The sequence below is a fragment of the Podarcis liolepis genome (genome assembly GCF_965112155.1).
Source record: "Podarcis liolepis genome assembly, chromosome: 4".
In the NCBI taxonomy this organism is placed as follows: Eukaryota; Metazoa; Chordata; class Lepidosauria; order Squamata; family Lacertidae; genus Podarcis; species Podarcis liolepis.
The window spans coordinates 96,106,420-96,650,771 of NC_139558.1; the positions used below are offsets into that span (position 1 = coordinate 96,106,420).

At 46.5% G+C, this 544,352-nt stretch overlaps 15 protein-coding genes, 6 long non-coding RNA genes and 1 pseudogene across 38 annotated transcripts; 14 read left to right on the forward strand and 8 right to left on the reverse strand.

Moving 5' to 3' along the window:
• Positions 1 to 25,875: 25,875 nt before the first annotated feature.
• NARS2 (asparaginyl-tRNA synthetase 2, mitochondrial) lies at positions 25,876 to 67,051 on the forward strand. Of its 3 annotated transcripts, none has more exons than XM_083499770.1 (15): positions 25,876 to 26,619; positions 28,736 to 28,914; positions 32,661 to 32,770; positions 34,073 to 34,193; positions 36,426 to 36,566; positions 41,373 to 41,453; positions 46,296 to 46,396; positions 54,527 to 54,659; positions 56,192 to 56,290; positions 57,078 to 57,115; positions 62,687 to 62,753; positions 62,871 to 63,008; positions 64,334 to 64,431; positions 64,885 to 64,911; positions 66,591 to 67,051. In XM_083499770.1, exons 2-15 carry the CDS (start codon positions 28,771 to 28,773, stop codon positions 66,733 to 66,735), a joined length of 1,443 nt encoding a protein of 480 aa, XP_083355896.1. In that variant the 5' UTR covers positions 25,876 to 26,619; positions 28,736 to 28,770; the 3' UTR covers positions 66,736 to 67,051. The 3 variants fall into 3 exon arrangements, with proteins under 3 accessions (XP_083355896.1, XP_083355895.1, XP_083355897.1); XM_083499769.1 differs by having other exon boundaries at positions 25,876 to 26,068; XM_083499771.1 differs by having other exon boundaries at positions 25,948 to 25,971.
• On the forward strand, positions 29,398 to 31,729 carry LOC310705397 (alpha-enolase-like; annotated as a pseudogene). Its single transcript has 2 exons — positions 29,398 to 30,214; positions 30,875 to 31,729. The product of its transcript is annotated as an alpha-enolase-like (transcript).
• Positions 67,052 to 84,555: 17,504 nt separating the features above from the next.
• GAB2 (GRB2 associated binding protein 2) lies at positions 84,556 to 231,703 on the forward strand. The gene is made up of 10 exons (XM_083499613.1): positions 84,556 to 85,176; positions 168,870 to 169,170; positions 214,384 to 214,624; positions 219,582 to 220,168; positions 222,876 to 222,970; positions 224,249 to 224,531; positions 226,996 to 227,086; positions 228,585 to 228,687; positions 229,356 to 229,481; positions 230,586 to 231,703. The coding sequence occupies exons 1-10, from the start codon at positions 85,093 to 85,095 to the stop codon at positions 230,724 to 230,726; spliced, it is 2,052 nt and encodes a 683-aa protein (XP_083355739.1). The 5' UTR covers positions 84,556 to 85,092; the 3' UTR covers positions 230,727 to 231,703.
• LOC310705475 lies at positions 122,344 to 130,891 on the reverse strand. Its single transcript, XR_014525322.1, has 3 exons — positions 130,783 to 130,891; positions 126,860 to 126,965; positions 122,344 to 122,400 (listed from the first exon to the last, which is right to left on the reverse strand). It is a non-coding gene; the product is annotated as an uncharacterized lncRNA (long non-coding RNA).
• LOC310705407 lies at positions 231,354 to 238,930 on the reverse strand. Its single transcript, XR_014525241.1, has 2 exons — positions 237,006 to 238,930; positions 231,354 to 236,603 (listed from the first exon to the last, which is right to left on the reverse strand). It is a non-coding gene; the product is annotated as an uncharacterized lncRNA (long non-coding RNA).
• A 330-nt stretch (positions 238,931 to 239,260) lies between these two features.
• USP35 (ubiquitin specific peptidase 35) lies at positions 239,261 to 284,927 on the reverse strand. Of its 5 annotated transcripts, XM_083499339.1 has the most exons (12): positions 276,367 to 276,488; positions 275,597 to 275,853; positions 263,219 to 263,918; positions 259,987 to 260,122; positions 257,223 to 257,352; positions 255,288 to 255,389; positions 253,862 to 254,020; positions 253,447 to 253,640; positions 250,540 to 250,633; positions 248,324 to 248,430; positions 244,372 to 245,602; positions 239,261 to 240,643 (listed from the first exon to the last, which is right to left on the reverse strand). In XM_083499339.1, exons 3-12 carry the CDS (start codon positions 263,898 to 263,900, stop codon positions 240,479 to 240,481), a joined length of 3,000 nt encoding a protein of 999 aa, XP_083355465.1. In that variant the 5' UTR covers positions 263,901 to 263,918; positions 275,597 to 275,853; positions 276,367 to 276,488; the 3' UTR covers positions 239,261 to 240,478. The 5 variants fall into 5 exon arrangements, with proteins under 5 accessions (XP_083355465.1, XP_083355463.1, XP_083355462.1 ...); XM_083499337.1 differs by lacking the exons at positions 275,597 to 275,853; positions 276,367 to 276,488 and adding an exon at positions 284,569 to 284,927; XM_083499336.1 differs by lacking the exons at positions 275,597 to 275,853; positions 276,367 to 276,488 and adding an exon at positions 277,875 to 277,984.
• LOC310705489 lies at positions 243,446 to 243,943 on the reverse strand. The gene is made up of 3 exons (XR_014525335.1): positions 243,793 to 243,943; positions 243,564 to 243,675; positions 243,446 to 243,518 (listed from the first exon to the last, which is right to left on the reverse strand). It is a non-coding gene; the product is annotated as an uncharacterized lncRNA (long non-coding RNA).
• KCTD21 (potassium channel tetramerization domain containing 21) lies at positions 276,566 to 288,770 on the forward strand (the record flags this gene model as incomplete). Its single annotated transcript, XM_083499831.1, is given in 4 exon segments — positions 276,566 to 276,590; positions 276,593 to 276,855; positions 276,857 to 276,932; positions 287,489 to 288,770. Coding segments are annotated over 4 exon segments (1,176 nt in total). The 3' UTR covers positions 288,301 to 288,770.
• Positions 288,771 to 294,167: 5,397 nt separating this feature from the next.
• On the forward strand, positions 294,168 to 296,709 carry LOC310705524. The gene is made up of 2 exons (XR_014525364.1): positions 294,168 to 294,263; positions 295,054 to 296,709. It is a non-coding gene; the product is annotated as an uncharacterized lncRNA (long non-coding RNA).
• Positions 296,710 to 302,510: 5,801 nt separating this feature from the next.
• On the forward strand, positions 302,511 to 317,399 carry ALG8 (ALG8 alpha-1,3-glucosyltransferase). Of its 2 annotated transcripts, none has more exons than XM_083499730.1 (13): positions 302,511 to 302,688; positions 307,770 to 307,848; positions 308,248 to 308,441; positions 308,829 to 308,938; positions 309,193 to 309,260; positions 309,415 to 309,541; positions 309,798 to 309,901; positions 311,016 to 311,136; positions 312,798 to 312,937; positions 313,959 to 314,098; positions 314,936 to 315,033; positions 315,996 to 316,068; positions 316,601 to 317,399. In XM_083499730.1, exons 1-13 carry the CDS (start codon positions 302,612 to 302,614, stop codon positions 316,830 to 316,832), a joined length of 1,563 nt encoding a protein of 520 aa, XP_083355856.1. In that variant the 5' UTR covers positions 302,511 to 302,611; the 3' UTR covers positions 316,833 to 317,399. The 2 variants fall into 2 exon arrangements, with proteins under 2 accessions (XP_083355856.1, XP_083355857.1); XM_083499731.1 differs by having other exon boundaries at positions 302,570 to 302,688; positions 309,415 to 309,545; positions 309,820 to 309,901.
• On the reverse strand, positions 305,311 to 307,763 carry LOC310705477. The gene is made up of 2 exons (XR_014525324.1): positions 306,122 to 307,763; positions 305,311 to 306,086 (listed from the first exon to the last, which is right to left on the reverse strand). It is a non-coding gene; the product is annotated as an uncharacterized lncRNA (long non-coding RNA).
• An 8,657-nt stretch (positions 317,400 to 326,056) lies between the features above and the next one.
• On the forward strand, positions 326,057 to 329,905 carry NDUFC2 (NADH:ubiquinone oxidoreductase subunit C2). Its single transcript, XM_083500086.1, has 3 exons — positions 326,057 to 326,350; positions 327,523 to 327,666; positions 329,701 to 329,905. Exons 1-3 carry the CDS (start codon positions 326,197 to 326,199, stop codon positions 329,748 to 329,750), a joined length of 348 nt encoding a protein of 115 aa, XP_083356212.1. The 5' UTR covers positions 326,057 to 326,196; the 3' UTR covers positions 329,751 to 329,905.
• Positions 329,906 to 339,020: 9,115 nt separating this feature from the next.
• On the reverse strand, positions 339,021 to 340,996 carry LOC310705384 (mid1-interacting protein 1-B-like). Its single transcript, XM_083500082.1, has 2 exons — positions 340,466 to 340,996; positions 339,021 to 339,351 (listed from the first exon to the last, which is right to left on the reverse strand). Exon 1 carries the CDS (start codon positions 340,882 to 340,884, stop codon positions 340,489 to 340,491), a length of 396 nt encoding a protein of 131 aa, XP_083356208.1. The 5' UTR covers positions 340,885 to 340,996; the 3' UTR covers positions 339,021 to 339,351; positions 340,466 to 340,488.
• A 12,564-nt stretch (positions 340,997 to 353,560) lies between these two features.
• LOC310705385 (mid1-interacting protein 1-B-like) lies at positions 353,561 to 354,071 on the forward strand. The gene has a single exon (XM_083500083.1). The coding sequence runs from the start codon at positions 353,669 to 353,671 to the stop codon at positions 354,062 to 354,064; it is 396 nt and encodes a 131-aa protein (XP_083356209.1). The 5' UTR covers positions 353,561 to 353,668; the 3' UTR covers positions 354,065 to 354,071.
• Positions 354,072 to 361,981: 7,910 nt separating this feature from the next.
• LOC310705386 (thyroid hormone-inducible hepatic protein-like) lies at positions 361,982 to 364,578 on the forward strand. The gene has a single exon (XM_083500084.1). The coding sequence runs from the start codon at positions 362,139 to 362,141 to the stop codon at positions 362,526 to 362,528; it is 390 nt and encodes a 129-aa protein (XP_083356210.1). The 5' UTR covers positions 361,982 to 362,138; the 3' UTR covers positions 362,529 to 364,578.
• Positions 364,579 to 371,023: 6,445 nt separating this feature from the next.
• On the forward strand, positions 371,024 to 376,775 carry KCTD14 (potassium channel tetramerization domain containing 14). 2 transcript variants are annotated; one of them, XM_083500010.1, is made up of 2 exons: positions 371,024 to 371,522; positions 374,479 to 376,775. In XM_083500010.1, the coding sequence occupies exons 1-2, from the start codon at positions 371,463 to 371,465 to the stop codon at positions 375,148 to 375,150; spliced, it is 732 nt and encodes a 243-aa protein (XP_083356136.1). In that variant the 5' UTR covers positions 371,024 to 371,462; the 3' UTR covers positions 375,151 to 376,775. The 2 variants fall into 2 exon arrangements, with proteins under 2 accessions (XP_083356136.1, XP_083356135.1); XM_083500009.1 differs by having other exon boundaries at positions 371,025 to 371,522; positions 374,476 to 376,775.
• Positions 376,776 to 382,474: 5,699 nt separating this feature from the next.
• INTS4 (integrator complex subunit 4) lies at positions 382,475 to 424,481 on the forward strand. The gene is made up of 23 exons (XM_083499360.1): positions 382,475 to 382,627; positions 385,486 to 385,683; positions 386,325 to 386,442; positions 388,351 to 388,457; positions 390,264 to 390,449; positions 392,328 to 392,378; positions 396,185 to 396,273; positions 397,627 to 397,747; positions 400,142 to 400,213; positions 401,888 to 402,062; positions 402,264 to 402,469; positions 405,046 to 405,188; positions 407,107 to 407,222; positions 408,425 to 408,558; positions 409,442 to 409,599; positions 411,597 to 411,690; positions 414,532 to 414,612; positions 415,171 to 415,301; positions 416,918 to 416,977; positions 418,375 to 418,534; positions 420,030 to 420,173; positions 422,340 to 422,460; positions 423,747 to 424,481. Exons 1-23 carry the CDS (start codon positions 382,571 to 382,573, stop codon positions 423,938 to 423,940), a joined length of 2,916 nt encoding a protein of 971 aa, XP_083355486.1. The 5' UTR covers positions 382,475 to 382,570; the 3' UTR covers positions 423,941 to 424,481.
• A 1,623-nt stretch (positions 424,482 to 426,104) lies between these two features.
• AAMDC (adipogenesis associated Mth938 domain containing) lies at positions 426,105 to 445,454 on the reverse strand. Of its 4 annotated transcripts, none has more exons than XM_083500080.1 (4): positions 445,355 to 445,454; positions 436,326 to 436,478; positions 432,161 to 432,256; positions 426,105 to 426,420 (listed from the first exon to the last, which is right to left on the reverse strand). In XM_083500080.1, the coding sequence occupies exons 2-4, from the start codon at positions 436,455 to 436,457 to the stop codon at positions 426,280 to 426,282; spliced, it is 369 nt and encodes a 122-aa protein (XP_083356206.1). In that variant the 5' UTR covers positions 436,458 to 436,478; positions 445,355 to 445,454; the 3' UTR covers positions 426,105 to 426,279. The 4 variants fall into 4 exon arrangements, with proteins under 4 accessions (XP_083356206.1, XP_083356205.1, XP_083356207.1 ...); XM_083500079.1 differs by lacking the exon at positions 445,355 to 445,454 and adding an exon at positions 445,127 to 445,251; XM_083500081.1 differs by lacking the exon at positions 445,355 to 445,454 and adding an exon at positions 443,292 to 443,314.
• On the forward strand, positions 426,427 to 427,721 carry LOC310705450. The gene is made up of 2 exons (XR_014525295.1): positions 426,427 to 426,671; positions 426,703 to 427,721. It is a non-coding gene; the product is annotated as an uncharacterized lncRNA (long non-coding RNA).
• Positions 445,455 to 445,679: 225 nt separating the features above from the next.
• On the forward strand, positions 445,680 to 498,147 carry RSF1 (remodeling and spacing factor 1). 2 transcript variants are annotated; one of them, XM_083499239.1, is made up of 18 exons: positions 445,680 to 445,932; positions 462,385 to 462,476; positions 463,450 to 463,542; positions 464,148 to 464,353; positions 465,993 to 466,144; positions 466,835 to 468,531; positions 471,682 to 471,885; positions 473,289 to 473,393; positions 474,697 to 474,776; positions 475,155 to 475,209; positions 475,893 to 476,002; positions 479,176 to 479,243; positions 479,823 to 480,030; positions 481,553 to 481,782; positions 485,429 to 485,620; positions 486,985 to 491,459; positions 491,530 to 494,155; positions 494,466 to 498,147. In XM_083499239.1, exons 1-16 carry the CDS (start codon positions 445,713 to 445,715, stop codon positions 487,548 to 487,550), a joined length of 4,278 nt encoding a protein of 1,425 aa, XP_083355365.1. In that variant the 5' UTR covers positions 445,680 to 445,712; the 3' UTR covers positions 487,551 to 491,459; positions 491,530 to 494,155; positions 494,466 to 498,147. The 2 variants fall into 2 exon arrangements, with proteins under 2 accessions (XP_083355365.1, XP_083355366.1); XM_083499240.1 differs by lacking the exons at positions 485,429 to 485,620; positions 486,985 to 491,459; positions 491,530 to 494,155; positions 494,466 to 498,147 and adding an exon at positions 481,930 to 482,342.
• A 1,294-nt stretch (positions 498,148 to 499,441) lies between these two features.
• Positions 499,442 to 508,049, forward strand: CLNS1A (chloride nucleotide-sensitive channel 1A). 4 transcript variants are annotated; one of them, XM_083500005.1, is made up of 7 exons: positions 499,442 to 499,680; positions 501,578 to 501,714; positions 502,563 to 502,688; positions 503,671 to 503,781; positions 504,172 to 504,345; positions 505,805 to 505,889; positions 507,451 to 508,049. In XM_083500005.1, exons 1-6 carry the CDS (start codon positions 499,562 to 499,564, stop codon positions 505,870 to 505,872), a joined length of 735 nt encoding a protein of 244 aa, XP_083356131.1. In that variant the 5' UTR covers positions 499,442 to 499,561; the 3' UTR covers positions 505,873 to 505,889; positions 507,451 to 508,049. The 4 variants fall into 4 exon arrangements, with proteins under 4 accessions (XP_083356131.1, XP_083356132.1, XP_083356134.1 ...); XM_083500006.1 differs by having other exon boundaries at positions 499,445 to 499,680; positions 505,805 to 505,894; XM_083500008.1 differs by having other exon boundaries at positions 499,456 to 499,680; positions 502,566 to 502,688; positions 505,805 to 505,894.
• Positions 508,050 to 509,313: 1,264 nt separating this feature from the next.
• AQP11 (aquaporin 11) lies at positions 509,314 to 522,936 on the reverse strand. 2 transcript variants are annotated; one of them, XM_083499993.1, is made up of 3 exons: positions 521,243 to 522,936; positions 512,159 to 512,281; positions 509,314 to 511,249 (listed from the first exon to the last, which is right to left on the reverse strand). In XM_083499993.1, exons 1-3 carry the CDS (start codon positions 521,832 to 521,834, stop codon positions 511,188 to 511,190), a joined length of 777 nt encoding a protein of 258 aa, XP_083356119.1. In that variant the 5' UTR covers positions 521,835 to 522,936; the 3' UTR covers positions 509,314 to 511,187. The 2 variants fall into 2 exon arrangements, with proteins under 2 accessions (XP_083356119.1, XP_083356120.1); XM_083499994.1 differs by lacking the exon at positions 521,243 to 522,936 and adding an exon at positions 515,218 to 516,670.
• Positions 522,937 to 544,352: the final 21,416 nt, after the last annotated feature.

The window sequence follows — 544,352 nt, forward strand, 5'->3', positions numbered from 1 at the left end:
GGCAAAACCACCGACCATCGAACCCAATGGGTTTCGACTATACACAATTTTGGCTTTAGGCGCGATCACCCACCTAAGTTCCGGGCTTACTGTATTTGCACGAGAACCCCATAAACTCCTGAATGAATGAATGAATGGGGGTGAGGGTGAGGGAGGGGAAACCCACAACCTTAGCTCTCCCCATACTTTTCCAGCAAGGAATTGGTTAAAGGTTAGGACCCTTACGGAAAGAACCGAACACTTTCACCCCTACCCCATGGTACACAAAGAAAAATATGCTTTATATAACAGGAGAACTTCTGAACACAGCTACCAGTTTGAAAAAGGAGGACTCCCCCCCCCCCTTTTAAATCAAAGCCGCACTTGTAATCCCGAGCACTGGAGGATTTTGTTCTCATTACTGTCTGTAATTTCCTGACGTCTGGAACTAATTTTTTTATTCCTTTTTATATATATATATAGAAATCTCTCTCTCTCTCTCTCCACTTTGTGTTTCTAACACTGTATTCTTGACTGTGTAAATAAGACGAGCCTGTAAATACATGCAGATGTAGATACCTTCTAGAAAACAAAAATCAAAACAAAAAAAAAGTCTCGGAACAGAAGTGACCATGTGTAGCCATCGGTGACAAATAAAAAGAATATTTTGTGTTTAAAAAGAGTGGGCGAGTTTTTGATGGCTTGGAACAAACTAAGTCTTGTTTCGGTCGCCTCTGAATCCAGGTGCAGGTTTTACAAATAGGCCCTGGAAAAAGCTCTCCTGACAGAGGACCTACACGAACCTGCCTCCAAGCGCTCTGGAGATTTCCATAAATGGTACACGGGAAGAATGGACCACTATTTTATTTCATTTGCAAAGGGATGCTCAAAATGCCATTCACTATATACCAAGAGGGGCAGGTGGGGCTCGTCTACCTGGGAAGGGAGCCCATCTAGGAGAAGGAACAGATAGTGTGGTTTTAAAAAGAGGAGATGTACCTTAAGCCAGGCTTCCTCAACCTTGGCCCTCCAGATGATAGATAGATAGATTATTTATTACGGTCAAAGACCAGCTCACCTAACATAAGAGTTTGGATTTGATATCCCACTTTATCACTACCTGAAGGAGTCTCAAAGCAGCTAACATTCTCCTTTCCCTTCCTCCCCCACAACAAACACTCTGTGAGGTGAGTGGGGCTGAGAGACTTCAGAGAAGTGTGACTGGCCCAAGGTCACCCAGCAGCTGCATGTGGAGGAGCGGAGACGTGAACCCAGTTCCCCAGATTACGAGTCTACCGCTCTTAACCACTACACCACACATAACACAATAAAAACAGCGTTCATAAAGATAAAATATACAATCGGAGCTGATTGCAGCAATAGCGCATGAGTTAAAATTGAGATATATACATACACCCATACAACTGAGATTTGGGCTACCATAAAAAAATAACCCTGAGGCGCCCCAAAGAGCAATTTCAGCATTTCCCTAGTAAAGGTAAAGGGTAAAGGGACCCCTGACCATTAGGTCCAGTCGTGACTGACTCTGGGGTTGCGGCGCTCATCTCACTTTACTGGCCGAGGGAGCCGGCGTTTGTCCGCAGACAGCTTCCGGGTCATGTGGCCAGCATGACTAAGCCGCTTCTGGAGAACCAGAGCAGCGCATGGAAACACCGTTTACCTTCCTGCCGGAGCAGTACCTATTTATCTACTTGCACTTTGACATGCTTTCGAACTGCTAGGTTGGCAGGAGCAGGGACCGAGCAACGGGAGCTCACCCCGTCGTGGGGATTTGAACCGCCGACCTTCTGTTCGGCAAGTCCTAGGCTCTGTGGTTTAACCCACAGCGCCACCCGTGTCCCTAGCATTTCCCTAGTAAGCTATTTTATTCTAGAGGATGATCTGTGCCTACAAATCTGGGCACAGAATCTGGCAGGAGAAGGAACACTCTCGTCCTAAAACTTTGCTGCCTTGCAGGATCTCTTCAGGCAGTGGTGCAGTATATGCCCATGCTGCCCAGGGTGGGTGTGTTTGTGAGGGGGCGTGGCACGGAGGGTGCCCTCCCAGGCACATGAGAACCACTAGGGTGCCCAGAGCGGTGCACGCGTCCTGCAGCCAGGGGCGGAGCAAGCCACCCATGGGGCGGAGCGAGCTGCTCATGGGGCTGGAGCAAGCCGCCTATGACGGACATTTGGCAAGCCACCCGCCTGTGACTCCCAACCCTCCCCCAAGCTGTCAAAACAAAGGGGGAATGTCGCGGTGCAGCTCCCCCCTTACCCCGATGGCTTGGGGTAGGCTTGGGAGTCACGGGCAGTGTGCTGAATGTCACCCCCCTCAGTGAGGGCACCCGGGGCGATCTGCCCCCCACCCTTCCTATGCCCCTGTCTTCAGGAGACGAAAAGGCTGAGGAGCAAAGCTTACACAAATCTGGAGTGGAGTCCCTAAGATGGTTGGATGGCGCCTTTTGGTTGGATGGTGCCCTAAACGGCCTCAGTCCAGTATATCTGAAGGAGCGTCTCCACCCCCATCGTTCTACCCGGACGCTGAGGTCCAGGCCTTCTGGCGGTTCCCTCCCTGCAAGAAGTGAGGTTACAGGGAACCAGACAGAGGGCCTTCTCGGTAGTGGCACCCACCCTGTGAAATGCCCTCCCACCAGATGTCAAAGAGATAAACAACTACCAGACTTTTAGAAGACATCTGAAGGCAGCCCTGTTTAGGGAAGCTTTTAATATTGGTGCATTACGGTATTTTAATTTTTTTGTTGGAAGCTGCCCAGAGTGGCTGGGGAAGCCCAGCCAGATGGGCAGGGTATAAATTATTATTATTATTATTATTATTATTATTATTATTATTATTATTATACACCTTCCAGCAACTCCTGCAGCCAAGCTGGTGCCAAACTTCTTGCTCTGCTTTCCTTTGGTCCCTATCAGCGAGGCTGAGACCGGGGGGGGGGGGGGTCTTGTCATCTGGGCAGCCCAGGACTTCCATCCACGCTGCCCAGGGAGGTCGTTTTGGTGCTGCTAACACTGCGATTGACTTCACCCCCTGAGGCACACTCCATTGTCTCTTGAGACAGACAGATGCCAACAACAATATACCAAGACTACAGCCCAACACAAGGTTAACTTATTTCTATGCATACAACTAATTTTCTTTGGCTGGTCGTAGGATGATAGGATCCTGCCACTGTTCTTTAGGCGCAGAATCCCTAAAATTGTTCCCCCTTTCCTAAACCTCTCTGGGGCCCATGATGTCAGCAAGCTTCCAGACGGTCACTATTATCAGGATGGATTCAGCCACATACGAGCATAGCAAACATAGGAAGCTGTATTACACAGAGTCAGACCCATTGGCCCATCTAGCTCAGTATCGTCTACACCAGGCATAGGCAAACTCGGCCCTACAGATGTTTTGGGACTACAACTCCCATCATCCCTAGCTAACAGGACCAGTGGTCAGGGTTGATGGGAGTTGTAGTCCCAAAACATCTGGAGGGCAAAGTTTGCCTATGCCTGGTCTACACTGACTGGCAGCTGCTCCCCAGGGTTTCAGACAGAGAGACTCTCCTGGTCCTATTTGGAGATGCTTGGAGATCTCAAGGCAGATGCTGTTCCACTAAGTGACATATAGTTAAGGGACGCGGGTGGTGCTATGGGTTAAACCACAGAGCCTAGGACTTGCCGAACAGAAGGTCGGCGGTTCGAATCCTCGCGGCGGGGTGAGCTCCCATTGCTCGGTCCCTGCTCCTGCCAACCTAGCAGTTCAAAAGCACGTCAAAGTGCAAGTAGATAAATAGGTACCGCTCTGGCGGGAAGGTAAACGGCGTTTCCGTGCGCGGCTCTGGTTCGCGAGAAGTGGCTTAGTCCTGCTGGCCACATGACCCAGAAGCTGTACGCCGGCTCCCTCGGCCAATAAAGCAAGATGAGCGCCACAACCCCAGAGTCGGTCACGACTGGACCTAATGGTCAGGGGTACCTCTACCTTTACCTTTAAGTCATATAGTTATAACTGATTGTGCAAGAAAAAGGTCCAAGTTTTTGCAAAGTGATGGTGAACGGCACTGGAAAGGGTGACGCTTAATTTGATGCAAAACAATCTAATCTCCCTTCCTAACAAATCGGTGTGAATGCTCATTAAGGAGCCAAATGTTGTCTAATCTCACCACAAACAAACCATGGTGAATGCTCAATAAACTGCTCATCCAGAGACACCCTCAATTTAAGGATTTACAGCAACCTTACAGCTGATCCCAAAACCTACAGCAAAAATGGGGAAATCCACAACATGGTGATGTTATACTCTTACACCGAGTTTCTTTAGTTCTTGAGAGGGAGGTACAACCATGAGGTTGCCATTTTGAGCAGCTGTCTGGTGTTTGCCATAACATCTTGTCGCAGTATAAGAAGCTGTAAACACCAGTGATAAGGGTATTCATACCTTACGTTCAATGAGCGTGCAATACATGCACCAATGTGAACACACAGTGGTGCTGCACACTCAAATCACTTTTCACATGCAGCGTTCAGTGTGTGTATAGTCGGTGCAGACAATGGTAGGGCTGCGCAAATTAACAAGTGTACACTCTTTCGCACAAGCTTCAGCGCAGAGGCTGCTCGTACCCGAGTTTGGTGTAATGTGTGAACAAGCCTAATGTCAGGGCATAATCGAACTACATGGGCGGTCTATACACGCCAAGAGTTAACCGCTGTGCTTACCTTAAAGAAAGTCTCTCTGTCATTCATCTGATAAATTCTGCTTAATGATATATCCAGCGAGTGGGAAATTTGCCACAAGGATGCTGAGACCCCATGATGGTTATAATATAGACCAGGTGTGGGCAGACGTGAGGCTTTCCAAATCTACTCTGTGTTTTTTTACTGGGATGCCAGTGTCTACTAACTGGAGACAGCTGCAAAGTTGTGGTTTGTGGGGAAGGAGCCAGAGGCAAAATGGTGGCCGAGGTGCAGCGCTAATAACCAACTGCACCCCGTGAGCCAGACAAAACTACATCTAGTGACTGCAGATCTGGGGCTTAAGTGCCTAATTTAGAACACAAAAAAACCATGTTCTTTCTGCTATTGTTAAAAAGTTGTGGGGGACGGACGGACTCAGAACCACTTAGCAACCACCGAATATCACCCAGCAACTTTTTTTGTTATTTATTTTAAAACATTTATAAACTGCGTAACGTTTCAAAAATCTCTCAGCAGTGTACAATATCTAAAAACAATACAGTGGGAATATCAAGCCTCAAGCCAACAGAACCAGACTAAACAAGAAAGCGGGAATTAAATAAAGATGGTGCGTGCTGAACATGCAACCAAAATGCACATACCTTGCCGTATGTCAGGGTTTCCCCGGACATTTTGCCGATTTCACAAAAATCCCCCCAGATGCCAAGGTGCAGCCTGATTGCTGGGGAAACCCAGACATACGGCAGCCCTATATTGATGTAGAGGTGGGCCTAGACCACGCTTCCTCAACCTCGGCCCTCCAGATGTTTTTGGCCTACAACTCTTAGTTTTCTAAGGGTGCTAGGAACTGAGTAGTTTCTTGACAATTCAGCACCCTCGCGGGACCAGGCATCGGACTTCCCATACCCCAACCAAAATAGTAAGAGACCAATAAGACTGGGTTTGGGGTCAAAACAGGCGACAGCTTTATTGAATACAGTTGAAAGAGGCTTGGCTTAGACATGCGGCAATCGAAATACCTCCGGTCAGCCCGCCAGAAGTGGCATGTGGTCAATCCAGGTGGGGATTCCTAAAACTTACATCCAATCGGGTGGCCCCTGCAGGGACTGCCGTCTGGGGGAATGCCTTTGGCCCTGGCCTCCCCCCAGGGCGTGCGGACATGGCCACTGTCAGGAGTTCAGCCTACACTCAAGTAGGACCATGGCAGAGACACATGCCCAACTGGTATGTTCTCTCCCTCCTGGTCAATTGTTTGGGAGCTTCAAAAGCTTTCTTCAGCCCGAATATCACAGCGACCGATGCCAACCGACACCGGCACACTTAGGGATCCACAGAGTTTGCGAAACTTGCATGTGATGGACCACAGCAACTCAGCATTTTGGCTAATCTACTTTATTTACATATAAACACACACGGAGCACTGCAACATGGCTCCCTCTCTCTCTTGCATCAGACAGCAAAGAGAAAAAGAACAAAGGACAATAGTCCCACTTCACGGAACACAGTAACACAAACATCCTGTCTCCGTCACTTCCCACTTTGTGGAGTCAAAACATATACCGTCATGTGAAAGACAACAACACCATGACTGCAATCACGGAGCAGGAATTCTAACGGCCGTTCCACCCGGATCCTGTTAACAGGATACCCCAGCGTTTGGAGGGGCAGGCAGAGACTACAACCTCCCCTCCATCAAAAAACAAAGGATTGCCTCAATACCCAACCAGTTGTTACAATTGCTATGAGGTAGGCAAAACCATTGGGTCAGTGCCAATTAGCCCGGTGGGCAAATTCCTACCTGGCCCCATAAATTCCAACCCGGCCCATAAAGAACGGCAACCACTGTAGCCACAGCAAAGTCATTGACTATCAGCTTAAACCGAGGGTGGGTGGGCAGGAATACCCAGCGCAGAAACAAACAGGCTGAGCCCCCGGGTGGTGGCTGCTTAAATGGGCACGGGGCAGACATGAGGGAAGCCCACCGGCGGCTCCATTGTCTCCAGTCCCCCCCCCCCGGGTTGTATTTCACCTTGTATTTGTGTTAGTCTTTGTGAACCGCCTTAGGGGAGGTGATGGTCAAAAGGCAGCATAGTAAAAGGTAAAGGGACCCCTGACCATTAGGTCCAGTCATGGATGACTCTGGGGCTGCGGCTGTCATCTTGCTTTATAGGCCGAGGGAGCCGGCGTACAGCTTCCAGGTCATGTGGCCAGCATGACTAAGCCGCTTCTGGTGAACCAGAGCAGTGCACGGAAATGCCATTTACCTTCCCACCGGAGCAGTACCTATTTATCTACTTGCACTTTGACGTGCTTTCGAACTGCTAGGTTGGCAGCAACAGGGACCAAGCAACGGGAGCTCACCCCGTCGTGGGGATTCGAACCGCCAACCTTCTGATCGGCAAGATCTAGGCTCTGTGGTTTAACCCACAGCGCCACCCGCGTCCTTAGCATAGTGATAAACTCAAACTAATTAGGCGGCAGCCCAAGGAAGGCAACATTCATGGCATCAGGTGAGACCTCGAGGGTCTAAAGCAGCAAGTGATCAGCTACCCGAGACCCAGCAACCGGTTTACATTATATAAGCATGTAACCACATATTGGAGCCATTACGTGCAGTTTCTTTCCCACTAATAAATCAGAGTTATTTAGTAAGGGGGGAAATACATCACAGTATTTATGGGGGCCTGTTAACAGCAAGGCCTGGGCACATGGCGATGTTAAAAGGCTCTGTTGCTTTGTGAGGGAGAAATTGGGGACGGGGAGGAGAGAGATTTAAAACAGCTTGCCTTAGAAAAACGATACAAGGAGCAACCCCTGTAGGATTCAGCACAAGAGAGAGCCATGGCGCGTACACCCCAGCTGCGAGTCGTTTGATGCAATAGGCTCGGCTTTAAATAAAAGGCGGAAAGGCGAAGGCAAGTATCGCAGAGCCCAAACGGTAACAGAGATTTAGAATTATGTTATCTCCTGCTCTGCAATATGGCAGGAACATCATGAATCGGGTGATAGCAGGGATTGGCAGAGACGGGGATTAGGGAACGCTCCAGATAGCGAGTCCTTCTCCTCTGTTTTGCTGTCCTCAGATTTCCTTCTGCTTCGGATGATACAAGAATTAGTTTTGCTGCATCCCAAGGGCTAGCCACGGCATGGCACCGCAGAGATAAAATGTCCGCTGGGCATGCTAAATTACGTTTTCTGTCGGGCGAAGAGATCTCAGGTAACTAGGGCTGGAAAAAACCTCCGTGTGATACGGGAACCTGCCCAAGTCCTCGCCTCTTTCGGCTCTCCTCTTCCTGGTTTCTTCCACTGAAAAGCGAGAGGGCAACTTCCCTTTCTGCTAGCAGAGAGAAAGGCATTGCATACACTGAAAAGGCTATACAATCTTAAAAGCCGCAGACGGTTGTCCTAATTTCTCCATTTAGCATATACGATCCGATGCCAAGAAATGTACCATTTGCTGCAATCCGCCACTTTTCTGAACAAACTTCTGGTCCTCTTCATCCCTTGCCCTCACAGCTGCTTCCAGACAACCTGTTTATTGACCATTCGCACCGCCGGTCTGTCGGTCACCTGACATATCACACTGACATCAGGTGACTGGGCACCTCAGTGGAAAATTTAAAAATCCCAGAAAACCGCTTTGCAAAAATGCGTATACGAGGCAAAATTGTTTATAGGATAAATTTACACTAAAATGCTAGTGGATTTTCATGAGGGTTAAAAAAAAATGTTGCAAATTGATCGACTACATGGAATTGGCAGAAATGACTGGCAGAATCCGAGACCAGGGAGAAGAGTTGGTGAAAGAAGACTGGAAGAAATTTAAAGACTATTTACAGAAATATTGTAAAATTAATGAATGTTAGAAGGATGTTGGATAGAAACTAAGGGGTTTCCAGCTGTAATGCTTTAGGAGATACGAAAAAAAGGTTTACAAATGGGTAAAAGCTTAATGGTAAGGATTTGCTGAACTAACAAATTGAAGTGGAATACAAGGAATGGAGGTATGAGGAGGTTTGGGGAAATAAGCGTAAGGAAGATATGTTATGGAAAATTATTTGTTTTTTAACTGTTTTTATGTTGTATTTTGTATTTTGTTTCTTTTTATTTTTTATTTTCATTGTTATATTTTAAAAACTTTAATAAATAACTTTGGGGGGGGGAATTGTTGCAAATTGATGTGGAAATGTGGAGAAGTGAACTTAACAGTTGGAAAAATGAGAATCTGAGGGAAACCGAAATAGACAGATTCACCCATTCCTGGTGGAGCACACAGGGTTTTGACTAGGAAAGGGAACAGTTAAACCTCGTCTCGAATCCCATAAACGTGATGGTCGACCTAGCCTCAGAAACGTTATAATTACCCTTGAGGGATAAATGCAGGGGAACAAGAGCAGCCATGGCAAATTCAAAGCGATTAGCCTTAGGCCCAGGAAAGGAAATAGGGGCTTATTTTCACTGCCAGTGTCGGTCTGGGCCCCGTGATCTAATTGCTGCTTTTGGAAATTATGAAAGCACCTGAAATTACTTCTAACAAACCTCTGCACACTGGGAGAACAGAGGAAGGTAAAATGAACTTTTGGTGTCGCTCCCGTCTGAAGGATGGCGGGCATATGGCATGAGTTACCCAGCAGATCTGAGCACAAGTTATTCCTTTCAATATTTTTTGAAATAATAATCGTAATAAAAAGAGCATGGATCGTTTCGAGAAAGGGCAGGTGAGAAAGCCCCGAAGGCTAAAGGGGAGAGGGACTCGGACGCCCTTTCGCACCCTGGAGACGGGCTTTGTTGGCCTTACGTAAATGTTTGGCTCTGCTCTCAATAACCTTTCAAAGCAGCTTTCTGGGCCGTCCTGCCAGCTCCGATTTTCGGCACGATTTGCAACGGTGCTCCCCACATGTTGCAGGCAACTGGAGCACTTAGCTTGCCGGCGCAAAGGGGCTTTCCTTCCTCGCCGAAAGCAAAAGGGAAACAGCTGGGGTCAAGGACAGAGCGGTGTTGCCACAGATGGGCTTCATTTGAGAAGGACCTCCACCGTCCTCAAGCCTTCGGCTCCAGGATATCAGAGCACCTCAGGCCTCTGCACAACATATAACAAAAGAATGGGATTCAGGGCCACCGAGACATAACAAAAAATAGCAAACAGCTTTCTGGCACCTCAGGGGCTTCACAGATTTACTGTGGCATATGCTTTTGTGGACCTGAGTCAGCTTCTTCAGATCTGTGAGGGTTATCCTTCACACGCGGGCTTCAAAGATGGGGTGGGGTGGGGGAGTGGAATTGCAAACATTGGGGATTAATTGCTATGAAATGAAAAAAGCGCAAGTCTGTGACAATTCCAGGTGAGCAGCATTCGCAACAGCAGTAACTGGTGGTTATATTACCGTGCAGTTGTGTTGACTGCTTTTAATATAGGCAGATATATAATATAATAATAATAATAATTTATTATTTATACCCCGCCCATCTGGCTGGGCCTCCTCAGCCACCCTGGGCAGCTTCCAACAGATTAAAAACACGATAAAACATCAAACATTAAAAACTTCCCTAAACAGGGCTGCCTTCAGATGTTTTCTAAAAGTCTGATAGTTGTTTATTTTCTTGACATCTGATGGGAGGGTGTTCCAAAGTGCAGGCGCCACCACCGAGAAGGCCCTCTGCCTGGTTCCCTGTAACCTCACTTCTCGCAGCGAGGGAACCGCCAGAAGGCCCTCGGCGCTGGACCTCCGTGTCCATGCTGAACAATGGGGGTGGAGATGCTCCTTCAGGTATACAGGACCGAGGCTGTTTAGGGCTTTAAAGGTCAGCACCAACACTTTGAATTGTGTTTGGAAACGTACTGGGGGGAAAGGTAAAGGACCCCTGGATGGTTAAGTCCACTCAAAGGTGCTCATCTCGCTTTCAGGCTGAGGGAGCTGGCGTTTGTCCACAGACAGCTTTCCAGGTCATGTGGCCAGCATGACTAAACCGCTTCTGGCATAATAGGAAACCGTGACGGAAACCAGAGCGCATGGAAACGCCGTTTAACTTCCAGTGCCATAGAATAAACTGCCCTGTCAGCCTTAGCTAAATCCCCATCTCCTCACCTTGGGAGGAACTAGCTAATCAAGCCTTTCTTCATCCCTAGTCTACCTGAGAAGCTCGATATGTGAAGACGTTGGAGCTGGTAGCTCCCGCTCAGACCACATGGCTCTGGCAAGCCTCTCCTGAGTTTCTTTGCCAATAATCTGGGAACTTTCCCCGGTTTGTAACTAAGCTAGGTTTTACTGCCTGTGCAACTTCCTGAAGCACATGAATCTGAGCTTTGGAGAGTCTGTAAGTAAACCATTTTTAACTTGCCAAACGTGGTCTTCTTCTATGTTGTGAGAAGAGGGAAACTTTGGAAGGAACTCACATGGGCATATTTTAAAGGTCTAACAGTCTATAATTCCCCACTTTATTTTCCTGCATGTTTTGTGATTTTAAATTTTGCTGGGGTTCTCTCACCAAAGAGTAAAGGTAAAGGGACCCCTGACCATTAGGTCCAGTCGTGGCCAACTCTGGGGTTGCGGCGCTGATCTCTCTTTACTGGCTGAGGGAGCCGGTGTACAGCTTCCGGGTCATGTGGCCTGCATGACTAAGCCGCTTCTGGCGAACCAGAGCAGCGCACGGAAACGCCGTTTACCTTCCCGCCGGAGCAGTAAGTATTTATCTACCTGCACTTTGATGTGCTTTTGAACTGCTAGGTTTGGCAGGAGCAGGGACCGAGCAATGGGAGCTCACCCCATCGCGGGGATTCAAACCGCCGACCTTCTGGTCGGCAAGCCCTAGGCTCTGTGGTTTAGACCACAGCACCACCCATGTCCCCTCGCCAAAGAGTGCTTGCCCCCAAACTGAATTTTGGCATCCAGGGAATTTTTCTATTATCTATCTATCTATCTATCTATCTATCTATCTATCTATCTATGCTTTCCCCAAAGGAGCCTTAGCTACACCACTGACTGTAATTACAGTGGTACCTCAGGTTAAGAACTTAATTCGTTCTGGAGGTCCGTTCTTAATCTGAAACTGTTCTTAACCTGAAGCACCACTTTAGCTAATGGGGCCTCCCACTGCCGCTGTGCCGCAGCTGCGCGATTTCTGTTCTCATCCTGAAGCAAAGTTCTTAACCTGAAGCACTATTTCTGGGTTAGCGGAGTCTGTAACCTGAAGCGTCTGTAACCCGAGGTACCACTGTATCTTATTTTTCCTTCTTTTAATCATTTCAATGGGGGCGAGGGGGGTTGACAAGAAATTTTCTGCACCGAGTACCACCTGACCTTGCTACGCCAGCGCTTAGACCACATTCAGGGCCCAGCCTCAAATCTCAACATGTTGAAGGAGTTTGGGGACGAAACTCCGTTTCTTGTCCAAGATTGTAACCCAGACAATGACGTTACACCTCTTTGTGTTTCCCTATCAAGATGGAGGCCTGTTCAGTTTTACCATCTGTGCTTATTTTTTGAAAGAGCAGATGACAGAAAGGTGACGTTTTCATAATTAAGAATCCTAACCCTCTTTCCCTTCCTTCCCGTTACAAAATATTCCCAACAAGGATGCCAATTTTTCACAGACAGAACATTTAAAAAAGGGAAAATCCAGACAACTTCCAAATGGCTAGAATTTGCTGTGGGTTTTTATTGTTTATTGTTTATTTGAATTATTTTTTTTATTATTTATTTGGAAAATGAAGGGGGGGAATAGTGCATTTGTCAAGTTGGGCGTACTGGAAGAGGTGCAGCGCCATAACCGTAATCTGCCGAATCTTTTGCTATTAATCACTCTTTAATGAGAGTAAATTGAATTTCCAGGCACACATTAATAATGGATGTGTGAATTAACTCTTAGGAACCAACTCATGATGGCTTCATGGTACGGTAGACGAGCAAAACATTAGAGGCTGTCTCTGGAATGTACCCAGGAATGCAGAAGAAGCGGAAACGAGGGCTCGAGGCATGAAAATGCATTTTTAAAAATGCGTATGCCGAGACAAAATGCATCGAGCGGTGCATATTTTAAGAGGCACCCTGCTTGTTACTGCAAGTTTGGAGAGAAAACCTATTCGAAACTAATAATTTAAACGCATATTTATTTAAATGCGGATTTCCATGCAGGCTAATGACGGCAATAGAATTTATTATCTGACCTTCAACGGAAGCAGCATTGATGGCCACCAAGTTGGATGGTTTTAAAAGACTATTACAAAAATTCATGGAGAAGGCTGTCAGTCGCTATCAGCCACGATAAGAGATCTTATGTGTTAAGTTGTGGGTGAACATATCAGACACAGCGATTCTTCAGACAGCTCTTGTTTGTTCACATGCCAGGAAAGAACTGAACTGAAGGGTTCAGTCAGCCTGCTTATATAAAGCTCAACTACAAAGCAACAGTAACAACTTTCTGTAACTATCCAATCACTGAACATCACTTTCAGTTCCTTATTTGCATAACTATATACAGTATCCCCCTGCTGGCCCAGGGTGAGAACTTCAGTACATAACACCAGGGACATTCAGTGAAGCTGAATGTTGGAAGATTCAGGACAGAGAAAATGTTGCTGTTCTTGCTATTATTTATTTATTAAATTTCTATACCACCCCCTCCATCCAAAGATTGTAAACAGGGTGGTTTGCAATATAATAACACAAAAATACATACCATATTACCAAACGAAAACAATAAAGTGGTACCTCGGGTAACAGACGCTTCAGGTTACAGACGCTTCAGGTTACAGACTCCACTAACCCAGAAATAATACCTCAGGTTAAGAACTTTGCTTCAGGATGAGAACAGAAATCGCACGGCAGCAGCAGGAGGCCCCATTAGCTAAAGTGCTACCTCAGGTTATGTACAGTTTCAGGTTAAGAACAGACCTCCAGAACTGGCACAGAAATGGAAACTAGGAGAATTACCAGCGAAAGAAAAGAAGAGTGGCAAATGAAATTAACGGACTATGCAGAATCAGACAAATTAACAGGAAGGATTCGAAACCTGCAGGGCCAGAGATTCTTAGAAGACTGGAGTAACTATTTGAACTATCTAAAAAGCAATTGTAATAAACAGATTACGCTAGTAGGACTGCAAGAAGTTCTGTAAGGAGGATTATGCAAAATATTGCAAGGAAGATTATGAAGAGAATTATTGGTTAATGATAATTAAAAGTAATAGAGAAATTAAGAAATGCAGAATAAGTGATAAAGAACGGAAAATCTTCAGAGGTTGTTGATGGAAGTCTAAAATATTGTATAAGATAAGAATTTATGTTAAATGATTGTTGGAAGTGATATGTTAAAATGTAGCACCCTGCTTGTGGTTAACACTTAGCTGGAATGAAATATTCAACGCAGCAATAGAGAAATTAAAATAATAATTTATTTGTCAGACAAATAAATGATAGGCACAGTGGTATATGGTTACCAAAGCTCTGCCCACTCCAGCCCTGATGGCCAGCACTTATATTTCCTCAGCCCAGCCCCCTTGCTCCTCCTTTGGCTGCCTCTGTCCAATCAGCCTGGTTGAAATTCCTATTGGCTGTTTGCTAGAACCAATAATAAAAGATACACCCATTTCCTATTACCTTTTATGGGAGACAAAGAGCTATAGTTCCTTCTATCCATAAATGGCAGACAAGTAGCCATATATCTTACATTTGCCTCGACAAGGCACCTTAATTACCAGATCACCTTTTGCCCCTGTTGCCCCTTCATTCCAAAACAAATGGCTAAAACAGATGGCTCATGGTATTAAATTCTGTCTAAACAGAGATCTTACTATTTACCAACTCTTAATTAGTGTTTTTGCAGCTTGATTGTATTCTGTAATATGTAGGGTCAGTATAACCTTTGCTCCCAGCCTGTAATTCCCTTTTACAACTTTGAGAAATTTGTCTCCTGCTACTGCTATAAATCAAGGGGGCCCTGTTCAGGAAGATAAACAACTGCCAAAGTACTTAGCCAGCTGCTTTTCTGCCTGGCATGAAACATACAAACATTTGCAAATATATCTTTTAAGCTCATTTTAAAATACAGACCTTGATCAGATGCCTCAAAAAAACCAATAAAAATATGTGTATGTGTATATCTATCTATCTATCTATTTATCTATGTATATGTATATATGAACGGACCTCCAGAACGAATTAAGTTCTTAACCCAAGGTACCACTGTAACTCTGAAACACAGTTTAATAACACATCATTGTCAGCCAAAGGCCTGCAAAAAATGTTTTCGGCTGGTACCTAAAGATATATAATGAAGGAGCCAGGTGAGTCTCCCTAGGGAGAGAATGTCACAAGCGAGGAGCCACCACAGAAAAGGCCCCTTCTTGTGTTGCTGGCCTCCAGACCTCTCGTGGAGGTGGCACACACACAGGGTGGCCTCAGGTGGCCTCTGACCCCTTGGCACAATCCCTGGCTCAGGGTTCAACTCTGGCAACTACCCGTGGCTCACCTTCGGCGCTGCAGATGAGACATTCTTCCTGATTCGCTTGCAAAAGGCTCATGCAGAGGTAAAATTGTATCCAGTCTGCCTTCTGCATTCATTCTGATTACTTTGCAGGGAGGTTGTACGACAATGGGCATTCATTCTTATCTGCTTGTGGGTGTTTACCTGTTAATCATTCGTTCGTTCCGTGCTGTTCCGTGAATCTCCCCGCCGTCACTCTCCTAATCGCAAAAGTTCTGTTTCTTTTTCAAAGTAGGCTTCTCGCACAAAGGGAAACGTTAATCCACTTTAATTGTGCACACCAACATTTCCTAGTATGCGTCTGAATCTCTCGCACAAAATACTGACAATCCTGAGATGCCCTGATATTCCTCTATCTCTTTAGCCGGACCGACTCCATTACTAAACTAGAATTGTGTTTAGTTAATTATGCAGCAGCACCCCCTACAGTTGGGAGGATGAACCACAGATTACCTTTAAGCCCCTAGCCCAAAATAACCCCATAACAAAGCCTCAGCCAGCTTGGGTAACCCCAGCTCATGTTGTTGGCATTCGTGCTTTGCTGTGATAGGATTCGAACCCAGATCTCCCACGCCCAACACTGTAACTCATTATACCACACCGTTTCTGTTGATTTTAAGAGCATAACATTGCAACCTGGCGCATGAAGTAACCCACCTAGGAAACTTTTTCTTCATGGTATTTTGCAGTTCATAAAAAAATAAAGTTCTGCCGCATCATTAGTACTATTATTATTATTTTAACTTGCAGGAACCATCGGACCTATTTGAAGATGGAGAATATGGTAAAGCATAGATCTTCCCCAATGTCCGGCGAATGTAATACATGCAGGCTTTATTTAGGGAAATAAAGAGAACTTAACGTTCTGCAAAGAGTAGATGGCTAGAAAAATATAGTCTTCCAAATGGAGGTGCAGGGAGAGAGAATATGGTTTCGAAAAATCAAAACAAATCCTGGGAGATAAAATTCTCCATTTGGAATTCTTGGGCATCAACCCATTTTTTTATATTCTTTCTTTGTGCTGTGCTGCCATCTGTTGAACAGCTTTGCACATTGCAGCCTCTAATATATGGGCATATGAAAAAGGCCCTTTTGCACACTTAGGACTCAACCGCACTTCTGCTGGAGCCACAACTTCCCCCCCGAAAACCCACTCCATATGGGAGTTGTGATCCCTCCCCCCAAAATGGCGAGCCCCAGTGTGGGAAAGGCTGACCCAGGTGTAAATCGAAGGCGTCTCCTCCATCACCATTTGGTAGATGGAAGGTCAATTTATTCTTCAGCCTGAAAGAAGCTTCGCCTTCTCATTTCTCCTCTCTCCTTCCAGCACCCATCCTTCCTCTCTCCCTCCCTCCCGGTCCCTTTGCTGCCAATCAATAATAATGTCCATTTACACCACAAAGAACTCATAACCCACCTAATTTCAGCAGCCAGAAACACAATAACCAGACACTGGAGAGACCTATCAGGAGTAAGCATGGACCAATGGTACCAAATACAGTGGTGCCTCGCAAGACGAAATTAATTCGTTCTGTGAGTTTTTTCGTCTTGCGAATTTTTCGTCTTGCGAAGCACGGTTTCCCATAGGAATGCATTGAAAATCCAAAAGGAAACAAACTTGCAAGACGTTTTCGTCTTGCGAAGCAAGCCCATAGGGAAATTCGTCTTGCGAAGCAACTCAAAAAACGAAAAACTCTTTCGTCTTGCGAGTTTTTCGTCTTGCGAGGCATTCGTCTTGCGAGGTACTACTGTAGTATGGGAAACAGCCTTACTCGAAAAATTAACCAATAAACTGAAACTGACATGGGGACAAACAGAAGACACCTTTACCTCAGTATGGCTCCCCTTTATCACATACACATTCCAACAAGACAATGACAAAAATCCACCAACAGCATATAAATCAATATGGCTAACCAGATCCAAAACACCCACCCACCCCACTCACACATGAAAACTGTTATGTACTGAAGTTCTCACCCTGGGCCAGCAGGGGAATACTGTAGATAGTTTTCACTCAGGTCTGCATATGCAAATGAGGAACTGAAAGTGATGTTCAGTGATTGGATAGTTACAGAAAGTTGTTACTGTTGCTTTGTAGTTGAGCTTTATATAAGCAGGTTGGCTGAACCCTTCAGCTCAGTTCTGTTCTGGCCTGTGAATAAATAAGAGCTGTTTGAAGAACCGCTGTGTCGTCTGATATGTTCACCTGCAACTTAACAAAAACAAAGGCCACCACAGCCAAGCACAAATGAACAACCACACCCTAGGCCAACCCCAACCTCTCTCACCACCAAAGGAACACAAGGCGAGAACCTCATTGCGAGAAGTGAGGTTACAGGGAACGAGACAGAGGGCCTTCTCAGTAGTGGCACCTGCCCTGTGGAACGCCCTCCCTTCAGATGTGAAAGAAATAAGCAGCTATCTTCTCTTTAAAAGACATCTGAAGGCAGCCCTGCTTAGGAAAGTTTTTAATATTTAATGCTGTATTGTTTTTAACACTTGATTGGAAGCCTCCCAGAGTGGCTGGGGAAACTCAGCCAGATGGGTGGGGTATAAATAATAAATTATTATTAGTAGTATTAGTATTAGTATTATTAGTGAATAGCAGAGAACCCGCATAAGTGACGCTGACACAAAACCCCACATATATTAAGTATAATAGAAACATCACCACCTGACCCCACCCCCATTCATCTCCCCCCCCTCTTTCCCCCTCTTCTTCCTAATGTCTCAACAAATGAAACTGATCTGTAAAAAATATTACTTGGAAAAGAGAGAGAGAGAGAGAGAGAGAGAGAGAGAGAGAGAGGAGAGACATTGCACATACTTTTGTAAACCAATTAAAACTTTAATAAAAACACATTTGGGGGGGGGGGGGGAAACAGTGCCACTTCCTCTACTTTCTGTCCAAAGTACCCTGTGGACGTTTTGCATGTTAATAGAAGCATTTAGGGGGCGCGAGCAAAATTCCCCTTGCAGTCACCGGCAGAAAGCCTCTGACGTGTGCACGACCTCCGTGCTCTTACCATAATTCAATCCTAAATATAACGCTTTGCGGTGAATGGTGTCATTCGCCGCACCATACAGACGCAGGCCATGCGGCGAGCACCTTTCGGGAATAGAACGCGGGGCTGAATGCCAGCAATCTAATGCGCTCAGTCGGTTCCTCGGGTTAATCAATAAAGGGTGAAACCTAGGGCAGTTTTCTGCGTTCCTTGTGTCTCCCCACCCTGCCCCTTCTTTCTCCCCAGGGAAAGGAGTAACACACACACAAATTTGCCATTCCCACTATCACAGGCATCAGGGATGTGCATACAAATGTGTTTGCATTTCTGAGAGTCCTGGGGGGTTAGGGTGTCTGTTTGCCTATCACTAATAATAATAATACAGTGGTGCCCCGCAAGACAAATGCCTCGCAAGACGGAAAACCCGCTAGACGAAAGGGTTTTCCGTTTTTCAATGCGCTTCGCAGGACGAGTTTCCCTATGGGCTTGCTTCGCAAGACGAAAATGTCTTGCGAGTCTTGAGATTTTTTTTTGCTCCCCCCCCTTTTTCTAAGCCGCTAAGCCTTTAATAGCCTTTTAGCAGCTAAGCCTTTAATAGCCGCTAAACCGCTAATAGCGCTAATCCGCTAATAGGGTTGCTTCGCAAGACGAAAAAACCGCTAGACGAAGATACTCACAGAACGGATTAATTTCGTCTTGCGAGGCACCACTGTAATTTATTATTTCTACCCCGTCCATCTGGCTGGGTTTCCCCAGCCACTCTGGGCAGCTCCCAACAGAATATTAAAAACACGATAAAACATCAAACATTAAAAACTTCCCTAAACAGGGCTGCCTTCAGATGCCTTCTAAAAGTCAGGTAGTTGTTTATTTCCTTGACATCGGAAGGGAGGGTATTCCACAAGGAGGGCGCCACCACCAAGAAGGCCCTCTGCCTGGTTCTCTGTAACCTCACTTCTTGCAGTGAGGGAAACGCCAGAAGGCCCTCGGAGCTGGACCTCAGTGTCCAGGCAGAAGAATGGGCGTGGAGATGCTCCTTCAGGTCTAGTGGACCGAGGCTGTTTAGGGCTTTCAAGGTCAGCACCAACACTTTGAATTGTGCTCAAAAATGTACTGGGAGCCAATGCAGATCTCTCAGGACTGGTGTTATGTGGTCTCGGCGGCTGCTCCCAGTCACCAATCTAGCTGCCGCATTCTGGATTAGTTGTAGTTTCCGGGTCACCTTCAAAGGTAGCCCCACATAGAGCACATTGCAGTAGTCCAAGCGGGAGATAACCAGAGCATGCACCACTCTGGCGAGACAGTCTACGGGCAGGTAGGGTCTCAGCCTGCGTACCGATGTCCCCACCTTAGGTAAGGTAAAGGTAAATGGATCCTTGGACGGTTAAGTCCAGTCGAATTTGACTGTGGAGTGCTGCACTCATCTCGCTTTCAGGCTGAGGGAGCTAGCGTTTGTCATGTCCGGGTCAGGTGGCAGGCATGAGTAAACCACTACTGGCGCATGGAGGATCATGGCAAGTGCCAGAGAGCATGGAAATGCCATTTACCTTCCCTCCGCAGTAGTACCTATTTATCTACTTGCGCTGGTATGGTTTCAAACAGCTAGGGACAGAGCAACGGGGATTAGAACCGCCAACCTTATGATCGGCAATCCCAAGAGGCTCGGTGGTTTAGACCACAGCGCCACCCGCTGTCCCACATGTCTCTGCCATATATTTAAAGCACATGACATCCCCCATAGCATCCTGGGAGCGTTAGATTTCAGGATTCTTTGGGGAGAGTCATGTACGTTGAATGTGCTCTTATGGGTTTCACAAGTGGAGCTTCTCATGTATAGTGGAGGAGAATGAAAGCTTGATAACCAAGTTCCTCCCAAGATGAGAGGAAGTGGGCCTAGCAGGACAGCTTACTTTGTGATATTAACCCCTTCATACATTAATTAGACTTAAGCATGTTGGTTATATGAGGCTGGCTTTCTCAAACTTGTTTCACCAAACATTCTGTGTGGGTGAAAAAATTCTGCCTGCCATCCCCCCCCCCCCACTTTAATATACTCAGTTCTTGCTGCAGCCACACCATATATTTAAAGCAAAGGACCATGGGAACTGTAGTTTAAGGGAATTGTAGTGCAAGGGAATTGTTTAAGGGAATTGTAGCATGGTGCAGTGGTTATCAACAGTTGGACAAGAGCCTGGGAGACCAGAGTTCAAATCTCCACCCTGCCCAGAGGTTCCCTGGGTGACTTTGGCCTAGTCACTTGCCTCTCAGCCTAACCTACCTCACAGAGTTGTTGTGGGGTTTCAATGCGATGGGGGGGGGGGGCAACCATGCAAATCACCTTGTGCTCATTGCAGTAAAAAAGACTGAGGGAAAATGCAATGCAATAAACTGAAAAATAGCTCTGAGAGGGGTAAAGGCACTGATTTTAATCAATGTAAGTTATTTGTTATGTACTGTGTTGGATAGGATCCAAAAGGCAGCAGTCTGGTTGGTCCTAGAACAATAGGATTCAGAATGCAGCAGTCTGATTGGTCCACAGCAGCCACCCAATCCAGCTCCAGGTGGAAGTGAATCCGCAACCTGATTGGCCTACAGGAGAATCCCGGAATGAGCCAATCACGTGGGGCTCACTGTGTAAATAATGTATATAAAGCAGACATTCTGGGGGAACTTGCATTCCTCCTCACCACTATGAGCTGAATAAAGAGCATGAAATCCACTCTCGACTCCAAGTATATTTCAGTATCATAAGCAAATTTTGTATGGCAGTTTCCTGACATCAAGGAGCAGGATTCTATCTCTGTTTGAATACAGTTCGATGCCATTTTGAATCAAGACGAGAGACTGAACGTTTCACAATTTCATGGATTTTAACAACTGATTCCAAGGTGGCACTAATTTTACTGGTTTCTTAGAATTCCCGAGGAACACCCGGCACTTTCTGCTCTCTACTCAATATTTGCTCCTGAGGCATTTGGACACACTTTAAGATATTATAACCAAATTTTGCATTATTGTTCTCAAGATCCTGAGGCAAGTTTGGGTTTCTTTGAGTTTCTTGTCAGCACCCGGCACATACTCACCCACCACCCGCAAATAATAATAGATAAATTGATAGAGAACATTGCCTACTGGGCTGAAGAACAAACAAATTCAATTTTTGAAAAGTCATTGGGTTAATCTCCCTTTCGTTGGGGTTGGAAAATCCACTATTGAAACAAAGTTGGATTATCAGTTGACCAGATATGGTGTTAATGAAGTCCCACACAGGACGGGATTAGCAGCAAATTGTAAACAAGTTTGCACTAAGTAGCTTATGGATCAACCTGCTCTGCTTCTAAATACTCAGTTCCCCCTTCCAAAATACACAAACGGTTGGTTTTGATTAGCGGGCTAATTCATATCTATGTACATTTTAACCATCTGCTTCACCGCCAAACGTGCCTTTCAAGCTGGCATCTTTTGACATTCAGAAGTTAACTTCTCGCTTTCAGAGAGCAACGTTGTTCAGAAGTGTGACGTTAACATATGAGAGTGCTGGAGGTGAAATAGTTAAACAGGTTACCCAATCAGAACTCAGGGGGTAGAGTCAGAGGGACTATAAAACCAGCTCTGGGAGGGGCGAAGGGAAGAGTTCATTGGGAGTTGGGTGGAGTGGGAGTGAATTGGGATAGAGTCTGTAGGTAGGTTGACTTAGTGTAGCGAAATAAGCTGAGTCAGGAACAGTTAGGAGCTAGGAAGACAAGTAAATATCTGAGAGGTGGTTTAGTGAGTGAGAGCAGGTAGCGGAAGTTATAGGTCTGGATAGGCACCCCATGATTGTAGTTGACCAATACCGTTTCTGAAACCACACGCTTGTTAAACTGCAATAAATAAACAGAAGTTTATGTTTCAATTTAACCCTGACTGGACTCAGTATTTTACCAGGCAGGGCCTGGGTGGTGGCAGCGAGAAATAAAGTGGTGGCACAGGGATCAATAGACGGTGAAACGTCCGGGGACGCTGTGTGATCGCCACAAGAAGCTCCTGTCTCTCTTGTAATCATAGAATTGGAGAGTTGGAAGGAACCCAAATGTCATCTAGCCCAACCCCCTGCAATGCAGGAATCTCAACTAAAGCATCCATGTCACATGGCCCTCCAACCTTGGGATGTCCACCTTTACTGTTGTGACTGGGCAAGGCCTTCTCAGATTGTATTATATCTATATCTAGATATACTGTGCTGGGAAATATTTCTGTACAAAACAGCACACGAACTTCAACTATGAGCCTTAGGAGTTAATTCACAGAAACTTCTGTGGTTTTTAGAGATAGCCTGGTGTCTAAATGCTCCAAAATTGCCCCAGAATCACAACCCCAGCACTTGTCATGTTTGAGGACTGGGACATTCACAGGGAAACCAAAATGCTTGTTTACGAAGCTATTGTACTACCAGCCTTACTGTGTGCTTGTAAAACATGGACCACTTATAAATGCCATCTCCAACTCCTCGAAAGATTCCATCAAGGGTGTCTCCAAAAATTTTTACACATCACTTGGGAAGACATGCGAACTAATGCCAGGGTACTGGAAGAAGCAAAGATCACCAGTGTTGAAGCAATGATTCATCAACATCAACTTCGTTGGACTGGTCATGTTGTGTGGATGCCTGATCATCGTCTTGCAAAGCAACTATTCTACTCCAAACATAAAAATGGAAAACGTAATGCTGGTGGTCAACAAAAGAGGTTTAAAGACTGTCTGAAGGCAAATCTAAAAAACTGTAGTATAAACACCGACAAGTGGGAAACACTGGCCTGTGAGCGCTCCAGTTGGAGAACAGCCTTTACCAAAGGTGTCATGGGCTTTGAAGATGCTCGAACTCAGGACGAAAGGGAGAAATGTGCCAAGAGGAAGGCACACTTGGGAAGCCCTCACCGTCTTCAACAAGAAAGAAGATTCCACCTAAACATTAGGAAGAACTTCCTGACAGTAAGAGCTGTTCGACAGTGGAATTTGCTGCCAAGGAGTGTGGTGGAGTCTCCTTCTTTGGAGGTCTTTAAGCAGAGGCTTGACAACCATATGTCAGAAGTGCTCTGATGGTGTTTCCTGCTTGATAGGGGGTTGGACTCGATGGCCCTTGTGGTCTCTTCCAACTCCATGATTCTATGATTCTATGATTCTATGATTCTATGATTCTATGATTCTATGATTCTATGATTCTAACTCCCGCCCAGAAACCTATGTCCCCACTGTGGAAGGACGTATGGATCCAGAATTGGCCTCCACAGTCACTTATGGACACACCATTAAGACCACATTCATGGAAGACAATCTTACTTGGCTACGAGAAAGAAGAAGACTTGTCATTAACCGATGAGATGCCATGGAAGGGGGAAAGGATTCCTGGGAGGGTTGTAGCCACAACTGGTAAACACTGGGACAAGCTGAAGATGGAGAAGGGGAGGTTGGGTACTTAGGAGGTACTCACAGGACACCAGAGGATGTCAAAGGAGCAGCTGATAGTTCGTGGGAGCCAGAGGAAGTCAACACATCACCAGAACCAAAGGTTCTCCCTTCTTCACAGACATGGCGGGCTCTGAGGCATCAAGAACAGTGGAAAGTGCCCTCCAGGAAATAGATGCGGGCAAGTAAACACAGCCCAGCTTACTAGCTGACCAGGTGAAGATCATGTTAAGTATAATTGAAATGGGAACACCTGTGTCCTGGTGTAAAGGGTTAAACATGGGGAGATTCCACTGAAGCTAAAAAAGAGCTCTCTCTGGGCTTTGACTGGTCGATAATTAACTGACTGTTGTTCTCTAGCAGCTAACAAGTGATGAGTCATGTTAAGTTGTGGGTGAACATATCAGACGACACAGCGATTCTTCAAACAGCTCTTATTTATTCACAGGCCAGAACAGAACTGAACTGAAGGGTTATATAGAGCTCCAGTACAACACAACAGTAACAACTTTCTGTAACTATCCAATCACTGAACGTCACTTTCAATCCCTGATTTGCATATGTGGACCTGAGTGAAAACTATCTACAGTATCCCCCTGCTGGCCCAGGGTGAGAACTTCAGTACATAACAAGTAACCTTAGATTGGCTGATTAAGATATTGAATTGCACATTCACCATCTTGGAGGGGTGATGGCTGGTTTTGTTGTGCTTACAGACTCTATGGCATGGGTAGGCAAACTAAGGCCCGGGGGCTGGATCTGGCCTGATAGCCTTCTAAATCCGGCCCGTAGACGGTCTGGGAACCAGTGTGTTTTTAAATGAGTAGAATGTGCCCTTTTATTTAAAATGCATCTCTGGGTTATTTGTGGGGCATAGCAATTTGTTCATCCCCACCCCATATAATCCAGCCCCCCACAAGGTCTGAGGGACAGTGGACCGGCCCCCTGCTGAAAAGGTTTGCTGACCCCTGCTCTATGGAGTAAACACCTGCAAAAATTTCTCTTCAAGGGACAGGAAACAGCTCCAGCAGAAAAGGAGACTGGGGTGCAGGCAAAGAAGTCTCTGTGTGAGAAAGAGCTGCGTTTGTCAGATCTGATTACACAGGGCTGCCATACTATCAGGTTTTCCTGGGCATTACTTGGATTTCAAAGGCGGAATTGACATCTGGGGGAATTTCCGAAAGGCGATGCTTTGTCCTGGATCTTAGAGAAGTCAACCAAAAATTCAGTTTTTCGGTGTATTTGTTTAAAAAAAAACCCTCAACTTTTGGGGTGTCCTGGCTTTTACTTTTTGACACCCTAAATTATAAGTTTATGTTATTTCTAAGAAGATGCTCATCATGTACTGGATATGCATAAGATATAGAACTGTTTGGATGTATCCTTTACCATTTTTTTGGTTATGTTTGGTTATGTACTGAGATGAATAGGATCCAAAAGGCAGCAGTCTGATAGGTCCTAGAACAATAGGATTCAGAATGCAGCAGTCTGGTTGGTCCACAGGAGCCACCCAATCCAGCTTCAGGTGGAAGTGAATGCGCAACCTGATTGGCCTACAGGAGAATCCCGGAAATAGCCAATCACATGGGGCCCACTGTGTAAATAATATATATAAAGCAGACATCCTGGGGGAACTTCCATTCCTCCTCACCACAATGAGCTGAATAAAGAGCATGAAATCCACTCTCGACTCGGAGTATATTTCATGTTTTAAGAAAGTTCTGCAAGTAAACTTTTGAATTAAACCTTCACGCACACAAAACATATATTTGCACTCAAGTTGCAGTGCGAGTACAACACAAAATCCATCTGGCAAAAGCAGCTGTACCAAGCTTTTTACTCCCCATCTACCAAGCTGGCAAAACGAGAAATAGTGTGTTAAGTTTACCACGCACCATTTCATTCCTCCCCCCGCTCCAACCCTATACTAAATACAACATCGTTTTACATTGAACGCAACTAAGAGACTCTAGGATCGGGGGCGGGGGGGGGGGAGATTGCACATTCTTTTGTAATTCAAGAAACTCTTTAATGAAAAATTATTTCTGCGGGGGGAAGCGTGCTTAAAATGCTTTCGACGTGCTTAACGCGGCTGTCCTAGCTCTGCCGCGGGCGCCGTCCCCATTCCCACGTGGCATCCCCCCAAACAAACTCTGCTCCCAGTGAAAAGGAAAGCGGGCGCTCTGAGCTCCTGGAACTACAGCTCCCGTCATGCATTGCTCTGGAGAGAGCTAGAGACCGAGGGGCAACTTCCGCAAGGAGTTCCCTATCTCCGATGGGCTGAGCTTTTGCAAACCGGCAGCCTCCATTGGCTGCCAGGCGACCCTTCTGGAGGAAGGGGGAGACCAGGGGAAGACGCGGGTGCGCATTGCATGAGTTTTTTTGCATGCTTTGCAGCCGATTGGTCTGCGTGCATCGGGGAGAATTGGGAGCAAAGCTGGGGAAAGGAGCAGAGGAGGTGAGTTTGGGGAGGGCTGTGCAAAAGAGGGCTGGGGCAACTCTGAGTGGGTTAGAAGGGCTGTAACTGCGTGGGGCAGCTGCCATGCGTGCAGAAGGCCCCCCCCCCGTGCAATCTCCATCAACCCCAGGCAGAGCTGGGAAAGTCTTCCTTCCTAAAACCCCGGAGAATGCTGCCAGCCAGTGCATGCACTATTGAGATGGGGGGGTTAATGGCAAGGCTCTGCCTAAGGCGTTTTGCAAAGGGCCACATGCAACTCGGCGCCAGGGCACCTGCTTTGCATGCAATAGGCAGGTAAGGTGGCTGGGGGCAAACCCAGGCTGTGAAAGCCTGGAGAGCGGCTGCCAGTCCGTGCAGGCACTATGGAGGTAGGTGGACCAATGGCTAAGCTCTGCCTAAGGCGTTTTGCAAAGGGCAGCATGCAACTCGGCGCCAGAGCACCTGCTTTGCATGGAGAAGGTCCTGGGTGCAATAGCCAGGTAGGGCGGCTGGGGGCAAACCCAGGCTGAAAGCCTGGAGAGCGGCTGCCAGTCCGTGCAGGCACTATGGAGGTAGGTGGACCAATTGTCTGGCTTTGTATAAGGCAGTTTGCTAGGCCTCCTAAAGAGCATTTTGGGGAGAGGGGAGGTTCGGAATAATGGATTTGAAAGTCTGCAGCGGGAAATCTGGAGGGTTTAGTGATGGGGGGAAAGGAATTTTCCATGCTTACAAATGTGAAAGATCAGAAAAGAGAAAGGCTTCTTTGTTTTGGTGAGGAGATGAGCTTGTTGGCCTCAAATTCGATCCGATATAAATGAGATTACCTGGCCAAGGCAAGCTCGCACCTCTCACTTCCTCTATGCATACTTATGGTACACATGGATGAGGCTGAAGTATAATTATAATTTGGGAATGATCCATGTTATTATGCAGCTGCCTAGTGTTATACTTCTGGGATATTTGCAATATTCTAAGGGGTGTTCTGACTTTGAGCAATTTTGCTTGTGTGCACAATAGCCAGGAACGTACCCCATACGTAAGACAAGATCTACCTGGATATAAATGCACCACTCAGGGTAGCTTACAGCATATATATATATATATATATATATATATATATATATATATATAAATTGCAAGAGGCAGGAGTTAAAATCACAAAAATCGCTTTATTAAGGTCTGCATGAATTAAAGGGTCTATGGTTCTTTTTTATTCTTTTTTATTATATGCTTTATTGATTTAAAACTTTATAACAAAAATGTACAATAGATGTTGTAGACAAAATAAAAAATAAACAATTATTTATATTTGCTTTGTATACCCCTTAGTAATTAAATTTTGTGAGACCTCCGATCTTCCCCTTGCGTTCCCAAATTGAATTCCTTAAACACATGCTTAAACTTTACTTTCTCAGTATTATTTAACTTACTATCAATTTTATTTAGTAAAATTACCCTATTTGCACGCCGAAGCTAAGTCAATACCTGCCGATGGATTGATCTTTTGACAATGTTCTTTTACATAGACACTATATACCGTATTTTTCGCTCTATAGGACGCACTTTTTCTCCTCCAAAAATGAAGGGGGAATGTGTGTGCATCCTATGGAGCGAATACAGGCTCCTTGGCTTCAGCGATAGCAACGCGAAGCCTCCGAAGCGCAGAGGGAGCGCTCCTGGCTTCAGCAGAAAGGGAGAGCTGCGCAGCGCCCCTTCAGCCAAGCGAGAGGTGAAATGGAAGGGGCTCCGTTTTTCCTGCCGCTTCGCTGAAGGGGCGCTGAGCAGAGAGGGGGAGAAATTTTTTTCCCCTTGTTCTCCCCCTCTAAAACAAGGTGCGTCCTATAGAGCGAAAAATACGGTATGTCCCACTCTCTGATAAATGTTTCACCTGTAAGAAGAAGAAGAGTTTGGATTTGATATCCTGCTTTATCACTACCCGAAGGAGTCTCAAAGCGGCTCACAATCTCCTTTCCCTTCCTCCCCCACAACAAACACTCTGTGAGGTGAGTGGGGCTGAGAGACTTCAGAGAAGTGTGACTGGCCCAAGGTCACCCAGCAGCTGCATGTGGAGGAGCGGAGACGCGAACCCGGTTCCCCAGATTACGAGACTACCGCTCTTAACCACTACACCACACTGGCTCTCTGTAACACACACACTCACTGTAACGTCTCTTAGTCTTGCTGGTAATCTCACCAGGGTCTTTGGTTCTGAATAGCTACAGTGGTGCCCCGCAAGACGAATGCCTTGCAATACGGAAAACCCGCTAGACGAAAGGGTTTTCCGTTTTTGAGCTGCTTCGCAAGACGATTTTCCCTATTGGCTTGCTTTGCAAGACGAAAACGTCTTGCGAGTGTTCCGATTTTTTTCCGCCCCCCCCCTTTTTCTAAGCCGCTAATAGCCTTTAAGCCGCTAATCCGCTAAGCCTTTAATAGCCGCTAAGCCTTTAATAGCGCTAATCCGCTAAGCCGCTAATAGGGTTGCTTCGCAAGACGGAAAAACCGCTAGACGAAGAGACTCGCGGAACGGATTAATTTCGTCTTGTGAGGCACCACTGTATTACGTTCACAAGAGGCAGAGTTCCTAGCTGAGTTCATCGCAGTGTTTGATCATATCAGAAGACCTTTCCCCCCTCTGCACAACTGAGTAACCAAAGGGGTCTTGGGCCTCTCGGGTTTTGTTTTTGGCAGGGTTGCAAGCGGTTGAAAGAAGGAGCTGAGCCAGGATGTTTGGGGCGCGTTGCGTGCGCCTGGTTCTCCGCCGCTGTTCCTCTGCTCCCTGCCCCAGGCATGCGGCAACTCCCAAACTGCTCCGAGTTCGAGAAGCGCTCGAAGTCCGAGACCCAGCAGGGCAGGATATTAAAGTCCAGGTGGGTACAGCAAGCAAGGGAGAGGGGTAGTTGGGAAGCATGTGTTGTATCTTGCCACACGTTTACCCTGGCCTTACTCTGAGGAGCTCAGGACCACGCATGCTCAGTGCCTGATTTACGTAGAAGCTAAACAAGCTATAGCTTAGGGCCCCACTCTCTTGGGGGGGCCCCAAAAAAATTAAAGGGGGGGAACTGGGTGTACATTTCCAAAATATAAGATAAAAAACAAATAAAATAAAACCTACATACAGCAAGAGTGTTTTGGGTTGTGTAGGCTCCTATGATGTAAGTCATGGGCCCCGCCTGCTAGCCTGCTCCCTAAATATCACTGTTTCGCTCCTTTCTATATATAGGGTGCCTACATTCTGCATGGACAGTTATGTGCAAATGGCTTTAGATACCCATTAGGTCCATAAATTACCATATAGCATATATTCAACACAAAAAGCAGCGACAATGAGTTACCTGGGAGCACGAGCTGATTCCAATTAGCAGTCTGTTGTCGTTGTTTTTTTACAAACAAAATGTCCATTCTCAAGATCCATGCTTGCGAAATCTTTGACTCCCGTGGGAACCCCACTGTTGAGGTAGACCTGCACACCAGCAAAGGTCTCTTCAGAGCTGCTGTTCCAAGTGGAGCTTCGACTGGGATCTGTGAAGCCCTGGAACTGCACGACAATTAACAAGACTCGTTTCCTGGGGAAAGGTGTCTCAAAAGCTGTTGAGCACGTCAATAAAACAATTGCCCCTGCACTGGTTAACAAGAACATCAGTGTTGTGGAGCAGGAGAAGATCGACAAGCTGATGCTGGATATGGACGGGTCAGAGAACAAATCCGAGTTTGGTGCAAATGCAATTCTGGGCGTCTCCCTGGCTGTCTGGAAGGCTGGTGCCGCTGAGAAGGGGGTCCCCTTGTACCGCCACATTGCTGATCTGGCTAGGAATCAGGACATCGTTCTGCCAGTCCCTGCCTTCAATGTGATCAATGGTGGTTCCCACACTGGTAACAAGCTGGCCATGCAGAAATTCATGACCCTCCCTGTTGTAGCCGAGAGCCGTGCGCATTGGCGCCGAGGTGTACCACAACCTGAAGAATGTCATTAAGGAGAAGTATGGGAAAGATGCTTCCAACGTAGGCGATGAGGGTGGCTTTACACCCAACATCTTTGAGAACAAAGAAGCTTTGGAGCGGCTCAAGACTGCCATCAGCAAGGCTGGCTACACTGACAAGATTGTCATTGGGATGGACGTGGCGGCTTCCGAATTCTATCGCAATGGGAAATACGACGTGGACTTCAAGTCTTGGTTGACCACAAACTTGACATGAGCCAACAGTGTGACGCGGCAGCTAAAAAAGCCAATGCAATCCTGGGCTGCATCAATAGGAGTATAGCATCTAGATCAAGGGAAGTAATAGTGCCACTGTATTCTGCTCTGGTCAGACCTCACCTGGAGTACTGTGTCCAGTTCTGGGCACCACAGTTCAAGAAGGACACTGACAAACTGGAACGTGTCCAGAGGAGGGCAACCAAGATGGTCAAAGGCCTGGAAACGATGCCTTATGAGGAACGGCTAAGGGAGCTGGGCATGTTTAGCCTGCAGAAGAGGAGGTTAAGGGGTGATATGATAGCCATGTTCAAAGATATCAAAGGATGTCACATAGAGGAGGGAGAAAGGTTGTTTTCTTCTGCTCCAGAGAAGCGGACACGGAGCAATGGATCCAAACTACAAGAAAGAAGATTCCACCTAAACATGAGGAAGAACTTCCTGACAGTAAGAGCTGTTCGGCAGTGGAATTTGCTGCCAAGGAGTGTGGTGGAGTCTCCTACTTTGGAGGTCTTTAAGCAGAGGCTTGACAACCATATGTCAGGAGTGTTCTGATGGTGTTTTCTGCTTGGCAGGGGGTTGGACTCGATGGCCCTTGTGGTCTCTTCCAACTCTATGATTCTATGATTCTAAGTCCCCTCATGAGCCCAGCAGATCTATCACTCCTGACCAACTGGCTGACCTCTATAAGGGTTTTGTCAAGAATTACCCATTGGTTTCCATTGAAGACCCATTTGGACAAGACGACTGGGCTGCTTGGAAGAGGTTCACTGCCAGTGCAGGCATCCAGGTCGTCAGTGACGGTTACCAACTCAAAGCCGTGGAAGAGAAGTCCTGCAACTGCCTGCTGCTGAAAGTGAACCAGATTGGCTCTGTCACAGAGTCGCTCCAGGCCTGCAAGCTCACCCAGTCCGGTGGCTGGGGCGTGATGGTGAGTCAGTGCTCTGGGAAGACCGAAGACACTTTCATTGCTGACCTGGTGGTTGGGCTGTGCACTGGACAGATCAAGACTGGTGCTCCCTGTCGGTCTGAACGTCTACCTAAATATAGCCAGCTTCTGAGGATTGAAGAGGAGCTGGGGAACAAGTCCCGCTTTGCCAGCAGAAACTTCAGGAACCCTCGTGTCAGCTAAACCCGCTTTTGGCTCCGACGAGTCTCCCCCCTTTCCCCGACCCACCCCTCAGTTGCGGTTGAAAGCACTAGTCACCTAAATTTAGAAACAAAATAAAGAAAAAGTAAGGGCAGCTGATGTGTAGGAGGGGAAAAAGAAAACTTTCCTCAGGTCCTCTCATCCTAGGCTACAATTCCTCTAGTGCGTTTCATCTTCCTTCTCTTGCCTCCCCAGCTCTGATCTGTTGCTTCTTAAAGCGCTTGGCTGCTTTTTGTGAACAGACGACTTCCCAACACCCCACCCCACTCTTCCCTGGAGAGTGCTTCATTCATCATAATGAAACTAAGGAGAAAGATTTAAGAGTCCCGGTGATGCCTGGAAGAATGGCAGATGAAGGTGATTGACTACATGGAACTAGCTGAGATGACTGGCGGAATCCGAGACCAGGGAGAAGAGTCGGTGAAAGAAGACTGGAAGAAATTTAAAGACTATTTAAAGAAATATTGTAAAATTAATGAATGTTGGAAAGATGTTGGATAGAAATTAAGTGGTTTCCAGCTGTAATGCTTTAGGAGATATGAAAAAAGGATTATAAATGGGTAAAAGTTTTATGGTAAGGATTTGCTGAACCAACAATTCGAATTGGAATACAAAGAAGGGAAGTACGAGGAGGTCGGAGGAAATAAGGATATGGAAGTTATATTATTGAAAATTAATGTGTGGTTTTTTTTAATTGTTTATTTTTTGTATGTTTATTTTTTATTTTTTATTATTTTCTGAAAATTTTCAATAAATATCTTAAAAAAAAAAAAAAGAGTCCCGGTGATGCTGGCATGAAAATTGTAAAGCTGCTGCCATATTTTGGGGGGATAGCCCTATTCATGATTGAGGGTAACGGGACAGTCAAGGAACTGAGAAATTGTACAAAACAAATGAAATACCGTGAAAGTCCCTGAAACGAGAAGCAATCGACTATAAATATTATCTTGTGGAAATCAACTAAAAATAGAATTTTGGTCATTTCAAGTTTATGATTTTTCTATTTCCTTCTGAGGAAACGGAATAGTTCAGAGAAACGAGGTTTGTAGCCGGCGTCCCACTAAGGCTTTGTTCTATTTTAGGTTTTTCTAATTTTAATTCCTTAAGCTTTTTGATTTTTAGTTGATTTCCACAAGATAATCTTTATAGTTGATTGCTTCTCGTTTCAGGGATTTTCACGGTATTTCATTGGTCCTTCTTCGCTGGCTTGACAGGAAGGCTGAAGAAATGTCTGATCCAAGCTTCTCCTCTCTCTCTTCTCTGCTTCCAGGGTTGGGTCCGTTCTGTCCGCTCCCAGAAAGACGTTCTCTTTGTTCACATGAACGACGGCTCCTCGTTGGAGAACCTGCAGGTGGTCGCTGACCCAGAATTGGGACCCAGGTTGGCAGAACTTGCTGAATTGGGGCCCGTTGCCCATGGCAACAGAGAATGGGCTGTGCCCACTTCAGGTTGTATGTGGGGGTGTCGAGTTTTTTAGCGGGTGTCGTACTAGAGTGAATATTTTGAATAATTTCTTTTATGTAACTTACAGGTGGGAAAATCAGAAGTCCTTGTTTATTTTTTCTCTCTTCTATTTTTTATCCTTTTGGTTTTTTATCCCCCCCATTTTTTTCCATTTTTACTTAAAACGTGAAGCAATAACAATATTTCAAATATAAAGAAGCATGCAATTAATATAGACTCCCCTCCCCTGCATTTTATTACATTCTTTTCTACTACATACAGTGGTAACTCGGGTTAAGTACTTAATTCCTTCCAGATGTCCGTTCTGAACCTGAAACTGTTCTTAACCTGAAGCACCACTTTAGCTAATGGGGCCTCCTGCTGCCGCCGCGCCACCGGAGCACGATTTCTGTTCTCATCCTGAAGCAAAGTTCTTAACCCGAGGTACTATTTCTGGGTTAGTGGAGTCTGTAACCTGAAGCGTATGTAACCCGAGGTACCACTGTATTTTGATTTCTCCCTATACCTTAGAGTTGCTGTATTTCAAAAAGTAAAAACCAGGACACTCCAAAAGTTGTTGAACTTTTTTATCTATTTATCTATCTATCTATCTATCTATCTGCCTGTCTGTCTATCTATGGAATGCCCTCCCATCAGATGTCAAGGAAATAAACAACTATGCGACTTTTAGAAGACATCTGAAGGCAGCCCTGTTTAGGGAAGTTTTTAATGTTTGAAGTTTTATTCTGTTTTTAATGTTCTGTTGAAAGCCACCCAGAGTGTGCCTATTTATCTACTTACACTGGCATGCTTTCAAACTGCTTGGTTGGCAGGAGCTGGGACAGAGCAACGGGAGCTCACCCCACTGCTGGGATATGAACCGCTGTCCTTCCAACCGACAAGACCAAGAGGCTGTGGTTTAGACCACAGTGCCACCTGTGTCCCCCCCCCCTTAGATAATTTATGCCATCTATATATCATTTTCATAAAAAAATTCCTTCAGTGTGTAACATGCGGTAAATTTTAAATCTTTTTTTTCCCGTAGTTTTTCCCAGGTTCCTTAGGTGTTTTCTCTTTCCCTCTTTGCTTTTGTTTTTACTTAGATTAGTTCCTCCTATTCTATCGTGTTATGAAAAAGCTTTAATAAAATCTCATTTATTTTTTAAAAGTATGCACAATATGAAAACGGCCTGCGGGTCTTAAAATTCACATTATGAGCAATTGATTGCCTTCCCCCAGTGAGCTGACGTTTGGAAGTTCTGTCGAAGTCCAAGGGAAACTGATAAAAAGTCCTCATAAACGTCAAAATGTCGAGCTGGCTGCAGAGAACATTCGTGTGGTGGGCCCTTGCGATGTCCTGGTAAGTGCAACATAATTTTTCAATTACTGTATTTTTTGCCCTATAGGACGCACTTTTTCCCCTCCAAAAATGAAGGGGAAATGTGTGTGCGTCCTATGGGGCAAATGCAGGCGTTCGCTGAAGCCTGGAGAGCGAGAGGGGTTGGTGTGCACCGACCCCTCTCGCTCTCCAGGCTTCAGGAAGCTATCCGCAAGCCGTGGGAGCCTGGTGCAAAGTCGAGCAGCTCTCCCACGGCTTGCGGAGAGCTGCCTGCATCCTGAAGCCTGGGGCGCGCTGCATTCAGCGCGCCCCAGGCTTCGAGCTTCGCGCAGCTCTCGGCAAGCCGTGGGACAGCTGCACAACTTCAGGCAGATATCCGCAAGCCTGGGAAGAACAACGCGACTTCTCGCCGGGCTCCCTAGGCTTGCGGATAGCAGCCTGTTCTGGGGGCTGGGGTTGGGGGAAGCTTGGGCTTCCCCAGCCCCGCGCCTGGGGTGGAAATACTTTTCCCCCCCCTTTATTCCCCCCCCCCCAACAAAAACCCTAGGTGCACCCTATGGGCCGGTGCGCCCTATGGGGCGAAAAATACGGTAAATTTTCTGTTTTACAATTGTAAGTATTCCTTTTTACATCCTTAAGATACCAGTGACTTCCGTTCTTCTCTTTCCATGGTTCATTTTACATATAAATCCCTTCATATTTTACAGAAACTGTACAATTCAACATTCCGTTATTACATCCATCGTAACTAATTTACACTGTTGAATTTATCTTCATGCTGCCAATGTTTTCAGCTGTACACAGTTATTTCCCATGTACTCATGTTTTCTAATCTTCTCTAAACGTTTTTTCAATTTATTATGAATCATTTCCCAATACTCTTTTACAAGTCCACCGCATATGAAATCTGCAGCAGTAAGTGCAACTCTTCCCAACTGCAGGATATGCCTGGTTTATAAATTTATGCTTTTTCATCATCATAGGAAACTCAAGCTGCAACCGGATTCCTGTTTCCCTGGGAGTCAACCTCATTAAACACAGCAGGACTTATTTTGGAGAGAATTTTTACAGGATTACGGCTGCTAAGCCATATTTTAAACTGTACAGGTGTTCTCTTTGGTTTTCTCAGGGTATATTATTTGAAATGGTTGTGGCTCAGGGGTACAGCGCTTGGGTGACCTCCCAGCCTGCTGGTCAGTGTGCCGAAAGAGCTGATCAGAATAAATTCAAATTAAGGGTGAATAAACATGAGCTTGTTGAGTTTCATGGCTCAGAAATTATTTCTCCTTTTTTGGTGAATATTTCCTTTGCCTTCATTCATTTCAGAGGTTTCTATCCCGCCTTTCAAGACATAGTTTTCTTAAGGCAGCTCACAACAAACATAAAACTATTTTGAAATAGCAAACATCCATATCTAAACTATTAAAAACTAGCACAACAGCACCAATGAGACAAGCAAACCAATACAGGAGTGACAGAATCATAATTAAAAAATAGACACAGTGGTGCCCCGCAAGACGAATGCCTCGCAAGATGGAAAACTCGCTAGACGAAAGAGTTTTCCGTTTTGGAGGTGCTTCGCAAAACGAATCTCCTATGGGCTTGCTTCGCAAGACGAAAATGTCTTGCGAGTTCCTGCGGTTTTTTTTTCCTTCCCCCCCCCTTTTTCTAAGCCGCTTATCCGCTAAAAGCCGCTAATAGTGCTAATCCGCTAATCCTTCAATGGGCTTGCTTCGCAAGACGAAAAAACCGCTAGACGAAGAGACTCACAGAACGGATTCTTTTCATCTTGCGAGGCACCACTGTATTTTAAGCAAGAGGATCATTAATTGAAAATCCAGTCCATCTTCTCTCCAAACTGGCCCTGAGTGTGATTGTTTCCTCTTACACCATGTTGATTGTTTTACTTCTTAGATGGGACCACCTCTGATAAGGATTCTAGTCTCTAATAATGATTCTTACTCAGAAATAATGGATAATTATTGTTGGATCTTTAGATGAGGATTTATATTCGTTACTGTAAGATGCTTTGCTAAGGGAGCCATAGCTTTGTAAATAAATTTAATCAAATTTTTACGGCAGAATTCCCAGCTGCCTAGAAATAAATGTTTTCAGAAAGTTGAACAACGAGGTTCTTTCCCCCCCCCCTTTTCCTTGTTAATCACTCATTTTCCCCATCTGTCCACTAGGGGACGCAAGTGAGTCATAAAGTTGAGCTTACTCTGTTGTCTCTTCCTTGTTTCCCCCATCCAGGCGTTCCCACTGAAGTACAAAACGCATCACCCACTGGATTACCTCAGGCAGTTCCCTCATGTCCGATGCAGAACCAATTCCTTGGGCGCTCTCCTGAGACTCCGCAGCGAAGCCACGGCTGCAGTTCACTCCTTTTTTAAGGTGGGATGTGATACATAGATAGCAGTCAAGTACAACATTCCTTGTTTTCCTAGAGTGGACATGCAAAGGGATGTTTGGCCCAGCCAGTCGAAAACTTCCTGTTTCCTCCTGGCTGGGACATACTTCTTACATGTGACTAGAGGTGCGTGTGACCTTACCTGCCCAGGTAACAAGAAGGCAAGGCACGCAGCACACTTCCTTGTTTTCAATGCTCTCTCTCTGACCTTCTCCATAGCTGGATCAGGAGCCTTTTAGCTAGAGATGCTCTGTTGGCTTTCAGGCCAGTGTTTCCCACTTGTCAGTGTTTATAAAAGGTAAAGGGACCCCTGACCATTAGGTCCAGTCGTGACCAACCTCTGGGGTTGCGGCGCTCATCGCGCTTTATTGGCCGAGAGAGCTAGTGTACAGCTTCCGGGTCATGTGGCCAGCATGACTAAGCCGCTTCTGGCAAACCAGAGCAGCAGACGGAAACACCGTTTACCTTCCCACCGGAGTGGTACCTATTTATCTACTTGCGCTTTGACATGCTTTTGAACTGCTAGGTTGGCAGGAGCAAGGACCGAGCAACGGGAGCTCACCCTGTCGCGGGGATTCGAACCGCCAACCTTCTGATCGGCAAGCTCTAGGCTCAGCGGTTTAGACCACAGCGCCACCCGCGTCCCTCATCCGTGTTTATACTATTTATTTTTTAGATTTGCCTTGAGAGAGTCTTTAAACCTTTTTTGTTGACCACCAGCATTACGCTTTCCATTTTTAAGTTCGGAATAGAATAGTTGCTTTGGAAGACGATCATCAGGCATCCACACAACATGCCCAGTCCAACAAAGTTGATGTTAAAGTATCATTGCTTTGAGACTGGTGATCTTTGCTTCTTCCAGGACACTGCCATTAGTTCGTCTGTCTTCCCAAGTGATGTGTAAAAAAATTTGTAGACAGTACGCCGTCTCTGACCACTGGGTGGCAGTATTTGTGTGTTTATTACTCCATATGGATAAAAAACTGATTTTTTAAATTTTTCTTTATTTAGTTTTCAAAAGTTTGCACACTTTACCATCAACAATACCTTTTATTTATCCATTGACTTCCCATCCCCCCCTTCCATGGTGTTCTAGGTTTATCCTTCAAATGCTGCATATTTTAACTTGCAGCACTCCATATAAACACCCTAGATTAATGTTTTTCTACTGTTGCTCATATTTCAAAATCCTGCCCGCGTTTTCATGCAGTTATAATAGTTCTTTAGATATTCTGCGCACGGTTTCCAATCCTCAAAGAATGTATCATTATTTTTGGTCCCTAATCTTTGCGGTTAACTTTACCAGTTCCGCAAACACCTGTCATTTTAATAATTTTAATTCTTCCTACCTCCCCTTTCCATTTCTGTTCGTTCTTGCTGCTGCCATTTCATGCATACATACGTTAACCAACTTTTTCGGTATATCCGGAAGAAACAGATTTTATTTGCAAGTGATTCCTGCAATGCCTTCTGCTCCTAGTTTTCAGTCTTCCTGCACCAGAGACTGAGCATATTGCTTTATCGTTTTCGTAAACCACAGGTTTTGTTTTTGTATTTTGTATTTTTTTTTACGAAATTTTACGAAATAAACAGGCTTGCTAATTTAGACGTATGCAAATGCAAAGTTTGAATCAATTGCTGTAATGCAGTATGTCTTGCCATAAGGGGGAGGCAACAAGCATAACCCCCAAAAAAGGGTTCAGATGTGATAGAGGTAAAAAGAAATAGGTAAAGGTAAAGGGACCCCTGACCATTAGGTCCCGTCGTGACCGACTCTGGGGTTGCGCACTCATCTCGCTCTATAGGCCGAGGGAGCCGGCGTTTGTCCGCAGACAGCTTCCGGGTCATGTGGCCAGCATGACTAAGCTGCTTCTGGCGAACCAGAACAGCACACGAAAACGCCGTTTACCTTCCTGCCGGAGTGGTACCTATTTATCTACTTGAACTTTGACGTGCTTTCGAACTGCTAGGTTGGCAGGAGCAGGGAACGAGCAATGGGAGCTCACCCCGTCGCAGGGATTCGAACCGCCGACCCTTTGATCGGCAAGCCCTAGGCTCTGTGGTTTAACCCACAGTGCCACCCGCGTCCCTTCAAAAAGTAATAGGATGCCTTAAAAATGCAGCACAATACGTACTGCTTTGGGGAAGGGCTGCCGTTCAGTGGGGGAGCATTTACATTGCATGCAGAAAGTCCCAGGTTCAAGGGATGCGGGTGGCGCTGTGGTCTAAACCACTGAGCCTCTTGAACTTGCTGATTGGAAGGTTGGCGGTTCGAATCCTGTGACGGATTGAGCTCCCGTTGCTCGGTTCCAGCTCCTGCCAACCTACCAGTTCGAAAGCATACCAGTGCAAGTAGGTAAATAGGTACCACAGCGGTGGGAAAGTAAACAGCATTTTCGTGTGCTCTGGTTTCCGTCACGGTGTTCCGTTGCTCCAGAAGCGGTTTAGTCCTGCTGGCCACATGACCCGGAAAGCTGTCTGTGGACAAACGCCGGCTCCCTCGGCCTGAAAAGAGATGAGCGCCGCAACCCCATAGTCGCCTTTGACTGGACTTCACCATCCAGGGGTTCTTTACCTTTTTACCTTTCCCCAGGTTCAATTCCTGGCATCTCCAGGTAGGCCTGTGAAAGTCTCCCTGCCTGTAACCCTATAGATTCACTGCCAGTCAGTGTAGACAGTACAGTGGTACCTCGGGTTACATATGCTTCGGGTTACAAACTCTTCAGGTTACAGATTCCGCTAACCCAGAAATAGTATCTCGGGTTAAGAACTTTGCTTCAGGATGAGAACAGAATTCGTGCTCCGGCGGCAGGGCAGCAGCAGGAGGCCCCATTAGCTAAAGTGTTAAGAACAGTTTCAGGTTAAGTACGGACCTCCGGAACGAATTAAGTTCTTAACCCGAGGTACCACTGTATTAAGGTGTCATGGGCTTTGAAGACGCTCAAACTCAGGACAAAAGGGAGAAATGTGCTAAGAGGAAGCCATGCTTGGCAAACCCTCACCGTGATCAACTCCCGCCTGGAAACCTATGTCCCCACTGTGGAAGGATGTGTGGATCCAGAATTGGCCTTCACAGTCATTTATGGACTCACTGCTAAGATCGTGTTCATGGAAGACAATCTTACTCGGCTATGAGTGATCGCCTAAGAAGAAGGAGGAATAATGGCCTTGACTCTATAAGGCTTTTGCCAGGCCTCCTAGAGATTTCTCTGCAGGCAGATTCTGTGCTTGTGTGAGGAAGTATCCTTGAATTGTAGAGTTGGAAGCGATACACACACAAAAATATTTTTTCTTTAAGCACAATTTCTCCACATGGTTGAGGTTGGGGATTGGTAATCAAAGCATTCAAAATATCTCCAGTGCAAAAAAATAAAATAAAAATCAAAGTGAACTTTAAAAAATCAAAGCCAAATGCAGATTGGAGGGGGTGGGGCTGATTTGCAAGGCGTGACCAGAGAGAGGCATGTTTGCATTTATTTGTAAGACCCAGGGGAGACATAGAAGTGGACTTCCTCTGGGAAGTTATTCCAGAGTCCTGGCAAAGCTGCATTTAAAGTCCAGCCTCTCTCCACTGATGGATCTGTCTCCCTTGGCACACAAAAAAGCCCTGCTGGATCAGACTCCATCTTGTCCTGCATCCTGTTTTTAATAATAGCCAGCAGGATGATTCTGGGAAGCCTGAGGGTATTTGGCTAGAAATCATGGTGGCTAAATGGAGCCTCCAGCTTTAATGGCAGTCTACCCCTGAATCGCTGTCTACTGATGGCAAACAATGGGGGAGAACGTAAAAAGCGCCGTGATGGATTAGACCGAAGACTTTCCGAGTCTCACATCCTGTTGGCTGCTTATTTCCCAAGCGCCCTGTTTGAAAGTGGTTAGTTTGCAAGTACACGTTTGGATAATCTGAGCCTGCATGTTTCTCCGCCCTCTTTAAATTACCGTATTTTTTGCACCATAACACTCACTTTTTTCCTCCTAGAAAGTAAGGGGAAATGTCTGTGCGTGTTATGGAGGGAATGCCTACTGGTGGCATGCCTACGGATTCTCCTCCTCTAAAAACTACGTGCGTGTTATGGTCGGGTGTGTGTTATAGAGCGAAAAATACGGTGCATTTCTCAGTAAAATTTTTGAATGCTGTAAAATTTCTGAATGCTGATGACATTGAAATGAATTGAAGGGGCTCTAGCAACAAGGCAAAGAGTATGAGGGGATTAATAATAGATAAATTAATAGAATATGAATTTGCTGAACTAAATTTAAAAAGGGATACAAAAATGGGAGACGCGAGGAAGTCAGGAAAATAAGTTAATTAAAGTGGAGATAAGAAAGAGGGAATTTTTGTTTTTTGTTTTTTTATATGTGCTTTTTCTTTTTTGTGTTTAATGTTTGTATTTTTGTATTCTTGTATTTTGTATTTGTTTTGTATTTGTTTTTGTTTTTTTTGTTTTTTCCAACTTTTCTATTGATAAAAGCTAATAAAATATTATTAAAATATATATATTAAATTACATTTCTCTTCCACCCTACCTCCAAGGAGCTCAAGGGGACATATGTACATGGTTCTTTGCCCCTCCTCATTTAATCCCCACTGCAACCCTGAGAGGTAGGTTAGCCTGAGAGTGAGAGGCTGGCCCATGTTTACCCAGTAAGCTTTGTGAGTGAGTGGGGATCTGAACTCGGCTCCCAATACTCTAATATGCCACGTTCAGTCTTATATCTGGACAGACATTCAAGTCGTCCATCAGTATCTTGTAACTTTTCCCCCTTCTCAAATCACTTTTTATTTTTAGGATAACGGATATTTGCATGTTCACACGCCGATAATTACTTCAAACGACTGTGAAGGAGCCGGGGAAATCTTTCAAGTAGAGGTAAGGCCCTTGGTAATTAAGCAATAAATAAGCCAGAATCAGGGAGTTGGAAGGGACCCCCTGGGGTCATCTAGTCCAACCCCCTGCAATTCAGGAATCTCAACTAAAGCAGCCATGACAGGTGGCCACCCAACCTCTTTGGGGACTGACTTTTTCTTCTTGGTTTCTTTTTTTTTTGTGTTTTGTTTTTTTTTTTTTTTGTCAGAGGAGCCACATTTTCCCTTGGTTGTTGTTTAGTTGTGTCCGACTCTTCGTGACCCCATGGACCAGAGCACGCCAGGCACTCCTGTCTTCCACTGCCTCCCGCAGCTTGGTCAAACTCATGCTGGTAGCTTCGAGAACACTATCCAACCATCTCGTCCTCTGTCGTCCCCTTCTCCTTGTGCCCTCCATCTTTCCCAATATCAGGGTCTTTTCCAGGGAGTCTTCTCTCATGAGGTGGCCAAAGTATTGGAGCCTCAGCTTCAGGATCTGTCCTTCCAGGGCTGATTTCCTTCAGAATAGAGAGGTTTGATCTTCTTGCAGTCCACGGGACTCTCAAGAGTCTCCTCCAGCACCAGAATTCAAAAGCATCCATTCTTCGGTGATCAGCCTTCTTTATGGTCCAGCTCTCACTTCCACACATCACTACTGGGTACAGGATCCCAAAACCCTATCTGACTTGTTCCATGTGCAGAAGTTTTCCTCGTTTTTGGTTTAGTCTTTGTGCAAATAATAATAATAATATCCCACCCTCCCCAGCCGAAGCTGGGCTCAGAGTGGCTAACAACAATAAAAGTAACAGAGCATAAATTCAAAATCAAATTAATGGCAACCAACTGGGCTAGAGTTCTGTGAGGATTACCAAAGGAGGGGGTCAGGCTGTGCCCTGGCCAAAGGCCTGGTGGAACAGCTCTGTCTTGCAGGCTCTGCAGAAAGATGTCAAGTCCCGCAGGGCCCTAGTCTCTTGTGACAGAGCGTTCCACCAGATCGGAGCCACAGCCGAAAAAGCCCTGGCTCTGGTTGAGGCCAGCCTAAACTCCCTGTGGCCCGGGATCTCCGAGATGTTTTTATGTGAAGACTTTAAGGTCCTCCGTGGGACATACCAGGAGAGGCGGTCCCATAGGTAGCTTGTGTGTGTGTGTGTGTGTGTGTGTGTGTGTGTGTGTGTGATTCCCACCAGCAATAGTGTCAAACTTGTTTTGAAACCTAGGGAAGCATCAACACAGTTTGACACAGTGACACATCGCACTGAACGTCTTCTCTGAAATCCCTCCAGAGCCACCTCCGCAGGTATCCCGTGGGGTGAGCGAAGGGGGCAGTGATCCCTGCCTCTGTGTCCCTTTTGCAGGAGGGGGAGCGAAATTCCTGCAAAAAAATAAAATAAAATACAGTGGTACCTCGAGTTAGATACGCTTCAGGTTACAGACTCTGCTAACCCAGAAATAGTACCTCGGGTTAAGAACTTTGCTTCAGGGTGAGAACAGAAATTGTGCTCCGGTGGCGCGGCGGCAGCAGCAGGAGGCCCCATTAGCTAAAGTGGTACCTCAGGTTAAGAACATTTTCAGGTTAAGAACAGACCTCCGGAATGAATTAAGTTCTTAACCCGAGGTACCACTGTAGCTTAGTAGCAAATGAAACCTTTTTTGTTTGCCCTAAAGCCAAATGCTTCCTTTGAGCTTAAAGGAGAGAACCGGGAAGGCGGACATCAAAGGGAATCATTGTTCTATCTCTTAGAGGGAAGCACAAAACAGGTATTGACTGGGGGTTGTTCTTTATGCCTGGAGTCAGTCTCCAAAGCCTCCCCCTGCTCCAAGCTTTTCTGTTGTGTATTGATAGCGCTTTCACCCCAAGAAGCAGAGAGGATTTACTAAAGCCATCTGCCATCCATTCCCCTTCGAGTCATAATAACGGAGAGGATGTGAAAAGTAACAGGTATTTTGTGGGTAGCATTAGGTGTTTAAAGCTTACATTGGAGCAGAAACTTGATCCAACTGTTCTCTAAATTGGGGTGGCGGAAATCAGAACCTTGCTTCAGGATGAGAACAGAAACCGTGTGGTGGTGGCGCGGCAGCAGCGTGAGGCCCATTAAGTAAAGAGGTACCTCAGGTTAAGAACAGTTTCAGGTTAAGAATGGACCTCCGGAACGAATTAAGTTCTTAACCCGAGGTACCACTGTACCCCTCGTGTCCCCCACCAAAGGTACTTCCCTCCCATAACAACCCTTATCCCCCCCCCAGCTGTACAAATATTAAATTTACATTTCTTGTTTCACCAACATTGGCTTTTGGCTCCATTCCCCATCGGAATGTGGCCCTCAGAAGGTTGTACGGAATGGAGTGTGGCCCTTGGGTTACAAAAAAGGAGTTTTTAGTGTCCGCTGTAGGACACTACATTTTATCTCTCAACAAACATGGAGCCAGCCGTTTAGAAAGAGCTCTGATTTTTCTGTGGCTTTCTCTTGCTGTATTTCTGCTCCCCCTTATCTGCTACAAATATCTCACCTCATGGAGGTTCGGGCGGAGAAGGGGAAATATTAGGGGGAGACCCATTTGGCTTTCCTATTTCTCTGGGTGTCTCAGGTGACGGAGGGATAAGGTTGAATGAAAACGTTTGTTTGTATCTGCAAACGGAGAGTGAAATCTTCGTTTTCCTTTCCTATCCAGGGCCTTTTCTGGCGTCCGCAGCATAGCAGGCGTGTTATTGTCTTGTTCCTTTTGAGGCAAGGCGTGTGAAAAAGCAATCCAAAGAGTCCTTCAATATTTCATCTTTTCGCCTTTTGTTTCCTCTCCGCTGCCTTTTGCGAGTGCCTGAAAGCTTTCTTCAATCTTCACCGGTGGCCGTTGCAAGGAAACGAAAAGCCCCTTCTCGAAAACGTTGCTCTTTGTTTTAATTTTTGTGACAGATGTTTTCATCCTGACGCGAAACCTTCCTTCCTTCCATGTCTGTGAACAGCACCTGTGGCTCTTCAAAGAGAGGGTTTTCTTTCTTTCTTTCATCAGTTACTTCCAAGGGAACTCTCCCCAACGCCCCCAGCAGAACTGTGCATTTAAACTCTCCCGAATATAAATGTTCTTCTGGTGCTTAGCGTGAGAACTGTTCAAAAGGAAGTTTGAGGAGTGTGTCTGTGCAGGACAACAATGTGTGACACGGTTGTAGTTTTCCTTTAAGCTGTTCCAGTGTAACTCACAAAACTGAGTCTCGATAAAGGATAACAGCTTTTCCCCTGGCTCACAGGTGCTTTTAGGCACGATTCAGAACTCACATTTATTCATCAGGAAATGTGGGCAATGCATGTATGATGTACATGTCGCCTTTAAACAATCTTTTTATCCTCCAAAGACCTCAGCAGAATGCTAGGGCTGGGCGATACATCAATATATTGTCCAAAATTGGTTTGAAGTCCGTACTGTGATATCGACTTCATAGTTTTTGACCTGGCAATATATCGTGAATCATGATTTGTATTTTAGGGCTGGGCCGATGTAGCTTCCAAAAGCAGCTTAAAGTCCATATCATGATACAGTGGTACCTTGGGTTAAGAATTTAATTCGTTCTGGAGGTCTGTTCTTAACCTGAAACTGTTCCTAACTTGAAGCACCACTTTAGCTAATGGGGCCTCCTGCTGCTGCCGCGCTGTCGGAGCACGATTTCTGTTCTCATCCTGAAGCAAAGTTCTTAACCCGAGGTACTATTTCTGGGTTAGCAGAGTCTGTAACCTGAAGCGTATGTAACCCGAGGTACCACTGTAATTGGTTTCATAATTTTTGACCTAGCAATATATTGCAAATCATGATGTGTGTGCTATGCAAGAATCACATTGTGGGGGAAACTGAAGCTAGCCAGTGCTTCTACATAACTCCATCCTTATTTCAGACATTGTGATATATCAGTACTGTCGTACCTTGGTTCTTGAACGGAATCCATTCTGGAAGTCGGTTTGACTTCGAAAAACGTTTGAAAACCAAGGCACGGCTTCTGATTCCTGCAGCCAATTGGAAGCCGCGCCGGACATTCGGGTTTCAAAGAATGTTCACAAACCGGAACACTCACTTCCGGGTTTGCGGCGTCCGGGAACCAAAACGTTCGAGTCGCAAGGCGTCCGACAACCAAGGTACGACTGTATATCGTGATATATCACAAAGCTGGAAACCAGATATCACCCACCCCAAATGTTTTATCTTCTCAGGAACCTTGTGGAGTTGGTTCAGCTAACGGATTGCAAGTCAACCGGGGAGCGTAAGAGCTGAGGGGTGATTTGAACCCAGATCTGCATTCTAACCACTACACCGCAGTGGCTCTCCTGTGTCATTGGGAAGTCGCAACTGGTGCAATTCTCTCCGCCGCCACCCCACTCCCCGGGATGCATATGCAAAGCGAAGTGCCCACGTGTGTGACCGTTCAGACGTTCAGCCAAACTATGGTTGGTGCCAACCACAGTTGAAATGGAAACCGTGGTTTGGAGCTTCTGCACATACCAACATGCTGTAGTTTACGGCTGCTTGCCGCCTCCTGTTTTCCATCTGATCTGTACACTCACTTCTGTTGCGCTGTGGCCTCTAAAGGAGGCTAGCAATGGTTGATATACTGCGGATATCACACCAAGCCTTTGTTTGAACAAACCACGGTTTCTAGACATTGCAGCGAAGCAGGGAGGGAAGGTAGCTCCGTCATTACAACACAATGCTTCGTGTCAGACAGGACATCACGTGTGGGAAAGGTGGACGTGATTGGTGAAAACTGCCTCGCAGGCCAGATTTGAATCCTGGGCATGCAGTTTGGCCCGTGGGCTAGAGGTAGCTGAAGGTTCCCTACCCCTGAGCTAATCAACAGTTTCCCTTTGTTTTGTTTTAATTCTTGCAGTCTGCAAATGAAAAGAGAGTACCTGGAGAAAACCCCCATTTCTTTGACGTCCCTGCATTTCTGACGGTCTCTGGCCAACTCCACTTGGAAGTGATGGCTGGGTATGGATCTTGTTGGTTTTCTGTTCTCGCAGTTGGGAGATTTAAGACTGACTGTGCGTGTCTGTGGGTGTGTTTTGGGCCCCGTGGTGGTTGTAAGGTGTTGACACAATGGAAATATCCATGGGGTGGCACTTGTAAATGGCACTGGAAGCCCAGTCGTGGGTGAAATCATATTGGAGGGACAAGCGTGAGCCCAAATATATTTCTTTCTTTCTTATATATTACATTTACGCCGTACCTTTCTTCCAAAGACCTCAAGGTGCCACCCATACTTCTCCCCATGTTATTCATGCAACAACTTGAGGAGAAGTAGGCTTGGCTGAGAGAGGGACTGACCTAAGGTCACCTAGTGGCTGGGTGGGGATTTGAACCCTGCTCTCCCAGGTCCTAGCTTGGTTCTCTAACCACAACACTGGCTCTCCCTGGTGTGTGTGATCCGATCAGCAGATAAGCCGCTAAAAGCTGCTAATAGCGCTAATCCGCTAATCTGTCAATGGGCTTGCTTCACAAGACGAAAAAACCGCTAGACGAAGAGAATCACAGAACGGATTCTTTTCGTCTTGCGAGGCACTACTGTAATGGATCAAACATTAAAAGTTTCCCTAAACAGGGCTGCCTTCAGATGTCTTCTAAAAGTCTGGTAGTTGTTGTTCTCTTTGACATCTGGTGGGAGGGCGTTCCACAGGGTGGGTGCCACTACCGAGAAGGCCCTCTGCCTGGTTCCCTGTAACTTGGCTTCTTGCAATGAGGGAACCGCCAGAAGGCCCTCAGCGCAGGACCTCAGTGTCCGGGTAGAACGATGGGGGGTGGAGATGCTCCTTCAGGTATTCTGGGCCAAGGCCATTTAGGGCTTTAAAGGTCAGCACCAACACTTTGAATTGTGTTCGGAAACGTACTGGAAGCCAATGTAGGTCTTTCAAGACCGGTGTTACGTGGTCCCGGCGGCTGCTCCCAGTCACCAGTCTAGCTGCCGCATTCTGGATTAATTGCAGTTTCTGGGTCACCTTCAAAGGTTGCCCCATTTAGAGCACATTGCAGTAGTCTAAGCGAGAGATAACCAGAGCATGCCCCACTCTGGCAAGACAGTCCATGGGCAAGTAAGGTCTCATCCTGCATACTAGATGGAGCTGGTAAACAGCTGCCCTGGAATTAACCTGCGCCTCCATGGACAGCTGCGAGTCCAGAATGACTCCCAGGCTGCGCACCTGGTCCTTCAAGGGCACAGTTGCCCCATTCAGGACCAGGGAGTCCTCCAAACCTGCCTGCCTCCTGTCCCCCCCAAACAGTACTTCTGTCTTGTCAGGATTCAATCTCAATCCGTTAGCCGCCATCCATCCTCCAACTGCCTCCAGACACTCACACAGGACCTTCATCGCCTTCTCTGGTTCTGATTTGAAAGAGAGAGAGAGCTCTCTAAAGACCGGACTTTCTGCCCATTGTGCAGTAAAGGCAATAAGATCAGACTAATAAGCACAGTGGGACGCGGATGGTGCTGTGGGTTAAACCACAGAGCCCTAGGACTTGGCGATCAGAAGGTCGGCGTTTCGAATCCCCGCGATGGGGTGAGCTTCCATTGCTCGGTCCCTGCTCCTGCCAACCTAGCAATTTGAAAGCAGAACAAAGCGCAAGTAGATAAATAGGTACCACTTCGGCGGGAAGGTAAACGGCATTTCCGTGCACTGCTCTGGTTCGCCAGAAGCGGCTTAGTCCTGCTGGCCACATGACCCAGAAGTTGTACACCGGCTCCCTCAGCCAATAAAGTTAGATGAGCGCCGCAACCCCAGAGTCAGTCACGACTGGACCTAATGGTCAGGGGCTCCTTTACCTTTACTAATAAGCACAGTATCAGCTTGTTGTAATAAGAAAGCCGCTTTTTCACTATCGTCGAATATACTGCCTGTTGAAATGTGAGTTGCCCCCATCTGTATTGGCATTCCGCTGGGCTTTGAAGATGCATCCTTGATCTGTCAACCTGAGCCAGCCCATAACCACCCCACGTGACACCACGTATGACATCAGATGTGGGGCAGGCAATGACTGTGAGCAGGGCTTGTGATCCAAGTCTGACACCATTAAATTTGACACCAAAATTTGAAGTTACCTGCTGTAAGCGGGACTTGAATTCAGCCCCGATCAGCTGATTGGTGGTGATCTATTTTTTCAGTTCCGCCGCACCCACCTGTCAAACTGGCTCATCCGGGGTGTGGGGGATCTGACCCCTTGTTTTAGGATTTCCCGTAATAATAATAATCTTATAACGTATAGTTTTGGTATTTTGGTAAATTGAACAGGATGTAGGTGCTGTAATGATGCAGAACTTTTTTATTTTTCCAGAGAATGATAAAGTATAGACACCTCACACAAGTATAATGAAGGGGGCTCATCTTCACGTCGGTCATTATTATAGTGATGTCCTTAAGATGTTTCTTGGGTTTTTTGGCTTTTGTTTTGTCTCCACTACCACCACCAAAAAAACAACCCCTTGTACCGGACTTCAAAATAAACAGTCAGGGCTCTTTGAGTACAGGACACAATGTTATTGCTTCACACCCTGTCCTTCAAGAACATGTTCTTTTATTATTTAAGAACAACACTAGGCATCTTAAGCCTCTCGAATGCATGCTAAATTTAGACGAGCTAAATTTATCCGCTTGGAGAGAAATTCTTCTTCTTCCGAGCCAAAATGACATTCCAGGCTTTTCAGCCTTCAAGAAAGGGCCTGAAAAAAGGGGTCTTAAAACAGATTACAAGGAAGTGAGGCCCGTTGCCTCTGACATCGCTCTCTTTTTCTCTGAGGGGGGAAAAAGACGGACTAAAGATCTCAGGATCCATGTCTTCAAGTGGGCACTGGCCGCCATTTTTTATCGCCACCCCGTGTCCCTTTCTTGCCGAAAGGCACTTGACAAAAAATGAATTGAAGAACGCGGCCGTCTCACGATGGCTCAATTCATACTTTTTGGGTGGGTTTGGACAAACGTGTTCTTTCAGTAATGTGCTAATAATTAGAAATTACAATTATAATTATTTTATTTTTTATATGTGGCCCATCTGACTGGGTTGCCCCAGCCACTCAGGGCGGCTCCCAATGAAATGAAGTTACAGTGGACGCTCGGGTTGCGAATGTGATCCGTGTGGGATGCACGTTCGCAACCCAGAGCGGCACGCCTGCGCATGCGCAGGTTGCGATTTGGTGCTTATGCACAAAGCGCAATTTAGCGCTTCTGCGCATGTGCGACCGCCAAAACCCGGAAGGAACCCATTCTGGTACTTCCGGGTTTCAGCAGGTCCGTAACCCGAAAAAACACAACCTGAAGCGTCTGTAAACCAAGGTATGACTGTACAGGGAAGCAGGCCTTCTTGGTGGTAGCACCCGCCCTGTGCAACCCCCTCCCATCAGATGTCAAGGAGATAAATAACTACACAACTTTTAGAAGACATCTGAAGGCAGCCCGGTATAGGGAAGCTTTTTAATGTGCAATGTTTTACTATGTTTTTATATATGTTAGAAGCTGCCCAGTGTGGCAAGGGTAACCCAGTCAGAGGAACAGGGTACAAATAAAAAAATAAAAAACGATTAGTGGACTACAGTAAGAGCTGTTCGACAGTGGAACAGATTCTCACAAGAGGTGGTGGACTCTCCTTCCTTGGAGGTTTCCAAGCAGAGGTTGGAACGGCCATCTGTCATGGATGCTTTAGCTGAGATTCCAGCATTGCAGGGGGTTGGACTAGATGACCCCAGGGGGTCCCTTCCAACTCTAAGATTCTATGATGATGATAACAGCAACAGCAACAACAATTATATGCCCTTTTAAGTTGTGCAGACATTTTAAGGAGTCCTGCTTAGGGGCCAAGAAAAACCAGCTTTCTGTCAGTTTGGCTACTGGTCGCTTTTATGATATCCGGCTGGCTGCTGTCCACAAGTCCCCCAGGAAGGGGTGATACGGGCAAATAACTAATTAGTTAAATAAGATAAAAAGCAAAAGCATTCTTCACCCGTAGTGGAGGGAAAACACAGCCCTAACTGAATAATAATAATAATAATAATAATAATAATAATAATAATAAATTTTTATTTATATCCTGCCCTCCCCAGCCAAAGCCGGGCTCAGAGTGGCCAACAGTAAAAATAGCACAGTTTACATAAAATCCCAGTCAATTAATTGAAAAACATTCTAAAAGACAGCTATCCATCTTTCCCTTTACTCTTCTCCGGGCACGATCTTCCTAGCTTTTTCTACCATTTCCCCAGAATCCTCTGCAGGTCAATGGGGTCCCTCAGCCTTGTGGAAATGGCTGGTTGTGCGCAGATAGTTTGCCTTAATAACATCTCTGCTGCTTCTTAATTAAGATCGGCAGGGCACGCGGCTTTCTTCCCCGGCGGTAAATTCCAGGTTTGCAGAGGACAAAGGGGAACAATGGGGTTCTTTTCTTGCTTTAGGTGATTGGAAATAAGAGGGAAAGCTCATTTGGGGGGTGGGCGGAGGTTTTTCTGCCCCTGAAAAACCGCTTTGTACGAGATGCTCCTTGCGCCTTGCATGCACAAACCCTGCAGATCTTCGCTGAATTTTCTTATCTGCAAAATACACAGATGCGGAAATCTTTCGTTGGTGTTTACAAAGCATTTGCAGCTGAGGGGTGAGGCAGGGGCTAGGAGCTAATCCTGCAACAATGCAGTGCGGATTATTGCAGGGTTACCTCAGAAATCTGTGCCAGGATAGCTTGGGGGGACAGATTTGGCGGGCAACGCATATACATATGCAGTTTTGGCAACCTCTGTTCTTTATTCCTTGTCCTCCGTTCCATCTTGTGGAGGAAGGTAGGGGGAGAAGTCTTGGCATCAGGACAAAAAAACAACACTGAACCCATGTTTGAGGCGTGATTTTCTCCTTCAGGAAGATTAGACAAATCCGTAGAGGAGAGGGATAAAGATGGCTGCCAGCTGTGATGGCTGTGCTCTGGCGCCACAGTTGAGGCAGGCATGTTTTTTAAGTACAGCGGCACCTTGGTTCTCAGACTTAATCCATTCCAAAACCGAAGCTTTCCAAAACCAAGGTGCGCTTTCCCGTAGAAAGTAATGCAAAATGGATCAATCCGTCGCAGACTTCTAAAAACAACCCCTAAAACTGCAATTTAACACGAATTTTACTATCTTAACGAGACCGTTGGTCCATAAAATGAAAGCAATAAACAAGGTACTGAAGTCGCACAATCGATCAATCAGGAGCTGAACTGCGTTCCACACAGTCACAAAAACAAACAAAAAAGAGCCACAAAAACGTGAAATAAATAGCAAAAACAGACAGACTTCAGCGTAACACTCAAATCGGAAGTGTGGCACTCAAATCGGAAGCGTGACACTCAAAATGGAGCACGTCCAGCTTCCAAAAACAGTTTGCAAAGGAAACACATTGCAGTGTTTGGGTTCCAAGTTGTTTGAGTACCAAGGCGTTTGAGAACCAAGGTACCACCATAGGAGGGGAGAATCCTGCTTGCCTGTTTCCCACTCAGGGATCTGATCAGCCGCCCTGAGAACAGGATGCTGGACTATAGATGGGCTTTGGTGTGTTGCACAACCATCATGCTTCTCTGATGTCCCTCTCTGCAAGGCGGTTGTGCAGACGTTGGAGCAAAACTTCAACTCTGCCTCTCCATAGGACAGGACTGTTTCTTTATGACTGAAATAATTTCAGTCAAAACGTTAAGATTAGATGGGCCATAGGCCTGATCCACCAGACTCTTCTTGTGTCAGCAGGTGGCTTGCAGAAATTCAAACATGCAGTACAGTGGTACCTCGGGTTAAGTACTTAATTCGTTCCGGAAGTCCGTACTTAACCTGAAACGGTTCTTAACCTGAAGCACCACTTTAGCTAACGGGACCTCCTGCTGCCGCCGCGCCGCCAGAGCACGATTTCTGTTCTCATCCTGAAGCAAAGTTCTTAACCTGAAGCACTATTTCTGGGTTAGCAGAGTATGTAACCTGAAGCATATGTAACCTGAGGTACCACTGTATACAGAATTTAACCATAGATCTGAACATGGAAGGATAAAATGCTAGAGCAGCGTTTATGGCGCCGAGACTTCCTGATGTTAAGCCATTCTAACCCAGAGTCTGAAACTTAGCACTGACACGGCCTGCCTAATTTCTAGGGGGGGGGGCTAGAATTGAGCCCAGTACAGTGGAACCTCAACTCTACTTACGGACATAATCAGTTCTTGAGGTCGATCTGGGCTGCTGGTAGAAGCACTGTTGTGCATTCAGCGGCAGTGCGCTTCTGCACGTGTGCAAACGGCAGAAGCTGCTGCTGCACATGCACGAACCGCGGCAAACCTGGTATTTACTTCTGGGTTTGCCGTGGTTGCAACTTAGATCGGGCCCATGTACAGTGGTGCCCCGCAAGACGAATGCCTCGCAAGACGGAAAATTCGCTAGATGAAAGAGTTTTCTGTTTTGGAGGTGCTTTGCAAAATAAATTTCCTATGGGCTTGCTTCGCAAGACGACAATGTCTTGCGAGTTCCTGCTGGTTTTTTTTCCTCCCCCCCCCCCTTTTTCTAAGCCGCTAAGCCGTTTATCAGCTGATCCGATCAGCAGATAAGCCGCTAATAGCGCTAATCTGCTAATCCGTCAATGGGCTTGCTTCGCAAGACGAAAAAACCGCTAGATGAAGAGAATCACAGAATGGATTCTTTTCGTCTTGCGAGGCACCACTGTAGAGGCGTTCGTAAGAAGAGGTTCTGCTGTACACTGAAAGCACTACTCTTTGTTGAAATTATTCCTGCTTCTTCCCCATGGTGGGGGGGACCGCTAATTGTGCTCCCCTAAATGACCCCCATGAGCAGCTTCCAAACGTCAGCTCCCTGGGGGAAGGCAGTCAATTGCTCATAATGTGAATTTACGACCGCTTTCATATTGTGCATACTTTTAAAAAATATAATAAATGAGATTTTATGAAAGCTTTTTCATAACATGATAAAATAAGAGAAACTAATCTAACTAAAAACAAAAGCAAAGAGAGAAAGAGAAAACACCTAAGGAACCTGGGGAAAACTATAGAAAAAAGTTTTAAAATTTACTGCATGTTACACACTGAAGGAAGTTTTAAATGAAAATAATATATAGGTGGCAAGTAAATTAGCTAAGGGGGGACACGCGTGGCGCTGTGGTCTAAACCAGTGAGCCTCTTGGGCTTGCCGATCGAAAGGTTCGCGGTTCATATCCCTGTGACGGGGTGAGCTCCCATTGCTCGGTCCCTGCTCCTGCCAACCTAGCAGTTTGAAAGCATGCCAGTGCAAGTAGATAAATAGGTACTGCTCCAGTGGGAAGGTAAACGGCGTTTCCGTGCTTCTCTGGTTCGCCAGAAGCGGCTTAATCATGCTGGTCACATGACCCGGAAGCTGTACTCCCTCGGCCAATAAAGCGAGATGAGCGCCACAACCCCAGAGTCGTCCTTGACTGGACCTAATGGTCAGGGGTCCCTTTACCTTTTAAATGGCCCCCATGAGCAGTTTGGGGCCGAGAGTGCATACATTTTTGAATATTTGGAAGGCCGGTGCAGCCGTTGGGTAAGGTGATGCTACTGCCTTAGGTGGCGGAAGTCGCAAGGAGGCGCCCCCACCCCCCAATTTCTGGCAAGATCTCACCAAAATTGTGTGAGATCTTGCAGGGAGCACACACGAGATCTCGTCAGAAATTGGCACTGGAGGTAGAGGTGGAAGTTCCCATTTTACCTCAAGCAGCAAAACGGGGCACGGCCCCCCTGAACGTGTGACTCTCTTTGGGTGAGATCCAGCATAACATGAGCAGATGTCCAGTTGCCCAGTGGAGTCTCTCCTATCTCTTCCAGCTCCCTGCATGTCCCCCCCCCCAAAAAAAATCTGCTTCTCATTGACCTGTATCATCCTTGAACAGTAGAAAGTATTGGGTGAATCAGGCATGTAGGCAGAACTGAGATATAAGACAGCCTCTTCCGATTCAGTTGTGGGCTCCGAAACAGAGAAAATGCTTATTTATGAAAATGTGATCCAGGGATTCTGGGGGGAAGCGTATTGGTGACGTCACAGGCTCTAGCCAGTAGGTGCTGATCACAGCCTGTGTGTTTTGTGGGCGCGACTTTCCCACCGTCTCGTTGCAGGGCATTTTCCAAGGTGTACACGTTCGGTCCGACCTTCCGGGCTGACGATTCTCAAAGCCGCAGGCACTTGGCAGAGTTTTACATGGTGGAAGCAGAGCTGTCTTTTGCCGAAAGCCTTCAGGATATCATGCAGGTATGGTGTGAGTTATGGGGAGCGTGGAAAACGGAGCTCTTTCAAAACAAAACAAAAAAACCGTGTTATTTTGTGTGTGGTTTGAAACCTGCTGCCCGTCCTACCTTTGCAGCAGTCGTGGGGGAATCTTTGGCTCTTTGCTGAACTACAACTCCCATCAGCCCCAGCAAGTGTGGCCAATGGTCAAGGATGAGGGGATTTGTATTTCGGCAACACCCAGAGACCCACAGCTGCCTTAAAAAGGATTGACCGGAAATCTGAATGAACGAACCATCAGATCTTCCACTTCCGGCTAACTTTCCACAAACTTACTGACAATCGTACAACAGGTGGTGTTTTTTTCCATCCTGCTAAGTGTTTTGTTACATTCTTTGTGTCTCCCACGAAAAGAGTTCAGCGCTATTTCTCCCAAAGCAGCCAGCATGGGCCACTTTTTTTTAAAGCTGCCCTGATGTCCCTGTGCCGGGCGATAATATAGATTGAGGGCACAAGGAGAAGGGGACGACAGAGGACGAGATGGTTGGACAGTGTTCTCGAAGCTACCAGCATGAGTTTGAGCAAACTGTGGGAGGCAGTGGAAGACAGGAGTGCCTGGTGTGCTCTGGTCCAGGGGGTCACGAAGAGTCGGACACGACTAAACAACAACAATAACAAATTTTATGGTCTGTTTTTTAGTATGCCTAAAATCATTTGCTTATTAGGGGCTACCCCACGTTTTGTTCAAAAGATTGCTTTGCAGAAGTAACTGAGTTGCCAAAATTTCCAAAAGTAGGGCATCCGTGACTTGGCTTTTGGGGAGAAAAAAAAGGGCTCCTCCGTAATTAGCTAATTGGGAACCACTGCTTTAAGGGGGAAATGCTGGGTATAAATAAATATATCATCACCACAATTTCCTTTTAAAAAAAGAGAAAAAAGTGGCTTCAAACAGCAGTATAAAGACTGTTGAAATGACCTGCCGTGTAGGTTTTACTCTGGCAGAAGCTCTGTGACACATTAGAGCACTTCCTCTTTCAAGGAAAGGAAAACACGGTCTTGGCTTTCGTGCCCTCACCTCTTCGCCATGAACTAACAGTTTTAAAGTTCCCACAGTGTGCAGAAGAAACAACTTTCTCTTTCTTGGGGAAAAAAAGTGGGTGGCGTGAAGCACAAAATTAGTTTTTTCCACTCTCTGGGTGAGCTGGAGTTCAGAAGAGGCCAACCTTTGCCACCTTCTCTTGTGAACGGCTGTATTTTTTAAACAAATATTTCTTTTAATAATCGCTCTTAATCCAGTAAAATTGAATAAAAAACATAGCTAAAAATACCTAACGCTAAAACAGTTTTTTCACTCCAGGCAAGGTGATAAACTGTGGTTAAGGAAAACCAAAAAGCTGCCAAACTCGTCCAGCTGGGAATGTTCATGTTTTGATGAGCCATGGTGTAATGTTGCGTCTGTATGTGGAGAGTTTAAGCCACCCAAAGCGTGGAATAAATTTCAGTATTGCATTATTTCATGTACTCTGTGCATCTACGGCTCCCTCACTTTTCCTTAGGCTATGGAGGACCTTTTCAAGAAAGTGACCGACACAGTTCTGTCCACTTGCCCCCGCGATGTTGAGCTTTTTCATAAACACGTAGCTCCTGGTCAAGAGGTAAGGGAGAGAAAAGATTTCTATTACCTTAAAAGAGAGACATGGTGACTAAAGCAAACCTCTTAGGTTCTGTTATGGCTTTCATGTCTTGGTCGTGGACTTCCTATGTGCCTGAAGGAGTGTCTCCACCCCCATCATTCAGCCCGAACATGGAGATCCAGCGCCGAGGGCCCTCTGGGGGTTCCCTCCCTGTGAGAAGTGAGGTTACAGGGAACCAGGCAGAGGGCCTTCTCGGTGGTGGCGCCTGCCCTCCCATTCGATGTCAAGGAAACAAACAACGATCTGACTTTTAGAAGACATCTGCAGGCAGCCCTGTTTAGGGAAATTTTTAATGTTTGATTGTGTTTTTAATATTCTGTTGGGAGCCACCCAGAGTGGCTGGGGAGGCCCAGCCAGAAGGGCGGGGTCTAAATAATTTATTATTATTATTATTGGATTGGATGGACCAGGTAACGACCCGGCCCAGATCGTTTTACTGTGGGTGCCCTGCCTAGCTCCTTCATGCAGCCAGCAGACCATCCCAAAGCAAAACAAAGCCACCGTCCTCACCTTGTGCGTTGCTTGAAACAGCACAACTCAGCTTTTCCTGTGGAACAAAAAACCCGGGTAGTCTTGACTCTGGTTTCGGTAAGGCCAGAAATGGAAACCGATCTCCCGCTTAGATTAGATGTGCAAATCCTCGGTTCCGTTCTGAAATCCTTTCCGAAAAACGCAAATGTGAACTTGGTGGTGGTTTCTGAACTCTTCTTCCGGTAGCCATTGTGAATTGTTTCTTCTTCTCCCAAAGGCAAAGGTGGAACGGATGCTGAAGAACCGGTTCATAACGTAAGCAAAAAATACATCGGCGTTCTTGTTTGCTGTCGGCTACGGCTGAAGTTTCCCAGCTTTTTTCCGTTATATCGCAATGAATGGCGGGGTCTCTCCGGCACGGTACATTTCAAGCAGTGGCATGTCGCTTTACACTGCCAGGATTCCCCCAAAGAATGCTGGGAATTGTAGTTTTTTAAGTGTGCTGAGCGTTCCTATGCTATTCCTGGGCGGTGTCATCACATGGTAGAGCTCTGTATAGGCATGCATACAGGTGAAACTCGAAAAATTAGAATATCCTGGAAAAGTGCAATCCTTGTTTTGCCAATTTCATTTAATGTTCTAATTTTCTGAGATTGTTAATTTGGGGTTTTCATCAGCTGTACGCCATAATCATCACAAGTATAACAAATAAAGGCATGACATATCTCGCTTTGCATGTCATGAGTCTATCTCATACAATGGTACCTCGGGTTAAGAACTTAATTCGTTCTGGAGGTCTGTTCTTAACCTGAAACTGTTCTTAACCTGAAGCACCACTTTAGCCTCCCACTGCCGCCGCGCTGCTGATGCACGATTTCTGTTCTCATCCTGAAGCAAAGTTCTTAACCCGAGGTACTATTTCTGGGTGAGCGGAGTCTGTAACCTGAAGCGTCTGTAACCTGAGGTACCACTGTTTATTAGTTTCACCTTTTAAGTTGAATTACTGAAATAAACGAACTTTTCCACGATAGTCTAATTTTTCGAGTTTCACCTGTAGGTATCCAGCCTTTCTCATGCTCACTGAACACATGGAGACATGGGCAGCGCATGCAGCCCCACAACCCACAGCTTCCCCCTTGAGAGGTCTAGAGGACAATAACGTAAGGAACAGGCCTTTTCTGTAGTGGCTCCCTGTTTTTGGAAGCCTCTCCCTCGGGGATATCAGCTGGTTACCTTCATTGCATATATTTAGGCGTTTCACTTCAACCAGGCATTTGGCCAATCAACATTCTGTGGCCTTTAAAGTTGTTGGTATTTTTGTGGCAGCGGGGTTGTTATTTTGCTTTCGTTCTATTATGTTTTTTGAGTTTTCACGTTGATGTTGTGGACCACCCTGTGATCTTCAGATGAAGGGTGGCGTGCAAATTTAATAAATAAAATAAAAATTATTAATCCTCCTGCCATTACTGGGGTGGATGCACAACACCCCTAGTCTTTTTCCTCAAGACAAACCTGCCTCAGAATTCTAGTTACAGGTAGGTGGCCGTGTTGGTCTGCCGTAGTCGAAACAAAATAAAAAAATTCTTTCCAGTAGCACCTCAGAGACCAACTAAGGTTGTTATTGGTATGAGCTTTCGTGTGCATGCACACTGCTTCAGATACACTGAAACAGAAGTCGCCAGACCCTTATATATAGCGTATTACTGGTACAGTGGTGCCCCGTAAGACGAATGCCTCGCAAGACGGAAAACTCGCTAGACGAAAGGGTTTTCCGTTTTGGAGGTGCTTCGCAAAACGAATCTCCTATGGGCTTGCTTTGCAAGACGACAATGTCTTGCGAGTTCCTGCTGGGTTTTTTTCCTCCCCCCCCCCTTTTTCTAAGCTGCTAAGCCGCTTATCAGCTGATCCGATCAGCAGATAAGCCTCTAAAAGCCGCTAATAGCGCTAATCCGCTAATCCGTCGTTGGGCTTGCTTTGCAAGACGAAAAAACCGCTAGACGAAGAGAATCACAGAACGGATTCTTTTCATCTTGTGAGGCACCACTGTATAGGGTATTCACAGTCATATCTCATGTTGTGTCTGCTTCAGGCTGCGTTTTTTCGGGTTTCGGACTGCCGAAACCCGGAAGTACCGGAATGGGTTACTTCCAGGTTTCGGCTGTCGAGCATGCGCATAAGCGCTGAATCACAACCCACACGTGCGCAGGCGCAGGTTGCGAACATGCATCCCGCACGGATCATGTTTGCAACCCGAGCATCCACTGTACTGGTTCGCATCCTCTCACTATATAGAAGGGTCTGGTGACTTCTGTTTCAGTGAACAGTGGTACCTCGGGTTACAGACGCTTCAGGTTACAGACTCCGCTAACCCAGAAATAGTACCTCGGGTTAAGAACTTTGCTTCAGGATGAGAACAGAAATTGTGCGGCGGTGGCAGCGCAAGGCCCCATTAGCTAAAGTGGTACTTCAGGTTAAGAACAGTTTTAGCTTAAGAACAGACCTCCAGAACCAATTAAGTTCTTAACCCGAGGTACCACTGTATCTGAAGAAGTGTGCATGCACACGAAAGCTCATACCAATAACAAACTTAGTCGGTTTCTAAGGTGCTACTGGAAGGAATTTTATTTATTTTCTTTCTGCCTCAGAATGGGATGATTTAGAGCAGAGAAATAGCAGCCGGGCGGGGGGGTTCTTTAAGTGGCACCAACCCTCCCATCACTTTTCCAGTTGAAATTGTCTCCCCCGAGTGATTTTTCTTTTTTAAAAAATTAATGAATTAAAAAGCCGCCAGGCATTCATCATAAGCCCTTGCATGGATTATGTCATAAGCTGTAAGAGACACATTCTCTGTGGCGGCAAGCGCAGAAACGAACGGTAATCGTTCCTCCAGCCTGAAATGTTCTCTGGCTGTGACATCAAGCCCGCAGACCATGCTGCTTTCATTTTAAGTGTGTCGTATTTGGCTCACTCAGCTGTGGGTTTTTCCCTTTTCCAAACTGCCTGTTTGTGGCTTCCCGCGGAGCAACGCTACAGTCTTCCCAGGGTGGCAGAATTTAACATGCACTGCTCTTAGCTGTCAAGAAATCCTAGTCCACTTAGCCACTGCGAAATGAAGCTGGGGCCTTCTGCATGATGATGATGAAATTGTCATCATCGCCCTTGAGCCAGTGCCACTAACTGGACTCATCCACTTCAGCCCCGACTGGGCTAGGTGAGCTGGGTAGCACTTCCAGAGACCACCTTCTGCACAGGAACAGGTCAAAGTGCTGTGGACTCACAGCTTAGAGTTGTGAGCACCGGATTCACTCCCACAAGTAGACAGTCATCTCACAGCAGAGTACAGCAGACTCTAGCAGAGTATATAAACAACTCGGAGAGCAGCTCTGTAGAATATCTTCTTTTATTCTATCTACAACTATACAAACTATATTCAGAGCTTTATGAGCCTAAGCATAAATGAATGCTGCACTGCACTGAGTGTCTGCAGCTGCTCTTAGCAGCAACCTTATCTTTACACACGATCTCTAGCACTCAGTCTCTCTCTCTCTGACACTGACTGTCTGACTGACTCGGTGCTGGAGCAGAATAAGTAGAGAGCAGAACACGCCTCCTCCTCTCTAGAGAATCAGCAGACTCCTCAGGAGATTCTTGGATATGGGAAGGGTGAAATCTCCTCAGAAATAAAGCTGGAAAAGCAGCTGCTCTTCCAATGATCTATACTCCTTTCTTGTCGAGACCCTAAACGGTCTCGGTCCTGTATACCTGAAGGAGCGTCTCCACCCCCATCTTCCAGCCTGGACACTGAGGTCCAGCTCCAAGGGCTTTCTGGTGGTTCCCTCCCTGCGAGAAGTGAGGTTACAGGGAACCAGACAGAGGGCCTTCTCGGTGGTGGTGCCCGCCATGTGGAACGCACTCCCATCTGATGTCAAGGAAATAAGCAGCTATCTTATTTTTAAAAGACATCTGAAGGCAGCCCTGTTTAGGGAAGTTTTTAATATTTAATGCTGTATTGTTTTTAACACTCGATTGGGAGCTGCCCAGAGTGGCTGGGGAAACTCAGCCAGATGGGTGGGGTATAACTAATAAATTATATTATTATTACTAGTGCAGCATTCCCTATTCTGACCAAAAGCAGCTCCTCGGGGTCTTAAGAGGGAGGTTTTTTTCCCATTCCCTGTTTCTTGCTCCTTTTACCGTATTTTTCGCTCTATAACACGCACCAGACCATAACATGCACATAGTTTTTAGAGGAGGAAAACAAGGGGAAAAAATTCTAAATGAAATAGTGGATATATTATTTTTGTGGTTCATGCTGTGGCCACAGACATGTGATCTGACAGTGAGTTTGGAGTAGCCCAATGCAAAAATCCTGAGGATCCATGTGGATCCATGCTTTGTAACCACGGAGGAGGGAAGGAAGGGGAACCATGGATCTTCTGCTCACGACTGCAGCAGATCCCCCCCGCCACCCGCAGGCATTCGCTCCATAACACGCACAGACATTTCCCCTTACTTTCTAGGAGGAGAAAAGTGAGTGTTATGGTGCAAAAAATACGGTAATTAAAGTTGCCAAAGATGGAACCTTTGAGCTTCTGCGTGTAAAGTCACTGAGCTGTGTTGCCGCCCCAAATGAGCATGTTAGGGGATCACCTGTTCTGAAACAGGGGTGTGGGAACCTTTTCTCACCAGCAGGCCAGGTCTTTTATCTCCCCACCCCTGACGGGCCAAATTTGGCAGGTGGGCCCAAGCACTGAGCTGTTTGAAATCACTTTTGCAACCAGAGGTTCACAGAGCAGTGTGGAGCTGTTTGCAAAAGGGCTTTTAAACAGCCTTGCTTTCAAACAGCACAGAAAGTAGCATGCCCCACCCCCATTATTATTATTATGGCAGGGCAGTGTACAACAATAAAAATATAATTTACACAGCATAATAATAAAAACAATACAGAGCTTAATAATCATAATAACAGCTCCCCACAAAAACACATTTTCATGAGCAATGGATTATTTAATGACCAAAGGCCTGGGTAAAGAGTAAAGTTAGTTGATTGATTGATTGATTGATTGATTGAATTTGTATACCGCCCTATACCCAGGGGTCTCGGGGGCGGTTCACTGAATAAAATGAAAATATAAAACCACAAAATACCTAATAAAAATAAAAACAACCCAATAGCCCCCAACACATTTTAAAAGAGCATAGAATGTAAGTTGGATCAACCAAAGGCCTGGTTAAAAAGGAACCTTTTTGCCTGGTGCCTAAAGGTGTATAATGAAGGCGCCAGGTGAACTTCCCTGGGGAAAGCATTCCACAGATGGGGAGCCACTGCAGAGAAGGCCCTGTTCTCGTGTTGCCACCCTCCAGACCTTTCCTGGAAGAGGCACACAAAGGAGGGCCTCAAGATGATCTCGGGGGCCGGGTAGGAGTCCTTGAGGTATTATGGTCCTGAGCCATTTAAGGCTTTATAGGTCAAAACCAGCAATTTGAATAGGGCCCGGAAACTAATTGGTAGCCAGTGCAGTCGAACCGGGATCAGTGTAATATGCTCAAACCGTCTTGCTCTGTTGAGCAAGCTGGCTGCTGAATTCTGCACCAGCTGAAGTTTCCGAACCATCTTCAGAGGCAGCCCCACATATAACGCATTACCGTAATCTAACCTTGAGGTTACCAGAGCATAGACAGCAGTAGTTAGGCTATCCCTGTCCAGGTGGGGCGCAGCTGGGCCCCCAGCCGAAGCTGATGGAAGGCACACTGAGGCCCTGAGCCTCAGGTGTAGCCTCGCAGCAAGGAGTTTCCCAGCCCCTGTCCTAAAAGGCAGACTACAAATAAATGTGTGCCCAGAATGAATCAGTCCAAGTTCTTAACAGGTTCTCTCCCACCTTCTAGGATGTCCTACACGGAAGCGATAGAGGTTTTAAAGCGAGCTCACCAAGAATTCGTTTACAAACCAGAGGTGAGTGTTGCCGTGTGTGTGTGTGTGTGTTTGTGTGTTTGTGAGGGAGGGTTTCTTCGAAAAACTAAATGAATACTTTTGTTTTCCACTTTTTTTGTTTTCCACTTTTTTTTCCAGTGGGGTCGTGATCTTCAGACTGAGCATGAGCGATACCTGGTCCAACACTGTGGCGAGATTCCCGTATTTGTGTTCAACTATCCCTATGACCTGAAGCCGTTCTATATGCGGGACAACGAAGATGGACCCCAACATACGGTAAGAGTTCCAAGTCAAAATGCCTAGGGCCTAGGCAGTGCAGGATATTGCCCTTTCGCATCTTGCTTTCTTCATAGAGTTTCTGGAATGAAGCAGTCCAGTCCAGCTCTTCTTTCTGATGCCCCTAATCCTGGGGGAATGTTTGTGTGTGGTGGGTGAGGATTAATATAGTGCCCAACTCGAAACAGACCCGTTGAAACAAATGTACCTAAATTGGTCATGTCCGTTAATCCCAGTGGGTCTACTCTGAGTAGGACTAATGTTGGCAGCAACCCATGATCTCCCAGGAAGGGAAAGCATTGCCTAAGCTTCTGTTTGCTGTGTAATTACTGTGATTTAGTATCCCTGCTTACTGCTTAGGCCAGGGGTAGCTAGTGTTTTTGGACTCCAACTCCCAGCAGCCTTTGCCAGCACGGCCAGAGGTCAGGGGTGATGGGAGCTGTCAGTCAGCCGCATCCGAACAGCACCACATTGTCATGCTTTAGTGGGGTGGAACAGGATTTATCCAGCAATTCAATGCGAAGGGTGAGCATTTTAGGAATTCACATTGTTCGCTGCCGTTGGGTTTTGTTTTGCTTTAATTGGCTTTTAATTGATTTCACCTGTTTTGCATTTTAATCTTGTTGCTAAGTCACTTTGAGACTTTTTTTTTGCATAAACTAATGCAAGTGATTAATTATATGTACATACATACACAAAGACAAACTGGGTTTGTCAGTGATTTACAGCATCCAAAACCTGACTGCATGACTTTAAAACTTAAACACCCATAATTAAAAAGCACAATAAAATGGTCCTGTTTCGGCATTAAAATACGCACTGGCTAACGTTTGAGTGAAAATAAGTGGTACTGGTAAAGAGATGCTTAAGAAAATGTAAATAGGGATTGATAATTGGAAATGGATATTTATAATAATAGGTTAACATATGGAGTAAGGATGAATGTTAGAGGGTAAGGATTTGCTGAATTTAATATTTGAACTGGAAAACAAAATGGGAGGTGTGAGGAGGTCAAGAAACTAGTGAAGAAAGTATAAGATTTGAAAATATTAATCTATTTTTCAGTTTTGATTTTTGGCTTTTCTCTTTGTTCTTATTCTTTATTCTTTATTTTTTATTCTTTCTTCTATCAACTGTTTTTCTACTGTGTATCTTTTATTTGTTTTGCTTTTGTAGTTTGAATGTTGGAATTTGTTGGAATTTGTTTTTATTGTTTGTGAAATATTAATAAATATTTTTTTAAAAAAAAATACGCACTGGCTAAGGCCATCTTAGATACGCGATTCAGAGAGAGATTTACTCCTTTATTCCCCTTTCCTTTCAAGGTGTCGGCAGTTGACCTCCTTGTACCAGCAGTCGGGGAACTTTGCGGAGGCAGCCTGCGGGAAGACCGACCTGATTTCCTACAGTCCCGCCTACAGAGGTCAGGGAGAGGATTTCTGCTTCTGGCTTACTGTGGGGAGCTGTTGGACAGTTGGTCAAGGAGGGTCTGTTGAGGACGCCAGCGATTAAAGGGGAGAGGCCGGCCGCTTGTTCAGACAGAACAGATGCTTCTTAGGGGATGTGTTCCTTGACATGCCAGGCTCGTTGGTGCAATCTGTCCAATACGCAGAAATGCAAAAAAATAAAAATAAAATACTGTTGGAGCCCCTTTCTCACAAATGTGTTTGGGCTGGGGAGGGGGACAGAAATTCACAGCCGTGCATCACCTTGTTGTCTTAAGTGCTTGCTTTTCTATGCATCTTAACGCCCACCTGTGAAAATCTCCTGTGTCCACTATCGTTTCTTTTTGACGCACATTTTCACAAAAGCAGTTTTCCATAATATAAGGCCTTTTGTATGTTGCTTTCATGATGTTTTCCCCTTTTTTCCACAGGCTGGGGCTTGAAGACACCTACCAATGGTAAGGACGGCCAGGTGTTGTTTGTTGGTCTACGGCTGTGTTCATAGCGTTGCCCAGGTGGATCCGATCCTCCTCCTTTGGGTGGCACACCTGTCTGAGGTTTTTGAGCTGTGATTCCTGCATTGCAGGGGGTGGGCTGAATGACCCTTGGGGTCCCTTCTTATACTGCAGTTCCATGATTCCAAACATTTGCAACCACCAACTGCTGGTAAAAAGGTAAAGGTACCTCTGACCGTTAGGTCCAGTCGCAGACGACTCTGGGGTTGCGCGCTCATCTCGTCCAAAGGCCGAGGGAGCCAGCGTTTGTTCGCAGACAGCTTCCAGGTCATGTGGCCAGCATGACCAACCCGCTTCTGGCGAACTAGAGCAGTGCATGGAAACGCTGTTTACCTTCCCGCTGGAGTGGTACCTATTTATCTACTTGCACTTTGACGTGCTTTCGAACTGCAGGAGCTGGGATTGAGCAACGGAAGCTCATCCCATCACTGGGATTCGAACTGCCAACCTTCTGATCAGCATGTCCTAGGCTCTGTGGTTTAGACCACAGCGCCACCCTGCGCCCCCACCAACTGCTGGAGGGAAGAACAAATCCTTTTTCAGTCTTGTGGCGGAGCACAGATTTGCGATGGCCCATCACACCTGCTAAATGTATCAGTTGGGACATAGGACCATAGAACTGTAAAATTGGAAGGGTCTCTGAGGGTCCTCTAGTCTAACCCCCTGAAATGTAGGAATCTCAACTAAAGCATCCATGGCAGATGGCCATCCAGCCTCTGCTTAAAAACCTCCAAGGAAGGAGAGTCCACAACTTCCCGATGGAGACCGTTCCACTGTTGAATGATGTTCTTCTGTGTTCCTCTCCCTGGCACCTCCTGACCTGTCTGACAAAGTGAGTGACAAAGCTGTCATTCTCCCTCAGTGGGTGGCGCTGTGGTCTAAACCACTGAGCCTCTTGGGCTTGCCGATCAGAAGGTCGGCAGTTCGAATCTGCGAGACGGGGTGAGCTCCCCTTGCTCTGTCCCAGCTCCTGCCTACCTTGCAGTTCGAAAGCACGCCAGTGGAAGTAGATAAATAGGTACCGCTCTGGCGGGAACGTAAACGGCGTTTCCGTGCGCTCTGGTTTCTGTCACGGTGTCCCGTTGCGCCAGAAGCGGTTTAGTCCTGCTGGCCACATGACCCGGAAAGCTGTCTGTGGACAAATGCCAGCTCCCTTTGCCTGAAAGCGAGATGAGCGCCACAATCCCATAATCGCCTTTGACTGGACTTCACTGTTCAGGGGTCCTTTACCTTTACCATTCTACATCTTTCTTAAAGTATGTAAGTTGGGCAGAAACAAACCTTTGGAACGATTTCAGAGGGGGAAAGTGGTTGCTTGTCTTTGTCAGTAACTGTATTTGACATCTCCAGGCAGGGCTGGGAACTCTCCGCTACCTGAAACCCCAGACAGCTGCTGTCAGTCAGTGTAGACAACCATGAGCTCAATTTCTAACATCTCCAGGTATGACTGGGAGGCAACGCCAGAGAGCAGCTCCCGGTCAGGGCAAACAGTGCTGAGCTAGATGGACCAATTCTCTGACTCTGAATACGACAACTTCCTCAGTTCCTGGGACCTAAATAGAGATCTGTTGGTTCAAACCAAGTATTGGTAAACGCAACTGATCTGCCGCCTTGCCTTCCAGGTACATAGACCTGCGTCGATTCGGATCAACCCCTCATGGTGGATTTGGAATGGGATTTGAGCGCTACCTCCGCTGCATCTTGGGCGTCGAGAACATCAAAGACGTCATCCCCTTCCCACGGTTTTCGCACTCGTGCGTTTTGTAGCCTTTCCAGAAGATCCCGCCGTCACTCGTTTTTACGGATCCATGCCCTGCTGCCCTGACGACAAAACTGCAATGTTGTCTGGAAGAATATAGAGTCAACGCTCCCCCCCCCCTTTTTAGCATTGAATAATACTATGGTAAACTTCACACCGAAGACATTTGAAACTGAGGATAGTTTTGTATCATTGCATTGTTTTTAAATCCGCAGAGCACTTTGCATTGTAGGACTCACTGACTGTTTTCGGGGAGGGAAGAGAACAATTGTCTTGTCTTTGGCCATAACTAGAACGAACAAAATTAAACTTTCACCAGGTGTCTGTTCGTCTGCGAGAAGCGTTTGGGCGGACCGTGAAACTCTCATCCAGGAATAAGAAGCAACACACTGTGAAGGTTGCAAGAGAGATGCCAGCTGTTCCTCAAACATGGTGCCTTCCAGAATTTGTTGGGCTCCGACTCCCATCTTCCCTGACCATTTGCTAGGCTGGCTGCGGTCAGTGGCCGCTGGGAGACGAACCACTATTAGTGGTCCCCTGTGCTTTGGGCGTACTACTCATATTCACCAGGGACTGTGTCCAATGCTGTGCTGATATTGTACCAGTTCCCCTTCTGGCGCCTGTTGTTGTTTAGTCGTGTCCAACTCTTTGTGACCCCTGGACCAGAGCACGCCAGGCACTCCTGTTTTCCACTGCCTCCCGCAGTCTGGTCAAGCTCATGCTGGTAGCTTCGAGAACACTGTCCAGCCATCTCGTCCTCTGCTGTCCCCTTCTCCTTGTGCCCTCCATCTTTCCCAACATCAGGGGCTTTCCAAGGAGTCTTCTCTTCTCATGAGGTGGCCAAAGTATTAGAGCCTCAGCTTCAGGATCTGTCCTTCCAGTGAGCACTCAGGGCTGATTTCCTTCAGAATGGATCAGTTTGATCTTCTTGCAATCCATGGGACTCTCAAGAGTCTCCTCCAGCACCATAATTCAAAATTCTCATAATTCTGGCGCCTAGCGAAGAGCTTTATATCTCGGCAGGCATTTCAAGACCAGTGTTCTTTGTCTTCTGGTTTTGCAGTTTTAGCTGAATTTATCTTTAATTCTTCTCTTTTTATGGTACAGGGGAATCCCGCCCCTTAATGCGGGGGCTCTGTTCCTGGCCACCCCGTGCGTCAGTGGGACACTCACAAGTCTGTTCCTCCCCTGCTCCCTTTCAGTGCCCAAAACGGCGCATGCGCCTGCAGTCATCTATGTGCTGACCATGTGTAAGTGGGGGGTTCCCTGTACGCCGCTTAGAGGCAACAGAGTTAAATGGCATATAAATTGTTGAAGTGAATAACCAGGGGTCAGCAAACTTTTTCCGCAGGGGGCTGGTCCACTGTCAGACTTTGTGGGAGACCGGACTATATGTTTTTTGTTTGGGGGGGGGATGGAACGAATTCCTATGCCCTGCAAATAACCCAGAGATGCATTTTTAAATAAAAGGGCACATTCTACTCATGTAAAAACACTGATTTCCTGGGCAGATTTAGAAGGCGATTGGGCCGGATCCGGCCCCCAGGCCTTAGTTTGCCTACCCATAGAATAAGCAAACATGTGGAGGGTCCAGGTTGCGCAAGGGCTCAGCTGCACGGTCCCTAAGCGCCGCTGCAAAATTTGCAATACGCTTTCTTGGGTAAAAAGTGTTTGGCCAGAAGGAATTTCCTCCATATCCAGCTTGGCGGCAGAGCACCACCGCAGAGAAGGCCCTGCTTCCGTTTTGCTGCTCAGCGCCCGTCTGAAAGTCGCGGCGTTGCCTGGAAGAGCGTCTCTCACTTATCTCAAGAATTGTATGGGGGAATTTGTTAGGGAAACTGTACTGCTGCATAAACTGAAATGACTACCCTGATTGGATAAGAACCAGAAAGGGTTGAGCCAGTCGTTCTCCCAAACCTCTGCTTCATTCTTAAAGGTAAAGGTAAGGCAAAATATGGGATGCGGGTGGCGCTGTGGGTTAAACCACAGAGCCTAGGGCTTGCCGATCAGAAGGTCGGCGGTTGAAATCCCCGCAACGGGGTGAGCTCCCGTTGCTCGGTCCCTGCTCCTGCCAACCTAGCAGTTTGAAAGCACGTCAAAGTGCAAGTAGATAAATAGGTACCACTTCGGCGGGAAGGTAAACGGCGTTTCCGTGCGCTGCTCTAGTTCGCCAGAAGCGGCTTAGTCATGCTGGCCACATGACCCAGAAGTTGTACGCTGGCTCCCTCGGCCAATAAAGCGAGATGAGCGCCGCAACCCCAGAGTCGGTCACGACTGGACCTAATGGTCAGGGGTCCCTTTACCTTTAAGGCAAAATATGGGCAGAGCTTGTATGTAATTTCCCCCATCTTTACAGCATCCTCTTTCCTCTGTTTGGACATGCAGAGAGGCATTATCAGAGTTGCCAGCTGGACAAAAGCATTTGTGGGGTGAAGATGGGCCACTGAAGAGAGAGTGGCCTGGGGAAGAGGGCATGTGACCTGGAGGACTTCCAAGGGCCTGATAGAGAGACCTAGGGAGCCACATCCAGCCTCTGGACCTGAGATTCCCACCCCTCTGAACTAACTGCTCATCATATAATTTAGTATCTCAGGACTTTCAGACTAGAGTCAGAGAGTTGGAAGGGACCCTGAGAGTCATCTATTCCAACCTCCTGCAATGCAGGAATCCCAACTAGATCATACATGACAGATGGCCATCCAACCTCTCCTTAAAAAACAACAATAATAATAATAATAATAATAATAATAATAATAATAATAATAATAATAATAATAATTTATTATTTATACCATGCTCATCTGGCTGGGTTTCCCCAGCCACTCTGAGTGGCTTCCAACAAAAGATTAAAAATACATTAAAACGTCAGTCATTAAAAACTTCCCTAAACAGGGCTGCCTTCAGATGTCTTCTAAAAGTCAGATAGTTGTTTATTTCCTTGACATCTGGTGGGAGGTGACACAGGGCAGGTGCCACCACCGAGAAGGCCCTCTGCCTGGTTCCCTGTAACCTCACTTCTCGCAGCGAGGGAACTGCCAGAAGGCCCTCGGCACTGGACCTCAGTGTCTGGGCAGAACGATGGGGGTGGAGACGCTCCTTCAGGTCTACTGGGCCAAGGCCATTTAGGGCTTTGAAGGTCAGCACCAACACTTTGAATTGTGCTCGGAAACATACTGGGAGTCAGTGTGCTCGGAAACATACTGGGAGTCAGTGTAGGTCTTTCAGGACCAGTGTAGTAGTAGTAATGATAATAATAATAGCAATAACAATAAATTTTATTTATACCGCGCCCTCCCTGGCCAGAGCAGGACTCAGGCCAGCTAACACCAGTAAAATTACAGTACAAACATAATAGGGGAGTTGGGGGAACCAATTTAAAATACAAGTTAAAATGCAATTTAAAATGCAGCCTCATTTTAAAAGTAGCCCATAGATCAAAACCATAAGTGGAGGGAAACATAAGGGTCAGACTGAATCCAAACCAAAGGCCCTGCGGAAAGATGTCAAGTCCCGCAAGGACCTGGTCTCTTGCAACAGAGCGTTCCACCAAGTCGGGGCCAGTGCTGAAAAGGCCCTGGCCCTAGTTGAGACCAATCTAACCACCTTGTGACTTGGGACCTCCAAAGTGTTGTCATTTGTGGGACTTCCGGAGGCGGCGCGAAACTGTAATGGCGGTCCTCTTCGTTCTCTGAAGAGGGGCTCCGCGGAAAAGGGTCGTTCGCTGCGGCATAGCGACGACCCATCAAGATAAACCACGGGTAGAGTGAGCCCGTGGCCGTGGGACTCGGCGGGCACCAGAAGCTGCTCTGAAAACACAGAAGGGACCCCGTAAGGAGACCCGGAGTGAAGGAGGGGTAGCGGTGCTGTGAGTTCATCGCTCTTTCCGCGGAAGTGAAGCCGCGCGGCTGTTGCAGATGAGCGCTGACCTTTCTTCCTAAAATCAACACTAAACTGCAAGCAACATACCCGTGAGTAAAGGGATTTAAATTTGGTAAAGAATTTGTTGGACTTGGTTGAAAACGGGAGACGAGAAAAGGGAAGTCCGTCTCCCGACATTGCTGACAAGATCAAAGCAAAGTCTTAAGAAGCGGAAAGCGCTTGAAACGGGACTGTGGGAAGTTTTAACTTTCTTGCGCTACTAGACCTGTTTTCTATTAAACGGAAGGTAGGAACGGACACTGATTAAATCAAGCTGTAAACGTGGACTTTCCTCCTATTTCTTTCCCCTTTGGGGCTGTATTTCTAAAGAGCCAGATCGTCGGGCTGCCGGGGAGAGAGGCTGTGTTAAACTGCGGAAACAGTTGCAAAAACTTTGTTGGAGCGTAATTGATACATTTGAGCAGAAAAGACTGGATGTGATACTGTTGCAAGCACCGTTTATGAAACTTTGTTGAACTTTAAGAGGTGCTTTGGGGAACTTCTTGGTCGGTGAAGGGACTGTTGGATTATTGGATTTACCGAGCTGAAACAACTTGGAATTTTAATGGCGGAATACTTCCTTCTTTGTCTTTGAAACTTGGTGGCACTCCCCCTACAGGGCTTTCGGATTACAAAATCCTGGGAACTGATTTTTGTTTTGACTTTCATCTTACTGGTTGTTTATAACTGGTTCTGTCTTTCCCATGGAACAATAGACAATTTGACCTTGAACACTGACAGATGTGTAATGAGTGGTGCAGGGAGAACAAGAGCATCTAAAGCTAAGGAAACTAAAGAGGCTAAGGAAAAAGAAAAGGAAAGAAAACCAGCACAATTTGTACAAACAACACTGACCCAAGGACGTCGATCGTCGGTCCCAGCTGTACTGGTGACACAGAGGGAGCAAGCTGAAATAACCGAGAAGCCCACTGAGGAAGATATGGCAGCAGGTGGGTCAGATACACTATTAAAACAAATATTGGAGCAATTATCAAGCTTAAATCAGAAGGTGGATGATCAGTCTTTGAAAATAGACAAAGCGACTTCCTCGATACAAAAATTGACTGAACAAGTTTCCCAGCACACGCAAGCAATAGAGAACTTGCAAGGAGCAACAGCGGAAAACCGGGAATTAGCTGGAGAAGCAATTCAAAAAGTGGGAGCTTTACAAAAAGAAGTTGAAGAAATAAAAGGAGAAGTCAAGCCTCTGCACAAACAGGTGGGTGAACAACAAATTTATCTGTCAATGGTGGAATTGAAAAACCGTGAGAATAATATTAAATTGAGAGGCATTCCAGAACTTGAGCAAGGAGACCTGATTGGATATTTGACACAAGAATTTTCGAAGTTCTGGGGCATAACAGAAGATACAGACTTCAGAATTGTCTCGGCATATAGACTGGGAAGATTGGTAAGGAAAGACAGATCCAGGGACTGTTTGATAATTCTAAGATCAAAGGAAGAGAGAGATAAGATCCTAGGCCTTCATTTCAAAAAAGCAATCGAAATACAAGACAAAAGGGTGGAAATTTATAGAGATATTCCGAGACAGCTGTTGGACCTTAGAGCCACCTATACAGAACTAGCAAAATTGCTGAGACACAACGCAATTCCCTACAGGTGGGAGTTTCCACAAGGATTATCCTTCACTTACAAAGAAAGGAAGGTTAAAATTAGAACACCTGAAGACAACCAAAAGTTCCTTCACGAACACGGTGAAGATCTCCAAAAAGGAGTAGATTGGCTTCCATCTTTACCAACACCAATACTGCCTGGAAGCGGGCCAACGCCTGCACCCTCGGGATCTGAGCAAAAGGAAGGCACCTCATCTTAAGAACATCTTAACTAGAACAGGATGTCTCTGCAGCTACTTAGTTGGAATATAAATGGCGGGAATTCTCCGGAAAAAAGAAGGAGGATATTTCATATCCTAAAAAAAGAACAATTGGATTTAATATGTCTTCAAGAAACACATGTGACCAGGCTCCACAGGAAAGTATTAATCAACAAAAGACTAGGCCAAGAATTTATCTCATCAGACAAAGTTAAAAAAAGAGGCGTTGTAATATATGCAAAGGAGAACCTGACACCAAAATTCTTATTCAAAGATGACCATGGAAGAATTCTCGCAATTGAAATTCAAACACAAGGGGAGAAGATTCTGATACTAGGAATTTACGCGCCAAATGATGGAAAATCAGAATTCTACAAGAAGCTGCATGAGACAATGCTGGACTATCTGGACTATTCTAATATTATCGTGATGGGAGACATGAATGGGGTGGTGTCAACAAACATGGACAAATCCCAAAATCAAAACTTAACAACAGACGGCAGACTTCCTAAAACGTTTTTTGAAATGACAGACAATATGGACTTGATTGACATTTGGAGGACAAGGAACCCCTTGGGCAAAGAAGGAACCTTCTTTTCTGAGGCCCATCTGTCATGGACACGAATTGACCAAATTTGGATATCTAGAGGGCTGGCACCTAAAACAAGAAAAGTGGGAATCTGCCCAAAAACCTGCTCCGACCATAATGCCTTAAAAATGGAACTGAGACTTATCCCAACCGGATCCTTCAGATGGAGGATGAATGACACCTTGTTAAGAGATCAAGAGATTGTTAAGAAGGCCCAAAAAACGCTAAAGGACTATTTTGAAATAAATTTGAACACTACGGTCGAGAAAAGAACAGTCTGGGACGCAAGCAAAGCTGTAATGAGAGGGTTTCTGATACAACAGAACACAATAAAAAGAAAATTTTGGAATGGGAAAAAGGAAAAAATCTTAGAGAAAATAAGTGAAGGAGAGAAAAAGTTGAGAACCAAACCAAAATCAAAAGAGGTGCTAAGAGAAATTAAATTCCACCAAGCACAATACTCGAAATTGATTAATCAAGAGATTGAATGGAAAATTAAACAAATGAAGCAGAGATCGTTTGAATCAGCAAATAAATGTGGAAAGTTGCTAGCTTGGCAGTTGAAAAAAAGACAAAAGTTAAATACGGTTACAAATTTAGAGATTCAAGGAAAAATAGTTCAGAAACCAGAAGAAATAAGGAAGTGCTTCCACAGATACTTTAAAGATCTTTATGCACAGGGGCCTCAGAAAGAATCGGAAATAGACCAATTTTTGAGGACAAATGGACTATCTAAAATAAGTCAAGACCAAAGATCAATTCTCAACAGTAAAATAACTCAACAGGAAATTGAAGGTGCCATTCAAAATATGCAACTCGGCAAATCTCCAGGCCCGGATGGACTCACCTCCAAATATTATAAGACCTTGAAGGACTTTTTGATACAACCGTTGTTGGAGGTTTGCAACCAGATTATGGAGGGGAAGAGGGCACCGGAAACGTGGAAAGAAGCATTCATCACATTGATTCCTAAGTCAGAAACGGAAAAGACCCAGCTTAAGAACTACCGTCCCATCTCACTCCTGAATGTGGATTACAAAATATTTGCAGACATTCTAGCAAATAGATTTTAAAAAGTATTAAATGAAGTAATTCACAAGGACCAAGCAGGCTTTCTCCCTGGTAGACATATGTCGGACAACACCAGGAATATTATTGACATATTGGAGCTTTTGCGAATCAGGAATACAAGGGCGGCTTTAATCTTTATTGATGCGGAGAAAGCATTTGACAACATTTCTTGGAGGTTTATGAAGAAAAACTTGAAAGGGATGGGAGTGGGACGGGGGTTTGAAAATGGAGTAGAAGCAATCTACTCAGAACAAAAAGCCAAATTGATAGTGAACAATGTGGTGTCGGAGGAACTCAAAATTGAAAAAGGGACACGACAGGGGTGCCCCCTATCTCCTCTGTTATTTATTTCTGTCCTGGAGGTATTGCTGAACATGATTAGGGAGGACCGGTTGGTGCAGGGTATAGTGGTCGGAGCGAAACAGTACAAACTGAAAGCTTTCGCAGATGACCTAGTCTTGACATTACAGGAGCCAGAATCTAGCACAAAAAGAGTTCTTGAACTTATCTCGGAGTTTGGTCGGGTGGCGGGATTTAAGCTAAATAAACAAAAAACTAAGGTTTTGGTAAAAAATCTGACACCTACAGAGACAGAGGGGTATCAGAAAGAAACAGAGCTAAGTGTGGTAAAAAAAGTGAAGTACCTGGGGGTATTTTTGTCCACCAAAAACTTAAATTTATTTAAAGATAACTATGAAAAATGTTGGTTGGAAATTAAAAAGGACCTGGATATATGGTCAAGATTGAAACTTACCTTGTCAGGCCGAATTGCAGCTATAAAGATGTGTGTTTTGCCAAAAATGTTATTTTTATTTCAAACCCTACAGGTCGTGGACAGAATGGAATGTTTCGGAAAATGGCAGAAGGATATATCTAGGTTTGTCTGGCAGGGCAAAAAGCCCCGAATAAAATTTAAAATACTAACTGACTCAAAAGAAAGAGGGGGGTTTGCCCTGCCGGATTTAAGGTTATATTATGAAGCTGCAGCCTTCTGCTGGTTGAAGGACTGGTTCTTGTTGGAAAACACCGATGTCCTAGACCTGGAAGGGTTCGACAATGTTTATGGCTGGCATGCATACTTGTGGTATGACAAGGCGAAGGTTCACAAATTGTTTAAAAACCATATTGTCAGAAAATCAATTTTTGCTGTCTGGATGAAGTATAAGGATTTACTAGAAAGTAAGACCCCGAGGTGGTTATCACCAGTGGAAGCCAAGGTTTCCAAAAAAAGGCCCAATATGGAGGCCTACTGGCCAAAATATTGGGAATTAATTGAAAGAGTTGGAGACAACTGGAAGCTCCAAAGCCAAGACAAATTAAAAAACAAGGTGCGAGACTGGTTACATTATGCTCAAATTCAAGAGGTCTTTAAAACGGATAAAAAAGTTGGTTTCCAGGTGGAGAAATCGAAACTAGAGACGGAGTTATTAGAACCAAAAACTAAGGTACTTTCGAGAATGTATAACTTGCTGCTTAAATGGAATACACAGGATGAGACAGTTAAATCTGCTATGATAAAATGGGCACAGGATGTAGGACATAACATTATGTCTGTGGACTGGGAAAGGTTATGGAACACCGGTATGAAATTTACGGCATGTAGTGCCTTGAAAGAGAACATTATGAAAATGGTATACCGGTGGTACATGACCCCAGTCAAGTTGGCTAAAATATACCACCTGTCTGATAATAAGTGTTGGAAATGTAAGGAGGCAGAAGGGACATTCTTTCACCTCTGGTGGACCTGCCCGAAAGTAAAGGCCTTCTGGGAAATGATATATAATGAGTTGAAAAAGGTATTTAAATATACCTTCCCTAAGAAACCAGAGGCCTTTCTTCTGGGCATGGTGGACCGGAAGGTGCCAAAGAAGGACAGAACTTTGTTTATGTATGCAACAACAGCAGCAAGGATCCTTATCGCAAAGTACTGGAAGACACCAGATTTACCCACACTGGAGGACTGGCAGACACAGTTGATGGACTACATGGAGTTGGCAGAAATGACTGGCAGAATCCGAGATCTGAGCAAAGAAACAATGGAGGAGGACTGGAAAAAATTCAAGGAATATTTGCAAAAATACTATAAGCTGTTTGAATGTTAAGATTGTGCACGATTAGGAAACGTTATGCTTCTGCAACTTATTTAAGTAAATGATAAAGTAAGTCTAGATAAAAAAGAAAAGGAAACAAATTTGAAACAATATATTATGTTTATTGTAAAGGCACTAAAACTAAACTACAAACTTTTGAAATTGGTAACATAATAAATTCAAAGATACAATAAGTGGTGAAACAAGGTAACAAATTGCTGATTAGGCCAGAACAATGAATGCAATGTTGGGAGGATGTGAGGAGGTCCAAAAGAAAGTAAGTCGTTGAAAGATGATGTGAAACATATTCAACTTTTTCTTCTTTTTCTATTTTTCTTTATTTATAAAAAATGTTTCTTGCATGTTGTTATGTAAATAAACTTGTGAACCTATGAAAAGAAACGCAATAAAAAAACTTTTAAATAAAAAAACAAAGTGTTGTCATTTGTGGACCTTAAGGCCCTCCGTGGGACATACCAGGAGAGGTGGTCCCATAGGTACGTGGGTCCTAGGCCGCATAGGGCTTTAAAGGTCAAAACCAGCACCTTAAACCTGACCCTGTACTCCACCGGGAGCCAGTGCTGTGGGTAAAGTGGTCTCTGCGGCCGCTCCCAGTCACCAGTCTAGCTGCCACACCCAAGGAAGGAGAGTCCCCCAGCTCTTAACTCCAGAAGGTTATTCCTGATGTTCATTCAGAATCTACTTTTTTGAAACATAAATCCCTGGACTCAAGTCCTACCCTCCGGAGCAGCAGAAACCAAGCTTTCTCCATCCTCCATGTGACAGCCCTTTAGATACTGGAATATCTTTTTTTTAAATTGACTTAAGAAAATTATACAAACAGCAAAACGAAGAAGCCTGAATTAACATTGCCTTCTACCTATAAGAAATAATAATAACTTATTACAATAATGAAAATACTAAAAAATACATTTACTTCCCTTTGAACTTCTATTCTGGTTACAGTACATTACTATTCTATAAGAATCTATTATATCCTTTGCTGTCCCATATATTATTTTATTTCCCAAATTCAACCTAACCCTCCCCTCCTCCCCACTGCTTCCCTTGACCTGTGTGAGATCTTCCCATCATAATATTTTTTTCTAGTTTCTTTAAGAAAATAGAATAACATGAAAACTGTTAAATTATAATTACTTCTTTTGTCATTACACGCTTAACAATGGCCTATTAAGAGTTCTGCTTTAACACCATATTTCTTCATGTATTCCCCTATGCATTCCCATTCTGTATTTCTGAAAAAGATACTGGCAGATCTTGACGTAATTTCTTTTTTAAGTAGTTGGCAGGTGGTTCTGGAATTCTAGAGTGATGTTTCCTTAACACCTCCCATTGAACTCTTCATTGTCCTGGTTCAAACAGCTTATCGGTGACATCTTGCCATGATAGACTGGTATGTTTTGTTTTGACTCGTAGACAATCCTGACGCGATCAATTAAAGGATGACTCCTAGGCCTTAACTCTTCTCTACCAGTCGTTGAAATGCTGTGGAAATTTGGGGCGGTTGCTTAAGAGTCCTCTCTCCCTCAATTTCCCCATTTGCATGATGGCGATAATGACGTCTTGATGTAAGGGAGCGTTCGTGGAACTTTTAATTAAGTTGTTTTATTTTTTGGCAGGCAAGGCCTGCCCTTTCGCAGTGCAGCAAGGAGGAAGGAAAGTTCCACGTTTGGAAACCTGCAGTCTTGGCTTGCCCTGTTAGAACGCTTGTGCAATATTTCGATCCATTCTTTCCCGATGAGGAACAAATGCCAATTGTACGTTCGCTGTCATTGGCAGAGCATGCCAATATTCTGACTGAGCAGGTGGAAAGAGCTGCTGGTTCTTTGCATAGGTACAATATTTCTTTTCCCTCCTTCCTCCAAACATGGATCAACATACAGGTTTCCTTCTTTATCTTCACAACAACCCTTTTCAAGTATCCCTGTTTTCCAAGGACAGTCCCAGATTGACAGAAGCCGTCCCGGTTTCTGATTTGATCCCAGAATTTCCTGCTTTTCCTTGTCGTTGTTGTTATTTAGTCGTTTAGTCGCATCCGACTCTTCATGACCCCATGGACCAGAGCACGCCAGGCACTCCTGTCTTCCACTGCCTCCCGCAGTTTGGTCAAACTCATGCTGGTAGCTTCGAGAACACTATCCAACCATCTCGTCCTCTGTCGTCCCCTTCTCCTTGTGCCCTCCATCTTTCCCAACATCAGGGTCTTTTCCAGGGAATCTTCTCTTCTCATGAGGTGGCCAAAGTATTGGAGCCTTAGCTTCAGGATCTGTCCTTCCAGTGAGCACTCAGGGCTGATTTCCTTAGGACATCTCTATTTTCATCAGAGAAATGTTGGAAAATAAGTAACTATACAACCTTTAGAAGACACCTGAAGGCAGCCCTGTACAAGGAAGTTTTAAATGTTTGTTGTTTTAGTATGTTTTTATATATGTTGGAAGCCGCCCGGTGTGGCTTGGGCAACCCAATCAGGTGGGCAGGGTATATATAATAAAATTATTCTTATTATGGAATAGGACGTCCCTGTTTTCACCGGTGAAATGTTGGAGGGTATGCTTTGATACTGTATTGTTTTTATCACTCGTTTGGGAGCCGCCCAGAGTGGCTGGGGAAACTCAGCCAGATGGGCGGGGTATAAATGATAAATTACTATTATTATTATATTTGAGGTAGGTTAGGTTGAAAGGGAGAGGGTGGGCCCAGTGAGATTCATGTCTGAGTGGGTCTCCCCAGTCCTAGACTGTGTCTCTAGTCATTGCACCTGTCACAGGTCCAACTCTGGCAAGTTTCCTATTCTGGTGATGCTGCGTATCTGTTGGGTGGTATTCAACCATGGTTTACTCAGAGCAGACACTTTAAAATGAATGGGCCTAACTTGGAGTTGTGCCCATCAATTTCAAGTTTTGGTAAAACTTAATTGAATACCACGCATATCTTTAAAAAGCAACACCACCACTAGGAACAAGGGAGATAATACAGTGGTAGGTTATTTCTTTCTTCTGTCTGTGAGCCTCCCTTGTCTGACATAGCAAAGAGGGCTCCAGCTTGCTGTATCACAGGGCAGGAGTTGGGGGGGCAGGTGATGGGGCAGATAGGAAGGCAGAGGGGAAGAAAAACACAATTTCCTTTGCAATTTTGAAAGTTTGGTTGGCACTGCTAGTCAACACCAAAGCCATATGTGTGTTCTGTGTTTTCAGGATGGGAACAAGTTGAACTTCTTCACAAAGGTAACACAAATAATCATCATCATCATCACCATCATCATTTATTTATACCCCGCTCATCTGGCTGGGCTTCCCCAGCCACTCTGGGTGGCTTCCAACAAAATACTAAAATACAGTAATGCATCAGACATGAAAAGCTTCCCTAAGCATTCCCTAAAATTCTCAGCTGAAAAAATAAAATGCCTCAGTTTTGCGACCTGCATAAATTGAGCAGATAGAAGCAATCCCATTTATTCTGCCTTTTGCATGTGTGTACATAGTTTTGTCCTGTTTCTGAGAGTAAGGAGCGAGGAGATATGCAGACCTCATCCAGCCACCCTGAAAAATGTCAATCGTACATTGGCATCAATGAGGGCTAGAAACTTGCTCTTTTTAATGCATGCATACATGCCCGCTTTTGGGGAGCTGAACCACCTTGAGGGGGGGTGGTAGTTGTTTTGCTTCAGCGTACAGTGGAATCTCTGTTTTTGAGCATCTCGGAAGCTGAACGTTTCGGAACCCGAACACCGAAAACCCGGAAGTCATTGCTTCCGTTTTCAAATGCGCCTCGGAAGTCCAACGGCTTCAATTTTCAATTTTCACTGTTGGAATTGCTGACAGCACTTTGCACCACGGTTGTCGAACGCTTCGAAAGTAGAACGGTCTTCAGGAACAGATTACATTTGACAGCCGAAGTTCCTCTGTATTTATAATGAAACGCGCACAGCTCTACTTAAATAACAGTACAGTGGTACCTCAGGTTAAGTACCTAATTCTTTCCAGAGGTCCGTTCTTAACCTGAAACTGTTCTTAACCTGAAGCACCACTTTAGCTAATGGGGCCTGCTGCTGCCGCCACACCGCCGGAGCACAATTTCTGTTCTCATCCTGAGGTAAAGTTCTTAACCTGAAGCACTATTTCTGGGTTAGCGGCGTCTGTAACCTGAAGCATACGTAACCCGAGGTACCACTGTATCTCTAAATAGAGGGAAAATATTATTTGTGCAGTGGCAGCCCAGATCCAATAGATGGCACAAGTCATCATTATTCTTTTTCAAAAGAGCAAAATCAGTATCTTTGCTGTATTTGAAAGGTGATTTTGCTTTTCTGTGCTGCTTTAAGCAGCTTGGATGGCTGTAAGCTGCTGCTGGCATGTTCATTGGTAGCTGGGCCAGCTCAGTTGGTACAGCACGAGACGCTTAATCCCAGGGTCATGAGTTTGAGTTGCGCATCGGGCGAAATTTGTACAGAGCCTGCGCAAAATGCGGTTCCCACACCCAGCCGCTTGACAGACAGAGGGTTTGGAATGGTCCGGGGTGCGGCACCTAACCTGATCGCAGCTCCCTTTTTCACACGAAGAAGATCTGGGAATTGTATTTCTTGAAAAATACCGGTTTGAGCAATGTTCGCGGTCAACCAGCCCTCAAGAAATGACTTGGCAGGAATGGAGAAGTGGGTGACTTTTGGGAAGGTGTCGCGACTTCCTCTGTAGATACCTGGATGAGTTTTTTTGCACCTGGGTGTGTGGGTTAGCGAGGTGTTCTTGCATTTGTGTAGCGGTCTGGCGGTCATGTGAAGGGGGCAGTCAAAGACCCCTTACTATTTCTGCAGCAGAGTCCTTGCCTCCAGCGTCCTATAGCCCAGGGTCCTATAGTCCTATAGCTCAGCATAAAAAGAGGAGCATTGTTTTTTTAAGGTGTGCTCCAAAGCGAAACATTTAGGAGTGCTGAAAACACAGATAAGTTCCGTTACGCACAATGAAACTTCAGGGGGAAACTGCTTTAAGTCACTCCGAAAGAGGGTCTCGGAGCGCTCCGAAGCATTTGCCCGTGTATGCGCACAGAAAATGGATCTAGCAGAACAGTTTCAGGTTAAGAACGGACCTCCGGAACGAATTAAGTACTTAACCCGAGGTACCACAGTAACAATGGACCATAAAGAAGGCTGATCGCCGAAGAATGGATGCTTTTGAATTATGGTGCTGGAGGAGACTCTTGAGAGTCCCATGGACTGCAAGAAGATCAAACCTCTCCATTCTGAAGGAAATCAGCCCTGAGTGCTCGCTGGAAGGACAGATCGTGAAGCTGAGGCTCCAATACTTTGGCCACCTCATGAGAAGAGAAGACTCCCTGGAAAAGACCCTGATGCTGGGAAAGATGGAGGGCACAAGGAGAAGGGGACGACAGAGGACGAGATGGTTGGACAGTCTTCTCGAAGCTACGAACATGAGTCTGACCAAACTGCGGGAGGCAGTGGAAGACAGGAGTGCCTGGCGTGCTCTGGTCCAGGGGGTCACGAACAGTCAGACATGACTAAACGACTAAACAACAACCACAGTAACAAACTTAGCTGGTCTCTAAGGCGCTACTGGAAGGAATTTTTTTATTTTGTTTTATCTCCATTTTGATAGCTTTAATGTGTGTTTTTAAATCTCCGGGTTTTACCGGCATTTTCTTATGAATGTTTTATATTAGGTAAAGCTGCTATTATTGCCAATAAAGGATGAATGAATGAGAAAGGTGAAAGCTTGCTCGTGAGGTTCTTTTTGCATTAAGGGGCATTAAGCACTTGTTAAATTTAAAGATAAATGGACGAACGCCTGTTCTCTATCCGTATTTCCTACAACAAGATGACATGGCAATCCATAAAAGGGTTCCAAATCTCTTTCTCACCCCCTTCTGCGTACTTTCTTCAGGGCCTAAATCAGCCTTTGCCGTCCTGGTGGGCTGTTTCGGACTACAACTCCCATCAGCACCAGCCAGCACACGCTGATGGGAGTTGTAGTCCGAAACGGCTGGAGGGCACCAAGTTGACGAACACTGTTCTAAACCAATTCATGCAATGCAGGGGGTTGGACTAGATGACCCTTGGGGTCCCTTCCAATTCTACGATTCTGTGATGAACCATGCCTCTGGCCCCTTTTAGGGCACTGGTTGTTGAGTGAAGGAGCAGGAGAGGAGGATTTCTCTTTAATTTGGGGGTGGGTGGAGTCGAATGCGATGTTTGCCCAGCACGGCTGCCTGGAGCTTCTAATAATAACACAAATTGATCCTATAGCGGGTATATTGTGTCTGGGTTTTCTGGAGCAAGAAATGCGTTTATCTAAAAAAAACCCAGGGGGCAGCTGCTGTCATAAGGGCATCAGAGGAGAATTGCTGGATCTGACTAAAGGCCTCTAATCGTGCATCGTTTTTATCACACGGCCCAGGCAGATACAAATACATTAGCCTTCTTTGGCTGTTCTTGCCTGAACAATTGGTAATCAGAGGCACGCAGCCTGTGATCCAGTTGATAGTATGTTCTATAGTAGCCCTTGATAGCCTTGACCTCGGTGAAAATGTTTCTAACCCGCTTTTGAAGTCCATCAAGTGGCAGTGAGTTCCACAGTTTCAAATTGCGGCCTTTCAGAAGGAAGAAGCAAACATTTATGGGGTGCCTCCAAGGTGTTTTTGGCCATCAGTGTGATATGGAAAGGCGGGGTTAAGGTTGCATAAGAAATATATTCCCCACTTACTGCCTGAGGCCACTGGGTATAGGGCAGTATAATTATAATTATTATATTATATATTATATATTATATACTATTATATACTATTATATATTATTATTTAACCGCCTGACTCTTGCTGCTTGAATCTGTGTTTAAGCAGCAATTATTCTCAATATTTTTTAATGATTCTTTTTTTTAAGTATAAAAACTTTTTAAAAAAATTCTAAACTGCATTTCCCTCAATGTGTCATTACTGCTGTGGCTTTTGTTGTTTGTTTTTACAGATGGAGCAGTTTTTACTGTTGATATTCTTACTGCAAAATCACTTTGCAATATTTTATGGGAAGCAAATCATAAATGGAAGAATGGATAAAAGTATATTTATTATTATTATTATTATTATTATTATTATTATTTTGCTAGGCAATGGTAACTATGTCTTTTAAAATATAATAATAAATATGGTGTTTTCTTAAGCAATTAATATTTGTAAGGATGCGGGAGAGGGCCTTCTCGGTGGCCGCTCTCAGATACCTTTGGAACTTCCTGCCTAGAGAAGTTAAACCAGCTCGCTCCCTGTTGTCCTTCTGGCCGCAGGCAAAGGTGACCTTGTCCCAGTAGGCTTTAATGAAAGTTTTTTTTTAAGCAGAGGTTTAGTTGAGATTCCTCCATTGCTGGGGGTTGGGCTGGATGACCCTTGGGGTCCCTTCCAACTCCACCATTCTAGGATTCTATGAAAGGGCCTGTGCTGTGCTGTATTGTTTGCGTGCTTACAGGTATATAACATATATTACACACACATATATAATACAGTGGACGCGTGGGTTGCAAACGTGATCCGTGCGGGAAGCACGTTCACAACCCGCAGCGTTCACAACCTGCACATCTGCACATGCGCGAGTTGCAATTTGGCGCATTCGCAGCGCGCGATTTAACGCTTCTGCGCAAGCGCCGAAACATGGAAGTAAGCGTTCCAGTACTTCCGGGTTCGGCACGGTGCGCAACCCAAAATCGTGCAACCCAAAGCGTCTGTAACCCAAGGTATGACTGTACACATATAATCTTATTACGGTGGTACCTCGGGTTAAGTACTTAATTCATTCCGGAGGTCTGTACTAAACCTGAAACTGTTCTTAACCTGAAGCACCACTTTAGCTAATGGGGCCTCCTGCTGCCGCTGTGCCACCGGAGCACGATTTCTGTTGTCATCCTGAAGCGAAGTTCTTAACCCGAGGTACTATTTCTGGGTTAGCAGAGTCTGTAACCTGAAGTGTCTGTAACCCGAGGTACTACTGTAATTGCTTCCCAAACCACTTTTTATCTGCTTCTTATTTTTATCTGCAAGCTGCCTCCAGTCCCTGCAGGTCTAAATAAATATATCACAGTCTTTCTCCATGCCGTAATGATGCCCTTCCCAGCATCACTGATCAAATGTTTATTATTATTTTATTTATTATTATTATTATTATGATCATCCTTAATGCCGCTGTGGCTCTTTTCCCACGCGTCACCGATCACCGCGGCAACAACCAGGCGACTCCGCTCGGCCTTTTTTGGCAAGGCGCTCTGTTTCCAAACAAGTGCGTTTTTGGCCAGCCTGCCAGGTAGGCGGGGTGCGCTTGGAGAGGGTGGGGAGAGCGAGCTCCAGAGGCGGCGAGGAGTTTCCTGCTCGCCGAGCCGCCCAAGGGGTCGGTCGGGGAGCGCGCACGAGAGAGAGAGAGAAAAAGACAGAGCAAGGGCGCTCGCTCGCAGCATCATCTCTCGCTCCCTGCTCTCCCCTCTCCGGGAAGGGAAGCAGGAAGGGGGACTCTTCCCTCCCCAGGAAAGGCGAAGGAGGAGGACAACAGCCAGCCGGCAGAGACAGAAGCGCCACTGTGGTCCGGGGATGGAGAAGGAGGCGGCCCGGGGAGCAGCCGCCGGGGACGGATGGCTCTTTTGCGCTGCGGGCGGAGGCGCACAGCGCGCAAAGGGCGATCGGGAGATGGCGAGGGCCGGCGCCGCTGAATGGCCATTGTGAGCCGGAGCAGGCGGGCGAAGGCGCAGCCCAGAGAGGGCCAAAAGGAGGCAGGGAGGAGGAGGCGACCCGGCCGCGGGCCACTCGGCGCTGAGCTCCCGGAGCAGGCGGCCAGCGCCCCTGTGCGCCCCCGCGCAACATGAGCGGAGCCGGAGGCGGCGGAGAGGTGGTCTGCTCGGGCTGGCTGCGCAAATCGCCGCCGGAGAAGAAGTTGAGGAGATACGTAAGTCCGGAGGAGGAAGCGGGGCGGTTGGAAACAAACGGACAAGGAGTGTGTGTGTGTGTGTGTGAGAGAGAGAGAGAGAGAAACCGGGAGAGGCCGATCTGGGGCTGTGCCCAAGCGGGAGTCCAGGATTGTGTTTGTGTGTCTACAATTGCAACATCCAGAATTGTTTGGATGGGCGTGCGCAATTGCAAAGTCCTCGTTTGTTTGTGCGTGTGGTTCGCAAAAGTCCAGGATTGTGCATGTATAGCTACAAAGCCCTAGCAATGTGTGACTGCTAGGTCTTGGGATTGTGTGTCCATAATTGCAACGTCCAGCATTTTGTGTGTTTGTGTAGCTACAAAGTCCTAGTTTGTTTTGGGAAGGGGGGGGGATGCAAAGTTGCACCTCCAGAATTGTGTGTGTCAATTGCAAAGCTCAGGGTTGTGGGTCATCGCAACGTCCCGGATTGTGTACGTGTAATTGCAAAGTCCAGGAGTGTGTGTGTGTGTGTGCAGTTGCAAAATCTCGGCGCAAGCATGGATTCCCCCCCCCCCCCGCGCCTCGCCGCCGCCCCAATAGCTTGTCCTTAGTTGAAGGTTAGCTAGCGGTGAAAATGATCGAGGAGGGGGGCGAGCCGCGTCGCTGGGGTTGGTTGTGCAAACGGGATCGATCGTGTCCCGTGCAAGCTGTCATGAGCCCCGGTCCCAAACAAGAGAAAGGACGAGAGAGAGAGAGACTGGTTTGGGATCAGTTCGGAAAGCCAGCCTGCCTCCCTTCCTCCCGGTTCCTTCCCGCAGATCACACCCGTTTCTCCGCGGAGAAAAGCAGGTGCGGGGAGCAAATCAACCCAGCATTGTTTCCTAAAAGTCGGTGCTGCGCGCCTTCGCTGGATCGCACCCCAGTAGATCGCGGGGGGGGGGGTATGGCTTCGATTTTCCCAGCTTTTAATCCGGTGTAGGGGTGTGTTTCTAAGTAGGATGTTTGTATATCATCACAATGATTTTCGGCGGTTTCTCCTTCCCCCACCAATTCATCTGGTCCCTTTCCGTCTCTGCTTTCGAGGTCACTTCCAAAGGTGCGAATTCGGATCAGGGTTGGATCCGGGTGCGTAAGAACAGCAGTTAAGCACACACAACGCTTGCCTGGCTAGACTTTTAAAATAAATTTCGAGAGGGACTTATAAAAACGAAACAATTGGACGACAGACGACGGGGGGAGAGGCGGGCAAAGGCGAGCGCGCGTGGAAGCATCCCTTCCCACGCCGCTCCGGAGTGACTCCGGATCTCAGGGCGGAGCTGCGGATCCAAGCGGCGCTGGCTGGGCGTCGTCGCCAAGGTTGGCCTGGGCAGCAGCAGCAGCCGCCACCTGGGCGGAGAGCGGCTCGGCCTGTTCCCGGCTGCGCTGCTCCGGCTGCTACAGGTGCGGACTGGGAGGGGCGGCGGCGGCTTGTTTTCGCTGTTGGGGCTGGAGCGCTCCGGGAGCGTCTGGCTGCTGCGGGCGCGCCTCCGCCTCGGCCCGCCTCTGCGCGCCCCCTGGCGGCCTCGGCTGGGAACGCGCGCGGCCGGGTTCGCGCTGTATGAACCCGGTTCCGTCGGCCCGCCCCGTCTGCCACTGCCGATTTAAAGCGGCGTGGCGACGCAGGCAGCCCCAAACTCGGCCCTCCAGCTGTTTTGGGACTACAACTCCCATCATCCCTGACCACTGGCCCTGTTAGCTAGGGATGATGGGAGTTGTAGTCCCGAAACAGCTGGAGGGCCAAGTTTGGGGGGGGCTGCTTTAAGCATCCCACCTCATAGGGAGAATGGGGTCCCCATTTTTTAATATATTTTTTTCAAAAAAAAATTATTGGTTTTCACAATATTATAAACAAACACATAAGAAAAACAAACATAAATCATAGCCTTATTGGAAATTACACTTACTAACTTTGTTAAGTGACTTCCTTGCTTCCCCTTGGTTGAATTTCACTGCGTATCCTTCTAACGGTTTTCCAAATCACAATTCTTATAAAATTTAACTTAAACATTAACATCCTTAAATCTTCACGTTATGAAATTAAAGATATTAATTCATCACTTAACATAAATAAAATCCTAAGCCAATTAAGTATCCGCAAGCTGTTTTCAGTTAATTTAACGTAACATATTTAACTAAATAATCATTAAATTTAATCCACTCTTCCTGATACTCCTCCTCTTTCTGGTCGCGGATTCCCCCCCCCCTTTTTTTTTTTAGAAAAGCATTCAAAGTGCACAAATTAACCAAGATTTGATTCGATTTGTGGAATTTATATACCTGCAGGTCTTCCTGCCCCCTGTAATGTTTCCAAAAAAAGCTCAACTTGAGGGTCATCTACCCAACTGCTTGTAATCCAGGAATTTTTTTTGCCCAACGTGAACCTCGAACCCACGACCCTGGCTTTAAGAGTCTCATGCTCAGTGCTGCTGAGCTATATAGCCCTTTGGGAGGGCTATGGGTTCTCCCACCCCTGTGGGAGAGAGAACAAAAAACACATGCACAAAAAACAAACTTTGTGTTTGTTTGTCCCCGCCTTTGACGTAGAAAGAAGCTTGCCATTTCTGTCTCTCGACAGCTGTCTGTCAAGCAAAAATCCAGCATGCTGCTCTAGAGGTGGTCACTGACCAGCTTTTGTGGGATTTTGAGCAATGGTGATTTCTGGAGTCATTTCCCGCCCATCCCTCCAAAATGGAGGCCTCTGTGTTTGTGTATGCACACAAATTAAACAGCAGACAGTGGACATATTGTAGTATAGCTGTGTCGTTAAGCCATGTGCTCCAGTATGTGTGAGGAGCCGTTAGATATTTGTCATTGCTTGTTTGTGAAGAATTCCTTGTTGAGTCAATTCCTCTTGGTGTTTCTGAGGGCATTTTCTGTGTTGCTATACAATGCTAAAGTACCGGCCCTATTCTCATGATAAATGGAGGAAGGGGCAAAGAACCCCAGTTCCTTCTCCCTCTCTCTCCCCATCCCTGCACGGGATCTGGAACTGGCCTCAAGCTGAGGGATTATGACTCAGCCCGTCTGCAAAGTCTGCAACTCTTGGCTGCCACAGCTCTCCTCCGCTGACGGCGAAATTGCACCAGGTGATAGATGAAATTGCTAAGTCTCTGATGCTGTTAGTCAAGATGCATAGCCGGCTGTGCTGCTAAATTCTGGGGTTTGTTAGAAAACGGATCTGAAACTGCCAGAATTGTCATTCCTTGACACAAGTCTGCAGGCTGACCATGCCTGTATGGTGAGCAAAACAAAATAATAAAAAAATTCCTTCCAGTAGCACCTTAGAGACTAACTAAGTTTGTTATTGGTATGAGCTTTCGTGTGCATGCACACTTCTTCAGATACCTTCAGATTGTGCATGCACACGAAAGCTCATACCAGTAACAAACTACTGTATTTTTTGCTCTATAAGACTCACTTTTTCCCTCCTAAAAAGTAAGGGGAAATGTGTGTGCGTCTTATGGAGTGAATGCAGGCTGTGCAGCTATCCCAGAAGCCAGAACAGCAAGAGGGATCGCTGCTTTCGTTGCGCAGCGATCCCTCTTGGTGTTCTAGCTTCTGAGATTCAGAATATTTTTTTCCCTTGTTTTCCTCCTCCAAAAACTAGGTGCATCTTATGGTCTGGTGCATCTTATAGAGCAAAAAATACGGTAAGTTGGTCTCTAAGGTGCTACTGGAAGGAATTTATTTTATTTTCCCCCGACTACGGCAGACCAACACAGCTACCTACCTGTAACTAGATATATGGTGAGCAGTTTTGGTTGCCACTGTAGGAATGTTCAGGGAGGCAGGAGAGGATATATTGTTTATTAATATCCTTCCTAACTTGCGCTAGCAAGTTCCTTTACTTAGCAGAGTTCTACATTCTCCTTTAAAATGCACAGAGGATAACTGGTTGCAGGCTTGTGCAGTCTGTTTTAGACTGAATAGTACCTTCCTGGTAAGTTCCCTTAAATCCCTCTTAAAAGAATAAAGACGCCACAATCTTATTCAAAGTCAATGAAATAAGTTTACTTACATCTGGCAGAGCACATTGTCAGTGGCGTAGCGTGGGGGGTGCCAGGGGGGCCGGCCGCACCGGGCGCAACATGGGCGGGGGGCGCGCTCGCACTAGCAGCTCTCTGCCCCTACTAAAATCCACGGGTTAGGGAGCCTGCGCTTGCTCGGCTTGGCGAGGAGGTCGCAGAAGGAGAGCGAAGCCTTCTGCCGGGCAAAAAAAGGAGAGGAAGCCGGGCGGGCGGGCGGGCGGGCTGGCTGGCTGGCTGGCAGGGGTCTGGCTGCGCCTGCTGCTGCCATTGTTGCTGCTGCCAAGGCTTTGACAGCTTGGCGAAGCGGAGGGAGAGGAGCTTTATGGTAATTGTGGCTCTCTCTCCACTGGCCGCCTGGCTAGTGAGCCGAGCCGAGCAGGGAGTCTGGCGAGGGGGCGGGAAGAGACTTTTCCACCTCGCCTGGTCAAAAAGGAGAGCGGAGTCTCCTCAGGGCGCCCTCAGGCAGGGCAAGGCAAGCAGAGCGAGGAGGAGAGAGAGGGGAAGGGGGGGGGGGAAGCAGCCAGGAAACGCTGCGGTGTGGAGGAGGAATCAATTAAGGAGAGAAAGCGAAAGGAAAGAAAAGAGGCAGCTCCAGGAGAGCGCGGGGGAAAGAGAAGCCTCGCTGCTGCTGCTTGGGAGAGTAAATTACTGTACTTGCCTTGCCCCGGGTTAGGGGGCGCAAATTAATTGCCTTGCCCCGGGTTAGGGGGCGCAAATTACTTGCCTTGCCCCGGGTGCTGATAACCCACGCTACGCCGCTGCACATTGTAATCTCTGAAGGCAGACATAGTTACAAAGTATATTCATGTGGATCTATCCCATATGGCAGTGATGGCCAAACTTGGCCCTCCAGCTGTTTTGGGACTACAACTCCCATCATCCCTAGCTAACAGGACCGGTGGTCAGGGATGATGGGAATTGTAATCCCAAAAACAGCTGGAAGGCCAGGTTTGGCCAACACTGCCATATGGAGATAATCTCAGTGTCCTCTGTTGGCTGGAAGCCAACAGAGCATCTCTAGCTAAAAAAGCTGCTCCAACGACGGAGGAAGTCAAAAAGAGAGGGTGTGCAGTGTGCCTTGTATTTTTGTTACCTGGACAGGTAAGGTCAGGCCCCCTCTAGTCATATGCAAAGGAAGTATGTCCCAGCCAGGAGGAAACAGGAAGCTTTCGACTGGCTGCACCAAACATTCCCCCGCATGTCCACTCTAGGAAAATAAGGAATGTTGTACTTGACTGCTCCTTATGTATCACATCCCACAGCCACACCTCAAAAAGGGGATTACAGAGTGGGGAAAGGGGCGCAGAGGGGTGATGGAATTCATATCACCACCAGCTAAACATTGTGGTGTATCATGATGTCTGAATTAAGGATGGAAGAGGTGAACATCTCAATATCTGGTGTTCAACATTGCGATATCTTATTTTTTGGCGATCACTCGTAGCCATATAAGATTGTTTTCCGTAAACATGGTTTTAACATTTAGTCCGTGAGTGACTATGGAGGTCAATTCTGGATCCACACGTCCTTCCACAGTGGGGACATTGGTTCCCGGGCGGGAGTTGATCACGGTGTGGATTTGCCAAACCTGCCTTCCTCCTAGCACGTTTCTCCCTTTCGTCCTGCGTTCGAGTGTCTTCAAAGCCCATGACACCTTTGGTAAAGGCTGTTCTCCAGTTGGAGCGGCCGCAGACCAGTGTTTCCCAGTTGTCGGTGTTTATACTACAACACTGCGATATATCCGCCAGCTAAACATTGTGATATATTAGGATACCTGAAATAAGGATGGAGCTCCGTAGAGGCATTGGCCGGCTTCACAATTTGTCCTGCATCGTGATTTTGGCTGGCAATTTGCTTCCTCCTGTAGGAGGTTGCAGCGAGCTGAGTCAGCGCAGTTAACAAGGGCTGCAGGAAGCATCAGCTGGCTTCAGGGTTTTTCCCAAATTTTGGTTTTGGCATAGGGCACATGTGTCATGATTTGCGACATCTTGGCAGGTCAGAAAATGATGAAACCGATACCCCGATATGGACTTTGAGCCGGTTTTGGACGATACAGCGAAATATCTCCCAGCTCTAACATTCACATATTTACAAACTTCAGGATAAAACCTGTGAGATGGGTACGTTGCAGCCCCCAGATGGGCTGGAAGGTGAGCGAGGGCCTTAGCTGGGTTTTATCCTTCGTTAAGGCCTCTTCCAAGAATTAGATGCATTAGTGAAATGAGCGAGGCTCACCTTGGCTAGCCGGTGATGGAAGTCAACGCCCTGGTCTGGTGGCCTGGGAGTGAGCAGGGCTAAATGGCTTCTCGCGCCTGTCTAGGCAAGCAGATTAATGGCCATTCCTTGCCCTTGCCGCTCCTGTGATTTTTGCAGCAAGGTGTTTTCGCCCACTCCTCCTCGTATCCTTTGATCTCTTCCTTCGCCGCTTTCGCTTTCTTTCTCTTTATTATAAGAGACCTTTGCACCTCTGACGGGCAGCCTGCAGCCGTGGATCAACTTGTTCCTTTCCTTTGGGGAAGGAGGGGTCGAGATGGCGTGTTTTTGTCATTAGCATTAATTATTTAATGCCTGCCGAACTCTTTGAAGTGGCGAAGGGCTTTCAGAGTGCTATTGTTACAGCCCAGGAAGAGATCAAACGGGGGCTTGGAAGCCATAAAAGCAGAGCTGACCGGACGTGATTTTTTATTTAAAAAAATTCACGGCAACTGGGGCCTTGCAAACGTCGAAATAAACAGACAGGCCTTGGGAATCGTTCTTGGAAGATTGTGGGGAACTTTTGCAGGTGCGGAGATGGTGGCCATACCCCAGAAAGAGTGGGGGAAAGCAAAACAGGAGAACAGATTTGAGGTCACCGGATGCTTTAGTTGAGATTACTGCGTTGCAGGGGGTTGGACTAGATGACCCTGGAACCCACTTCAATTCTGTGATTCTCTGATTAGCAGAGAGTTGGGCCAGACCGAGATATTTTGCTGCCGGAGGCAGAACAACAACTGGCCCAGCACCACCACCAAATCCTACACGTGGAAACACCCCATCTGTACGTTTAAAACTCTGTGATACCGCTTTAACAGTCATGGTTTCCCCTGGAGAATCCTGGGAATTGTAGGTTCTTACCGGTGCTGAGGGTTGTTAGGAACCCCCTTGCAGAGCTTCAGTTCCCAGAGGCCCCTTCGAAGATGGATTGCATGTCCGGCCATTCTGGGAGAGGAATAGAGGTTTCCTAACAGCTCCCATTTTCACGAAACCCTCGATCGGCTGTCTGAGGCAGCCGCCTCACTCTGCCCATTGATAGGGCCGGCCCCTAGCATACAAGCGTGCTTCAGATCCAGTTCTTCCAAAGTGCACCTATTCTAGAAGCAAAGTATTGGGGCATACATATAAAGCTCGCTGGATTAGGCCGATGGCTCACTTAGTCATGTGATGCCGGTGGGAAACTCAAGTTGAAGCTGAGCGCAAGGGCAATTCTCCCCTCTAATTTGCCTAATCTTTTTCAAATCCATCTAAATTGGTGGCCTTCATTACCTCCTGGGGAAACAAGTTTAACTAACGCAGTATGCAAAGAAAGACTTTCTTTTACCTACCCTGACTCTTCCAGCATTCAGCTTCAACACATCTCTCTCTATTCACATTCTTCGTACCGTACAGAATTTTTTTATAAACTTCAGTCGTGTCTCCTTTTAGGGTGTTTGTTGTGGCGATGTGGTCTAAACCACTGAGCCTCTTGGGCTTGCCGATCAGAAGGTCGGCGGTTCAAATCACCGCGACTGGGTGAGTTCCTGTTGCTCTGTCCCAGCTCCTGCCAACCTAGCAGTTCGAAAGCACACCAGCGCAAGTAGATAAATAGGTATTCCTGTGGTGGGAAGGTAAACGGCATTTCCGTGAGCTCCAGTTTCCGTCACGGTGTCCCGTTGCACCAGAAGCGGTTTGCAGTGGTACCTCGGGTTAAGTACTTAATTTGTTCTGGAGGCCCGTTCTTAACCTGAAACTGTTCTTAACCTGAAGCACCACTTTAGCTAATGGGGCCTCCTGCTGCCGCCGCATCGCCGGAGCACGATTTCTGTTCTCAACCTGAAGCAAAGTTCTTAACCCGAGGTACTATTTCTGGGTTAGCGGAGTCTGTAACCTGAAGCGTATGTAACCTGAGGTACCACTGTAGTCCTGCTGGCCACATGACCCGGAAAGCTGTCTGTGGACAAGCACTGGCTCCCTCGGCCTGAAAGTGAGATGAGCGCTGCAACCCCATAGTCGTCTTTGACTGGACTTAACCGTCCAGGGGTCCTTTACCTTTACCCACACTTCTGCTTTTCCATGGGTCTGAGCAGTTTTCTGGGCACAGTTCCGGGTGTTTTTCCATCTGGCCACTCCTTTCCCTGAGAAAAACTGCTCTTTAGCTCTCAGTCGGAACAGGCAGCAATCTGCAGAAAACCCAATTGCTGTTTCCTCCAGTTGAGTGCTAAAGAAGGGTTTTCTCTGGGGCTGGGTGTGTGGATAAGCCTTCTCTCTGAACCGAAAAGTCCCAAACTTTGCAACTTTTCCTCCCAGGGGATTTGCTCCATCCCCTTTATCATTCTGGTCCCTGAGCAAAGAGCCCCAGACTGGCATTTGCCCCAAACCTGCTGCGACCCAGCTTTCCCCCAATCTAATGTTTTATAGACTGGGCAACTCCTATTGGCTCCAGTAAACATCGCCAAGCTGCTTGTGGCTGATGGGAGTTGTAGTCCAAAAATGGAGGTTAGTAAGCTGGGAAGGGGCTCCCATAACCAATTAGGTAAAGGGACCCCTGACCATTAGGTCCAGTCGTGACCGACTCTGGGGTTGCGGCGCTCATCTCGCTATATTGGCCGAGGGAGCCGGCGTACAGCTTCTGGATCATGTGGCCAGCATGACTAAGCCGCTTCTGGTGAACCAGGGCAGCGCATGGAAACACCGTTTACCTTCCCGCCGGAGCGGTACAGTGGTGCCTCGCAAGACGAAATTAATTCGTTCCGCAAGTTTTTTCGCCTACCGAATTTTTTGTCTTGCGAAGCACGAAATCCCATAGGAATGCATTGAAATTCAATTAATGCGTTCCTGTGGTCAAAAAAAGTCCAAACAATGCCAAATTTGGTACAACAAGAGTTTATTAAGTGCTCTTTAAAGTCACACATACTGTAAAGAGCATTTCAAAAATTGAAGGAACAATAAATTAAGTTTCTAAACATGACAGAAAAACATTTACAGTACATTTTCTAAGACTCTGGGGGACAACTCGAAGAAGGTTCCTCTTCCACTCTTTGCTTCTTGCTGAAGAACCCCCTCCCCAACTGTTCCCCCAGCCGCCCACCACACAGAAATTCAAATCCAGATTTTTTTAAAAAAAACAGCAGAGTGGCCCAATGGTCACAGAAAATCATAAAAATGCAGAAAAAAACCACACAAGCTTCCAGATTCTTGCAAACCCCTCCTCAACTGTTCCCCCAGCCACCCACCACACAGAAATTCAAACCCCTCCCCAACACCAAGTCTTTGAATTCCAAACACCCCAACCCAAAATCCAACCCCCCCAAAAAAAGTTTTAAAAGTTTAAAAGAAGTTTTGGAAAAGCTTCAAAAATCACCAAAGTCTTCAAAAACCTCAAAAAAGGCTACCACACCGCGTTCTATGAGTTGCTCCTCGAAGTCAAGTCACAACTGTATTAACAGTGTTAAGAAAAAGGAAACAAACTTGCAAGACATTTTCATTTTTCGTCTTGCGAAGCAAGCCCATAGGGAAATTCGTCTTGCGAAGCAGCTCAAAAACGGAAAACCCTTTCGTCTAGCGGGTTTTCCATCTTGCGAGGCATTCGTCTCGCGGGGCACCACTGTACCTATTTATCTACTTGCACTTTGATGTGCTTTTGAACTGCTAGGTTGGCAGGAGCAGGGACCGAGCAACGGGAGCTCACCCTGTCGCGGGGATTCGAACCGCTGATTTTCTGATCGGCAAGTCCTAGGCTTTGTGGTTTAACCCACAGCGCCACCCGTGCATTACAAATGATATAAAGAGATAGGAAGAACAAAATCCACAATGGGAGCCTGATGTTTACCTGCAAGTAGTCCCATTTACACAGAGCAAGGCTGTAGTGTTCCTTTGCACATAGATGCAAACTTGTAATGCTTTCTGTTGCTTCGCCGTTTCACGTTGGCTTCAAAAGACGTACATGTGTGGGTGTTTTCCTTTTAAAAAAATGGCAGAGAGTTCAACTACGCAGTAATAACAGAGAAGACGTTCGGTTTGAAAGCCTTCAGTCCCGGAACAATTACTTGTCAACGTTTGGGAGTCAAGTTGTTTGCAAAAATGACACTCTGTTGACTTTTATGCAAATACCTTCCTGAGGACGGATGGGTTTATGCAAATACAGTTTTTTTATCTCGTGGCTGCTGTCCAAGGGACAACTGTTAAAATGTCTGAGCACGTGTTATTTTGCAGGGAAGTCAGGCATGTGCGGGTGTACTTTTTCTGAAATCCAAAGGAGATGTTGTCAGGAAAGCATCAAATTAATATTGGAACACCTTTCTGCAAAACTATGAATCGCCCAGTAGCGTAAGAGTGGTGGATCAGGCCCACAGCCTGTTCTCACAGTGGCCTGGCAGAATTCAGCCCGCTAGCAGGACCTGAGTGCAAATTTCAGCGTTAAAAACTCATATATGTGTGTGTGTGTGTGTAAAAATATATACACATGCTAATCGCCAAATGGCACCTTAAATCTAGGTTATGGTTGCCACAAAGGAAGGTCTTGGCACCTTTTTTCTTTTGGCGGTGACATTTATTATTGTCATCATCATTATTTTTATTAGTTTCATTTCTGTACCGCCTTATATTTTAAAGAACAAAATCTCAAAGTGGTTTACAACACATTAGAACATCAGACAAAACAACCCAGAATAAAACGAATTAAAGCTCCAAGGAAAATATTTCAGATCCTTCTCTAAGTGATATTTTGCTTTCCCCATATTTATTTACCTCCTTAATCTATATAGCTGCCCCATAGCAGAAGTACTCAAGGAAACCCGTGTGGTACAGTGGTTAGGATGTTGGACTAGGACCTGGGAGAACAGGGTTCAAGTCCCCACTCGGTCATCAAGTTCACGGGGTGACCTTGGAGTCAGTCACAGCCTCTTGGCCCTACCTCACAGGGTCGTTGTAGGCATTCTCTGAGGAGGGGGGTGAACCATGTACTTTTTTTGGAGGGGGAAAAAGTGGGATAGAAATGCAATGAGTAAGCTCTTCTCCTGACCTGCTTAAGAAAACTGGAGGCACCAGCCAGATGGAGATGTTGGTTGTCAAACTAGCATCCAGAGATCTCTACGTCATCACAATTGGACCCGTGCCAGTCGCAAAACACACCTGACAATTTCCTTCTTTCTTTTTTATATAAATTTTCTATTAGTTTTTCAACATATCATTTCCAGCAATAATTAAATGTACTTTTACATCTTATACAATTTTTTTTGACTTCCATCAATCACATCTGAAAATTTTCCAATCTACTTAATTTACACTTCTTATTTTCACTATTACATTTAAATCTCATAGCTAGTATCTCTCTTCTTTCTCTTCTTTGCAATATTTCATATATTTCTCCTCACAAAACTACTAACGTAATTTGTTGATTACAGTTGCTCGTCAAATAATTCGTACATTTCTTTCAATCTTATGTAAATCTCTGGTCACGCAGGTTTCGAATCCTTCCTGTCATTTTATCCAATTCTGCGTAGTCTATTAATTTTGTCTGCCATTCTTCTTTCAACACATGACAATTTCTTAACACCGAGTGCAACAGCACTGCGCTTCCGAGCAACGGGCGTTCAGAAACATCCTGCCTTCAACACTCACATCTCTACCTGCAAAACTTTGTGTCAAATGGCAGGTGAAAAGAAATAGAGGGAGAGGGCTGTCTTTGCTTGTGGGTTGACCATCTGGGTGGCTTCTTGGTTCCTGAAATTTGTTCTGATTGGGCAGATAAAATATCGCAGCTGGAAGTCTACAGGATGTGTTGCTAGTGTGTGAAAACAGTCAAGATCCTCAGGAATGCACCTCCATCGTAGTCCTCAGGCATCTTCACTTGGTCTCAAGTGGCCAATAAAGGTTAAGGTAAAGGGAACCCTGACCATTAGGTCCAGTCGTGGCCGACTGGGGTTGCGGCGTTCATCTCGCTTTATTGGCCGAGGGAGCTGGCATACAGCTTCCGGGACATGTAGCCTGTGGGAAAATGGTTGTTTGTACATAAGAGCATGAGCAAAGTTCTTATTATTGCAGGGTGATTTTGTAGCAGGAGGCATTGTTTGCAGCATGAACAGCGCGTGGACACCTCATGCAATCTTAATGATTGGCTCACGTAGCATAGCCTGATGTACTATGGGGTCTGGTGTGATGACCTGATGCCCATATATGGGCTCTCTTTGTCTGCGGGCAAGGGCAGAAGTTGCATTCTTCTTGTTGTTACTTTTGGAGTACGGAACACAATAAACGTTGGGCTGCAGAAGTCAGACTTTTCACCCATCTTCGTGTGAGACTGATTATTTATCGATAGCGAGCAGGTTCTCGTCAGTAGCCAGCATGACTAAGCCGCTTCTGGTGAACCAGATTAGTGCACAGAAACACCATTTACTTTCCCGCTGGAGTGGTACCTATTGATCTACTTGCACTTTGACGTGCTTTCGAACTGCTAGGTGGGCAGGAGCTGGGAACGAGCAACGAGAGCTCACCCTGTCGCGGGGATTCGAACTGCCGACCTTCTGATCGGCAAGTCCTAGGCTCTGTGGTTTAACCCACAGTGCCACCCGCGTCCCCCAAGTGGCCAGTAGCCAGGTGCAAAATGCGCCGGGCGAATTTCGAACACAGCTCCAAACCTTCCGGAGGGCGCCAGGTTGGCAAAGCCTGATCCAGACAGCATCAGCTCCCGGGAGCGGCCTGTGTGCTGTTTTGCTTCCGTGGACCTTTTCAGAGGATGGGACGCAGCTGCTGGTTCTGCTCCCCGACATCGTGACATCACATCCCCGACCCTTGACCTGCCAAACAATGAGCTGCTTCATTTGGGTATCATCCTGTGCTCTTCCCGTTGGAAACTCAAAACTGACTGACTGTGCAGCCTACACACTGAAATGTGGGGGTGGGGGAAAGGAAAGGAGGGAAGAAGGATGGGAAGAGAATTCGAAGCGTAATCAGACCGTACAATTCAAAAGCCATGTTTTCCCTTCTGGCTTCCTGCAGGTCTGGGAGACAGTTCCTGAGCATCGCGTTTTAAAGCTGCCAAGAAGCTGCTCAAAATATATTTTGATTTTAAAGGAGTGGGGGGGAAACAACCCAAATGTCAATCATGGCGGAAGCAGTGTGCGCAGGGACCGCTTCCAACAGCATTCGCCTTATGGAAAAGGTTTTAAAATTGTGTTTTGGAGGAGGAAAAGTCGTAGGCGCTCACATGGAAAATGTAGCCTTGGGAGTTGGGAGTCCACGTGAATTTTTATGGGATGGCAACCAGCAGGAACACCCAAGAAGGGGGGCTGGGGTGGGGCAGGCTGTGTTCAGGTGCCAGTGATGTGTGGACCCTGCCAAATGCCCCCCAAATCTTCCCTAGGCTTCCTCCACCATCAGAACCTTCATGGAGCCAGGAGAAACATAAAATTGTAGAGTTGGAAAGGGTCCCGGGGTCATCTAGTCCAACCCCCTGCAGTGCAGGAATCTCAGCTAAAGCATCCATGGCAGATGCCATCTAGCCTCTGCTTAAAAACCTCCAAGGAAGGAGAGTCCATCACCGCCTGAGGGCATCTGTTCCACTGTTGGTGTTGTTTAGTCATGTCCGACTCTTCGTGACCCCATGGACCAGAGCACGCCAGGCACTCCTGTCTTCCACTGCCTCCCGCAGTTTGGTCAAACTCATGCTGGTAGCTTTGAGAACACTGTCCAACCATCTCGTCCTCTGTCGTCCTCTTCTCCTTGTGCCCTCCATCTTCCCAACATCAGGGTCTTTTCCAGGGATTCTTCTCTTCTCATGAGGTGGCCAAAGTATTGGAGCTTCAGCTTCAGGATCTGTCCTTCTAGTGAGCACTCAGGACTGATTTCCTTCAGAATGGAGAGGTTTGATCTTCTTGCAGTCCATGGGACTCTCAAGAGTCTCCTCCAGCACCATAATTCAAAAGCATCCATTCTTCGGCGATCAGCCTTCTTTATGGTCCAATTCCACTGTACAACAGCTCTTACTGCAGGAAAGTTCTTCCTGGTGTTTTGTGGGAATCTCCTTTCTTGTGACTTGAAGCTGTTGGTTCGAGTCCTACCCTCCAGAGCAGGAGGAGAAGAGGCTTGCTCCATCATCCGTGGGACAGCCCTGGAGATATTTGAAGATGGCTGTATCTTTCCCTTTTCCAGGCTAAACATACACAACTCCTTCAACCGTTCCTCATATGGCTTCATTTCCAGACCCTGGATCATCTTAGTTGCCCTCTTCTGCACACGTTCCAGCTTGTCAACATTCTTCATAAATTGTGGTGCCCAGAATTGGACACAGTACAGTGGTACCTTGGGTTAAGAACTTAATTCGTTCTGGAGGTCCGTTCTCTTAACCTGAAGCACCACTTTAGCTAATGGGGCCTCCCGCTGCCACCACTGCGCAATTTCTGTTCTCATCCTGAAGCAAAGTTCTTAACCCGAGGTACTATTTCTGGGTTAGCGGAGTCTGTAACCTGAAGCGATTGTAACCCAAGGTACCATTGTATTCCAGGTGTGGTCTGCCTAAGGCAGAGCAGGGTGGTACTATTACTTCTCCTTGACCTGGGCCCTAGACTTCATTCTTGAGAAACCGGCTTCTTCCAGGAAGAGCAAAACTGCCCCATTTCACTCGTCTTCCTTCTAAGATCTCACAATATAGCAACCGGACTCCCCCGTGGAGTGTGCTCTGAAAGCAGCCGGCGCATGAAGTCCGTGTGCACCTGGTCTCATTGAGAAACATATCGCTGACGAGACAGAAACAAGTGCTGTCAGAGCTGTTCCCATCTACCTGCTGCGATAGATCGCCCAGCCGCACGTGTTTCCAAGCCCTGCTTTGCGCTCAAGGAAAGTCATGTTCATTTTTAGCTCTGGATTCGCTGCTCACGATGGGTCACGCTCAGGACTGAGCATGAATGATTTATCTTCCTCCTGAGTCCGAGTGCTCTATAAAAGACATTTAAGGGCATGCCGGAGGAATTCGTACCATGGAGAAAACGTAAAAGGAACCAAACGTTCTCTTAAGGGCAGCTCCAGATTATTATTATTATATATTCAATTTATATACCACACTTTTATCAAAAGATCCCATACAACATTAATACAGAACATCAGTGATAGAAACATAATGAAAAACCTACTGACAGACGTCATTTACTGACCTTATTCAGCATTTTTCCCGATTTGCTTGGGCAGAGCTGACACAGTAGTTTGTGTACATCTGATATTTACTGAGCATGCGTTCGGATTTGTTTATGGGGCTGGTATATGACAGACGGCATTCACCTTAATTTGCTTTTGGGGTGTTCTACGCATCTTCCCATTAATCATTCATTTGTCCTAGACTTTCCCGCGCATGTGGGGGGAAGTTTTGTTGGGAGTTTTTGCTGCTATTATTGATAGTAATTTTTCGGTATCTTTGTTTTTATGTGGAAATCGTTCAGTTTGGTTATGTGGTTTGTGATGTGTTTTATTTATTTTTATGACTGCTTTGCTATGTTTGTAATTATGTAAATATTTTCATATTGTAAGCCGCCTTGAGCGTTGTTTTAACTGTGGAAAGGTGGCATTCAAGTAAAATGATGGTGATGTGGTGGAGTCTCCTTCTTTGGAGGTCTTTAAGCAGAGGCTTGACAACCATATGTCAGGAGTGCTCTGATGGCGTTTCCTGCTTGGCAGGGGGTTGGACTCGATGGCCCTTGTGGTCTCTTCCAACTCTGATTCTATGATTCTATGATTTTGGAATACCGTATTTTTTGCTCTATAAGACTCACTTTTTCCCTCCTAAAAAGTAAGGGGAAATGTGTGTGCGTCTTATGGAGCGAATGCAGGCTGCGCAGCTATCCCAGAAGCCAGAACAGCAAGAGGGATTGCTGCTTTCACTGCACAGCGATCCCTCTTGCTGTTCTGGCTTCTGAGATTCAGAATATTTTTTTTCTTGTTTTCCTCCTCCAAAAACTAGGTGCGTCTTGTGGTCTGGTGCGTCTTATAGAGCGAAAAATACAGTCGTTTTTTGTCTTTCTTTTCTTTCTTTCTTTAGGTATATCTATTTTGTATATAAACTTTGTATACATGTTGAAGTTCATATTATAATAAGCCATGTAATGTAATATGACAATGTATACATATGTAACACAAGAATGTTAATAAAAAGAAATAAAGAAGAAGAAAAGGGGGGGAATATATGCTCCATAGCCAAAATCTGTTGATTAGCTCAATCTAATGCAGAGTTATCTAATCCTTTTTTATGCTACCTAAGACAAAGACCATAAACCACATCATGCACTGGTGGTATTATTATTATTATTATTATTATTATTATTTATTTGGCATGCACCATCCTGATTTTTTTAATTGATTTTTTTTTAATGGCATCTGGCTATTGGCCACTTGTGACCATGGATGGTCCAGGATGGCACTGGACATCACCATCTGGAGGTGCTTGCCTGGGGATCCTGACTGCTTTCACATGCTAGCAACACATCCTGCCGTATCCTGTCCATGATATTTCGCCTGCCCAATTTCAGGAACCAAAACGTCGTGTTGAAAAACACGACTTTCGAGACGTCTGCCCCCCCCCAAAACGGCAACTAGGCGTTCCGTTTTGCCGACGGTAACCCTGGTTTAAGGAGCCATTTGGCCCCTAACTTATATATCTTGAGTTTCTAACACTGGTTTCCTTCCCTAACGAAAACCCACCCAGCGCAGAGTTTTCTTCCTTTTTAGCTTGGGGGAGGGGAAAAGGCAGTTTAAGAGGTGGCATGATAAGAAGCTCTGAAATTACGCACAGCATTGAGAAATTGGGCAGAAATAACTTTCCTCCCTCTCCTAATGTGGGCATCCAGAGATGCTGAATGTTGGAAGATTGAGGAAAGATAAAAGAGCATATTTCTTCACGTATTTTAAACTATGGGACTTACTCCCCAGGAGGCAGTGACGGCCACCAACGTTTGGCTGGTCTTTAAAAGCAGATGTTATTTATTTACAGCTTTTCTCTTCCACCTTTTACTGTATTTTTTGCTCTATAAGACTCACTTTTTCCCTCCTAAAAAGTAAGGGGAAATGTGTGTGCGTCTTATGGAGCGAATGCAGGCTGCGCAGCTATCCCAGAAGCCAGAACAGCAAGAGGGATTGCTGCTTTCACTGCGCAGCAATCCCTCTTGCTGTTCTGGCTTCTGAGATCCAGAATATTTTTTTTCTTGTTTTCCTCCTCCAAAAACTAGGTGCGTCTTGTGGTCTGGTGCGTCTTATAGAGCGAAAAATACGGTATCACCCAAGGTGCTCAGGGTGGCGGTCGTGGTTCACCCCCTTCCTCATCTAATCTCCACAACAACCCCTACTCCAAAATCCCACAAACCCCCTAGACGCAATCAAAAAACAATGGGAGAATGACATAGGCTATGAGATTAACCCCACTCAATGGACCAGAATGTGGTCTAAACCCCCCTATAAATCCATATCAATGAAAAGAAAAGAACTCACTCTGAAACTCACCTACAGGTGGTACCTAACACCAAGAAAACTAGCGCTAATATGCCCAGGAACCTCACCAAAATGCTGGAGAGGGTGCACCTCCACAGGCACATACCTCCACATGTGGTGGGAGTGCCCCAAAATCCAACTAATCTGGAAAACAGCCGTACGAGAAATATGTAAAATAACTCAGCAGTTATTAGACATCACCCCGGAATTGGCCCTCCTAAACATCTTCCAAGACAACAATGCCCATTTACACCACAAAGCACTCATAACCCACCTACTTTCAGCAGCCAGAAACACCATAACCAGACACTGGAGAGACCTGTCAGGAGTAAGCATGGACCAATGGTACCAAATAGTATGGGAAACAGCCCTACTAGAAAAATTAACCGATAAACTGAAACTGACACGGGGACAAACAGAAGAAGACGCCTTCACCCCGGTATGGCTCCCCTTTATCACATACACAGCCCAATAAGACAGTGACAATAATCCACCAACAGCATACAAATCAATACAGTGGTGCCTCGCAAGACGAAAAGAATCCGTTCTGTGATTCTCTTCGTCTAGCGGTTTTTCGTTTTGCGAAGCAAGCCCATTGACGGATTAGCGCTATTAGTGCTATTAGCGGCTTTTAGCGGCTTATCGGATCAGCTTATCGGATCGGCTTATCGGATCAACCTCTCTCCCTACCAAAGAAACACAAGCGAACAGCAGAGAACCGGCACGAGCAACGCTGACACCAAACCCTACATACATTAAGCAAAATAGAAACATCGCCCCCCAACCCCAACCCCACCCTCACCCTCACCCATCTTCCCCCTAATGCCTCAACAAATGAAACGGATTTGTAAAAATGTTACACGGAAAAAATACGAGAGACATTACACATACTTCTGTAAAACAAGAAAATCTTTAATAATAATACTAATAAAAACAACCCTGTCAGACAAATCGGTGGAGGAAAAGGCTATCCGCTATGAGCCCGGCTTCGGCTGGGGAGGGCAAGATATAAATAAATTTATTATTATTATTATTATTATTATTATTATTATTAGTACTACTACTACTACTACTACTACTACTACTACAGTGGTACCTCGGGTTAAGTACTTAATTCGTTCCGGAGGCCGTACTTAACCTGAAACTGTTCTTAACCTGAAGCACCACTTTAGCTAATGGGGCCTCCTGCTGCCACCGCGCCGCTGGAGCACGATTTCTGTTCTCATCCTGAAGCAAAGTTCTTAACCTGAAGCACTATTTCTGGGTTAGCGGAGTCTGTAACCTGAAGCGTATGTAACCTGAGGTACCACTGTATTATCAATGGTTGGCGGCAGCAGTGCTTCTGAAACTGCAGGAGGGGGGTATTATGTATTCCAGGGGTTCGCAACCGAAAGGGCGACCTGACGCAAAGAGTTTTGGTTCCTGAGCCCTCCTCAGTTGTGTATTCACCGATTGCACTTGTTGCCTGGTGTGATGAAGTGTCTTAAGCGCCCAGTATTTTGGTAACCGAATTGAAGCAAAATGGAGGGCAGGTGATTACATTTCACCCCTTCGCAGCGAGGGATTTCTATATTCTTGTTTCCTCACACGTCTGTGGATTTTTACACAACGCAGGGTTTTTCCATCATCTTAACGTCGCCCATCGATTGCCAGCTGGCCTGACCTAAATTCCTGCCCTTTTTATTTCAGGCGATTGGCTTTCAAGCTAGGAATTCATTGTTTGTTTGTTTGTTTGTTTGTTTGTTTGTCTGTCCGTCCGTCCGTCTGTCTGTCTCTGTTTGCTAGTTAGTTTCTACTTCGGCACGAATTAGCAAAGTAACCTAAGACAAAAACCTGTTCGTATGTTTACCTCAGGACAAAATTTAATCCGAATTTCCCTTATTCCAGAAGATGCCCTCAAGTGTATGAATAAAAACAATGTTCAATTGTTATTTTAGGATTGTTTGTGTGTGTGTGTTTAGCGATTCCTGTTTTGTATCTTTAAGCTGCCTTGATTCCTGTCTGGGGAAAAGACTGGGTATAAATAAATATATAAGATGGAGGATGGAGAGGAGCATCAGAAAATTTTTACCTATTGCAAAAAGGTAAAAAAAAAATTTTTGCATCGATTGCTCTGCCAACCTTTCGTCTCTAGCCCAGCCCTCCCTGGCAGGTGTGGCCCCCGGGAGGTAGCCCAGAAGGGAATTTGGCTCTCAGGCTGAAAAAAGTCCCTCACTGGTGATCCACCAGGAACCCCTGAACCCCTGTCATCGAAATGCAAGAGGATTGCAAAAAAATCCTAGTCCATGTCCCAAACAACCTGTTCTAGGGCTTCTTCCAACTCTACAATGCTGTGAGTCGATGACATATTCCGGCCAGGCAAGAGCAGCCTAGAAGGATGCAAAGTTTGGCTGGGGAAGGAAGGGGACAGAGGACCCTTCCCCCCTCATTTGGAAATGTACTCAATTTCCAAAAGGTCCCTTTAAAATAGGAAGTTGGAAGGCCGCTACTTAGCTCTATAAATAAGTATTTTCTTAAAGTTTATTTGCATAAGTGAATGCAAAGGGGTGGTTGTTGTTTTTTAAAGCATCCAGATTGTATGTTGCCCAGAACACTGAGCAAAAAGGCCACATTTTGGTCCTCAAAACTTCCGCAACGAAGGCACTTTTAGTGTTTGGTCTGTGACTGTAAATAACACTTCCCAGTATGACTAAGGAGCAAATTGGTGATTCTGCCAAAGTGCGCGCGCTCTCTCTCTCTCTCTCTCTCTCTCTCTCTCTCTCTTTCTCATTTCTGTTTTGTCTCACAGAGCAAGCGGGTGATTCAAACTACACTGACAGCCGTTGTTGATGGTTTTGTTTTGTTTTGTTTTTTGGCCTTTTTTCGGAAACAGCCCATGCAGAGGAAGGAATCAATTTGGATAATGAGAGAAGTGGTGTAACAGCACACAACAAGAGTTCAGGCTGGCCTGCCAGATCTGCGTAGTGGAGGGGAAGGATGAATGAAGCAATTTGGATTAGGAGTTGATTTTAATCTGTTTTTCTCTTCTCTTCAAATCCAGCTCAAAGCAGTTGGGAACGCAGGGCCGAGCAAAAGAATCGGCTGCTGAGCCCTAATTAAGCATGTGCACAGTGATGCTTAATGCAATTTCAGTAATCTGGTTTGAATAAAACCATGTTTCTTTCTGTGTGTGTGTTTGTGTGGTCAAGCCAAGAGAACTCTTAGCTAGAAGGAGCTTGGGACTGATTTATCAGAATGTTTCAACTGCCGTGAGGGTAAAGTTTTTCTCCTGCTGGTATCCCCACCCTCCCAAAAAGGTGTGTTCGTTTTTGTTTTGTTATCCATCACTTTCCGCAAAAAAGAATTGTCTCGAGGCAGCTTGCAAGCGCCTAGGACTTGCCGATCGCATGGTCGGCGGTTCGAATCCCCGCGGCGGGGTGCGCTTCGGTCGTTCGGTCCCAGCGCCTGCCAACCTAGCAGTTCGAAAGCACCCCCGGGTGCAAGTAGATAAATAGGGACCGCTTACCAGCGGGAAGGTAAACGGCGTTCCGTGTGCTGCGCTGGCTCACCAGATGCAGCTTGTCACACTGGCCACGTGACCCAGAAGTGTCTGCGGACAGCGCTGGCTCCCGGCCTATAGAGTGAGATGAGCGCACAACCCTAGAGTCTGGCGAGACTGGCCCATACGGGCAGGGGTACCTTTACCTTTACCACTGTATAGGCATAGGCAAACTTGGCTATCCAGATGTTTTGGGACTACAACTCCCATCATCCCTGACCACTGGTCCTGTTAGCTAGGGATGATGGGAGTTGTAGTCCCAAAACATCTGGAGGGCCAAGTTTGCTCATGCTTGATTTAGCCTCTTGCTTAAACGCACGGGGCAGTAGGCAGTAAGAAAGCTGGCAGTCTCTATAAATAATTTATAGTGAATTGGAAAAAAATGTTTAAAATACTTTTCCAAAAAGCCACCAAAAAAAGGAGTCCTTTTTGTTGGGGATAATTCAGACGGAAATTCCCAGGTGTCGGTTTGAAACCCCATGATGGGGTGAGTTCCCGTTCCTCTGTCCCTGCTCCTGCCAACCTAGCAGTTCAAAAGCATGAAGTGCAAGTAGATAAATAGGTACCGCTCTGGCAGGAAAGTAAATGGCATTTCCGTGTGCTTCTCTGGTTCTCCAGAAGCGGCTTAGTCATTCTGGCCACGTGACCTGGAAGCTGTACGCTGGCTCCCTTGGCCAATAAAGCGAGATGAGCGCCGCAACCCCAGAGTTGGTCACGACTCTCCCCAGAGTTGGCGCACTTCTCCCCAGTGCCAGCCTCCAAACCAGGTCAAGGAACAGCGGGATGGTGGCGCTGCGCCTCCCCGCTGTCCCCTGAGCTTGTGGGGCTGGCCGATGTCTGACCGAAGCGCGGGGCGCTCTGCTTCAAGGCACCCTGCGCGCCGGGTGGCAGGCTGCTATCCGCAGCCTAGGGAGCCCTGCGGGAACTCCCGCCGGCTCCCCAGGCTTGCTGATAGCTTCCTGAAGCCTGGAGAGCGAGAGGGGTCGGTGCGCACTGACCCCTCTCGCTCTCCAAGCTTCAGCGAAAGCCTGTATTCGCCCCATAGGACGAGATTTCCCCTTCATTTTTGGAAGGGGAAAAGTGCGTCCTACAGGGCGAAAAATACGGTATTTTAAATGGTAAAATAGAGAACTTTATAAAAATTATACACACACACACACACAGTTGGCAGTTCCACCTGCCGCCATCTTAAGAGTTCATTCTCAGGTCGACCGGTGTGTCTCATTTGAGGCACACTGACCTCTCCAACTTTGACCTTTTTTATTATTAGTGGCATGTTGCTTAATTCAAATGAAGTGGGTGAGAGGGCTTTTTCTCCCAATTCTGTAATTAGGTGACTCTGGAGTTAAAAATTAACCTGTAAAAAAAGAGCTTTTAGGAGTCTGCCCCTCCCCCTCTTTAAAAGCAATTAAATCAATGAGCACATAGCCCCCTCCACAATCGCCTTGGCAGCTCGTATTTTGGAAAGTTTTCCATCTCTCTCTTTAACCGTTCGGGATGTAACTTTAGTTCAGAAGGCTAATTGCAACCGTTTCTACAGTAGCCCAGACCCGTAAGCGGAGAGTCTTCAGGGACTATCCTCATTTGACTTTTCTCTCTGCATTCATATTAGAAATAAGCACACGGTGAATTGTGCTTCTGAAATATACTCGGAGTCGAGAGTGGATTTCATGCTCTTTATTCAGCTCATAGTGGTGAGGAGGAATGAAAGTTCCCCCCCCCCTAAGTATCTGCTTTATATACATTATTTACACAATGGGCTGCACGTGATTGGCTAATTCCGGAATTCTCCTGTAGGCCAATCAGGTTGTGGATTCACTTCCATCTGGAGCTGGATTGGGTGGCTCCTTCAGCCCAATCATACTGCTGCATTGTTCTAGGACCAATCAGACTGCTGTATTCTGAATCCTATTGTTCTAGGACCAATCAGACTGCTGCATTCTAGATCCTGTTGTTCTAGGACCAATCAGACTGCTGCATTTTGGATCCTGTTGTTCTAGGACCAATCAGACTGCTGCATTTTGGATCCTATTCAACTCAGTACATAACAGCTTCCCTTTCCTTCGTGTTTCCTTCACCTCTTATTAGTGTCAATGAGCTTTTCGAGGCTCAAGTTAATTCTGCTGGAGCTGACATTTACCTGTGGGATGTAATCCACTGGGAGCAGTCAAGTACAACATTACCTGTTTTGCTAGAGTGGACATGCATGGGGATGCTGGTCCAGCCGGTCAAACTTCCTGTTACACCTGGGTGGAGCATCCTTCCTAGCATGTGACTGGTAGGTGGGCGTGACCTTTCCAGACCTGGTAAAAGGCCAAGTCACGCAGCAACCTCTAATCATCTTTTTTCGTCCCTCAAACATCCTGATTCACCTGGACTGCACTGCTGGCAGCCAGCCAGCAGTCTCCCATATGGGGTAAACCTGTTTATACATGTTTGTAACTTTTAAGCCAAAAGCCTGCCTTCAGAGATCACACACTGCTCTGCCTGATCGTGAGTAAAAACTGCTTTTTATTACTTATGAATAAGACTGTGGTGTCTTTATTCTTTCAGGAGGGCTCAAAGGGGTCTTACCAGGAATAATAGAACATACAGTGGTACCTTGGTGCTCCAACTTTTTTATTTTTTAAAATATTTTTTATTGCTCAATTTCCACATAACAAATTATCAAACCATATAATCACATACATTATTTTTCCCCCTTTCCCCCTCCCCCCCACCAAGGACTTCCCTCAGATCCTCTCCCTGATTTCTCTTCACATATTTTCTCTGCATATTATAAAATTGTACATATCCTTACATATCTATCATTCATGTTATCAACCAATAAATTTGTGTATGTTTATTCAAAACCTTCCAAGGAGTCCAGTTCATTTTGTTGTCTTTTTAGATAGTTTGTAAAAAGTTCCCTTTAAGGAGGAATGGGTTCTCAAACTTAATCCGTTCTGGAAGTCCGTTCCAAAACCAAAAGCATTCCAAAACCAAGGCGCGCTTTCCCATAGAAAGTAACACAAAATGGATTAATCCATTCCAGACTTTTAAAAACAACCCCTCAAACAGCAACTTAACATGAATTTGATGCATAAAATGAAAGCAATAAACAACATACTGCATTCACACAATCAGTAGCTGAACTGGGTTCCACACAGTCACAATAACAAAACAAAAAAGAGCCACAAAAACACAAAATAAATAGCAAAAACAGACAAGACACCTCAGCGTAACACTCAAAATGGAAGTGTGACACTCAAATCGGAAGCATAACACTCAAAACGGAACACATTCGGCTTTCGGAAAAAGTTCGCAAACCGGAGCACTTACTTCCGGGTTTGCAGTGTTCAGGTTCCAAGTTGTTCAAGTACCAAGGCGTTTGAGAACCAAGGTACCACTGTGTCTCAATCTGGGCAAGCCAAATTGAACTGCTTGTTGTTTTAAGAGACTCACACGAGTTGGCAGCCAGCTTTCTGCTGTGGAAGAAGGGGAATCCACTCTGCTAAGTGAAGAAACTTGTTAGCGCAAGTTAGGAAGGATATTAATAATCAATATATCCTCTCCTGCCACCCTCAACATTCCCACATTACCTGCCTGATGCGTCTGCAGGCATGCATAGGCTCCTTCTGGGTTAGTGAGAGCATCTTTGGTTCCCACCCTGCACACAGCTCTCACCTGTGGCTCCTAGAAGCTGCCACACCATGGGAAAAGGCTTCAGCTGGCCGGCTAAACCAGGTGAGGGACTTCCTTTGCATGCAAAGATAAAATCTGGCAGCTTGAGTGGACGAGACCCAATAGTGGGTCCATCGGTCAAGGAGGCGGTTTCTGCACGTGCTGTAGAGCGAAATGAGGGGCTCGTTAAACTGGGAAGGTAGCCCATCTAGGAGAAGGGAAACTCTAATGCTAAACCTCCTTGCGGGATAAAAAGCAGCAGGGTGGATTTGGTTTAAATCAAATTGATTTAAATCACTAGTCAGTAAGACTTGATTTAAATCTTTTTCTTTTCTTTTTTGCAGAAAGGCTCATTCTTTGTCGGTATCATCTTAATATTTACAACCAGAGGAAGGTTTCGTTTTTGGAATAATAAATTTTCAGAGTAGCTTTTGTGGTCATATCAAAAATTACTGATTTGGTTATACTGTTAGAAATACATAGACATGGGAAAACCGAAGCAGGGAAGTTCGGGCGTGAAATTGTGCAGGGTAAATAAGAAGATAAAAAAGGTTGAATGTTAAAGTTTAAGTTTTATTTAATTTTGTTTTGTTTTTGAGAATCAATAAAAAAGTAACAAAACAAAAAAAGAAATACATAGACAGATAATTATGAAATTATTGTGAGGCTTAATAAGTTAACTGTTTATATTTGGACAACTTTTCTGCTGTACTTTATGGGAAGGAGAAAAACAATCATTTCCTTAATAACAATTTAAACAATTTATTTGACTAAAACAGTAATGTTATAGCATATGTATCCATGCTTGTTAACTGATGTGGTTAAACAATTTTAAAAAAACAACAGGCTGAGTTTTAGCACACCTGAAAAACAAATCCTTATTTCCTGATGAATAGCCTTTGGACTATCATGTAACTTAAGTAGAAAACTATCTTTAGAAAGATTTTTCTCCAAAAGTAATTTATTTTAAAAATCCAATTTAAATTTTAAAAAATCCAATTTGAATTTTAAAAAAATCCAATTTTTAAAAAACACATTGATTTTATCCACCCTGGAAAGCAGAGCAGAGAAGCAGGCTCGACTTGCACTTAATCCTCTAAAAAAGCTGCTTGGTTGGACACCTAATTTTATAAATATATATATTCATGGGGAAGTTATTTGAGTGGGGGCGCCGTCTCTCAAAACATGGCTATTGGCTATTGGAAAACCCAGCCGCTCAGCCTGTCTTGTATTCTCTTTTTTCCGGAAGTCGCCTGGATTGGCCATTATCATCATATATGTGTGTGTTCGGCAACTCCCTGTCTGGAAATGTTGTGTTGCAGCTGCGAACACGTCGCTGGAAAAGGATGCTATGGAAAAGGCTTCGGTCAACAAGATGTTGGTTAGACAAGCGCTCCTTGACTGCTCTGTATATTTTGAAAGTCTGGTCTGCCCATCCGTGCTCCTAGAATACAGGCTTCCAAGATCCAAAATAGGATCTAGTGTCCTTGAAAGGTGCAGAGAAACATACCAGGAATTTATTTTGGGTGCTCTGCCTGCTCCGAGATGGGGGAACATCCACAGAACATTAGAAGAAGAGTTTGGATTTGATATCCCGCTTTATCACTACCCGAAGGAGTCTCAAAGCTGCTAACAATCTCCTTTCCCTTCCTCCCCCACAACAAACACTCTGTGAGGTGAGTGGGGCTGAGAGACTTCAAAGAAGTGTCACCCAGCAGCTGCATGTGGAAGAGCGGAGATGCGAACCCGGTTCACCAGATTACGAATCTACTTCTCTTAACCACTACACCACACTGGCTTTCACTTAAAGCTATAAAGTCCAACTTCAGGTTTCTGAACTTGAAATTTAGATCGTAGTGATTAGTTGGGCACAGTCTCCCAGGACATCTTAGTAGAAGAAGAAGAAGAAGAGTTTGGATTTGATATCCCGCCTTTCACTCCCTTTAAGGAGTCTCAAACCGGTAACATTCTCCTTTCCCTTCCTCCCCCACAACAAACACTCTGTGAGGTGAGTGGGGCTGAGAGACTTCAAAAAAGTGTGACTGGCCCAAGGTCACCCAGCAGCTGCATGTGGAGGAGCGGAGACGCGAACCCGGTTCCCCAGATTACGAGACTACCGCTCTTAACCACTACACCACACTGGCTTTGGGTGTCAAAATAGTAGGCTTCGATGGGGTCTAGGCAAACGCTGGATGTGTGGGTTAAATCACAGAGCCTAGGACTTGCCGATCAGAAGGTCTGTGGTTCAAATCCCCGCGACGGGGTGAGCTCCCATTGTTCGGTCCCTGCTCCTGCCAACCTAGCAGTTCAAAAGCATGTCAAAATGCAAGTAGATAAATAGGTACCACTCTGGTGGGAAGGTAAACGGCGTTTCCGTGCGCTGCTCTGGTTCGCCAGAAGCGGCTTAGTCATGCTGGCCACATGACCCGGAACTGTACGCCGTCTCCCTCGGCCAGTAAAGCAAGATGAGGGCCGCAACCCCAGAGTCGTCCACGATTGGACCTAATGGTCAGGGGTCCCTTTACCTAGGCAAACGCCAGCCACTGCATGGGTCAGTTCGGTTTTGGTCTTGGAATCTAGAAGGAGCAGAATTTATTCTGGTGCTGAGCGAAGATTTCTTCAAGATCTTTCTGCTGCTGAAATTTCACTTGGTGGAAATGCAAAAGAGGGGAAAGGCTGCCTAGCCCCCTTCTTCAGTTCCTCTTCTAAAGTTGGGCAGAGCCAAATGTTGGGGGGAAATTGATTCATTTTTTGTGAACCACCCTGTGTCCTTTGGATAAAGGGTGGTGTGAAGATTTAATAAATAACAGCAGCAGCAGCATCCAGCTCTTCACCTGCTGTTGGACTACAGCCCTCAACCTCTGGAGGGCCGCAGGTTCCCCATCCTTGTGTTAGAAGAAGTCAGCCAAGGACTTGGAAGCCATCTCTTGCTCATTCTCTTCCTTCTAGGCAGAAAGCCTTATCAGCAAGCCCCTGCTAAACCTGCCGTCGTGACCTCACCAGCATCTCGACTGCTTTCTAAGAACGAGAAGTAATCTAGTTTCCAAGCAACCTCCTATCTCCTTTCTCCGCAGGGGGGAGAGAGAGATGTTGACAGCAGCATGTCAGAGCAGCTTCCCGTATTATTAATTCGTTTCAGCCTTGCAAAGTATGGGGGGGGGGATTTGCCAGTCGTAGAATTGCAGAGTTGAAAGGGGCCTCAAGGAGCAATCTAGTCCAGCCCCCCGCAATGCGGGAATCTCAACTATAGCATCCAATTTCTGCCTAAAAAACTTCCAAGGAAGGAGAGTCCATCACCTCCTGAAGGAGACTGTTCATAAGGGAGCTGTTTCCAGAGGAAGTCCAGCGCTGAGGGCCTTCTGGCGGTTCCCTCGCTGCGAGAAGCCAAGTTACAGGGAACCAGGCAGAGGGCCTTCTCGGTGGTGGCACCCGCCCTGTGGAACGCCCTCCCACCAGATGTCAAAGATAACAGCAACTACCAGACTTTTAGAAGACATCTGAAGGCAGCCCTGTTTAGGGAAGCTTTTAATGTCTGATGTATTACAGTACTTTAATATTTATTTGGAAGCCGCCCAGAGTGGCTGGGGAAGCCCAGCCAGATGGGCGGAGTATAAATAATAAATTATTATTATTATTATTTATTGACAGAGAGAGATTATTTGTTTTACCTGTGTTGCCCCCCTTCCAGTCATAGGCACTTTTATCAGGGAATTGCTTAATGGATAGTTTGACTTGACCTCTTAGCATGCAGTACGTTTCCGAGCACAATTCAAAGCGTTGGTTCTGACCTTGAAAACCCTAAACGGCCTCGGTCCTGTATACCTGAAGGAGCGTCTCCACCCCCATCTTTCAGCCCGGACACTGAGGTCCAGCTCTGAGGGCCTTCTGGCGGTTCCCTCATTGCGAAAAGTGAAGCTACAAGGAACCAGGCAGAGGGCCTTCTCGGTGGTGGCGCCTGCCCTGTGGAACGCCCTCCCAGCGCATGTCAAGAAAATAAACAGCTATTTTACTTTTAAAAGACAACTGAAGGCGGCCCTGTTTAGGGAAGTTTTCAATGTCTGATCTGACGCTGTATTGTTTTTAATATTCGGTTGGGAGTCACCCAGAGTGGCTGGGGAAACCCAGCCAGATGGGTGGGGTATAAATAATGAATTATTATTATTATTATTCCTTTAATGTTTAGATATGTTACAGTCCATTCGACTTCCAAAACCAAAGCACGGCTTCCAATTGGCTGCAGGAAGCTCCTGCAAGCCAATCGGAAGCCGCACCGGATGTTTGGCTTCCGAAAATCATTCGAAAACCAGAACGCTCACTCCTAGGTTTTGATTGTTCTGGAGCTGATTTGTTCAGGAGCCAAGGCATTTGAGATACAAGGTGCGGCTGTATTTGAACTGTGCATTGCTGACTATTTTTTTTCAGCGTTACATTGCAGTGAGACTGTAACTTGCGCATATCAGGTCCAGTATACCTGAAGGAGCGTCTCCACCCCATAGTTCTGCCCGGACACTGAGATCCAGCGCTGAGGGCCTTCTGGCGGTTCCCTCACTGCGAGAAGCCAAGTTACAAGGAACCAGGCAGAGGGCCTTCTTGGTAGTGGCACCCGCCCTGTGGAACGCCCTTCCACCGGATGTCAAAGAGAAGAACAACTACCAGACTTTTAGAAGACATCTGAAGGCAGCCCTGTTTAGGGAAGCTTTTAATGTTTAACAGACTACTGTCTGGAAACCCAGCCAGATGGGTGGAGTATAAATAAATTATTGTTGTTATTATTATTATTAGCCTTAAGAGCATGGCAAAAAAATAAATACAATAAGAAAGGGGACAGACATACAAGGGGAAAGGCTATAGCAGTCCCACCCGCCACTGAACCCAGTGTGTTTTGACCATTCACAATGCTGACTTCAGGTGCGATCCCCAGAATGTAACCGCTTGCATAAGTTGTGGGCTTACTGTTAATGTTTTACAGACTGCTGTATTTTAATACTTTGTTGGAAGCCATCCAGAGTGGTTGGGGAAACCCAGCCAGATGGGCAGGGTATAAACAATAAATTAATAATAATAATAATAATAATAATAATAATAATAATAATAATAATTGCCTTACTTTGTTACTGCTTTGATCAGGGATTTACTTGTAGAAAATGTGATATGTAAGTAAATTGACCATGACTTAAAAGAAAAACCCAAAATGCACAGAGCCAACTGGGAAGGCTCTGGACCTCAGACTTCATAGATGTGGCTTCATAGATGTTCCTCCTAGCAATAAAACCGTTATCGCATTTGCAAAGCCAAGCAGCGTCCTGTGTGGTTTCAAATTAGATTGGGGGGGGGGGAACTGCATGTTGAGATTGCTGCATTTTCAGGGGGTTGGGCTCGATGACCCTCGGAGGTCCCTTCCTACTCTATGATTCTGTGTGCCTGTCGATCATTTGTGCAAGAGGGTCCTAGCGCTCTCCAAAAGCTCTGAACACTTTGCTCCAAACTGTGCTCCCCAGAGTGCATTTCTTGTTTCCCCCTTTATCGCTTTGAACCTGTTATCCCAGGTCGCTCCCTGATGAGCTGTTTCTTGGGCATTCATCCGGATCTGAATTAGATATCAAAAACACAACAACGAGTCAAAGTCATTGACTATCTATTGAGCACGTGCTTGATTTGCTTGCGGGGAAGCTAGAACAACATTGTTACATCATGCAAATGTTAACCCAGTGCATAATAATAATAATAATAATAATAATTTATACCCCAGCCACTCTGGGCGGCTTCCAACAAAATATTAAAATACAGTAATGCATCAAACATTAAAAGCTTACCTAAACAGGGCTGCTTCAGCCCTGTTGTTGTTGTTGTTGTTATTATTATTATTATTATTAATAATAATAATAATAATACAGTGGTACCTTGGGTTACAGAAGCTTCAGGTTACAGACGCTTCAGGTTACAGACTCCGCTAACCCAGAAATAGTACCTCAGGTTAAGAACTTTGCTTCAGGATGAGAACAGAAATCATGCTCCGGTGGCGTGGCGGCAGCGGGAGGCCCCATTAGCTAAAGTGGTACCTCAGGTTAAGAACAGTTTCAGGTTAAGAACGGACCTCCAGAACGAATGTTGGCCTTTCCCCCTTTCCTTTATTACACACAAGTCTGATTTGCAGGGGAGGGGGCAATGGGTTCATTGCACAAGAGCAAAGATCAACTTTGCATTCTGAATTGTATGCAAATGAAACACACCCCCCCCCGACAATGGCTGCAGTTCGGAAGGTTGTCCCCCTCCACCCCCCAGGTTGCTGTGTCCCCACTTGCTCCCAACCACTTTTCATTTCCATGTCATTCTCTCCCCCCCTTAATCGCTGGCAAAGAAAAACGGTGTGTGTGTGGTTTCATTTATTAGAGTGGTTATCCAAGTTAAATTATGAATTCGGGGTGGGGAGGGGGGAGAGAGGGTACGAGGCACGAAGAACAGGTCCTTTCTGTGGACAGAGTTCATTCACGAGCTTCTGTTTCCTTGAGGAATGATTGCAGCCAGTTAGCTAATTGGTTTTGGGAGGTGGCCTGTCCGTGCTTTGCAGAGGAAATGTCTGTTTTACAGTTTACTATAAAGAGGATGGATAGATAGACAGACAGACAGATTTGGGGAGAATGCTATTATGACGGCTGAAAGCACCCCTCACCCACATGCCATTACAACTTCAGTGTAGAACATCAGTAATAATTGCAAATGGGAAATCCATTATAGCGTCTGCAGGGGGAAGAAGCAATGAAAACATTGGTAGAATATACTCAGATGGTGTCCGTTTCTCACTTAACCGCTTGCCTGGTGCCCTGTGCACAGTGAATAGTTTTTAAATGGGTAAGTGAAAGTGGGTTTATGTCCTTAAATGGTCTGCTGTTGTTGTTTCAAAAAAGTTGTCACGCATGATGACTTTGGGAATCACGCAATTCGTTATGCATCTCAGCAAATTGCCATAGAGTACAAATGGGGGGGGGGGGTAAAATCCAAATAATAAATTCAAAACGACAGGCAAAGTACCAGCAGTTTCAAAACCCAGAGTTCTGACGGTTGATAATACAATTCCTGGGGCCAGACTATAAATCCGCTTTGCAACAGCCTGTTGGCTTCCAGAGATTTTGGACTACAACTCCCATCAGGCATTGCCAGCATAGCCATATACAGTGGAACCTCGGGTTGCGAACGTGATCCGTCAGGAGGCACATTCACCACCCGCAGCACCGCGTCTACACATGCGCATGTCGCAATTCGGCAATTCTGCGCATGCGCAAAGTGTGACTTAGTGCTCCTGCGCATGCGCGAGTGTCGAAACCCTGAAGTTCCAGTACTTCCGAGTTCGCAACCAGAAATCACGTAACTTGAAGCATCTGTAACCCGAGGTACCACTGTATGTGAAAATACGCATTTTTGTGGGAGAAATTGCTTGCTTGTTAGGAAATCAGCACTAAAACGCTGGTGGGTTTTCATGAGGATTTTTCTTCATTTATTGAGCACGTGAAAAAATGTGATGAGCTGGAAGACAAGGAAGCCGAAATGGGCAAATTCACCCAACCCTTCACCAGAAAGCCTATTTTCCTTGGTCTCATTTTGTGCTTTATTGATTTGGTGCTGCGCACAACACAGACTCATCTTGGTTCAAGGCTGACCACCAAATCACCCTCAGCAAAATAGGACAACCCCATTCGCAATATAGGCAGAGGATATATATAATCGCCTTCCCGCCCCCTCCTGCTCGATGCAAGTTCCCTCAGCCAGGAAACATAAAATTCCCTTTCTATAGGAAACATTTCCTCTTCCTGCCAGGATGTTTGCCTTTATAGCTGCTGCCTTGTGTTTTCCACAACCTTGTGGGGAGAGAGGGAGCCGATAAAAGGGGTTTCGTCCCTCACACATTGCAGGCGTCAGCTGACAGGGGTCCCCCACTTTTTCAGGGAACTGAACAGACTGGGCCATGGGGGCAAGAGTCAAGATTGCCACCCCACTCAACCACAATGTAGGGAAATCTGTGTGCTTGCTGACGTCTTAACCCTTATTGTTAAAGTGGCAGATAGAAAGCTCCCAAGCCATCAGTTTGATGTCCATTAGTATTCGTTTTGATTTTCTGTATTCCGCTTGTTAAAAACAAAACCATAAAAACACCCTCAAGTGGGACTTGAAACAACCGTAGTAGTTTATAAGGGTTTACTAACTCTTCTTCTTTGGCAATCCCTCGTAGCCGAGTAAGGTTGTCTTCCATAAACACGGTTTTAACAATGAGTCCATAAGTGGCTGTGGAGGCCAATTCTGAATCCACACATCCTTCCATAGTGGGGACACAGGTTTCCGGGCAGGAGTTGATCACGGTGAGGGTTTGCCAAGCGTGCCTTCCTCTTAGCGCGTTTCTCCCTTGCATCCTGTGTTAGAGCATCATCAAAGCCCATAACATCTTTGGTAAAGGCTCTTCTCCAACTGGGGCGCTCGCAGGCGAGTGTTTCCCAATTGTTGGTGTTCATACTACATTTTTTTAAAGATTTGCCTTGAGACAGTCTTTGAACCTCTTTTGTTGACCACCAGCATTACGCTTCCCATTTTTAAGTTCAGAATAGAGTAGTTGCTTTGGAAAACGATAATCAGGCATCCGCACAACATGGCCGGTCCAACGAAGTTGATGTTGAAGAATCATTGCTTCAAAACTGGTGATCTTTGCTTCTTCCAGTACACTGGTATTAGTTCGCCTGTCTTCCCAAGTGATGTGTAAAAAATTTTGGAGACGTTGTTGATGCCCACAAAGAGTAATTCAGTACAGTGTTCCATTGCCAAATAGAAATTAACCATGAACAGCTTCTGTCACTGCTGCTCTCTAAAGTATCCTCTCTTCTAGGGATTTAAGGGTGTGGAAAGTGGTGTTTTACGGAGTCAGGTCATTGGTCCCATGTATTGCAGTATTTTCCACCAGCATTTCCAGGGTTCCTCTCTCAGTCCTACCTAGAAATGGTGGGATTAGAACCTGAGACCTTGTTCATGCAAAGCAGATCCTCTACCCGCTGGCCTACAGCCTTTCCTCCACCTACAATCCCTTTGATCCTGTCATCCGACCTCCCCGCAAACTGGAGAAGGGGGAGAAATTTGATTGTAGGGGTGAAGCTACAAAATTTGCACTTTCTGGGTCTGAAAACACAACCCCAACCTTTAAATGTTTAGGGAAGCTTTTAATATCACATTATTTTAATATTCTTTTGGAAGCCGCCCAGAGTGGCTGGGAAACCCAGCCAGATGGGCGGGGTATAAATAATAAATTATTATTATTATTATTATTATTATTATTATTATTATTATTAAATGTTGCACTTCTCTGGGCCGTGCTGTTCTCCAGCCAAGTAATTTGTACAAAAATGTATATTTAAGTGAAAACAGCATATAAAAAACTGCATTGCATCTGGGGGAATCGTTTTGCAAAAAATGGGTGCGTTTGGCAGATGTGCATGTAAGAATGTGCGAATTCGGAGAAATTTGCACTCGGATGCTGAGGAATTTTATCACAATTCGATGTGGAAATGTGTGTGAGGAGTGCAATTTAAGACTAGAAAAATCAGAAATGGAGAGGAATATACAGAGTTCCACCCGTTGTAGAATCACAGAATTGTAGAGTTGGAAAGATCCCCAATGCTCACCTAGGTCAGGCTTCCTCAACTTCGGCCCTCCAGATGTTTTTGGACTACAACTCCCATCATCCCTAGCTAGCAGGACCAGTGGTCAGGGATGATGGGAATTGTAGTCTCAAAACATCTGGAGGGCCGAGGTTGAGGAAGCCTGACCTAGATCAACTCCCTGCAATGTGAGAATCTCAGCTAAATAATCCTAGACAGGTGGCCATCCCTACTGCAGACTTGGGGCAAACAAATCAGGATGAATACTCAACAAACAGGTCATCTGGAAGCAACCTCATTTCCTCTTTTTCCCCCTTTTTTAAACACCTGGTGAGTTGAAAGGTTCAAAGAGCCATCTGCTTCTGGCTTGGTGTGAGTGGCAGTGAGCAAGGCATTGCTTAATTCATAACTGAAAATGAGTCACCTGGTGCAGTTCATCAACAATACTCCCTGGAAAGGCAGTAGCTGGGGACGAGAGACGGAATGTGCGTAGAAAAGATGTTCTCTGCAAGATTTGTGGTAAGAAGGACTCTTCCTTCATCCACCCGCCTCTTGCTAGACTTCCCAACGCTCTCCAGTTGTGGGGCATCATCCTTAAAGAGAGGGACAAAGAGATGAAATTTGGGAGTGGAAAGGAGGAGAGAAAACGTAACAAGGAAGAATCCAGGGAAATAGTCCGGGACGGTATTTGTGTGTTTGTTTAAGTGTCTAAGAAAAGATTTCCTGCAAGCCCTGAAGAAGGAGGAAAAGCTTTGCCTAAATATAAACAGGTTATTCTGTGCAAGTGTTAGATGGTTTCTGTGGAAAAGAGTCTGGTTTGACAGCCAGTTGACTGGGGTCTGCGCTCGAAGGCAGTCCCCACACAGCCTCCCTTTGCTACAATACAGTGGTGCCCCGCAAGATGAATGCCTTGCAAGACGAAAAACCCGCTAGACGAAAGGGTTTTCCGTTTTTCGATGTGCTTCGCAAGACGAATTTCCCTATGGGCTTGCTTCGCAAGACGAAAACGTCTTGCGAGTCTTGCGATTTTTTTCGCTTTCCCCCCTTTTTTTCTAAGCCGCTAAGCCGCTAATAGCCTTTTAGCCGCTAAGCCTTTAATAGCCGCTAAACCGCTAATAGCGCTAAGCCGCTAATAGGGTTGCTTCGCAAGACGAAAAAACCGCTAGACGAAGAGACTCGCGGAACGGATTATTTTCGTCTTGCGAGGCACCACTGTAGTATGAGATGGATCGATCCAGAAATAAGCAGCTTTTTCCTTCTGCTTTGTTTCCAAGTCTCCATTTATTGAATGGGGGTAGATACCTGTCAAAAGATGTGAGAGGTGAGATAAATTGGAGTTCTGTGACTGTGTTTGGTCATAGCGCTAAACTAGGATTTAGCATTGCACGATGCTAAATCATAGTCTCCCCTCTCCTCCTCCTAGGGTGAAGCTGTGAGGAAGAGATTGGAAGCGTTCCCTTTCCCCCCTTAACCACAGCTTAGCGTTATATCTGAACCCAGACAAGCCGTTGTTCGTCTTAACTGCGGTTCAGGGAAGTAAGCCAGCGTCAAACTGTGGTTTTGCAAAGTTGGGTTGTTACAGTAAACGGTGGTCAGTCACAGTTTAGGGTTGAGGTGTAACACTAAACCGCAGCAAAGTGAAAGCGGAACTGAAAGAGTCCTGTCACCTTGATGTGGTCTTGACAGAGAGGGAGAAGGAGACACAGAACCTCACGGGTTTTGTACGAAACATCGCAGCAAAGACCTGTGGTCCTCCAGATGTTGGAATCCAACCACATCTGGAAGGTTACCCAGTTCTGCACTAAACAAAACCGTAGCATTATACTCAATCCAGGCCAGTAGTTTTTGTGTTTCTCACAGAGCTTTAAAAGCCTCTGGTTCCCAGTAGGACCATGCAAGGCAAGTCAGAGTCATCTTGCTGCCGTTCTTCATATTTGTAGCTCCACAGGTAGAAACACGAGGGATATTCCTCTGGCATATTGGAAAACGGGTTGCTTAATAAGTCTGCTTTACAGGCTCTCAAACATTTGACCTGAGCTTTGATTTCAAAGCAAAGCTGTTTACACAACCTCTCCTCTTTGCGCTTTAATTAAGACAAATTTGCGAAAACTGAGCTGCGAGGTGGCTGAGATCCAAGGTTTTGCCAGCTGACCTTGCAGAGAGACACTTAGCGTAGAAAGGGGGCGGGCAGGTTTAGCTCTCTTGTTTAGCGTTCGAACATCGGGGAGGACTATAATTTTTCCCCCAAATTTTTTTTATTGGTTTTCACAATATTATAAACAAACAAACAAACACACACACAAGACAAACAAACATAAATCATAGCCTTATTGAAAATTCCACTTCTTAACTTTGTTAAGTGACTTCCTCGCTTCCCCTTGGTTGAATTTCATTGCATGTCCTTTTAACGGTTTTCCAAATCCCAATTCTTGTGAAATTTAACTTAAACATTAACATCCTTAAATCTTCACCTTATGGAATTAAACGTATTAATTCATCACTTAACATAAATAAAATCCTAAGCCAATTAAGTATCTGCAAGCTATTTTCAATTAATTTAACTTAACAAATTTAACTAAATAATCATTAAATTTATTCCACTCTATAGCTCAGCAGCAGCCTCGCATGCGGAAGGTTTCTGATTCAGTCCTCTGCATGTCTAAGTAAAAAATACAAATACAAAATACACATTAAGGTTTTCAATAAAAATCAAGGTTTGTTTTTAAAAAGCCAAACAGTTAAAAGTATGCATTATAAACTCAAATTACGGATTGAAATAAGCATCAACTTTAAATGTCTGGATAGGTTTGCCTATAGGCACTAAAAGAACACAGTGACGGCACCTGCTTAATGTCAATGGGCGGTGAGTTCCAAAGAGTAGGATAGGAGCTGCCACACTAAAAATAATACACCTTAAGTGTGCTTATTTTTGGATAGATTCTGCCCCACAGCGCTTTGTGTGGAGCGGCTGAGGGGAACGAGCACATGGCGTTCTGTGGGTTTCGCACGAAAAGAACTTGGAGTTACAAGAAGATTTGCGTCTTCAAAAAAACGCTTTCCAGTTTAATGACCTTCCTATCTCCCTCCGCTGCCTTATTTACCCATATATTACAGGACAGTCACCCTGTCAGTTGTCGTGCCAGGATGAAGCGCTGTCAACCATAACAGCACATTCAGCATCTGAAGTCCAAAGGGATCAAAAATAGTAGGAAAAAATCTTGACTAGACTGAAATAATTGAGAGGTAGCTGGGCCGATTCTTTGGCCTGAGTTAAAGCGATTTGTGGGCCTACATGTTTTCTTCACCAGTTCCCTCCCCACCTTCTCCCCCCAATTTTCTTGGGGGTGTTATCTGCTGGATTCAGGGCACAGGAGGGTGGTGTGCAACTTCCGTTCTCCCTCTCCACCATGAGACCAAGATGACAACCCACCATGAATTTAAGGAGGCAAACGTGCCAGCACTTTACCCCCATGTTTAAGTCCCAGCTGAAGGACCAGCGTTTCATGAAATGGAGGTCAAGGCTGGACCAACCACAATCCTCTTTGGTTTCCGTTTTTGGTCATGTTGTTGGCATCCGTCTGTCTCGAAAGATGATGGAGTTCGCCTCCGAGGGTGAAGTCAAACGGCTGCGTTGACAGCACTGAAGTGACCTCTCCAGGGCACAAGCCTGGGCAGAGTGTAGGGATGATTATTCTTTATTTATTCTTATTTTAAATTATTTATTGTTGTTGTTGTTGTTGTTGTTATTACAGTGGTACAGTGGCTTCAGGTTACAGACTCCGCTAACCCAGAAATATTATCTCGGGTTAAGAACTTTGCTTCAGGATGAGAACAGAAATCGTGCTCCAGTGGTGCGGCAGCAGCGGGAGGCCCCTTTAGCTAAAGTGGTGCTTCAGGTTAAGAACAGTTTCAGGTTAAGAACAGACCTCCGGAGTGAATCAAGTACTTAACCCGAGTTACCACGGTATTATTGTTATTATTTATACCCCACCCATCTGGCTGGGTTTCCCCAGCCGCTCGAAGAAAACCCAATCGTCATTTGCTCCGATTCAGCAGTAAACGGTGGGTTGGGGGGGGGCGGCAGAAGTGTTGGATGAGTGAAGGGACCCCTGACCATTAGGTCCAGTTGTGAACGACTCTGGGGTTGTGGCACTCATCTTGCTTTATTGGCCAAGGGAGCCAGCGTACAGCTTCCGGGTCATGTGGCCAGCATGACTAAGCCGCTTCTGGCGAACCAGAGCAGTGCACGGAAATGCCGTTTACCTTCCCGCCAGAGCGGTACCTATTTATCTACTTGCACTGGTGTGCTTTCAAACTGCTAGGTTGGCAGGAGCAGGGACTGAGCAACGGGAGCACACCCCGTCGCGGGGATTCGAACCCCCAAACTTCTGATCGGCAAGCCCTAGGCTCTGTGGTTTAACCCACAGCGCCACCCATGTTCCCTTGGATGAGCCCTAAACCCCCCTTTTTTACCATTTCTGCAACTGGTTGGATGTCTTGCTCCATTAGGGGGTCATTGCTTCCCCTCCTTCCACACCTAAACCGACGAGCTCTAATTTTATCTCTGCCAATTCCTGAGCGGTGAAAGGGAGATGATGAGGCCGGCAAACATGTCTTCCCTTCCTATGAATATTTCACCGGCACGATAGCCCAAGGTTACCTTAGCGGTAAGACGGACAGCGCTGCCTCCCTGGGAATTTGCGAGATTTTTTAAAAAGCGAATATTAAGTGTTTCCGCGAAGCTGCTCCATTCGTTGTCGGGCCGGCGAGTGATTTTGCCGTTGCCATGGCAACGACTACAGTTGCACGGTGGGGATTTTGAAAAGCTTCCACCCGTTAATTAAGGAGCACTTTTTGGGGGGGGGGGAGGAGAGAGAATCCTTTTCACCATGCAGAGAGAAAGCTCGTAATTTTAGACACCTTCCCGTAATTATTTGGACACAAAGGTCACCTCTTGTAGGGTGCTTGGGACAGAAGATAAAAGTTTTCAACCTTCTGAGACAATTTTAATTAAAAGATTTGCCCTCCAGTACCCAGAAACCCAGTATTATTATTATTATTATTATTATTATTATTATTATTATTATTATTATTATTGTTATTATTATTAGTTTTTTTAAGGACTCATTTTGTTTTTTCCCCTTTATGTGTACACACATCTATTTAAAAATAAATTCCGATGGGAAGGTCATCATCCACCTCCTCTGTGTTTGTTTTGGCCTGGGATGCCATTCCACGTTCCTAGAAAAGTTCCCTAGGCCTTTTTAAAAAACTCTCAGGGAATGTCGTGGGTGCAAATGCCTTGGACCCTCTCCAGCCTGTGCAGAAAGTCCCCTCAAAGGATAGGCTCAAGATTGCTTAAGATTTGGTAACCCCCCCCCCACAACTCTCATTTCTTTCCTTAGTCCTTGGTAGTTCCAGAATTAGAAGTATAGATTTCTTTTTTCCATTGCAGGCCCTGCCTGTGTAGGAGTAGGGATGGATGGATCTGACCATTGCGGTTTCTCTCAGTTTTTTTGTTTTTCCAGCCTAATTTCAGTTTGCCATTTTTCCACCTCCGTCTGTGCATTTTTAAAAAAGTCCTCATAAAATAATCCATCATCATCTGACTGAGCATTTCTTCCCCTGTACAAATGTTTGCATGCAGTTTTCCCATGTATCTTGCGACATGCGCACATTTAACTTCTGCACATTCAGCTTTATGCTTTGGGCACACAACAAAAAAATTAAAAGGGAATGGAATGGGGGCAGGGCATCCGGGGGGGGGGGGGGAGAGACTTTGACAATCCCACCCACCATCAAAGTCAATGTGTTTCGACTAGACAGAATTTTGGCTTTATGCCTTACCCACAGAACGCAGCCTCAGCGTATGTTGAGTCGTGTGGTTTAATGCATTTTGTACAATATTTTTACATATATACCTGCAAACACCATTTAAACCTCTAGAAACCCTTTAAAAAACCAAAAATCTACCCAGCTCCACCACAATTGCTCCCACAAACCACCTCTCTAAAACTCCAACTCTTCTCTGGACTCAAAGGCTGGTGCAAAGGCTTCTGGGATTGCTAAATACTGTTTTTGTGCAATTTTTGCCCCTTCTGTGCCGTTTGCGGGTTCGCAGCGATGCGCAAGTGTGTGGTTGCGCATGCCTTGAATGCGCATGGGGAGTTGTCTGTAATTTTAGATGGAAGTACTGATGGCTATTGTTTTTATTTTTACTCATATGTTGTTTAATTGATTTCTAAAATACTGATAGCTAAGTAAAGGTAAAGGACCCCTGGACAGTTAAGTCCAGTCAAAGGCAACTATGGGGTTGCGGCGCTCATCTTGCTTTCAGGCCGAGGGAGCTGCCGTTTGTCCACAGACAGATTTCCAGGTCATGTGGCTAGCATGACTAAACCGCTTCTGGCACAACGGGACTCCATGAGTGCACAGAAACGCCGTTTACCTTCCCGCCACAGTGGTACCTATTTATCTACTTGCACTGGTGTGCTTTCGAATTGCTAGGTTGGCAGGAGCTGGGACAGAGCAATGGGAGCTCACCCCGTCACAGGGATTCGAACCACCGACCTTCTGATCGGCAAGCCCAAGAGGTGCAGTGGTTTAGGCCACAGCACCACCCACGTGATAGCTATTGCATTCTCATTGTGAGTTGATAGCCTGTCTTGTGTGTTGTCGTTGCATGTGTGTTTTCTGTCCTTTATTTTAAAAAACGAACCTGTTTTTTCCCCCTTCCTTGTTAGGTTTGACACTTAAATAGTAAATACTGAAAAGAAAGTGGAATTACCAATGAAATCAAGCAAAACACAGTCTGGAGTTCAGCAGCCCTATGTGAGTCTCTGGGAACCCCAAACCCCTGAACTCAGTCTCTTGGCTAGTGGGCACTAATTGTCTTCCTCGCTTAATGGAAGAGAAGGAGGGAAGGCCTTGTGTCAAATGGATGATGTTTGATTCATTTCCTGGCTCTTTCTTCCTGAAGATAAAAAGCTACCTATCTATCTGCTTTCTGCCAATTCGGAACAGGCTCTCAAAAGGAGGAGCTGGTTCGTACGAGGCAGGCGTCGCAGGTATGCGTGTCCATTAGGGAGATGTTTTCTTGCTGGATGACAATAACCTACCTGCACTTTAGTCCAGGAGAAATTTCACCCCTCCATTCTTCATTGTGAACACACTCCAGATAGATGCAGTTGTTAGCACAGTGACTGGAATAAAGCAGATGGGAGTCTGGAAAGGAAAGAAGTTTGTATTGCATTACAGAGGTAAACGGAACAAAAATACCATAAAATACAGTGGTACTTCGGGTTATATACGCTTCAGGTTACAGACTCCGCTAACCCAGAAATAGTGCTTCAGGTTAAGAACTTTGCTTCAGGATGAGAACAGAAATCGTGCTCTGGCGGCGCGGCGGCAGCAGGAGGTCCCGTTAGCTAAAGTGCTTCAGGTTAAGAACAGTTTCAGGTTAAGAACAGTGCTTCAGGTTAAGAACAGTTTCAGGTTAAGAACGGACCTCTGGAACAAATTAAGTACTTAACCCGAGGTACCACTGTATGAGGAGAAATAAGCAGAAAAGTTGGTCTTCCTTAAGCCAGGCCTACACAGGGGGGAAATACTCATTGAGAACCACTTTTCCTTCGAACTCCTCCAGCTGTCAAATCTCAGCCATCAAATCTGTCAAATCTTCCTTGCTGACAGCTAGTTCCCAACTGACTAGGTCCTCCAGGCAATCGGAGTCTGCTGTCATCCATGCCCATAACAGAGTCACACGCTGATGATCTCCGCTATTGTGCTCCCAACAGGATGAGATCATGACAGGACGGCAGGGATTTTCATCCTGCTGACGTTGTTAATGGTAATCAATAATAACAGTAGCGGTAAATTAATTTACAGGTCGCTTAGTCGCCGACATGGCTTCTAAGCGGCTTGCAAGTATAAAGCCACTTGCAAAACAACAACAGCAACATAATTAAAAGGCACAGCGGAAAAGCACCATTGAAACACTGGAATAAAAACCCACAGTTCAAATGTGCACACGCTAAAAGGGCCATTAAAACTGCACCACGATTTTAAAAAGCCAAGTAAAACAGGAGGTCTAGGTCGGGAGAGCAAACCAATGTTTGTCTTAAACAGGTGTGTCTTCAAGAGCTGGCAGAATGCCAATACTGATGGGGGGTCTTTCGTATTTCAGCAGAGAGAGCATTCCTTGCTGCTGGGGCCACCACTGAGAAAGCCCACCTCCAGGTTGCCACATGGCAGTAAGGGAAAGGAGGGCAGGGAACCTACTCCAGAGTTGCCAAGGGCCTTATATGTAAATAAAGGTAAAGGGACCTCTGACCGTTAGGTCCAGTCGCGAACGACTCTGGGGTTGTGGCACTCATCTCGCTTTATTGGCCGAGGGAGCCGGCGTACAGCTTCCGGGTCATGTGGCCAGCATGACTAAGCTGCTTCTGGCAAACCAGAGCAGTGCACGGAAACGCCGTTTACCTTCCCGCTGGAGCGGTACCTATTTATCTACTTGCACTTTGACGTGCTTTCGAACTGCTAGGTTGGCAGGAGCTGGGACTGAGCAACGGGAGCTCACAACAACTTATATATAAGCTCACAACGGGAGCTTATATGTAAGTAGTAAGTCCTTAAAGCTGGTGTACATTAAGTCCCTGGAGCATGTATGGGGGGGGGGGGAATAGGATTGAGCGAGTAAAGGGGCATACTTGAGATTTTAAAGGAATCACAAGTGGTGTGGAGGGAGTATTAGTTGGTCAGCTAGCGTTAAAACTTCATATTTTGATTTCGTGATTGTGAGCACTCCCTGGTGAGATTAGGGGGCTTCAGGGTTGGAGAGGGTGTAAATTTTGCCCTACCTTTTAGTACCTCACCTGGTGGGGCAGAGCTGTAGCAGTGACCCACAGTGGGAGGGGCAAAGTGATAGTGAGGTCAGGGCTGGGGGGGGGAGTTGGGCGTCATTGTGCAATGCGTCACCCCAAAAGAAGGTTAAAAAAAAGATAAAGGACCCCTGGACGGTTAAGTCCAGTTAAAGGCGACTATGGGGTTGCGGCGCTCATCTTGCTTTCAGGCCGAGGGAGCTGGCGTTTGTCCACAGACAGTTTTCTGGGTCATGTGGCCAGCAGGACTGAACCGCTACTGGCACACGGAGGACCGTGACGAGTGCCCGAGCGCACGGAAATGCCGTTTACCTTCCCACCACAGCGGTACCTATTGATCTACTTGCACTGGTGTGCTTTCGAACTGCTAGGTTGGCAGGAGCTGGGACAGAGCAACGGGAGCTCACCCCGTCGCGGGAATTCGAACCGCCGACCTTCCGATCAGCAAGCCCAAGAGGCTCAGTGGTTTAGACCACAGCGCCACCCGCGTACCTCCCAAAGGAGGACAAACCAAAGATATGCCCAGGATTTCACTGTGATAACATATATATAAAACACTTATATATGTGCAGTATATTATATTATCATGTGAAATATGTGATATATGTGATAACATATATATAAAGCAAATTTGGAAGGAAGTAAGATCACCCAGCCCTTCACATACAGAGCTGTCCGCTGTATAGCAGGATACGTGCCCATCCCTGTTTAATAACCCCCAAGGCCAAATATTTAATTCTACTATAAAAAGCAATGGTGTTTATGACTTGTGAGTCTCCAGGTATTTGCAGGCTAAGCCAGTGTTATTTTCAACCCAGCAGGCTATTAATATGCTGGCAGCATCTTTAAATGTCAGGACATAAACTTTTTATTTCCACAAGTACCAGCGGGGGGGGGGGGGGCAGTGTGCTGCTGAGATAATTTGGAGGGCTGGCTAGGCGAGACAAACGTGCGGAGCAGAGGCAAAGGGGTGGATCAAAACCCAGGAGAAGGAAACATCAAGAATTGTGTTGCAAAAGGTCTCGGTCAGGTCAGGTCAAGCCTAAGCAACAGGCTTAGGTTACGGACAGGTGCTTCAGGGTCCAAGTAGGGCAATAACTTTCCATCAATAGTTTGGGTTTTGTGACTGTTTCTAGAATATTGCATATGATCATACATGGGTACATTCTGTAGGAGTAGATTTAGGCACTAGGAGAGAATATATTGTTATTGTCCTTCCTTGCTCACATGAGCGAGTACCATCTTTTGCAGCTTAAACGCGGAAGTTAAGACAAGGTTGATTTAACCTTCTAGAAATAATCCAGGGTGCTTGAAAGGCAGACTGGACTTTCCCTGGTGTTAACCCCTTTAAGGCATCCCTCCCCCCCCCCCCCACTTAAAAATAACATGTGCACATATGCACACACACAGTGGTGCCTCGGGTTAAGTACTTAATTCGTTATGGAGGTCCGTTCTTAACCTGAAACTGTTCTTCACCTGAAGCACCACTTTAGCACTGCCTGGCCTTTGGCTTGGAGCCAATTTGATTCCCTCCCTCCCTCTCTTTCTTTTTTCTTTTCCTTCTCCTCCTGCGATGAGGCTACATTTTAATATTTTAATGTTCCATTATTTTAATGTTGTATTTTATTTTTGTTTTTAAGTCGTAATCATTCATCTTGTTTTTATTATTGCTTGTAAGCCGCTCTGAGCCCGGCCTTGGCTGGGGAGGGCGGGGTATAAATAAAAAAAAGAGGGCCTTCTCGGTAGTGGCGCCCGCCCTGTGGAACACCCTTCCAGCAGATGTCAAGGCGATAAACAACTACCTGACATTCAGGAGACATCTTAAGGCAGCCCTGTTCAGGGAAGTTTTTAACGTGTGATATTTTATTGTATTTTTGGTTTTTATGGAAGCCGCCCAGAGTGGCTGGGGAGGCCCAGCCGATGGGCGGGGTATAAATAATAAATTATTATTATTATTATTATTATTATTATTATTATTATTAAGCTAATGGGGCCTCCTGCTACTGCCGTGCCACCGAAGCATGATTTCTGTTCTCATCCTGAAGCGAAGTTCTTAACCCGAGGTACTATTTCTTGGTTAGCGGGGTATGTAACCTGAAGCGTATGTAACCTGAGGTACCACTGTAGTGTTTTGTGAAGAAGTAAAAGTAGTATTTATTCACAAAATCTATGTCTTGAAGCAACAGTTACAGTAGCAAAAGGAAGGCAGGTTTATAACAGGGGTAGGCAACCTAAGGCCCGGGGGCCGGAGCCAGCCCAATCGCCTTCTCAATCTAGTCCGGGAATCAGCCTGTTTTTACATGAGTAGAATGTTTCCTTTTATTTAAAATGCATCTCTGGGTTATTTGTGGGGAATAGGAATTCGTTCATTTCCCCCCCCCCCTTCAAAATGTAGTCCAGCCCACCACATGATCTGAGGGACGATGGCTGAAAAAGGTTGCTGACCCCTGGTTTATAACTGCTATCTAAGTTACAAAAGTACAAAATCCTAAATTCCAGCTTGGAGGTCAGCTTGGAGGGATGATGCGGAAAGAGAGTTTCCAATACAAGAAGGAGGTATGTAGTGTCACAGTTTCCTGCCATGGCAGACAAAGGAAGTGACCTCACAAGAGTTCTCTCTAGCAACTTTACAGGAAAGCTCTATGACCCTCGGCCCCTTCATATACCTATCTGGGAAAGCATGAATTGTTGGTTTGACTGCAATAATGTCCCACACATTGAACGTGTGGCCAGCTGCACATCCGATCTGTAATATACATTCATCCCGTCGGTTTTTGTGTCGATTTTTCAAATTCACCACCTGCAAGCATCTTTGCACGTGTGAACAGCACTTCCCCTCTTTCTTCACTGTAACATGTGGTTTCATCTCCTTGTTCGACTCATTTCCCGGGATCTCATTTCTTGGAAGAGAGTGAGCGGGGAAAGGGTTTATTTCTTCAGGCGAAGTCCCAGCAGACTGGAGGAGGGCAAATGTTGTCCCTATTTTCAAAATGGGGAAAAGAGAGGACCCAAATAATTACCGCCCAGTCAGTCTGACATCAATACCAGGGAAGATTCTGGAGCAGATCATTAAGCAAACAGTCTGTGAGCACCTAGAAAGGAATGCTGTGATCACCAATAGTCAGCATGGATTTCTGAAAAATAAGTCATGTCAGACTAACCTGATCTCGTTTTTTGACAGAATTACAAGCCTGGTAGATGAAGGGAACACAGTGGATGTAGCCTACCTTGATTTCAGCAAGGCATTTGACAAGGTGCCCCATGATATTCTTGTAAAGAAGCTGGTAAAATGCGGTCTTGACTATGCTACCACTCAGTGGATTTGTAACTGGCTGACTGACCGAACCCAAAGGGTGCTCATCAATGGTTCCTCTTCATCCTGGAGAAGAGTGACTAGTGGGGTGCCACAGGGTTCTGTCTTGGGCCCGGTCTTATTCAACATCTTTATCAACGACTTGGATGATGGACTCAAGGGCATCCTGATCAAATTTGCAGATGACACCAAACTGGGAGGGGTGGCTAACACCCCAGAGGACAGGATCACACTTCAAAACGACCTTGACAGATTAGAGAACTGGGCCAAAACAAACAAGATGAATTTTAACAGGGAGAAATGTAAAGTATTGCACTTGGGCAAAAAAAATGAGAGGCACAAATACAAGATGGGTGACACCTGGCTTGAGAGCAGTACATGTGAAAAGGATCTAGGAGTCTTGGTTGACCACAAACTTGACATGAGCCAACAGTGTGACGCGGCAGCTAAAAAAGCCAATGCAATTCTGGGCTGCATCAATAGGAGTATAGCATCTAGAGCAAGGGAAGTAATAGTGCCACTGTATTCTGCTCTGGTCAGACCTCACCTGGAGTACTGTGTCCAGTTCTGGGCACCACAGTTCAAGAAGGACACTGACAAACTGGAACGTGTCCAGAGGAGGGCAACCAAAATGGTCAAAGGCCTGGAAACGATGCCTTATGAGGAACGGCTAAGGGAGCTGGGCATGTTTAGCCTGGAGAAGAGGAGGTTAAGGGGTGATATGATAGCCATGTTCAAATATATAAAAGGATGTCACATAGAGGAGGGAGAAAGGTTGTTTTCTGCTGCTCCAGAGAAGCGGACACGGAGCAATGGATCCAAACTACAAGAAAGAAGATTCCACCTAAACATTAGGAAGAACTTCCTGACAGTAAGAGCTGTTTGACAGTGGAATTTGCTGCCAAGGAGTGTGGTGGAGTCTCCTACTTTGGAGATCTTTAAGCAGAGGCTTGACAACCATATGTCAGGAGTGCTCTGATGGTGTTTCCTGCTTGGCAGGGGGTTGGACTCGATGGCCCTTGTGGTCTCTTCCAACTCTATGATTCTATGATTCTATTCTATGATTCTGTGATTCTATTTCACTGAGGTCCAGCTTGTGGGCTTCCCATTGGGGCATCCAATTGGCTGTTGGTCCCTTACCTTTCCCGCCCCAACCTGGCCACAGTGATCCATGCGACGGGCACCTCCAGGTGTGACTACTGTAATTCGCTCTACACGGGGCTGCCCTTGAAGCTGTCCCAGAAACTCCAGCGGGTGCAGAATGCTGCAGCTAGGCTCCTCACGGGGTCTCTGCCATGGGAGCATATTCACCCAGTGCTTTTCCAGCTGCACTGGCTCCTGGTGGACTACAGGGTCAGATTTAAGATGCTGGTTTTGACCTTTAAAGCCCTTCACGGCCTAGGACCCTCATATCTATGGGACCACCTCTCCTGGTATGCCCCATGGAGGACCTTAAGGTCCATAAATAGTAACACCCTAGAGGTCCTGGGCCCTAAGGAAGTCAGATTAGCCTCAACCAGAGCCAGGGCCTTTTCAACATTGGCTCCAGCCTGGTGGAACGCTCTGCCTCATGAGACCAGGGCCCTGCAGGATCTGATTTCTTTCCGCAGGGCCTGTAAGACAGAGTTGTTCCGCCTGGCCTTTGGCTTGCAATCACATTGATCCCCTCCCCCTCTTTCCTTTTTCCTTCTGTGATGGAACTCCCATTTGGGGACTTCCCTGGCTTTTTTCTGGCCCACGTCGGACCAGTCTGGATAGTTGGCCTTGGTGAAGACTTGATGTTTTCATCCCCAAAAAAGTTTTTGATTTGAGTTTCTACTGAAATGAGGCTGCATTTTAATGTTGTGTTTTAATCTTTTTTTTAAGTTGTATTTCAATCAATTGCTTTTATACCTGGTGTAAGCCGCTCTGAGCCCAGTCTTGGCTGGAGAGGGCAGGGTATAAATAATAATAATAATAATAATAATACTGTGGGAAAAGGATGCTGGTCTAGAAGGACTAGTGGCGTGACCCAGCAGGCCAGACTCTTCTTAACATCCTTAGGTTCTGTGCTCTGTGTGACTGTGTGCTGGCAAACCACACCACAATTGCTGTCCTGAGCTCTATGTCGGAAAGTTGGGATGTCGGAAACAAATTCCGTAGGGGACAATTCATGCCTAATCTTTTCCCCACCCACTATTTTTCCCTCTTCCAGCCAAGCTCTGAAAATGGAAGAAGCAGAGGGTGGCAGTCAGTTAGGGAAGGGCATTTGCAAACAGAATTGGCAAAAACCAGGAAAACTTGATCCTCCCTTGTAAATCTCCCCTCCTGCATTTGCGTTAACTGGCGGATGAATGTTTTGGAAATGCATTTTTTGGGGGGGGGGGGGATACTGTGCAGTCCTGCCCTCACGTAGATGTTTTTGGCAGAATCTTTTCGGACGTCCTCATTTCCAGATCCTCCACATATGCTTTGCAAAGTGCTCTGGGCCTTCTCTGGGAGGAGAGGCCTGAGAGAGAGAGTTAATATTAGGTCATCTGAGCTGTATGTCTCTGCCAGACGAGATTTGTTCATAGTGATGTTATACGCTCGCCTAATTCCAAGAGGTTGAAGTGCTAAAACTCTCCCGCCCCGGGAGGCAATCCTACACTCTTTTCACGGCGGTGTATCATGAATCTCTGGTGCCTGGGGTTTTTGTGCTGCGTTCAGTACATATCTGGACTTTCTGTGCGTTTGCTTAAACTTCTGGCGCTGAAACTCCTTTCTGGTTGTGAAAGTCACTATCCTGAAACTTGTAGGTTTATTTTTTTTTTTAAGTTTCTAGACCTCATGGCTCTGGAGCAGGGTTCGATTCCTGCATTGCAGGGGTTGGGCTAGATGACCCTTGGGTCCCTTCCAACTTTACTCTGTTCTATTCTATTCTGTTCACCCAAATAATCCCTGGATTTTTGAAGGTGGCGCTGTGGGTTAAACCACAGAGCCCAGGACTTGCTGATCAGAAGGTCGGCAGTTCGAATCCCCACGACAGGGTGAGCTCCCGTTGCTCGGTCCCTGCTCCTGCCAACCTAGCAGTTTGAAAGCAAGTAGATAAATAGGTACCGCTCCGGCGGGAAGGTAAACGGCGTTTCCGTGCACTGCTCTGGTTCGCCAGAAGCGGCTTAGTCCTGCTGGCCACATGACCCGGAAGCTGTACACCGGCTCCCTCGGCCAATAAAGCGAGATGAGCACTGCAACCCCAGAGTCGGTCATGACTGGACCTAATGGTCAGGGGTCCCTTTACCTTTACCTTACATTGGATATTCCTGTTGTGGAAGGACAGTGTTGTTTTCAGGCCCCAATCAGGATTGTTCCTTGCTAAGTAGAAATGTGTACTCAAGTAATTTGGGTAGGATAATTCACACACGAGAGAAGGAAAGAAGGGCACACTCACAAATCAAACTGGCCCTTCCCGCTCCTTGATGCCATGACACAATGGCTCTCTCGACTTTTAGCGCTTAGCAAATTCCTCACCCTCGCAGGCAGTTATCACTGGACCTGTCACATAGCCAAGCTAAATAATTAGCTCATAAGCCAGGCTCGCTCAACTCCTTAAATAATATTTTGTTGTGCAAGTCTTTTGGGTTTCTTCTTCTTTTATCAGCAAGGCTAAGCAGGGCCTTGCTCTGAACCCGTCGTTTTAGATCTCCTTCTGGACAACCAAATTCGACACATTTGCCCTTCCCTCATAAGGAATCCAGCGCTCGGAGAATGAATTCATTGTTAGGATAAGCGATAAATGACTTGCGCATCCTTCTGTGGTGCCTGAAAGTTCTTCCAGAACAGCATCGTTTTGGCTTCTTCATCCCAATGACAACGGCCTGCCATAAGTCCCAGACGTGATTTCAGTGCCCAAAAATATTTCAACATCATCGTTTCCCCGCCAACTGGTGGTTCCCTCCCAGGCTGATGAGCCTTTCGCCGTTGCAGCCGCAATTCAAGGAAACATGCCTTTGCAGTTGCCGTCTTTCCCAAACTACTGTCTGGGGTGTTCTCGTTTCCTACACCCCTCCCGCTAGTCTTTCTGCCACCTCATCATCCCACTGGAGAGAGTGTTTGCACTTTCCCTCTTTTTGGGCAGAAAACAGCCCTGCAGATGATGTAACTTGGATTTTTTCCGCCCTCAGCGCTCGCTGCAGACGGCCGATGACCACACCATCCTCACAAGACCCATATGGCGAAATGTTACGGTCTGCAGATGGGGGAAACACTGGCAAACAACAAAGATCTCGGTGTGGGTGTGTCAAAGAGTCTATACTGACTTTAATAAATAAATAAAAAATCGCAGAGCTGCCTAAACGCTGCAGGCGGGATGCAACACTTGAAATAAAAATTCTGGTGCCAGGATGGAGACCCAGGACCAGAGTGGGAGATCAGAACAGGCCTAGCATGAGATTTCTTTTTAGAAGTAGAAGAAATTCAAAAAGAGACAACCAGAATGATGGAGCGACATCTGTTAAAACGTATGTGAATTCGGTATTTGGTGCCTTCCTATGTTCTTAGGATGCTGGCACCCCATCTGTCTGTTTAAGTATTTGGCTTGAGTGGTACATGCCCTGGTTATCTCCCGCTTGGACTACTGCAATGCACTCTACATGGGGCTACCTTTGAAGGTGACCCGGAAACTACAACTAACCCAGAATGTGGCAGCTAGACTGGTGACTGGGAGTGGCCACCAAGACCACATAACACCGGTCCTGAAAGATCTACATTGGCTCCCAGTACATTTCTGAGCTCGATTTAAAGTGTTGGTGATGACCTTGAAAGCCCTTAATGGCCCCGGCCTAGTATACCTGGAGGAGCATCTCCACCCCCATCGTTCAGGCTGGACAGCTCTGAGGGCCTTCCGGCAGTTCCCTCACTGCGAGAAGCCAAGTTACAGGGAACCAGGCAGAGGGCCTTCTCGGTGGTGGCACCTGCCCCGTGGAACACCCTCCCATCATATGCCAAGGCGATAAGTTACTATCTGACTTTAGAAGACATCTGAAGGCAACCCTGTTTAGGGAAGTTTTGAATGTTTGATGTTTTATCGTGTTTTTAATATTCTGTTGGGAGCTGCCCAGAATGGCTGGGGAAACCCAGCCAGATGGGTGGGGTATAAATTATTATTATTATTATTTATTAATGTATGTCGGAAGCCACCCAGAGTGGCTGGGGAAACCTAGTCGGATAGGATATGAATATAATCATCATCATCTGCTTTTCAGTCTCTGGTTTTAGCTGACAGAATGTGGAACTAGTCCCTAGCTACATGTTTCTTTAACATTTTGTGCGGATACGTATTGGGACCTCCGAAGGACTTCTGAAAACGCTGGAATTCGTGGACATCCCATGAAGCTGATTGTTGGAAGAGTCAGGTCAGACATCTCAGAAAGAGAGAGAGACTCAAATTTTGAACACATTTCATCCCAAAGCATGCATTTATGCCAGAATGTGCATTTTTGTTTGCACTTAAAACTAAAATACACTGTTGTTGTTGTTGTTGTTGTTGTTGTTCACACTCCCCTGTGATTTCTGCTTTTTGTGTGTGTGCTTTTTGCTGAGGACGGCATTGCAAAATTTAGAGCATTGTTAAAACCAATGGGTAGCAGTACTCTGATCTGCATATCAGTCTGGGAAGTACAAAATAGGTGGATTTGCTTAAAAATGTGGGCCGAACAACCTCCTCTGACATCCCTAACCAAGTGGGATGACCCCGCGACCTCTTAATCACATGCAACTCTCTAGGCAGAGTGAGGGCATATTCCTGCAGACAAATTGCCCTAGACCTCCCTGTCTTCGGCACATCTGTTGTATTAACAGCTCAGGAGAGCACGTTCGATGGGGGGGGGGGGGGTCAGCCGCGAGGTCATCTTCTAATGCAGTGAACCCGCTTGCCCCATGTGCATTAACAAGGAAGGGTGGGGGGTTTTTTGTTGCCCATTAAATAATGCATACAGGTGGAAACTGAGTTTTGAAATGCTTGTCAAATATTCATGGGGTTAAGCAGGGTAGTGGCAGAATCAATGGGGTTGAGGGAGGGGGAATGAAAACAAGCTGGTCTGATTCCTAATCCATTGTAAATCTCAGCTCATGAGGATGAATTGTTGGGGCTGGGAGGGGTCCACCAGAAAATTTAGGAGGGGGGTGGAAATATGAACAAGGGAGGTGTCAGCATGGAGAGAATGAGTAGAGGGACTCCTTTGTTTTAATTTCATTTATTTTATAATGCTTTATTATCATTTTGTATGTGCTGGAAGCCACCCAGAGGGGCTGGGGGAACCGACTTAGATGGGCAGGGTACAATTATTATTATTATTATTGTTAAGTTGTGGGCGAACATAGCAGACGACACAGCGATTTCTCCAGAGCAGCTCTTTATTGGTAAGCTGGACAGAACTGAACAGCAAACAGCTCAGCCGGCCTGCTTTTATAGGCAGCCGGCTGTCAACATTGTAGCAACAACAACCCAGGGTTTCCCGCCTAAAATAACTGACATGGACCTGAGTGGAAACTACATACACAATACTCCAGGTGGCCAGGGTGAGAACTTCAATACATAACAATTATCATTATCGTTAGTGTTATTATTAATGTTCTGCTCTTCTACTTAGTAAGTACCCACAGCAGCTTACAGTAGAAATAACAACACAATAAATAATCTTCTTCTTCTTTGGTGATCACTCGTAGCCAAGTAAGATTGTCTTCCATAAACACAGTTTTAACAATGAGTCTGTAAGTGACTATGGAGGCCAATTCTGGATCCACATGCCCTTCCACAGTGGAGACATTGGTTTCCGGGTGGGAGTTGATCAAGGTGAGGATTTGCCAAGCGGGCTTTCCTCTTAGCACGTTTCTCCCTTGTGTCCTGAGTTCGAGTGTCTTCAAAGCCCATGACACTGTTGGTAAAGGCTGTTCTCCAACTGGAGCGCTCGCTGGCTAGTGTTTCCCAATTGTTGGTGTTGATACGACATTTTAAAAAATTTGCCTTGATACAGTCTTTAAACCTTTTTTGTTGACCACCAGCATTACGCTTTCCATTTTTAAGTTTGGAATAGAGTAGCTAAGTTTGCACATGCGCGGGTCACGTTTCGGCGCTTCTGCGCATGCGCGTGACGTGATTTTAACGATCTGCGCATGCGCGCGTGGCAAAACCCGGAAGTAACACGCTCCATTGCTTCCGGGTCGCCGCGGAGCGCAACCCAAATTTGCCTAACCCGAAGCGTATTTATCCCGAGGTATGACTATTTCTGTTCTCCGCTAAACCGAGATCAACCAAGGCCACCTCGCTCGAAAAGCCCTGCAGGTTGACTTGTGTTAAGTTGTGTTCAATAATGGAGATCATCCAGCCCCCAAATATGCTGGGGCTACCCAAGACCGGTCACAAGCTATCTTGCTCCAGAAAGCACGTTGCGGGGAGTCAGCTGCCATCCTGCGAACCTCTTTTATCTCCCTCTTGTCTCTTTGAAACGAGGCTCTGTGTGCCCTCCGGTCTTTTGAACTTAACCACACGTTCTCCACTCGCAACCTACGTTCCCCCAAACTTTCCCAGCCAGTCGTTGAGCTTATCGCGCTGACAGGCGACGTCTAGCAGCAGGGAAGAAATGGCAACAGCAGCAGCTGGAGAGATGGTTTCCTAGAATGACGTGGCCAGGCACAAACTTGCGATGAGTGCAGAAAGATTTTTCCTTCGTTCTGCAAGGCTGCCTTATATCAGGGACGCTGCAGCCGGGTGTGAACAACATACACACCCCACTTCTCGTTCTAGCAAAACAAAATGCGAGGACTGTCTTGCGGGAGCAGGCCCCAGGTCTGTCGTCTCCAGCATTTGAACTTGTGGTGCTGTCCGGCGTAATTCTCCTTAGACGTTCATCTGCAGCACCCGAAGGAGATGGCACCAGCATCTGAGAATTGGAAGTGTGCTGCCTCTGAATATCTGAAGGCCTGTCCTCACACTATTAATATTCACTCTAGAGGCCCCGGGCCCTAAGGAAGTCATATTAGCCTCAACCAGAGCCAGGGTCTTCTCAGCACTGGCCCCGGCCTGGCGGAACGCTCTGCCTCATGAGACCAGGGCCCTGCAGGATCTGATTTCTTTCCGCAGGGCCTGTAAGACAGAGTTGTTCCGCCTGGCCTTTGCCTTGGAGTCAATTTGATTCCCTCCCTCTCTTTCTTTTTTCCTTTCTCCTTCTGTGTTGGAACTCCTATTTGGGGACTTCCCTGGCTTTTTCTGGTCCATGTAGGACCAGTCTGAATAGTTAGCCTTGGTGAAGACTTGACGTTTTTATCCTTAAAAAAGCTTTTGATTGAATTTCCACTGAAATGAGACTGCATTTTAATGTTTTAATGTTGTATTTTAATCTTATATTTTAAGCTGTATTTCAATCAATTGTTTTTATATTTGGTGTTAGTTGCCCTGAGCCTGGTCTTGGTTGGGGAGGGCGGGGTATAAGTTGTTGTTGTTGTTGTTGTTGTTGTTGTTGTTGTTGTTGTTGTTATAAGTTGTTGTTGTTGTTGTTGTTGTTATGGACTCCAAATGAACCTCAGTTGCACAAGCTGAATTGGCTGGTATGTGATTGAATCCCAACCCACAAATAGCGACGTCCTAGAAATCATAGAATTGTAGAATTGGAAGGGACCCCAAGGGTCATCCAGTCCAACCCTCTGCAATGCACGAATCTCATCTAAAGTATCCATGACAGATGGCCATCCAACCTCTGCTTGGAAACCTCCAAGGAAGGAGAGTCCACAACCTCCTGAGGAAGACCATTCCACTGTCGAACTGCTCTGACTGTCAGAAAGTTCTTCCTCATGTTTTGTAGGAATCTCCTTTCTCGTAACTTGAAGCCATGGGTTCGAGTCCTACCCTCCAGAGCAGGAGAAAACAAGCTTGCTCCATCTTCCATGTGACATCACCAAATCGCTTCCAATACGCTGCTTTGTGCACCCAGGTGCCACAGAATCTTAAAAAGGAGAGATAATAATAATAATAATAATAATAATAATAATAATAATAATAATATCTTTATGGATGGAGAGAACCTTTTGCTTCAGAATTACGTTTCCATTCAAATGCAAATACGACTTGCGTTAATAGAACAGGTCACATGGCCAATAGAGCTTTGCTGCCCCCTCCTCTCCTAGGCATCCCCTGTGGCCCCATAAGCCTCACTTGAGAGTTAAGGGACCCTCCGTAACAGAGTAGGACGCAGTGCTGCAGAATGTAGACGTAGAATAACTCACTGCAAGCAGAAAGCTAGGGTGTCAGAGAAGGTTGGAACGCTGTCTCCGTGATGCTACTCTTTTCCATTCAATGATGTTACTGTAGAGTAGAGCTTGAAGGCGCATCTGTCTCTTCAGTCTTGGGTCCCCAGTTGTTGTGTGACTACAATTCCCATCATCCCTGACCATTGGCTAATCTGGATGGAGCTCATGGGAGCTGCAGTCCCTGCAACACATGGTTCCAGCACCTGCAATCTGAAATCCTGCATCCCAGCAAGAGCATATAAGTTCTAATTATTATTATTATTATTATTATTATTATTATTATTATTATTATTATTATTATTATTACTACTATTATTATTATACCCCGCCCATCTGGCTGGGCTTCCCCAGCCACTCTGGGCGGCTTCCAACAAATATTAAAAATACATTAAAATATCACACATTAAAAACTTCCCTAAACAGGGCCGCCTTCAGTTGTCTTTTAAAAGTAAAATAGTTGTTTATTGCCTTGATATCTGCTGGGCAGGCGCCACTACTGAGAAGGCCCTCTGTCTGGTTCCCTGTAACCTCACTTCTCGCAGCGAGGGAACCGCTAGAAGGCCCTCGATGCTGGATCTCAGTGTCCGGGCTGAACGATGGGGATGGAGACGCTCCTTCAGATATACTGGACCGAGGCCGTGTGATTTTCCTGATCACGTTTTCCATGTATGAAATAGAAGGCTTCAGAAAACAACATTGCTGCTAGGTGAACCTAGCGCCCTCCTGATATTTTGTACTACAACTCCCATCAGCCCCAGCCAGCAAAGTCATGTGGCGATGGGCTAATGTCTGGAGCGAGCTTCTCATTGCTCTCGGCCTTCGCTTCACTGAGTGTGTGTTTGTGGCTATCCCTGCCGCCTTAATTTATGTATCATCTGACTCCCTTAGACCCTTTATTTATGGCTTCCAGAATGGGAGGCTTTGTTTTCGTCGTTTTATTTTGTGTGTGCCTTTTGAAAGCCCCTTTAATGTGGGATGTGGTGTGCCACCCCCCAAAAATGCAAGAAGCCACCGCTCCCCCAATTAATGAACAGGCTAAACAAAAACCTTCCGACGTAAACGTTGACCTTTCAACACCTCCAAACTGCAACCAGTGTGGCAGATAATTAAAATACGTTCTGGGGTGCTGATTGGATCTGGCAGCAAGTTGGCTCCACACGCATCAGATATTTTCCTGATGAATGTGGGCAAATGTGACTTCAGTTACACGGACGATTCTTTCTTAAGGATTTCCTTTGTGCGTTCAGCCTTGCCCAATCCTCCCCTTCTCCACACCAGCCTCCCCCTGTCTTCAGGGCACATGGGGCATCTCGACAGCACCAGAGGGGGATGCTGTTGTAAATAAAAATTGCCCTTTTCCCTTATGGGGTATCCAAGAGCCCATATAGAGTCCTTACATAGGTTCCCTATTGGTAGGAGAGAATAACAGAGGCCAACCAGAGAATATTGAGAAGCAAAGCAGCTAGTATTCTTGATCTTTATCGATCTGTTGCAACAGGGTGCTCCCCTCACCTGCAGGAGAGAGGAGGGACCCAGAAAAATGGCATGCAAAGCCTTATAAATACTTTTGAAATTTGAAAGACCGCCCCTCAGATACATCATACCTACATCACAAAAAAGGCGGTCTTAAAACAGAAATCTGAATGTTGTTTTTCTCCTGTCCTTGTTTATCTCCTGTCTGGCAGGTTACTTGATTGCATTGCTTGGGTAGCCTGGCTAGTCTTTTGTAATGATAAATACTTAGTTCCTGGACCATAGCTTTAACTATACGGACCTTTGTCGGCAAGGTGATGTCTCTGCTTTTAAAGATGCTGTCTAGGTTTGTCATTGCTTTTCTCCCAAGAACACACTTCAATACATAGTAATTTTTTTCCTTTTCTTTTGTCGACTTCCCATCCCGTTTTCCACGGTGTTTTAATTTCTTCCCCCTCTGCTGCACACTATCTTCCCTTTCTTATACCATAACGACAATATAATAATCTCCAATTCCTCCTGTCGCTCAGAGTTCAAATCTTGCTCGCGAGTGCATCATTCGATAACATTTCTTTAAGTGATCCGAAAAAGGCTTCCATTCTTCCACAAAACAATCGTCATTAGTTTCTCTTATTTTGGCTGTTAACTTTGCCATTTCTGCATAGCCCCATCACCTGGCTTATCCATTCCTTAGTGGGAACCTCGTTCCATTTTTGTGCATAAAGAATTCTAGCTGTTACATACCTAAACAGCTGAACCTTCTCTTTTGTTTTAGAACAGGAAGCTGCCTTCTGTTGAATCAGGCGTTTGGTCCATCTGGCTCCGCGAAGCCTACCGTCTTGACAGCAAACCTCCAGGGTTTCGGAGAGGAGCCTTTCATAATCTTACCTGGACATTCTGCATGCAAAGCAGATGTTCTACCACCAAGCTCTACCGCCCTTTCCCCAAAGAGCGGCTTTCAATCAGAGTAGACAGTTCTGGGTTAGATTAATCAGTGACTGGGTGCAATAGCACATAGGTTCACAAAGGATGCAGTTCGTTTTTTTGTTCATAGGTGTTGCTCTCAATTTCCTATTTAATTCACATGTGAGGGGATATTAAATCCTAGCTCCCTGAAGGCATTGATGCATCTTAGCTACTCAAGCACAGAAAATAGATTTGGCCAGCCAGCCATGGCATGGCTAAACTGAGAGACCTGTGCGTTGCACATTTTTGCAGGGTGGGTGGGGGGTGAGGGATAAGGCAGAAATGGCTACAAAACCCACCTGTCGCTTTGCCTGGTGAGAAATTGTAGCTGTGTGCAGGCATTTCCTCTTTTCAGTGGTCCCGGAGCCCTGTTCGCATCCAGAAGCGAAAGCAACCCGCACCCGCGGGTCGTGATTCGCCACTTCCGCGCATGTGTGTGATGTCATTTTGACCGTCTGCGCATGCGTGAGCGGCGAAACCCAGAAACCCATTGCTTCCGAGTGGCTGCAGCGTGCAACCCAAAAATGCTTATCCCGAAGCTACTTCAACCCAAGGTATGACTGTACAGTGGTACCTCAGGTTACATACGCTTCAGGTTACATACGCTTCAGGTCACAGACTCCGCTAATCCAGAAATAGTGCTTCAGGTTAAGAACTTTGCTCCAGGATGAGAACAGAAATTGTGCTCCGGCGGCAGCAGGCGGCCCCATTAGCTAAAGTGGTGCTTCAGGTTAAGAACAGTTTCAGGTTAAGAACGGACCTCCGGAATGAATTAAGTATTAACCTGAGGTACCACTGTACATCTTAACAACTTGGCAAATGCAGGGCCATTTTAAGAATATCCAGCGCCGTGCTGCAAAGATCCCTCCGGGGCCGCCCCCCGTTTCCCATAGCTGCCAACCTTTTTTAGGGAGGACGGTGCTGCCGGCGATGCACCCAGCTTTGCGGGGCTGGAGGAGGCAGGCAGCGGCTGGAGGGCTGTTCCCCCTGCGGGGAAGAGGTGGAGGCTGGACGCGGCGGCTCCCGGCTCAGCTGGCCGCTTTGTGCCATGGTGGCCACAGCAGGCGGAGGCTCCAGGCGCGGCGCTGCTTCAGTGCGGCATGGTGGAGGCGAGGGTGGCGAGCTGATGCTGGGAGGTGTCACGTCCAGCCTCCTCTTCCCTGGTGCCCTCTAGAACTTGGCGCCCCGGCGCCCCGTGCCACTAGCCTCTATGGGTAAGACGCCCCTGGGCAAATGCTCTCTTCAAGGAGTCGCCCATTCCCAAAAGTTACAGGTATTATTATCACAAATAATAATAAGGGGGACCTGCAGCAAAATATAGGCAGTGTGGGGTGTCCCTTTGAGAAAATTATATGTGTGTGTGTGCGCACACGCACACACACACTATTCATTGTATTTCACAGAGTCTAAGACAAGGATTTCTAGAATATTAGCCTTGTTTTGCCGTATTGGGCTTCGTCAGTGGTAAAGGTAAAGGGACCCCTGACCACTAGGTCCAGTCAGGGACAACTCTGGGGTTGCGGTGCTCATCTCGCTTTATTGGCCGAGGGAGACGGCGTACAGCTTCCGGGTCATGTGGCTAGCATGACTAAGCCGCTTCTGGCGAACCAGAGCAGCGCACGGAAACGCTGTTTACCTTCCCGCTGGAGCGGTACCTATTTATCTACTTGCACTTTGATGTGCTTTCGAACTGCTAGGTTGGCAGGAGCAGGGACTGAACAACGGGAGCTCACCCCGTCGCGGGGATTCAAACCGCCGACCTTCTGATCAGCAAGTCCTAGGCTCTGTGGACCCACAGCGCCATCTGTGTCCCTCATCAGTTGTACAAACTCATATGTGATATCACAGGACAGTGGATCTTATAGCATAGCCGTAGAAATCCTTGCCTTAGACTCTGTGAAAGGATTCTGTGGAGCTGCAACAACCTTTCATGTGGACTGTCTATGAACAGACAGGTGGAGTAGATACTTTCACATATATGGACCATATGCATAAACTGATTAGAGAATGAACTGATCCACTGGGTCTTCTACCTTTTTCATTGAACTTTATGAGCTACGTTTGTTGAAATCTACAATTCAATACAATGCATAGTATATATTATTTTTTCAAAGGTACATCCGGTTACGCCTTGTGTGTTTATTGAATATGCTTCACGTAACCAGAGGTTTGTTGTTGTTTTGCAATCGTTCTTACTCAGCATAAGTGAGCTTCCTAGGTTTCCACCCTCCCTGATGATGGGTTTTGTCAGATTGTGCGAACAGCTACCCTTCCCCAAGAACGCATGCACAACGGACTCATGTACAGTACTTTCCTCGTGTTCCCCTCATGCGCTAGGGGCTCTCCTGTGTTTCCTTGTTGGAGAACGTGGCCGAAAGCAAACAAACCCAGCTGTTGGGTAAAATACAACATTGGATTAAAAGGCGCTTTGGTTGTGTAAACAGGTGTCACCAGAAAGTACGCATGTTTGCATTTCGTTTTGGGAGTAAGACGCAGCAGGATTGGCTGTGCGGCTTCGGCAAGGAACTGACGGCTCTTCCTAGAGCCGGGTAAAGTCGTCACAATCTTCTGCTCTAAAAACACTGCACTCTTAGTTTGTAGAATCCTAAGAGTTGGAAGAGGCTGGCGCTGTAGGTTAAACCACAGAGCCTAGGACTTGCCTATCAGAAGGTTGGCGGTTCGAATCCCTGCAACGGGGTGAGCTCCCGTTGCTCGGTCCCTGCTCCTACCAACCTAGCAGTTCAAAAGCACCTCAAAGTGCAAGTAGATAAATAGGTACCACTCCGGTGGGAAGGTAAACGGATCAGTTCTGGTTCGCCAGAAGCGGCTTAGTCATGCTGGCCACATGACCCAGAAGCTGTACGCCGGCTCCCTCAGCCAATAAAGCGAGATGAGCGCCGCAACCCCAGAGTCGGCCACGACTGGACCTAATGGTCAGGGGTCCCTTTACCTTTAAGAGTTGGAAGGGACCACGAGGGTCATCTGGCGAAACCCCTGCAATGCAGGAATCCCCCCTTCCCTTGGCCAATGTGGCACTCAAACCCACAGCCCTGAGATTTAAGAGCATGTGTTGGCAAACTACAGCCCAGGAGCCGGATCTGACCCAATTTCCTTCTGGATCCGGTCTGCGGACGGTCCGGGAATCGCCACGTAGATCAGTGTTGGGATTCTGATCATTTGGGCTGCACCATTCCCCCCCCCCACACACACACAGCGCAGTGGCGCCTCCTCCCTCCCTCCCTCCTAGCTTCTCCCTGCCCTGCCTAGAGGAGGAAGGGGGCTGGGCTTTGTTGGCTAAGCGCCATTTTAAGCAGCCCCTTTCCAGAGCCAGCCCTTTCGCTCCGCTCATTGTCCCACCACTGCCAGCCCCTACCGCTCACAAGGCACAGGTAAGCAGCCACCGGGGCTCGTCCGGTGCTGTGGAGAAGGAAGGGGAGAGTCGGGAGGTTCAAAATATAGTCCAGCCCCCCACAAGGTCTGAGGAACAGTGGACCGGCCCCCTGCGGAAAAAGTTTGCTGACCCCTGTTTGAGTCTCACCAACTGAGCTACTTGCACTGAGTCAGGTCACTTGATCCACCTAACTCGGTGTGATCTACGCCGACTAGCTGTGGACCTCTGGGCTTTCAGGCAAGGGGTATTTCCTACCTGAGGATCGAACCTGAGACCTTTGATACTTTACTCACTGGGCTACAGCCCTTCCCCACCTCCCCCTTACAGCCCTGTTTAGGGAAGCTTTTAATGTTTAATAGACTATTGTATTTTAATATTCTGTTGGAAGCCGCCCAGAGTGGCTGTGAAAACCCAGCCAGATGGGTGGGGTGTAAATAATAAATTATTATTATTATTATTATTATTATTATTATTATTATTATTAGTCTCCTCTCCAGAAAACTAGTTTGCCCGTATTCACTGGGAAGGGGTGTTTATACAACCTCCTTTGTATGTTCAGCAAATGTGTAAGAGAGAAGCAAGACCACACCTGCTAGCTGTGAGTTAGGTGCAAGTGATAAAGGGTCTTAATGTGGATACAGCTGCTCCGCACTTCCAGGGACCAAATAATAATAATAATAAATTAATAAATGAATAATAATAATAATAATAATAATAATAATAATAATAATAATAATAATAATTTTATTATTTATATGCCGCCCATCTCACCACGGGGCTGTAGCTCAGTAGGAGAATGTTTAGTTTGCATTCAGAAGGTCCTAATTTCAATCCCCAACTGGGAATGTACTCCTGGAGAGCTACTTTCGGTCAGTGTAGGCGATATTGAGCTAGATGGAGGTAGCTCTTTATGCAAGCTGTAGCTCAAGCCCCAAATCAGCCATGGAGCCTTCGGGTATCCTTGGGCAAATCGTCATGAATGGGGGGGCCAACCTTACAGGATGTCATGAGTGCTTTAGTTGAGGTCCCTGCCTTGCAGGCGGTAGGGCTAGATGGCCTTTGGGGTTCCCACAATTCTGTGATTCTAGGGTTGCTGAGTGGCTGAACACAACAAAGGCAGGGTTGGGCAGCTGGCTGCTTAGGTGCAGGCCTATATCTAGCCCCCAGCAGAGCTCCCAATCCCAATGCTCTGAACATGGATCTCAAGCGCAATTTCCGCAACACCCCTCAGTTCTCTGGCTTTGCACCCCAGGATTATTTGCCTACCTAGGATGAACACTGATGAATTTAAGGTCCACTATAACTGTTATATGGGATGCTGATGGCGCTGTGGGTTAAACCACAGAGCCTAGGGCTTGCCGATCAGAAGGTTGGCGGTTTGAATCCCTGCGACGGGGTGAGCTCCCATTGCTCGGTCCCTGCTCCTGCCAACCTAGCAGTTCGAAAGTACATCAAAGTGCAAGTAGATAAATAGGTACCGCTCCAGCGGGAAGGTAAACGGCGTTTCTGTGCACTGCTCTGGTTCGCCAGAAGCGGCTTAGTCATGCTGGCCACATGACCCGGAAGCTGTACGCCGGCTCCCTCGGCCAATAAAGCGAGATGAGTGCAGCAGCCTTAGAGTCGGCCACGAGTGGACCTACTGGTCAGGGGTCCCTTTACCTTTATAACTGTTATAGCAGTTAAAATGGTTGCCCACTGTGTGGTCAATGAAAAACTTACATGCATTGCTCTGCCAACTGCTGGTATGCAGCCCTTGGAATGCTACCCATAATAAATAATAATAATAATAATAATAATAATAATAATAATAATAATAATAATAATAATAATATATTATTATTTATACCCTGCCCATCTGGCTGGGTTTCCCCAGCCACTCTGTGCGGCTTCCAACTGAATATTAAAAACAATACAGCATCAGACATTAAAAACTTTCCTAAATAGGGCCATCTTCAGTTGTCTTTTAAAAGTAAAATAGTTGTTTATTGCCTTGACATCTGCTGTGAGGGCGTTCCACAGGGCAGGCGCCACCACCGAGAAGGCCCTCTGCCTGGTTCCCTGTAACCTCACTTCTCACAGGGAGGGAACCGCCAGAAGGCCCTCGGCGCTGGACCTCAGTGGCTGGGCAGAACGATGGGGTTGGAGACACTCCTTCAGGTGTATAGGACCGAGGTCGTTTAGGGCTTTCATGGTCAGCACCAACACTTTCAATTGTGCTTGAAAACGTACTGGGAGCCAATGAAGATCTTTCGGGACCATAAGGCAGTGCGGCCCCTGAGATTCCTTGGCAGGGCACTAAGTCCTAGCTAAAGCCCACAGCAGTGGGGCAAGGACAGTGGGGTGTGCACACACTCCAAAATTTTGGACCCCATTAGCAAGCCACACTTTGCAAGTAGCCACCAGAGCTCACCACAACAGCAGGCACACCACAAATTCAGTCTCTTTCCTCATCTGCAAGGAAAAATCCTCAGCCTTCCTCATTAAAATGTCGAGGCTCTTGCAGGCCTGTCCTTGGAGTGTGAATTCTTCAAGCTTGGTTTGCCCTCCCTGCCAAGCTGATGGATGCCCTGAGGCCGGGAGCCAATTGTGCTTAATGGGGCGTGCCTGTCCTTTTTGCAGAGAGGGCTGTCAGAGAAACCGCCTCACTGTACAGGCGCATGGTTGCTTGTGCATTCCCCTTGCTCGGACCTATTTCCTCATAAATGCCAATAAATCACAAAGTTCGAGAGGGTATCTTATTGCCACGTCCCTTGCATCTTTCCTCGCCTCTTAAAATCCAGGTCACAGGTGTGGTGCTCCAGACAAAGAATTGCGCCGTCAACGTGCAAACCGAGTTTGATTGCGGTGTCTCGCCGCTTGTGGGAAATGGCAAGTTGCAATGTGTGCTTGTTGGTGTCTTCCCTGCCTCCCTTAAAAACTGGGGGGGTTGGAATCGGTGGGTTTCGAAGCTGGGATTTGAACTGGAAACATAAAATCACATCCTGCAACTGCGCATTCCGCTTTGGCGGCTGTAACCCCGTTTTAAGGAGCCATTTTGCACCTAGCTTCTATATCTGAGTTTCTTACACTGCTGTTACGGAAAAATCTAGGTGCGAGGCTGCTCAGTCACCCAGCTCATCGGGCAGAGCCCGCGGGTCCCTGCTGAATAAAGGAAGGAGTCCAGCCACCAGCAAATAGCTGTAGACCAAAGTTTATTGCACAACAGGTTCAAAGAGGAATTTTGAACCCCGAGGATGGGGTGACAAGGATTTTTAAACGTGTCTATCTTATCCCAGCATACAGTTCATTAAGCATCATCACTACATCATTGCCACATCAGAAAAGGGGAGGGGTATACATGATTAACATAGGAGGAATGTGTTGGGGCAACAGGCCGATACAGGATATGTATTGGGAAGTATATTTGTTGTAAACAAAAATTGCCCCTTTCCCCTTATGGGGTATCCAAGAGCCCATATAGAGTCCTTACATAGGTTCCCTATTGGTAGGAGAGAATAACAGAGGCCAACCAGAGAATATTGAGAAGCAAAGCAGCTAGTAAGCTTGATATTTATTGATCTGTTGCAACAGGGTGCTCCCCTCACACGCAGGAAAGGAGGAGGACTCAGAAAAATGACGCGCAAGGCCTTATAAAGACTTTTGAAATTGCCACCCTGTAGATCAAGACCACCCCCAGAAACATCATACATACATCACAGAAGGGGTGTAACCTAAGACCACCCCTCAGATACATCATACCTACATCACAAAAAAGGCAATCTAAAACAGAAATTTTGAATGTTGTTTTTCTCCTATCGTTGTTTATCTCCTGTCTGGCAGGTTACTTGATTGGATTTCCTGGGTAGCCTGGCTAGTCTTTTGTAATGATAAATACTTAGTTCCTGGGCCAGGTCACAGGCTCACACCCTATTCATATCTTAAATGTGCCCTTAAGACAGGATTTGTGAGGAAAGAGACAATGGGAGGTTTCCCACTTTGACCTTGCAGAGAAAACATTTGCTCAGTTTAGGAATCAAAATGGTTCCAGGTCGGTCTTCCTGTGCTGATCTATGTACGTGCTTGGTTGGTACACTTATGAACATTACCATACAGTGGTGCCCCGCAAGACGAATGCCTCGCAAGACGAAAAACTCGCTAGACGAAAGGGTTTTCCGTTTTTGCGTTGCTTCGCTAGACAAATTTCCCTATGGGCTTGCTTCGCAAGACGAAAACGTCTTGCGCTTTTTTTTAAAGCCGCTTGAAGAGGCGCAGTTGCGACGGACCATGCTTCGCAAGACGAAAAACATCGCAAGACGAAAAGACTCGTGGAACGAATTCTTTTCGTCTTGCGAGGCACCACTGTATATCTAAGATCTCAAAATTCCTATCACACATTCTAAGCACCTATTACAAAGGGACAATATAACTTTGGTTTGCATAGTCTGCCACCTGGGCAAGGCCGGAGGAGCGCCTTTGCCCAGCGACTGACACCTATGAGTACCTTCCTGTGAGTATGTGACCTTCCGCTTGAGGGATTATGGCGGGGACCAAGTGGTTTCAAAGTCCTTGGCCAATGAAGCAAATTGGCGGTGGAATGAAGGAAACTGGCAAAGGAGTTGGTTTTATATGATTTTTAAAGCTGGGTAACTTCTATCAAATCGAAAGAATACAGTTATGCATAATATTTGTAACATTTAACAACTTTAAAGATGTGGCTTCCGCCGTAATTTCCGTAACTACTGCTCTCCAGATGTTCCGATGTTCAATGCTCCATTCGCTGGGTCCTGCAGCGGGAGCTTTTAAAAACACACAGTGGTTGGAGGTTTTGCAGTATAATCTAGAATATATCCAAGAGCGAACCTGTGTCCTTACATGCGCTGAAATCTTTAGAAGGAAAGAGCCCATCTCTTCCCCTCTGAGTGAATTTTGCTCTTTATTGACTTCTCGGAGCCACGGCAGCAGCGGAAGTTCTCTTATCAGCCACTGCTGTGATTAAATAAGTTGCCAGGGCCTTGCCTCTGAAAGGGTGTTTTGTAATCTCTTGCTAAAGTATTATGGACTGTCTGCCTCTGGTGCTGTCTCCCCCCCCCCCCTTGCTGTTCTGCAATAACAGGGAAGATAACACATGGCTTCCTCTGAAGCCCAGGTGCAGGGCAGCCGTCGCTAAGCCAGAAATCCCTGCAAGGAGGCGCGTTTTCCAAGTCTCAGAGCTAGTGGGTGTCTGTAAAGGCCTCTCTGCTAGTGGTAAAAGGCTCCACAAAGTCAGTAGGTCATGTGGTTCAGCAGGGCTAAATCCGTGACGATAGTCAAGGGGGTGACCTGTGTACTTTGTAGACGTAACCTAATTTACAGTGCAGTCTCTGCACGAGCGTTTTCTGGTTTACTGGAATATCGGAGCCAAATAGCTCAAATTGCCCGGAGGTTGCAGAACGGCATCATCTGGTTTCGGCATCTGCACATAAAAGGAGATACGTAAACATTGGAAACGGAGACTAGGGCCCTTGGTAGTTATTGGGATGGTTATGCCCAACCCCACGTTTGCTACTGTTTGCACCTGCCCCAAGTTTCAGGGCGTATGTCTGTTTTCAATCGACGCCTGTCCCATAGCTTCCTGCTGAAATCGCGCAACTTTGCATGCCGGGAAATGTCCCCGTTTATATTTTGACCCACGTTTGTTGAGATGTAGCGCAAGAGTGCTCATCCAGATGGCAATAATGTAGGGAAATCCTTGCAGAATGACGAATAAAGTGTGTCGATGCGTGTGGATGGTCCAGTATAAATCTACCACGAATGCACTATTAGTGTGTCAGTGACATGGTGCAGAATGCACATGCAAAAAAATTTGCCACCCCCTTCAAAAAAACACGCCGCCAGGCTAGAGGGAGTCTGTATCACCAGCAACTGTTTCTGTTGTTTTCTGTATTATTATTAATACGAATCGTCCCAGTCCTCTGTTCCAGGTTACAGTTTTTGCAACTATGTTTGGCAAACTTTTTTTTAATAAAATATATATATATAATACAGTCATACCTCAGGTTACAGCTGCTTCAGGTTGTGTTTTTTAGGGTTACAGACCGCCGAAACCCGACAGTACCAGAACGGGTTACTTAGGGCTTCGGCGGCCGCACATGCGCAGAAGCTCTAAATCACGCTTTGCGTATGCGCAGAAGTGTCGAATCACAAGCCACACGTGTGCAGACATGCCGCTGCAGGTTGCGAACATTGCGGGTTACGAACATGCATCCCGCACGGATCACGTTCGCAACCCAAGCGTCCATTGTAATAGGAAAATGAAAAGTCAAAATAAAAACTGCACGCCATCTCAGTGTCATGTGAAATTTTGGCCCAGGAACCTTCAGATCTTTTAAGCTCAAGAGGAGAGGGTATGGATCGAAGCCGTGCAGAAAACCGAGCCCCGCTTGAAACAGGAGACAGAGTGAATGGAACAAATTGGCTCAGGGCTGACAAACCAGGAAAATGGGTTTCGAAACAAACTAGGGAATGGCCAAACCCCTGAAATGAACTGGAACTGGGTCTCCAGTTGAGTATTGTGTTGGCTTAATGGCCCGATCCTTCAATCTGGGTCCTCTAGCATGTCGTGATTAATGGATACCATTTGAACTTGTAAGGTATCTCTTTTTTTTCTGAAGCAAGGTGCCCTTCAGATTTCGTTTGGCTGGCCAGCCATATGGAATGCACAGATATTGGAAGGAGGAGCACGCCACTTGGGTGCAAGGAGGTCTGCGCACTACTGTGCCGAAGAGATGGATGGCCAATTTGTGTGTGTGCACTTGCGCGCTCAGAGTAAGTTTGGAAGGGAACTTGATTTCAGAAAGTTGGAGAGAAAGCACAAACTTGCGCCCATACCGTAACAGAAACAATCCTTCATTATCGCTCCTTTCGCCACTGATTATTCCTTGAATGGTCTACATGCAAAGGGAATAGCTTGCAGGAAGCATACTTTTATATGTTGTTGTTATTTAGTCATTTAGTCGTGTCCGACTCTTCGTGACCCCATGGACGAGAGCACGCCAGGCACTCCTGCCTTCCACTGCCTACCGCAGTTTGGTCAAACTCATGCTGGTTGCTTCGAGAACACTGTCCAGCCATCTCATCCTCCGTCATCCCCTTCTCCTTGTGCCCCCCCCCCATCTTTCCCAGCATCAGGGTCTTTTCCAGGAAGTCTTCTCTTCTCATGAGGTGGCCAAAGTATTGGAGCCTCAGCTTCAGGATCTGTCCTTCCAGTGAGCACTCAGGGCTGATTTCCTTAAGAATGGATAGGTTGGATCTTCTTGCAGTCCATGGGACTCTCAAGAGTCTCCTCCAGCCCCATAATTCAAAAGCATCAATTCGTTGGCGATCAGCCTTCTTTATGGTCCAGCTCTCACTTCCATACATCACTACTGGGAAAACCATAGCTTTAACTGTACAGGCCTTTGTTGGCAAGGTGATGTCTCTGCTTTTTAAGATGCTGTCTAGGTTTGTCATTGCTACACTTTTATATATAGGGTGTTTAATGGTACATTTTAAGGTATTTGGGCACGTTGTGCTATATGAGAGCCAGTGTGGTTGGAAATTAGTGGGCCTTGCAGGTGATGTTGGACGGTGGGAGCCGTGTATGTCACCTTTGAGTTCCTTGGAGGAAAAGGTAGGATATAAATTCAATGAATACATGCACTAAAAAACCCCTAGAAAAGCAGTACACATTCTATTCAGAACCTAATGATTCATCATCAAGACTAGATCAGATATGGGTCTCGAAGGAGTTAGTTCCAAGATCTCTACGGGTGGAGATCCAGGCCAGAACCATTTCAGACCACAACCCAATAAAAATGGAATTGAAAGAGCAGGAAAGCAGACTATTTAGATGGAAGTTGAAGGACTACCTGTTAGATGATCAAGAGGTAGTAGAAAAGGCTCAAAATAGACTAAAAGAATACTTTGAAGATAATTTAGGCAAAAATACAAAACCTAAGGTGGTATGGGATGCAGGAAAGGCGGTAATGCGGGGATTCTTTATTCAACAAAGTGCAATCAAGAACAAAAAAAGGGAAAAAGGGAAAAAAGAAATTATGCAACAATTAGCAGAGAACGAGCAAAAGCTAATCAAAAACCCAAAAAACAAGAAAATAAAAGAGAACATAAAAGTCTTACAATCCCAATACACAATGCTGATAAATAGAGAGATAGAATGGAAAATCAAAAGATTGAGACAGAGGAATTTCGAACATGCCAATAAAACGGGGAAGATATTAGCTTGGCAATTGAAAAAAAGGAAGGAACAGAATACGATAAACAGGATAGTGGTGGAAGGAGAAGAAATAAACAAACCTAAAGAAATAAGAAAAGCATTTGTGGATTTCTATGGGGAACTCTTTAGAGATTCAGGAAAGAATAAAACGAGGGAAATAGAGAGATACTTAATTTCCAAGAATATAAAAAAGATTCCCCCGGCAGACAAAGAGAAACTAAATGCCCCGATCAAGGTGGAGGAAATAAAAGCAATAATAACAGACTTAAAAAATGGGAAGGCACCGGGCCCAGACGGGTTCACTAGTAGATATTATAAAGAGATGGAACCGATTCTGTTATATCCCTTGCAAGAAGTAATGAATATTATTTTGAAGGAAAGAGAAATACCGGAGACGTGGAAGGAGGCACTGATTACACTAATTCCAAAGCAAGATACAGAATTAGATCAAATTAAAAACTACAGGCCGATTTCCTTACTAAACGTAGACTATAAGATTTTTGCGGGAATCCTGGCAAGAAGATTTAAAGATATTTTGCTAAATAGTATCCATAGAGACCAAACTGGCTTCCTGCCGGGCAGGCAAATGAAGGACAACCTAAGAAACATCATAAATATTATAGAATATTTAACAGAAAGGTGCGACAAACAAGGTATACTGCTTTTTGTGGACGCCGAAAAAGCGTTCGACAACGTAAATTGGGAATTCCTATTGAAGCAATTGGATTACATGGAAGTGGGCACTGAATTCCTTAATGGCATTAAAGCAATATACACGGAACAAAAAGCTAGATTAATAATAAACAACGTAGAGACGAAAGAAATAACAGTAACCAAGGGAACAAGACAGGGATGTCCACTGTCCCCACTGTTATTCATAACGGTATTAGAGGTCCTACTAAAAACCATCAGAGAAAACAAAGAAATCAAAGGTATAAGGGTCGGCCAGCACGAACACAAAACTAAAGCCTTCGCTGATGATTTGGTTGTAACGTTGGAAGAGCCATTAGAATCAATAAAAAAGGTACTCGGAGAATTTGACCAATTTGGGGAGGTTGCAGGCTTAAGATTAAACAAGAGAAAAACAAAAATAATAGCTAAAAACATGCAGGCAGCCGAAACCGAGGAACTTCAAAGAGAAACAGGAATAGAGGTAACTAAGAAGGTGAAATACTTAGGGATTTGGGTTACGTCAAAAAATATAGATCTCTTCAAAAATAATTACGAAGCGGTATGGAAAGGAGTCAAGAAGGATATGGAAACGTGGAGTCGGTTAAGATTGTCATTTTGGGGTAGAATAGCCACAATTAAAATGTCGGTATTTCCAAGAGTTTTGTTCCTCTTTCAAAATATCCCGATTATTAAGGGTATTAAGATATTTAAAGCCTGGCACAGAGACATCTCCAGATTTATTTGGCAAGGAAAGAAGCCAAGAGTGAAATTTAAAATTTTGACGGATACGAAAGAAAGAGGAGGTTTCGCCCTCCCCGACCTGAGGATTTATTACGAAGCATCCAGCCTATGTTGGATAAAGACGTGGATAAAATTAGAAGATGGGGAAGTGTTAGATCTAGAGGGCCACGATAATCGATATGGGTGGCACGCTTATCTGTGGCATGGGCGGAAGAAGGGTCACACAGGATTTGGGAATCATGTATTTAGGGGCCCCTTGTTGGAGGTCTGGGAAAGATATAAGGAGATGCTAGAACCCAGAACCCCCCAATGGCTATCCCCATTAGAGGTAATGGCCATCAAAAAGATCAATATGGGAGCCAATTGGGCAACTTACGAACAATTGCTTATGAAGGAGGAAGGAAAATGGAAAATGAGGCCGTACGATCAGGTCAAATCTCAAGTATACGATTGGCTACACTACCACCAAATAAATGATATGTTCAGAAAAGACGTAAAAGACAAAGGCTATGCCGACAAAAACTCTAGATTTCAATCTGAGATTTTGGAGAACAACACAAAAATATTATCTAAATTGTATAAGTATTTACTGGACTGGAACTTAGCGGACGAGGAGGTTAAGACGGTAATGACCCATTGGGCCAGAGACCTTGGCCGTAATATTTATTACGAAGAGTGGGAAAAACTCTGGAAACAACATCTAAAATTTACGGCCTGTGTGACACTTAAGGAGAACCTAATGAAAATGTTTTATCGCTGGTACCTGACTCCGGTTAAGTTAGCCAAAATGTATGGATCCTGCAACAAATGCTGGAAATGTAAGATAAGGGAAGGTACGTTCTACCATATGTGGTGGGAATGCCCAAAGGTCACAAGGTTCTGGGAGAGTATATACGAGGAAATGAAAAAAATGTTAAGATATACCTTCAATAAAAGACCAGAGGCGTTCTTGTTAGGTCTGGTAGGGAAAGAAATTAAGAAAAAAGACTACAAATTGTTCCAATACGCAACAACGGCAGCAAGGGTCCTAATAGCAAAAAATTGGAAGCAGGAGAGTATCCCAACAACGGAGGAATGGAGAAGTAAATTATTAGAATATGTGGAGATGGACAGGATGACATGTAAAATTAGATATACAAAAGATCAGAGGTTTGTTGAAAACTGGGAAAGTTTTACGAAATATCTGAAAAGTCTAATCGATGAACAGACAACACTAGTAGGTTTCCAAGAAGCTCTGTAAGAGAAAAGGGTAAAGCTAATAGAAAATGGATAGATGAGAATGACTTAGGGCTTTGCAAATATGGAAATGCGGATTTATTGTTTAATGTTATTTCGGACGATTCGTGAAACGACTGAAGGAAGTCAACTCTTTTCTTTTCTTTAAGTGACAGATACGAGTTTTGAATAAGTTTGTTATGTATTTTGACTTTTGGAAACTAATAAAAATTATGCATGAAAAAAAAAAAAAAATGCAAAATACAGCGGTACCTTGGTTGTCTAATGGCTTGGCTCCCGAATCGGCTCCCGAATGCTGCAAACCCGGTTTGTTCCGGTTTGTGAACGTTTTTTGGAAGCCAAACGTTCAACACGGCTTTCGACTGAATGCAGGAAGTTCCTGCAACCAATCGGAAGCCGTGCCTTGGTTTCTGAACGGTTCCTGGAGTCGAACAGACTCCCAGAACGGAATATGTTCGACAACCAAGGTATTGCTGTATACCAAAAAAATCCACAAAAGTAAAGCAAACCTTCTAAAAGTGATCCTCCACAAAAATCACCCAGCAACATACAACAGTTATGCTGCCCACATAAGGGTGAGTACAATGAATAAAAAAGCAAAAAACCTCAGACCATTACTGCTCTCTGTAGATGAACATAGCTATTTTCCCTTCACTGGAGCATTGCATATATATTAAAATTAAAGAGATTTTCATAAAGGACCTGGGAAGGTTATCTTGACCTCACTTGGGGAGCGACAGAGCATAAGCCTGCCTTTATCTATCTTTCTTTCTTTCTTTCTTTCTTTCTTTCTTTCTTTCTTTCTTTCTTTCTTTCCCTATCCCATTTCCTTCTCTGCTGAGGAAGACCCAAGTTATATATCCCCCCCCCCTTCGGTGATAGGCCCAGCAAGATGGCTGCGCGTCTATATTTAGCTCCTCTATTAGCAGGCATGTCAAAGGGGAAATTGCATTTAGTTCCCAAACCAAATTGAAATCCGAAAGCCGGCCTACGGTTTTTTGCTTTTATTTTACTGCCAAACAATTTGCTGCTCTGCTGCCTTTGCGAAGATCCGTCCTGCCGCCACTTCCTCGGCTGTTGCGCGGCCAGTTGGAGATTTAGTGCAAAACTAATTAGGCTACAAATCTTTGGAGTGACAAGACAAAGGAAGGCATGGGGAGTGGGGGGGGGGGACGGCAAAGAGAAGGGAAGTCATCCTTCTCCCTCCCCCTTCTGGGATGTGGTTGTGTTTCTGCTCAGTTGAGGCTGTGATCCTAAGCATATTTAGCAGGAAGCAAGTTCTGCTGGGTCTCTATCCTTGTTGCTCCCAACTTGTACTCCAGGCTTCTCGTCACAGGGGCTGCAGTGTGGGATCAGACCAAGTTCTGTCTAATCCTGCGTGTTTCCAAGAGCTCCCAGCCAGCTGTTTTTGGAAGCTCACCAGCTGGAGACGATGCGGAGCGCCGTACCCTATTGTTTATGTCCGCCATCTGGCGATTAGAGGTATCCTGTTTCTCAGCACAGGGGCTCTGTAAAGCGAAGATCTGTATTGTGGGGAGTGTTAGAAATTCAGGTATATAAGCCAGGTGCTAAATGGCTCCTTAATCCGGGGTTACAGTGGCCAAAACGGAATTTCTAGTTGCCATTTTGGGGCAAGAAGGCTCTAAAGTCTCATTTTTCAAAGGATGGACTGACTGTGGTAGATTCTCACTTGAACATCTGGATAGTTCAGATGACAACCTTGAGCTGGGTTAAGAGCTTTGAGAACTTTTTTTTTTTAAGCGTTTATTAATTTTCCCATAAGAACATCTAATTAACATATCAAATGAAATCCAATAAAAATAAACAACTAAAATAAAAAAGTCCAATTGTCTTCCAAATTGTAATCTTAATTTTTTAGAGCTTTGAGAACTTAAAGAGGAAAAGTCACTTGATCCAGGGACAGTCCACATATTTTCCTACCTCCTTTTCTTAACAGCGACATGGACCATTAATAACGTAAGATATTCTTCAGAACTATGAGTGGGGCAGGGGTAAGTGAAGACAAGCGACATCAATTAACTGTAACATTGTTCACTGCCCCTGCTCAGCCTGCACAGGTAAAGCATTTTGGTTCCAGAAATTCATTCCAACAGTGCAGATAAAATATAACAGATAGAATTCTACAGGACGGGGTATTAGGGTGTGAAAACAGCCCAGATCCATGGATCCCCAGGCATGCACCTCCAGATGGTGAAGATATCAGGCCCCCGGGGATCTTCACTCAGTCACAAGTGGCCAAGAGTTAATGTCGAACACTGGCTTGGCAGGTCAGTGGCAGAGTATCAACCTTGGATGCAGAAGGCCTCAGGTGCAATCCTTGGCATCTCCAGGTACAACCAGAAAACAGCCCCTTCCATAACCCCAGAGAGCCACAGTCTGTTCTTGTAGACCAGAGGTCGGCAACCTAAGGCCCATGGGCCAGAGGTGGCCCATGAGGGTTGCTTAACCAGCCCATGAGCCGCCCCTGAACCGAGCCGCCCACTCGGCAAATCCCCGTGCGCTGTGCTAAACCGGCGTGGCGCGGGGACTCTCTTTAGTGGCTCCAGAAATCGCTTCTGCGCATGTCTGCGGTGCTGGAAATCACTTCTACGCATGCCCAGATGCCGAAAATCGCTTCTGCACAAGCACGGTTTTCAGCGTCTGGGCATGCACAGAAGCAATTTCCGGTGTCACGGACATGTGCAGGCGCGCGTCTCACTGCGCTGGCCGGGCCCACGGATGATCTCCGCGGGAGTGATCCAGCCTTGCCGACCCCTGTTGTAGATCCTACAGAGCTAGACAGAGTGGTGGTCTTTCTCAGTGCAAAGCTATGTTCCTACATTGACCCAACACGCTTCCTGTAGTTCCAGCCAGGAATTCTTACCAATGCTTTTGACTGGGTGAAACAGTTGCAGGCTCAACGCAGCCGTACCACCTGAGTATCTGGGCTGCCTCTTCCCAGCAGCTGAGCGCAGAGGCCTCACCTGCGCAGAAGGAGACTAGTCCTGTTTACGGGAGATAAATGCCACATCATGCTTGGCTCGGCTTTGAAAAGGAAGCTGATGAATGGTTTTGGGGCCCAATTAACTCCCTGGTTGTTTGCCAAGCTATGCAGAGGTCTCTTCTTTCCTTCGCTTTAGTCCTTGCCTGCTTCATCGGAACAAAACGCCACTTTGTCTTAATCGCAGGTGGCAAAAAGGTGACCTCTGGACGAGGAGGAATGCACCAGTTCCTGTGCTGCACGCCAAACACGTAACAGGCGCCGTCCTCACGCAGAAGAGTTGCAGCCCTGGGAGATGAGTAGCTCCTCTCTCCGTTCCGCCCCCCAAGGGTTGGCAACATTGGTTGTGCACACTGACTCCTGCAAATAAAAAAACAACGGGTTTTCCTCTGCCCCTCTTTGCCCATTGCAACTGGGGCTTTAGCTGAGCTCTCACTCAGTTCGGCCAGCTGGGAAGGGCCCTAGCTCATTGGCAGAGAGACACCCTGTCTGAAACCCCGGAGAGTTTCTGCCAGTCAGTGTGGACAATACTGTCTTGGATAGGCCAATGGTTTGACCCATAATAAGGCAGCTTGCCTGTTGTCTTTGTCCATGGAGTTTTCTTGGCGGGGATACTGGAGTGGCTTGCCGGTTCCTGCTCCAGGTGGATCACGTTTGGTCAAAACTCTCCACTATGACCTGTCCATCTTGGGTGGCCCTGCACGGCATAGCTCATAGCTTCTCTGAGTTATTCAAGCCCCTTCGCCACGACAAGGCAGTGATCCATGAAGGGGCAATGACAAACCTAGGCAGCATCTTAAAAAGCAGAGACATCACCTTGCCAACAAAGGTCCGTATAGCTAAAGCTGTGGTTTTCCCAGTAGTGATGTAGGGAGGTGAGAGCTGGACCATAAAGAAGGCTGGTCGCCGAAGAATGGATGCTTTTGAATTCTGGTGCTGGAGGAGACTCTTGAGAGTCCCATGGACCGCAAGAAGATCAAACCTCTCCATTCTGAAGGAAATCAGCCCTGAGTGCTCACTGGAAGGACAGATCCTGAAGCTGAGGCTCCAATACTTTGGCCACCTCATGAGAAGAGAAGACTCCCTGGAAAAGACCCTGATGTTGGGAAAGATGGAGGGCACAAGGAGAAGGGGACGACAGAGGACGAGATGGTTGGACAGTGTTCTTGAAGCTACCAGCATGAGTTTGACCAAACTGCGGGAGGCAGTGGAAGACAGGAGTGCCTGGCGTGCTCTGGTCCATGGGGTCACAAAGAGTCAGACACGACTAAACGACTGAACAACAATAATATAGATTATATAACAAGTTTATATTGACATTGCATTGTTGTATTTGGTCATCGTGTTGCCCTTGGATATTACCAATGTTGGCTACCGCCAGAGCTACCACCACACTCTTGTGACAACGAAGGAAGTGGGGGAATAATATGAAGTGGTGATAATCTTAAGAGGGGAAGAGAGACTTTTTGAGGTGGTGGTGACTTTCCCTTTTCCTCCTCCTCTCTGGGGGTGCTGGCTGTCCACCCCTGTTCTATGCTATGTGATTATGACTTTTAGGTTAGGTGGTTTTTTTTTATTATTAAAAGGAGGATCTGCCACATCATTTGAGGTGGATAGGCTTCTAAGTGGCTATTGCCATCCAAGGCTCTGATGGCGGTGCCCAGTTTTTCATTGACACATTACAGGGACTTTTGGGTGGTGGCTCCCCATTTGTGCCTCTGATGTGGTGCGTGTGTCTCCCTCGTTGTTGACGTCCAGAAGAAATTGAAAAGCATTCCTATGTCCCAGGCACTTGATTGCTGATTGATACTGGCCATGAAATTAAGAACTGCAAAGCTGTTATATGTTTTTAGATTTTTCTAAATGTATTTGAATTGTCTTGGATAGTTTAAATGTTTTAAACAGTTTTTATTTTACTTTTAATTTAAATTGTACTGTTTTGAGCTTTCAATGTTTGCTCCCTTGTTTCCTTTCGGAAGAAGGAAAGGAGTTGAGTCTGGTCCACCAATATTAGGCATGAGAGCAAAGTGGAACCTAATACTGCCTTTCTGTCTTGTTTGTGGGTTTTCTATGGGGGTCTGTTTGCTCTCACTGTAAGAAGCAAGGTGCTGAACTAGGTGGTCTTTTGGTCTGATCCAGCTACTCATTAGAGATTTTTAAGCAAAAGATGGAGAGGGGTAAAGACCTGTTATTCCATTGGGTCTCTTCCCATTGATATTGTCTGCCGCTGTTGGAGAACTCCTGTAGTGGTGCTTTTCTGTCTGCTGTTTACTCCGTCTTAATTGCTGAATGTCGCGGTTAGTTAATTGTTGTTTTAACTGATTACTATTTTTAATGGCTGTTGGGACTGCTTTGGGAATCATCGTGGTTGTAGAAGCTGTATGCAAATATTATAAATAAATATAAACACAAAATAAATTAGGCCTGGCGGTGGCGGCGTTTTCCGTGGGCGTATTCTGCAACCTGTGACGAATGCAATAAATAGCGCATTTACTGGTGGATTAATATGGGGCTGTCCATCCATCGTTCCGCTTTCATTAGGTACAACACTGCCGTCAGGAGGGGTAGTGACCTTGTTCTGTAGCACAGCAAAAAAAACACGAGACAAAAGTAGTAATGAATCGAAACAGTTGAGGTATGAAAAGACACAGGGTTTCTGCCAGAAGTTACAGGCCATGCACTGATTTGGAAACAAAGCAGTGTGTCCACCAGGAAACACTTGCAGGCCAAACCAGTATTGAAAGCAGTGTCATCTATAACCACCTGATACCATTACGAGCACAAATAATCAGGGATACACTTTTTTTAAAAAAAGGGGGGGGGCATTTGGAGACAGGGAGGCGATGCTTTGAAACCAGCTGCAATGTGTTAACCTTGGGTCTTGGGTTCAAGACTGCGCAACTCTAAACCCATCCTCTCCTACTTAAAAACCATTTATTTAATACTTTGCCTAAAGGGTGGTTGGTCAAGCTGCAAAACACAGTGCCAGTAAGGTCCCAGATGCCTGCCACCTTAATTCTCTTTCCAGTGGTGGCACAAGTTGTGATTCTCTGCAGTTGCTGAATATTGCATTGACTGGTGACAGGAGACTTCTAAGTTTGTGCCCTAGTTGGATGGGGTAGGAAAGGAATGGTGTGTGTGTGTGTGTGTGTGTGTGTGTGAGAGAGAGAGAGAGAGAGAGAGAGAGAGAGAAGTAATGTTAAATGTTGAGTAAAAGTAAAGGGACCCCTGACCATTAGGTCCAGTCATGACCGACTCTGGGGTTGCGGCGCTCATCTCGCTTTACTGGCCGAGGGAGCCGGCATACAGCTTCCAGGTCATGTGGACAGCATGACTAAGCCACTTCTGGCAAACCAGAGCAGCGCACGGAAATGCCGTTTACCTTCCCACTGGAGCAGTACCTATTTATCTACTTGCACTTTGACGTGCTTTCGAACTGCTAGGTTGGCAGGAGCTGGGACCGAACAACGGGAGCTCACCCCGTCGCGGGGATTCGAACCGCCAATCTTCTGATCGGCAAGCCCTAGGCTCTGTTTAACCCACAGCGCCACCCGCGTCCCATAAATTCACTAAACATTGAGTAGGATACATTTATTTTTTAGTCTTGAGAACATAAGAGATTTGTTGTCCCGAACCTTCCATCATTCAGTTTCATTGTGTTGCCCCAAATTCTCAGAGGGGGGGGGGGAAACATTGCTGTATCCCCTTTCTCCAAAGGGTGCTTAGTTTTGTATTGTCTGGCGTGCATGTAATCGGTAGTTCTTGCCAATAGATTACGAGTGAGCCCAACCCACATTGAGCGTAACTCAAGAAAATCCTGTTGGGACCTCATCATACAGAACAAACCCTCCTAACAGCATGAGCCAGAGTTTGTCTCCCCAGCCCGGAAACATGGCCCAAAATTGCACCTATACGTTATTAAAATCAGCACAGGGGACATTGGTGTCCAGGGCCTTTGCCCTTGAGCTTTACCCACGAATGCTAGCAAAAGATGCTCTCTGCGGTGTTTTCAAGTTATGTGTGGAGGGGCACGTCATATGAAGGCCTGCAGCTTTAGCTGGGACAGCTGTGTGTTCAAGGGCTGGGTGGGTCTCATCTGTGCTCCCTCGACAGCCTATGATTAAAGGCCGGCGCTGTTTCTCGCGCTTTTTAACATTCTAGCTCCAGTCCCTGCTGTCTGTCTCTGACAGCTGGGCCAATATGCATTCGACAGATACATGCGCTGCTTTGGCAGGGAGACGCATGATCTGAGAAACAGCCCTCGGAGCGAGCGTCACTCAGCCAGCTCCATCCTACATACAAAACAGATGTTTTCCGGGGGAAAGGGAGATAGAATTGAGCGCCGCAGAATGTTCGGAGACTCGTGAAATTGGTCCTCCGTTAGCTGGGAAGGAGATGGAGAAGGCTTTCTATCGTCCCGCACCAGCAGAAGCAACACCAAGGTGTCGCGTAGAGCAGGGCTGGGGGAGACTTTCGGGCCAAGGGCCACATCCCATTGTAGACAACTTTGTGGGGGCCGCATAGCAGTGAAGCTAAAGTGGGCAGACCTCAGCTTCAATGCATAGATGATGAATTGGAAGTGTGGGAACCTTAGTAATGGCTTGGTTGGTAGTGGAAGGAGGTGGCGCAACCCTGAGGTGAGAGAAACAAGCTGTACAACACACACACACACACACACACACACACACGGAGCAGGGAACCAGGCACAGGGCCTTCTCGGCAGTGGCACCCGCCCTGTGGAACACCCTCCCACCAGATGTCAAAGAAAACAACAACTACCAGACTTTTAGAAGACATCTGAAGGCAGCCCTGTTCAGGGAAGCTTTTAATGTTTGATGCATTACTGTGTTTTAATATTCTGTTGAAAGTCACCCAGAGTGGCTGGGGAAGCCCAGCCAGATGGGTGGGGTATAAATAAATTATTATTATTATTATTATTATTATTATTATTGATTAGTATTCAGATTATTGGGACCAGCTGACTAGCATACTGTAAAGAAAATTTCAGTGCCAGATTGCCAAATAGGCAGAGTAGATCCCGGCCTAGGGGCCCTTTTAGGGGCCTCGTGACAACAGATCAAAATAATATTGATTTGATCTTGAATGAAAATTACAATCAAGCTTTCTTAGTTCAATGTTATCCCACTAGAGTGCAGACACGAGAAACCTCCGGATACTGAGCTTTCTGTGAGTTAGTGTGCCGCAAGTTCAAAATCGTATTAGGAGACCATTTGCGAGGGGGGTCCCCCGAGATTTCGACGGCCAAGGGGTCACCACAGGGTTTAATATGGCACTGGATGGCTTAGCGGTTAGCACGTTTGAATTTGGGGAGACCCGATTCCACAGCCCTGTTGAGACATCTGCCATGACAGCAATCATATGGATAGTTTCCTGGGAGTAAGCCCCATTCAGCTCAGTTTTGCTACCACTGTCAAACGTAGGGCACACTGAGTTTTAAACGCAGCAATACAATCTTCAAACCGCTGAAATGCTTTTAATTTTGGGACCCATTTCAGGATGCGAATCAGTGTGAATCTGGAAGTGACCTGGAGACGTCATAAAAGATGTCACTAAAAGGACAGGGCAGAATAGGGTGTTTGCGGGCTTTTTCAGTTACACACGCTTTCACAGAAGTGCGTGATGACCAGGAACGTAACCCCTGCGCAAATTGTGGCTTTTCTGTATAAATGTAAACCTTGCAAAGATTCTGCTGGCGTTGAGAAAGGCTTTCTGTTTAGACTTTGCATTTTCCACCCCTACAAGCCCTCCAAAGCGACGTTACAGGTCACACAACTCAAAGTATAGATATATTTATTAATTCAGACTATATACTTTAGTGCATTGTGCCCTAAGCAAGTTGGAAGAGGTTTTGAGATACAATTGTGCTAAATAAATGTTTCCTCAGATCAGGCATTGGCAAACGGTCTTGCTCAGCTCTTCCGTCGCCCTGGACCAGAGTTTACTGACAGCGCCCATAAATCACATCTCTGCATTCATTGCCCATTCAAGGTTGCTTCCAGCTAGTTCAAGGCCCATCCAAGAGATTTTTCTGCATGAGGCAGCAAATCTGTCACAGACAGACACACTTGTTCTCTTTATTTCTCTCTCATTAACTCGTCCTGTGTGGGCCCTTTTCATTTCGTTTATCCTTTCTGCAGCATAGGGATACCTCAGTTTTTTAACATCTCCGTTGACGAACATTTCAGTTTTACAATGCCGTAAACCCAGAAGTAAATGCTTCGGTTTTCGAATGCACCTCAGAAGTCAAACATGAAACGCGGCTTTTGTATTAAGTTTTCCCTTTTGAGGCTTCCGTACTGAGTTTTCGGTTTTCGAACGTTTCGGAAGTCGAACGGTGTTCCGGAACAGATTACGTTCGAAAAGCGAGGTTCCACTGTAGAATCTTTTGGTGGATTGGGACCCATGGCTCTGATATCTCTGGCAACCTGCTTAATCTGGCATCCCAGATTACTTTGCACAAAGTTTGGGAGTAGTTTGGAGGACATTGGCTGCTTATTCATCCCAATTGGTCTGCTAGGAAGTCGCCCAGAGAGGCTGGGATAACCCAGTCAGATGGGTAGAGTGTAAGATTATTATTATTATTATTATTATTATTATTATTATTATTGAGAGAAGTATTGAGGCAAAATCTAGAATTAGTTGACCCTGCCTGTCAAGGCTTTCCTGAGTTGGGAACTTTTACCACAGTCAGCTGTATTAAACATGACAGGCTCGTTGTTGCATACATAAAACAAATTCTTTTGTACTTTTGGTAAGTCCACTCCTATACTACCTAATAAGAAAGCTTCTGGTTTTTTAACAAAGGTTATTTTAAACATTTTCTTCATTTCATTGTAAATCCTTTCCCAATTTCTTAATAATTTTACAATCCCACCACATATGGAAAAATGTCCCTTCTGTTGCTTTACGTTTCCAATATTTGCTTTCGCTAGTTTTATACATTTTTGCTCATTTTGCTGGAGTTAGATACCATCTATATATCATTTTCATATAATTTTCTTTGATCGCCACACATGCTGTAAATTTTATATCACTTTTCCATAATTTTTCCCATTCCGCCATTTGAATGTTATGTCCCACATCTTGTGCCCATTTAATCACGACTGATGCAACCTCTTCATCCTGCATATATACAGAAGCAATGTACACAGGTTAATACATTAGCAGGGTTTTAAGAATACTTGCAATTTTATTGGGAGTGGACTACAGGTGATTTAAACATGTTATAAACTTAACAATGGACATGCAGTATCTCGATGAATAATGGAACCAAGGAAGGGATTAGAGGGAAGTCAATTTGTTTTGTTTTGTTTCTGTATTGTTATTTTTATTTTTGTTACAGTGGTACCTCGGGTTACATGCACTTCAGGTTACAGACTCCGCTAACCCAGAAATAGTACCTCGGGTACTATGTGCTTCAGGATGAGAACAGAAATCGCGTGGCGGCAGCAGGAGGCTCAATTAGCTAAAGTGGTGCTTCAGGTTAATAACAGTTTCAGGTTAAGAACGGACCTCCAGAACGAATTAAGTACTTAACCCGAGGTACCACTGTATTCACCGTATTTTTCGCTCTATAAGACGCACCAGACCACAAGACGCACCTAGTTTTTGGAGGAGGAAAACAAGAAAAAAAATATTCTGAATCCCAGAAGCCAGAACAACAAGAGGGATCGCTGCGCAGCGAAAGCAGCAATCCCTCTTGCTGTTCTGGCTTCTGGGATAGCTGCGCAGCCTGCATTCACTCCATAAGATGCACACACATTTCCCCTTACTTTTTAGGAGGGAAAAAGTGAGTCTTATAGAGCAAAAAATACGGTATTTTTTATTTTTAGAAAATTAATAAAATACTAATTTTTTTAAAAAATTACAGACTCAGCTATGCTAGCCAGGAGATGCTTAATTCCAGAAATTCAGACTGTTCCCAACCTCTTCTCTCTTTCCTAGGCATGGAAGAAGCGGTGGTTCATCCTTCGCAGTGGGCGAATGAGCGGAGACCCTGATGTGCTGGAGTACTACAAGAACGACCACTCCAAGAAGCCCCTGCGGGTGATCAACCTCAACTTCTGCGAGCAGGTGGACGCTGGCTTGACCTTCAACAAGAAGGAGCTGCAGGACAGCTACGTCTTCGATATCAAGACTAGCGAGAGGACTTTCTACCTGGTGGCCGAAACAGAGGAGGATATGAACAAGTGGGTCCGTTGCATTTGCCAGATCTGTGGATTCAACCAGTCCGAGGAGAACCCAGGTATGCGCGAAATTTCACGGCACAGACGTTGGTACCATTTAGAATAAAAAGTCCTTAAAGCAACAGGCAGTTGTTCCTCTTGTGAAAAGGGTTGTTTCTTACATGTTGAAGTGAAAAACCTGACATGTGTTTTCTAGGATGAGAGCAGGTAAGTTGACAAGTACATTTGTGTGGTCTAAAGCAACCATTATTTTCAAGCTGTCCACAGGGAACCAAAATGACTGGAGATAATGGTGAACCACGTCATGAATTTGGGGTGTCTCAGTAAACCATGTCATTAATTTTGCGGGCTCTTACTGAACCACGTCCTGAATTTGGGGGTTATTGGTGAACCACATCTTGAATTTTGAGGCTCTTGGTCAACCACATTATGAATTTTGTGGGTCTTTAGCCTGTTCATTAATCCATTCCTGGTCCTCCCTTCTTATAGGCATGTCCATCTTTCAGCATCATAAAGCCCATACCCTTAGCACTTGCTTCCACAGCCTTTCATTTCATGATTTTAAAAATCTGCAATAGTGTCCTTTTAATCTGTATATAATAACGTTCACTCTTGCCCTTGCCGTTTCTACATTTACGGGACCGCCTCTCCTGGTCTGCCCCACAGAGGACCCTAAGGTCCATGAATAATAATAGCTCAAAGGTCCCAGGCCCTAAGGAAGCCAGACTATCCTCCGCCAGGGCCTTTTCAGTGACGGCTCCGACCTGGTGGAATGCTCTGTCCCACGAGACGAGGGCCCTGCAAGACTTGATCTCCTTCCGCAGGGCCTGTAAGACAGAGCTATTCCGCCTGGCCTTCAATTTGAATTAGCCTGATCCCTTTTCCCTTTCCTCTTCTATAAAGAAACCCTTTCTGGGACCCCACTGTCAGGGAACTGCCATCGGAAGGAAGGGAGGTGGAAGGGCTCACACAGGTTGGGAGAGACTCAGCAGCTGAAGAGGGAACCAGCAGGGGGAGAGGAGGTGAGCTGAGGGAAAGTGAGCAAGAGGGATGGCTCAGAGACACTTCCAGCGAAAACAGTGGGGAGGTTTCAGGACCTCCTGTAGGGACATCCACTCCTCGCCGGAAACTGTCACGTAGAGAGTCCAGAAGACGTGTTTCCATTAAGGAGCTTTTATGTTGGAAGCGATTCCGAAAGCAACCACTGTCGGAATCTGCTAGCGACTGACGGAGCCATGTTTAAGGGGCTCCGTTACAGACAGAGGTTTGTAAGCTTGATCAAACTCTGAGGGACTTGGATTTTACGCACAAGCAGCTCATCGTCCCATCACACCCACATTTAAATTTTTATTCACACACCTCCTTGCTGGCCCTAGTAGGACTAACATGGCCAGGTAGCCTTGGTGATCATTCAATGTCTACTGACTGGGGTTCCCCCCCCCCCCGCCCCCAAACAAAGTGACCCCTGAATTTTTGAATTTTATTGATATTGATGCTGCATTTTATGTTGTATTCTATGCTGTTTTCTGCTGCTTTTAAGTCGCATTTTAATCAGTGTTTTATATTTGCTGTTAGCCACCCTGAGCCCGGTTTTTAAACCAGGAAGGGCGGGGTATTAATAAAAATGTATTATTATTGCATTAGAATACTGCATACTCCAGGTGGGTCTCCTTTGAAGGCGATTTGAAAAGTACAGTGAGTCCAAAATGCGGTTGTTAACTGGAGCCTCCAGTCTGGAGCACATAACTCTGCCAATGTTTGATCTTTGCTGGTTTCCAGCTTGTTTCGGGACCCAGTGGTGGTTTTGACCTTAAATGGCCTGCGACAGAGATAGCTTAAGAACCGCCTCCTGTGATACTGAAAGCATCTGAAAGATTTGAGATGTGCATCAAAGGCTGCATTTGGTGCTGCTAGTGGAGGTGTGTTACATTGGACAGGGCCTTATCAGCTGTGGCACCGACGTAGCAGAACACCTTCCGAAAGGAGGTCTGCTTGGGTCCACACTGCCTTCGTGGTGTAGTGGTTAAGAGCAGTGGACTTGTAATCTGGTGAACCGGGTTCGCTTCCCTGCTCCTCCACATGCAGCTGCTGGGTGGCCTTGGGCTAGTCACGCTTCTCTGCAGTCTCTCAGCCCCACTCACCTCACAGAGTGTTTGTTGTGGGGGAGGAAGGGAAAGGAGATTGTTAGCTATTTTGAGACTCCTTAAGGGGAGTGAAAGGCAGGATATCAAGTCCAAACTCCTCCACCTCCTCTTCTTCTTCTTCTTCTTCTTCTTCTTCTTCTTCTTCTTCTTCGTGGCTCTTCCAAAGAGCCTTCAGGCCAAAGCCTTATCTGCAATCTTGATTAGAACTGTGTTTCGATATTGCAGAATTTATAGTATTTTATGGTATTGCTGCTTGAGTATTACCTTAACCGTTTTAGCATTCGTATTGTGACAGCTTAATAATAATATTTATTTATTTATTTATTTATTTATTTATTTATCTCCCCAGCCACTCTGGGCAGCTTCCAACCAAATATCAAAAACAATACAGCATCAGACATTAAAAACCTCCCTAAACAGGTGTCTTTTAAAAGTAAAATAGTTGTTTATTGCCTTGACATCTGCTGGGAGGGTGTTCCACAGGGCAGGCACCCCTACCGAGAAGGCCCTCTGCCTGGTTCCCTGTAACCTCACTTCTCTCAGCGAGGGAACCACCAGAAGGCCCTTGGAGCTGGACCTCAGTGTCCAGGCAGAACGATGGGGGTGGCGATGCTCCTTCAGGTATACAGGACGCACACAAAATCTCATACCAAGAACAAACTTAGTTGGTCTCTAAGGGTGCTACTGGACAATTTGTTTGATCTTCTTGCAGTCCATGGGACTCTCAAGAGTCTCCTCCAGCACCATAATTCAAAAGCATCAATTCTTCGGCGATCAGCATTCTTTATGGTCCAGCTCTCACTTCCATACATCACTACTGGGAAAACCATAGCTTTCACTAGATGGACCTTTGTTGGCAAGGTGATGTCTCTGCTTTTTAAGATGCTGTCTAGGTTTGTCATTGCTTTTCTCCCAAGAAGCAGGTGTCTTTTAATTTCGTGACTGTAAGAACATTAGAAGTTTGCTATACCTCTTCCAAATTAAAACAGGACAGCGGTCATTGGGTGGTGCTAAATCTTCCATGCCGAGAAGAACCCTGACACATCTCCTCAAACTTTGAAGGGTGTTTACATTCCAAAGGCTAGAGAGAGAGAGAGATTCCAAGCTTTTTAAAAAACATATATCCCTGGTTGTTCACGCCCTTGGCTCTCTAACTGCCTATCCATTGGGTGTTTACAGATATCAAGATGACCAAACTCCTTCTTGCCCAACTAAATTAAAAAATACCTTCAGAACCTCCTTTTCCTCCTTATAACTCGGTAAAGTAGCATCTTCACTAATGGTGCCATGCCAATGTTAAGAAGAGTTTGGATTTGATATCCCGCTTTATCACTACCCGAAGGAGTCTCAAAGCGGCCAACAATCTCCTTTCCCTTCCTCCCCCACAACAAACACTCTGTGAGGTGAGTGGGGCTGAGAGACTTCAGAGAAGTGTGACTGGCCCAAGGTCACCCAGCAGCTGCATGTGGAGGAGCGGGGAATCGAACCCGGTTCACCAGTTTACGAGTCTACCGCTCTTAACCACTACACCACACTGGCTCTCATATCCAGTTTCCGTATTCTGAGTTATTGGGAGAGGGCCTACCAGATGGCACCCTGCTGAGGAATGCAAGTAGTTTGGCTTTTAGGAGATGTCCCTTTGTCCGACATTTATCAGTCAGACTTCTGGGCTGCAGTTTGCGTTCCCGTTAGCAAAACAAGCCCCGGTTCTGCAGAATCAATACTGGACTTCCAAGTGTAATTGGAGTCTGGCTATTGTCATCAGTGGCACCATGGAAAACAAGCTAGGAGCAGACGCGTCCCGGAGGGAGAAGAGGAATTGTTTGAAGTGGAAAAGCTCCAAGCGTCGACCAAGTGACCTCAGCGGCAGGCGAGAGGAGGGCCTTGCAAGAGGAACTCACACTTGGTTAGCGCCCCAGGAAAGGAAGCAAATTCACCTGCCAAGACTGATCTCTTCTCAACTAGCCTAACGAAAAGCCACGGCGTTCGGCAGCCGCAAACTCGGCAGACGTGTCTGGATGCATTAGGGAGAAGAGGCGTCTCGAGGTGGAAATCAATTGCTCCCAAGCTGTTTTACGTTCACAGGAAGAAGGAAGACTTGAGCCTACAGAGGACATATGGCCGTTTATAGATATTCCTGATGCATTCTGAGTGTAGATGGTGGGATGTGAAACACAAGAGCAGTCAAGTACAACATTCCTAGAGTGAACATGTTTACACATGGGGAGGAATGTTTGTCCAGCCAGCAGGTAAACTTCCTGTTTCCTTCTGGGCTGGGGCAGACTTCCTCTGCATGTGACTAGAGGTGGGCGTGGCATCACCTGTGCAGGTAACGACAAAAGCACAGGGCAGGGCAGCCATCTCTCTCTCTTTGACTACATGCATCAAAGAAGCAACATCTGCTTAGCAAAAGATGCTCTCTTAGCTTCCAGCCAAGAGAGGACAAAGGGGCTGTCTCCTTATGAGATAGTTTCCAGGTGTATGTTACTTTTCTAAGCTAAGTCTGCCTTCTGGGATCCAATTGTGAGCAGAATGTGAGTAAACTCTTTTTATAGAAGACTGTGTCGTGTCTTATCTTTTATGAGGGAATAAGGGGGAAATACCAGAACAGTTATTAGAGAGGCTTTAGCGAGCCTGAGCAAACGCATCCGCTGAGTTTAAAAGGGGGAATGTTACTCTGCTAAATTGTGAACTTGTTTACACAACTTGGAAAGGCTATAATCAAACAATATATCCTCTCCTGCATCCCTAAACATTCCCACATAGGTAAAAGGTAAAGGGACCCCTGACCATTAGGTCCAGTCGTGACCGACTCTGGGGTTGCGGCGCTCATCTTGCTTTATTGGCCGAGGGAGCCGGCATACAGCTTCCGGGTCATGTGGCCAGCATGACTGAGCCGCTTCTGGCGAACCAGAGCAGCGCACGGAAACGCCATTTACCTTCCCACCAGAGTGGTACCTATTTATCTACTTGCACTTTGACGTGCTTTCGAACTGCTAGGTTGGCAGGAGCAGGGACTGAGCAACAGGAGCTCACCCCATCGCGGGGATTCGAACCTCCGACCTTCTGATCGGCAAGTCCTAGGCTCTGTGGTTTAACCTACAGCGCCACCCGCGTCCCAAACAGTGCATAGCCATAGGCAAAATAAAGTTTTGCCTTTCTTAGTTCAGGCCTTGTACAGAGCAGGAAGACATTCAACCAAACACACCAGGGGCAAACTCCCTCGGAAGTGCATAGCCAATCAGAACACTAGAGATCATGCTACTCTGACTGGTTGCTAAGCAACACATCCACACATGCCCCTTGGTTGGATGGTTTACTAATAACATAATTAACCCTCGAGTTGAAAATGTAATGATTCCTGCTGCTGCACATCCAACACTGTAGGCTTCCAGGAACTATCTGTATGGCCACTATAGGAAGCCATACACGGCTCTGAGTGGATCTTTGTTTTGATCCATCACGGTATTTCTGGTTCTTGTTATCCACAAGCTTGGTCCGTGCTCAAGCCGTGTTCTTTGGGCTTGACTTGCAACATTCACGCCAAAGCACTGGCTATCCCTGCTGCAGAAATGTTAATCGCTTCTTAGGAATGGCGCTGTCTGTATTTTGCCTGCCCCAATGGGCAGGTGTCCAACTCTCATCTGGGAACCGAAGTTTCTCATCTGTTTTGCTAAAACATACTTTTGTGTGCTGTTCGCTCTCTGCCTCTCTCTTTCTGCCTCCCCCCTCTCACTTTTGGATCGGATGAGGAATCCAGCCCAACCCACTCTGAGCTATGCTTAAAATAAATATTGCTCAGGGTACAAGTGCAGGCTTCCCATAAAATTCATCTGTATTTGGCTGCGATGAGACTAGATCCAGCAGCCAAACTCTTCTTCAGTCCTTAAGTGCGTCGTTCAGATTTCTGAAGCAGGAAGGCTCGTGGAACAAAAGCATGGACTGTGATTTGTTTTCAGCAGCTGGGTGCTCCCACAATGGCAGGCCTCTGAGCCCAACCTTTTTTTGCACTTGGGCAAAAAAAATGAGAGGCACAAATACAAGATGGGTGACACCTGGCTTGAGAGCAGTACATGTGAAAAGGATCTAGGAGTCTTGGTTGACCACAAACTTGACATGAGCCAACAGTGTGACGCGGCAGCTAAAAAAGCCAATGCAATTCTGGGCTGCATCAATAGGAGTATAGCATCTAGATCAAGGGAAGTCATAGTGCCACTGTATTCTGCTCTGGTCAGACCTCACCTGGAGTACTGTGTCCAGTTCTGGGCACCACAGTTCAAGAAGGACACTGACAAACTGGAACGTGTCCAGAGGAGGGCAACCAAAATGGTCAAAGGCCTGGAAACGATGCCTTATGAGGAACGGCTAAGGGAGCTGGGCATGTTTAGCCTGGAGAAAAGGAGGTTAAGGGGTGATATGATAGCCATGTTCAAATATATAAAAGGATGTCACATAGAGGAGGGAGAAAGGTTGTTTTCTGCTGCTCCAGAGAAGCGGACACGGAGCAATGGATCAAAACAACAAGAAAGAAGATTCCACCTAAACATTAGGAAGAACTTCCTGACAGTAAGAGCTGTTTGACAGTGGAATTTGCTGCCAAGGAGTGTGGTGGAGTCTCCTACTTTGGAGGTCTTTAAGCAGAGGCTTGACAACCATATGTCAGGAGTGCTCTGATGGTGTTTCCTGCTTGGCAGGGGGTTGGACTCGATGGCCCTTGTGGTCTCTTCCAACTCTATGATTCTATGAGTGCAACGCCCGTAGGCCCCAACTCTGTAGGGCTGAGGTGTGTTCAGCCCCCCCCCCCACAAAAGATTGTTGAGATGAGGCTGAGACCCCCCCCCCAAAAAAAAAAATCTGTGCTGGATTACCACACAGGCAGAGTAGGCACCGGCCGATGGGTCCTTTTCAGGGCCCTGCAAGATCAAAATAATATTGATTTGATCTTGAAAGAAAATTACAGTGGACGCTCGGGTTGCGAACGTGATCCGTGCGGGATGCACGTTCGCAACCCGCAGCGCACCAGTCTGCGCATGTGCGGGTTGCGATTCAGTGCTTCTGCGCATGCGCGACCGCCGAAACCCAGAAGTAACCCCTTCTTCAGGGTTTCGGCGGGTGCGTAACCCGAAAAAACGCAACATCGAGAGGCTGTAACCCGAGGTATGACTGTACAATCAAGTATTAGGAGATAATTTGTGAGGGGGCCCCCGAGGTTTCAACTTCCTATGGGCTGCAATAGGGTTTAATCCGGCACTGCCCCCAATTTTGAGGTGTCAGGCCTCGCGGCAGCGCCTAATCTCACAGGGCCTTGCAATGGCAGGCCTCGCCGCAGTGGTGGCAGGCACTGCAGTGCGCATGGCATGTGACATAACACATGTGACATCACCCGCACACAACAGATAATCCCGGCTTCTCCCAAGGAATTCTGGGAGCTGTAGTTTGTTACGTGTGCTGAGAGTTTTTAGGAGACCCTCCAGTCCCCTGTGAAGGTACAATTCCCAGCTACAGTTCCCAGTGTCCCCTGTGAAGAGGCATTGATTGTTAAACCCCTCCGGGAATTGTAGTTTTGCTAGGGGAGTCAGTGTCTTTTACAAACTACAGCTATGGGAAGAAAGTACCCATTAAACACACAGGTGATAGTGGAAAATAACATATGGAATGCATTGCGTGCGAAGAAATACCGGTAGCTTGCAAGAAAATATTAGCAGGCAAAATTGATCACAAAGGTGTGTATATTAAGCGATAAAATGTCGGTGGGTTTCACGAGGACTTAAGTAAAATGCAAAGTCATGCTGTTTTTTGTTGCATCAATTAAGTGTTTTAAATTTGTTGTTAGCCGCCCTGAGTCTGGTTTTCTGAACCAGGAAGGGCGGGGTATAAATTAAAATGTATTTATATTTATTTAGAAATACAAATGCCTGAAGACTGGTTAAACGAGAAACCGAAGGGACCAAGTGTCACAGAGTCATATAGCTCTGTCAGTAGTGCATGAGACTCCTAATTTTGGGGTCATGGGTTTGAGCCCCACGTTGGGTGAAAATTCCTGAATTGCAGGGCGTTGGACTGGATGACCCTCGTGGTCTGTTCCAACTCTATGACCCACCCCCTGCATGCCCTCAGGTGGTATTTCCTAAATGCCTCACACTTGAGCATGAAAAATCAGGATTAATTTGCTTGCAAAGGAGCCCATTTCGAGGAACTGTTTGAAGTAATTCATCCCCCCCCCCTTTGATGCATTTCTGTGTGTGGCCTAAAAAGCACAACCTTGGAAGTGTGTGTACAGTGTGTCTCCTTGGGTCGCACCGTTCCCGCCCGCCCCAGTATGGGTTTGCTTCTCTCCCTCCCCACAGAAGATCTTTGGAAAGGAGGAGGAAATAAAAGCAAGGGGAGAAGTGTGTTTGGGGAAGAGAATGGAGAGGAGAGGGGTGTCTGAGTCACGGACTGTTCTGACACAGGGGCACAAAGGACTTAGTGTGAACACAGCGGCCTTTGGAAGCAAAGTTCAGAGCGGTCCCATCAGAGAACTCTGTGTGCTCACAATGCTCCTCTGATGGCAACAGAAGTTAACTTTTAACTCCTTGAGACTCCTGTCGCTTTTCTGGAAGGAAGTGAGCGGCGAGCAGGCAGAAAGCCCCAGATTAAATGCCTGGCATCTCTTATGTAGGGCTGGGATATTATTCTTATTCTTATTATTATTATCATCATCATTATCATAATAATTATTATAAAAAAATTCCTTCCAGTAGCACCTTAAAGACCAACTAAGTTAGTTCTTGGTACGAGCTTTCGTGTGCATGCACACTTCTTCAGATACGAAATGCACACGAAAGCTCATACGAAGAACTAACTTAGTTGGTCTTTAAGGTGCTACTGGAAGGAATTTTTTTATTTTGACTATGGCAGACCAACACGGCTACCTATCTATAATAATTATTATTACAGTGGTACCTTGGGTTACATACACTTCAGGTTACATACGCTTCAGGTTACAGACTCCGCTAACCCAGAAATATTACCTCGGGTTAAGAACTTTGCTTCAAGATGAGAACAGAAATCGTGCTCCGGCGGCACGGCAGCAGCAGAAGGCCCCATTGGCTAAAGTGGTGCTTCAGGTTAAGAACAGTTTCAGGTTAAGAACCAACCTCCAGAACAAATTAAGTTTGACTAGGTGATCCTTGTAGTCTCTTACAATTCTACCATTCTAAGGATTTAAAGGGAAAGGACCCCTGGACGGTTACGTCCAGTCAAAGGCGACTACAGGGTTGCGGCGCTCATCTCGCTTTTCAGGCAGAGGGAGCCAGCGTTTGTCCACAGACAGCTTTCTGGGTCGTGTGGCCAGCAGGACTAAACCGCTACTGGCACATGGAGGACCATGACGAGTGCCAGAGTGCACGGAAACACTGTTTACCTTCCCGCTGCAGTGGTACCTATTTATCTACTTGCACTGGTTTGCTTTCGAACTGCTAGGTTGGCAGGAGCTGGGACAGAGTGATGGGAACTCACTCTGTTGCAGGGATTTGAACCACCGACCTTCCGATCGGCAAGCCCAAGAGGATCAGTGATTTAGACCACAGCGCCACCCTCGTCCCTACCCTCTGTACTGCCTGTGCATCCTTTTACAGCCATACCTCGGGATGAATACGCTTCAGCTTAAATATTTTCAGGTAGCGCTCCACTGCGACCTGGAAGTAACGGGGCGCGTTACTTCCAGGTTTCGCCGCATGCGCAGATGCTCAAAATGACATCATGCGCGGAAGCAGTGACACGCACAGTCGCATCTTACGTTCACGTCACGATGCGAATGGGGCTCCGGAACGGATCCCATTCGCATCCAGAGGTACCACTGTATATATATTTATCAATATTTGTTCGGAATTTTCAACATAAAATACAATGAAAGCCGAACTCATCCAAAGAATATAAGAAGGAAAGAAGCAAGAATAAGCAAAAGAAGAAAATAAAGTAGCAGAAGAGAAGATGAAAAAAAGAAGAAATAAACATGAGGTCCTCTGTCCTAATTACGTTTTAACCCTTATTCCTCACACAGAAGAGTGAATCCTCCCAGCTCTCACCTGGGAGCTTCCCCCGTTCTCCCAGCCTCCTTGGGAAATCCTTTCTATCCTGCTCCTCATACAGGCTCCTTCATCTTCCTCCATCACCTTCCTGCGCCAACCTTCATTAATCCAAGACAGGAAACGTCAAGAAGCAAAGCATGAACATGGGATAGAATTAACAGGGAGAAAAGAAGAATGAAAGGCCATAGGAAAACAAGATAGGAACTAAACTCTCTCTGTGTCTCTCTCTTTCAATATGACAGATGGTTGTTGAAGAATTGCAAAAAGGCCTCCGGCAACACATTCAAGGCCTCTGAACTGCAACGGCATTTACTTGCGGCGGCCGTTGGCTTAAGAGCGACACCTTAGCAGGGCCAGGGAAATGGCAGCAGCTGCAACAGACCCCCCGAGTGCTTCCTCGCCATTGTGAGCAGCACACTCCCGCTTCCTTCCCCGCTGGCTTTGTGCGGTCGGCGCATTGTCTCTGGGGTGGTGGGGGAAGAGAGATCATGAGCAGATTAACAATGACTTGGGGGTGGCTCGCTCGCAAAGGCAGGCCGCCATGCGCGCTCTCTTGGCAGGGGTTGGGGTAGAGGAGGAGGGGAAGGGTGTCAAGCGCTCGGAGGAGCAGGAAGTCGCAAACGCTTCGGCGCACGGCTGGAACGAAGGACGGGAGAGGGGTTCGATTCAGTTCGCGATTAAAAGCCACCCCACGTCATCACCCTTTTCCCAAACAACATGGAAAGTGAAACACAGCGTCTACGGAATCTGTGCCTCTGCGAATTTTGCCATGCGTACAAAATGCAGAAGTGTGCATAGCAATTCATAAATTAGAAGGGGGGAAAACAGCATACAGTGGTACCTCGGGTTAAGAACTTAATTCGTTCCAGAGGTCTGTTCTTAACCTGAAACTGCTCTTAACCTGAAGCACCACTTTATCTAATGGGGCCTCCTGCTGCCACTGCGCCGCTGCTGCACGATTTCTGTTCTCATCCTGAAGCAAAGTTCTTAACCCGAGGTAATATTTCTGGGTTAGAGGAGTCTGTAACCTGAAGCGTATGTAACCGAGGTACCACTGTACAGAAATGCTTTTGTTAAGGAAAATGGACTTGCAAAGCTGTATACAGTAGTTCCTCAGGTTAGGAACTTAATTCGTTCTGGAGGTCTGTTCTTAACCTGAATCTCTTCTTAACCTGAGGTACCACTTTAGCTCATGGGGCCTCCCGCTGCCACCGAGCCACTGCCACGTGATTTTTGTTCTCATCCTGAAGCAAAGTTCTTAACCCGAGGTACTATTTCTGGGTTAGCGGAGTCTGTAACCTGAAGCATCTGTAACCCGAGGTACCACTGTATTGGGTAGAACTGCATGCAAACAAGTATATAAAGGTAAAGGGACCCCTGACCATTAGCTCCAGACGCGGACGACTCTGGGGTTGTGGCGTTCATCTCGCTTTATTGGCTGAGGGAGCCGGCGTACAGCTTCCAGGTCATGTGGCCAGCATGACTAAGCCACTTCTGGCGAACCAGAGCATCACACGGAAACGCCGTTTACCTTCCCGCTGGAGTGGTACCTATTTATCTACTTGAACTTTGACGTGCTTTCAAACTGCTAGGTGGGCAGGAGCAGGGACCGAGCAACAGGAGCTCACCCCGTCGCGGGGATTCGAACCGCCGACCTTCTGATTGGCAAGTCCTAGGCTCTGTGGTTTAACCCATAGCGCCACCCACGTCCCAAGCAAGTATATATTCCTACCAAAACGGTGGAGAATTTTTCGCGAGGACTTTCTAAGGGGGCGGGGGGGATAAATGATGTAGAGAAGCAAACTGAAGATTGGGAAAATGCGAAATTGAGAGAAGCTGATATTGGAAGATTTGCCGAGCCGTAGCTGAAATTAATTAAATGGGAACGGGGAATGGACTGCCTTGGAAGATGGTAGACTTGCCTTCCTTGGGGGGTTTTAAGCAGAGATTGGATGGCTGTCTGCCCGGGTTTATTTAGCTGTGATTCCTGCATTGCAAGGGGTTGGACTAGATGACCCTTGGGGTCCTTCTCAAGTTCTATGATTCTATGGTGAGAAGACTGCTCATGCAGACTGCTAGTTTATTGTGACTGTTTTCGGCAACATAGAATCATAGAATAGAATCATAGAATCATAGAGTTGGAAGAGACCACAAGGGCCATCGAGTCCAACCCCCTGCCAAGCAGGAAACACCATCAGAGCACTCCTGACATATGGTTGTCAAGCCTCTGCTTAAAGACCTCCAAAGTAGGAGACTCCACCACACTCCTTGGCAGCAAATTCCACTGTCGAACAGCTCTTACTGTCAGGAAGTTCTTCCTAATGTTTAGGTGGAATCTTCTTTCTTGTAGTTTGGATCCATTGCTCCGTGTCCGCTTCTCTGGAGCAGCAGAAAACAACCTTTCTCCCTCCTCTATGTGACATCCTTTTATGTATTTGAACAAGGCTATCATATCACCCCTTAACTTCCTCTTCTCCAGGCTAAACATGCCCAGCTCCCTTAGCCGTTCCTCATAAGGCATCGTTTCCAGGCCTCTGACCATTTTGGTTGCCCTCCTCTGGACACGTTCCAGTTTGTCAGTGTCCTTCTTGAATTGTCAGTGACTCATTAATAGTATGTCCATGTTCCATGTTCCCGTCACTCCCAATGCTCACCCCCTCACTGTTTCTCATGCACAAGCATGGTGCCACCACACTTTCAGTTTTGCACTGAAAGTTTTGCTAAACCACCGGTCCCGTCCCATCCCGTCCCAGCATTCACAAACCACAGGAATGCTGGTATCTGCCATCAACAGGAGGTATTTAGGAGTGGGTAGGTCAGAAAGCAGAAGGCGCATTCTGGCACTTTGGCATGCTGCTCTTGTATATTACAAAAGGTTTGGAAAAAAAGTCATAAATTATGAGATTTTAGGTTTGAAAAAAGGTTTGGAAAAAAGTTCGCAGTTTGAAAAAAAAATCATAAGAAGTTATGGGATTTTAGCAGGAAGCTATGGGCATAGCTGTCAAATTTCCCCTTTTCTTTCGAGGAATCCTATTCGGAATAAGGGGATTTCCCTTAAAAAAGGGGAAACGTTGGAGCTGAAGCAATATAACCCACCCACCCAAAAAAAAAAAACCCTTATGCAGGTGTTGAAAGCACAATTATGTACAGAATCACGAATGCAAATCATGTCCCAATAGTATTGTGAGCGCAAATCATGAGTACAATAAAAAGGATGTCTGGAAGGGCTCACAGATTTGTAGCTGGGAAGCAGGGTTGACTCCTCTGGTCAATAAAACTATATTTATTTACTGCCAGTAAGTCCCAAAGGGGGGCATTCCGTCAATAGAACATAATAAAAATGTGTCAATAAAACGCATCAATATCTGAAAGACCGCCTCCTTCCCTCCAGACCCTCTAGAACAGCGGTTCTCAACCTGTGGGTCCCCAGATGTTGTTGCACTACAACTCCCATCATCCCTGAGCTCTGTCCTTGCTAATTAGGGGTGATGGGAGTTGTAGTTCAACATCTGTGGGGACCCACAGGTTGAGAAAGGCTGCTCTGGAAGAAGGTATTCTTCGTGGCAGCCCTAAGGTTCAAATCCGCACTCAGCCGGTGGAGCTCGCTGGGTGACTGGATGAGTCCCTGCCTCTCAGCCTAATCTACCTTACAGGGTTGTTGTCAGGATTGAATGAAGAGGGGGAAAACCATACCTTGAGGTCCTTGGAGAGAGAGGGTGGATAGAAATGCAATAAAATAAATGATGCCAACTTTGCTGCCACATACACCCGGACAACACCATTACTGGCCCCAACAACATCACACATACCATCTCGGGACTATTCAATTGCTCATCATCTAACATTGTGTATGCCATCAAATGCCAACAGTGTCCTTCAGCTCTCTATATTGGACAAACAGGTCAAACCTTACGCCAAAGAATAAACGGACATAAATCTGACATTAAGAATCACAAAACAGAGAAACCAGTAGGAGAACACTTCAATCTCCCAGGACATTCTATACAAGATCTCAAAGTAGCTGTTTTACTACAAAGGAATTTCAGAAATAGACTGGAAAGAGAAGCTGCTGAATTGCAACTCATTACCAAACTTAAAACCATGGAGAGACCTGGTCTGAACAAAGACATTGGATTCTTATTTCATTATACATGACTAAGCCATTTCCCACCTTCTCACCCCTTGCCTTTTCCTGTAAGACCTATTACAGTTGTTAAGAGTCGTCAACAGGCTCATCTCAGCTATCTGCCAATCACCCATTCCCACCACCCTTCTAAGTAATACCCCTCCCCACCTTCTCACTATATAGAAGGATCTGGCAACTTCTGTTTCAGTGTATCTGAAGAAGTGTGCATGCACACGAAAGCTCATACCAAGAACTAACTTAGTTGGTCTTTAAGGTGCTACTGGAAGGAATTTTTTTATTTTGAATAAAATAAATGAATAAGTTGTGGAGCTCTGGGATAGCTCCGTCGGTAGAGCATGAGACTCTTAATCTCAGGGTTGTGGGTTCGAGTCCTGCTTTGTACGGGGGTTGGTCTAGATGACCCTCAGGGTCCCTCAAAAGTCTACAATTCTTTCCGCACACAGGAAGGTGCATGACACCTTCATTACACAGCTTTCCTTCTATGCTGGAGACTCACCCTAGGGCACCCTGGCCTTTGACACTTGAGTTTACATTTTTTAGGACCTACTGTGGTTGAAATTTGCTTTAAATTGTTTTTAATGTTCTGCTTTACATTGCTGTGACTTGCCTTTGGTACCTTGTGGTGACCGGGGTGGGGGAAATTGAGAATAAATGCAATATGAAATACATTAACAGTTTGTTGTCCGGCTTTGACCCAAGGTAGCATTTTTGGTTGGCACCAGAGGCTCAAAAGAGGCTCGCCGTACGTGCAATATATGAAGCAATAATTTTATAGCCAGCTGCCTCTTTAATTTTTATCCTCTCTCCGTAAATGTCTTTGACCCGAAGTTTCCTGAGTCCCAAGCAGCAAGTTATTTTAAGAATCCAGCGCTAGTTGGCTTTCGTTTTAAAGAGTAAACAATTCCAGAGGAGAGGAGTATATTTGGCACACAGGAGATGCTGAAATATGTTCGATTATGTCCCACTCCCCTCTCTAATTTCATTGCCTCTATTTATCAAGCGACAGAGAAAACATAAGGAATTTCTCTTCTGATTAAGCCAGTCAAGCCATGTCATTTTCATAGATAAAATTAAGGGTGAGGATTTGCTGAATATAATATTTGAAATGGGAATGCAGAAAGGGGAGGTATGAGGAGGTCGGTGAAGTAAGTTTTAAGAAAATAAGGTTTTGAAATTATACTTGTTTTTTCTTTTTTATACTTGTGTCTGTTTGTATTGTTGTGTTTGATATAATTTGTGAAACTTTAATAAATATCTTATAAAAAAAAAGAAGCCATGTCATTTTCAGAAGCCCACGGGCATCAGGCCCCTGTGTGATCAAAGATAGAGTGCCTCTGAACATGGGGGTTCCATTTTGGCTGCAGCGGCCATGAAAACATTATAGAGATCCACATTTAAAGCGCCATCATTAAAAACGAAACGGGTCTCTTAAGCATAAAAAAATGCAAACAAAAATCAGATTTGTTGTTGTTGTTTAGTCGTGTCCGCCTCTTTGTGACCCCCTGGACCAGAGCACGCCAGGCACTCCTGTCTTCCACTGCCTCCTGCAGTTTGGTCAGACTCATGCTGGTCGCTTCGAGAACACTGCCCCACCATCTCGTCCTCTGTCGTCCCCTTCTCCCTGTGCCCTCCATCTTTCCCAACATCAGGGTCTTTTCCAGGGAGTCTTCTCTTCTCATGAGGGGGCCAAGGTCTTGGAGCCTCAGCTTCAGGATCTGTCCTTCCAGTGAGCACTCAGGGCTGATTTCCTTCAGAATGGAGAGGTTTGATCTTCTTGCCGTCCACCCAAAAAGTATTACTGCGCCTTCAAGAACTTCAGCTTAGAAAAACATATACGTGGCATGGAAATGCACGGGGGGGGGGGGGGATAACTGCACCTTTTGAACTTCCGCCTGGTGTGAAGGCACAGGAGCCTTGGGCTGATCTTGCCGGCTCTCCTTAAATAAATGGCTTAGGATGGCTAGGAAGTAGCTGCGGAAGCCGAGAGCCATTTCGGCAATGCTGACACATGCTCTGTCTCTGTAGCGAAGGGAGGGAGCCAACTCAGTGTGCCTGCGCAGTAAGATTGCTGGTGCTATTTATTTATTTATTCGTTTGATTGATTAGTTGTACAGCGGTACCAGGGCCGGATTTAGGTTTGATGAGGCCCGAAGCTCCTGAAGGTAATGGGGCCCTTTATATGTCCAGCTGTCTTTTGTCAACAACAAATTCTCACTGTTTTTTTTCCATTGAATATATGCTATATGGTAATTTATGGTATCTCAAGCCATTTGCACATGTTGCCATGCAATCAGTCCATGCAGAATGTAGGCACCCTAAATATAGAAATGAGTGAAACAGTGATATTTTAGGAAGCAGGCTAGCAGGCGGGGCCCATGACTTAGATCATAGGCGCCTACACAACACAAAACACTCTTGCTGTATGTAGCTTTAATTTATTTGTTTTTTTATCTTATATTTTGGAAATGTGCATCCAGTGTTTTTTCCCTTTAAATTTTTTTGGGGGGCCCCAAGAGAGTGGGGCCCTAAGCTATAGCTTGTTTAGCTTATACAGTGGTGCCTCGCAAGACGAAAAGAATCCCTTCTGTGATTCTCTTCATCTAGCGGTTTTTTCTTCTTGCGAAGCAAGCCCATTGACGGATTAGCGGATTAGCGCTATTAGCGGCTTTTAGCGGCTTAGAAAAAGGTGGGGGAGGGGGAAAAAACAGCAGGAACTCGCAAGACATTGTCATCTTGCGAAGCAAGCCCATAGGAGATTCGTTTTCCGAAGCACCTCCAAAACGGAAAACCCTTTCGTCTAGCGAGTTTTCCGTCTTGCAAGGCATTCGTCTTGCGGGGCACCACTGTACTTAATCCAGCACTGAGCGGTACCTCAGTTTTTGAACGTCTCCGTTGACAAACGTTTCAGAACCCAGAAGGAAATGCTTCCGTTTTTGAACGCACCTCGGAAATCAAACAGCTTCCGCTGAGGTACCACTGCATTTTCCTCAATTTTCTCTGTAAATTTGCAGACCACCCTTTGCGCCTCAGTTTTCGAACGTTTTGAAAGTCAGTCTTCCGGAACAGATTATGTTCGAAAACCGAGGTTCCACTGTATTGCTCCATTGGACCATTTAAAAAATAAATTTTAATTTCAATTTCTTTTCCTTTTCTTTTTTCAAACGACAGCGTAAATTAACATAATAAAACAATCCACCCTAACCCAGAAGCTTGTGTTTAAATAATACATACAAAATAACATAATGAGCATTGATCCTGATTTCCTAGCACAAGGTTTCAGAGAGGTTAGATTATATCCCGTCTTCATTTCGCATTTGTTCTGATTGGTTTGTGGGGTGGTTAGACAACAACGATCGTTCATTCCAATTCACTTGCAGAGTATTTTACACATCTTCGCTTTGGTCATTCATTCGTCCCACACATTTCTGTGCATATCCTTGCCCATATTCCAAACCACAAAAAGTCTGTGGTTGTGCAGGGATTTAGTGAATTTGTTATACAGTGGTACCTCGGGTTAAGTACTTAATTCCTTCTAGAGCAGTGTTTCCCAAACTTTTTTGGGCAACGGCACACCTGTTTACTGAAAAAAATCTCGCGGCACACCACCATTAAAGCCCCGCCCCGTGACGTCAGCGCGCAGCGTCACGTCGGGAGGGACGCACGAAAGTGAAAGTTTTTTCCCTCCCCCTTGCCGGGGAACCTCCAAGCTTTGGGGGTGGGAGGAGGCAGCAGAGCGAGGGACTGAGGGACGGCGGCAACTGAGGCGGCGGCTGTTGTGGTGGTGGCGGCGATAGCGGGCGGAGGAGGGGGCGGCGGCGGGGCTTGAGGAGCCGTCGCCGGGAGTTGCTGCTGCTGTTGTTGCTGCTGCTGCTGCCCGGACATGCCGGCCTCCTCCTCCTCCGCTGTCTCGCGCTCCTCCCTTTTGCACGCGCTGCCCCGCCGCTCGGCACCACCACCGCGGAGCCGCCCCCGGCTCGACGCGGATCCTCGCCGCCGCCGCCTCTCACCGCCCGACTCGCCCGCCTCCCTCCCACGGCACACCAGCCAATGTCTCACGGCACAGTAGTGTGCCGCGGAACACCGGTTGGGAAACACTGTTCTAGAGGTCCGTTCTTAACCTGAAACTGTTCTTAACCTGAGGCACCACTTTAGCTAATGGGGCCTCCCACTGCCGCTGCGCCGCCGGAGCACGATTTCTGTTCTCATCCTGAAGCAAAGTTCTTAACCTGAAGCACTATTTCTGGGTTAGTGGAGTCTGTAACCTGAAGCGTATGTAACCTGAAGTACCACTGTGCCTGAGTGACATTTAATCTGCTTTAAATTAGGAAACCTGAAGTTCAGGTATGCGCTTCATTCCTTACCACAAAACATGGGCACTTGGGAGGCAAAACATGGAAATTCTCAAAGAGAACAAGTTAAAAAACACACCAGAACAATAACACCCATACAGAACTCAGAACCAAGCTAATAAATTCTACCCTTATCAGCCCAGGAGGAAATAAATAACAGCAATAAACCGCAATTAATGAAGTTGTTCCGCAGCGAATAAATACCCAGGAATTCTCCGTGCCTGGAGTCTGCAGTGAAAGGAAGGAAGGCGATGAAAACCAATCCCCTCTTTTTCTCAGCACGAGGCTCTCAAAGAAAGAGGGATGTGTTGCCCTGACATTTACGAAGTTCCGGAACAGCGCGTGATGGGATATAGAGACTTTGAGGAAAATAGGGGCCGTGCCTTGTTCCTAGGAACAGCTGGAGCATATGCCGTGTTAAACAATTGAAAGAGAGCGAGGACAGGAAGTCAGCCTAGGCATGGGCAGTCCTGCAGTTGTACCCTAATACTCCACAGCAGCCTTTCCCAACGCTCCCATCATTCCTGCTACTGGACTGATGGGAGTTGGGGTCCAAACAGTATTTGGAGGGCACCAGGTTGGAGAAGCTTGTGTGTGTGTCTCCTCCCCCAGCAAGGTAGTAGGATGGGTGGCAGGTGTGGACCATACAGGGAAGTCTTTTAACATTTGGTTTCCCCCCTCCCCCAATAATTGTTTATTATTTTCTTTACACATTCTTTCTTAACAATACATTGATCAACATACAGTGGTACCTCGGGTTAAGTACTTAATTCGTTCCGGAGGTCCGTTCTTAACCTGAAACTGTTCTTAACCTGAAGCACCACTTTAGCTAATGGGGCCTCCTGCTACTGCGCAGTTTCTGTTCTCACCCTGAAGCAAAGTTCTTAACCCAAGGTACTATTTCTGGGTTAGAAGAGTCTGTAACCTGAAGCGTATGTAACCCGAGGTACCACTGTATAACCATTTTAGCTCCGCCAAGCTTGTGACTTCCCTCCCTCCCTTCAGTTGGTATATTTTATCAGATCCATTCGCGTATTTTATCTTTTCACGTCTTCTTGATGTTAACACAGGGCGATTCACAACATAAAAATACCAAACACAGGTGCTTGGGGGACTCTGTTTTCTAAACAACAACAACAACAATTTATTATTTATACCCCGCCCATCCGGCTGGGTTTCCCCAGCCACTCTGGGCGGCTCCCAACAGATTAAAAACAGAATAAAACATCAAACATTAAAAACTTCCCTAAACAGGACTGCCTTCAGATGTCTTCTTAAAGTCAGGTAGTTGTTTATTTCCTTGACATCTGATGGGAGGGCGTTCCACAGGGTGGGCGCCACCACCGAGAAGGCTCTCTGCCTGGTTCCCTCTAACCTCACATCTCACAGTAAGGGAACCACCAGAAGGCCCTCAGCGCAGGACCTCAGTGTCCGGGCTGAACGATGGGGGTGAAGACGCTCCTTCAGGTCTACTGGGCCGAGGCCATTTAGGGCTTTAAAAGTCAGCACCAACATTTTGAATTGTGCTCGGAAACGTACTGGGAGCCAATGTAGGTCTTTCAAGACTGGTGTTATATGGTCTCGGTGGCCACCCCCAGTCACCAGTCTAGCTGCCGCATTCTGGATTAGTTGTAGTTTCTGGGTCACCTTCAAAGGTAGCCCCACATAGAGCACATTGCAGTAGTCCAAGCGAGAGATAACCAGAACATGCACCACCCTGGGGAGACAGTCCACGGGCAAGTAGGGTCTCATCCTGCGTACCAGATGGAGCTGGTAAATAGCTGCCCTGGACACAGAATTGACCTGCCCCTCCATGGACAGCTGTGAGTCCAAAATGACTCCCAGGCTGGGGGCACAGTTACCCCATTCAGGACCAGGGAGTCCTCCCCACCAGCCCGCCCCCCCAAAAAAAACAGTACTTCTGTCTTGTCAGGATCCAACCTCAATCTATTTGCCGCCACCCATCCTCCAATTGCCCCCAGGCACTCACACAGGACCTCCACATCCCTTCTTTGGGAGAACTCTCCATTCATTCCTACTCTCTGCTTCCTGTTCCAACCCACAAAAGGACCTCTACCCTTATGCCATGACTTTTAAGCTTACTCTTTGGTGAGGTCCTTAGTGGAAAGCTTTTTGGAAGTACACTGAGACTAGGTAGACGGATAGCTCAGTTGGTTAGAGCGTGGGGCTGATAAAGCCAAGGTTGGAGGTTGGATCCCAGTATGGGACAGCGTCATATTCTTGCGTTGCAGAAGGTTGAACTGGATGGCCCTTGGGGTTGCTTCCAACTCTTAGAGTTCTATGATTCTATACCTGTTGGAAGCTGCCCAGAGTGGCTGGGCAACCCAACCCACTGGGCAGGGTGTTGTTGTTGTTGTTTAGTCATGTCCGACTCTTCGTGACCCCCTGGACCAGAGCATGCCAGGCACTCCTGTCTTCCACTGCCTCTCGCAGCTTGGTCAAACTCATGTTCGTAGCTTCGAGAACACTGTCCAACCATCTCATCCTCTTTCGTCTCCTTCTCCTTGTGCCCTCCATCTTTCCCAACATCAGGGGCTTTTCCAGGGAGTCTTCTGTTCTCATGAGGTGGCCAAAGTATTGGAGCCTCAGCTTCAGGATCTGTCCTTCCAATGAGCACTCAGGGCTGACTTCCTTCAGAATGGAGAGGTTTGTTCTTCTTGCAGTCCATGGGACTCTCACAAGTCTCCTCCAGCACCAGAATTCAAAAGCATCCATTCTTTGGCGATCAGCCTTCTTTATCGTCCAGCTCTCACTTCCATACATCACTACTGGGAAAACCATAGCTTTAACTATATGACTGGGCAGGGTACAAATAATGAAATTGTTTTTGTTGGATTCCAACTCCTATTAGACCCAGTCTGCGTGGCCAAATGTCCAAAGGTGACGAAGACCTTGGGTTCTACACATCTATAAAGGCCATTGAATAAGGGTATAGATGGGATAGGGAATGGGGAAATAAATAGAGGAACAGTTCATCTAATCAGTTTTATAGTGATCCTCCAAAGGCACTGCCTTGCTGATTTCTTTGGCTCCCTTTCCATTGTGTGTGTGTGTGTGTGTTTGTGTGGTATAGATAGTGGCCAGAGAGTTGTTTTCATCTACCACCCAATAAGAGCATTGTTTCAGAGAGGAAGGAGAGGGTGGGGGAATTATTTTTTTAACCCGCAGGATACTTCGTGTAGGAGTTTTGGAGCAAATATCGGGAGCTGAGGTGGTTTTCTTTGGTACAGAGATGATGTGGGGATCGGCCGTTTCATCGGCTGACTCATCCGCTAGCCCTCCCTAGAAGATCCTCTGGCAGGCAGCTTTGCGTACAAGAAATAGGCTTTTTTGTTGTTGTTTTTATTTATTAAATTTATGTAACGGCAAGGGAGGGAGAAGCCCCTGAAGACCTTCCAAAGTTCTCCCTTCCTCAGTAGGCGACCAGATTGGATTTATTTCAAGGGACGCTGGCTCCTGGCTTTCTGTTTCAGATTGCCAGTCGCTTGGTATTGAGTTATGGGAAGGGTGCAGAGCACAGTGGGTGGCAAGGCTGCAGGAGTTATCAGACAGGGGTGGCCCTATGTTCTCCAGTTCAGGGGCCATGAGATCATTAGCTAGCTGGGAAAGAGTAGCAGCCAGGAGGTCCTGTTTGCTTAAGAAGATAAGAACGTAAGACCACATCTGCCGGATCCGGCCAATGGCCCATCTAGCCCAGCTTCCTGTTCTCACAGTGGCACTGACCAGATGCCTGGGGGATGTGCGGAAACATGGGTGGCTGGTGATTAATAATAATAATAATAATAATAATAATAATAATAATAATACCCTGCCCATCTGGGTGTCTTCCAAAAAAAATATTAAAATACTGTAATACATCAAACATTAAAAGCTTCCCTAAACAGGGCTGCTTTCAGATGTCTTCTAAAAGTCTGGTAGTTTTGTTCTCTTTGACATTTGGTGGGAGGGCGTTCCACAGGGCGGGTGCCACCACCGAGAAGGCCCTCTGCCTGGTTCCCTGTAACGGCTTCTCGCAATGAGGGAACCGCCAGAAGGCCCTCGGCGCTGGACCTCAGTGTCCGGGTAGAACGATGGGGGTGGAGACGCTCCTTCAGGTCTACTGGGCCGAGGCTGTTTAGGGCTTTCAAGGTCAGCACCAACACTTTGAATTGTGCTCAGAAACGTACTGGGAGCCAATGTAGGTCTTTCAATGTAGGTTGATGTGGTCTCGGCGGCCGCTTTTACTGCGTCCCTCATAAGTTGCAGAAGACACCTGCAATAGCAAAGCAAGACGGGAGTCTGGCAATCCTTCGTCCCTCATATATCTCTTTCCTATTCGAGTTATTGTATACGAAGAGCAAAAGGGGTTTGTGTGTGGACGTAAAACTTTATGATGCAAAGCCTTTTCTTCTGGGTTCATTGCTGTTAGCACAACAAGAAAGACGTCAAGTATCCACCTGATCTCCTGAAGCAGAGCAAATTGAACGAATCGGTCCCGGGGGTTGTATTTATTATTAACAGGCGTGTCAGCAGAGCTTGGCCTCGCTGAAGGTACAGGCCCCGCTAGAAGCCTGCAGCAGCAACAAACTGAAGAAGGCTTGTATTTATAAGGCGGGATATCAAGCGAGCACATTTCACGTCTGTGCTGCTTTCATCTGGGGCCAGCTTTTCGGCTCGGGCGCAAGCCCTCCTCCCCAGCTCTCTGTCAAACCGATACAGATGTTTTCACAGAAAACCTCTCATCTTTTGCCCTCCATCCCGATAATTGCAAGCAGAGGTTTTGAGTCCCATCTGGAGGGGCTTCTCTCTTTTCATGGGGCTTTCACTCTCGCAATTAAAGAAGTAGCATTGAAGCAGCTCTCGGTAAGGCAGCAGGAATAGTTTGGGAATTCTCTTACCTGGCCCTCAGGTAGACCAGAGAAGATTTTTTCAAAAAAATAAATCTTATATTTTTATGCCACCCTACTTTCAAGAAACAGGACACGGGTGGCGCTGTGGGTTAAACCATAGAGCCTAGGACTTGCCGATCAGAAGGTCGACGGTTCAAATCCCCGCGACAGGGTGAGCTCCCGTTGCTCGGTCCCTGCTCCTGCCCACCTACCAGTTCAAAAGCACGTCAAAGTGCAAGTAGATAAATAGGTACCACTCTGGCGGGAAGGTAAACGCCGTTTCTGTGCGCTGCTCTGGTTCGCCAGAAGCGGTTTAGTCATGCTAGCCACATGACCCGGAAGCTGTATGCCGGCTCCCTCGGCCAGTAAATCGAGATGAGCACCGCAACCCCAGAGTCGGCCACGACTGGACCTAATGGTCAGGGGTCCCTTTAACTTTACTTTCAAGAAACGCAAAGGGGTATATGTTGGTTCCCTCCCTCCATTTACTTGCTCAAAATCCCTGTGCTGTAGATTAGGCTCGGATCATGGAATTGTGGCGTTGGAAGGGACCCCGAGGGTCATAAAGTCTGACCCCTCCCTGCAATCGAGGAATCTCGACTAAAGCATCCATGAGAGGTGGCCATCCAACCTCTGCTTAAAAACCTCGAATGAGAGAAGAGTCCACCACCTCTTGTGGGAGTCTGTTCCACTGTCCCAATAGCTCTTACTGCCAGGAAGTTCTTCCTGATGTGCAGTCAGAATCTCCTTTCCTGTCCATTGCTTGGAGTCCTACTCTCCAGAGCAGGAGAAAACAAGCTTGCTCCAACCTCCACTCGTCAGCCCTTGAGCTATTTGAAGATGGCTATCCTATCTTCTCCCAGTCTCTTCTTTTCCGGGCTAAACACACCCAGCTCCTTCAACCATTCCTCATCAGGCTTGGTGGTCCAGACCCTTGATCATCTTGGTTGCCCTCCCTTAGCGATTGGTCACCCACTAAATTTCATGGCTGAGAGTTTGAGGCCTGCTCTTCCCAGCCCTAGGCCTGGTGGTGAAGAATGCTTTTTGACCCAAGATCCACATTGCCTCATTCGCAGCCTTCCAGGGGCCACAGACCCGTTCCTCTCCATCCAAAAGGCATTGGTCTACAGCCCAGGGGTCTGCTCCAGCCAGGAGGAGTACGTAGAGCAGGACTAGTGAGGGGTGTGGCCTCGAGAGAGATCCAAGGGCCAGGTAAGGATGCCTGAAGGTCCACATTCCATCCTCAGACCTATTCTAACAGCTGCACCAATCCGTCTCAATATATGTTTCCTGGGTTTTTGGAAAATTTCAGCATTCATTTGTAAAAGCTTTTAGACCTATGAATCTTATCTGAGCTGATGAATTTTACTTGATATTCATAAACTGCATTTATGCCCAAGACTAAAGCACATAGGCATACAAACAAAAACGCATATATACAAACACACGAAGATGATTGCAGAGGCTACGTCACTTGCTGGAATCAATAGAATCTGAAGACCAGAGAGCATTAAAGCAAATCGATGGGACATGAATAATCTAACTCCTTTTTCCTGGCGTTTTTTCCCCTCTGTAGCCAATGCATAGAGGGCCCTCACTCTGTGTGTTGTACAGGAATTGTCACTCGACAAGAAACCAAACCGTTTCTGCCAGGGTGTACCTGCTTACTTGTGTGAACAAAGGTTTCAGAAAGCGATCTCTTGGGTCCCTATACAGGCTGGCAGATAACGAGCGACGTCTTCGACCGCGGGTGTAATAAAACGACAATAAAACGGTACAAATGAAGTCCAAAAGTCACCCTGCTGGCAAGAAAAATGAAGCTTTTTGTTCAATCATTTTTCGATACAAACATCAGCTGCAAAACGCACATACAACAAAAACCATAATAACAATAATAACACAATTTGACAATTCCGATTTGATTACACTGATATATCTTTGACTATACCTTTTTTAACAATAGTTTCCCACCTCTCTCTCCTCCCCCCACTTCCCCCCACTATCCTTATCGCTTAAATATTCGTTCCAGATTTCTTCATATTTATCCATTCTTATTTTGCGTTGACATGCAATTCGTTCGTATGTAGCTAATCTGTACATATTATCAATCCGTGTGCTCAGTGGAATCCTTTTGCAGCTCTTCCAATTCATAAAAACAAGTTTTTTTGCTTCTAATACAGCACAGTACATCCATTATTATTTTTTTGACCCTGTGAAATCTCCCACGTTTCTGGAATATAATTTAGAATTAAATTCAGTTCCCCTAAATAACAATTTCTTTTTATTAACTCTTGCCATAAAGCTTGAAAATGTGTGGCAGATAATAATAATGTTTAATAGTAATAATAATTATAATAATAATGTGTGGCAGAAGCCAGAAACGTGATTCTAGTGACTGAGAGATTCTGTAATAACTCTGTAATAACACCTTCGTTAGCTGAGCTCGAGAGAGTGAGTGATGGCAATGTGATTAATTCAGTTGGTAGAGCATGAGACTTTTAGTCTTAGGACCATAGGTTCAAGCCCCACATTGGGTGAAAAATTCCTGGATTCCAGGGGGTTAGACTAGAGGACCCTTAAGTTCCCTTCCAACTCTACAATTCTATGATTCTTATTTATTCAGGCCAGAAAACTGTGGTTTGGGCAGCTTATGTAGACCTGTAATGCAATGTTAGTATTCATTCCTCGGCTTGGGGTGACTCTGTCGGCGCACAGTTTCAAGAAAACCATCCCATAGCGCCGACACCGGCAAGACGTAATTGAAATATTTCCTTGCCCTTTCCCTAAAGATCACCAGAGACGGGGAAATGTTTTCCTCCCGTCTAATGCAAGATAAATAGCTGAGCGGTGGTATTAATTAAAGTCGAGAAAAGTCCTATCTGGAACGAGGCATTTAATCACCGCCAGCATCCCTGCTGCTTTCATCATCATCAAGCGAGGAGCGCTGTTGACTTCGGTTAAGCAAGGGAGACACCTCTGCCTGCTCCATCTGGCTCCTCCATTCCCCTCTCATTCGGCATTGTGAAACCACCTTGGCCTATCTTAGAATCCATCCAGGCTCTCTGTGCTTGGAGCTATTGTCGTCTTTCTGGGAAAACAGGTATGGGAGGAAGGTGATTTACCTGGCCTTCTCCAGTGTCATGGACTGGCTGGACACAGAGATGGAAGGTGAAGAGGGGGCCATGGGGAGGCAGAGATGAGTCAGGCAGGTGAAGAAGCCAGGATGCTTCAATTCAATTCAAATACCTGGCAGCGGCACGGGTGGCGCTGTGGGTAAAACCTCAGTGCCTAGGACTTGCCGATCGTATGGTCGGCGGTTCGAATCCCCACGGCGGGGTGAGCTCCCGTCTTTCAGTCCCAACTCCTGCCCACCTAGCAGTTCGAAAGCACCCCTAAGTGCAAGTAGATAAATAGGTACCGCTTTATAGCGGGAAGGTAAACGGCGTTTCCGTGTGCTGCGCTGGTGCTGGCTCGCCAGAGCAGCTTCGTCACGCTGGCCACGTGACCCGGAAGTGTCTCCGGACAGCGCTAGCCCATGGCCTCTTAAGTGAGATGAGCGCACAACCCTAGAGTCGGACACGACTGGCCCGCATGGGCAGGGGTACCTTTACCTTTACCTGGCAGCGGCACTTAAAAAAGCAAACATAAACTACAGGTGGGAATTCCCTGAAGGGATTTGCTTTACATTCAAGAAAAAAAGAATCAACATAACATCAGAAAGCCAGGCACGTGACTTTTGGGAGAAAAATAAGAGAGGCTTTGAATCTGGACAGGATTCAAGGCATCTTTTACCCTTAAGAACTACTGATATGCTCATTAGGCCTGGCACCCCTGAGTAGTAGTAGTAGTAGTAGTAGTAGTAATAATAATAATAATAATAATAATAATAATAATAATAATAATAATAATAATAATAATAATTTTGGAAGCCACTCTGGGCGGCTTCCAAAAAAATATTAAAATACTGTAATACATCAAACAGTAAAAGCTTCCCTAAACAAGGCTGCCTTCAGATGTCTTCTAAAAGTCTGGTAGTTGTTGTTCTCTTAGACATCTGGTGGGAGGGCATTCCACAGGGAGGGCGCCACCACCGAGAAGGCCCTGGTAGATCTTGTTTTTCCCAATAAAGAGTTAACTTCACTTACTCGGTGTGATTTATTGCAGGCTCGCTCTTGATCCCTATCCGGGTTCTTGCCAGCTGTTTTGGGCGACAGCTCTCATCAGCCAGATTGTCCAAAATATCAGAAGGACACCAGGCCAGGAGAGGGTGTTGTAACCCCTCGCCCCTGGGCGATAGCACCAATCTAAATCTCCTCTCCCAAAGCTTGTTCTAACCCACAGAAGGGGAAATGTAAGAAGTTATACCTGTGTTTTTCCTGTTTGCAGTGTGTATCGGTTTGGGGTGAGGTAGATTTGGGGCCACAGCCTAGGCTGATGATTGCCGCATTGAGCATAAGCTAGCATGTTAAGTTAGCAGCACATCACAGATCAAATACAGGTCAAACTTTTTATTTTGCGCAAGATGTATAGGCAAGTAAGTAAAACAATCAGCAGTCTATCCTTTGCATACAGCGGGGGGAAACAATCCAAATGTGTTTTGAAGCATTTCCAGCTTTCCCCCTCCCTATATATATATGATCTGCTAATTCAAATTGCTCTGCTCCTCTTGTGACATGCACACACCCTTCTAAGCCCTAATAAATTATTTCCAGATTTCTTGAACAGTTTTCTTTACACGCTCAGTCCTAATATATATGGTTTTCCCCCAGCGTTGTTAATTTGTGGTTTCCCGGGACTTTTCAGTCGGACTTGACTTGTAAGTGCTTCAGTTAATTTTGCATTTCCTCTCATCCACTTCCTCCCATTTGGTTTCCAGGGCTGTCTTCTTATGACTTCATCTACTCGCTCCCGAGTTTAAGCTGAAACACAAAACGAAAAGGGAATGAGGAACAGAAGTCTGAAAAAGCCTTTGTTGCACTTCCGTGGGGGGCAACTTTGGTTGGGACTGTGGCTTGGGATAAAACCGATAACCCCCTTCCTCCTTCTCTACAGTATGGATCCAGATTATATCCCCATGTGCCTGCTACTTCCAGCTTAAAAAAACAAAACAAAACAATAGAACGATAAGGGATTGGCAAATCTGACAATTTCGGTTTCTCCCTGCGTCTTGTTTTTCCAAACTTTAAGCTAACTTCTCCACGTTTCCACATCAGTTTCAGATTTTTTATAAAAAAAGTTCTGAAAATTCAGCAGCATTTTAATGTTAATTTTGTCATGTACAGTACCTCGGTTTACGAACTTAATTCGTTCCGGAAGTCCGTTCTTAAACCAAAACTGTTCTTAAACCGGAACGCGCTTTCCCTAATGAGGCCTGCCGGTGCCCTTCCACCGTTCGGATTCCGTTCTTAGACCAAGGTAAAGTTCTCAAACCGGGACACTTTCCGGTTTTGCGGAGTTTGTAAACCGAATTGCTCCTGTGAAGGTAAGCGCAGTGACTGGGGGGTGGGAAGGAGGACTACTTGCCCCCCACCTCTTCTTCTAAATCCCCCCCCCCCCCGGTGCTGCTTCTCCGACCCACCACAAGGTCTGAGAGATGGTGGACTGGCCCTCGGCTAAACAAATTTACCGGCTCCTGTACTGGACAATAGACTAAAACAGCAGATGCCTTTCATAAGGTTGGAGACAATGCATCCCGTGGATCTAAAATAGTACATTTCCGAACACAATTCAAAGTGTTGGGGCTGACCTTTCAATTCCTAAACGGCCTCGGTCCAGTAGACCTGAAGGAGCATCTCCACGCCCATTGTTCTGCCCAGCCACTGAGGTCCAGCGCCGAGGGCCTTCTGGCGGTTCCCTCACTGCGAGATGTGAGGTTACAGGGAACCAGGCAGAGGGCCTTCTCGGTGGTGGCGCCCGCCCTGTGGAACACCCTCCCACCAGATGTCAAGGAAATAAACAACTATTTTACTTTTAAAAGACAACTGAAGGTGGCCCTGTTTAGGGAAGTTTTTAATGTCTGATGCTGTATTGTTTTTAATATTCTGTTGGAAGCCACCCAGAGTGGCTGGGGAAACCCAGCCAGATGAGTGGGGTATAAATAATATATTATTATTATTATTATTATTATTATTATTATTATTATTATTATTATTATTATTATTTTAACAGAACAGTAACAAGATTAGCCCATGAGCAATTAGCATTTGGAAAAGGATTCTCGTGGGAATGACATAAAGTTTAGACAAAGTTAGACAAGGCTAGGCAGAATGAGATGCAGAGCTTTGCCTTTATGTTCTCTTCCTTTCCCTGCTCTGCCCTTCAAAGAATTGATTGCAGTTAAAATAACCGAGATATATAATGCTTTGAGGTCAGGGTGATCTGACTTGGCCCTTTCCCCAGACCCCTTCTTTGCTGCTGCTGCTGCTGCTGCTCCTTTTCATTTCTCTATCGCGGGCTCTGGTTCTCTGTTGTTCTCATGTGACTTTTGCTTCTTTGGGAAAGGATTCATATTTCCATCTCCCTCCCTCTCCCTCCCTCTCTCTTAAATGACTATTACAAGATGGGGGGCAGGGATGGAATTTGATCCAGGTCTCATTTAAAGTCGGAATTTATTTTCCAGTACTGCATGCAGACTGCAACACGGGCACATTTCAAAATTCACGCATACCAGAATTTTGCAATGCGGTTCTCAAGCCAAGTAGCATCTTCAAAAATGCATATATATTTGGGTGCCTAAAGATTCCTATATTAGAGAATGTAGCTAATAATAATAATAAAAATAGATTTTATTTGTGGAAGGAGGAGTGTTAAGGTATATAGTAGTGTAAAGTAAAGGTAAAGGGACCCCTGACCATTAGGTCCAGTCGTGGCTGACTCTAGGATTGCGGTGCTCATCTCACTTTATTGGCCAAGGGAGCCGGCGTACAGCTTCCGGGTCATGTGGCCAGCATGACTAAGCCGCTTCTGGCAAAACCAGAGCAGCGCACGGAAACACCATTTACCTTCCCGCCAGAGCGGTACCTATTTATCTACTTGCACTTTGAAGTGCTTTTGGACTGCTAAGTTGGCAGGAGCAGGGACCGAGCAACAGGAACTCACCCCGTCACGGGGATTCGAACCGCCGACCTTCTGATCGGCAAGTCCTAGGCTCTGTGGTTTAACCCACAGCGCCACCTGCATCCCTCCATATAGAAGTGTACATACAGTTAATTTCAATATGTTATTATTGAAAATTATTGAATATGGTATATTATTGAATATTGTATACCCAATGTATCAGCTGCCTGGAGGATTTCACTGTATGTGTTTTGGTGGTTGGTAAAAAATTATAGCTATAGAGAATAATAATAATTTTTTTTTAATGAAAAAAAATTGTACCCCGGCCAGAGCTGGGCTGAGGGCGGCTAACATCATAAAACTAACACAGTATACAAAGAACATAAGAACAGGCAATCCGTTAATTAAAATAGATCTTAAAATTAGTTCAGAGCAAATTAAAATCTGGACAGATGGCAGTCCACTGGTAAAATTGAGAGAGGTAAATACTTTGCAAAAATGTGTCTGTCGAGGGAAATGAAATGCAGGTGTGCATCTAGAATGAGCAACCCACACTATAAAACGGTGATGAATTTCCATTAAAAAATCTTTTTCTTTTTGGTGGAGAATTGAAATTAAGATTGGGAGGAATGAGAAATTGAGAGAAATCGAAATTGGCAGTGTCACCCATTCTAACTTCGGGGCGTAACATTGCATAAATCTTGGCTGGTCTTTTTTCCACTCCTCTCTTAGGAAGTTCTTGCATGCCCCAAAAGGAGAAATCAGAGGATGGTGCCAAGAACTGGTCGTTTCTGCATCCGTATTCCAAGGAATCCTGGGGTTCTTTGGAGATCCTAAGAGGTTCCTTGGTGCTTTATTCTAAGCTCCTCACCTCATTCAACTGCATAAGCAATTGGTGCGACTCCCCCTCCAGTCTGCTAGCACCCCCTATATGCACACCCCTAATCTTTTTCTAAGTGGAAGAAAGAAGGCAAACAGGAAATAGGGAAAGGAAATGAGGATGGTAACAGAAAAAGAAAACAATGAATAGCAGGGCTGTTTGTTGATCTTGTTTCAGCAGACTTAACAGGGCTACTGAAAAATGGCTGCAACAGAGGCTGGGGGTGAGAGGAAGGAAGAAGGGAAATTGCACAGAGAGAAAAGGAAAGGAAAAGATAGGAAGGAAACGAGAGATAAAGAAAGGAGAGAAAATGGAGGTGCCGTCAAGAATATTTGAGAGTAAGGGAAGGCTCTGCTCTAATCTTTTGTGTAAGGTTATGAAGGCAGAAAGGAAAAGTTGTTGTTGTTTAGTCATTTAGTCGTGTCCGACTCTTCGTGACCCCTGGACCAGAGCACGCCAGGCACTCCTGTCTTCCACAGCCTCCCGGTTTGATCAAACTCATGCTGGTAGCTTTGAGAACACTGTCCAACCATCTCGTCCTCTGTCGTCCCCTTCTCCTTGTGCCCTCCATCTTTTCCCAACATCAGGGTCTTTTCCAGGGAGTCTTCTCTTCTCATGAGGTGGCCAAAGTATTGGAGCCTCAGCTTCAGGATCTGTCCTTCCAGTGAGCACTCGGGGCTGATTTCCTTCAGAATGGATCGGTTTGATCTTCTTGCAGTCCATGGGACTCTCAAGAGTCTCCTCCAGCACCAGAATTCAAAAGCATCCATTCTTCGGCGATCAGCCTTCTTTATGGTCCAGCTCTTACTTCCATACATCAGCCTTCTTTGCTTTAGCAGTGTTATGGCTTTTTGTTTCTGTTGGTCCCAGTTGGTTTGTTATCATTATACTGGTTTCCAGTTTCTGTCCTTCCAGTGAGCACTCAGGACCGATTTCCTTAAGAATGGATAGGTGGTACCCACATTCTGTGAGCAAATCACACACGCAAAGCTATTGGAAGCGCAGCTAAACTGAGGAGAGATCATTGCTCTTCTCCAGCGACTTCCCATTGCAGGGTGAGTGTTGGCTTCCTGGCATGGATACGGTAGCAGAAGCTGGGGGAAGGATGTCTGTTTCCCCCATACAACAGGCTCCCCCCACCTGACACCCCCCAGATGTCTTGGACTGCGACTCTCCTCAGCCCCTGCCAGCCCAGCTGCCCGGAGGGCACTGGGTTGGGGAAGCCTGCCTTGCAGCTAAAGAGATAAACTGCGCTGTCATCTCCAGGAAACAAAACATTTGTACCTTAAGCGCAGGCTGACTACATTCGCAAGGTGTCTCCAGGCAGTTGCTCATGTTGACATGATTAAAATAGTGGAAAATATTTGCAGGAGTCAGAGGCAAAACAACTTTGGAACAAATGGCCTGCTGATAACATGTGTGCGCACACAGCATGCAGATTAAATGTCAAGTGGATTTGGTGACTCAGGTCTCAGTGCCCTTCAGGTTCTCCTTATAAGCTGGGCTGCTTTAGATTGCTGCTGCTTACGCCCGTTCTCTTTCCTTGCCTCGCCAAAACTCTCATTTTTCTGGGCCCATTCACACAATAAGGTTTCTTTATGAAGCTTAAGAACATGAGGATAGGATGGGAGCTGTAGTCCCAAAACATCTGGAGGGCCGAGTTGGGGGTGCCTGGGCTAGGTGAACCTCAGAGTCTCCTCCAACTCCACAATTCTGTGATGCTGTGAATGCTTCCCCACATCGTAACTCCTTGCGCATAGAAATCTAGCATACATATATCAAGGGGAAAGGATCCTGCTGGGCACAATTGCTTTATGCAGTGGTGCCTCTGGTTGCGAACGAGATCTGTTCCAGAGCCCCGTTCGCAACATGAGCAGAACGCAACGCGCGGGTCGCGATTCAGCGCTTCTGTGCATGATACGATTTTGCGCATCTGCGCATGCGGCGAAACCCGGAAGTAACTCTTTCCGGTACTTCCGCGGGACGTATCCTGAAAGAACATAACATGAAGCAGACGTAACAAGAGGTATGACTGTAAAATGCAGGTAGCGTTTGTTTTTAAAAGAAAATGGCATTCCGACATTCCGCCCCTCGTCTCTGCAGTCTGTCACACTGAAGTCCCGAAGGAGCTGCTTCTGCTGATTGTGTGGCTTGGCTCCTTGTGAGGACCGTAAATTTTATTAAGTAAGGCAGGGGTGCTTTTTCAGCCAAGCCTATCTTCACCCAAACAGCCCTTTCTTATGCAAATTCTTCCCTTATCTTCGAGAAGGAATGCCACTGGTAGGGACAATTGTCATGCATGGTGAAGAGAAACAGCTTTAGCTGTGCGTATCAGGACCCGAGAACAGAGCAAACATGGGGGGGGTGCTTTTCACGCTTTGCAGTACCAGCATTTCCAGTTCGCTCTGAAAATAATACATTAGGCTCCCATCGCAGGACCAAGGCATCATTCGCCAGACCCGTGTCACGTTTTTAAATTGCAAATTGCTGAAAGGCACCTTGCAAGGGGTGCTGGGTTATTGTGCTGAAGGAAGCGGCATAAACGTGGCTTGCTTTTCATTTAAAAGGTGCAGGCCCAGTGCTTGTTAAGTGCACAATTAGGATCTCAGAGGGGAACAGAGGAAAGGGTTTTTTAAGCAGGAGACAAGGTTCATTGGTAGGGACGTGGGTGGCGCTGTGGGTTAAACCACAGAGCCTAGGACTTGCCAATCAGAAGGTCGGCGGTTCGAATCCCCGCGACGGGGTGAGCTCCTGTTGCTCAGTCCCTGCTCCTGCCAACCTAGCAGTTCAAAGCATGTCAAAGTGCAAGTAGATAAATAGGTACCGTTCCGGCGGGAAGGTAAACGCCGTTTCCGTGCACTGCTCTGGTTCCCCAGAAGCGGCTTAGTCATGCTGGCCACATGACCCGGAAGCTGTACGCCGGCTCCCTCGGCCAATAAAGCGAGATGAGCGCTGCAACCCCAGAGTCGGCCACGACTGGACCTAATGGTCAGGGGTCCCTTTACCTTTAAGGTTCATTGGAATAACATCTGTATTGCATGCTGAAGGTTCCAGGTTGAAAACCTAATACCCTCTCCAGGCAAGGCTGGGAAAACTCCTGCCTACTTTGTTGGCATCTGTCTGTCTCGAGAGACAGTGCTGTGCGCCTCCAGGAGATGAAGTTAAACTGCTGGAGAATCACAGAGCCTGCTGTGGCTGCGGAGACTGGTGACTCCTAATGCTGCCTCCTGTGTTGTTTTTGCTGCGTTTGCAGCACCAAAGTGGCCTCTCAGGGGTGCAAGCCTGGCCAGGGCATATGGAGATCTTGGGCTGTCAAGACGGCAAGACACACACCCTCCTCTCGGCCTTGCTGATGATCTCTAACAGGAAGCAGAGTAAAATGTTTGGCATCATATGGGCTGAAGCAGCTGCAGGAAGGAGGCGTACAAGGCGCCATCCAACTGCCTTAGGGCCCCCACTCCAGATGTGTGGGGGGGTTATTCCTGAGCCTTTTCTTCTCCCGGAGATGTCCCACAAGGCAGTGGAGGTTTAGGATCAGAGTTTTCCTTCTCCTAGGTCAGGGGTCAGCAACAAGACCACATAACACCGGTCTTGAGAGACCTACACTGGCTCCCAGTACGTTTCCAAGCACAATTCAAAGTGTTGGTGCTGACCTTTAAAGCCCTAAACAGCCTCGGTCCAGTAGACCTGAAGGAGCGTCTCCACCTCCATCATTCATCCCAGACACTGGGGTCCAGCACCGAGGGCCTTCCGACGGTTCCCTCGCTGCGAGAAGCAAAGCTACAGGGAACCAGGCAGAGGGCCTTCTCAGTAGTGGCACCTGCCCTGTGGAACGCCCTCCCACTAGATGTCAAAGAGCAAAACAACTACCAGACTTTTAGAAGACATCTGAAGGCAGCCCTGTTTAGGGAAGATTTTAATGTTTAATAGACTGTTGTATTTTAATATTCTGTTGGAAGCCACCCAGAGTGGCTGGGGAAACCCAGCCAGATGGGCGGCGTATAAATAATAAATTTATTATTATTATTATTATTATTATTATTATTATTATTATTATTGAGAGCCAGTGTGGTGTAGTGGTTAAGAGCGGTAGTCTCGTAATCTGGAGAACCGGATTCGCGTCTCTGCTCCTCCACATGCAGCTGCTGGGTGACCTTGGGCTATAATAATAATAATAATAATAATAATAATAATAATAATAATAATAATAATTTATTATTATTTATACCCCGCCCATCTGGCTGGGCTTCCCCAGCCACTCTGGGCGGCTTCCAAAAGAATATTAAAATACTGTGATACATCAAACATTAAAAGCTTCCCTAAACAGGGCTGCCTTCAGATGTCTTCTAAAAGTCTGGTAGTTGTTGTTCTCTTTGACATCTGGTGGGAGGGCGTTCCACAGGGAGGGCGCCACCACCGAGAAGGCCCTCTGCCTGGTTCCCTGTAACTTGGCTTCTCGCAGTGAGGGAACCGCCAGTCACACTTCTCTGAAGTCTCTCAGCCTCACTCACCTCACAGAGTGTTTGTTGTGGGGGAGGAAGGGAAAGGAGAATGTTAGCTGCTTTGAGACTCCTTAAAGGGAGTGAAAGGCGGGATATCAAATCCAAACTCTTCTTCTTCTTCTTCTTCTTCTTCTTCTTCTATTATTATTATTATTATTATTAGCGGCCCATGGGGGTCGTTTAACCAGCCTATGGACCCCTGCCGCCCGTTTGGTTGGCTCCTGTGTGCTGCGCTAAACCGACACAGAACAGAGTGGGGACTGCCTTCCGCGATGGCGGCTGGCTTCCCATGGGCTGCAGGAAGCTCCTGCAGCCCATGGGAAGCTGCACCCGCCTCCTCCGTGTTGGGAGGAGTGCCAGAAATAGCGTTTGCGCATGCATGTGTGTGTGTGCGTGCACGCACGTGCACTCTGGCCCACTGCGGCATCTGCGGGACTGTGAACTGGCCCAAGCCACAAAAACTTTGCTGACCCCCGTCCTCACCAGATCCTGCCCCATACCCTGGAGAACTGCTGTCTTGGGAGACCACTGTGGAGTGCACCTTAGGAAGTGAAGTGAAGTGACCGATGCAGGAGAGACATGTTTTGTTGAAGACACAAGATTTACCCACTCTGGAAGAATGGCAGATGAAAGTGATGGACTACATGGAATTGGCAGAAATGACTGGCAGAATCCGAGACCAGGGAGAAGAGTCGGTGGAAGAAGATTGGAAGAAATTTAAAGGCTATTTACAGAAGTATTGCAAAATTAATGAATGTTAGAATGATGTTTGAATGAAGTTAAGCGGTTTCTAGCTGTAATGATATAAAAGAATATGGAAAAATTGGTTTTTTAAATAGGTAAAAATTTAATGTTATAATATATTAAGATCAAAGATCAGGATAATAAGGAGGGAAAGAAATTGCTGAATTAATTAATTGAATTGGAATACAAAAAAGGGAGGTATGAGGTCAGGGAAACAAGGATATGAATGTAAGATATGGAAAGGTTGATTTTTTTATTTTTCCTTTTTTATCTTTTTCTGTAAGTGTACTTATTCTGTATTTTTCTTGTATTTTTATTTTTGTCTTTTATTCTTGTATTTTTTGTTTTTATGTAATTCCCTTTTCTGAAACTTTAATAAATATTTTATTAAAAAAAGAGAGAGAGAGAGACATGTTTTGTTGCAGCTGGGGCAGGTGACGGTGTCTGTTTCTGCTGCTGCTGATTCACCATGGTGGTCATTCTTCCTCTGGTCACTGCTGTGGATGCACAACCTGACTGTCTTGTCTCCAGGGAGCGCGATCATCTGCAGGGAATTCCCGCCTGGCAGACTTGATGTTGCCAGCCTTCACATCACATTTGCAGACATTGTGGAGGGCTCATATTTTTAATGACGGCTGTTTTAAACCTTCCAGGCCCCCTCCCCTCTCTGAGCTTCCTTGCACCCAGAGACGGTGGAACAAAACACGACCGCGCCTGGGGCCTGTGTAACAGATAGAATTTCTTTCTCATATTAGAGTGGTTTGAGTACTGATCGCAGATAATCTCCAGCCTTGATTTACTCGGTGTCAGGAGAATCTCTTAATTCTCCGGCAGATCCTTTTCTTCCTCCCCTTTTAAGAGCCTGCTGGGGAAAGGAACGCTTCGCAGTGTCAGTCTTAACAGAAATAGAAGAAAACCATTGTGCAGCAATAACATTTTCTTCATTCTGTTTGCTAGATTTCTGTGCGTGTGTTCTGCATCCACAGGAAGTTCAAGTAAATGTGGAATAAAACAAACTTCCAGGGCTTCACAGAACCCAACATTTCCTGTTGGAACTACTCTTGCATTTTTTTTAAGGAAGAAAATAGCAACCTCCCAATATATCCCCACCCCCCAAACACACACACACGCCGAAAAACACAAAATAGGGACAATGTTTTTACCAGGAAGAGGTGCCGAAAATAGGGACTGAACCTGGTAAACAGATGGAACTGCATCGCACAATTTTTATTTTCAGCATACGCTGGTTTTATTGTTCACGTTTGCAACTTGCTTTCAAAACCAGCACCAGCCACACTCGGGCATCTGTTGGGACCCACCAGAGGCAATGCCAAGCCTCACACCATCATCCCTGCCACCTTTGGGCTGCTTTCGCGCCCCCCCCCCTTAGACTCCCAGATGCCATACACTCTCCATGGGGCTACCTTTGAAGGTGACCCAGAAACTGCAATTAATCCAGAAAGCAGCAGCCATACTGGTGACGGGGAGCGGCCGCCAAGACCACATAACACTGGTCCTGAGAGATCTGCATTGGCTCCCAGTACGTTTCCGAGCACAATTCAAAGTGTTGGTGCTGACCTTGAAAGCCCTAAACGGCCTCGGTCCTGTATACCTGAAGGAGTGTCTCCACATCTGTCATCCAGCCCGGACACTGAGATCCAGCGCCGAGGGCCTTCTGGCGGTTCCCTCATTGCGAGAAGTGAGGTTACAGGGAACCAGGCAGAGGGCCTTCTCGGTGGTGGCGCCCTCCCTTCAGATGTGAAGGAAATAAGCAGCTATCTTATTTTTAAAAGACTTCTGAAGGCAGTCCTGTTTAGGGAAGTTTTTAATATTTAATGCTGTATTGTTTTTAACACTCGACTGGGAGCCGCCCAGAATGGCTGGGGAAACTTGGCCAGATGGGTGGGATATGTATAAATAAATAAATAATAAAATAAATAATAATAATAATAATTAATTATTATTATTATGGGCACTTGGTTGTCTCCTCTCGCCAGAGAGAGAGAGCGTCTCACCCAGTGATGGTATACGCTGCTTCTGGATGGGACATCGATGGTGAGCATTGGTTTTTGGGGAGACTTCAGATGGCAGCTGCCTGGCACCGGTCAGAACTGAGCAACTTTTATTTTGCTGTGTTGGCAACACCGAAGTGACCGCCCTGGGGCGCAAGCCTGGGCAGCGTGTCTGGAGGCCCTGGGCTGTCCAGATGACAAGACACATACACACCCTTTGGCCTCGTTGACGTGGTCAAAGGAAAGCAGAGCAAGATGTTTGGCACCAGTTTGGCTGCAGGTGGAAGGAGGCGTACAAGGCACCATCCAACCGCCTTAGGGACTCGGCGCTGGATTTGTGTAGGGTTAACTCCTTAGCTTTATATTCTCCCAAATATATCCTGCAAGGAAGAGGGTATGGATTGTTCCATTCCTGAAGCCCCCCTCACAAATGAGTATAGCTTGAAGTTTTTATCATGTTTTTAGATGTGCTGTAAGCTGCCCAGAGTGTCTGGGGAAACCCAGCCAGATGGGCGGGGTATAAATAATAAAAGTATTATTATTATTATTATTATTATTATTATTATTATTATTATTTAGCCACAAGACAGCAGAGGTTTAGGATCAGAGTTTTTCTTCTCCTAGATGCCAATAGTATTCATTACAAATAATAATAAGATGTAAAACCCATATCGTCATACCTCATGTTACATGCGCTTCATGTTACGTTCTTTCAGGTTGCGTCCCGCGGCAACCCGGAAGTACCAGAAAGGGTTACTTCCAGGTTTCACCGCTCGTGCATGCGCAGACGCGCAAAATGGTGTCATGCGCAGAAGCGGCAAATCGCAACCCACACGTGCGCAGACGCGCCGCTGCAGGTTGCGCTCTTTTTATGTTGCAAACGGGCCTCTGGAACGGATCCCGTTCGCAACCAGAGGTACCACTGTATAGTTCAGGAGGAATTTAAAATATTCTTGTTTACCCAAGCATTTGATGTCTGGTAGATATCGACAGTGGCACCTCTGAAATTTAGTAACTGGGGGTATCTTATTTTTTAGATGGCTCTAAATGTTTTTAAATGGTGTTAATCGCTCGCAAATAAGTTTTGTTTCAGGTTTTCTCCTTTGGGCTCCCTCAGGAGGAAGGGCAGGATACAAATTTAATAAATCATAAAGTGGATGTAGAAGGGAGGGATATTGATTTGTTTTGCCTTTGTCTTTGTTTTATTACGCATTTTGTGTTTTCATTTCGCATTTTTACGTTGCAAACCAACCTGTGATCTTCGGATGCAGGTCATCAAACAAATTCAATAGAGAACAATACAGTGGTACCTCGTGTTACATACGCTTCAGGTTACAGACTCCGCTAACCCAGAAATAGTACCTTGGGTTAAGAACTTTGCTTCAGGATGAGAACAGAAATCGTGCTCCGGTGGTGCGGTGGCAGCAGGAGGCCCCATTAGCTAAAGTGGTGCTTCAGGTTAAGAACAGTTTCAGGTTAAGAACGGCCCTCCGGAATGAATTAAGTACTTAACCCGAGGTACCACTGTATGAGGAGAAATAAGCAGAAAAGTTGGTCTTTCTTAATCCAGGACTGCACAGGGGGGAAATACTCATTGAGAACCCCCAATGGAACGAATTAAGTACTTAACCCGAGGTATCACTGTATTAAAATAATAAACAAGCAAACAAAACATTTCACCTGTTTGCAAGTATTCCCCCCGAGCCCCAGATCCTTCTCGCTCTCCAACAGCGACCAAAAGTAAAGCACATCCGCTGAATTTTCCGCCCCAGAGGACAAATGTTCCATCTCCTGACTTATTTCCCCTCCTTTGCTTCTCTCTGCGCCACACCAAGTTCAAATACAAGCAGCTCGCAGCTTCCTTGCCCCTTCCCCTTGCCTCTATTGACGAGGTTTCGTCTCCCAAAGCGGTGGTGAGTGAGTTCTGAACCCGCTGCAATCGCTAATAGCACTTAGTGGCCGGGTCACTGTGGGGAGAAAAGCGAGGATACATTTTTGAAAATCAATGCCAGTGTCAATGGAATGGGCTCCCTTGGGCTGAGAAGCCTGCTTTTACTAGAGATTATGGAGTGTGGGTCTGTTTTGAGTGATGCCCGCTCATGTCTCTAGGATAGCGTGCGGCTGTTGAGTAATGGACCTATTTCTCCCACCTAAAATCTGTGCTTTAAAAAAAATTACTGCATTAGAGGCCCTGCAATGAACCTTCACCCCGATTCATTCATCTTCCTCTCCAGCAACCCCCCCAAAAAATATATTTTTCTCTGTTCCCCCTCCCACTTAGCTTGTTTAAACAGCATGCATCCTTTTATCTATTTTTGTTCAACGTTTTTAAGCAGTAAATGATCACCAGTTCACTGATAACTTGGAGCATAAAAGTAGTTCCCCATTAACAATAAAAATTACTGCGTAGGGTGCCACGCGCTCGTTAAATACTTTGGGGGTGGGAGACTGATGTATTGGCATAATTTTGGTAAAACCGGATCAAAGCATTCCTCAGTTTTGTGATTTCCAATTTCCTTAACAAAGGAAAGAAAAAGAATGTTTAAGGTCGTTCCGCTGTCTTCTATCAAGGCATGTTGTTGTTGTTTAGTCGTTTAGTCGTGTCCGACTCTTTGTGACCCCATGGACCAGAGCACGCCAGGCATACCCAAACCAAATTACCAGCGGGTTCACGGGGACTATACAGTGGTGCCTCGCAAGATGAAAAGAATCCGTTCTGTGATTCTCTTCGTCTAGCGGTTTTTTCGTCTTGCGAAGCAAGCCCATTGAAGGATTAGCGCTATTAGCGGCTTTTAGTGGCTTATCTGCTGATCAGATCAGCTGATAAGCGGCTTAGAAAAAGGGGGGAGAAAAAAAACCAGCAGGAACTCGCAAGACATTGTCGTCTTGCGAAGCAAGCCCATAGGAAATTTGTTTTGCGAAGCACCTCCAAAATGGAAAACTCTTTCGTCTAGCGAGTTTTCCGTCTTGTGAGGCATTCGTCTTGCGGGGCACCACTGTATATCCTATCATGCTTCCAGCTGCTATTATTTCTTCGATCCAAAAGGGCTATATTTTAGGGTATGTCCAAAAATTATGTGTGTATCATGGACGGAGCCAGGATTTATGGAGGCGATGACAGCACAGGCTTTATTGGGGGGCAGAACCGAGCTATCTGCAACACGATTAGTCAGTTAAGTATTTTTATTTATTTACTTGATTTAGGGGGGCATCAGCCCCTGCCCCCCCCAATTTGGCGATGTCCCTGGTGTGTACCTCTTTTTGTATGTTTCAGGGTTCCCCCCTCCCCAGACCAGTCGAATGAAAAAAACTAGTTTGGCAGCCATACATTTAAAAGCCAGCTCTTGGCATTCTGTCACTTCCTTCCGTGACCAAGAAGCAAAACCCCCAAAACCGGACGGGTTTATTCATCCAGGAGCTGATTTGATTAATTCCCTTCCTCCTGCCTCCTTCCACATTTCTCTTCCCTTTCTGAAACTCGTGTGCAGCAGCTGTGAAAATGGAGGATGCAGGCAGAATCTGAGACCAGGAAGAAGAGTTGGTGGAAGAAGATGGGAAAAAGTTTAAAGACTATTTACAGAAATATTGTAAAATTAATGAATGTTAGAATGATGTTGGATAGAAACTAAGTGGTATATAGCTGTAATGTTATAAGGGAATATGAGAAAATGGACGATTAATAGGTAAAAATCCAATGTTACAATATTTTAAGATTGAAGACTAGGATAAACAAAGAGGGGAGGGATTTGCTGAACTAACTATCCGAACAGGAATACAGAAAAGGGAGGCGTGAGGAGGTCCGGGAAATAAGTAAATGAAAGATAAGTCATTGAAAGAGCGAATTGTTTTTAACTATTTTTATTTTGTATTTTTCTTTTTAATTTTGTAATATTTTGAAATTTTCAATAAATATCAATCAATAAATAAAAAAGAAAATGGAGGATGTAGCACGAGGGATTGAATATAAAAGGTAAAGCTAAAGGGATCCCTGACCATTAGGTCCAGTCGCGGACGACTCTGGGGTTGCGGCACTCATCTCGCTTTATTGGCCGAGGGAGCTGGCTTACAGCTTCCGGGTCATGTGGCCAGCATGACTAAGCTGCTTCTGGAGAACCAGAGCAGCGCACGGAAACGGCGTTTACCTTCCCGCTGGAGCGGTACCTATTTATCTACTTGCACTTTGACGTGCTTTCGAACTGCTAGGTTGGCAGGCGCAGGGACCGAGCAACGGGAGCTCACCCTGTTGCGGGGATTCGAACCGCTGACCTTCTGATTGGCAAGTCCTAGGCTCTGTGGTTTAATCCACAGCGCCACCCGTGTCCCTGGGATTGAATATAAAACTGCCCAAATCATAAGGGCACTAACCTGGTGCTCTCCAAATGTTTTGGACTTCAATTTCCATCAGCCCTAGCCAGACCCTCTCAGATTATTACTGCCCTTCATCCAAAGATCTCAGCGGTTCACAATATAACAATACAAAATGAGGACACAAAATGCATAACGACAAGCCAATAACCCCACCTCCTAAAAGCACATTTAAAAGGCCTTGGAACTTAAAGGTATGTAATGGAGGAACCAGGCGAGCCTCCCTGGGGAGAGCATTCCACAGACGGGGAGCCACCGCCGAAAAGGCCCTGTTCTCGTGTTGCCACCCTCCGGACCTCACCTGGAGGAGGGCCACAAAGAAGAACCTCAGATTATGATTCGCAGGGTAATATCAATAGCAAAATTATGCAAATGTGACGACTTAAATTCCGATAGCGTGCTGTGCTGCCAGGTAGCTCTCCTCTGCCCAAAGAATGGAATTTGAACATTGTGCCTGTAATCTATCCCTGTACTGAGCGAGGCAAAGAACTTTTCTCCTTAATATCATAATGACACCATTAAATGTTCAATATTGATCAGTGGTGTGCACAGGCACCAACCAATCAGTCAGAACCACGTAGTCATGTTATTTTATTCTCTCTAAAATAGGGATTTGTGGTACGGCTAAAAGAAAACCCTGCAGACATGCCTATTTTTATCACTTGACAATGTATAGGAGACTGATGACTCACCTTGTTTAGGCAGGGGAGATGAGGAACTTGTCGTCATCCCTCGGGTGTTAGGGTCCCCATCAGCCTCTTGCCAACAAGGCCATTGGTAGCTAGGGATGGTGGGAACTGGAATCTAGATGCATGACTCAGTTGGATAGCTCAGTTGGCTAGAACATGGTGCTGATAACGCCAAGGTTGCAGGTTCAATCCCTGTATGGCACAGCTGCATATTCCTGCACTGCAGGGGGTTGAACTAGATGATCTTCATGGCCCCTTGCAACTCTATGATTCTATTGTTCTACATCTGAAGAGCCACTCATTCTCTGTCCCTGATTGCATATTTAATGCACATTGCTTCTTCCAAAGAATCATGGGAACTGCGGTTTGTTGGTTGATTTGTTGGATGTTGGGCACTACAGTGGTGCCTCGCAAGACGAAAAGAATCCATTCTGTGATTCTCATCGTCTAGCGGTTTTTTCGTCTTGCGAAGCAAGCCCATTGACGGATTAGCGCTATTAGCGGCTTTTAGCGGCTTATCGGATTAGCTGATAAGCGGCTTAGCGGCTTAGAAAAAGGGGGGGAAAGGGGGAAAAACCCGCAGGAACTCGCATGACATTTTCGTCTTGCGAAGCAAGCCCATAGGAGATTCGTTTTGCGAAGCACCTCCAAAACGGAAAACTCTTTCGTCTAGCAGGTTTTCCGTCTTGCGAGGCATTCATCTTGCGGGGCACCACTGTATAGCTCTGTTAAGTTCTATCTGACTTTAGAAGACATCTGAAGGCAGTTTAGGGAAGCTTTTAATATTTGATGAATTATTATACAGTGGTACCTCGTGTTAAGAACTTAATTCATTCCAGAGGTCCGTTCTTAACCTGAAGTACCACTTTAGCTAATGCGGCCTCCCGTTGCCACCGCGCTGCTGGCACGCGATTTCTGTTCTCATCCTGAAGCAAAGTTCTTAACCCAAGGTACTATTTCTGGGTTAGCAGAGTCTGTAACCTGAAGCGTCTGTAACCCGAGGTACCACTGTCCAGTCATACCTCGGGTTACAGATGCTTCAGGTTGCATTTTTTCGAGTTATGGACCCGCCAATGGAGTAATGGAACGGGTTACTTCTGGGTTTTGGCGCTCATGCATGCGCAGAAGCGCTAAATCGCGCTTTGCGCATGCACAGAAGCACCGAATCGCAACTCGCACGTGCTCAGATGCGGCGTTGGGGGTTGCAAATGTGCCTCCTGCACAGATCACATTTGCAACCCGAGCATCCACTGTATTTTAATATTTTGCTGGAATCCACCCAGAGTGGCTGGGGAAACCCAGCCAGATAGACAGAGTATAAATTATTATTGTTGTTGTTGTTATTGTTATTATCCTTATTGCTGTTGTTATTGTTGTTATTATTTTAAGGGTGACAATATCTCCCTCAATTCTTCCTGTGCAGATTCTCTAAGAAACATTCCTTCTGTCATTCACGGGCCACGTTCCTCCCCGGCTGAGCTGAGTGGCTCCAGCCAGCGGCTCCTGCGAGAACGGAAGTCATCCGCTCCTTCGCACTCCAGCCAGCCCACCCTTTTCACCTTCGATTCACCCGCCAACCATATCCGGACCACGCTTTCCACCAGTGCCCCTCAAGACTATCTCTTCCTGCACCAGTGTATGAGCAGGAAATCGGAGAACACCAGGTAGGACCGGAATCCCTTGGCTAAGGATTGGTGGTGGGTAGGGGGAGAGATTCGATTCAGTTCACATCAAATATGAATCTCCCTAATTCTCACTTTTTGAAACGATACGCAAACTGAAACGCAAAGGTCCTTCGAAATTCACACTTCTGCGAATTTTGCAGTGAAGCTTTCTAGCCAACCACCGTTTGCAAAAATTCATCTGCCACATTAAAGCGTGCATAGAACTGTATATCATAGCGGAGTTAAGGTACAAGAATGCTTCAGCATTGGGAGAAATACTATGCAAGAATATGTGTTTACTGGGCAAAATTGCATATAAAAATGTCTATTATTAGGAGTAAAAAGGTAAAGGTACCCCTGAACATTAAGGGACGCAGGTCCCTTAATATTTTTATACCACCCTACTTTCAAGAAACGGGGCATGGGTGGCGCTGTGGGTTAAACCACAGAGCCTAGGACTTGCCAATCAGAAGGTCGGCGGTTCGAATCCCCGTGACGGGGTGAGCTCCCGTTGCTCGGTCCCTGTTCCTGCCAACCTAGCAGTTCGAAAGCACGTCAAAGTGCAAGTAGATAAATAGGTACCGCTCTGGCGGGAAGGTAAACAGCATTTCCGTGCGCTGCTCTGGTTCGCCAGAAGCGGCTTAGTCATGCTGGCCACATGACCCGGAAGCTGTATGCCGGCTCCCTCGGCCTATAAAGCAAGATGAGCGCCGCAACCCCAGAGTCGTCCGCGACTGGACCTAATGGTCAGGGGTCCCTTTACTTTTACCCCTGAACATTAGGTCCAGTCATGGACGACTCTGGGGTTGTGGCGCTCATCTCGCTTTACTGGCTGAGGGAGCCAGCGTTTGTCTGCAGACAGTTTCTAGGTCATGTGGCCAGCAGGACTAAACCGCTTCTGGTGAACCAGAGCAGCGCACGGAAATGCCGTTTACCTTCCCGCCGGAGCGGTACCTATTTATCTACTTGCACTTGATGTGCTTTCAAACTGCTAGGTGGGCAGCAGCAGGGACCGAAAAATGGGAGCTCACTCTGTCGCGGGGATTTGAACCGCCGACCTTTTGATGGGCAAGCCCTAGGCTCTGTGGTTTAGGAGAAATTCACACTAAAATTGCTGGTGAATTTTCAGGAGGACTTTAAAAGAATAATAATCGCAAACTGAGGTGGAAATGTTAGGTGCTGAACTTCAGACTGGAAAAACGAGAAGCCAAAACTGACAGATTCACTCATTGCATATTCTTTGTTGCCTACAAGCTCAGCGCCGGAGAGCCACTGTTTATTTTTAATAACGTCACACTCTGCCCTTCCAGTGAATTTGCAATGCTCAGGATGGCTTGGGGCAATTAAGCACAATGGGTAGTGCCCAGAGTTCTTCCTACTTGGAGGACACCGCTTGAAATGAACAGCCATTACTATCTTAGGTCCATTAGTTTCAATGGTACTACTCAGAGTAGGGCAAACATTGGCTACAATCCAGTAAAATCAAGCAGCAATAGTAACAGTATGCTCCACTTATGGTATGCCTCACCAGGCATTGTGCCTCGTTGCCTCATCCATGCAGTTAAAAATCAGGAAATAAACCCTTCTTCAAAAACCACTGTTCTGTAAAACTTTGGGCACAGCCATTTAGCCTTAGTGGCAAGAGATCAGAGTAGACTGAAGCTCAAACGACAAGAGGCAGCTGCTGGTCTTTCAACACAAGACACATCTTACTTTGCAATTGTTCTGCAAAAAGAGCTGTGTTTGGGGAATAAAATAGGCCCATCGTGCAAAAAATAAATAAATCCTGTAGTCGTTTTATACACAGCTCCACCTACTGGTGATGAAGCAGTACGGCACAGAAGCTGCCTTAGACCATGATCTTTCGGTTGAAACTTTTGTGTGAACGTGTATCTCCTGGCTCTACATGTTCCCACTCAACTGCTTCGATCTGCTGTTGTTGTTTAGTTGTTTAGTCGTGTCCGACTCTTCGTGACCCCATGGACCAGAGCACGCCAGGCACTCCTGTCTTCCACTCCCGCAGTTTGGTCAAACTCATGCTGGTAGCTTTGAGAACACTGTCCCACCATCTCGTCCTCTCTCGTCCCCTTCTCCTTGTGCCTTCCATCTTTCCCAGCATCAGGGTCTTTTCCAGGGAGTCTTCTCTTCCCATGAGGTGGCCAAAGTCGGAGCCTCAGCTTCAGGATCTGTCCTTCTAGTGAGCGCCCAGGGCTGATTTCCTTAAGAATGGATACGTTTGATCTTCTTGCAGTCCATGGGACTCTCAAGAGTCTCCTCCAGCACCATAATTCAAAAGCATCCATTCTTCGGCGATCAGCCTTCTTTATGGTCCAGATCTCACTTCCATACATCAGCCTTCTTTATTCTAGCAGTGTTATGGCTTTTTGTTTCTGTTGGTCACAGTTGGTTTGTTATCATTATACTGGTTTCCAGTTTCCCTAGAGGATGAACGCTTGTTGCCTTTTCCTTCCCATCAAACCATACTGGAACGTGCTAGGAACGTGATGTGGGAAGGTTGAGAGGAAGGGACCCCTAAACGGCCCAAAGGACAGTGGGCGACAGCTGGAGAGGTACCAGCCATGTGAATCAGAAGGTCCCAACATGCTTGAATCACAGCTGGATTCTTGGTAAACCCCAGGGCTTTCCCGGGTTCAAGAGAATTTCACCCCTACATCTGTTTTTCATTAATAATTAAAAGTACGCTTCCCTTCTGATGGAACTAATGGAAGGTCATTAAAAACCCTTTGTATCCAGCCATTTGGGACCTTTCCACACCATGGGTTTCATCCAGCAACAGCACTGCATGAGAGCAATAGATGTCTGCTTCAGCAGTGGAGCTTCCCCAACCTCTCCACCACCCGACACACCCCAAAACTCTGCTCCAGAGGGTTGGAGGACCTGCTAGAGCATTTGGAATTTTCAGGGGATCAGAGAGAAAGGGGAAGTTCCATTGTGCAGCAATGGGATGCGGGTGGCGCTGTGGTCTAAACCACTGAGCCTCTTGGGCTTGCCGATCAGAAGGTCGGCGGTTCGAATCCCCGCAACGGGGCGAGCTCCCGTTGCTCTGTCCCAGCTCCTGCCAACCTAGCAGTTCAAAAGCACACCAGTGCAAGTAGATAAATAGGTACCACTGTGGCGGGAACGTAAACGGCATTTCTGTGCACTCTGGCTTCCGTCACGGTGTCCCATTGTGCCAGAAGCGGTTTAGTCCTGCTGGCCACATGACCCGGAAAGCTGTCTGTGGACAAACGCCTGCTCCCTTGGCCTGAAAGGCGAGATGAGCGCCGCGCCCCATAGTTCCCTTTGACTGGACTTAACCATCCAGGGGTCCTTTACCTTTAAATTCTTAAATTTAAATCCCAGCTGATGGGATGACTGAATGAGCTTCCCTTGCTCTTTCTCTTAAAAAAAAAAATTAAAATTGTGTGTGTGTTTATTAAGATCTGGTGTGGGTGTGTGCACATTGGTTCATTCAAATCTCTGAGGGAGGTCCTCCTGGTGGAGGTGGATCTATTTTATATTTGCAGTGCCGCAACCCAAGGGATGGCTTTCTTGGTGGTGGCCCCCCCAGTTATAGAACTTCCTCATCTCTGAGATGCAGCTGGCGCCAGTTCCTGAGAGTTTTAGGTGCCACCCAAACACTTAGGCGTTTGCTGGGCATAGTGCCTGTTAGCAATTACCCTTTCGATTTTCTGCTTGCTGCAAGTCACATGCTCCATTTATTTGTAATATTTTATTGTCTCTCTGCTATTTTAATGGCTTATGTAACCAGCTCTGGGATTGTCGTTGCAATGAACTGTGAGTAATTGTATCCCATAGTACTCATCTTCATTGTTGCCAAGGCTGCAAATTTCCTTTCACAACACTTGTGTGACCCAAGACAATTATTCACCATTTTACTGGCCACTATGTGAAGCTCAGAGCTGTACGTAAGATCACATCACACAGACCAGTTACTGCTACGATCCCACATTTGGGGTCTGAGAGGTTAGCGTCTCTACACTGTAAACCCATTTAAGTTTTATACCAGGCTGTTACAACATTTCTCCAAGAATCGTAAAAATTATAATTTGTTGAGGTACTGAGACTTCTCTGACAAATCCCCACCTATCCCTAAATTAGATTGCATTTTCCAAATGTTAATGGAGTTGGAGAGGTGCTTCACAAAGCAGCTTGCTAAACTGCGATGTGAAGCCCCCCTGCCATGTTACTCCTCACTGCAGAAGTCTTTAATAGGGGGGAAAGGTGACTTCCCTCCCTCTGTTAAACAGCTCACCAGGCCTGCTGTTCCGCATGCTCCAGAGCGTGACGACACGTTACATTTCTATTTATATAGGAAGATATCTGTTGTTTAGTTGTTTAGTCGTGTCCGACTCTTCGTGACCCCATGGACCAGAGCACTCCAGGCATTCCTGTCTTCCACTGCCTCCCGCAGTTTGGTCAAACTCATGCTGGTAGCTTCGAGAACACTATCAAACCATCTCGTCCTCTGCCGTCCCCGTCTCCTTGTGCCCTCCATCTTTCCCAGCACCAGGGTCTTTTCCAGGGAGTCTTCTCTTCTCATGAGGCGGCCAAAGTATTGGAGCCTCAGCTTCAGGATCTGTCCTTCCAGTGAGCACTCAGGGCTGATTTCCTTAAGAATTTGATCTTCTTGCAGTCCATGGGACTCTCAAGAGTCTCCTCCAGCACAAGAATTCAGAAGCATCCATTCTTCGGCGCTCAGCCTTCTTTATGGTCCAGCTCTCACTTCCATACATCACTACTGGGAAAACCATAGCTTTAACTATATGGACCTTTGTCGGCAAGGTGATGTCTCTGCTTTTTAAGATGCTGTCTAGGTTTGTCATTGCTTTCCTCCCCAGAAGCAGGCGTCTTTTAATTTCGTGACTGCTGTCACCATAGGCAGTGCCCAATGTGAATCTCTACCTCACGGCTTCTCTCCCACTTTTCATTTTAGGAGTGCTAGTTTCTCTCAAGCCACAAGATCCTCGTTCTTCATGAGAAGCGACCCATCTGTCCAGAAGCTGTCTCAGGGGAACGGGCACTGTGTCAACGGGGTGGGCGGGCAAGTCCACGGCTTCTACAGCTTGCCCAAGCCAAGCCGGCACAACTCGGAGCTCAGGGACAGTGCCTACGACCTTCCGAGGAGTTTCGGGTGCTACACGCACACCAAGTCCAGCCTCACGGGTTCCGAAACGGATAGCGAGGAGGTGTACACCTTCAAAACCCCCAACAACACCCTTTGCAAGGACTTTGGGGAGCTGTCCACTGACTCGTACGACGTCCCTGGCACGCCTTTATCGATTTATCAGATTCCAAGGACATTCACGCTGGACAAGAACCACAACACCCTGGGAGTGGCCTCCAACGAAACGCCCGCCACTCCCCCACCTAGGCCACCTAAACCAGGGCAGGCAGAGACACGGTGGGGCAGCCCTCAGCAGCGCCTGCTGGACAGCGAAGGCCTAGGCATGGGCTCAGTTGCTGCTACCATTCCCAGAAGGAATACGTTGCCTGCCATGGAGAACTGCCGGCTGCATCGAGGTGAGTATCAGGGCTCTTTGCACTGGATGACTATACAGGGGTACCTCGGGTTACATACGCTTCAGGTTACAGACTCCGCTAACCCAGATATAGTACCTCGGGTTAAGAACTTTGCTTCAGGATGAGAACAGAAATCGCGTGGCAGTAGCAGGAGGCCCCATTAGCTAAAGTGGTGCTTCAGGTGAAGAACAGTTTCAGGTTAAGAACGGACCTCCGGAACGAATCAAGTACCATATTTTTTGCTCTATAAGACGCACCAGACCATAAGACGCACCTAGTTTTTGGAGGAGGAAAACAAGAAAAAAAATATTCTGAATCCCAGAAGCCAGAACAGCAAGAGGGATCGCTGCGCAGCAAAAGCAGCGATCCCTCTTGCTGTTCTGGCTTCTGGGATAACTGTGCAGCCTGCATTCGCCCCATAAGACGCACATACATTACCCCTTACTTTTTAGGAGGGAAAAAGTGAGTCTTATAGAGCAAAAAATACGGTACTTAACCCGAGGTATCACTGTTAGTGACTATACTGCTATGACTCTCAGTAGTTCTCCAATTCTTTGGGCAGGAGCTGGGGTGCCTGGGCTGTTAGGGGAGGAGCAGTACCCTTGATGGGGACAGGTCATGCTCCTTCAGGGGTAGCTTGTCCACCTTTGGTCCCCACCTTGCAATCAGCTCCTAGAAGCTGCCAGCATGGGACAGCGGCCATACCCCGGGAAACAGCTTTCACTGACTGGCTAAAGCAGCTGAGGGCAACCAGTGAGTATCCAACCCTCAGTGAGTGTCAGGGGCTGGACTGAGGAAGAATGGTGGGAGCCCCCCCCCCTCTCCTGAACCTTCCCAAGGGCAGGAGGACAGTATTGATTTAGAACAGTGGTTTGCAGAGGGGCATGGTTCAGAAGGCAGAAGCTGGGAAATACTGGGTGAGGAACAGCTAGAAGAGGAAACACTAGGAGACAGCTGGCAGATTCAGTGTCCTTGGACAGCATTCCTGACCCGCCCCCCTTCGCCTAAGACTAGGCAGGTTTGGAAAGTGATAGAACACATTACCCAACGTGGCATAAATTATTAGGGACAGAGGATGTGAGCCTTTCCTGGGAACAATGCCATTTCTAGAGAGAGATATACATTCCAATAATAATAATAATAATAATAATAATAATAATAATAATTTTTATTCATACATACATACATACATACATACATACCCTGCCCATCTGGCTGGGTTTCCCCAGCCACTCTGGGAGGCTTCCAACCGGATATTAAAAACAATACAGCGTCAGACATTAAAAACTTCCCTAAACAGGGCTGCCTTCAGTTGTCTTTTAAAAGTAAAATAGTTGTTTATTGCCTTGACATCTGCTGGGAGGGTGTTCCACAGGGCAGGCGCCACTACCGAGAAGGCCCTCTGCCTGGTTCCCTGTAACCTCACTTCTCGCAGTGAGGGAACCGCCAGAAGGCCCTCGGAGCTGGACCTCAGTGTCCAGGCTGAATGATGGGGGGTGGAGACGCTCCTTCAGGTATACTGGGCTGAGGCCGTTTAGGGCTTGAAAGGTCAGCACCAACACTTTGAATTGTTCTCGGAAACGTACTGGGAGCCAATGTCTCTCGCTGTGATAATTAAACAAACTAACTGGTAAGAACGCTCCTTTTGTTTGATTTGCTTCTTCACTACCAGGGAGGAAGGGATCCGATTCCCTGAACCCTGACAGTGAGTTGGGGACTTTCCCTGCATGCAAAGACAGGCTCTGGCGGCTTAAGCAGATGAGACCAAGAGTGGGTCCAAGGGCCAAGAAGGTGATTTCTGCACATGCTATAAAGGGAAGTGAGGGGCATTTGGGTCTCATCCACTTGGGATGGTAGCCCATCTAGGAGAGGGAAAACTGTGGCCCTAAAGCTCCACTGCTTTGTGAGACATCTTCGGGAGAAGTTACAGATAGGTAGCCGTGTTGGTCTGCCATAGTCAAAATAAAAAAATTCCTTCCAGTAGCACCTTAAAGACTTCTTCGGGAGAAGAAAAGGTTAAGGAGTCAACGCTCCACAAATCCAAAGTGGAGTCTCTAAGATGATTGGATGGTACCTTGTACGCCTCCTTCCAGCAACTCCTGCAGCCAGGCTGCTGTCAGACATCTTGCTCAGCTTTCCTTTGGACCATCTCATCAAGGCTGAGAGCGGGATCTTGTCTTCTGGGCAGCCCAAGACCTCCATACACGTTGCCCAGGCTTGCGCCCCAGAGAGGTCACTTGAGTGCTGCAGATGCAGTCGTTTCCCTTCACCCCCGGAGGCGCACTCCATTGTCTCTACAGACAGACGGGTGCCAACAATACACGGACACGACACTCTTCCATCTCCATCGCTCAGAAATAGAGTTCCTGTTCCAGAAGGACCTTGATGTAAAAGAAACAGAGGTGGGACAAATTTCCCCCCAGTTCTGGGGCCTGTCCGGCTCTACTGTTAGACAGCATGGGGCAAGAAGTGGTGGTAGCATGTTGAAGGAAAGAGCTGTATCTGTTGTGTGACCTGCATTAGTCAGTTACCCTGAGGGTGTAGATAATGTACAACTTCATCCAACGCTCATGAAATCTGCACTCTAGGAATTATGGCTTTTGTTTGTTCTCTGTCTAAAAGGAATTTGGAGAACCCACTCAGCTGATCCTCTTAATAAACTTTGTTTACTGCTTGTTAACTGTGATGTTGATGTCGCTGATTTCAGCTTCGTCTTGTGAAACCTATGAATATCCTCAGCACAGCAGCAGCAGTGCAGTTCAGTCGACAGAGTCTGTGAATGCTGGATTCAACTCATATCTGGTAAGCTATGGGTGCTCAGTTAGCTGGAGTCCTCAGGACTAGCAACTTGAGGTTTTCTATACATACGTATATACCCTGAGATCATCTTCTGAGGCCCTCCTTAATGTACCCCCTCCTCAAGAGGTTCGGAGGGTGGCAACAGGAGAACGGGGCCTTCTCTGCAGTGGCTCCCCGTCTGCAGAATGCTCTCCTCAGGGAACTTCACCTGGCACCTTCATTATACACCTTTAGGCGCCAGGCAAAAACGTTCCTTTTTAACCAGGCCTTTGGTTGTTCCGATTTACATCCGATGCCCTTTTAAAATGTGTGTGGGTTTTTTGTGGGAGGGGCTATTGGGTTGTTGTTTTTATTTTTATTATTGTGGTTTTATGTCTTGATTTTATTCTTTGCACCACCTCGAGACTCCCAGGTATAGGGCGGTATATAAATTCAATATATAAATAATATAAAATCTGTGCTTCTCAGAAAGCTACCTTGCAAAAAATTCCAAAGACCTAGTCCATGGGTAGGCAAACTAAAGCCCAGAGGCCAGTTCCGGCCCAGGTAAAGGTACCCCTGCCCGTACGGGCCAGTCGTGTCCGACTCTAGGGTTGTGCGCCCATCTCACTTAAGAGGCCGGGGGCCAGCACTGTCCGGAGACACTTCCGGGTCACGTGGCCAGCATGACGAAGCTGCTCTGGTGAGCCAGCACCAGCGCAGCACACGGAAACGCCGTTTACCCTCCCGCTATAAAGCGGTACCTATTTATCTACTTGCACTTAAGGTTGCTTTCAAACTGCTAGGTGGGCAGGAGCTGGGACCGAAAGACAGGAGCTCACCCCGCCGCGGGGATTCGAACCGCCGACCATGCGATCGGCAAGTCCTAGGCACTGAGGATTTACCCACAGCGCCACCCGCGTCCCTTAACCCGCGTCCCGGCCCAGTCGCCTTCTAAATCCGGCCCACAGACAGTCCGGGAATCAGTGTGTTTTTACACGAGTCAAATGTGTCCTTTTATTTAAAATGCATCTCTGGGTTATTTCTGGTGTTTTTACATGAGTAGAATGTGTGCCTTTATTTAGAATGCATCTCTGGGTTATTTGTGGGGCATAGGAGTTCGCTCATTATTATTTTTTTCAAAATATAATCCGGCCCCCCACAAGTCTGAGGGACAGCGGACTGGCCCCCTGCTGAAAAAGTTTGCTGACCCCTGACCTAGAACCTGAGTTTTCCCCCTTTGCCGCCTTTCCTCACCGACTCACCTCCCATCCATGTGTCACCACTTTCTCCCTTCCCCAGCAAAACAAGGCGACGGTGGCTCGCTCTCACAGCGCGGACTCGGAAGACAACTATGTCCCCATGAACCCAGGCTCTTCGGTCCTGGTCAGCACGGAGAGGTCGAACGACAACTCCCAGCACCTCTACATCCCCATGAGCCCCGGGCCTCACCACCTGGACTTGATGGGCATGTCCTCCTCTACCTTCCCGGTCCACAAAGGTAGCAGCAGTTCTCAGCTGCACAGGAGGATGAGCGAAATCCAGCCCCCGCCCGTCAACCGCAACCTCAAGCCAGACCGCAAAGGTAAGCTCTGCTCCCCACCAAACCGCCCTTGGCAGACAAGATGAAATTATACAATTGAATATAAATATAGACGGGAAACGGCTATGTATTGTGAGTACTTATCTACTTTTAAAAATTTCCACCTATGATCTTTTTATTTTACTTCTTTATTTTTCTTTGTTCTTTTTTCTGATATCTTAACTTTCATTTCACTGCTTTATTGTGAATAGCATTTTATAGAGGTATAAAGGTAAAGGGACCCCTGACCATTAGGTCCAGTTGTGGCCGACTCTGGGGTTGCGGCGCTCATCTTTAATGGCCGAGGGAGCCGGCGTACAGCTTCTGGGTCATGTGGCCAGCATGACTAAGCCGCTTCTGGCAAACCAGAGCAGCGCATGGAAACGCCGTTTACCTTCCCGCCGGAGCGGTACCTATTTATCTACTTGCACTTTGACGTGCTTTCGAACTGCTAGGTTGGCAGGAGCAAGGACTGAGCAACGGGAGCTCACCCTGTTGCGGGGATTCAAACCACCGCCTTTCTGATCGGCAAGCCCTAGGCTCTGTGGTTTAACCCACAGCACCACCCGCGTCCCTTTTTATAGAGGTATAAATAACTGTAATTATGAAAAGAGACAAAATATTCTCCAATTTTTTCCCCTTGGTTATATGTATTTTCTTTTGTATTTTCCTTTGTTGTAAATAGGTATGTTTTCTAATTTGTACTTAATAAAAATTAAAAAAGAAAAGAAAAGCAATCCGCCCTTGGCCACCCTTGCCTCCAAGGAGCTCGAGGTAGTTTACATGGGTTTTCCCTCCCCATTTTCCCCCCTTCACAACAGGTAGGTGAGGTAGGTGTAGGTACCCTAGCTTATCCCTCATTTCAGGGGACTGGGTGTTATTTTGGGAGGTTTTTTGCATTCATTTAGTCCAGGGAAGGAAAGGCACCGCTTTCCTGCCCTTTTCTTCTGCTGGCGATTCGATATTTTTGCAATGTGTGTGGCAACTGCTGCGGCTTGAAGCTGTGTTTGGAGGCTAATATCCGCCCCACAGGAGGCTGCCAGTCTCTGCCATAAGAACCTAAGAAGAACCTTCTAGATCAGGCCAACAGCTAGTCCAGCATTCTGTTCTCACAGTGGCTGACCAGACGCCTGCCAGATTCCTGTTTTTTCGATCAGTCCTGTCAGATGCAGGTGGTGGTTGCTCGTGAGTAACCAGGCAAGACTCCGACCTGTCTTTTACAGGTTTTATTGGTGCAAACTACCGTATTTTTCACTCTATAGGACGCACTGGACCATAGGAGGGGGAGAACGGAGGGGTTCTTGTTCTCCCCCTCTAAAACAAGGTGCGTTCAAGGTGCATTCACCCAAAGCCTCCGAAGCGCAGTGGGAGTTCAGAGGCTTCAGGCAGCTACCTTGGAAGCCTGGAGAGTGAGAGGGGTCGGTGCGCACTGACCCCTCTCGCTCTCCGGGCTTCAGTGAAGGCAACCCGAAGCCTCTGAAGCGTGGCAGGAGTTCCCGCTGGGCTCCGGAGGCTTCAGGTTCCTTTCAACCTGCTCTTTGGGGCTGGCGGGGGGAAGCGCTGCTTTCCCCCACCGCTGCCGCCCGAACCTCTGGGGCTGGCGGTGGGGGGAAGCGCTGCTTTCCTCCACCGCCAGCCTCAAAGATCCCTGAAGCCTTTGGAGTGCAGCAGGACCTCTCGCTGCGCTCCAAAGGCTTCGGGTTCCTTTCGCAGACCCAAAGCCTTTGGAGCGCAGCGCGAGTTCCCGCTGCACTCCAAAGGCTTGAGGCTTCGGGGACAGCCTTTGTAGCCTCCGCAGGGCAGCGGGGTGAAGGCACCCCGCTGCCCTGCAAAGGCTTTGCGCAGCTAACCCCAAGCTAGAAGAGTGAGACGGAGCACTCCGCAGTGCTCCGTCTCCCTGTTCTGGCTTTGGGCTTAGCCGCGCAGCCTGCATTCGCTCTATAGGACGCATACACATTTCCCCTTAATTTTTGGAGGGGAAAAAGTGCGTCCTATTGAGTGAAAAATACGGTATTTGCAGTGCAGAAACTCAAAGTTCATGTCCGTCTTAGTCACTTGCAGAATCCAGGAGTGGCCCCTTCCGGCTTCTGCCCCAACAGAAGAGCTTTGGTACCCCAAGCCTCCACCTCCCTTCCTTACGTTTCATCCCTCTGCGCAGGCTGGGCAACGGAAGGGGCGTGCATCCCTCCTGGCCAGCCTGGCTATGTGAGGCGCTGGGGCTCTCAGCAGTATCCTCAAGCCCCTCCCCCACTTGGCTGGTCCCTCCCCTCTCTCTCCTTCACTGGAGGTGTGGCTTCTCTCACCACTGGAGAAGGAGCTGCTCCTCAGGATTTTTGGAGGCGCTCTGTATCCCAGCGGCCCCCCTGCCTCCCTCCCCTGTTCTGATGGCAGTCCCCTGACAAGTCCATTCAATCAAGGGTCCATTAAACGATTGCTCAGGCCTTACTCAGATCTCTTTCCGCTCCAGCAAAGCCAACGCCTCTGGACTTGAGGAACAACACCGTTATCGATGAACTACCCTTCAAGTCGCCGGTCACCAAATCCTGGTCCAGGCCTGGGTGAGTAAAGGACCCTTTGCTCTCTCTTTTTTTTTAATTTCTCTTTATTAATTTTCATACACACATATGTACAGAAAATAAATTCTTCACGGGGAAAAAAACAATAATAAGAACAACATAACTTAATTATAAGAAAACAAAAAAAACAAAGGCAAACATGTAAGTTATTGACTTCCCTCCACCTCAGTTTTGGGTTATGTAATATATTTTTCCCCGCAGTTTATCTTTAAAACTTTTGTATGTCGAAGGGTTATATTAAGCCTACTGTGATCTTTGGATTTTTTAAATCTACTTCAATATAGGTTATGAATTTATTCCATTCTTTAATAAACTTTCTTTCTTTCTGGTCTCTAATTTTTTGTGTTAATTTTTGTCAATTCTGAATATTCAAATAATTTACTTTGCCAATCTCTTACTGTTGGGATATTGATTGATTTCCAATTTTGGGCGATTAAAATTCTAGCAGCTGTTGTTGCGTACTGGAATAAGGTCTGGTTCTCTTTCTTAATTTCATTGCCAATCATTCCCAGAAGAAAATTTTCAGGTTTTTTAACAAAAGTATATTTAAACATTTTTTTTAGTTCATTATAAATGAGCTCCCAGAAGTTCTTGATTTTTTCACAAGTCCACCACATGTGGTAAAAACTACCTTCCTTGTTTTTACACTTCCAGCACATTTTATCTCCATTCTTATAGATTTTTTCTAATTTTACAGGGGTGATGTACCATCTGTACATCATTTTTTCCATGTTTTCTCTTAAGGCAACACAAGCAGTGAACTTCATATCTTTATTCCAGAGCTTAATCCAACTATCGTATTCCAAATTCGTATTCCTTTGCTCTCAAAGCGACCAGCCTCCTTAAGTGAAGATCTTGCCCATGAAACAGGGCAAGGGCCCTCCATGGGGTCAACAGAGGGTTGAAGAAGGGCTTATTCACACGTCGTTTTCCTCTCTTCTTTCCCCCGGGAAAACTCACAGTTTTAGCACTCAATCGGAACAAACAGCAATTGAGTTCTCCATGGATTGCCGTTGGTTCCGATTTAGCACCAAAGAGCAAGTTTTCCGGGGGAAAGCTGTTGGGGCATGTGCAGAGTCCCCATTCAACATGCCAGCAGATTGTGCAAATGGGGGTGTTATGTACTGAGTTGAATAGGATCCAAAATGCAGCACTCTGATTGGTCCTAGAACAATAGGATCCAGAATGCAGCAGTCCGATTGGTCCACAGGAGCCACCCAATCCAGCTCCAGGTAGAAGTGAATCCGCAACCTGATTGGCCTACAGGAGAATCCCGGAATTAGCCAATCACGTGGGGCCCATTGTGTAAATAATGTATATAAAGCAGACATTCTGGGGGAACTTCCATTCCTCCTCACCACTATGAGCTGAATAAAGAGCATGAAATCCACTCTCGACTCCGAGTATATTTCAGGGGGCGGAAACAGGATGTGTATGGCACCTTGCCTAGCCCAACTCATCTTCTCAACTCTCATTACAGCCAGTCCTTCAACTCCAACTTTTCCCAATACTGTCGTCCCATCTCCACCCAGAGCATCACCAGCACAGACTCCGGAGACAGTGAAGAGAATTACGTGGCCATGGTAAGTCCCTGCAGAATCCATCTCTCAGTACAACACGAGTTCTTTCTCCATACTCCGTCTTCCGCCCTTGTCCTTAGCGGTCCCAACCCCAGCTCACATTTTAGCAGAGGGTGAGCAGCAATGGAACCCCTGGTGGCTGCCCTCCATCTTTTGTTGTTGTTCTTTAGTCGTTTAGTCGTGCCCGACTCTTCGTGACCCCCTGGACCAGAGCATGCCAGGCACTCCTGTCTTCCACTGCCTCCCGCAGTTTGGTCAAACTCACGCTGGTAGCTTCGAGAACACTGTCCAGCCATCTCGTCCTCTGACGTCCCCTTCTCCTTGTGCCCTCCATCTTTCCCAACATCAGGGTCTTTTCCAGGGAGTCTTCTCTTCTCATGAGGTGGCCAAAGTATTGGAGCCTCAGCTTCAGGATCTGTCCTTCCAGTGAACACTCAGGGCTGATTTCCTTCAGAATGGATCGGTTTGATCTTCTTGCAGTCCATGGGACTCTCAAGAGTCTCCTCCAGCACCATAATTCAAAAGCATCAATTCTTTGGCAATCAGCCTTCTTTATGGTCCAACTCTCATTTCCATACATTACTACTGGGAAAACAGAAGTCCAAGAACAGACCTTGGCCTCTGATTGTGGTTTCTTTTTCACTTGTTCCTTCTTTATTTGTCTTTTCCAGCAAAACCCTGTCTCTGCCTCGCCCATCCCCAGCGGCACAAGCAGCCCAGCCACGAAAAAGAGCACAGGAAATGTCGATTACCTGGCTCTGGACTTCCAGCCGAGCTCACCTGGCCCTCACAGAAAGGTATAGCCCAAAGACTTTGCATTAATCAGATGGGGTGCAAACAAGGAATGTTCTGTCCCATTCAAGCAGTGCACTTTCTGCTAGCCCTGGTGATTATCTAATATTTATTAGATGGATTTCCCCTAAATGGATTTCTGAACTTTGAATTTTATTGTTATTCATGTTTTTATACTGTATTTTATGCTGCTTTTACAATTAAGTATTTTAAATTTGTTGTTAGCCGCCCTGAGCCTGGTTTTTGAACCAGGAAGGGCGAGGTATAAATAAAAAATTATTATTATTATTATTATTATTATTATTATTATTATTATTATTATTATCTTTATTATCTTTATTATTATTATTATTATTATAGCACCCTCTGAACTATACATGGCTTATGTATAATAATAATAATAATAATCATTATTATTATTATCATTATTATTATTATTACCATCATCATCGTTATTTCAATTAGTATACTATGCTATACCCGCAGGTCTCAGGGCGGTTCACAATGTAAAATCACAATATAAAAACACAAAATGCATAATAAAAATAAAATAACAATAGCAACCCAATAATGGCCCCACAGCACATTTTAAAAGGGCATTGGATGTCTGTCAGCCAAAGGCCTGGTTAAAGAGGAATGTGTACAAGAGACACAACTGCTGCTCCACCGCGTTTTGCCTCTTGGCACACCCACCACCTGGTATATGGCCCCCAAAAGCTTTTGTGTAAGGGAATGTGGCCCCCAGGCTGAAAAGGATTCCCTTCTCTCTCCACCCCCTGCCACCCACTCTGTTTTGGGGTAGATGTGCAACCACGTTCAACTGCTTTGTGCTTCCTTATGGTGGAGCCAGTGCAGTGTAGTGGTTAAGAGCGGTGGACTCGTAATCCGGTGAACCGGGTTCGCTTCCCCGCTCCTCCACATGCAGCTGCTGGGTGACCATGGGCCAGTCACACTTCTCTGAAGTCTCTCAGCCTCACTCACCTCAGAGTGTTTGTTGTGGGGGAGGAAGGGAAAGGAGAATGTTAGCTGCTATGAGACTCCTTAGGGTAGTGATAAAGCGGGATATCAAATCCAAACTCTTCTTCTTCTTCCTTCTTCCCTGTCACCAGCCCTCCACATCCTCGGTTGCCTCAGACGAGAAGGTCGACTATGTACAAGTCGACAAGGAGAAGACGCAAGCTTTGCAAAGCACCATGCAGGAGTGGACAGACGTCCGGCAGTCTTCGGAGCCCAACAAGGCGGTGAAGTAATAGCCGGCGGAGGTACACCAGGATAAAGAGAGAGAGGAAAAAGAGAGAGCCTTCCAGAAGGGCAAAGACTAAATAGTTCTGCCCATCATGGCGCTGGGCCCACCGGCCGTCGTTCAGCAAGGACTCCTAGCGCCAGGGTCGACTAAGAAAGCAAAGTTCACTTCAGGGGGGAAAACATGGCTGACAACTGCTTGCCAGTGCTAAAGGATGCCAGAGCTCCTGGTGGATAAGTTATCTGCAAAATTCAACATAGCAATACTGGGAATTTTGACGCCCTGCATGCTTTGAGTCATCACCAGACCCGCCTTGTATCCACTGTTTTCTCCTCTTCTTCAAAGTACACCTGCCCCGAGCCAAACTGGTGCCAGTATGGCAGAATGCTGGGCTTCTGCTGGGATCTTTTGCCTCCCTCTTCCGTCTCCTGATCCCTTTACAGAAAAGAAAGTGGCCGGACGTCGGCTCTAATCACGTTTGATTTTTAGGAAAGCCTGTGGAAGCGCTGGTTTTTGTTTACCTTGCAAATTACAGGCATCCTTGTCTACAGAGCACTTAAGAGAGCTTTCCTTGTGAGGATGGTGGGTGTAAGGAAACAACCACTGCTCGTTGGCATATATCAGTTTCTTGAAAAAGTGTGTTGGTTCCCCTCCGAGATTCCCCTTTGCAAATCTTAATGTCGAATCTTTTCTGAATTCTTGCATATTGTTGAACATTCGCGGAATATTTGATATCTGTATCTGATATCCTGTAATGTTTGAGTTCAGCCTTTGATGTTTGACAAGTGTTTGATAGCTGGTGTGCAGTTGTGCTTAGTAGGTGAGTGAGTTTGATGTCTGGCAGCTCATGAGATGTGTAGTTGAGACCGTCAGACGAGCCCTGTCAGGTTGTGCTAAAGGTCTATCCAGTCCGACGTTCCGTTTCCAGGAATAGCCACTGTTCATGTCCGATGCTTGCCAATAAATCTAGCACACTCAAAACTCGTTAGAGCTTTTCGCGTTTTCAAAACGAAAATTCAGACGTTGGCGAAAGGTTGAATATTTACAAATATTCAGCTGTCATGTGTTGGAATTTGCCCATTGCCTTGATGCTTAGTCCGGTGCAAAACACACTAAAAAAAAGAACCCGTTTCACCAGTTGTAAGCAAAATTGCCCTGTTAGGTTTGAACCCTGTCTCACGGTAATCCTCCAGATTCTTAGTCGTGTCTGGATAATGGCAAATGTGGATGCACCACTTAATAGCAGCTGAACGTGGGTTGAAGCTCTGTGTCATTGTGGCTACGAGTTAAGTGATGCCCTCGACCCATAGTCTCAACATGTTTTACAAGTTGCTCCTTGTCACATGAGAGCCACAATCACTGGCCAGTTGTCCCTCCAGAAGATCGCATTAGCACAGAGGACTAGGAAAAAAAGGAAGCCATCACAGCAGTGGGTCTGCCAGATGGGATGTCATGGAAAAGATGTCTTTTTCCAACAGGTTTCTGCCACTTTATGGAGAGAATTCTCCTATCTGCATGCTGTAAGAACTTCAACCTCTTCCCCATCTAATGGCATGAAGTCAAGGACCCTGGAAAATGTCAGGGTGGGGGGGGGACATTAAGAAGTCCCTGCCTAAATTTGTCCAGGGTGATCAGACAGAGAAAGGAGTAACATCTTGGCCAAGGCTAATTGATTAAAAGGTGTGGTCCGTTTTGTAGGGCCATGAAAACAACCCCACTAACCTGCTTGCTGCACCAGGATGAGCGCAGATTGCTGTAGGAGGAGTAAGGTAAAGGGACCCCTGACCGTTAGGTCCAGTCGTGGCCGACTCTGGGGTTGTGGCGCTCATCTCGCTCTATAGGCCGAGGGAGCCGGCGTACAGCTTCCGGGTCATGTGGCTAGCATGACTAAGCCGCTTCTGGCGAACCAGAGCAGCGCACGGAAACGGCGTTTACCTTCCCACCGGAGTGGTACCTATTTATCTACTTGCACTTTGAGGTGCTTTCAAACTGCTAGGTTGGCAGGAGGTAGGAGGAGTAGCAGAGTTAATTTGTAAGGACAGCAGGAGGAGAGTTCAGCTTGAGAATGAAGAGGCCAAGCCCCAAATAGAATAATAGGATTGAGTTAGAAGGGACCCTGAGGATTATCTAGTCCAGGCATAGGCAAACTCTGCCCTCCAGATGTTTTGGGATTACAACTCACATCATCCCTAGCTAACAGGACCAGTGGTCAGGGATGATGGGAATTGTAGTCCCAAAACATCTGGAGGGCGGAGTTTGCCTATGCCTTATCTAGTCTAATTCCCTGCAATGCGGGAATACGCCGCTGTCCCATACAGGGATTGAAGTTGCAACCTTGGCATGATCCGCACCATGCTCTGACCAACTGCTCTAGAATAGTAAGATTCTAGTTCGTTAACCCTTCTAGAATATCCATGTGTTTTTTCATGTAGCTGAGAGATTCCTTTTGGATTTAATATTGGACCATCAGCACACACCCCTCCCTTCCCCGCAAAAAACAACAACCTTAAAAGCATTTCTGGGGGCCCCAGCGTGATGCGGTAAGTGCATGGAGAGCTCCATATATGAAGCTGCCTTATGCTGAGTCCATTATTACTGACTCTGACTGGCAGCATCCTTCCAAAGTCTCAGTTAGTAAGAATAATCTTTGCCTGTTACCTGAATGAAACCTTATCCATCTAACTCGAAATACTGGAGATGGAACCATCTGCATACAACTCATTGGCTCTACTAATAAATAATAATAATAATTTTTTATTTATACCCCGCCCTTCCCAGTTCAGAAAACCAGGCTCAGGGTGGCTAACAACAAATGTAAAACACTTAATTGATGCAACAAAAAACAGCATAAAATGCAGTATAAAACGGGAATAAATTCGGAATTCAAAAATCAATTTAGGAGGGAAATCCACCCAATAAACATTAGATGATCGCTAGGGCTATCTGGCTAAATTAGTCCTATTTGGGCGAGCGAAGAGACCGGGGAGAATTAGCTGTGGGGTCACAGAGCGGGTAATCTTCATAAAAAGGGGAGGGGGAAGGGAAGGGAAGGAAGAGGAATAAAAGATCAGGCTAAGTTCAAATGGAAAGCCAGGAGGAATAGCTTTGTCTTACAGGCCCTGCGGAAGGAAGTGAAATCCTGCAGGGCCCTGGTCTCATGGGACAGAGCATTCCACCAGGTCGGAGCCATCACTGAGAAGGCCCTGGCCCTGGTGGAGGATAATCTGACTTCCTTAGGGCCCGGGACCTCTAAACTATAATTATTCATGGACCTTAAGGTCCTCTGTGGGGCATACCAGGAGAGGCGGTCCTGTAAATACTGCTAAGCTATAGCCTAAAACAGGGTGCCTTGAATGGTGGTCAGGGGTGCCGCAAGCAACACTCGCCTCTGTCCCTCTTTCCTTCCCACCCTCCTTGATGCCCTCTCACGTCTCTACCTGCCAAACAGCTGTTGGTTGCAGCAGCCCTGGCTACAAGCTCCACAGGTGAATGGTGCCTCTGGAAAAAAACTCTTTGGGGCACTGGGGGGCAGGGGTGGCAGCAGCGGCTGCCCAGAGGACTCCCAAGGAGAGGAGAGGAGGCTGAGGGAACCCTCCACGAGGCAGGGTGTTCAAAAAGGGGTGAGAGGCTGCCAGCTCTGCAGGCAAGGGGGGGGCATAACTGGGCTCCTGAGCCTCACAAGGGGTGTCGCAGAAAGAATGCAGTTGGTCAAGGGAGCTGTGGACTTAAAAAGGTTGAAGACCTCTGGCCTAAACGTACAACCTCCAGCCGTACCTGAGCATAGGCAGACTCAACGTCCAGCACTGTCCTGTGCTTTTATACACAGAAGCAAGTCCCACTGTGTTCAATGGAGCTATTTCCCAGGTGTGCATTGGACTGCCGCGTAATGTGGTGCATTGTTATGCCATTATACCGGATAATACAGGGGGTGGGGCTAAAGGATCGCATTTCTTGGAGCTTGCTTCTCGGTGTGGATGAGGATGGGTTGCAGCGGGGGGCGAAGAATGCTATTTGGCATGATCTCCGCTGCTTCCTTGCATGCCAGGATCCGTCCACCTTATTCTACCTGGCTCTACGCCACCGACGAACAACACCATCCTCGTGCCCTATGAAGGCTTGCTCAGAGGTAAGCCCTATTGTGTCCGGTAGCGCTTACTCCCAGGGGAGTGGGTTTAGGATCGCATCCTCAATTAGCATATCGTCGTGACCTTCCTTTGCACTTTTGTACAGGTTATCGCGGGTAGCCGGCGAAAGCTGTGACACCGCGAATTGTGCACTGACTGTTAAAAACAGCTGTACCTTTGCAAAAGGATTCCTTTCCATGCTTAGCTTTCTTGAAAGCGTATTTCTGTCATTCTAGATGGTAGAGCACGGGTCTGTGGCAAACCCTGCCTTGAGATTCCATGCAGTTTGTGAGGATTCAGAACTTGTGCTGAGTCAGACTTCTTTTGCTGAGTCAGCCTAGGTCCCCATTCTCTTTCTGACTTGATCCAGAAAGATGGCTCTGGGAAGCTTGCATACAGTGGACACTGGTTTAGAATGTGATCCGTGCGGGATGCATGTTTGCAACACACAGGTTGCGATTCAGCACTTCTGCGCATGCACGGCCGCCAAAACCAGGAAGTAACCCATTCCGGTACTTCCGGGTTTTGGTGGTCCGCAACCTGAAGCGTCTGTAACCCGAGGTATGACTGTACAAGGGATTACATGACAGCAATTCTTGCTTGCTTGGTGTTGGTAGATATACTGCCCCTATACACCGGGGTCCCACTTAATAGCCAACTGCTTACAGTGGTGCCTCGGGTTAAGTACTTAATTCGTTCCGGAGGTCCGTACTTAACCTGAAACTGTTCTCAACCTGAAGCACCACTTTAGCTAATGGGGCCTGCTGCTGCGCCGGCAGAGCACAATTTCTGTTCTCATCCTGAGGCAAAGTTCTTAACCTGAAGCACTATTTCTGGGTTAGCAGAGGCTGTAACCTGAAGCGTATGTAACCTGAAGCATATGCAACCCAAGGTACCACTGTATTTTCTCAGGCCAGGGCTGTTTCCCAGGGTCCCCGCCACCATTATTTCAGAACATGTGCAAATGAAAACAGCAGCATGGTGAGACTCTGGTTCACAGTGGAAACCCACCTCTGGGACAGAGAGGGGAACTGGTCGTCTCTGGCACAGAAAATAAACCTCTTTTAACAGTGCTGTGGGTGGGGAACTGCTGTATCGCCTCCTTCGTGGTAGTGTCCCAACTCCCCTTTGTGTCCCAACTCTCATCAGCCCCAGTCAGCAAGGTCAGAGGTAATAGAATTGTAGAATTGGAAGGTACCCAAGGGCCATCTAGTCTAACCCCCGTAATGCAGGGTGATGGGAGTCCGCAACAGCCACAGGTCCCCTACACTAGAGTCTTTCCCGGGTGTAGGCATGCCTAGCCACTGGGGCACACAGCTGCAACAAGTTGTGCTTTAAAATTCCCCACAATGGCAGGGTGGGTAATTAAAATGATGGGTTGCTGCACATGGGAGGCACTATTTCAGAAGGATCACGACACCAGTTTGCTAGTAGTGCGCGCACACACACCCAAAAAAGCTCAGGAGAGTGTGGGCTATCGGTTCTTAATACATTACCTCAACGAAGAGCAATTTTGTGTATCTACAGCAGTCGAATGGAGTGGCCTCGTTCCTTCTCCCCTCCCCACGCAAGCATTCTGATCATCTGCTTGGAGAATGCCACGCTGCTCATCTGGCACCACTGCATCATGGGTTTTGTATTCCAAAAGTACCAACAGGAAGAGGAGCTCTGCAAGTCTTCAGTGGTAGCCCCCCCCCAACTGTACCATATAGCGTAGAAATGGGGGACCTGTAGCTGTTGTTTGAGTAGTACAGTGGTGCCTCGCAAGACGAAAAGAATCCGTTCTGTGATTCTCTTCGTCTAGTGGTTTTTTTCGTCCTGCGAAGCAAGCCCATTGAAGGATTAGCGGATTAGCGCTATTAGTGCTATTAGAGGCTTTTAGCGGCTTATCTGCTGATCGGATCAGCTGATAAGCGGCTTAGCGCTATTAGCGGCTTTTAGCTGCTTTTAGCGGCTTATCTGCTGATCAGATCAGCTGATAAGCGGCTTTGCGGCTTAGAAAAAGGGGGGAAGGAAACCAGCAGGAACTCGCAAGACATTGTCGTCTTGCGAAGCAAGCCCATAGGAGATTCGTTTTGCGAAGCACCTCCAAAACGGAAAACTCTTTCGTCTAGCGAGTTTTCCGTCTTGCGAGGCATTCGTCTTGCGGGGCACCACTGTACTCCCATCAACCCTGGTTACTGATTATGCTGCCCGGGGCTGATGGGAGTCTGTGCAGTTCAATAGCACCAATCGCAGGTTTCTGATTTGTGAAAGCAGGACATAAGGTTGATGACATTGGGTATTGCTGCAAAACCAAACATGCCTAAAGCAGGGATCAGCAAGCTTTTTCAGCCGTGAGCTAGTCCACCGTCCCTCAGCCCAGATTTTGATGGGGTTGGGGGAATGAACAATTTCTTATGCCCCACAAATAACCCAGAAATGCATTTTAGATAAAAGCACACATTCTACTCATGTAAAAACACCAGGCAGGCCCCACAAATAACCCAGAGATGCATTTTAAATAAAAGGAAACATTCTACTCATGTAAAAACATGCTGATTCGTGGACTGTCCGTTGGCCGGATTTAGAAGGCGATTGGGCCTTAGGTTGCCTACCCATGGCCTAAAGCATCCATGTAGCCTGGTGGCATTCGGATAAAGGGCTATTTACAGATGGACTTGGTAGTTCTATGGATAGACATCAGATACGGCTTTTCGGAAACCAGGGTTCAAGAAACCAAGAATCAGCAATAGGGAGCCTGGGGCCCTGCAGATGTTAGTGAACTCCAGCTCCCACCAGCCCCAGCTACCATAGCCCAAGCTGAGGATGATGGGAGTTGTAGTCCACAACATCTTGAGAGTCTCAGGTCCCCTGTTGCCGAGTCTACATAATGGAAACATTTGACTGTTAATGCAAACCTTTTCACCAGGTGCAGAGAACATCTGGCCCTCCAGATGTTGGGCTGCAAGAATGGCCAGACATCATGAGGTTGTAGTGAAGCAACATCTGGAGGGCCAAAAGCTCGCCACATCCGATTTAGGGTAATCGTATAATGTGTCCCCAAAAGCAACTTGATGAGGAGCCTTTAAGGGCATTTAATAAAAGGAACATTGTGCTTTAGTTACTTAGCTATGAATGTCCTAAAATGAATGGCTGTTTTTGGTGAAGGGGGTAAGAAATGTTTTATTTCATAAGAATACTTTTGGGGGGTTTTTTAGGAGGATAAAAAAAAATAGTCTCTTTTTAAAAATGTGTACAGCGTGTTCGTCTTGTGGTGTCGCCATTTGAGCTGGCTATTAATTTTTCTAGTCGCTGTGGACTGCTAATCCCTTAAATTATTAATTTATTCTTTGTGAGGGGTTGTTTTTTTTTGGTTGTTGTTTATAAAAAAAGACACTTTTGACACACTTATCCTGTAAAACTGATCTTGCGCTTAACCTAGATAATACTTTTTTTAAAGAAAAGAAACTTATTATTTTTGCTGTTAAATAAATGTGACCTGTGCCTAAAAGCAAAAAACGTGTGTCTCTCTCTCTGTTATTAACTAGCACAAATAGGAGAGCAGGCTGTCGAGGGAGTTGCTATTTATAATGCTAATTAAAGTACTCGCCGGTGCATTTTAAGTGTTCAGAAGAGCGCTAAATCCCTTGCAGGCAACCGCAGTGCCTGGAGACAGACAGTCAGGTTGAGTATCCATAGCAATGACCACAGGAAGAATGACCACTGGGAGGAGCGCAGAGAGAATAAACGCTATGGTGAGTCTGCAGCAGCACAACTGGACGCCTTCATCTGCCCCAGCTGCAACAAAACATGTCCCACCTGTATCGGTCTCTGCAGCCACTGCAGGCGCTGAAACTCTCCAAAGGTTTGACTTCACCCCCAAAGGCGCACTCCTCCATTGTCTCCTGAGACAGATGGATGCCAACAGAGAGACAGATGCTATACTACGCAAGTAGGAATGGACACACCCACACCATGCACTGAAATTGCTTTTATACCACTTCGACACTCGTGGTTTCTTCTAAAGAATCTTGGAAACTAGCTTGGAAACTAACACCTCTCAGCAACCTTGAGAAACTATCATTCCATAGATTCTTTGGGGGTAAGTCATGACCATTACAACAAGCAGATTGGTGTGGATGCGACCATTCATAATCTGTCCTGGCTCGTGTTTTTAAGTGAAAGGTGGGCAGTAAGTGCTACACCCCCTGGGAAGGTGTGCCAAAGACCACAGGAAAACACCAGATCTCTCCAAAGGTGTAGAGAAAGCACAGAGAGGGGGATTCAAGGTTAAGAGCTCCTTTCTTGCCCCTACGGAAACTTCCACTGTATGGCTGCCATTAAGAATTTCAATTTCTGCAGAGCTGGGAAGAACAAACGAAATTTCTGCTGAGTTCCGGCTCTCATCAAGGCGCAAAATAGAAAGAAAAGGAGGTGATTTTTGCATGTGTATGTATTTGTGGATTCCATTATACAGAAGTTTAAAATATTAGCCCGTCGCTAACCCTGGATTTGGACAACCAATGAATTGAGCCCGAGAGCAGCGATTTCCCAGAGCAAAGAAAAATCTGAGTGACAGCCATGGGTGTGCATTTTTTAAAAACCAGCTAAATAATCAGTTAGCAACCTCTGCCTTCATATACTGCAGAGGCAACACATGAACCAAAGTCTTAAACATACTGATTTGGAGTGGAGGCGCTAGGAGACAAAATAAGTCAATGTATTCTCAGACATTGCGATTCCTAGAATAAGAAATGGGGGAAATCGGCAAAGGAAAGATTCATGTCAGGAGGACCAGCCTTTCTAAACATGATTCTTCCCTAGGTGGCTGTCTAGGTCAATGAGGAGAGAGTGCTTCTTCTGTGATGGCAGCCAGGGGGCATGACTCACCTGAGCTCTGTGATAGAGCGCAGGTAAGACCTCCTACCTAACGTACCACAGGCTGAGGTTGGATACTTGAGAAGGGGAGTAGCACATCTAGGAGCTTCAAGATCTAGTATGAGAGAGGGCATGTGCACCATTTTTAATCTTCAACCTAGCGGCACAAGGCTACACCCAAGGCCAAGGCCGATCAACAACGGTGTTGCCCTGTGGCCTGAATTATTCTAAGCCGCCATATTGTCCTATCCCCCGCAAAGCTCCTACTTCTCTTTCAGTTCCACTCAAAATATCCATGGCCAACAAGGACTCGAAACAGGACAGGGGTTCAGAACCTGCCACCGCTCTGCTTTGAAAAGGTATCACAGGACAGCAGAAATGCCCTCGAGTCCAGTTTGCTGCACTGTCCTCCCTGAAAAGACACCCCTCTCGAGGGGTTTCGCAAAAGGATTCCCCACCTTTTCGCAAGGGGAGAAGGTGTAGGTGGGGCACCTCAGGACACTTCGAATTCAGTCTTCCTGACGGTCCTAGGAAGTGTAGTTCCATGAGGGAGCGGAGAATTCCCTCCTCAGCACCCATCAGAGAACTACATTTCCCAGAATTCCATGGAGCGGTAGGGCCAGGCCATTCAAACGGTTGTGGTGCTCTGTCTCGGCCACGGTGGGCCTAGCTCTCCTGTTGCTAAGAAGATTAAAAAGGCCAAAGGATCGTTGAGCACAGTGGAGCCTTGCTTGGTGGTGACAGTGTCGGCCATTTTGTGTCGGGTCAACAATGGCTAGAAGACGAGTCCGTGGAAAGAGCTTGACCCTCCACCGGGGTCGTGCCCACAACCCCCCGAAGAGCTGTCGTCATCGTCCCCATCAAAGTCTTTCCACCACAGAGGGGACTTGGGCAAGGCCGAGATGTAGGCACTTCTGCTTCGAGCTTCCTTTTCTTGCTCCTGTGGCATGGGAAAACAAAACAAAAAGCTCAGACACGGTATACACCTCAAATCGGTTAAGGAGATAAACAACAACAAATAACCCCCTCAAGGTTAGCCAACATGGCGCCCTCAAGATGGTGCATCATCCCTGAACATTGGGCCACCATGCTGACTGGGACTGATGGGAGTTGGTGGAGGCCACCAATATCTGGAGACCACCAACCTCCTTGACTCTCAGCTAACAAGTGGGGCCCTGTAACAAAACATTGCAGTATAGAGTGAAAATAATAATAATAATAATAATAATAATAATAATAATAATAATAATAATAATAATATATTTATACCCCGCCCATCTGGCTCTGCTTCACCAGCCACTCTGGGCAGCTTCCAACAAAATATTAAAATACCATACTACATCAAACATTAAAAGCTTCCCTGAACAGGGCTGCCTTCAGATGTCTTCTGAAAGTCTGGTAGTTGTTCTCTTTGACATCTGGTGGGAGGGTGTTCCACAGGGCGGGCGCCACTACCGAGAAGGCCCTCTGCCTGGTTCCCTGTAACTTGGCTTCTCGCAGTGAGGGAACCGCCAGAAGGCCCTCGGCTCTGGACCTCAGTGTCCGGGTAGAACGATGGGGGTGGAGACGCTCCTTCAGGTATACTGGGCCAAGGCCATTTAGGGCTTTAAAGGTCAGCACCAACACTATGAATTGTGCTCGGAAACGTACTGGGAGCCTATATAGGTCTTTCAAGACCGGTGCTATGTGGTCTCGGTGGCCACTCCCAGTCACCAGTCTGGCTGCCGCATTCTGGATTAGTTGTAGTTTCCGGGTACGTAGAGTGCATTGCAGTAGTCCAAGCAGGAGATAACCAGAGCATGCACCACTCTGGTGAGACAGTCTGTGGGCAGGTAGCGTCTCAGCCTGCGTACCAGATGGAGCTGGTAAACAGCTGCCCTGGACACAGAACTGACCTGTGCCACCATGGACAGCTGTGAGTCCAAAATGACTCCCAGGCTGCGCACCTGCTCATTCAGGGGCACAGTTACCCCATTCAGGACCAGGGAGTCCTCCACCCCCACCCCCTCCTGTCCCCCAAAACCAGTACTTCTGTCTTGTCAGGATTCAACCTCAATCTGTTAGCCGCCATCCATCCTCCAACCGCCTCCAGACACTCACACAGTGCTTCCGTCCAGGGTTTCAACCACCCCAATTCATCCACTACCGCCACCAGGCAGATGGGGCTCATCAACCTGGGAAGGTAGCCCATCTTGGAGAAGGACAACTCTGATCCTAAACCTCCACTGCCTTGAGGGATATCTTCAGGAAAATAAAAGGCTAAGGAGTCAACGTTGCACAAATTGGGAGTGGAGTCCCTAAGATGGTTGGATGGCGCCTTGTTCACCTCCTTCCAGCAATTCCTGCAGCCAAGCTGGTGCCAAACAATTTGACCTCACCCCCAGAGGTGCACTCCATTGTGTCTCAAGGCAGAAGGAAGCCAACCAACCAATGGTTTTACTCCCTCTCCCCACCCCGGTCAGTCCCAACAATATTCCATCCCTATGGAGCATGAACAGTCCTCACTGGCTTATTGGGGTGTCCCCCCCCTACAGCCACCTCCATTTGTGGGTTTGTTTGTTTTTCATAGAATCATAAGAGTTGGAAGAGACCACAAGGGCCACCGAGTCCAACCCCCTGCCAAGCAGGAAACACCATCAGAGCACTCCTGACATATGGTTGTCAAGCCTCTGCTTAAAGAGCTCCAAAGAAGGAGACTCCACCACACTCCTTGGCAGCAAATTCCACTGTCGAACAGCTCTTACTGTCAGGAAGTTCTTCCTAATGTTTAGGTGGAATCTTATTTCTTGTAGTTTGGATCCATTGCTCCGTGTCCGCTTCTCTGGAGCAGCAGAAAACAACCTTTCTCCCTCCTCTATGTGACATCCTTTTATATATTAGAGGGGTAGACAGTCTTGCACCCAATCCTAAATCCATTTAGGATCCATTTAGGATCCATTAGTTCTTTAACTTCCCAGGTGATGCACGTGGCCACTACTCTCTCTTCCCGGGATACATTCAAAAAGAGAATCGACTAGGAAGTCACCTATATGGTTGTTCTTTCCACACTTTCTACGTAAACATTTCTCTGCTCTCCTGCTGCAGGTAATTCATTTTATTCCCCACCCCAACCTGGTTGTCTCCCAACCCCCCATGGTAGTCTCCTTCATGCATGGAGTCTCATGCGTAATAGCACTCTGGGGGCGGAAAACATTTCACCAGCAAAAGCAGAGAAGTGATTTAGCTTAGTGCTTTGTCGGATATAACCGTCAGAGGCTGCTGATATCCTACTTGTGTGCAAGCACATGGTTTTGGCTCACCTCCATGAGCACAGAAAGTCTTAAATCTGTATCTGGGTAGCCAATGTAGTGCTCTCTAGCTGTCACTAGACTACAACTCCCATCATCCTGGACCAACGGCCATACTGGCTGGGATTGATGGGAGTTGGGTGTCAAAAAAGAAAAGAAAAGCATATTGGCTACCCCGGAATATACAACTACGGTGATGGAGCTGGCATACCTTACTGTCATGGAAATCTACCCAATATTGATCCAGAGCAGATTCTCAGTGTATAGTTAGCACAGTAAAAACTTAAAACACGTTGCAGGATTCCCCCAAAATAGACCAGAGGCAATTAATATTTCATCCAGCAGAGCTTTGCTGCTACTGAAGGCAAATGAGCATAATGGTCACAAATCCAATACATTCAGGATTGACCTTGTCCATAAGAAATCCATTTGTAGCAGGCTTACCGTATTTTTCGCCCTATAGGACGCACTTTTCCCCCTCCAAAAATGAAGGGGAAATCTGTGTGCGTCCTATGGGGCGAATACAGACTTTCGCTGAAGCTTGAAGAGCGAGAGGGGTCGGTGCGCACCAACCCCTCGCTCTCCAGGCTTCAGGAAGCTATCAGCAAGCCCGGGGAGCCCGCGGGAGTTCCCTCAGGGCTCCCTAGGCTGCGGATAGCAGCCTGCCGCCCGGCGTGCGGGTGCCCTGAAGCATAGTGCCCCGTGGGCCAGGCAGACATCCGCAGCCTGGGGAGCCCTGCGGGAGTTCCCACAGGGCTCCCTAGGCTGCAGATAGCAGCCTGTTGCACGGAGCGCGGGGCACGCTGAAGCAGAGCGCCCCGTGCTTCGGGCAGACATCGGTCAGCCCCACAAGCTCGGGGGACAGCGGGGAGGCCGAGCGCCGCCATACCGCTGTTCCCCGACCTGGTTTGGTTTCCCCAACCTGGTTTGGGGGGGAAATAAAGGGAAAAAAAATTTCCTTTATTTCCCCCCAAAAAAAAAAACTAGGTGCGTCCTATGGGATGGAGCGTCCTATGGGACGAAAAATACGGTAACTTAAACTTACAATAACTTACAATAAGTCTAAGCCTTGACACTAAGCATACTATGTACAGAACACCACACCAGAAGGAAAAGAAATAGAAAGAGAAAGTGAAACCCAGGCTCCTTCTGGCCTCTATTTATAGTCAGCATGACCTTAATTGGAAGAGATAAGAGAACCAGATCAAGCCAGCTGTACACTCAGCTTCTCTGAAGGTATAACCCAAACAATCATGAAGCTTCTGCTTGTTTCTTTCACGGAGAGAAGGTTCTAGAAGCTTCCAGAATTAAGTGGAATAGGAAAGATCTCTACACATCAGATCAATACTTTCCACACCAAGAAATGCAAACGGACACTTACTTGCAAGTACAGGATGTTATCCTTCGCAATGGCTTCCATCAAGCTTTTGTCCGGAGAATGCAAGTCTCCATTCACCCGGCCAGACTCTCCAGTGGCCCCATGCCCCTCGTCTCTCGACTGGCTCGTCCTCTGCCTATAGAACAGCAGGTAAGCCGTATCCTTGGGCAGAAAGGATGTCACATTGCTGACAGACTCGAAAGACGAGAATGAGACTCTGGTGTCGTTGAAGAGGTACCACTGGATCGCAACGTCCGGAGGTTTCTCTGGGGCGCCGCTCCGAGAGGCGTCCTTCAGGTTGCTTTCAGCCGCCACATCCTCACACTCCCGGGCGTAGCAATAGTAATGGCCACTCTCAGAGGAGACCCCGGAATGCACCACCACGCTGCAAAGGTCATACACCACCGAAGCGAAGGCCTTGCGTGCTGAGGCGCACCGTGGCGGGTTCGCTCCGCCGCTCGGGTCCTCTGAAGACGCCAGGACCGGAAGCTTCAACACCAGCGGGACGGATACGTTGTCCAGGATCTTCCTCCTCCTCATGGCCCTCAGGTCAAAGGAGAACCTCAGCAGGGTGAGGATGAGGTAGTGAGGCCCCTCCGTCAGTTCGGCCAGCTTCTCTGCGTCCTGAAGAGAAGCGCAGTTGTCACAGTGATAGCGGTTCTCCGCCGTCAGCATCTCGGGCGATAAGAAATAATTGATCAGGTCGGGGACGGATCTGGAGGCCGTGGGCCCACGAATTTGCTCCCTCAGAGCCAACACCAAGTCTTCGTCAGGCTTTGCGCCAGTAGCGTCTTGCTCAGCCCTCGGGGGGAAAGGAGTCTCTTGACTTCCAGGCCCCAAAGTTTCGATGGGCAATATTTGGGGATGATTCTCTCCCAGTGCAGCCGGCTTAGCGAACCTCCTTGGCGAATCGCATGTCCTGCCTGGCACTTCTACGCCCGACTGAACGGCCTGTGGGCCCATTTCTTCTACCGGTAAAAGAGAGGTACTGCTACTGGCTATAGGCACATGATTATCAGCTGGTGGGAAAGCCAAGGAGAGGTCTGTGAATGCTTCTTCTCTGGAAGAGACTTTCAGGCACTTCAGACATCGGATTTTCGTCTTAATTCTGCCCCCAAACATTTTTTCAATTAAAGTCTTGTTTACAGGCTGCTGTTGCTCAGCCTGAGATATCAGTGTGGACTCTTTGAGCTTCTGATAGATTCGCCTTCCTGTTCTCTCTTCTTCATGAAGCCTTTTTTGGGCGGTTGGGGGAAGAAGAAGAGAAATACGCTGAAGAATGTCACCAGTAAAACCATCCCTCCAACCACGGAAGGAGGTGCTACTATGCTCTTATACGCCTGTCAGCATCTAAGCCCTGCATCTCAAGATGAGCGGCAGTACCAGAATCATATACAGTGGTACCTTGAGTTACATACGCTTCAGGTTACATACGCTTCAGGTTACAGACTCCGCTAACCCAGAAATAGTACCTCAGGTTAAGAACTTTGCTTCAGGGTGAGAACAGAAACTGCGGCGGCAGCAGGAGGCCCCATTAGCTAAAGTGGTGATTCAGGTTAAGAACAATTTCAGGTTAAGAACGGACCTCCGGAACGAATTAAGTACTTAACCTGAGGTACCACTGTAATTTTCTCCTAGAAGGAAACTGGACAAGCTGCCTCTCCAGACAGATACTGAAACTTATCTTTATTCTGGAAGGCATTTTATAAATCAGTTTCGCTTGGACTACTGCAATGCACTCTACGTGGGGCTAGCTTTGAAGGTGACCGGGAAACTACAACTAATCCAGAATGTGGCAGCTAGACTGGTGACTGGGAGCGGCTGCCGAGACCACATAACACCGGTCTTGAAAGACCTACATTGGCTCCCAGTACATTTCTGAGCACAATTCAAAGTGTTGGTGTTGACCTTTAAAGCCCTAAACGGCTTCAGTCCAGTATATCTGAAGAAACGTCTCCACCCCCATCGTTCTGCCCGGACACTGAGGTCCAGCGCTGAGGGCCTTCTGGTGGTTCCCTCGCTGCGAGAAGCCAAGTTACAGGGAACCAGGCAGAGGGCCTTCTCGGTAGTGGCACCCGCCCTGTGGAACGCCCTCCCACCAGATGTCAAAGAGAACAACAACTACCAGACTGAAGGCAGCCCTGTTCAGGGAAGTTTTTAATGTGTGACAATTTAATGTATTTTTAATCTTTGTTGGAAGCCACCCAGAGTGGTTGGGCAAACCCAGCCAGATGGGTGGGGTACAAATAATAAATTATTATTATTAATCTAATTGACAAATCCATGTCACAAATCAACTGTGTTTCAATTTGTTCTATCCCTCAAGTGCATTTCTGTAGTAAGCTCAGTGTCAGCCTCATGCTTTTACACGCAAGCTGCCTGATAAAGCAGGAGGCAAATAACTTAACATTCTTATTTCAAAAATCTGGTTGAACCAATCCGTATCCTGGCATCGTGGATTGCAGCCACAAGGAAGTCCAATGAGAAATGCAGAGGGAGAGGGGACAAGGAAGACACACACCTGCCATTTTCAGTAGTGGCTGTATTCAGAGAATCTCCCTTCTCCCTCAAAACAAACAAACAAATCTCTCCCAAATGTTAAGGGCTGAGCTTTCACAGGCTGTGAAGAGAGCGGGCATTTGGGCAATCTTCAGGGTGTGTGTGGAGACAGGATAGCCAAACATGCCAATTTCAGTTCCTCGGCTTTCCAGTTTTAAGTTCTAGATCGGTTCACAATTTATTTATTTGGTTTAAAGTCCTGAAAATTCAGCAGCATTTTACTGCATATTTCTCCTAACAAGAACAGTAATAATTTATTATGTATATGTCAGGGGCTCAGGAACAGAGGCACAGGGGAGGAAGGAAATGGAGAGCGAAGGGGAAGAATCTGAGGGCAGCGTAGGGGAGTATGACAGTGACCCGAGAGATTCCATGAGCTTCTCCAGCGGATCGGAAGATTCCCAGAAGGAGGCGCCGATGGCCAGGGCAAGGGGGGTCCCAGGGGGGACACACCAGAAACAGGGGGCCAGCGGGGACTCCCAAAGCAGCAGCTGGAGATCAGGACCGGCTTCCCCACCAGAGCGTAGTGTGGGGGGGGGGGAAGAGTCCCATGTGTCAGGACCAGCGGCTCCTCCAGCAGGGAGAGAAGAGGAGTCAGGGCTGACCACGCCTCCATCGGAGAGTGGGGGAACGGAGGGGAGGTCAGGTCCAGCTAGCCTCCCCGAAGGGGGAAGCAGTGACAGGAGCAGTGTAACGGTCAGGAGGAAGGTTGCCGGCTGGGCGTGCGCGCCAAGTTCGAATGTACAGGCGCGCGGGACAGCAGAAAACCCGGATTGGGAACCAGGTCCTAAAGCCCGCCGGAGGCAAGGAGAAGACTCAGGGGATTCAGCGTCAGAAGAGTCTAGGAAGGGCCAGACCCCAGCTGACAGGCGAGCCAGAGGAGGAAAGAGCAAAGGAAGAGGTGGAGCAAGGCTAGAGTCTTAAACTGGTGTCTGGGGGGAGGAGACTCAGACGGAGCTTCAGCGGTCTAGAGTTTCAGACGTAGAGCTGCACGCTGCGGCTGTGAAAGCGAAATTGAACTTCAATAAAGACTTTTGTATATAACAACGAACTGGCGTTGGTCCTTTGTGAGCTGGGACCTCGGGCAGCTCTGACAGTATACTTCTACCTATCCGACTGTGTTGCTCCTCTGGGTCGCTTCCAAGATAATATAAAAACACAATTAGGTATCAAACATTTAAAACTTCCTGATACAGGGCTGCCTTCCGATGTCTTTGCAAAGTTGTGTAATTGTTTTTTTCCTTTGACATCTGATGAGAGGGCATTCCACACGGCCGGTGCCACTACCGAGAAGGCCTCCTCCCTTCTCAGTAGACAATTTTTTGGATACAGTTTTATCTAATATTCATGGGGGGGTTTTACAAGGCATATTTTATCTGAGAAGGATGCATCTTACCGATCGAGTAGGTACTTGAGGTATTCGGAGCAGTCCTGCTGAGCTCCCCTGGTGAACCAGGGTGGCCAGGAAGCAGAGAAAAAGCTTTCGGGAGAGATGGCAGGCCGCTAAGAGGGATTTAAGAAAGGTGGGTGGGGAACAGAAGGGAAAATGGTGAAGAGACACAAAGCATTTGCCGTTCGGATACCAAAGCCTGCGCTTTTTCACCTGTGCTTTTTAAAGTTCAAATCATGGCCCCAGCTGATTTTTAGACTGCTGAATTTATATATTAGGTGGTTTTAAATTTCGAAATCTGCTTCATTTTAGCTAGAAAGCCGGGGTAGACAGTCGCCAACAAATCCCTAAAATAATAAAAGTACAGTGGTACCTTGGGTTACATACGCTTCAGGTTACATATGCTTCAGGTTACAGACTCCACTAACCCAGAAATATTACCTCGGGTTAAGAACTTTGCTTCAGGATGAGAACAGAAATCGTGCTCTGGCGGCGCGGCAGCGGCAGGAGGCCCCATTAGCTAAAGTGGTGCTTCAGGTAAAGAACAGTTTCAGGTTAAGTACGGACCTCCGGAACAAATTAAGCACTTAACCCGAGGTACCACTGTACAGTGGTACCTTGGTTCTCAAAGGCCTTGGTACTCAAACAATGTGGAACCCAAACACTGCAAACCCGGAAGTAAGTGTTCCAGTTTGCAAACTTTTTTCGAAAGCTGAATGTGCTCCATTTTGAGTGCTGCGCTTCCGATTTGAGTGTCATGCTGAGGTCTGTCTGTTTTGCTATTTATTTTGCAGCTCTTTTTTGTTTTGTTTTTGTGTCTGTGTGGAAGAACCCAGTTCAGCTACTGACTGATTGTGTGACTGCAGTACACTGTTTATTGCTTTCATTTTATGGATCAGTGGTCTCATTAGATAGTAAAATTCATGTTTTAGGGGGTTTTAGGGGTTGTCTTTAAAAGTCTGGAAAGGTTTAATCCATTTTGCATTACTTTCTATGGGAAAGTGTGCCTTAGTTTTGGAACGCTTTGGTTTTGGAATGGACTTCCGGAACGGATTAAGTTTGAGAACCAAGGCACTACTACTGTATGCCTTATCAGCCAGTTTCCCCTGCTGCTCTAAGGGCTGCCATGACATTCCTTAACCTGCTCACTCCCACCCGAAAATCTGCAAATATAGCAAAACACTGTTGCTTGTGCACTGGACAAATGCTGGCTGTTTCTGTTCTGCTCAACACTAAGCAAAACAGCAGCTGTGCGGTGGTGGTTCTGGCATTGTGAGTGGTCAGCTTGGTGCAGTGGTTTCGAGTGTTGGACCAGGACCTGCAAGAGCTGGGTTCGAATCCCCACTCCGCCACGAAGCTCACTGAATGGCCTTGAACCGGTCACTCTGTGTGCTTAATCCATTTCACAGAGTTGCTGTGAGGATAAAAGAGAGAAGAGCACATATTGCACCCTTTGGAGGAAATGTGAGATAAAAACAGAATATGAACCAAAGCAAGCAAGAAGCCTCAAGTCCATCAGACCCCTTATCGCGGACACGGCAGCTGCCTCATTCCATTCCTGGTTTGAGGCAAAGTATATAATTTGAGGGATGCAGGTGGTGCTGTGGGTTAAACCACAGAGCCTAGGACTTGCAAAAGGTTGGCGGTTTGAATCCCCGTGACGGGGTGAGCTGCCGTTGCTCGGTCCCTGCTCCTGCCAACCTAGCAGTTCGAAAGCACATCAAAGTGCAAGTAGATAAATAGGTACCGCTCCGGCGGGAAGGTAAAAAGGTGTTTCCATGCGCTGCTCTGGTTTGCGGTTTAGTCATGCTGGCCACATGACCCGGAAGCTGTACATCAGCTCCCTCGGCCAATAAAGCAAGATGAGCGCCGCAACCCCAGAGTCGGTCATGACTGGACCTAATGGTAAGGGGTCCCTTTACCTTTACCTATATAATTTGAGGCTCATCCTCCAGACCTCTAAACTTCAACCCGAAATGGAAACTGAACAGCCCCTTTGAGCCAAGAAGCAGCGGGTTCAAATCTTACCACGGGTGCTTGATCAAGCCACCATATCCGAGGCTCAACACCCTTCTTCCTCGTCCCATCTGGGATGCGGAGGTTAACAAAACTGACCAAGGTACCTTGCAGAGCTGTTGCAGGCATAATGCAACGAAAGAGCTTTGAACGTTCCAAAGGGAAGCATAACAAAAATGCAGGAATTGGAAAATACACTGACTTACCTGGCTGTGCTCTAGAAAGGCAAACAACCACTGCAGCTTCGCCATCAAGGGCTGGGAACTGTTTTCGGCTAAGCTCAACACTGAACGCCTGAAGCTTGAAAAGGAAGTTTTGAAAGACGTTTAGACACAGCGAATATACTGAGGTGGTATAGAAAACAGAAACAAAAGAGCGTCGTAATGAGAAGCCTGAGCTCCCCGATCGACAGTGGCAACCCCACAACCAAACAACAACACAAAACTTTACATACAATCATGAGAAACCAGGGTTTCTCCAGACAGGTGCTTTTGTGTGTGTGTGTGTTCTGCAACACATCACCGGACACATTCACACTACAGATGTGAAGTGCTATGAGACCAGTTTAAGCAGTCATGGCTTCCCCCAAGGAATCCTGGGAGCTGTAGTTCATTAAAGGGCGCTTGTACTTTTTAGAAGACACCTGTTCACCACACAGAGCTACAGTTTTGTTATGTACTGAGTTGAATAGGATCCAAAATGCAGCAGTCTGATTGGTCCTAGAACAATAGGATTCAGAATGCAGCAGTCGGATTGGTCCTAGAACAATAGGATTCAGAATGCAGCAGTCGGATTGGTCCTAGAACAATAGGATCCAGAATGCAGCAGTCTGATTGGTCCTAGAACAATAGGATTCAGAATGCAACAGTCTGATTGGTCCACAGGAGCCACCCAATCTAGCTCCAGGTGGAAGTGAATCCGCAACCGGATTGACATACAGGAGAATCCCGGAATTAGCCAATCACGTGGGGCTCATTGTGTAAATAATGTATATATAGCAGACATTCTGGGGGAACTTCCATTCCTCCTCACCACTATGAGCTGAATAAAGAGCATGAAATCTACTCTTGACTCCAAGTATATTTCAAGTTTCTAGAGTAGTGTAACAACCAACCCCTCTTTTCGGGGAACTCTTAACCCAGATTGGGCTGGAGTAGACTTCACCCCCAGAGGTGCACTCCATCGTCTTTCGAGACAGACAAATGCCAGCAACTATTATTTTAACCAATTCCTTTCCCTTATTATACTTCCTTCAAAGTCCCTCTTCCCCACCCGAAATTCCCACAAGTGTATTTAATTTGTTCACCAATGCAATCAACAGGTGATTACGACTTCTATTTGCTTCTGTTCAGGTTGAACTGCTTCTCTCGCTTTGAAGCCTTCAGCAGCAAACATTCAACTATTTGTTTATTTGTTTATTGCATCTATATCCTAAACCAGTGTTTCCCAACCGGTGTTCCGCGGCACACGAGTGTGCCGTGAGACGTTGCCTCGTGTGCCGCGAGATGCCTGGAGGGAGGCGGGCGAGTCGGGCGGCGAGAGGCGGGGCGGCGGCGGCGAGGAGAGGCCGCGCCTCCTGCTGCTGCCTGGCGCTCCTCCTCGCAGCCAGCAGCGCTGCCTGGGCGCCTCCGCGCGACTCTGCCTCGCTGGGTTTGGTCTCCCAGCAGAGACGGGTCACACGCGCCCCTCCCTCCCTCCCTCAGCCTGCGCGGAGGGAGAGCCAGAGAGAGGCATCGCTCCTGCGCGGCGGGAGAGGGAGCAGCCGGAGCGATGCCCCAAACGAACGCATGGGACCGGAGGGGAAATCCTCTCCGAGGCAGATTGAGCGCAGCTGAGAGAAGCCTTTCGAGGAGCTGCCGTGTCCCCTGGAAACCCCCTTCCCAGCTCTGCCTCAGCCGCCGCCGCCTCAGTTGCCGCCGTCCCTCAGTCCCTCGCTCTGCTGCCTCCTCCCACCCCCAAAGCTTGGAGGTTCCCCAGCAAGGGGGAGGGAAAAAACTTTCACTTTTGTGCGTCCCTCCCGGCGTGACGCTGCGCGCTGACGTCACGAGGCGGGGCTTTAATGGTGGTGTGCCGCGAGATTTTTTTTCAGTAAACAGGTGTGCCGTTGCCCAAAAAAGTTTGGGAAACACTGTCCTAAACGGCCTCGGTCCAGTATGCCTGAAGGAGCATCTCCACGCCCATTGTTCTGCCCGGACACTGAGGTCCAGCACTGAGGGCCTTCTGGTGGTTCCCTCGCTGCGAGAAGCCAAGTTACAGGGAACCAGGCAGAGGGCCTTCTCGGTGGTGGCACCTGCCCTGTGGAACGCCCTCCCACCAGATGTCAAAGAGAAGAACAACTACCAGACATTTAAAAGACATCTGAAGGTACCCCTGTTCAGGGAAGCTTTTAATGTTTAATAGGTTATTGTATTTTAATATTCTGTTGGAAGCCACCCAGAGTGGCTGGGGAAACCCAGCCAGATGGGCGGGGTATAAATAAATTATTATTATTATTTTCTCACAGGCCCATATAAGTTCAGCACAAACAGTTGGGCCTGGTGAGCATTTAAGGTCCCCAACCCTAATCTGCGGGTTTCCATCCGATTGGATTTTATTCTGATCCTGATCTGATTTGAGGATGTATTTTAATTGATTGTCTGATTTTATGTTAATGTATTATACATTTGATGTTAGCCGCTCTGAGCCCGGCTTCGGCTGGGGGGAGGGATATAAATAGAATTTATTCTTATTCTTATCCTACATTTCCCCCTCCACCCAGCTCAAGGGGGCACCCACAGTTCTCTCCCCCTGCTCACTGAATACCCTGTGCAGTAGGTTAGGCTGAGATGCAGGGACTGGCCCGAGTGAACATCGCTTATGACCGAGCGGGGATTTGAACCCAGGTCTCCCATACCCTAATCAGGTACTCGATCACTGCACCACACTGGCTCACGGTGATTTGTTGCTGAAGGCTTTAAAATGTGAGAAGCAACACAGCCGGAACAGAAAATGGGCTGCTAACATATGGCCCTTTTAATAACCCCAAATCAGAACTTCCAAACCTATCATTAAATACCAAACCAGGTAAGGCTGGAGGGGAAAGCAGAGGCAAAAGGGGTAGGAAGGACACCTACTCAGAGGCCATGAAGAGTGCTTGGATGATGCTGTTCATATAGCAGGTGTTCCCCAGGTTGATTAACCCTATTTTCCCCGTTTCAGATTTGGAAGCCAGGCGAGGATAAAAGCTGGCCAGTTCGTTCTTCTGGGAAGTCCAGGCGTTCTGCCCGAGCAGATATTTGATTCGGTCTTCATTTGGAATCGGGAGAGTCTCACGAGGAATAAAGCAAGGGGGGAAAGTCAGGGTTAAGTCTGCAATGTTCACAGCTCCTTTGGTTTAAAAGTAAAAAAAAGCAGGATTGTCTCATGCTATAATTCTAGCCCCCAATTCTAAAAAGCATCTCTTTTCAGCTGCATGAAGCTGAAAGCTTATTCATCCTCCCCCAAAGGTTTCTTCCATGCATACAGAACGCCCCCCACAAGAGGAATTACTTTTATCGCCTCCACGACAGGTTCGTAGAGATCTGGGAATCCTGAGAATCGAAAGAACATGCAGTGGATTAACTCAGCCAGCTGTTCCAGGCAACTCGCCGCAGAGTTGGAGTTTTCCTTGTGGAGGGCAGCAACCACTCTTGGGATGTGTGGGAGAAGCTTTGAGAGAGAGAAAAGGGAGAGGTACAGTCAGCCTAAACCAGCAAAAACCAGTCACAGGGCTGAGCTACACGCGTAGTAGTAGTAGTAGTAATAATAATAATAATAATAATAAAAATAATAAAAATAATAATAAATAATTTTTATTTATATCCCACCCTCCCCAGCCGAAGCCGGGCTCAGGGCGGCTAACAACAATAAAATAATACAACATTCTAAAATCATTTCATTATAAAATTAATTCAAATCAAATTGATGGCAACCATTGGGCTAGAGTTCTGTGAAGATTGCCAAAGGAGGGAGTCAGGCTGTGCCCTGGCCAAAGGCCTGGTGGAACAGCTCTGTCTTGCAGGCCCTGCGGAAAGATGTCAAGTCCCGCAGGGACCTAGTCTCTTGTGACAGAGCATTCCACCAGATTGGAGCTACAACCAAAAAAGCCCTGGCTCTAGTTGAGGCCAGCCTAACCTCTCTGTGGCCTGGGACCATCAATATGTTTTTGTTTGAAGACCGTAAGGTCCTCTGTGGGACATACCAGGAGAGGCGGTTACCAGATAGGTAAAGGTAAAGGGATCCCTGACCATTAGGTCCAGTCGTGGCCGACTCGGGGGGTTGTGGCGCTCATCTCACTTTATTGGCTGAGGGAGCCGGCGTACGGCTTCTGGGTCATTTGGCCAACATGACTAAGCCGCTTCTGGCGAACCAGAGCAGCGCACGGAAACTCCATTTACCTTCCCGCCAGAGAGGTACCTATTTATCTACTTGCACTTTGACGTGCTTTCGAACTGCTAGGTGGGCAGGAGCAGGGACCGAGCAACGGGAGCTCACCAGATACTTAAGGGTTAAAATGTCACTCGGTTTTGCTGTCACTCATCCCACAACTGGCCAATCGTCAAGGACTCAGTGGAAGAAGACCCCACCTCTTCATTCCAAAAGAAACACCTGCCCCACATTAAACTTTGCATGTGCGCAAGGCAAAGTTTGCCTCCCACTCAATCCGGAACCTACAAATGCATATCTTAGTTGATCAGAACTTTGGCTCTCTCTAGCATCAGATCTCTGCTTCTGTGTCAGGGATGGGGAACCTGTGGCTCTCCAGATCTTGTGGCTCTCCAGCTCCCAGCAGCCCCAGCAAGCTTGGCCAACAATCCGGGACGATGCAAAAGTTGCAGTCCAACAACATCTGGAGCTCCGGGACATTCCTGTTCTACCTGGTTCTTAACTGAACGCCTGTACGTTTGAACATGAGCGATGACATGCTTCGCCTTACCAAGTGAAATGCCTCGTGCGAGTGCTGGAAGCTCAACAGCATATAACGCAGAATAGAGAGTTCTCCCTCTCGCAGAATAGGGTACAACAGCTTGGAAAACACCTGTTGGAAGAGAGGAGGGGCTCATTATTAACATGGTAGGTGACCAGGACCCCACAACCCAATGGCTCTTGAATTACACTAAAGTACAGTGGTACCTCAGGTTAAGTACTTAATTTGTTCCGGAGGTCCATTCTTAACCTGAAACTGTTCTTAACCTGAATCACCACTTTAGCTAATGGGGCCTCCCGCTGCCCCCGCGCAGTTTCTGTTCTCACCCTGAAGCAAAGTTCTTAACCTGAGGTACTATTTCTGGGTTAGCGGAGTCTGTAACCTGAAGCATATGTAACCTGAAGCGTATGTAACCCAAGGTACCACTGTAAAGTAAAGTACCTCTGACAGTTAAGTCCACTCACAGACGACTTTAGGGTTGCGGCGCTCATCTTGCTTTACAGGCCAAGGGAGCCGGCGTTTGTCCACAGTTTTTCCAGGTCATGTGGCCAGCATGACTAAGCTGCTGCTGGCGCAACAGAACACCATTTATCTTCCCACCAGAGTGGTACCTATTTATCTACTTGCACTTTGACGTGCTTTCAAACTGCTAAGTTGGCAGGAGCTGGGACCGAGCAATGGGAGCTCACACCGTCGCAGGGATTTGAACCGCCGACCTTCTGATTGGCAAGCTCAAGAGGCTCAGTGGTTTAGACCACAGCGCCACCCACGTCCCCCTGAGTTACACTAGTGGCCAAAATTGTGGAAACATTTTGGGAAAAGTGTATTTCTGAGGTTTGATGGCTCAGAACACCACTTTTTTTGGAGCAATACCATAAAATTACCGTATTTTTCGCCCTATAGGACGCACTTTCCCCCCTCCAAAAATGAAGGGGAAATGTGTGTGCGTCCTATGGGGCGAATGCAGGCTTTCCGACCCCTCTCGCTCTCCAGGCTTCAGAAAGCTTTCCGCAAGCCGTGGGAGAGCTGTGCGAAGTCGCGGAGAGCTTGCCTGCACCCAGAAGCTTGGGGCGCGCTGAGCTCAGCGCTCCCCCAGGCTTCAGGCTTAGCGCAGCTCTCCGCTAGCCCACGGCTAGCGGATAGCAGCCTGTTCTGGGGGCTGGGGTCGGAGGAAGCTCGGGCTTCCCCCACCCCAGCCCCGCACCTGGGGGGGGAAATATATTTTTTTTCTTTATTTCCCCCCCAAAAAACTAGGTGCGCCCTATGGGCCGGTGCGCTCTATGGGGCGAAAAATACGGTATATATCAATGGAAAGATAATTTAATGAAGAATGTAATGCCACAAAGTCTGTTCAATTATCTGTATGCTCTCAAAAATTATAGCCAAATAACCAGAAAAAGGAAGCACAACTTGCTTAGGTTGATATGCATTCATTTGAATGTAGCCATGCGTGTTTAGAGAGTCAATTAGGTGTTATGAGCCATCAAACCTCAGAAATACACTTTTCCCAAAAGGTTTCCACAATCTTGGCCATTAGCGTATATTGTTGTTGTTGACATCCTTCTGTCTCGAGAGACAATGGGGTCAAACCTCTGCAAAGAATGTTGGGCTTTGGTTTAAATCAGCAAGGAACATCCCTGTCAGCCCCAGTCAACATGTGCCATGGGTATTTTGTGGGGACCCACAACTGTTGATTATTTCCAAATGTTTCCCCTCTGACATAAGCCATTTAAGCCTTTATAAGTTAAAAAACAGCCCCTTGAATTATTTCTGGAAGATAATAGCATGGCAGCGCTGAACAATGACTCAAACACACGTGCCAGAAATTGAGTTATGTTTCTATAATTCCCAAATGGGCTCCCCCAGGGCAGAGAAAACTTCCCTGCCTGTGCTAAATGCACGTTAGTCCCTTGTAAGCAGGCTTATGCGAAGAAGCAAACTGACCCTCTCAATTTTGGACAGCGTGATTTCAATCAAGATGCTGAACTTCTTCACCGCAGCCAAACCCTTCAGCAACGCTATGATCCATTTGTCGATGTTCTTCCCCAGAGGCCAAGACACCCATTCAATCATCCTGCAAAGATAAAGAGGGAAGCAGGTACCGCAAGATAGGATACACAGAATAACTTTGCAAGGTGCAAGCCCGGTCCAGACGAACCTGATTTCTAAATGCCAAGTTCAGGCAATGCAATCCTATTCGTTCCTACTCAGAATTTAAGTCCCGTTGCTCTCAACGTGGCTTCCTCTAAGGCAGAGTCTCCCAAACTTGGGTCTCCGGCTGTTTTGGGACTACAACTCCCATCACCTGCAGCTAGCAGGACCCAGGGATGATGGGATTTGTAGTCCAAAAACAGCCGGAGACCCAAGTTTGGGAAACCCTGTGTGGCGTTTGCCTCCTAGGATGGGTCATAAGGAAAGGGTTAAATGAGTGTGTGATGTGATTGGCCAGTGGGAATGCAAGGGAGGAGTAAAAGTTAGAGTGGGAGGTTTTGAAAGTCAGTTGAGGTTTGGGAGTTGAAGAAGGAAGAGGGAGGATTAGGTGTGCGTTGGTAGAGTTGTATTGTGAGAGAGTGAGAGGAATTGTTAGGGGGAGTGACACCTGGCTTGAGAGCAGTACATGTGAAAAGGATCTAGGAGTCTTGGTTGACCACAAACTTGACATGAGCCAACAGTGTGACGCAGCAGCTAAAAAAGCCAATGCAATTCTAGGCTGCATCAATAGGAGTATAGCATCTAGATCAAGGGAAGTAATAGTGCCACTGTATTCTGCTCTGGTCAGACCTCACCTGGAGTACTGTGTCCAGTTCTGGGCACCACAGTTCAAGAAGGACACTGACAAACTGGAACGTGTCCAGAGGAGGGCAACCAAAATGGTCAAAGGCCTGGAAACGATGCCTTATGAGGAACGGCTAAGGGAGCTGGGCATGTTTAGCCTGGAGAAGAGGAGGTTAAGGGGTGATATGATAGCCATGTTCAAATATATAAAAGGATGTCATATAGAGGAGGGAGAAAGGTTGTTTTCTGCTGCTCCAGAGAAGCGGACACGGAGCAATGGATCCAAACTACAAGAAAGAAGATTCCACCTAAACATTAGGAAGAACTTCCTGACAGTAAGAGCTGTCACGTGGGGCCCATTGTGTAAATAATGTATATAAAGCAGACATCCTGGGGGAACTTCCATTCCTCCTCACCACTATGAGCTGAAGAAAGAGCATGAAATCCACTCTCGAGTATATTTCATCAGGGTTGTGGGTTTGAGTCCCACGTTAGGCAAAATCAGTGCTTTTTTTTTAAAAAAGGGGGGGTTAGGGGTACTCTCCTTTTGACTCAAGAAAACCACCATTTTATAGTTCTGGCTGGGGCTGATAAGAGCTATAGTTCAAGACACACATACAACACCACATACGGGCTACTCCTGCCCTAGAAGAACAGCTGTCTCCAACCTGGTGGGATCTTACTGAACTACAACTCCCAACATCTCTGACTACAGGTCAAAAGGGCTAGGGGGCTATCCCTCTGTGCCTTCTGTCTACTGCCTTCCTGCATCTGTCCGGCTGCTAGGAAACAACCATTTGCCAGGAACGGGTCGCTTGCTGCGTTGACGTCATTTGGACGGCTGCCCAGAGCCTGCGCAGTCTACGCAAGAGGAGGCGAGTGCCTGGAAAGGAGCCCCAGATGCAAGGACGATCTGGCAGGCGCTATCTGGCCTGCCGGCTGGCTCTCAAAGCCTCCTTCAAACCAGCCCTCGCGTGAGCCTAATTGCATTTCGTGGGCTCTGCTTCATGTCTCTCCCAATTCTGCCCCAGCGCGGGGGCTGTTTTAAAAAGGGAAAGGGAGGCCATCGATCTTCCAAAGGCTAATTATAGAAGCCAGATGCCTTTTAGTAGCAACATCGCTAGCAAGCATCTGCCATTAGCTGCCCAGGGAAAGAAGAAGGAGAAAGAACAATAATTGAACCAAGTTGAGAGGTTGTGCGTGTTCTCTGCAGCACTTTTAGCTTTGCAGGACACAGCAAAACAAAGAATCGTGTGTTCCCAGAAAAGAACCAGGAGGAAGAGGAGGACTCCTGTCTTGAGAAAACCAAGAGCATTATGAGTAGTGATGGGTGCATCTACCGTATTTTTCGCTCTATAAGACGCACCAGACCATAAGTTTTTGGAGGAGGAAAACAAGAAAAAATATATTCTGAATCCCAGAAGCCAGAACAGCAAGAGGGATCTCTGCGCAGCGAAAGCAAAGATCCCTCTTGCTGTTCTGGCTTCTGGGATGGCTGCGCAGCCTGCATTCACTCCATAAGACTCACACACATTACCCCTTCCTTTTTAGGAGGGAAAAAGTGCATATAATAGAGCGAAAAATACAGTAGTTCCCAAATCCGTGCCATTTTTGCATGTGTTCAGCCACAAACCCATCTCACAATCTATTGTTTTTAAAAGAAATCTGCAGGAGAATATGCATAGAAATACATATTTATAAACGCTTTAGTGACTTCTGTCTGTTGGGACTGGTGGGGTGGAAGGCAGGCTGGCAGGAGCACAAAAACACACACAGAATTCTCCAAGGGGTAACCACTGGCCTTATCCTTGCAGGACCCTCTTCTGTTCCTTTGCACACACCACAAAAAAAGTATTATTAGTACCATTTGTGAAAGCAACCCGCCCCTGCAAGTCCTCTCTGGGGAACACTTCTCTCCCTGGGCATTCCTTACCTGCCAATTGCCATCATCATCTGTACATCTGTTATGCTGTCGTCGTTGGTGAGGTTCCTAAGGATGCCATCCATGAGTTCGAGGGGAACGTACTGGACCACGCTGGCTAAGGCAATCGACGGTGGGTCCTGCTCATCTACAAGACCGTCGAAGGCAGAGGCAGTCCAAAAAACAAGTGGTATCAAGAATTAAGACAGTGTACTTCGCAGGTAAAGGTAAAGGGACCCCTGACCGTTAGGTCCAGTCGCGGACGACTCTGGGGTTGTGGCGCTGTGTGTTTCTACCTATCCAGGGACTTCCAGGCAACTCACAAATCAAACAAACACACACACACACACACACACACACACACACACCAGAAAAGGGAAACAGAGGCCAAGGCAAACCTAAATGAGCATACCAGTCTGGATAGTTGGCCTTGGTGAAGATTTGATGTTTTCATCCCCAAAACGTTTTTGATTTGAGTTTCTACTGAAATGAGGCTGCATTTTAATGTTGTGTTTTAATCTTGTTTTTAAGTTGTATTTTAACCAATTGTTTTTATACCTGGGGTTAGCTGCCCTGAGCCCAGTCTTGGCTGGGGAGGGCGGGGTATAAATAAAATTTATTATTTATTATTATTATTACCGTATTTTTTGCCCTATAAGACGCACTTTTCCCCCTCCATAAATTAAGGGGAAATGTCTGTGCGTCTTATGGGGCGAATGCAGACTCCTTGGCTTCAGCGATAGCAACGCGAAACCTCCGAAGCCTGCGCTCTGGAGGCTTCGCGTTGCTTCCGCTGAAGCCAGGAGAGTCTGCTCTTTGAGGCTGGCGGTGGGGGAAAGCAGCGCTTCCCCCATCGCCAGCCCCAGAGGATGGGGGGCAGCAGGAAGGTGCGTGACGCCTTCCCGCTACTCTCCAACCCTCCTTTGGGCTTTTGCGGGAGATGGGGGAATTCCCCCACCTCCCGCAAAAGCAGGCAAAAGCCGCACGCTCTTTAAAGGGGCTCCGCGGCTTCTGCTGGCTTTCCTACGGGGGGGGGATTCCCCCACCTCCTAGAAAAGCCCGCAGGAGCCCTGCACCCTTTAAAGAGCGAGCGGCTCTTGGGGGCTTTTCCCCGAGGAGGGAGAAGGGACTGACTGGCTGTTTCAGTCCATTCTCCCTCCTGGTCGAAAGGCCCGCAGGAGTCACGTGGGGCTCCTGTGGGCTTTTGCGGGAGGTGGGGGAATTCCGCCACCTCCCGCAAAAGCAGGGAGAAGGTCTTGGAGTAGCGCACAGGCTGCGTGCAGCCTGTCCACTGCTCCCAGAGCTGCGGGGGGGGGGGGATCTTATTTTTTCCCTTGATTTCCCCCCCTGAAAACTAGGTGCGTCCTATGGGCCGGTGCGTCCTATAGGGCGAAAAATACGGTACATCTGAAACGTGTATGGCTCCGCTAGTTATACTGAGAGACAATGGAGTGTGCCTCCAGGGGTGAGGTCAAACTGGGACACAAGCCTGGGCAGTGTGTGTGGAGTTCCTGGGCTGCCCAGGCGACAAGACCCCCCTCTCAGCCTCGCTGATGGGGTCCAAAGGTAACCAGAGCAATGTGCTTGGCACCAGCTTGGTGCCGGAAGGAGGCGTACAAAGCGCCATCCGACCGTATTAAGAGACTCCACTTTGGATTTGTGTAGAGCTTATTCCAGGCATAGGCAAACTCGGCCCTCCAGATGTTTTGGGACTACAACTCCCATCATCCCTAGCTAACAGTACCAGTGGTCAGGGATGATGGGAGTTGTAGTCCCAAAACATCTGGAGGGCCGAGTTTGCCTATGCCTGGTTTATTCCTTAGCCATATATATCCCACAAGGCAGCCGGGGTTTAGGATCGGCGTTTTCCTTCTCCTAGGTGGGCTCCCTTCCTAGGTAGACAAGCCCCATCTGCCCCTCACTTCCCTCTGCAGTACGTGCAGAAATTGCCTTCTTGACCATTGGACCCACTCTTGGTCTTGTCCTCTCAATCCACCAGAGCCTGTCTTCTCATGAAGTACATAACTCACCAAGGGTTGAGACCCATCGGCTACCCTCACCTGGTTCAGCCAGCCAGGTGAAGCTGTTTCCCAGGTGTGGCCGCTGTTGCACGCTGGCAGCTTCTACAAGCCACAGGTGAGAGGTGAGTGCAGAGTGGGAACCAAAGGTGGACAAACTACCCAAGAAGGAGCACATCATGCCCTCCAACAGAGGTACTAAAGGTAAAGGGACCCCTGACCATAAGGTCCATTCGTGGCCGACTCTGGGGTTGCGGCACTCATCTCGCTTTATTGGCCGAGGGAGCTGGCGTACAGCTTCCAGGTCATGTGGCCAGCATGACTAAGCTGCTTCTGGCGAAACCAGAGCAGCGCACAGAAACGCTGTTTAGCCACTTCCGCCCTGCAGAGGAGGTGGCGTTGCGGGCTTCACAGCCCAGGCCCCACACGATTGGGGGAATCCCCGGCCACGTCACCCCCTGGCCAGCCAATCGGCTGGCTCTGGGGGTGTGGCCTGCCCTATTTAAGGCAGGCGCGGTCCCGGGGATCTCCCTCTTTTGCCGCCTACCAGCTGTTCTTGAAGGGCAGTCCGATAAAGGATTCCGGGGGGCATGGCCCTGTCCGAAGCCTATGGAGGTGAGGGCCTAAGGCACACCCCCGAGCGGTGACCCCAGGGGAGTTCCTAGTTGATGTGCATAAACAGGACTCCCCCTACTGGTGGTTAACCCTTCCCGGACTTCAAGCGGATGGGCTGAAGCCGGATATAGTCGGTTAGGACCAATGCCTAAGCCAATACCACTCATCACCAGTAACCAATAAAGTTGTGGCCTTATTTAGCCCATTAACCTTAATAATTGTGTCATGTGTCTTTATTTCCACTGGGGGCCACGCAAACCTTCCCACCGGAGTGGTACCTATTTATCTACTTGCATTTTGACGTGCTTTCAAACTCCTAGGTTGGCAGGAGCAGGGACCGAGCAACGGGAGCTCACCCCGTCGCGGGGATTCGAACCGCCAACCTTCCGATCGGCAAGCCCTAGGCTCAGTGGTTTAGACCACAGCGCCACCTGCGTCCATGCAACAGAGGTACTATCCCTCCCCAAACACCCCCATCATCATCTATAATCTAATAATAACAATAATAAAATCAAAACTCTCCGAAAAAATCAACACACACATCACCACAAACCATGATTATCACTAGCACTGATGCTACGAAACATGTTCCGCCCCTGCAGCCCCCTCACCTGTCGAAGAGATGATGGTGAAGAGCTCTTTCAGGGACGGGAGAATGGAAGACACCTGAGTCTTCCAGATCTTCTGCAGCAAGGCGCTGACTTTGATCACCTGGTCCAGGAAGTCAACAATGGCCTCCTCCCTTCCGGAGGCAGGGCGGAACTGCCCGATGCACCTTACGAGCTGCTGGCAAAAGAGGGCTTGGCGCTTGCCCATGGGGATACATTGCGGGTACTGGGTTAAGAGCTTGCTGATTCGGACGCACTGCTTCAGGCCCGGCCTCTCGCAGACTTTCCGGAGAACCTCCGTCCTGAGCAGGCTGAAGATGTCGTTGGCCGAGGGGCCGTCCGAGACAAAGGGCAGCCCCAGGTGGATATAATCTAGCACGTAAACGCTCCTCTTCCCAAGAGGCCCATAACCCTCTTGCAAGAGGCTCAGGAGGAAATGGGCGTTGAAGAACTCTTCGAAGGCTTCCCGGTGGTAATGGCCGTAGGCTTCCAGGACCTCTTTGCCGACGGACCTCTTGAACTTCGTGTCGCCCACCAGGAATAGCTTGGTCGATAGCTCCAGCATCAGCCAGCACTGCTCGCTGTCCATCGACTGCTTCGAAGCCTCGATGACTCGCCGCACCAGCCCTTGTTTCATGTGGTCGGGGTAGGAGGACATCAGAATGGCTTCAAGAATCTTGTCCATGCTGGCGCACTTCGTGTGCTGAAAGGGAATCGAACAACGACAAGTTTAGTTTACGAGTTTATTTCTCCCTAGGGCGGAAATAAAATTAGAACGTTTCAGAATGCCGTAGGCCAGGGATTGCCAACACACCACCCGTGGGCACTGTTAGAATTCCTGCTCCATGGTTGCAGTCACGGGATTGTTGTCTATCACATGACGGTATACGTTTTGACTCCACAGAGTGGGAAGTGATGGAGACAGGATGTCTGTGTTACTGTGTTCCGTGAAGTAATACTATTGTCCTTTGTTTTTTTCCCTCTTTGCTGTCTGATGCTAGAGAGAGAGGGAGCCATGTTGCAGTGCTCCGTGTGTGTTTATATGTAAATAAAGTAGATTAGCCAAAATGCTGGGTTCCTGAGGTCTGTCACATGGGATGCACAAACTCTGCAGATCCCTAAGCGTGCCGATGTCTGTTGGGATCAGTCACTGTGATGTTCGGGCTGAAGAAAGCTTTTGAAGCTCCCGAACGATTGACCAGGAGGGAGGGAACATGCCAGTCAGGCATGTGTCTCTGCCAGGGTCCTACTCGAGTGTAGGCTGATGGGTGTAGGCACCAGATGGGTGGCCCTCGTGTACTTGATGTTGTAGGGGAATCAGGATTTATTTATTTTAATAAGAGGGTTGAAACGGCAAGTACTTCCTTCACTGGTAGAGATTTTCTGAATGGGGTGCACAAGTGTGCTCTGTGTGTGTGACTGAGAGAGATGCATTTGGGAATTAGAATCGTATAATTGTAGGGTTGGAAGTGACACCAAAGGTCATCTATCCCAACCCCCTGCAATGCAGGAATCTCAGCTAAAGCATCCATGACAGATGGCCATCCAGCCTCCAAAGAGCAAAGTCCACAACCTCCTGAGGGAGACCACTGTTGAACAGCTCTCACAGTCAGAAAGTTCTTTCTGATGTTTAGTCAGAATCTCATTTGTTGCAACCTGAAGCCATTGGTTTGAGTCCTGCAGTTCACAGCAAGAGAAAACAAGCTTCCTCCATCTTCAATGTGACCCTTTAGATCAGGCTACCTCAACCTCGGTCCTCCAGATGTTTTTGGCCTACAACTCCCATGATCCCTAGCTAGCAGGACCAGTGATCAGGGATGATGGGAACTGTAGTCTCAAAATATCTGGAGGGCCGAGGTTGAGGAAGCCTGCTTTAGTACGTTTCCGAGCACAATTCAAAGTGTTGGTGCTGACCTTAAAAGCCCTAAACAGCCTCGGTCCAGTATACCTGAAGGAGCGTCTCCACCTCCATCGTTCTGTCTGGACACTGAGGTCCAGCGCCGAGGGCCTTCTGCCGGTTCCCTCGCTGCGAGAAGCCAAGTTACAGGGAACCAGGCAGAGGGCCTTCTCGGTGGTGGCACCCGCCCTGCGGAACGCCCTCCCACCAGATGTCAAAGAGAAGAACAACTACCAGACTTTTAGAAGACATCTGAAGGCAGCCCTCTTTAGGGAAGCTTTCAATGTTTAACAGACTACTGTATTTTAATACTTTGTTAGAAGCCACCCAGCGTGGCTGGGGAAACCCAGCCTGATGGGCGGGGTATAAATAATAAATTATTATTGTTGTTGATGATGATGATGATGATGATGATGATGGCTATCATCTCTCTCTCTCTTCTCACCCTCCTCTTTTCCAAGCTAAACATACCTTTCATTACCGTCTCACCTGATAGTGATATCATAGCATTCCAGTTGACTTGACATGAGCCAACAGTGTGACGCGGCAGCTAAAAAAGCCAATGCAATTCTGGGCTGCATCAATAGGAGTATAGCATCTAGATCAAGGGAAGTAATAGTGCCACTGTATTCTGCTCTGGTCAGACCTCACCTGGAATACTGTGTCCAGTTCTGGGCACCACAATTCAAGAAGGACACTGACAAACTGGAACGTGTCCAGAGGAGGGCAACCAAAATGGTCAAAGGCCTGGAAACGATGCCTTATGAGGAACGGCTAAGGGAGCTGGGCATGTTTAGCCTGGAGAAGAGGAGGTTAAGGGGTGATATGATAGCCATGTTCAAATATATAAAAGGATGTCACATAGAGGAGGGAGAAAGGTTGTTTTCTGCTGCTCCAGAGAAGCGGACACGGAGCAATGGATCCAAACTACAAGAAAGAAGATTCCACCTAAACATTAGGAAGAACTTCCTGACAGTAAGAGCTGTTTGACAGTGGAATTTGCTGCCAAGGAGTGTGGTGGAGTCTCCTACTTTGGAGGTCTTTAAGCAGAGGCTTGACAACCATATGTCAGGAGTGCTCTGATGGTGTTTCCTGCTTGGCAGGGGGTTGGACTCGATGGCCCTTGTGGTCTCTTCCAACTCTATGAATCTATGACTCTGGGGAGCCAAGAGAAGTTATCTGCATTTCCCATAATGCCCTTGGCCAATGCTCTATCAGTGGCATTTGTGGGGAAAGTAAATGGCGGCTCCCATATCCATCCCCACAGTGCTGATGAGAGAACTAGGGGAAACAGTAGTTCCTGCTAGGCACTGGCACCAGGGCCGGGCCAAGGCACTTTGCTGCCTGAGGCAAGAACAATATGGCACATAACGGAAGCTAACCAGGCAGTCAAACCTTACTTAAAAGTTGAGGGGAAAGCAACCACTTTCGGAGGCCAGCCAGCCACGTGGCACAACACAGTTCTGTCCTTCAAACTCTCTCTGCGTCACTGCCTGTCCCTTCGCACGTGCCGCCTGAGGCAGCTGCCTCACTGTGTCTAACGGCAGGGCCGGCCCAGAGCACCACGGACCTGCTCCCATTCGGCCTGCCAAAACGCCAGCTGCACAGCTATCTCCCGCCCGCCCCCCCATCAAGACCATGAATCCCCAGATGGGCGCTCGTGTTTCAAAGGCAATTACTGGCTCCTCGTTAGGAAAGTCTGGGCTTTCTGCTGATCGCGCACCGTCACTCAGATGAGAGGATAATTCTGCTGCATCATGCAGCATGCGCCGCCTGCCCTTGCCAAAATTCACTAGTGCTCCAGGGCTAGGAATGAAACCATTGTGTTTCTTTCTAATTAAAGTCTGAGGTGGCGGCGGGGGAGGGAAGTGAAAATGGGGAAACTCTTTCATTAATTAGCAACGAAAACAGAAGTGGGGGGAGGTAATAAATCTGCTGAAAACGCTGGGTTTTCACTAGAACTACTAGTCAGAACGACGCTTGACGGGGAGTTTGAACTGCGTACAAAAGGCCGAAATATTATTTTTGCCACTGTGAACTTTCCTTTCAGGAAGCCGGTAAATGCGAGGAAGTGTTTTAGGGGAAGGGATGCAGCGCAGCAGCAGCAGCAGAACATCTGCTTTGTATGTCAGAGGTTCCAGGTTCGATTCCCAGCTCCCATCTGAAACCCCGGAAAGCCACTTTCAGTCAAGGTCCATTCACACGGCAGTTTATCCCCCTTTCCTAATGCTTCCCTTGTTGTTGATCTCCACATTCTACCAGAGCTTTAGGAAAAGGTAAAGGGACCCCCTGACCATTAGGTCCAGTCGTGACCGACTCTGGGGTTGCGGCGCTCATCTCGCTTTATTGGCTGAGGGAGCCGGCGTACGGCTTCTGGGTCATGTGGCCAGCATGACTAAGCCGCTTCTGGCGAAGCACAGCAGCGCACGGAAACACCGTTTACCTTCCCGCCAGAGCAGTACCTATTTATCTACTTGCACTTTGAGGTGCTTTCAAACTGCTAGGTTGGCAGGAGCAGGGACCGAGCAACGGGAGCTCACCCCGCTGCGGGGATTCAAACTGCCGACCTTCTGATCAGCAAGCCCTAGGCTCTGTGGTTTAACCCACAGCGCCACTGGAGCTTTAATAGGATGCAAAAGCCGCTTTTTGGAAAACGGACGGAATACAGAGAATGCTTAGTGCTCATTTCCATAATACAAGGAACAACCATTTTGCATGCATCCAATGCATGCGCAACCGCTAACATGCGCACCGTTTTTTGCCCCAGAAGTGGGCAGGAATGGGGCAGGACTGCCTTACGCATGCTCTGCCGATATGCACAATGACCCAGAACAAGATCCCCATGCAAGCAGGGAGTTGCCTGTATTTGATCAGGAAGTTTTTAATGTTTGATGTTTTATTACGTTTTTATACGTGTTGGAAGCCGCCCAGAGTGGCTGGGAAAGCCCAGCCAGATGGGCGGGGAATAAATAAATAAATTATTATTATTATTATCATCATCATCATTACAGTGGTACCTCGAGTTAAGAACTTAATTCGTTCTGGAAGTCCATTCTTAACCTGAAACTGTTCTTATCCTGAAGCACCACTTTAGCTAATGGAGCCTCCCGCTGCCGTTGCGCCGCCGCCGCATGATTTCTGTTCTCATCCTGAAGCAAATTTCTTAACCCGAGGTACTATTTCTGGGTTAGCGGATTCTGTAATCTGAAGCGTCTGTAACCTGAAGCATCTGTATCCCGAGGTACCACTGTATACAACTGGATCTACAGTAGTCTGGCAGACGTTTTGGACTATGGGTGGTTTCCTACTCAAGAGTAGGCCACACTGAAATTTCAGTGGGTTAAACTTAGTTGGGTTCCCCTTTCATTGCTGGGCTGATCAGAGTTGTGGTTTGAAACAGATGGAGGGTACATAGTTGGGGATTAGGACCTGAGATAGCCTGGGTTTATGGGGGGCGGGTGCCCATAAAATGAACACATCCACAATGACCCAGCAGCCTTGGAACAAAACACTTCTCTATTTCAACTTAGCTCATCTTTATGACCCACCATTATCTCAGCCTAAGTATGCTGTTCCTTTAAGAAGAAAAACCCAATAAAATCAAAACATATCCTGAAGACAGGAGTGCTTGCTTGCTTCCTTGCTTACACAGTCAATTTTCTGCATGGGGTTGAGGTTGAGGGGGAGTGCGGGTAGAGGAGAGTCTCTTGCTAGCTTTTTCCACCCCCTTCCATCCTGCAGCAGCAAAGAAAAGAGCCAAGAGGAAATTTCAACCTGACCTCCCTGTCCTTCATCCCTTTTCCAAAGCCACCTCCTGCTCTGCCAGCCAAGCTATTACATCACTGACTTTCTGCATCGTCGAGATTGCCGGGCAATCTGGACTCACTGAGATCTGCACCTTTGCTAAGCGCCCAATGCTCCCGAGGGAATTAAGGGCAGCGCTGCCGGCTTAAACCCTTGGGGTGCTGCAGAGGAGGAAGTGAGAAACAGTGTTCATCTCAAGGGCCACATTCCCTTTTGGGCAGCGTTTCGGGGGCCGCAGGTCACTGCTGGGTGGGGCCAGAGGAGAAGGCAGGCAGGGCTACGAATGCGAATTCTGACGCCGTTCAGTAGGCTCACTTCTACACAAAACGAGATACGGAAGCCAAAAGAACAAGGTGGGGGAAAGGAATGGGGGATTGTCCAACGCACTTCTACACACATTTAGACAACCCTCTGCAACCTACATCCAGAAAAACAAGAAGCATCAGCAGAGTTCAAGGGGACATTCCAGTCAGGCAAAACCACTTATGGTGGCTCCAGAGGGTGTGTACCTGGGGAGAGCCCTCAGCGGCAGATGGTGAGGTCCAGAGTTTCCTCACCCCTGACCTTGCAAGTTGAAAGTACAGCTATGCAGACATGGTGTCCTTTTTGCCGGGTCAACAATGCTTGCAAATCTGTGGGGGTTTTTAGTGCCCTCTCAAGTGACATGGTCTGGCCACTAAACCTTGGAAACCAGTGTGGGATAAATCAGCCTCATATGATCAAGATGCTTAACTCTAATTAATGCATGAAGGGGTTAAGACCATAGAGTAAGCTGTCCTGCCAGGCTTAGCTAGGTCACTCCTCCTACCAATCTCTTTGTTCCCTCTCTTCCACCATGTGAACCCTACCAGTAAGGGGGTCTAACCAAGATGTGCCAAGCTTAGACTGCAAGCCATCTTTGTTTTTCTATACAAATCATTTAGAAACATTTACTATTTTACTGCAGGTCTTTTCTTGCTGCTGTATGGGAAATCACATGAATCTGACCTTTGAAGAGTTTGTAAGTAAACCATTTTTCAACTTGTCGAACGTGTGGTCTCTTCCTATGCGAAGAGAAGTGGGGGACTTTGGAAGAAGGGAATATTTTAAAGGTCTCAACAGGCCATATTTCCACACTTTACTTTGCTGCATGTTTTGTGATTTTAATTCTCTGCTGCGGTTCTCTCTTCAAAGAGTACTTGCCCCGAACTTGTATCTAGGCATCCAGGGAATTCTATTTTTTATTATTATACCTAGCATTTTCCCTCTTTAACCAACAAACAAGTTAAACCAACAACCAGCACATCCCAGAGTGGCCATACATTTGCACTCCAAAAGAGGAAACATCTACAGTAGTCTGTGCTTTTCAAATGTGAAGCTCCGAAAGAAGGTTGCATCCAAAATTTATGATCGGGCTGTGGCATCACCATTTCCCCTAGGCCTTATTCTGTGCCACTAACTGCAAAATGATGCACAAAGCTTTCTCTTCATTACCTATCCTTGCCAAGAAAAGAAAAACCTTTATTAATTTTCTCTCTCTCAATACCCTAGTAGAGTGTATGGGTTGTTAGGGGAAGGGTAGTACCTCTGGTGGGGAACATATTTTGCTCCTTCTGGGTAGTTTGTCCACCTTTGGTCCTCACTTTGCACACAGCTCTCACCTGTGGCTCCTAAAAGCTGCCAGTATGTGACAGCAGCCACATTCTGGAATGGCTTCGACTGGCTGGCTAAACCAGGTGAGGGTAGCCGATGGTCTCAAACGCTCATTGAGTTAGGGCAGGGGTCAGCAAACCTTTTCATCAGGGGGCCAGTCCACTGTCCCTCAGACCTTGTGAGGGGCCGGACCATACAGTGGTACCTCTGGTTGCAAATGGGAGTCATTCCAGAGGCCCGTTCACAACCTGAAAAGAACGCAACCCGCGTCTGCGCACACGTGGGTTGCGATTCTCCACTTCTGCGCATGCGCGTGACGTCATTTCGCGCATCTGCGCATGCACGAGTGGCGAAACCCAGAAGAAGAAGAAGAAGAAGAAGAAGAAGAGTTTGGATTTGATATCCCGCCTTTCACTCCCCTTCAGGAGTCTCAAAGCGGCTAACATTTTCCTTTCCCTTCCTCCCCCACAACAAACACTCTGTGAGGTGAGTGGGGCTGAGAGACTTCACAGAAGTGTGACTGGCCCAAGGTCACCCAGCAGCTGCATGTGGAGGAGCGGAGACACGAACCCGGTTTCCCAGATTACGTGACTACCGCTCTTAACCACTACACCACACTGGCTCTCCATTCGGGTACTTCCGGGTTGCCGTGGGACGCAACCTGAAGCAAACGTAACATGAGGTATGACTGTATTTTGAAGAAAAAAATTGATGAATTCCTATGCCCCACAAATGACCCAGAGATGCATTTTAAATAAAAGCACACATTCTACTCATGTAAAAACACGCTGATTCCCAGACCGTCCACAGGCCAGATTTAGAAGGTGATTGGGCTGGATCAGGCCCCCGGTCCTTAGTTTGCCTACCCATGAGTTAGGGGTTTCCCTTGCAAGCAAAGACAAGCTCCAGAGGATTGAGCAAGCAAGAACAATAGTGGTTGGGTCCAACGATCAAGAAGGCAATTTCTGCCTGTGGTGTTGAGGGAAGTGAAGGGCTTGTCAACCTGGGAAGGGAGCCCATCTTTAAGAAGGAAAACTCTGGCCCTAAACCTCCGCTGCCTTGTGGGATATCTCTGGGAGAAGAAAAAACTAAGGAGGAACTGTTGCACAAATTCAGAGTGCAGTCTGTAAGACAGTTGAATGGTGCCTTGTACGCCTCCTTCCGGCAACTCCTGCAGCCAAGCTGGTGCCAAATATCTTACTCTGCTTTCGTTTAGACCACATCCGTGAAGCTGGGGGGGGGGGGTCTTGTCGTCTGGGCAGCCCAGGACCTCCAGACATACTGCCCATGCTTTTACCCCAGGGAGGACACTTCAGTGCTGTTAATACATCCGTTTGACTTCAGCCCCGAGTCAACATAATAATAATAATAATAATAATAATAATAATAATAATAATAATAATAATAATAATAATAATTTATTCTGGGCAGCTTCCAACAAAGATTAAAAATACATTAAAATATCACACATTAAAAACTTCCCTGAACAGGGCTGCCTTCAGATGTCTTCTAAATGTCAGGTAGTTGTTTATTTCCCTGACATCTGGTGGGAGGACGTTCCACAGGGCGGGCGCCACCACCGAGAAGGCCCTCTGCCTGGTTCCCTGTAGCTTTGCTTCTCGCAGTGAGGGAACTGTCAGAAGGCCCTCAGAGGTGGACCTCAGTGTCTGGGCTGAACAATGGGGGTGGAGACGCTCCTTCAGGTATACTGGGCTGAGGCCGTTTAGGGCTTTCAAGGTCAGCACCAACGCTTTGAATTGTGCTCGGAAACATGCATAGGATTGGGACTGAAAGAATGCTTAACCCAAGACAGATCGTCCCATGCTTTCAGGATGTTTTACTCCACATTCTGTACAACTTCGTTCCCATTACATTTCTTGACTACTGCCAACTTGTATTAAGGATTTTAATTTTAAAAAATCAGCAGTCTTCACACAATAAGGTTTTGCAAAAGGCAGACTCGTTCATAATACGCAAAAGCAGAGACGAGGCGTTCCTGAAAAATGACACCCACTTCCTTTGGGAGAAGGGGCAGGATATAATTGTAATATACGAACAATAAATTAAAAATAAAAGTGATTTCATATCATAACTCTGAGACAAAGAATTCACGCTAGATCCATTCCCTTCTTTGCATGCTAGAAGCAGTGGCGGAGCTTCATGCTCCGGCGCCAGTGGGGGGCGGAGAGCAGACGGGGGCGTGGCACGCAACTGCGGGGGTGGGACGCTCAGTGTGGGCAGGGGGGCAGCCATGATGGCACCCCACCGGGATCGCGCAGCCAGGGGCGGTACGCTCCCCCCACACCCCTCTTCCTCCACCAGTGCCTAGAAGGAAGGTTATAATTTGAATCAAAAACTGAAGATCAACAATCCTGTGCATATTTTCTGATTAATGGCATTGGCCCAGTATACCTGAAGGAGCATCTCCACCCCCATCATTCTGCCTGGACAATGAGGTCCAGCACTGAGGGCCTTCTGGCGGTTCCCTCAATGTGAGAGGTGAGGTTACAGGGAACCAGGCAGAGGGCCTTCTCGGTAGTGGCACCTGCCCTGTGGAACACCCTCCCACCAGATGTCAAGGAAATAAACAACTGTCTGACTTTGAGAAGACATCTGAAGGCAGCCCTGTTTAGGAAAGTTTTTAATGTTTGATGTTTTAAATATTTTGTTGGGAGCTGCCCAGAGCGGCTGGGGCAACCCAGTCAGATGGACAGGGTACAAATACAAGAAGAAGAAGAAGAAGGAGGAGGAGGAGGAGGAGGAGGAGGAGGAGGAGGAGGAGAAGGAGAAGAAGAAGAAGTTAAGTCTCACAGTGGTGGGCTTTTCCCTCCCAAGCAAGTCTGCATATGATCACAAGTTTTTATTACTACCATTTCTGAACAATCAGTTTGCTTTGCCTCACAAAACCATCATTTTCTTTCATCAAACAGACCTGGAAGAAATCTCTGCGGATTCCACAAACACAAGAAATGAAAAGGAGTGAATATGGAACACTTGCACAACTTGAAATGAATGGATTTTATACCATAATTATAATACACGTCTGGCAAAGAGAAAGTATGCATCATAAAAAAGAGGGCGAGTATTTTGTTCAGTATAAGCTGAGTACCACATCTCAGAAATACCATAACTGTCATGCTGAATCGGGTCAAAGTCCTACCGCTCCCAGATTTATGTCTCCGGCAGTGTGCAGGCAAATGACTCAGAGAAGCCTACAAGTCAGGTATAATGAAAATGGCCAGTCTCGGTCTCTCTCTCTCTCTCTCTCTCTCTCTCTCTCTCTCTTACCCTGCTTGTGCCCAGTAATGACAGGTATACTGAGGCTCCTATTTACAAAAACACAATTTTAGTCAATATGGCCAATAGTCAATGGCAGACCTAGCCTTCATGAAAGCGCCCAAGTCATCTTAATAACAGCCATAACACCTATGCCAAGACAGTCAATAAGTGTGGTGGCTTCTTTTTGTGGGCCTACACACATCTTCCCCAAGCTGGTGCTCTCCAGATGTTTGGAACTGCAGCTCCAAGCTCCAAGCTAGAGGACGCCCAACTTAAGAAGAGTGGCATAACGTGGGTTGCTGGTGCCCGGGGCAGGCAAGACACCGATGGCACCAGAAGGTACCCCCCACTCTGAGCCAAGCGGGGCCACATCGCACAACCCACCCACCCACGCAGGGTGGAGCCTGGCCAGCCAACGCAGCCCTTGGTGGGAGACTCATCCTGACACTCACGTAGAAGAGTGCTGGGCCAGGCTGCGCTGGGTTGCCCACTGTGGGCTTGGGCTGCTCTGCTGCCTTTGCCAGGGTAGAGCGAGGGTCCCCCAAAAGCTAGCGCCTGCACGGGGGCACCTGGTTGCACCCCCTCAGAATTTTGAACCCAGGGCCATGGCCCCCAGGACCTCCCCGATCCCCTAAACCATGCCACTGCTTGATCAGACCAATGGCCCATCTAATCCAGCACCCTCGCAGGAGACTTACAACTGGTGTTTGTACAGTGGTTAGCATCCCAGAAAGCCCTGGGTTCAAATCCCCACTCTTGTCACATAGCTCACTGCCAATCACTCTCTCTGCCCAACCAACCCACAAGATTATTGCAAGGATAAAACGTACAGGTGCACATCTGATGCCTTATGAGGAACGGCTAAGGGAGCTGGGCATGTTTAGCCTGGAGAAGAGGAGGTTAAGGGGTGATATGATAGCCATGTTCAAATATATAAAAGGATGTCACATAGAGGAGGGAGAAAGGTTGTTTTCTGCTGCTCCAGAGAAGCGGACACGGAGCTATGGATCCAAACTACAAGAAAGAAGATCCCACCTAAACATTAGGAAGAACTTCCTGACAGTAAGAGCTGTTTGACAGTGGAATTTGCTGCCAAGGAGTGTGGTGGAGTCTCCTCCTTTGGAGGTCTTTAAGCAGAGGCTTGACAACCATATGTCAGGAGTGCTCTGATGGTGTTTCCTGCTTGGCAGGGGGTTGGACTCGATGGCCCTTGTGGTCTCTTCCAACTCTATGATTCTATGACATCTGTTTCTTATTGCATTAACATCCTGACTTTCCTCCAATTTGCTCAAGGCGACATGCACTCCCCAATTCACAACAACCCTGCCAGGTAGGTTAGACAGCGACTGGAAGCCCAGTGAGCTTCATGGCTGCGTGGGGATTTGAACCCGTGTCTCCCAGGTCCTAGTCTGACACTCTACCCACTACACTAGGCTGGAGATCCTTTCCCAATACTGTGCGCTCCTTAAAGAAATGGCAGGACGTAATAAATAAATGCATTTATTTACTGCACCACAACTGCACTTCTCTGATGGCTCTAATTCTGCAGCCGTTCTTATTACAGAAGTACGTGGTGGTGACAGAATGGAGAGAGCATAAATTTCAGTCTGAGTTAGCAACCAGGCAGCCTCGCCACTGGCACTCCCTGTGGACTTCTCCTTGCATCATGTCAATAAGCCTGACAACTTTTTTGTTTTCGCCAAGGGTTTGTTCTGCTGCAGGAACATTCCTCCATCTTTCCACACTTGCTATTCCCTCTGCAGACTCACCTGTCTCGCCAAAACCTGACCATACGGTTACTTAGTTCACAAGAGGGTGGCACCCCGAGTGACCGGAACAAAAAATCAAGAATTGTGCTCCGAAATCAGTTCCCAAAACCACATCTCGGCCTTGAAAGAGACAACGTTCCTGCCTTGCAGGGCGTTGGGTTTGGTGGCCCTTTGGGTCCCTTCCATCTCTACGATTCTAAGTCATCCTCCAGGAAAAAAGAGCAGCACTGAGCATGTGCAGAGTGCATCTTAAGCAGCTAGAAGACAACATAGGAAGAGCGCAGCTGCATTAACCCAAAGATCGATGGTTGCTTTCCCTGCCAAACCCCTCAGGAAAGACCACCAAGTGGGGGCAACAGGGCAACTGCCCTCTTCCGTCATTTGCCACCCAGCATCAAGCACTCAGGGATATACTGCCGCTAAACATGGCTAGCAGAGCCGCACCTAACCTCCATGAATTCAGCTGCGATCCCTGCATTGCGCGGGGTTGGTCTAGATGACCCGTCGGGTCCCTTTCCAACTCTACGAAGAAAGAAGGGTCAAAAAGAGGGGTTCGCACGGAGATTCTGAGCCGAGGAACCTCCCCAAACCCGAAGGACCAGATGGGGCCACCCTGCGCCCATTTCCCTGGGAGAAATTTCCCCTCCCGCTTGCAAAACCCAGCGGCGCTTCCTCGCAGAGGAGCCTTCCGCACTGCACGCGCGCGTTACCATTGCGCAAAACGGGGAGGCGAGCAAGAAAGCAAGCGAGGGAGGTGGCCGTTCACTTACTTCTCTCTCCAGGTGCAGAAGACGCCTTTGCAAATAATAATAATAATAATAATAGCAACGCCCCACTTTTCCTCCAGCGCCCCGCTTGCAAAAAAACAAACCAACCCAGACTTGGTGGTGCAGAGGGAAAGCGCCCCAGGAGCTGCTTTGCTGCAGCCGGCGCGCATCACCAGGGAACCACCTCCGGCTGCTTTCGGAGATGGGCTCGCTCTGTGGGTTTGTTTTTCTCCCCCCTCCCTCCCCCCGAGTCACAATTCCAGGGCTGCGTCCCCTTTAACACCAGCTGATCGCCGGCCGCCTTTGCCCCGGAGCCGGCTGGGAGTTGTAGTCCCGTCCCCGGCCCGCGGCGCTGGCACCGGAGGCGCCCAGGAAATACAGTTCCCACGGAGCATTGCGGCCGGCTGGGGTTTCCCTTCGTCTCCTAGGCAGGGCAGATCCACCTCTCTCGCTTCCCCCCCTCCCCAGTCCACCCAAGCTTTCCCATCGTGTTTTTTTTCCTCTCTCTCCCCTTCCCCACCCCAAAGAAGCATCTGCGACAGTGGTCCAGCAGGTTGGCAGCGCGACAGGTAAGTGATGCGAAAGATCCAGGTGCGCCGGGGGGAAGCCCTCCAATGAATGGGATGCTGGCTGGTCGCAGGAGAGATCAGCAGGGGGATCCCAAAGGCTGGGCCCCTCAGAGACATGCCTTTGGCTCAAGGTTCATGATACACCTTGATGGGGTTTTTTGTTTGTTTGTTTGGGGAGGGGGGGGCTTTTAAAACCCAGCTGGCTCAGAAGTCACATTCCTCACGAAAACTGTCGGAAAGTTCCTCTGAAAGGAGAGCTGCATCTGTTGAGTTTCCACCTGTCAGGCAGTTAAAGGTGACAAGGTAGCAGATGTGTACCAGGTCCTTTTCCGGTTTGACATTGTCCTTCCACTTTGGTATCCAAAGGTGCTCTCAAGCGTATACACGCTTACATAAACTGTTGATATCAAGGCAACATGTTCCTATCTAAACGCCTTCCAACATTATGTACAAGTTTGTAAACCGCTCTTAAATTATACAGAGCAACAAGGCCCCTACACAACAGTAAAAGGTATATTCATATTATTTCCCCCACCATAAGTTATCTTACAATAGTCCATAAAAGGACCCAGCTCTATTACAAAGTCTGCTGCCATCCCATAATCTTAAAACCTCGTTGTTTTTAGACTTTGTGCTGTCTGATCATTTTTTTATTCAATCTCTGCATGCAAACGCCTTTACTTTTCTCCATCTCTTTGCAGTACTTATTTCTGCTCTAAGTTACTGAGATCGTTTAGATGTGTGTTTGCGTAGAGACGTAAAAAATACCCATTTATAACCTAGACTCTTTTCTTTCTTTCTTTACTCATTATAGGGAGTTGTCATAGTCCAGTGGCTACAGAGATGGCCTTGGAAGTTTGAAACACAATTTTATGCCACAGCTTTAGCTGTGAAGGTGACCGGGGGCTTTGAGTTCAGTCACTATTTTTCTGCCTAACCTACCTCGCAAAGTTGTTGTTGCATGAAAATGCCATCTGCTTTGGAGGAGAGGCAGACAGGCAGGCCATGAATGAGACATAAATAAACCCTCTGCAGTAGACCATATTATTTCTGTTTTGGAGAAGGGAAACCATTATTAAAAATTGCCTAGAGCCTCTCAGCAATTTCCATTGCCGAGGTGGGGCTGAGATCCAGGTCTCTCATTCTGCTCACAACACCATCCAAACTCTAGGGAGAGACCAGCTCATTTGCACAACATCCGTCTCACATGCAGAAGGCCCCAGGTATCTCCTGTTTTGGAAAAGGAATTGGATAACAGGTAATGTGAAAGAACCTTTTCACACGTACTACTGTCAAGTCAGATGTCCCCCATCTTATATTTGTGCAGCTGGTTACTCCTGCCTAAGTTTAGAACAGGCATCCCCAACCTTTGGCCCTCCAGATGTTTTGGACTACAATTCCCATCGTCCTTGACCACTGGTCCCGTTAGCTAGGGATCATGGGAGTTGTAGGCCAAAATATCTGGAGGGATGCAGGTTGGGGATGCCTAAGTTTAGAACCTTAGATTTGTCCCTACTGAAATGCGTTTTGTTACTTTGTTTTGGCCCAGTTCATCAATCTTTTCAGGGCATCTTGAATTCAAATTCTGTCTTCTGCGGTGTCATCTGCCAATTGGATGAGCATCCCCTCAATTCCTGCTTCTAAGTCATTTACAAAGACATTGAACAACAAGGGGCCCTGGACAGAACTTTGCAGCTCCTCCATTTGTCACTTTTTTCCAGGATTATATGAGGAACCATTAGTGAGTGGTCTTTGGGTTTGGTCAACTCCAAATCAACCTAACAGTTACCTCGTCCTGCCCATATTTTACCAGCTTTAACAGGAGCATATCATGGAGGACTTTGTCAAGGTCTGAAATCAAGATACACTATGTCCACAGCATTCCCCTGATCCACCAAGTTTGTACCTCTATCAAAGCTTGTAACTCTATCCTCTGGCATGACTTGAGAAACCCATGCTGGGTCTTAGTAATCAAGGCATCCTTTTATAAGTGCTCACAGACCGACCATTCAATTATCTGTTCTAGGACTTCTCCTGGTATCAAGCTGATCTCTCGCTAGTTATCAGGATCTACACTGGCCTATCTCTAGTCTCTAGTCTGCAGAAACCTCACCTGTTCTCCAAGAATTCTCGAAGATTGTAAACAGAGGCTCTGAGATTATATCCGCAAGTTCCTTTAGTACCCTTGGGTGCAGCTTGGGTGGAGATTTGAATTTGTTTATAGTATAGAATCATAGAATCATAGAGTTGGAAGAGACCACAAGGGCCATCGAGTCCAACCCCCTGCCAAGCAGGAAACACCATCAGAGCACTCCTGACATATGGTTGTCAAGCCTCTGCTTAAAGACCTCCAAAGTAGGAGACTCCACCACACTCCTGGGCAGCAAATTCCACTGTCGAACAGCTCTTACTGTCAGGAAGTTCTTCCTAATGTTTAGGTGGAATCTTCTTTCTTGTAGTTTGGATCCATTGCTCCGTGTCCGCTTCTCTGGAGCAGCAGAAAACAACCTTTCTCCCTCCTCTATGTGACATCCTTTTATATATTTGAACATGGCTATCATATCACCCCTTAACCTCCTCTTCTCCAGGCTAAACATGCCCAGCTCCCTTAGCCGTTCCTCATAAGGCATCGTTTCCAGGCCTTTGACCATTTTGGTTGCCCTCCTCTGGACACGTTCCAGTTTGCCAGTGTCCTTCTTGAACTGTGGTGCCCAGAACTGGACACAGTACTCCAGGTGAGGTCTGACCAGAGCAGAATACAGTGGCACTATTACTTCCCTTGATCTAGATGCTATACTCCTATTGATGCAGCCCAGAATTGCATTGGCTTTTTTAGCTGCCGCATCACACTGTTGGCTCATGTCAAGTTTGTGGTCAACCAAGTAGGTACGTGTTCCCTTCTCTCTTTCACCCAATAGCATTTCTCTGTCTTCTCCATGCAGAAGACCTACTGCTTGCTTGTTCTTCCTCTTGTTTGCACATATCCAAAGAAACCTTATTCTTATTCTTATTCTTATTCTTAACCTTTTTTGAAAGTCAGCTCATTCTGAGCTTTAGCCCGCCTGACTTTCTCCCTGCGACTGTTTGCTGTTTTCATAGTAGTACAATGAAGTCAGACATGGGTGGCGCTGTGGGTTAAACCAGAAGGTTGGCAGTTTGAATCCCCGCGACGGGGTGAGCTCCCGTTGCTCGGTCCCTGCTCCTGCCAACCTAGCAGTTCGAAAGCATGTTAAGGTGCAAGTAGATAAATAGGTACCGCTCCGGCGGGAAGGTAAATGGCATTTCCGTGCGCTGCTCTGGTTCGCCAGAAGCGGCTTAGTCATGCTGGCCACATTACCCCAGAAGCTGTAAGCCGGCTCCCTCGGCCAACAAAGCGAGACGAGCGCCGCAACCCCAGAGTCGGTCACGACTGGACCTAATGGTCAGGGGTCCCTTTACCTTTACGACTATAAATGCACTTCTGTGAGGAGCGAATTTCATAGTTTAGGGGCCACCACAGACAAGACCCTGTCCCTTGCTACACCCACTACCACCACCTCGATCCTGCAAGGGCAACAAAATTACCAAGAGGATTCTCTCTGCAGATCTTAAGAGGATCTGTAGGGAAGGAGAAGGCCTTTCAGATATTTGGAGCTTAAGTCATTTAGAACTTTTAAACACTAATGTGATACTGCCAGGTTACATGTAACAGGAGAGGGTAAAGATGCTCTGTCTGAGACGATGAAGCGATGTTCCTAGGCAGAGTAGGAAATAGTAGCTAATGGGCAAATAGTCTGACAACTTCTTCTATCTTAGGGAGAAAGAGGGATGCTATACTTTCTGGCAAATCTGTTTCGATATGACTTTTGTCTGCTGGGTCCACATTAGAATTTCTTCTAAATGCGAAGTTGTTGAAAGCCAAGATCATCGCAAGACCTGAGCTGTATGCAAAACCTTTTGCAGGACCTCAGCTCCTTGGAAAGATGAATGTAGCTAGACCAGGCTTGTTAGAGGCAAGGTAAAATTAAATTAAGGTTGCCACGATCTCGGCACTTAATTGAGAGTAAGCTTGGCTGAATTCATGGAAACTTCCTTCTGAGTAATCATGATTGGGATCGGGCCAGGGGGCAGACCCTGACGGCTGAACGAGTTTTCTAGTTTTTGTGGCTGAAGGCAGACGGCAAGCCAGAATTGGTAAATCATCTGTTAATACACGGCTGGTTCCTTTTATCTAAGAGCACCAACCTGGATCTACCTATGATCTTATCTTTAAAGGTAGGACTGGTTTTAAGGGATTAAAGGTATAACGAGATGGGGCCAAAAATATCAGACAGGATATGTGCAAATATACCTTGATTAGCTGCGCCTTGCCTTACGATACAACCCCAAAGATAAACATGGAGATATTTTGGAAGGAAGATCTTTTTTAAGGATAGGTTTTAAAGTGTGGTTGAGGCCACGGTGGCCTTAATGTTGCTTATGTATTTACATGTCTAACACTCTTTTGTACGCCCCAGGGCTCAGGGGAACTTACATCAACGTCTGCAGGTTGTTGTTGCAGGTGGCACTTCCATAACAAAGCTTTTGCCAATGTGACATCCTCCAGATGTCTTGAACTGCAACTACAACTCCCATCAGCGCCAGACACCATGGCCAGTGGTGGTGTCAGGGATGCTGAGAGTCAGTCCAGTAATATCTGGAGTGCCACAGGTTACTCACCTGGTCTGCACTGACTGACAATGACTCCAGGGATTTCAGAACATAAGAATATACGGTCGCACCTTGTTTTTCAAGCAGTTAGTTTTCGAACGTTTTGGCTCCCGAACGCTGCAAACCCAGAAGTGAGTGTTCCGGTTTGCGAACTGTTTTTGGAAGCCAAACATCTGATGCGGCTTCCGATTGGCTACAGGAGCTTCCTGCAGCCAATCAGAAGCCGCGCTTTTGTTTCCGAACGTTTTGGAAGTTGAAAGGACTTCTGGAAAGGATTCCGTTCGACTTCCAAGGGACGACTGTAGTAAGAGTCTTCTGTATCCAGCCGTTTGCCCTTGCCCTCCAACATTTCTCTCCTAAAGGAGGGATTTCTTCTTCTTCTTCTTCTTCTTCTTCTTCTTCTTCTTCTTCTTCTTCTTCTTCTTCTTCTTCTTCTTCTAAATCCCACCCATCTGACTTGGTTGCCCCAGCCACTCTGGGTTGCTTCCAACATATATAAAAACATACTAAAATGTTAAACTTCAGGTAACTATATGCATACAAGTCTCATTCCTTTGCACTGAGCTATGGCTCTTTCATAGTCTTTCCTATGTAGACAAGCACAAAATCGTCCCCCCCAAGTTAGCCATCACTCCACACAGAGATGTATCCTTGCTTCAGGTTAAATACAAAACGGCTCTGACCAGTTGTTTGACATTTTTTCAAGGTCAGTTAAGCCCCTGCTTTGCAGATAGTTATTTTAAAAACAAAGGGGGTGGAATTTGTGCAGGAGCAAAAGTTCATCAGCGCAGCCACTTGTTTCAAAGCTAGGCCGTCGGGTCGGACCACAAGCACAAAGCAGGTCAAGGAAACAAATATCCACATAGGACTCAAAGGTCCTTCACCAGCGACCTTTGACTCATATGCACACCAACATTCTTCACCCAAGGGGGCCAGTTTCCTACCTGCGTTTCAGTTATCCTCCAGGTATTATGTAGGCCTCAAGTCAGGGATGGCTAAACTTCAGTATACCTGAAGGAGCGTCTCCACCCCCATTGCTCAGCCCAGACACTGAGGTCCAGCTCAGAGGGCCTTCTGGCAGTTCCCTCACTGCGAGAAGTGAAGCCACAGGGAACCAGGCAGAGGGCCTTCTCGGTGGTGGCGCCCGCCCTGTGGAATGCCCTCCCACCAGATGTCAAGGAGACAAACAACTACAGTCATACCTCGGGTTACAGATGCTTCAGGTTGCGTTTTTTCAGGTTGCAGACATGCCAAAACCCAGAAGTACTGGAACAGGTTACTTCTGGGTTTCAGCGGTTGCACATGTGCAGAAGTGCCGAACTGCAATCTGCACGTGCGCAGAAGTGCCAAATTGCAATCTGCACGTGCGCAGACGCGGCGCTGCGGGTTGCAAATGCTGTGGGTTGCGAACGTGCCTCTCGTACAGATCACATTTACAACCCGAGCATCCACTGTACCTTACTTTTAGAAGACATCTGAAGACAGCCCTGTATTGTGAAGTTTTAAAACGTTTGACATTTTATTATGTTTTTATATTTTGCTGGAAGCTGCCCAGAGTGGCTGGGAAACCCAGCCAGATGGGCGGGGTATTATTATTATTACAGTGGTACCATAGTTCTTGAACTTAATCCGTTCCGGGAGTCCGTCCGACTCTCGAAACTGTTTGAAAACCAAGGCGCGGCTTCTGATTGGCTGCAGGAGCTTCCTGCACACAAGCAGAAGCCGCGTCAGATGTTTGGCTTCCGAAAAGCATTCACAAACCGGAACACTTATTTTCTGGTTTGCGGCGTTCTGGAGCTGATTTGTTTGGCAACTAAGCCGTTCAGGAACTAAGGTTCCACTGTATATGCCTCTTAATTATGCACCAGCATAATGGCATTTTGTCCCCTTGGCAATGGGCACCTATTATTTTGCGCTTCAGAGGCTTAACAGCAACTCAGGTCATCTCCAGCTGAATTGTTGTTTAGAAGTTTACGGCTGATACAACATACAATGAAGGGTTTTTATTATTATGATTTCTAATTTTCGGTCTTACATATTTTTACATGCCCTTCCTTGCACTTAGATACTTTCTGTTGAGCGGTATACACATTCTTCACATTGTTTTATTTATTTGTTATTTGTTCATTTATTAATCACTTCCTCTAAAACATTTAGAAGCAATTTAACAATAAAAGCATAAACAAAGCAAAAATCAGACCCGACTTCCCGACTTCCCATAAGAGGCATCTATCTGTTTGGTCACTGTGAGAATTAGATGGTGGACTACCTTCTCAGAAATATATGGCTGACCACTATTGGACTTAGGACACAGCTACATTAGTTTTTGGGACACGGGTGGCGCTGTGGGTTAAACCACAGAACCTAGGGCTTGCCGATCAGAAGGTCGGCGGTTCGAATCCCTGTGATGGAGTGAGCTCCCGTTGCTGGGTCCCTGCTCCTGCCAACCTAGCAGTTCGAAAGCACATCAAAGTGCAAGTAGATAAATAGGTACCGCTCTGGCAGGAAGGTAAACGGCGTTTCGTGCGCTGCTCTGGTTCGCCAGAAGTGGCTTAGTCATGCTGGCCACATGACCCGGAAGCTGTACGCTGGCTCCCTCGGCCAATAAAGCGAGATGAGCGCCGCAACCCCAGAGTTGGTCACAACTGGACCTAATGGTCAGGGGCCCCTTTACCTTTTATATTGGTTTTAAATGTGTTATAACACCACGACACCAGATGGCGCTGTAGAGTTTGATCCGTCGCTAATGTGATTTCCCATTATGAGCTTTGCAACGTGTTTTCCCAAAACGTTTTTTTTAATGTGTCTAGATCCAGCCTTAGAATGCAGACAGAAAACTTGTGCTCATCCAGCAAAACAATTCTTGCATTTCTTATCCCTCGTATTTCCCTTGACACCCTAATTGGCTTACTCCCTCCAAGATCACTCTTTGCCCAAGTGGTCTTACCTCACGGATGGGTCGGTGAAATGGTCTTTCCAGCCTCAGATCTCACCTGACGCAGTGAATAAAGAGTCGTGGGGGAAGGCCCGTCCACACAGCCAACTGTTATTCTTCTCTTCCATAACATGCAAGGGTTCAGCACGCCGTGTCATAATGGATTGAAGAGGGTCTGAAAGTTCTGACTCCTAACACACCTTTCCGTAACCTGGTACAGTGATACCTTGGTTCACAAACTTAATCCGTTCCGGATTTGGAACCAAAGCGTTCCAAAACCAAGGCGCGCTTTCCCATAGAAAGTAATGCAAAACGGATTAATCTGTTCTAGACTTTTAAAAAAACACACCCTAAAACAGCAATTCAACATGAATTTTACTAATGAGATCATTGATCCATAAAATGAAAGCAATAATCAATGTGCTGTACTATAAAATAAATAAGCCAGCATTGTAGATGATTAAAAAACATAAAATTCTTACCTGCACTGATGATAATCATTGTTTGGATGGGGGGCTTTTACCCATTTCCGCAGTTGCACAATCAATCAGTAGCTGAACTGGGTTCCACACAGTCACAAAAACAGATTAACCAAAAAAGCCTCAAAAACAAAACCACAAAATACATAGCAAAAATAAAAGCACCAAACTTAATCCGTTCCGGAACTTTGTTTGACTTCCAAAATGTTTAAAAACCAAGGCGCAGCTTCTGATTGGTGCAGCCGCCCCTGAAACAATAGCCAACAGCCGCATTGGATGTTCGGCTTTCGAAAAACGTTAGAAAACCGGAACACTTACTTCCTGGTTTTTGGTGTTTGAGAACCAAGGCTCCTAAGTAGGGTCCTCAGATTGTCGTTGTACTCCAACACCCATCAGCCTCAGCCAGGAAGGGGTGATGGGAGTTTTGTTAGCAAGTTTCTCTTCCTTTCTTCCTGACATGTATACCCCACAAGAGGAGCTCAAGGCCACATACGTGGTTTTCATTCCTCTGTTTCATCCTCACAATAACCCTGTGAGGATTTGAACCCAGGTCTCCCAAGCCTTGTGTGACTTTCTAACTACACTGGCTTTGTGCCAATTAATAAATTAGCAGACGTTGTAAAGGTACCTTGTCTCCAAATGGTATCTGGCCTCGGCAGAAGACCTAGAGGTGGACTTGCGTGCAGCTTCCTGAATTTACAGCCCTGAGATTTCCAACGGGGAAATTGTTGTTGACTTTGAGGCAAACTGGCGTTCAAGGCTGATGACCAGTTACTACGGGTCTCCATTTCCCTGTACCCAAGAACTCATTCACACAGGTTCATACCATCAGCTGATTTCCTCTTCACTGCGTTACTCAGAAGTTGGAAGCCTGGTGGCATCTGAACGGGCAAAGTAGCTATACTGAAAAGTGTTGTTTTCTGGAGACGTAGAAGTTCTGTCTGTGGGAGTTTTGTTCTCGCTTGCAAGTTGACGCTGAAAGCTGCAGTTATGATCTTGCACTTGGGAACCAAACACCTAGAAAGTGGATCCTCAGGTTGTTTGACAGTGGAACGGTCTCCCTCCTTGGGAGGTTTTTAAGCAGAGGTTGGATGGGCGTCTGTCCTGGATGCTTTAGCTGAGATTCCCAACTCTATGATTCTATAATACAGCCTTCTAGGTGCTAGTTGTTGTTTAGTCATGTCCGACTCTTTGTGACCCCATGGACCAGAGCAGACCAGGCACTCCTGTCTTCCACTGCCTCCCGCAGTTTGGTCAAACTCATGCTGGTAGCTTCGAGAACACTGTCCAACCATCTCATCCTCTGTCATCCCCTTCTCCTTGTGCCCTCCATCTTTCCCAACATCAGGGGCTTTTCCAGGGAGTCTTCTCTTCTCATGAGGTGGCCAAAGTATTGGAGCCTCAGCTTCAGGATCTGTCCTTCCAGTGAGTGCTCAGGGCTGATTTCCTTCAGAATGGATAGATTTGATCTTCTTGCAGTCCATGGGACTCTCAAGAGTCTCCTCCAGCACCAGAATGCAAAAGCATCAATTCTTCGGCAATCAGCCTTCTTTATGGTCCAGCTCTCACTTCCATACATCACTACTGGGTAAACCAAAGCTTTAACTATACGGACCTTTGTTGGCAAGGTGATGTCTCTGCTTTTAAAGATGCTGTCTAGGTTTGTCATTGGACAAACTCCATGGACAAAGACAACAGGTGCTAGTACAGGTGTGCAAAGCCCTAATCAGCTTCCAAAATAAGAAGAGTTTGGATTTGATATCCCACTTTATCACTACCCGAAGGAGTCTCAAAGTGGCTAACATTCTCCTTTCCCTTCCTCTCCCACAACAAACACTCTGTGAGGTGAGTGGGGCTGAGAGACTTCAAAGAAGTGTGACTAGCCCAAGGTCACCCAGCAGCTGCATGTGGAGGAACAGGGAAGCGAACCCCGTTCACCAGATTACGAGTCCACTGCTCTTAACCACCACACCACACTGGCTCTCAAAAGATCATCTTACCCCTTAGGTACCCAACCAGTTATTGTGCTCTGCAGGAGAAGACTTCCTGCTGATACTATCAGGGACCGGCTGGAGACTGAGGAGTGGTGGCTAGGCAAATTGACGAGTGGGGCACTGGGGCAAAGGGGGTTAGAAGCTGAGGGAAGAAGGGATCTGGGGGAACCCGTAACAGGCAGGAGACAAGAGTCAGGCAGGAGAAGCTGGAGGGTTGGAGAGTGAAGTGTAGGTCCAGGAGGACAAGAGGGATGGGTCCTTCTGGTGGAGAGTCAAGGGCTTTCACACCCCCTCCTCCTCCTCCTCTTGTTCCTTTATCTCTTCTGCTCTACCAGAAGAGGATTGAAGAGGGAGGTAAATGGAAGAATTTTAATGCACTCAAGTTTCTCCCCCTCCAAAAAAATCCCACCCCTAAACGATGCATGTCCTAATGTCTGATGCTCATTCCTTCCATCCTAGATCTGCTCCGGACGTCCCTTCCCCCCACCATGTCAGAGCCTATAACGCTAAACGTTGGTGGGAAGCTGTACACAACATCCCTGTCCACCTTGACCAGCTTCCCAGACTCCATGCTGGGTGCTATGTTCAGCGGGAACCTGCCAACGAAGAGGGACAGCCAAGGCAACTGCTTCATTGACCGGGATGGCAAGGTTTTCCGCTACATCCTCAACTTCCTGAGAACCTCCCACCTGGACCTCCCAGAGGACTTCCAAGAAATGGGCCTGCTCCGCCGAGAAGCAGATTTCTACCAGGTCCAGCCGCTGATTGAGGCCCTGCAGGAGAAGGAGGTGGAGCTCTCTAGGGCAGAGAAGAACGCCATGCTCAACATCAGCTTGGACCAGAGGACTCAGACGGTTCACTTCACCGTCCGGGAAGCTCCCCAGATCTACAGCTTGTCCTCTTCCAACATGGAAGTGTTCAACGCTCACATCTTCAGCACCTCCAGTTTGTTCCTCAAACTTCTGGGCTCCAAACTCTACTACTGTTTCAACGGCAACCTGTCCTCGATCTCCAGCTACCTGCAGGATCCCTACCACGTGACCTTGGATTGGGTTGCCAGCGTGGAAGGGCTGCCGGAAGAGGAGTACACCAGGCAGAACTTAAAGAGGTTGTGGGTCCTGCCGGCCAAGAAGCAGATCAACAGTTTCCAGGTGTTTGTAGAGGAGGTACTGAAAATCGCCATGAGCGATGGCTTTTGCGTCGACTCCTCTCACCCACACGCCTCGGATTTTATGAACAATAAAATTATCCGGTTAATACGGTACAAGTAGGCGGGGCCTCTTTGCCCCCCGTTCCACTACACATAGCAACAATGCGCTGAGGTTCGTGTCTGGACACGGGTTTCCCTTTCCGAGCCCGCTTCACGAATCGTGCGCTAATAACCTGAATTACAAAGGTAGTTTTCTGCTTAACAGACTAACCAGTGTATTTCGAAACTCCAGATTAGGGATGTGTGACAGATTGGTTTGTGGGCCAGGTGGTATCAGGGACTGAGGAAGATCTCTGGTTCCGTGTCCACCAATTGCCCTTCTTCTAAGATGCATCATCGGGAAGGGACGAGTCTCTTCCTGTGGGCACCGGCAATGACATCAGCACCGGGGGCATTATGTACTGCCCTTGTTTGCCCCCGCTTGCATGTTCAATGCTATATTGTGCCCGGCAAGGAAGAGGCAGAAAGGGCGAGGGAGGGGGAATGTTGATGGATAAATCTGTTTCCCAAACGGCACAATGCCAGAATGAAGCTGTTCATCCCTTATCTGTGCGGTTGACGGGGCAAAATAGCAATATTGAACTGTTTACACAGAGACTGGGAGTTGTGAAGAGATCCCACATTTTGTTTAATGACGGGTGACTCATCATTTTAACCTCTCTGCCTCATTTTTCCCACTGGGAAGAGACTTGTGCAATCTTAACCTACTATAAAGGGCAGCCAAGCGGCTAAAGGCGGTTAAGGATGTCTGTGTTTCTGCAAGAGCTGGAGGATTTGGGGTGAGAGAGACTTTCTGACCTGAGCAGGGCATGACAGCCATTGGAGTTGATTCCCTCCTCGGTCATATTATAACGTCTCGGGCATGTAGATAGGAAATTGCCCAAGTTTCCCCAGTGCAGCAGTTTGCCTCCATGCTGTCGCTGTTTCCTTTAACGTGAGTGGCCAGTTGTAAGATTCAAACGGTATGAAGAGGCGGCCTCCAGGATATTTGGGTCTTTTGCCTGTGGTACAAAATGGAGCATGGCTTCATGGTACTAGGCTATTGGGGGGTATCTGTCTCTGCTAGCTGGCTGTAGGTAGAACGAAGGGCTTTAGCTCTTGCTTTGCATTCCGAAGGTTCCAGGTTCAATCCCCAACTTCTGCAGATACGACTGGGAACATCCCCAACTGAACTCTGAAGTCAAAATAAAAAAAATTCCTTCCAGTAGCACCTTAAAGACCAACTAAGTTAGTTCTTGGTATGAGCTTTCGTGTGCATGCACACTTCTTCAGATACACTGAAACAGAAGTTGCCAGATCCTTCTATATAGTGAGAAGGTGGGGAGGGGTATTACTCAGAAGGGTGGTGGGAATGGGAGATTGACAGATAGCTGAGATGAGCCTGTTGACGACTCTTAACGACTGTAATTGGTCTTACAGGAAAAGGCAAGGGGTGAGAAGGTGAGAAATGGCTTAGTCATGTATAATGGGATAAGAATCCAATGTCTTTGTTCAAACCAGGTCTCTCCATGGTTTTAAGTTTGGTAATGAGTTGCAATTACAGTCGTTAAGAGTGTTAAGAACTAACTTAGTTGGTCTTTAAGGTGCTACTGGAAGGAATTTTTTTTATTTTGACTATGGCAGACCAACACGGCTACCTATCTGTAACTGAACTCTGAACTGCCACTGTCGGTATGTGTGGATGATACCGCGCTAGGGAAACAAATGCTCTTGGTAAAACGCCAGCTTCCTATGACCCTGTTTGTTCCTAAGGAGAAAGGAAGCATCTGAAAACTGCCTAGCATCTATGTGGAGAGTGCAGCTAACAGGCATTAGACAAATGCAAGATCATATGAACCATAGAATTGCAGAGTTGGAAGGGACCCTGTGGGTCATCTAGTCCAACCCCCAACCGTGGGGCTCGAACCCATAGCCCTGAGATTAAGAGCTACATGGCTCAGGGCTGAGCTACATGGTTTGGGGTCATGATATCTCCTTCCAGCCTTTCCAGAACCAGCCAGCAAAGGGAGCATTTTGCAGCTGGTTACCCCAACACTCATAATAATAATACAGTGGTACCTCGGGTTACATACACTTCAGGTTACAGACTCCGCTAACCCAGAAATAGTACCTCGAGTTAAGAACTTTGCTTCAGAATGAGAACAGAAATCGTGCGTTGGCAGCAGGAGGCCCCACTAGCTAAAGTGGTGCTTCAAGTTAAGAACAGTTTCAGGTTAAGAAGAGACCTCCGGAACGAATTAAGTACTTAACCCGAGGTACCACTGTAATTTATTACTTATACCCTGCCCATCTGAATGGGTTTCCCCAGCCACTCTGGGCAGCTCCCAACAAAATATTAAAAACACAATAAAACATCAGACATTAAAAACTTCCTAAACAGGGCTGCCTTCAGATGTCTTATAAAAATCAGATACTGTAGTTGTTTATTTCCTTGACATCTGATGGGAGGATGTTCCACAGGGTGGGTGCCACTACCGAGAAGGCCCTCTGCCTGGTTCCCTGTAACCTCAATTCTCGCAGTGAGGGAACCGCCAGAAGGCCCTCGGAGCTGGACCTCAGTGTACAGGCTGAACGTTGGGGGTGGAGACGCTCCTTCAGGTCTACAGGGCCGAGGCTGTTTAGGGCTTTCAAGGTCAGCACCAACACTTTGAATTGTGCTCAGAAACGTACTGGGAGCCAATGTAGGTCTTTCAAGACCGGTGTTATGTGGTCTCGGTGGCCGCCCCCAGTCACCAGTCTAGCTGCCACATTCTGGATTAGTTGTAGTTTCCGGGTCACCTTCAAAGGTAGCCCCACATAGAGCGCATTGCAGTTGTCAGATTGAGAAGGGGTGTTGGATACGGACGGACATAGATTCTCAGAGCAAAAAGAAAAAAAAAAGCATGAAAGGGGCCTAGGTTTTGATCAGGCCTGCACAACTTGTGATGTAGGCTGAGCCTAGTCCATGCCAGGGAATCGTTGGCCCGCGTCCTCAGATCCAGAGAGAGAGTAAAAGAAAACTCCAGGAAAGATCCTTCTTTGGAGGAAAGCAGTTTTATTCTCTGTGCACAGGAGACAGCCAGCAGAATAAATTCTGAAAAACTGACTGCCCCGAAAATACCCCTCTGCAGATTTTCTTATACCTTGAGTGGGCTCTCTCTCCCTCCTCCCCACGCCCTCCCAAAATAAGTTTTCAACTTATTTTTAGCATGTCTATAGCCTTCTAAAACAGCCCTCCCTATTGTTCTCTCTAAGCGTCCTACATCCCCCCGTCTCCTCCCGTCTGTGTCTTTTTTTATATTGCATTCCTAAAGCGAGGCTATTTCTAGCTTACAGTCTCTGTCTTATCTTGCATTCCTTGAGGGGCCCTTAGCTCAGAAATTAACTTACAGAGAATATGAAGATCCTTCTTAGGTATAAAATATAGAAAGCAACCCTTTCCTCTCCCTTCACTCCCTCCTCTTCTTATGAACAACCTAATACTTAGGTTCGTTCTGGGGTAGGGGTCTATAATCTCTCATGAAAGCAAGCACGCGAGGTCCCATCATGCGAGACATGATCTTCTCCATCATATTTTGCATACATTGCATCAAGCAGGGCATACAGAAGCAGAAAAGCAATAGAAGCATTATTGGGCCTATCACCATAGTAAATATTCTCCCCATCCATCCACCATCGGGCAACCAAGAATATAACCAATTCCATGGATCACTTTCTGTAGTTTTTTTAGCGGGTTTTCAGCTATCATTGTTTCCATGTGGTAATGAACTAACGCACAAACTTCTCTCTATGTTGAAGATGTTACCAATGGGAATTCTATGTAGCATCAAACCTGGCAAGGTGGTATGTGCATACACAGCCAACAATTGGAGAGATTTAACATTGTGGCGAACTTCCTCAAGGGTGAGAGCCTACCGGTGAGCTGATGCTCCCACTATGTGGGTCAATTTTTCTACTAACTCTGTTGGGTGGATTGAACTCTCGTGCTGCCTCCCTAGTGACCAGAGCAAATGGAAGCTGAAATCCTGGGGTGGCAATTCTTACTGGCACTTGTTTAGCAATTTCAATGCACACCTGGTTAAGGCTCCCACCCCTGCAATACTTGCATTAAGATAGGTTCCGTCCCATCTATCACCTGGATTAAGAGTAGGACCTGGTCTATCAAATGAGGTCGGTACAGTGCTCTACCTCCTAGATAACAGTTGACTACCCTCCCACAACAGCAAGAGCGGTCCAGAACTTGATAGATTTCGATCGTCTCTGCAACTTCCCGTATGAGCACTCTCCACGCGTGCTGGACAGTGGTGTGGGAGAGGAGCCACAACGGGGCAGTGGGGTGTCTCAATATGGCAATCTCATCAAACCCCAGTTTCCAATAGCCAAAGAGCACGCCATCTCTTACCACCGGCAAGACGAACCAGTCGTAGCAGAGGCCAGCAGGCCAATAGGGTTGGTATGGTTCGGTAGGGTCAGGGCAATAAGACATAGAGCAAGTCAATAAAGAAAATAAGAGAGAAAAGAGAAAGTCTTTGTAACTGTCCTTGTGATGATTAGTCGCAGGATCTCGTTGCCCGTGGCCTAACGCTTTTTCCCTGGTAGCGTCAGACACAAGGTGATGATCAACTTCAGAGGGTCAGCAGGATTTCTCTTGCAAGTCCAGACACCCTTCTTTAGATGCGTGTGATGTACCCAGGGGATCACCTCGACTACTTTCACCGCAGTTGGGGATGAGGGGGTCGCCAGACGCTGCCACCCAGAGGAACTGGTGAACCGGCTCAGCGAGACTGCCGCGGGACTGCAGGCGTACGCTCGAGGGAACACCTGGAAAGGAAGCAAACACACACAACAAACACAGGGATTGCACTTGTTCTTGGGTGATGTGATCTCCCATCTGCCCCAAACTGGTGGGGATGTCTCGGACGAAAGGGGTCGGCCTGCCATATAGAAGTTCAAAGGGTGATAGTTCTCAGTCTTTTGGTTGGCGCACAGGGCACATTTTGGGATATAGAATATTCTCCCAAGGTGTGCTTTAGCAGCTGGGCCTCCCAAATGGGTGGACTCGTGGTAATTCTTTACAATTGTGCTGGCCAGATGTTGGGGCACAAAAACACGGCTGTCTGGTCCTTCCTGGAGCGTTGCTCCTTCTTGGCTGGTCCACTGCTGTTCATCAAGGGTGTAACGTGGTTCCACATCGTCTGGAGTGAGTTCTGGGATTATTCTTTTGGCATAGCAGGCATTTCCTGGAAATCTGGGCTGCCAGTTGATAAAGGTTGGCTATATAGACATACTTCTCCAGCTGCTTGGTTGTGGCATCTGGCCCCATGTGGGTTGACTCATGGTATTTCTGAGTTATCTGCCGGGGCAGGGACTCTGGAATCCATATGCTGTCATCAGGGGTGAGGTACCATCCTTCTTTGGACAATGTCAACTCCTGGGCATCTGCAGTGTCCCTTTCCTGCTTTGTGTAGGCCGGCTTGTCAACGGTGCTTAAAATCTCTTCTGGGATTAGTGCTCCAATGATCGGGGCTGGGGCCAGTTCTCGGGCTGCTTCCTTGGCTACTCTGTCTGCCAATCGGCTTCCTCTGGCCACTTCCCCTGGTCCAATTTTGTGTCCATAACAATGGATAACTGCCACTGCCTCGGGTTCCCATACAGCATCCAGAAGGTTCAATAAAGCTTGTGGGTGGGTCACCTGGTTTCCTCTGGAGGTAAGCAAACCTCTTTCTTTCCATAAGGCTCCATGGGCATGTAAAGTCAGGAATGCATACTTAAATGTTTATCTTCTGTCCCCTTGCCAGGCTCAGGACTCTGGTAAGCGCAGTTAGTTCTGCCAGCTGGGCCAATGTTCCAGGTGGGAGTGACTTTGCTTCGATCACCTGGTCTTCCAGGGCTACCACTGCATAGCCTGCCTTCCGCTGCCCAGCCTCGTTTGCCTCGTCTTTGAGATCAGGCCTGCTGGAATATATTTCGTCCATTACTTCAATGCAGTCATGCGTGGGCTCCTCACCTTCTCCTACCGGTAATAGGGTAGCTGGGTTGAGGGCTGTGGTGACTTGGAATTTCTAACGCGGATGTAGTAGCATCTGACATTTCCTCATTTTAGCCTGGGAGAAGAAATAGGTGCCTTTCGGCAGATGGCACGCTGATTCTTTCCTAAGCGGCCTCGCCCTCCTCTTCTTCTCCTAACGGTGGACTTCCCGTCTTCAGGGCCATCAACTTCTTTGCCTGGTACTTCTTCTTTTTCTTCTGGGTCTCTTTTTCCCTCTAATTATAAATGGTCTGGGCTAATTCCAGCATCCATTCAAGGGTGTGGCCCATAAAAAAAAAAAAAAACCTTCAATTTTTTTGGTGGATATCGGGCGCCGCTTGGGCTACAAAGGCAGTTTTTATGATAGGGGCATTGGCAGCCTCATCTGGGTCCACAGGGATATACTGGTGGTAGGCTTCCTTCAGCCTCTTTAAGTAGGCTTCAGGGGCCTCCTCTGTTCCTTGCATTCTCATGTGTGTTCGGGCTTCAGAACTCTAAGCCATGTTGCAAATTTCAGTTCATTTGCCAGTGTCTGTAGAAAGAGCAATGCACTCCTTGCTTTCTGGCAAAGTTTCAAATTCCTCAAAGTATCAATTCCTATGCCGCAGCTCCTTTCAGAGTAAAATTGCACCTTAAAAGAAAAACTTGACAAAGTTTACAAAAAGTATTCACTTGCTTTTTAAGAAAGTCACTTTTCCAGGTTAGTACTTTGGGGCAGGGGGGTGGTTAACTCTTGGCCTTCTGGGTTTATGTGGCTGAACTGTAAATCCAGAAAGTGTGAGGTTCAGGGTAGTTGGCTGAATGCAGCAGTGTCCTTCTTGGAATAGCTGCCAAGAGATAACGCTCTGAAGCTGCCTCCAAGCGCCTGGCACAAGGAGAAAAAAAAAAAAAAAAGCTGATGTCCTGTTACTTGCATGAATGAGAAACAGTTAGTTCACTTGCTTCTGCAACAGTCTTTGAGCAAATCATTTTCAGAAACCTCATTCTGTGTGCCGAGCAACCATTGTTGGACCAGGGCCAGGCAGCTTCTGGGAACCTGCGTTTGTTGGGCCTGGTTTATCCTAGTAAGTTTTTTTTTTTTCTTTTTCGTCTCTCAGGACTGGAGAGGTGGGGTTCAGGCCATGGGGTATCCCTGCACAGATCCCTGTTCTTGCCCTCTGCCTTGATTTTTCTGGAGTTCAGAGCTGGGCTTGTGGCTGTAGCGCTGAGGCTCATGGCTGGGTACATAGGCATCGGAACTTTGGTTACTGTTCCCACCCTGTGGGGAGTGGGGTGTGTCGGGCGTGGGGCCTTTGGGCATTCCATTTTCCAGTGACCCTCTTGCCTGCAGATGGCGCACTGGCTTTTTCCCTAGGCGTTCTCTGCCCCTCCCGTGGACACCCTCGCTCACTCTGAGATTGCATTTTTGGCTTTTTGGCTGTTTGAAGACAAACCCCTAATTATTTTGGCCAGGTCCTCTTCGAAAGAAGGATTCTGATTTAAGGTGCTTGGAGGTCTGTGGTCCTGGGCATCGGATGACTCCAGGGGGTCATACACTCAGTGGAGTGGGGCCATCAAAGTGGAGTTTTAGCTGCCTCAATTGCAACTATTAGTATTGTCCGCTGCCCTGAGGGCATTTATCTTGCAGATTTCCTCAATGGTCAGTATTGTAATCCCGTTTAATTGTCTTTTTTTTTTTTTTTTAACAGTTCTGTCCTATGCGGCTCTCAAAGCCTTCCCTTCTGTTTCTTTCTGCCAGTTCACATCCTTGCATTGTGCTGCTTCTAGAACTCAAGAAGCCACATGGTTCTACATACTGAAACACTCTTTTGGACTGCTTGTCCACTTCACCTTCTGAATTCTTCATTCACTATACCACCTTCTTCTTCACTTTCCTCTTCTCTTTCTTTTCTCCCTCAGTCTCTTTTCTTGGGGGTTGGGTAGGGGAAACCTCATTTAGCCCTGGTGCAGTTGCTGCATAGGGTGGAGGGGGGCTAATTATTCCTTCCTCCTTTTCTTCTGGGACTTCTCTTCTGGGACTGGCAAAACTGCTGGCTTTTTAACTTGTACTTGCTGCCATACTGGGCACAGTTTGGCATGGCACAGGTAATCACAGTTCTACTTTTCTTGAGCCATGGGAGACGGTTAGGAACTCCACATAAGTGTTGGAGTCTATTTTTTTTTTTTTCATCAGGTTTTTAAAATCCCCAATCTTCTCCCTTCGTGGCATCTTTTCAATTTGTTCAGGAAAGCATTGCAGGGGGGTCATGGGAGTTGTTTTACTGCATTTTCTCCATGACCCTGGAACACTTGGACACTTGGGATACTGGGACACTCCCTCCTCCTAACGTTATTTTTTCACTCAGTCACAGGCCAGACGTTGCTTTCAACGTCTCACACACTCAAAACATTCACTGGAGTGTCCCCACACGCACATTCAGAAAAACCCATGCACCTCCCCCAACCCCTTTTTTTCCCCCAAAACCAAAATCACAACCGGCAGTGCTTCACAACTTCGACCGGGGCCCAAGAGCACCTTTTTTACTGCTTCTTCTGGGCACAAAACCAACAACCAACCATAACCGGCAGCGCTTAGACTTCGACCGGGGCCCTAGCAGCACCCTTTGCTGCTTTTTCTGGGCACAAAACCAACAACCAACCATAACCGGCAGCGCTTAGACTTCGACCGGGGCCCTAGCAGCACCCTTTGCTGCTTTTTCTGGGCACAAAACCAACAACCAGTGGCACTTCTTCTACCCTGCTGGCGGAGCTGATCAGGCTCTCTTTTTGCTCACACCTATCCTTGTGGAGCTTGCTCCCACCTATACCCTGTGGAGCTTACCTTTTCCGCTGCGGACCTGTCCCCTCGGCGCCGTCCTCTTTCCTCCCTCGACCTGGGTCCTTGCTCCGGAGCGGTGTGGCTGGTTCCCCCCACAAATTGGCAGGTGCGCGCTGGGAGCCTGCAATCACCGATCCGAGCTGTCCACCAGGTCGAGCCTGGCTCTCTCCAGCCCTCTGAGGTGGGGCAGATTCCCGGTCAGGGAACCAAGATGTAGGCTGAGCCTAGTCCATGCCAGGGAATCGTTGGCCCGCGTCCTCAGATCCAGAGAGAGAGTAAAAGAAAACTCCAGGAAAGATCCTTCTTTGGAGGAAAGCAGTTTTATTCTCTGTGCACAGGAGACAGCCAGCAGAATAAATTCTGAAAAACTGACTGCCCCGAAAATACCCCTCTGCAGATTTTCTTATACCTTGAGTGGGCTCTCTCTCCCTCCTCCCCACGCCCTCCCAAAATAAGTTTTCAACTTATTTTTAGCATGTCTATAGCCTTCTAAAACAGCCCTCCCTATTGTTCTCTCTAAGCGTCCTACATCCCCCCGTCTCCTCCCGTCTGTGTCTTTTTTTATATTGCATTCCTAAAGCGAGGCTATTTCTAGCTTACAGTCTCTGTCTTATCTTGCATTCCTTGAGGGGCCCTTAGCTCAGAAATTAACTTACAGAGAATATGAAGATCCTTCTTAGGTATAAAATATAGAAAGCAACCCTTTCCTCTCCCTTCAGTGACACCCTCACCCGCAAAGAGAACATAGCTCACTAGCCACGTGCTTCATTTGGAGTTGATTGTATTTCTGCATTGCAGGGGGTTGGACTGGATGACCCTCGGTGTCCCTCCCAACTCTGCAATTCTATTATTTATTCATTTGAGGCGACAATCCCACTCACACTTATCTGGGAGTGAGCCCACATTGAACACAGCGGGGACGTAACTTCCGAATAAACGTGCGTAGGAGGGCGCTGTTAGGGATTTACTGCCCATCTTTTGCATAAGCCTCCGGAGAGCTTAACGAAAAAATAAATATATTTCATAATGGAAAGCAGTAGAAGCAACAGATTGTTTTAAAGCCATAGCGACTAAAACACACGAAAGCAATTAATAAAAGCAGGAGTGTTTCTAGGGCACGGGTGCCTATGGCCAGGTCATCTCTCTCTAGGAAGGCATGCAGCAGTGGTAGCCAATAAATAATAATAATAATAATAATAATAATAATAATAATAATAATAATTTATTTGTACCCCATCCATCTTATTGGGTTGCTCCAGCCACCTTGAGCGGCTTCCAGCATATATAAAAACATTTAATAATAATAGCATGGTACCCTACGCTTGTTGTTGGACTACAACTCCCATCATCCCTGGCTATCAGCCATACTTCCAGGGGCTGTAGTCATAGTCCAACAGTGATCTTGGTCCCCTGGCCAATGGTATAACAGCAGAGTGGGCAGTCAGGAAAGAGGGAGCTTGCCTCAGGATGTCTGTAGGAAATTGGTTGCCAACATTGTAAAAACATCTGACTTTTCTGTGCACAGAAACTGGTCCTGTAAAAACTCTTTTGAGATATCAGTTCACCACTTCTTGGAAAGAATTCAGAGCCAGGTAGAGGGTGACTTTGAAATCTGCTTCATCGGGATGCCAAAGTGACCTTTTGAAAGGTGTCCTTAGACGTTGACCCTCAATGCTCTGGGGGGGATTATGACGAATGGCGTTCAGTTCTGCAATAAATGCCAAACTCCATGACAGATCCTGTAAAGACATCTTATTGCAGAGTTACAGGGTCTTTGGGACTCTCTCTAAAAGCATATTTGGTTTAACAGATGTTTATAATAAATCTCCTTGTTAACTTTAGAAACACGCCTCTGAGAATTCCGCATGTGTGTCTGGGCTTGGTTTATGACGGATCGCAATATCCCACAGGTAGTTGTTGCATGACAAAAGTAGAAGATGGAGCGTGACCTCTGTCCTCACCCCACCCCCAAGTTGCATGGCCCCCATTGACTAAAAGGGCGATGAAATTTGTTAAAGAGCATTTTTCAGACACAGAGACTGGCATGGCGGCCCATTACAGATAGATTGTGGTTTTCTACGCATCAGGGCAGGAGGCACTGTGATCGTGTTGAACAACATTGCCTTTCCATTAAACTGACACCTAGGATAGATGACTATAATAAATTGTACATATGGGGTCTGTCTTTGGAGTCTCCAGAAAACTGAAGTTAATTCCGAATACAGCCCCTGCATCACTAACCGTAAACTGCCCTGTGATTTTTGGAAGAAGGGTGGAATCAGACAATAGGAATATTATCTGGGCATCCAATAGTCCAGGCATAGGCAAACTTGGCCTTCCCGATGTTTGGGGACTACAATTCCCATCATGCCTGACCACTGGTCCTGTTAGCTAGGGATGGTGGTAGTTGTAGTCGAAAAACATCTGGAGGGCCAAGTTTGCCTATGCCTGCAATAGTCTCTGGGTACAAAAAAATAAGGCGATGATTGGTTTTCAAGCCTCTAGGGCACAGGTGGGGAACCTGTGGCCCTTGAGATATTGTTGGACTCCAACACCCATCTGCTTCAGGCAGATTGGCCCTTTAGTCAAAAATAAATTAAGGAGGTTTTATTCCAGAAACAACTGGAGGGCTTCAGGTTCCCCCCACCCCTGTCAATTAGCATTTCCTAATATTCAACTGAAACCTACCATCTTATAATTTCACCCATTCTATTTTTCCAGACACTTTATCATCTTGGTCACCTTTGTTGTAGTTCAGCGAAAACCTGGAGAGCCAAAGATTCTCCACAGCTGGCTGAAATGAAACCAGTGAGGTTAAAAGAGAAAGCAAGCTAAACACCTGCAGGATAAGTCTTCAAATCATGGGATGTCAGTTCCAATCACTTTCTGACTTGCTCATTCAGACAGACAATAAACTTGTCAGGGTGCTTCCCCACTAGACAGCTGAGACAACTTTGTATATTTCTGGTGTGCAAAGTTTCGCACCAATTTTCAGATCCTGGGTTTGCGTGGAATTCAAGCGGCTCTGGCAAAACGAAGAACAATAACAGCAATAATTTATCTATCACATATGAAGCTGTGTGGGGTTTGAGCTCACATTACTATTTATTTGTTTATTAGATTTATCAGCCCTTTGTGTAATGAGCTTGCAATCAATCCTCAGCATGAATACAAAAAAAGAATTAAAGCACAAGCATTCTCAATGGATGGAGCTGTACAGGTACTAACAATAACAGCTTGCTATGGTCTGCGGGTGGTGCTGTGCTCTAAACCACAGAGCCTAGGGCTTGCTGATCAGAAGGTTGGCGGTTCGAATCCCCACGACGGGGTGAGCTCCCTGCCAACCTAGCAGTTTGAAAGCATGTTAAAGTGTAAGTAGATAAATACCTTCCGGCGGGAAGGTAAACGGTGCGTTTCCGTGCGCTGCTCTGGTTCACCAGAAGCAGTTTAGTCACGCTGGCCACATGACCCAGAAGCTGTATGTCGGCTCCCTCGGCCAGTAAAGCGAGAGGAGCACCACAACCCTAGGGTCGCCTGCGACTGGACCTAACAGTCAGGGATCCCTTTACCTTTCTATTGTCTGCATGCAACATGTGAAAGTTTCATTCATTCCTGTTCTTACAGCTTCCTGTGCCCCAGTGCTGTGCTCTGCCAGTCAAGAAACAGCTTTTGCACGACACAAATTATGGCGGTGACACTATGCACAATTTAGGAGTACGTCCGGTGGGACTGAAGAGTAAACATGTTGCAAATCACTTTAACACTTCCAGTTACAAACCAGTGAGATCCATATAGTAAAAGCCTGCAACCCCATGTTTAACCCGATACACTGTCTGGCAGGAATAACTCCCATGAAATTAAAAAAAATTCCTTCCAGTAGCACCTTAAAGACCAACTAAGTTAGTTCTTGGTATGAGCTTTCGTGTGCATGCACACTTCTTCAGATACCTGTTGATGGACTTCCATTTCATGCGGCTCAATGTGGTGCCTTCCATGGTATCTGAAGAAGTGTGCATGCACACGAAAGCTCATACCAAGAACTAACTTAGTTGGTCTTTAAGGTGCTACTGGAAGGAATTTTTTTTTATTTTGACTATGGCAGACCAACACGGCTACCTATCTACTACTGGTCCCATGAAATTATTATTATTATTATTAATTGAATTTATATACAGTAATATTTTACGAACGTCCACCTCATCAAGTGTCCGTTCCGGCGAACGTCCACGGCAAACCCGGAAGTACCAGAACGGGTTACTTCCGGGTTTGCCACTCGCGCATGTGCAGAAGCGCTAAACCACGCTTCACGCATGCGCAGAAGCAGAAACCGGTCCGCGTGTGTGCAGACGCGGCGCTTTTTCCTGCATCCTTTTCGGCTAGCGGCCGGGGCTCTGGAATGCATCCCAGCTGCAAAACAAGGTACGACTGTACCACCCTATACCTGGACACTGAGCCTCTTGGGATCGCTGATCAGAAGGTCGGCGGTTCAAATCCCCACGACAGGGTGAGCTCCCGTTGCTCGGTCCCTGCTCCTGCCAACCCAACAGATCAAAAGCACGCCAGAAAGTGCAAGTTGATAAATAGGTACCACTGCAGTGGGAAGGTAAACGGCATTTCCATGCACTGCTCTGGTTTCGGTGTTCCGTTGCGCCAGAAGCGGCTTAGTCATGCTGGCCACATGACCCGGAAAAACTGTCTGCAGGCAAACGCCGGCTCCCTTGGCCTGTAAAGCAAGAGGAGCGCCACAACCCCAGAGTCGTCTGCAGCTGAACTTAACTGGACCTTTACCTATACCTATACCTGGATGCAGTTACAGATAGGTAGCCGTGTTGGTCTGTCATAGTCAAAATAAAAAAATAAAAAAATCCTTCCAGTAGCACCTTAAAGACCAACCAAGTTAGTTCTTGGTATGAGCTTTCGTGTGCATGCACACTTCTTCAGATACCATCTGAAGAGGTGTGCATGCACACGAAAGCTCATACCAAGAACTAACTTAGTTGGTCTTTAAGGTGCTACTGGAAGGAATTTTTCTATACCTGGATGGTTCACATACTAGATCAACATAAAAACATATATATATATATATATACACACACACACACACACACACACTTATATAATCAGAATAAAAACAGCCCAATAAATTCTACAGGGTCAGGATTTAGACTTGGGACTACTGCACATTTAGAAGCCTGCAACCCTCTCACAGTCTGCCAGAAATAAGCTCCACTGAATTCTAGAGGCTCTAGGCTTGGAACCAACTGCACATAACAAGCAAAGAATCGGTTTGCAAACCGCATTGAAACCCCGCCTGCGTCGAGGCGGCTGCATTGACACACTCCCGCCTGCAGGGGGTGTGGCGAGGGGCGAGCCAGGACGCCGCGAGTGAAGCCAGCGCGCAGGCGCAGTACTTTTTTCGCCCGCCCGCCCTCCCGCGCAGGCGCCTGGATGCTGCGAAGGCGGTTGAAAGCGTTGCGGCGCGGCAACGGCTCGCCTCCCCCCACGCATGCGCAGTGCCCGCCGGCCCTCTGAGGCAAGCGGGCCGTGATGGCGGCGAGCGGAGGCTGGTTCGCGGCTCTGGCCTTCGGGGTCACGCTACTCAAGCTGCTGCTCATCCCCACGTAGTAAGGAGCCCGGATTCGTTATTATTCCCCCTCACATTCTTCTGGCGGGGAAGGGGCGGGCGCGAGGGGGCTTCCGGCGCCGCCATGATGGACGCGGCTGTTCCTCGCAGGGGCCTCTCCGCCCTCCTGCTGCCTGGTCCCTCTCTGTCTCTCTCCGAGTCTGCCTTGGGTTCCCCGTTGCAGGGCTTCCCTCTACAGCAGCGTCCCCCAGACTTTGGGCCTCTGGCAGTTTTTGGACTACAACTCCCATCATCCCCGACCGCTGGTTCTGCTCGCTAGGGATGATGGGAGTTGTAGTCCAAAAGCTGCCAGAGGCCCACGCGCTTGAGAAACCTCGCTCCATAACAGGCATCTTATGAAATGAACGCGTGGCACGGAGAAGGTGGGCAGAGAAATGTTCCCTCCCCCATCGCCTCTCTTAATCGTGGAATAACTGCAGAGTAGGAAGGGACCCCCAGGGGTCATCCAGCCCAACCCCCTGCAATGCAGGGAACTTTTGCCCGAGGAGGGGCTGGAAGCTACGACCCTGAGATTAAGGGCCTCATGGGCTGTTGTATGGTGTATGGAGAAGTTTTTAATGTTTGATGTCTTACCTGTGTTTTACGGTACAGTGGTGCCCCACAAGACGAATGCCTCGCAAGACGGAAAACTCGCTAGACGAAAGAGTTTTCCGTTTTGGAGGTGCTTCGCAAAATGGAATTTCCGATGGGCTTGCTTTGCAAGACGACAATGTCTTGCAAGTTCCTGCGGGGTTTTTTTCCCCTCCCCCCCTTTTTTCTAAGCCGCTTATCAGCTGATCCGATCAGCAGATAAGCCGCTAATAGCTAATCCGCTAATCTGTCAATGGGCTTGCTTCGCAAGACGAAAAAACCGCTAGACGAAGAGAATCACAGAACGGATTCTTTTCGTCTTGCGAAGCACCACTGTACCTCGGGCTACATACGCTTCAGGTTACAGATGCCGCTAACCCAGAAATAGTGCTTCAGGTTAAGAACTTTGCTTCAGGATGAGAACAGAAATCGTGCTCCGGCGGTGCAGCAGCAGCAGGATGCCCCATTAGCTAAAGTGGTGCTTCAGGTTAAGAACAGTTTCAGGTTAAGAACAGACCTCCAGAACGAATTAAGTACTTAACCCGAGGTACCACTATAATTTGTTGGAAGCCTCCCAGAGTCCCTGGGGAAACCCAGTCAGATGAGCGGCAAGCATATAAATGAATTATTATTATTCAGGACAGAGGAAAGAAAGTGATTCTTCACGCAGCACATAGACAAACTATGGGACTTGCTCGCCCAGGAGGCAGCAATGGCCACCACCCTAGACAGATTTAAAAGAGGGTTAGACAAAGTAAAGGAAGAGGAGAGGGCAACTAGCCAGCTGTGCTGTACCTCCACAGCTGGAGGCAGCAATGCTTCCAAATGCCAGTTGCAGGAAACAGCAGGAAGGGAGAGCGCTCTTGTGCTCAAATCCTGTTCGCTGGTTTCTCAGGCATCTAGTTGACCACTGTGAGAACAGGATACTGGACTAGATCCAGTAGGTACCTCGGGTTACATACGCTTCAGGTTACAGACTCCACTAACCCAGAAATAGTACCTTGGGTTAAGAACTTTGCTTCAGGGTGAGAACAGAAATCGTGTGGCGACAGCGGGAGGCCCCATTAGCTAAAGTGGTACCTCAGGTTAAGAACAGTTTCAGGTTAAGAATGGACTTCCAGAACGAATTAAGTTCTTAACCCAAGGTACCACTGTATTGTTAATGTTATTCCTAATTCTTGCAACCCTCCTGTAATGTCAAAAAAAGAGGGTGGGAAACCTGAGAGTCACTCTGTAGAACTTAAGCTGCAACTTTTAAATGATAACAAAATATACATTTCATAAGCAAAGCTCCAGTAAGTGTAAGGTTAGGAGACATATGTGTGAATTGCACAACAAGCAGTGCAGTCCCGTGTGAACGTGGTGCTTTACAAAGAACAGGTTTGACAGGTCTCCGCCCTGAGGGGATTGTAATATAAAATGGACACCAGGCAGTCACAAAGGAAGGGGAGGGAATTTGAGACATAGGTAGGCGGGAGGAATATGGAATTGTTTTGATCAGGTATGCTTCGGCTTGCTTGCAATCAAGCATGTAGAGAACCCGCTTTACTTGACATGTTGCCCTTGGGTGGAAAAAGTTTTCCTCAAAACTCTCCTTTTTTTCTTTGGATCACACCCCATTCCCTACACCTTATTGCAGGGATGGCCAACATGGTGAACTCATGCTGTCTGGGACAAATGAGAGTTCACAAAATCACAGAATTATAGAGTTGTAAGGGACCATGAGGATCATCTAGGCCAGTTCCCTGCAGTGCAGGAATCTTTCACCCAACATGGGGCTGAAACCCACAACCCTCAGAGTTTCATGGTCTACCAACTGAGCTATCCCTCGAGGCAACGAGTTATAGACCAAAAGGCAGGGATGGGCCACCAACTTGGATTACAGTGGTGCCTCACAAGACGAAATTAATTCGTTCTGCGAGTTTTTTCGTCTTGCGAATTTTTCGTCTTGCGAAGCACGGTTTCCCATAGGAATGCATTGAAAATCAATTAATGCGTTCCTATGGTCAAAAAAAGTCCAAACAAAGCCAAATTTGGTACAAAAAGAGTTTATTAAGTGCTCTTTAAAGTCACACATACTGTAAAGAGCATTTCAAAAATTGAAGGAACAATAATTTAAGTTTCTAAACATGACAGAAAAGCATTTAAAAAGCACCAAAGTGTACTGTACATACATTTTCTAAGACTCTGGGGGACAACTCGAAGAAGGTTCCTCTTCCACTCTTTGCTTCTTGCTGAAGAAGTCGCAACTGCACCTCTTCAAGCAATGCACCCTGGGTATTAACGGTTTTAAGAAAAAGGAAACAAACATGCAAGACGTTTTCGTATTGCGAAGCAAGCCCATAGGGAAATTCGTCTTGCGAAGCAACTCAAAAAACCAAAAACTCTTTCGTCTTGCGAGTTTTTCGTCTTGTGAGGCCTTCGTCTTGCGAGGTACCACTGTACTTTAATAGCGGTTTAGACAAATTCATAGAGCATATGACTATCAGTGGCTACCAGCCATGATGGCCATGCTCTGCCTCCACAATTGGGGAGGCAGTAAGTGGCTTCTGAATACCAATTGCTGGACGTCGTAAGAGGGGAAGGTGCTCTTGTACTTGCATCCTGCTTATAGGTTTTCTACAGGCATCTGCTTGGACACTGAGAGAATCAGATGCTAGACTAGATGCACCTGATCCAACAGGCTTTTCTTATGTTCATGAAACATTTAGTGGGTACCTTGTTAGGTATCCCTACCTTAACCCAAAGTATGTGTGATTAAAATAATAGCATTCTTTCAATGCCTTTGTTTCCTCCCTGGCCTTTGTTCTTACCCTGTATCTATCAATCAATCAATCAATCACTCAATCAATCATCTATCTATCTTTATTCTAATTCTCTGCCAGAGACCCCTTCAGATTACCTATCTTCAAGAAATTATACCCTAGTTGGCAGTGGAGTCAAACTCAGAAGTGCAGTAATACCAAGTTTATGAGGATCATGAGGGATTGGATACAAATCTAACTGAAGAGGAGGAATATTAGTTAGCCTCTGGGCTTCCAGGTGATAAAATGGAAAAAAAGCACTGCATCAATTCCAGTAAATGTCCATTAGGCTTAATAATGCAAGAGATGCAGGTTTTGTCAAAGCACTAAAGTGTGTTGCTGTGTCTGAGGAAATGGACACCAATGGTACTGTTGACTATTGCAGGATGTGGTCAGACTAAAAACAAGATTTTCACGGAGCATATTTTGGTAATCAGTGCAATTATGTTTTATAGCAAGTTTTAAAAAAGAAAGAAAGAAAAAGAAAACATCAGCTCACATAGTGAAGGCTGTTACAATTAGCTGCTTTGGCCCAATTGTACATTAAGTACGTTTGAAAACCCTCACAAGGTCAGACCAAAGTCTCCTGTATTCCAGCTATTTGTTCTCATAGCGGTCAAACAGATGCTGTTGGAAAGCCCTGAAACTGGTCATGAGCACAACAGCCCTCTTCCCCACTTGCAGTTCCCAGCAGCTGATATTTACAGGTGTAGTTCCCCTCCATGCAAGGATTAGCTCCAATGTCTTGAGCAGATGATACTAATAGTGGGTCCAACGGCCAAGAAGGCAGTTTCTGCATGTGCTGTAGAGAGAAGTGAGGGGCAGATGGGGCTCATCAACCTGGGAAGGTAGCCCAGGTAGAAAAGATCCTAAACCTCTGCTGCCTTGCTGGATATATTCAGGAGATGAAAGGGCTAAGGCATAATCCTGACACAAATCCGGAGTGGAATCCCTAAGGTGGTTCGATGGTGCCTTGTATGCCTCCTTTTGGCAATTCTTGCAGCCCAGCCGAGAGGGGTATGTGTTGTCATCTGAGCAGCTCAGGACCTCTACATACTGCCCAGGCTTGTACCCCTGGGAGGCAACTTCCGTGCTTCTAATTCAGCAGTTTGACTTCACCCCCAGAGATGCACTCCATTGTCTGTCTCCATGTTGCAAATTTTGGCAGTTGCAGCTTGTCCTGACATCCAGGGGTCAAAATGTCCTCTTCTACATAACTTTCTATGATTCTGTCCAGTCCACTTTTTTGTTGGTTTGCTCTGTGAGCCCACCGAGTGCCACTCTGAAAATCCTCCTTACCTTTTGGTCATCCACTGCTGTGTACATTTACCCATGCATATAAATGGGAATGTGAGTTGTAGATGTGGTGATAATTGATTCGCCGGAATGTGGCAGAAGTAATTTCTCATGAAATTAGGAAACAGAACTAACTGTAGGAAAGCTATTGTGCACAGATACCTACAGAGATGCATAGACATACATGTTAATGCATGAGCACAACTGCTGAAAGTTTGTCTCTTGTTAACAACCTAGCAGAGAGTTCCTCATCAGTTCTTACCTACTATTGCACTGGGAAATGCAAAGTAGAAATGCTCTGGTTTCTCTTCAGATCATATAAATCTTTTGCCTTTTACAAAATAGAAAGCTATGTGGTATGATCCAGATACTAATATCTAACTTCTTGTAGTCATTCCACAGATTTTGAAGTGCATAGGAACTGGCTAGCCATCACCCATAGCTTACCAGTCTCTCAGTGGTATTATGAGGTAAGTGTGTCTTTCTGCCATCTTGTGGAGTTTTGCAGATGATTAAAGGCTGCCGCCAGATATCTCTTCCTTGTTACTGGAAGCTGAATGGACCTCCAGTGCAGGCAATTGAAATGTCTTTTGCCTGTTCTTCCAGGCTTCCTAGAGTAAAAGTGAAGGTCTCTGTCTGGTTTAGAACAGCCAACTGATCCAGATCGTTCCCCTTTGCACATTTTTTTAAAAAGCCACCCTAATGACTGCAAAGCATTTGATTTGTGATGGGCTGTTCACGAAACGAGAGATCACTTGATGTTGCACTTGCCACACGTTGAATGTGCATATGTGAAGTAGCTTACAGTTTAAGGTCATCCAGTGATTGACACCTGCCTTCTCACTTGTGTTCTTTTCCCATGTTTACAGGCAACATCTGAGTGGACCTTGGACTACCCTCCCTTCTTTGCATGGTTTGAGTACGGGCTTTCACATGTTGCCAAATACTTTGACAAAGAGATGCTGGTCATCCAGAACCTCAACTATTCCAGCTACCCAACCATTCTTTTCCAGAGGCTTTCGGTCATCTTCACAGATGTGCTCTTCATCTACGCAGTTCGCGAGTATGTTGGTGCCCCTTTATTGTTTTCAAATAGGAAGTCTTTCTGTTTTGTGTTTCGGGAGAAGGGAAGATAAGCCACTGGAATCTGGAAAGAAATCATTCAGCCTGCCTCTTGTTGAAATCAGTAAATGTGGTGAAGAGTAGAATAGATGGAGTATTTTAGATGGAATAGATGGAGTATTTTAGATGGAATATATGGAGTATTTTAGATGGAATAGATGGAGTATTTTAGATGGAATAGATGGGAGTGTTTAAAAAACAAAAACCTATTTGAAGGAGAAAACAATGTTAACATAACCTATAACCTGCACCTGATCTTTAAGAAATGCGTATGGAAGAACAAAGGGATTTGGATTTTGTCTTGTCTCTTTATTTCTCCTCTGCTCAGGTGCTGTAGATGTGTAAATGGGAAGCGAGGTACAAAGGAACCTCTGGAGAACCCTCAGCTTGTCCTTTCAGTTCTCCTCTTATGGAATTTTGGCCTCTTAATTGTGGACCGTATCCTTCCAACGCAGGTGTCAAAGGAAATCTGGCCAGATAACCTAAACCAAACATCAACATTTGATGGGTTTGGGGGGAGTGGGGAGATACCTATCAAATTCTAATGAGAATTGGAACTGCTAAATTTGCTACTGGTAAGAATTAGAACTGGTCATTCAACGTGGAAGTTGAATTGAAGCACTAAAGTTTAAAATGTTTCCTGGGTTAGGGCGTCTTTCTGAAGTGGATGTTAGTCCTTAACTCAATCACAGACATTCATTTTCAGTACAATGGCTTTCTGTTTGGATTCATGCTGCTCTCCATTGCACGGCTATTCCAGGTAGTGTATTAAGAGGCGGCCATGCCCAATTCCTATTCTAGAAGTCTCATCCAGCTCTGAAGTGTGCATTCTGTTTATGTAGGCTTTGGATTCTTTGTTGCTTCAAATAACCGCCTGACCTTCCTCTTCCCTGTTGCCCCACACTCCCTTTCAGAAAAGGCATTTGGAAGGGGCTTTTCTCTTTGCCGTCCTCTTGCACTTCAAGCATATCAACCTCTATGTCGCCCCAGCATATGGTGTGTACCTCCTCCGGTCCTACTGCTTCACTGCAAATAGTGCAGGCAAGTTATTGATGATTTCATAGGGAGTTTGGATACATTGCCAGATGAAAAAGAAGACTGCCATATTGGCTGGGGTTGTAGTCCACAGTATCTGGTGGGCCCCAGGTTGGGAAAGACTGGTCTGTGACAAGAATTTAACTATCTCGGAGGAGGATCTTGTTTTATAATGGGAAGAAAATTAAAACACACTGCCGAAGCATTTCTTGTTTCTTTCAGCCCTCTTCTGTTTTAATCATAATATTTTCGTTTTCTCCAGATGGATCCCTCCGATGGGGCAGCTTCAGTTTTCTTCGCTTAGTTGCCCTGGGATTCATTGTCTGCTTTGTTTCTGCACTTTCACTGGGACCATTTATTGTTTGGGTAAGGACCCTCATCCTCTTTAAAACATGCACCTGCTTCCTGAGTGATGACTGCATGCAAGGCATTCTTTACTAATTGTTCCCATAGGCGAGTACAGTGGTACCTCTGGTTATGAACTTAATTTGTTCCGGAGGTGCGTTCTTAACCTGAAACCATTCTTGACCTGAGGCGCCACTTTAGCTAATGGGGCCTCCTGCGGCTGCCACGCGGCCACGCGATTTCTGTTCTCATCCTGGGGCAAAGTTCTTAATCCAAGGTTAGCAGAGCCTGTAACCTGAAGCGTCTGTAACCCGAGGTGTTTGTAACCTGAGGTACCACTGTACAAAGGGTAGCTATTATATGTATGAATAATATGCTTTATAAGCTGATTGAGTGTGAGAAACATTCTTGACTTGGCTGTTAGCTCAGGGTAGCTCCATCTGTAGAGCATGAGACTCTTAATCTCAGCGCCATGGGTTTGAGCCCCACATAATAATAATAATAATAATAATAATAATAATAATAATAATAATTTATTATTTATACCCCGCCCATCTGGCTGGGCTTCCCCAGCCACTCTGGGCGGCTTCCAAAAGAATATTAAAATACTATAATACATCAAACATTAAAAGCTTCCCGAAACAGGGCTGCCTTCAGATGTCTTCTAAAAGCCTGGTAGTTGTTGTTCTCTTTGACATCTGGTGGGAGGGTGTTCCACAGGGAAGGCGCCACTACCGAGAAGGCCCTCTGCCTGGTTCCCTGTAACTTGGCTTCTCGCAGTGAGGGAACTGCCAGAAGGCCCTCGGTGCTGGACCTCAGTGTCCGGGCAGAACGATGGGGGTGGAGACGCTCCTTCAGATATTGGACAAAAAGATTCCTGCTTTGCAGGGGGTTGAACTAGTTGACCCTTGTGGTCCCTTCCAACACTGCTATTCTGTGATTTCTACTTGGATTTATAAGCTGAATTTCTATCCAAAAGCTCTGAAAGCAGCTTTAAATCATTTAAAATTATTTTAACAAAATGCAACATGACCAGTAAAAGCAATAAAGCCACAACCACAAATGTATTGTTGTGTTACTTAATATAAATGAAAAATCTTTGACTAACTTTCTAACTTCCTTTTTCTTCCATTAGGGCCAGCTGCCTCAGGTCCTCTCTCGTCTCTTCCCTTTCAAAAGAGGCCTTTGCCATGCATACTGGGCTCCTAACTTCTGGGCACTGTACAACGCCCTGGACAAAGCGCTCTCCGTTATTGGTAGAGTATCTTAACCCTGCATGTATTAATAGCAAATACTTGTTCGGTGATTCTTGTTTCCTTTTAGAAATCTTCAGTAGGAGAAGCCTGCTGTGTCTGACCAGCACAGTGGCAGTTCCTCTCCTTACATTTTATTATTAATCTTTTGAAAGTATGCAAAAGAATATATAAACATGAGGGCGGTTTAACTGGGTTTGGTAAGTGGGATGTCCAGTTCAATCTCTTGCCTTTGACAGTCATCGGATACGACAGCAGCAGGGAGATTTCCATGCAAGTTCTTCATCTTTATAGTCTCCTAAAGAGTGTTTACTCTTCTTCTTCTTCTTCTTTGGCGATCACTCGTAGTTGAGTAAGATTGGCTTCCATGAACACGGTCTTAATGGTGTGACTGTGGAGTCCAATTCTGGATCCACACTGGGACTCGATCATGGTGAGGGTTTGCCAAGCCTGCCTTCCTCTTAGCACGTTTCTCCCTTTCATCCTGAGTCCAAGTGTCTTCAAAGCTCATGACACCTTTGGTAAAGGCTATTCTCCAAATGAAGCACTTGCAGGCCAGTGTTTCCCAGTTGTTGGTGTTTATACTACATTTTTTAAGATTTTCCTTCAGAGAGTCTTTAAGCCTCTTCTGTTGACCACTAGTACTACACTTTCCATTTTTAAGTTTGGAATAGAGTAGTTGCTTTGGAAGACGATAATCAGGCATCCCAAACAACATGATCAGTCCAACGAAGTTGATGTTGAAGAATCATTGCTTCAGCACTGGTGATCTTTGCTTCTTCCACTACACTGGCATTAGTTCGCCTGTCTTCCCAAGAGATGTGTAAAAAAAATTGGTGGCACCGTTGATGGAATCTTTCGAAGAGTTTGAGATGGCGTTTATGAGTGTGTGCACACTCAGGATGACTTCCAAACCATCCTAAATATTTTCTCAGAAGCTTACTGTTTATTAAAGTGGAGTTGGTTATGTGCGTGTGCCTCAGACATCTTGCTATGTCTAAAAGGACATTTTTAGTAAACTGTTTAAAAAACCATTTGGGCTGTGTAGCGTCCTTGCATGACTGCACATGACGACAATTAGGCTGCTGGACACTCAGCAGTGGTCCCACAACTGTAGAATTCAGTGTCTGTTGAACTTAAGCGAGCCTCATCCCTTAGTCCTTAAATAGGCCTAGAAGACCCGCTTTTTCCTTGAGACTTAACCCATTCAGTGCAGTTGGTTAGAGCATGGTACTCATAACGCTCAGGTTGCAGGTTAGATCCCTATACAGAACAGCTGCATATTCTGCATTGCAGGGGTTTGGAGCAGATGATCTTCAGGGTCCCTAACAACCCTACATTTTTATAATCCTATGTAATATAGGTTGTGATTATAAACTGACTCTGTTAAACCTGATTTTATTTTAGTTTTAATGCTGTTTTTTTAGCACCAACATAATATTTTATATTATATTCAGCTTTGGGTTTTTACTTGTGCTATGAGACACTTTGGAGCATCTGCTCAAAAACTGGCTTATAAACCTTTAAATAAAAATTTAAAATGTCTCTGGATGTAAACAAGTGTTGAAACAAGCCGTGGGACTTGCTTCCACATATATTTAGGGTGCGTAAGGTGTGGCTGACAACGTGCCTGTCCTTCTTACAAACTTCATTATAACTTCCAGGTCTGAAATATAAATTCCTTGACCCTGCAAAGATGCCCAAGGCTGCCATGACTGGAGGGCTAGTCCAGGAATTTCAACATACCGTCCTTCCTTCAGTGACTCCATTGGCAACTTTGACCTGTACTGCCATCTCTATGCTGGTAAATCCATATCACTCTACCCCTCTGAGCACATCTTCATCTGCTTGCAAGCACAGCCCACAAGAAATTTCTCCCCATTTAAAAGGAATGCTCCCCTGTTAAAGCACCAACTTGCTTGCATTGAATATTCAGCCCACTCTGGTCCCTGCCAGTCTATTATGCCTTTAAAAACAGAGTTACCACTAGTTTTGCTTACTTCTTTTATGCCTTTAACAGTGGCCTGACATGCGGAAATTCAACAGGTGAAGCTTTTCCTGGGTTAGAAGTACATGGATGGGGAAAGCTTCAGATCTACACACACCTGTGTTAGGCTGCTTTTAAAGAGTCAGGAGCAGACCGCTCTTATGTTCTCAGGTGGGGCAAAATATTCAGACCCAAGAGCCACCATTAATTGCAATCTGAAACATGAGGTCAGCTTCCAGTGTTCTGGATTTTGTTTTTACAGATTCTCTTAAATTTCACTGCTTGTCACCCTTTCTCCACCTCCCCCACCCCTGCTTTTTAAAAGATGGTTGTGGCACCACTGGCGCACCCATCACTTGAAAAGTATAGGGTACCAGATTGTCTCAGCATTATCCTCAAAACTACAATTCCCAGAGTTCCTTGGTTTGGGACCCACGTCAGTTAAACTGGCATGTAACGTAGGTGGTACCTAGAATCTCAAAAAGGCAATTTAACACTTTCTGGCAATGCAAAGCAGAATAATGGAGTGGTACCTTGGTTGTCGAACGGCTTGGCTCCTGAACAAATCGGCTCCCGGACGCCGCAAACCCGGAAGTAGGTGTTGTGGTTTGCGAATGTTTTTTGGAAGCTGAACTTGGAACTTTGGAAGCTCCTGCAGCCAATCGGAAGCTGCGTCTTGGTTTTCGAACAGTTCCGGGGTCGGATTAAGTTTGACAACCAAGGCACCACTATAAAAATGCAGAGCTTAGCAACTGCTGAGCTCCCACTGAGTGATAAGCCTGTGTTCCCGGCGCTGAAATGCACCACTGAAGCTTTGTTTTCTGCCTGTTGTTTCTAGCCCTCTGTTTTCTGTCTTTGGTTTAAACCCCAAGGGCCCAGAGGCTTCCTACGATGCCTGGTTCTCTGCGCGCTGAGCTCCTTCATGTTTGGGTGGCATGTGCATGAGAAAGCAGTCCTTCTCGCCATTCTCCCTCTGAGGTAAGAGGGATGGAAAGGGGTTCAGGTTGCATTTTTCTAACTTCCAGTCTTCACACTTGCACCCCTTTCTGGGCAGGATACAGTGGTACCTCGGGTTAAGTACTTAATTCATTCCGGAGGTCCGTTCTTAACCTGAAACTGTTCTTAATCTGAAGCACCCCTTTAGCTAATGGGGCCTCCTGCTGCTGCCGCACCGCTGAAGCACGATTTCTGTTCTTATCTTGAAGCAAAGTTCTTAACCTGAAGCACTGTTTCTGGGTTAGCGGAGTCTGTAACCTGAAGCGCATGTAACCTGAAGCGTATGTAACCCGAGGTACCACTGTATCACAAATATCACACCACAAATGACATAATGGAATCCAAAGAGTGTAGTTTTCTTAATTTGATTTTCTCTTTAAAAATTCCATGGCTACATAGGACTTCCCTGTGGATCTTGGGCCTGTTTCTGTGATATCTTAGAAACAAGTCAGGGATAAAGCAGCTTTTTGCAGCTGAAGAGCAAAACAAGGAAGCAGCTTTGGAACTTGACTTCCTTGTTCCCCCTGCTGCTGCAGGAAGATCCCAGATACTGCTGCAAAGGTGGACTCCCAATTCCCTTCAGCCCCATCCAGCATGTTGGGATCTGTAATTCACCAACCTTGGGAAGGCTACAAGTTTCTCACCCCTGTTGCACATGGTTAACCAGAGCTGAACTCTGTGAAACGTCTGGGTAGACATGCATAGCGTTATGCCGGGAGCATGGTGGCAGCAGTGAGGGAGGACCTTGAAGAAAATGATCTCTTTGAGCAGCTTAACAGCTACTTTCAAAAATCTCCTGTTTTTGGTATGCGTTTTTAGCTTGCTGGCTGTGGAGAGATCCAGAGATGCTGGCACCTATCTGGTTCTGTCCACTACAGGACATCTTTCCCTTTTCCCTCTACTGTTTACAGCACCAGGTAAGTACCTTCTATGTCTCACCACCTGCCTAAAATATTTCCTGGCTTGCACATTCGTTTTCAAAGATTACTGATGTACGTGAAGGGCCGTCGACCCTTTTTCGAGAATATACGTCATTTAGGGCTGCTTCCTTTCATTGACTGAAACTCCTTTGAATTGAATAAAAGGGTTCCCCGATTAGTGGGGGAGTGCCTTATTTTTAATGGAAGTACTTCTGAAACAGCAGGTGCCTCTTCTTAGAAGGTGATGTGGCTCAGTGGTAGAGCATCCTACCTTGCACAAAGAAGGTCTCAGGTTTAATCCTCGCCTTCTCCAGGTAAGGCTGGGAAAGAACCCCATCTGAAATCCTGAAGAGCCATTGCTAGTCATTATAGGAAATACTGAACTAGATGGGGCAGTGGTCAGACTCAGTATAAGGCAGCTTCTTATGTGCCTGCTGCCACCGTTTTGTACACTGCTTAGAGAGTTGTATTTTTATTTTAGGTAAAGGTAAAGGGACCCCTGACCATTAGGTCCAGTCGTGACCGACTCTGGGGTTGTGGCACTCATCTCGCTTTATTGGCCGAGGGAGCCGGCGTACAGCTTCCGGGTCATGTGGCCAGCATGACTAAGCCGCTTCTGGTGAACCAGAGCAGCGCACGGAAATGCTGTTTACCTTCCCTCAGGAGCAGTACCTATTTATCTACTTGCACTTTGATGTGCTTTCGAACTGCTAGGTTGGCAGGAGCAGGGACCGAGCAACGGGAGCTCACCCCGTCGTGGGGATTCGAACCGCCGACCTTCTGATCGGCAAGTCCTAGGCTCTGTGGTTTAACCCACAGCGCCACCTGCGTCCCCATTTTTTTAAAATCAAGTGGTATATGCACTTTGTTAAACAAAATAAACGCCAAATACAAAGAGTATTTCTTCCCCTATTGTTTTGGCCATATACAACATCTGCCAACGGTTTGCTGTGTTTCAGAACTGCCTATTAAAATCTTGCTCATGCTGCTCTTCACGGTGTATAGCTTCTCCTCGCTGAAGGCCATATTCAGGTAATGACCAACGGTGCAATCTTACCGTGTCTAACCACAAATTAGTTGTTGGGTTCAGTGGCCCTTACTCCCAGGTAAGCGGGGTTAGGATTACAGCCTAAATGTTTTTGCAAAGGCAAGCTTCTGTTAGGGCTTGCTTGGCTTGCAAATGTCTCTGAGTTCATCTTTTGGTTGTCTTAAGGAAGTGGGGCCCACAACCTGCTCACATTTTAGACTGGGGTTCCCTGTCGGCCTAGCAAGTCTTTGCCTGCTCTTGCATTTAGACTGGGAATAGCGAACCTGTGGCCTTCTGGCTGTGTTTTTGGACTCCCAGCTCATCAGTCAATGGTCTGGAATGATGGGAGCTGCGGAGCAAAAATATTTGGAGGGTCACTGGTTCTCAATCCCCGATTTAGATATTTCCTCCAGAATAAGACATGCTTGCTCTGCTTTGCAAAAGAGGGGTTGATTTTAGATATCAGTAACTATTTCAAAGTGATAATTTGTGAAGTGATTATATTAAAATCCTTTTTTCTGCTTTCTCTCTCCACAGAAAAGAAGGGCCTCTGCTTAATTGGTTGGAAACAATCTACCTCATTGGGCTGATACCTCTGGAAATCTTGTGTGAAATTGTGATGCCTTTCACCACCTGGATAGTCAAATTCCCTTTCCTCCCTTTATTGCTCACCTCTGTATATTGTGCTGTAGGTGTCACATACGCTTGGCTCAAACTGTACATCTCTGCCTTCGCAGGACCACCAGCTGTCAGGCGAAAGAAAGAATAGTGATGCTTACAACATACCTGTGTCAACGGCGATACCTCCAGAATAGCCACCAAATCATGCTAAACGGTGATGGCTCCTGCCACACATGGTGCCATGTGCTGTTCATGCAGGGGTGCTCCAGAAATCGCTGCTGTTTCTTTAAGGATGTGGGAGCAAGAAATTTGTGAGCAAATACCCTTAAATAAGCAGGGGCGATTCCTAGCGTGAAAAGAGAAGACATTTGTTGCAGGAGAAGCCTCGTTTACAAAAGGATGCTTAATTAGAGGGTTTTTAAAAATGGAATTGGACTTTCTTTTTTTACTTTCAGTTTGAGCTGAAGCAATCACTGGTTATGTTTAATGGGTCTATCCTTACATGTAATGTGTAAGGTTACTTGTATGTATTATGGGACCGTCCTCCAGACAAGAAACTCAGGCTGCATGCCTAACCTCACTTATCTGGGCAGAAGCTCCACTGAATTCAGTGGGACTTGCTTCTGAGTAGATATGGGTAGGATTGCACTGTCAGTTACAAACGTGGGGTGAAAGATGTGAATAAAATATGCAATAATTGCTTTTGTAAAAATAATTGTAGCGTTGCCTTTTTTATGTACGATATTTGGGTTCCCGTGAAGCTAAGGGTTCTCAGCCCATGGTCCTTTGAGGGAAGTCTGAACCTGGCATTAAAATGATTTTTCCCTCCCCCAAGTTTCCTTCCTGTGCTGATATAAGATAACAGAGACACATATGCATACATGTACGGTAATATAATTGCAGGGGGGGCATGAAAGCTTTGGGTGAGAGGGAAATGCAACACAAAAAGTGCAGAGAGCGATAATTTAATTAGAGCTGGAAAGTGCAAAAGAAGCATGGTGACCCTTTATAATAGCAATGATAATGGAATCTTAAAGTTAGAAGTTCAATCCCCTGCAATGTTACCATTAACTAACAAATGTAATGGAGGGAAAACTATTGTGGTCCCAAGAACTTCATCACAATTCAGCTGTTTCACTGTGTTAACGGGAAAATCCGAGGGCTCCCTTGGACAAAAACCAAGACACCAACCAGGATAACTTGGAGCAAAACAGCAGCCTGTAGGCTTGGCCTTTATTGAATACTGTCGCGACAGGACTCCCACCCACAACAAGATGAAGCAAAATGGAGGCCCAGAACAAAAGAAGACCCCAACTTTTATTGGTTACTAATCCCCCAAACTACACCCCTATAAATACTTTATAACTACATCATGACTACATCACAAACAGGAGGGGTTAAGGGAGGGGTTGTGGAGGTAACCTGTTTATCATGACACCTGGCCGGTTCCCCTTCTCCCCCTCCCCATGAGTCACTTCCAGAAGACAAAAGGGAAGTTGCAGTTTCCTGCCCCCTGAGGGGAGATCCAATCACTGTTCCTTTGTTGCAGTCCGTGTTGAATCCACTCACATATGCAGTTTGTTGCGTCCTTGATGGGTGTTCTGTCTAGGACCATCAGGGTTGGCATAGCAACTGGGCAGGGCTCCTGTGTATGTGCTGGTATGCTCAAGGGATTATGGCTGCCCTGTATCAAACCTTCCCCATTTTGTAGTCCTTCCTTCTTGGAGTAAAATAAAAACGGAACAGTGCAGATCCGATGTATGGTTGATTTTCTATGAATTTATAACAGAAGCGTAGCGTATGTACAGTAGTGTGTGTGAAGTTTGTACAAACTGAAGAATGGCAGATGAAGGTGATTGACTACATGGAATTGGCAGAAATGACTGGCAGAATCCAGTTGGTGAAAAAAGACTGGAAGAAATTCAAAGACTACTTACAGAAACATTGTAAAATTAATGAATGTTAGAAGGGTGTTGGATAGAAACTAAGCGGTTTCCAGCTGTAATGCTTTAAGAGATACGGGGGAAAAAAGGTTTCGCAAATGGGTAAAAGTTTAATGGTAAGGATTTGCTGAACTAACAAATCGAACTGGAATACAAAGAAGGGAGGTATGAGGAGGTCCGAGGAAATAAGTGTATGGAAGTTATGTTATTGAAAATTAATGTGTGTTTTTAACTGTTTTTTATTATTTTTTTGTATGTTTTCTTTTTTTTTGTTATATCTTAAAAACTTTCAATAAATATCTTTTTTTTAAAAAGAAGAAGTTTGTACAAACTGAATGATTGGGGGGGGGGGGCTTCCTGCGACAACTGCTCCTAGGGCAAAAGGAGAAACGATCTGGAGGTCTACCGACTGATTTGCAGCTAATCTGCAGCAGTTTCTGATTCCCACGTTACGCAAAGCCTCTCCTCCCAGAGGGGAGGTAGTGTGAGCGGGAGCGTACTCGCCCCCCTGCGTCATTTGCCACGCCAGTCAAGCCAGCCAATAGGGTTGGCTTGGGGGCGGAGTCTAGCCTTATTCAAGCGGCCGCGCGGCAGACCCGCACCTCTTTCTGCTTCCTGGAGTCGCGGGATCCAGATCTCTGCGTCGCCCTCGCCAGCTCCTCTCTCCTCCATTCCTTCTTACATTCCTCCTCTGACCAGCAACTCTCTTCTCTTTTCTCCTCGAGGTTTGGAGGCTGCTTTGGGTGGGGGGGCGGGAAAAAAAACCCTGATTTGTTTGGCTTTCCCCTGCCTTTGTGCTTTGTTTTTAGCTTCTCCCAGTCCAGCCGCTGTGTCCATTCCCCCCCCCCCTTTTTATTTTCCTAACATAAAATACATATACATTTACACAATACACGTACACAACACACCTTATTTTCATAACATAAAAGATACCCACATTACTCTATATAATACCTACCTATACTATACATATCAACGTACCTACACACCCACCCCACAGGGACACCCACCCAGCCCTTGCGTCATTTGTTGGGATTTCCCCTGCCGGGCTTCCAACCCCCCCCATCCCTTTTCTTTCTCAGCACCCCCCCCAAACCTTTTTTCAACCTTACTGGTGAGGTTTCTTATTTGCTAGGGCCTTTCTCCCTCAACAAAGGGGCTTCCTCCTCCAAATATTAACAAGGAACATTGCCTGAACGGGTGTGCTTTTCCCTCCAGCGCCCTTTCCTGCATTTTGTCCTTTGTTATCCAAAACTGCTTAATTGCCCTCCAGTTGCCTTGCCAGTAGTCCTAATCGCTTCACTGCCGGTCCTATGACCGGAGCCTTGAAGTCAAGTGGGGGGCTTACGTCTTGCTTCCCTTTGGATCACTTTATTCTGAATTTATTTGGCTACAATTGATCTTGGTTCATTTCAATTTTAAGGTTTACGTACAAATCTTTAGGCTACAGTTTATTCTCTAGCGGCTTGGAGCTCTAGTAACAGCTGCAAGTTTACTTGAAACAACACTGAGCTAAGTAACAGCTGCAAATTTATTTCACTTGGTTTTGAGTTTAAATTAACTAGGGGTTCTAGAATTATATTGCATTAGTCATATTTAAATAGGGATTGGGACTAAGTTAATTAAGGCTTGCTGATAGCTGGCTGTCGTGTGCTGCAGCACATTTGCCAGTTTTACAGGGTTTTATTTTGTCTCAATAATTTGGTTTTGCTTTCGCAGCTAATTTATCTAAGTTGTTGCTCGCATAGTTTTGCTGCCTTTTCCTTAAAGCTGGCTTATAGGGCTAGCCTTAAGTGATAATAAATAAAAGATATATTATAATAATATTTAATAAATAAATAAATAAATTTAAAAATAAATAACAAAGGCCAATCAATCAATAACAAGAGAGAGAGAGACAAGTATAATTCACACTACTGCGTTTTGCTGTATATAGTGTTGTTTAGCACTGTGTAACCATTTCCCAATGGCGCCAAAGAGGAAAGCTCCTGCCAAGAATCCCACTTCTAAGGCAAAACGTCCTACCTCAAGCAATCGGGAGTCGCGTAAGGAGGATTCTGATCCTAAAACCATGTCTCAATTATTTAATGCTCTCAGGTGTATTATAAATGATTTTGAACAACGTATTGCTAACCGCTCGCCAACGTCCTCCCCTTCTCCTAGTTTTATTCCTGACACGGCGCCTGTTGCTCCATCCCTCAATGGTGAGCTGCCTGGCACATCTGCGTCATTATTTAACGAATCCCAATTCGCAAGCACAAGTACGCGGGTTATGTTGTCAGCTAATCAACCTCCACAGACTCGTGCTAGGTCCCGAATGTCCCGCGCCTTGTCAGCAGCAACACATGCTACAGGTCGATCGGCTTCTGTTCCACCCAATAACATGTCTGTGTCTCAGTCTTCTTCTAGTTTTCTTCAGAGCTCTCAGCCAGGGGTTCAACTTCCTGAGTCTGAGATCTCTGATGGTGAGGAGGTGCAGCTTCAGGCATCAGCCGAGCAACAGCCCACCACAACAGATAAGCCGGCAGGGAAGAGACGCTCCAAGAAGAAACACGTTTACGAGAAGTCTAGATCGCGGGATACGGATGAGGAGTCAGATGAACTGCTTCCACTTAGCATCTTCGGCCCAGCAGCTGCCGGAACCTTTCTCGGACCACCTCTGGAGCATTGGAAATGTGAAGTTATCAAGGGAGTATTAGCCTCACTTGAACCTTCTACTCTCAGGTCGTATAAGAAAGCCTGGTGCGATTTCCTGGATTTCAGATCCAAGGTTTCAGCTCTTGCCCCCAACATCCCGCCCACTACTGATCACGCGTTACAGTACCTAGCACACCTGCATAATTTGGGATGTGCAGCAGAAACCTTAAGAACCCATTCGGCTGCCATCAGCTTTTTTAGCAAAGTTATATTCTCAGCTGACCCTTGCGCTGATTTTATCGTTCGAAGAGCAGTTAAGGGCTGGTGCAGACTCCAACTTGCAAATGGCGAGAGCAGAAAGCTGGTAACATTTGATCTCCTCTGCCTGATACGCCAGAAACTTAGGTCAATATGTTGGTCAAAATATGAAGCACGTTTGTTTTCCGCGGCATTCTCCATTGCCGCCTTCGGAGCCCTGAGTGTTGACGAGGTTGTGTTTGAGGCCCAAGCCGATGGTTCCTCTCGCGGCCTCCACTTAAATGACATACAATTATCCAACTCCGAGTTAATAATATGCATTCAGCGGTCAAAAACTGACCAACAGGGAAAGGGTGTCCCGGTCAGACTTTCTGCTTCTGAAAACCAGGGTCCATGCCCAGTAAAGGACACTAGGCGGTACTTATATCTTAGACCGCCTGGCGGTGGCCCTTTTTTCATACACGAGGATGGTTCCTGTTTGAAGAGGCATCAGTTCATGCAAGTATTGCGCAAAGCGATTGATGCCTGTGGTTTCCCTGCAGAGGAATATGCTGCCGACTCTTTCAGGATTGGGGCCGCCACAATGGCTGCCCCTTTAGGCCACTCAACAGATAGAATCAGGAATGCATTGAAATGGTACATATGAAAGAATTTTTAGAACGCAACCACTTACCTGTCCTTGTTTTCTTACCCTCAGCTTCTTCTAACATTCAAGTTTGGATCTGCGGTCATAGTATCGTCCACTGGGCCAGAGATTGCGGCTTGGGCGACAACCTGGGACTGCCTGCAAGTGTGAGAGTTTCCTGGATTTCAAAACGTGGCATGCGATGGGAGGAGTTGATGCCAGTTACGAAGGCAAAAGCAGCAGCGTTTGACCCACCTGACATCCTGATCATTCAGCTGGGGAGAAAGACTTGGCCTTCAGGAAGAGCTTGGACTTGTTATTGAACATAAAAAAGGACTTGCTGCTCTGTTTCCGGAGTCTACCTTGTTTTGGTCCTGCCTTCTGAAGAGGAGAGTTTGGCGTGGCAGTCGTTGCCATCGACAAATCCAGGAAACTCTTGAATCGTGTGGCGGCCCGCAAATTGTTTTATTAACAGCCATGGGATCAAGCATGTTGACATCAGATTCAGCGAGGCGGCCCTGTTTAGAGACGATGGCATTCATTTGTCTGATCAAGGAAATGATGTGTGGTTGGCCAATATCAGTAGCATTAGGGATTGGTTGCAGCTGTGAGGGTATTTGGTGGTGAGCCTCTTTGGCTCAGGTGGTGGTTAGGCATTGGAATATGTGTCCTGTGGGGTCATATATAGGTTGTTTGATCCAATGCCTAAGCCAATACCACTCACATGCTGTAACCAATAAAGTTGTGGCCTCCTTTAGCCCATTAATCTAAAATACATGTGTCCTTGTGTCTTATTTACCGTATTTTCGCTCTATAACACGCACCTGACCATAACACGCACGTAGTTTTTAGAGGAGGAAAATCCGTAGGCATGCCACCCGTAGGCATTCCCTCCATAACATGCACAGACATTTCCCCTTACTTTTTAGGAGGAAAAAAGTGAGTGTTATGGTGCAAAAAATACGGTACTTGTAGGTCCTCGACTCACAAAGCCTCCCCTCCCAGAGGGGAGGTGTTGTGAGCGGGAGCTGTTCCCACATCAGCAGCTTGTGAGGCTGGTGCTGGGGGGAAGTGCTGCTTCCCCCCCCCCCCAGCCTCATAGATCCCTGAAGCCTTTGGAGGACAGCGGGACCTCACACTGCGCTCCAAAGGCTTCGGGTTCCTTTTGCTGAAGCCAGGAGAGTCTTGCTCTCCAGGCTTCCAAGGTAGCCACCTGAAGCCTCCAGAGCGCAGCAGGAACTCCCGCTGCACTCCCGAGGCTTTGGGTGAACGCACCTTGTTTTAGAGGGGGAGAACAAGAAAAAAAATAATTTCCCCCCCCTGTTCTCCCCCTCCTATGGTCCGGTGTGTCCTATAGAGCAAAAAATACGGTATGTTGTTTGATCCAATGCCTAAGCCAATACCACTCTCATGCTGTATGTACCCAATAAAGTATTGACCTTCTTTAGCCCATTAACCTAAAATACATGTGTCCTTGTGTCTTAGTTACCCTACGCGGGTTGCGGGTCATTGACTCACAACAACCAAACATTTTCCACCTAAATTAGGCTGGACTGAAGAAAGCTAACCAGGAGTGGCACATCAATCTCTGACTTTTGTCTTCAGGGTTTCTGGGGGTTTTCCTGTTGTTATTCTGTCTCTCACAGCTACAATAAACTTACCATTAAAATTATGGACTGGTCATTTCTTCATCAGAGGGCAAATGGGCAAATTTAGCAGGGGATTAAATACTCCCCCCCCCCACTGTATTTATCTACTTGAACTTTGACGTGCTTTCGAGCTGCTAGGTTGGCAGGAGCTGGGACAGCAACAAGAGCTCACTACGTTGTGGGGATTCGAACCGCCGACCTTCCAGTTGGCAAGCCCAAGAGGCTCAGTGGTACCTGGCTTTGGTTTGTAGACCACTAGGTTCAAGAAAAATAAATGGAGAAGGCTGGAATCTGCCCACCTCAGGTGTAAACTACTGTACAACATTGTGATGCAGCAGCAAAAAGCTTATGCTATTCTAAGCTGCATCAACAGAAGTCTAGTGTCCAGATCAAGGGAAGTAATAGTATCACTCTATTCTGCCTCGGTCAGACCACGCCTGGAATATTGTTTCCGGTTCTGGGCACCACAATTTAAGAAGGATGTTGGCAATTTTTGCAGAGGGGGGAAACCAAGATGATCAAGGGTCTGGAAGCCAAGCCTTATGGGGAAAGGCTGAAGGAGCTGGGTATGTATAGCCTGGAAAAAGAGGAGACAGAGGAGATATAGCCATCTTCAAGTATCTGGAGGCCTGTTGTGGAGGATGGTGCAAGCTATTTTCTCCTGCTCCAGAGGGTAAGACCCAAAGCAATGGATTCAAGTTACAAGAAAGGTAATAACTACATCAGGAAGAACTTTTTGATGGTAAGAGCTGTTCGAATTTGGAACAGACTGCCTCAGGTGATGGACTCTCCTTCCTTAGAGGCATTTAGGCAGAGATTAGATTGTAACTCTACATTTCTATGATTCTAAGTCATTACTGACTTAGGGAGGCTGGGTATAAATAAACATAGTAACAATATTAATGTTAGTTAATGAGGCACCTTTGTGAGAATAGGACACTGTGGTGGATGGGCCACTTCATTGCAAGGGGTTGTTGATCTGAGTCACAGCATAAAATGTTGTAAGTCAGAAAATAGCTAAATAGCTTATCTCCTGAGTTTACGCCAATAAACGTGAGGAGTTAGGAGTCCAATGTTTATTGCAAAGCAATGGGTTACAGTCAGATCGTTCCGCAATATTTCAACCCCGCCCGGTGGTCCAGGCAGTGGTAGTTATAAAATCTCAATCAAAGCATTTCAATTTCCACCAATCGTATACATCATCACCTCATACACATGCGCAATAAGCACAGGCAATTTCTGCTGATTAAGTTCTGATCCCCATCATGTTCTGTTACATTGTGTTAGTGTGCATGTTGGGAAACTGTGTTACGTGGAGCCATTTGCACCATGTAGCAACTTACGTTCTAGCTTTGAGCTGTATCTTTGTGATTCACATATTAGCTATATTTCTGCCCCAATTGGGGGGCGGGGAGCAACTTGCAAAACCATCAGTTTCATGAAGTAACAGGCTACCATAACTTCTCTATTAGAAGCACACTCAAGGATTTACAGGGGTAAAAAAGCTAAAGGGACCCCTGACCATTAGGTCCAGTCGTGGCTGACTCTTGGGTTGCGGCGCTCATCTTGCTTTCAGGCCGAGGGAGCCGGCGTACAGCTTCCGGGTCATGTGGCTAACATGACTAAGCCACTTCTGGCGAACCAGAGCAGCGCACGGAAATGCCGTTTATCTTCCTGCCAGAGTGGTACCTATTTATCTACTTGCACTTTGACGTGCTTTCAAACTGCGAGGTTGGCAGGAGCAGGGACCAAGCAACGGGAGCTCACCCCGTCGTGGGGATTTGAACTGCCAACCTTCTGATTGGCAAGTCCTAGGCTTTGTGGTTTAACCCACAGTGCCAGCCATGTCCTCACTATAATATACTTCTTAATTGTGTTTTGCTATTAATATACTTGTTAACTGTATTTCAGTCCAGCAATTACTTTGATAAAATACATATTTTGTTATGTGCAAATGGCTTGAGATACCTATGAGGTCCATAAATTACCATGTAGCATATATTCCACACAAAAAACAGCGACAATTTGTTTTTGACAGGACAGCTGGACATATAAAGGGCCCCTTTTCCCTTCAGTAGCTTAGGGCCTCATCAAACCTAAATCCGGCCCCGGGGGGGGGGGGCGTCTAGGAAGCGGGGAACCAAAGAGCCGCGGAACCTCCGCCTCGCTGGCTGCGTGCAATGCGGAGCGGGGGAAGACGTCGCTGAGGGACCGCCCTTGGCTCCGAGTCGAGGGGAGGGGCGACGGAACCAAAGAGCCGCGGAACCTTGGCGTCGCGGGCCGGGAGTCGCGGGGGACGTTGTTGCGGGGCGGACCTCCCCCTGCCCTTGAAGCCAGGCCCTCCCCGAGCGGCGCCGCTGCTGCTGCTGGGTCTGCGCGCCCTTGTCGCCGGCCTCCGCCATGCCGTCGCCGCTGTACCTCCGGCTGCCAGACGAGGCTCGGTCGATTCCGCCCCCGCGGCTGTTCAACAGGGGCTCGGTCTACCTGGGCTTCCTGGGCTGGGTCAGCGTCTTGCTGGAGAACGCCATCAGACAGAGGCCCGTCCTGGGAACGGGTGGGTCGAGGCCGGCGGGAAGGGAGGGAGGGTTCTTGAGGAAATGCACTCTGTGCATGCTCAGGGGAGGGGTGGTTGGTGCCGGGGAAACCGCTCTGCGCATGCCCGGGTTTGAGGGGATTCCCCCCAGGGGAAGAACTGTCTCCCTGGGCTGTGCAAAAGGGCAGCCAAGGAAACCACTCTGTGCATGGTCAGAGTCTGCTTTAAATATTGGGGCGGGTGGGGGGGAACCCAGGGCCGGGTTTAAGTTTGATGAGGCCTTACGCTCCTGAAGGTAACGGGGCCCTTTATATGTCCAGCTGTCCTTTGTCAACAACGAATTGTTGCTGTTTTTTGTGCTGAATATATGCTACATGGTAATTTATGGACCTAATAGGTATCGAAAGCCATTTGCACATAACAAAATATGTATTTTATCAAAGTAATTGCTGAACTGAGATACAATTAAGAAGTATATTAATATATGTCCAGCTTTCCTTTGTCAACAACAAATTGTCGCTTTTTTGTGTTGAATATATGCTATATGGTAATTTATGGACCTAATAGGTATCTCAAGCCATTTGCACATGTTGCCATGTTAGCAGTCCATGCAGAATGTAGGCACCCTATATATAGAAAGGAGCAAACCAGTGATATTTTAGGGAGCAGGCGAGCAGGTGGGGCCCATGACTTACATCATAGGGGCCTACACAACACAAAACACTGTTGCTGTATGTAGGTTTTAATTTATTTGTTTTTTTATCTTATCTTTTGGAAATGTACATCCAGTTTTTTCCCTTTTATTTTTTTGGGGGCCCCCAAGAGAGTGAGGCCCTAAGCTACAGCTTGTTTAGCGTATACGTAAATCTGGCACTGGGGGAGCCACACACATACACCCCATTTGAATGGCAGTGACCGCTAACTTTGGCGGCCCCCGGCCACCCTTAAATATTTAATTATGGGGGGGGGGTGGACAAAGACACCTCAGCCCCTTGGAGTTGGTTCCTATGGTTCGAGTGGAGGTGGGTGCACAAGGGGGGGGGTCTCTGCCCTGCCTTGTGCTCACAACTCAGGGTTTGGTGCGAGAGAAAACGCAACTCTGCGCATGCTTCATGGAGGTTTCTGTTCAGCCTGTGAAACTGCTACCCCTGCTCTCCCTCATCCCCCCCTCTTTTTTCTTTGTCCTGTTCCAGGAGTCCATCGCCAAGTCCTGGTCACATCTCTTGGCTTCTATCTAGGTTATTACCTCTGTAAGCGAGCCAATTACGAATATGCTTTAAAGGATAGACAACTTTCAGAATACATAAGGCACCATCCTGAGGACTTTAAGGAAAAAGGTACATTTGTGATAAGCTGTTGGGTATTGCGCCTCCGTTGCTCCCATGGATATATTATGTGACATCAGAACAACGGTAGCAGAGATTTAAACCTCCTTGTCCCCACACAGTTGTAAGACTTTTTTCAGGTCCACTACAAGCAAGTCTTGCTTGCTGTTCAACGATTAAGCAAGTGGCTTTTAACAGCCAAGTTCTACTGCACGAAAACGCCACAAGGGGGTGTAGGAAAGCAGTGCTTGCACACATACTGTATATGTTGTATGCGCACCCCTAACCATGGTTCTCAAAGTGTATGAAAGGCCTCTCTAGGGAAGTAAAGACAGCCACGCTAGAGTGTTCAAAGCTGATCCACCTCTCCCTGGAAAGTAAACAAACACCCCTCTGAGTGAATCATACATTAGAGTTCCAGCCCTTGTCAGTGGTTTGTATAGAGTAAATTGTACCTCCCTATTTTTTCTGTATGTGAATGTGGCAGTGGAAGATCCCAAATCTCAGAGAGAATGTGTTCTGTGAGGCTACTGTTCAGATATATGTGAAATAAGGCAGCTTTGGTGAAAGAGAGAGAGTTCTCTGCTGTCCATCTTTCCAAAAAACCCAGGGCTAGTTCATACAACATACGTGTCGAGGGCTGTATTAGTTGTGCTAAATAAATTATACTCTGCTTTTCTTCTCCACAATGGTGTAGTAGTAGTAGTAGTAGTAGTAGTAGTAGTAGTAATAATAATAATAATAATAATAATAATAATAATAATAATAATAATAATAAATCATTTATTTGTACCCCGCCCATCTGGCTGGGTTTCCCCAGCCACTTGGTGTGGCTCCCAACAGAATAATAATAATAATAACAATAATAATAATAATAATAATAATAATAATAATATAAATAAACCAACAAAACATCAAACATTAAAAACTTCCCTGAACAGGGCTGCCTTCAGATGTCTTCTAAAAGTCAGATAGTTGTTTATTTCCTTGACATCAGAAGGGAGGGCGTTCCACAAGGCAGGCGCCACTTCTGCGAAGGGCCTCTGCCTGGTTCCTTGTGATCTTACTTCTCGCAGAGAGGGAACCTCCAGAAGGTCCTCGGAGCTGGACCTCAGTGTCCGGGCAGAACGATGGGGGTGGAGACGCTCCTTCAGGTGTTGCTCATAGCGGCTTAAAAATATAAAAAGCAAGTATCAAAACAACAATGATTATCGAACAAAATGACAAGTTGATTGACAACAAAGAATCAAACGAAAAGGAGCAAAAAACTAGACCTAGCACTCACAATATAGACATTAAGAGCAACATAATGAAAAGCTTTCTATAAAAAATGAATGTTTTTGAGTTGCCAGCAGAACACAAAATGTAGAGAACGATAACCAAACTCCTTGTCGGCAGGGAGTGGGTGGGTGGCACCAGAGAGAAGGAATGTTGTTTCCAGCTTTGTCCCCATGTGCAACAGCACGTGCAATGGGGGCACAACCGCTAAACCTTTAAGGATAGGTAGATTTACATAGGCTGTGCTTGCTTTCTTTGTTATCCTGCTTACAAGTAATCAGATCTTCCTGGCTGCTTCTGCTACCACTACTGTGACATACCGTTATTTGATTTTAAAGGATGGGGGGAGGCAGAATAGAGTGACACAGTGACAGCTGCAAGCACAGGCCACAATTCAACGCAGAGTAAAGTACAGTGGTACCTTGGGTTAAGTACTTAATTCGTTCCGGAGGTCCGTACTTAACCTGAAACTGTTCTTAACCTGAAGCACCACTTTAGCTAATGGGGCCTCCTGCTGCTGCCGCGCCACCGGAGCACGATTTCTGTTCTCATCCTGAAGCAAAGTTCTTAACCTGAAGCACTATTTCTGGGTTAGCGGAGTCTGTAACCTGAAGCGTATGTAACCTGAAGCGTATGTAACCCGAGGTGCCACTGTATACTTAAACTCAGTGAAATTGATGGATTTAATTTTAATTTTTCTCGTTAATTGTAATGCGAACTGGCTTTTTTAAACAGCGTTTCTTTTTTCTTTCTTTTTTTTTTTGATAGAGAAGAAACGCATGGCAGAAGTTCTGGAGAATTTCCATCCAATTCGCTGAAGACCTTGCAAGCAGGTCTCACTCGTTGCTTTGTTATCCCACGAGTAATCTGTCGAGCGTGGGATATGTGCATAACCTATGTCAGTAGTTGAGATGAAATACTTGTTTCAAACACTTGGACCTTTAATCTTATCATTAAAGCTATGACTAAGTAATGTATGTTTTTATTGTCACAAGGTAGTTTGGAATCAGGTTTAATTAACGAATGGGATTGAATGATATGGCAATAGTTTCTGCTTTGGGGCCAAGCTAAGATGTGACACTATATGATTTCTAACAATGGCTACTAGTCATGAGGGGTATTTGCAGGCTCAGAGGCAGTACTATATATTATTTATTAATACCTTTATATCCCATCTTTCCTCTAAGAAGCTCAATTTGCTGTACATGGGTCTCCCTCTTCCCATTTTTGTGGGTAGGCTGCCCTGCCCTGCTAACTTTCAGTGGCATTAAAAAAAAAAGTTTCATTTTCATCATCATCTTCTTTGGTGATCACTCATAGCTGAGTAAGATTATCTTCCATAGTACCACTCTATTCTGCCTCGGTCAGACCACACCTGGAATACTGTTTTCAGTTCTAGCCACCATAATTTAAGAAGGATGTTAACAAGCTGGAAGGTGTGCAGAGGAGGGCAACCAAGATGATCAAGGCTCTGGAAGCCAAGCCTTATGAGGAATGGTTGAAGGAGCTGGGTATGTTTATCCTGGAAAAGAGACAGTGGCATTAAAAAAAAAAGTTTCATTTTCATCATCATCTTCTTTGGTGATCACTCATAGCTGAGTAAGATTATCTTCCATAAACATGTGAGTTCACAAGTGACTGTGGAGGCCAATTCTGGACCCACACATCCTTCCACAGTGGGGACATTGGTTTCCTGGTGGGAGTTGATCACGGTGAGGGTTTGCCAAGCGTGCCTTCCTCTTAGCATGTTTATCCCTTGCGTCCTGAGTTCGAGTGTCTTCAAAGCCCATGACACCTTTGGTAAAGGCTGTTCTTCAGCTGGAGCGCTCACAGGCCAGTGTTTCCCAGTTGTCAGTGTTTATACTACATTTTTTTTAGATTTGCCTTGAGCCAGTCTTTAAACCTTTTTCGTTGACCACCAGCATTACACTTTCCATTTTTAAGTTTGGAATAGAGTAGTTGCTCTGGAAGACGATCATCAGGCATCTGCACAACATGACCAGTCCAACGAAGTTGATGTTGAAGAATCATTGCTTCGACACTGGGGATCTTTGCTTCTTCCAGTACACTGGCATTAGTTCGTCTGTCTTCCCAAGTGATGTGTAAAATTTTTCATATAACCGCAAGAACAGATACCCTACCTGAAGAACTGGACTCTTAAGTTGGGTAGGAATAAAAAATGTAACATACTTCAAAATACTATAGGGAAATAAAGTGCATTTTAAATCCAAAGAGCATATATAATTGCTAAGTTTTTCTCAGTTTTGCCCAAAGTTGTTGAGCTGATTTTCCAAGACATTTTCCTACCCGGACACCACTGCCAACTGCATTATTCCAAACATGTCTGGGAAAATCCAGATGTAACCCTAATATATAATGTTCATTGCACCTGTTCAATCTTGCACTTGTTGTTTAGTTTTGGATGCCATTCCCCCACCCCCGTGCATTTTACACGATACTAGTGCTTATTGCACACAGACAGATGATGAATCATCTTCATTCCAATTGTATCAGATAGAAGTAAATACGGTCTAGTGTTCCAGATGCAAATGTAATCCAGGAATAGTTTATACCCAATCCAGGTGTCTCAAACAAGTGAGCCAGGCTGTAGGGGAAGTGGGTACCCTCTTTAGTGCTGCTAACCATTCTGACATGCTACACAAATACAAGATGGGGCACAAATTCTGAGGCACAAATACAAGATGGGGGACACCTGGCTTGAGAGCAGTACATGTGAAAAGGATCTAGGAGTCTTGGTTGACCACAAACTTGACATGAGCCAACAGTGTGACGCGGCAGCTAAAAAAGCCAATGCAATTCTGGGCTGCATCAATAGGAGTATAGCATCTAGATCAAGGGAAGTAATAGTGCCACTGTATTCTGCTCTGGTCAGACCTCACCTGGAGTACTGTGTCCAGTTCTGGGCACCACAGTTCAAGAAGGACACTGACAAACTGGAATGTGTCCAGAGGAGGGCAACCAAAATGGTCAAAGGCCTGGAAACGATGCCTTATGAGGAACGGCTAAGGGAGCTGGGCATGTTTAGCCTGGAGAAGAGGAGGTTAAGGGGTGATATGATAGCCATGTTCAAATATATAAAAGGATGTCACATAGAGGAGGGAGAAAGGTTGTTTTCTGCTGCTCCAGAGAAGCGGACACGGAGCAATGGATCCAAACTGCAAGAAAGAAGATTCCACCTAAACATTAGGAAGAACTTCCTGACAGTAAGAGCTGTTTGACGGTGGAATTTGCTGCCAAGGAGTGTGGTGGAGTCTCCTACTTTGGAGGTCTTTAAGCAGAGGCTTGACAACCATATGTCAGGAGTGCTCTGATGGTGTTTCCTGCTTGGCAGGGGGTTGGACTCGATGGCCCTTGTGGTCTCTTCCAACTCTATGATTCTATGATTCTATGAATCCCTGTTGGCTTACCATGCACGCTGTAAATTCCGCCCGTATGATCCTTCAAATCCAGCTCCACATGTCCTAATAGTTCTAGCCCCAGCATCTCCAGACAAGAAGCATAAAAGCACACATTTTTTAATTAAATTAATATACGTCCCTTCATCTAAGGATTGCAAGGCATATTACGGTATAAATACACAAAAAGGCATAACACAACGGCAAACAATATCCCCCTCCATGCCCTAGATTGTTTAATTAACCCAAGACCTGGGGAAAGAGGAATGTTTGCGTGTAATGAAGGTGGCAGGACATGTTTCTTTTGTATTATAAGGTCTGAGGTTAAATTCCCCGCAGGTCCAGCTAAAGGCAATGTGTGTGTCTGCTTCACAGACCCAGGTATAGTTGCCCAGTGCAGTTAAAAGACCTGAACTGGAGATGCATATTCACATTTCTGTCCTCGATGAAACTTCAAACTCCATTGCACAACCTGCAGAGCATCATGCCCTTCAGATGTTTTGCACTACAATTCCCATCATCCCTGATCATGAACCATGGGCACCAGGTTGCGGAAGACTCCTCTGGAGCAACTGGGGAGCATATTAGTTGCCTGAACATTGCAGCGTGATACGCATTTGGATATATAGCCAACACAACCAGTCTACACAGACAGTTTGTGATGTTTCAGGAAAATCCATATCCTGAAAGCTCCTTATTCAGCCCCCTGTCTTTGCTAGAATAGCACGAACTTCTTAAAACATTTCAAGACGGACTAGATTTTATTTACCGTATTTTTTGCACCATAACACTCACTTTTTTCCTCCTAAAAAGTAAGGGGAAATGTCTGTGCGTGTTATGGAGGGAATGCCTATAGGTGGCATGCCTACGGATTTTCCTCCTCTAAAAACTACGTGCGTGTTATGGTCAGGTGCGTGTTATAGAGTGAAAAATACGGTACTTAAGGGGTTTTGTACCAGCCTTTTACCCCAAGGTCTGGAAAAAAAATCACCCAATTTTTAGGTGGCCCACAAGCCCCCACTCCACCTTTATGGTTTTATGCAATGTTGACCCAGCATTGCATACCTCACATCTGCTGAAGCTGCGTGTTCAAACAGACCTCCCATATTTGCAGATTTTGACTGCTCTTTGTTTTGGGTGCCACAAGCCTTTTCAAGAAGCAGAGCAGAGTGACCTGGAAGCCTGTTTGCTTAGCTTTTTCGGCAGCCTTTCCGACCTGCTTTCTGTGAGATTCTGAAGGTTAAAAAAGTTCAATACAATCTATTTCATCTTCTAAGGTTAGAAGATGTCAGCAAGGTGATGTCTCTTAAAAAGCAGAGACATCACCTTGCCAACAAAGATCCATATAGTTATAGCTATGGCTTTCCCAGTAGCGATGTATGGAAGTGAGAGCTGGACCATAAAGAAGGCTGATCGCCGAAGAATTGGTGCTTTTGAATTCTGGTGCTGGAGGAGACTCTTGAGAGTCCCATGGACTGCAAGTAGATCAAACCTACCCATTCTGAAGGAAATCAGCCCTGAGTGCTCACTGGAAGGACAGATCCTGAAGCTGAGGCTCCAATACTTTGGCCACCTCATGAGAAGAGAAGACTCCCTGGAAAAGACCCTGATGTTGGGAAAGATGGAGGGCACAAGGAGAAGAGGACGACAAAGGACGAGATGGTTGGACAGTGTTCTCGAAGCTACCAGCATGAGTTTGACCAAACTGTTGGAGGCAGTGGAAGACAGGAGTGCCTGGCGTGCTCTGGTCCAGGGGGTCACAAAGAGTCAGACATGACTAAATGACTAAACAACAACAAAGTTAGTACAAAAACAAAACCAGCAGACTAAGAAGCTTTAGGATCCCAGGAAAGTGCCGTATGCAGAGTCGAACCATTGATGCCCCTGGCTCAGCTGCTGGGCTCCAGAATACTGCATTTTTCCTCTCTCCCCTTCTAACGCTGTTCCTTGTTCAGGCAAACAAGGGGGTCCCACATTCCAGACCTGCCGGATTTACAGTGGTACCTCGGGTTACAGACACTTCAGGTTACAGACGCTTCAGGTTACAGGTTACAGACTGTGCTAACCCATAAATAGTACCTCGGGTTAAGAACTTTGCTTCAGGATGAGAACAGAAATCATGCTCCGGCGGCGCAGCGGGAGGCCCCATTAGTTAATCATAGAATCATAGAATCATAGAATCATAGAATCATAGAATCATAGAATCATAGAGTTGGAAGAGACCACAAGGGCCATCGAGTCCAACCCCCTGCCAAGCAGGAAACACCATCAGAGCACTCCTGACATATGGTTGTCAAGTCTCTGCTTAAAGACCTCCAAAGTAGGAGACTCCACCACACTCCCTGGCAGCAAATTCCACTGTCAAACAGCTCTTACTGTCAGGAAGTTCTTCATAATGTTTAGGTGGAATCTTCTTTCTTGTAGTTTGGATCCATTGCTCCGTGTCCGCTTCTCTGGAGCAGAAGAAAACAACCTTTCTCCCTCCTCTATGTGACATCCTTTTATATCTTTGAACATGGCTATCATATCACCCCTTAACCTCCTCTTCTCCAGGCTAAACATGCCCAGCTCCCTTAGCCGTTCCTCATAAGGCATCGTTTCCAGGCCTTTGACCATTTTGGTTGCCCTCCTCTGGACACATTCCAGTTTGTCAGTGTCCTTCTTGAACTGTGGTGCCCAGAACTGGACACAGTACTCCAGGTGAGGTCTGACCAGAGCAGAATACAGTGGCACTATTACTTCCCTTGATCTAGATGCTATACTCCTATTGATGAGGCCCAGAATTGCATTGGCTTTTTTAGCTGCCGCGTCACACTGTTGGCTCATGTCAAGTTTGTGGTCAACCAAGACTCCTAGATCCTTTTCACATGTACTGCTCTCAAGCCAGGTGTCACCCATCTTGTATTTGTGCCTCTCATTTTTTTTGCCCAAGTGCAATACTTTACATTTCTCCCTGTTAAAGTTCATCTTGTTTGTTTTGGCCCAGTTTTCTAATCTGTCAAGGTCGTTTTGAAGTGTGATCCTGTCCTCTGGGGTGTTAGCCACCCCTCCCAGTTTGGTGTCATCTGCAAATTTGATCAGGATGCCCTTGAGTCCATCATCCAAGTCGTTGATAAAGATGTTGAATAAGACCGGGCCCAAGACAGAACCCTGTGGCACCCCACTAGTCACTAGTGGTACCTCAGGTAAAGAACAGTTTCAGGTTAAGAACGGACCTCCAGAACCAATTAACTTCTTAACCTGAAGTACCACTGTACATATAAGCTGAACAAGCTATAGCTTATGGTCCCATTCTCTTGGGGGCCCCCAAAAAACGTAAAGGGGGAAAAACTGCATGTGCATTTCTAAAATATAAGATAAAAAAACAAATAAAATAAAACCTACATACAGCAAGAGTGTTTTGTTTTGTGTTGTGTAGACTCCTATGAAGTAAGCAATGGGCCCCGCCTGCTAGCCTGCTCCCTAAATTATCACTGGTTTGCTCCTTTCTATATATAGGGTGCCTACATTCTGCACGGACTGCTTGCATGGCAACCTGTGCAAATGGCCTGAGATACCTATTAGGTCCATAAATTACCATATAGCATATATTCATCACTAAAAAAGCAGCAGAAATTTGTTGTTGACAAAGGACAGCTGGACATATAAAGGGCTCCATTACTTTCAGTAGCTTAGGGTCTCATCAAACCTAAGTCCGGCCCTGATACCTGATACCAGTTTTGGTAGCTATTTCCTGGCTACAGGACAAGTCTGGGGAATCATGCACTTCTTTCAAAGCAAACAAACATATTTTGGTACCATCAGTTCTTGTTTCGGGACATGGGTTGGTGTAACCTGCCCTGGGAGCTGCTGGCTGAGCCCAAGCATGTGACTGAAGGTTGATCATCTCTCAGCCAGTGCAGATTTATTAAAAACCAATGGGGGCATAAGGTTGGAGCAGTTTGCGGCAGGATAACAGCAGAATTCGACATCGCTGGATGGAGCTGTTTGGCAGCAGATTCAAGGAGGAGATAGGGAATAATGTTATTTCCCAGAATATGTAACTGATGTATGGGATTTGCTGCCACAAGGCATGGCTATTAAAAATTTTTTCCTGCCGTTTAGGCCCATGGGTGTCTTTGGCAACTAAAGCGAGCATCCATGTTCAAGCGAAGTGTACCTCTGTATACCAGCAATTAACTAATTAATTACGTTTATATCCCACGGATAAGGCATACGTAGAACAACTCCCCAATTTATCCTCACAGCAACGCAGCAAAGGAGGTTTGGCTGAGCGTGAGTTACTGGACAAATAGGGTGCATCGTTTCAGAGGGGGTGAAACTTAATTTTTGCAAATTTATTCAGCAAGGGATCTTCAAAATACAATTTTTGTGTGTGCAGAATTCAAATCTGCTGTTACTCTCGTGATTGGACAACATTTAGCTTAGTAAGTCTACATTTGGTGAAGAAGCACATAAACTGCTTTTGGAGGGGGAACCAAAGAATTTTAATTTTACCTTCTGAAAATAGCAGGTCATGCTAAATAATAATAATGCTAATAGGTGAAAATAATATTAACTTAACTGAAAGTACTTGGCAATCATTTTTAACCATTTCTGTGGAACCTTACACATATTTCACTTACTGAGCAAAATAAAATTACATTAACTTAACCAAAATGTCTTTTGAATTGAAAAGGTAATTTGAATTCCACCCCTCATTTTGGGAATTTGAAAGCTGGAAATTGTTAACACACCCTATTGGCCCAAAGTCACCCAGTGAACTTTGTGGCCGAGCGGGGATTCGAACCCTGGTCTCTCAGGTTCTAGTGTGACACTTTTAACTTCTGCGCCACACTGGTCCTTGGGTTTCTTTGGCTTAGCCATGATATTGTCCATAACTGTATAACATCAACTTTTGCTGGTTTCGCATCATGCTCTGGAGTCCCATAAATTATCGTGTCTCCTGAAAGGAGCCCAGGTGGAGCGCAACCTGGAACGTGTTTCAGAGTGCTGGTCACTTTTTAAATACTTCCATAATTCTTAAATGCACACATATCTAAATATATGAACCATGTGTCTGAAATAGCACAGGAGAGCAATTCTGAAGCCATTTTGATTCTCCCAATGAGCTCAAATATTCCTCTGCAGTAAGGGAGGCAAATGGGAAAAGCCTTCCCATTGTCTTTTTGCTTGCAAATCCTGTCTTAAGGGCATATTTGTGTATGAATCGGGTGAACCTGAGACCTGGATTCAGGAACTACAGTATTAACCATCACCAAAGAATGGCCAGGCTGCCCAGGTAATGCAATCAGGGACCATTATCAGGTATCCTGGCAGACAGGATTTCTGCTGTAGACCTGCCTCCTTCTGTGATGTATGTATGATGTTTGGGGGGTGGTCTTGGGCTACAGGGTGGGCAATTTCAAGAGCCTATATAAGGGCTTGCGCACCATTGTTCAGGGTTCTCCCTCCTGCGTGTGGTGAGTGGGGACCCTGTTGCAACAATTCCTTGAATAAAGACCAGGCTTACTAGCCGCTTTGCTTCTCAATATACTCTGGTTGGCCTCTGTTGTTTTCTCCTGCCGATAGGGAACCCACTTAAGGACTCTATATGGGCTCCGGAATACCCCATAAGGGAAAGGAAGCAGTTTTTCTTATAACAAGAGCCTTGGATGATGTGATGGCGTGTGGAACTGCAAAGTATGTACAAAAGCACACTGGGGGAAAAGACCTTAGTGCATTACAGAGGACATGTTGGCGCAACAGCTTAAAGCAGCAGAGAACAGCCTGACAGCATTAACAAATGTAGCCCATGGAGCAGAGGAGACTTCAGCAATGAGCAAATACATCTTAGGTTCTTCCTGCGAGAAGAGCAGGTATGCCACAAGTCATTGACATTTGTAAAAGGTTGAAAAGGGTGTTCTTAAAAGAGCAGGAACCCAAGACTAGGTGGCAATCCTAGAATCGGTGGGCGAAGAAAGTCCCTAACGGGGATTGAGAATTTCTTCTTGGACTCAGCTAAAATCTCAGTTTGATGTTATGGGAAGGTCTGCCAAAATTTCTGGATCATAGAACGACAAGGGAAATCTGGTTCAAGCCCCTAAAGATGCAGAAATCTTTTACCCAACCTGGGGCTCAAACTCATAACCTTCAGATTAAGAGCCTCATGCTCTACTGACTGAGCTATCCCAGCTTCTGATGAAAGACAGTTCTGTGGTATGGTGTGTGTTTCACATGCAAAAAGTCCCAGCATCAATCCCCAGTATCCCCAGGGCTGGGAAGGGATCCCTATCTGAAATCCTGGCCAGTTCCAGGTTGGAAGAATCCCTTAGCAAAATACTATAGTGGGGGTGGGGCCTCCTAGCAGGGACAGCCAATAGCAGCTCTCTCTTGCAGCTGCCATTCTAATGTATACCCCTGTGATGACATCACTCCATGGAAAATGGTGGCCCCTAGACTCAGTAAACCAACACAGAGGAAAAGAGAGAAAGTTGAACTGTGGGTCCTGCCAGGGCACTGATGCCCTTCATTTCCTCACAGGAGTCATGTGTTGGCACGGAGCTTATCTCCAGTGAAAATGATTTCATCAGATAGCAAGCATAATAGGCAAAGACTCCGGATGATAGCCATTACCTGTCAGGGTAGTTGACAACCACAGGACTAGATGAAACAGTGGTCTAGGCAGCTTCAAACGATGCAAAGTGCTTTATTAGTCTGAACTAAAAGCAATATTTAAACACCAGAAAGCAATGGAAACCCAAGGCATACGTTTGCCATGGAGTTTATAGATATCCATAAATACCGTACATATAGCTGTTTTGTTCACAAATATAATATCGATAGCAATTACATTCACAAATATCAGTGCTTGGCTTATTCAAGTAAAGTCCATGCTACACAACGTTGTGGGGTAGATGCTGCAGCCAAGGTCTCTAGATTGTCCATTGAGAGTCTCCTTTGTACAGCCTCAGACAGAGGACCCAAGTTGTACACATGTGCAGGTTCAGAAATGCAGGTAGTCCTGTAAAACGGAAAATGGAAAAGGTGTTAACAAGGTGGGTTGTGGCTTAATTTAAACCAAGGGTCTCTGAGACTCAGCCCCAGAACTTTGCTGATAGCCAACATGGGGTTCTCCTGATGTTCTTGGGGTACTACAACTCCCATATTTCCAGTCAAGTTGACCAATGGTCAGGAATGATGGGAGTTCTAGTCTGGCAACATTGGAAAGGCACCACGTTAGCTTAGCTTTCCATTGAATAAATAGCCTGAATCCCAAAACTAAGACCTGCAATATGAATGAAGTAATATAAGATTACCCTCACCACCGAAAGATGGACCTGCCTAGTCAGAAAATGGCATTCCGTAGCCCAACCTGTGTTGACCTGGTGGCTACAACTTCCCTCATCCACAGCCAACAATGGCCACCAAATTAACCAGGAAGGAAGGAAGAGTTTGCAAGCCTATTTTTAAAAGCTCTTTGACTCTGTTAACAGGCAGTGCCGCAACAGGAGACTACAGCACGGTGGTGCAAAATCACCTTTTATCACATCCACTTCTATTGGCCGATGGTCGCCATGTGGAAAGATTAAAAGCATGGATGCATACAAACATGGAAGGAAAGCAGAAACTTTGATGCAGGAAACCAGCTGATAGATCCTTCCACAAGCTGTGCCCACCAGATCTTTTTGACCACGGTTCCCATAGTTATGTTGGCTGCGCTTTAAAAAGGTAAAGAGAACCCTGACCACTAGGTCCAGTCATGGCCGACTCTGGGGTTGCGGCACTCATCTCGCTTTATTGGCTGAGGGAGCCGGCATGCAGCTTCCAGGTCATGTGGCCAGCAGGACTAAGCCGCTTCTGGCAAACCAGAGCAGTGCACAGAAACGCCGTTTACCTTCCCGCCGGAGCGGTACCTATTTATCTACTTGCACTTTGACGTGCTTTTGAACTGCTTGGTTGGCAGGAGCAGGAACCGAGCAACGGGAGCTCACCCCGTCATGGGGATTCGAACCGCCGACCTTCTGATCGGCAAGTCCTAGGCTCTGTGGTTTAACCCACAGCGCGACCCGCGTCCCATTGGCTGGGCTTAGGGGAGAACAATAGGTGGGAGAAGGCCAAGTGAGCCAATAACTCACCTTTGGTGTCCTTGGCGTGTGTCTCACCAGCGGAGAGAGATTTCGTTCTGGTTGATCTGCCCCATGATTTCATTATATTTCGAAGTCACGGCGTTGGCCCTCCTCGTCAGCTGGGTGAGGACGCGGTGCAAGCCAGACACGTGGTAATGGAAGAGATCTTCCAGATCAACCTTCTCCTTGCTCTCCTCTTCCTTGAGGCTGGGATTCTGGAAGTCAAGGGGTGCTAAGCCAACCTCTGCTCTCCCCTTGATGGCTTTTAGCAGAGTGTAATCTTCATACAGGTCTCTCTCACTGGAGTCTCCGTTGCTCGAGTTGGTCTCAAATGTTTCAGCCTGGTCTTCCAAGGAGACTCCGAGGAGGAGGCTGGGAAACATCACCGTTTGCTCCATCTTGCGGACGGCAGAGACGTATCTTTCCATGGCGATGGGTTGAGAGGGATTCTCTGGATCTGAATTTGACTTCTTTTTCAGGGTCCCAATCTGCGCTGTGCAGGAAAGATGAGCTGTGTTAGGTTTCAGCCTTGCTGGTGGCAATTTATATAGCAATCTTGGTCACTTCCAGAGAACCTGAGTGGGGTAGTTCCATGCCAGTTCCAGACCCTCCTTTCCCAGGGAGCCAATCCCAGCTTCCCGTGAATTGCAAGAATTTGGCAGTGACTCGTCTGTGGGTTGCAATGTGATTTTATTTACAGTCTGGATTCTTTCCCAGATTCTTTCTCAAACCCTTTTGCCTCTATCAGCTACTTGCCACCAGGGTCCTTGAACAGATAATTAAACAGTCAGTCTATGCACACTTCAAAATGGATGCTGTGATTACCAAGACCCAGCGTGGGTTTTTCAAAAGCAAGTCATGTCAGACAAATCTCACTTTTTTCTTTGATAGAGTTACAAACTTGGTGGATCAGGGGGACGCAGTGGACATAATGTACAGTGGTACCTCGGGTTACATACGCTTCAGGTTACATACGCTTCAGGTTACAGACTCTACTACCCCAGAAATATTACCTCAGGTTAAGAACTTTGCCTCAGGATGAGAACAGAAATCGTGCAGCGGCAGCGGGAGGCCCCATTAGCTAAAGTGGTGCTTCAGGTTAAGAACAGTTTCAAGTTAAGAACAGTCCTCCAGAACGAATTAAGTACTTAACCTGAGGTACCACTGTATCTTGATTTCAGCAAGGTCCCCCATGATAACCCAGAGAAGTGGGTAAATTGTGGGCTGGATGAGGTAACTTTTAGGTGGATTTGTAGCTTGTTGACTGACCAAACCCAAAGAGTGCTCATTAATGGTTCCTTATCATCCTGGAAATAAGTGCCGAGTGGGGTGCCGCAGGCTTGTTCAACCTCTTTTTAAATGACTTGGACAAAGGAACTGAGGGGATACTCATCAAATTTGCAGATGACACCAAAATGGGAAAGGTAGCTAATGCTGCAGAAGACAGAATCAGGGTTCAAGTTGACCTTAACAGATTGGAGAATTGGGCCAAAACTAACAAAATGAATTTCTACAGGGACAAATGTAAGGCAGGAATAATCAACTGCAGTAATTTATGATGGGGAACATCTGCCTCGCAAGCAGTACATGTGAAAAGGATCTTGGGGTCTTGGTGGACCACAAGCTTAGCATGAGTCAACAGTGTGATGCAGCAGCAAAAAGAGCTAATCCTATTCTAGGCTGCATCAAGAGGTCTAGTGTCCTGATCAAGGGAAGTAATAGTCCCACTCTATTCTGCCTTGGTCAGACCACACACGGAGTACTGTGTCCAATTATGGTCACCACAATTTAAGAAGGATGTTGACAAGTTGGAACGGGTGTAGAGGAGGGCAACCAAGATGATGAAGGATCTGGAAACCATGTGTTATGAGGAACGGTTGAAGGAGCTGTGCATGCTTAGCCTGGAAAAAGAGGAGACTGAGGGGAGATATGACAGCCTTCTTCAAATATCCGAAAGGCTGACACGTAGAAGTTGGAGCAAGCTCGTTTTCTCCTGCTCTGGAGGGTGGGACTCAAACCAGTGAATTCAAGTTACAGGAACAGAGAGTCCACTAAACATCAGGAGGAACTTTCTGGTGGTAAGAGCTGGACTAGAAAGCTCTCAAGGTCCCTTCCAGCTCTACAGTTCTGTGATTCTAAAGTGGTACCTCGGGTTACATACGCATCAGGTTACATACGCTTCAGGTTACAGACTCCGCTAACCCAGAAATAGTGCTTCAGGTTAAGAACTTTGCTTCAGGATGAGAACAGAAATCGTGCTCCGGCGGCACGGCAGCAGCGGGAGGCCCCATTAGCTAAAGTGGTGCTTCAGGTTAAGAACAGTTTCAGGTTAAGAACAGATCTCCGGAACAAATTAAGTACTTAACCTGAGGTACCACTGTATTAGGGCTTTTGAGAGCTCAGATTGTCTTTAGACTGACCAGTAATCAGAGAGAGGCAGAGAAATCTAAATCAAGCTATCATCTAGGCTTGCACTGAATGGAAATTTCCTAACAACGTTTGGCAAGGCACTTTCCTGGCCTTCAGCAAGCACAGGAAGGGTGCCAGGAGAACGACTGCATAATTTGGGCTTCGTTTGTGATAGCTGGTTCATACTACCATTCTGCGGGGGTCATGAGAAGCAGAGATTTTGTGGGCAAAGATGTTTGGCAATGGCTTCAGTCTGGAAATCCAGCTCCCCTCTGAACACTGATACATGGTCAGGGTCAGGGCAAGGGCTGGAAGATTCAATGGAAGATGCCTTAGCCCCAGATCAAGCAACGTGTTCATCTAGCCCAGTTCCATCTATTCTGACTGGCACGTCCATGGCCTCTTCAGGGCCTGGGGTAGAGGTCACCTGCAACATCTTGCCCCTCCCCAAAGATGCCATGGAAACCAGCAACGAAAAGAAACACCTATATGCAACCTGAGTATAGGATGGAGGACCTCACAGCAGCACAAAACCGCTTCCTGGTTTTTGAACCCCTCGTGAATGTCTTCTGCTGACTGCTTTGTGGATTTCACCTGCGTGTAGTCTTCATACAGCTCTTGGCCACCATCAGAGTCAGCTTCAAATGTGTCGTCTGATTCTTTTGAAGTGTTATGTACTGAGTTGAATAGGATCCAAAATGCAGCAGTCTGATTGGTCCTAGAACAATAGAATGCAGAATGCAGCAGTCTGATTGGTCCTAGAACAATAGAATTCAGAATGCAGCAGTCTGATTGGTCCTAGAACAATAGGATTAAGAATACAGCAGTCTGATTGGCCCTAGAATAATAGGATTCAGAATGCAGCAGTCTGATTGGTCCTAGAACAATAGAATGCAGAATGCAGCAGTCTGATTGGCCCTAGAATAATAGGATTCAGAATGCAGCAGTCTGATTGGTCCTAGAACAATAGGATTCAGAATGCAGCAGTCTGATTGGTCCTAGAACAATAGAATTCAGAATGCAGCAGTCTGATTCGCCCTAGAATAATAGGATTCAGAATGCAGCAGTCTGATTGGTCCACAGGAGCCACCCAATCCAGCTCCAGGAAGTGAACCCACAACCTGATTGGCCTACAGGAGAATCCCGGAATTAGCCAATCACGTGGAGCCCATTGTGTAAATAATGTATATAAAGCAGACATTCTGGGGAAATTTCCATTCCTCCTCACCACTATGAGCTGAATAAAGAGCATGAAATCCACTCTCGACTCTAAGTAGAAGGAATCTCCCATAGTTAGGAGGCGAGATTTACTCTGGGTCTACAGCAGGGGTCAGCAAGGCTTACCGGGCATGGGCCGGATCACTCCCGCGGAGATCCTCCGTGGGCCAGGCTGGCACAGCATGACGCCGGAAATCACGTCTCCACATGTCCAAAGTGCCGGAAATCACTTCTGCGCATGCCCAGACACCAAAATTGCGCCTGTGCAGAAGCAATTTCCAGAGCCACAGAAGAGAGTCCCCACGATGCATTGTGCTGGTTTAGCGCATTGCGCGGGGACTCACCAAGCGAGTGGCTCAGTTGGGGGCGGCTCGTGGGCCGGTTACACGGCCTCCATGGGCCGCTTCCGGCCCGTGGGCCTTAGGTTGCCGACCCCTGGTCTATAGCTTACAGGTATCTTGAGGTGCCAAATGCAATTCAAGGTGGGCTGTAAGTGGTGAGAGTAGTTAAATCTTCCAGACTTATTGAGGACAATGTATGCAGCAAGACTGGATGGAAGATAGATTTTGGAATGGCACAAAAAGGCTGAACAGGTTAAATCTGTAATGATACACTGGATGAGGGATTTGGGACATAATATCCAACTCTCATCTTGGGAGAGGTTAAAGAATACAGATTTGAAATTCTAGGCATGCTGTACGTTGAAAGAAAATTAGAGTGTTATCTCAGGTTACAGACGCTTCAGGTTACAGACGCTTCAGTTTACAGACTCCGCTAACCCAGAAATAGTACCTCAGGTTAAGAACTTTGCTTCAGGATAAGAACAGAAATCGTGTGGCGGCAGCAGCAGGAGGCCCCATTAGTTAAAGTGGTACCTCAGGTTAAGAACAGTTTCAGGTTAAGAACGGACCTCCAGAACGAATTAATTCTTAACCCGAGGTACCACTGTACATGAAAATGATGTACCGTTGATATTTAACCCTAGTAAGTTAGCAAAAATGTACAAGACAGGTATAAATATCTGCTCGAAATGTAAAGAGAAAGAATGCACCTTTTTTCCTATGTGGTGGACGTGTAAGGTAATAAAAGCATTCTGGGAAATGATATATAATGAATTGAAAAAAATGTTTAAAATAACTTTTATTTAAAAAACCCAGAGGCTTTTCTATTAGGAATTGTATGTGCTGAAATTCAAAGGGAGCAGAAAAGACTTATGTATGCGACGACAGCTGCATGCATGCTGTTAGCCCAGAGATGGAAAGAAAATAAAAGTTCCTACCAGAGAAGAATGGCCGATCATGTTGATGGATTATGGCAAAGTTGATTGGGAAGCTCAGAAACCAGGAAGACCAAAACTTTAATAAGGAATTGGGGGGGGATTATAATTTACCTGGAAGACCACTGTAAGCAGCTGAAAACACTAGCAGGACTGCAATAACACTTGTCATGTACAGTGGTACCTTGGGTTAAGAACTTAATTTGTTCTGGAGGTCCGTTCTTAACCTGAAGCTGTTCTTAACCTGAAGCACCACTTTAGCTAATGGGGCCTCCTGCCGCTGAGCGATTTCTGTTCACATGCTGAGGTAAAGTTCTTAACCCGAGGCACTATTTCTGTAACCTGAAGTGTCTGTAACCTGAAGCATCTGTAACCCGAGGTACCACTGTAATGACAATGGAGTTACAAAAAACTTGGTTTATGAGGAAAAGATGCAGCAGAAAAGGTGTAACAACAGAACCCAAGGAGTGGAAGGTGGGAAGTCCAGAGATTCGGAGGAATCTTTTAACTGTGGATTTGATGTGGTGGTATGATTATAATCTTAAATTTGTAGAACTAAATAAAAATTATTTTCGAAAAAGAAAAAAAGACCGGCTGGAGCTCAGTCACCCAACGAGTGATCAGGACGGGTTCAGGACTAGACACTAGTCTAGCACCGTTTTAGGCAATCGCAACCTTTATCCTTGAACATATGAGGCAACTGTTTCCTTTCTTGGCAGCTAACAATGTGGCTTTATTTACAGATCTCCCCAAAATAGAACTGAACTGTGCCTACTGCTTTGACCCTTTCACTGGGACTCAGCAAGGCCACACAATTTTGCAAATGCTGGATAATAGACAAGAGCTGCGCTGGGCGTTAGGATGAGCGCTGGCGAAATCGTCTGCCACTTTGCAGCAAGACCCCTCTCCAGAGATGGGGAAATTTGTCTCGACGAGTGAAAAGTTGCATGGCACTCATTTCCTTTTGACCCATTCGTTTTGGCCCAAGCAGCGCTCAGCATTGCATGGGCCAAACACTTTGGAAACCCTTCTGCCAGAACACGAAATGTTCAGCTGTGTCTGCAGTTCTTCATTGCCAACAGACCATAGGGCACTGGAAGGGAGCTGATGCAAGGCCAGGAAAATAAGGTGAAGGGAGATTTCATCTCTGTAGGGCTTTTGTTCCTTTTAAAAAAGATATATATATTTATTTATTAAAGTTTTTATGTTACCTCGGTAAACATTCTCATATTACATCACAAGGCTTATTATACTATAATTTTCAACATGTATACAAAGTTTATATACTTAAAGAAAAAGAAACAGAGACAAAAAACTATTCCAAAATCATTTTTGTACCAACACTTTGGACTTCCTGCCTATCCCGTTGTATATTCCTTTTTTTTACAAATGAATGTACAGTGGTACCTCGGGTTACATACGCTTCAGGTTACAGACTCCGCTAACCCAGAAATAGTACCTCGGGTTAAGAACTTTGCTTCAGGATGAGAACAGAAATTGTGCTGCGGCGGCAGCGGAAGGCCCCATTAGCTAAAGTGGTGCTTCAGGTTAAGAACAGTTTCAGGTTAAGAACGGACCTCCAGAACGAATTAAGTACTTAACCCGAGGTACCACTGTACTCTTATTATTGTATATTTCTTTACATTTTATCTAATACATTCCTATATCCATATGTACGCTTGGTCTTATTTCTCGACTCAGTCTCTCTCCAACCTCAATCGAATGCTAGCATAGATAGCGAACCTTTACTGTATTTTTTGAACATGTATCTTATATCTATCCCACTTTTCCATAAACTTTTGCTTTGAATTGCCTCTCAGGCTATTTGTCAACTGTGCCATTTCAGCAAATTCTTGCAGCTTGTTATGCCAGTCCGTTATTGTCGGGGCTTCTTCTTCCTTCCACCCCTTTGCCACCAAAATCCGAGCTGCAGCTACTGTATATAAAAATACCTCCCTAAAGGCATTCGGGATGTCCCTCTGCAGGGTTTTTGTTCCTAAAGCTGAAAGAGACAAGCAAGTCCTGCGTTCATAATGGGAAAACTAGAGGGTTCCTTCTTCCTGTAGCTGGACCTGTTGTTGTTGTTGTTGTTGTTGTTGTTGTTGTTGTTGTTGTTATTATTATTATTATTATTATTATTATTATTATTATTATTGTAATATTTTAATTTATATCCCACCCTTCCTCCTGAAGGAAACAAAGCGGCAAACATTTAAATAATAAGGATCAATTTAAGAAGGATATTGAGAAGCTGGAACGTGTGCTGAGGAGGGCAACCAAGATGATCAAGGGTCTGGAAACCAGGACTGATGAGGAACGGTTGAAGGAGCTGGGCAGGTTTAGTCTGGAAAAGTGGAGAGTTAGAGGACGTCCGCTCACCTACTGCGGTGGGCGGTGTCACGTCCAGGCCTCGGGCCACACAAGTGATCCAGCTGGGGTCGCCTAGCTGCCAGCTATTGGCCAATGCCAGCAGACATTGAATGGGCTTTTCTCTGACGGCGGGCACAACCAGCCAATGGGGACGTGTGGGCCCACTCCCAGGGGTTGTTAAATTGTGGCCTGCCCAGCAGTCTTCCCTGCTCTTTCATCAGATCTCCCACCTACCCACCCTGAATTCGATTGCGTTTACTGACGTTTTGACTTTTCTATGGACTAAGTCGGCCGTATTTCGGGCCGGGCAGGAATTTTCCCATTTGGCAAATTGGCACTGGCCATTTGGCTTTCACCTAACCCTCTGCAATCCAGCCAGTCCATGACATCTTGTCAACTACCCCATGCAGCACAATGCTGTTCCTTGCTGCAATAAATGGACACAGTTGGCCTTCTGGAGCTGGCTGGCTCGATTACCAGCCACCAGAGACATGTCTGACAAGTATCATCCCACTGGTCATTATAGGCAAAGTTCTCTTTGGCCTGGTAGCTATTGACTTCCCTACATGAATTTCTCTAACTCCCTAATAAAACCACTACAAGGCAGTGTAGTCCTTAATTACACCGTCTCTCTCGGCCTGAAAGCAAGATGAGCATTGCAACCCCATAGTCGCCTTTGACTGGACTTAACCGTCCAGGGGTCCTTTACCAGCTCCACCTGGTACGCAGGCTGAGACCCTCCCTGTCCGCAGACTGTCTCGCCAGAGTGGTGCATGCTCTAGTTATCTCCCGCTTGGACTACTGCAATGCGCTCTACGTGGGGCTACCTTTGAAGGTGACCCAGAAACATGCAGTTACAGCGGCGAGAATATTAATGGCCCAAAGATGGAAACAGGAGGAACTACCAACCCTGGAAGAATGGAGAATGAAAATGATGGACTATGCAGAACTGGACAAATTAACTGGGAAGATTAGATATCAACGAGACCATAAGTTCATCGAGGACTGGGGAAAATTTGTAGAATATCTGAAAGATATATGTGATGAACAAACAACGTTCGTGGGATTTCAAGAAGCTCTGTGAAAGGTTGAGGAGTATTGTAAAAAAGAAAATAAGATTAGGAAGGCATATAAAAAGGCAGTATTAAATTTAGGAAATGCGTAACTAAAATTTAATTGTGGATGATTGGCAGATAAGCTGAAGGAACTCCATAATATATAATTTGTGATAAACCTTTGATATGGTATTATATCTATATTGTATTGAAAATTAATAAAAACTTTTATTTTTAAAAAAAAGGTGACCCAGAAACTACAACTAATCCAGAATGTGGCAGCTAGACTGATGACTGGGAGCGGCTGCCGAGACCACATAACACTGGTCTTAAAAGACCTACATTGGCTCCCAGTACGTTTCCGAGCACAATTCAAAGTGTTGGTGCTGACCTTTAAAGCCTTAAACAGCCTCGGTCCTGTATACCTGAAGGAGCGTCTCCACCCCCATCGTTCTGCCCGGACACTGAGGCCCAGTGCCGAGGGCCTTCTGGTGGTTCCCTCATTGCGAGAAGCAAAGCTACAGGGAACCAGGCAGAGGGCCTTCTCGGTAGTGGCACCCTCCCTGTGGAACGCCCTCCCATCAGATGTCAAAGAGATAAACAACTACATGACATTTAGAAGACATCTGGTACTTCAGGGAAGTTTTTAATGTGTGACATTTTAATGTATTTTTAATCTTTGTTGGAAGCCGCCCAGAGTGGCTGGGGAGACCCAGCCAGATGGGCGGGGGACAAATAAATAATAATTATTATTATTATTATTATTATTATTATTATTATTATTATTAATTCACTAGACAACCCTGAGTTCCAGTTCCCAAAAGGCTGGTGTTTGTCTGGTGTAAGAAATGCAACAAAGATCCCTGAACTTTTCCCAAACTTTGTGCGTTCCCTTTGACAATTGGTGTCTGGTTGGGTGATGATCACCCAGCAAACACATGCTCACTCAGTCTGGGGCAGGTGGCACAAACCCTTTGCCCAAGTTATCACCCCACTTGTCTGCCCATGCAATACCCTGTTTGGCTAGACAGCCATGTGTGTATCTGGCCTGTGATGAACTGCTCAGGAGACGCATCCCAAAACAGAGAACATCCCTTTCTCTCTCTCTCATTCGTCCGTTGAAAGACAACATCACTGCTCAAAGACTGTTTTGATGGGGTCAAGCATCCAAAAGTATTTACATTCTATTCTGGGTCTATGTGTGTCTGGTTCTTGTTTGCTGCTGACCATTAAGAGGCAGCTGGCTAGAACTGATCAGGCATGCTCCAGCATTGTAAATAAAGCCACAAAAGTTGAAATACCCAGCAGCAGAGCATCTGCTATACATGCAAAAGATCTCATGTTCAGTCCTCACCACCTCCAGGTAGGGAGGAAAGAGTTTCCCTGCTTGAAACTCTTTTAAAAAAGAAATTACCATATTTAGTTTTTTAGTCTAAAGTTTTACAGTCAATTATCAACAACCAACATCAAAACAAGGTTCCAAAGAATCTCCTGACCTTCCCTCTGCCCCTTTGTGGGTCCTTTTGTTGAATATTTCCTCCTGCATCGGCGCTGTGGGTTAAACCACAGAGCCTAGGACTTGCCAATCAGAAGGTCGGCGGTTCGAATCCCCGTGATGGGGTGAGCTCCCATTGCTCAGTCCCTGCTCCTGCCAACCTAGCAGTTCGAAAGCACGTCAAAGTGCAAGTAGATAAATAGGTACTGCTCCGGCGGGAAAGTAAACGGCGTTTCCATGCTCTGCTCTGGTTCGCCAGAAGCGGCTTAGTTATGCTGGCCACATGACCCAGAAGCTGTATGCCAGCTCCTTTGGCCAATAAAGCGAGATGAGCGCCGCAACCGCAGAGTTGGTCACGACTGGACCTAATGCTCAGGGGTCCCTTTACCTTACTAATTCTTTTTCATCTCCGTTATATCCAAAGTTCAACATTAAACTACCAGTGTTATTCCAAGCCTACTAATGATTTTTAGCCTTTTATAAAGGTTTTTAAGATAAATTATAAATTTTCCCCATTCCTTATTAAATTTTGGTCTCCCTGATTTCTGATTCTTCCGGTCAATTTTGCCATTTCAGCAGAGTCCATCAAATTAATCTGCCATTCTTCTCTGGCTGGGACTTTGTCTTATTTCCATCTCTGGACCATTAATATCTGACCAGCTATGGTCACATACATAAATAGTCTTTTCTGCTGCATTGGGACTTTGGCACCTAGAATTCCTAAAAGAAAGGCTTCTTGGTTTTTTTATTTTTTATTTCCCAATTCATTATATATCATCCCCCCCCCTTTTTACTGCCTTACATTCCACCACTTATGATAAAAGGTGCCTTCTTTTTCCTTACATTTCCAGCATATATTTGACCCTGTTTTATACATTTTTTGCTAATTTACTAAGAGTTAAGTACCAGCATCATTTTCATATAGTTTTCTTTCAACATGTAACATACTGTGAATTTCAAATCCCAGTTCCATAACTTCTCCTATGCTGTAAGTTGTACAGTGGTACCTTGGTTCTCAAACGCCTTGGTTCTCAAACGCTTTGGTTCCCAAACACCAAAACCCCAGATGTAAGTGTTCCGGTTTTTGAACATTTTTGGGAAGCTGAACGTCCGATGCAGCTGTCGGCTATTGTTTCCGGGGCGCCTGCACCAATCAGAAGCTGCGCCTTGGTTTTCGAACATTTCGGAAGTCAAACGGACTTCCGTAATGGATTAAGTTTGGCACTTTTGTTTTTGCTATTTATTTTGCATTTTTGTTTTTGAGGCTTTTTCGGTTAATTTGTTTTTGTGACTGTGTGGAACCCAGTTCAGCTACCGACTGGATTGTGTGACTGCGTAAAATGGATACCCCCCCCCCCCGCCATTCAAACAATGACTATCATCAGTGCAGGTAAGAGAAAAAAATATTTTAATTTTTAACATCTACAATACTGACTTATTTATTTTATAGTGCAGTACATTGACGATTGCTTTCATTTTATGGATCAATTGTCTCGTTAGAGAGTAAAATTCATGTTAAATTGCTGTGTTAGGGGTTGTTTTTACAAGTCTGGAACCAATTAATCCGTTTTGCATTACTTTCTATGGGAAAGCACACCTTGGTTTTGGAACGCTTTGGTTTTGGAACGGACTTCCAGAACAGATAAAGTTTGAGAACCAAGCTACCACTGTATATTATAGCCAAGGTCTCTCCCCCAATGACCCTGCTTGAGACCCCTTGCCAATCAGCTTCAGAGCACTTGCCGTGGGAGCTAGGTGGACCAATTCTTTTACTCTCTATAAGTTACCTTCCTACATTCCTAAGCAGTTTGTTGGTGCTGACCTTTAAAGCCCTAAATGCCCTTGGCCCAGTAGACCTGAAGGAGCGTCTCCACCCCCATCATTCTGCCCAGACGCTGAGGCCCAGCGCCGAGGGCCTTCTGGCGGTTCCCTCCCTGCAAGAAGCAAAGTTACATGGAACCAGGCAGAGGGACTTCTCGGTAGTGGCGCCCGCCCTGCAGAACGCCCTCCCATCAGATGTCAAAGAGATAAACAACTACATGATATTTAGAAGACATCTGAAGGCAGCCCTGTTCAGGGAAGTTTTAATGTGTGACATTTTGATGTATTTTTAATCTTTGTTGGAAGCCACCAGAGTGGCTGGGGAAACCCAGCCAGATGGGTGGGGTACAAATAATAAATTGTTGTTTAGTCGTTTAGTCGTGTCCGACTCTTCGTGACCCCATGGACCAGAGCACGCCAGGCACTCCTGTCTTCCACTGCCTCCCGCAGTTTGGACAAACTCATGATGGTAGCTTCGAGAACACTGTCCAACCATCTCGTCCTCGGTCATCCCCTTTTCCATGTGCCCTCCATCTTCCCAACATCAGGGTCTTTCCCAGGGAATCTTCTCTTCTCATGAGGTGGCCAAAGTCTTGGAGCCTCAGCTTCAGGATCTGTCCTTCCAGTGAGCACTCAGGGCTGATTTCCTTCAGAATGGAGGGGTTTGATCTTCTTGCAGTCCATGGGACTCTCAAGAGTCTCCTCCAGCACCACAATTCAAAAACATCAATTCTTCTGCGATCAGCCTTCTTTATGGTCCAGCTCTCACTTCTGTACATCACAACTGGGATTACCCAGTAAATATAACTTCCATCTGGCATCTTCATGTTGTGGGCGGCAAGACAGACCTCTGCCCAAGCCCCTGAAATTAGAAGTCTAAACAGAGAGGAGACTGGGCTAAAGACTCGTGCCCAGCCCTTGACCCTGTATAGATGTTCAGACGGGACGTGGATTCCCAGACTTAGGTTGCTTGCCAAACATCTTTTTCTGGCCCTGTGGTTTGAAGACAGTCTGCAACATCTCTGCTTCATGTGCCCTGCAGCAAGATGATGGCATGAACCAGCTATCACAAACTGAGTGCAAATTATGCAATGCCAACCAAGGCAGTCTTTCTGTGGTTTCCCAGCAGTGTGGCTTGCCAAAGGCTGTTTAATTTAGTACCAGTCTTGCTTAATTTAGGTCTCTTTTCTTTCATTATGGGGGGGGGGGGGAGAAAAAAGACAACCTGAACACGCAAGCGTCCAACTTTATGCCAAGTCGCCGATATGAGCAAAAGAGTTTGGGAAAGAATCCAGACTGTAAATAAAATCACATTGCAAGCCACAGAGGAGTCAGTGCCAAATTCTTGCAATTCACGGGAAGCTGGGATTGGCTCCCTGGGAAAGGAGGGTCTGGAACTGGCATGGAACTACCCCACTCAGGCTTTCTGAAAGTGACCAAGATTGCTATATAAATTGCCACCAGCAAAGCTGAAAACTAACACAGCTCACCTTTCCTGCACAGCGCAGATTGGGACCCCGAAAAAGAAGTCAAATTCAGATCCGGAGAATTCCTCTCAACCCATAGCCATGGAAAGATACGTCTCTGCCGTCCGCAAGATGGAGCAAACGGTGATGTTTCCCAGCCTCCTCCTCGGAGTCTCCTTGGAAGACCAGGCTGAAACATTTGAGACCAACTCGAGCAATGGAGACTCCAGCGAGAGAGACCTGTATGAAGATTACACTCTGCTAAAAGCCATCAAGGGGAGGGCAGAGCATGGCTTGGCACCCCTTGACTTCCAGAATCCCAGCCTCAAGGAAGAGGAGAGCAAGGAGAAGGTTGATCTGGAAGATCTCTTCCATTACCACGTGTCCGGCTTGCACCGCGTCCTCACCCAGCTGACGAGGAGGGCCAACGCCGTGACTTCCAAATACAATGAAATCATGGGGCAGATCAACCAGAACGAAATCTCTCTCCGCTGGTGAGACACACCCAATGACACCAAAGGTGAGTTATTAGCTCACTTGGCCTTCTCCCATCTAGTGTTCTCCCTTAAGCCCAGCCAACATAACTATGGGAACCGTGGTCAAAAAGATCTGGCGGGCACAGCTTGTGGAAGGCTCTATCAGCTGGTGTCCAGAATCAAAAATTCTGCTTTCCTTCCATGTTTGTATGCATCCAAGCTTTTAATCTTTCCACATTGCGACCATCGGCCAATAGAAGTGGATGTGATATAACGTGATTTTGCACCACCGTTCTGTTGCGGCACTGCCTGTTAACAGAGTCAAAGAGCTTTTAAAAATAAGCTTGCAAACTCTTCCTTCCTTCCTGGTTAATTTGGTGGCCATTGTTGGCTGTGGTTGAGGGACGTTGTAGCCACCAGGTCAACACAGGCTGGGCTACAGAATGCCATTTTCTGACATGGCAGGTCCATCTTTCGGTGGTGAGGGTAATCTTATATTACTTCATTCATATTTCAGGCCTTAGTTTTGGGATTCAGGCTATTTATTCAGTGGAAAGCTAAGCCAATGTGGTGCCTTTCCAGTGTTGCCGGACTAGAACTCCCATCATTCCTGACCATTGGTCAACTTGACTGGGAATATGGGAGTTGTAGTACCCCAATAAAATCAGGAGAACCCCATGTTGGTTATCAGTAAAGTTCTAGGGCTGAGTCACAGGGACCCTTGGTTTAAATTAAGACACAACCCACCTAGTTAACACCTTTTCCATTTTCCGTTTTACAGGACTACCTGCATTTCTGAACCTGCACATGTGTACAACTTGGGTCCTCTGTCTGAGGCTGTACAAAGGAGGCTCTTAACGGACAATCTAGAGACCTTGACTGCAGCATCTACCCCACAACGTTGTGTAGCATGGACTTTACTTGAATAAGCCAAGCACTGATATTTGTGAACGTAATTGCTATCTATATTATATTTGTGAACAAAATGGCTATCTGTATGGTATTTATGGACAAAACTGATATCTATAAACTCCATGGCAAACGTATGCCTTGGGTTTCCATTGCTTTCTGATGTTTAAATATTGCTTTTAGTTCAGACTAATAAAGCATTTTGCATCATTTGAAGCTGCCTAGACTACTGTTTCATCGAGTGCTGTAGCTGTTGACTACCCTGACAGGTAATGGCTCTCCTCCAAATTCTTTGCCTATTATGTTTGCTATCTGAAATCATTTTCACTGGAGACAATCGCTGTGCCACCACATGGCACCTGTGAGGAAATGAAGGGCATCAGTGCCCTGCCCACAATTCAGCCTTTTCGTGTGTGTGTTGCTGTGTGTTTAAGGGCACATCCACACTTTCCACTGAAAACAGTGTCTGGGCACAATTTTCAGAAATCCTTTAAGATGTCCTGGAAAATCCAGGCGTGTGGGCAACCCGTATCGGAAGTGGGGTTTTTTTTGGCAAATTTCCTAAAAAATAGCTCATAAACTATTTTTATTTTATTTTATTAGAATTTGCCAATAAAACTCAACAACTTTGGCCAATAGAAAACCTAAAAACAGCTTGCCAACTTTGCCAAAAAAAGAGAAAGCTTTTGTGTCCAGTTTTGTACTTTTTGAAATATTGCAACCCTACCTGGTTTCTAGTCATGGGTCTGAGAGATTCCCCCCCCCCCTGCTGTTTTTACTGGGAAAATCTGCTGTTTACTGCTGAATTGGAACAAGCATCAAATGGGTTTTCTTTTTTTATATATATAAAATATTTATCAAAGTTTCAGAAAAAGGAATTACATAAAAACAAGAAATACAAAAGTAAAAGACAAAAATAAAAATACAAGAAAAATACAGAATAAAAAAAATAAGTACACTTACAGAAAAAAGGAAAAAAATAAAAATAAAAAATCAACCTTTCCATATCTTAGATTCATATCCTTGTTTCCCTGACCTCCTCATACCTCCCTTTTTTGTGTTCCAATTCAATTAATTAATTTAGCAATTTCTTTCCCTCCTTATTATCCTGATTTTTGATCTCAATATATTATAACATTAAATTTTTACCTATTTAAAAATCCAATTTTTCCATATTCTTTTATATCATTACAGCTAGAAACCGCTTAACTTCAATCAAACATCATTCTAACATTCATTAATTGTGTAATACTTCTGTAAATAGTCTTTAAATTTCTTCCAATCTTCTTCCACCGACTCTTCTCCCTGGTCTCGGATTCTGCCAGTCATTTCTGCCAATTCCATGTAGTCCATCACTTTCATCTGCCATTCTTCCAGAGTGGGTAAATCTTGTGCCTTCCAATACTTTGTGATGAGTATTCTTGCTGCTGTTGTAGCATACATAAAGAAAATTCTGTCCTTCTTTAACACCAATTGGCCAACTATGCCCAGGAGAAAGGCCTCTGGTTTCTTCAAGAAGGTATATTTAAATACCTTTTTCAGTTCATTATATATCATTTCCCAGAAAGCCTTAATCCTTGGGCACGTCCACCAAAGGTGAAAGAATGTACCTTCAGTTTCTTTACATTTCCAACATTTATTATCTGGCAAATGATAGATTTTTGCAAGCTTGACTGGGGTTATCAAATGGGTTTTCCCTGCTTAAGTGAAGGGAGAAAAACCTTTCAGACCCGTGACTAGAAAAATCCCAGGACAAGGCAAAGAGTGAATGAGCCCTAAGTTAGAGGCAGCCCTTTTAATTTTCCATGGAGCAACCTCATGTTAGGGGCATAAATCAAAATGGCTCCCTCACAGGAGGACTGTTCCTTGCCTGTCAAGAAAGGTCCCCCAAGAGGGTATTTTGCCAAGGTGCTCTCCAGGATTTCAGACAGGGAGTTCTTCCCAGCCCTGTCTGGAGATACTGAGCATCAATCCTGGGACCTCCTGGATGGAAAACACGTGTGATACCACAGAGCTGTGTGTCATCCAGAAATGCTAGTATACCTTCCCGTAACATAAAGGCAAGATTTTTGTTGAGTCTGTCCCTGTTCAAGACTCACGTCCAGGGCTTGATTTAGGTTTGATGAGGCCCTAAGCTACTGAAAGTAACGGGGCCCTTTATATGTCCAGCTGTCCTTTGTCAACAACAAATTGTCACTGTTTTTTGTGCTGAACATATGCTATATGGTAATTTATGGACCTAATAGCTATCTAAAGCCATTTGCACATGCAGAATGTAGGCACCCTATATATAGAAAGGAGCAAACCAGTGATATTTTAGGGAGCAGGCTAGCAGCCGGGGCCCATGACTTACATCATAGGAGCCTATACACACACACATACACAAAAAAACCAGACATTGCTGTATGTAGGTTTTATTTTATTTGTTTTTTATCTTATATTTTGGAAATGTACATCCAGTGATTTTTTTTTCTTTAATTTTTTTGGGGGCCCCCAAGAGAGTGGGGCCCTAAGCTTTACCTTGTTTAGTTTATATGTAAATCCAGCACTGCTCATGTCCCGGATTCAAGGATTGCTGCCTTAGCCATGTCGTTGTCCCTGCCCCTTCCAACATTTCACAGATGGAAATAGCTTGTAACACCCCTGTTTGAACAATAAGTACTGTGCAATGCTCCAATATGCTCTCACTAATTTCTGAAGGCTCCCTGCTTCATGGGCTACGCCCATTGACTATGGCATAGCCGGATGAACCCTGGCGATCAACGTGGTGACAGATCTCGCAGCCAGATCGCCCTCTCACCACCGATTTAGGCTGTGCACACACATATCATTTGAAATAAACAGGGGTCCTTTATCTCCCAGTGCACTTTTGCACATAACAATGTGGGCATGTGTCAGAGCTGCTCCCAGATCCTAGCTCACAGAGGATCACGCTAGCCAACGTTCACTTTATAAAAGTCTTTATTGAGTTACAGTTTCCATTTCCAAGCTGCCGCGTGCAGCTCTACGTCTTATAAGCTAGACCGGCGAAGCTCCGTCTGAGTCTCCGCCCCCTGTACACCAACTTAATACCCTAGCCTTACTCCACCTTTTCCGCCTGACTGTTCTTCTCTGGGTCCCTCTGCCCCCCGTGGTCTCTTCCTTCCTGGACTCTTCTGACGCTGACCCCCCGGACCCTTCTGTCTCCTTGCGTCGGGCTTTAGGACCTGGCTCCCTTTCCGGGCTACTTACTGCGCCGCCTTCCTGTGCATTTGAACTTGGCGCGCGCGCCCAACCTGCCACTTTCTGCTTGACCGTTTCTTCGCTCCCCGATGGAGGCGTGGCCACTCCTGACTCATGTCCTCCCCCCTGCTGCGAGCTGCCAGAGCTCGATACCTGGCGCCCTTCCTCTCCACTGCGCTCTGTTGGGGATGCTGGCCCCGATTTCCAACTGCTGCCCTCTGAACCCCCTCTGGACCCTTCTTCCTGGGGTGTCCCCCTAGGCTCCCCCCTTGCTCTGGCCACTGGCGCTCCTTTCTGTGAATCTTCCGATTCACTGGAAAGACTCGGAGATCTCGGGTCGTCGTCATCACTCATCTTTTCTTCGGACTCCTCCCCCTCGCTCTCTGTTTCCTCCCTTGCCCTCGCCTCTGCTCCTGAACCCCTGACAGCATGTTTTCAAGCTAACATGCAACGGTGTTCTCTATTCCCTTCCTTCCCATTCCACAACTTTAAAAAACAATAATCACAGTCTTTTCAAAGAGAGGAGGTAGAAACTGGTGTGCTGATATTCAGAGGTGGCTATCCTACAGCACTGCTTCTTTTTTTTTTTAATTAAATTTTTATTGAAGTTTTAACAAATCACCACAATACAATAACAACACCATAACAATAACATACTAACAAATACACACACACATACACAAAAAAACCAGACATGTATACCTACAGCACTGCTTCTAAGGAGCGCTTGAAAGAGCTGGGTATGTTTAGCCTGGAAAAGAGGAGACTGAGAGGAGATAGGATGTTGTTGTTTAGTCGTTTAGTCGTATCCGACTCTTCGTGACCCCATGGACCAGAGCACGCCAGGCACTCCTGTCTTCCACTGCCTCCCGCAGTTTGGTCAAATTCATGCTGGTAGCTTTGAGAACACTGTCCAACCATCTCATCCTCTGTCGTCCCCTTCTCCTTGTGCCCTCCATATTTCCCAACATCAGGGTCTTTTCCAGGGAGTCTTCTCTTCTCATGAGGTGGCCAAAGTATTGGAGCCTCAGCTTCAGGATCTGTCCTTCCAGTGAGCACTCAGGGCTGATTTCCTTCAGAATGGAGAGGTTTGATCTTCTTGCAGTCCATGGGGCTCTCAATAGTCTCCTCCAGCACCATAATCCAAAAGCATCAATTCTTCGGCGATCAGCCTTCTTTATGGTCCAACTCTCACTTCCATACATCACTACTTGGATAACCATAGCTTTAACTATACAGACCTTTGTTGGCAAGGTGATGTTTCTGCTTTTTAAGATGCTTTCTAGGTTTGTCATTGCTTTTCTCCCAAGAAGCAGGCGTCTTTTAATTTCGTGACTGCTGTCACCATCTGCAGAGATAGGATAGCCATCTTCAAATATCTGAAGGGCTGTCACATGGAGGAGGGAGCAAGCTTGTTTTCTCCCACTCTGGAGGGTAGGATTCGAACCTGTCAGGTGTGTGTGCAGGAGCCAGGCCATGTGACCAATAGGACTTTGCAGGACTGGGGCCTTCCTAAGTTTGTTCTGGAGAGGCAAGGCACAGCCTCACAGGTGAGGCTGCTTGGTAACTCACTGCACCTGGTGGCAAGAGCCGGGAAGGGATATAAGGTCAGCATTTCCCTTCTGCTCTTTGCCACAGCAACACGTTCCCTTCCTTGCTGCATTTGGCGTCTTGCTTCCTTATCCTTGAACCTCGGCTTCTTGATCCTCAGACCCTTAACTTATTGACTCCTTGCTTCTTGATCCTTGGACCCCTGATTTCATGTCTCCTTGTTTCCTGACCCTCGGACCCTTGACTTCGTGACTCCTTGCTTCCTGACCCTCGGACCCTTGACTTTGTGACTCCTTGCTTCCTGACCCTTGGACCCCTGATTTCGTGTCTCCTTGTTTCCTGACCCTTGGACCCCTGACTTCTTGACTCCTTGCTTCCTGACCCTTGGACCCCTGATTTTGTGTCTCCTTGCTTCCTGACCCTTGGACCCCTGACTTCTTGACTCCTTGCTTCCTGACCCTTGGACCCCTGATTTTGTGTCTCCTTGCTTCCTGACCCTTGGACCCCTGACTTCTTGACTCCTTGCTTCCTGACCCTTGGACCCCTGATTTTGTGTCTCCTTGCTTCCTGACCCTTGGACCCCTGACTTCTTGACTCCTTGCTTCCTGACCCTTGGACCCCTGACTTCTTGACTCCTTGCTTCCTGACCCTCAGACCCCTGACTTTGGGACTCCTTGCTTCCTGACCCTCGGACCCCTGACTTCATGATCGCTTGCTTCCTGACCCTCGGACCCTTGGCTTCTTGACTCCCAGCTCTCTGACCCTCGGATTCTTGGCTTCTCGACTCCTGGCTTCTGGACCCCCGTTCCTGCTCCCACCCCGCCATCTTGCCCCCGGTCCTGACGTCCCCTGCCGGGACTTTGATCGCCCATGAACCGGACCGTGACAGAACCAATGGTTTCAAGCTGCAAGAAAGGAGATTCTGACTAAGCATTTGGAAAAACTTTCTGACAGTAAGAGCAGTTCAGCAGTGGAACAGAGAGAAGCTGTTTCATGCAAGGTGGTGGACTGCCCTTCCTTGGAGGTTTCTAAACAGAGGTTGGATGGCCATTTGTCGTGGATGCTTTAGCTGAGATTCCTGCATTGCAGGGAGTTGGACTAGATGACCTTTGGGTCCCTTCCAACTCTAAGGTTCTATGATTTGGTGAAAGATCAAGCATGGGTTAAGCCAGGCATCCCCAAACTTGGCCCTCCAGATGTTTTGGGACTACAGTTCCCATCATCCCTGACCACTGGTCCTGTTAGCTAGGGATGGTGGGAGTTGGACTCCCAAAACATCTGGCGGGCCGAGTTTGGTGATGCCTGCATTAAGAGCATCCAAGACTTCTCTGTGTGATGGCCTGGGACTCAGACTCAGAACCAGAGGAGTCTCAGTCTGCACCGGATCCTTTACCTCAGGCATTATCTGAACCAAGTCTGGGGGCTGATCCTGAAGAGTCCCAGTCTGCACAGGTTCCCCTGCAACAAACACCAGCTGGGCCGAGTCAGGGGCCTGAGCTGCCCTGGCTCCAGATGCGGGGATGACCTCGTTGCCTCCAGATGGGCCATCACTTACAGCTGCTCCACTACCGATTGGGTCAGGGGAGGCTGAGGCGGCCCCTGGGTCTAGTAACCCACCGACGTCTCCCGAGCTGCAGATACTGAGGTCTGAGAGAAGGAGAGACCTGAGTACTCGCAGGAGGAGTGCTCACCTTCGGGCGAAACAGGGAGGGTGAGTCACCGGGGGATTAGGACCGGACGCTACCCCGACAAACATAAAAGGCTGTCGGACCTGGCCCCAGGTTGCGGGAGCAACATTGCTGTATGCCAGATCCTGCCTGAGATCCTATACCTGTCCTTGCCTGGTATCCTGCTTTGGCCCTGTCAGACTGACTCCTAGCAGAACCTTCGGATTCTGGACTGGTCCTGGACCGCGTTTCACGGGTTACCCCCGGGCCCAGCACACTCTGCCTTCAGGAGTAGCAATGGCTCTCTCTGTAGTTATTGCAAGCCTGTTTTTTTGTCCTCCAATGATTCTGAAACTCTGGGAATAAACATTGCTTGATTTGGCTTGGCGTTTTCCACTCTGCACATCATGACTTGTCAGTTATTGATCAGCAAGTCTTGGCTTCAACTGGGGTCAATCAGTCCACCTCTAATTTGGGTTCATTCCAACCTGTAAATAAAGTCACATTGCTAACCACATACGAGACAACTGATGAGATGCCAGAGGAGGAGAAATGTGATTGGCTGAGGACAGAGGGGTGTTGTCCACCGCTCCAATGGACCTCTTCCTGATCACACGTTCCACGGCTGGTTTCCACCCAGGCTTGCTCATAAATTGCCACACCAACTGGAAGCAAGGAACGCTCACATCTAACGGTCCTGAGATCCCCCGAGGCTTTAGGCTCAAATAAGTCTCTCCTCTCGCAACCATGGAAGATTACTTCTCTGCGGTCCGCAAGATGGAGCAAACGGTGATGTTCCCCAGCGTTCTCCAGGGTGTCCCCTTGGAATGGCAGGACAACACGCCTGAGGCTGACTCGGGCGGCAAAGATCTGTATGATTATTACACGCTGCTGAAATCCATCAAGCTGGTGGTGGAAGGTGGCTTGATGCCACTCAGTAACCAGAACCCTGATGTCGCCAGCCGTCTGAAAGAACAGGAAGAGAAAGAGAGGCAGAACCCTGAAGGCTATTTCTATTACCACGTGTCCAGCTTGTATCGTGTCCTCGCGCAGCTGACAGGGAGAGCCAACGCCGTCACCTCCAAATACAATGAAATTATGGGGCAGATTAACCAGGGCGAAATTCATCTCAGCTGATGAGAAATGCATGGTGCAAAGAGCAAAGGTAAGATGTCCTTTGTTGCTCAAATGGAAATTCCCAGCCTACTGACACCAGGAAGGCATATTTGCGGTACCCTTTCTGGTGCCCACTTAAAACATTTTTGTTTAGGTGAACCTATCTTCCTTGGAGGGACGCGGGTGGCGCTGTGGGTTAAACCACAGAGCCAAGGACTTGCCGATCAGAAGGTTGATGGTTCGAATCCCCGTGACGGGGTGAGCTCCCGTTGCTCGGTCCCTGCTCCTGCCAACCTAGCAGTTCGAAAGCACGTCAAAGTGCAAGTAATAAATAGGTACCGCTCCGGTGGGAAGGTAAACGGCGTTTCCGTGCGCTGCTCTGGTTCGCCAGAAGCGGCTTAGTCATGCTGGCCACATGACCCGGAAGCTGTATGCCAGCTCCCTCGGCCAGTAAAGCGAGATGAGCGCCGCAACCCCAGAGTTGGCCACGACTGGACCTAATGGTCAGGGGTCCCTTTACCTTTATCTTCCTTGGAGGTTTTTAAGCAGAGTTTGGATGGCCACCTCTTATGGAGGCATTAGCTGAGATTCCTGCATTGCAGGAATTAGATGGATATATGATTCCACTTGGGGCTTCTAGGTGCAAAAATGTCTTAATGCCCAGTTTAGGGTTGCCATATTTTGAAGAGCAAAAAAGAGGACAGTCAAGCTGTGCCAGCATACCTCTTTCCCCAGCTCAGGATGGCAGCGGCTGCAGCATGCAGGGCAGCCCGACTCTGAACCCCACCCCTGCTGACCCAGACATTTCCTTTAAAATGTAAAAATCCGCCTGAAGGGGCATATTGGCCCCCACAAAAGAGGACATGTCCGGGGTTTCCCCAGGCATATGGCAACCCTAATTAATTCCAAGTGCCATTGCAATTAGTCCAAGTGCAGTTAGTTCCAAGGGAAATTGTTCAAAGGGTATAGAAAGAGCATTGTTTAGATTTGCTGTTTTATAAAAGGAGATTGAATTATTATTATTATTATTAGTAGTAGTAGTAGTAGTAGTAGTAGTACACTGCCCATTTATACCACTCCGGGCAGCTCCCAACAGGATGTTAAAAACACAATAAAAGATCAAACATTAAAAGCTTCCATAAACAGGGCTGCCTTCAGATGTCTTCTAAAAGTCAGGTAGTTGTTTATTTCCTTGACATCTGGTGGGAGGGCGTTCCACAGGGCACAACTACCGAGAAGGCCCTTTAATCTCAGATCTTGCAGGGAGGGAACCACCAGAAGGCCCTCGGAGCTGGACCTCAGTGTCCGGGCTGAACAATGGGGGTGGAGTCGCTCCTTCAGGTCTACTGGACTGAGGCCGTTTAGGGCTTTCAAGGTCAGCACCAACACTTTGAATTGTGCTCGGAAATGTACTGGGAGCCAACGTAGGTCTTTCAGGACCGGTGTAATAGCAGCTACACCCAGTCACCAGTCTAGCTGCCACATTCTGGGGTAGTTGTGGTTTCCGGGTCACCTTCAAAGGTAGCCTCACGTAGAGCGCATTGCAGTAGTCCAATACAGTGATAAGGCATTCTGATGAGAAAGCATTCAGAATTACTTTCCAATTAATTCCACAGGTTATGCTGGCACTGTCTCCCAGAGTCCAAATTCACGAAGCGGACATGTCTTGCTGTACGTTCTTCCATAGGACTTTCTGGTGCAACGAGCTCTGTGATACAGAAAACACATGACGATTTCAATTCCTGATACCTGAATTGATAGGGTATATAGAGTGGGAGGGAAGCTTAAATTATTTTAATGCATATTTAATGTTTTATGTAACCCGCTTAGAGGGTTTGATGATTGAGTGGCTTATAAATCTTACAAAGTAAACTAAATGCCAAACATGTCTATGGCCCTATATGATTCAAAGAGGATGTTTTGAAATCGGTTCACGTCCTACTGATTGCATTGTCTCTGATGACTAATACTTGCAATTCACTTCCGTAAAGGTAAACTTTATTTTACTGTTTTGTACGTAAGTGAATTTTGAGCCAATGAGCTCACTGTCAATAAAAAGACTAATTCTGAATAGCACCTCATTTTCTTTCATTAATTTACACACTGTTCTGTTTGTAGTATTTAGAAGTTAGGCTGAAACCTGTATAAATATGTATTTTAAAAAAACATTCAGATGTCCAGTGGACCTTATTGTAATGTGTATGGGTTGCTCGTGCGTATGTTGCCGCCTCTCCAGGCTTTGTTGCCTTGCTAAACCTTTCAGTCTGGACAGCCCTTCACTTCGTGGCTGCCTCAGTCGCTAGCAGAATCCGTCAGTGGGCGTTTCTTAAATCTTTTCCAACATAAAAGTTGTTTGACACCCAGTCTCCTCCTACTCTCTCTGCGCGGAAGTCTTCTGCGCAGGGTGGGCGTGGGTAGCGGAGGACCCGTGCTCTCCCCGCTGGTGTCCGGTGAAGAGTCCTGGAGCCCTCTCGCCGATTCCCCCATCAGCCCCTCTGTATCCCTGGTGTTGCGCTGATTTGCTTCCCCATCTGCAGAGCTGCCTCTCTCCCTGCTGGGCCCTTCTCCAGCATCATTTGAGAGCCTTCCCTCCGCCTCTAGCTCCGATGTCAGTTCTCTGACACTTACATATATGCTTACCAGGGTTTTTTTTCAGGTGGAACTCACCAGAATTCAGTTCCGCCACCATTGCTATTATAAGAGAAGAAGGGAGAAGTTCATGGTGACTTCTGGCACCTCTTTTTCTAGAAAAATAGCACTGATGTTTACCTAATTGTAAAGGGAAGAAAAATCAATTGCACCATGTAACTCCCTTAATTTTATTCAGTGGTGTTAGTTTTTGGGTTGTTCCCACCCCCCTTAAAAGCATTCAATTTAAAGAGGATGGTGAGCATCTTAGATTCATCAGTATACGTAGGCAGGCCTGAAATGTGTGGCCCTACAGATGTTTTCAGACTCCAGCTCCCATAATTCTGGCTCTAAAAGGTGAAGGTCTCAAACCCTCAGTGAGTTACGAACTTCCCCTGTGTAGTAGTAGTAGTAATAATAATAATAATAATAATAATAATAATAATAATACAGTGGTACCTTGGGTTACATACACTTCCGGTTACATACGCTTCAGGTTACAGACTCCGCTAACCCAGAAATATTGCCTTGGGTTAAGAACTTTGCTTCAGGATGAGAACAGAAATTGTGCTCCGGCGGCACAGCAGCAGCGGGAAGCCCCATTAGCTAAAGTGGTGCTTCAGGTTAAGAACAGTTTCAGGTTAACAACGGACCTCCGGAACGAATTCAGTACTTAACCCAAGGTACCACTGCAATAATAATAATAAGAAGAATAAGAATAAGAATAAGAATAATAATTTATTTATACCCGCCTATCTGGCTGAGTTTCCCCAGCCACTCTGGGCAGCTCCCAATCGAATGTTAAAAACAATACAGCATTAAATATTAAAAACTTCCCTAAACAGGGCTGCCTTCAAATGTCTTTTAAAGAGAAGATAGCTGCTTATTTCCTTCACATCTGATGGGAGGGCCTTCCACAGGGCGGGCGCCACTACTGAGAAGGCCCTCTGCCTGGTTTCCTGTAACCTCACTTCTTGCAGGAAGGGAACCGCCAGAAGGCCCTCGGCGCTGGACCTCAGTGTCTGGGCAGAACAATGGGGGTGGGGACATTCCTACAGGTATACAGGACCGAGGCCATTTAGGGCTTTCAAGGTCAGCACCAACACTGACCTGTACAAAGACAGGCTCTGGTGGATTGAGCAGACGAAACCAATAGTGGGCTCTGTGGTCAAAAAGGTGGTTTCTGCACATCTGTAGAGGGGAGTGAGGGGCAGATGGGGCTCATAGATCAAGGGAAGTAATATTGCCACTGTATTCTGCTCTGGTCAGACCTCACCTGGAGTACTGTGTCCAGTTCTGGGCACCACAATTCAAGAAGGACACTGACAAACTGGAACGTGTCCAGAGGAGGGCAACCAAAATGGTCAAAGGCCTGGAAACGATGCCTTATGAGGAACGGCTAAGGGAGCTGGGCATGTTTAGCCTGGAGAAGAGGAGGTTAAGGGGTGATATGATAGCCATGTTCAAAGATATAAAAGGATGTCACATAGAGGAGGGAGAAAGGTTGTTTTCTGCTGCTCCAGAGAAGCGGACACGGAGCAATGGATCCAAACTACAAGAAAGAAGATTCCACCTAAACATTAGGAAGAACTTCCTGACAGTAAGAGCTATTCAACAGTGGAATTTGCTGCCAAGGAGTGTGGTGGAGTCTCCTACTTTGGAGGTCTTTAAGCAGAGGCTTGACAACCATATGTCAGGAGTGCTCTGATGGTGTTTCCTGCTTGGCAGGGGGTTGGACTCGATGGCCCTTGTGGTCTCTTCCAACTCTATGATTCTATGATCCACCTGGGAAGGGAGCCCACCTAGGAGAAGGAAAACTCTGATCCTAAACCTCCATTGCCTTATGGCATATCTTCAGAAGAAAAGGCTAAGGAGGAAACCCTACACAAATCTGGAGAGGTGTCCCTAAGGCAGTTGGACGGCAGCTTGTGTGCCTCCTTCTGGCAACTCCTGCAGCCAAGCTGGTGCCAAACGCCTTGCTCTGCTTTCCTTTGGACCACATCTGTGAGGCCAAGAGGTCTTGTCGTCTGGGCAGCCCAGGACCTCCAGACACACTGTCCAGGCTTGTGCCCTAGAGAGGTGCTTTGCTACTGTGAACGGAGTGGTGTGACTTCACCCCTGGAGGAACACTCCGTTGTCTTTCAAGGCAGACAGATGCCAACCACAACAACGGCCTCCATCAGTGGAGGCCAAGCCAGTGCGCCATAGTGGTTAGAGTGTCAGGCTAGGACCTGGGAGACCAGGGTTCAACCCCCACCCTGGTCGGCGGTTCGAATCCCCATGACTGAGTGAGCTCCCATTGCTCTGTCCCAGCTCCTAGCAATTTGAAAGCACACCAGCACAAGTAGATAAATAGGTACCACTGTAGCGGGAAGGTAAACAGCATTTCCGTGCGCTCTGGTTTCCGTCGCGGTGTCCCATTGCGCCAGAAGTGGTTTAGTCCTGCTGGCCACATGACCCAGAAAGCTGCCTGTGGACAAACGCCAGCTCCCTCGGCCTGTAAGCGAGATGAGCGCCACAACCCCATAGTCGCCTTTGACTGGACGTAACCATCCAGGGGTCCTTTACCTTTACCTTACCTTAGCTGTTGCTAGCTTTCTAATTTGTCTAATCTTTTTAAAGCCTTCTGAGTTGGTTTGCATCACACTTCGCCTTATGCGGGTGAATTCCATAATTTTATAGATAAAGAGCAACAGCTGGAGGAGAGGTCAAGTTATGCGTGGGAAACGCAAATGGAGAGAAACGCGTGCCGCCTTAAGGGTGTGGCTGCCAAGTTTGCAGAGTTGGGAAGAAACCTCTGTTTGATGTAGGGGAGGAATGAGGTGTGCGCCAAGGCTGCCAGGATTGTGGGGCTGGTCCTTGGGTTTGCCGGCTTACTATAACCTTTACTTATGACGCCTAGTTTTGGAACATGGTGATCCCCTACAGCTTTGTTTGCCAGGGCAGGGCTGAGTCTTGCTCACCATGCGAGGACCAGATCAAGAGGCATTTCCACAATGGAAGGGGACGCCCTGGAACCCTTGCCCATAGGACAAGGAAAAATCACGGCCACGCCATGCCCCGTTCCAGAGTCAAGGGAAAGGAATGTTCCACAGTCATCATCGGAGCCAAGCCCATGTTTGCATTCACAAACTGAAAACAGCAATAGGCCTTTTATATATAGTGGACGCCCGAGTTGCGTACATGATCCATGCGGGATGCACATTCACAACCCGAAGTGGCGCATCTGTGGCACGCGTAGGTTGCGATTCGGCGCTTCTGTGCATGCACAAGGCACGATTTAGCGCATGCGCGACGCCAAAACCTGGAAGTGACCTGTACCGGTACTTCCAGGTTTTGGCAGTCCGTAACCCAAAAAAACGTAACCTGAAGCGTCTGTAACCCGAGATATGACTGTACAGTGGTACCTCGGGTTAAGTATTTAATTCGTTCCGGAGGTCTGTTCTTAACCTGAAACTGTTCTTAACCTGAAGCACTACTTTAGCTAATGGGGCTTCCCGCTGCCGCTGTGCCGCCGGAGCACGATTTCTGTTCTCATCCTGAAGCAAAGTTCTTAACCTGAGGTAATATTTATGGGTTAGCGGAGTCTGTAACCTGAAGCGTATGTAACCTGAAGCGTATGTAACCTGAGGTACCGCTGTACATGAAAGCCGTGTGGTGTAAGCCGTTAAGAGTGTTGGACGGGAACCACGGAGACCTGGGTTCAAATCCCCACTCAACCATGAAACTTGCAGGGTGAGCCTTACACAAAGCTGGCGCAGTGGTTAGATGATGGCCCCCATCGAACACACGCAAAATGGTTGGTACCTGTATACATTTGAAGCAGTATCGCACCAATTTAAACAGTCGTGCCTTTGCACAAGGAATCCTGGGAGCTTTAGTCTGTTGAGGGTGCTGAGACCCTATTAGGGAGATCTCATAGAACTACAGATCTCAGAGTGGTCCAACGACCAATCCCTTTCCCCACAGAACTCTGGGAACTGTAGCTTTGTGAGGGGAATAGCAACTCTCAGCGCCCTTAACAACCTACAATTCCCAGGATTCTTGGGAGAATTTTTTGTTTAAAGTGGTGCGATACTGCTTTGAATACATTGTTATGATGCGGCCTGTGTCCAGTCTGTATTGAATGTTTGTTGTTCAATATTTTTTTTAATGCTATTTATTGAAAAAAGAGTTTTTTTAAAAAATTACAAAGAAATAAAAAGACAAAGTTACAAAGAAAAAAGACAAAAACAGAAAAAGAAAAAAATAAAACCATCATTTTCAAATTCTCGAATTTCATTACCTTCTTTCCATGACCTCCTCCTCCTCCCATCTCTTGTATCTTGATTAATAATTGTCACAGCAAATCCTTTCCATAATTCATAGTATTCTGTCCTTACCTTACCTTACTCTATTTTCATCTTATCTTATAAAAAACCTTAAAACTTAAGACTTAAGTCTTATTTTTACCAGCTTCTCATAACCATAACCTTTTTACCTGATTCTTTAAACATTCTTACAAGAGCCAAGTAATTTCATTTCAACATTTTTCCAACGTTCATAAAACATTTCTGATAATAAAAAGAAAAAAAAAAGAATAAAAACAATCCAATCTTCTTCCAGCGTCCCCTCTCCCCGGTCCCGGGATTGTCAGTCCTTTTTTTTTAACCCATTAGTCTGGCACATTAACCTGGTGATCTTATATCCGAGGCCTTGTTTGTTGTTCAATAAAGGAGGGTCTACAACAGTGAGAATCCTTCAGGCATTCATCTTGATTTGCTTGTGGGAAGTTTATACATCTTCCCATTGTTATAAGAAAAACTGCTCCCTTTCCCTTATGGGGTATTCCGGAGCCCATATAGAGTCCTTAAGTGGGTTCCCTATTGGTAGGAGAAAACAACAGAGGCCAACCAGAGTATATTGAGAAGCAAAGTGGCTAGTGAGCCAGGGGTGTAAGCCCTTATATAGACTTTTGAAATTGCCCACCCTGTAGCCCAAGACCACCCCCCAAAACATCATATGTACATCACAGAAGGAGGTGGTCTACAGCAGAAATTCTGTCTGCCAGGATACCTGACAATGGTCCCTGATTGCATTACCTTGGCAGCCTGGCCATTCTTTGGTGATGGTTAATACTTCAGTTCCTGAATCCAGGTCACAGGCTCACCCTATTCATACACAAATAGGCCCTCAAGACAGGATTTGCTCCCCTGTACTATTTCAGACACATGGTTCATATATTTAGATATGTGCGCATATGCAAATATTTATTCTACACTTGAGACCTTAAAATTCTTATAATCATTCATTCATTCCTGACTTTTTCGGTGCCTCACTTTCATAGCTGTCAACATTTTCCTTTTTTTAAGGGAAATTCCCTTATTCCGAAAAGGATTCCTCGCAAGAAAAGGGAAAAGTTGACAGCTATGCTCACTTTCCCGGCATATGAACCAAAGCCGGATAATTTAGCTGAGATTCCTGAAATTGCAGAGGGTTGGACTAGATGACTCTTGGGCAGTGGCGTAGCGTGGGTTGTCAGCACCCGGGGCAAGGCAAGTAATTTGCGCCCCCTAACCCGTGGATTTGCGCCCCCTAACCCTAAGCCCCAGATGTAGCGCCCGGTGCGGCAAGCCCCCCCTTGCACCCCCCCCACGCTACGCCACTGCTCTTGGGTCCCTTCCAACTCTATGATTCCTGGCCACAGCAGTCACTTGCGCGTTTCAGGGGGCAAAGGTGAGTCTAGGAGTTGCAAACTGAGCTGCAAACCGGTTCAGAGAGAGGGCAGCCCTGCCTAGAACAGGCAATTGACCGGTCTCCCAAAAGAGCGGCTAAGCTCTGAATGAGCTTCCTGTGCCTTTAAAAGACAGAGCAGTCGCTCAGGATAAGCTGTAGGAGCAGGGTGTAACCAGTTCACAAGAAGGGAGTGTTTCGGGCTACACTAACCTGGACGTGAGACCTGAAGAAAGTGGGAGGGTCTGGTTTGCCCGGCTGGGTGTTAGCCAGGGCTTCTTACGCAGGTGTCACAGGGAGGAATATATATAGGCAGTGCTTCTCTCTCTGGGCTGCTCAGCAAAAGTTCGCTGCCAGAAGACAGGCCGGCCCGGAAAAATATTTCCACCTGCGGGTTACCTGCTTTGCACCTGTAACTCACCTGGGAAGTTCTCCAGGGAGCTGTGGCCGCCAAGTGGCAGGCAGGCGGATGTGCCGGAGTCAGCTGCGAGGGGGGAACCTGCAGTGGGAGAGAAAGAGAGAAAAATCAGCACCCCTCCACCACATTGGGGTCTTTTGGGGCTGGCTGCCCTTCCTGCAGATCTGAAGCTTGCAGGTGTGAGTTGAAGGGGAAAGATGAGCATTTCATCAGAACCGATTTCCCTCCGGAAACAAATTGGGAGCAACCTGCAAACGGTGAGTGAATCACGGGGCCCAGGACTTCCTGGAACAGCTAGCTGGGGAGGGGCTGTGCAGCTCCGAGCTTTGCAGAAGGTCGTGGGTTCAATTCCCAGCATCTCCAGGTAACAGAAAGGCCCAGGTAAGTTGGTGACTTCTTGTTTTCCCTGGAGAAAGTTAATCAAAGTTAACAATACTGGTCTCAGAGACCAGTGCCAGATTTCCGTATAAGCTAAACAAGCTATAGCTTAGGGCCCCACTCTCTTGGGGGCCCCAAAAAAATTAAAGGGAAAAAAACCTGGATGTACATTTCCAAAGTATAAGATAAAAAAAGCAAATAAAATAAAACCTACATGCAGCAACAGTGCTTTGTGTTGTGTAGGCTCCTATGATGTAATTCAGGCATATCCAACAGGTAGATCGCAATCTACTGGTAGATCACAGGGTGTTCCTGGTAGATCCTGGTTGATCTCTGGCCCCTGAGCGATCTCCTTACAAAAAACCCAACTCTGGCTTCCTAAAAAAAGCTCACCCTCCACAACTTTGTCTTCCTAAAAAAAGCTCAAGCTCCACAACTTTGCCTTCCTAAAAAATGCTTGAGATACCTATTAGGTCCATAAATTACCATGTAGCATATATTCCACACAAAAAACAGCGACAATTTGTTGTTGACAGGACAGCTGGACGTATAAAGGGCCCCACGACCTTCAGTAGCTTAGGGCCTCATCAAACCTAAATCCGGCCCTGTCAGAGACCATCATCCACATCAACCTTTTCTCCACAGGCATTTCCAGGGCTTTCCAGGGCTTTCTTGGAGTGTTTCCTCCCCAATTGTTCTGGTGCTTTCCCTGGGGTTACCCGCAGTTTCCCACTGAATCTGAGCAAAAACCAATCTGCTGTTCAGTGATAAAAAGTGGGTTTTCCTGCATCTAGAAATGCAGAGCAGAGGTAACTGGGTGAGCCCTCAATGCGACAGTGAAATGTCTCAGGGCTCATCTGGTTCTGTTTTATTCATTTATTTCATTTATAAACAGATTTCTGTTTATGCCATGATTTCCAGGCTCAGGTTTGGAACCTCCAAGCTCAGGTACGAGAGGGTGGGGTTTTTTTTTGTCCTGCCGCTTTTCCTGGGAAAACCCTCTGTTTACCACTGAATCGGAACAAATATCAATGGGTGTTTCCACGGATTTACGTTTGTTCCCATTCAGCAGAGGATTTTCTCAGGGAAAGCGGCGGGACAAAAAATTGTGGTACAAAAGGGAAGTCTGCATGAGTCCTTGTTCTGCCATTATTATAATTATTATTATATTGTATTTATTCATTGCTTTTCACATGAAAGTGTCTCAAAGCGAGTAGCGATGTAAGAACAGAAATAGCAAAAAACAAACAAACCATAAAAAGCAAGTATAAGAACATGAATAAAGCCAGAACCTTGGCTTCATAGTAACTATGATTAAGCTAAGCTTATTACAAAAATAAACCTATTAACCAGCCTAACAGGTTTATGAGGAAATGAGTACAGTATTTCTTTTAAATGCTTTCGGACGTTTCAACGTTAATGCTTTCAACCTGCGGTAACAGTATTACATCATGCTCTTCATCCTTGATTTATTTTGTTTATTAATAAGATAGTTTTAAAAAACAACAACCCAAGAACGCAAAATGCTCATCCATAAATATTTAGAAAAAGACAGGTCCACCCCACCAAAAGCAGACCCTTCAAGTGTCCCTGTTTTCCAGGGACAGTCCTGGATTTACAGAAGCTGTCCTGATTTCTGATTTGATCCCAGAATGTCCCGCATTTCCTTAGGACGTCCCTATTTTCATCGGATAAATGTTGGAGGCTATAGAGCCATGCGACCCCCGAACCAAGGAGATAAGTAACTATACAACCTTTAGAAGGCACCTAAAGGCAGGTTTTTTAATGCTTAATGTTTTATTATGTTTTTATATATGTTGGAAGCCGTGCAGAGTAGCTGGGGCAATGCCAGTGGAGTATACACTCGTATTCGTAAAACCTTTTATTGGCATCACAAACAACATCCAAAACAAAACAAATCAGTACAGAATTACCACTTCCCCAGTGGCACAAAACATTTGCTAAAAGAAAGGAGGCAGAACAGTCTATTGTCACATCTCTTGGTCTCCAGGGATATCAGGCGTCTGCAGTGTATTTCGATGACAAAAAACCAAATAGAGATATTTAGCCACTAACTTGGTGAGCTCCTGATCATTCCCCAGGAATAGAAATTGTATGACCTCTGACTCTAGTTTCCATTTGGGGATACAGAGTTGATCTAGAAATTGCTGGCGGAGATCAGCATATAGTTTACAATTCAGAACCATATGTGTAAGGGTTTCCACCAGGTGGTCTTCGCATGGGCAAGTTCTTTCTCCTTCCACCCTGCCTGAGAACCTTCCCCAAAGGAGGTTGGATGGATTTGAATTAAATCTGGCCAGTGAAAATGCCCTCCTTTCTTGAGGGTTAAGCAGAAATTCAAGGTAATTATGGTTAGTTTCATGGGCCCAAGAAAGTTGAAAATAAAGAGGGGAACATGTTTTCTCTGCTGCTACTGTTAGTTCTTAGTGTTCAGTATCCCACAACTTAGTTTTTATTATAGCCTTTGCAGATGGTGGGGACATCGATCGCAAAATTTCCACTGACAGCCCGAGTTGCTGTACCTTCTTGTTAAACTGTTGTAGCCCTGGGGAAAGAAAGGGAAATAATAAAATTATTATTATTATTATGGAATAGGACATCCCTATTTTCATCAGAGAAATGTTGGAGGGTTTGCAAAAGCAGGTGTGCAAGAGACCCCAGACATACTTGGTTACCCTCCAAAATAAGGGCCAAAAGCCTGCGTTAATGAACTTAAAGATTGGAAAAACGATAAACAGTGAGAAATCAGAGTGGACAGATCCATCCTTCCTTCCCTGGATATCACCTTGCTTTCCTTTTCTTTGTTTCCAGCAGTCTCAAATCATAGAGCTCAATGTTGGCGGGGAGATATTCACCACCACCCTAAGCACCTTGAAGAAGCACCCGGGTTCCAAGCTGGCTGAAATGTTTGCCAGTGGACAGACCAAGCCCCGCACGGACCCAGAGGGAAGATATTTCATAGACCGGCCCGGGACTTACTTCAAGTACATCTTGGAATATCTGCGCAGCAACCAGGTGCCCACGAACTGCATCCAGGAGGTGTACAAGGAAGCCCTCTTTTACGACATCGAGCCTTTGGTCAAGCAGCTGGAGGACTCTCCCCAGATCTTTGGGGAGCTGGTGGCCAGGAAACAGTTCCTCGCCCGCGTGCCCAGCTACAACGAGAACATCGAGCTGATGATCCGCATCGCGAGGGCAGAGGCGGTGGCGGCCCGGCAGTCCAGCGTCATGGTGTGCGTGATGAAGACCGACGAGGATGTTGTCAAGTGCCATGACACCCTCAACGGCTTGGACTCCTACAAGAAATCGGTGGTCAAGTTTGGACCCTGGAAAGCCTCTCCCAGCATTTCTGACCTACTCGACTGCATCAAGATTGATGTGGAGGCCAAAGGATACAAGATCTCTCTCCAGGGCTACGTTCCGGAAAAGGGCTTCCGCTTTAAATCCAATGACTATTTCTACAAATTTCTCTTCACTTGGTGGTAGTGGAGCCAGCAGGAAGGGCCTCGGCCCAGTATACTTGAAGGAGCCTCTCCACCCCCATCGTTCAGCGCAGACACTGAGGTCCAGCTCTGAGGGCCTTCTGGCGGTTCCCTCACTGTGAGAAGTGAGGTTACAGGGAACCAGGAAGAGGGCCTTCTCGGTGGTGGCACCCGCCCTGTGGAATGCCCTCCCATCAGATGTGAAGGAAATAAACAACTACCTGACTTTTAGAAGACATCTGAAGGCAGCTCTGTTTCGGGAAGTTTTTAATGTTTGATCTTTCATCGTGTTTTTAATACAGTGGTACCTCAGGTTACATACGCTTCAGGTTACATATGCTTCAGGTTACAGACTCCGCTAACCCAGAAATAGTGCTTCAGGTTAAGAACTTTGCTTCAGGATGAGAACAGAAATCGTGCTCTGGCAGCACAGCTAAAGTGGTGCTTCAGGTTAAGAACAGTTTCAGGTTGAGAACAGACCTCCAGAAACGAATTAAGTACTTAACCCCTGAGGTACCACTGTATTCTGTTAGGAGCTGCCCAGAGTGGCTGGGGAAACCCAGCCAGATGGGTGGGGTATAAATAATAAATTTATTATTATTATCATTGCTATTATTATAGCTCAGTGGTAGGTCCCACGCCTCACCTGCAAAATCCAGTCCTCGGCAGCATCTCTGGGCAAGACTGGGAATTTTCCCTGCCTGAAACTCCACAAAGCTGCTGCCAGAGTGTAGACAAATATTGAGCTAGAGGAGCTAGTGGTCTGATTTGGCATAAGGCAGGTTCCTATGTTCTTATATCCAATGGGTTGGTGCTTCAAAGTAAGTGGACCTCAGCTGCTGATAATATTGCCTGCTGGAATGACCTGAGAGCTTTGCTCCTGATGGCAGCCCGACAGATCCCCAACACATTTGGCGCAAGGGTGGATTTCCTCATTCCCAAGTCCAACTGGAGTTAATTTGTCTTGATTCAGAATCATGCATCTTGGCTGTATCTCTCTCACCTGCTTCTCCTGCAATTTCCACCTGGATTCATACTGTTGCAAGGAAAATACAGGCAACTCCCAGTTTACAGGCACTGAAATGGCATATACAGTGGTGCCCCGCAAGACGAATGCCTCGCAAGACGGAAAACCCGCTAGACGAAAGGGTTTTCCGTTTTGGAGGTGCTTCGCAAAACGAATTTCCTATGGGCTTGCTTCGCAAGACGAAAATGTCTTGCGAGTTCCTGCGGGGTTTTTTTCCTCCCCCCCCCTTTTTCCCAAGCCACTAAGCTGCTTATCAGTTGATCCTAAGCCGCTAAGCCGCTTATCAGCTGATCCGCTAAGCCGCTTAACAGCTGATCCGCTAAGCCGCTTATCAGCTGATCCGCTAAGCCGCTTATCAGCTGATCCGCTAAGCCGCTTAACAGCTGATCCGCTAAGCCGCTTATCAGCTGATCCGCTAAGCCGCTTAACAGCTGATCCGCTAAGCCGCTAAACCACTTATCAGCTGATGCGCTAAGCCCGCTAAGCCGCTAATAGCGCTAATCCGCTAATCCTTCAATGGGCTTGCTTCGCAAGACGAAAAAACCGCAAGACGAAGAGACTCGCGGAACAGATTCTTTTCGTCTTGCGAGGCACCACTGTACAGTGGTACCTTGGTTCTCGAACTTAATCCATTCCGGGAGGCCGTTCGACACACCGAATTGGGGCGAAAACCAAGGCATGGCTTCCGATTGGCTGCAGGAGCTTCCTGCGCTCAAGCGGAAGCTGTGTCGGACGTTCAGCTTCTGGAAAACGTTCACAAACCGGAACACTTACTTCTGGGTTTGCAGCGTTCGGGAGCCGATTTGCTCGGCAACTAAGCCGTTCGGGAACCAAGGTTTGACTGTATTTGAAGCACCATTGAAAAAGCCTGCAAACACCCTGTTCTGCCACCACCCTGCAATGCGTATTTGTGCAAAAAGGTGCAATGCGTATTTGTGAGGTCACACACATACTGAACAAGTGTACATGGGGAGTTGCCTGTACTATAGTTCCCAGGGGACAGATTGCCCGTGGTCTGGATTTATGGTGTGCCATAGTCCGAAGGTTATTTTTTGTGGAGCTCAGAGCTGATAGACTCCCAGCTCTTTGACTGTATTGTACCAGGGAGAGGAGAAGAGCACATGGTGCACAAATAGACTTCGTGACTGTGTACATACCACAGAGCCTAGGACTTGCCGATCAGAAGGTCGGCGGTTCAAATCCCCGCAACGGGGTGAGCTCCCGTTGCTCGGTCCCTGCTCCTGCCAACCTAGCAGTTCGAAAGCACGTCAAAGTGCAAGTAGATAAATAGGTACCGCTCCGGCGGGAAGGTTAACGGCATTTCCGTGCGCTGCTCTGGTTCTCCAGAAGTGGCTTAGTCATGCTGGCCACGTGACCCTGAAGCTGTACGCCGGCTCCCTCGGCCAAGCGAGATGAGTGCCGCAACCCCAGAGTCATCTGCGACTGGACCTAATGGTCAGGGGTCCCTTTACCTTTACCACAAACTAAACTACTGGCTTGCATGAGTGTTACAGCTCCCTATAGAGAATTCTCTCTTGCAGGCTACCACCCCCTCCTCACTTCCAAGATGGCCCGCTTCACTCTTAATGGTCAGGGGTCCCTTTACCTTTACCTTTACATCAGCATATAGCACCTGGCACAGGGGAACAGCTTTCTGGTTGTTTGAGGAATGTATTCTTTAGGGGCAGTCTGAACATTTATTTCAAGACTGGAGAGCTCTACAGAGCCCTCATATTGGCTGCACCTGCACCTCTGGATTAAATAAGGTAATAAAGCTGTAATCATATGCAAACTCGGTAGGTAAGAAGCACATCCCTCTTGGTAAACATGCTTAGGAGCAGCTTTTCGAAGAATGTCAAATTAGGAACTGGGAATGTATTTCCATCTTCTGGTTTCTCCCAGCTAGTGGATGACTCTTGTGGCAATGAGTTCCGAAGAGTGAGTGATTGTGTGAATAGCACTTCTTTCTGGTTGCCTGAACCAGCCATCACTTTCACTAGTGGCCCCACTAGTGAAACCCAGAACCAGTGACATAAAATCTTTGGCGGGACAGGGGGAAGGAAAACAAACATTAGTCAGTTAAAATAAAAAAAATCCTTCCAGTAGCACCTTAAAGACCAACTAAGTTAGTTCTTGGTATGAGCTTTCGTGTGCATGCACACTTCTTCAGATACACTGAAGTGTGCATGCACATGAAAGCTCATACCAAGAACTAACTTAGTTGGTCTTTAAGGTGCTACTGGAAGGATTTTTTTTATTTTGACTATGGCAGACCAACACGACTACCTATCTGTAATTAGTCAGTTAGTTCAGTATTCCTATTGTTTTACTTGATGGGTGGTGGGGCAGCTGCCAGTATGTGATTGAACCCTACCCAAAAATAGCAATAGTTTGGAAATTATCTTTGTGGTCTATTCCCCCCCCCCCCCCCGATCTGCCACCAGCACTTCTGCTACATTAGCCCTCACGAGCACCCTTTGTATTTATCATTGAGACTCAAGGCAGCTTCTCGATTTAGTATCCTTGTTCTTTAGGGATATTTGAACAAATCACATGCCTTGGATTACGTCATGTTTACTTTTAAACTCGAGTGCTGTCTTCCGTCATAGCACTACATGTACGTTTCGCTTAATTGGCATTCATTTGTTCTGCAAAAGGCTGTGCATACACAGTACATTTAGAGTGCATTTAAAGAGTGTTTCGTCCTCACAAAGATGCCTGGGAACTGTAGTTTGCCCCTCACAAAGCTACGGTTCCCAGGACCCTTTAGTTAAAGTTCCCAGAATTCCTGGGTGGGCAGGGGGAGTGCTTTACATAAATGTGTGTGTACAGACTCTGCAGCACGCGGGTTTCTGCAGCTATAAGAGCAAAAATACTGCAGAACAGAACACACAAGGGCAACAATATATCTAGCAGGTGAGGGTGTTTAGGAACTTTTGAAACTTGAATATGGGTTAGGATGCAATATTATCTGTGTGATGACACTAACGTTATCTGTGAAGACACTAATATTGAAAAAGCAGTGCGGGAAGCATTTTTTATGACTTCCCAGGAAACTTCGTAACTGTCCTTAAGGTGGCTATTCTTGCATGAAGGAACCTGCAACGGAGATTGCAACGTGAAGTTTACAACACATCGAGAGGTTCCACTCTATCACTTGTGGATTGAATTCACTGGTGCTAGGATGTCTATGTTACCGTCACAACGGAGATTTTTGGAATATTAAGTGGTATATAAGTGCAAATAAATAAATAAATAAGCTGGCTTATATTTTTTTTGCACGTGTGTGTGAATGACCACTATTAAATTGATTATGACCACTGTTCATACAGTGTTGCCTCGCAAGACGAAAATAATCCGTTCCGCGAGTCTCTTCGTCTAGCAGTTTTTCCGTCTTGCAAAGCAACCCTATTAGCGGCTTAGCGGATTAGCAGGTTAGCGGCTATTAAAGGCTTAGCGGCTTAGTGCCTAAAGGCTATTAGCGGCTTAGAAAAGGGGGGGGAGCGAAAAAAATCGCAAGACTTGCAAGACGTTTTCGTCTTGCGAAGCAAGCCCATAGGGAAATTCGTCTTGCGAAGCGCATCGAAAAACGGAAAACCCTTTCGTCTAGCGGGTTTTTCGTCTTGTGAGGCATTCGTCTTGCGGGGCACCACTGTACTTATCTGCATGGCAATTTCTTCACGGCTGACAATTTGCCCAAGGCCCGCCCCAACCAGGAATATGTGTTTGCTGTTCTGTTTGCACAACAGACTTATACTTGCGCAACAAAACGTGCCCCTCCTTTTCTCTGCAGCTCCCCCCCCCCATGTATTCTCGAAACCTGGGGGAGGGCAGAGAGACTAGAGGAAGGTGAAGTCCCGTTGTGTGATTGTGTAATTCCTCTTGCACAGTTCTAGTTACACCCAATAGCTCTAATTTGTATCGTGAAACCTTTATTGGCATCACATACAACATCCAAAACAAATAGCTCTAATTAAATGTGAAGCCTTCTGTGCTGGACACTGAGCAAGATCTGTTCCTGCTCACCTGGTGTCACATTTAATTTGGGTCCAAGTTTGAGCCACTCTGCAAGTTACAGTGGTACCTCAGGTTACATATGCTTCAGGTTACAGACTCTGCTAACCCAGAAATAGTACCTCGGGTTAAGAACTTTGCTTCAGGATGAGAACAGAAATCACGTGGTGGCAGCAGGAAGCCCCATTAGCTAAAGTTGTGCTTCAGGTTAAGAACAGTTTCAGGTTAAGAACGGACCTCCGGAACGAATTAAGTACTTAACCCGAGGTACCACTGTATATAGAATTATGGGATAGTGAAAGAAGACACGAGTTTATCGTTGCAGACAGGTGGAGGTGCATTTTTCAGTGCTTCAACACATTTAAAAAACACACACAACTTTCTGCATGTAGAAGACTAGCACATCAGGGAGATGCCTATTCTCAATTTCCCTCTGCCATACCTTTGTTTTCTGCATGTGGGGTCCTTTTTATGCGAAGAACTGTAAAAGGGAGTCCTTTGATGACCCCACAATTGTCTAATGTTGGCTCCCATAGCTTCAACTCGGGGGTCACAAGAAAGAGACTTCAGTCAACAGATACAAGCAAAACAGCAGCCAGTAGGCCTGATCTTTATTGTTGCAACAAGACTTCCCACTAACACATAGACGAAGCAGCCAGAAGCCCTGAACAATGGTTACATCAGTATTTTAAAGTTTCTCAAAGTTTCCCATAATACATCCTCAAGACATCATATACTGTATGTCACAGGGAGGACATGGGTGGTGCTGTGGTCTAAATCACTGAGCCTCTGGAGCTTGCCGATCAGGAAATTGGTGGTTTGAATCCCCGCGACAGGGTGAGCGCCTGTTGCTCTGTCCCAGCTTCTACCAACCTAGCAGTTCAAAAACACATCAAAATGCAAGTAGATAAATAGGTACCGCTCCGGCGGGAAGGTAAACGGCATTTCCATGCGCTGCTCTGGTTCGCCAGAAGCAGCTTAGTCATGCTGGCCAGATGACCCGGAACCTGTACTAGAAATTATCTAGACACTGTCTCTCTCACACACAGTATGAAGTGATACAGTCCAGTATTCATTCACTTTAGTTTACTTCTTTATTCTAAGTCATTTCAGGTGCTGGATTCAAATCCTAACACCCTGACCTTAAATGCCACTCTAAATTGGGGGGGGGGGGGAACAAGAAAGCACCACATGCTAGGAAACTAAAATAAAATATAGAGGCAAAACCTCAAAATGAGACTGAAAAAAAGTTTTATAAAATGGTAAAATGCTGTTATCAGAAGCCCTTGAGAGATTTTTCTCTGGAGGGGAAACCTCCCCCCCAGCTCTCTTGTGTTGCTGAAGAATGCTTTTACCAAAACATGCTGGCATTTCAGAATAGCATTTTTTTCTATTTTATAAAAGTAATTTGTTAATGTTCTCCCTCCACGCAGGTCCTGCTTGCAGGCCTGTAGTTGGGCCACCGTGAGAACAGGATGCTGGTCTGACTTGATGAAGGAAAACCCAGCCAGATGGGCAGGGTATAAATAATAAAATTTATTATTATTATTATTTATTACCACCATCATTATTATTATTCAGGGGCCGTTCTGATGTTCTTATTTCTGTCTCCCTTTAAAAATTTGATCCCTTACGTAGCAGGATCTAAAAGCAAGCAAGCAAATAAATCAGTGCCTTTGAGCATGTGCAGAGCGCCCTTACATCACAACCACCTTCCATTTCTACTCACGCATAAGGCAGTACAGTATTCCAGGAAAGGCTGGCCCCGCCCCTCTCCGTCCGCCCCGCCCCTTTTTGCGGCTTCCGAGCCTACAGTCTGGTTGCCCAACAAGGGGCTACAGTCTTAGGTGACATTTTGTTTATAGAGACTTCCGGGTCCTCATCGCATGCATTAAATCCCTTGCGGGGCAAGAGTGGTGGCTGTTAAATAGGAGCCACTAAGCGTATAAAAAAAAAAATAGCCAGGCATCCAGAAGGAGTTTAGAGCGCTTCTTTGCAAATGATTTTCCAATAAACATGCCCTTCGCTTTAAAACAAAAAAAGGTGCGTGAGTTTGGGCAGAGGCAGATTAATTGAGACCTTCACGTCTTTCCTTAGTGCAACGACCCCTGAGAGCTTTCAAGGCGCCGCAACCTTCTCCGGCTTTTCTCGAATTCTTAACATGGATATATAAGAATATTCCCCATTTACTTCCTCCCCTCTTCGCCTCCGCACGCGGAGGAGTCTGATGGCTGCGATTGGAAGCCCGAAGTAGAAGGGCGGAAGGCTTAAGAACCTCATCTCTTTGACTTATACTCGGCGCGGGAGGGAGGGAAGGAAAAAGGGAGAGGACGGGGGCCGGCGGGGCTCAGCCGGCGCCGGAAAGCGAAATCGCAAGACCATCATGGCGGCGCACCTGAAGAAACGGGTGTACGAAGAGTTCAGCAAAGTGGTCGTCCAGGTAACCGGCGAGGCCTTGGAAGTGGGGTGGGGAGGGGAGGGGGCGAAACCTGTAAAGCTTCTTCGTCTCCCATCCACGGCAAGGGCAATGCCGCGCAGTGGTTAGAGGGGCGGCCTTCGGGTCCTGGGTTCAAATCCTCCCACTCGAAGCTCACTGGGTGTGACCTGGGTGCGGGTGTGGGGGGGAGGTAGCTGCTCTCGCCTCTCATCCTGACCCTACCTCACAGGGTTGTTGTAAGGATTAAACTATGGCCTCTTAGAAGTGGGAGGGATGTTTTCAGTGCATTTGTTTTTCCTCTTGGCCTTAATGTTTCTACGTGGGGCCTGTTGTTTGTTTGTAAGTCGATTTGGGTTAGCCTGGGAAGGATGAAAAGTGGCTAGTAAATTCATAATGATAATGATGATGATAATAATAATAATAGAATTTATTCATTTCTGTCACAGCCAAGTTCCAGCTCACACACAATATCAGGGAAGTCATAAAACACGATAAGGATACATTTGAATTTACAATTGGGTATAACAGGGGCAATACAGATATAGCAGCAGTTAAAAATATATAAATATTCAATAAATATATAAATATATAATATATACATATATAATATATAAATATTATATATAAAAATATTTTTATATAAAAATATATAAATATACAAATCCCTTGCTGTATTATATTGTATTGTTTAATTAGTGTTTTTATGGAGCAGTCAAGTAATTTCGTTGTCTCCGAAGGGGGCAATGACAATAAAGATATTCTTATTATCTTCTTATTATCTTATAAATTAAATCTTAATCACTAACCCAAAATTGTCATTTAAGGCCTTAGTCATTATGGTCCATAGCTTGTTCCCTAAGTTTTATGGCAGTCGCACAGAATTTGGCCTAATAATAATAATTCAATGAGGGTGATAGAGAACTGTGCATGCCACTTGGAGCTCCTTGGAGGAGAAAGGCGAGGCGTAAATGCAGTCAGTAAATAAATAATGTTAAGGGGCAACGATTGAGAAGCTAATATGCAGAGAGAGGCACTCTGGGCAGGTTGCAGGTTCGTTACACTTGCTTACAATTTGCCAGCTGATTTCTTGGGAGTTGTGTGATGAGCGGAAAACCTGCAGGCGAAATGTTGCATTTCTGGTAATCACCTCTGTCTGCATGTTGGGAAAGCTTTATCTGTTGGATTTCTGCCTGGCAAATGATTTGAGAGCTGAGAAGCTGCTCATTAAGAAGTGAAATTGGATCCCTCCTCCAAGTCTTGGAATGTGACGCTGTAACATTTGGCATTCAGGGTTTTTTTTTTAAACCTTTTGTTTTGAGAGCTTTGGAACTTTGAAGTGTCAGGCATAGCCCTATTGGCTTTAGCCCAAACGTAGCAGAGTTTTCCTGCACAGCGAGGAAGCTAGTTGAGGTGGTAATGACTAGTCAGCTAGACTCAGAATAACTATTTACAGGATTTATTAAAAGGAAAAATAAAACCAGCAGAGTTTCTGCATACAAATCAAAGCAAAATAAATCCTTTCTCTCTCTCTCTCTCTCAAAAACATACACAGCACTTCGACTCGTACTCCTAACACCTAACACACCTCACATCACACTGTGCTAGCAATCCTAGATAACAGAGTTGAGTGCTGGTCGTTAACCAATCAGAGTAAGTAGTTTCTAGGTCAAGCAGACCTGGGCTTTCTGCCAAGAGTAAATTGACACTGCCTTGAGTTAATTGTGTGAAGCCAGAATCTGGTAAGTTTCCCATGAGAATCAATTAACAGAAACTGAACACCTTTGAAAGGCAGCAGCCCTTCTCTGTGGCAGCTCCCCATTCCCCAGTTTATTTAATGTTCTTACCAGAGGGGCTCATCTGATGCCAGCCTTGTCATTGTTTCAGTACCAGGCAAAGGTAGGGTTAGTGAAAAGTGAAAATCCAGACAGATGTGTTGTATTTTTATTGTAACCCACTTTGGGACTTTCTTAATGGGCAGCAAAGTACAAATCTAATGAATACCGTATTTTTCGCTCCATAAGGCGCACCTACTTTTTTTTTGGGGGGGGGGGATTCAGGAAAAGAAAATATGCGGCTCTTGGGGGCTTTTGCGGGAGGTGGGGGAAGTGAGAGAGCCTCGCTCTGTCCCTCCCCCCACCTCCCGCAAAAGCCAGGGATAGCCACGCGAAGCCTCCCCAGGGCAGCGGGATGAAGGCTCCCCACTGCCCTGGGGAGGCTTCGCGGGCTACCCCAGAGCTGCTCGACCCAAAGAGCAGATCGGGGAGCAGTGGAAAGGCTGCACACAGCCTTCCCGCTGCTCCCCAGGGCTGGCAGTAGGGGAAGCACAGCTTTCCCCCACCGCCAGCCCCACAAGCCTTTCTGCTGCTCCCCGAGCTTGTGGGGCTTGCAGTGGGGAAAGCCGAGCTTCCCTCACCGCCAGCCCCAGGGAGCAGCAGGAAGGCTGCGCGCAGCCTTTCCACTGCTCCCCGCGCTTGTGGGGCTGGCGAGGGAAGCCCGGGTTCCCCCCCCCCAGCCCCAGGGACCACACATTCGCTCCATAAGACGCACAGACATTTCCCTGTAGATTTTAAGAGGAAAAAGTGCGTCTTATGGAGTGAAAAATACGATAATAATAATAAATTTTATTTATATCCCGCCCTTCCCAGCCGAAGCCGGGCTCAGGGTATAGCCCTTTCCCACAGTTTCCCCAATTTGGTGAGCTCCTAAAGGCTCCTAGGATGTTGTAGACAAGTGAAATAGCGTGAAGCTATAATAACAGCAACAAGGAAGTTACTCTGGAACAACTTGTGGAGAACAAGTTAATACTGCCGCTCTTGTTTGTTCGTGTGTGAATGGAGCCTAACACAGCATTCATATTTCAGCAACAGCAGCATGAGGAAATTTCAGCGAAGAAACTCCGACTGACCAAACCAAGTAAGTCAGCCGCACTCCATGTGGATCTGTGCAAGGCAACTTCGCCAGCGGACGCTTTGCAGTACCTCCTTCAGTTTGCTCGGAAGCCAGTGGAAGCCGATAGTGTGGAAGGAGTGGTCAGAATCTTGCTGGAGCATTATTACAAGGTAGGGCCAAGGGGCGGTATCTCACGGTATCGCAAGGTGTCTTGGGAGCAAAAATCAATCGATTTATTGGGATTTTAGGAACGAAAATTAAATGGTAAGTAGTTGAAACTTGGGAGTATTGTTTGCTACTGCACAGGTGACAGTGGTTGAGGAGGACCGTATTGAAAGTCTAAAAGGTAAAGGTAAAGGTACCCCTGCCCGTACGAGCCAGTCTTGACAGACTCTGGGGTTGTGCGCTCATCTCACTCTATAGGCCGGGAGCCAGCGCTGTCCGCAGACACTGCCAGGTCACGTGGCCAGCGTGACGAAGCTGCTCTGGCGAGCCAGAGCTGTACACGGAAACGCCGTTTACCTTCCCACTAGTAAGCGGTCCCTATTTATCTACTTGCACCCGGGGGTGCTTTCAAACTGCTAGGTTGGCAGGCGCTGGGACCGAGGAATGGAAGTGCACCCTGCCGCGGGGATTCGAACCGCCGACCATGCGATCGGCAAGTCCTAGGCGCTGAGGTTTAACCCACAGCGCCACCCGCGTCCCTATTGAAAGTCTACTTTTATGTAAATTCTGCGATGTATACTGCACACCCAGATAGAGTTGGCTTGTGAAGGCTTTAGTCCTCTTTTTTCTCTTATTGTCATCCTAGGAGAACGATCCTTCTGTGAGGTTGAAGGTTGCTTCCTTGCTGGGTTTGCTGACAAAGACTCCAGGCTTTTCTCCTGACTGCATTCTGGACGATGCCATCAACACACTCCAAAATGAGAGTAGGTGATATTTTCCAAATGGAATCTGGTGAGGTGTACAAATCCTTCCAGATTTCACTTTGTTGGGGGTGAGGGTTGTTGTGCGTGCACACTGCTTTCATATCGTTGTATGAAACTGCTTTAGATTGAGTCACATTATAGGTATCTGCCTAGACCAGGGGTCAGCAACCCGCGGCTCCGGAGCCGCATGTGGCTCTTTTACACCTTTGCCACGGCTCCGGGGCGGATACTAGCGAGGGGAGGAGGCGCATTGTGCACCCCGACACTCCCCACTGTGGTAGGCGCTGTACTGGCTGTAACGTCGCATGGGGGCGGTGTGTGCGTTAGTCACGCACTGTCCCGACGTCACCTTCCCGTCCGCCTGCCCGCTACATTGTAAGGGGCATGTACGCTGGTCACTGCATTGAAAGGGGGCATGTACGCTGGTCACTGTTTTGAAGGGGAGTGAAGAACACACACACAAAAAAAAGTTACTTGTTAATTTAACGTTTATTTCTATGAGGAGGAGTAATTCTGAGGGGTCAAACAAAGAAATAATAAAAAAGTGACAAAAAAGTTATTTTTATAATGACGAGTTTTGCGGCTCCCAGTTTTTTTTTCTTCGGAAATGGGTCCAAGTGGCTCTTTATGTCTTAAAGGTTGCAGACCCCTGGCCTAGACCAGGGATAACCGGTAGTTATGACCTCACCATATTAATCGGACAACCTTCCAGCCTCTCCACCCAGGAATGGGGAGAGTTTTAGACAAAAGCATTTGGAGGGCACCTTACTGATTAGCCCTGAATCTTGTTTGAAAAATGGTTTGGTTTGCACATCATCACCAAGGTTTAGTGTGAATGGGTGAGGATGCTTCAGGAGAGGAGATTGCAGGTGCCGGGCTGCTCCCTAGTCCTGCTGCTACTGTGCTGAGCTAAGTCATGGCTTGGCAAAGTGTTTCGCTGAACCTGGGCTCGTGGTTTAGCTCTCTCCAGGCTTGCAGCAAGCTTGCAACCAAGGTTTGCCCTGTTTCTTATGAAACTGGCCAACCAGTTCAGAAAAGTGGCAGTTTTTTGGGGGGGAAATAAAGAAAAAAAAATTATTTCCCCCCAGGCATGGGGCTGGTGTGGGGGAAGCCCGAGCTTCCTCCGACCCCAGCCCCCAGAACAGCCTGCTATCCGCAAGGGAGCCGCGCCGGTCTCCCCAGGCTTGCGGGCGCCCCAGGCTTCGGAATGCAGGCAGCTCTGCGCAACCTTTGGGAGCCCAGCGCGGCTTTGCGCCGGGCTCCCTAGGGTTGCGCAGAGCTGCGCGAAGTCGGGAGTGCAGGCAGCTCTGTGCAACCCTCGGGACCCGGCGCGGCTTCGCGCTGGTCTCCCAAGGGTTGTGCAGAGCTTCCTGAAGCCTGGAGAGCGAGAGGGGTCGGTGCACACTCTTGCTCTCCAGGCTTCAGCGAAAGCCTGCATTCGCCGCATAGGACGCACACACATTTCCCCTTCATTTTTGGAGGGGAAAAAGTGCGTCCTATAGGGCGAAAAATACGGTACCTCTGGGTTTTGGCGCATGCGCAGAAGCACTGAATTGCATCATGTGCAGACGCAGCGCTGCGGGTTGCGAACGTGCCTCCTGCACGGATCACGTTCGCGACCCGAGGTATGGCTGTGCCGTAAAAAATGTACGAAACAGAATCACTGGCGTTTCTCCTTTTGGCAGAGCAGATGGAAAGACTAGAAGGCTGGTCTTCGTATTAATAAAAGGCCTGTGTGATATTTCAGAATGGTATTTGGAAATTCAAGTGAAGAGTTAAAATGATTAAATCAAATGGTTACCTGCTTAGATTGAGCGTAGTTGCTGGGCCATGTGCCTCCAGACCCAGGACATGAGTGAATGCAAGATGAAATAATGACTTTCTTTTTTTTTAACTGTTGCTTTTAAGAGTCCCACCAAGTTCTTGCTCAGCTGCTGGATACCTTGTTGGTGATTGGAAAGAAGCTCCAAGAAAGCCCTGCGGTGAGGATGCGACTGGTGGATGTTGCCTGCAAGGTAATTTGAACTATTCAATAGGGAAATATTTTTAGGTGGAGCGAAGCTTCCTTCAGCCTTAGAGCTGCAGTTCCCCTTCGAGGGTGGTGAGCAGGCTAGAGGCAAAAGCTGCGCAGAGCACTGGATGCAACTCTTACAGTCGGCTACATTCCAGCCAGGCAAAAGTCAAAGGCTCTACATAGCCCCCACCCAACACCCCTTTCCATCCATGCAGCCAAGAGGCATTATTACAGTTCAAGGACACTTTTGAGCCAGGAAAAAAATAGGGCCTAGAGCAATGTAGGGAGGGAGCATGACCTGAGATGGAAAAGAAGAATAAGAATAAGAATATCTTTATTGTCATTGCCCCCTTCGGGGACAACGAAATTACTTGACTGCTCCATAAAAACACTAATTAAACAATACAGTATAATACAGCAAGGGAGATTAGATGACTTTCAAAGTCCGGGCTTCCCATTCAGGGCCGAGATCGCTCTGGAGAAGAAGCTGTTCTTAAGACGGCTCGTTCTTGTCTTCATCGACCTGTATCTCCGTCCCGACGGCAAGAGCTCGAAGAGACAGTGACCAGGATGCGATGGATCTTTTACTATGTCCAGTGCCTTCCTATGGCACCTTGTGGCATAAATCTGCTCTAAGGTGGAGAGTGGGCAGCCAACAATGCTCTCTGCTGCCTTAACAACTCTGCACAACCCCATCCTGTCCTGGGCAGAAAAGTGGCTTGGGGAGAGTTTTTTTATTTTTTAAAATAATAATAATAATAATAATTTTTTATTCATTTTCTTGCACAGCCATACAACCTCTGGCACCAAAAATGTTCCAAAGATAACAAAATCCAAGTAAAGCCAACCTACGAACAATAAACCAGACAGTGTATATATAGATTCACAAGTTTGCATCGTTATTCTCCCGAGGCTATGTCCCCTTTGAACAAATGTAACTTAAACGTTGCATAATCCAGATATTTTTAAAGACCATTGGAACAGATTTAACAGTATTTTTTAAATTGGTCTACATTTTGAAATCTGCCAAAAATATATCTTTTTCCTTCCCCCCCAAAACAGAACATAACCTTTGTGTTAGTTATTCAGTTAATGTGCCATTTTACTATGCTTAACCCTTTTAAGATTTTTGTCAGTATATTGCTGCTGAGATTTATTTATTTTTAATGTAAGATGGCCTGGTTTTCTGCTGGGTGTGTATGGAGATTTAATAAAGCCAATCACCCCCCCAATTATTGCTGAGATTTCGTTAAAAACCCTCTTCCCCAAATTTGGCAACATGCTTAAAATTCCACTGCATTTAAGACCCAACGTCCCCAAGAGTGTTGAATCCACAAACAAACCGGTTCATTTTAAGAAGCAAAAAACAAGAACTCAACATGAGGTTCCTCCAGCAAAGACAAACTGTCCGGAGAAGTTTGGGCTAATCCTGGGGTTGACAAGGCTTACCGGGCCTGGGCCAGATCACTCCTGTGGAGATCCTTTGTGAGCCGGACCGGCACAGTGCGATGGCAGATATCGCGTCTGGGCATGTCTGTGGCACCGGAAATCGCTTCTGCGCATGCCCAGACACCGAAAACCATGCCTGCGCAGAAGTGATTTTCAGAGTCTGGGCATGTGCAGAAGCGATTTCTAGAGCTGCAGAAGAGAGTCCCTGCGCTGCGCCAGTTTAGCGCAGCGCGTGGGGACTAGCCAAACGGGCGACTCAGTTCGGGGGCAGCTCATGGGCCGCTTCTGGCCCATGGGCCTTAGGTTGCCGACCTCTGGGCTAATCTGTTCATTCATTTACTTCTTCCTTACTCCTCAGCATCTGACTGATTCCTCCCACGGGGTAAGGACCAAATGCCTCCTCCTGATTGGCTACCTTGGGACTGTGGAAAAAGGCACCTCAAAAGAAGTCGAAGGCCAGCCTCCCAAAGACGTCCAGAAGATCATCGGGGATCACTTCAGTGACCAGGATCCTCGGGTTAGAACTGCGGCTATAAAAGCAATGGTAAGGGTCGGGAGTGTTGAGCTCAGCTTCCCTGAAATCAAAATATCCTCCTTGAGTGTGGGGTGCGCATAGGAGTCTACCAGGTGTTTCTGGGGTGAATTTAGCCGCCACGAGGACTGTGAGTGGCCAGCAGGCATAGCCATGGGATGGCAGCCATCCCCCTTTAAGGAATTGGCCAGCCTTCCTGTCTCTTACTCCCTTCTTGGGTAGCCTTCCATGAAAAGAAGGTGCTGACCAGAAAGTTGTCAGAGGGATTACTGCGTTTTTCGCTCCATAAGACACACTTTTCCCCCTCCTAAAAAGTAAGGGGAAATGTGTGTGCATCTTATGGAGCGAATGCAGTAGGGAGGCTCTGCTCAGCGCTCCTTTTAAAGAGCCGTGTGGAGCGCCAGTCCTTTCTCCCACCTCGCAGAAAAGCCCCCAAGAGCCGCACACACGCTCCATGCGGCTCTTTAAAGGGAGCGCGACTCTTGGGGGCTTTCCCGGGAGGTGGGGGAAGGGAATGGTGGGCTGCTCTCTGTCCCTTCCCGCACCTCCCGGAAAAGCCAGCAAGAGCCGCTGCCAGGCTCTGCTCAGCGCTCCCTTGTAAGGGCTCCCTTTCGTCCCTCATCCCGCTTTGCTGGGAAGCCAGCAGAAGAGGCGCTGCGCAGGTAACGCTCTTGCTCTGCTGGCTTCTCAGCGAAGCGGGAGGAGGGACGGAATGGTTTAAAGCAAGAAAAGCGAGAGCCGCTTACATGCTCTGCGCAGAATATTTTTGTCTTGCTTTCCCCCTCTAAAAACAAGGTACATCTTATAGAGCGAAAAATACAGTATAACAGGGATCAGCAACCTGCGGCCCAAGGGAGTCATTTTTTAAACGGCCCACAAGCCGCCTCCGAACTGAGCCACTCGCTCGGTGAGTCCCTGCATGCTGCGCTAAACCGGCAGAGCGGGGACTCGCTTCTGCGGCGCCGGAAATCGCGTCTGTGCAGACGCGATCCAGCCCATGGAGCAATCTCCGCAGGAGTGAACTGGCCTAGGTGAGATAATAATAATAATAATTTATTATTTATACCCCGCCCATCTGGCTGAGTTTCCCCAGCCACTCTGCGCGGCTCCCAATCAAGTATTAAAAACAATACAGCATTAAATATTAAAAACTTCCCTGAACAGGGCTGCCTTTAGATGTCTTTTAAAGATAGAATAGCTACTTACTTCCTTCACATCTGAAGGGAGGGTGTTCCACAGGGTGGGCGCCACTACCGAGAAGGCCCTCTGTCTGGTTCCCTGTAACCTCACTTCTCGCAATGAGGGAACCGCCAGAAGGCCCTCGGTGCTGGATCTCAGTGTCCAGGCTGAACGATGGGGGTGGAAACGCTCCTTCAGGTATACAGAGATAAACCTTGCTGACCCCTGGATTATAATATTAAATTGGTTCTCTTTGAGTGATAAGGAGAAGCTGTGGCCGAATCCTGGTGATGGAGTCTCGACTGTTAATGCCCATCCAGTCGTCATAGGAAAGGACGACCAAGCAGCAACCTTGCACATGTGGCCTGAGTTCGAGTGCCTCAGTGTTTAATGGGTCTGAGTCCCGGGGGGAAATGAACATAGGAGTGTAGCCTTAAGCACATAATGGACTCAGTTGCAGGATCTGGATGTTTGAGACGGAGCTCGTAGCAAAGGTGGAAAATAAACTTGTAAGGTTATCTCTGCGACTCAATTTTTTTTTTAATCAGTCTCCAATGCTTAATTTTATCAGTCTCCCCTTAATAGCTAAACTCCAGTAGCAAATCCTTTAAGGACCTGCCCCTCTTGTGATCTTTCCCACCCCTCCATTGTTTAAAAAAAAAGTTTTGTTTTGGGTACTATAATCACATTTTTTTTTGTTTTTTCCTACAGTTGCAGCTGCATGAAAGGGGATTAAAGTTGCAGCAAACAATTTATAGCCAGGTAATTACTGTGTTCTATGTGTTTAGTGTGGGGCCCTACCATTAAGCTGGGCTGTGGAGGATGGCTGTGTCGCAAGTCTCGCTTCAGGATATTTTTGTTTCTTAAATTTTTAAATTGTGGCCACTGCAGGCCCAGCATGAGCCCCCGACATGTTGAGGCAAATGCCAGGGGCCCTGGAGGACCCACTGCAATTGAAGTTAGCTGCTTCTTCCTCTTCTTCTTCTTCTTCTTCTTCCTTTATTTTTAAACCGTTCCCATTCTTTTAATAGCTCACCACTAAAAATCAGGAGTGACAAGCCTTCGGCCTGGGTGCTGTGTGTGCTCCTCCAGGATTCTTTATTTATTTATTTATTTATTATTAATGTGGCAATACATATATGAAATCTTTACATATACATTTATGGTACTTATACATTATATTTGTAAATCCGCATTTTCACATTTCATTATGTACCAACATTTAAGGGAAAGGGAAAGGGACTCCTGACCATTAGGTCCAGTCGTGGCCGACTCTGGGGTTGCGGCGCTCATCTCGCTTTATTGGCCGAGGGAGCCGGCATACAGCTTCTGGGTCATGTGGCCAGCATGACTAAGCCACTTCTGGCGAACCAGAGCAGCGCACAGAAATGCCGTTTACCTTCCCACCGGAGTGGTACCTATTTATCTACTTGCACTTTGACATGCTTTCAAACTGCTAGGTTGGCAGGAGCAGGGACTGAGCAACGGGAGCTCACCCTGTTGCGGGGATTCGAACCGCCGACCTTCTGATCGGCAAGTCCTAGGCTCTGTGGTTTAATCCGCGTCCCCTCGTACCAACATTTATCCATTTCTTATTTCTTGCCCTGTGTCTTCCCTCCACCCGTGCTTGACTTCCTTGTTATAATAATAACAAGGAAGCTCCTCCAGGATTCTTTATCCAGCGCTTGGGGTATCCCCGCTTGCACGTTTTCTAAAATTAAAGCTGACTGCTGACCCTTTGCAAAAATTACGCAATCTGTGCTCTCTAATGACTGCATCAGATTTGCAATCCTCTCCCTGCCACCAAGCAATGGGAAAAAATATTTTGAAATGCAGTGTCCGCTGGCTTAGTGCTTGTTTGTTTTGAAACAGGAGAGCTGCTGGGTGTGAGCAAATTAATCATCTTGGGACCTCAAGCTCAAAATAGCAAGCTAGCCAGCATTATTACCCAGATGATGAAAAGTTTGTCTTCCCCCTGGTGACAAACAAGAATCTAAGTTTTAAGGAGTGCAGGGGGTGGGGCAGCCATTAATAACAATCATTGCATGATCCGTCCATCCCTCTTTCCCTCATCGGAGTTCAGCTCAGCATCTCTTAAGTTTTTACTCCCAACAACCCTGTATGGAAGGCCCTGGCATTATAATTTGGTTTAAAAGTACAGTGGTACCTCGGGTTACATACGCTTCAGGTTACATACACTTCAGGTTACAGACTCTGCTAACCCAGAAATAGTGCTTCAGGTTAAGAACTTTGCTTCAGGATAAGAACAGAAATTGGGCTGCAGTGGTGTGGCGGCAGCAGGAGGCCCCATTAGCTAAAGTGGTGCTTCAGGTTAAGAACAGTTTCAGGTTAAGAACAGACCTCCGGAATGAATTAAGTACTTAACCCGAGGTACCACTGTAAGCGGAAAAGATTTTAACCTCCTTTCCGACTTCCCACCCACAAAGTGAATATCCATTCTCCTTTTATGCTACTGAATTGTGTATGTGTGTAAAGATGCCATGGTCCCTAAAAGTGGCAGGACTCTCAAGAGCTTCCACTCTGAAGAGTGCCAAAATTGGGGGGGGGGGGTTTCCAGAGTAGCTTGTGTGGAGGCTGAAAAAAAAATCCTGTACGGCTTTTAGGCTCCCAGTCCCTCCTATACTGGTTTGGAGTTGAATAGAGTACTTATTCACGCTAAAGGTAAAGGGACCCCTGACCATTAGGTCCAGTTGTGGTCGACTCTGGGGTTGTGGCGCTCATCTCGCTTTATTAGCCGAGGGAGCCGCTGTACAGCTTCCGGGTCATGTGGCCAGCATGACTAAGCCACTTCTGGTGAACCAGAGCAGGGCACGGAAACACCGTTTACCTTTCCGCCGGAGTGGTACCTATTTATCTACTTGCACTTTGATGTGCTTTCAAACTGCTAGGTGGGCAGGAGCAGGGACCGAGCAACGGGAGCTCACCTCGTCGCGGGGATTCGAACCGCCAACTTTCTGATCGGCAAGTTTAACCCACAGCGCCACCCCCTTATTCATGCTACACATAGTTAAATTATGGAACTCACTCCCATAGAAGGCAGTGATGGCCATCAACTTGGATGGCTTTAAAGAGGATCAGACAAATTCATGGAGGAAAGGGCTATTGCTGCATCCAGCTGCGGAGGCAGCAATGCTTCTGATTACCAGTTAATGGGAAACAAAGGAGGGGAGAGTGGTCTTGTGTTCAAATCCTGATCCCTTGTTTCCCACAGGAATCTTTTTGGCCACTGTGAGAACAGGATGCTGGACTAGATAGTCCTTTGGCCTGATCCTGCAGGCTCTTGTAATATTCCTGTGTTCATCAGGGACTCAGGTTTCTTTTTACAGTGGTACCTTGGTTCTCAAACTTAATCTGTACCAGAAGTCCATTCCAAAACTAAAAGCGTTCCCAAACCAAGGCACACTTTCCCATAGAAAGTACAGTGGATGCTTGGGTTGCGAACGTGATCCGTGCAGGATGCACGTTCGCAACGCGCAGCAGCGCGTCTGCGCACTCGTGGGTTGCAATTCGACGCTTCTGCGCTTGTGCAAAATGCGATTTAGTGCTTCTGTGCATGTGTGACCGCCGAAACCCGGAAATAACCCGTTCCGGTACTTCTGGCTTTCGGCGATACGGAACCCGAAAAAACGTAACCTGGAGTGTCTGAAACCAGAGATATGACTGTAATGCACAATGGATTAATCCGTTCCAGACTTTTATAAACAACCCCTAAAACGGCAATTTTTACATGAATTTTACTATCGAACAAGACCACTGATCCATAAAAGGAAAGCAATAAAGAATGTACTACAGTCATACAATCCATCCATCAGTAGCTGAACTGGGTTCCACACAGTCACAAAAACAAAAATGCAAAATAAATAGCAAAAACAGCCAGACCTCAGCGTAACACTCAAAATGGAAGCATGGCACTCAAATCGGAAACCTAACACTCAAAACGGAGCACGTTCGGCTTCTGAAAAAAGTTCGCAAACCGGAACGCTTACTTCTGGGTTTGCCGTGCTTGGGTTCCAAGTTTTTGAGTACCAAGGCGTTTGAGAACCAAGGTACCACTGTATTTTTTAATTGGCTAGTTCCTCCAGTTCGTATCCTGCAGATTGTTGTTGTTGTTTAGTCGTTTAGTTGTGTCTGACTTTTCGTGACCCCATGGACCAGAGCACGCCAGGCACTCCTGTCTCCCACTGCCTCCCGCAGTTTGGTCAGACTCATGTTTGTAGCTTTGAGAACACTGTCCAGCCATCTCGTCCTCTGTCATCCCCTTCTCCTTGTGCCCTCCCTCTTTCCCAAAATCAGGGTCTTTTCCAGGGAGACTTCTCTTCTCCTGAGGTGGCCAAAGTATTGGAGCCTCAGCTTCAGGATCTGCCCTTCCAGTGAGCACTCAGGGCTGATTTCCTTCAGAATGGAGAGGTTTGATCTTCTTGCAGTCCATGGGACTGCAAGAAGATTAAACCTCCGCAGATTACTAAACTTCTTATAAAGCATGCAATATAAATATTGGTGGAAGGACTTAGGGTTGATGGTAGCTGACTGGAGATCTTCCTTTTCAGGCATGCAAACTCTTAACCGACGACTACGAACAGGTTCGCAGTGCTGCGGTTCAGCTTACCTGGGTCCTCAGTCAGCTTTATCCAGAAAGGTATGCATGGAATACCTAGCAGTCCTAAACGAAGGGGCGGGGTTCAGTAATGACCAGTCTTGTAAAGTTAAAAGACTGCAAAGTTTTCTTTTTCCTGAGTTTCCATGCTGTGTGGGCAAGCGTCAGAGAACGAGAGAGAGAGTCGTCCTGCAGTTAATCAAACAAACCGTGACTTATTTCTCCAAGGTCTGTTTTGTTTTCCTGCTGTTCTTTGCCTCAAGCCCCTTTTAAGCATTTTCAGTCGGCATCTCAAAACAAACCATGGTTAAGGGAGTGTTCTGGGGTTGCGTGTGATGTCAAACCACAGTTGAAAGAAACCAAGGTTTGTGATCCAGCACCAAATCATAGCGTCAGGTTGTGGTTTGTTGGCAGTAAACAAACCATAGTTAAACCACTGGGCAGAATGAGGACGCTCAAATGATGATTTAATAAACTGTGGCCAAGCATAATGTATAAACCAGACATATGGTATATGAAGCTTAACTAAATGTTAGGAAAACCATGGTTTGTTCAAAAGCTTTACAGTGGTACCCCGCAAGACGAACGCCTCGGAAGACGAAAAACTCGCTAGACGAAGGAGTTTTTCGTTTTCTTAGCCGTTTCGCAAGACGCATTTCCCTATGGGCTTGCTTCGCAAAACGAAGCTTGCCCCGCAAGCTCCGGGGATAGCGGGGAAGCGCAGCGCGTCTTCCCCGCTGTCCCCGGACCCCTTTTGAACCAAGGGGCGGCAACGGGGAGAAGCGATCTTCTCCCCTCCGCCCCTTGCTTCAAAAGAGGGGACAGAGGGGAAGGCGCGCGCACCTTCCCCTCTCTCCCCGGACCCCTTTTGAACCAAGGGGCGGCAACGGGGAGAAGTGATTCTCCCCGCTGCCCCTTCCCTTGCTTTAAAACAGGTCCGGGGACAGAGGGGAAGGCGTGCGGCGCTTCCCCTCTGTCCCCGGACGGTCTCCATAGGAACGCATTGATTGATTTTCAATGCATTCCTATGGGAAACCATGCTTCGCAAGACGAAAAACTCGCAAGAAGAAAAAACTTGCGGAACGAATTAATTTCATCTTGCGAGGCACCACTGTATTTAAAAGTACATTGGCTGTGGGTTTTCCCCCAGCTTGGAGCCCGGGTTACTTGGTGTTCACTTAATGAAACATGCCTTTTATTTACGCAAGCTGAATTGGGCAAGTGTGTTGGGTCGGATTCCCCATCCCTCCCCATTCACAACATTTGTAGGGGAAAGGTATAGAAGATTTAACTCTCAGCCAACCCTGGTTCAGCAGGTGAGAACAAACCTAGGTATGAAACATTGATACAGCACCTTCTCTCTCTTTCTCTTTCTCTTCCTCCCCACCCCTTCAGCATTGTCCCAATCCCTTCCTCCAATGAAGAAATCCGCCTAGTGGATGATGCATTTGGGAAGATTTGTCACATGGTCAGTGATGGCTCCTGGGTGGTGCGAGTACAAGCTGCTAAACTCTTGGTAAGTGCCTGTGCCCTCTGTCATCTTACGGTGTTGGAAAAGGGAGCAAGCTGTCCGTCGGAACATGAAATGCAAGAGGTTTGTGAAACCTCTGGAACATAAGAAGAGACTGGCTTCTGGATCAGGCCAAAGGCCTGCGTGGTCTAGCATCCTATCCTCACAGTGACCAACCAGTTAGGGAAGCCCGCAAGCAAAACCTGACCACAACAGCACACTCTGCACTCGTGAAATTCCTAGCCACTGGTATTCAGAGGCATTCCGTCTCTGACTGTGTAGCAGGCTTTCCCCAGCTTGGGTCTCCAGCTGTTTTGGGACTACAACTCCCATCATCCCTAGCTAGTAGGGACAGTGGTCAGGGATGATGGGAATTGTAGTCCAAAAACAGCTGGAGACCCAAGCTGGGGAAACCCTGGTGTAGAGCATAGCCATCGTGACTACTAGACATTACTATAGTGGTACCTCGGGTTACATACGCTTCAGGTTACAGACTCCGCTAACCCAGAAATATTACCTCGGGTTAAGAACTTTGCTTCAGGATGAGAACAGAAATCGTGCTCCGGCGGCACGGCAGCAGCAGGAGGCCCCATTAGTTAAAGTGGTGCTTCAGGTTAAGAACAGTTTCAGGTTAAGTACGGACCTCCAGAATGAATTAAGTACTTAACCCAAGGTACCACTGTACAGTGGTACCTCGGGTTACAGACGCTTCAGGTTACAGACTCTGCTAACCCAGAAATAGTACCTCAGGTTAAGAACTTTACCTCAGGATGAGAACAGAAATCACGCGCCAGCGACGTGGCAGCAGCGGGAGGCCCCGTTAGCAAAAGTGGTACCTCGGGTTAAGAACGGACCTCTAGTAGTACAGTGGTACCTCAGGTTACAGACGCTTCAGGTTACAGATGCTTCAGGTTACAGACTCCGCTAACCCAGAAATAGTACCTCGGGTTAAGAACTTTGCTTCAGGATGAGAACAGAAATCGTGCTCTGGTGGCGCGGCGGCAGCGGGAGGCCCCATTAGCTAAAGTGGTGCTTCAGGTTAAGAACAGTTTCAGGTTAAGAACGGACTTCCAGAATGAATTAAGTTCTTAACCTGAGGTACCACTGTAGTAATCTTCCACGAATTTGTCTGAATGCCTTTAAGAGAGTAAGGAGAGCCTGCAGGATCAGGCCTTCAGAGGCATACCGCCCCCCCAGTAATAGCAGCCATTGCCAACACGGTGCCCTCCACTTTTTGGACTACAACTCCCATCAGCCTGAGGCGGCAGCATGGCTGCACACGGCTGTTTTAAGGCTGTGCTGCCTGGGGCAGGTGGGAGTCTGAAACATCTGGAGGGCAGCAGGTTGGGAAAGGCTGCCCTAGATTTAGCTTGGGCCTCCTCCTGTGAATGGATTGATATAGCCTCTCCCTAAAGCTCAGTTGGGTGGAGTCTGCATTGGCTACAACACTCCCCCACCCAAACCTGCCTTGATGAAGGAAAGAGGTCCTGATTCTGGTATAGCTTGAGTGGCAGTTTTGGGGTCATTTTGAGGGGTGGCTAATGCCAGAAAATATATTGAAGTAAAAAAGAAAAATTCAAAAAAGCCAAAAGAACATAGAGATGGGAAGCAAAGAGTTCCCCTTCCCAAAACAATAACAACCATTTATTTCTTATACCCTGCCAGTATGACTGGGTTACCCCAGCCGCTCTGGGTGGCTTCCAACAAAATGCAGAGAGAAAGAAACGAAGTATGAAACCTTAAAAGCTTTCCGAAACAAGGCTGCCAATCAAATGGCAACAGGGAATAAGAAAGTGGGGCTGTGTGTCACACGGTCTTTCCTCCGTGCCATGGCTAAAAAGTGAACCTGATTGCCAGTCGACTTGGGATGGACAGGGAGAACAAAGCGGAACAGACGTGAAAAATTTCTTTGCCACGAGATGTGGTGACAGCCACTGGCTTGGAAGGTGACAAAACAGATTGGAGAAGGAGAAAGAGAGGTCTTTTAACAGCCATTAGCCCGATAGCTACTGTATTTTTCGCTCTATAAGATGCACCAGACCACAAGACGCACCTAGTTTTTGGAGGAGGAAAAACAAGGGGGGGAAAAAATCTGAATTTCAGGAGCCAGAACAGCAAGAGGGATCGCTGCGCAGTGAAAGCAGCAATCCCTTTTAATGTTCTGGCTTCTGTGATAGATACGCAGCCTGCATTCGCTCCATAAGACGCACACACATTTCCCCTTTTTGGGAGGGAAAAAGTGAGTCTTATAGAGCAAAAAAATAAGATAAATAGACCCTCCTTGTTCGGAAGCAGTGTATCTCTTATGCTGAGGACTAACAGCCAGGATTTTTATTTTACCAGTTCTTTGTTCAAAATCACCCTGTTGCTAACCTGCCTCTTTCCCCTCCTTTGTCCCAGGGCTCTATGCAGCAAGTTAGTTCTCACTTCTTAGAACAGACCCTGGACAAGAAGCTGATGTCAGACCTGAGGGTACAGAAACTTCTTTTATTTTATTTTTGATCCTTTCTGCTGTGCATCCCGTGTCCTAACCTCGGCATGCCAGAAAGTTGCACGACAGGTTCCTTTTTGATAGTCCTCGGATCCCTTCTGTGTCTGCAGGAGATCAGAAGCTGGCTTTCTGGCAGGTGGAAGCCAGTGAAATTTGAGCCTCGGCTGCGTTTGTTCAGCCTTTGTCAGCTTGCAGTAAATCTCCCCCAGGCTATTCTGGTTTCTTTGGTGAAGGGTGCCCTGCACATCTTAAGTCACAGCAATTTGGCATGCAGAAACTGAACGCTGAACTAATGGCTTTGGATATTTGCAGAACTTTGGCAGCTGTTTCAAATGAGCGCCACAAGAAGGCACTGAAGATTCTGGGTGCCTTGTGTGTTACTCTTGCTTCTGCTATGGAGTTGTGTTAATGGCCTTGGATGTGCACTTTATGTTACCATTCATATAACCAACAACAACAAATTTAATTTTTTTGTTCCCTGCCCTCTGATTGGGTTGCCCCGACCACTCTAGGCAGCTTCCAACAGAATATACAAAAACACAACAGAACACAACACATTAAAAGCTTCCTGATAGCTTGGCATTTGAATGTTCTGGCTCTAGTCGGGCATCTAGACAGTTAATGCATATTATATATAATAATAATATAATAATAATAATTTTTTATTTATACCCTGTCCATCTGGCTGGGTTTCCCCAGCCACTCTGGGCGACTTCCAACAGAATATGAAAATACAATAGTCTATTAAACATTAAAAGCTTCCCTAAACAGGGAGTGGCGCTGTGGTCTAAACCACCGAGCCTCTTGGGCTTGCTGATCAGAAGGTTGGCAGTTCAAATCCCCACATTGTCCCAGCTCCTGCCAACCTAGCAGTTCGAAAGCATAACACTGCAAGTAGATAAATTGTACCGCTGCAGTGAGAAGGTAAATGGCATCCGTCACGGTGTCCTGTTGTGCCAGAAGCAGTTTAGTCCTGCTGGCCACATGACTCGGAAAGCTGTCTGCGGACAAACGCCGGCTCCCTCAGCCTAAAAGTGAGATGAGCGCCGCAACCCCATAGTCGCCTTTGATTGGACTTAACCGTCCAGGGGTCCTTTACCTTTACGTTATTGTCGAACGTAATCCATTCCGGAAGATCGTTCGCCTTCCAAAATGTTCAACAACCGAGGCGCAAGGGGCTGGCTGCAAGTTCAGTTGCGAAAATTGAAAAACACGCAGCGAAAGCCATTCGACTTCCGAAGCACGTTTGAAAACGGAAGCAGGGGGAAGAAGAGGGATTTAAGTCTTTAAAGTTATAAAGAAACAAATGTGAAGACCAATAACTGGAATGGAAACGGATAAGATTATTATGTTATATTTGGACATTTGCAACTCATTCACTTATTTATTTACTTATTTTTTACTTTTTATTTTTTTATTTTCTCTTTTTTGTAATGGTTGATTTGGTGTTCTTTTTTTTTGGTTATGTATATGAAACTTAATAAAAAGAAATTTTAAAAAAGAAAAAAAAAGAAAACGGAAGCATTTACTTCTGGGTTTTCGGTTTTTTAAAAACTGAAACGTTCAGGTGCTCGAAAACCAAGGTACCACTGTATAATAAATTGTCTCTGCATACCATTTCTGGCATGTGACCTTTACGCTTCTTGCATCTGCAGCGGAAACGCACAGCCCACGAACGGGCCAAAGAGCTGTTCAGCTCCGGGGAGTTCTCAAGCGGCAGAAAATGGGGTGACGACGCTCCCAAAGAAGAAGTAGACACTGGAGCTGTGAACCTAATTGAGTCGGGTGCCTGTGGGGCGTTTGTCCATGGGCTAGAAGACGAGATGTACGGTGCGTGAAGGCTCTGCCGCCAATATCTCCCCTTAAAAAGATCCTTGCTGACTCAAACAGAAGGGTGTGTGTGTGTGTGTGTGTGGATTCCTTAAAGAGGACCTAGTTTCTCTCTATTTCCTCCATCCCCAGCAAAAATACGTAGGGGCAGCCTTCACCGACTGCTCTAACCTTTTCTTTCTCTCGCTCTGCATTTCTCAGAGGTCCGCATTGCTGCGGTGGAGGCCCTCTGTATGCTGGCCCAGTCCTCGCCCTCTTTTGCAGAGAAGTGCCTTGATTTCCTGGTTGACATGTTCAACGACGAGATTGAGGAGGTGAGGCTTCAGTCGATCCATACCATGAGGAAGATCTCCAACAACATCACTCTCCGGGAGGACCAGCTGGACACCGTCCTCGGGGTCTTGGAGGCAAGTGTTCCCCCTCCCTTACCGACAGAGCTTTATTTGGTCCACTTTTCGAGTCGTTCTCTACCTAGCTGTGGGGTTTTTTCTCCCTCGGTTGCTCCTGGTTCATGTTTTTCCCATCACTTGCTGATAGGTTCACAGAGGGGCAGCTATCCTTCCCATAACTGTGGGTTGAATTGGGAGCTAGCCATGGGCTTGTGCTCACCCTTCGCTCTTCTCATGCATCAGTTCTCCCCCCTCTCGCTTATGGGTTGTCTGATTCTTTTGTCCTGCCAAATTGCGGCCAACCCTAACTTCTAAGTGCATGATTCCCAGCGACGTAGAAAGCTGCAAATTAGCTTCCGGGCCCAATTCAAACGGTTGGTTTTGACCTATAAAGCCTTAAATGGCTCAGGTCCACAATAACTCAAGGACCTCCTCTCCCCTAATAATAATAATAATAATAATAATAATAATAATAAAATTATCTGGGTGGCTTCCAACACAATATTAAAATACAATAACTAACCTATTAAACATTAAAAGCTTCCCTAAACAAGGCTGCGTTCAGATGCCTTCTAAAAGTCTGGTACAGTGGTACCTCGGGTTACATATACTTCAGGTTACATACGCTTCAGGTTACAGACTCCGCTAACCCAGAAATAGTGCTTCAGGTTAAGAAATTTGCTTTAGGATAAGAACAGAAATCATGCTCCAGTGGCGCGGCGGCAGCAGGAGGCCCCATTAGCTAAAGTGGTGCTTCAGGTTAAGAACAGTTTCAGGTTAAGAACGGACCTCCGGAACGAATTAAGTACTTAACCCGAGGTACCACTGTAGTTGTTTTTCTCTTTGACATCTGGTGGGAGGGCATTCCACAGGGCGGGTGCCACTGCCGAGAAGGCCCTCTGCCTGGTTCCCTGTAACATGGCTTCTCGCAGTGAGGGAACCACCAGAAGGCCCTTGGCACTGGACCTCAGTGTCCGGGCAGAATGATGGGGGTGGAGACGCTCCTTCAGGTCTGCTGGGCTGAGGCCGTTTAGGGCTTTAAAGGTCAGCACCAACACTTTGAATTGTGCTCGGAAACGTACTGGGAGCCAATGTAGGTCTTTCAAGACCGGTGTTATATGGTTTCGGTGGCCAAACCGCACATCATCTAAGGCCCTTCTTCATGTGCCGCCTCCGTGTGAGGTCCGGAGGGGCGCAGTACAAGAACGGGGCCTTTTCTGCAAGGGCTCCCCATTTGTGGAACGCTCTCCCCAGGGAGGTTCGCTTGGCGCCTTCATTATACTCCTTTAGGCGCCAGGCAAAACATTCCTCTTCAACCAGGCCTTTGGCTGATTCATTGTTTACAGCCTTTTAAATGTGTTTTGGGGGGGATTGTTTGTTTTGGTTTTAATTATTGCTTGTGTTTTAACCTTTTGTTTTATTCTATGAACCGCCCTGAGATCTTGGATGAAGGGCGGTATATAAAGTTAATAAACAAAATACAGTGGTGCCTCTGGTTAAGAACTTAATTTGTTCTGGAGGTCCATTCTTAAGCTGAAACTGTTATTAACCTGAGGTACCACTTTAGCTAATGGAGCCTCCCGCTGCCGCGCGATTTCTGTTCTCATCCTGAAGCAAAGTTCTTAATCTGAGGTACTATTCTGGGTTAGCGGAGTCTGTAACCTGAAGTGTCTGTAACCTGAGGTGTCTGTAACCCGAGGTAAAAAGGTAAAGGTAAAGGCCCATTAGGTCCAGTCGTGACCGACTCTGGGGTTGCGGCGCTCTTCTCACTTTATTGGCCGAGGGAGCCAGCGTACAGCTTCTGGGTCAGCTTCTGGGTCATGACTAAGCTGCTTCTGGCGAACCAGAGCAGCGCACGGAAACACCATTTACCTTCCCGCCGGAGCGGTACCTATTTATCTACTTGCACTTTGACGTGCTTTTGAGCTGTTAGTTTGGCAGGAGCTGGGACCGAGCAACGGGAGCTCACCCCGTAGCGGGGATTTGAACCGCCGACCTTCTGATCGGCAAGCCCTAGGCTCTGTGGTTTAACCCACAGCACCACCTGCGTCCGTAACCCGAGGTACCAGTGTAATAAAAAAACCAAATCAGGCTTCTGGTCCACCTGGGCTCAGTATTGTCTGCCCTGACACGCAGTAGCTCTCCAGGGTTTTTGCACCTAAGATGCTGCCTTATACAGTGGTGCCCCGCAAGACGAATGCCTCGCAAGACGGAAAACTCGCTAGACGAAAGAGTTTTCCGGTTTGGAGTTGCTTCGCAAAACGAATCTCCTATGGGCTTGCTTCGCAAGACGAAAATGTCTTGCGAGTTCCTGCGGGTTTTTTTTCCTTCCCCCCCTTTTTCTAAGCCGCTTATCAGCTGATCCGATAAGCCGCTAAAAGCCGATAATAGCGCTAATCCGCTAATCCGTCAATGGGCTTGCTTCGCAAGACGAAAAAACCGCTAGACGAAGAGAATCACAGAACGGATTCTTTTCATCTTGCGAGGCACCACTGTACTCGCTCAACACCACTCTGGGTGTTACGCACAGAACCCGCAAGCAAGTGCCCCCAAGACCATCTGTAATATTCTGAGCCTTTTTGTGCTGCTTTTAGGATTCTTCCCGAGACATCCGGGAGGCGCTCCACGAGCTGCTGTGTTGCACCAACGTCTCGACGAAAGAAGGCATCCATCTTGCCCTGGTGGAGCTCCTGAAAAACCTCACCAAGTATCCTACCGATCGGGATTCCATCTGGAAGTAAGTGCCTCTTCCTTAGGCCAGTGAACCAGTGAAGTCCCCTTCTGGTGTCCACATTCATTCATTCATTGAACTTGCTAGCCACTTTTTCTTTTTTCTTTACAAAAAGGAGCTCAAAGCAACTTAGAGAAAACTGCACATGCACGCAGGTCCTGCTCGTTATCCAAAAATTCACTTATCCGAACACAAAGAATTATACCCAAAGCTCACTACATGCGCAACTGATTCAGATACCCAAACAGCTAGAGTTTGCCCACTTCCTTACTTGTTTGTGCTTTGAGTATACCGTATTTTTCGCCCTATAGGACGCACTTTTCCCCTCCAAAAATGAAGGGGAAATGTGTGTGCATCCTATGGGGCGAATGCAGGCTTTCGCTGAAGCCTGGAGAGCGAGAGCGGTTGGTGCGCACCGACCCCTCTCGCTCTCCAGGCTTCGCGGACCTCTCCGCAAGCAGCAGGAGCACTCCCGCTGCTTGGGGAGAGTTGCCGGCATCCCGAAGCCTGCGCGCGCTGATCTCAGCACGTCCAGGCTTCGCGGACCTCTCCGCAAGCAGCGGGAGCCAGCGCTGGGCTCCCACGGCTTGCAGAGAGCTGCCTGTTTGGGGGCTGGGGTCGGGGGAAGCTCGGGCCGCCCCAGCCCCACGCCTGGGGGGGAAATACTTTCCCCCCCTTTATTTTCCCCCCAAAAAACTAGGTGCGCCTTATGGGACAGTGCGTCCTATAGGGCGAAAAATACGGTAGTTAATGCCGTTCGTTATTATTTATATGGCGGGTGTGCTGCTTTTGGTTCCCTCCCATAAATGTTATGTTAGACGATATATTGATCGTATGATCTCCCCTTTTATTCTTCCCTTATGATATTGTGTGTGTGTGTGTGTAGCGCTTAAAATCACTTGGGCACTGTGGCAATCACACAGGGTCCCCGGACCTTTAACGGTCTATTGATCCCTGTGCCACCACTGTGCTCGCTTCCCTGCTGCCACCAACCAGTCACACTCTGGTAAAACACTGAGTCCAGTCAGTTGTTAAAAGTGAACCAAATAAACAAGTTTATTTTACAAGCATTAACAAGTTTATGGTTTCTCAAATAATTTTCCTGTCAGTATCTTAACTTTAGTTTCTTGACCGGCCTATACCTTCCTAATACTTTCTGACTGATTATCTCAACTGTTTGACTGACTCCTCTTAACAAATTCTCTCCCTCTCTCACACCAGACTAGCCCAATCCACAGACTTATCTTCTCTGTCTCTTCTAACTCCAGACTGTCTTCTCAACCACCCTAACTCTGACTCCTCCCCCAAAAAAACTCTGTGCTTTAAAACTTTATACACAGTTAACTCTGCCCCTTGGGTTTCCCTTGGTTAGTCATTTTACAGTTAGTTAACCCTTTCCTTATGAACCCAGTATGATGTCACACAGCAATAATAATAATAATAATTAATTATTATTATTATTATTTATTATTTGTACCCCACCCATCCCCCAGCCACTCTGGGCGGCTTCCACAAAGACCAAAAATACACTAAGATGTCACACATTAAAAACTTCCCTGAACAGGGCTGCCTTAAGATGTCTTCTGAATGTTAGGTAGTTGTTTATCTCTTTGACATCTGATGGGAGGGCGTTCCACGGGGCCGGCGCCACCACCAAGAAGGCCCTCTGCCTGGTTCCCTATAACTTGGCTTCTCCCAATGAGGGAACTGGCAGAAGGCCCTCAGAGCTGGACCTCAGCGTCCGGGCAGAACGATGGGGGTGGAGACGCTCTTGCCCTAGGAGGGCAAACACCACAGGCACCTTCTGGTGACAAGTGACTAGTAAGTTTCCTTAAAATCCTCAACCATCTTTGTGTTGGGGTTATTGTGAAAGGGAACCTCTGTATCTTTTAGATGTTCACCAGTCTGAATCTCTGTGTTATAGGTGCTTGAAGTTCCTGGGAGGTAGACATCCTACTTTGGTGCTTCCACTTGTTCCTGAACTTTTAGGGACACATCCTTTCTTCGACACCCCAGAGCCTGACATGGATGACCCAGCGTGTATCCTCTTTTTTTTTTGCTACCCCCTCTCCTTCCCTCTGAATAATGCTTGGCTGACCAGACCACACCGAGCTGTTGTTAAAAACCATGGTTGTCACTTGACTGACAAACCAGAACTGGAAACCGTGGCTTGAAATAGGCTTGTAAACCATGGTTTGTGCTATGCTTTGGTCTGAAATCTTAAAGTATAGTTTGGGATCTTGATTTTGGGGCACGGTATGGTTTCCTGCAAACAAGAAACAGAAACTTGTTGTCTGGTGTCTTCACAGAGAAAGGAAGGAGCGTGAAAGTCCAAGATTTGATACTGCTCATTCTCACAATGGCAAACCATGGTTAGCCATGAAATTAGAATTTGAATAACTTTTGATTGGGTTTTATAAACTGCGTCAAACAGCGACCTGTAGCTTCAGAACTCTTCAGAAGCTGGAGCACGCTTTAATCAGCAGAGTAATTAACTCTTTGTGACGGAAGGGCAGACAGAGGCATGTGTAAAGCATATTTACAAGCAGTTTATTCAGCATAGGTAAATGTAAAGGGACCCCTGACCATTAGGTCCAGTCGTGACCGACTCTGGGGTTGTGGCGCTCATTTCGTTTTATTGGCCGAGGGAGCTGGCTTACATGTGGCCAGCATGACTAAGCCGCTTCTGGTGAACCAGAGCAGCGCACGGAAATGCCATTTACCTTCCCGTTGGAGCGGTACCTGTTTATCTACTTGCACTTTGACCTGCTTTCGAACTGCTAGGTTGGCAGGTGCTGAGACCGAGCAACGGGAGCTCACCCCGTTGCAGGGATTCAAACCGCCAACCTTCTGATCGGCAAGTCCTAGGCTCTGTGGTTTAACCCACAGCGCCACCCGTGTCCCTTATTCAGCATAGATCAAGACAAAGAAAACATGTCTGCTCTCCTTCATGTCTAAGAGCAGGAAGCAGCAAGCAAAAGCTATACGCAAACGGAAGTTCCCAGCAAGCTGTGCTGGAATGTAAACAGACATGTGACATGCAACAATCCACATATCTGTTCCTCTTAGCTGAAACGGAACATCAATATCCTAACAATGGATTGGTGGCTCTGGGCCCCGTGCTCTTCAACCCTTGCTTCATTACCTGTGAGCGTTCTGTTTGCAGCTTCTCTCCAAAGTTCCTCCCTGTGTGTCCAGCTGCTTTGGAATCCTGCTTTTCCCTTAACCTGCGGCGCAAACAGACATTGCGGTCTTGGTTCTCATTTTCAACGCTGCCAAATCGTGCCCAACCATGTCGGCGCTGTTTTCGGATCACACCTTTAGGCACTACGCTTACCTTCGGGACAGTCTCTCTCACCTCGTCCCTCCCTTGCGGGTAAGCCAGTCAATGGTGTTAATGTGTCTCCTCTGTTTTGTTTTGTTTTTTGTTTCTGTTCCGCTTTTGGAGAATTAACGCTCGTAGGAAGACAAAGCAGGCTGCCACTCCGGGTCCAGACAGCTACAATACGCTGTGTAGTAGTAGTAGTAGTAGTAGTAGTAATAATAATAATAATAATAATTTTTATTTATACCCCGCCCTCCCAGCCAAAGCCGGGCTCAGGGCGGCTAACAAGCAATAATAAAAATAAGTTGAATGAATACAACTTAAAAACAAAATTAGAATACAACATTAAAATATTGAAACATTAAAATATTAAAATGTAGCCTCATCGCAGGAGGAGAAAGGAAAAGAAAAAAGAAAGAGGGGGAGGGAATCAAAGTGGCTCCAAGCCAAAGGCCAGGCGGAACAACTCTGTCTTATGGGGCCTGCGGAAAGAAATCAGATCCTGCAGGGCCCTGGTCTCATGAGGCAGAGCGTTCCACCAGACTGGGGCCAGTGTTGAAAAGGCCCTGGCTCTGGTTGAAGCTAATCTAACTTCCTTAGGGCCCGGGACCACTAGGGTGTTGCTATTTATGGACCTTGAGGCTCTCCGTGGGGCATACCGGGAGAGGCGGTCCCATAGGTACAAGGGTCCTAGTAGAACACCTTCCATTGCCTGATGCCCTTCAAATGTTTTGAACTACAACTCCCACCAGCAGCCATGCTTTGAGCTCACAGTTAGGCCTTGCTCTGGGTTCATAGAGTATTGGCCACCCTGGAGAGGCAGGGACTTTTGTGGGAAGGCAGCGACCTGCTTCTAAAGTGCAGAGGGGAGACAGAAAATTCCAAAGTGGAACGTGATCTGCTGAACTTGGCTCCTCTTTCTCTCTTTGCGTAGTTGCCTGGGAAAAAGCTGGCGTCCTCACCTGTGTCCACCAGCCTCGCCCTCCAGGAAGACCCTTCCCAGGAATTCCTGCAACAGAGCCTCGAAAGAGTTTTCAACCTTCAGCACTTAGACCCACAGGGCACCCAGGAGCTGCTTGAATTCACAATTCGGTAATAGTTTCTGAAAAACCAGGAGGTTGCGTTGACCCTTTGCCGATTTGAGGAGCCTTTGGCGATTCTATGTGTGTGCTTTTCAGTTTCGGGGTTCCACGGGTTCCTTAAATTTTTGCACCTGTTGAACAGCAAACCTGTGCAGATCTCCTTAGTCCTCTGGTACAACTCTTTCTCTTTGCATTGCATAAATGTTAACTCTGGCGCAGGGCCTGAGAGCGGAAGGAAATTTTGGCGGCAGGGAGCCCTCGATTCTGCTGGGTCATCGAGGACTCTGTTTCCCCAACACGGGTTGTGGTATCTATTATTTATTCTACAGTGGTACCTCTGGTTGCGAACGGGATCTGTTCCGGAGGCCCGCTCGCAACGTGAAAAGAGCGCAACCCACAGTGGCGCGTCTGCGCACAGGTGGGTTGCGATTCGCCATTTCTGCGCATGGTGTCATTTTGCACTTCTGTGCATTCGTGAGCGGCGAAGCCCTGAAGTATCTTTCCGGTACTTCCGGGTCACCATGGGACGTAACCTGAAAGAACGTAACATGAAGCGGACGTAACCTGAGGTATAACTGTACAGTGGTACCTCAGGTTAAGTACTTAATTCGTTCCGGAGGTCCGTTCTTAAACTGAAACTGTTCTTAACCTGAAGCACCACTTTAGCTAATGGGGCCTCCTGCTGCCGCCGCGCTGCCGGAGCACAGTTTCTGTTCTCATCCTGAAGCAAAGTTCTTAACCTGAAGCACTATTTCTGGGTTAGCGGAGTCTGTAACCTGAAGCATATGTAACCTGAAGCGTATGTAACCTGAGGTACCACTGTATTTAAATTTAAATCCTGCCCCTCCTCGCAACAGAGCCCAGGGCAGCAAACAGCAAGCAGTAAAAGCATCAAAGCCTCTTAAAAACAGTCCCAATGCAGATACAGACCTGACTGCTTCAGACTTATTTATTTGGTTGTTGTGTTTATGGGATGCCTCGTCAAATAAATTATCCGGGCACAGCACGTAGATTGAAAGAATACAAGCTTGTAACGGTAAAACCATGCTGCAATAAAACCCACAGTGAGCTCAAGAGGCAGTTGCAGGTGCTCATTTTAAATCCTTTTAAAAATTAAACAATATTATCCGGCTGCAAACAGGTGTGTTTCAGAAGTACAGTGGTGCCTCGCAAGATGAAAAAAATCCGTTCCGCGAGTCTCTTCGTCTTGCGGTTTTTTCGTCTTGCGAAGCAAGCCCATTAGCGGCTTAGCGTGATTAGCGGGCTTAGCGGATCAGCTGTTAAGCGGCTTAGCGGATCAGCTGTTAAGCGGCTTAGCGGATCAGCTGTTAAGCGGCTTAGCGGATCAGCTGTTAAGCGGCTTAGCGGATCACCTGATAAGCGGCTTAGCGGATCAGCTGATAAGCGGCTTAGGATCAGCTGATAAGCGGCTTAGCGGCTTGGGAAAAAGGGGGAAAAGGAAAAAACCCCGCAGGAACTCGCAAGACATTTTCGTCTTGCAAAGCAAGCCCATAGGAAATTCGTTTTGCGAAGCACCTCCAAAACGGAAAACCCTTTCGTTTAGCAGGTTTTCCGTCTTGCGAGGCATTCGTCTTGCGGGGCACCACTGTAAGCAAAAACCACTGTGTTTGACAGTGGAACAGACTCCCACGAGAGGCGGTGGACTCTCCTTCCTTGGAGGTTTTTAAGCTGAGGTTGGGTGGCCATCTGTTGTGGATGATCTAGTGGAGATTCCTGCATTAAAGGGGGTTGGGCTAGATGACCCTCGGGTCCCAACTCTACAATTCTGCAATGTTGGCCACGCCCCGTGACATCCTTGCAGCCCTTGTTGACTCGCTTTTTATTATCCTCCATTTATTCCTGGGAGCCTATAAGCAAAAGAGATGTCAGAGGTCGTTAACTCACAAAAGCACTTTGTGTTACCTACTTTTAAGTAAACAAAGCAGGCTCCTCGCCACCACCCCATTAAACCAATCATGTTTTTATCCCTCTTCCTCTTTGCTCTAGGGACCTTCAGAGGTTCGGAGAGCTCCAGTCCGACTTGGCTGGGGTGGCTGACTTCTCGGCCACTTACCTTCGATGCCAGCTGCTTCTCATTAAGGTAGGCCTTCCTCTGGAGCAACACCTGGTCCCCTTTCCTGAACTTTTCCAGTATGTTGTGGGGTGATGCCCATGCCACTTAAAAATCTAGCAGACAGCGAACAACACGCAGGCAGTTCAAAGTCAGTCAAACCCGGTGTGTGTGTGTGTGTGTGTGTGTGTGTGTGTTCATGTGTTATTTCCTGCCCAAAGCGCAGAGACCCCCTGCTTTGCTCAGTGTGAAATTGCCAATTTGTACCTCCAAACGACAGCAGAGGAAGTCCGGGAAATCACGGAAGATGTATTAGGTAAACAGAATTGGGATTCAGCACATTAGCTGGGAGCTGACTCGGCAGCCTTTGGAGCTATGGCAATTTGCTGGCTTTGCAGGGGGGGAAATTCTAGCTTCCTTCAGCACTCCCCAACCCCCAGTGCTGTAAACTGGGTACACGATGTCTTAAGATGCAGAAATGGTTGGTAAGTGGATGGAGACTGCTTGGTGTGAGACGGTCAACATGCCCTCCAACATTCCATGATGAAAATAGGAACATGCTACTGCATAATAGGGGACGCGGGTGGCACTGTGGGTTAAACCACAGAGCCTAGGACTTGCCGATCAGAAGGTCGGCGGTTCGAATCCCCGCGATGGGGTGAGCTCCCATTGCTTGGTCCCTGCTCCTGCCAACCTAGCAGTTCGAAAGCACATCAAAGTGCAAGTAGATAAATAGGTACAGTGGTGTCCCACAAGATGAATGCCTCGCAAGACGAAAAACTCGCTAGACGAAAGGGTTTTGCAGTTTTTGAGCTGCTTTGCAAGACGAATTTCCCTATGGGCTTGCTTCGCACGTCGAAGTGCAAGTAGATAAATAGGTACCACTCCAGCGGGAAGGTAAACGACGTTTCCGTGCGCTGCTCTGGTTCGCCAGAAGCGGCTTAGTCATGCTGGCCACATGACCCGGAAGCTGTACGCCGGCTCCCTTGGCCAATAAAGCGAGATGAGCGCCGCAACCCCAGAGTCGGCCACGACTGGACCTAATGGTCAGGGGTCCCTTTACCTTACTACATAATAATGATATTTTATTTTATTTTTGTTTTATTCATTCATTCCCTGCCCATCTGACTGGGTTGCCCCAGCCACTCAGGGCAGCTTCCAACATACAGAAAAACCACTATAAGACATTAAGCATTTGAACATTTAAAAACTTCCCTATACAGGACTGCCTTCAGATGTTAGTTATATCTTTGGCTCGGGGGGGGGGGGCAGGTCGCGGAACTCCATACCTTCTAGCATTTCTACAGTGGAAATAGGGATGTCCTAAGGAAAAGTGGGACATTCCGGGATCAAATCAGAAACCAGGATGGCTCTTGTAAATTCAGGACTGTCCCTGGAAAATAGGGGCACTTGGAGGGTCTGCGTCCAGCAGAAGCTGCTATAGCCAGTGAGTTGTTTGCAGCTGTTTAGTGTAGGTAAACTCTCTGCTGTTCAGTAAGCACGAGACAAGCCCCATGGGAAGCTAGAAGCTTACCAAGCTGTATCCTGAGTTTCGGGCTTAGCTGAATGTCATTTTCTCTGTTTACGTCTTCGTTAAACCTTTAGACCATTCAGAGGATCACAGGGTGGGTGGCAAAAGATTTTAGAAGCAAGCATTTAACACGAAGTGGTCAGCGTTAAAATAAAATTTAATGAAACAGCGGCCAAGATTTATAGCCAGCAGCAGACAGAAGTTACCATGCTCTACAGGAGCAAGAACACTTTTTTCACCCCAAGGCCCACATCCCCTTAGTGACAACCTCTTTTTTGGGGGGCGGGAGGCATGTGCCAGTGTTGGGTAGAGACAGAGGCAAAAGTGGCTGGAGCAATGAATATCCATTTTGCCTTTTGAGCAGTAGATTTTCTATGCACACTCTCACCCCCCCCCCTTGTCTATCCTTCCTCCAGGCAAGCAAGAAGCATTGTCAGAGCTCAAAGATGCAGTCCATCTTTGAAACAGCTCGGGAGGATGCAAAGCAGGGCTAGGGAAGGGTCTGATACACTGGGAGGGCCTCCATGTGTCAGCATCGCCCTTGAGCCAGTGCTACCAACTGGACTCATACACTTCAGCCCCGACTGGGCCAGGCGAGCTGGGTAGCACTTCCAGAGACCACCTTCTGCACAGGAACAGGTCAAAGTGCTGTGGACTCACAGCTTAGAGTTGTGAGCACCGGATTCACTCCAACAAGAAGAGAGTCGTTGCACAGCAGAGTATAGCAGAGCATAAACGACTCGGAGAGCAGCTCTGTAGAATATCTTCCTTATTCTATCTGCAGCTATAATACACAACTATGTACAGAGCTAAATGAGGTCTAAACGAAAAATGCTGAACTGCACTGAGTGTCTGCAGCTGCTCTTAGCAGCAACCTTATCTATACACACGATCTCTCTCTAACACTCAGTCTCTCTCTCTCTTTGATGTGAGGCTGGAGCGAAATAAGTAGAGAGCCGAAATCGCCCCCTCCTCTCTGGAGAATCAGCAGAGAACATCAGCAGATTCTTGGATATGGGAGGGGTGAAATCTCCTCACCATGTTCAGGAGCAGTGTACCACTCAATGCCACTCGCTGGACAAGCCAACCACGAGAGAGGGCTGCTGGCGTTCCCTTCTTGCTTGGGAGCTTCCTTCAGGCTCCTGTGAGAAGCAACTTGCTCTCCCTTGAAAGGCCTTTTGACTTGATCCAGCATGAGGATGCCCTTACAGCTTCCTCAGAAGGAAGGCAAAATTGCATCCTTTCCTCCGTTCGCCCTCCAGCCCAAAGAGCCCAGCTTAGGTTTCAACTCCTGGGTTGCACAGGCCATATCACAGTTAATTCCTGGACGTCTCTTTCAGGCTCTCCAGGAGAAACTGTGGAATGTCGCAGCCCCGCTGTACGTGAAGCAGAACGCCCTGGCAGCAACTGCTGCAAAACAGGTAAGGCAGGGTGGAAAAAACAAACACACATTTCACAGAGGCAGAAATCGCCGAGCATTTATAGGCTCCTTGTGTGTGTGTGGTTTTTTTTACTTAATTATGTGCTATTGGCTTGCAGATTCCAGGAAAGCGAGCGGCCCTGTAGAGAGCTTCCTTTTAAAAAAATAAAAATCTGATGCTTATACCGTGGTACCTCAAGTTAAGTACTTAATTCGTTCTGGAGGTCTGTACTTAACCTGTAAATGTTCTTAACCTGAAGCACCACTTTAGCTAATGGGGCCTCCTTCTGCCGCTGTGCTGCCGGAGCACGATTTCTGTTCTCATTCTGAAGCAAAGTTCTTAACCTGAAGCACTATTTCTGGGTTAGTGGAGTCTGTAACCTGAAGCGTATGTAACCTGATGCGTATGTAACCTGAGGTACCACTGTAGTAGCACAGAAATGCTAGTATTTTTGCCTCAGTCTGTCTTGAACTAGTTGTGCAGATTCCCGTCTGTCTGTGCCAGTACCCCAGTGGTAAATCTGTCCAGAATTGAGAAAAGTGCTGCTTCCTTGTCTAGATTATGGAAGAAACGTACAAGATGGAGTTCATGTACAGCGGCGTTGAACACAAGCAAGTGGTCATCATCCACCACATGCGGCTGCAGGCGAAAGCCTTGCAGCTGATAGTCACGGTGCGGACTACGAGAGGGTAAGGGAAATCTCTGAGCTTCGGGATGTTCTGGACTTGAACTGCAAGATTTAAATAGCTGGAGGCAAATGATGTGGTTGGCTGTGGAAGGTTCAGAAAATGTTGGCTACTGAGCAGCTAGTGGGGTAAAATAGCAGTGATGTTGGATCGAAGTGTAAAGGTAGAGGGACTTCTGACGGTTTGGTCCAGTCGCGGACGACTCTGGGGTTGCGGCACTCATCTCGCTTTATTGGCCGAGAGAGCTGGCGTACAGCTTCCGGGTCATGTGGCCAGCATGACTAAGCCGCTTCTGGTGAACCAGAGCAGCGCACGGAAATGCCATTTACCTTCCCGCCAGAGTGGTACCTATTTATCTACTTGCACATTGACGTGCTTTCAAACCGCTAGGTTGGCAGGAGCAGGGACTGAGCAACGGGAGCTCACCCTATCACGGGGATTTGAACCGCCGACCTTCTGATCGGCAAGCCTTAGGCTCTGTGGTTTAACCCACAACGCCACCCGTGTCCCTAGCATGACTCAAATTCATGAAGAACTCTCTGATAGTAAGAGCTGTTCTAACAGTAGAACTGTAGATGCTTTAGTTGAGATGCCCTTCATTGCAAGGGGCAAGATGACCCTTGGAGCCCTTCCAACTCTACAATTCTATGATGGCATGATTCTAGGATCTCTGCTATGCTATTTGTTTTTGTTTTTTTAATATATTTATTAACTTTTCAAAAATTATACAAAAACAAACAAAAAAACAAAAATACAAAAATTAACAACACATATAATTTCATTCACTTATTTTCTTTTAACTTATTTCTCGGACCTCCTCATAACTCCCCTTTTTGTATTCCAATTCAAATTATTGTTTCAGTAAATCCTCACCCTTGATTTTCACTTAATTTTACACCTCTCTTTCTCCCCCCCCCCCCAATTATCTTAATCATTACAGCTGATAACCACTTAGATTCTATCCAACATCAATCTAACATTCACTAATTTTGTAATATTTCGCGAGATAGTCCTTAAATTTCTTCCAATCTTCTTCTGCCGTCTCTCTTCCCTGGTTTTGGATTCTGCCGGTCATTTCTGCCAGTCCCATGTAGTCTATCACCTTCACCTGCCATTCTTCCAATGTGGGTAGATCTTGTGTCTTCCAATACTTTGCAATAAGTATTCTTGCCGCTGTTGTTGCATACATAAAAAAAGTTCTGTCTTTCTTTGGCACCAATTGGCTGACCATGCCCAAGAGAAAGGCCTCTGGTTTCTTCAGGAAGGTATATTTAAATACCTTTTTCAGTTCATTATATATCATTTCCCAGAAAGCCTTGATCTTTGGGCACGCCCACCAAAGGTGAAAGAATGTACCCAGCTATGCTATTTGAATGGCATAGGGATGCGGGTGGCACTGTGGTCTAAACCACTGAGCCCCTTGGGCTTGCCAATCAGAAGGTCGGCGGTTCGAATCCCTGCGACGGGGTGAGCTCCCGTTGCTCAGTCCCAGCTTCTGCCAACCTATTTATCTTTTTTGTGTGTTTTTAATATTTTGTTGGAAGCTGCCCAGAGTGGTGGGGGCAACCCAGTCAGATGGGCGGCACATGAATAATAAAATTGTTGTTGTTCGTTTCCAGAGTGGAACCTCTCTTTGGAATGTGCGAGAAGTTTTTGCAGGAGGTGGACTCTTTTCAGAGGTATGTTTCCTTGTTTTAGGGACTCAGGCTTTGTTCAAGGGAAGTAATAGTGCCACTGTATTCTGCTCTGGTCAGACCTCACCTGGAGTACTGTGTCCAGTTCTGGGCACCACAGTTCAAGAAGGACACTGACAAACTGGAACGTGTCCAGAGAAGGGCAACCAAAATGGTCAAAGGCCTGGAAACGATGCCTTATGAGGAACGGCTAAGGGAGCTGGGCATGTTTAGCCTGGAGAAGAGGAGGTTAAGGGGTGATATGATAGCCATGTTCAAATATATAAAAGGATGTCACATAGAGGAGGGAGAAAGGTTGTTTTCTGCTGCTCCAGAGAAGCGGACACGGAGCAATGGATCCAAACTACAAGAAAGAAGATTCCACCTAAACATTAGGAAGAACTTCCCGACAGTAAGAGCTGTTCAACAGTGGAATTTGCTGCCAAGGAGTGTGGTGGAGTCTCCTACTTTGGAGGTCTTTAAGCAGAGGCTTGACAACCATATGTCAGGAGTGCTCTGATGGTGTTTCCTGCTTGGCAGGGGGTTGGACTCGATGGCCCTTGTGGTCTCTTCCAACTCTATGATTCTATGATTCTACCTAGGCTCTTATCATGTCAGACTGCAGGTGGGAACTCAAAAGGACTCAGTGCTCATCTATAAAAAATAGATTTAAAGCCCCCATTCAGCTCCTTATTGGCAGCTGCAGAGCCTTCACCCAAACAAGCATGGTTGCTTTTTTCCTACAGCTTGCGCAGCAAGCAATCGAAGGCCAACCTTTTTCACTATGGGCTCTTTCTGAGCTTTTACTTCGAAAGGCCCAGGCAAACCGTACTGGCCCAAAAATGGAAGCAAGAATTACCGACAATTGAAGAATGGAGAATGAAGTTAATGGACTAAACTAACAGGAAGGATTCGAAACCGGCGGAACCAGAAATTCACGGAAGACTGGAGTAAATTTACGGACTATTTGAAAAGTATTTGTGAAGATCAGACGATGTTTGTAGGTTTGCAAGAAGTTTTGTGAGGAGTATTATTGGAAATATTGCAAAATGGAGAAGGGGAAGGATGATTTTTTAAGAGATGGAAAGGCAATATAAAGTTAAGAAATGCATAAGAAGTGGTTAAAACGGTGGATCATCAGAGGTGCTGATGGAAGTCTAAAAAGATTGTATAAGTGATAAGTTTTGTGGTGCATTTTATAATTTATATGTTAAAATCAGTAAAGATATATATAAAGAAAGGCCCAGGCAAACCGTATGGGATTTTCTTGTGGGTGAGACTAAGGTTGCCCCAGATATGAGTCTAGGGATTCCTTGGGGAGGGTCTTCTCTGAGCAGAGGGTAGATCAGGATCTGCTTTGCCTTCGCTCCCAAACTTTCCCCCACACTCTCCCTTTTTCACAGATGTTTCATTGCGGAGCTCCCTCATATGCAAGACAGTTTTGTGGACAAACTCCTGGACCTGATGCCCAGACTAGTAACGTCAAAGCCTTCCGAAGTCGTCAAGATCCTACAGGCAACGTTGCGGCAGAGTTGCTTCCTTTGCCTTCCTCTCCCTGAGAAGGTGAGTATCTGGTTGGCAGCTGGGCAGCCAACTCTAAATAACAACAACAACAACAACAACAACAATTTATTATTTATACCCTGCTCAACAACAACAACAACAACAACAATTTATTATTTATACCCTGCTCAACAACAACAACAACAACAACAACAACAACAACAACAATTTATTATTTATACCCTGCTCATCTGGCTGGGTTTCCCCAGCCACTCTGGGCGGCTTCCAACAAAACACTAAAATACAATAACCTGTTAAACATTAAAAACTTCCCTAAACAACTACTTGAAGTAATTTTAAAAGCAGCTGTTTAATGGTATTAGCATGTTTCCTATATGAATCGCCATATAAGCGTACTTTATAAATTTATTCATAATGGATGCGATGGAATGACCCTCGGTTATGTACTTTCTGATGTGTCTTATTTATTTTTATGACTGCTTTGTTATGCTTGTAATTATATAAATCTTTTCATAGTGTCAGCTGCCTTGAGCATTGTTTTAACTATGGATGATCATATGTATTCCTAATACAGTGGTACCTTGGTTCTCAAACTTAATCCATTCCGGAAGTCTGTTCCAAAACCAAAGCGTTCCAAAACCAAGGCGCACTTTCACATAGAAAGTAATGCAAAATGGATTAATCCGTTCCAGGCTTTTAAAAGCAACCTGTAAAACAGCAATTTAACATGGATTTTACTATCTAACGAGACCATTGATCCATAAAATGAAAGCAATAAACAATGTGCTGCGGTCACACAGTCAGTCAATCAGTAGCTGAACTGGGTTCCACACAGTCACAAAAACAAAACTGCAAAATAAATAGCAAAAACAACCAGACCTCAGCGTGACACTCAAAACGGAAGTGTGGCACTCAAAACAGAGCATGTTCGGCTTCCGAGAAAAGTTCACAAACCGGAACACTTACTTCCGGGTATGCAGTGTTTGGGTTCCAAGTTGTTTGAGTACCAAGGCGTTTGAGAACCAAGGTACCACTGTAATCCAAAATATGAAAGGGGGGGGGTGCCTTTGCAGAACACCTCTTTCCTTCTCCCTTCCCAACTGAGCAATCAAACTAGGAAGGTTGTAACCATGGTTTCCTACTTCATCCAAACCAGGAAACCATGGTTCCCAGCTACAAAACAAAGCAGGATGTTAAGATGTGCTTTGAAGTTGCAAAGGGTATCATTTATGGAGGAAGGCTTGCTCATATCTCAGTATACTAAGCAGTGATAATGATCATTTGAACTACATTGTACTACATTTCTAGAGTCCGTTGAAGAAGTGGAAATTGTTTAGGGTCCTCTGCTCCTGCAGCTGTTTTGCTTTGGCCAACCACATGCACACTGCAGCTCCTTCGCCGCCTCTGTAAATTGACAAACGACTGAATACATTTTTCCAAGCCCAAATCAAAAAAGGGGAGGGGGTAACAAACAGGAATTTTGAGAAGTATGTGTGGCAGTGTGTATATGTGATTTGGCATCTTCCTTCTGCAGATCCACCGAGCGACTGCCACCATCATTGAGCCGGCAGGAGAATCGGACAACCCCTTGCGCTTCACATCGGGATTAGTGGTTGCGCTCGACATTGATGCAACTCTGGAACATGTGCAGGATCCTCAAGGCACTGTTAAAGTTCAGGTAAGGGGAATAAAAGCATTAAGGATCGCCCCAATGGTTGGAAGCAGCTTTTATCAACCTGGGTGCCCTCCAGCTGTTTGGGACTCCAACTCCCATCAGCCCCAGCCATCATGGCCTTTGGTCAGGGATGATGGGAACTGTAGTCCGAAACATCTGGAAGGCGGCAGATTGGGGAAGGCTGCCTTAGTCCTATGCCTTTGCGTGGAGTATGATGAAGTAGAGCCACGCTTTTAGGTGGGTGGGAATAGGAGAAAAAATGGCTTCTGTCTGCAATTCAAGGCAAACCTGTTTAATTCGTTTTTTTCTGAAACAATAAAGGGACTGAAACATTTGTACTTCTCCAGATTTTGCAGTGCGGTTCCGCAGCCAAGTAACGTGTACTGGGATAAAGCGTGCCTTAAAAATTCAAATGCTAGTGAAAAATAACACACGCAAATTCAGTATAATGGAGAAAGCAATAATAATAATAATAATAATAATAATAATAATAATAATAATAATAATAATAATAATTTATTATTATTTATACCCCGTCCATCTGGCTGGGTTTCCCCAGCCACTCTGGGTGGCTTCCAACAGAATATTAAAATACAATAAACTATTAAACATTAAAAGCTTCCCTAAACAGGGCTGCCTTCAGATGTCTTCTAAAAGTCTGGTAGTTGTTTTTCTCTTTGACATCTGCTGGGAGGGCGTTCCACACGGCAGGTGCCACTACCGAGAAGGCCCTCTGCCTGGTTCCCTGTAACTTGGCTTCTCGCAGGGAGGGAACTGCCAGAAGGCCCTCGGCACTGGACCTCAGTGTCCGGGCAGAACGATGGGTGTGGAGACGCTCCTTCAGGTATAGAGCTTTGCAAAAATCTGTATCTTGGACAAAATTGAACACAGAAATGTGTTCATTAGCAGAAGTGCACTGAAATGCTGATTAATTTTCACGAGGACTTTAAAAACAATAATGGCAAACTGATGTGGAAATGTGGAGGAGTGTACTTAAGACTGGAAAAACAAGGAAACGAGAGAAACCGAAATGGACAGATTTGCCCATCGCTAGATGTGTGTGTCGGGTGTGTGTTTGGGGGGAGGGGTCTTCTCGCTTCAGCAACTCTTTTTTGCACATTGTTGTGCAATCAGAAGGTTGGCGGTTTGAATCCCCGCGACGGGGTGAGCTCCCGTTGCTCAGTCCCTGCTCCTGCCAACCTAGCAGTTCGAAAGCATGTCAAGGTGCAAGTAGATAAATAGGTACCACTCCGGCGGGAAGGTAAACGGCATTTCCGTGTGTTGCTCTGATTCACCAGAAGCGGTTTAGTCATGCTGGCCACATGACCTGGAAGCTGTACACCGGCTCCCTTGGCCAATAAAGCAAGATGAGCGCCGCAACCTCAGAGTCGGCCACGACTGGACCCTAACGGTCAGGGGTCCCTTTAACCTTTACCTTTATCTGCAAAGAAACTGAATGCAAAAACTCCAGGCAGCCACGAAGCAGCTCATAATGCATTGTTGAAGGAAGAGTCCCTTACCTTGGGGAAGCTGGGCTGAAACTGTGCTTTCGTCCCCCTTTCAGTGTGCACACGATTATGCCCTACATCAGTGTTTCCCAACCGGTGTTCCGCGGCACACTAGTGTGCCGTGAGACACCGGCTGGTGTGCCGTGGGAGGAAGGCGGGCGAGTCGGGCGGTGAGAGGCGGCGGCGGCGGCGAGGATCCGCGTCGAGCCAGGGGCGGCTCCGCGGTGGTGGTGCCGAGCGGCGGGGCAGCGCGCGCAAAAGGGAGGAGCGCGAGACAGCGGAGGAGGAGGAGGCCGGCATGTCCGGGCAGCAGCAGCAACAACAGCAGCAGCAACTCCCGCCGCCGCCCCCTCCTCCGCCCGCTATCGCCGCCGCCGCCTCAGCTGCCCTCGCTCTGCTGCCTCCTCCCACCCCGGCAAGGGGGAGGGAAAAAACTTTCGCTTTTGTGCGTCCCTCCCGGCGTGACGCTGCGCGCTGACGTCACGGGGCGGGGCTTTAATGGTGGTGTGCCGCGAGATTTTTTTCCGGCTAACAGGTGTGCCGTTGCCCAAAAACGTTTGGGAAACACTGCCCTACATAATGCGAGTAACGTTTGCATAGGGCTTCTGTATTCCTGACTCCCTGTGCCTCAGCACTGACAAATCCCACTCTTCCCTTCTAGGTTGTATACCCTGACGGGCAGGCACAGCTCATCCATCCTAAACCAGCAGACTTTCGAAACCCCGCTCCCGGAAGGCACCGGTTAATTACTCAGGTTTACCTCTCTCACACTGCCTGGACAGGTAAGGAGGATGCTGGATCCAGTAGATTCTGCATGGGGAAGTCTTTACCGTGTGGGTTTCGCTTGAGCACTTAGGGGTTCTGTGGCTTCTTTCTACTGCTGGCATTGGCCGGAAACCAATGCAGCAAGTCGCCAGAAAAGGCACATGATATGTGATTGGTTGAATCAACCGCCCGTCTCCCAGAAAATGCCCTGCATTCAGTGGTAGAGAAAGATTTCAACGTGGTTCAAGCTATAGGAGCTCGCTCTTGCTGGCTCAACAGGTTATATATAACAATAGACAATTGCTTGTTAAAAAACAAACCAGACTAGCATAATTTAAAGTTTGTGATGCAGTACTTCATATATGGAGAAGCTACAGTCTTTCAGATATTACTGCACTCCCAATTCCCAGAAGCCTCAGACAGCATGGCCTAAACAGGAATGATTTATTCCTGTGGATAACAACAACAATTTATACCCTGCCCATCTGTCTGGGTTTCCCCAGCCACTCTGGGCAGCTCCCAACAGAATATTAAAAACATGATAAAAGATCAGATATGAAAAACTTCCCTAAACAGGGCTGCCTTCAGATGTCTTCTAAAAGTCAGGTATAGTGGTGCCTCGGGTTACATACGCTTCAGGTTAAAGACTCCACTGACCCAGAAATAGTACCTCAGGTTAAGAACTTTGCTTCAGGATGAGAACAGAAATCGCGTGGTAGCGGCGCAGCGGCAGCTGGAGGCTCCATTAGCTAAAGTGGTGCTTCAGGTTAAGAACAGTTTCAGGTTAAGAATGGACCTCCGGAACGAATTAAGTATGTAACCAGAGGCATCACTGTAGTTGTTTATTTCCTTGACATCTGAAGGGCGGGCATTCCATAGGGCAGGCGCCACCACCGAGAAGGCCCTCTGCCTGGTTCCCTGTAACCTCACTTCTCGCAGTGAGGGAACTGCCAGAAGGCCTTTGGAGCTGGACCTCAGTGGAACTGAATGATGGGGATGGAGACGCTCCTTCAGGTTCCAGAGGTTCCCCCACCCCTGCCATACTGCTTGTTGCACCCAAAGACAATCTGTAGTTTAAGGCCGGGGCACCTAACTTTTGCTTTTGACCTTAAGTCTGCCTGCACTGGAGATCAGCTGCCAGAAACCACAGGAGGGGGAGAGCGCTGATGCTCTCAGGCCCTGCTTGCGGGCTTTCCTCAAGCAGCTAGTTGGCCGCTGCGAAAGCAGGATGCCGTACCAGGTAGTCTAACCTGGCAGGACTTTACTTAGCTTCTTATAACTCGCTCCCTTTTTACACCCCCAGAGCCCTGTCAGATCGAAGTGCGGCTCCTGCTGGCGTATGGTTCGGATCGAAACAAAACATCCGCGAGGCTCTCGCGCACCACCTGGGGAGACAGTCTGGATCTGCCCCCTCAGGCCGAGAATGGCATCGAGGGAACCATCCCTTTCAGCAAGCCGGTCAAAGTTTACATCATGCCCAAGCCAGCCAGGCGGTGATGGCTGCCTTTTAAGGACCCTTTTTTATTGATAGGATTCCTGCGGGAGATCTGAGACCTTTCTAGCTCGGTTGGCACATGCACACGGAAGATCAAGGTGGGACTGCAGTGCAAGGGCTGGAAATCACGCTTAAAATCGAGCGGTTTTGTCTTCAAAATGTTTCCTGGCTGGCAGAAATTGAGACGCCCCTGGATTGAATCGACCACCAAACTTGCTTCCCATCTGACTGATCGTCAGAGCTGCTGCGAATACACAGAAGGCTTTCTGGGTGCCCCGGTGCTGCTAAGGGGTTCGCGAGAAGCGTCCTCAGCCATGCCAAGGACTCTTCCACACTTTCCAAAACTCACAGAGGCCACAGGCTGGCTTCCGATTGAGGAGGAAACACATGGCTGGCAGGATGTTGTGGGCAGGGACTCAGCAACAGCCAAGGGCTCCTGGCATCCTCTATTGAGAAAAGTCCCGGACCCGATTATTTCTCTGTGCCTGCTGTATATATATATATTAAATTGGACGGGGCATTTCTTTTCCTATGGGCTGATAACTGTCTACAGCAGTCGTCCTTGAGAACAACTCCCTTATCTTAAAAGTGTGGTTCATAGCCTCTCCTGCCGTTGGGACCACCATTAATTTATTCAAGGCTCTCCGGTTTTTTAACATATGCCACTGTGCCTCGCAATGTACTGTATTTTTCACTCTATAGGACGCACCGGACCATAGGACGCACCTTGTTTTAGAGGGGGAGAACAAGAAAAAAAAAATCTCCCCCTCTCTGCTCAGCGCCCCTTCAGCGAAGCGGCAGGAGAAACGGAGCCCCTTCCATTTCTCCTCCCGCTTGGCTGAAGGGGTGCTGCGCAGCTCTCCCTCTCTGCTGAAGCCAGGAGAGTCTTGCTCTCCTGGCTTCAGCAAAAGGAACCCGGAGGCTTCGGAGCGCAGCATGAGTTCCCGCTGCGCTCCAAACGCTTCAGGCAGCTATCCCTGAAGCCTGGAGCTCTCCCTCTGCGCTTCGGAGGCTTTGCGTTGCTATCGCTGAAGCCAAGGAGCCTGCATTCGCTCCATAGGATGCACACACATTTCCCCCTAATTTTTGGAGGGGGAAAGGTGCGTCCTATAGAGCGAAAAATACAGTAGCTGGTGCCTGCTGCAAGCCACATCCCTTTGGTTAGCTGTGCAATTTTGGTTATTTTATAAATGCATTTAAGTAATAATAAACATCTGCACCCACTTATCCAGTTATGGAACGGACTAGCAGTTTAAATAGTGGGGGTCTCTGGTCAGGCAGGTTGACCCCGATACCTGAAGGCATAAATGGACATGTTATTCCCACATCCCCAGAGCAGACTCCCACTCTACCATTGACTTAAAACAGTGTTTCTCAAACTTGGGTCCCCAGAGGCTGTTGGACTACAACTCCCATCATCCCTGACCACTGGTCTTGCCAGCTAGGGATGATGGGAGTTGGGTCCCCAGCTGTAGTTGGACTACAAATTTGAGACAGACAGACTTAAAACTTCCCCTGCTGGTCAACTGCATGTGCTACTACACTGCGACAAAAAACATGTCCTTAAAAAATTTGGAGCGAATGTGTGATGTTGCCTGAAGCCAAATATCCCCAATACTGCAGTCCTGCGCAGCTCTGCATTAAAGAAACCTCACAATGGGCGGCCTATGGCTTGATTAGCTTCCTGATCTTGCCTGTCTGCCCAGAGCTGCAAGACTCTAGACCATTTGTCTAACTGGCGGAAATTCAGCAGGTGGGGAGGATGCGAGTCGTTGAAATTAATGTCCATTGCTAACTTAGATCCACAAACTTCATTGGGTGTCCTCTATGAGTTAGGACCAGCATTGGAAACAGCCCATTGAAGTCATTTCTGCACCAGGTAAAGCAAATTTTAGCCCCCCCCAATCCTGTCCCTTATTTTGCCCGACCAAAGGTGGCAATGCCATGTTTGCGGGTTTCTAGACAGGCCGTTGGCCTGATCCTGCAGGACTCTTTAATGTTCAGGAATCCTGAATTGAAATTGCAAGGCACTCTTGGCCGTGTGGCTTCACGACTGCTGCCCACTTTTAAACCTTTTGACTCCTAGGCTAGTGAAATTCAGCATTCGTGGTTTTGTTTTGAAAGCTTTCAAGACTTGGCACACAGCGATGCATACAGACTGCCTGCTGACCCAAAAGTGCTCTCTTTTATTCACATGAAGGCACAAGACGGTTGAAAGGGAGAGGTGGCTTCATCTCTCTAAGCAGGCTTTGCCAACCTGGTGCCCGCAGACAGCCTCACAGGGGCTTATGGGAGCTGCAACCCAAATCATCTGGGGGACACCAAGTTGGGGAAGTTTGCTTTAGCAGGTGGAATGGAAGACCCCACCCACTTTGACCCCTTTGCTGGCCAAAGCGTTGTACTCTTTCACAGCTTTTTCCGTCTGCAGGACCAGTACATCAATTCCATGGCTCTTCAGGTAGTCCACGGTGGATGACGGCACCTTGAGAAATCGGGAAGAGAAAAGAGTCAGAGAGGAGTCTCTTCTTGCACACAAGCTGTAACTTCATTGCTAACATGCATAAAACCCAGTTAGCGGCTCCCTTTCTCTTTTTTATACTTTGAAATACACACAGCGACCGTTTTGCGCTCATCCAATTGATTCACAACTGCCAATGTGCAAGTCCTTTTTAGGGCTGGGCAATATATCAATATATTGTCCCAAACCAGCCTGAAGTCCCTATCGTAATATCAGTTTCATAATTTTGGGCCTGGCAATATACAGTGGTACCTCTGGTTAAGAACTTAATTCGTTCTGGAGGTCTGTTCTTAACCTGAAACTGTTCTTAACCTGAAGCACCACTTTAGCTAATGGGGCCTCCTGCCGCTACCGCCACGCCGCCAGAGCCCGATTTCTGTTCTCATCCTGAAGCAAAGTTCTTAACCCGAGGTAATATTTCTAGGTTAGCGGAGTCTGTAACCTGAAGCGTATGTAACCCGAGGTACCACTGTATCGTGTATCATGATGTGTGTGTGTGCTATGCAAAAATCACAATGTGGGAAAAACCGTGAACCCAAGCCGATGCTTCTCTCGATTCCTGCAGCCCCTGTGAACTGCCGACTCAGCTCTCCCCCTGCCTCCTGCAGGGAGCACAAATCACAAGAGCAGGTGTTGGCTGAAATCACGATGCAGGAAAAACCATGAAGCCAGCTGATGCCTCTGCATAGTGCCATCCTTATTTCAGACATCGTGATATACAGTCGTATCTTGGAAGTCAAACAGAATCTGTTCCGGAAGTCCGTTTGACTTCCGAAATGTTAACAAACCAAAACGTGGCTTCTGATTGGCTGCAGGAAGCTCCTGCAGCCAATTGGAAGCCCCGTTGGATGTTCGGCTTCCAAAAGAACATTCAAAAACTGCAACACTCACTTCCGGGTTTCGATCGTCCGGGAGCTGGAACGTTCGACTCCCAAGGCGTTCAGGAGCCAAGGCACGACTGTACGTACAGTGGTACCTCCAGTTGTGAATGGGATCCTTTCCAGAGGTCCGGCTGGATCCCGAGGTTTTCGCAACCGGAGGAGAAGCAGTAGACCGCTTCTGCGCATGCGTGCGCGGAGAAACACTTTTGGGTTGTATCAGTATACTGCGATGTTTAGCTGATGATATATTGCGATGCTGAAAACCAGATAGCACCCATCCCCTAGTCCCTTTGGACCTGGAGTGGGGCAGAACCCCTGTCGACCGAAATGGTTGCCACATGTATGCATAAATCACACTTCACATAAATAAATGACTTTCAAGTCTAATGTTTCCAAAATTTGCAAAAAACCAACCACATTACTTTCAACATACTTTGTGCCATAAAACATGCTGTTCCTCTTAGGAATCAAATCTGTCCAGTCTCTTGTCAGTTTCAGCTAGTTCAAGACATTCCCTTAGCCATTCCCACATAGCTGGAACCTGGGCATCGTTTTGAACCCAGGCTAGCTGTCAGAGTTAGCTGCACTGGTATTAAGGTAAAAGGTAAAGGGACCCCTGACCATTAGGTCCAGTCGTGGCTGACTCTGGGGTTGCGGCGCCCATCTCACTTTATTGGCCGAGGGAGCCGGCGTACAGCTTCCAGGTCATGTGGCCAGCATGACTAAGCCACTTCTGGCGAACCAGAACAGCACATGGAAACGCCGTTTACCTTCCCGTCGGAGTGGTACCTATTGATCTACTTGCACTTGATGTGCTTTCGAACTGCTAGGTGGGCAGGAGCAGGGACCGAGCAACGGGAGCTCACCCAATCGCGGAGATTCGAACCGCTGACCTTCTGATCAGCAAGCCCTAGGCTCTGTGGTTTAACCCACAGCTCCACCCGCGTCCCTGCACTGGTATTAAACACCTCCTGAAAACTCTTAGTTTTATTTACCTATAAATTTTTTTTATATACCACTGTATCATAAAAATATATTGCAGTGACTTACAACAATATTAAAGCATAAGACCAAACAATAAAATCATAAATCCTGCTGCCTGGTCTTCGTTGAAGATCTTAGCTGGTGTTCAGGGAAGACGTTTCCCTGCATGTCAGCTATGCAAGTCCTGCTGCCCCTCCAGGGTGCTCTCAATATATGCAATTTCAGTTACAGACAGGGAGACCTGGAACATAATCAGGGGTTCCCTGTATTATTCATGAATAAATCTAGAATAATACGTAAAGGTAAAGGGACCCCTGACCATTAGGTCCAGTCGTGGCCAACTCTGGGGTTGCGGCGCTCATCTCGCTTTATTGGCCGAGGGAGCCGGCGTACAGCTTCCGGGTCATGTTGCCAGCATGACTAAGCCGCTTCTGGGGAACCAGAGCAGTGCACGGAAACGCTGTTTACCTTCCTGCTGGAACAGTACCTATTTACAGTGGTGCCTCGCAAGACGAAATTAATTCGTTCCGCAATTCTCTTCGTCTTGCGGTTTTTTCGTCTTGCGATGCACGGTTTCCCATAGGAATGCATTGAAAATCAATTAATGCGTTCCTAGGGAAACCACCTTCAGACCAGGTCCGGGGACAGTCTGTCCCCGGACCTCTTCTGAAGGCTGGGGGGGGGGACAAGGGCTTTTCTTCCCACCCCCAGCATTTTAAAAAACCCTGGGACAGCGGAGGACTTCTCCGCTGTGCGGGGCTATCTTAAAATGCTGGCGAGCGGCATTTTAAAATCGCTCCGGACAGCGGAGGACTTCTCCGCTGTCCGGGGCGATTTAAAAGCCCCTGGGAAGGCAGGCAGGGGGGACAAAGACTTTCGCCCCCTGCCCGCCTTCAGAAGGTGTTCCCGCCCCCCGCCCCACTTCGGAACAGCTTTCCGAAGTGGGGCGGATGGGGCAGGTGTCCCGCCCCCCCCGCCCCACTTCGGAACAGTTTTCCGAAGTGGGGCGGCGGGGCCAGGTGTTCCAGCCCCCCCTCCCCACTTCGGAACAGCTTTCCGAAGTGGGGCGGCGGGGCCAGGTGTCCCCGCCCCCCGCCCCACTTCGGAACAGCTTTCCGAAGTGGGGCGGCGGGGCCAGGTGTCCCCGCCCCCCCCGCCCCACTTCGGAACAGCTTTCCGAAGTGGGGCGGCGGGGCCAGGTGTCCCCGCCCCCCGCCCCACTTCGGAACAGCTTTCCGAAGTGGGGCGGCGGGGGCGGGTGTCCCTGCCTGCCCGCCCCACTTCGGAACAGCTTTCCGAAGTGGGGCGGCGGGGGCGGGTGTCCCCGCCTGCCCGCCCCACTTCGGAACAGCTTTCCGAAGTGGGGCGGCGGGGCCGGGTGTCCCCGCCCCCCCCCCGCCCCACTTCGGAACAGCTTTCCGAAGTGGGGCGGCGGGGCCAGGTGTCCCCGCCCCCCGCCCCACTTCGGAACAGCTTTCCGAAGTGGGGCGGCGGGGGCGGGTGTCCCCGCCCCCCGCCCCACTTCGGAACAGCTTTCCGAAGTGGGGCGGCGGGGGCGGGTGTCCCCGCCTGCCCGCCCCACTTCGGAACAGCTTTCCGAAGTGGGGCGGCGGGGCCGGGTGTCCCCGCCCCCCGCCCCACTTCGGAACAGCTTTCCGAAGTGGGGCGGCGGGGGCGGGTGTCCCCGCCTGCCCGCCCCACTTCGGAACAGCTTTCCGAAGTGGGGCGGCGGGGCCGGGTGTCCCCGCCCCCCCCCGCCCCACTTCGGAACAGCTTTCCTAAGTGGGGCGGCGGGGCCAGGTTTCCCCGCCGCCCGCCCCACTTCGGAACAGCTTTCCGAAGTGGGGCGGCGGGGGCGGGTGTCCCCGCCTGCCCGCCCCACTTCGGAACAGCTTTCCGAAGTGGGGCGGCGGGGGCAGGTGTTCCCCCGAGCGCTTCTAAAGGCGGGCGGCTGGGAGGGAATCCCTTGGCCCCCCGCTGGACTTCCCGAAGCTCTTTTGAAGTCCGGCGGGGGTCCAAGGGATTCCTTCCCAGCGGATCTCTCTGCCAGCAGCGGCAGCTCTGCCGCTGCTGGCGGAGACTTGCCGGCATCCCGAAGCCTGTGCGCAGCGCGCCCAGGCTTCGCGGATCTCTCTGCCAGCAGCGGCAGCTCTGCCGCTGCTGGCGGAGACTTGCCGGCATCCCGAAGCCTGCGCGCAGCGCGCCCAGGCTTCGCGGATCTCTCTGCCAGCAGCGGCAGCTCTGCCGCTGCTGGCGGAGACTTGCCGGCATCCCGAAGCCTGTGCGCAGCGCGCCCAGGCTTCGCGGATCTCTCTGCCAGCAGCGGCAGCTCTGCCGCTGCTGGCGGAGACTTGCCGGCATGCCGAAGCCTGCGCGCAGCGCGCCCAGGCTTCGCGGATCTCTCTGCCAGCAGCGGCAGCTCTGCCGCTGCTGGCGGAGACTTGCCGGCATCCCGAAGCCTGCGCGCAGCGCGCCCAGGCTTCGCGGATCTCTCTGCCAGCAGCGGCAGCTCTGCCGCTGCTGGCGGAGACTTGCCGGCATCCCGAAGCCTGCGCGCAGCGCGCCCAGGCTTCGCGGATCTCTCTGCCAGCAGCGGCAGCTCTGCCGCTGCTGGCGGAGACTTGCCGGCATCCCGAAGCCTGGGCGCAGCGCGCCCAGGCTTCGCGGATCTCTCTGCCAGCAGCGGCAGCTCTGCCGCTGCTGGCGGAGACTTGCCGGCATCCCGAAGCCTGCGCGCAGCGCGCCCAGGCTTCGCGGATCTCTCTGCCAGCAGCGGCAGCTCTGCCGCTGCTGGCGGAGACTTGCCGGCATCCCGAAGCCTGCGCGCAGCGCGCCCAGGCTTCGCGGATCTCTCTGCCAGCAGCGGCAGCTCTGCCGCTGCTGGCGGAGACTTGCCGGCATACCGAAGCCTGCGCGCAGCGCGCCCAGGCTTCGCGGATCTCTCTGCCAGCAGCGGCAGCTCTGCCGCTGCTGGCGGAGACTTGCCGGCATCCCGAAGCCTGCGCGCAGCGCGCCCAGGCTTCGCGGATCTCTCTGCCAGCAGCGGCAGCTCTGCCGCTGCTGGCGGAGACTTGCCGGCATCCCGAAGCCTGCGCGCAGCGCGCCCAGGCTTCGCGGATCTCTCTGCCAGCAGCGGCAGCTCTGCCGCTGCTGGCGGAGACTTGCCGGCATGCCGAAGCCTGCGCGCAGCGCGCCCAGGCTTCGCGGATCTCTCCTGCCTTCAAAAGCCGTCCGGGATAGCAGGAAGCGCTTCCCTGCTATCCCGGACTGCTTTTAAAATGCTGGCCCTGGGGAGCAAAGCCTTTTGGCCCCCGCCAGCCTTCCTGGACCTCTTCTGAAGGCCGGAGGGGGGGGAAAGGCTTTGCTCCCCACCTCTAGCATTTAAAAGAGGTCCCCGGAGATTTCCCTATGGGCTTTCGTCTTGCGATGCAAGCCCATAGGGGAATTCGTCTTGCGAGGCAAATCGCGGACGAAAAAACCTTTCGTCTAGCGAGTTTTTTGTCTTGCGAGGCATTCGTCTTGCGGGGCACTACTGTATCTACTTGCACTTTGATGTGCTTTCGAACTGCTAGGTTGGCAGGAGCAGAACCGAGCAACAGGAGCTCACCCTGTCACGGGGATTCGAACCGCCAACTTTGTGATCGGCAAGTCCTAGACTCTGTGGTTTAGACCACAGCGCCACCCGCGTCCCTAGAATAATACTCAGCTAGTGTCAATTGGCTGGCAATAGAATGCTATGCAGGACTTCCAATAATAGGTGCTGGAATGTCACCATACCCCCCACTGGATTCTGAATTTTGCAACCAGACCCCCAGTCCCACCAAGCCTAGCAAAAGTACCTGCAAGGCTTCGCTCATGCCACGGCCAATCACTAACGTCTCGGCGCCCTTCCGAACAACTTCTTCCACATCTGCGGGCTGCACACCTGGAACATGCTGCATTTGGAAGTAAAGGGAAAGGCGTTAAATAATAAGGCTCTGTTCCGCCTTGGTTAAACCCCACCTGGAGCCCTGTGTCCAGTTCTGGGCGCCACAATTTAAGAAGGATGTTGACAAGCTGGAAGGTGTGCAGAGGAGGGTGACCAAGATAATCAAGGGTCTGGAAACCAAGCCTTGGGAGGAACGGTTGAAGGAGTTGGGTATGAAGAGTGGCGCATACTCTGGTTATCTCTCGCTTGGACTACTGCAATGCGCTCTATGTGGGGCTACCTTTGAAGGTGACCCAGAAACTACAACTAATCCAGAATGTGGCAGCTAGACTGGTGACTGGGAGCGGCCTCCGAGACCACATAACACCGGTCTTGAAAGACCTGGCACCCAGTACTTTTCCGAGCACAATTCAAAGTGTTGGTGCTGACCTTGAAAGCCCTAAACGGCCTCAGTCCAGTATACCTGAAGGAGCGTCTCCACCCCCATCGTTCAGCCCAGACACTGACGTCCAGCGCCAAGGGCCTTCTGGCAGTTTCCTCCCTGTGAGAAGTCAAGTTACAGGGAACCAGGCAGAGGGCCTTCTCGGTGGTGGTGCCTGCCCTGTGGAACGCCCTCCCACCAGATGTCAAAGAGAAAAACAACTACCAGACTATTAGAAGATATCTGAAGGCAGCCCTGTTTAGGGAAGCTTTTAATGTTTAATAGATTATTGTATTTTAACATTCTGTTGAAAGCCGCCCAGAATGGCTGGGGAAACCCAGCCAGATGGGCAGGGTATAAATAAATTATTATTATTATTATTAGCCTTCTTCAAATATCTAAAGAACTGTCACGTGGAAGATGGAACGAGCTTATTTTCTGCCCTGGAGGGAAGTTATAAGAAAGGAGATTTTTTTACTCAACATTAAGAACTTTATGAGGGTAAGAGATGTTTTGGTATACTAAGGCAGACATCTGATCACTGCAGATGGTGACAGCAGTCACAAAATGACAAGACACTTGATTCTTGGGAGAAGCGATGACAAACCTAGACATCATCTTTAAAAGCAGACATCCCCTTGCCGACAAAGGTTCGTATAGTTAAAGCTATGGTTTTCCCAGTAGCAATGTATGGAAGTGAGAGCTGGACCCTAAAGAAGGCTGATCGCCGAAGAATTGATGCTTTTGAATTATGGTGCAGGAGGAGACTCTTGAGAGTCCCATGGACTGCAAGAAGATCAAACCTCTCCATTCTGAAGGAAATCAGCCCTGAGTGCTCACTGGAAGGACAGATCCTGAAGCTGAGGCTCCAAGACTTTGGCCACCTCATGAGAAGAGAAGACTCCCTGGAAAAGACCCTGGTGTTGGGAAAGATGGAGGGCACAAGGAGAAGGGGACGACAGAGGACGAGATGGCTGGACAGTGTTCTCGAAGCTACGAACATGAGTTTGACCAAACTGCGGGAGGCAGTGGAAGACAGGAATGCCTGGCGTGCTCTGGTCCAGGGGGTCACGAAGAGTCGGACACGACTAAACGACAGCAACAAAGGCAGACAGACATGTCCTTTTCATTTCAGTTGTTACTTCTGCTAAACTTGAAGTTGCAATTCGTAACTTAAATCTGCATAATAAGTGGACGGCTGGCAGCCATCCACGGTCTGTGAAGTTTGCAGACAAGACGTTTGCACACAATGCACAGCTGTTCCAAATAGACTTCCGAGCATTTGCCAGACTATTTTTAGCTTCCGACAGAAGCTTCGCAGCGTTTTTTGTTTCGTAACTGCCCCGCAGCCTAAGAACCTCTGGCTTCTGTCCAAATGGGCGGTTCCATTCAAGGTACAGGTAGGCATCATTGACAATTTATCCGCCTCCCATATAAGGCCTTTTTGTGGTCAAGTATTTTCCCCTAACCTGCTAAGGCTGGACCGCAGTTGTGAAAGGGGTAAATTCACTTGGTTTAACCCAGCTGGTGACAGATTATCTTTGCAATGGGCAACATGGAAGAAGACAGGCATGCAGGATAATTCAGATTGTGATTTGCCTGGCAGGCGGAAGGAGGGAGAGAGAGGTTTTTCTTCCCCGTAGCTTTTAAAAAAAAAAAGCCCACCCCCAAACACTCTGGAACACTTTTAATGGTTGGTCACATGACAACCTCAACAAAAAGAAAAAGGAGGTCTGGGTTTACTGTAATTACAATAATTGGCTGGTTGAAAGGTTCTGCAGCCAGCAAGGAACGCTCTGGAAACAGCGGTGCCGTGAAAGAGGAAGAAAAAGAGGATTTTATTTCCAGGCAGCACAAAAGACCTGATGTTTGTGTGTATGTGGGGGGTGTGTGTGTGTGTGATGTTTTAGCAAAACAGTATTTTTATTTTCTTTTACAGGGAGAAAGGGGTGGGGAAGAACCCAGATCTTTTAGAAAATAGGACCTTGAGGTGAGCTGTAGTGGGCACCTCAAGTTGGAACTGATTAGTGTCGAGTGAAGGGGCAGAAGAAGATAATTGGGTTTATGAGAGCTGCGGCAGCTGAGGTTTCTTTTTTAAAAAATTATTTAAAGTAAAAATAGTAGCTGCTGTGAAAACAGGGAGAAAATTCCCTTCCTCTATCCTTCACCCCCACCGCTGCAAAGGTCTATTGTTTTAGATGAAACCCACAGCACATTAGGGCAGTTCATAAAAAACTTTTTTTTAAAAAAAATGCCTGCTCCAAAGGTCTTATCTTACTAAACTAGAGAATATATAGCTATATCTGAAATTTCATGCATATCAGTTAATATCTTGACCCTGCTCCACTGAATGGAAATTTCAGCCTTCATGACATAGGAAAACGCCCAAGTAAACAGCTATTTTCGCCTGGCTTTCCATTTGAACTTAGCCTGATCTTTTATTCCCCTTCCTTCCCTCCCTCTCCTCTTTTTATGAAGATTACCCGCTCTGGGATCCCACAGCTAATTCTCCCCTGGTCTCCTCGCTGGCCCAAATAGGACTAATTTAGCCAGCTAGCCCTGGTGATCATCTAATGCTTATTGGATGGATTTCCCCCCTAAATTGATTTTTGAATTCTGAATTTATTGTTATTCACATTTTATACTGTAATTTAAGCTGTTTTTGTTGCATCAATTGCTTTAAATTTGTTGTTAGCCGCCCTGAGCCCGGTTTTCTGAACCGGGAAAGGCGGGGTATAACGTTTTTTTTTATTATATTATCATTATTTTCGTGGAGGAGGGTCAAGATATTAACTGATATGCATGGATTTTCAGATATAGCTATATAATCCATAGTGTTGTAAGATAAGACTTTTGGAGCAGGCATTTTCGGGGGGGGGGAGTTTTTTTATGAAACACCCTACAGCACATAGAGCAGATTTCTTCGCTCCCAGCATGCAATATTCAATAACTATGTAGGCCCTGAGAATTAGAAAGGGAGATTTTTGGGAGGAAGGAAACTGAGGCATGGGAGGCGGGAAATGGAATGAAGTAGAACCCCCCCTCCAAGTGAGATCGCCCCCCCCCAAACAGCTCTTAATGTCTGAAAGCCATGAATCTGTCTAATCCCCTTTTAAGACCATCCAAGTTTGTGGCCACCGCTGCCTCCTGTGGAAGAGAGTTCCGCAGTCTAACAAGGTGCTGCACAAAGAAGAATTTTTTCCCTCTATCCTGAATCTTCCAACATTCAGCTTCATTGGATATTCACAATTTCTAGCACAAAGAGGGGGAAAACCTTCTCTTCCCACTTTCTCCATGCCATGTTGCCATTTCATAAATTCCAGCCAGGTCGACAAATACCTGCCTTTTCTCTAAACTCAAAGGCCCAAATGCCTCAAACTTTTCTCAGTGGGGAGTCACTCCACCCGCTTTGGCTGCCCTTTTCTGAACCTCTTCCAAAGACTTGGCTACATTAGCAAAAACAAAGCGTTATAAACGTGTTACAACACTGCGACACCAGATGGCGCTGTAGAGCTGAAATTGGAACTCTATGAAAACAGGGTTTTTTCAGAGCGTTTTCAGAGCGTTTTTTTATAGCTGTGTAGCTACAGCCCAAGTCTACAATACTCAAGTGGCCCCCCAGATAACTAAGAAGAGGGTGAGCAAAGGCACGTACGTCAGTTCCCGTCTCTCTCCAGTCCCAAGTCCGACTACCCCCAGGCCAGACTTTACAGTCCTTGTAAGTCGTGGAACAGCCTTTGACAGTCATCCGGCCCCAAGAGAGAGAAGCGATTTCAGGAGAAGACATCTTCAGATGGATTTTGACGGTCTGAAAGATAAGAGAGTGAACATGAGGACAGCCTAACAGTGCTGTAACAGTGGTTTTAGGTATGTGTGTGTGTGTGTGTGTGTATATATACACAGTGGTACCTCGGGTTACATACGCTTCAGGTTACAGACTCCGCTAACCCAGAAATAGTGCTTCAGGTTAAGAACTTTGTTTCAGGATGAGAACGGAAATCTTGCAGTGGTGGTGCAGCAGCAGCGGGAGGTACCCGAGGTACTGTGTGTGTGTGTGTGTGTGTGTGTGTGTGTGTGTGTGTGTGTATTTCTGCTTTACAATTTAAAGTATTCATTTAACATCCTTAAGATGTAGATATCTTAAGGATATCTTCCCTTCTCGTTCCATGGTTCATTTTACATATCATAAATCCCTGCATATTTTACATAAACTAAACCATTCAGTACTCCATTATTGCATCCATCAAAACTTATTTACACCGTTGAATTTATCTTAATGCTGCCAGCATTTTCAGCTGTACAGAATTATTTCCCATATATTCAATAAACGTTTCCTAATCTTCTCTGCATGTATGTTCTTCTTGTTCTCTTGTTCTGCATGTTAAGTCTGTGAGTTTGGCATATTCTGTCAACTTCAGTTGCCATTCTTTTTTGGTTGGAACCTCGTTCGTTTTCCATTTTGGGGCTAAGAAAACACAGGCTGCAGTAGCGGCATACATAAATAACCTTTTTCGAAACCCTGGGAATTTCTGTCTGAATTATCCCCAATCAGAAAGGACTCTGTTTTGAGGGGGAGAAAGTACTTTAACATTTCCCCCCCCCCCCCCAATTCATTATGGATCATTTCCCAACCTAACTGTGGTTTTAAAAGCCATCAAGAAAAGGTAGTGGACTCTTCTGAGGGTGTCTGAGCGAGGGAGCCATTCCCTATTGGACGATCCCCATTTTCAGGTAAAGGGTTTGACCCCAAAATCATTATGGGATATAGTCTAATCCAGGAGTGGCCAACTTCCAGGAGACTGCGATCTACACACAGAGTTATAAACTGGCAGTGGTTGACCCCCTTTTGGGGGGTTCAGGTCAAAGTTGTTGAGCATGTTTTAGGAAGGAGGAAAGCCCCGTTTTTTGTGAGTTAAAGGCAAAGTTGTTGATTTTTTTTTAGGGAAGAAGGGGAACAGGCACTCACCAACAGATCAGTATACTCCGCCTTCCATTCTGCAGATCATGGAGGGTGGGCCATGGGGGCAGGCAGGATTATAATTCAATAATGGAAAGGGACCCAGCAATCAACCGTGATCTACCAAAACCTCCCGGGGATCTAACAGTAGATCTTAGATGCATAAAATGTTTAGGGGTATGCGTCCTCCTGCGTCCCCCCAGAAAAAAACACACACTGGGTATAGGTAAAGTTAAAAGATAAAGGACCCCAGGATGGTTATGTCCAGTCAAAGGTGACTATGGGGTGCGGCGCTCATCTTGCTTTCAGGCTGAGGGAGCCGGCGTTTGTCCACAGACAGCTTTCTGGGTCCTGTGGCCAGCAGGACTAAATTGCTTCCGGCGCAATGGAACACCGTTGACGGAAACCAGAGCGCACGGAAATGCTGTTTGCCTTCCCACCGGAGTGGTACCTATTTATCTACTTGCGCTGTTGTGCTTTTGAACTGCTAGGTTGGCTGGGACAGAGCAACAGGACCTCACCCCGTTGCAGGGATTCGAACCCTCAACCTTCTGATCGGCAAGCCCACAAGGCTCAGTGGTTTAGACCACTGTGCCACCCGTGTCCCTATGATATGGTTGAACCAATTGTCTAATCTGGTATCCCTCCACTTCCTATGTACCCTCTATATTCCATTGTCTAACTGCTCTTGCCATTAAGCTATTTTTAGGGAAGAGGAAAGCCCCGTTTTTTGAGGGTGCAGGCTGTAACTGTTGAGCTTTTTTGGGGGAGCTCATGATCTATCAGTGATCTACCACAGACGTCCAATGATCTACTGATAGATCATGATCTACCTGTTGGACGTGCCTGGTCTAATCAATCCACACCTGTGAAGATGTGGGCGTTCTTATTACGCTAAAGCTGGGGTGGGAAGCCTCTGGCTCAATGACCAAATGCAGCCTCGCCAGTTCTCTCTCTCTGAACTCGGTGGCTCTCTTTCAGCCACATAGCCCCATTGGTCCTCCAGAGGAGTGTTTTTGCCTGGCTGGACTGTGTCCTCAAACTCTGATGAGGCTTCTCGCTTGCCAGGTGAAATATACTCAGAGTCGCAAAGTGATTTCATGCTCTTTATTCAGCTCATAGTGGTGAGGAGGAATGAATGGAAGTCCCCTCATAGTATCTGCTTTATATACATTATTTACACAATGGGCTGCACATGATTGGCTAATTCCGGAATTCTACTGTAAGCCAATCAGGTTGTGGATTCACTTCTATCTGGAGCAGGATTGGGTGGTTCCTGCCAACCAATCATGCTGCTGCATTGTTCTAGGACCAATCAGACTGCTGCATTCTGAATCCTATTGTTCTAGGACCAATCAGACTGCTGCATTTTGGATCCTATTGTTCTAGGACCAATCAGACTGCTTCAGTTTGGATCCTATTCAACTCAGTACATAACACCAGGAGTGTGTGTACAGAAACTAACACACTATGCAAAGGACAGAAGTATCTGCAAGAGTAAACGGCAAGAGAAAATGATGAGTGGCAGGAGGGAGATGCTGAGTGTCGAAGCAAGGATTCTTCAGCATCAACTTCATTGACTTGGTCATGTTGTTCGGATGCCCGATTATCGCCTTGCAAGGCAACTACTCTATTCCTAACTTAAGAATGGAAAGCGTAATGCCGGTGGACAACAAAAGAGGTTTAAAGACGCTCTCAAGGAAAACCTAAAAAAATGTAGCATAAACACCGACAGCTGGGACAGTGGCAGAGCTTTATGCTCCGGCACCAGGGGGTGGGGGCAGAGAGCAGGCGTGGGAGTGGCACAACACCTGTGGGAGCGTGGCGCCCAGCATGGGTGGGGGGCAGCCGCGATGGCACCCCCACCCCCCTCTTCTTCTGCCAGTGAGCTGGGAAACACTGGCCTGCGAGCGCTCCAATTGGAGAACAGCCTTTACCAAAGGTGTCATGGGCTTTGAAGACTCTCGAACTCAGGACGAAAGGGAGAAATGTGCCAAGAGGAAGGCACATTTGGCAAACCCTCACTATGATCAACTCCTGCCCGGAAACCTGTGTCCCCACTGTGGAAGGACGTGTGGATCTAGACTTGGTCTCCGCAGTCACCTACGGTACCGCTCCGGCGGGAAGGTAAATGGTGTTTCCGTGCGCTGCTCTGGTTCGCCAGAAGCGGCTTAGTCATGCTGGCCACATGACCTGGAAGCTGTACGCCAGCTCCCTCGGGCAATAAAGCGAGATGAGCGCCGCAACCCTAGAGTTGTTCGCAACTTGACTTAACGGTCAGGGATCCCTTTACCTTTACCTTTTAAGGGTGCTAAGAGCTACAATTCCCAGAATAGTCTGGGAAAACAGATTGATTGTTAAACCACTTGGGGAACTGTAGCCCTGTGAGGGGAACAGGGGTCACCTTGGAACTCTCAGCATCCTTAAACTAAAGTTCCCAGGATTCTTTGAGGGGAAGCCATTACTTTTAAAGTGGTACGATACTGCTTTAAGTGCAGATGGGGCACAACTCTTCCAAGCGCGGCATAACTGTATGTGTAGTGCCTTGCCAATCTCTCTGGAACCGACTTCCGCTGAATGTTAGCAGTTGCTCGAAGCATCGCCACTTGCTCTTCCGCAATGCTTACATAAATAAAAGCGATTTCTATTCCACGCCAAGCGGCAGGAAAGGCAGCCAAACCCCAATGCTCAGAGCGGCTCAGAGCTCTTGCTTCAGCTAAATCTGGAGTCTCGGTCCAAGATGCGTCTTACTACACACCCCTACGGTACTTTAAATTGTTCAGGTTTTTCTTCCGATAAATCCTTTGCAAGGAGATCACTGCCGCCATTAAAACAACCACAACTCACCTCCCTCTCTTCCTTCATATATAAGTGAAGTCTTGGATTAACAGATATTTCCCCCCCCCAGCAGGAATGCCTGGTGACAGGGGCACAAAGGATCAAATAACGCAAGGCTAACCTTTCAACCTCGCTCCCCGCCTTATCGCCAAGAGAAGACTCCAACACGCTGCTTCAAAATGCCAAGCCAAGAAGAATCAGCGCTAAGGGTCTGGACGCATCAAAGATTGCCTGCCCACCCAGCATGAGAAAAGTGTATTTTCCCTCGCTCTTCCCCCCACGCTGCCAAACTAATGAGCAAGAACCATCAGTGGCCCCCATTAGGGTGTACTGCATACTTAATCCTGTGGACACAAAAGCAGAATGTAGCAATCATTTTTTTTAAAAAGACACAGGTTTGGTGGCAAAAGAGCAGGGATAACAGCTAAGCTTTAATTTAAAACAACGACAACACTCGTTTTTTTAGTAGAGGTGCAACTGGAACCTATGGTTTAGTATTGGAAAAGGTCCGGAAACTGCTGCTGGTTCAAGCTAGGACTGGAAGAGTATTAAAAGTCCATTTCTTGACCCAATTGAAAGGCCTACTTCTGACACATCCATTTACACACATCCAACCTCACTTTAACCTCTGCAAGGCTGCTCAGAAAGGAATGAAGCCCTCATGGCTGAAGGTTTCCTATTCACCCTGTAAGGCCTTAAACGGCTCAGGAGCAAGTTATCTGAAATGGTGCCTCTTTCTGCTTATGTCAACCCGAACCTTAAGATCCTCTTTGGAGGAATTGCTCCAAATGTTGCTCCTGTGTAATGAAGTGCATTGCTATGAAGAAGGGGGCTTTTGGGTTCCAGCTCCGTTGGTGCACTCTTGATCGCCTTTCTGGAGCCAGGTAAAGACTTTTAAATTCACGCAGGGTTTTTAAGTTGCTGTTTTAACGTTCTGTTGTGGTTTAGCGTAGTAGTTTCCTGCTCTGTGAACAAGTCGTTTCAAGCCTAGGATCACGTGTTCCCCACTGCACAACAGCAGGAAGAGATTGAAGGTTTCTGCTTATGATGTCAAACTAACCACAGTTCCCTGTGACATCCAAACTCAGGAAACTGTGAGTTGTTTACCAACCAAGATCTGAAACCACCAATCAAATGTGTTTTGTTCTAACCAAATCAGCTTTATGTAAAGCACAGTTTCCTGTGTTTGGGTGTCAAGGGCAATTGTGATTAGATTAAAACCAGAATAGGGCATCTGTGGACTCTCACATCCAATGTGCGAAAGAGAAGGAGAATACAGTGGTACCTCGGGTTACAGACGCTTCAGGTTACAGACTCCGCTAACCCAGAAATAGTACCTTGTGTTAAGAACTTTGCTTCAGGATGAGAACAGAAATCGTGCTCCGGCAGCGAGGCAGCAGCAGGAGGCCCCGATAGCTAAAGTGGTGCTTCAGGTTAAGAACAGTTTCAGGTTAAGAACGGCCTCCGGAACGAATTAAGTACTTAACTCGAGGTACCACTGTACAAGCATGTAAAAGCCCAAGGTTCATTGCGGGCCTCTCACAAAGTAACAAACTGTCATTTCCTGTAGACTGAGAACGGGAAAACCATGTCCATAACCAAAAGATAGGATATAAATTAAAATAAGTAAGGCTGGCAAATAGACCACACCTTTGGCACCACTGCTGCACGCCCTTTGCACAGAGTATCAGAAGCAGTGCAAGAACCTTCTACCCTCCTTTTAATCAAACAGACTGAAGGGGCCTTTCTAAAGGACCAGTTCTAGATAGATAAGATATTTATTTACATCAGACCTGGGCCTTTGCAACTTGAGTAACATACACAAACATGCCATAGGAGCCAACTCCAGGGCTCTGTGGATGCTTGGGCACCCAAAATAATATAATTGTGGGGACCGGGCACCCACAGAGTCAACGAGAAAAGCCGGCAGGCGGCAGCAGCACTGCCTCTGAGAAAGAAGTTCAGTTCCACCCTCTGCAGCCAGCCAGTGAAGAACCCTTTTGTAGTACAATTGGTACACAAAATATGAACATAAGAACACCAATATCCCTATTGTTATCATCAATAATTACCCATCCTTCACCCTAAGGTTCCAGGTTGGGTTAAAGAACTTACAATCATAAGAATTTATTTTTTTTTTATTTATTTATTAAATTTATATGCCGCCCTATAACCCGTAGAATAAGGCGGGTCCTTAAAAATATACACCTCAAGTGTCAAAAACCAGGGTAAAGCGGTGCATCTCAGCATTCGCTGGAAGCTGCATTATGAAGGTGCCAGACACACCTCAGTGGGGAGTTCCACAGCTTAGGGGCCACCACAGAGAAGGCCCTCACGCAGACCGCCATCCCCCAACGCCTCCGAGGGTAGAGGGACTACCAAGAGGGGCCCCTCTGCCGATTTTAGCACCCATGAGGGACTGTAGGGAAGGAGGTGGCCTTTCAATCATTTAGGGCTTGAGTCATTTAGGGCTTTAAACACAAACCTGAGCACCTTAAATTGGGCCCGGAAATGAATTAGCAATCAGTATAGCTGTTTTAAAACTGAGGTTACACGAGATCTAAACGGAACCCCAGCCAGTGATCTGGCTGTTGCATTTTGGACCAACTGAGGTTTCTGCGAGGTTTAGGGAAGGCAGCCCTGTTTAGGAAAGTTTTTAACGACTAATGCTTTAATGTCTTTTTAACCTTCTGTTGGAAGCCACCCAGTGGCTGGGGAAACCCAGCCAGATGGGCGGGGTAGAAATAATAAATTATTATTATAGTTAAACAGATAAAATTGCCGGACTCAAATTAGAGTTTTAAAATTATATGAACGAAAGCTCACCTTATTTCAGGTAGTCCAGTTCCATGGGCCGCTGAGATGTGAAAACCTTTTACAGATTAACCATTATGTGGTAGAAGCTTCGGATGTACATAGTACAGTTTACATATATGCACCTATCGAGGATAATGCTTCTATTGAAGTGGACTCTGGCCGGTGAAAGCTTATACCCCGCAATAAAATGTGATAACCTTTAAGAGGTGCCACAAAGCTTACAATGAAGACACATAGCGTAACCCTGAATGTGTTTACTCAGAAGTTCAGCAAGACTTACTCCATGGTTATCTATTTCCTAAAGTGTAGCTTGAAGTTTGTTACAGGTAGGTAGCCGTGCTGGTCTGCCGTAGTCGAAACAAAATAAAAAAATTCCTTCCAGTAGCACCTTACAGACCAACTAAGTTTGTTATTGGTATGAGCTTTGGTATCTGAAGAAGTGTGCATGCACATGAAAGCTCATACCAATTACAAACTTAGTTGGTCTCTAAGGTGCTACTGGAAGGAATTTTTTTGTTTTGAAGTTTGTTAGTGATGCAAGCCTCTTTGCCATTTTCTTTTCCATGTATAAAAGAAAGATGGCTTTGAGCAGTTGTTGAGGGGGAAAAGGGCCTTCTCTGTGGCTGCTCCCAGACTTTGGAGCTTCTTCCTTAACGATGATAAGACTTGCTATACTTCTGCTAGCAGGTGGAGAATTTCTTGTCCCAAAAGGCTTTGGGGAACTGAGTGCTTTTAAAGAAAGGGCTTGTGCCATGCTGTTTTTGCTGTGATCGTTTGTATGGTTTTGATAGGACTAAAACCATATACACACACAAAAACCTATCTAGTGATGTGAGGTGAGAATATTCTCTGCTAGAAAATTCTCCGGAGAAAATTCTCCACAAATTGTAAATTCTGTGTTGTCTACACAGCTGCTTTAAATGTACACACCTCATTAACCGAGAATATTCTCGAGAGTATTCTTCAAAAGATTATTCTTGAGAATTTAACATCACTGCTCCTATCAATGTTAAGATTGTTTTTTGCCTAAATTTGTAGTGGTTCTTATTTTTGCCTGTAAGCCGCCTTGGTTCCCTATCGTGGGGGGCGGGGAAAGGCAGTGTATAAATATTTATTTATCTACCGTATTTTTTGCTCTATAAGACTCACTTTTTTCCTCCTAAAAAGTAAGGGGAAATGTGTGTGCGTCTTATGGAGCGAATGCAGGCTGCGCAGCTATCCCAGAAGCCAGAACAGCAAGAGGGATCGCTGCTTTCACTGCGCAGCGATCCCTCTTGCTGCTCTGGCTTCTGAGATTCAGAATATTTTTTTCTTGTTTTCCTCCTCCCAAAACTAGGTGCGTCTTGTGGTCTGGTGCGTCTTATAGAGCGAAAAATACGGTAAATTTAAATTTAAACAAATATTTATTTGTTCATTCACAAAATGTATACGCCACCTTTAAAAAAACCAAACACTTCAGAGTGGTTTACAAAAGTGAAAACAGACAAAATCAAGAAAAACTCGCAGAAAAATTCAAGAAAATAATAATAATAATAATAATAATAATAATAGCAGCACTATAGACTAACTCTCTAAGTCTTATTCATGTTTGTCTCTGAGGTGCCACAAAGCGCTTTAGAAAGAATTAAGTGAAGTTATGAATCGAGAGGTTTCTTCACGCCCCGCCCCCCGCGGGATCTCAGGTAAATATCCCATTAAATCCTCCCTCCGAACACCCAAGGGGTGCATGGAAATGAGCCGTCCCATTTATCCTCCCGCAGAACCACTCTCACTGCAGCGCCAGCGGTAATTTCACCCCCACCCCCCGCACACAGTGGTCCAGTCCGCTCCCCTCCAAACCTTACCTGCGCTGACCAACAACCTGCCTTTCCTCCCCTCCCTGCCTTCCCCTGGCGGGACGCGCCCTCTGCCGCCCGTCATTGGACGCAGTCGCTATACAGACACGGCCCGCGCCCACTGAAAAGCTTCCTCACGCCCACTTCTCCCCTTCCGCCACGCCTCCCTTTTCTGAGGCGCTACAGCCGCTTTCCTCCCCCCCCCCTTTTATTATTATTATTATGGCCGCCACACACCTTTCCCAAGCCTCCGCCGCGATTGGCCGGGGCGGCGTTCTATCCCCGCCCCCGCTCCTCACTCACTCGCCCGCCCTCCCTCTCCAACCCCGGCAGCCCGCCCCCTCGGCAGCCTCGTTTTGGTTCCTGCGTTCCCTCAGCCACAGGGAAAACAAGCGCGGGTTTCCTAGAAGGGGCCCGGGCCGCTCTTTCCCCCAGCGTCCTCCTTCTCTTGGAGCGAACCGTCTCGTCTCCTCCGCGCGGCGCATGCCGGGATGGCGCGCTCCGCCCGCAGCGCCCCCTGCCGGCCTCCTTCGCCCCTCCCCTCTCTCTGTCCCCCCTCCCTTCTCCTTCTCCATCCATCCTCTCAGGTTCCAAGATGGCGGCGGCGGCGGCGGCTCCCCCATCCCCTCCTCCTCCGCCTCCTCCCCCCCCTGCCGCCGCGCCGACGGAGGGCCCGTCCTGCCCCGGCTCGTGGCCCAACTTCGCCGTCGTGTGCTCCTTCCTGGAGAGATACGGAGCCCTCCTCGACCTGCCCGAGCTGCCCTTCCCGGAGCTGGAGCGGGTCCTGCAGGCGCCGCAGGAGCCCGGCGAGCAGGGTGAGGGCCTCCCCTTTCTCCGCAGGGCCGCGCCGTGGGGGGGGGGAGCGCTCGCTGGGAACCTGGGGGGGGGCTTCGAGTCCCTGTCCCCCCCCCAACAAACTACCCCGGGAGGCCTTTATTTCCGCCCCTCCTCTTCCACCACAAAGCAGGGCCCGACCCCGTCCATCTCCACAGCAGGGGGAGGCATCTCCCCTTCCTCAGGGGACCCCACGAGGGGGCGGCCCCCTATCTTGGGGGGGGGGGAGAGGCGGCATCTCTCTTCTCCATTAACCCCCCCTCCACTCCTAATCAGGCCCCTCCCACTCGCAATGGGAATCTCCTTTTCCTCCTCCCCCAGTTTGGGATGTTATTTGGAGGGGTGGGGGGAGAAGGGGGTAGGAGGGATACGGCCCCCCACCCCAGTTCCCAGGTTTTGCGTCGTGTGTGTGTTTGCGGTGGGAGGGGGGGCGGCCGCCCTTCTTATTCCCGCCCCTTTCCTCCCCCTCTCGCGCGAGATTCGTTTGTGCAGCGCCGTGCAGAAGCAAAATAAAGGGGAGGTCCCTGCCCGCGAGGGGCTTGCAGTTAAGATTCCTGCAGAAGGGAATGTGGGGCAGGATGGAGGAGGGGAGTGGGATGGAAAGGGGTGGGACGGTGAGGAGATGAAAAAGAGGGGGGTTATTGGATTTGATCTTGTTTTTGCTCTTATTTTTATCTCGTATTTTTATGTTGCAAACTGCCCTGAGATCTGCGGGTGAAGGGCATTATACATAGTAGTAAATCATGTGTGTGTGCATAAGCGTTTGTTTGGTTTGGGAAAAGAGAATAAAGGCCAATTTTCCCTTGGATCTGGGAAAGATGTTGTCTGATCTTATAGGGAGCCTTGCATGTTCTGTCCTGACCCTAGATAGTATGTGGAATAACCCCTGAATAACTTGATAGTAACATGGCTAGGGACATACTAGTCCTGAAATGGAAGTCACACATCACTACGGGTGAAGCTGTCCAGGAGAACTTATTGTGTGTGAGAGAGAGAAGTGAGAGAGAAAAATGACCAATACAGGAAGGGGCAAGTCTTTCAAATAGAGAGATGTTTTTTGAGAGATACTGGATGTGGCATGTGGGGAACTCTGGCCCCCCACCCCCATTTCCTGTCCTCGATATTTCTTCCTGGTTTCTTTGCCATCAGCTCCACCCTTTATCAGCCAGCCTTCAGTGGTCTACTAAAAAGGCTTGCTGGCTAGTAAGTTTGTGGACTTGTTTATAGGCTGATTTGCAGGGCACTGCTATTCTCAGCCAAGACGTTCTGCAAGATTGAAAATTCTTATTGGCCAGTTTCTTTGTCGATAATTCTTTTGGAATGGGTAATCAAAACAAATATTAAAGAAGCTCTTTATTTCCCTGAATAAGTTGTATGACACACAGTTCTAATTTCCAGTAGCAGTGTAAATAGCTTTTAACTGCTTCTATAGTCTTCATTACTAGTATTTTCTTATGGGGTTATGTATATTTTTAAAACGTTTGTTTTAACAGTGAACACAAAATGGGTTTACATGATGGGCTGTGTATGTGTTGTCTGTTAGATTTCTATTTAGTAGCTGATTTTTTTTTGAAAATTTTACCTTCAGTTTTGTGTTAATTGTATAGCACCTTTGCTGTTTACCTGAACCTTTATTTTGGAAAGGGTCCTATTTTCTTTCTCTTCTTCCATTTGCACTTTGTTGTGGAGTTAAAAGTATTGTTTATTCCATTTTGCTTTGAAACATTTTTGTCAGGTGTCAGGAACAAATGACTGTGTTACCCTGCTGTCTCTGTCCAAGTGGACATAAGTGATTTTTCTCCAGTATGCTAAGGATGTATTTACAGTACAGACTTTCATTGGTTTAATAGTCCTCTCCTTCCTCTAGTTTTGTGAGAGAGGCTAGAGTAGACAGACACGTGTAATACAGAACTAGGAGTACCTCACCAAACTACAGTTCCCAGGACTCTTTGGAGGAAGTCATTGCAGTTATATAAAAAAATATTAACTTGTCACTTAGGCTGCAGCCCTATGCACACTTCTGAAAAAGTCCTATGGGAATATGTTGGACTGAGTTCATCTAAATGCTGATGGGACTATATATAACCTTCTTGCAGGCAGCTTTGTGACAACATAACATTTATTCATTCCTTTATACAAAAAATTCTGAAAAATAATAAGGCTATACAATTTTGTGGTGTATTAGCATGTTAAACTGAACTCAGTTTTACTTTCGGGAGTAGAAGTGCTATCTATATTCTGTCTTCCAGTGGTGTGCCAAAATCTGAAGTGGAATATCTTTCAAGAAGCATAGTGTGATCTTTCTCCTTTGGCTGTCATTTAGTGAAGGGTTAGGGTGCTGGAAGGGATTACGTTCTAGAGTGGGACCTAGGTGCTTTCCAGTTCAAATCTCATTTTAACAATGAACTCCCAAGTAGATGTCCACTCAGAGCTTTCATTTAGAGATTTCAGCCTATCTAATCTGAAAGTATGCAGTTGAGTCTAGTTTATTGCCCTTTACGGATTTGGAAATGGATTGATTATTGTGTAATGAAAAGCAGGTTGCTTCTATAGATCAGGGATAGTGAAACTGGTCCTTCAAATGTTGGACTCCAGTTTCCTTCATCCCCATCAGTCTTGGCCAGTGGTAGGCAAAAATGATTGACCAGAAACATCTGGAAGGGGGGCGCGTGATTCCTTACCTCTGAGGTAGATATGTTTTACAAAGGATGGATGTGCTTCAATGTTGAGTCTCCAGATGTGGTTGGACTACAACTCTCATCATAGGAACATAAGAAGATCCTGCTGGATCAGGTTAATGGCCCATCTCGTCCAGCGTCCTGTTCTCGCAATGAGATGCCTGTGTGGAACCAGCAAGTAGGATACAAGCACAAGAGCAACTCTCCCCTCCTGTGGTTTCCAGCAATTGGCATTCAGAAGCATTGCTGCCTCCAATTGTGGAGGTAGAGCACAGCCTCCATGCCTAGTTGCCACTGATAGCCATCTCCTCCATGAATTTGTCTAATCCTCTTTTAAAGCCATCCGAGCCAGTGACCATCATTGCCTTCTGTGGGAGCAAGTTCCACAGTCTAACAATGCGCTGCACAAAGAAGTACTTTCTTTTCTCTCTTCTGAATCTTTTAACATTCAGCTTCTTTGAATATTCACAAGTTCTAGTGTAACGGCAGAGGGAGAAAAGCTTTTCTCTGTCTCCTTTCTCCATGCCGTGCAGAACTTTGTAAGTTTCTCTTACCTTTTCTCTAAAAAGCCCCCAATGCTCCAGTCTTTCCTCATAGATTTTTAGAATTGTTCCATCCCTGTGATCATTTTGGCTGCCCTTTTCTGAAACATTCCCAATCCTACAATAACTTTTTTGAGGTGATGTGACCAGAAGTGTAGAGAGGATTCCCATTGTGATTTCACCATAGATTTGTGAAACAGCATTATTATAATAGCAGATTTATTTTCAATTCCTTTCCTAATGAGCCATGGCATGGAATTTGTCTTATTTCACAGCTGTCGCACACTGCGTCAACATACTCATCAAGCTACACCCTATGACCCCAAGGTCTCTTTTCTAGTCTGTCACCACCAGTCCAGACCCCATGAGTATATCTGTGAAATTATGAGTGGGTGTTTTTGTTTTTCTTTTTTCCCACAGCCGTGCATCACTTTATATTTGTTTACACTGAATTTCTTTTACCATTTACCACCCATTCACTTAGTTTGGAAATATCCCTTCGGACCTCTCCACAATCTCATTTTGTTTTAACAACCCTGAACAATATTGTCAGCAGTACCTCACTGCTCACTCATAACTCTAGATCAGGGGTCAGCAAACTTTTTCAGCAGAGGGCTGGTCAAGTGTCCCTCAGGCCTTGTGGGGGGCCGGACAATATTTTTTTGGGGGGGGGGAGAAATGAATGAATTCCTATGCCCCACAAATAACCCAGAGATGCTTTTTAAATAAAAGCACACATTCTACTCATGTAAAAACACCAAACAGGCCCCACAAATAACCCAGAGATGCATTTTAAATAAAGGGACACATTCTACTGGACCATCTGCGGGCCGGATTTAGAAGGTGATTGGGCCAGATCCAGCCCCCAGGCCTTAGTTTGCCTACCCATGTTCTAGATCATTTATGGATAAGTTGAAAAGCACCTTTCTCATCTATAGCCAAGTTTGCCAGTGGTGATGGATTATGGGAGTTGTAGTCCAACCACATCTGGGGTCCAAGATCGAAGAACACTGATCTACATAACAACACACTGGAAACTGCAGAAGTGTGTGAGAACGTATTAAAAATAATTGCCAGTTATTGCAGTAGTGAATGGTCACTGGACTTGCCATGTAAACATTTTGAGTTTTATATTGAAAGGCCAAAGATATACATATTGCACTTTTGGACATATGCATAAGGCCTTTTGGACAAGTGTTTCTTGACAGCAGTGTGTTTCTAAAACTCTACCAATTGTAGCCAGTATATACACATCTGATGAAGTGGACTTTACTTCATGAAAGCATAGGCTGTAATACTTTGTCTTTATGGTGTTGTCACAGGGCATTCTCTCTCTCTCTGTTTTTAAAAAATTCCTTGATAGTCAAATTTATTGCACTTGTGTAGTAGGATTTATTCCAGGCATGGCCAAACTCGGCCCTCCAGATGTTTTGGGACTACAACTCCCACCATCCCTAGGTAACAGGACCAGTGGTCAGGGATGATGGGAGTTGTAGTCCCAAAACATCTGGAGGGCCGAGTTTGCCTGTGCCTTGATTATTCTGTAGGATGGCTTTCTAAGCTCTTCACCAATGGAGGAAGTGTTGCAATTTCCCCAAGCCTTTCGTTCCACTGCTTGTGGTAATTCTGATGTGCTCCCCTGAGCAGGAAGAAATCTAGTGGGTGTTCTCTCCCCGCTCCCCCTTAATAACTTTTGTGTTTTAAGAGCTAGCAAAGCCAGGAATCCAGAATGCAAATCACTGTATACGCCTTGCTTTTACTAAGTCAAGGGTGATAAGCACATTATCTATTAGCCGCTGCACTCCTTTTGTGCCGGCGGTAGCCAATGTACTGTTTTTGACCACAGCTCCTATTATCCCTGACCATTGGCCGTGTTGCCTGAGGCTGTTGAGAGTTGTAGTTCAGAACATCTGGGTGGTGCTAGGTTGGCGACAGCTTGCATAGACAATTCTGAGCTAGATGGACCAGTCTCTGTATAGGACAGCTTTCTATGTTCTGTTTTCTAGCCCATTAACACATGCACACCTCCTGAAGTGCACCACTTTGGCTATCCTTTCTTCATGGCTGCCTACTTTTCACTGTTTTTGCTAACAGCATACAAGGTTTACACACACACACACACACACACACAGTATTTGCTGCAAGTGGTCCATGCTGAGTGGATGGATAGTTGCAGCAGACTGGAAAAACTGGTGCCAACTTTGCCATATGCCTCAAAACCCAAAGAGAAGCTGCAGTTACACACTCACTTTTATCTTATTAAATTGTTTATCCCACCTTCTCTCCTATGAGCCCTGGGGCATATGTGAATCTTCCCCATTTTATCTTCACAACAATCCAGTGAAGTAGTTCAAAACAATGGTAATTGACCCATTGTCACCCCGGGAAGTTTATGACTGAGTGAGCATTGAACTCAGGCCTTTTAATTCATCATCTGACATGCCATGCAAATGATTTTGCCATACTGGCCTTTAATTGTTCCCACCAAGAAGGGGTTGCAAATGATTCTTGGGAATTTACCCAGATGATTGCAAATAGGCAGGGATTGGACCACAGTTAACCTGCAGTCCTTACACTATGCAGGCCTAGGCTAAGTACATTTTATAAACGGTATGTATATAATTTTAAATTAATAAAAGTATTTTTTTTAAAGCTCTGAGAAGCAAAAGTGTCTAAGTGGCATTTTTTGTACCGTGACAGTTTTGTTATTGTTGCTTATGTGATTTCGTTTGCAAACTATGCATAATACAGTCATACCTTGGGTTGCAAACGTGATCTTTGCAGGAGGCACGTTCACAACCTGCAGCGTTCGCAGCCTGAAGCACCGCGTCTTCGCACGTGCGTGACGCTATTCTGCGCATGCATGTGACATCATTTTGTGCTTCGGCGCATGCACGAGCGCCAAAACCCGGAAGGAACCCATTCCAGTACTTCCGGGTTTGGCGCAGTCCGCAACCTGAAAACACGCAACCTGCAGTGTTCGTAACCTGAGGTATGACTGTAGTAAATATTTAATATTTGTTTCTGCAGTCTGTGGGTAAGGCAATCCTGATGGTGCTGTGACCTTCTCTAGTGGCACCAACCATGTGGATTGTTCTTTCTTCGGGCATGAACTATGGAGTATTTGCACCAGCAGTTGAATACTGTACACCATTGCTGCTAGTTCTGATTTTTCTTGGTCACTTGATGATATTTTACTCTTGATTTTATTGTTGATTGTTTACATTGGATAGGATATTATTATGGCTTTTATAAAATTGTGGGGCATTTCTTTTCGTAATCAAAAAGCTGTTTTAAATCGTTTTAATAATAAATAAATAAATAAGCAAGCAAGCAAACCTAAAAATATGAAAACACTCATGTTTTTGAGATTAATATAAATGAAGAATGCAGTTCCATTGTATTTTTCAGCGTTCACATACAAAAGGTGAAGCTGTGAAGTAAAACCCTATGGGCCCCAATCCATTGCTGAATAGAACGTGTGTGTTGTGATAATATTGGTAATCTGTTACAGTGTGTATAGACCTATTTCTCCATCCCTCCCAAAAGGTGATCAGGCCTGTGAGATCAGGCCTTGTTGCGTGGTGGTGTGACCAGATTGTATAGAAGTGGAGCTCACACAGAACATAGCTTCAGAAGTGCTTCTCAGAAGTTCTGACCCCTGTGCCTCAAGGCCTTCCTGAAAGGGGTGGTTCTGTTCGTTTGTTCTTGGTGCTGTCTGTCTGTGTTGGTTCTTGAGTGTATCGGCTCTAGGCCATGGGTAGGCAAACTAAGGCCCGGGGGCAGGATCCAGCCCAGTCGTCTTCTAAATCCGGCCCACGGACAGTCTGGGCATCAGCGTGTTTTTACATGAGTAGAAGGTGTGCTTTTATTTAAAATGCATCTCTGGGTTATTTGTGGGGCATAGGAATTCGTTCTCCCCCCCCCCCAAAAAAATATATAGTTCAACCCCCCACAAGGCCTGAGGGACAGTGGACCGGCCCCCTGCTGAAAAAGTTTGCTGACCCCTGCATCTAGGCACAGCACTTTAGGGAGGATGTTCCAAAGCCAGGGCCCCACCTCTGAAAAGCCCTCTCCTTTGTAGCTGCACAGTTATACAGTGGTACCTTGGGTTACAGACGCTTCAGGTTACAGACTCTGCTAACCCAGAAATAGTACCTGGGGTTAAGAACTTTGCTTCAGGATGAGAACAGAAATCGCACGGTGGCGGTGTGGCGGCAGCAGCAGGAGGCCCCATTAGCTAAAGTGGTGCTTCAGGTTAAGAACAGTTTCAGGTTAAGAACGGACCTCTGGAACAAATTAAGTTCTTAACCCGAGGTACCACTGTACTATGGAACTGGCTCCCACCAAAGGCAGCGATAGTCACCAGCTTGGGTAGCTTTAAAAGAGTATTAGCCAAATTCATGGAGGAGTGGGCTGCCGGAAGCCACAGGACGGGAGAGTAGCTCTTGCTCTCGAATCCTGGTTGCTGGTTTCCCAGAGGCAACTGTTCAGCCACTGTGGAAATAGAAAGCTGGACTAGGTGGGCCCATTGGCCTGATCTAGCAGGCTGTTCTTAACGTTCTTACATGCGATTCTTCTAATGTGGAAGACACTTGATCCCGGGCCTTGACAGAAGATCTTAGGACACGGACGGGCTTGAACGGGAAGAGACACTCCTTCAGATTTGTTACTATCTGGCACCTTGAGTGCTGGTAAAGGCATCTCACAATTTTAATAACGATACATTCGTGTTGCTAGTAGTGGAATGCTGTGGAAATTTTCACAATGGCCGTATTGTAGGCTCAGCTGGATTTTTAGTATTTTACTATTGTATTCTTGATTCGCATCATTTGACAATTGTTTAATCTTACTGTATCGTTTTCTGATTTGAACAAACCAAGGTCCTCCTGTTGCTGCTACTAGGAGACCTGTTTCCACAAATACCTCTTTTCAGCTGGAGAATGTAACCTTCATTCACTATCAGCCCTATATATTTTGCTCCTTGAGGTCAAGAATAAATGATGTCTTTCCCCCTCGCAGCAAGGACCAACACTTTAAAAAGCCTTGCAGCCCCATTCAGATACTTTATCCCCTGTTTGTGGTGTCATCTGAAGTACCGTATTTTTTGCTCTATAAGACTCACTTTTTTCCTCCTAAAAAGTAAAGGGAAATGTGTGTGCGTCTTATGGAGTGAATGCAGGCTGCGCAGCTATCCCAGAAGCCAGAAGAGCAAGAGGGATTGCTGCTTTCACTGCGCAGCGATCCCTCTTGCTGTTCTGGCTTCTGAGATTCAGAATATTTTTTTTTCTTGTTTTCCTCCTCCAAAAACTAGGTGCGTCTTGTGGTCTGGTGCGTCTTATAGAGCGAAAAATACGGTAGGTTGCTTCATCCTGCTGCATGGCCAGCCTGTCTCTCCATTCAGTGTTAGAAACTCAGATATATAAGCTAATCGCCAAATGACTCCTTATACCTGGGTTACAGTCACCATGACAATGTCTAGGCACCTTTTTGCGGTGGAATTTATTATCATTATCCTAATTATTTCCTTACTATACCGCTTTATATTTTAAGGGGGGGGGGAATCTCTCATGGGTTTAAAGCACATTGATACATCAAATACAGTGGTACCTTGGGTTACATACGCTTCAGGTTACATACGCTTCAGGTTACAGACTCTGCTAACCCTGAAATAGTGCTTCAGGTTAAGAACTTTGCTTCAGGTTGAGAACAGAAATCGTGTTCCGGCGGCGTGGCGGCAGCAAGAGGCCCCATTAGCTAAAGTGGTGCTGTAAGAACAGTTTCAGGTTAAGTACGGACCTCCAGAACAAATTAAGTACTTAACCCGAGGTACCACTGTAAAACAATCCAGAGTAAAACAAATTCAGGCTCCAAGGAAAATATTTCAGATCCTTCTCTTAAGTGACATTATGCTTTTCCAGTATTTATTTACCTACTTAATTTATAGAGCTGCCCCATAGCAGAAGCATTCTAGGAAGCCCGTGTGGTGTAGTGGTTAGAGTGTTGGACTAGGACCTGGGAGAACAGGGTTCAAATCCCCACTCTGTAAAGAAGCTCATTGGGTGACCTTGGAACAGTCACAGCCTCTTAACAGGATCATTATAGGGATTAACTGAGGAGGAGGGAGAATCATGTATGTGAAATATAAATGCATGTATGTGAGATATAAATGCACTATAAATAAGCTCTTCTGCTGACCTGCTTAAGAAAGCTGGAGGGGCCAGCCAGATGGAGATGTCCATTGCCAACCTGGCATCCAGAGATCTCCACGTGGTCGCAGTTGGACCCCCGCCAGGAGCAAAACGCGCCTGGCTAGTTTCTAACACTGCCTCCATTTGTTCAGTATTTTAGTGTGGTGCACTCACAGTGTGGAAAGCTGTGTTAAGTGGATTCAGCCAAGATGTGCAGATTGCACTGGTTGGACATTCATCACACACACACACACACACACACACACACACACACACACACCCTTCCAAACAGCAGCCTCACTTTTTTGCCTTTGCCAACTCTTTGTGATGTTGTGGGTGGGGCATCTGCTGCAAGGAGGAAAGGAAAGAAACTACTACCCATTGGGTCATGGTGTTGATCTTCCTTTGTTTTGTCCTTTAGCAAAGGGGGTGAGGAATCCTGCAGGAATACAGAGGCATCTCTAAGGTTCCTTCTAGCTCTATAGTTCTGTGTTAAGTAGAGTTTGGCTTAACTCTTGCTGTAGTAGTAAACTGATGACTTGCACTGAGCTGCTTCAGGCTGCAGGTGAAGTCTCGTTGGATTATTTGCTTTTCCATACCTCAAAGTGTAGTCCTTTTGGAGAATAGCATGCTGGTGAAAAGCACAGGCTAATGTTCTTTTTCTGGTCCTCAAATTTTGTGGAGGATTTGTACAGGCACAAATTCAGTTAGGGAAGCCCCTTATAATTTTTTTCACACCATGGAGAGAATGAAGCATATAATGTTTAGTAGGGTGTATTTTTTTTTACCCCAGCTGTAATAAAGGTAGATGATTTAGTGATGTTACTATGTCATGCATTTTTCTGGTTTTATATTGTAAACCAACCTGTGATCCTCGAATGAATGGGCGGCATAGGAATTCAATAAATAAATAAATAAATAAATTTAATTCTTAATTTAAATTTAAAAATCTTTACCTCTCACAGATGATTCATTAGTCACTGATATCTAAGGTGAAAAGAGTAGATTGGATTGTTAATTGTTGCATTTTCATATTATGTGATGAGTGCTTTGGGACCGATTTCAGGGGTCAAAAAATGGGAGTGCGGCTATTAAGAATGTTGTTGTCTACTCAGTGAAATACAGTATGTTAGGGGAAACTATGTGTGGAAATGTATTGTAAATTGCTTAGAGATTTAAAACTGTGTATATTAGGGAAATACACACTAAAATGGTGATACATTTTCTTGAGGACAGATGAACTGTATGAACAGATGTCAGAATAAGGTAAATTAAAACTTAGTTAAGATTGGTAAAATGAGAAACCAACTTTGAGAGATTTGTCCGTCCCTCTTAGTTAGTACCTTGGTAGCCCCGTGGACAAAGGAGATTTTTGAGCAGGCTGTTAAAAGGTTTGCAGTATTTTGGGTTCCCCAACAATCATTATGTCTTGGGTTTAAAATTTCCTAGAAAACTATATTCATTCACTGTGCAGGCTTTATAGAAAAATGTCAGGCACTAAGTGAGGGACTGTGGGTAATTTGCAAAAGTAATACTGTGCAGAGTTTGAGCTTGTGATTGCATGCATCGCATGTGTACTTCCTCCCAGCAGGTCCTCCATTTGCAGCATGGGGGCAGCACACTGGAAGGAAGGACTCACATGCAATCTCTACCTAAAGTATCATGTTTTTTGGAAGACAACACACCCAAACAAACAGCGTCTCTCTTGTGTTTTCCCAGTAGCTTCCCAGTTGCTATTAATGTTAGTTAAGTGCCGACTCTCCCTCCTGAATGAAGATACTTGTAGTGTGATCCAATTTTGCACATGACTCTGTAAATGACCCACTTGTGTGCCAGGCTGGATGGGCTGGAAGTAGTTCTGAAGCAAATTGTAAGGAGCACGGAAGTTCCTTCTCCTTATGTATACCAGCCATCTAAGCCCTTTTTAGTGCAGCTGTGCTGTTTTTCATTTGGTTTCTTTCTTTTCATTTGTAGATGAGCAGTGTTGATGTTTTATTTCTGTTTTGTAAACTACCTGATAATTTTTACAGTGGTAAGTGGCATGAATATATATTTAAATAAAACAAACAAATAAATATATTCGATCTGTCTAGGGGAAACTGAGATGGTTGTGGGAAATTTTAAGAGCCTCAGTGATTTGGTCAATAACCCGTCGTAGGATGTTTTAGAACTGGAAAAGATGCCATGAAAGGCAACCAAAATGACCAAGAGTCATAAGAAATGCACATAAGTACACCCATAAACAATTGTAAACAGTGGTTTGAAAAGGCTTTGAAATTCAAGATGTAGTTGATGTTTCTTATGCAGAGCATAGAGGTATAGAATTGTGTTGTGTGTTTACAATAGTAATTGGTGAGAATTGCATCATTCTACCTTACCTCGTTTTATTTGGATGAGTGTATATTTGCAGGTGATATTTTTCTAGGTCTAAGCCAGGATCTAGGGATGCGGGTGGCACTGTTGACTAAACCACAGAGCCTAGGGCTTGCCGAGCAGAAGGTTGGCGGTTCGAACCCCCACGACGGGGTAAGCTCCCATTGCTCAGTCCTTGCTCCTGCCAACCTAGCAGTTCGAAAGCACATCAAAGTGCAAGTAGATAAATAGGTACCGTTCTGGCGGGAAGGTAAACGGTGTTTCCGTGCGCTGCTCTGGTTCTCCAGAAGCGGCTTAGTCATGCTGGCCACATGACCCGGAAGCTGAACACCGGCTCCCTTGGCCAATAAAGCGAGATGAGCGCCGCAACCCCAGAGTCGTCCGCGACTGGACCTAACGGTCAGGGGTACCTTTACCTTTATGTTTGCAATAAATGTTGCCGTATATTTGTGTTCTGAGCTTACTGTGTTATGCCATTCACCTGCTTCTGAAGCGCCAGCACAATTCTGACTTTCTTAGCAGATGCCTGCTTGGCTTCCCTGTAACTGTCACCAGCACTTGACAACTCTTTGATTTGTAGTATTCCACTTCTTCTGTGCTCTGTTTTTCCTAGTAGTTTCATCTTTGGAAAACAGACTACAACACTTCAGAGAACATTACCTATTGTGTGTTGCTCTCAAGTCATTTTAAATATAGAAACTCAGGCCTGCTAAAGGATTATCATTTCCCACTCTCTTTCCTACATACAAGAGATAAGGAGTTTGTGGTGAGCATACTTGTTTCCTCCCTTTGCTCTAGGGGTAGGGGACCTCTGGCCCGCAGACAAGTGTTCACCTGCTGGGTAGTCCAATTTTGCCCACAAGGCCATTTCTTCAAAACTACACCCAACTGTCAGCTGCTGCCACTGACTGATGGGCAGGGGAAGGTTCAGTCCTGCTGGGATTTGCCTTCCCAGTGTCCCCATGTGGGATGCACTGATGAAGTAGATCCCTGCAGAGACCAAAATTCAGTCCTCCACTCATCAGCTGGTGAGCAGAGTGTTTAATCCTGTGGGAATGTTCTGGGGTGCAGGAGAGGATATGTTGACTAATTATATCCTTATCCAACTTGTGCTAACAAGTTTCCAAAATATCAGCAGAGTTTATAGACATTCCCCTTTAAGTTCGCAACGGTAACGTGTGCACAGGTTCGCTAGAACCTCTATAATAATTACTCTGGTAATTTTCCCTTTGTTCCCTCTTAAAATACAAGACACAACACAGTCTTTATAAAAGTATAAAAGAGTTTACTCATGTTCTGTTCACAATATGATCCCAGAAGGCAGACAGGCTTAAAAAGGTTACATACATTCAGAATCTATCTTGTAGCAAGGTAGACCTTATCTCCTCTCTTGGATGGGAGCCAAGAGAGCATCCTTAGATGTTTCCTCATCAAAGGAAGATGGCAGAGAGAGAGAGTGGCCGCCTGCCCTGTGCTTTTGTCATTACCTGCACAGGTGAGGCCACACCCACCTCTGGTCACATGCGGAGGAAGTCCGTCCCCAGGAAGTTTACCTGCTTGCTGGACAGACATCCCTCCCCATGTTCTAACATGTACACTCTAGGAATATTGTCATTGACTGCTCCTGTGTTTACATCCCACAAATCCTGCTGTGCCAGCTTCTCCAGTTTCCTTGTCAGATGTTGAGGGGAGATGAAGATCCAGCCCACCAGGCCGAAAAGTTTCCCTACTTTTGCTTTGCTCTCTTTCACCGGTACAAAAATTCCCTCCCTCTCGTTTTCAGCATTAATTCTGTCAGTACCAGTTGGTTGCACCAGTTGGTTGCAAATTGAAGATAAAGACAACCATGGTGTTAACCTTGGTGTGATGAACACTGAAAAAGGAAAAGAGAATTTGTTCAGAAGGGGTGTTTGAGCCTGCCTTGTGCTCCTTATTTTGACTGTGGATAAGAAGGCCACTGAGATTGCATATTTAAAATGATTCTATCTTATCTGGACAGCCACTGCTGATTATTTGTCCCAGTTGGTTTTGTTGCAACCTGAAATCTGTTTTGCACCTAGCAGACCAGACTGTTGTTGTTGTTGTTGTTTAGTCGTGTCCGACTCTTCGTGACCCCATGGACTAGAGCCTCCCTTACTTCTTCCTTCTCTCCATTTTAAGACTGTGACAAATTGCTTACTTTGGGACTTTCATTCCACCCTCCATTTTCTCACCTGCCCCATTTTCTGTTTTGCTTAACATCTCACCTGAAGAACAGTTCTGGAAAATTCTGTAACCTTCTTACTACTTTTCAACGTGGGCGTTACCCTAGTGAGGCTTTTGCATTCTGCATTGTCTTCAGTGTTGGTGTGCCTTGGAAAAATAATAATAATGGATGAGCGAGCTTTGAATGTTGCCTCTGCTGCTTTGTTGCTATTTACCCCTCATTTCTCCTCCCTGGCTTTCCTTCTTTGGGATCTGTGCCAGGCACTTGTACTCTCTCTTCTAGTCTTGTTTCCTTTCTTTTTAATTCCTTCCAATTATCCTCTTAAATAGGGCTCACTAAACATAGTGGACCCAATATCCCCCCCTTCCTCACCTATTTGGTCCCCCCCCCATTTTTCTTGCTCTTATTATTCTCTGAAGCCAGCTATTTGACCACTTCCCCCAAATTCCTCCCTTTCCTCCCCCCTCCCAATTGTCTAACTGGCTGTTGTTACCTGCATTCCCACTCTCTCTGGCAAGTAAATACAAGATCAACCAAACCACTAGCTTACTGAAACACCAGCAAAGAATGTATTTTGACTAGTGTGCAGCATTCCAGGCTGTTCTTTGGTTGACTTTCTAAGCAAAGACTTCCAAGCAAATACTACTACAACTACTACTACTACTACTACTACTACTACTACTACTAATTTATATATTTATACCCCACCCATCTGGCTGGGTTTCCCCAGCCACTCTGGGCAGTTTCCAACAAAATATTAAAAACAATACAGTGTCAGACCTTAAAAACTTTCCTAAACAGGGCCGCCTTCAGTTGTCTTTTAAAAGTAAAATAGTTGTTTATCTCCTTGACATCTACTGGGAGGGCATTCCACAGGGAGGGCGCCACTACTGAGAAGGCCCTCTGCCTGGTTCCCTGTAACCTCACTTCTCGCAGCGAGGGAATCGCCAGAAGGCCCTTGGGGCTGGACCTCAGTGTCCGGGCTGGATGATGGGGGTGGAGACGCTCCTTCAGGTATACAGGACCCAGGCCGTTTAGGGATTTAAAGGTCAGCACCAACATTCTGAATTGTGCTCGGAAACGTACTGGGAGCCAATAAAGATCTTTCAGGACCAGTGTTATATGGTCTTGGGGGCCGCTCCCAGTCGCCAGTCTAGCTGCCGCATTCTGGATTAATTGCAGTTTCTGTGTCACCTTCAAAGGTAGCCCCACATAGAGCGCATTGCAGTAGCCCAAAGAATTTTGGTTGCTCCAGCACAAATTTCATGGAGCAGTGTGTGAACCTCTTTAAGATTATAGAATCTTAGAGCTGGAAGTGACCCAAGGGAGTCCAGCCCCCTGCAATGTAGGAATCTCAGCTAAAGCATCCATGACAGATGGCCATCCAACCTCTGCTTAAAAACCTCCAAGGAAGGAGAGCCCACCACTTCTCGTGTCAGTCTATTCTAGTGCTGAACAGCTCTTATTATCAGAAAGTTTTGCCGAATGTTTAGTCAGTATCTCCTTTCTTGTAACCTGAAGCCATTGCCTCAAGTCCTACCCTCCAGGGTAGGAGAAAACAAACGTGTAGCATTCTACTTTGAAAGCAGTTCTAAAACGTTATAAAAATGCTTATGCCGTTTTTTGAAAATTAAAACATGAGGGATAAATAGCTCCTGTGCAAGGCTGGCTTCCCAAAGGATAGGGCAGCTGTGATATTTTTCCAGGTCTGTATCAGGCTGTCCATCTCAGCACCTTTTCAGATCTGCCTGCGTGGGTGTTGCTCCGTTCTGCCACTAGGTGCTGCTGTAGTTTGCTCCTGGTTCATATGCGGATTGAGAGAGAGAGAGAGACTCTATGAACAAAGGAAAAGATGTTAAGTTCTTTTATAAATCCTTAATAATTAACCCCACCTAAGGTGTAAAATCACATTTTAGCATATGTCTGATTTTAGTGCTGGAAGGCTGAGCTACCTAGATTCTAAGGTAGATGAGAAACTGCGCGGTCATCTTTTTCTAGAAACTGCCTGGTCCAGCAGAGCAAATGGAGAAGTAGTAAGGTTGCCTCTTAATAGTTAAGGCATAAGTAATCTTCGTTAAGCTTTTCCGAGTAAGAATATAACAAGCGCCTTGATAAGAAGTGCCTGGATGCATCAGCTCACCTTGTTTCACATTCTTTGTAAGAATCCTAGCCACCCTGCAGGTGCAAGGTGGTTGACAGGAAATTGGTTGGTAGTCCACTGTTGGGATTATAGTATGCCTTTTGTTATACCTTGATCTATTACGATGTTCAGACCATGCAGTTTTTACTGTGTGTATGAGCGTGAGCATCCTATTTTAATATTTTGGCTCTGTGGATTAGTTAACATTTAACGTTTGTCTTTCTCTTGAATTTGCGCTTACGTCTAGCATTTAGAACCTAGTTGCTTATTTGTTTTTAAACTCCCTCCCCTTCTTGTTTGTAGTTCCCAGAGAGCTGGTAGAACTTCACTTGAAACTGATGAGGAAGATCGGAAAATCCGTCACAGCAGATCGCTGGGAAAAATACTTGATCAAGGTAAGTTGTTCTTACATTGGATGCTTTGAAACTCTACTACTGGGTGATATATGATGTTGGGAATCCCCAATACCATGGCCAGAAATAGGAGGGGTCTGTGCCAATTTTTGTTTTTGTATTGTTTAATATTAGATATAGTGTGCAGATGTAATCACTACCATCCAGAAATAATTTTAAGGAATTTCCAGAGCACACAAAAATCAATGTCCTTCTAATACAATTCATTTAAATGATTGTTATGAAAGGCTTCTGGGTCTTCCAGTTTTTCATATTTGGTCTCTGGGGCAGCATGTTTTTGTTCCCACCCCTGCCAGTGCCTGGTGGTAAAGCCTAGCAGGCAGGTGGGAACCTCTAATAGGGTCTTCTTGGTGGCGGCCCCGCAATTATGGTAGTCAGTTCTTTCTAAGGTTGGCAGGTCTCATCCATCACATCCTTTAAATGGGACTAAGCACAGGTTGGATGACCATCTGTCAGGGATTCTTTAGTTGTGATTCCGGCATTGCAGCGGGTTGGACTCGGTGAGCCTTGGGGTCCCTTCCAGTTTACAGTACTATGATTCCATGACTGATATTTCCTCTGATTAATAGGGCTCTTGCTGTCTGTATCCAGCTGAATTTTATTGTTTCTGTTTCATCTCTGTACTGGCGCTTAGATTGTAGTGTTGTTTCTGAATGGATTCGAAAGTGGTTTTTGTGTTTGAATTTGCATTTTTATATATGTTGTGAACTGCTTTGTAGTGCGTGTTCTCAAAAGGCAGACTATAAGTCAGCTAAACAAACAAACAAACAAATAAATAAATAAATACCCATCCTAGGTCCCCATTTTGTTAGTTTAACAGCAATCCACATCCCTCTGCTTTTTCCAGTTCCTGTTTTATTCCTACAAAAACTGAAACTTTAGGTAACACTTCATTGAGTATGGGTGCCATGATGGGAGATCACTTCGTACTTAATTTAAACCATTTTCTTTTCAGATGTGTCAAGAATTCAACAGCACCTGGGCATGGGAAATGGAGAAAAAAGGATACTTTGAAATGAGCATGGAATGCAAGTTGGGAATATTGAAGGTACTATTGTCTTCAACTCACGTGATAGTTTTCTGGAATACCTGATTATCCTCCAAACACCATTTATAGCATTATGAGTTTATCATGGGCTTATGCATCCTCCACCTTCCCAATTCCTTTGCATTTTCCAATTTCCTGCACTGTTTCTGGGTTGACCTAACTCCAAACCATGGCTACATGGTGGGTGAGTGTCATTCATTTAAAAAGCTACCTTTATACGCTACTCCAGACCTATAGAAAATGCAGTGGGGGATTCAAAATGTACCTTTTAAAAAGAGATGGTGAGGCGGAACCACTGAAGACTGCTTGCTTCAGTACCTACTTCGTAGCAGGTCTCCAAAGTCTCAAGCACAAGCCTTTCCCAGCCCTCTCTCATTTATAGCAATGCTAGAGATTAAATCTGAGTCCTTCTTAATACAGATCATGGGCCCTGCCATCTGAGCTATGGCTCCTCCCCAACAATTTCTTAAATCAAGCCCTTCAAGTACTGTTTTTGCAAATTAGTCTCTTGCTGGTGCATCAGCAGAGAGTGTTCCTTTGGTGTTTCCAACATTAGTTTGATGTGCTCTTTCTCTCTCTCCCCCCCCCCCCCCCGCTTTCTTTAGTACCTTTGTGAGTGCCAGTTTGATGACAATCTCAAATTTAAGAATATCATTAATGAGGAAGATGCAGATGCTATGCGCCTTCAGCCGATTGGCAGAGACAAAGATGGGCTGACCTACTGGTACCAGCTGGATCAAGATCATAATGTTAGGGTGTATGTTGAAGAGCAAGATGATCAAGATGGGTCTTCGTGGAAGTGCATTGTCAGGTATTGTTCTTTTTACCCTCGGTTTTCCAGACTTTAGACTTTAGAAGAAATGCCTCTCTCAGGTTCATTTATTGGATAGGATTTTTTAAATGTTCTCTCTGACTCACTGTGCATAAGGAAATATTTACAGCTACATGTACATCTTTGCGATGGTTTAGTGCTGCACCTGAAACAAAGCCAAACACTTACAAAGTGGTGGTTCAGAAAAGGGCCACCAAAATGATCCAAGAGATTGGAGCAATTTCCCTATGAAGAAAAGTTGCAGTACTTGGGACTTTTAGTTTAGAGGAAAAAGCTGGAGCTGATTGTGATCATATTATAACATTTTGGCAGCGGACAGAGTTGTATGATTTTTTTAAATGTTCTGTTTGAAATATATTGCTATGACTTGTTTTAATTAATAAAAAGGGGGGAGAAGAGGCGAGTAAGATGTTACATTATAAAGGTAAAGGTAAAGGGACCCCTGTTAGGTCCAGTTGTGGCCGACTCTGGGGTTGCGGCACTCATCTCACTTTATTGGCCGAGGGAGCTGGCATACAGCTTCCAGGTCATGTGGCCAGCATGACTAAGCCACTTCTGGCGAACCAGAGCAGCGCATGGAAACGCCGTTTACCTTCCCGCCAGAGTGGTACCTATTTATCTACTTGCACTTCATGCTTTCGAACTGCTAGGTTGGCAGGAGCAGGGACCGAGCAATGGCAGCTCACCCCGTCACTGGGATTTGAACCGCCAACCTTCTGATCAGCAAGCCCTAGGCTCTGTGGTTTAACCCACAGCGCCATCCGCGTCCCTTATGTAACATTATAGAAGTTTATAAAATTATGCATGGCATAACATAACATTAGAGCTCTCTAATAACATTGGAACTCATGGGCACCCACTGAAGATGAACGTTAGGACAGATAAAATACTTATTCACGCAGCATGGAACTGCTCCCCCAGGAGGCAGCGATGGCCAGCAACTTGGGAGACTTTAAAAAAAGGATTAGGAAATTGACGGCTGCCAGCCAAGATGGCTACGCTCTACTTCCACAGGCATTAATGCTTCCTAATACAAGTTGCTGGAAACTACTAGAGGGCTCTTGTGCTCTTGTGCTCTTGATCTGCTCCCTGGTTTCCCGCAGGCATCTGGTTAGCCACTGTGAGAACAGGATGCTGGACTAGCTAAGTGGGCCTTTGGCCTGATCTAGCAGACTATTCTCAGGTCTGGAGATCTGGCCCTGAATATGGGCTGTGGTGAATATGTGCTGCAGTGCTGGCCATTGCTCCTTTTTGTATGCCTATGTTCCTTTTGTTCCAGGCTTGCTATGTGTGGCTATTCCTTGGTTCTGCTATGCTTGCAGGTAGGTGTGAGAGGAGGGTGGGAACTGGTGTACTGACTGCTGAGAGTACGAAAGTGCCAAGTGGTTCCCTATAGCAGTGATAGGTGTCTGTGAAATTCCTTAGGGGGAAGGGGCAGTTGTGGGGACTGCACCCATGGTTTTCCAGACATAGTCCTTTACCGTTTACTTACTCTTCATTTTCCTGCTGGTGCTGGCAAAGCAGAATGCGTGCAGCCTGGTTTGCACAAGTGTGGGGTATTACACAAGGCTGGCAAGGTTATGGGGCTTGATGCGTTTTTTGTTTTTTGTTTATCCAGAAGCCGAAATGAGCTGGCTGAAACTCTGGAACTCCTCAAAGCACAAATTGATCCTGAACTATTAAAAAAACAGCAGCAGGATAATGCGTCACGGGAGAGCCCTAGTATTGAAGGTGAAGAGGCCAAAAAGGGCGAAGAAACGTCAACCCAAGGTTTTGCTGCTATTCTTACCTTGCAAGGGATATTTTGCATTAATCCTTCTCAGTGTTGGCTATTTTGAGGGATTTATGCACTCCAAATGTGGGTGTGATTCAAAATTGGAAGCCATTTAACCTACAAAAAGCTTGAGAAGATTTTTTTTTAAGCATCGCTGCTATTAAAGTGACATTAGGATGGGTACCAGGCAAGCCTCTCTGGGGAAAGCATTCCTCAAAGGAGGTGCCACCATTGGACTTCAATGCCTTTTGGCCCTTCCTAGCTCTCTTCTGCAGACTTCAAATAGTAAAGCAATCATTCACTCTTCCTGGAGGGCCTTGAGAATTGTAATCCATACAGGGGGAGTGAGCTAGTAATGGAAATTTCTCAGAATAGCACAAAGCTGTAGTTTCAGGGTTTCCTTTAGGGGACAGCCAGGACAGTTCAGTTGGAATGAAACCAGCATATATTTGTTACATAGATTTGCCCAGTGATTTTTTGCTGTACCGAAACGTTCACTCAGAGTAAAGTACCATTGGAGCCATTTTTGTTTCGACACGAGCTGATATTTAGCATTCATGTGTTCAGTGCCTGGAAAAACTAAATGCTTCAAACGTTGTGTAGTACTGAGGGTGGGGAGAATCATTTGGCTTACGATGATTGTAACATTGCTTTACTTTGCTCTTTTTTTCTTTTAAATGAAACAGAAAGTGACTTGAAGGTCAAAGAAGAAAAAGAAGAGATAAAAGAGGAGCTGCCAAAACAGCTGGAAAGCCTTCCACCTCCAGCTGTTTCGGAAGAGGAAAACAAGATAAAATTAGAAAAAGTGCAAGAGAGAGAAATCATAAAGCTGCCAGTTATAGTGAAGTTAGACAAACCTTTGGAAAACAATGGGGAAATGCAGATTACCAAAGAAGAAAGGGACTCTTTTAAAGAAAACGTTAAGCCCGTTAAAGTGGAGGTGAAGGAAAATAAGCTAGAGCCAAAAGACTTGAAAGATGTAAATAGCAATGCAGAGGCAACTGTTCACGAGCCCGAGAGGATAGAGTTCTGTGTCAATGTCAAAGCTCCCCAGGAAGTGGTGGAGCGAAGTGTGGAAGAAAGCGAGAAACTAAAAAATGACCAGCAGGCAAAGATTCCACTGAAAAAGCGAGAGATTAAGCTGACTGATGATTATGACAGTCCCTTAAAAGGGCCCTTGCGAAAATGTATTACCCCAACGAAGGATGTCTTGAAGGAGGAAGGGAAACAAGAGGAAGAGACGTTTAAGAGAGTCCCTACAATTACCGATGGGAAATGTCTTGTTAATGGGGAGGTTAGTAGCGAGAAAATCATGCCAAATAACAAGCTGGAACGTTCCCCAGGCACAAAGGAAGACAACTCCAGCCTGCCTAAGGAGGAAAATGGTGTAAGCGGCGAGAAAATACTAGAGACCGTTAGCACAATAGTAAGAACAGCTGATGTCGAAAGAAATATTTTGCATACAGGGAAGGAGGTAGCTAGTGTGGTAGCTGAGGTTTCTTCTCAGAAAGTGCCTTTAAAGGAGGAGACCAGCCCGAAAGGAAAAGAAAACTTGCTTGACAGTAAGACTTCAGAGTCTGTCGTAGAAGCACCTTCAAAAACGGATGATTGTCTCAAGAAGTCAGTGGAACCTGTGAAAGCAAAAGATGGCCTGGCACCTCCCAAGGAATGTCCAGATAAATCCTTAACTGCATCTTCCCCAAAGGAGCAGGTTACTCCAGCAGTTGAAGAGGATCTGAAAAGTAAGGGTCAAGCCGGGGAGAAGGCAGAGTTGCTAAGAGCGGCTGTGACTCCACCGCCTGCTCCAGCCCTTCCCTCGGAGAAATCAGTTGCTGAGAAGGAGGAATCTGTCTCTAAAAGCACACTTCCTGATAAATGCAAAGTCCAGGCAGGGCAGGATTCTAAGCCGCAGAAGGACTCTGAAGCTGAAGGGAAAGAAACGCCCAAATTAGGCAATGCCCAAAGTTCTGCCGAGGAACCTCCTGAGGCTAAAAAAGAGCCTGTGAAAAGCAAGTGTAAATACAAGCTGATTTCTGAAGACGAAGGTTCTCTAACGGAGAATAGGGAAATCACCTCCGAGAGGCAGAAAGATGGGATCAAGCTCACAATCAGGATCTCAAGTAGAAAGAAAACCGACCCTCAACCCAAGACTCAGAATGCAGCCTCTGAAAAGGAGGAGGAGGCGGCTGTTGGTGTCGGTCGCATTTTAAGGAGGTCTCCCCGGATATCTAAGCCCACTCCCAAAATAGCGGAGACCCGAGATCAGAAGCCCGAGAAAAAACGGAGTGAGGAGGAGGAAGAAAAACCAGCTGCGGTGCAAAAGCCGGAGAAGAAAGAGGACTCAAAAAAGCAAGAGAAGGAAATAAATTCTAAGGCTAGCAAGGTAAAATATTCACATGAGAGCTGTGCGCCTTGAGTCTTCTGAATTTTGCTGGCCACTAATGTTGTTTAGAAACCCAAACCTATGCTAAGACATTGGTTTCTACCCATCCACCCCCACCCCAACCCCATTATACTAATCTTACAGTTTTGGAACAGTTTTGCTCAGTTGGCAGACTTTGCTCTGTACCCAGTATTCTAATTTTTACTCTGTTTTGACGTTTTTAGCACAAGGCATTATGCCTGGAAGCAGGAGTGATAGAACACAGTATAGAGAGCTTCTGCTTGCCTGACAGGGTCCCACTAAAGCAGTGGAACTGTTCCCTTTTCTCTTCTCCCCTGCGCAACCTCAAAATCTGCACCAGAGATTTGAAGGATTCTCTGGAGTAGATTTTTGGGGGCACACAAGAGGAGAGGAAGCGGGAGTCCCAATTGTGTGAGCATTTGTCTCCTGAAAAATGATGGCTGCAGAGAAAGTGTGATCATGTGATCCACACAGTTACTAGCTGGCTCAGAAGTAGGGTGTAGATAGTTCAATAGCTTTGCAAAAAATAAAATGATGCAGGAAACTTTACGTTATGTTACACTGATGTAGCAAAAACTATTGGTGAATGGAAGAAAGCTTGATGTAAGGCTGCAGCATTTAGATGTTTAATCGATTCAGTAAATCAGTTGAAAAGTTTTTGGTAGGCTAAAACGATATCTCGTGCCTTAGCAGTTATTACTAGCTAGTGTTTTCTACACTGGCTATATGGTGTGCATTTAGTTACAGTGATTATTGCATGGGAAATGTTTGCCCTTCTGCAAAGTTGGAGTAGTTGAGAGTCCCATGTTTGATGATACCTGGAAACGGTACAGAAAATGAGTCTAGAATATATTTTTGTGTGTGAAAGAAATGGAATAGGAAGTTGCAGAGTTAATACAAGAGTCATCAGGGATGCCAGTAAGACAACTGGAAGGAGCACTTCTGTTTGAGAATGGCAAGAATAATGTTCTGGTTGCTATGTCATCACAAGGTCAAAATCTATGGCCAAGAAAGTAAAATTCATCATGATTCCAGTGGTTTACTGTGAGTGGGGAACACCTGGTGAGGGCTGCAGGCTTCAGGGAAGGAGGAAGATTTTTTTTCCCCAAGTGAATTTTTATTGTTTTCCTTACATATTCTTTTCCAACAAATTGTAATAGCACCATACATTCCCTTTGACTCTGCCGAGTCGCGACCCCCCTCCCTCCCCACAACTGGTATATTTATCCTCTTTCCATCACGCACATCATTCTCATATTAGTACTATTATACATTGGAGGTATTATGTCAATCCTGCTAGTGTCTTGACCTCTTTACAATTCTTCTTTAAATATTCAATAAATTTACTCCAGTTATTTTGGTATCTTTGATCTCCCTGGTCCCGGATCCTCCCTGACAGTTTGGCAAGTTCTGCATATTCTGTCAACTTCGCCTGCCACTCCTGAATAGTTGGTATATCTTGTACTTTCCATCTTTGGGCCAGAAGGGTCCTCGCGGCAGCTGTAGCATACATGAACAAATTTTGATCTTCTATTTTAATTTCTGTTCCTATTAAGCCTAATAGACACGCTTCCGGTCTTTTGGGGAAAGTATATCTAAATATTTTTTTGAGTTCATTATAAATTGATTCAGGGAAAGAGGAAGATTTTGAGACAGGCAGTGTCTTCCTCCTCCTTCAGCTAAGACTTGGTTGGGTTACATGTCCTCTGACTGGGCACTCTCAGTAGATTCCTGGTGGCGGTGCCCTCATTTGCCTCATTATCCCCATTTGATTTGAAAGAAAAGAGTCAGACAGAGGTACTGCTTTCTACTTTGATGTTTCCCTATGTGTGGTTTTAGGATTGTGCCAGAGAGATACTGTCCTTGCTTTGCACAATTTAGTGGTCCAGTCCTGTGTGAGCAATCTGCCCACAAGGTGCAAAATTGTTTTCAGAAGAGAGCCCAGCCTCCATCTAAATCTGAGGTATCTCTCATTGTGAAAGCCAAGTCTTTCTCCTGTCTCCACAGTTTGGTCTCATCAGCTGCATCAATCCTGAGGGAATTCCCAGTTTGGTCTCATCAGCTGCATCAATCCTGAGGGAAGGTTTTCCCTTGTTTGAAGGCCAGACTGAAAAAGAAAGATTTCATATGCAAGGACAGAACTTGTTCTCTTTCTCTTCAAACACAGTGCTTGTATCATTAGATTCTAATTTGCAGCAGCAGGCCCTATGATCAGATTGTAGCTCATTTGTGTGTGGAACAGATGATGGGTGCTGGTATAAAGTAGTGTAACTTCAGAAGGGAAGGAAATAAATGAGTTGCTTTGCTTGTTTTTTGTTTTGTTTTTTAAAGAGTGATATTGGCCTTGTTCAGAAATAACACTAAATCATTGATTGACATTATGACAACAAGTGTTGGTGAGCCTTGGACTCATGTGCTCCTCTTTGTCCTCCGGTATGGGCTTACGGAGAAGTTTAGAAGCTTTCCCTACAATTTTAGATTAAATGCAGCTTGCTGTGACATCTAAATCTAGACAAATTGGATAATCTTAACCAGGGGTCAGCAAGGTTTATCTTGCCTGGGCCGGATTGGTACCACGGAGATCCCTCCGTGGGCCCGATCACGCACATGATTTTCGGTGTCTGCGTCTGCGCAGATGTGCCGGTTTAGCGCAGCGCGAGAGTGGACACCTCGGTTCGGGGGTGGCTCAATGGGCTGGTCAAACGACCTCCGGGGGCCGCTTTTGGCCCATGGGCCTTAGGTTGCTGACCCTTGATCTTAACTGTGGTTAATCTTAACAATGGTTTGTTTCTTTAAAAAAAAGAATATAGTTAAGATCAAGCACAATTTAGGGTTATGGGAGCATGGTAAACAGTGACTAATCTAAAATAGAAGCAACAGTTTCCTTGCAGCTGCACTGGCGGAGAGGGGGGAGTTTGAACCTGAGGCTCCCTGCGGCTTGTTCTCATACTGCTAAACCATTTAGCATTGAATCCCAGTACAACTGTTGTCATGTCCAGAAGGCATTGTATAATCTGCGCATGGCTGTTTTTTATTTGATGCAATGTAAACTGGGGGAATGTATGATTCAGCATGGAACTGTAACAAGGTGCCGAGGCAATGAGGTTTCCCTTGTCACTGGGTTTCTAGGCCTCACAGCGAAGCAAAGTTCGGTGGGCTGGTACTCGAACTCGTGGGAGGTGGAGATATTCGAGCAATGATGAGAGCGATGATTCAGAGAGTGAAGAAGACTCTGAGGATCCGGAGGAAGAGGAGGAGGAAGAGGAAGAACCTGCGCCTGCTGATGACGATGAGCCGTGCAAGAAATGCGGCCTCCCCAATCACCCAGAGCTAGTAGGTTCTTGTCTTCAAGAGCAGTGAAACTTAGAAAAGCCATTCTTAAGCATTCTGCAGATACACTGGCTCAGTTCAGACATCATACCAAACCTATGGCTAAAGGAAGTTTATAGACTTGGCATGTTGTCTGAATTGGCAATGCATGGTTTGTGTTTCGCCAGTAAAGCGGGTTTGGGTGTGCAAATCATGTTTTAGTGTGATGTCTGAATTGACCAGGCACCCCTGCAGGCTGTTGCACCTTGAAGTCAGAATGAATTTAAGTGGTGGGGTTCTTCGAAGATGGGAAACGAAAGTAGACAAGCGATTCTAAGTCATGTTGTGCATTTGGAAGTTCAGACCTGGGAGTGGATTCTAAACTATTACGTGTTACATAAATATGGGGCAATAACACTGACAAAAAATAGGTACCTTAAATTATTCTTGTGCATGTATGTGTGTTCTTTAAAAAATCACTCTGCTTGCATTGTTCCTTTTCTGTGGATGAGATCAAAATTCCAATCACAGTGGCACTCCATGTAGTAGTTGCATTTGGGATCACAGCTTTGCTGCAAAAATCAGTTGGTTTAATGGCGGTGGCTTTTGTCCCAGGAACACTTGCAATCTGTAGTTTGGTGGGAAGGCTGGGTACTCAACAGAAACCTTGCAATCCTTGCAAAACCACAGGGCTGTTTAGAGAAACAGTGACAGCCAAAGGCCCATTTGGTCTTTTCTATCTTCACTCCCTAGTAGGATTTAACAGAAAAATTCTCCTCTCTGAGGATCATACACATTTATGAACTGGAATGTCTTCATATCAAAATAGGCTGTGTTGCAGTGTAGTCCTGACATAGTCAGTTCCCTTAAGAATTGCCCATATTGTGTTTAAAGAGAATAACATCTTCCCATTTGAGTCTACAGCTGCACCAGAAGAGAAGAGACGGAGCATGTTTTTGCCTCTACTTTATGACAACAGCGAATTCAGGTTTAATCTAGGAATGTTAATATACCTGGAGCCTGACCTGGTTAACCCCTTTAAAATCCTATCCCATGTCAGTGAGAGAATTAATACCTTCCATTGAAGTCAGTGGGACTTAAAAGAGTTTAATGAATATTGCCCCTGGGCTTTCCTGCAAAAGCAACAGTTTATCTGCTTATGGATCTATTGGCCACTTCAATTTCAGAATATTTATGCCAGCCTTCCTCAACCTGGCCCCCCTCCGAATACCGTCGGACAACAGCTCACATCATCCCTGACCAATGGCCATGCTGGCTGGAACTGATGGGGGTTGTAGTCCACAACGTCTGGACTTGCACCGGTTGGTGAAGGCTGATTTATGCAAACATAGGAAAGCAAGGTGCACCTTGATGTGCTTCACAGTGCAAGTGCAAGGTCCGACTGACTCCTTGGTTCATTTTCACAGATTCTCTTGTGCGACTCTTGTGACAGCGGCTACCATACGGCCTGCCTTCGACCCCCACTGATGATCATTCCTGATGGAGAATGGTTCTGCCCACCTTGCCAACACGTAGGCTTTGTCTTCTTTGCCTTTCTTTGTTTTGTGCTTCCTCGCATACAAATCCTGAGTTATGGTGTGGCTATGGAAAGGAGCCTTCCATTGTTCCCTCCATTCCTTTTGGGACTGTTCACTTTGCCTTTGGTACCCATTATTGTAACAAGAACTGTAAGGTGTGGTAATAGGTGGGTGTGAATGTGTAACAAGGGTATATTACATAATCCCATGAGAATAGCATTCAGTGCACTGCAAACAAATTGCACCATAAAAATATCTGTTTGCAGTCATTTGTTTCCATCATCTGATAATATACTTGAGGTAGCATCATTCTTATTTTCCACAATTCCTTTTAACGTTTCTATTATGCTCAGCTATATATTCTCCTAGTACTGTTTGGGGTTTGGGTATTCTAGCATTTGCACAAAAAACAATGCATGTGTTTCTTCTGTATACACAATTCAACATTTATAAGGGACTTAAAGTTTTCTGTACTATACCTACATTTGTCTCTTTTTGTATGGCATTTGCCATTTTCACATCATATAGGCCCTGTGCAGATGTAATATTCCCGATTGCTTACTCATCGTGAAGCAAATGGGGGGAAATTGCTGGCATTTTCTCAGCACCCCTCCATTCTGGAGTGCAAGTTTCCTCCACAGAAGCATTGATCGTTGCTCAAGATATACTTAATTCCCTTCTAAACCCAAGGTCCAGTCTGGTTTAAAGGCCATTGTTGCTGAAAACACTTTATCATAGTTAAGAGTATGAGGAATTTGCTCTGCTGAAAATGTTTTGGGAGAAGGGGAAGATGAATTAAAGCCTATATATTGTTAAGCATTAGCAGGTAAGTTGCAGTATAGTTCAGGTTGAGCCAGTCCCCTTGACGCAGGCCTCTTCCACCACCTCCACCCAAAAAAATACCCCAATCTCCTGGGACTTAGTGACATTCTCATCCATGTATTGTGAATTGTTTGGTTCTGCCTGTCTACTTTGCCTTGCCCATGGACTAGTTGGCATTTCTGTGTGCTTCAACTGCAAGAGCAGATTTAGGAATAAATTTGAACTCCATTCAGTGGAAAGCTTGAAATGTAGTCTTGAGATTGTCACCCACCGTTTCCAAAGTAACTTGCTTTTCCTTATTCTGTCTGGAAATCCTTCTCTTACCGCCTGATGTTTGGACCACTGTTAGGTACTCGCTGGCGTTGACGGCTTTCACACCGACATGGAATGCTTGGGAAGGGGCCTGTTAAGAAATCAGCTGCATGGAGATGTTTGTGGAGCAGGGTAACGCTTTGTTTTTTGTTTATTCCCATAGAAATTGCTCTGTGAGAAGCTGGAAGAACAACTGCAGGACCTGGATGTTGTCTTGAAAAAGAAAGAGCGTGCAGAACGAAGGTATCGAAAGACTGACCAATGGCTTAGCAACCCCTGTAACCCCACATAACAAATCACACACAGCGAGTGAGTCAGTACTTTACTCTAGCCTTCCACAACCTCGTACCCTCTAGCTTGACTACAGTGCCCCCATCAGCCTCAGCCAGTACAATCCCCAGTAGCCATCACGTTCTGGTATTTTTATTAACCAGGTTTAGTAACACGTCAGCATGCAAAACCACTTATGACCATGACTGCAAATTCTAGTTTAGAGCTGGCTGTGGGTGCAGCTAGGTAAAGGTCTGGCATGAATGCAAGCAGGTGAAATACGGTATAGGACAAATTTAAGCAGTTGCTGTGAAGAAATGTCAGCTTTTTGTTTTGTTTTTTCTCCCTAAGGAAAGAGCGCCTTGTGTATGTGGGCATTAGTATTGAGAATATCATTCCTCCACGAGTAAGTGAAATGAACCCCTTGATATCTCCTTTTCTTTCTTTTGGCATAGAGTCAGACCTGTGTGTTCTTTGCGCTGTAAACACTAAAAATTCTGCCTTAAGAAAAGCTGAGTGTGCAATAACCATAGATTGCCTTAATCAAGCAAATTTGCATGCATCTGCTCATTTTGCCTGATAAATTCAGCTCCTGCTGCTGATAAGAGTCAAGGAGCTATGCAGGGCACTAAACCATGGATCCCTGACCATTAGAAACCCAGTCACTCCCTGTGTCTTCCTTCCCTACTGCCTGTGACACATGCATATTACAGCCATGTGGTCTAGAAACTTGCCATTGTTTGAATCTCCATCTTGGCACGTACTGTTAGATCAATCCCATCCTGTCATTTGAAAACTTCGGAGGTATGCATGGTTCAATAATTGCTACGGGTTGTAGCCAATGCTGGTGTTATTCTGAGTTGACTCATTGAAGTTAATGAACATGGCTGACATGTGTTTATTAATCCTCTCAGAGTAGAACTTCGTTGGAAACAACCCTAGGGACCCTGAACAAAAGGAACTGTGTGGCTGTTTGTGCAGCAGATTGTTTCTCATGGAAAAGGCGACAAATTAATGCTGCGTTTGTACAGCCTCGTATGATTGGCTGCAGCTATTTCTGTGCTTAATGATTGTCTGCTTTTCAACCAGGAGCCTGAAATACCTGAAGTTGTCGATGAAAAGAAGAAAGATTCCAAAAAATCAAAGGCGAAGCTGCTTGAAAGGCGGTCGACTAGGCAACGGAAGTGCATCAGCTATAGGCAAGCAACTGCTTTGCTCCTTTTTGAATGGATGTAATAAAAGAAGCTGTGTTTCCAGTTCACAGTGGAAACATGCAAAAGAGGAGGAGGAGGAGGAGGAGGAGGAGGAGGAGGGAGGGCTGTCTGAGCAATGGAGAAAGGGTTTTTGGAGCCAATGCGTTTTGAGGGCAAAATTGCTTGCACCCACTGGGATCTTGACTCTGCTATTACAGCAGATGACTCTCAAGGGGTGTCTAGAGCACTGTCTTAATCCTGTTGCGTTGGATGAGTTTCAACTAGTAAGGTTTGAGGATGTAGACAAAGTGCTTGGATCGGTCAGGACAACCACCTGGACCCTCTTGGCTGATAAAAACGAGCAGGGAGGGGACAGCTGGCTGGGCCAGGAAGGTGGTCAATGCCTCCTTGTGAGAAGGGTCCATGCCTGCTTGAGGGAAGCAGTGGTAAAACCACTCCTCAAGAAACCCTCCCTGGATTCTGAAAATCTTAAGTAACTAACCACCCAGTTGCCAATCTTTCCTTCTTGGGCAGACCAGTTGCAGACCAGATCCAGGTGCTCTAGGAGGAAACTGATTGTGTAGATCCTAAGCTATTTTTAGGCCCAGTTTTGATAGTATAAAGGTAAAGGGACCCCTGACCATTAGGTCCATTCGTGACCGACTCTGGGGTTGCGACGCTCATCTCTCTTTATTGGCTGAGGGAGCCAGTGTACAGTTTCTGGGTCATGTGGCCAGCATGACTAAGCCACTTCTGGCGAACCAGAGCAGCGCACGGAAACACCGTTTACCTTCCCACCGAAGCGGTACCTATTTATCTACTTGCACTTTGATGTGCTTTCGAACTGCTAGGTTGGCAGGAGATTGGCAAGTCCTAGGCTCTGTGGTTTAACCCACAGCACCACCCATGTCCCTTTTATAGTATACCTTATATTTTTATTTTATTTCGTTCAATTAAACTGTTTTTTTAAAAATAATGATCATGACGTCAACAGCCACAGCAGCAACATAGCAAGTGCGCATTTAAATTTCCTCTTACGTTGACTGGCTGTACATTACATGCCAAAACACAGAACAAAGCACCAGGGTTGTCTCTTCAATAATGGCTTAGTTCTCTTCTACAGGATTGGTGGTGGGCAACCAACTTGGAAGGCTTTAAATGGAGGGTGGACAAAATCATGGAGGGCAAGGCTGTCAGTGGCTACTGGCCATGTTGGCATGTGTACTTCTTCTTTGGCGATTACTTGTAGCCGAGTAAGATTGTCGTCCATAAACATGGTTTTAACAGTGAGTCCGTAAGTGACTGTGGAGGCCAGTTCTGGATCCACACGTCCTTCCACAGTGGGGACATTGGTTTCCGAGCGGGAGTTGATCACGGTGTGGATGTGCCAAGTGTGGCTTCCTCTTCGTCCGTTTCTCCCTTGCGTCCTGAGTTCAAGTGTCTTCAAAGCCCAAAGTCCTGTTCTCCAACTGGAGTGCTCGCAGGCCAGCGTTTCCCAGTTGTTGATGTTTATACTACATTTTTTTAGATTTGCCTTGAGAGAGTGTGCTTGTGTGCTATTTCTATGTTGTAGACAGCATGCTGGGAATCACAAGTGGGGAGAGTGCTTTTGGGCTCATGTCCTCCTTGTTGGCGCCCCATAGGCATCTAGATCCTAGATGAGCTAGATGAGCTATAGGCCAGACTAGATGAGCCTTTGGTTGCATCCTGAGGGGTCGTCTTATGATATTAAAAAACAGGTTCCTGGGGCCGTGATTCCCAGCAGCGGAGGCACAGTGCTCACCCTCATAAGTTGCACCATCTAGAACCCTGGGTGGGGTGAAGGGTGCTTGTGGGTGCAGCTCTGATTGTAAAAAGCCGTCATTGGCAAAAGGGTTAAGTGTGCTTGCCCTGCTTCTCTTTCACGCAGAATCACTGGCTCCTTAGGCTGCCTTTCATTAAAAAGGGAGCCGTGGGGTTTCCTCTCATACATTTGTATGCACCGTTGCAGTGGCTGTTGTCTACAATCGATAAAAATCTGGCCCAACTGCATGATACTGCGATGTGCCTCTCAATCTCCTGGGCTGCTTTAATAATTGCGTCTTAAGAGCACATGCAAACATCATACTGGTGATGTGTATGCCAGTGCCTCACACATCAAATCCAATTCAGTGCAAACCCAGACTGTTTCTGTGATGCTACACGGGACCGTCATTAACTCCAGACACCGCATTGAGCTAGAAAGCCCCACCTCGTGTGGTTAGTAAGAAGGAGGCAGGCTGTACTCTAGGCTTCCTAGATGGAATTGTCACATCCCTGACAGATGAGGCAAACTGATGACCCAGCAGAATCCCCCCTCCCTCGCCCCAGGTTATCCGACTGTCCTCCAGGGGGATTAAGCCGTTCTGCAAGCATAGCAGTTTGAGCGGGTCATCGCTCGTCAGTAGAAATTGCACTCGAAATGTATTATGCTCAACAGCAGGACTGTGAAATGCCCTGCCTTTGCAGCTTCTGCCTTTGTGCTCCTGCCTAGTTGGTTTCGGCTGCTTCTAAGTGAAGAAGATTGAGCTATAAAACTTGCAAGACCCTTGATCTTTCCCTCCACCCCTCTCAACTATAATCCCCCTCCCATTTTTGCATTGCTTTAGAGACTTCAGATTGCTGCTGCAGCATCCGAAAAGCAGTGACAGCTGGTTTTCCTTTTGCAAATGGTATAGGGAACATCTTGGTTTATCTATGTAGTAAGATTTCAGCTAATTTTGCATAAAACCACTTACAAAAACTGTCATGCAAAGTTAAGAGGAAAACAAGAGTTCCCGGTGTTACCCTTAACTTTCTATGAAGAAGGTCAGAATGCTTGTGTGCATTATAAACTGTTCAGACATTTGGAGCCTGATATTTAATTTCAGGAAGGACCACTACAGGGTATCTCTCTCTCTCTCTCTCTCTCTCTCTCTCTCTCTCTCTCTTACTCTATCTTAAATATGTAGGGTTGAGTGTTTGAAGGAAGTCTAAGAACTTTAATTAGGGATTTATTTGTCCGTTCTGTGGGCAGCCTCTCCAAGAGAGTGAGACACGTACAAATTGATCTCCTTTCCCCCTCACATATCTGGACTCTTCAGTTACTACAGACCTGCCAGTTTATTCCTGAAAATATAATTGAACCCCGCTCTGACATCAGCACGTTTTGTCTTCTCTAGGTTTGATGAGTTTGACGAAGCCATTGACGAAGCCATAGAGGATGACATAAAGGAGGCTGACGGAGGAGGTGTGTCTTATTGGACAATGTTAACGGGGAGGAACATATGGATGACTTCAGTAGTGGATGGCAATCCTGGTTTTTGGTACAGCAAGCACTAAATTTATACCGAGGGACTTGGGTGCTCTCCTGCCACTTCCTGCAAATGCATGAAAACCACATCTGCTACAAAGAACAGAAATCTTTCTCCCTCTTGTCAGACTTCTCAGCTGGCCGGGATGTGTCCAAAGATTATTTGGATGTAGATCCCTGCTCTGCTAAGTTAGTTGCTTGTGCTATTCACTATCACTCAGCCTGACCTTCCTCACAGGGTTGTTGTGGATAAAGGTGGTGGTGGAGGGACCCATGTATGTTCTTGGAGGGGGAAGGTAAAATAAATAAATGTCTCGTTCTTGCATCCCCAGCCTTGTTTAAGCTTTCAGCTTTTCCACAGGGGAGATAAGACATGATCCTCCCTCACCTCATCTGTCTGCAAACATGGGAATTTTCAGTCCTGGTTTGGGTGCTTTTTATGGAGGGAAGGTTGATGGTAGCAGCAAGTGAATAAGTGGATTCACAGTCACCGTGGTCCTGGTCTCCCGACTGTAGGTGGTGGAAGAGGGAAAGACATGGCTAACATCACGGGGCATCGTGGCAAGGATATTTCCACCATCCTGGAGGAAGAAAGGAAGGAAACCAAGCGACCTCCGAGGGCTGTTGCAGTTCGCCGGAAGAAACGGCGGCGACTGAACGACCTGGACAGCGACAGCAACCTGGATGAAGAAGAAAGTGAGGATGAGTTCAGAATCAGTGACGGGTAAGGCCTGCTCCAAATTTCGGGTGTGCTCTGTCCCAAGTTGAGCGTTCTTATTTCAGCAGATTTCAGTTTGAGCTAAGCACTTACAGTGGTACCTCTGGTTACATACTTAATTCATTCCGGGGGTCCGTTCTTAACCTGAAACTATTCTTAACCTGAAACATCACTTTAGCTAATGGGGCCTGCCACTGCACAATTTCTGTTCTCATCCCGAAGCAAGGTTCTTAACCCGAGGTACTATTTCTGGGTTAGCGGAGTCTGTAACGTGAAGTGTATGTAACCTGAGGTACCACTGTACCAGCCTCAGATTGAAAGTGTGGGGCAGTAAAACATGTTTAGCTTTGGATCCCAGAAGCACTCTTGAGATGCAGTCTTGCCAAACACTGATACTCAGAACTCCCACTTGGAACGACCCTCCCTGTGCTTCTAATTGGGGGTGGAAGATCGCTGGTTTGAACGCTTGCCCTGCTTTTGCCTTTGGAAATCTAGGGTGGGTGTCGCTCTGTGATGAATCTTCCATCTGCACAAGCATATCAGCTTGCCAAGTGGAACAATTCCCTCCTTCTAGGGGTTCTCCTGACCCACCAAACCAATTTGGGAAGAGAATGGAAAGCCCCATTGTGCAAGCAAGAAACCCTTTTGCAGGGTTTCTGCTGACACCGTTTGTTAGGTATATCACGCCCCTGGTAGTAGTACAGTAGTGGTAGTTGTTATTATTCTTTCTTTCTTTCTTTCTTTCTTTCTTTCTTTCTTTCTTTCTTTCTTTCTTTCTTTCTTTCTTTCTACCCCGCCCATCTGGCTTCTAACAAAAGATTAAAAAATACATTAAAATGTTGGAGGAAAATGCTCTAGTCTGTTCCTCTTACATGGCATGGTAGGAAATATGCCATCTCATACCTGGATTCTGAAGTGGAGCTCTGCCAGGAGCACTGCAGTACCTGGTAGATCTGGGCCCTCTCTTTTGGGACCTGGAGCTAGAATGTGTGTTTGTACTGTTTCGGTCCCGTGAAATGCAGGTGGTGGGGAACCTTAACAGCATCTTAAGATGCTGTTAAGACTTCCATCAGTCCCAGCCAGCACAGCTGATGGTCATGGACAATGGGATTAGTAGTCCAACAACATTTGGAGGGCCACAGGTTCCCCACCTCTGGCTTTTAAAGGATGCTGTCAGAAGCTTTTCTGGTGGGTTAGCTCTGCCTGTGAGGTGCAAGCTTCTTGCACAGAAACTTTCAATCAGGCCAGGCCCCAGATGAATTTTTGAGGTTAGAGTTGTGTGAGGACTTACTGCATCAGAAATAGCATTTTTGAACTGACCTCAAGGGCCTGTCGCTTGAACGCACAACCATTTGAGCAGAGAGATTGAATCGTTTTCCACTGGAGCAATGAAAACCACCTTAGCTAAACCTTTCTTACGTCTACAGTCTCTCAGTTAAAATGCAGGCCTCAAAGTCGAGCAGGCTTTATTCCTTTGGCATCGTTTCGAAGATCTTTCCAGCTAATCTCTCTCCCCTGCCCCCCTTAGATCTCAGGATGAGTTCGTTGTCTCGGACGAGAACTTAGACGAAAGCGAAGAGGATCAACCATCGAACGACGACAGCGATGCAGAGTTTTCAAAGCGCAGGCCCAGGCGGCACCACTCCAGGCCGATGAGGCAAAGCAGGCGGCTACGGAGAAAAACAGCCAAGAAAAGATACTCCGAAGAGGACGAAGACGAAGATGAGGACTCTGAGGAGAACGTAAGCGGCGAATCTGGTAAGTTGGACTCTTTCACTCTTCGTAGCTTGGCGGTTGGCTCAAAGGACTGAGTGTTGGGAAACTAGGCCAGCAAGTGGTTTTCCTGGAGGGTCGACCTTCCTGAGAACTGGATGAGCCGGCCTTCCTCACCTTGGCCTCCTGTAGTGGCCTGCCAGGAAGTCCCATTGCCACGGAAGCCATCGTTTTCTTCTTAGCTGGCAGCTGAAGAGCCAGCGGCACTCCTCCGGGCTGGATTTGCCCTGTCACACACACACACATATATCCAGCCACTTCGCCTCTGATCTACATTGAACGCCAATCCAACGACAACCACATTTGGCATTTCCTTTTGGATTGCGTTATACGTAAATGGCTTTGCCACCAACGACTGTTCGGAAGCTTCGGCTGCTACGGAAATGCCACAGCTGGATAGTGGACTGAGATTGGGCACCCAGGCTATATCTTGAATATAATACACTGGCTTCCTGTCCACTTCTGAGTACAATTCAAAGTGCTGCTTTTGATATCTATGCGCTAAATGGCTTGGGACCAGTGCACCTCAACAGCCATGGGCTCCCAGACCCCTTTCTGTTCTCCCCAGGCTTTTCGCTTGTTAAATGGTATGGTATCACAACAAAGTGCTTCCACTTGCGCAAGAGCTTTGGGCTGTGCAGTGGAACTTCCCCACAGCCTCGTTTGCTTGTGCAACCCCTAAATCTGTCCCCCGTCGCTCAGCAGGGGGAGCTGTGTGCAGGGAAAGGAGAGGGAGGAGAAATTCCATTGTTGCAAGTGGGAATCCTTGCGCTAGTCAGATCCAGCTAAGTTGGATATTGCCTTTTGCCTGTTTTGTGTTTTACTCTCCTGCCTCTTGGTTTATGTGTCTTGTTAGGGACTTTCTCTGCTTTAAATCTTCCATTCTTTTATATTTTAATATTGATGACTGTCTTTTTAATCGTTAAGAGAACCCTTTGGGGCTGAAAGGGGAGGGTGCATGTTAATTAAATATACATTCATTTTTTGTGTCAGCAATAAAACAAAGCTAATGTCTGTAGTTACAATTTCTAAATATATATACATTTTTCCTGAACAAGCATGAGCAACAACCAGTTGCTGTAGCAGTTAAAATGTACTGCTTTGCAACTAAATTTAAATTATGGTAAGCCTCTCTTAAGAAATAAAAGAGCAAATAAAATTGAACTGTTTTAAAAGGAAATCTGACATATGGACCAAAGTCCACACTTACTAAAACTGAATTATAATCCCCAAACCTTGAGTTTGATGGTCATAATTCAGCACTTTTATTTATGCAAGAATGAGAACACTGTGGAAAGAGTGCGCCCCCTGCTGCCCAAGAAGAACTTCGCAACAGAGTGAGGACCGGCCTAGTCCCATCCATCAGCCAAGAAGGAGCAGCTGCAGGAAAATTTGCTTTGCCACCAGAAAGAACAAACAACTCCCAACCACTGGTTGCCCTAGGGCTGCAAAGGTGAAGGCAAGCATGCTCTGGCCTGTGCCAGGAAGCAAAGAGCCCCTTGGAGGTTGCATCCGCTGCCTTCTAGGAACGACGACATGGCAAGGCAAGGAGGAGACCTTTCTGGCCCCATCCGCCAGTCCGCGAAAGAGCAGCTGCAGCAGAGAGCTCACTTCTCCCTTCCCTGCTGGAAAGAATTCTCAGCTATGGTTGCCTTGAGATATTCCTTGGCCCAAGGGAGACTGCTGGGTTTTGTGTATGTGTGTGTATTATTTGTTTGCATTATTGCAGTGTGCTGTAAACGACCTTGAAGATAATTCCACCGAAAGGAGGAATATAAATCATATTAAATGAATAAACAGATCTGGTTTCCCAAAGGTTCATGTTATTTCATAACTTTCTTCTAAGGCGTGCTTGACACCAGCTACCATAGGTGGCACAAGGGCAAGGGGGCGAGTGCCCCTTTAAGACATCACACCCACCCACCAACCCCAATATCTCTTTATTTCTTTGAGAAATCTAGCATGTTGTTGTTCACAGACCTCATGAAAAGGTGTACATCAGAACAGGACTGCTCAGACTGGACTGGACCGCTCTAGACGGTTGCTGTCACCTTCCTCCTCTTCCTCCTGGTTGCTTTCAAAGAACTCAACAAGGGAGGAAACTAGGATGAGCTGGCTCTGCCTGCCATTGCTTTGGCGCCACCTGCTGTTGGGCTCCCTGCCCTTCCACCGTCCACGTCTCACGTGCACTTACCACCTCTTAACAAGATTTTTTTTTTAATACCCCGCCCGTCTGGCTGGGTTTCCCCAGCCACTCTGGGCAGCTTCCAACAAAATATTAAAAACACAATAAAACATCAAACATAAAAACTTCCCTAAGCAGGGCTGGCTTCAGATGTCTTCTAAAAGTCTGATAGTTGCTTATTTCCTTGACATCTGATGGGAGGGCGTTCCACAGGGTGGGTGCCACCACGATAAGGCCCTCTGCCTGGTTCCCTGTAACTTGTCTTCTCGCAGGGAGGGAACCACCAGAAGGCCCTTGGAGCTGGACCTCAGTGTCCAGGCTGAACGATGGGGATGGAGTCGCTCCTTCAGGTCTACTGGGCCGAGGCCGTTTAGGGCTTTCAAGGTCAGCACCAACACTTTGAATTGTGCTCGGAAACGTACTGGGAGCCAATGTAGGTCTTTCAGGACTGGTGTTATATGGTCTCGGCAGCCGCTCCCAGCCACCAGTCTAGCTGCCGCATTCTGGATTAGTTGTAGTTTCCGGGTCACCTTCAAAGGTAGCCCCACGTAGAACGCATTGCAGTAGTCCAAGCAGGAGATAACTAGAGCATGCACCACTCTGTAAGAGGCTGGAAATGCCTTGTGGATCATTTACCTTGGACCTGTTGAACCTCTGGGTGGGATGCAGTACGAGGCTTGTTCCAGAACACTCTTACAACCCTACCTGTTTCAAATGGACATTCCGTCCTCTCTGTTTGGTGTTACACTTGGAGTCATAAAATCAGATTGCAAAGGAGAGATCTGTTAGGTGGATACCACTGGAGACAAAGCAACATATAATATATATGGATTCATACCCTGTTTCCCCTCCTGCCAACCTAGAAGTTCGAAAGGACAAAGTGCAAGTAGATAAATAGATACCACTCCGGCCAGAAGGTAAACGGCGTTTCCGTGCGCTGCTCTGGTTCGCCAGAAGCGGCTTAGTCACGCTGGCCACATGACCTGGAAGCTGTACGCTGGCTCCCTCTGCCAATAAAGCGAGATGAGCGCCGCAACCCCAGAGTCGGTCACGACTGGACCTAATGGTCAGGGGTCCCTTTACCTTTTACCCTGTTACCCAGCGTGACACCCCAAATGTTAACCTGTCAGTCTGAAGAAGGTTGCCCTCAACAAGCCCTTCTGACTTCCATGGGAAGGATGCAGAAACTAAATTTCCCTGGGAATAATAATAATAATCTTGGAATGCAGCCAAATTGAGTCACCTGCCTGACAGTTGTTGTTACCTATTGGAAAGTTTCTTAAAGAGCGTTTTAAGATGGGAATCAAATGGGAAGGCTGGAGCTGCCCTGAAGCATTTCACTGGGAAAACCAGACGTGTTGTGATTATGACCGGATGTTGCGGTTCGCAGACTAAATTTGCACGGTTCCTTCTCTCCTTCAACCCCACCCCCTCTCCCTTGCACAGAAACAGAGGCTTCTTCAGAATACAGCGACGAAGACTACCTGGAAACGCGGCGGAGGAGATCTCGGCGCAATCAGAAGAGGCAAGTCAACTACAAAGAGGATTCTGAAAGCGACGGCTCTCAGAAGACCTTCCGATACGGGAAAGAGCTCAGAAGGATCCACAAGCGCAGGCTTTCCAGCTCGGAGAGCGAAGGTAAAATAAAAGGGTTGCCTTGTAGTGCAAATTTAGTAGAGCTTTTGACCCCCGCAGAGAGGGAGAGAGCTGAGCCCAAAGGCCAGGTTGAAGAGGAGGAACGTTTTCGCCAGGTGCCTAAAGGTGTATAATGAAGGCGCCAGGTGAACATCCCTGGGGAGCGCATTCCAGAGACAGGGAGCCACTGTAGAGAAGGCCCCGTTCTTGTGTTGCCACCCTCTGGACCTCTCGTGGAGGAGGCACACGAAGAAGGGCCTCAGAAGGTGATCTCAGGGTCTGGGTTGGTTCCTATGGGGAGAAACGGTGCTTGGGGTATTCTTCAGAAGGGCTTCCTTCTGAATAAGCAAGCTTAGGATTGTGTTGTCATGTGGCCTTAGTAGCCAAAATATTGATCCAGGTGTTTGATGTGGGCCCTTCAGAAGTGTAAAGCCTTTAATAAGGAAGAGCTTAAGAGTTTTGAACTTTTGAGTATAGCAAAGATTCAGAACTAGTAAAGTCTCTAGCCAATGTTTTGGGCTACAAAAACATCAAAATGTTTTGGGCTACAAAAACATCAAAATGTTTTGGGCTACAACTCCCATCAGCTGCAGCCAGCACTGAAACCATGGAATGGTTGATCCTACATATTCATACCAAACACCGCCTTTGTAAATAATGAATGTACAGTGGTACCTCGGGTTAAGTACTTAATTCGTTCCGGAGGTCTGTACTTAACCCGAAACTGTTCTTAACTTTAGCTAATGGGGCCTCCTGCTGCTGCTGCGCCGCCAGAGCACGATTTCTGTTCTCATCCTGAAGCAAAGTTCTTAACCTGAAGCACTATTTCTGGGTTAGCAGAGTGTGTAACCTGAAGTGTATGTAACCTGAGGTACCACTGTATAGCAAAGATTCAGAACTAGTGAAGTCTCAAGCCGATGTTTTGGGCTACAACTCCCATCAGCTGCAGCCAGCACTGAAACCATGGATTGGTCGATCCTACATATTCATACCAAACACCGCCTTTGTAAATAACTAATGTATTGAGTCTCATTTCTAAAGGAGATTTGAGAGAGCTACAGAAGGGAGATTTGGGGGCAGGTTTTAAGGGAAAGGGGCATGGGATGATGTATGATAAAAGTGCAAGCGCTCCCCCATTGTATGGATGCTATGAAAACACATGGAGGGTGGTTTAACTATTATACTGCACCATTGATAGGTGCCCACCAGCCTTCTGTGTTGCAGTTTTTATTTTCTGGTGGAAGCCCGCCTCCTTCCGGTTCAGGCAGCTTGCATGCGGAGCGTTCTTTGTAAACACAGGAGAGCGATGATAGCTGTTGCATGCCTTCAGATTTTGCTAACGGCTTTAAGTCTGATGCTTGTTCCAGAGAGCTACGTGTCTAAGAACTCTGAAGACGATAAACCCACCCAGGTGTCAAAGAGATCCCTTCGGAAGCGCAGCCACAGCACGGACGAGTACTCGGAGGACGAGGACGGGGACAAGGAGGAGCGGCCCGTCCGGAAGCGGCTGAATCGCATCGAGACAGACGACGACGACAACTGCAGCAGCGCCAGCGAGGAGGCAAGCAAGCCTGTGCCTGCCGCCAGGCCTTCGGCAGCCCACGGCCCGCAAGACGTCACCAAGAAGCCCTACCGGATAGAAAGCGACGACGAGGATGACTTTGAGAACGTCGGGAAGGTCGAAAGCCCGTTGGACTACAGCCTGGTGGACTTGCCGTCCACCAACGGACAGAGTCCTGGGAAAAGCATCGAGAACTTGATTGGCAAGCCCAGCGAGAAAGCTCCCGCCCCCAAGGACAGCACAGCCAATGCCAGCTTGGCACCCAACGGGACGAGTGGCGGCCAGGAGGCAGGAGGACCAGAAGAAGACGAGGACGAACTTTTGCGAGTGACTGACCTTGTTGATTACGTCTGTAACAGTGAACAGTTATAAGACTTCAATTTTTGTGCTAATTTATTCCACGGTAGCTCATACCAGTGGGCCAGTTATTAAAAGGTGTTTTATTTTTCCTAGAAAACTCTCCACTACAGTATCACTTTTTAGCAGTCAAAAATTTCACCAGTCCTGCAGTTCGGGGTTGTTTTTTTCTCTCTCCATCCCACCCCCTTCAACCCCTGGTAAAGTGACCAGTCGTCGTTTTCTCGGAACTCTCTCTCCCCCTCTTTTTTGTGGTGGAAATGATAATTACTATAATTTCCCTATTCTGATTTGCTGCCTCCTCCACCTTTCACCCACTCCCGCAGTCCAGGTTAACTTCATCCACATGCAGACCTTGTAGTAAATGAGAGATTTGTATATTTTTGACTTTATATTTCCTGAGTGCACACAAATTGGGGGGGGGGGGACAGGGGGCAGGGAGGCTGGAAGAAAGCATTCCAAGTTGGTCAGGGCCCAAAATCTGGACTGTGGTGGGATGGAGGGGGTGGGAGCCGGGGGGGGGCGTGTCGGGGGTACAGAAGCACTTGTACTCAAACTTTTTCATAGGAGATATATATTCTATTTAAATGTTCACAACTTAGATTACAATTTAACATGCAGTTTTAAGGGGGGGGAATCTTTACTGTTGCATTTTGTGACTTGTGGGTTAACTTGCCATAGTTCCTTTTAGTAAATCACTTTCCCGAAAAGCAACCTTGGTTAGAGAGAGAGAGAGGTCGAGGAAGAAAAAGCTCTCACATAATCATTTGATTCAAAGCTTCCCCAACCCATAATAATTTAACTTTTTAAAGTGTTTTGTACAGTAAAAAGTGTAAAGCTATATAACGAGCTTTTGACAATTTGGAGCCATGCTAGCAGCGAGTTGATAACGAGGCTCTTCTTTTTAATGCGTTAAATCTGCCTGATGGTCTCCGCGTAGGATAACCTCTTGGGAGGAGATGCAGTTTTTGCTGTGAACAGATGACGGGGCTCCTGTAAAGAGATAACTGGCCGCTTTTAAAAACCCTTTCTGTGCTCTTAGTATCTACTTCAAATTGAAGTACGCAAATGAAGCAGTTTTCCTTCTGGGAGGCTGTGTGTGTGTGTGTGTGTGTGTAAGATTAATTTTACTTATCGGTCTGGATGTTCTAGCAGATTTTGACAGTAGTTAACTGGCCTATAGGCTCCTTCGTGTTTTTAATATGCATTTTAATAGTTGCCGCATGACCAACTGATTTCTAAAGCAGGACATTTCTGGGGGAAATGCATAGACCCCCCCCCTTCCCTGCAAGAAACTCCTGCTGTTGGAACTTGGGCAACATAACTCTGGGTGTGAGTGCCTGCTCTTCAAGAAGAGGTTTCTCTGCCCATTTTATAGCCAGTCAAACAAGAATACGGCTGGCCACGGTGTTTGCCACTTCATTCTTTCAGGTGTGTTTCAGGCTCTCTTCTGTTCCCTTGTCTTGTGCTTCTTTTTCTTTCTACACGATTTTTCACACAGGTGGTTGGAAGAATACTCTGCAAAGCTTTGAAATCCAAAACGGCCATTTTACTCTGGTTTTTTCCCCCCTCCTCCCCCTCAAAGCAGGGTTTTGTACTTTATTCTGGTGCTGGGTCCATTGCTGGCAATGGCTGCACCAGTCTTGCTGTGGGCATTGAGTTGACAGCGCCCCTTGCCTGTCTTGAATTTTTTTTTAGGTGTTTGTAGATGAGCACTTCCGTGTTGTTTGTTTGTCTGTTCCATTGTGATTTTAACCGTGGCATTAGGCCTGTGTAAAATACCTCGCACGAAAACCTTGGCATCCCCAATTTTATTTTTTTTATGGCCTTTAATTCATCCTTGGTTCTCTCTTGTCTCTCCCCTCCCCCTGCTCCCGATATCCGCTCTCTGTACATGGTAGCCACTCCACCAATTGTATTCTAGCAATGTGTATCTTCCACCTTTAGAATTCTAGAGCCCTCGGACCTTAAAAGAAAAATACTAGCTTCCCCAAGCGGTGTTTTATGTAGTTAACAAAGCAAAGCCTCCCAGGTTGTATCGCATTACTTTGTTAGCAGCCATCTATTTGAATAAGAGAATAAAGTTAAAAAGCCGCACAAACGCTGAAATCGTTCTTTAAACTGGTCCGTCGTTGTTTCCTTCTGCTTGAGCACAGCACCTTTTCGCTCTCTCGGTTTGCAGCAGAGCAGCCCACGGTCGTTAAAATTCCTCAGCTAATGCAATTTCATGTATTATTATTATTTTTAAAAATAATTTTAGAAGATGCAGGACCTTGAAATCGTCTTGTTCCCAAGAAGCAAGCAAATACTCTGTACCTGCACTCAGAAAAAGCAAAATGTACATTCCCAGTTCTGGTTGGCGATAAAATTTTTAGATGCCATATCTTGGAAATCTAGATGATGGCTGGGAAGATCACCAGCATTTAACTGCCCGTTGACTGGCTCACACATGACTCAAGATGCAGGCAGAGGGTAGCTTGAACCTCCTTTTTCACTAGTGTGAACTGGCTATGTGAGATCTCCTCTCCTCCCAATTGCCTGACATTTGCCTTGCTATTAGGAGTGAGGACATTATGTAAGGAGACGTCTCTGGAAGAGCATTTGTAACTGTTCACACTGGGGAGTAGGAAAAAGAATATTGGATTCCCTTTTTTTGCAGGATAAAACTTCTGAGGTGCACAAGGGTACTTGACCCCAGGGCCATCTCAGAAATCTGTGGGGGCAGGATGAAGCCCTGGCCTACCCATTCCCAATTGCACATGTGCCTTTTCTCAGAAAAGGACTCCTGCTATCCCTCCTACATTGCATTTTTCACTGACCTTTAAGAGTGTCGTGTGTGTACCCGCAACTTCTTGAAAACAGAAGCCTCCTCAAGGAGCTCCTTCATCTTATACTTGCACTGTGGTTCTCTAGTTCTCGCCTAACCAAGCCAGAGGCATCATTTGGGTGCTTGGCACCATCACCTCTCCAGCCCTGGTGGGTATTAAGTGCTTGGCCAGTAATGTGTAATGGACATTTGTGGCATAGAGGCAACTTTGAGCGGTTGCTAGCAGTCAAACGGGACGAAGGGAACTAGCTGAAAGCTTGGCTTGTGATGGCTTTGCCGAATGGACTTCAGGAGTTGTGTTTGAGAGAACTGTTCAGAACTCCACCAGGAACCCCTGGAAGCAAGAGCATCGGTTATTGATTTAAGTTTGCAGTGTTAGTGCTTCTGATGTTGGCAATAGTTGGAGGTATCAAACTAGAAAGGCATGCAGAGGGCTTGCAAGTAGGACAGTAGAATTGCCCTGGAAGAAAGGAGAGTGTTGGATATGTGCTGTTTGTGTTGTATAAGGCACATTTGATGCTTCATGCACAAATAAATTCTGGTGGAGTCTCTTGAGAAGGACTTCTGCTTGTTGGCTATTAATTTAGGAAGTTATTCTAGCATAAAGTGCTAGAGCTAATCTTGGTGATCGCATTGACTTGCGTCTGATGCCCTCCAGTGAAAATCAGGACCAAGTAGACTTGGTCTTCTTTGAGCTAATCAGAGCACGGACTTGTTGCCTCTTCTCTCCCCATTTTTCAGATTCTTGCCAAAAGCAAAGTGACAACTCCCCTCCCCTTCTGTCTCGTTTAAGGGAACAGCTCTCGGCTGGAGTCATAGGATGGTAGTCAGTTGAGTTTTACTTGGAGTAGACCCGTTGAAATGAGTGAACATGACTAACTTGGGCCCGTCAGTTTCGATAGGTCTGCTGGTTGAATGCCATCCATAGTCTTTTCTGTCGCCTGGCCTCGTCTGGTTGTCAGAACGTACTCATGGCTTTTGAGTAGAAGACGGCCTCTCTCTTTCCACGCAGCTGCACTGTTGGAAGACTTGATCAGCCCTCTTGAGGCAAGCAGTGAATTGAGAATGAATGGCGCCCCATGGACATAGATTGAACCGTAGAAAGGCGCAGAATTTGAAGAGAGGAAGCCAACGAGAAACTGTTGAAAAGGGCTGCTTCTTCTCAAGGTGGGTTCTGCAGCAACGTGAGTTTTCAGTAAGAGGGCCAGAGAGCAAGCCCCATGCATCTTTGTGTAGCAAAGAGGGTACAGTAAAATACTCATTTGACTTCCACACCAACAAAGGTAAACATTTTTATAGTGACTAATGTGGCTGGCAAATGGTGCGTGGCTGTAGGTTTGCGTTCCCTAAGATGCTAGGAAGGTCACCTTATGCTTTTTGTAATTTTATCTCGGCTACGTTTCGTTTCTTGGGCTGCCAATTTATCTCTCCAACTTAGTGTGAAAAGCTGAAATACAGATCTTAAAGGCATATTTGTCCAAAGTCTCGTTCATTGTTTTTTAAAAAGAATTAATCATTCAAGTAACAATGGTCACTGGAAGGCCAGTAATTTGAAAGGCAAGTCCTGCTACTTTTTTTTAAGGTGATATTTTGTGTTACTGTGTTGCATTAACACTATTCGCTATGCACAGATGTGTGTGTTAACTGTGTTAACAGTAATGTTATACGTGAAACACCCTTCGTATGTTTTGCTAATTCTTTAGGAAGTGGTTCATTCTAGTTGAATTTGGAAAAGGCAGTCCGAGTAGTGTCGTCCCCCACCCAAACTGAAGATCAGAAATATTTCCTCACAAATAAATTCACTTCGAATTGACAGGGATGCACATATCCTGTACGTGTGCATGTTTTCTTGGAAGCGAGTTCCACTGAGTTAAAGTGGGACTTAATCACAAATCAGTGTACATAGGATTGCAGAATAACTTACTGGTAAATAATCATTATCGATTTAAGATCTGTTTCATTTACCTTTTCAACGGGATGTGCAAAGCAAGAATGGGAAATTTCTCCCAATATATTGATTGAAACCCTTCTTAAACTCCTAAATTCATGCTTCCCTTTGGGAAGAGACCAGAGGATTCAAAATGTTTGGAAAGCTCTTCAGTGTTGATCATTATGCCACACCTCACAGCTGATGCATTAAGTTCTGTAGCTTGTTGAGCAGATTTTTGATGGTCTCCCTTTAAGGTTTGCCTTTTCACCCGGCCGTTTGTGGGCTCGTTTTTACGTTTGGGTGGACGTACCTCCCTCCCAAATTAGTGTGCAATCTCACTTCCTCCGTGGAGACATGCAGGGGGGATGTCCAGCACCATAAGCGTTCTCTATTCTGCACTCGCAGTTTCCATCCCAGTTTTATCCCTTCTCCTTGAATAGACTGAACCTGTAGTACATAAGTACCGGGGGGGGGGGGCTGAAGAGAGAATGTTAGGGAGCCCCAATTCCAGCCCCTTAAACCTGTTGCCCCCAGATCATTGCTTGCTGAACCAGTATCCCAAGTCCTGTTTGATCTAATGCACAATGTAAATGATGGAGCCATTCCCACTTGTAATCATGGAACCATAAATATGTTTTGTTTTGCAAACGTAAGCACGGCAGTGGAAGGAGGAAGCAGAGGTTTGCAACTTGGTGTGTGTGTCTCAGCGTTGAATCGCTGCCCATTGAATGCTGGCCCATTGAATGCTGTTATATCCATTGACTGGGATTTGTTTGGAGATGCCTGGCAGAAATAATATTCTAGCCTTGTGATGGTGGCAGACTTGTTGCAAGGCCCATGGTACTGCGTATTCAAATGCATGGTGTGCAGGTGTTCGGCTTGGGAAATGCTTCTGAGACTTTAAAATGGGGGTGACTCTATGCTTGGGTGTGTGTGTTTATATAGATATATCTACACATACAGATGTGCGCACACATCAGAAAGGGTAGCAGACACACAGCCCCGATTAAATGGAAGCCACTGATCCAGATGTTAAAGGGCTTTTCCCTGCCTCCCAGCTAGAAATATGAATGTTACCAAACAATGGGCATGTCATATTGCTACCCTGCATAAAGTGCTGCCCTGCAAACCGTATTGTTAAACTGAACGTGAGAAATCTGCAGTGTGTGTGATTTTTCAGGTACTAAATGTGTGTCTTTTAAATTGTTGCACGCCTGTGAGTGTCACAGTTTTAATATCTGTGTGTGGGCACATTTGACTGAATACATGTTCAGGTGTCAGTGGGGTTTCAATGCTTAGCCATGGTTTCTTGGAAAAACCTAGAAATGGATGTTTTGACCCCCCCCCTTTAAAAATCATGTCTGGGGTACAGCTCTGCTACTATGAAGCAAGCAGAGTTTAATCAGTCAGCTTTAAACATTGAAGGAAGCTACCCAAAGGAAATGTGGCTTGGGCCCGTCCCTAAAGTGATGCAGAAGGAGGTGACAGAAACCTGGACTTGTACCACTTGAGAGACGGCATGCAAGCGAGATGATTTTTAAAGGTTTTCCTACATAACAAGCACCCTCTGCAAAGTAAATGTGCATCCCTGCACGTTTTTGTTTTTAGGATGAAGGAACACTCAGAACTCTTACCCATTGCATGCAGTCTGCAGTGGTGCAGTCCAGAATTCTGCCAGCTTAATGCTGCATAATTTCAGAACATCTCTTGACTTCTAAATCTATGCGGCTGATTTAAAAACCTTTTAAAGGCTCTGAGTCTCCCCTCCATCAGTCCTCAAAGTGTTAAAGGCATCCTGACAATTGGATGCCTTTAATAAACTAATTTAGTATTGTGTAGTGGGAAATGTCTGCCTCTATGGGAGTAATAATGGAACGACCCTCCCTGTGCTTCTGATTGGGGGTGGAAGATCGCTGGTTTGAACGCTTGCCCTGCTTTTGCCTTTGGAAATCTAGGGTGGGTGTCGCTCTATGATGAATCTTCCATCTGCACAAGCATATCAGCTTGCCAAGTGGAACAATTCCCTCCTTCTAGGGGTTCTCCTGACCCACCAAACCAATTTGGGAAGAGAATGGAAAGCCCCATTGTGCAAGCAAGAAACCCTTTTGCAGGGTTTCTGCTGACACCGTTTGTTAGGTATATCACGCCCCTGGTAGTAGTACAGTAGTGGTAGTTGTTATTATTCTTTCTTTCTTTCTTTCTTTCTTTCTTTCTTTCTTTCTTTCTTTCTTTCTTTTCCTTCCTTCCTTCCTTCCTTCCTTCCTTCCTTCCTTCCTTCCTTCCTTCCTTCCTTCCTTCTTTCCTTCCTTCCCCCACCTTAAAACTTTGCGACCTATCCAGCATAAATGGCATACTCTATCCTCTTTCGATTTCAACAGGGGAGTTTGTTCAGGACGGATGTAACTATCGCATTGAACTTTCGCTTGGCTTGATTATGTCAGCCCTCCAAACAAAATAGCCAGTAAATAGCTGCCTTTAAAATAGCACTGTTTGGAATGTTTCATAAATTGCATACCATTGAAACAGGGCTTTGGGTGCAGAGAAGCAGAGCAGACGACGAGGATTGGGATTTCGGCAATGCCGTGTGCATGTGAAAGATTTAAAGGCCTAATTAAAGCTGTGCAACAGGAGAAGATTTTAGCAGTTCCTTGATTTGCGAAATCCAAGCTAGCAATTCTGGGGGATTCTACACGGGTTTTCTTACTTGTTAGACGGAAATTTCTCTCTTTTGAGCAACTGCTGTTGGGATAACGGGTTTTGTTCATGTGCTGTGGCGAGGGGGCCTTTAGCAACACTACCATTGCCCTATATTAAACAGCAAACCTGCATTTCCTAGCCAGAAACTTGTTGTTTTGTCTGCTGTATATTTGTGCCTGTTGTTGATGCAGTCAGAACAGAAACGGTCAAGGATTTAAGTGTGTGTGTCTCTCTCTCCCACCCACACTGCCCAGCATTGTGAGTAAGAATTAATTTTTATAACCCTTCTTAGTTACAGCCAGAGAAATATTTCCCCATGCTTGCGTAGGTGTTGTGCACTTGCCCAATGTTCCCATTCTTCCTCCTGTTCCTAGAATTTAAGTTCACCTTTTACAAAAATGAAATCATCTTGTCTGGAATTAGGTTCTATCTTGACAGTCAAGATCTGCTGAAATATTATTTGGTCAGTCCGTAACCCTTACATCAAGTTTCGTGATCCTGCACTCCTTCTGTCCACAGTCTCCCTCTCCTTCTCTCCTCTCCTCACCCAGCCCAGTATAATCAACCAGTGAGCCATTTCATTTAAGTCAGTGCCCAGTCAGGGTAGGGGAGCCTGTGCTGTTTTGTCGGCTGCTCCAGGGACTTCAGCAGCGGTGACGAAATGCAAAATTCCCGAGAGAGATCAAGCTAGGAACACAGGTAACACGTACCTGCAAGGATATCCTGCACAGGTGTTTGGCTCCCTGGGTGAATTCAGGTATATACCATGAGCTGGGTTCTGCCTGCGTGCCTTTGCCCGCTTGTGTACGTGTTTGCTTGTACTTGATCGCGCTTCCTGCGTTGTCAAGTTTCACGGAGGAGAGGAAGGGATGCATCTTGCAGACTGATTTTAGTTCTCAAATGGCAGCGTCCCTGTCTGTAGCTTAACATTTCATTCTCTGTTACCATAAGACAATTGCATGCATTTTTGTGGATCCTTTCCCCCAGCAAGATTATTGGGTACATGTGGGCAGTGAGGCAGCATTGGTGGGGCCTCACTCTGGCACACTTTGGCAGACTAACATCACCACCAATTTGTTCTAAGGGAGTGAAGTTTCTCCCTTAGACAGGAGACAGTAAGCCTTTGCCGTTGGCTTGTCGTGTAACAGTGAGAGGCAGATACTTGTCTTCCTAACCAGGACTAAAGTTTTGACATGATAGCAAAGCCAAGCCCTCACAGAAATGCTCTGCCTTTTTTTGTTTCCCCTTTTGCTACTGTACACAAACTTTGCAAATCTTGCCCGGCATGTAATGCAACGTCAATTAAAGCGTTGCATCTTCCCCTTGCATAGATACGACTTTTGTTTCAGGGGGTGGGCAGCGAGCCATCGGCCCGTTTCTTAGCTCTGCTCTACAGAAATTTGCTGTTTTGTTCCACGAGGAAAAGCCATGTCAGGTGGCTGGTTGGTGGCATAGCTTTCACCTGCTGCTCATTGTCTTGTACACGATTCAGTAGATCTTGTGCAGATATCTGCTAGGCCAGGGGTGGAGAACATCTTGTTGGACACAAATTCCCATCTTTGTTTTTCAGCCAGCATGGCCAGTGGTCAAGAATTATGGGAGCTGTAGTCTAGTTGTCTCTGTGGGGCCACCAGCTCCCCATTATTGCGCTAGTGAACTGTTGTTTCAATACTCTTTATTTTGGGGGCGGGAAATAAAATTAAAAACTGGGTGACGTTTTTCAGACAAGTCTTGCAAACTACTCTATATTATTTGTGCTCTGTCTGTACCCCCAGGGGACGGTGTCTCATACTTCCCATGCCTGCACGTTTTCCTTGTGGGGAAAGGCGTGTGCCCCTTTGTACAGTGGAGGAGGTTCAATTTATGCAGCCCCTTCTCTTCTTTTGAGGACTTGTACCGATTGGGCTTCTGCAAATGTTACAAGGTGTGTGACACCTGGCTTGGAGGCATGTGTGCACTGATCAACGCGGCAAAGTAATTTTCTAGGGCAGGGCCGTTTCATTGTATTTTAAAATTGGAGCTTTCTCAATCTTGACCTTCGCCATTGAATCGGAGCCTCTTTCTTCTTTGCGCCCGCCCAGCCCAAATGCTTACATCTTGGGTTAAATGCAGTCTGCCAAGGCTCCTCTCTGATGTCTCCCTTAATTTAGCAGAGCTGCACTGAAGCTGAGCAATGGAGACGGCATCCTTTGGGAGCAGAGAGCATGGCCAGAATTTTCTCACCTTTAACCTTTTTCCTTCCCACACCCCATTCACTATAAAAGTAATATTGGTAAATTTGTGGTGGTGGGAGGGAGGGACCTGCTTTGGCCAGTCACTGCTAAAACAAATTACTGTACAGGGTGTTTAGTAAAAAAAAAGAAAAATCATGAATTGCTTGCATTTTGAAAGGACACCGGGGGTTTTATGTGTGGCCTGTGCATTTTAAGGCTGCTTCATGACAAAGCCTGCATAGTTGCTGCAATTGTTTGGTCTGAGAAGACAGATCAGGAAGTGCATTTTCCAGCCCAGTGCATTATTGGCAGAAACTGCATTGCGCTTGTGAAGTGATGGTGCACGTGTATTTTCCCTTGCGAAGATCATTTCCATGCTTTTTGTTCCTTTAAAGAATGTTGCATTTAAGTGGCCATTTAGAGGGGGAAGTGAATACCTTGGGGAAAGAACTGGAAGTGTCTTCATTGTTGTACATAAATCCTGGGTTGCTTTCTCTCTTTCCTCTTTCCGTTTCCAACTCCCCCCCCCCAAAAAAAAAACCCAGTAAACTCACTTGCATGGAAAACGTAACTTGAAATGGAGAGTCCCCCGTGCCCTCAACGCTCAAAAGTGGTTAACTGCAGTTGACTAACAGCTGGTGTTTTTAGCTTTGCAGTACATGACTGTTTAAATACTGTATTCCTTGTAAATGAAGTTTAAAAAAAAAATGTTACGGCTGGTGCCAATATTTTTGTTATTGAAATGTTCAATGTCGTCTCACTACGGTCTGGTCAGAGCTCTTTGTGTATAAGCCGGGCCTGCAGCCTTTTTCTAGCTCGGAGGCCTAATTGTGTAACTTTTTTTTTCTTTCATAATGTTTTTGTTTTGTTTATAATATCTACTGTCATTTCTTTCATATAAATATGACATGTAAATTGTCATAATAAAGAAAACCATTTAAATAAGTTGACGTACAGAAAAGTGTGAGAGAAGCCGTGCATTCCTTTGTCATGGCATCGTGGAAGATGGCAGGTCCCACGAGAATAACCGTTAAATCAGATTCACTAATTTTACTCCAGACGGACAGATTGATAAATGGCTTTTGAAAATCAAAATCAAGAGAGCTGAACAGAGATCAACAGAAAAACGTCAAAAAAAGGAAATGTAAAAGGATGTAATGTGTAGGTAAGAACTAAAATGTGGAGAGATCCAGGTGAGGGTTGGGGGGCTTCCAATGGATTTTAAAGTTATATAAACCAGTGTTTGTTTATTGAAGGCAACCCTGCTGAAGGAAGTTTTTAAAAATGTTTTATTATTATCATCATTGACCATTTGTAAGTCAGGTGGAGGTGCTGCAGTTTTACCCAATTTTAATTTAGCTGCAGTAGGAAGTGTGAGAACCTGAAATGAATACTATTTTCTTTAAAAAGAGAGAGAACTGGTAATGTAGGAGAGGTCTAGATTAGGTCCCAAGAAGTGTTGGCAGGGATGTCTATTTTATATTTTGTTTTGTTGCAACTTCTACTGAGGTGTCCTGTGCCTTGAATTGGCTTTCGAAAAGCCCAGCTTCCTTGAGCCCCTGTGTTACCTGCAACCCCAAACCGCCCTACACCGCAAGGTTGGTTTGCAGCAGGCAGCGCATGCACCCTTCCCACAAAATAACTTGGCATTGACCCCAAACAATTCGGCCTCTGCAATTCCCAGTGGCCATAACCCTTCAGGCCAGGTATCCCCAAACTCCGCCCTCCAGATGTTTTGAGACTACAAGTCCCATCATCCTTGACCACTGGTCCTGTTAGCTAGGGATGATGGGAGCTGTAGTCCCAAAACACCTGGAGGGCCGTTTGGTGAATGCCGTCTTCAGGTGCGGTGGGACTACAGTTCCCGTCATCCCTGGCGGGCGGCCGCGCTCGCTGAGGATGACGGGAGTCACAGAGTCCAACGCCGCTCCCGGGAGGCCCCGCCCAGGTGCGGCCTTCCCTCAGTTCTCGGCCTCGGAGGGCGGCCAGTCCCTTAAGCATCGACGGGAGGCAAATGGGGACGGGCCTTCCCCCCTTTCGTCACTGTGTGGTTTATTTATCCGCCTTTTAAAAATATTTTTTCTGAGGTGTTTATTGGATTCCAACATGGCGTCCACCGCCTCCTCCCCGCGTGAGGCGAGCGGGGGCGGTCACGTGACGGCAACCATAGAGACGCGGAGGCGGCGCTCCGCGTCTCTATGGCGACGGGGCGGTTGAGAGCGCTTCCGGGTCGGCTCGGGGGCATCTGCGCGCGCGCTTCCTGTTTCGTTGCTTTCCCCCTTCCCCCCTTCGCTTTCTAGACGCGGTAAGCGCGAAGAGGCGCCGGGAGGATCTCCGCCCTGACGCCGCCGCCGTTGCCATGAGCTTCCTGCAGCCTCTCGCGGCGCCTACCGAGGGGGTCCGGCTTCGGCAGCCCGACACGGAGGCCGTGCTGGGGGGACGAGGCCTGGGCACCGGGAGCCTCTACATCGCCGAGAGGTGAGAGAGAGAGGGGGGGGGCCGGCCTCTGCGAGGAGGCTTCAGGGGCTTCGCCTGCGGAACTCCCTGCCACAGGGCGCGGGGGTAACAGAGAAAGGCGGCTGGAGAAATTCACGGGGGCGGACGAGAGAGGCCCGTTATTCTTGACGGAGGCTCCCCGCTCAGAAACAGTCTTACCTTCGAGGCCCTGCCGTGAGGGGCAAGCCATGGGAGAGCTTTCATGCTCTGGGATTGTTGTTGTTTTTTTTGGCGGGGGAGCCTTCCTGGATTTAGCTGGCCCGGGAACGTGGACCAAATGCACTCTTTCTTGCTTACATGTAGGAATATCGTTGCGATTAATGCATGTGGTTCTTTATACCCCGCCTTTTCCCCTGACGGGGAGTCAGTGCTGCTTACAGACGAAAATAAGAACAGCTAAAAAAAGTGGGGGTGGGGGAGCAGCAGTAATAATGCCACAAGCAGCTAGACGTTAATAGAAATAGAATTATATATAAATACAAAATATCTATTACAAATAAATTTGTTTTTGGAAACACACCGTGTGGGGGGAAAGGGTTCAAAATAGCTGGACAATATACACCAGAAAATGAGACACAAACAGTAAGAGATGAGTTCCCTTCACGCCTCGGTTTTGAATCTCCTAGTTCCCCACCTATACTTTTGGTTTGGTCCAGTAGGGCTAATCCTTCAGTAATGGTGCAGAGTTAAAAATATGCTGATACCGATGCCTAGGATTTGGCAGGTCCAGGGAGGCTGGTTGGGGAATATTGGATGCTAGATCACATCCAATATACTTGATGCAGCATCCTTGGCTGACACAAAATTCAGTTTGTTCCTGTTGGGGTTTGGGTGGGCAATAGCTTTGGAACCTAATGAATACTGCTAGTTTCACCTTACCCAACCTGGTGCCCTCTAGAAGCTCCCATCAGCCCCAGCCAGTTCAGCTGAGATATTACCAGTGTTAAGAGACAGCAGCTGGGAGTGTGCAACAGAATGTCTTCATCCTATCCTCCTTAAACCTTTACCTGTTATGGTCTTTTGGGATGGCTGTGGGCGTCATCTCTGAACCTGAGTGTTCATTGCTAGTGTATGGGAAAGGGAATAGTACAGTGGTGCCCCGGGTTACATACGCTTCAGGTTACAGACTCCGCTAACCCAGAAATAGTACCTCGGGTTAAGAACTTTGCTTCAGGATGAGAACAGAAATCGTGCTCTGGCGGCGCGGCAGCAGCAGGAGGCCCCATTAGCTAAAGTGGTGCTTCAGGTTAAGAACAGTTTCAGGTTAAGTATGGACCTCCGGAACGAATTAAGTACATAACCAGAGGTATGGGGTAGGTTTATTAATCAGGATACCATAAACTGTCAGACACATGCTGTGACCTTTTTCCTTCACTAACACTTTCAATATTTTATAGTTCGGCTGCCCCCAATCTGCAGTAGAATGAATTTCAGGACTTTGACCATCTGCCTGACTTCTGATTCCCTAAGTTTAAGCCCTCCCATCTGCACCCAGGTGGGAGCTGCTCGTATAGGACAATGGAGAAATCCAGGATTTTAGGACAGCTGTGATTGGGCAGCAATGATATCTTACACATCCCTTTGTCCTCCACTCTGACAAGGAATAGACCTTATCAGAGTTCAAGGACTCAGTCCTGACAGCAAGAAGACTTGGGTGGCAAAGCGGAGGCAGTGTGGGGTGTGGTCTGGGGAGAACTCCAAGGGCCAGAGAGAGAGATGATTTGGCCCTCGTGCCTGAGGTTTCCCACCCCTACTTAATTCCTCATTCTCTTAGGACACTGGTGGTCCATAGTAAGGACCTGGCTTGGAAGAAGAATGGAGCTCCTCTGTGACATAACTAAAACTACTTTCGTTTTCTTTGGGTTTCCTCCTCCACCAGCCGCCTGTCATGGATAGAGACTTCAGGCCTCGGGTTCTCGTTGGACTATCCCATCATAAGCTTGCATGCCATCTCCAGGGATCTGAATGCCTATCCGTGGGAGCATTTGTACGTCATGGTAAATGCAAAGTTTGAAGGTACGGAAGAGACGGTCTAGTGAAGTGGCCGAGGCATTGGGTTCAAATCTCTGCTGCATCATGAAGTTCGCTGGGTGGCCGTGGGCAAGCCATGAGGTTTCAGCCTAGCTTACCTTGCAAGGTTGTTGTGAGAGTAAAATGGCACCATGTCTTCCTTTGATGCAACCAGCTTGATGGCAGATAAAAACATAACTAAAAGGAAGGAAAGTAAGTAGCATAGGCCTTAACATTTATTAGTTTATTAGCAAAATCTGTATACCACATGATTGTAGTAAACTAAGCTAAGCTGTTTACAAGCATCCGGCTATTCCAGGTTTTTCTTGGCTTAGTGTTAAAAGTTCTTCATCTTTTTTTAAAGCAGCACTGTACAGTTGAGGAAACAACCCATGAAAGACAACATCCCCCCTCCCCTTGTGAGTGTTCAATAGTATCTCCTTCGGTGGTTATGACAACTCTTAGAAAATTCACTCACTTCCCACCCTGCAGCTCAGAAGTAGAGAATGCTTAGCATGGGGCGTGGCATTTGCTTCAGAATTCAGTTTCCTGAGGTGAATTAGTTTCTGTTTTTTAATAAAAACAAGTTTCTAGACCTCATGGTTCTTGTCATGTTCGTAGTGCCTTGTGAAATCTCACAAGCCCAGGGCTGCTAAATCATGTTTCCAGTGTTCTTGGTCAAGAATTTCATAGTTCCATGTTCTTCATGGTAATCAGCAGAAAGAAGCAGGCTGTGCAAATTTTCAGGCCTGTACTCTGATTAACTGCTTTCAAATATTTAAAATGATATGGATCATTTTTCAGTTAGCATTATTTCAGATTACTTATAACACAACTGTGTTTGAATTCCTTAGCAGAAGAATCAAAAGAAGATGGCATGGGAGAAAAAGAGGAGGAGGAGGAGGAGGAGGAGGATGGCAGCAACGATGATCTTGAGCCCATTTCAGAATTCAGATTTGTTCCCAGCGACAAATCAGCCTGTAAGTAGGAAGAACAGCACAGCTTCCATGGCTAGAATAATGGTGACCAGGTTGCTGTTGTGAAGTAGGATTGCCTCTGCACTCAAGATGGTGGAGCAGGGCCTGGGATTACCAATTTACTTCCAGAGGCAACCTTGCTCTGCACAGCAAGTGTTGGAGTGTGGCACCTGTGGATGTGAGCACCATCCCTCATTCCAGCATAACTTGCTCCTATCAGGAGTATCTCAACAGAAGCTTAATCCAGCCAGAGGGCTACGTATAACATCCGCCGTTGACTTGTGGCTGCGGCCAGCTGAATGAATCTTGTGTAGTTCCTTCAGATTGTTTGCTAGCTGTACTGTTTTGTTTGAGCTTGCAAGGTTCTGCTTACGAGCTTCCCACTGAGGCAGTGGTTGGCCACTGTGACAACAGGGTGCTGGACAAGATGATGATAATAATAATTTTTATTTATACTCCGCGCTCCCCAGCCAAGACCGGGCTCAGGGTGGCTAACAACCAATAATAAAAACATGTTGATTAAAATACAATTTTAAAAACAAGATTAAAATACAACATTAAAACATTAGGATGCAGCCTCTTCACAGGAGGAGAAAGGAAAAAGATTCTAAGCCAAAGGCCAGGCGGAACAACTCTGTCTTACAGGCCCTTCGGAAAGAAATCAGATCCCGCAGGGCCCTGGTCTCATGAGACAGAGCGTTCCACCAGGCCGGAGCCAATGTTGAAAAGGCCCTGGCTCTGGTTGAGGCTAATCTGACTGCCTTAGGGACCTCTAGGGTGTTGCTATTTATGGACCTTAAGGTCCTCCGTGGGGCATACCAGGAGGGGCGGTCCCGTAGGTACGAGGGTCCTAGGCCGTGAAGGGCTTTAAAGGTGGGCCATTGGTCTGATCCAGCAGGGCTCTTATGTTCTTATTCGTCCATGTCCATTTTATTTGATTGCCAGTGAACAATTTGTGCATATCTCTGTGTGTGTTTTTCCCCAGTGGAAGCCATGTTCTCTGCCATGTGTGAATGTCAAGCCTTGCACCCTGATCCAGAAGATGAAGACTCTGACAACGATTATGAGGGTGAGGAATACGACGTGGAAGCCCACGGTAAGAGGGCTGTGGTGGGTTCCCTTAATTTTCAGAGAATGTCCAAATGGCATAGAATAGACCACAATTTTGGTCAGCTTTGTGTGCCTCCAAAGATGAAAAATTAGGCAAAACTAGCTTTGAGCCAGTAGACTTATATGCTGCTGGACTCCCTACAGCACAAAGTGGTTTATAACAGTTGCAGAACTAATTTAGTGTGAGGAATGGGAATTTCAGTAAATACGCATACATAATGCAAACAGTTGGACATTTGACACTTAGCATCAATTACAATACTGAAGTAGCTGTTGGGAAGATTTTTTCTCCAAGATAAATTAATGGCAGCTATATCGTATGCACCTATCTGTTCTCGTGTTAGCTAGCAATTTGGGTTTTATTTGTTTGTTGCAGAAATTGGCCAAGGTGACATCCCATCCTTCTACACTTACGAAGAAGGTCTGTCGCGTTTAACTGCTGAGGGTCAGGCTACCCTGGAGAGGCTGGAGGGCATGCTGGCACAATCTATAAGCACTCAGTATCACATGGCTGGGGTACGGACAGAAGATTCCATCAGAGACTTCGAAGGTGAGTTTTAATCGTCCGCTGCTCTGTGAAAGCTCAGTTGGATGTGCAGCTTATCCCTCTCCCTGCAGCCTGGTATTATTACAAGGTAAAGTAAGCTCCTTATAACCACATTGGAGCCAATGGGTTGGATTTTGCCATATTTTGCCTCGGTCCAGCGCCGAGGGCCTTCTGGTGGTTCCCTCACTGTGAGAAGTGAGGTTACAGGGAACCAGGCAGAGGCCTTCTTGGTGGTGGCGCTTGCCCTGTGGAATGCCCTCCCATCAGATGTCAAGGAAATAAACAACTACAGTATCTGACTTTTAGAAGACATTTGAAGGCAGCCCTGTTTAGGGAAGTTTTTTTAATGTTTAATGTTGTATTGTGTTTTTAATAATCGGTTGGAAGCTGCCCAGAGTGGCCCAGCCAGATGGGTGCAGTATAAATAATACATCGTTATTACTATTATTTATTTGAAAGGAGCTTGTTGAGGCTTGAGCTCAGAGTTGGCTAAGCTGTCCGTGCACCATGGCTGTGTAGAGGGGCTGTTGCCTGTATCTGCTCCAGTTAAAGGATTGGCTGCCTTAAGGTTTTGCTGCATCCCAGGCTGCCTCTGCTAGCATTTTTAAAAGCACAGAGTCTGAATCCCACCTGTTCATCCTTCATCCTCCCGCACCCAGACTTATTTGGAAAAACACTCTTGGGTAATCCTGTCAAGACTGGACATGACAATACAGTGGTGCCTCGCAAGACGAAAAGAATCCATTCTGTGATTCTCATCGTCTAGCGGTTTTTTCGTCTTGCGAAGCAAGCCCACTGACGGATTAGCGTATTAGCGGCTTTTAGCGGCTTTTAGCGGCTTATCGGCTTATCGGATCAGCTGATAAGCGGCTTAGCGGCTTAGAAAAGGGGGGGAGGGAAAAAAACCCGCAGGAACTCGCAAGACATTTTCGTCTTGCGAAGCAAGCCCATAGGAAATTCGTTTTGCGAAGCACCTCCAAAATGGAAAACTCTTTCGTCTAGCGAGTTTTCCGTCTTGCGAGGCATTTGTCTTGTGGGGCACCACTATAGTGTGTGAGATTTATGGTGTATTACAAAGAATCTCCCTTTTTAAATGACACGAAGCACTTTCTTTATCCGATTGGGTATGGTCGCTTGTTTGTAGTATTTTTGTAAGTTTTTAAAATAAAGAAATGGTTACTTTGCGCTCCCGGGAACTGGATCCGATCATGCTTTAGAGGAGTGAAGTCTCTTATGTAGGTACTTTGTAGCTTCTCCTCTCCCTTGCTTTTATTGATTGTTTTGATCTGTGGTCAGGTGCTGTGCCAAGGTGGTGGAGGGCAGGCTTGGACAATATCCTTTCCGGTTCTTCAATTTTATGATGCTCAAGCCAGCCTTGTCTTTGCAGCAGAGGACACTAGTTGCTTTGTAGCCTCCCTTCATGTCTCCAAAGGTTTCAGTCCATTTCTTCCTTTGCTTCTAGATGGAATGGAGGTGGATGCTTCCCCAGCAGTTGCTGGGCAGTTTGAAGACGCAGATGTTGATCACTGAGGAGGGTGTGGGCTGCTGTAAGGTTTGCCATCTTAATTTCCTCTCCCTTCCATATAGGGCAGTTTGGTTTTCCTGATCCTTCTAATTCATTAACTTGCTGAAAAATACCCAGCTTGCTTAGATTTCGCCCCCCCCCCGTTCACCCTATGCTCAAACAGCATATAAAGCAGACTTAATTTTTAAAAAACCTCCTTTTAACTAATAAAAGTTTTCATGTGTTAATTGCTACATTATAAGGGCATGGTGACTTTTGAGCTAATTCTCTCTGTGCAGTATCTGAGATATCCGGTCTGGGAATTTAGATCCCCGAGAATGGTTTGTTGGTTTTATCTAGGTGATGTGTACCCCACATTATCACAAAACTATCACAGGTTACAGTGCAAAAGTAAAAACCATAATAAAGCAAAAATGTGCCATGAAGCTCACCAGGTGACCTTGGGCTAGTTGTTGACTCTCTGCCTCGCCTATCTCATGGGGAGGTTCATAACAAATGTATGAGGACAAAACAAGGAAGGTGAAACTTTTATATACAGTACCGTATTTCACCATGTAATTGCCACAGATTTTATGCCAAGTGCACTTTTCCAAAAAGTGGGGTGTGACCATTATGTGAAGCCCGTGTCAGAGTGCCGGCTTTCCAAGAGGGGTTTGGGGGCTCAGCCTCCTGTCCTGTCAAGGCCCCCGCCCCAGGCCACGTGCCCTCTGCTGGGGCGGAGATGGAGGAAGGGGTCGTTCTCAGCCACTGCCTCCATTAACTTGGCTGAGCCAGGGCTGCCTGTTGTTGCCGCCAAGCGCTGAGAGTAGAGGGACTGACTTCTTCTGCTTCCAGCAGCCACAGCTCCACAAGGTACACGATGCAAGCCACCCCATCTTCGCCTTGCAAAGTGGGGCTGCCTGGTGCTGCTGCAGAGCACTGCGGGCTTGGCAGCAGCAGCAGACAGCCTTGGCACTGCTCTGTGCCTGTTGGGAATGGCGGACTGTTCGCCACAAGTTGGCCAAGCCCAGGGAAGAGGCCAAGACAGCCTGGGAGCTCATGGCCAAGTTTGCGAGGGGAGCAGGAGTGCCTGTGGCTGGAAGAGGAAAGGAAGGGGGGGCTGAGTCGTAGCAGATCTTCAAAATATTCCATGTGACAATTACGCAATGAAATACAATTTTTGGAGTGAGAAAACAGGGTGTGACTACTATGCGATAATTATGTGGTGAAATACGTTAACACCAACTCATAAAATATCATTTATGGCATTGTTTCTCCCACTCCGGCTGTGTTCCATTGTCTTCCCCACCCTGTGCTACACCCATATACCTTTGTTACTGCTTTTTGTCCTCCTCCTACTCCCTGCCAAGTCTATAAAGCCCGTTAAAATAAACACTGGCCATCACATAGCCTAGTATTTAAGTTCTCTTTGTACATAATTGTGGGTTTTCCGGTGCTCACCAGAACAGCTCTGGCTCAAAACCATGCCAAGAGGTCCCTGGTGTGTTGTAGCAGCTTTGCTCTCTGTCCTATGCTTCCTTCTTTCTGTAAACCAAAAAGAAGTTCCCACTGCTGAACCCATCCATGTCTTGTCTGTTTTCCAGATTCTTCTCTCTGCATTTTCAGATCAGGCTCTCCAAGCTTGAAGATGTTATATCAGGAATTGCCCTTTCGGTATTATTGACCTAAATATGGGTATTTAGGTCTGTAAATGCTTTTATAGATGTGCTGATATGAAACAGGATTTGACACTGTGGGGCTGGCTTTTTAAAAAAAACTTAAGAATTTGTGAAAAGTATAATACCTTGGGTTTGAAAGGAGGGATTAATCATGGGTTATTGCTGGAAAGCCTTTACAGAAATGATAGAGATTAAAGAATAAAGTTGTACTTAGAACAGAATTCTAGATTGTCCTAGAATTTCCCCCATATTTTTGTGCCTGTTTATCCACAGCTGACAATGTCTGACATGAGCGTTAACTTTGGTTTAGCTAAAGAGGCAAGAGGTACGGTGGGGCCGCAGAAACAAAGAAATTGTAAAAACCCTGCAAGGGATTGGCTCATTCCATTGGACGCTCTTGCTTTCTCATGGTTTTAGTGGCCCAGTTTGGCGTCGGGATGGCATCTGTATTGCCCCCAGATGGTAAACTTCTTACGTTTTTGTTATAAATAAAATGGTTCAATAAATATAATTTTTGTATCTTACAGACTACCTTTTTGTACATTCTTTCTGTGTCACAGGAAACTTTTTTTTCAAATTCAAGGTTTGGCTAGTTCTCCTTTCTGGTGCTTCATGTGTCTTCCTGGGCTCAAGGGTTCTGTGCTGCTGCAGAAAATGACAAGCAGACGTGATATAGGTATATAAAATGATGCACAGTGTGGAGAATTTGGGGCCAGCCAATGAAGCTGAATGTTTGAAGACACAGCACAGACAAAAGGAAGTACTACTTCACACAGCACGTAGCTGAACTGTCCAATTTGCTTCCACAATGTGTAGTGGTAGATTAGACTAATTCCTAGAAGATGACACTTGGTTCTGCTTCCATTGGCAGAGTCACTATGCCTCTAAACGCCAGCTGCTGCAAATCACAAATAAAGAGTGTTCTTATACTCAGATCCTGAATACGGGTTTCCCATTGGGGCACCTGGTTGGCCACTGCGAGGACAGGATGCTGGACTAGATTGGCCACTGCACTGATCTAGCAAGGCTCCTCTTATGTTGTACTTAGCCCTCCTGATGCACACATCTGCCTGGGGGCTTGCAAACGTGGAGCTCTATTTGCCTAATTTATACTTCTTGAATTGTGTGGTGTACAGTTCACACATATTGGACTCTATCCGAGTTATCCTATATGCAAATGTGAAGTTCCTCATACTGAATGGCAGGCAGGCCTGGGGAGGGGCAATTTTAATTCCCTAACACACTAGTCTTCAGTTGGAGGATCAGGATCCATTAGACTAGAAGATCACAGCCTGATCCCAAGTGGGTAGCAACAGGAGCACCACCACCGGGCATATAGAAGTGGGTTCCCAAATGCATATTTGGGTTAAAAGTGAAAAAGTTGAAAATACCTGCATGAGAATTTAAATATCAGCACAGGGCTTCTGGTTAGTAGTGCCCTATTGGTTTCTGACAGCTTACTTGCATTTCATATTGGCTCTGTCTCTCCTCATGATTTGACACTGTTTCAAGAACTAGGAACAGTTTCTTCGTTTTTTTAAAAAAAAACTTTCACTGAGCTATAATGATGGTTGAGCTCCCCAACTTCAGAGCGATCATTTTTGAACTGCATAGAAAATGTTTCTTAACACTGTTTCTCCTGGAGCAGTAGTTAGAAATGCCTTCTAAATAAGATTCGCTTTTGATTTGGAAAGAAGGAAAACAGGATTATGAAGTTTGCTCTAAATTATGAAATTAATACTGTGATGATTAAAGGCTCAAAAAAAAAAAAAGAAACATACAGCAGGGGAAAGAATAAAAGGCTTTTCTTTTATTGTGAAGAAAATAAACCCATTTCCTACAATTTCAAAAAGATGTCAACATTTTGTCCTTAAGTAGCAGCTACTTAATTGGGCTCCAGTTAATTTCCAGGCAGCATTTCCACGGTGCCCAAATTCCATTCAATACGGTTGTGTAACTCAAATGAGTTCAGTGGACTGAGATTCAGGGTCACAGGTTCTGAGCCAACTAATGTAGGGCTTAGAACTGAAGACACTGAGATCTTTTGTGTTTCTTTTGCCATAGAGGCAACTTGGTACCTTATTTCCACAGTTTGTTTCTACAGCACAGCTGTTAAACAGTGTCAGTTTCACAAGTTCTTGCAGAACAGGGAGGTCTAATACTTTACAGGCAAAACTGATAAATACCAAATCTGTAAAGGTTTGACACATGAACTCCACCATTCTTCCTAAGGCTTCACCTTACATCATCGCAAAGCTTTCGTTTGAGATTAGAGATCAGCTAACAGCTCATTTCAACATATAAGTGGACCCTCCAGAATAACAGTCCCTCCCACAAAACATTGTTAGACTTAATTTTTTTAACAGGTATTCCTTACAGCTGTCATTTCAGATGAGTTTGGGATTTTTAGAGCATGCTTCTGTGACCTGAGAATAGGTCAGAACTGTAGTGTTTATTGACATAAGTCCTTCAAGATTCCTAAATGTGAGCACCGACTTAAGAACTGGATGGTGGGGAAAGGCTGTCATGGGTAAGGGGAAACATGGATCTTGATTGTAGGCAAAACAGCAGCATACAGCAAAAGTTGGCTGCTGGAATGATTTTTTAAAAAAGTTGGATGTGAATTAATATAGTAGATTTGTGTTGCTAATCAAAAACCTAGTGTTCGCTACCTTCAGTTCTGTTCCAGTATTTTATGCAAATTCCTCATTAAAGGTTTTTACTGAAGCGCAAAATCCTGGCTACATTTGTGAAACCAATTAACGGATAAAATGTCTGGATGTCTTTTGTGATGCACTACATTAATTTCCAAATAACTTCATTCTTAAAAAATGGAAATATAAAGAGATCACCAAGAGAAGTAAACTTTCTGCCCTCGGCCTGCTTTCTGCATTTTTGGTCCTTGCCTGCTGAGTCTGTGCCATTAGAACAATTAATTCTGTTACCGTGGCACACAAGATGCCTTAAACGTACAGAGGTCTAAATGGCTTTTGTAAACAGGTATCAGTGAATGTTGGCTAGGGTTAGCATTGCTTGCTTCCTAACAGACATCTTAAAATTGTAGCAACTTAAATTATTTGACTGGCACATAGAGGAATTTCCCTGTTACAGATCCAGAACTACTTGACATGAGCCCTAGTAAAACATTTTGTACTGTGTCCACCTCTCCCTTTTGCACACTTACCTTGCCTTAATATTGAAGGTGTGTCAACTTTTGGATACTGTTTCCCCCCTCCTTCCCTTAAAGTGCACTTCTGTGGCTGTAGATGCAGGCTTGAATTGGAATGGAGGCTGGATAATAAAAGGTGCAGGGTAAGTCACTTGAGGCAGCTTCAAGTGAGGTGAGTTTTTGTAAAAGAAGCTTGCCTAAATTACACAAGTAGAAGTGAAGCAGGCATCCGGTGACCAGAAGTGTTCTCTATTTTTCTTATAACTATTTTGATGCAGAAGACATTTTTTAAAAACAACATTACGTTAACAAATTCTTCCAGTTTTGAATTACATGGCTCTGCTTTTGACAAGTCAGATAAATACTGTGTTGTAGAGTCCTGTAATGATTCTCCCCAAAGAATCACGTGAAAGTTGCCAAAGTGATTCTAATGTCCAGTCTCTTCACATCCATTTTTAACAGAATCTTTTGAACATCACCTTGCTTTACCATTTTACCGTTGTCTGTGTAGCAAAGGAAGGATTTCATCCCACACCAAAAACACCAACACGGACCCTGAAATGATGAAAACATAAATATGCTTTAAGGTAGTATCTGAAGACTGCTTAAGGGAAGAAGGCAAACTGGAAAGCATGCAGTGGAGAGTGGTGTCGGGCTATCAACCTTCCACTTTTGTGTAAAAATATATCATTGAACCTCAGAAGTGTCTGTGCATACGGCCATGATAACAATGGCCTTTCTGGAAGTAAAATGTTGCTGGCATTTTGGAGCACTTGCATAACAGTTTGAAGGGTGTGTTGGAAATAGCTGGTGGTTATGTTTAATTTTTTACATGAACTCACATGCTGGAAACCAAGCTAATCTACTCACATGAGGGGGAATTATGTGATGTTTAAATAGTCTTATGTGAACACAGTTTACCACTTATGTACACAATCCACAACTGTCTTGGCAACAACAGAGCTGATTAAATTGCTCATCACACACTTAAAGGCAAACGTCACTGTGCCCTAATTTAAAAGATGGTAGTCCCAAACAATACATATGGCCAACTATTTCCAAGGGCTCCCGGGGAAGAGTAGGATCATTGACCAGCCTTTCTCTAACACCAAACATGCTGTTAATCATTTATTAACAACAGATCACTGATGTGCCTATAGGACTTCCTCAAGCAAGGGTTGAGAAGCTGTTTTCTCAGGCAGCAGACAGAAAAAGTATTCCATACTTAAGAGGCTGCCATACTTAACCAAAGCTGTGAAGGCCATATCAGGCATAGGCAAACTCGGCCCTCCAGATGTTTTGGGACTACAACTCCCATGATCCCTAGCTAACAGGACCAGTGGTCAAGGATGATGGGAATTGTAGTCCCAAAACATCTGGAGGGCCGAATTTGAATATGCCTGCTCTATATTCGTAGTTAGTTAGGAGTACTAGTTCATCCTAATAAAATATAAAGATATTTACCTATGCATGGTGCAACCCAGTATACCAATAAATAATTCCAAAATTTCTCAGGCTCAGCGAAACAACTTATGTGCAAAGAAAAAGCCAGAGCTGGATTAAATATGGCTCCTGTGAGATGTCCTCCTATGAAAGAAAAAGCAGAAAGTTATTTCCTTCCTGTAAAGATTTGTTTCCTGTAACTTTTAGTGTCTAGTGTTAGAATTGATAGTATGGGATATCTTTCTACTCATAATGTCAGAATTAAATTCCTGATAGTGTGATCATCTACTGTTAATAGTACTAATATTCATCATTACTCAATATCTGGTCCAAATAGTCATGTATTGCAGCCCAGTATTATGTGCTCTCTGCAACCTTGTTTATCTTAACTGGATGAACTGTGAGTTGAACCTAGGACCTTCCATGGGTGGTAGAAGTATTTCAATGTTCAGTAGCCTAAATTAAACTGATGCTGCAAAACCAGATCAGTACCTCAAGATCAGGACAATAGTTCTTGCATACATTAGCTACCATGAGGTTTCTGAACCATCTCCAGAAGGAAGCAGAATCTCTGAAATTCCAAAGGTTGGCTTTTTGTTTTGCTAACAATAATATTTGCTTTTTTTTTTACTTCTGAACTTTGGATGGAGAAGGTTAATAATAAATGAGAATACTTCTATGCTGTACAAATCCTCTCATTAACCCTTAGATAGTATCTGTGTGAGATATGGAGTTGCTTAACCTGTACAGTGGTACCTCGGGTTAAGAACTTAATTCATTCTGGAGGTCTGTTCTTAACCTGAAACTGTTCTTAACCTGAAGCACCTACTTTAGCTAATGGGGCCTCCTGCTGCTGCTGTGCCGCCGCTGCACAATTTCTGTTCTCATCCTGAAGCAAAGTTCTTAACTCGAGGTAATATTTCTGTGTTAGCGGAGTCTGTAACCTGAAGCGTATGTAACATGACACGTATGTAACCCAAGGTACCACTGTATTATAAATGGGAAATTGACCTTAGAAACTACCTTAATAAAGTGAATATGGGATTTGACCTATGATTTCCCAGGTCCAAAGCCAACACTTCAAAGAATGAAGCTAGACAGTTACTGGTCCAAATTTTGTTTTAGTTGGGAATGCCTAAGGCAAACCTCTATCGCTCAGACTCAGCCTTAACCCACTCCATGCTGCTAATATACATGCATGCAACATGAGACTGCTATACTGGCCATTCTTGCAAGACTGTTGCAAGAGCTACTGAGATAATGGATGTTAAACACTTGTAAGTGCTCAGTAAGAAATTTTCAAAGCCGGCAATGAAACTAGAAAATTGCTCTCTCATGATATTGGCCCCAATCCAGGGAAGATCTGGAGTCATTTTTGTTATATAAAATCTGTAGCCACCTTTATTTCTGATCACTAGTACATCACAAAATTGTTTCCAGCTGCTCCTGAGTCAGCTGTGTAGTGCATAGATCATTACTTCTATCATTTTGCCATATTCATTGCATAACAGAGAGCAAAAGGCTCTAGCAAACTGAACGATTCAGCAAAAGTGGCTGCCAGAAAGAAAACAGCTTTGTGTCTGTTGTGAGAGATGACAGTCTTCAATTAATGCTTTGTCACATTAAAATGCATGTGCTGCACAGAGCAGTGGCAGTCTCCCAGGGTATAAATAAGGAGTTTGGATCAATTCCTTGAGAATGTCACTGTAATTTGTATTGTTCTTGGGTCTTTCACAGGACCATGCACCTGAATGTGTTGCTGATGTGTTTTGCCTCTGCTCTTTTTGTATGCCTGTTTCCCGAAAGGCTTGGATCAAGACCCCAACCTACAATTTCAGACTGCAAGGTTACTGCCAGTCAGTCTACTCAGTAGACAATGCTGGACTAGATGAAACAAATTGTACTCCAATACTATAAACTATTCTTAATGAAATGTTGTATTTATAAATAAAATTGGAATCTTGGTGAAATAGATTCAGTTTAGATTCCCATTAAAGTAACTTTAACGGAAAAGTCTCAACCAAAGCCAAAACTCCATTCTCCTGTTAGGGAAGAGGCTGCTAGCCAATAACAGAACCTGAAACCAAATAATAATGCTAAAGCAACCAAAGAGAATGTACTGTCTGCTTCGTGCAAGGAAATAATAGCATGATAGCAAGGAGAAGGAGCAAAATGTACAGTTACCTTGGAAGCATTACAGTCATAGGCTAAACTCCATTCTCTTGAGTTAAGAAATCTCTGTCCTTATTTTAGGGGGAAAGTGCAAGCACACAGGAAGCAATTCAGCAAAACACCTGGCCTCTCGGCATACGACTGTCCACTTGAATAAAATATGTGAGGCTTACCTGCCCCACATAATCACATGACGCAGCACAACACACACCATTTGAATGGCAATGCCCATCAACTTTGGGAGGTCCATCCCCCTCAAATATTTTACTGGGGGGGGGGGCAAGAGTCATTGGTTCCTAGGAGTTGGCTCCTGTGACTGTCTAGTTAGTAGCCCATCAGTCTTTCAAGTGCACACTGTAGATTTTGAAGCACATTCCTAGCAACTCTGGATTCATACAAAAGATGAAACGTCTGCATGCACACTATACCTTTAAAACACATCTGAAGAACATTTCTCTTCCAAAGAATTGTGGGCACCATAGTTTAAGGGTTGCTGGGAGTTGTAACTCTGAAGGGTAAAACTACAGTGCTCAGAATTCTTCAAGGAACAGAATGAGCTTTAAACATATTAAATGACAGTATTAGTAATGGCAGGCAAACTGACCAGAAAGACAGCTTGTGCACCACTACTGAACCTTCCATGCACTGTTCAGGAAAGTCCTATATGTGTTTTGCATCACAAGCTCAGTTTACACTTAGCACCCATGAAGCCCAACAGTTTTTAAATTAGATATAGAACTACTTTAGGTGGGCACAAAGCCTTGGTAGTGCTTTTGCAGGAGATTATTAGAGGCAATAAAGTCCAATGTAGATAAGCAGTATAAAACCAATTATGTAAGGCAATACTTAACATTCAAAGTCTATTTACAGCCTGAGATAATAACAAAAGAGGGAAGAGGATAACAAACCTTCATATACCATAATGGTAATCAGCATGGCGATTAGATGGACCTTTGTGTTGGGATTCATTGATTCAAAGGTCTGTAAGGTCAGATGCAGCAGTAAAGAGAATAGGAGTTCTAGGACAAAAGCTTTTGCTAAGGTAGTTTGAATTGGGGTACTACAATTCTCCGCTGCTGTCTTTAAGTGCACTGATGTCATCCCCAACATCCAGATTAATTTGATGTAAAGATGAGCCAATACTGCTCCAGTGAACTGAGCTGAAGTCTGTAGCCACCAAGTCTTGGCCGTGATCCTACCCTTGCAGAAAAGTTGAAAGCTGCTGGAGGGGTTGTTGATGCTGCCAGGCAAAGTCAAACCATGAAGAGCAGTGATAACGTAAGTGAGGGCAAGTGCCACATGAGGTTTGGGTGGCAAATCAGCCAGTAGACAAATCTCATGGGTACAGGCACAGATCTGGAAGATGCCGGTTAACTCAAGGAAGAAGCAGAGGATATTTGACTTATGAGACTGCTTGACCAGTCGCCTGCAGCCAGCCGTGACCATCATTGTAACTGCCATCACAAACAGTGAGATGCAGGCTTCACTGACATCCATGATAAAAAGATCTGAAGTTCCTGCAGCAGAAATCAATAAATTCACTTCTCCCTGTTCTGTTCCACCTCCTTAGGGACAACCACAGCTTTCTGTCCTACTCAACTCTCCTCACTTCAACTGCCTTTTGCTCTCTGAGGACTTGACAGTGCCTCCTGCCTCCTCAGCCCTGTTGGGGTTTCAGTTCCCCTGCAGATATCCATAAAATGTCAGCAGATACCAGTGCTCCACTTTGCCTGTCCCCACAGCAGGGTCAACTTTCTCCTAGCCCTGCCAAGATTTCTCCATTGACTGCCCAGTCTTGCTGTTGCCAACCCAATTCTTCCGCCAGCACCACTGGTTTCATTTCCAGTGCTTAATTTTCCCACTCTCTCTGACTCTAGGCAAAAATCGTTGTGATTCCAAGTTTGATTGCAGGGGTAGGGGAGAATTTGGCTCCCTGTCCTGCTTTGCTGGCGTCCTAAATGGGCAGGGAGGCAATAACAGCTCCTTCAATGCTGATAGCAGATTCTGAATCACATTCCTTCTCTATGGAGCTCAGAGCTCTATTTCCTCCAATTCTTCTCTTTTGTGCTCATGATCCCCAGGCAACTGAACTGGTCCAAGGGCACGTTAGTACCATGCCACTTCTCCGTGGCACCTCTCATGCCGTGGCACTCCGCTCAGCTTTTTTTCCCCAGCCCGCTGCCAGAGGGCTGCGTCCTGCTACCTGCCCACAAGCTTCTCCCGGGTCGCCGCAGCTGGGGCGACTGATGGAGCACCGCCGACGCCGCTCCGCAGTCAGCACCAACCGAGTGAAACAGCAGCTTCCAGCTTTGCAAGAGCAGCAGCAGCAGCCGCTTGCTGAGAAGGCCGGATTGTGTCTGCAAAGCGGCTCGCTCGAAGCCTAGCCGCCGCCTCCTGGCGGGATGGGCAGAGTCAGGCCAGGCGTGCGTGAGACTCTGGTCCCTATAGGGTCGCGGGAAGGCTGGGGGCGGAGGTGGACCCGTCTCCCCGAGAAGGAGGGGCAACAGGTGGCCCGGGCCCGTCCGCGCTCGCAGCCTTCCCCATATAGGGACGACGCGTCGCGGAATCCTCCGGGCGGAGGAGCCGGGCTGGGCTTCCTCTGACCCCTCGGGGTGAACACCTTGTGCGATCTAATACAATTAACCTGCATAGGCTAACATAGAAACAAGCAAGGCCGACTGGAATCTTTGTTTAGTACATAAATCCCAGAAGGGAAGCCTTGTTAGTCTGTTGCAGCAGAAACACGAGAGTGTATTGCGGCGCTTGTTTTAGAAACATCGGAAATGCGCCTCTGTGGATCAGGCGTTAAAATCCCATCTCTTATTTTCCTTTCCTGCTCCTCCGTCCTTCAGAACAGCACTGCCCTATAAATCCTAGAATATGTCCCTTTTTCAGATAGCAAAACGAAATTTCTGTTATATTATGTTTCCTTTTATCCAGATATTACATATGACAAGGCTGGATGACCTCAGAGGTGTTCTATGATCTGAGCAAACGCTCAGGGCTAGTTTTGATGGGCCTTCCAGCCCCGCAAGGAGGACTGGTTCTTTGCCCTGGTTGGGCCACAGAGTGGTAGCACTTGCATTCTTCCTCTGCCACCTGGTCGCTGGATATGCTTCAGCCGTGGCACTTTTGAATGGGAGATATAATAATAATAATAATAATAATAATAATAATAATAATAATAATAATAATAGAATTTCTATACCAAGAGGTCTCAGCACATTTCACATAACAAAATCAAAATATAAAACTACAAAATATATAATCAAAATAAAAACAACTCAATAACCCCCCAACCCCCCCCCCCACATTTTAAAAGGGTATAGGATGCCAATCAGTTCAACCAAAGGCCAAGTTAAAAAAAGGAATGTTTTTGCCTGGCACCCAAAAGTGTATAATGAAGGAGCCAGGCAAACTTTCCTGGGGAGACCATTCCACGGACGGGGAGCCACTGCAGAGAAGGCCCATTCTCATGTTGCCACCCTCCAGACCTCTCAAGGAGGAGGAACACGAAGAGGGGCCTCAGAAGATTATCTCAGGGTCCGGAGAGGTTCATATTAAAAGAGGCAGTCTTTGAGGTTTTGCAGTCCTGAGCCATTTAAGGCATTATAGGTCAAAACCAGCACTTTGAATTGGGCCCGGAAACTAATTGGTAGCCAGTGCAGATCATGCCTGGCTCCTATCCATGGTGGTCAGTGACCACTGGTCACCTGCCATCTTACTGGGAACCAGGCATGGGCGTAGCCAGGATTTATTTTAGCGGGGAAAGCTTTTGGGGAGGGGCAGAACTCAGTTATCTGCAATGCAATTGGTCACTTAGTTAGGTATTCTTATTTATTTACTTGATTGGGGGAGCAGCTGCCCCCTCTGCCTCCCCAAAGCTACGCCCACGAAGCCTGGGCATGGCATTTTGGATAACTTAAATTGGTGGGCAGCCACTGCAGATGGAAACTGCATCACCACCAACAGCAGAGGGTCAACTGCAAAGCAGGCAAAACTTTTGTTGCCATCTTCTTGCTTTGCTGCTCCTTTCCCCTAGAGGGAGGGGGGAGATGCTGGACCATCCCTGGGGGACAATGGACCCACTCACCATGGATTTGTAACAGCTGGAGGTTAAATGGGGCAGGGAATGTTGCTTCAATGTGAATGCTTTTTGGAGAAGGGGGAGGTTAAGATTTTATTTATTTGCTAATCAGTGGGTTAGAGTATTGCTTTATTATTTGAGTATTGGTAATGTTGTTCACCTCTATTTATGCAGCTCGTGGTGTCCCTCCCCCCCCTTGATGTTATATGAAATACTAAGGTATTATATGATCCCCACCCCTGGTTTTCCCCTATGTTCTTATGTACTGCATATGTTTTTTATGCTGTAAGGTGCTTGGAGACCATTTTTGGGTGACAAGTGACTAATGAGTCTAGTAAATGAAAATAAATGAAATGAAATTGCACTTGGCTCCCATTCAAAAGTAGCACCACTGAAAAGCATTGGATGCCTGGAAGGAAAGGTGGTGAATGGCATTGTGGTTGGTTCAGGACAATGAGAGACCCTTCCAAGTCCCTGGGGCACTTGGCCAGTGCCTGAACTGGCTGGCTGCTGGCATAGGGCTTCATCCCATTGAGTTAAATGGAGCTTACTCCCCATTAAGCAGATACAGTATAAGATTGCGGCCTCAGTCCCTAATAAATCAACCAGCTTTGTATTTCCTTCCCTGCCCCAGTAAAATTAACAATAATTGTGATGTAAGTTTTTTCATACAATTTCTGACCTTTTGAGATTTACCCATTTCACCATTTACAGGATTTTCCATCAAAGTGACAGAGACTTCATGTTTTCATGATACATTTTTGATGACGAGAGGTCTCCACCATCACTGGGTATTCAATTCATACATCATAAAAAAGGTAACGGACCCCTGACAGTTAAGTTCAGTCACGGATGACTCTGGGGTTGCGGCACTCATCTTGCTTACTGGCTGAGGGAGCCAGCGTTTGTCCGCAGACAGTTTTTCCGGGTCATGTGGCATGACTAAGCCGCTTCTGAAACCAGAGCAGCACACGGAAACGTTGTTTACCTTCCCACCAGAACGGTAACTATCTACTTGCACCTTTTTTTCTTTTCTTTTTTTGGTGTGCTTTCGAACTGCTAGGTTGGCAGGAGCTGGGACTGAGCAATGGGCGCTCACCCTATCGTGGGGATTCAAACCGCCGACCTTCTCATCAGCAAGCCTAAGAGGCTCAGTGGTTTAGACCATGTATGAACTAGCAATCACAGATATGGACAATTCCCTTAATTATAGTGACTAGGAGAAATGTCTCAGTGACAATAATTTTTCTGAACATATTAATGCTTCCCCAGTTCATTCATTAAATTGTGTCATGATCTTGAAGACAATTAGGATTGTTCACACCAACAGAAAATATGTTGTATGAATTGGTCCCTTCATTTAAACTAATAGCAGTATGTTTCTATCAGCCTTCTGACCTGTTAAAAGAAATTAGATTCTTCAAGAACCATGATAAAAACATTTGTAGCTCTTGCTGCCAAAGTTGCAAAAAGATACAATATGTCAGTTTTTTCAACATTCAAAATATAAAAGCTAAATCAAGTCAAGCCACTTTGAAAGTGTGTGGGGTTTCCCATCTCTATATATGATTTTCCATGCCTAGCTAGATTCAATCTATGACACTTTCCCAGAGACATGTGCAAACCACTATGGAAACAGGAGAACATGGAAAAACATGTAGGAGAGAGCCTCTCAAATTATCAGGAGGCTGCTGGAACAGCTCTCCTGATAAAAGGTTACAACACTTGGGTCTTTGTAGTTTAGAAAAAAAGGACTAAATGGTCCCTTGATAAGAGGTGTATAAAATTATACATGGCATGGAGAAAGTGGATATAAAAAGTGTTTCTCATGCTCTCATAATGCTGGAACTCAGGAACATCCAATCAAGTTGAATGCTGGAAGATTCGGGAGAAAGGAATACTTCTTCATACAGCACAAACTATGAAATTCACTACCATAAGATGTAGTGAAGGCTGGGTAACTTTAAAGTGGGGTTCAGTTTTATCAGATGACCACAGGTTCCAATATTATGAGAGGGAGAAAAGCATCTCTGTCCACTTTTTCCACACCTTTCCTCATTATTTACATGTCTATCATGTCTGCCCTTAACTGCTTCCCCCAGAGCCCTAAATGTTGGAACTTTTCTCTATAGGGCAATTGCTTCAACCCCATGATCATGTGCGCATAGAGAGGTGAACAACAAACACACAACAGAGTGGCTGTATGGGACTAGGGCTGGACTAGATGACCCTTGGTCCCTTCCAACTCTAAGATTCTATGACTTGAGGAAGCAGGGACAGAGACAATAAGCAGGGGACGTGTGAAAGAAGATTAGGGGTAGCACTTGCCACAGGCCATCTTTTTATGGTGATTGTTCAGACATATTCCCACCTTGACAACTCATTTGTTGGTAAGTGGCCAAAGTATTGGAGTCTCAGCTTCAGGATCTGTCCTTCCAGTGAGCACTCAGGGCTGATTTCTTCCAAACCTCACCATTCTTAAGGAAATCAGCCCTGAGTGCTCACTGGAAGGACAGATCCTGAAGCTGAGACTCCAATACTTTAGCCACCTCATGAGAAGAGAAGACTCCCTGGAAAAGACCCTGATGTTGGGAAAGATGGAGGGCACAAGGAGAAGGGGACTACAGAGGACGAGATGGTTGGATAGTGTTCTCAAAGCTACCAGCATGAGTTTGACCAAACTGCGGGAGACAGTGGAAGACAGGAGTGCCTGGCGTGCTCTGGTCCATGGGATCACGAAGAGTTGGACATGGCTAAATGACTAAACATTAACAACACTGTATATGTTTCACACATATAACCTTGGCAGCCGTTCTTGCAGACAAGAGACAGAAGGGGCAACAGACCTGCATACACCAGCGAGGTGATGGCGAGGGAAAGCACATTAGCTCTGACACGGATCTCTTGCGATTGCGACTCCAGCACAGTAAACTGGAATGTGATGGAGGTTACAAGTTCTGTGCAAAGGGCCTTTAAAAAATATGTCTTGAGAGGATTGCTACATTCCTGGGGATGAGGGAATAAATTGCTGATCCCCACAAACCAGACAGCGTTTTGGTACAGTTTGGCTAGAAAGGCCCCAATGAACTGGGCCACAATCTTCAGCCCGCCTTGCTTCATTGAGATGCCCTTCTGCAAGATGTCTAGCAGGATGCAGGTGGGATTGCTTACACTCTCACTTAAGGTCAAGAGGAAATGCATAGTGAGGAAAGAATAAAGGTGGCCAAGATAGAGCTGGGCATGGTTCTCCATCTGAGCCAAAGGAAGCAGCATACCAAAGCAAGCACACAGCTGGAAAGTGGCCAACATCTCCAGCAGGAAGAGCTGCAGCTCCAGATGGCTCACAAGGTTGCGAGTCACTGCCCTGACCTCCGTTGCCAGCAACAAGGTGCCACCTCCCATAATCAAAAACAGCATGGTGGTGTGGTCATTCTCCATGATGAAACACCACTGTCTCCAGGGAGTATCGTATATTCACTTAGGCCCTCTTTTAATGCTGGGCTTCTCTTGTGGTCAGATTCCCTCTTTATTATCCTTTGCTTCTCAATGTAGTCATATTAGTCCCAGTTATCATGGGTTTTTTTACAGCTCTCTCCCTCTTGGCACGGGTTGGGTCAAATGGCCTATCCATCTGTATCTGTGGCTCTCTTTCATCAGGAGTCCTGTTTTGTGCTGTTCTTGGTCATGTGTGTCTGTGGCCAAACTTTTCCCTATGAACTCCACTCTTATAAAAGGACCACAGCTGCATCTTCATGTCATGGAAGCCATAATCTGTGCTCGCCCTCTCGTCACAGAAAACTACGTCCTATTCTAATAAACGGGTCACAGTTTTTATTCCCCTCTTGATATGGGGGTCAGAGTACTTCTTGTGTGGGGTGTGTGAGCAATGGCTCTCCGCTTTAACTCTTGCTCTTATCTTCTGGATATTACCATCCAAACTTCTGCCCAGGGCCCCTCTTCCTTTGGGGATGTGACCAGAGTAGAAAATGAAGTATCCTTTCCCTCAGGCTTCTTTCTTTCTTCTTTGTGCGTCCCTTTTTATTTTCAGGAGGGTTCAGCAAATTATTCTAGCGCAACCCACCCACATCCCTTTGTGTCAATGAGTCACTTCTTAAACAGAGAGTTAATCATCCCTCTCTCCTTCTCTTGATGGGATAAGCAGGTTGGTTAATTTCTTCTTCTCATTGTCATTAAAACAAAAAAGCTGCTTTTTGTGTTAGGAAGGGGTCAAAAGCACCCTCTGGTATTTTGAGGGGGGGACCGAAAGCACCCCTTTTCTCTCAGAAGTCGACCCCACCCCCGTCCTCAGGTCTCTACGAGTGTACCAAGCCCTGCTCTGGCTGCCCCTCGCCCCAAAATTCCTCCACGCACTTTCCCCGCCTCAGACCCAAATCCCAAAACAAAGCCGACCAAAGGAGGCTGTGAAAAAAAGCAGTTTCTGGTGGTGACTGAGGCAAAGCTAAGGACGCGCAGGCGCAGCCCAGCTCTGTCCTCGCGCCCCGAGTTCAAACATTTAAAAGGGTGACGGTTTCTTCCCGAGCGTTCCGAGCGCGCGCGCACGCGCACACCGCCAGCCGGAGACCGTTGGAAAGCCAGTCACGTGGCAGGGAGCTGAGAGGAGCCGCCGAAGCCCTTTTCAAATAGGGAGAAGTTGCCGGCATCTTTCTCCCTCCCCGCCCCCCCGTTCAGCGTTCTCATGGAAGTGTCCACTGATGTGTCCTTCCCAGAGCAGAGATGTTACCATTAGAAAAATAGGGGGGGGGGGGGAACTACCGTCGCTGTCTGGCTTCCCCCTCCTGTTTTTTTTTAAACCAACACCTGAACTTGCCGGTAGTTCCCCCTAAAAAAATACTGCATGGAAACATTTTTGAATCACGTGTTGGACAAAACACAGCATTTAAAAAAAGAAAAGAAAGCAAATCAATCATAAGATAAACAGAAATCGCTTAGAGAGTCCTCCCCCTCTACAATCAAGCAGTATATAAATTTTATGAAATAAATGAAATAGACGCAGCTGCGCTTTTTAAAAGTTGCCTGATATGCAGCAGTTTGGCAGGGATTTTGTTTTTTTTCTGGCTGGAGAAAATGCTGTGGTGGAGCAAGCTTCACCTGTTGCATTTGGGTGACACCTGGCTTGAGAGCAGTGCATGTGAAAAGGATCTAGGAGTCTTGGTTGACCACAAACTTGACATGAGCCAACAGTGTGACGCGGCAGCTAAAAAAGCCAATGCAATTCTGGGCTGCATCAATAGGAGTATAGCATCTAGATCAAGGGAAGTAATAGTGCCACTGTATTCTGCTCTGGTCAGACCTCACCTGGAGTACTGTGTCCAGTTCTGGGCACCACAGTTCAAGAAGGACACTGACAAACTGGAACGTGTCCAGAGGAGGGCAACCAAAATGGTCAAAGGCCTGGAAACGATGCCTTATGAGGAACGGCTAAGGGAGCTGGGCATGTTTAGCCTGGAGAAGAGGAGGTTAAGGGGTGATATGATAGCCATGCTCAAATATATAAAAGGATGTCACATAGAGGAGGGAGGGAGGTTGTTTTCTGCTGCTCCAGAGAAGCGGACACGGAGCAATGGATCCAAACTACAAGAAAGAAGATTCCACCTAAACATTAGGAAGAACTTCCTGACAGTGGAATTTGCTGCCAAGGAGTGTGGTGGAGTCTCCTACTTTGGAGGTCTTTAAGCAGAGGCTTGACAACCATATGTCAGGAGTGCTCTGATGCTTGGCAGGGGGTTGGACTCAATGGCCCTTGTGGTCTCTTCCAACTCTATGATTCTATGATTTCTGCCTGTCCTATAGGCTAGTAAAAGCCCAGTGAGCAGCCCGTCATTGAGGCATCAGGCATAAGCCTGCATTTTATTAATGTTTGATCAGGGCTTGTATATTAAAGAGGGCTTAGATTTTAAAAGTTTCATGCTAGGCAAGAAGGCTAGCTGCTTAAGAAAACACTGACAGTATTTTTCTTCCTAGACAAGGGGCCCCTTTTTGATTTATAGCAGAAAACAATTCTCAAAGTCGTAAAAGCTGAAATTACAGACTGAGTAATGACACTGACCCTACATGTTACAGAAGATAACAAAGGCAGAGATAAATATAATTAGGAATGGGCAAATAGTAAAATGATACCATGGGCCTCTTTTAAACCTTGAGCTGTATTTTCTAAGGCCAGAGGCAAATGGGAGAAAAAACATCTAGCTGACAGAGAAAGAGAGGCTTTTTGGGAAGTCTTTTTAAAGCATCTAGCTGGGAAGTCTTTTTAAAGCTGTTTCTTCCTTAAACAGATAATGGGAAAAGCAGCTTGCTGAAGGGGGGGGATGTAAACTGAAGAGGCTTCTTCTGAAACTGTTTTAAACTGAGTTCTTTTTTTTTCTTTCTCTCTCTACTTTAAAAAGGCCTTATTCCTTTTAAAAGGTTACCTATGATAATGTATGAAATATATTAGCTTAAATATATTGGCTTAAATGTAATTATGCAAAGGATTTAGAAATGCTAGATTCTTATTTCATATAGTTGTAAAGAGTTGTATTTATCCTGGAATTAAGTCAGCCACCAGCCTGCCCCCCCTTGCCAGACAGGAAGACGCCATCAAATGCTGTCCTGATATATTAACTGTCAGACATTTGTTTAGAAACCTTCAAATGAAGGATATCTTTCAATGTTGATGTGAAACTCAAGATCCTTGACATATGTTTAAGATAAAAATTTAAGATTAACCATTTGTTTTAGAAGGCAATAGGGCAGGGAGGGCAAGAGGTGAGCTGGTAATTAAGATTCCTTGTTGAGACACATGTAAGATATATTATTACTTATTTGTCATTTATATATATAGCTCTTTGTCCTCCATATAAGGACAGGAGGATATGGGTGTATCTTTTTGTGATTGGTTCTAGCAATCAGCCAATAGGAAATCCAACCAGGCTGATTGGACAGAGGCAGCCCAAGGAGGAGCAAAGGGGGCTGGATTAAGGGAATATAAGTGCTGGCCATAATGGCAGGAGGCCAGGCCAGAGCTTGGTAACCATATACCACTGTGCCTCTCATTTATTTGTCTGACAAATAAATAATTATTTTAATTTCTCTATTGCTGCATTGAATATTTCATTCCAGCTAAGCGTTAACCACAAGCAGGGTGCTACATCATGAGGTGGCAGTTTCTCAAATGCATTAGTCCCAGACCAGGGTCCATGAGGCAAATGGCTCCGCCAGCAGGATCCACACAGGCAGTAGATCCCAATCCAGATTTCTATTCCACCTTTCCTCCTGATGTAGATCTTCCCAGGCGGGTGACTGGGGTGGGGGCACCATTTTGTGTTTTGCCTCAGGCGCCACAATGTCTTGGTCTGGCCCTTGGTTAGTGCAATTTCTGGCAAGGCTCCTAATGAAACCTTAATAGCATCAGGAGGAGTGGAAATCCAACAGGTGATTCCCTACCACAGAATTGCCCTGCTGGAGAAAGCTATGTTTGCTGAACGCCTTCTTTCTGCCCAGCTTCCTAAAAGCATAATGCAGAGGTAAAAACGACAAACTGATCACCCTGATTTGCTTGCACAAACCTTATGCAGGGGTTAGATCCAGTCTTTGCTGAGCATTCTTTTTGATCTGTTTACAGGGCAATTAATACAACAACTATCATTAATCCTGATTTACTTGCAGGGTGTTTCTTCCTGTTAATCAGCCCACACTTCTGAATGCAAACCATAAGAAAAAAACCAAAATCCACCTTTAGTTGTTGTTTTTTTTTAAAAGTGTGCTAAGAACACAGAATGCCTTAACCCACTTTTAATGGCATAAACCTAAAGTTCGTGTATTTTGAATCCCCCCCCCTGCAAAATACTGTCAATCCAGAGGAACACTTAGCATGCTTAGCAGGAAAAGTGTTTTCCTTCCACCCACAAAGAGGAACAAAGGAAGGAGAAACTTTGGACTACAATTTGCATCATCTCTGGTCCTGCTAGCTAGGGATGATGGGATTTGTAGTAAAAAAAAACCCCTCAGCTGTAGACCCAACTTTGGGAAACCCTGGTTTAGATGGTACCATCACTCACACAGAAGAAGACGGACGAGCTCCAAGGAGCTTGCAATATATACGTAATTCTACACATGTTGATTGCTAGCAAATACTTTTCCACAAGAGGGTGCTAAAGATTCAAGAATGTTAATGGATATTTCTCTATGTTTCTGACGGCCTTGTCCAAACCTGAATAATAACCTTTTCTGCCTGCTAAGGATAGAATCACAGCAGAAACAACAGTCAAGTCAAAGATGTGAATATGTCAGCATGAGAAATGACGACTTTATGTTTTCAGCAGAATCAAGTGGTAAAAGTCCTCTAAGACCACTTCAAGCTGCTGGGTTGGTTTTTGCACAGTTGAATGCTTTGCCATACCAAAACAAAAAGAAAAAACCCAACCCCAAAACAAAATATCCTGGACATGGGAAAGTAGCATGCTAGGAGAAATATGCTCCTTACATAATCATAGAGCTGGAACAGGCCTGGAAAGCCATCTGGTCTAACCTGCTGTTCGATGCAGGAAATCCAGAGTTAGACATCTCCTGGCATATGGCTATCAAGCTACATTGTTTGAAGATCTCCAGCAAGTAAAAGCCCACACTATGGTAGGACTATAGCTCATCTTCTCTGCATCCTGAAGGTCAGTCCCTGGCATCACCCTGAGCTGCCAGTCAGTGTAGACAATAGTGATATAGGCAGTGCTTTTTTCTTTCATTCATATATATATATATATATATATATATATATATATATATATATGTGTGTGTGTGTGTGTGTGTGTGTGTTTAGGAGTATTATTATTATTATTATTATTATTATTTCTTGATAACCTATTCATTCAAGACAGGTGCTGGAAACTGCAGGAGAGGAAGTGGAGTCATTTGCTCGGATTCTGCTTCTGAGCTTCCCACAGGTACCTCACTTGGTTGCCCACAAGGAGATCAGGATGCTGGGCAAGATGGCGGCCATTGGCCTGATTCGGCAGGGCTCTTGTTTTGTTCTTTTATCCCATGGAGGTGGTCATCGGCTGGCCTGTCCATCATTTGGTAGGTTCAAAGGTGTCTAAGGGCTGTTCACGCACGTGTGTCAATGTGGGAGTCAATTCTTGCCGCTTGATAACTCACAGATGGATGTGGAAAGACTGCAGTGACACAGCCAGGTAATTCTAGATTGTGGAGTTAATGGTTTCATGGGAACCCTCTTTGCATGCTAACATGTTTTCTTTCTCTTCAATGTGGGGTAAGCATTACCCCGCACCACGGAGGGTGCAAGCCCTGGCGGACGCAAGCCCCATGCTGCTATTTCGGGCAATGCGGGGCTCTGAGCCACTGCGTCACTCCCAGGAGAGACGTGTGGCTTGGGCGCACTGCAGGCCAGGCCCCATGGTAAGTGACGCCCCCCACGGTGTGCCATTTTGTCACCCCCTCAGGGATGACACCTGGGCGGACTGCACCCCCGGCACCCCTCTTCCAATGCCCCTGCTCCCCTTATTCTGCTGAATTGGGACCCTGGACTTCAAGATCTGACCCTGGCTGCACCATTGAGAAACTGACTTGGTGTGGGATTTGAGATAACTGAATCACACGCTGACATAACCACTTACTGATGCAGGCATGAAGCAATGAACAGTTCTGTGTGAACCAGCCCATGTGTCTTTCCTCCTACTTGCACTGTAAATTGAAATATATATATACATGATAAAAAAATTTGTGCAAAAGCATCTGTGAGCAAAATATCTGAAAACACTTTTAAAACTCTGAACATGTCAATGTACCAGCCTCCAGAATATCCATCACTTCAGACTATTTAAGTAACAGAGGTCTACATCACACAATGGTTTTGGTTCCAGCAATATTCCCCCATGGTTCAGTAGAAAATAATATTCATTGCTCTTTTCTGTGCCTGTGGGGTTTCTGGCTGATAGAAAATGACAAGCAACATGTCAAAGTGAAAGAAAAAAAATTGTCTTGTACTTTCTCAGGAAGAATGGAGCATATGAATTGGGCTCTGAATAGAAATTACATTTCCCTTAAACTCTGTGTAATAAACAACAACAGTGAAGCAGGACTTGACTCTTCCAGAATAATTGAGGGAGAAACCTTATGCACATGAAGCTGGCATAAAGCAAACTCCTGAAAATTAAGCTGCTGTAATGTTACACCACAAGGGACGTGGGTGGCACTGTGGGTTAAACCACAGAGCCTAGGACTTGCCAATCAGGAGGTCGGTGGCTCGAATCCCTGCAACGGGGTGAGTTCCCGTTGCTCAGTCCCTGCTCCTCCCAACCTAGCAGTTCGAAAGCACGTCAAAGTGCAAGTAGATAAATAGGTACCGCTCCGGCGGGAAGGGAAACGGCATTTCCGTGCGCTGCTCTGGTTCGCCAGAAGTGGCTTAGTCCTGCTGGCCACATGACCCGGAAGCTGTACACCGGCTCCCTCTCCCAATAAAGTGAGATGAGCGCCGCAACCCCAGAGTCGGTCACGACTGGACCTAATGGTCAGGGGTCCCTTTACATTTAATGTTACACCAGATTCAAACCCCATCCAGCAGCAGGGCTGCTACTGCTGCTCTGAATATACAGAGGGAAGCCTTTAAAATATTGTTCTGAGGTGGGTTGCCATGTCCATTGACAAAGCGGAATGCACTTAGGATCCAACCTAAGTCCCTTCCCTCTTGCCCCAACCCCAAATGCCCCTTTAGGGGGAGTTACACCAGCTTTGGCTCAGCCAGTTGAGCCGGAGCAAGTTATGCCTGTGTCTTTTCAGCTGTGCCAGGGTTGGGGACTTAATGCTGGCTGCGCCAGGAATCAGCTGGAAATCTGTTGCATCCTAAACTGCTTACCCCAGCAGATCTTACCTTAGGATTGCCCCCTTAGTCAGTCAAAGGGTTGTTTATTTATTTGTTGCTTTCTGTACTGCTTTGCATTTCCAGAAAAAGCTTTAAGCTATTTACAACCATTCTTAAAACATAAAATAGAACATTACAAAACAGCAAAACAAAATATTACAGATGGAACTCCAGTATAAAGTACAACAAGGACCCATATTTAAGGAAGCGTAATTAACAGAAAAACAAAATATTCTGTCTCCCATATATATATATATATATATATATATATATATATATATCAAAAAAAGTTCCACGTACAAAGCATCATTAGCAACTGAAAAAAGAACTGACAGAAGCTTCACCCACACTCCTCTACCACCACACTAGCATCTCCCAAACCCATCCTTAATAATCTATGTACAAACCTCAATCTCAATCTTTCCCACCAACCAAACCAGCTAACAATTTAGAATAATAGAATCATAGAGTTGGAAGAGACCACAAGGGTCATCGAGTCCAACCCCCTGCCAAGCAGGAAACACCATCAGAGCACTCCTAACATATGGTTGTCAAGCCTCTGCTTAAAGACCTCCAAAGAAGGAGACTCCACCACACTCCTTGGCAGCAAATTCCACTGTCAAACAGCTCTTACTAGAGAAAGCAAAGCAAATTCTGAGGTATTAAAAAAACAACACTTGGCATCAAACAACCAGCTTATTCACCCAGTTCCATCAAGGGCAACACAGTAACATAACCGTAATTGGGGTGGAATCTACACATACATAAAAAACCTGATCTGAAAATGCTTTTTTTAAAAAAGTGGTTTTTAAAATACATTGAATTTTCCATAATGCTCAGCATCGCCATCTAGTGTCACATTGTACATTGCACTTAAAACACACTTCAAACATTTTATTTGCAGCTGTATAGCTGAGTCCTGGGTTGCGAGAGAAAATTCAGGGTTCCCAGAAGTATGGCATACCAAGTTTTTGAATACAAGGTGCGGTGAGCTTACTTGTGATACTACCTCTTGCCTTGCAGGAATGTCGGGTTTGTAGACACACACTCCATATGGGTGGGCGAGTCTGTTCCCATCTATGGAGGTGGTGCCTTGAATTCAGGGGGGAAGCTACATTCTCACCCCCCGTTCCCCCTTCTGCTACCTCCTAAGCCTTCTGTCAAGCCATGCCCAGACCTGATGGGGCTGCAGGGCTCATGACATCACCCCCAGTTCTAAAATCTGTGAAGCGAAAGGAAAGTCCAATGCTGTAAAGAAAAATATTGCATAGGAACCTGGAATGTAAGAACCATGAACCTGGGTAAGTTGGATGTGGTCAAAAATGAGATGGCAAGAATAAATATTGACATCAGTGAACTAAAATGGACGGGAATGGGCGAATTCAGTTCGGATGACCATCATATCTACTACTGTGGGCAAGAATCCCATAAAAGAAATACGCCTGCTTCTTGGGAGAAAAGCAATGACAAACCTAGACAGCATCTTAAAAAGCAGAGACATCACCTTGCCAACAAAGGTCCATATAGTTAAAGCTATGGTTTTCCCAGTAGTGATGTATGGAAGTGAGAGCTGGACCATAAGGAAGGCTGATCGCCGAAGAATTGATGCTTTTGAATTATGGTGCTGGAGGAGACTCTTGAGAGTCCCATGGACTGCAAGAAGATCAAACCTCTCCATTCTGAAGGAAATCAGCCCTGAGTGCTCACTGGAAGCACAGATCCTGAAGCTGAGGCTCCAACACTTTGGCCACCTCATGAGAAGAGAAGACTCCCTGGAAAAGACCCTGATGTTGGGAAAGATGGAGGGCACAAGGAGAAGGGGATGACAGAGGACGAGATGGTTGGACAGTGTTCTCGAAGCTACCAGCATGAATTTGACCAAACTGTGGGAGGCAGTGGAAGACAGGAGTGCCTGGCGTGCTCTGGTCCAGGGGGTCACGAAGAGCCAGACACGACTAAACGACTAAACAACAACAAAAATTGATATTATTTATTGTGTCCTAAAAAGTGATACAGACGTCTTTTAAGTACATTTTTAAAAGGGATCTTTTGAACTTACACATTTCTCCCCAAAAACCCATCTTTTTTTAAACCCCCCCCCCCCTGTATTTTTAATATTTTAGGGGATGTGTTTTTAAAGACAACCCCCAGGACTTATTGCTGACATGGCCAGCCGCCAGCCTGGTCCCAAAGCAATATTCTCCGGTCACTGGTGACCACTCCATGGAGACCAGAAGTGACCCAAAAAAAGCAAAGCAAAGAAGAAGGAATATTTTCCACTGTGACCTTAACCAATGGCTGTGGCAACTGGTCACGTAAACCCTTCTTGCAGTAGTTTAATTTTAAAAAAGAAAGCACCTGCAGATCAACAACATTATAGCTGCTGCCAAGCAAGAGTCACACGCCTGAGACCTATCAATTGCTGGGAGAGAAACCTTTTTGCTGCAAATGAAGAGACAAATCACGTTCCCTCTCACTCGCAGACAAACTTATTCCCCCCAGTCTGCCCACTCGCTCTGCACTTCATATAACACTTCACATCACAGCTTTGTTATGTAAGGCCCCGTGTGAGCAGCTGACAATTTCTGACGGGAGGAAGGCCATGAGAAATTCTTCCACCTCATATAAAAATAGCGGGCTGAGCAAACAAAGTGCTCCTTTCACAACCACAGTGTTAAATCACACTTTGGATGACTCACTGCTGAGTCAAGCTCCCGCAAGGAGAGCTTGGCAAACAAAGATGTTGGCTTGGTTAGAAGCAAAGCTGCAACAAAGGTAAATGGGCGGCGGGGGGGGGGGGGGAACCCACCCACCCCCATTAAAAAAAACAGCATAGATATGGATGGATGGAGGAATCCTATACTTGCATAGTACTGGAAGTGGGAGGGCACACTGCAGTGCCAGATTTACGTATAAGCTAAACAAGCTATAGGGACGCGGGTTGCACTGTGGGTTAAACCACAGAGCCTAGTACTTGCCGATCAGAAAATCGGCGGTTCAAATCCCCGCGACGGGGTGAGCTCCCGTTGCTCAGTCCCTGCTTCTGCCAACCTAGCAGTTCGAAAGCACGTCAAAGTGCAAGTAGATAAATAGGTACTGCTCCGGCGAGAAGGTAAACGACATTTCTGTGTGCTGCTCTGGTTCACCAGAAGCGGCTTAGTCACGCTGGCCACATGACCCAGAAGCTGTACACCGGCTCCCTCGGCCAATAAAGCAAGATGAGTGCCGCAACCCCAGAGTTGTCCACAACTGGACCTAATGGTCAGGGGTCCCTTTAACTTCAAACAACTATAGCTTAGGACCCCACTCTCTTGGGGGCCCCAAAATTTTTTTTAATGAAATTTTTTTTTAATGTACATTTCCAAAATATAAGATAAAAAAGAAATAAAACAAAACCTACATACAGCAACAGTGTTTTGTGTTGTGTAAGCTCCTATGATAAAAGTCATAGGCCCCGCCTGCTAGCCTGCTCCCTAAAATATCACTGGTTTGCTCCTTTCTATATATAGGGTGCCTATTCCACACATGCAAATGGCATTAAATAGCTGTTAGGTCCATAAATTACCATATAGCATATAGCAAAAACAGTGGCAATTTGTTGTTGACGAAGGACAGCTGGACATATGAAGGGCCACATTACCTTCAGTAGCTTACTGCCTCATCAAACTTAAATCCGGCCCTGGTACACTCAGGACTATTTAATGAAGCTGAATGATGGAACAGGGGTCAGCAACTTCTCCACCGTCCCTCAGACCATGTGGTGGGCTGGACTATATTTTTTGGGTGTGTGTGTGAAATGAATGAATTCCTATGCCCCACAAATAACCCAGAGATGAATTTTAAATAAAAGCACACATTCTACTAATGTGAAAACACACTGATTCCCGGACCGTCCGCAGGCCGGTTTAAGAAGGCGATTGGGCCGCATCCGGCCCATGGGCCTTAGGTTGCCTACCCATAGCTGTCAACCTTCCCTTTTTTTGCGGGAAATTCCCTTATTTGAGCGCCGTTTCCCGCTGCTTCCCACTGCTATCCCGGATTGTTAGAGATCCTGTAGACTGTCCCCAGGACAGGTGAGGCTGCTGATCCCTTATTTTCAAATCTGAAAGTTGTCAGCTATGTCCCCTGTGATGGAAGAAGATTCAGAAGGCATTCGATGACACAACAGCTCATAGTTAAACTACAGAGCGGCTTTAAAAGAGGATTAGACAAATCCATGGAAGATAAGGCTAACAATGACTACTGACGAGGGCGGCTAAGTTTTACCTCCACTGTTGGAGGCAATATGCCAACAAGTCTGAGTTGCTGGGAATCTCAGTTGGGGAGAACGCTGCCCACTGGTATGTGTCTGGCCACTGTGACAGCAGGATGCTGGACTCAATGGGTCTATTGCCTCACCCAGCAAGGTAGCAAAACGACTTACATGTCGGGGGTGGGGTGCCCTTTTCAGCCCTGTGGGAAACCTCTGGGAAACCATGTGAGGGTGGAGACATGTCAGCAATCAGTGGGGTCCATGCCCAAGACCACGGAGCCTCTTGGGCTTGCCGAACAGAAGGTCGTGGTTCGATCCCCGTGACGGGGTGAGCTCCCGTTGCTCTGTCCCAGCTCCTGCCAACCTAGCAGTTCAAAAGCATGCCAGGGCAAGTAGATAAATAGGTACCGCTGCGGTGGGAAGGTAAACGCCGTTTCCGTGCGCTCTGGTTTCCATAATGGTTTTCCGATGCGCCTAAAGCGGTTTAGTCATGCTGGCCACATGACCCAGAAAGCTGTCTGTGAACAAAGGCTTGCTCCCTCGGCCTGAAAGCAAGATGAGCGGCGCAACCCCATAGTCGGCTTTGACTGGACTTAACAGTCCAGGGCTCCTTTACCTTTTTAACCTTTTTATCCATGAACACCCTATTCCTACCCATCTATGCACCTCCTTGCCCTGGCTTTAGACAACTGACATGTGTGTTTCCAGGAACACACACACAAACACACACGCCAATTCCTGTGACTAACTTGCTTTAACCAGCCATGATGCCTATGCTCTTAAATACCAGCAATGCTTCCAAATGCTAGTTGCCCGAAACTGTAGGAGTTAAGAGGGCTCTCGTGCTCAAATCCTGCGTGCTGGTTTCCCAGAGACTATTGTTCAAATATATCTAAAGGGCTGTCACACGGAAGATGGAGCAAGATTCTTTTCTGCTACTCCGGAGGCTAGGACCTGAACCAATGGCTAGCAGCTACAACAAAGGAGATTGCGACTAAACATCAGGAAGAACTTTCTGATGGTAAGAGCTGTCCGACAGTGGAATGGTCTCCTTCAGGAGATGGTGGTTTCTCCTTCCTTGGAGGTTTTTAAGCAGAGATTGGATGATCTGTCATGTATGATCTAGTTGAGATTCCTGCATTGTGGGTGTTTGGACTAGATGACAATCGGGGTCCTTTCCAACTTTACAATTCTATAATTCTGTGCTATGCTCAGGCCAGGAAAACATACCATTGAGAACATATTTTGTCTGAAGACAAACTCAGAAACAGATTTAACTGGGGAGTCAATTTGCCAGAGCCCTTTAGTATTCAGTTACATCAAATCCTTTTGGTTACCCCATGCTGATCCTTAATATATTGACATTCATATTACTCCTGGTCTGCATCCTACAGTTCTCGTGCTAGGAACTCTCAATGGCATTGCTTTCCTTTCTGCAAGCAAGAATTCTGCTACCCTACTTCTAGCCTTTGGCTGTTTGTCTCACCCCCAGATCCCAGAAGATGCTTCTGTCGCAATGGACTCCTGCCTACTAGAAGCTCATTCTGCAATAAACCCACTGGTCTTCAAGATGTCAAGGACTCATTGTCCTCTGTTAGAGTCAGCTTTAGGTAGGCTTGGCCTTCATTTTTAATGCTTATCTTCACAACAACAAGGACATCAAACAAAGCTGGAACTCTTGGAAACCTGTACGATTTACTGAATCCAGCACAGTGGCAAGAACCATACATTAAACGCTTGGCCTACTTTTTGATTTCCTTGAGCTGGAGTGTTTCTGCAGGATAGGAAAAGAGCTAAAGCAGAAGGTGGCATCAATTTTATCTTTCTCTAGGCAGCTGTTACCATGGTATTTTTAGGAGCATTTGGAGAAGCGCTAATGGATGCAAGCACAGAGGCTGCAGATTTTGGGGAGCAAGAGAAAAGGTAATCAAGCCACACCCCATTGGGAAGAACCAGTGATTCTCACAACCTCTGAGTCGTCTTCTTTGGCAATCTTACTCATAACCAAGTAAGATTGTCTTCCATAAACATGGTTTTAACAGTGAGTCCATAAGTGACTGTGGAGGCCAATTCTGGATCCACACATCCTTCTACAGTGGGGAAATGGGTTTCTGGGTGGGAGTTGATCACGCTGAGGGTTTGCCAAGTGTGTCTTCCTCTTAGCACATTTCTCCCTTGCGTCCTGAGTTCGAGCTTCTTCAAAGTCCATGACACCTTTGGTATATAGGCTGTTCTCCAGTTGGAGCGCTCGCAGGCCAGTGTTTCCCAATTGTCAGTGTTATACTACATTTTTAAAGCTTTATTTGCCTTGAGAGAATCTTTAAACCTTTTTGTTGACCACCAGCATTATGCTTTCCATTTTTAAGTTCGGAATAGAGTAGGTGCTCTGGAAGATGATAATCAGGCATCCACACAACACAACCAGTTCATCAAAGTTGATGTTGAAGAATCATTGCTTCGACACTGGTGATCTTTGCTTCTTCCAGTACACTGGCATTAGTTCGCCTGTCTTCCCAAGCGATGTGTCAAATTTTTCAGAGACACTGTTATTCTATAAGGAATCTAAAGCAGCAAGTGACAACTTGAGCCCAATTTGGAATTACACATATCCTGAAAAACTCAGACAAGAATGATAAACAAATTATTCGCACTGGTTTTTTCTGCAGAAAGTATCTGAGAAAGACCTTCACCTCAACCATTGTTCCCAGGGAGTGAAGGTTAAGAACTTGAAGGCTGCCCTTGAACATCATTTGTAAACTTCTACTTGCTGAGAATTCTGTGGCTTTGCTTTTAACGAGAGTCTCTCAAACCAAGGGTTTCCAGATAACTGTGTGAAGTTAAGCATGGCCAGTGTCCCACCTACTTTATCCTATAACCCCGCCATGTGGCCTTCAAGCTGACTGATGTTTCCCACCCCTGTGCTAGGGGAAGGGGCAGTGCAGGGTCTTCTCAGTGGTGGTGCCCATAGTTCAGAATGCCCTAGAGGAATGGCAATGGTGTGGAAGAAACCATGCTAGCCACATCCACCTGATCACCCCAAATCTGACATTACTGGATCGGCACGAGAAGAAATCACATGAAAGTACAGTCGTACCTCGGGTTAAGTACTTAATTCGTTCCGGAGGTCCGTTCTTAACCTGAAACTGTTCTTAACCTGAAGCACCACTTTAGCTAATGGGGCCTCCTGCTGCCGCCGCGCCGTCGGAGCACGATTTCTGTTCTCATCCTGAAGCAAAGTTCTTAACCCAAGGTACTATTTCTGGGTTAGCGGAGTCTGTAACCTGAAGCGTATGTAACCCGAGGTACCACTGTAGCGCCCACATCAATGAAGAAAAATGAGAGCATGGGCCACAGGCAGTACTCTCTGTAGATTTCTCTTGCCTTAATCATCTCTGTATTTCATTGTACAAAACCTCCAATGAGGCTTACTCTCAGGTAAGCGCATTCACAGGACTGCAGTCTCAGTTTCCCCTCTGCTCTCCTTTCCCCACTGACCCCCTGTAGGTTTGATTGAGGAAGTGTATTACTTAATTTGAAATGCAGCCTATTAATTATATCCCCAACCCCCACCCTGCTCCCCCTCCCCCACAAGGCTTCCAGGCTGCTTGGCAAAAACGAAAGAAGCATCTATTTGCATCTCTTAATATTCTGCTTGTCTGGACTTCGCTATTCATAGTGGCTGATCCCCTGAAAAGCCTTTCCTCTGGCTGTCTGATGCCTTCATGGGAATCCATTTTGCCACTTTAAGGATTATAACTGCATTGTCCTGGAATCTCAGCCTGCCCTTTATTAGATGCAAAAAAAGACAACAGCAATCCAACAACAACCGTGGGGGGTTCTCACCCCACACCCCTCCATTTTCTTTCCCCCTATAATATTTGGCAAAATGCCTAGCACCGAGAATGTGGAAGGATAACTTCTTCAGACACTCACACCATGGCTAAGAACCCCTTTGGACAAGGGTAGCCAGCAAAGTGCCGCCAGATGCTGTTGCTGGACGTAAACTCCCACCAGTCCCACCAGTCAACACTGTCAATTCTCAAGGATGATGTTACCACCGCCACCTGGAAGGTCTTTTCCACCAGTGACTCCTGCAGAGAGGAGGTCATGTCAAAATGACCCAGCTGTTTGGGAGGGGACCAAACATATGGCTTTTGGAGGGAAACCATCATGGTTCATTGAAAAAGCAGGTGATGGAAAACACCTCCCTGCCACTCTGGGTCTGGAGAGCTGCTGTTGTTCTGAATACCGTATTTTTCGCTCTGTAGGATGCACCCAACCATAGGACGCACCTTGTTTTAGAGGGGGAGAACAAGAAAAAAAATTCTCCTCCTCTCTGCTCAGCGCCCCTTCAGCGAAGCCGCAGGAGAAACAGAGCCCCTTCCATTCAATTCTTGAACTTTGAGCAACGGTTTCAAAAGAAGGAAGGGAACAAGTGACACTTCTGCCAGCAATTTTCTCCTTGCAAGGAAAAACATCACCTGCTAAGTCTCTTTACGAAGGTGCTGCTAAAAGGAGAGCTGGGAAACTTGAGGCTCAGGGTCCAAATGCGGCCTTTTAGTTCTCTTTACCTGGCCTCTGAGACTCTCCCAGTCCACTCCTAGGAAGTATAGAGCGAAATGTAGGGGTGGGTCCAGATTGGAGAGGAAAACCTGCCTATATACCCGCCCCACTTTTAAATATCAGATTTATGCCTGCGTGTTCTGTTATTCGGAATGTGAACGCACACACATTTCCCCCTTAATTTTTGGAGGGAAGAAAGTGCGTCCTATAGAGCAAAAAATACAGTAGATGGTACTAGGCTAGATGGATTAAGCATGAGAAAAATATCATTCAGGTTTATCTATACAGCCATACCTTGGCTCACAAACACCTTGGTAGTCGAACATTCCGGCTCCTGAACAATCAAAAACCAGAAGTGAGAATTCTGGTTTTTGAATGGTCTTTTGGAAGCTGAACGTCCAACGAGGCTTCTGTGGCTTCCGATTGGCTGCAGAAGCTTCCTGCAGCCAATCCGAAGCCGCGATTTGGAAGTCGAGCGTTTCTGAAGTCGAATGGACTTCCAGAACAGATTCCGTTTGACTTCCAAGGTACGACTGTATATCCATAGGACTAGAAACACTAATTGTCACGCTAATTAGAGATGCACTACAAATCCTGGGTTTCAGATTTTTGGGTCCCTTCTGTTTAACAAGGATACCTTCGGCAAGTTACCATATTTTTCGCTCTATAAGACGCACCAGACCACAAGACACACCTAGTTTTTGGAGGAGGAAAACAAGAAAAAAAATATTCTGAATCTCAGAAGCCAGAACAGTAAGAGGGATCACTGCGCAGTGAAAGCAGCAATCCCTCTTGCCGTTCTGGCTTCTGGGATAGCTGCGCAGCCTGCATTTACTCCATAAGACGCACACACATTTGCCCTTACTTTTTAGGAGGGAAAAAGTGAGTCTTATAGAGCAAAAAATACGGTAGGTACCTCTAGGCATTTGGAAGATCTCTTCCCTGAGAGTGTTGTTTGTGGATTCTTAACAGCAAACCTCACACGGTTCTGCTGGCACTTAGGAGCTTCTGGCGCAGCGTTTTAAAAACAGAAGAGTCCTGTTTGAGGCGGCTACCTTTCCCACCAGGAGGATTCGGTTTAACGCAATAGCTTTGCAACTGGATACCCCTGAGAACAGAAGATCTGAAGGGAGGGGGACTAACTAGCTCAGTGTGCTGTAAAAATATGAATGCTTCAGGGGTGTTTTCTTCCCTTGAAGGCGAAGGGGAGTTACTTTGTACCTTGCCGAAACCAGACGTTAATTTGCCTGCATTTTATTTCTGTGACGCAATCTATACTTTAGCTACGAGCTCCAAACAGATACAAGCACAACAGAATCTTGTTGACGGAAAAGCGATACCTCTCCAGGGGTCAACAGGTAAAATTGCCGGAGGCTGGAGACAGTGTTTTTTTCTGTGAGTGAGAGAGATGAAGGTGTTGTGACAAAAGTTATTGTCACAAATTCTCTCATGAAACAGGCTTTGCAGATTTAGAAGTGTTAGAAAACCCAGTGATGATGACAGAATGAGCATGAGCACCATAAAAAGGTAAAGAGACCCCTGACCATTAGGTCCAGTCGTGGCCAACTCTGGGGTTGCAGTGCTCATCTCGCTTTATTGGCCAAGGGAGCCGGCGTACAACTTCCGGGTCATGTGGCCAGCATGACTAAGCCGCTTCTGGTGAACCAGAGCAGCGCACAGAAACGCTGTTTACCTTCCCACTGGAGCAGTACCTATTTATCTACTTGCACTTTGTGCTTTCAAACTGCTAAGTTGGCAGGAGCAGGGACCGAGCAACGGGAGCTCACCCTGTTGCAGGGATTCGAACCGCTGACCTTCTGATCAGCAAGCCCTAGGCTCTGTGGTTTAACCCACAGAGCCACCCGCGCCCCTATGAGCACCATACAATGTGCCTATCTTACTTCTGACTCTCTGGAGGAAAAACAATCACCTATGGACTTATGGCAGATTTTGATTGATCATTGGGAGAAATGCCTTGATTGACCTTCCCCAGCCGGCTGCTGTGTTGAGCTACAAGCCCCGTCACCTACACCAAACATGGCCTCTTGGAAATCACCAGGTTGAGGAGGTCTTATCTTGATCCCAAGAGCAGACCAAGCAATGGGACTTGGGAGAGTGGTAGCCTCTCCCTTGCTGGAGGCCTTCAAGCAGAGGCCAAGCAGATAGCCATCTCTTTGGCTAACTCTAGTTCTGGATTCCCTCTATGGTGCAAGGGGTAGAGACAGATGACTACAAGCTCCCCTTCAGCACCAGTTCCTTTTTTAATTTTTTTTTAAAAAAATTTAAATACAAATTAGAAAACATACATATGTACAACGAAAGAAAATAAAAAAAGAGAAGAAAATACATATAACCAAGGAAATAAATTAGAGAATACTTTGTCTCTTTTCATATTTACAGTTATTTATACCTCTATAAAATGCTATTCACAATAAAGGAGTGAAATGAAAGATAAGAGATCAGAAAAAAGAAAAAAAGAACAAAGAAAAAATAAAGAAGTAAAAGAAAAGGATCATAGGTGAACATTTTTAAAAGTAGATAAGTATTCACTATACATAGCCGCTTCCCATCTATTCAATTGTATAATTTCATCTTGTCCTTATCTACCTTAAAAAGCGTTGTTTTTTTAACAAAAGACTTCCACCGTTTGCCTCACACGTTTTTAATAATCCGTTTGTCAGATCCTCTGTTCTTCATAAGCACCAGTTCCATTGTTCTAGTTTGGAACAGTTTGAACCAGTTGCTTTTCCACTGGGTGCCATATCTTTGGGTGACCTCGCCAAGGGTGAAAACCGAGATGGGTTTGGGAGGCCATGTGCTATATTTGAGCTTTTCTTGTGAGGCAGATCTGTATATGTGCGTGTCCCAGGTGTTGCTAGGTGTTCTTCCTCTTTTCACTAACGTGCGCGTTAAGTTATTCTTCCAAGTACTGTATCTCACGATTAGCTCTCCCAGGGACAAGGGAGTTGAGAAGCGGCTGCATAATATGATTTGTCCTTATTGCAGAAATATATGTTTGCCAGCTAAAAAACAACAACAGGTGCCGGGACAGCACAGGAATATCAAAGTCTGTGAGCACCTGCAAATATCAACGATATTAAGAGAATGAATACCTTATTGTTTTCATTTTTTTAAACTTCCTTGGAATCAGAGGAGTGAACTCCTAGGGGCTGTGAGGGCCTCAACAATAAAATAAAATATTTGAGGGGGCTGGGCCCCCACAAGTTGATGGGCATTTGTGTGTGCATTACATCATGTGACCGATTACGCAGGGCGGGGCTTACGTGGGCCGCCACAATATTTTATTCCAGTTGGCACCCCTGCTTGGAACAAAATATTGCCCATTAGACTTGGTAAATCCAGGCAGTGGCGTAGCGTGGGGGGTGCAGGGGGGCCGGCCGCACCGGGCGCAACATCGGGGGGGCGCTCGTACCTCTCTGCCCCTACCTGGCTCACTCACGCTCTCTCACTGCACTGCTGGCAGTGCGAATCCGATCCGAGCCGCTGGGTCGCCGCCCACTGTGGAGGGGGTGGGTGCCAGGCATGCGGTGCGGAGAGAGAGCGAGGGACTATCTGGGGGAGGGACAGTGCAGCGGCTGCCCAGCGCAGCGCTGAGCGCAGGAGAGAACCACACCAGACCAGCCCAGGCAGCAGCAAGAAGAAGCTGGCAGCGGCGGCAGGTTAGGGGTTAGGGGGCGCAAATTACTTGCCTTGCCCCGGGTTAGGGGGCGCAAATTACTTGCCTTGCCCCGGGTTAGGGGGCGCAAATTACTTGCCTTGCCCCAGGTTAGGGGGCGCAAATTACTTGCTTTGCCCCGGGTGCTGACAACCCACGCTACGCCGCTGAATCCAGGTTTGTATATAGCCATTCACAGGGCTTCTTTTCAGCCACAATTCGCCGGAACTCAGTTCCGGCACCTCTCAGGTCTGTAGGGGAAGGCCTCCTGCAAACACCATCCTATCAGGAAGCTTGTTCTGCACAATACAGTGGAACCTTGGTTTAAGAACAGCTTAGTTTATGAACAACTTGGATGAAGAACGCTGCCAACCCAGAAGTAGGTTTTTTGGTTTGTGAACTTTGCCTTGGAAGCAGAACATGTTCCGCTTCCTGTTGAGTGTAAATTAAGGCCCCCGGTGCTATGGGAAAGCACAGCTTGGTTTAAGAATGCTTTGGTTTAAGAACGGACTTCCCGAATGGATTAAGTTCGTAAACCAAGGTACCACTGTATAAGGGGGAAAGACTTACTAGAGCTATCGTACAAGAGTTTAACAAACCAGCTGAACCACTGGCCAAGACCACATCTTGTGTGTGTGCTGGTCCCGGGGGCTAACCGAGAGGTGAGGTCTGAGTCCAGTCCGAGGTCAATGGTGCAATATGAAGGCAGTCTGTAGAAGTCGAAGCTGGGTGCAGGGCAGGGTGTCGGGTGAGGTCAGGAGCTCTGGCAGGGAAGCAGGTCAGGGATCAGGCTGGAACCAACAATGTTGCTCCCGCAACTTGGGACTGGGCTGGCTGGCTTTTATCTGCCCCGAGGCACAGGGCGGCCCCGATCCTCAGGTGACTCGCCTCTCCTGGCCTGGAGGCGAGCACTCCTCCTGCGGGAACTTAGTTCCCTCCGCCTCTCTGCCCTGAGCCTCTGCAGCTCAGGAGAGGCTGGAGGGTCACCGGACCCAGAGGCAACCTCAGCTTCCTCTGATGGGGCTGAGAGTGGAGCACCTGCAGGCAATGGGTCCTCCATCACCTTAGGAGCCAGAGCAGACTCAGCTGGTGCCTGCACCTGAGGATCCAGCACAGGTGAGGACCCTTCAGGCTCATGCTCCAGCCCCGGCTCAGCTGGTTCTGGAGGTGGGGAATCCTGTGCAGGCTGGGATCCCTCAAGTTCAGCATCCTAATCTGATTCCCAGGCCATCACAGTGTGTTCCACATGCTCATTTTGTCCTGTGAAATGAACACCCACCCCGCATAGGCTTGCCACTCCCCCCCCCCCATTTAATTCTTGAACTTTGAGCAACGGTTTCAAAAGAAGGAAGGGAACAAGTGACACTTCTGCCAGCAATTTTCTCCTTGCGAGGAAAACATCACCTGCTAAGTCTCTTTACGAAGGTGCTGCTAAAAGGAGAGCTGGGAAACTTGAGGCTCAGGGTCCAAATGAGGCCTTTTAGTTCTCTTTACCTGGCCTCTGAGACTCTCCCAGTCCACTCCTAGGAAGTATAGAGCGAAATGTAGGGGTGGGTCCAGATTGGAGAGGAAAACCTGCCTATATACACGCCCCACTTTTAAATATCAGATTTATGCCTGTGTGTTCTGTTATTCAGAATGTGAACACCCTGAGTGGTTAACATAATATTCAAAAGGACACGGTTGGCAGATAATGGGCACCGGTGCCATTTTAGAATCCAAAGGAAGTCTAACCCCATCATAGCTATCTTCCAATTAATTAGAAAGAGGTATATCGGTGTATATTCGAAAGGGTTGCAGCTTAGTGGTAGGGGATCTGCTAACACGTAGGAGGTCTTCGGTTCAATCCTTGGCATTTCCAGGTAGGACTTAGAAATGTGCTTCCCTCAAACACATTAGTGTCAAAAATTCTGAGCCAGTACCTATTCCCTATAGCACTTAAGATTTTCCTTCCTAAGGTTTTCCTCGGGCACCATCAGCTTACCCTCTTGCCACTGCTAAAATGTCAAGGTACATAAAACCCCAGGCTGTTCAAAACATCTCGGAAGCATTTCTCTACCTCCTTGGCAATAAACGTTGCTGGAACAACTCTTGGGTTGGGCAACTGACTAAAATGTTTTAAATGGTTTTAATTTTGGTTCCTCTGTTATATTTTTGTTGGGTTGGGGTTGGATAAATGTTTAGTTGGGGCTGGTGGTTATTTTAATTTGGCCATAACTTTAAACTTCTTCTTCTTCTTTATTCATTTATTGGTTTATTTAATGTCTGTATAAGATACAGTCATATCTTGGGTTGCGAACATGATCCGTGCGAGAGGCACGACCGTAACCTGCAGAACTTCTGCACATGCGCATGACATCATTTTGTGATTCTACGCATGTGCAAGTGCCGAAACCTGGAAGTAACCCATTCTGGGTCTGCAGCCCGAAAATGTGCAACCTGCAGCGTTCGCAACCCGAGGTATGACTGTTTTCTGTTTTTTAATGTCTGATGTTTTATTATGTTTTTATCTATGCTGTCAGCCACCCAGAGGACTGGGGAAACCCAGCCAGATGGGCGGGAGATAAACATAATAAACACCACCACCATCATCAT

Bases quoted from the DNA above. Each gene is read 5' to 3' on its own strand.
- NARS2 (XM_083499770.1), top strand. From the start codon at position 28,771: ATGTTTGGGGCGCGTTGCGTGCGCCTGGTTCTCCGCCGCTGTTCCTCT. The intron at 28,915-32,660 runs GTGGGTACAGCA...CTCTGCTTCCAG, and splicing joins GGCAGGATATTAAAGTCCAG to GGTTGGGTCCGTTCTGTCCG. The intron at 64,912-66,590 runs GTAAGGACGGCC...CTTGCCTTCCAG, and splicing joins CTTGAAGACACCTACCAATG to GTACATAGACCTGCGTCGAT.
- GAB2 (XM_083499613.1), top strand. From the start codon at position 85,093: ATGAGCGGAGCCGGAGGCGGCGGAGAGGTGGTCTGCTCGGGCTGGCTG. The intron at 169,171-214,383 runs GTATGCGCGAAA...CTTCCTGTGCAG, and splicing joins CCAGTCCGAGGAGAACCCAG to ATTCTCTAAGAAACATTCCT. The intron at 220,169-222,875 runs GTGAGTATCAGG...CGCTGATTTCAG, and splicing joins GAACTGCCGGCTGCATCGAG to CTTCGTCTTGTGAAACCTAT.
- USP35 (XM_083499336.1), bottom strand. From the start codon at position 277,895: ATGCAACAACAACTTTGCGAG. The intron at 255,390-257,222 runs GTCAGTTTGCTT...CTCTTCCAACAG, and splicing joins CGCTGTCCAAAATTGAGAGG to GTGTTTTCCAAGCTGTTGTA. The intron at 253,641-253,861 runs GTAATTCCTCTT...ATTCCTCGTGAG, and splicing joins CTGTCGTGGAGGCGATAAAA to ACTCTCCCGATTCCAAATGA.
- ALG8 (XM_083499730.1), top strand. From the start codon at position 302,612: ATGGCGGCGAGCGGAGGCTGGTTCGCGGCTCTGGCCTTCGGGGTCACG. The intron at 308,939-309,192 runs GTATCCTTCCAA...ACTCAATCACAG, and splicing joins TGGCCTCTTAATTGTGGACC to ACATTCATTTTCAGTACAAT. The intron at 309,261-309,414 runs GTAGTGTATTAA...ACTCCCTTTCAG, and splicing joins CCATTGCACGGCTATTCCAG to AAAAGGCATTTGGAAGGGGC.
- NDUFC2 (XM_083500086.1), top strand. From the start codon at position 326,197: ATGCCGTCGCCGCTGTACCTCCGGCTGCCAGACGAGGCTCGGTCGATT. The intron at 326,351-327,522 runs GTGGGTCGAGGC...GTCCTGTTCCAG, and splicing joins GAGGCCCGTCCTGGGAACGG to GAGTCCATCGCCAAGTCCTG. The intron at 327,667-329,700 runs GTACATTTGTGA...TTTTTTTGATAG, and splicing joins TGAGGACTTTAAGGAAAAAG to AGAAGAAACGCATGGCAGAA.
- LOC310705384 (XM_083500082.1), bottom strand. From the start codon at position 340,884: ATGGAAAGATACGTCTCTGCCGTCCGCAAGATGGAGCAAACGGTGATG.
- LOC310705385 (XM_083500083.1), top strand. From the start codon at position 353,669: ATGGAAAGATACGTCTCTGCCGTCCGCAAGATGGAGCAAACGGTGATG.
- LOC310705386 (XM_083500084.1), top strand. From the start codon at position 362,139: ATGGAAGATTACTTCTCTGCGGTCCGCAAGATGGAGCAAACGGTGATG.
- KCTD14 (XM_083500009.1), top strand. From the start codon at position 371,463: ATGAGCATTTCATCAGAACCGATTTCCCTCCGGAAACAAATTGGGAGC. The intron at 371,523-374,475 runs GTGAGTGAATCA...CTTTGTTTCCAG, and splicing joins TTGGGAGCAACCTGCAAACG to CAGTCTCAAATCATAGAGCT.
- INTS4 (XM_083499360.1), top strand. From the start codon at position 382,571: ATGGCGGCGCACCTGAAGAAACGGGTGTACGAAGAGTTCAGCAAAGTG. The intron at 397,748-400,141 runs GTAAGTGCCTGT...CCTTTGTCCCAG, and splicing joins TACAAGCTGCTAAACTCTTG to GGCTCTATGCAGCAAGTTAG. The intron at 400,214-401,887 runs GTACAGAAACTT...TTGCATCTGCAG, and splicing joins AGCTGATGTCAGACCTGAGG to CGGAAACGCACAGCCCACGA.
- AAMDC (XM_083500078.1), bottom strand. The intron at 432,257-436,325 runs GTACGTGCCTTT...TTCCAAATGCAG, and splicing joins GGAGAGAGACGGGAACTGAC to CATGTTCCAGGTGTGCAGCC. The intron at 426,421-432,160 runs GTACTTTTGCTA...CGATTTCTCAAG, and splicing joins GCATGAGCGAAGCCTTGCAG to GTGCCGTCATCCACCGTGGA.
- RSF1 (XM_083499239.1), top strand. From the start codon at position 445,713: ATGGCGGCGGCGGCGGCGGCTCCCCCATCCCCTCCTCCTCCGCCTCCT. The intron at 466,145-466,834 runs GTTTTGCTGCTA...TAAATGAAACAG, and splicing joins CGAAGAAACGTCAACCCAAG to AAAGTGACTTGAAGGTCAAA. The intron at 479,244-479,822 runs GTGTGTCTTATT...TCCCGACTGTAG, and splicing joins AAAGGAGGCTGACGGAGGAG to GTGGTGGAAGAGGGAAAGAC.
- CLNS1A (XM_083500005.1), top strand. From the start codon at position 499,562: ATGAGCTTCCTGCAGCCTCTCGCGGCGCCTACCGAGGGGGTCCGGCTT. The intron at 499,681-501,577 runs GTGAGAGAGAGA...CTCCTCCACCAG, and splicing joins AGCCTCTACATCGCCGAGAG to CCGCCTGTCATGGATAGAGA. The intron at 504,346-505,804 runs GTGAGTTTTAAT...CTTTGCTTCTAG, and splicing joins TTCCATCAGAGACTTCGAAG to ATGGAATGGAGGTGGATGCT.
- AQP11 (XM_083499993.1), bottom strand. From the start codon at position 521,834: ATGGAGAATGACCACACCACCATGCTGTTTTTGATTATGGGAGGTGGC. The intron at 512,282-521,242 runs GTCTGTTGCCCC...TTTCTTTCATAG, and splicing joins CACCTCGCTGGTGTATGCAG to GAGGACATCTCACAGGAGCC. The intron at 511,250-512,158 runs GTAAATATCTTT...TCATCATTTCAG, and splicing joins CTGGGTTGCACCATGCATAG to GGTCCGTGTTGGTGTTTTTG.